The following is a 544062-nucleotide window of genomic DNA, read 5'->3' as shown; positions in this document are numbered from 1 at the left end:
GTTTGATCCCTGGTTAGGGGATTAGACCCCACATGCCGCAAATAAAAAAAAAAAATTCTTCATACTGCAACTAAGACCTGGCACAGCCAAATAAATAGATACATGATTTTCTTTCTTTCTTTCTTTTTTTTATAAAATGTGCCTAAGGGGACTAAGAAAGAGAGTGCACAAGTCTGGACGGGATAGGTGGTGAACTCCCCAAAGGGACAGGGAATTTGCCCCAAAGTGAGAAATGTGGTCTGGAGGCTGCAGCTTTGTGGAAGACCAGTCGGTCTCTCGGAGGGCACGGGGTGGTGGGTAACATGGGGGAGCCCTTGAGGATACTAGGAGGGCGGGGCTACAGTGACAGCGAGGAAGTGGAGGGCTCATGCCACAAAAGGGTGGACAGTACAGGAGAGCTGATCTCAGAGGGCACTGTGCTTGGGTCCCAGCACTCTCAGGCTCGGTAGTTTCTACAGATGGCTCATCAACCTGATTGATTTCCAGTGAGGAAAACGCCATGCTTCAGATCACATGGTTATCCCTGCCTGCAGGCAGTCCTGGACCACCTAAACACGATATTTTAAGAAAGAATCAATTTCTGCCCTCAGAGTATATTTGAGAATGCTAGGTTTCCTCCCAAACTGCTGCCAACATAAAACCCAAATGACCAATTTTTGCTAAAACAGTAAGAATAGTCCTCCCAGGGGAAACTGGTTACTCAGTGTTGGTAGAGAAAACAGCTGATGGATGGGTTAATGTGTTAGGTGGTTCTTTCAGGGCTCCGTGTACGTTAAGTCCCCTCATCTGAATGAGTTCTGTTGTAAGAGCATGTTCGTAAATCCAATTTGTTTGTAGATCCAACAATACTTACCACTGAACCACCTGGGAAACCCCAACCTATGCCTGTATTCTTGCTTGGAAAATCCCATGGACAGAGGAGCTTGGTGGGCTGCAGTCCAAGGGGTTACAAAAGAGTTGGACACGACTTAGTGAGTAAACAACAGCCAACAGAACCCAACAACATTAACCCAGGTGCCCAATTAACACAGTCGGCTACATAGAACTCCACTGCCACAGGTTTATGATACTTTTCACACAAATGATATATTAAAAAACAAACACAAAAAATAAAGAAAACGTATCTTACAGTATAGTACCCTGAAAAGTTCGGGAGTACTTAGAGCAGGCATACAGGGGTTGGCATCGGGTGAATGGCCAAGAAGAGTTACTGGAGGAAGGAGAGGAGGTGGGAGGTGGTAGAGCCGAAGGGTCATCAGCCACATGAGATGCAGGGCAACCTGCGCTTTCACTCATGCCTGACGCTGACGCGCTTTGAAAGCTCTCACTTGAAGGTTCATGCATAGGGGACTTAATGTACCTAATTCCTATCTCGTGTGATGGCATCATATTTCTTTTTCTGCTTTATTCAAGGGTATGGCAACCAACCAGCTACCTTGTCCCCCAGTGCCCCCCCCCCCCCCCACTCAGGCCTGGTGTTTCCGTGGGGTGGGTGTGCTGTGCCCTTTGCCAGCACAGGTTGCTTGTGGTCCATGCAGGCAACTGGAATCGGGGCCAAGGAGAGCCCCTGGTAGCCCAGGGGCTTGGCGGGCTCCCCTACAAGCCTGTATTTAACTGTCTTGAAGAGCGTACCCTGGGGCAGAGGGCCAGGAACAGTCTGTGTAGCCCGCTAAGCTAATTACTCTCTCTGCAGATGGCGTCCCCCTAATCCTCCCTGGGTTTGTCGTAATCCAGCTCTGTTCTGGGGAGAGATGCTGGGTGTCTGGCCTCAGTGCAAATGGGCAGAGGAGACTGGATACCTGCTCTCTGGGGCTGGGACTCTGGGCTCTGGAGACAAGGAGAGCGGCCGTGAAGACGCCAGCCTTGCAGGCCCAGGAGGCTGAACCACGGCAGGGAGAGAGGTGTGACTTCCCTCTGCTGGATGTTACCCCCTCCCCAGGGGGCTCAGAGGACTCAGGGGAGCTGGCCTGCCCTTGTGCTCTCCCAGAGGATGGTGAGTCTGTGTCACGGGAATGGTCAGCCCAGGTGCAGAGTATCTGGGGTCTGGGCAACAGCCAACAGGGAGGTGCTTGTGCTCGAGACTGCAGGACAGACGTCTTGAGTGAGATGCTCGCATGACGGAAGGCCAGGTCTTTTCCCCTGCTGGCCGGGCTGTGTGCTAGGAGGTCATGTTGCAACACGGCATTGCTGAGATGCAGGTTCCAGCTTGTTGATGTACAGGTTGTTAGTATCAGAGCCTGGACCTGGAGAGAGAACAAGACAGTCGCTGGAGCCAGAGAGGGAGAAATCCCTCCTGAGGAGCCTCCTCGGGCTCCTGGAGGAGGGAGACTGCCCCCACCCCGATGTCTGCAGGGGAGCAGAACCCCCGTGTGGGGGGTTGGGGCACATTTGCTTTTTGGAAGACCCAGAGCCAGGGTGACAGAAAGAATGGCAAGGAGTGGGTCGGAGTCCCTAGGCATCGCCTCTTTGCATTTTCTGACTTCAAGGCTAGCATTGCTGAGCCTGTTTCTACAGAAGAGGAAAGGGTGGCGTCGAAGGATTAAGTTACAGGAAGGCCACCAAGCCAAGCCCACGTCTGCCTGTGAGCTCTTTCCTTCTGGTTCTTCTCACGTTCATGTTCATCCCTGGGTGGGGCAAGTGCCATCCTCCTGTCCCAGGTTTGCCTACAAAGAAACCAAGGCCAGGGGACCAGGGTGATGGGCAGAAGGCATTCAAGCAGTGAGGACCAAGCCCAGTGTGACTGGCGCTAAGTGTCCCTGCACCTTGGTCTGCATCCTCTTCTTGCCCCCACTGATGGCTCCTTCCGTGGAGGAGGAATCTGCTCCGCAGTCATGGGAAAGGGCAGAAGCCACTGCCTCCTGGCAGTGTGACTGTGGAGGAGGCTCTGAGCGGGCATGTGGTCCTTCCTTCAGTCAGAAGGACCACGTAGACTGTGCGAACATCCCCACTTGGGGCAGCCTCCAGAGAAGTATAACCTAAGTTGTTCCCTGCGTGCCCTCTAAGATGCATCAGCATCATCAGAGATTCCTATCAGTTGCAGTGACCTGGGAAGGGCCTTGGCTAACCTTGGAGAAGCAGGAGAGCTGGTTGCCATTTTCAACACCGAGGTGCTCAAATGCATGTCTACGTATGTGAGGGGAGCAGGGTGTGCGAGCCCGCACGTGTGTGTGTATGTGCAGGGGCACATGTGCACATGTGCTGGTGGGGGAGACCTGGCACTGGGGAGATACAGTTGCCACCAGAAGCCACAATGCCCAGCACTGCTCTGGCTGGTTGTGTGGTACCCACGTTCTCTGGGGCCTGGCTCCCAGGTGGGAAGAGGCTTGGTTAGACGTAACCAGCCATCGTTTCTTTCCAGCAAGATGGCCTGTACATGCAGTGTTCATCAGCTTCTTAGCTCCAAGTTAAATAACCCTTGTCCCTATAACCTTTCCCTGTAAAGCACATTTTCCAATCCTTTAATCAACTTGGTTATTTTCCTCTGAACTCCCTCCAAGACACCGATGTCATTGGATAAGTATGTTGGATAAATTAGTCAGTAAATCAATCTGTCAACAATATCTCTTGAGCAACCACCCTGTGGCTTGCAGGAGGTGCCGGGCTGATACAAACCAACCACACAGGAACACAAAAAATGTTCACTCTGGCCCAGATCATGGGTGCATTTGTCTGGTTGCGGCCAGAGGCACCGGGGTCATGCTGGGTGGACATTGTTCCTTTTAATGAAGAACCCCCAAAGAGCAGGACCTTCCCTCAGCTTCAGTGTCTGAAAATATTTTAAGAAATCATCGAATGAATCACTGTAAGGGTTACAGAGTGTAGGGCGTGGAAGCAAAGAGGGCTTAAGATGGTCCTCGTTGGGGACCAAGCCAACCTCAAGGTTGCAGATGAGATGTTGGTGCTGGGCTGCTTTGGAAGGTTTTCTTCCAAATGCAGCATGATCAATAATACAGTGAAGCAGCCAAAAAAAAAAAAAAAAAAAACAAAACTCAGAATCTGGAGAAAACCAGATCTTTATTTGAATAATGATTTCACCATTCATTAACTTAGTGAGTCCTGGGTGAGTTATTTAAGCTTTCTGAGCCCCAGGTACTTTAAGCATAATGTGGCAGGATTATACCTACCAGGAAGGATATTTTAGGCTTAGATGACATCACATTTGTAAATGGCTGGTGATCTGTATTTATTATCTCTTCCCCACACCAAATTATGGATCCGTTTCCAAAGAGTGTTCAATTCTTCTGGGTGGATATATTGATATATTGCTGGCCATCCCACTAGCTGGATTCTGTTTGTCAGTTGTGTGATGTATACAATCGCATTGCCTCTGTTTTTTGATCTGAGACAGTTTTCTTCAAGGTTGAAAGGCAATCCTTTCAACAATACAGTGCATGCTTCATCATTTTACCATCTCAGGTTAGTAGCTGCGAACTTAGCTTTTATCTTCTGGTTCGGGATCCAAATTCCTTTTTGAGTTTAGCCTCAGTTTTCTGTGCTGGACTTTCCTGGTGGCTCAGCTGGTAAAGAATCTGCCTGCAATGCAGGAGACTGGGTTTGATCCCTGGGTTGGAAAGATCCCCTGGAGAAGGGAAAGGCTACCCACTCCAGTATTCTGGCCTGGAGAATTCCATGGACTGTATAATCCATGGGGTCGCAAAGAGTCAGACACAACTGAATGACTTTCACTTTCACTTTCTGTGCTAGAAAGAGCACTGGGCCTTAACTATGACCCCTGTCTCACTGAGCAGGGCAACTTTGTACCAGTCAGCGAAGAGACACTTGTAGCTGCAAAGAAATGCTTCTCACCTGTGAGTGTACATCAGAACCACCTGGCGGTCTCAGCGGAAGAGATGGCTGGGCTCCACCCTGGAGATTCTGATTCAGTCAGTCAGGGTGGAACCCAGTAATTTGCATTTCTAAGACGTACTCTGGTGATGCTGAGGCTGTCTGTCCCAGGCCTGCACCGTGAGAACCACTGATGTAGGAAGAACAGCCTGGAGCTTAGTGGAGCTCGGCCAAGTGAGCCGACCCTCCAAGCCTGCTTCTTCATCTATAAAATTCCACCTTGGAGATGGGATTCAAAGGTAATAATTAGACAAATGATGATGTGCAAGGCACTTTATAAACTATAGATTACAACGCATTTTTTAATAGTTTAATATCTGCCATCAGCTTTAGCTTACTCACCTATAACATGGGGATAATAATAGTAATTTTTGTAAAGATTAAGTGTGATGATCTATATAAAAGCAATTTGTGGAATATAAAGAACTATGGATTCTTGCTCTTATAATTTCCCTGAGCCTCACTTCCTCATCTGTCATCTGGCAGGATGGCCTCCGGGATCACGTTGTGTGCCAGGGCTGGTCACGGTGCAGTTCGCTGCTCTAGGTGTAGATAATGCAAGTGTGTGTTTGATATCCTGGCTGATGCCACCCTGGGTCCTTGGGTCCCTTTGGTCAAAACTATGTTGGGCCATGTTGCAAGTTAGGATGCTTCTGCCTGCAAGAAATAGAATTTCAGCTAAAAGTAGCTTTCAGATATGGAGCTTGTTGTCTAACTCCATATCATCTAACCAGAAGTCCAGAGGAGAGTGGTTTCAAGGTTGCTTCTTTCAATGGCTTGACCAAGTTAAGACTTTGGACTTCTTTTTTTTTTTTAAGCTTTATTTAATTTACTTATGTAGCTGTACTGGATCTTCACTGCTGTGTGGGCTGTTCTTTAGTTTCAGGGCGCGTGGGGGCTACTCTCTAGTTGCGGTGTGTGGGCTTCTCACTGCAGTGGCTTCTCGTTGCAGAGCACGGGATCAATGTGCTCAGCCTTCAGTGGTGGTGGCACATGAGACCATCCCCGTGAAGGGGAGAGAAAGAAGCAGGATGGGCAGGAGGAGCCAGGTTGCCATGGAGTCTCGGTGGCAACTCAACCAGTTTCATAGGGAGTCTGAAGGCAGGACAGGTCTTCAGCGCAGCCCCATCTGGGGGCAGGAGGACAGGCCTTCAGAGCTGGGGAGTGGACCTGTGATTGGCTGTCATTGTCATTTTGCAAGGGTGTGGCCTTGGACAGGGCTGCCTTACACAGAAGCAAGCTCTAAGGAGGATGACAGCTGAGAGCTGTTATTTGGAAAAAAAAAAGGATGCAAAGTGCCTAAGAGCAGGGGTACACCATAGGCTTTTCTAACCCATCTTCTGTCTTCAAGGTAGCAGTCTCTGAGGCAAGCAGTGTCTCCTTGCTTTGTATGCAAGGCACCCTGCAGGGAAGTCACTTGCATGGCCTCAGAGCTAGGGATTGGCTGAACTGCTTTAGAACTCTCACCTCACCATCTGAGTCCAGGACTCTGCCCATGCCTTCAACCCTTAGGCACCAGCAATAGAGGCTCTGCCTTGGGCCCTAGACATTTGAAGGGCTGTCTCCAGCCTTCCTCTATCTACACGCCTTCCTGGGGATGGGGAGTCCGGAGGGACAAGGGGATGTGCCCCACCTGGACTTCACATCTTTCCCTCCCTTCCTGACCAGACACTGGGAACATGGAATTTCTGGGAAGTTTCTAGGGCTTGCACCACCTCTTCTCTGGGTCCATCCTCCCCAGGGCCCTGGTAAGGGACGTGAAGTAAAATCCTTCGACGGCTCTTAAATAAAAGACAAGGTCTAAACAGAGCACAGAGAGCACTTATTCAGAAAACCAGCGTTGCTGTCCTCACTTTCGGGTTCCAACCCCAGCTTCATTCCTCAGTTGTCACCTGCCTCTGGGTAATTTCAACCTCCCAGCCTCCATTTCCTCCATCATCAAGTGAAGGTGATAACGTGGGTCCCGAGGACACAAACGGATGCTGAAGTTGTGAGATCAGATCACGGCAGACTCTCAGCAACGTTTCAGGGTCTGTCTGTACCGTTCGCATGGCGCCTTCTGCTCTTCCCATCACAGCCCGGCCCTCGTCTCTCTTCCAGACTAGACCCCAAGCTCCGGGTGCAGGGGAGCTTTCTGTCATGTTTTCTGCGGTGGCCCAGTGCTGAGTCTGGGGCTCAGTCTGTGTCTGTGGAGTGGAGGGGTGAAGATGGGGCAGGAGAGTCTGCAGGGTGCTGAGGGAACCAGGCTTTCTGAGTGAGATGAGGGGCTGAGCTAGTGCGGGGATGCAGGGGCGGTGCGGGGAGAGTGGGGAGCCAGCCAAAGCCAGCAACAGCATGGAATCTGAGTCTACTAGCGGCCTCCACTCAGGCCAGTTGTGACAGGGCTTCAAGACAGGTCTGTGTGCATGCGTGTACTAACTTACTTTAGTTGTATCCGGCTTTGTGACCCCGTGGACTGTAGCCTGCTAGGCTCCACTGTCCATAGGATTTCCCAGGCAAGAATACTGGAGTGGGTTGCCATGCCCTCCTCCACGGGATCTTCCCAGCCAGGGATAGAACCCATGTCTTCTACATCTCCTGCACTGCCAGGCGGGTTCTTTACCTCTGACGCCACTTGGGAAGCCTGCAAGATGGGAGCTGCACAACAGTAAACTCCCTGTTGGCTAAGACTCCGAGTTTCCCCAGAACCCATCTCTTACAGGACCTCATTTCACAATTGGAAACATGAAGGCCCAGCTAGCTGAACCCGAAGGCTCAAAGCCACACAACTTCTTCCCTTCTAGGAGGCCCTCGCTCCTGGCAGGAGGTACCCATCCCAGAAGGTGTTGGCAGAGGTTCTCCAGCCTGGCTCTGCTTCAGAACCATCTAGACTACTGGCTCATACCCCTTCCCCACCCAGAGGTTTGCGTTCACTCTGTGGAGTGGAGTTTGGAAAACCTGTAACTTCAACCAGAACCTCTGGTGGTTTAGAAACACATTTGGTCTTGAAGACTGATGATCGGGAACCACTGGTTTGGAGATCTTTATAGAGATTAAGATTTTGTGTTTTCTATTTGTTTATTTCCTCATTTCCAGGAGAATCTGAAGCGTTGTATCACTCACTGTTATGTGAAATAATGTTAACGTACGCAATCATTAGGAGAGAAATGGGGTCAAACTGGTTGTTGTTCAGTCACTCAGTCATGTCCGACTCTTTGCGACCCCATGAATTGCAGAATGCCAGGCTTCCCTGTCCTTCGCTGTCTCCCAGAGTTGGCTCAAACTCATGTCCATTGAATTGTTGATGCCATCCAACCATCTCATTATCTGTAGCCCTCTTCTCCTCTGCCCTCAATCTTTCCCAGCCCATCATGGTCTTTTCCCAAGGAGGTGGCTCTTCACATGAGGTGGTCAAAGTATTGGAGCTTCAGCTTCACTATCACTCCTTCCAATGAATGTTCAGGATTGATTTCCTTTAGGATTGACTGGTTTGATCTCTTTGCTGTCCAAGGGACTCTCAAGAGTCTTCTCCAGCTTAGTTTTTATACAAACTAAATAATTGCTTGACTGAAATTTCATCTTTATGGGCATTAATAGCCCCTACATTTATACAGAGTTGAGTAGAAGTATTTTCCCTGGCTGTACATTAGGATCCTGGCAGAAACACTGGGAAAGCGCCCGTTTGGTAGGCGTCTCTGAGGAGGCTCTGGGTGAATTCTAACACACAGCCGAGTGTGAGAAGTACTGCTCTGGCATGGACAGAGCTCCCACCATCCCCAGCTTCATAGCATCCTCAGGGCAAACCTGTGAAATAGGCAGGGACTTTGTTTTTATTTTATTGATGAAAAAACTAAGGTCCAGATAGTGAATGGGCCAGCTAAAAGCTACAGAGGGAAAGGGCGGGAACTGGGTCTCTCTTGGAGGATATGGTAACCTCATCTTGACCTGGTCAACTCTTAGTCACCATAGCTCTCTGTCTAGTGGAGAGCAGGGGTGAATTGGACCCATGTAGCTTCATAGACACCTTCTAAAGACAGGGTGTGGCAGGGATCGACAGCCATCCCTGAACGTTCCCGTACAGTTCAGGAGAGCCACTGGTTTCCTGCAGAGACAGACTGAAGATGGCCAAGATTTTTAGGGACCATGTTGTCTAGCCTCATCACTTTTTGGAGAAGAAATAAGAAGTCCAGAGATGTGGTGTGAAGTCCCTGAGCACTCACCGCCCCAGGGAGACAGCATCAGGGTCCCAGACCTGAGCATTCTGTCTATGGTGCCAGTTGCCAGCCCTTGAATGCAGCTTTAGTCCTCCAGGAGAAGAGAGGCAGGAGCAGCCAAGTCTTCCCAGAAGGCAGAACTAGGCTGGGTGCTCTTGGAACCCAAGAGGGCCTCCCCACATCCCAAACCAGTTCCTGGTAACACTTGGCCTTGTTGAAAGATGCTGGGACATGCTGCTCCCCTCCCTGACTACCTCCCACTCTTTTCCACACGCCCCTGCCATGTCTGCTAGAATGATACAGAGTATCCAGTTTTATTGCTCTGGTCTTGTTATCAGTTCCTTGTAAACTTCCACTTGCTTCCATCCTCTGAATTTCCATGGATCTATCAACATTCTCCTGGTATAGGAGGCTTTGCCACATAGCATCACCTGCCCAGGTGAAAGGTAGCTGGCAAGCCCCAGGGCGAGGAGGGACTATCCTTGCACCACCCACGTTAGGTCTAGGTCATTGGCTGAACCTGGGTCTTCTCTTTCTTGGTGCAGGATTGGCTTTTCTCTCCCAGGCAGGAAAGACCACATTCCAGCTTTTCCCAGACTCTGTTACCTGGCCAGAGAAACAGATGGAAAGCCAGGGCTTCTCCCTACCTCCCTCAAGACATTACTGTAAATGCTTTCTCCTCCTTTCTGAGAAGCTGAGAATGTGTCCCTCAAGTTATCAGGTGTTAGATTCCAGAGGCTGGGGACCCCTGCCCTAAAAGGAGGGAAGTGCCCCACGGCCTTTGCCCATGCCATTCATTTTACTTCAAATGTTTTCATTTCATCTTTGCCAAGTTAAATGCCCTTCATCTTTTGGATTTGCTGTCTGGGGATATTATGATGGTTTGGTAGCATGAGTAGTATTTAACCAAGCTTTCCCAGGAGTCATGAAATAGAAAGACTTACATCTTACAGTAAGATGCTCAAATAGCACAGTTTACTCAATAAATTGAAAATATCAACAAGAAGCCAAAGGAAAGAGATGGGACACACCCAGGATAGAACTGCTTTAGCTGACTCCTGGATTACAAAATATCTGTAAATCCTGTCAATCTCTCTATCTCTCTCCCTTTCACTCTCTCCTTTCTCTGCTACATCAACTTTCCTGATGATAACGGAGTAACAGGGACCAGAACTGGAGATAATCCAAGGGCCTCAGCAGAAATGACACGTGCCTGTTCTATCAGAGAGGAGAGGAGCTGAGAATGACTGGCCCCAAGTGCCCACATGTATTTCCTCCATCATCTGTTGAACAATTAACAGGTTTTATCTGCATTCCTCGATCTGGTGAACCTTCTTATTTGTCCTCAGCTCTGGTCCCAATAGTCCAACCCTCGAAAATTTTGAGCAGAAAGTTTGATCTAATTTTGTGAGAAAACAAAAAATCAAGGCAATGTATTATTGCAATTCTTTCTTCAATCCTTTTCCCATGTGAAACAGTCTCAAATTCTTGTGGAAGTCCCAAGCATCCATGGAAAGTTCCTACTTCATCCTTCCATTTATACATTTACCTCCAAGGTTAACCACATTGCCTTAGTACTGGTTAGAACCCGGTAGCGCATCACAAATGCCTGTGGGTGAATGGAAATGTGTTGGAATGTGTTTACTTTGCACAGGCAAGCTGAACCAATAGCTTTGTGTTCACATATAGCATTGACATAAGCCATACCTGAAAGTAATAAAACATTACAAAGCAGGTGCTTTATAGATGTTCTTTCTTGTTGTGGATTTAGGGCTTTTTCCAGGTCTGGGTTTGTACCACCTAAGCTGCTCATCGGCTCTGCGAGGGGGTGCATCGCCTGCTCTCGCTGCAGAGGGGACCTGGCCCTGGGGCTTCAGACAGGAGGGTGGGGCCATCCCAAGAACTAGTTCCTTATCAAGAGGATACAGAGTCCTGAAAATCCCCCCACCCCTGGAGCTTGTATTTCCTTTTGGATCTCTGAGCATCTTTTGATCTTGAAACTAATCCATTTTTCCTCTCTCTCTTCCTATTCCCCCCCCTTTCCTCTGCTGTCTCAACCAATTTAGGGAAATAAGTGACCACAAATAACAGCTCCATTAACCCCTTCCCTGCAGGAAATCTCAGCTGAGCTGTAATTAACTAGAGCATGTAGTACATACCTAGTTGGGTTGCCTGACTAAATGGGGAGTTCTCTCAAGTATATACACATGTAATTTTTTTTATTGATACACTTGCTTCTCTGTTTAAGGGCTTCCGTGGTGGCTCAGTGGTAAAGAATCCACCTGCCAATGCAGGAGATGTGGGTTTGGTCCCTGGGTCGGGACGATCCCCTGGAGAAGGAAATGGCAGCGCATTCCAGTATTTTTTTTTAATTTGTTATTTTTGTTGGACTCCAGTATTTTTGCCTGGGAAATCCCATGGGCAGAGGAGCCTAGTAGACTATTGTCCATGGGGTCACAAAGAGCTGGACATGACTAAACAAGAGCATATTCCTCCTATTAATGCCACAAAGACCTGGAGGACTCTTCTGATCCCCACACATCACACACAGTAAGTGTGCCTTTAATGTGTCCCCTAATTGGCTTGATTTCAGTCATTAGAGAAACACTGAAGGAGATTGTGAGCTCCACTCAGGGTCGAACTCTGTGATAAGCCTGGAGGGGCTGAAGCGTCTGACCATCTGGGTCCAGAAATCTGGTCCTGGAAGGCTCTGCTCTCTTACCTGCTCTGTGAACCTTCAGTAGACGCGTCTAATCTCTGGGCCCCAGGTTCTTTCCCTCTAAACACTCTGTCTATCTCCCTCATGAAGTAGTTGCAAGGAATAGCTGAGAGTGGGTGAAAGTGCTTTGTATATTGCCAAGGGTCTCCCTTGAGCAGGGTTTTTGTTATGACCTCAGGTTCTGAGGCTGGGCTGGCTGGGGAGCTGTCTCAGGGAGCCGTGTGGGCGGGCTGACCCTTGCCCTGGTCACTGTTTGGGCATCTGACATCTTCCCTGCCGAGAGGCATTTATGCCCAGGTCAGTCCCCTGTCATCAAGGATGGGTTGGTTCCGACCTGCTGCGGGCATCGAGCCCAGCTCTGAATTACCTAATCCCAGCTAAGAGCACTTCTGATTGCTTGACCACTGACCTCTTGCAGCTGGATTATCAGATGTGGCTTTGGGGAATAGGCTTGTTTATAATGCTGGAGACAATGGGAGGAAACGCAGAGCAGTTAAAACAACAGTCCTTCCTGTTGCCCCAGCGCCTTTCATCCAAGGAGGTCATTATGAAGCAGGCTCCTCGGGGCTGGTGGGGTGTGGGTGGGGGTGCTGAGATGCTATTTGAGGAGAGAAGGGGAAGAGGGAAGGCATTGCCTGGGCAGGGAGGGCTCAGGGAATCCCCAGCAGAGCCCTGAGGGCATGTGCTGACATCACCACTTCACACAGGAGAGGTGACCAGGTGCAGACAGGTTCATTCATTAGCCCCAATTCAAGGTTTTACAGCTACCAAAGGGTAGCCCCGGAACTTTGAGGGGTTGTGGCTGACCTTCCTACTTCTCTGCTTTTTGCCTTCTTTACGCTGGACAAAGCTAGCCTTAACCTTACTGAGTAAGTCCCCAGCATCCCTCTTCAAGGACCAGACATGAGATGGCCTGGAGCCTTTGTTATGGGTTCAGAAAGGGTGAGCATTAGAAAGACCCATAAGCATTACTGAGTCCAAATAACTCATTTTAGAGATGAGGAAATCAAGGCCTAGAAAGGGAAAGCAATTTATCCACACCCACACAGCACTTAACACCATACCTGCTGACAGGCAGGTCATCCACAGAAAGCTGTTGAATAAATGATGGAGTTAGCAGCAATGCAGGGTAGGAGCCCAGGCCCCCCTCCCACCCCAGCCTGTGCTTTCATGGGAATAGTTCTGTCCACGGGTCAGTGCGATGGCCTGACGGGGTGGGGGGCATCTTCTCGTGTCTGCTGTCTCCACCCGATCCCAAGTCCAAACTACTTGTGCTCTTTAAGTGACCAACACTTAGTTTGAAGAACTTCCAAAGCTACAGAAAAGTTTTGAGAACAGTACAAAGAGCTCCCACAGCCTCTACCTTTTCCGCACACGCCCCACCACCCTCATCAACGGCTTCCCTGACCAATGCTCTGTGCCAGGAGGGGAAGGGAAGAGAAGACCAGAGGAGATGGGATGCTCGTTGTGTGTTTTCAATCAAAGAGTTTCCCAGTTGCCTGGAAAGTAGAACCTTAAAGAACCTCTGTCCTGAGAAGTTGCCTGGTCCTTCCTGACAAAGCCCAGAACGTAAGGTCTTCAGTAAGTCATTGCCCAGTGCAGGCATGAACTGGTCTCATAGAATGACGTGAGTTCTACTAGTCACATTCTTTTAGGACATTCAAGAGAGGATAGAAAGCATATGAAGCTTTGGGTTTCTAGGATGGGTGGGGATGACAAGGTTTGGAGTCCCACCTGTTGTTCTAGACTGATAACAGATTCAAGAAGGATTAAAAAAAAAAAAAAAAAAAGATGTCATTTGGCTTCTCTCCCAGGACTGTGGACTCCTCTGGGCAGGCTTCTGACTCCCCAATGTCTGCCGGGTAGTAGGGTTATGGAGAGTGTTTATGGAGCTGAAATGCACTCAGAGTCTTAGATGACCCTGCCCAAGGCTTCCTTTGGCTGGAAGCTGATCTCATTTGGGGTGTTTGGCTTGTTAAATCTCCATCTGCCCTTCCTGATTTATTCTTAGTCCTTTGACCTAGGAGTTGACCTCCATGGTTTACCTCGTGAGCTCCCTTGCCCTCTGGCTTCCGGTTGGGTTTGATCAATGGGAAGCACCAGCAGGAGATGAGAGGGAAAGAGGAGAGAGAGGTTGGAATATTTCATTCCCCTTGCCTGCCAGGTAATAGCTTAGGCACTGTCTACGTTCTTTTACTCAGAGCCACGTGGTGGCTGCTCCATTGCTTCAGCGCTCACTGGTTCAGCAGTGCTATCTTCTCCCTGGGCCCCTTGAGGCATAGCTTCCCACTGACACTGTCTCCTAGGCAACGTCTCTGTCCCTTGTTGGACACAGAGTGTTGGACATGCTCTAACATGCTCCCTTGTTTATTCCCTGCGTACTTAGTCACTCAGTTGTGTCGATTCTTTGTGACCCCCAGATTCTAGCCTGCCAGGCTCCTCTGTCCATGGTATTTTTCAGGTGAGACTACTGGTGTGGGTTGCCATTTCCTACTCCAGGGGATCTTCCCAACCCAGGAATCGACCTCAACCCTTGTCTCTGAATTGCAGGCAGATTCTTTACTACTGAGTAAAGACTCAGGGAAGTCCTGTTCCTTCCCTAAACACCCTTTAGTTAACCCTTGGACTGTGCCCTGTGTTTTCCATGGGGACCCTGGATGACACAGCTATGCACAACTTATTTCTCCCACTGTACTAGGAGATGGCTGGCGGTGAGAACTAGGACATTTATTTTGGGTCCTCAGTGCACGGCACCTTGGAGGTACTCAGGAAATGTGTGTTGAGCAACTGAATGAGTAAATGATGAGCACTCGTTGGACAGAATGGCCTGTGATTCTCCATCTGAGAGTGACCTAATATAGAATCAGTGAGGTCAAGGTTAGGGTACTTCAGAGGCTGACCCTCTCTCAGAGTGGCGCTTGGGATTCAGTGGCCCCAGGCCCTGAGATGAGGGGGGTGGTGAGGGCAGCCAAGCATAATAGATAAATCAGGGTAGTGTCTTGGGTCCCACTCATCCAGCACAGCCTCAGCCCAAGGTGTAGATGGTAGATACATGTCTCTGATGAATGAACCAAGCCGTCTCAAAGGGTAGGTCATTCTTGGTTCCAAATAGTGTCAGAACCATCAAAGGGCCCTCAAATGCTTTGAAATCCCAATGCTGACCTCACTGACCGTGTATCAGGTCAACCTCAGGTAGAGATTCATAGGCCATTCTGTCCAATGGACATTCATCCATTTACTCATGCAGATACTCAACACATATTTCCTGAGCAAACCTGCTGCATGGTGCCATGCACTGGGGACCCCAAAACAGATGCCTAATTCTCACCCCCAACCCTCTTTTAATACAGCAGGAGAAATAAGCTGTGCACACTCATGCACACACACACACACGTGACAGCTACACAGTCAGCATGAGAATGAGACAGGAAGTGCTAAAGGAGTTTAGGGCAGAAACAGGAAATCAGCATAAGATAGGGCATCTCCTCTCCTGAATTTTGGGTGGAGATAGTCACATACATCGATTGGGTAAGTTGAATTGCATAGCCAAGAGCTGTTTACCAATGAGCTAAACCGAAAGGGAGACCTAATCTTTATTGATGTCCTACTGTGTGCCAGGTGCTTCGTCACATCATCTCCAACTTCCTGGTAAACACTGTTGTCCCCACCACACAGGGGCGGAAACAGCTTTGAAGGTTGGACGGTTGCCCAGCAAGCTCCAGATTCAAGGTCTGTCTCCCTGCAGCCCCTTCCACCTCCAGACTTCACACACAAACTGCTCCCATCCATTGTCCAGAAGAGAAAAGGCTCAAGTGGCATGTTCTGCCTCCATCCCGCTGAAGGGTCATGAGTGGAGTGCTGGCCGGTTGTACATCAACCTGATCAAGGATGGGGATTTCCCACTGTTTCTTTTTTTTTTTTTTTTAAGATTTTTTTTTTAATGTGGGCCATAATTAAAGTCTTTATTGAATTTGTTACAATATTGCTTCTGTTTTACATATTGGATTTTTGTTTTTGTTTTGTTTTGTTTTGTTTTTTTTTTTTTTTGGCCACGAGGCACGTGGGGGACTTAGCTTCCCAACTAAGATCGAACCTGCACTCCCTGCACTGGAAGGCGAAGTGTTAACCACTAGACCACTAGACAGGTCCTTCTCCACTATTCTCGAATCCCGTGGCTTCCTCAGGTTATTTTATGTCATTTGTTAGAACCGGTGTGTGATGGTTTATTTTATGTGTTAACTTGGTAAGGTCAATGTGTGCCCAGTTAGCGATTAAGACATTATTTCTGAGTGTGTGTTTGTGAGAGTGTTTCTGGAAGAGATTAGCATCTGAATCACCAGCTGAGTAAGGAAGATGGTCTTCACCGATGGGGTGGGCACATCCGTTCCACTGAGAGCCCAGAGAGGACAAAAAGGCTGAGGAAGGAGAATTCTCTTACCGCTTGCGCTGGGACACCCCTTGTCTGCCTTTGGACACCCAGCTCCCGGTTCTGGGCCTTCCGCCGCTACCAGAACTTGTAACTGGTGCTCAGGCCTGCGGATGTCTGATCGGATGGCTCCCCTGGCGCTCCTGGCCCTCCAGCTTGCAGACAGCAGACCGTGGGACTTCTCAGCCTCCATAATTGCCTGCCCCAATCCCTCATGATGAATCTCTGTCTGTGAATCTGTATATATCCCATGGGTTCTGTTCCTCTAGAGAACCCGGACTAACACAGAGATAGGACTATGAACTCAGAGCCACCCCCTCAACCCCCGCCCCCCGCCAAGCCTGAACTCCTCGACCTCCTCCGGGGCTGGGTACCCCCCATCTTCTCTGCCTTTCCTTCCTCAGCAGGATCTGGCTCAGGGTGACCCCTCCCCTGCCCCTTCTCCCTCCCCTCACCTCTCCCCCAGCAGCTCCCCCTCTGCCCCCACACTGTGAGAAGCTTGATGACAAAATGACAAAAACATTTCCAAGGAAACGAGCTGCCCCGCTCATGGAGGCCACTGTGAGTGTCAGAGAAAGCAGGATTCGGAGTTATTCATTCCACTTCCATGGAACGGTTCCAAATCGGCCCTGCGCTGGTTTCCCCCTTCCTGTTTTTGAATCCGGACACTTGTGGTCACAGTATCTTTCCCTTGGTGGGTGCAGAATCCTTTAAGGGCCAGGGGTCCTTGGTTTCCATTTTGTCAAGAATGGGCTGCTTCTCTTTTGCTTTCAGCCAACCCTCATGGACGGGTGGAGGCCTTGCTGGGGATGAGAAGGCAGGCTGAGGGAAGCTTCCCAGGGCGCCTGCAACCGGGGCCAGGAACTAGCAAACCCTGGCACTCTGCCCGCCCACAGCTTCTCCTTTGTTCAGGGGGCTTTCCCGGCCCCTGCTCTGTGTAGGTCATTGCAGGAGCAATGAGATAACACTTATGTGTATATATTTATATTATATAAATGCTATTATATTTATATAGGATTTCAAGATAATTCTATAAATAAATATTAACTTAGCTGTATATATTTATAGATTTATGGATACAATCACTTTGTAAGCTGTAAAGAGCTTTACGCATGTTGGTTTTAAGAGTTCTTTGAAAAATTTTTTGTGTTTACAAGGCCATTTATTTCAGTGTCGTTTATAATAACCTCAGAGGGAAATGCCCACCCATAGAGTATTGGTTGCATATTTGTGATAAATCTCTTCAATGGAACATCATGAAGTTTTTTAAAAAACTTTTATTTTGTGTTGGGGTGTAACTGAGTAACAAACAGCACTGTGACAATTTCAGGTGAACTGTGGAGGGACTCAGCCATTCATGTGTATCTGTCCACTCTCTCCCAAACTCCCCTCTCATCCAGGCTGCCACTCATGAAGCTGTTTTAAAAATTAAACTTCAGGGACTGCCCTTGTTTGTCCAGGGGGTAGGACGGCACCTTCCAATGCAGTAGCTGAGATCCCACATGCCTCTCAGTGTGGCCAAAAAAGTAAAATAAAATTTTGTTTTTGTTGAAATACAACATACATACAGAAAAGCGTGCAAGTCGGGAGTAGTGAGCTGGATGTATTATCACTTAGCAAGCCAATACAACCACCACACAGATCAATAGTCAGAACACCACCAACATGATACTGTAATTCAATGATACTTCAACTTTAAAAAAACCTAAAATTAAAATAATAATAATAATAAAAAGAACAAGAACATCACCAGTATTCCAGAGCGGTCCTCAGTGCGCTTGCAACCTTCAGTCCTTCCATCTGCCTCGAATAGGGCCACTGTCCTCTCCTCCAACTTTGCCTACAAAGGTCTGTATAGTCAAAACTGTGGTTTTTCCAGTAGTCATGTGTGAATGTGAGAGCGGGACAATAAAAAAGCCTGAATGCCAAAGAATTGATGCCTTTGAACTGTGGTGCTGGAGAAGACTCTTGAGAGTCCCTTGGATTGCAAGGAGATCAAACCAGTCCATCCTAAAGGAAATCAACCCTGACTATTCGTTGGAAGGACAGATGCTGAAACTGAAGCTTCAATATTTTGGCCACCTGATGCCAAGAGCCAGCTCATTGGAAAAGACCCTGGTGCTGGAAAAGACTGAGGGCAGGATGAGAAGGAGGTGACAGAGGACAAGATGATTGGATGGCATTGCTGACTCAATGGACATGAGTTTGAACAAACTCCGGGAGATGGTGAAGGACAGGGAAGCTTGGTGTGCTGCAGTCCGTGGGGTCGCAAAGAGTTGGACACAACTTAGTGACTGAACGACAACAACCTCTCTTTTATTTATTATTATTTTTTTAATATTTATTTATTTGGCTGCGCTGGGTCTTAGTTGCAGCATGTGGGATCTAGTTCCCTGACCAGGGATCGAGCCTAAGCCCCCTGCATTGGGAGCACATAGTCCCAGCTACTGGACGACCAGGGAAGTCCCTCTTTTTTAACAACATAGATGCATCATTCCTATTTTGAACTACATAAAGGATTATATACTGTATGATTTCTTATGTCCAGTTAAGAATTCTTGAGGTCTTTGTAAACTCTTTCTGAACTGTGGTTCATATTCACCTTGTGCTCTGAAGAAGTGCCCCTCCCCATTGTGTGTGTGTGTGTGTGTGTGTGTGTGTGTGTGTGGCTATGTTGCCATGAAAACATCCCCATCTGGGCATTACACTCCATAGGCCCTCCACCCTGTCCTGCTCATTGATCTTGGGTGATCACCATATTTACGACATCCTGCCCCTGCTCAGAAGCCTACCATGGCTCCCAACTCCATGTCTGCTTTCTCTTTCCCTTCTTCCCTAAGCCAGGCAGTGCCGCCCTCCTGAGAGGCAGGCATTCGCTCTATCAAGCAAGGCCCTGCTTGCAGTTACTGGATGCCCCACCCTGCTCTGTCAATGGGCATCGTCCCATCCCCCCAGCCCACTGGAAAGTCTTTGTCAAAGTCTCTGGTTGTGTTGGCCAGACGCTCCTTCCATGAACCTCTGCTGTATTGTACTTGGACTTCACCTCATCGCGTGGGCTGGCACCCCATTGGCATCGTATCCATCTGGCTGTTACTTTAGCTCAGGGGTGTTCCAATCAGCTGGGGAACTTTAAAAAAGAAACTGAAAACACTTTTAAGTACTAAAAGCTAATTTGGGCCTCTGGTCAAACCCAGTCTCTGGATCTCTGAAGGTGGAGTGTGGATGTCAGTACTTTCAAAACCTTTCCTGGATGTTCGGGCTTAATTGCTTACTCCCCGCCTGGCTCCCCACTACAGTCAGATTCTGAAGCGCTAACCCCAGGGCGCTCTGAAGAATGCAACTGTATTTGGACACAGGGTTTCTCAAGAGGTAATTGAGTTAAAGGAGGTGATTAATTAAGTTGGGCATTAATCCAATAGGACTCTGTCTGGATAAGAAGAGGAGATTAGGACACAGACACACAGAGGGAAGACTGTGTGAAGATGTGAGGAGAAGATGGCTGTCTACACAGCAAGGAGAGAGGCCTCAGGAGGAACCAACCCTGTTAACTCCTTGATCTTGGGCTTCCAGCCTCAAGAACTGTGAGAATGTGTCTGTGTGTGTGTGCACTCAGTCATGTCTGACTCTTTGCAACGTGATGGATTGGAGCCTTTCAGGCTCCTCTGTGCATGGAATTTTCCAGGCAAGAATACTGGAGTGGGTAGCCATTTCTTTCTCCAGGGGATCTTTCCGACCCTGGGATTGAACTAGTGTCTCTAGAGTCTCCTGCACTGGCAGGCAGATTCTTTACCACTGAGCCACCTGGGAGGCCTCCTAGATTCCACGTGCTGCAACTAAGATCAGAGAACTCACCCCGCCCTTACCACTGCATGGCCTTCCAAGCATCACTTGTTCTGCAACCATTGGTCAAGCGCTTACCATGCGCCAAGCACTGCCTGGGGCAAGAGGGCCACAGCCACAGCACCTCCTGCCTGCAAGGATCTCAGCTATCCCACACTGCAGTCTAAACTCTGCAAATCCAAGCCTTCTCATTAGCCTAATTCCTTGCTGATAAACTGTCTAGAGAGTATTAGCAAGTGTGTGGGGAGCAGGGCAGGAAGACACTCTAATGCTGGTGGTTTTTATTTTTTTTAAGACTTTCCTAGGATTTTCCTTTCTGTTTCAATATCAGATATCTGGGTTCTTCCATCCCTGAGTCTCTTTTCCTGAGTTGCCATGAATGTGTTGTCGTGTGTGTGTCTTTCAATTATCCCCAGAGAGAGAACCATCTTTGTGAAAACTTTTCTCAGGAGCTATAGGTTAAACAAGTAAGTTTATATTCGCAGACATAGCCTTTCTTTAAGCCGCACCATCCATGTATACTGGGAAACCGGAGCTCCACGTTTTTTCTCTCTATTGTTCCTCCTCTCTTTGGTTTCCTCGTCTTCAAGGACTACATCAAAGGTTCTTTTTCATTGTTGTTGTTGCAAACATTTACGTTCTATTCTCTTAGCAAATTTCAATTATACAATGCAGTGTCAACTATGGTCACCATGTTATACGCTAATCCTTAGACTTAGATCAAAGGTTTATAACTTGGGCTTTGTGATCTCTGGGGGCTTTCTGTGGGTGGGTTTTAGACGCCCATGTCTCCTGAAATTGTATGCAGTATTTTGCACATACGGGAATGTGTTCATTATTTAGAAGAAGTTCACTGTTCATGGTTTTACTGGAATTTTGAAAGGATAAGGTATTACCTGGAAATGTTTTATTTTTATTATTTTGTCTTTAATATTTATTTTATTTGGCTGGGCCAGGTTCTCAGTTGCGGCATGCAGAATCTTTAGTTGCAGCATGCAGACCCTTAGCTGTAGCCTGTAGGATTATGTTCCCTGACCAGGGATCAAGCCCAGGACTCCTGCATTGGGAGCTCGGGGTCTTAGCCACTGGACCATCAGGGAAGTCCCTCCCCTGGAAAAATTTTAAAAACTAATGCCTTTGATATTTTTCTCAACAGGTCTTCCGTCAAGGGTACTCATTTTTAACATAGCGTCATCTGCTATCTTTTCCCATAAACTCCTAGTGTAACCTCAGCGGCCCTTTGGTTTAGCATCTTCATTTTAGGATGAAAGTAACGGAAACTCCCAGAAGTCAAGTAGCCTGCCCACAGGAATCAGCTAGTTACCGGCAGAGTCAAGGTAGGCTCTTGATCCTGTGATGGCCCAGAAGCAGTGGGGACATTCATGGACCAAAGAAGGAGGACTCAGGTGCAGAGCTTCTGTTTTCTTTCCTCGATTTTAAATTTCGTGAGGCACGAGCCCACCTCAGAACATTGAGCCTAATTCTCCATGTCTAACAAGTTTCTAGCACATTATAGCTCTCAATATAGGCTGCAAGAGTACTTTATACCTGTTAAGTAAGTTCTACTCTTGTTAGAACTTCATTCACTAGAACTCTGTTTATTTTCTTCCTGAATCCTCCACTCAGAACCTTGAATATAGGGAGTCATTTGTTTATTTTAGATTTGACCACACAAAGTTTTACTGGCTCCCCTGGTAGCTCAGCTGATAAGGAATCCACCTTCAATGCAGGAGACCCCGGTTTGATCCCTGGGTCAGGAAGATCCGCTGGAGAAGGGGTAGGTTACCCACTCAAGTGTTCTTGGGCTTGCCTGGTGGCTCAGACGGTAAAAAGAATCTGCCTGCAACGCGGGAGACTGGGTTTGATCCCTGGGTTGGGAAGATTCCCTGGAGAAGGGATTGGCTACCCACTCCAGTGTTCTGGCCTGGAGAATTCCATGAACTGTACAGTCCATGGGGTCGCAAAGAGTCAGACATGACTGAGTGACTTTCACTTCACACAAAAATTATGTAATGTCAAATATTCTCACAAATATATCTATATGTACATAAAATAACTAAATGGCAAGCATTTTATGGGGAAGAAAGCCTCTAAATCTTTTTGAATAATGCTATCAAAGACATGAATGAAAGCACCATACTAAGGATTTTTCACAATTTTTGTTCAAGAGAGCAATGGCTAACACACAGTTGTACATACCACTTCACAAATTACAAAATAATTGCAAAGTAAAACACTTCAGTGTAGCCATTTTCACATGCTAAACTTATATGTGACTATCCAGGAAGGAGACGTTACTATGACATATTTGTTTCAAGAAATATTTTTGCAAGGATGTATTAGCATGAATCCCTTGGTCCAATATTTGTTTTTGTTTTTCTGACTTACTTCACTCTGTATGACAGACTCTAGATCCACCCACATCTCTACAGACCCTATTTCTTCCCTTTCAGTGGCTGAGTAATATTCTATTTTATTTCTGTCGGTGGACATTTAGGTTGTCAAAGGACACACGTTCTTTTGTAAGCTGTGAAGCCGTATATGTACTTTTCACAAGAGCCAGGACAGAAACAACTTAAGACTGGTCTTTGTCAGGGATCCGTGTAGTCTATGTTCAGCTCCTTGTCCTGCTATGACTCACTGGCTTTAAAATGCAGATTTCCTGCAACCCTCCTGCTGCCACGTTTAAATATCCCTGGAATCAGGATGCACCTTGCAATGAACAGCATGTCTCCGTCTATCACCAATTTTTCTTTCTTTCCTCTTGACTCATAAAATAATGGCAAATTCGAGTCACTGAAATGTGGTGTCGAAAGTGTCTCCAGACTCCAAACAGCCTGTATAGACCATGCAGTACTGGAAGACCCCAGTGGGGGCTTAGGTGCCTCTGATCATTGGCGGTTCTTCCTAGAGGCTATATTGTGTGCTGCAAGCGTTTTTCTGTTCACATTTACTGTTCACATCATCCTCGCTCCTTGCTTATTTGTAACATCACTCACTCCACCTTCAAGGTTTTTCCACAGCAAGCACGCTCCGCTCCCCCCACTCCCACCCCTTCCTGCTCCTTCCGTCTTAGGTCGGCTTTAGTGTCTTTGCCACTGAAGTTTTCTGCCTGCCAAGCGGCCCTCCATCCTGCCTGGAGACTTCTCTCACCCCATTTATTCTCTTCCTGAATCCATCACTCTTGCTGCCTGCCTTGCCCCCAGCCCCTCACCCTAGCGCCCTGGAAGGACTGCCAACAAGACTGTTTCCTCCCGGGCAAGCCCACTCTGCCCGATTCCTCCACCAGGGCTGCCACCTTTCTGAACAGTTCCTGAGACTTCTATTTTTTTTCCCCTTTTGCCCCTTAATCTGTTTTTCTCCACTTCCCTCCCCCACCCACACACAGCTGGAAGTCTTCCTTGGCTGGCTGTCTTCCTCCTGAAATCCCCTGGCACCCACCTCCATCCTTTGCTGCCCCAAACCAGTTCCGACATTGCTAGGATGTGGTACTATGGGTCTGGGTTTTGCTGGGACCCATGAAGGCTGAGTGCCAAAGAATTGATGCTTTCTAACTGCGGTGCTGGAGAAGACTCTTCAGAGTCCCTTGGACTGCAAGGAGATCAAACTAGTCCGTCCTAAAGGAAATCAACCCTGAATATTCCCTGGAAGGACTGATGTTCCAATATTTGGACCACCTGATGCAAAGAGCTGACACATTGGAAAAGACCTTGACGCCAGGAAAGATTGAAGGCAGCAGGAGAAGGGGGCACAGAGGGTGAGACGGTTGGATGGCATCATCGACTCAATGGACATGAGTTTGAGCGAGCTCCAGAAGATAGTGAGGGACAGGGAACCCGGTGTGCTGCAGTCCTGGGTCGCAGAGAGTCAGACACGGCTTAGTGATTGAACAGCAGCAGCACCGAGCATAGTGACCTGCCCTCCAGTCTGCGGGCTGACCGAGCCCACTCACCACAGCCTACCAGCCGGGCCCTGGCCCTCCCGGGGGTTCAGGAAAGCTCGCCACCAGAGCCTCCTCCAATCTGCTCAACCCAACGTATCCTGAGGCCCTGTCCCGAGTGGGAGGGGGTGGGGGTTCCAAATGAGGTGCCCTTTAGTGCGCAGTCATGGGCATAGCTGGGCAGAAGCCATTTGCTATCAGAGTGTCTCTCACCTTATCCAGATATTTCTCGTCCACCACTGGTCTCCCCCAAGTGACCCCAACTGGGGGACATCCTTTGCTGTCCCACAGCTCTGCCCCTGTCATCTCTTCGCCCTTCTCCCCAATACTTCCTTGTACTAGGAAGCATCAGGCTCCCCACTTCCTCCACAGACTTCTCTTGTCACCATCTTCTGCCCCCACCCTCACTGTGAGTGTTAGTGGGGGCAGGACTGTGACGGGGGGGGGGTCTCCTGACCATGTGGCCCTCCTGGGTCATATGTGGTAAAGAAGACCTACGTGGACCCTCCGCGTGGGCCAGACCTGACCCTACCTGTCTTGTCTTGTTAAAGACATCAAGTCCTTTCACTCCTGCTGAGAGAAGAGAAAGTGAAAGTCACTCAGTAATGTTTGACTCTTTGCGACTCCATGGACTGTATAATTCTCCAGGCCAGAATACTGGAGTGGGTAGCCTATCCCTTCTCCAGGGCATTTTCCCAACCCAGGGGTCGAACCCAGGTCTCCTGCATTGCAGGCAGATTCTTTACCAGCTGAGCCACAAGGGAACAGGGAGAGAATCAAGAGGGAGAGAAACCTTCTTATTTTGAAAGGAAGAAAGTGACAATGAGAGATAACCCCATACAAGTGACTTTGCATATTAACAGAGCAGTAAGACTTTTTCCCACCTTTGAGGGCCTGTGTGACACTTGCCCTTCCCCCATCAGGGCATGTAGGAATATGGGACAGTTATCTCCAGCCCTTAAAAGAAAATGGAGTAGCCATCATAGTCAACAAAAGAGTCCAAAATGGAATCTTAAAAATGACAGAATGATCTCTGTTTGTTTCCAAGGCAAGCCAATCAATATCACAGTAATTCAAATCTATGCCCTAACCACTAATGCTGAAGAAGCTGAAGTTGAATGGTTCTATAAAGACCTACAAGACTTTCTAGAACTAAAACCAAAAAAAAATGTCCTTTTCATTATAAGGGACTGGAATGCAAAAGTAGGAAGTCAAGAAACACCTGAAGTAACAGGCAAATTTTGTCTTAGAGTACAGAATGAAGCAGGGCAAAGAATAATAGAGTTTTGCCAAAAGAACACACTAGTCTTATCAAACACCCTCTTCCAAAACACAAGAGAATACTCTACACATGAACATCACCAAATGGTCAATACTGAAATCAGATTGATTATATTCCTTGCAGCCAAAGATGGTGAAGCTCTATACAGTCAGCAAAAACAAGACTGGGAGCTGACTGTGTCTCAGATCATGAACTCCTTATTGCCAAATTCAGACTTAAATTGAAGAAAGTAGGGGACACCACTAGGCCATTCAGGTATGACCTACATCAAATCCCTAACGATTATACAGTAGAAGTGACAAATAGATTCAAGGGATTTGATCTGATAGACAGAGTGCCTGAAGAACTATGGACAGAGGTTTGTGACATTGTACAGGAGGCAATGATCAAGACCATCCCCAAGAAAAAGAAGTGCAAAAAGGCAGAATGGTTGTCTGAGGAGACCTTAAAAATAGCTATGAAAAGGAGAGAAGCAAAAGGCAAAGAAGAAAAGGAAAGATATACCCATTTGAATGCAGAGTTCTGAAGAATAGCAAAGAGAAATAAGAAAGCCTTCCTCAGTGATCAGTGCAAAGAAACAGGAAAACAATAGAATGGGAAAGACTAGAGATCTCTTCAAGAAAATTAGAGATACCCAGGGAACATTTCATGCAAAGATGGGCACAGTAAAGGACAGAAATTGTCTGGACCTAACAGAAGCAGAAGATATTAAGAAGAGGTGGCAACAATACACAGAAGAACTATACAAAAAAGATCTTCATGACCCAGATAACCGCAATGGTGTGATCACTCACCTAGAGCCAGACATCCTGGAATGCAAAGTCAAGTGGACCTTAGGAAGCATCACCACGAACAAAGCTAGAGAAGGTGATGGAATTCCAGTTGAGCTATTTCAAATCCTAAAAGATGATGCTGTGAAAGTGCTGCACTCAATATGCTAGCAAATTTGGAAAACATAGCAGTGGCCACAGGATTGGAAAAGGTCAGTTTTCATTCCAATCCCAAAGAAAGGCAATGCCAAAGAATGTTCAAACTACCATACAATTGCACTCATCTCACATACTAACAAAGTAATGCTCAAAATTCTCCAAGCCAGGCTTCAATAGTACGTGTACCGTGAACTTCCAGATGTTCAAGCTGGATTTAGAAAAGGCAGAGGAACCAAAAATCAAATTGCCAACATTTGTTGGATCACCGAAAAAGCAAGGGAATTCCAGAAAAACACTACTTCTGCTTTATTGACTATGCCAAAGCCTTTGACTATGTGAGTCACAACAAACTGTGGAACATTCTTCAAGATAGGGATACCAGACCACCTGACCTGCCTCCTGAGAAATCTGTATGCAGGTCAGGAAGCAACAGTTAAAATTGGACATGGAACAACAGACTGGTTCCAAAATGAGAAAGGAGTATGTCAAGGCTGTATATTGTCACCCTACTTATTTAACTTATATGCAGAATACATCATGAGAAATGCTGGGCTGGATGAAGCACACGCTGGAATCAAGATTGCCGGGAGAAATATCAATAACCTCAGATAGGCAGATGACACCACCCTTATGGAAGAAAGTGAAGAAGAACTAAAGAGACTCTTGATGAAAGTGAAAGAAGAGAGTGAAAAAGTTGGCTTAAAATTCAACATTCAGAAAATTAAGATCATGGCATCTGGTCCCATCACGTCATGGCAAATAGATGGGGAAACAATGGAAACCATAACAGACTTTATTTTGGGGGGCTCTATATCACTGCAAATGGTGATTGTAGCCATGAAATCAAAAGATGCTTGCTCCTTGGAAGAAAAGTTATGACCAACCTAGACAACATATTAAAAAGCAGAGACATTACTCTACCAACAAAGATCTGTCTAGTCAAAGTTATGGTTTTTCCAGTAATCATGTATGGATGTGAGAGCTGGACTATAAAGAAAGCTGAGTGCTGAAGAATTGATGCTTTTGAACTATGATGTTGGAGAAGACTCTTGAGAGTCCCTTGGACTGCAAGGAGATCCAACTAGTCCATCCTAAAGGAAAACAGTCCTGAATATTCGTTGGAAGGACTGATGCTGAAGCTGAAACTCCAACATTTTGGCCACCTGATGCAAAGAACTGACTCATTGAAAAAGACCCTGATGCTGGGAAAGATTGAGGGCAGGAGGAGAAGGGGATGACAGAGGATGAGATGGTTGGATGGCATCACTGACTCAATGGACATAAGTTTGGGTAAACTCTGGGAGTTGGTGATGGACAGGGAGGCCTGGCGTCCTGCAGTCCACAGAGTCACAAACAGTCAGACATGACCGAGCAACTGAACTGGACTGAACTGATCTCCATCCCTGGGAACCTAGTGGGAGGATCCGGGAGGGGCCTCAGAGCCCTGCCCTCCCACCCACAGGGGTCCCCTAGCTCAGAAATCCAGTTTTGGAGTTTGGGAAATACTGAGTGTTCACTGGTGCTGCTCCCTGGAGCATCCATGTCCCTTTCTGTTTCAAATGACAGAAACTCCAGCTCAAATTCCTTTAGCTAAGGGGAGAATTGTTGTCTGGTATATCCGAAGAGACCACTTTTCCAGTTTGAGTGCTGGATTCAGGGGCTTCCCTGGTGTTTCAGATGGTAAAGAATCCACCTACAACGCAAGAGACACGGATTAGATCCCAGGGTTAGGAAGATCCCCTAAAGAAGGAAATGGCAACCCACTCCAGTATCCTTGCCTCATGGACAGAGGCACCTGGGGAGTCGGACTCGACTGAGGGGCTAGCACTCTCTTCATTTTCAGGGCCAACCTTAGTGCACACAGGGATGCAGCCAGGTCATTAAGGCTTGGATTCCCATCCTTGGTGGCGACATCTTTATCCAGCTGCAAGAGGCGATCAGCTTATCTTGGCCTCACTGCCAGCAGGGCCAGTGCCAGGAGGAGGCCCCCCCTGATCCTGGGAACCTATCAGGGGACCTGGGGTGGCAGGGGAGGGTGGGGTCCCAGCACCAGGGCCCTTCAGTGCTAAAGCGGAGCAGTCCAGGTAAACTCAGCCTGCAGTGACGCTTGCTTCTTGTTTCTCCTCTGCTTTTAAAAAATTTATTTATTTATTTTTAATTGGAGGATAATTGCTTTACAATGTTTTGTTGGTTTCTGCCATATAAAAATGTGCATCAACCATACATATACATCCCCTCCATCTTGAATCTCCCTTCCATCCCGCCCCAACCCCTCTAGGTCATCACAAGCACCAGACTGAGCTCCCTTTGTCATATAGCAACTTTCCACTAGCTTTTGCGAGACTCAGTTATCATCCCCTTCTTCCTTCCTTACCTGCTTTTGGATCAGAAGCAAGAACCCCCTGAGTTGGCTTTTGCCAACATCTCAGATTTCAGTGGGGAAGGGCTCTGTGTTCTGCTATTATAGTTCTAGGGGCTAGAGCTGATCTTCCTGTCAGTGCTGTTCCATCCCCATGGAGCCTCTGTCAGCTCCCTTAATAGCCTGTCAGATGCTCTGCGTCCATCCATTGAAGGCCCTTCCAGAACATCCAGTCTTTCTCTGTCCACCGCACATTTGCACATAGGCCCCCGCCCCGACTGCTGGGAGCAGAGCAGGAATGGGAAGGCCAGGCACTGTGCGGCCCGTCGCCCTGATGCTGTGTCCACACTGCCATCTGATCACAGCACACACACCCCTGGCACCTCCTCTGCCCATCCTGCCAGCCCACCCGGCAGGTCAGAGTTGGCACCAAAGCTGTATCTATTTGCCACGCCGGTGCTAACTTCCTCCTTCTCTGGTTAATCCTCAAGTTGTCCTGCAGGTCTCTGCTCAGGAACTCGGCATGTCACCTCCTTCAGGAAGTCTTCCTTGACTTGCATTCCCCTTGATCTGCTTTCAGTCACACCCTGTTTATAATACATCTGTATCTGTATCTCTATCTCAGAACTTGTCTTATGCTGCATCTTAATTATCGCCTACCTGCCACAGTAGAATGGGACGTTTTTGAAGATGAGTGCCATGTTTCAGTAATCCTTGTATTTCCAGGGCCCAGCATAGAGGCTGGCACATAACAGAAGCTCAAAAATCTTTGTTGGGTACACAGATGAGTGAATGAAGGAATATCCTGGCAGGGATACTTTGAAGGTGAAAGAATCAAAAGTTCATTGTCTCTTTGAAAAAGAAAATTGATTGACTTCTCCCTTCCCTGTGGCTGAGGAGGAGGTGGCAGTTCTCAAGTGACTCATCACGCAGGTGAAGCAGAGCCTGTTTGTTTCTGCCGGAGAGGCTGGAGAGTAAGAAGTTACCCCTAGAATTTTCTAGAGGAATGTCAGAGGAAAGGGGCTGTCGGCACTGGAGGGTACTGACCGCAACGTTGCCATGAGACTCCTGGGCCCGAGTCTTCTGGGAGCCTTCGTGGTCTCTCCCATCCCTGCAGAGCTGCTGTTGGGAGGTGTTGAGGGCTGTCTATTCAGAAGTAGACTGGGAGGGGCAGTCCTTGGAGGTGGTGGGGACACTGGAGGACGTGGTGACACTGAAGGACAGAGTGACAGACTGCAGTGATCCTGGGGGCATAGGGATGCTGGGGATATGGTGATTATGGGGGGCATAGGGATGCTGGGGATGTGGTGATTATGGGGGGCATAGGGATGCTGGGGATGTGGTGATTATGGGGGGCATAGGGATGCTGGGGATGTGGTGATTATGGGGGGCATAGGGATGCTGGGGATGTGGTGATTATGGGGGGCATGGTGACTCTAAAGGATACGGTGACACTGGGGATACAGTGATGCTGGGGCACATGGCAACCCTAGGGGACACGATGACACTGGGGGACATGGTGACTGTAAGGATATAGTGAAAATAAAAGACACAGTGACACTGGAGGGACGGTGATGTGATATGGGGGGACACAATGGCACGGGGAACACAGTGATGGCGGGGGACATGGTGGTGACTACAGGAGACATGGTGACCTTCCCCCTCTCAGCCCTTCAGTGGCGGCCAAGAAGGATGTTCACGGTCACACGTGAAGCCGCCAATCAAGCAGGAAGTCTGGTAGCCCTCCGGAAGGCATGCCTGAGGGACAGTGCCTGGCAGCTCCAGGGTTGTGCTGGGTGGGGAGTGGGGGGTGCTGAGAAAGCAGCTTAGAGGGCTTAGCTGGGAGGAAGGAGGCTGAAGAAGCTAATTATAAAGTTTGTGCAGAGATGATTACAAGTGCTCTTGTGCACCAAGATTTTGAAAATGAGAGCAGAGCTCTTTCCCTGAAGATGAATGGGTGTATGTGGTGAGTTAAGGTAAAAAGGAGATGTGGCCGCTGGCTAGATCGTGAGTGAGGAGAGATGGCTGCGGCAGGGGAGCCTGTGGTCACCGCCGTGTGCATGGCAGCGCAGGTCCTGCTAGGTATGAACCCACATAATCAGGGAAGACCCCTCACTGGGTCCTGACTGTGTGCATGGTGCTGATTGGCAGGCCTGGGCTCTGTGGGCAGCTTGTGAAGCCTGGGTGTCATCAATCACTAGTATTCCTTGGGTCCCTGCTGTTTCAAGCAGGGGGCTGCGTGCCCTGAGGGTTATAGGTTCTGCGCCCCATGCCTTTGGGCTACTGATGCTTGCTTTGTATTCGTAAATCCATTGAATTGTGTTGGGCAGATGAATACGGCTACGTTTTACCAAAATGAGGACAGGTCGTCAACCTCTTGGGTCACACAGGCCGTAGGTGGAAGGTGGGGGGATGGGATTTTAACTCATCTTCTGATGCCAAACCTCTGCTCTACCCTCTGCTCATCAAAGGGCTTTCTGGGTGGCTCAGTGGTAAAGAATCCGCTTGCAATGCAAGAAATGCAAGAGACACGGGTTCGATCCTTGGGTCAGGAAGATCCCCTGGAGAAGGTAACCCACTCCAGTATTCTTGCCTGGGAAATCCCATGGACAGAGGAGCCTGGCGGGCTACAGTCCCCGGGGTTGTAAAGAGTCGGACATGCCTGAGCAGCAGTAGCTGCTCCCCAGAGTGAACTAACCCCTACAAGACGGGGTGGGGCAGATTTGGGGTGGGAAGGGAGCACCTCTGTGCCAACGCCAGGAGGAGACGGACAGACCCTCGGGTTGCTCTCTGACTTTCCTCTTTCTCCGACCCCTTTCAGCTGCCTGGCCCTCCCCACCATGAACAGTACTCCGAGGGACGCCCCGGGCCCCGGCCACCGCGAGTGCCTCCTGCCTTCTGTGGCCCGGACCCCCTCTGTCACCCAGGTCACGCCGGCCAAGAAGATAACCTTCCTCAAGCGAGGGGATCCCCAGTTTGCTGGGGTCCGCCTGGCTGTTCACCAGCGCGCCTTCAGGAGCTTTGGGGCCCTGATGGACGAGCTCTCTCAGCGGGTACCGCTCTCTTTTGGGGTGCGGTCGGTCACCACACCCCGGGGCCTGCACGGCCTCAGCGCTCTGGAGCAGCTGCAGGATGGTGGCTGCTATCTCTGCTCCGATAAGAAGCCCCCCAGAACCCCTGGCGGGCTGGGCCAGCCCCGGGGGAGAAGCCATTCCACTCAGCAGTTGAGGGAATTCGAGGCACCAGGAACAGCCTCTACCTGCAAAGGTCTCAAAGCCTCCAGGAGGATCACGCTGGTTAAGAATGGGGACCCTCAGCTCCAGCAGACAGTGGTGCTCAGCCACAGAAACACCAGGAGCCTGACGGCCTTTCTCAGCAAAGCGTCGGACCTACTGCGCTTTCCCGTGAAGCACGTGTACACGACCAGTGGGAAAAGGGTAGGCTATCCAGGATACCGTTTCCTTAAAAAGTTGTCCGGATCTCAGCTCGAAACACTTAGCTGGAACCAGGCAGTTATTCCTTTACAAGAGGCACTGACACAATTGATGTGTGTGTGTGTGTGTGTGTGTGTTAGATGCTCAGTCATGTCTGACTCTTTGTGACCCCATGGACTGTAGCCTGCCAGGCTCCTCTGTCCAAGGGGCAAGAATACTGGAGTGAGTTGCCATTTCCTCCTCCAGGGTATCTGCCCAATCCAGGTATCAAACTCAGTTCTCCTGCATTGCAGGCAGATTCTTTACCATCTGAGCTACCAGGGAAGCCATCAGACCCTGCTGATACCAGGTATAAAATAGATAACAGTGAGGACCTGCTGCTCAGCACAGGGAACTCTGCCCAGTGCTCTGAGGGGACGGGACTGGGAAGGAACTCAGGACAGAGGATGTGCATGTATATGTGGGATTCCCAGGTGGCTCAGCGGTAAAGAATCCGCCTGCCAAGCAGGAGACATGGGTTCGATCCCTCCCTCTAGCTGTGCTTTGCCGGGTGGAAGGGGGTCCTGCAGACCAGGCCTCCTGACTCCACACTCTCCTTCGCCAGCTGGACTCTCTGAAGGCTCTGCTGCGAAGCCCCTCCATGCTGGTGTGCGCCGGTCTTGAGCCCTTCAGGCCTCTGGCGATGGAAGATATCAGAAGAAAAGGAAGTGAACCTTCATCTGGACAGACTTCAAGGAACAAAAGTGGTGAGTTGGGTCTGGAGTATGCCTAGTTTATTTGCACTGGAGGGTGGTTCAGGAGGGCCGGGCAGATATCCTTTCTAGATAATTTGGGAAACGTGCCTTTGGCCCCACACCTGGGGCATCTCAGTTCTCTAGGGGTCTCTCTTGCCCCTTCTTCCTTCTCATTACGTTAACTGAGCCGGACAGTTGACTGGGACAGAAAAGAGGGGAGTCTGGTATTTAAAGAGAGCAGAATTAAGAGACCTTGAGCTCTAAGATTCTAGGATCTAAAATAAACTTTTATTAAGGACCACAGTGCGTATAACATTATGGACACAGTGAATCATGGGTATGTAGTATTTGCATCTTTCAAGAGTTACAAACCTTAGGCAACAGTGGGGATCAAACAGACCAAAGAAACAAATGATAACCACAGATCATCCATCCATCCATCAATCTATGCAGCCAGTCATATACCCAATTCAAAAAGTCTATGTGCCAGAGGTAGTCTTTGTTATTAAAAAAAAAATTTTTAAGTACAATCAACAAGTGCAGAGAAAAATTTCAGCCAAATTATTGAAATTACTATGGGCAAATTTTGGTGAATAAGCAAAATAATACCCTTTGTGAAAAGCTACCAAGAGAATGTCAACAATGGTTTCTGTGATTGCCCATGCCAAGTTCTGGACAGAGACCTGTCAATCCCAGCCACTCGTCTGGAGGAGCCCCCAGCCTCACTTGATACTTATGGAGGGGCAGAGCTCTGCAAACCTTCTCCTACCCAGCTGGACTCAAGAGAATCTGCTCTTTTGCTGGCCACAGGCTCAGCCTCCGCCAGCCACTCCCTCTTTGCCAAGTGTTAGCTCAGGAGATAAAATGAGAAAGTACTCGGGATTTCCTTCTTTCTCAGGGTCACGTCTTTCTATCCCCAGTGACCCCCCTCTTTTTGTCTTTTTCATGCTGAGGGGCAAGTTTTGTTATCACGTGTGTAGGCCCTTCCTTGCCATCATTTATCAACCCCAAAACTTGATGAGTGTTAAGATGATAAATGATAAATCACCACTAGTAATTGCAAAGCATCTTACAGTTATACAGTCAGGGGTGAATGCAGCGACCTACTGATTTTATTTCCTGCCCTGGGGGTGGGTGTGAAGAGGGCTAGAAGTTAACTCAGGGCACTGATGCCCTACAGCCCACTCTACTGTCTATGAAGAACATACTCTGTGCCGGCAACTCTGAGGAAGTCTTAAATGCACTGCCTCGCATCCTCAAAACAAACCTGCCAGATAGATCTATTACTTTTACAGTTCAGGAAAGAGGCTCTGCCAAAGCTTACATAGCTAGGAAGTGGCAGGGTTGAGATTGAACTCGGACTTCAAGTTCATCTCACTGGGCTATACTGGTTCACCTCCTGGGAACTCTGCAAAGATACATTCTAGAGTGGTTTCTGTCCTAATTGCTGGTTTGGGAGGTGGCAGGGGTATGCAGTATCCTTGCCTGGGGAATCCCATGGACAGTGGAGCCTGGTGGGCTATAGTCCATGCAGTCGTAAAGAGTCAGACACGACTGAGATTGTAGTGTACAGAGAGGCGTCTACAGGCTGTGAAAGGCTCATGACCTTGACTTTTCTGCCCTGAAGCCCCACCGGCAGCTCGTGATCTTTCCCTCTTTTCTCTTGCTCGTCATTGTGCGCCAGGGAGCTGGGGGCCCAAGGCCAAACAGAGTGTGATCCACGCACGGTCCAGGCTGGAGAACAGGCCACGGCAGTTCTCCCTGATGTCGGAGAGGTCGGGGCTCAGCGACCCCTCAAGCCCACGTCGAGCCTGCATGTGCCCTGCCCCCGACAGGCACCCTCTGAACACTCCTGCCCGGCTCGGCCCCTTGGTGGCAGGTGAAGACATCGAGAAGAACGTGAGCATGAATGAGGATGGCAGCCTATCAGTAGAGATGAAAGTCCGCTTCCACCTGCTGGGGGAGGACCGGCTTCTGTGGTCCAGGAGGCTCGGGGGGGCCAGCACCCTCACCGTGACCTGTGGGGAGGGCCCCGATGCTGGGGAGGAGGATCTCCTTGGCTGTGTGTGGAAGGGCCACCCTGGGGACCCCTCAGAGCCTGGTTCACAGGGACTGGGGCCCTGCGAGGTGGGAGGGGTGGGAGCCTTTGACAAAGGCCAGCGGCAGCCAGGGTCCAGATACGAGATCTGGATGAACCCCCTGTATACCTCCCAGGGAGAGTGGTCGGCCTCTCAGTGGAGGTCGGGGCTGACCCAGAACTCCCACTCCAGGGCCCCCAGGAGCCAAAGGGTCACCAGCAGGAGAAGAGGGAGCAAGGACAGGGCCAGCCCTGCCTCCAGTGACAGACCCCCTGGAGGCTCTGAGTCAAACTCCTCCTGCTGCTCTGGGTCCCTGGAGGATGCTGTGGCCAGCTGTGGTCCACATCTAGCCTCAGGGGCTGGTGAAGGCAGAGGTGAGGGAGCAGCGCTGGGCCGCAGGGACCATGATGGTTGCCTGAAACCCAGGACCGGTGGCCTGACACATGCTCTTCCTGACTCCTCCGCGAGCGCCGGGTCTCACGAGGAGTGCAGCGAAAGGGACAAACCGTCCCAGGGCCGCCCCAGCAAGACTTCCCGGGGGGCCACCCAGCAGGGAGTTCCGGGTTCCCCCACTGTGAACCCCTCATCTATAGGGAACGAGGACCCACAGGCAGAGGAGATCGGACAGGGAGTGGGGCACCCCCAGGCCAGAAATAGGTCTAGGTTGAGGCCACGCTCGGCTCGGGGCCCGGCTGATTCTGGGGATGATGCTGGAGGCTACACCCCATCTTCTGCCCTTGCCTCAGCCCTGGGCAGGAGCAGAAAGCAGGAGAGCAGAGCCAGCACCCTGTCCTCACCCAGCACTTCTGTCCTCAGCCGAGGGGCCCAGAGGGCCCGCCCCAGGCAGCAGCACAACCCAAAGGACATCCACTGCCCGCTCGACCCTCCTGTGTCCCGGCCAACGCCACGGCCGTCCAGCGGAGACAGGGCCCACCCACACGGCCCCCCGCCCAGCCTTTCTGAAAGCCCACAGGGCACCTGGAACCGGGCCTCCTGCGACCCAGGGCCACCCTTCTCGGCCTCTCGTTATTCCCCGGACACACGTGGGCTAAGCAGCATCCCCATTACCCCTGGGAGCAATTCTGACTGTGTTTCCAATTTCTACCTCCCCGATTCCCCCTCTGCTGAGACCGAAGGGGGCCCTGAGTTCAGGCCGTGCTCACCGGCTCCCACACCTTCAGACACATCTGGCCCGTTCAGTGCCCCAGCTGATGGCCTGGGTGAAAAGACTGGGGGTGACAGATTCCAGCCTTCCCGGCCCTTGGTCCTGCCAGCCGGGTGGCCTGAGGGAGGGAGGCTGGGAGCACACGGGGGCCGCAGCTGTTCACACCTGGGTACAGCCCTGGCTCGGGGGTCCTCCTGTGGGACGATGCGGCCACAGGGCGGCCAGGGCCCCTCCTCCAAGGCCTGCTGGGTGTGCAGCCAGTACTGTCCCACGCCCCCCAGGACACGGCCCTCAGGCAAGAGGCATCCTTCAGGCTGCCGCAGCGAGGGTGACCGCAGCGCTGATGGGGAGCCTTGTGGGGACAAGGCGGGGGAGGAAAAGTTGGATGCGCGGCATCCGCGGGCCCCTGGCTCTCAGGGAGTGGCCTCGGGGAGAGCAGTCAGAGCTGTGAGAAGGGGCAGCCCTCGCAGCGGTCCCCAGCTCGGGAGAATGGTCCAGGGGAAGCTCTCAGGCGGAGGAGGAGGCCTGGAGGAGCGAGAGGAAGGTGGCAGCGAGCTGCTGGGAGCTCTGCCCCGAGCCTCCCCGGAAGCCGTGGTCCGTGCGTGGCTGAGCAACATCCCGGAGGAGCCCACGAAACACGAGCTGGAGGACAAGGGCGAGGATGTGGCCGGGCATGGCCTGGAAGGCCCTCAAGAGGATCCTGTGGGCAAACATTCCCCAGATGCCCCGGAGAGATCAGCTTGGGCCGGACAACTGCCCCTGGAACAGGCAGCCAGTGAGGAAGCAGAACCAGAGGAAGTCTTTCCAGTGGCTAGCCGTGCTAGTCCCAAGTCAGCAGACGGCCTGCCTTGCCGTGGAGTGTCAGAAACCCCTCCGGAGGCTGGAACCAGCAAAGGAGTGGCTGTGGACGGTGGGAGGGGCCAGCGCGTGATTCCCAGCAGGGTCTCCACCTCCTTGCAGATCATGAAGGTGCTGATGGGGTCCCGGCCGGGCCGGCCCAGCAGTCTGCCTGAAGTGTCCCACTCAGAGGGCAGGAGGCTCAGCCGCTCGGCCCAGGCCCTCATCACCTGTCTCGCCAGACTCCACTTCTTTGATGATGATGGTCTTGGGTCTCCCACTAGCAAAGTGAGGTTCACAGACTCCCCTCGGTTCCAGGAGCTCCTAAGTACCTTCCAGGCCCTATGGCCAGGGAGTGGCCTCAGGAACAGTGAGCTGGAATCGGACCTCCGGGAGCTTGGCTGGCGCCAGGCCCTGCCGGCCCTCGGGCCCCAAGTTGCAACTGAGGACTTCAGGCCCACGTCCTCCTCTGGGGTGGATGTCGGCAGTGGCTCTGGAGGCTCGGGGGAGGGCAGCGGACCCTGCACCGTGGACTGCAGCCTGGTGTCCGAGAAGATGGAGCCGCCCTTGAGCATCTCCTGCCAGGGGCCTGATTCCAGAACCTCGGGGAACCCGGCAGTTCCAGGAAACCGACCGCTGAGTAGTTATGAGGCAGAGGGTGCTGCCAGTGAGGACGGGGCAGAAAAAAATGGCAGGGAGCAGACGCTGGGTGGTGAGCTGGACCAAGGAGATAAAAACACAGTGGAGGAAGAGGGGGTACAATTAGAGGAAATAAAAGAAGGAAAAGAAAGAGTAGAACTGCAAGTAGAGGGTGTCAGAGGGTTTCCGGAAGAGGAAGGAATCATGGAACTAGAATTGTTGGGGGCAGGCTCTCAAGATGGGGCTGGTGTCTGGGAAAATAAGAGCCTGCATGAAGAAGAGCCAGGAGACCCCACTGCCGTTGCCACGCAGAGCTCATCAGGGAGGAGAGGGAGCCCGACAGAGCCCCCCAGGAGCCTCAGCGAGAGATGCCTGGACGCCAGTGGGAGTCAAAGTGGCCCCAAAGCTGAGCCCCCTTTGGAGAAGTTGCTCGGAGCAGCTGAGACTGGCTGTGGGCAAACCCTGGACAAGCTCACCCAGGGGGCTGTCGAGAGGGGCACTTGCAAGGCCCGCAGGGGGTCTCTGATCTCTGACCCCGTGTGGGTGTCCAAGTTGCTGAAGAAGATGGAGCAGACCTTCATGGACCACCTTGCTGCTGCCACGGCCGAGCTCTGCACCCGCTGGGGCCTGCAGGGTGACCCCCTGCTGGATCAGATGGTGGCCGAGCTGCAGCGGGACGTGAGCCAGCGGCTCCAGGACAGCATGGAGAAGGAGCTTCTCAAGGTCCAGAGCTGGGCAGGGGGCGCGGGCGCTGGGCCGCCCAGGGAAGCCCTCCGCTGGGAGGCGTCCCTGCAGACGGAGCAGCGCAGGCGGCGCCTCCAGGCCCTGCGCAACCTCTCTCCCTTCTCCGAGCAGACTCGGGGCCGGTGGCCCCCCTCCTTCTCCCTGGAGGACCTGCCGGTCTTCAGAGGAGCCCTGGGGTCCCAACTTGGGGTAGAGGGCAAGGGGGAGGAGTTCTGTCCCTGCGAGGCCTGCGTGAGGAAGAAAATGGCTCCTGCACCCCCAGTGGATGCCGTGGGGTCAGCCAGCGCGCCCATCAGAAAGGCCTTCGACCTGCAACACATTCTGCAGAAGAAGAAAGGAGGGTGTGGCGACGGGGAGGTGGCCCCCACTGTGGAGAGGGAGGCGGAGCTCCTTCACAGGGACCCTTCGAGGTCAGGCACTGCCCGGGGAGCTGATGGAGACCCTGAGTTGGGATCAGGCCAGGGCCCTGGAGCAGAGGAGGGGGACCCCTGGGGGACCGAGGAGGAGGCGGGTGCTCAGGAGAAGGAGGGGCAAACAGAGCCTTGTGTGGGCAGCGACCCCTGGGAGGGGCTGGGGAGGGGGGAGAAGGGTATGGGTGGTGAGGAAGGAGAGCTGGAGGCAGGCTGTGGGGCTGAGGACACTGGAGAGGCTCATGCCCTGGGAGGAGATGGCCCAGGCCCAGGAGAACAAGATGCTGATGCTGGAACAACAGACACCCAGGAGGCTGCAAGGGAGAAGGGGTCCGAAACAGGAGGAGGATATGGAGGGGACGAAGAAGGGAGCCCTCAGGTTGGCCTGGGACATGCCCAGTCCCTTGAGGCTCCTGGAGACAGGAGCCCTTCCCCAGGGGCAGACCCCCCCCAACAGAGGTCAGGCCCCAGGTCAGGCCTCTCGTCCTTCAGCACGTCCTCTCTGGGGAATTGTTCTCTGCTCTCTCAGAAAGGCTCCGAAGATGAGCCGTGGGACAGATGCATGAGGAGCATTGAAGACCAGGCCACGGACATCCCTGATCCAGAAAGAAAAGTCACAGGCATGTATCCAGAAAGCTCCACTTCTGAGCAAGAAGTGGCCCCATCAAGTTCCAGAACTCCAGACCAAGGGACAGAGGAAGGTCTGAGTCCAGAACAGAGCAAAGAGGAAGGTCTGGCTTCAGAGCAGGAGACAGAGGAGGACCCGGCTCCAGAAGAGGGAGAGGAGGGCCCTGGCTCCAGAGCAGGAGGGAGAGGAGGGCCCAGCTCCAGAAGAAGGAGAGGAGGGCCCGGCTCCAGAGCAGGAGACAGAGGAGGGCCCGGCTCCAGAAGAGGGAGAGGAGGGCCCAGCTCCAGAAGAGGGAGAGGAGGGCCCGGCTCCAGAGCAGGAGACAGAGGAGGGCCCGGCTCCAGAGCAGGAGACAGAGGAGGGCCCGGCTCCAGAGCAGGAGGGAGAGGAGGGCCCGGCTCCAGAAGAGGGAGAGGAGGGCCCGGCTCCAGAGCAGGAGGGAGAGGAGGGCCCGGCTCCAGAAGAGGGAGAGGAGGGCCCGGCTCCAGAGCAGGAGACAGAGGAGGGCCCGGCTCCAGAGCAGGAGGGAGAGGAGGGCCCGGCTCCAGAAGAGGGAGAGGAGGGCCCAGCTCCAGAGCAGGAGACAGAGGAGGGCCCGGCTCCAGAGCAGGAGGGAGAGGAGGGCCCGGCTCCAGAAGAGGGAGAGGAGGGCCCGGCTCCAGAGCAGGAGACAGAGGAGGGCCCGGCTCCAGAAGAGGGAGAGGAGGGCCCAGCTCCAGAAGAGGGAGAGGAGGCCCCGGCTCCAGAGCAGGAGACAGAGGAGGTCCCGGCTCCAGAAGAGGGAGAGGAGGGCCCAGCTCCAGAGCAGGAGACAGAGGAGGGCCCGGCTTCAGAGCAGGAGACAGAGGAGGGCCCAGCTCCAGAAGAGGGAGAGGAGGGCCAAGCTCCAGAGCAGGAGGGAGAGGAGGGCCCAGCTCCAGAAGAGGGAGAGGAGGGCCAAGCTCCAGAAGAGGGAGAGGAGGGCCCGGCTCCAGAGCAGGAGACAGAGGAGGGCCCGGCTCCAGAAGAGGGAGAGGAGGGCCCAGCTCCAGAGCAGGAGACAGAGGAGGGCCCGGCTCCAGAAGAGGGAGAGGAGGGCCCAGCTCCAGAGCAGGAGACAGAGGAGGGCCCGGCTCCAGAGCAGGAGACAGAGGAGGGCCCGGCTCCAGAAGAGGGAGAGGAAGGCTCGGCTCCAGAGCAGGAGACAGAGGAGGGCCCGGCTCCAGAGCAGGAGACAGAGGAGGGCCCGGCTCCAGAGCAGGAGGGAGAGGAGGGCCCGGCTCCAGAAGAGGGAGAGGAGGGCCCGGCTCCAGAGCAGGAGACAGAGGAGGGCCCGGCTCCAGAAGAGGGAGAGGAGGGCCCAGCTTCAGAGCAAGGGACAGAGGAGGGCCTGGCTCCAGAAGAGGGAGAGGAGGGCCCAGCTTCAGAGCAAGGGACAGAGGAAGGAGGAGAGCAGGAGACAAAGGAAGGCTCTGACTTAGAAGCCAAAAAAGTAGTGAAACATCTGGCTTCCACAGAAATGAGGTTTAGAAACCTCCCCATGGACCAGACAGATGGCTTTGACCAAGATGACTTAGATTTCTAGAGAACTACCTGGGAGACAGTCCTGAATCAGAAGTTCAATCCACTGGAGATGCACAAAGGACACAGGCAAAAACCAAGGACTTGCCAAGGACACGGCCAGCCCTCACTGTCCTGGGTTCTAAATTTTGAGGCCCCATTGGCCTGTCCACCCACCAAGTGAGGGAGGGTCTCAGATCTGCCCAGTTATCAGAAGTCAGCTCCCCTCCATATGCCTGCTGAACCCCAGAGGATGGAACCGGGTGTCTGTGGTTCAGGAGAGGTTTTGTTTATGTTTGCTTTTTTACCGGCTTGAGTTTCCCTCCTTCTTCTGCCTGTTGATCTCCAGTTATTTCTCTCCTTGGCCTCTTCTGGGCAATGACCTCGCTCGACTTTGAAGTGCTTTTCTCTAGTCTTGACCAAATTTGGTGACTCTGGAGATATGAATGCTTAGGAGAAGAAGATAAATTCAGTGTCATTGGACACAATTTGTTCTTAGCTTCAAAGGCTGTGTCCTTCCTTAATTCATATATATATATATATATATATGTATATATATATATATATATAAATATGTTTTTTAATGAAAAGTATTGGAAAATGCCAAAAAGCAGAAAGAAGGAAAAGTAGTCACTCTTAATCCCATCCCTTAGGGATAACTGATGTTAGCAATTTGATGCATTTCTTTCCCGTCATTTTTCTAATCATTTGATAGCTGTACTCATCCTTATAAACTTCTTTTTTTTTAAACTTGACATAAGAAATTCCCCTTTTAATCTCAAAATCTTCATAATCTTCTATTTTAATACCTGAATAATGTCTTTAATGCCCAAATAATATAAGACTATAAAATACTATTTCACCATTTCCATTTGTTAACTATTTATATAATTTCCATTATTTTTCCAATATACATGGGATTTTCCATATATATAATTGTATTATATATATATATATATATATATATGTATATATATATATATACACACACACAAATTTTTTTTGCCCTGAATGGCTGATGATTTCCTTAGGGTAGTTTCCCAGGCACGGAATTACTAGGTCTGAAGATACCAACTTTTTTAAAGTTCTTCATATCTTCCACCAGATTGTTTTTCTAAACATCTAAGTTGTACTAATTTACATCACCTGGCCCACTACGTTCTCATCTGTGTTTGGTAGAGTCATTAAAAATGAGAAAGCCTTTGCTAATTTTATGGGCAAAAATAGTACCTTATTTTAAGGTGGAATTATTTTAGCTATATTTGATTGCTAATGAGAGTAAAGAGCTTTCTAGTCTTTTTTTTTTTTTTTAATTTTTATTAGTTGAAGGCTAATTACTTTACATCATTACAGTAGTTTTTGTTATACATTGATATGAATTAGCCATGGATTTACATGTACTCCCCATCCCAGTCCCCCCTCCCACCTCCCTCTCCACCCGATCCCTCTGGGTCTTCCCAGTGCACCAGGTCCAAGCACTTGTCTCATGCACCCAACCAAGGCTGGTGATCTGTTTCACCCTAGATAATATACATGTTTCAATGCTGTTCTCCTGAAACATCCCACCCTCGCCTTCTCCCAGAGTCCACAAAAAAATCTATTTACACACAGATTATATATGTATGTCTTTTGCCCATTTTCAGCCAGGATTCTAGCTTTTTTAGGTGAATAGATTTACATGTGTCCTTTATAATTTTAAAAATTCCTATTTATCATTTTTGAGATTGAAAAAGAAAATGCCCTCTCTCAGCACATTTCTCCAGCAAGCCTTGAACTGGAGCTGTCCTTGATGGTGCAGAATTTCCTTCACAGGTTCTCACCAGCATTCCCATCCACACGGGACCATTTTGTGTATTCAGAATCATTAAAATGAAGGTCTGTGCTCCAAGAACAGATATCGTTCACTGGTCATTTAAATGTAAATATAAATTAAAAAATAAAATAGATATGTTAATAATAGAAAATAAAGCAAATGTGGGGTGTAGGCTGTGTCCCCACCCTGAAAGTTATCTGTTTTGCTCTATATCTGAGCGCTGGAGATGTTCTTAATTTGACATGTTTATAAAAGTTCTTCTGGAGGTGAGTTTTTAAAGTTTTTACATTGGAAGTATATATGAAAATGAATATGTATAAATGTATGTATAACTGAATCACTTTGCTGTACACCAGAAACTAATACAACATTGTAAATCAACCATACTTCAACTTTTAAAAATAAATATTTAGATGTATATATACATGTAAGTGTATATATTTTATAGATATATGTAAGTGTATATGCACACACACTTATGTATATATGAACTGATTAGGCTTCCCTGGTGGCTCGGATGCCTGCAATGCAGGAGACCTGGGTTCTATCCCTGGGTTGGGAAGATCCCCTGGAGACGGGAATGGCAAGCCACTCCAGTACTCTTGCCTGGGGGATTCCATGGACAGAGGAGCCTGGTGGGCTACAATCCATGGTGTCGCAAAGAGTCGGACTCGACTAAGCAACTTGAACTCACTCATCTTTGTCAGAAACTCCTAGTGAAACAGATTGCATTGTAAGCTTAGATTAGATATAATGGTATTTAGGCTTGTCCAGACCTTGTCACTATTAGTTGACATGGAGCATCCACTGTGCACCTCTTCTGTGACCTGAGGTCCTCAGTCATTTCCCGAGAGATGTTTCAGCCTTTTTGCTTCATAATCTGCTATCTCCCCAAGTGACAGAGACAACCACCCCAGCTCTTACTGACCCAGCACTTCACTAAAATGGCATGTTCATCTCTGGTCAAGAGAAGAAAATGAAAAGGTCATGGGACTTGGAGATGGATGATCAGGCTCACATCCCGATGACAGCAGCTCAGTTCCAACATTAGTGGAATGGCCACCTGGTGGGGTCCCTCCTCTGGGCCAGTTCTGCGCCTTCCCCTTGCTTCCACACCCTCACTCCAAGTCCCCTCCAGCTCCCACCTGTTCCTTCATTCCCAGCAGGGTTTACAGAGCCCTACCCTTGTCCTGCATGTCCTAGGGTTAAATGTTTAGACCTGGTTGGTGGCAGGGGGGGGTGCACTCATAGCTCAAGGCACCCAGTTTGTTAATGAGGAAACCAGCTGAAGCCCCTACAGCTCAGGAGAACGCCTAGCCCTCACCACTACACCCCCACTTTCATCTAATCTCCCATCCTATCTCAGCTCACCATACCCCTCCACCCTTGGCCCTGAAATCGCTGCTGGTTGTGAATTTTCCAAACACTAGTAGCCCTTTCTCTTGAGATGGTGGTGGCCCACAGTCATCAGGATGCCCCCTGACTCAGCGAGTATTTCCTCCTCAAGCCCCTCGCCAGCCCCGCTCTGGCTTCCCATCCTTTCTGCCTGCACGTTGCAGCCAAACACTGATGCCTCCTCATTCTCAGCCCGCTGGTCTTTCCCCAAAGGACCTCACCCACTGTGGCTGTTTCTGCTCCTTCTTTGGTCCAAGGACTCCCAGTGAAAACCCATGATCCCTTACTGAACTCCTGAAGCACATCCAGAAGATACTTCTAAGCGTTAATACACGGTCACCGGTCACCTGTCGCCGCTTCCTAGCTGAAGAAATGGGTTCAGAGGGGAGTCGCTCACGGACATGTGTCGGATAGATCCTGAAGCCATGGTCTAAACCCAAACCTGACACTCCTAGGCCTAGCTTCCTTCTTCCACGCAGCCAGGGCCTGAGGTCAGGGCCCTGACAGACTGCTTACTCGCACCCCTTGGGCTGGGCTTCAAACCCCGGCTCCTCCCTTTGGATCGCCATCGCCAGAGGCCACCTGGGGAGGCTGGGCACCACTGAGCCACACCTCTGGCCCCTGGCCTGCTCTTGGCTTGGGGGCTGACCTTCCAAGTTCACACCTTGTCGTCGCTGACATCCCCCTATGCCAGGGCCCACCCTCCTTGGCCTGTTCCTGATAAAGAAAGGTGAACTTGTGGTTTTCCACCCATGGGCAGCCTGGGAAAAGAACTGAATATTTTTGTCAACTCCAGCAGCTGGTGGTGTGGCATGCAGGGACCAGCAGGCTAAACACCCGGCAGCTCTGGGCTGGTCTCTCACCAGGATGAGTGGTCCCACCCCAGATGCCACAGGTATTACGGCTGCTGCACTTTACGGCCTGTGAAACTGAAGTTTGGCACAGCGGATTCCCCAGAGCACAGGGCCAGGGCACAGACAAGCATCTTTCTTGAGTTCTGCCTCTCCCGTCATATCCGAGAAGGAATGAGATGGCTCCCAACCCTCCAGGCTGAGTTGGGAGCACCTGCCTCAAGGCGAAGGGATGACCTGGGTGACTTCTCAAAGCTTCATCATCACAGCCGTTCTGGGAAAAGACAAACTTAGGGTCAGATGCCCTCTGGTGCAGTGAATGGAAGGTGGGAAGGATGAAAGTTGGAAGTGACTCATTTTCTTCCAAAAGGCTGAACTCCACATCCCATTTTGTTCTGCCCTAGCTTGGCGAGCTCTTCCTTGCCCTGGAAAGACAGGCCCCGACAGGACAGACCGCTCCAGAAACTGCTGGGGACCCGGGGATAAATGGAATGCTTTGCAGATCTTCTGTTCCACCATCCAGGAGCCATGGTCTGTCTTCCGCTGTTTGGTCTCAGCTGTCCAAGCCCACCTGCCCTTCTCAAAGGCCTATCAGAATCAAACCCACAAAAGTTCTGAATTTAAGAGATGAGGGTGAGGAGGAAAAACATCTACAGGATAAACTGAGTCTATTCCCTTTTATGTCTGGAGCTCTTCACCCCTACTACGAAGCCGCTCTTACAGACAGGGATTGTGACTCATGCGATGGAGTCACTGCAGTCACATGTCACAACAGCAGAAGCTCACTGTGACAGGCTCTCCCCATGTCACCCAGGCCCGCGCTTCAGGGCACAGTACACACCGGGACCATTGACATTTGTTAGTTCTTCTATCCAGCCTAGGATGAGCAGCTGTGCCGGGCCAGGCCACGCGGCAGCTGCTGAGGACACAGAGATGGAAGACGGCCCCCGCGAGCCCCACTCCTTGGACCTGCTGTGGCCCCTGCCTGGAGCTCAGCAGTCAGTGGGGCTGCCCGTGTGCCCACGGGTGGCAGTGACAGCCAAAACCCAGATGGTGGCTAAGAAAACTGGGAGACGCATGGAAGTGGATCCGATATCCACCATAGCAGCAGAGAGGCCGGTTTGCCTGAGTTGTTTTGACCAAGGGCAGTGGTGGTCTGGGTGTTCTCCAGGAAGAGAGGACAGGAGCCAAGATGGGGTGCTTTCGTCATGAGCTGAGACTGGGAGTCAGGGACTGTAGAATAGGGGTGACAGCAATTAGGAGAAAACTTCAGGAGTCACGTGGTGTGTTGGGAGGTGTCTTTGGGCAGGAGGGAAGTGGAGAGTCAGAGAAACGCTGCCTGGTTGAGAAGGAGGCTCTGTTGACCCCCAGGCCAATGACCCGAGAGACACCTGTTCTGGAAGGAGGAAGATTTTTATTAGAATGGAGGAGGGCGGGAGTGAGAGTCTTGGGACCTCCCCAGGAACTTCCAGTGAAATAGGCTGGAGCTTTGGCCAGCGCAAGGGCAGGCGTCCTCCCATGCTCAAGCAGGACCAGACCTCCAGCTGGCCCAGCTCAAAGCTGTACTCAGCCAGTAGGTCCCCAAAGTGCAGGAAGAGGCAGCAAAGGATCTAAGGGCGGTGAGGGCTGCTGTCAGCTGGGGAGTCGCTGGATGAGGCAGAGAGAAGCGGGAAACAGCAGGACCTCTGGGTTCCACGGGGGAGGGGGCCCAGAGGGCCTGGTCTTCCCTGGTCCCGTGTTTCTGCCTGGAGACAGTCCGGGTGGCCTTGCTGGCTGCACCTGGTTTCCAGGCCTGGCTCTGTCCCTAACTGCTAGCCCAGTGCTCTGACCTGGGGCATTGGAGGGTCATTATTGGAGGTCTTGGAGGGTCCAGACATCCCGTCCCAGTGGAGCCACAGCAGACAGGTCAGAACGAGAAAGGCTGACTTCCCACCGTACCCAGAGATGCTTGGTTTCTGGGGCGGATGATGGTGAACTGTTGGAAGAACGCTGCTGTTCTCCAACTTTCTGTGTCCCAGGAGCCAGAGACTTTCGGACCAGGAAGACCATATACCCAGCTCCATCTTCGTTCTGCCACTTTTATCTCTGTGTTGTTCAAGAGATACAAGCGCAGAGGTTCAGAGATGCCCACCCTGGCCCAAGGTCACACATGGGTCAGTAGAGAGCCAGGCCTGGAAGCTGAGTGCCCTGGATTTTTCAGGCATGAGTTGATTCCACAAAAGAAGAGCCTCAGAGCCCAGGCGGCGCTGCCTCCTCTGCCCGGGTGGGTGGAGAGCCGGGCAGGTAGAGCAGCATCGCAGCCTAATTAGAAGCTGTAGAGGCGCGGGGACATGCGGGGCCCTGCTCGCACATTAGTGCCCGCTCCATAGATCATAGGCACGCCAAGGACATAATAAATAATCTGCCCAAAGGTTTTAAAGGTAAAAATCAGCAAACCATTAATAATGTCCCCGCCACCATATATCACACTGAAATCTTCCCATTACGCTGCTCCCTGAGCTGATTCGCATTTTCTGGGCGGTTTTCCACCCCACCTTCCCTTTCCAACGTGCTCTGAAGCCCCTCCCCCACAGCCCGTGGCCCGGAGGGAGGGGGTGTGGGACCTTCTCAGATTTAACATCTGGATTCTATTCAGGCGTGCAGCATAGAACCTGTGTCTCTCCCTACATTTGTTCTTTTAACAGACAGGGTGGAGCTTGCCTACCTCCCTCTGTCCTCAGCCCAGCTTTAAGTAGGAATAACTCTTATGCCCTCTTCTCTGAAAGGCCAAGGAGGCTCAATTATTGGGTTGGCCCAAAAGTTCGTACGGGTTTTTCCGTATCATCTTACTGATGAACGTGAGTGAACTTTTGGGCCAACCCAATAATTACTATAACAGAGTTACTTTGTTTTATTCTATTTTTTTTTCCTGTGTCTATTCCCTAAGCATTTACTTTCTTTTTTTAGATTGGGGTGTAGTTGCTTTACAATGTTGTGCTAATTTCTGTTGTACAGCAAAGCGAATCAGCTACATATATACATGCGTGCGTGCTAAGTTGCTTCAGTCATGTCTGTCTCTTGGTGACCCCACGGACTGTATGCCAGGCTCCTCTGTCCATGGGATTCTGCAAGCAAGAATACTGGGGTGGGTTGTCATGTCCTGCTCCAAAACGTACACATGTATCTCCTCTTTTTTGGATTTCCTTCCCATTTAGATCTCCACAGAGCACTGAGTATTTGCCTGTGCTATAGAGTAGGTTCTCACTAGTTCCCTGTTTTATGCATAGTAGTGTATCCGTGTTGCCCCGGTAACGGGGTCTCTTTAAATAAGAAAAGGGCTGATGGGCGCACTTTCCAGCCCTTGGTGTCTCTGCAGAGAACTCGGGTCCGGCTTGAATATTTGGGTGAGGTGGCGTGATTTATACTTTGGAGGTAACCTGTGTTATCAGGAGCTGGAATGAGGAAAATTAAGAGAAAAGCTCGGCCAGCGGGCTGCCGGGCTGTGGTGTGGGGGCGGTATGGGGCTGCGTGACCACATGGTGAAGGATCCAGGAATGCGGCCAGCATTGGCGAGTCTGCCCTGTTTGGCTTCGACTTCCTCAGCTGAGTTAGGAAAGACAGCCCTTTGCTGGGGCTGAGGGCCACCCTCCATGCGTCCTCTGAAGGGCGAGTGGGTTGAGGGACTCCCCAGCTGCCTCAGAGAACCCGTTTCTCAGATGCGGTCGCTGAAAGCAGAGCGGCAGCTCTGTGCTGGCTGCCAGCTGTCTCCTGGGAAGGTCCCCCTGTGGAACGCCTTAAGGTGAGGGGCCCCCCATCCTGGCTCTCTGGCGGTGAACTGAGTGGGGTGAGGCCTGTGTCCTCATCTGCAACACCCCGAGAGTCCCTTCCGGCTCTGAGGCTGGGCTGAGCGCCCTCCTTGAACTTCCCACTGGAGAGCCAGGGCCGCATACTTACTGGTCATTCTGCAAAACCTCTTGAGTGGTCCTGGGTCCTCAGTCCTGGGTCCATTCTGCGAGTCGCCAGCCTTGGCCATTTTTGGCTTTGATTGAGACATACACCACTCTGTGGCTTGGGGGTTCTGTTCCCATTCCCCCCTTGTCCCACAAAATAGACTGTGGGGCTCCACCAGACCACCCTTCACACACAAGGGGCCCATTTTACAAAGCACAGCCTGGTTTCCTTAGGCCTTCAGAACGACCCAGGGAAGAAGCAATATAAGGCCTGCTGTACCCATTTGATGGATGGAAAAACTGATACAGACAGATGGATGAACAGGGTTGAGAAATCCTCCAGTAAAAGGTCTCTCATTGAGAGATGCTCAGAGTGTAATGGATGGGAGCCGGGTTCTGAGAGCCAAGGGGACAGACGGCTGTAAGGTGAAGCTGGCCCCTCCCCATGGATAAAGTGTCCTTCGCTGGAATATCTTGGGGTTTGGTGTAAACCATGCACACTGTGTGTGACTCTAAGTGGGCATCACATTTTACAGGAAAGACTCGAATTCCCTAGGCCTAGAGTGACATTCCAAGTTGACTCTCTACGGGAGACTCAAAACTAGGCCCCCACAGCCAAAAAGGAGCTGGGACCCGCGACCAGCAGACCTGTGCTGGCCTCCTCAGGCCCTGGCAAGTCCTTCTGCAAGACCAGCATCCTCCTGTGACTGGTGGGACTTCCAGGATGGACGTCATCCTCCTCATGTCCCAAGTGAGGGCTCCATCTAGTGCAGAGTCCCCAGGAGCAATCAGTAGATCCTGAAGGGTTTACTGGTAGATCCCTATGTCATGCCTTCCTTTATACACAGTTTGCCCATCTGCCACCCCCTACTCACCAATCATGTGTCAGAACATTGTGTCTGATCATTGCAGTCCACGCTGCTCCAGGGCAAGTTACCAATGCCTCTGAGCCTCAGTTTACCCATCTATCAAAATGGGCCTGATGCCCACATGTTTAAGTGGCTATGAGAATTAATCGGTGTGATAATGGTGGATGTGCCATACTCTGAGTATTTAATAAATCAATTATTCTTGGGACAGGTTGGAAATGAGTTGTCTGGGGTGGAAGCGGGGGCAGGGTGGGGGGGTGTGGGCAGAGGCTCCCGGAGTTCAGCCAGGGGAGAGAAAGCGTATTCCCACTGGAAAGGAATAAACTGGGGAAGGTTTTACAAAAGAGTGCACTTCCTTATTTTATGTCCCTGGATACATTCCAATGTCTCCTAGTTTATAGTCTATGAGAACTTAAACAGGATTTGTACCCGACTGCTGTGTGAAAATTTTATAACTCTCAATTATGTTGACTTGGTTCATGGCGCTTTTCAGGTTTACTATACCCTTCTACTTTTCTGTATATTCATTCCATTGATTTTTAATATGGAAATTCCAACTAAAAGTCTTAATTTGTCTACCTTAAAAATTATTGTAATTTATAGTGGAACTATACACAACTTCACTTCTGATTTTTCCAAGTCTCCTATACATATCTTATCATACTTTTATAATTAAAAAAACAAAAAAGAAAGAGGAAAAGAAAGAAAGGAATTTTAGGGGTTCATTCCACTAATAAATATGAATTATTTTTAGATACATATAACAGTAGTTACACTTACCCTAGAACTTCTATTGTTTACACTTTTAAATACATATAAGTTGTTATATAAATTATTTATTATTGTAACTGAATAAAACACAAATGGAGTTACTGATTTTAAAAAAGAAAAGAAAGAGAGTGCATTTGATTAGCACTTTGACAAAAGATGGGGCTTTTGATGGAGGCGTTGGGAGCTGGGCTGGGGAGATTCCAGGGGAGGGAACAGAATGGTCTAAAACCCAGAGGTGTAGGAGGCAGGGATGATCCAGCATGGCCAGACCCAGCACGTGGGGGAGGGAGGGCCTTTTGGTTTGGATGCCCGGCTCTGAAAGTTCTGGTCCGTCGTCACCTTGGCTCAGCGCCACTGCCGAGGTGGCAGCTTTGCTGATGGAATGCACTTTCCCAAGCAGCTGTCCGGAGAGACCCTGCCCCCCACCCCGATCCCTGTCACCATGACAGACCCCCAGTCCACGCTTCTCAGACCTTGATGGATGGTCCCCATGCTGGATTTCATATATCTCCGTCTTCTCTAGAAGCTGTGACACGAGTAATTGGTGTCACGTCTGTCGATTGCATGCCAAGTGCTGACAAAACAGTCCCTAACAGGGAGCTCCGGGGCGCTGGGCTTGATTGTGTGACCAGGAAACCACAGGGGACTGAGCCAGCCAGTTGACCCAGGGAGAGGCAGTCGGCCCAGCTAGACCAGTGGGGGTCAGTGCCAAGGTATCCTGTCCCCCGACCTGGAGGATGTGCCGGAATCCTGCCAAACTGGGGTGGCACAGTGTTGGAGAGCCACTGATTCACCCCCAAGACTGCACTGGGGGCTGGACACACACGTCTCTGATCTTTGCAGTCCACACTGCTCCAAGGCAGGACTCTCAAGGAGCGGTCCTGCCTCCTGCTGCAAAGATGCCGTCTTCCCCAGTGCAGGTGATGTGTCTAAAGTTAAATGAGTTTTATCAAGAAATACAGGTATTGGCAAGGGGAGATATTGGTGGGGGTGGGCTTAGGAGGGTAAAAGCCAGGTCACCTGCTCGTGATCCGGCAGACCTTGTGTCAGGCCAGGCTCAAGCTGACTGAGCTGGGGCCTTTGTAGCCTTCTCGGCAGAGAGCAGGGAGGGGAGGGGCCTCCCAAACGTCTCATCTTTCACAAGAGGATGGAGGCCCCACCCGGGGAACACGGCTTAGCCTTAGCAGAGAGGTGGCCGGCCGTGAACCAGGAACTCACAGAGAGGCCCTGGGGGTGTGGCCTGGGAGGACACCCACACCCGGCTACCCCATCCCTGGCCAACCAAGACAGACAGATAAACCGGCTGATGGAAGGCTACCTGAGTGCGGGGCCAAACGTCCACCTCTCTCCATCATTAGGCACCTGTGCTTTAGATTTTTTCCTTAAAGTCCAGCTGATTTGTATTTCTTTAATAATTAATGAGGGCTTCCCAAGTGGCACTAGTGTTAAAGAACCCGCCTGCCAATGCAGGAGACATGGGTTCTATCCCTGGGTTAGGAAGATCTCCTGGAGGAGGAGGGCATGGCAACCCAAACCAGTAGTCTTGCCTGGAGAATCCCATGGACAGAGGAGCCTGGTGGGCTACAGTCCAAAGGGTTGCAAAGAGTTGGACATGACTGAAGCAATTCAGCATGCACGCACTCAATATTTAGTGATGTTGAGCAGTTTTTCATGTTTGTTGGCCATCTGTATGTCTTCTTTGGAGAAATGTCTATTTAGGTTTTCTGTCCATTTTTTGATGGGGCTGTTTATTTTTTTGATATTGAACTGCGTGAGTCGTTTGTATATTTTGGAGATTAATCCCTTGTCAGCTTCATTTGCAAATATTTTCTCCTATTCTAAGGGTTGTCTTTTAGCCTTGTTTATGGTTTCCATAACTGTGCAAAAGCTTTTAAGTTTAATTAGGTTCAATTTGTTTATTTTTGTTTTTGCTTTCATTACTCTAGGAGGTGGGTCAAAAAAGATCTTGCTACAATTCATGTCAAAGAGTGCTCTGCTTATGTTCTCCTCTAAGAGTTTTACAGTTTCTGGCCTTACATTTAGGCCTTTAATCCATTCTGAGTTTATTTTTGTGTGTGGTGTTAGGGAGTGTTCTAATTTCATTCTTTTACATGTAGCTGTTCAGTTTCCCAGTATCGATTATTAATGAGCTTGTTTTCTCCGTTGTATATTCTTGCTTTCTTTGCCTTCTTGATCATAGGTGTATGGGTTTATCTTCTGGCTTTCTATCCTGTTCTATTGGTTTATATTCCTGTTTTTGTGCCATTCGGCACTGTCTTGACTACAGTAGTTTTGTAGGATAGCCTGAAGGTGGGGAGCCTGATTCCTCCAGTTTTTCTTTTTCAAGATTGCTTTGGTTATTGGGGGTCTTTTGTGTTTCCATACAAATCGTAAAAATTTTGTTCTAGTTCTGTGAAAAATGTCATTGGTAATTTGATTGGGATTGTATTGACAAGGAGATTGTTTTGAGTAGACGAGGCATCACTTTACACCAGTCAGAATGGCCATCATCAAAAAATCTACAAACAGTAAATGCTGGAGAGGCTATGAGAAAAGAGAGTTCTCCTGCACTGTTGGTGGGAATGTAAATGGACATAGCCACCATGGAGAACAGTGCAGCGGTTCCTTAAGAATCTAAAAATAGAACTACCATATGACTCAGCAATCCCACTCCTGGGCACATACCCTGAGAAAACATAATTCAAAAAGATACATGCAGCCTAATGCTCATTGTAGCAATATGTACAATAGCCAGGACATGGAAGTAACCGAAATGTCCTTCAGCAGACAAAAGGATAAAGACCATGTGGTCCGTACATACAATGGAATATAGTCAGCCATAAAAAGGAAAAAAAATTTGCCATTTTCAAAGATATGGATGGACCTAGAGACTGCCATAGAGAGTAAAGTAAGCCAGAAAGGGAAAAACGCTTATTGTATAATATCGCTTATAAGTGAAGTCTAGAAAAATGATACAGATGAACCTATTTGCAAAGCAGAAATAAAGACACAGCCATAGAGAGCAAACATACGGACACTAAGGCAGGAATTGAGGGTGGGCTGAATTGGGAAACTGGGCTTGACTAACATACAGTACTGGTACTGTGTGTAAAATAGATCGCTACTGAGAACCTACTGTACACACAGGGGAGCTCAGCGCTCTGCCGTGACCAGAATGGAAAGGAAATCCAAACAGACGGGATGCGTGTACACGAATAGCTGATTGGCTTTGAGGTACAGCTGAAACTAACACAACATGGTAAAGCAACTACACTTCAATAAAAATGAATTTAAAATATTCAGCTTAAGCCACCAACAGTAGGGAGCTTGGGCCTGTCTCAGAGCCCTCCGCATAGAACCTGTCACGAGTGGCCCCTGCCTGACCCTCGACAAGCTCTGAGATGCAGGAGCCTGGAGCCTGGACGTTTCCAGCACCTTGCTCTGTGTTCTCTCCCTGAGGACTTTGGATGAGGCTTGGTCTCTGGTGTTAGTGTCAGAAATAACACGCTGGTGTTTTTGTTTGTTGCTATTTTGGCTGCTCCCAAACAGCCTGTGCCGATGATGCTTCTCCTTCCCGCCGACTGCACCGCTCGCCCACGGGGCCCTCACGGCAGGCACTGTTGCATCTTCACCTTTCTCCCGGCTCCACGGAACCTCTCTTCCTTCGTTCTCTGTTTCCTCCACTTCGTTCTCCACTTTGTTTTATCCTCTTCTTTTGTCTGTATCTTACTGGTTGCCGTTCATCTTTTTCACACTAAGGCTGAACTAAGCAATGAATAATAAATAGACACAGACTCAGTAGCCACGGTCTGGATTCAGAAAAGAGATAAATACCCTCAAGGCACCTCATTTAGCCCCTGGACCTCCCTTGTGCAATCTCCAGTTCTGGCCCGGGGAGATTTGATCACACAGTCTACACACTTTGCTCCACCTCTGCCACATGCCATGAGCCATTAATGAAGTGACGGTGACACCTGAGATGTCCCAGCGGCCACTCCTGGCCCAGAGCAGAGGCAGCTCCTCTCAGAAAGAATTGGTCAGCAGCTGCAGGCACTCAGCCCCCAACAAGACAACTCGGCCTCATTCTGGACAAACCCCAGGTCTTCATCTGCTGCCCCGTGGCTGGTCTACCTGCAGAACTGGAGTCCTGCATGTGCGCCCTTCACTCTGCACAGGTAGGGGTGTTGGGGAGCCCTCCTGCGGGGCCTGGGGCAGGCTGAAGAGTAGGAGAGGGAGTGAGAGGCCGTGGGCCTCCGGGTGTCAGAGCTGAGATCACCCCAGGAGCCACTCTGTGCTCACTCCAGCTGTGTGATGCTTACTCTTCTGCCCGGGGGAGACTAGAAGGTCCCTTCTTGGGGTAATGGGCTTGGAGTAATTCCCTGTCTTCCCAGGCCCCGCCCACAGAGAAAGGGGCTCTCTCAGGGTGGGAGCAAGGCTGAGGCTGCCCCCCCAGCTCCCTCCTGGGGCCCTGGGCTCCCCCCGCTCCATCCCACCACGCGGTCGTCTCCAGGCTGGCCCTTGGGACCTGCAGCTCCTTCCTCCATCCCGCTGGCCTGGGAGAGTCCCTCTGGCCCGCTCATTGTCCCGCTCCTGCCACTTTTCCTCCGCCTCATTGTTCCTGTTATCAGCATCCTACACGCCGCGGCGGCTGCACGGGAAGGCACGGCTGCCGCCGAGGCCGCGGCTGAAGCCCGTGGACAGGGCCCAGGTGTCCGGGTGGCGGGCCTGCCTGCCCAGTCGGGTCCCCCAGGCTTGCCCCAGAGCCTGCAGTGGGTACACGGCAGACGGCTGGGCTCCTTGCGGGGGATCCTGGTTCTCGATGCTCAGGGGGAAGGACAGGAGACTCTGAGCCTGCCCCCACCCCCCACTTCCAGCTGTCATATCTGGAGCCTCAGGCAGCCTTGCCAAGTCGCTCCATCAAGGCTGATGCCCTGCACAGTCAGAATCTCGCGTCTGTTTCCTTCTGTTTAGGTGCAGGCCTGCCTGCTTTATTGACAGGACCATATAAGGCTGAGGAAATGAAAGTGTGTGAAGTGAGCGGTTTAGATGAGAGCAGGCCTAATAAGGCAGAGCCTAGCCAGAGTGTTTTGGGGGTAGAGGGCTTAGAGGGAGGGAGAAGGAATCTTGCTTTTGGTCTGCACCGTGTTAGAATATTTTAGGCTTCTCAGGAGAGCTGGGGTGGTACGTATGTGTGCTAAGTCTCGCCTCTGTCGTGTCTGACTCTTGGTGACCCCATGGACTGTAGCCCGCCAGGCTCCTCTGTCCACGGAATCCTCCAGGCAAGAACACCGGAGTAGGTTGCCATTTCCTCCTCCAGAGGATCTTCCCAACCCCGGAGGTGGAACCGGCCTCTCCTGTGCCTCCAGCTTGCCAGGCAGATTCTTTACCACTGAGCCACATGGGAAGCCCAGGGTGGTATAGATGTAGCAAATAGAAAAGACACCCAATTCAACTTGAATTTTGGATCAAGAAGGATTTGTAACATGTAAGTATGTCCCTTGCAATATCTGGGATATATTATTAATAATATATTATTCTTTGTTTACCTGAAATTCAAATTGAATTGAATGTCCGAGATTGTATCTGGCACCCCTACAGAAGACCTTTGTGGGGTTCAGAATGCTGCAGGGAGGTCGTCGGGATCTTCAGACAGAACCGGGAACGGGGTGGGGCGGGGGCGGGTGGCCGGGGAGGGCAGAGGGACCTTCAGATCTTTCTCATCCCAGAATCCTCTGGAAGAACTGCAGGCTGGGGGTGGCTCTCTGGGGCACAGGGAGACCCCACGTCTGAGGCCCCCAGAACAGCCCAGGCGGGATATTCACACCCTGGGCTCTTTGCAGCTTCCTCTGGTGGAGCCACCTCCTCAAGGAGAGTGGGTCCAGATAGACAATTCTGCAGAATCGTCCGGATAATCCATGTGGCCTAAAGAAAGAACCCAGACAGGTAGCACAGCCAACTTCATTCCCACCAGCGGGGCCATCTCGCCCTCTGCTGGCCAGTGCTGGTATGACCGGTGTCTCTTTCAGGGACAGTCCCTGAAAGAATTACCAGACATACTCAGTTTATCTTCCACTCTTCTTCATCTGCTCTGGGACAGTTGGAATTGCGGCTTTTCTGTGAAGAAAGATTCACTGTCATGAGTCTTGGTTGTTAAAAAAACTCCATTTTTTTCACGCTAGCCACGCAGGACCTTGGAGAAAAAGAGACAAAACATTCACTAACTTTTCCCTCTGGAAGGAGTGGGCTCCAGAATTTCAAGAAACAGAAAAAGGTAACTGTCTCCCAGTCTGTGAGATACGGAACCTCAGAGTCATTAATAGTGGTGGGAGCAACAGGAAGGACTGGCTACCATCTTGTTCTCCGTACCAGGAACACAATTCTCGGTGTGGGTGTTTCACTCTCTGCTGTCCTCTTCTATTGGCATGGGTAATTATATGCTCCCCTGGAGCCCCTGTTTCACCTCAAGACACTTCCAAGCAACTAAAGATCTCAGAACCGAGCTCTCTATACTCTTCAGCAAACCAGTAACACAGATCCTGCAGGTAACAGCCAAAGAGGCTCACGAGAGGTGTCTGTCCACTCCAGCCAATGAAAAGTTCTACTTAATGCACTGAATACAGGAGACAAAAGACACTGTTTCATATTTAAGATATTTATAATCCAATTGGAAAAGTGACATAGTTGTAAGTATGAGCTAATAACAGTGGCAAGGACTTATGACTTATGAACAGGGCAGACCCAGGTTTTGTGGGCATCTCAACAAACCGGGGTCTTCTTAAAAACAGCCTGCATGATTGCAAATGCATAACAGGTTTCATAAGGGAATATTTATTTGGAATGTGTAAATGAATGATAACTATTTGCATACTTTATAAGACTAGGTTTCAGAGCCTTTCTAGATTCACAGCAAAATAAAGAAGGTGGAGAGATTTCCCATGTACCCTTGCCACTCCCCCTGTGCATAGCCTCCCCATCAACATCCCTCACCACAGCAGAGCCTTTGTTACTGCTGTTGACCCTGACTTAACACCTCATCATCACCATAGTTTACATTAGGGTCAGGCTTAGTGTGGGGCTTCCGGTGGCTCAGTTATAAAGAATCTGCCTGCAATGCAGTAGACTTGGGAAATGCAGTTTCAATCCCTGGGTTGGGAAGATCCCCTGGAGGAGGAAATGGCAACTCCGTTGGTATTCTTGATAGGAAAATCCCATGGACAGTGGAGCCTGGCAGGCTGCAGTTCCTGGGGTCGCAAAGATTCAGACACGACTGAGCATGACATGACATGACATGACATGACATGAGTCAGTGTTGCAAGTTCTGTGGGTGCGGACACATGTAGGATGACTTGTCTCCACCATGAGAATACCAGAAAGTGATTTCCTTGCCCTAAAGATCCTCTGGGCTCCACCTGCTCAGTCCTTCCTCCCCTAACTTCTGGTGACCACTGATCTTTTCATTTCCTCCATAGTTCTGCCCAAATAGCAGATTTTTAGAAGATGGAAAACAGGAATACTAGGAAACCAGGAAAATAATCCAGACAAGCTTCTGGCTCTATGTATGTGTTTATCCTCTACTTGGGACAGGCTTCTAGTGCTCAGAGCCCTAAGACAGGTCCCCACTGATCACCACGCCTGGTCTTGTGCCTTTATCAATGGCATGGGCCGGCACTGGGGTATGCCTGGAAGCTATTTCTACGCCAGAACAGTTGGCAATGTTTAACTGCACAGAAGCAACTAAAATGTATGTGTGTGTGTGTGTGTGTGTGTGTGTGTGTGTGTTGATAAGTATGATGGACAAAAGTCAGAGTTAGAAACAGCAACACTTTTGACCAATTTGGGATTAGAATAGTTTATGCTTGCAAATTTCACAAATACACATGCTGTTTGAAAGGGAGATTGCTAGGCCCTTGGCTAGCCAAGAAGAGCCTTGAGTCTTAACCATTGTCGGCTCCAGGGTAAACCACCTACCATATATAAGTGTCAGTCACCCAGTCATGTCCGACTCTTTGTGACCCCATGGACTGTAGCCTGCCAGGCTCCTCTGCCCATGGAATTCTCCAGGCAAGAATACGGGAGTGGGTTGCCATTTCCTTCTCCAGGGGATTTTCCCTACCCAGGGATAGAACCCATATCTCCTGCACTGCAGGCAGATTCTTTACTGTCTGAGCCATCACATATAGACCAAGGCCAAATCTCAAAACAAAGTCAACATTATCCACAAATGTGGCTAATATTTTGAGAATAACACTAAGGACATTTGATTATTTCCTGTGTTCTGAGTGTCTTGAAAGTATTTTCTAACAGTGATTCTGATGTCTGCCTATGTTTTACAGGAACCAGGCTCCTAACCTGTAAGCCCAATAGATAATTAAATGCTCTTTATTTACCATTTCTAAGATCTAGGTGCCCCATATTCTCAGACAATGTTAAATTTAATCTGCAGTGTTCACATTAGGTCCAATGTGTGCTGTCTAACCCTACCCTGTGCCCCACCCGCGGGGTGTTGCCATGGTAGTGAATGCTGGGCAAACAAGAATAATAGAGGGAAGGCATCTCAGGGAAGCAATTCAGTCTGCAGCACTGTGGACACGAGGTTCAAAGTCAGTGACACAGAACAAGAGGAAATTAACACAATGGGAGCAGGTTGGTTTAAGAGCTTCTTAACAAGGAAGACGGCTATGACAGGCCTGAGTTCCCAAGTAAGACAGGGAGCTCTTTGGGAACATACAACTTTCCCATCCATCAGGCTGGTCAGACGTGGTCTGGAGGAGATGGGAGCGGCAGCTCGAGGACCACTCCTAGAGCATCAGCATTCTTTCAACCCAGGCTCATGCTTGGATATTAGGTAAACAGCGCCCTCTACTGCTAAATGGCTTTCACGACAGCTCGCAGGGCAATTGTTCCCTCCCAGGCTGTTTCCAGGGAACCCTCCATGGGAGTGGGAAAAGGTGACAGTGATGGTTTGCTCCATAAGACAAGAGTCTTCAACCAAAATGGAAGTTTTGGCCTCAGATTTAGATTCAAGCCTCTGATAGGGGTTGGACTATGTAGCCCTTAAAAAACTATCAGTATCGAAATAGAAGGCTGTTCACATTTGTTCAGGTAAACAAACTCAAATAATTTTTCTTACCTCTTTGGATTTGGTGGCTTGGCTGGTGTCTGTAGCTCACCAGATCAGTTCTTTGCAAGCAGAAAGGCAGGCTTTGTTAATTCAGAACTTGTTCTAATAATCAAGCGTTAAACACTTCTCTTCTCCAGGCCAGGCCATTGGCTCATCTTCCCCAGGAAACCTAAACTTTCTTGTGAAGATGTTTGGAGGTGACCAACATGTGTGAGTGGTGATTTGGGATGGCCGGGACTCAGCCATTTGAAACGTAGCCCTTTGTCTACATTTTCTGGTGCCTGGGCTTTCTGGGTGGCATGGCTGCCACTTCCGTCTCACCGGGGCTTTGAGGGGAGTGGTCACTCTTCCCACTGCCCCTCACTGGGAGGCTGGGGGGCTGGGGGAGCAGGCCAGCCTCCCCTGAAGCTCTGCATTTAACCAGCAGTCTGAGCCCAGGCACTTTGCTTGACTGTCGCATCTTCACTCTTCCTGTCTCCTGTAAAATGAAGAACTGGATTAACTCAGTATCTGCAGCTCCCTCTGGGACCCACCAACTCCACTTCTCTCTCCTCAAACTTCTGCTGAGATCAGTTGCTCCTTCAAGCCGAGAAAGGGATCTACCGACTGGTCTAAGGGATCTACTGACAATACCCTGAGGAATTTTCTGACTGGTCTCCCTGCAGCCTCTGCTTGACCACCTGAATCCAGGGTCCACCCGCTCCTTCCCAAGATGAGGAGGACAATGTCAAGCAAAGCCCTTACGCTCTGTGGAAGGACCACTGTGCACACGCTCCCTTAACCACTGGAGATGCCTTGATAAGCCATTCCCCTGGCTTCACTGGTGACATCAGGGATGATGCCTAAACTCATCTGTGTTTATATTTTCAAGGTTTAAAGATAACCAGGAGGCTCTACTGCCAAGGAACCCAGGGTTGTTCTCCATCTGGAATTATATCCCAAGGGGCTGCAAGTTCATAGGGTCCTTCCAACTTCAAGGTGGCACTTACCCCTCACTCCCCTCCAGGAACTTGGCTGAGGATCCTGAGCCCTCCAGGAGCCCCCAGTCAAGCTCTAAAGTGGTGATTCTCTAATATGCCATGAGGCAGCTCTCCCAAGAGGTCTGAGACTCCAATTGATTTCTTCTCTAAGCTCCTTGGCTGCTGATGGAGAGGAGGCTTGAAAAAATTGAAGATGAATCTATGATCCTTAACCAGCCTAGAGGGGTTTTTGAAAACTAGGCCTGGGAACCACCTCAGAAGATAATAAATAATAGTGACAGGCAGAAACAGGGCCGAGTGTTCCCTTTGATCCTCCACTTCCTCCGCAGGGGTCTCGGCGCCTGGGTCAACGTTGACTTGAGCATTTGTTCTACTGTTTGTGCCCTGGTATGAAAACACAAACGCCAACTTCCTTCTGAACACAAGGCCCCAGGAGAACGGGAGGAAACTCTCTGGGGCCCCTCTCCCTTAGCTTCAGGAGGTTTACATCTGGGGAATCTTGGCACCCTAATCTATGCTGAGAACTTGGAAAGTGAAAAGCCAGGCTTAATATCCTGTGCCTGCGTGCGCGTGCACGCGCGCGCTCACACACACACACACACACACACACCCCTCCAACTGTAAATACAGGATTCAGCCTGCAGCAGAAACAATAAGAACTGGATTCAATGAGGTCCCCCTGGCGCATGGAGTGTTTAGGGTTTTGTTGGGACTCTATTGTATTGACTGGAGTTTCTTAAACAGTAAGACAGCAAGCAGCTTCCTGTTATGGAAACAGCCCAACCCTGACATTCAGAAAGTCAATCTATACAGCAACTGGATAAACAACCAAGATAAGGATCAGCCATAATGGGCACAATAGCCCAAATGGGATTGCCCGGAGAAAAGAGGCTGGCGCCAACCCAAGCAGCGCCTGTGAATACAAGCCATCTCCTGCTCAACAATCCCCATTCACCGCACCCTGGGCTTGTGCACACCACCCTGTACACGGCGGCCAGGCGTGTGCACATGCAGAACCAAGGCTATTTGTAGCTATTTATAGGTGGCCGGCTGGGAGCTGTGTATCTGGCTCCCAGGATGACCTCTGATGGCTGGCCTGGGCACTGCACCAGTACAAGTGTCCCCTGTCTTTGCTGGCATGGAAACCAGGGTCCTCCTCCTGTCCCATCACTCATTAGAGTGAGCTGGTCCACGCCGGGGCTGGAATCCAGGTCTCAGCTTGCCCTTCTGGAAAGGGCCCCCTTAATCATGTGCTCAGACTGCTCTGCCCTGCTTCATCTGAGAACAGACACTGCCTTAGGATTAAGGAAGAAGGGGCAGCAAAACTGGCTGTTTTATAAAGTATCTGAACACTGGACTCAGCCCCTTGGCAACTGCCCCACTGGGTGCAGTGAGAGCCATCCTCCGTCCCTACCCTGCCGAATTCCTCTCTCGCCAAGAGGCCCCTTCCCATCCAGCTAATGAACCTGCCCTGAGCATCATCAAACTAACACAGAGGACGATGTGAAGGCTGCCCAGCTGTTTGACCTGGGGGCCCCTGGAAGGCCTTACTGACCCCAGATCTTATTTCTTTATGTATTTAAGTGGAGAACAGTCACTTTATAATGTGTTGGTTTCTGCTGTACAACGCGAATCAGCTAAATGTACACACAATCCCCTCCCAGTTGAGCTCCTCCCCCGCCACCCCCCCAGGTCAGAATAGAGCGCTGAGCTGAGTGCCCTGAGCTCCTCGGCACCTCCCACAACCGGCGTCTCACACATGCTAGAGAGCTACTCTCTCCACTCGTCCCACACTTCCCTTCCCCGTCACCGCGTCGGCTTGATCCCAAAGCTCTCATCGGTCTGCTAACCTTTCCAAAATGAAGTGTCTACTGCTTGACTCAATCCTTTGCTAAACGAAAAGTTGGGGTGCTTTGTGAGTGGGGGCACTGCATTAGAAGAGCCCCCTGTCGGTGTGGACATAGCCTGGGAGGGGGATCTGATATCACCCCAGAGCTAAATCTCATTGTTTGGGAAGAGAGAGCCAGTCAGACAGGCCTGGAGGTCAGAGGATGGCATGGGGCAGTGCCAGGGCCCAGGTTGGACATGCCAGTGTCCGGAGGGACAAGCCTGGGGTGACCACGACTCTTGGGGTTATCTAGTGGGGCAGAGGAGCAGACCAAAATGAATCAACTGCTTTCCTTGCTGTAGCATTGGATTCTGAGCTCTAAGAGCAAAGGGGTTACATGTGGCATTTTTGAAGGACAGTTATCAGAGCTGTCAAGATCTTAGAGATCTTAGAGATTTTAGATCTTAGATCTCAAGATCTTAGAGATCATTCCGGGCCACAAACAGGCTCAGAGTGAGGGTGTGATTTGCCCCAGGCCACAGGACAAGTGAATGGCAGGGCTGGAGCGAGAACCTTGGTTTTCCAAGCATGTCCTGCTTCGCATAGCATCTCCCCGACTCCCAGAGAGACTGCCTTCTGCCTGCAAGTGGGGAGAGAGGCAGCTGGCTCTCCAGATGCTCCCCCCAATTCCTGCCCAGGAACAGAGCCGGAACCGGGACAGGAGAAGCCCATGACCCATTACCGTACGCCACCGGGGACAGCCCCACCTCCCTACACCCAAGGAGAGCAGAAGGACAACAGCCAAGGCAGACTGTGATGGCTTTGAGCAAGAGAGCTTTTTAAAGTTCATTTTTATGATTTCATTTATTTGTTTGCTTGTTTTTGGCTGCCCTGGGTCTCCATTGCTGTGCGGGCTTTCTCCCGGTGCAGGGAGCTGGGGCTTCTCTTGGTTGCGGCGTATGGACTTTTCATTGCAGTGACTTCTCTTGTTGTGGAGCATGGGCTCACACAGACTCAGGAGTTTCAGCACTTGGGCTCAGCTGATCCGTGGCATTTGGGATTGAACCCACATCTCCTGCGCCAGATTCTTATCCACTGCACCACCAGGGAAGTCCCAAGAGAGGCTTCAGGCCAAGAAAATCAATCTTGGAGCCCAAAGAACACGATACTTTGCTTTTCTACAGCACTTCGCAGTCTATGAAGCTCCAGATCCCACTCAGCTGTAGACAATGTCCCTTCACTCATGTCATTCCACTGTCCCATTTTACAGGTGAGAAAAACAAATGCTCTTTGGACTAAGTACCTCACCCAGGACCATGGACCCAGTGAGTCCTGTGGTCAGGGTGCCTTCAGATCCTGTGACTCCAAGTCTAGCCTCACAGTAGCTGAGTCCACAAAGCCTCCCCTTACACCCCTTCATCGTATCCCATGACATAGGGCTGGGTGTGTGTTATTTGCCTGTATTCAACACAACTAGTCATTTCGAACTTAGATACCACCATCCAGCGACTATGGGCTCAGGCTGAAACCGTGTTTCCGTTTATCAAAGTCCTTGAGAGCAAAAGCACATCTGTGCTGCCTCCGGTCTCAGAGGAGGTGAGTTTGGTCCACACATCTTCATAGTGGAGGGGTCCGCTGCCTTTAGTCGTATGGAATAATAAAGACCTGAACAAGAGGCCCGAGGGAAAGAAAGCTTCTCTGTCCACCCCTGCCCCCCAAAAGAGGTTATTTTCTGGACCTCAGCCTCTGGCTCCTTGCTGACCACAGTCTGCCCTGTGACGTGGAGGTTCTGGCCTAAAACGGAGTATCAGCATCCTAGACTTTCTTTCCTTACAGGGCTCGGAGCTGGGGCAGCGCCTGAACCCCAGGCCTGAGCGGTCCTCCTGACTCTGCTGACCACACACTTTGGATCCTGATTTTCTGTCTGGCTTCTGTTTGTTTACTTCTGTGGCTCAGTGGTAAAGAATCTGCCTGCAATGCAGTAGACAAAGATTCGATCCCTGGGTCAGGAAGATCCCCTAGAGGAGGGCATGGCAACCCACTCTAGGACTCTTGCCTGAAAAATCCTATGGACAGAAGAGCCTGGTGGGCTACAGTCCGTGGGGTCACAAAGAGTGGGACATGACTGAGTGACTGACTGACCACTGGGTCTTATTTGTGACAAGCTGGATCTAGTTCCCTAACCAGCGATGGAACCCAGACCTCCTGAATTGGAAGCATGGAGCCCACGCCACTGGACCACCAGGGAAGTCCCTGGCTTGCATTTTCTTCTGTGATGTTTGTGTCAAGTGTGTGAATCTAGTGCACCCTAAAAGGTACCAGGCTGTGCTCAGGTGCTTTTCCTAACAACCCTGGGGACTCAGGAGGTGCTATGACCATGTGGAGCAGCGGTTAATGCTCATGCAGTGCTATTTTGGCCCCTGATTCCACAGCTAGTCCATCAAGGAATCAGAAGAACAGCCAAGGTCTGGATTGCTGGAGCCCGGGCCTTGGGCTCTTCCTAGCATACGACGTAGCTGATCCCATGATCTTAGGCCCAAACTGGTCTTGACCAAGGACACCCTCCCAGATAGGCTCAAGTCCTGTGGGCAATTGAGAAGAAGGCAGTATGGCCATCCTCTGAGATCTGCCAGAGGCCCCGGACTCACTCGGCTTCCCAAAGAGTTGGGGGAGGATCAAGAGTCCCGTGTTTGTTTTAAGAAAAGCTAAAGTCATCCAGTCCTGGGGGTATTTCAGAGCCCAGCAGATGTCCCCAGTGTGGACAATATCCAGCCCATTTACCATCTCTGAGTGATGCCATCATGGTGGACAGCACTTGGCAGACCTGCATTCCTTGGGTGGGGAAAGAAAAATCATCTCTGATACTTACTAGTTATGAGAACTTTGATGCAGGTATGACCCTTGTGCTTCCATAAGCCTCAGTGCTCTTACCTGCAGAATAATATTCACCCTTCTGAGAAATATCATATGGCATCCCTTATATGCAGAATCTGAAAAGACATGATACAAATGAATGTATCTACGAAACAGAAAGAGACTCACATCCTTAGAGAACGAAATTATGGTTGCGGGGAGTGGGGGAAGAATAGGGGGAAGGGATAGTTAGGGAGGTTGGGATGGACATGTACACACTGCTATATTTAAAATGGATAACCAACAAGGACCTACTATATAGCACAGGGAATTCTGCTCAGTGCCATGTGGCAGCCTGGATGGGAGGGGCATACGGATGGGAGGGGAGTGTGGCTAACTGGTTAAGAATCTGCCTGCAATGCAGGAGACACTGGTTCAATCCCTGGGTCAGGAAGAGCCCCTGTAGAAGGAAATGGCAGCCCACTCCAGTATTATTGCCTGGAGAATCCCACGGACAGAGGAGTCTGGCGGGTTACAGTCCGTGGGCTCACAGAGTTGGACATGACTCAATGACTAAACAACAACAATATGTATGGTTGAGTCATTTTGTTGTCACCTAAAACCATACCTTGTTAACTGGCTACACTCCAGTATAAAATAAAAAGTTAAAAAATGTTTAAAAAATAATATATACCCTTCTTCTATCATCTTTGAAAGTAAAAGTGTTAGTCGCTTCAGTCGTGTCCAACTCTTTGTGACCCCATGGACTGTAGCCAGCCAGGCTCCTCTGTCTATGGAATCATATCATTGCTAGACTCCAAATAAGGCATATCATACAAGAAGCCTGTTCCCTGTTCCCTCTGATGCTGCTTATCCGAGTTATCACCAACATCACCACTGCCGTATCATCATCATTTTCATCGTCACCTGGGGGAACTGAAGATGAATCTTATCTTGATTCTGTGATGGATGCTTAACTCTAAGCACTGATAATAGCAGCCCTTAGGTGACTAATAAAGATATCAGACACCTGGGCTGTCCATAGTCCCAACTTGCTCTCCGAACACTGGCAGCCAGAGGTCTGCTCAGCTCCCAGGCGGTTCCTAGCCCACGTTGACTGCTTGGCTCACCTCCTGTCTTACAGACGGAACCAGGAGGCTAGACGTGGGAGGACGAAGGGTTTCCAGCTGGAGGGTCCTTCCCTGCCGCAGTGCTGCTGCCAAAGAGGAATGATCCTGTTGCCGGAACTTGGTTCACTGGTGCCCAATAGAAACGCAGAGATGGAGGTCTGGGCAAAGGAGAGGTTTATTGCTTTGCCAGGCAAAGGGGGCCACAGCGGGCTAATGCCTTCAAGACTGGAAGGGGCAATGAGGAATTTTATAGTGTTCAAGGAGTAGGGCGTGATCAGCTCGTGGTCAATTCTTGGATTGGTTGACATTAAGGCAACGTTTCAGGCATCATCAGCTCTCTGGTTTCAACCAGTCAAGGGTCCATGCTCCTGCGGTCAGCAGTTTTCATCTGAAGGGAGGTCTGGTTCCTGTAAAAACAGCTTGCGAATGTGTGTCAGGCCTTTATCCATATCTTTCAGGGAACTGAGAGTTTGGTAACTCTGCTATGTGCAGATTTATAGTCTAAATTGTTACCAGTTTCTCAGCTCAACAGCTCCTCTTTAGCTCTACATCTTCACATTTCCCCGTCATTACCTCTTGAGTCAGCATTTTACTTCAAAAGACAAGAACTCAGGGGCTTTTATGGTGTCAAACCCAGTTAATATGTCCTAGTGCCCAAGGGGTCAGCTCTCCACGGATTCCAGGCAGTATCCCCCCAGAGCTGGGCAGGCTTCCAGGAAGAGGTGAGGCTTCCTACTTGTGATGGGGAGTAGTGACTGATTCCCTACTCGGGATCAGGGCCATGGCTGGTCCACGCCTTCTTATCCACCTGGATGGTGTGTGCTGCAAACCAGCGGCCCCCAGCCTTCTTGGCACCAGGGACCAGTTTTGTGTTAGACGATCTTTCCATGCACTGGGACAGGGCGAGGGGAGGAGGAAAGGGTTTGGGGACGATTCAAGCACATTACATATATTGTGCACTTTATTTCTATTATTACATCAGCTCCACCTCAGATCATCAGACATTAGATCCCAGAGACTGGGGACCCCTGTTATAAACCATCTATCGTGTTAAGAGCCAAGGCATTTCTGATGCTTTCTCTTTCATACCTCAAGAGAATAAATCCACCGCCCTCTCACCTCACCCCATTTCAGAATGACAAAGCCCCCCCTTGCTTTGTCGTAGGGATGTGGCAGCATCTCTCTGAATCTGCTCTATTAAGATGGTTAATAAAGGGCAGGCTTGCCATTTCAGCGGGCTTCCCAGGTGGCGCTAGTGGTAAAGAACCCGCCTGCCGATGCAGGAGACACAAGAGATGCAGGTTCCATCCCTGGGTCGGGAAGATCCCTGAAGGAGGGCACAGCAGCCCACTCCAGTAATCTTGCCTGGGAAATCCCATGGACAGAGGAGCCTGGGGTCGCACAGAGTCAGACATGACTGAAGCGACTTAGCATGCACGCACGCCATCTCAGTAGCTTCCTCAGCATCTGGTGCCAGGAGGCCTGCCCTAGATGGAGTCCCCCTTGGGCGGCGGGCAGGTGCGTGTTCTGTAGCCCATGTCTTGTTGGAATTTTCCTGTCCCCACAGTCCCCGCCTCACACCACGCTGGCCTCACTCATCTATGCCCTGCTGGGTGGTGTGGGCCTCTGAGACCGCAGTCTCCTTTTCCCGTTTGTTAGACGCATTCCCAGCTTACACTCGGACTTCAGACCACAGGAGGCAGCACCAGATGGGCAGTGTGTTCCATTCAGCCTTCTCGTTTGGGAGCGCAGGGACAGGTTCGGGAGAGAGCCACAGGCTCAAGGTCACACGGCAAGTGGGTGGCCTGTGGGTGCTTGCCTCTGGCTGTTCCCGAGTGTCTGTGCCTGGTGTGGCTGCATCTCTACCCCCCTCAATGATGGGTGTCCTTCTCAGCCTCTCACCCCCACCCTCCCTGCAGCTGGCACCTCCGGCTTACGGGCCAAACCCTTCACTGTGTCTGTCACTTGTAGCTGCTGACCACCTGTCTCCACGTGTCCTCGGGTTTCCTTCTACAAGCTTTCTTATCAGACTTGCAATGCAGAGGCTCTATAATCTGGTGATCCCCCCTTCTGTCTCCCACCCCACGCCCTCCCCATTACTCTAAAACCAACCCCACCTTTGGGGCGCTGGGGGTGGGGTGAAACCTCACCTGTCACCCAGTGCCAGGAGTCCAGGCCCGAGGGGCCCCTGTTGGATGTGTGAGGTCAGGAGAGTGAGCAGGGGCTGGGGTCGCGGGCAAGGTTTGGCACGGCGGCCACCCCCCAGGCCTGAATGAACACAAGTCCCGGCGGAAACACCTGGTGGTAGCGGAAATCCAGGACAACTTTTATTATGCCTGTTCACAGGTCCATTCAGGCTGCGTTGGGGGCTTCCTATTTCCTCTGCTGGTACTTCACGCTCATTCACAACAAGGAAAGCCATTGTACTCCTGAGTTATGGGCCCTGCGTCCCCAGGGGGCCGGCATTAAATGCACCGGCCCGGAGACTTATTTTTAAAGTTGTACTCCCCGCTGAATTGCAGGTTCTTATTTTTTCCTCCTCCCACAAAGAAAACTTAGGGTGGTTTTCTCCCAACTGCCAAGGGGAAAAGTAACTATGAGCTCCATCTCTGAGCCTTTCTGGAGAAGACTGTGTGAGAGCCTGCCCATTGGAAGGACCCAGGTGGGGATGCTAACCTGGCTCTGCCCGCACCTCAACTGGTTGGTTTTGGGTGGGTGGGGGCTCTTTACCCAACGCTGCAGCTCCCACCTGTCAAAGGAGGGAGTGGGCCACATAGAGGTATATCATCACTTTGTTGTGACCCACAGATATCACTTTTACTGTTATTATTATTTATAAAGTGAAGGTTTGTGGGAACCCTGCTTCGAGCAAATCTCTCAGCACCATTTTTTTCCAGCAGCATTTGCTCCCTTGGTGCCTCTGTGTCCCATGATGATAAGTCTCACAGCTCTTCACACCTTTTCACTATGATGATATCCCTGCTGGTGCTCTGTGACCAGGGATCTTTGATGTTACTATTGCAAGAAGATGATGACTCTGAAGGCTCAGATGATGGTTAGTATTATTTTTTTTTAGCAAGAAAGTATTTTTAAATTAAGGTACGATACTGGCTTTTTAATTTAACGTTATTGCACACCTAATAGACTATATTATAGTACAGTATAAACATAATTTTTATATGCAGTAGGAAACCAAAAAAATATGTGTGACTGGCTTTATTGTGATATCCGCTCTACTTCTGTGGCCTGGAACTGAAACCGCAGTGTCTCTGAGCTCTGCCTGCATTTAGGGTCTCTTTTGGTTCCAAAATTCTGAATCAAATAGCACATGGTCAAACCTTCCTCAAACGTGGCCCTGAAGGGGAGTCTCTGTCTCAAGGGGTTAAGAACAGCCCAGCTCATCCCCAGGCCAGAGGCAACCACAGCCCCTGACGTTCCACAGACGGCCTCGGGTAGCACCCCCTGATGATCAGAGACCCTCAGAGAAGGGGTGACCCCGAGCTCAGGCTTCATTTCTGAGTCATATCCATAATAAAGAGGTGTCAGCTTTGCTAGCCTCTAACATAGTGGGGGTTCCACTCCGTCAGAGGGGGTCAGGGCCAGGGCTGATGCCTGGACCTACTGAGACGTCTGTCCTTATCTCTAAATTCTTGTCCCTGAAAGGGAAATCCTAGACAGAGCCTGGAACCTTCCGCCTGGCCACGACTCTGTGGATTGTTAATAATCCTCACGATTGTTCCTCAAAAGTTGGCCGGCTGTACAGCTCATAAAACTCAGAAGCAAGCACCTGTCTTCAACACAGCCACCCCAGCAGAACAGACATGTTTGCTTGGTTGCGTTTAATGTCTGCATGCTCAGTCATGTCTGACTCTGCGACCCGATGGACCGTAGCCCACCAGGGTTCTCTGTCCATGGGATTTCCCAGGCAGGAATACTGGAGTGGGTTGCCATTTCCTTCTCCATTGCTTTTATTTATTTTTTTTTTCCATTTATTTTTATTAGTTGGAGGCTAATTACCTCCATTGCTTTTAATATTAACTGTTGAAGAAATGAACATTCAGACCTCAGGACTATTGTAATAGTGTCCAGGCTGTCTAATAGGGGAGACAGACGGGGCTGAACCCTGAATATCACATGAATACATGGGGATTTCTAGCTGAGGAGCAGTTGGCAGGGAAGGGTCAGTAGATGGAGATCTCTAAGAGGCAATATTAAGGGTAGTGGGATTCTTGCTAAAAGGCTCCGAGAGCATGATTCTCCCTGAAGGCAGGCCTGGGGTGGCTGGCTATCAACCAGGAAATCTCCGGGGATGAGGGATTTAATCTGATGTCAAGAGTGATTAGATGTCAAGTGTGCAAACGGATTTAGCCAGACTCTTGCTAAAACTAGACCCTGAAAGAACAGACAGAAGCCCAGGGTTGAGGCTGGGTGGAATAGACAGCTCGGAGGGGTCTGAGTCTTTGTCACAGGCCTGCCTCAGGCTTGGGAAGTGGGTTTGCCAGGGACATCCCAGCTTTCTTTCCTGGGTCTTGGTTACCCGCCTCCCTGCCTACAGGCAAGTTCTCTCCCGGTTCCTAGTAGGAGGGGCTCTGCTCAGCTGAGAACAGGGTCTTAGACCCTCACTCAGCTGTCTTCTGACTCTGAGTCTAGGATGTGCATTGGGAATGACAGGCTTGACATGGAGCAGACTGCGGGCATTTGGCCTTTCTTGTTCTTCAGCATTTTCTCAGTTGCTGGTAGCTGGAGGAGCGGAGTGTGCAGTTGTCAACTCTGGGAGGACCTGGGTGGGTGTGGGGCTTCTTCTCTACCATGGGCCGGGGCTCAGAAAGTAGGGAATGAATGTGTGAGGTCAAGGGAATGAGTGTGTGGGGGATGGACATGGCGGGGAGCAGAGAGGTGAGAAGTGGGGTCGGGCGGGATGCATTCCTGGCCTCTGAGCCGCTATCTGCAGACCGCCGGGGAGGTGAAGCTCTGTGAGGTTGGGGGACCCCTGGCTGCCCTGGGTTCTGAAAAGGGTCTAGGCAACTCTGCCTCTGCCTTTTTAGTTCGAATCCAGGATTTTGCTAGTTTGGGGGCTGCTGGAAGTGGAAACGATGCATTGGTTATTCAACTTCATCTTAATCCTGGACTTCGGAGGTTTGGCTAAGAGGCAGCCTTGGGGTGGGACAACTGAACAAAGAGATTTCTAGAGACAGACAGAGGGTGGGTGGAGGCAGGCACTCCGGAGTCTAAGCCCCGCACCCTGCTCTCTGCAACCCCTGGCGGAGGTGGGGGTGGGGGGCTGCCCCACCTACTCTGAGCTTCAGGTTTAGCTCCTTTATCTCCTTCATCACCGCAAGGTTCCCCCCCAGGTGCAGAGAGCCCCATTCTACATTTCAGGAGACTGGGAGGCAGAGACTTTGCCCGCAGTTCCACGTTGCCTAGTGGCTGAGCCAGGAGCCCAGCCCTGGTCCCTCTGGCTTCCATGCCCACGGCCAGTGCTCGTGGTCAGGCTGCAGAAGGCAGATGGCTTGCACCCTGCAGTCTTCACCCCTACCCCCGAGGAGAACCACACGGAGGAACTCACGGGAGCATGTCCTTGCACTCCACAGTCTCCCTCACCCCCACCCCCCCATCCGCCCCGGAAAACCACACGGAGGAACTCACGGGAGTGTGTCTTTGGGCTCCAGAGCAACGTGAGGGGTGTAAGGGTTTCTCAGAACCCCTCACATTGACCCTGGGCAGAAGATGCCCCCTCTCTCAAATCCTTTTGGTACCTGTCACTCTAAAGAAGAGCAAACAGACCCACAAGGAGCCAGAAAGAAGCCTCTGCAGAAGGGGCAGACTGTGGAGAGAAGCGGGGACCCCTGCCTGCTCCAAGGTAAAACCAGGTGCTTATTGGATGCTTGCTGGGGCGGCTCAGGTGCAAGGAACCCTGGGCCTGAATTGCAGCCTCCACACTCCAGCTGGGCCCAAATCTTCCCTCACCTCATCTGGGATACTCGGTCACTTGCAGTGCATGAGGATGCACACAAATATGCATGCATGGATGCATGCAAGCATACACACACACACAGAGGCATAAACATGCATTGCATATACACACATGCACACCTGGGCAAGGGAGTTTTGGGCGAGATGCCGGCTACCCATCAGGGATCTTGGATTCCTAGGAAGGCTTTTGCTAACCTCACCTTTTTGTGACCTTGGTGGGTCAGGATTAGCAGCCTTTCTGGGCATCCATAACCCCTCAGTGTCCCAACCCCATATACCTCTCCCCATTCCCAGTTGGGCCACTTCTTTCAAAGCATCTCCCCAGAGTGGACCCTACTGCCTTTCAGTTCACTTCCATCACTGTCACAAATATCATTACCTTGTATGCAGACCTGACTGAGACCCTCACAAAAAGGCCATGGATGGCCATGGTGGGCTTCAGTCTGCCCAAGATGCCAACAGGTTATACAGCGAAGAGATGACTGAGGTGGGAAACATGCCTCTCTGGACATTAGCCCCCACCCCAGTCTCCAAGTTCAGATCCCTCTATCCTTCCTTTCTATTTTTTATTCTATTTCTTTATCTCCTCAACTATTCTTCGAATCAGTGAACTCTTCAAGATGATCTTAGAGACAGACGACTCCCCCTGTTTGGGGCTGAATCGTGCCCCCCCAATTCATATGCATGCGTGCTCAGTCAGTCATGCCCAACTCTTTGCGACCCCACAAACTGCAGCCCGCCAGGCTCCTATGTCCGTGGGATTCTCCAGGCTAGATCACTAGAGTGGATTGCCATTCCCTTCTGCAGGGGATTGTCCTGCCCCTGGGATCCAACCGGGTCTCCTGCATTGCAGGTGGGTTCTTTATTGTCTGAGCCATCACTTACAGGGCAGAAACCTAAATGGCGGAAGCTCCGGGATATGATACCTCTTTGGGGGCGAATAAGACACCGCAAAGGGTCTGTGGTGGCTGCAGAGTCAGGAATCCCTCAGAGCACTTGGGACCCTCAGGGCAGTGTCCCTGGGGGCACGTGTGCTGTTTCAGAGTTAGACAGGGCCTGGCGTAGGCAAGTGGACTGGTGGTGGGGAGGCAGGTGGGAGGTGGCCTATTAAGACAGGGAAGTAATTCCAGGGGTGGGAACAAGCTGGCTGGGTGCTCAGGCAGCATGTGATACCCTGAGCTGGAGCCAGGGATCAAGTAGAGAAGGTGTGAGGGACCAGATCGGGGAAGAAATGGGTCTAACTACCCAGGGTGTCGTGAAGGAAGACCACGCAGAGCAAGAGGGTGAAGCCCAAAGTCCTCCAAGCTTTGATCTCAGTGCGGAAGGAGCTCTAAACTCCCATGGGACCACCTTCTGGCTGAAGGCTTCACCCTGGCAGGGGCAGCCAGCCTTGGCTTCGGCTCCCTGAGTGGAGAGCCTGGGTGCCTGTCCTGGCTTTGCTCTGGGCTCCCCGTGCGGCCCTGAGCTGGTCACAGGGTGAGCTTTGGCTTCTGGCCCTGGATGCCTGATCTCAGTGGCACCTGGGCACCTTCTGGTGGCCCCACTCTCATGCTCAGGCTCCGCTCCGAAACTTGGGTTCATTGGTGTTGTAGCCACGCATTCTGGGAAACAAACTCACTCAGAAGGACAATGCAGATAGTGGAGTGCAGTTTATTTCACCAGTGGGCCCAAGGCAGAGTCTCCTCTTAGCCAAGGACCCGTTTTTCTGACCAGTTTTTCTGAAAACCTATATACCCTAAGTGTACGTGCCCAAACCCACCTCCCCAAATTCCCTGAAATAGTCTGAACAAAGGAAAAGAAAGATACAATCAAAGTTAACCCGAGATTCATATGCCATAAGCCTAGGTAGTTAACAGTGGATAATTATCAATAGGCCTGTGGTCATACTCCAATAAGCATAATAGAATTTACGATTCTATTCAGTACACAGATAATTAGGGTATTCTTTTAGGCTATGGAGAGTCTAGGTACAAGCCCTGGGGCTCTTCAATCTGGGGGGCCTGGTTTTCCAGTTGGCATGTCGTTTCCATAGATACTGGGCACAGAGCTCAAAGTCCACAGTCCAGCCCAAGCTGGAGTCCTGCTTTCAAGATGGAGCCTGTTCTGTCTGTTTCCTCCTTCATTACAATTGCTTCTGTTTTATGTTTTGGTTTTTGGTCCTTGAGGTGTGTGGAGTCTTAGCTCTCTGACCAGGAATTGAACCCACACCCCCTGCATTGGAAGGCAAAGGCTTAACCCTTGACTGCCAAGAATGTCCCAATGGGGAGCATCCTTGATTGACATGAACTAGGCCTCCAGTTCTAGGCAGGCTTCCCACGTGGCTCAGTGGTAAAGAATCCACCTGCCAATGCAGGAAATGCAGGTTCTCTCCCTGGGTCAGGAATATCCCCTGGAGAAGGAAATGGCAACTCACTCCAGTATTCTTGTCTGGAGAATCCCATGGACAGAGGAGCCTGGTGGGCTACAGTCCATGGGGTCACAAAGAGTCAGAAAGACTGAGAGACTAACCCTTTCCTTTCCTTCCAGCATTCTTGCCTGGGCAATCCCTAGGACCGAGGTGCCAACGGACCTTGGACCTTGGCAGGCTACAGTCCATGGGTCACAGAAGAGTCAGACATAACTGAGCGACTAAACAAGGACAGCTGGTGAGGTGTCAGCCCTTTTCGGGATGGCCCCACCCCGTACTTCTCCATCCTCTCACTCTTCAGCCATTCGGACACCCCGGCTCTGGGATCCCAAAGTGCTGTGCTCCCAAGCCCTTCCTGGGACCCTGGGTTTCTGGCCTCCAGCAGGTACGGGAGCGGAGAGACGGGGGGAGACGGGGTCGGGGTTGGGAGAGGGACTCAGCCTGTCTCGCAGGCCTGTGATTAGACAGCCCTGTCCTCTGCTGCTCGAAGAGTTAACAGAGTCTGCCAGGCCTGCGAGGCCAGGGTAGGAAGCCAGGTCCAGGAAAAGGGAAGGATATCTTGCCTTTTTATCCAAGTTACAATGCTGAAAGGGAGCCAGTTGGGGGAGGGGCTGGAGACCAACAAAACAACCACCCCCAAATAAAATTATGAATGGGCTGAAGCCACAACAATGCGGCAGGCTGCGGGGGGCGGGGCCGGAGGGCCTGTTGACTGGTAGCAAGGTCAGGGCCCCGCCGCCCGTAAACAGGGCTCACAATGCCCGTCTTTCCTCCGAGAGCCGGCTCCTCTCCTGGGCTGGTCCCCTGGGTCCCTGGCCTGCCCTGTCCCTCGTCCTTGCCCGAGTCTGTCACTGAAAGGCCAGCACTGCTTCCTCAGGGAAAAGCCCGGTCTTTTGTGAGCCTTCACTTCCTCCTCCTGTGGGAACCACTTGTGGGCCTATGACAGCTGCTCTGAGGCGTCTTTCTCAGGAGCCGAGGTGGGGAGGAGAGGGGGGCTGCTGGCTGCAGGGCAGGGGGGCTGCAACCTGTCCAGGCTGGGATTGTCATCACAGGCCTGGGCAGAGAACAATGGGGGGAGCCCAGCTCCCCCACCCCCAGGGCTAGGTGCTGGGGCAGCTTCCTCTTCCCACAAGCCTGCTCTTTTGTATGTGTGTGTATTGGGGGGTCAGGGGAATTCTTTTGTTAGCTTTGGTTTCCCTTTTTTTTTTTGGTTTGCCCTTTGGATAGCCCCTGGCTGGGGTGTGTGTGTGTGTGTGGAGGGACAGTGATGGGGAGCTCCTTAGAGGAGAGGGAGTGAGCGTGGGAATGGTGTGGCCTTGGGGTTTGCGGGGAGGGTCTGTACAGGGATGCTGGGGGGCTTTGGGAGACGAGGAGCATGAGGTGCTGGGATGGGGTCATGGTTTTCTGCTGGGTAGCGTCTGACCTTGGGACAATGCACCTGAGCCCCTGGGCCAGGGTCGCACACGGGACAGGTGTCTGGCAGCTTGCTGGAAGAGGGGCAGAGGAGGCCCCCCCTACCCTAACCCTGTGCTGTGCTGTGACCAGTTGCGTCCCACTCTTTGCGATCCCATGGACTGTAACCTGCCAGGCTCCTCTGTTCATGGAATTCTCCAGGCAAGAATACTGGAGTGGATTGCCATGCCCTCTTCCAGGGGATCTTTCTGACCCAGGGATCAAACCTGTGTCTCTTATGTTTCCTGCATTGGCAGGCGGATTTTTTACCACTAGCGCCACCTGGGAAGTCCTCTCATTATTGTTGGCCTCTGCCTCTGCTCTTTGGGGGATGATCACAAGTTTTACATGGAGAAAGGTCTTCCGAGCTCACGAAAGCCTAGGGAAGCCTGGGTCTTCCTAGGTCGAGCATTAGCCTTTGCTGCAGGACTCTACAGACCTTTCCTGGGCTAACACGTGTTGTATATCCCTGAGATAGGGAGTTTCTCAAACACACCTGAATACAGTGCATTCCATGGGACCCTTGGAACCTTCTTTGGGAAACATTGTCTGATGCTGACAACAGAATCTGTTGGAAGAGGAAAGGCTGACTCTGGACCCAGGGAGAGGACAGCTAATGCCAAGATCAGGCAGCCACGTGAGGGGTAAGGGACAAGGGAAAGACGAAAGAGGGGTCCGATGGGAAATTTTTGTAGGACTTGGGACAAGTGACCTTAAAGAAACAGGAGGGCAATATCTGCTTTAGAGGGAAAGACAACTTCTTCCCCTTGAGGTCTGGGGGACCTGGGGACAGGTGTTAGACTGAGAGGCCAGTTTAGAGTGAAGGTCCAGGCAGGAGACCCAGAAAAGGAATGCAAATGTCACATATGTTGGAGACAAAGGTGCTGGTGTGAGAAGGGTGGGTCTGGGGTTGCCACAGAGGAGATCCCAGCTGAGGGAGCTTCCAGATTCATAGCCCAGGTGGTCTGAGGCCTGAGCCACCCTCTGAACCAGCATCGTCCCTTCCTGGGTTCTCCCCCTGGTAGTGACAGTAAAACCACAGACAACTGACACCTAGGAGCAGAGGAAAATACTGCCCGAGGATGGGTCTAGGTAGTGCCTCACAGATTTCATGGGGCTGAGCATCCACTGCATGGATGTGAGTTTCTGCTCTATTCCAGCCGATGACGTCAGCACATTTGGGACCATCAAGGCTCATACCTACAGCCCCAGGCCTCCATTCCAGGAGGCTTCCTGGTTAAGCCTTTGGAGTCTCAGGAATCCCCCCAAAACGCTCCAGAGGCAGCAATTCTGGAGTCCACTCAGGGAGGACCTCATGGCCTTGTTGTCTCCCTAAAGGCCTCCCGGGGGTGAATATGTGCTCCTCAGACTGAGGTCTGGGCTCTCTTTTCTCTTTGAAAATTGCCCAGTTACAGAGGAATGATCAAAATCTATTTCCACTGTGGGATGCAGGGGACTTGCCGGAACTTCAGGGGTTTAGTTCTCTGGGCTCTAGTTTGGGTTCTTTGCCTGTATGCTGGGGAGCTGTTGTTTGTGATTAACCACTAGGAGACGAGGTTCTTCTTTGTTTCACCACCAGCGAAAGGAGTAAAATTCCAGCCAGGGAGGGGGACCCACCTCTTTCCCTGCCTGGCTGGACCCCAGAGAAGCACCTGTTACTCCAAGCCCCCTTCACTTTGCCTTAGCCTACACAGCTTCATTCATGCATTCATGAATTCATTCATCCATTTATGCCTTCATTCATCCACGCTTCTATTGCATGCCCATCAGGGGCAGGTGCTGGAGAAAGGATGCTTCTTCTAAAGGAGACGCTCTGCAGGTTCACAGGTGGTTAAAACCTGGGCGCTGGGAGCACCCTAGAGGTGTATATAGTGTGTATAGTTATGACAGCCTGGAGCACATCACCCAACTACTCCTTGGGGATGACTGCAAAGGTTTCTCAAAGAAAGTGACATCTCAGAGGACACTAAAAAAAACATGAACAGCAGCAAAAAGCTGTGATTCCCAGCCCAGAGCGAGGCGCTCAGCACTCACTCTGATTCAATAACAAAATGAGTGAGTGAGTGAATGAATGAGTGCATTTTTAAGTCACTGGTGTTTCTGCCTCACAGAGTTATCCTCTTGTGAGGGAAGCAGACAAGTGAGAGGGAGCTTCGTAAGAAGCCCTATGTGAAGGATTGCTTCCTGTGCCTTTTGACCTTCAGCTGTGAAGTATGACCTTTCCTGCGTGTTGAGCAGAGACTGCTGTTAAAGGATATCCCTCCACGGTCCTCCCAGAAGGAAGGGGAGACTGGATGGTGCTCCAAGCCCACCACTTCAAGGACCTTCTGCATGTGCTCTGAAATAAGAAGACAGCAGGGCTTCCCTGGTGGCTCAGCAGTAAACAATCTGCCTACCAGTGCAGGAGACATGAGTCTGATCCCTGGGCTGGGAAGATCTCACATTGTACAGAGCAGCTAAGCCCGTGGACCACAGAGCCTGTGCTCCAAGAACCCGGGAGCTGCAACTACTGAGCCCACGCGCCACAACTGCCGAAGCCTGCACAGCACAGAGCCTGGGTTCCTCAGCGAGAGAAGCCACTGCAATGAGAAGCCCAGCTCTGCAACGAGAGAGTAGCCTCTGTTTGCCTCAACTAGAGAATAAACCCACAATGCAACACTGACCACAAAGCAACGAAGACCGAGCCCAGCCAAGAATAGATACATAAAACTTCTTAGAAAGGAGCAAAACAGTAAGGGAAAGTGGCCATGGTGGGGATTTTCAAAGCAGTCCTGGAGGGAAGATGGTCCCTTTTGGCTGATGGCAGTGGGGGGCTGGAGTGGGGTGACAAGTCTCAGTAGAAATAGTTGATGGATTGAGAGTCATCTGAATGTGACAGAAGACAGGATAAGTGAGCATGGCTCATCCCCCAAACACACAAATGTGCACATGCCCACAAACACATGCATATATACACACATGTAAACACTTGAACACACACATGTTACACCCTTTGGGAAACAGATCACATGGAAGACACAGGTTTCTAATAGAAAATCACTTCTTCAGAAGAGGTTGTGTGTGTGCATGCGAGCTGAGTCGCCCAATTGTGTTCGACTCTTTGTGACCTCGTGATCCCTCCAGGGATCTGTCTTGGAAGTCCCAGCAAAAGTCCCAGGACCTAAAATCTTTGATACTTAAGCAGGGTAGACAAGTGCCACCGGGTGGCGCCAAACGAGAGCTTGTGCTGGGAGAGACGCTACACTACCAGAGACCCAAGGCTCCCTCGTTCATCCTTCTGTTTTGCAGCGCTCCATGACTCTGCGTTTTAGGGCCTTGGATTTCTCAGCTCCCCCACCCCATAAAGGGCCTCGCGGCAGGGTTTTACTGTAGTGATACTCTACGGGATAATGGTGCTCTTTGTGTATCGAAACTGGTCTTGTAGGTTTTGAAGTGTTTCCTTTGCCTTCCTCAGTTGTGTCCGACTCTTTGTGACCCCATGGACTATACAGTCCATGGCATTCTCCAGGCCAAAATAATGAAGTGGGTAGCATTTCCCTTCTCCAGGGGATCTTCCCAACCCAGGGATTGAACCCAAGTCTCCTGCATTGCAGGCAGACTCTTTACCAGCTGAGCTATTTGGGAATCCCATAGGGAGCAGCGGCTGCGCTTTACTGGAGCGGCGGTGGAGACAGCCCACGTGCAAAGTGAGAGAAACCCCAGTAAGACGGTAGGCGCTGAGAGAGGGCATCAGAGGGCAGACAGACTGAAACCACGATCACAGACAACCAGACAATCTGATCACAGGACCACAGCCGTGTCTAACTCAGTGAAACTAAGCCATGCCGTGTGGGGCCACCCAAGACGGTCGGGTCATGGTGGAGAGGTCTGACAGAATGTGGTCCACTGGAGAAGGGAATGGCAAACCACTTCAGTATTCTTGCCTTGAGAACCCCATGAACAATATGAGAAGGCAAATGATAGGATACTGAAAGAGGAACTCCCCAGGTCAGTAGGTGCCCAGTATGCTACTGGAGATCAGTGGGGAAATAACTCCAGAAAGAATGAAGGGATGGAGCCAAAGCAAAAAAAAAAAAAAAAAAAAAAAACCCAGCTGTGGATGTGACTGGTGATAGAAGCAAGGTCCAATGCTGTAAAGAGCAATATTGCATAGGAACCTGGAATGTTAGGTCCATAAATCAAGGCAAATTGGAAGTGGTCAAACAGGAGATGGCAAGAGTGAATGTCGAGATTCTAGGAATCAGCAAACTAAAATGGACTGGAATGGGTGAATTTAACTCAGATGACTATTATATTTACTACTGTGGTCAGGAATCTCTTAGAAGAAATGGAGTAGCCATCATGGTCAACAAAAGAGTCCGAAATGCAGTACTTGGATGCAATCCCCAAAGTGACAGAATGATCTCTGTTCATTTCCAAGGCAAACCATTCAATATCATGGTAATCCAAGACTATGCCCCAACCAGTAACGCTGAAGAAGCTGAAGTTAAATGGTTCTATGAAGACCTACAAGACCTTTTAGAACTAATACCCAAAAACAATGTCCTTTTCATTATAGGGGACTGGAATGCAAAAGTAGGAAGTCAAGAAACACCTGCAGCAACAGGCAAATTTGGCCTTGGAGTATGGAATGAAGCAGGGCAAAGGCTAATAGAGTTTTGCCAAGAGAATGCACTGGTCACAGCAAACACCCTCTTCCAACAACACAAGAGAAGACTCTACACATGGACATCACCAGATGGCCAACACTGAAATCAGATTGATTATATTCCTTGCAGCCAAAGATGGGGAAGCTCTATACAGTCAGCAAAAACAAGACCAGGAGCTGACTGTGGCTCAGATCATGAACTCCTTATTGCCAAATTCAGACTTGAATTTGATCTCAAAATCAGAGAGCCTGATGCACTATGGATGGAGGTTCATGACATTGTACAGGAGACAGGGATCCAGACCATCCCCATGGAAAAGAAATGCAAAAAGGCAAAATGGCTGTCTGAGAAGGCCTTACAAATAGCTGTGAAAAGAAGAAAAGTGAAAAGCAAAGGAGAAAAGGTAAGATATACCCATTTGAATGCAGAGTTCCAAAGAATAGCAAGGAGAGATAAGAAGGCCCTCAGTGATCAGTGTAAAGAAATAGAGGAAAACAACAGAATGACAAAGACTCGAGATCTCTTCAAGAAAATTAGAGATACCCAGGGAATATTTCATGCAAAGATGGGCTCAATAAAGGACAGAAATTGTATGGACCTAGCAGAAGCAAAAGATATAAGAAGAGGCTGCAAGAATACACAGAATAACTGTACAAAAACAATCTTCATGACCCAGATAACCATGATGGTGTGATCATTCACCTAGAGCCAGACATCCTGGAATGTGAAGTCAAATGGGCCTTAGGAAGCATCACTACGAACAAAGCTAGTGGAGGTGATGGAATTCCAGTTGAGCTATTTCAAATCCTGAAAGATGATGCTGTGAAAGTGTTGCACTCAATATCCCAGCAAATTTGGAAAACTCAGCAGTGGCCACAGGACTGGTAATGGTCAGTTTTCATTCCAATTCCTAAGAAAGGCAATGCGAAAGAATGCTCAAACTACCGCACAATTGCACTCATCTCACACGCTAGTAAAGTCATGCTCAAAATTCTCCAAGCCAGGCTTCAGCAATACGTGAACTATGAACTTCCAGATGTTCAAGCTGGTTTTAGAAAAGGCAGAGGAACCAGATATCTAATTGCCAACATCCGATGACTCATCGAAAAAGCAAGAGAGTTCCAGAAAAACATCTATTTCTGCTTTATTGACTATACTAAAGCCTTTGACTGTGTGGATCACAACAAACAAACAAAATTCTTAAAGAGATGGGCATACCAGACCACCTGACCTGCCTCTTGAGAAATCTGTGTGCAGGTCAGGAAGAAACTGTTAGAACTGGACATGGAACAACACACTGGTTCCAAATAGGAAAAGGAGTACGTCAAGGCTGTATACTGTCACCCTGCTTATTTAACTTCTATGCAGAGTACGTCATGAGATGCTAGAAGAAGCACAAGCTGGAATCAAGATTGCCGAGAGAAATATCAATAACCTCAGATATGCAGACAGTATCACCCTTACGGCAGAAAGTGAAGAACTAAAGAGCCTCTTGATGAAAGTGAAAGAGGAGAGTGAAAAAGTTGGCTTAAATTTAGCTCAATATTCAGAAAACTAAGATCATGGCATCTGGTCCCATCACTTCATGGCAAATAGATGGAGAAACAGTGGCTGACTTTATTTTGGGGGGGCTTCGAAATCACTGCAGATGGTAATGGCAGCCATGAAATTAAAAGATGCTTACTCCTTGGAAGGAAAGTTATGACCAACCTAGACAGCATATTAAAAAGCAGAGGCATTACTTTATCAACAAAGGTCCATTTAGTCAAGGCTATGGTTTTTCCAGTAGTCACGTATGGATGTGAGAGTTGGACCATAAAGAAAGCTGAGCGCCGAAGAATTGATGCTTTTGAACTGTGGTGTTGGAGAAGACTCTTGAGAATCCCTTGGACTGCAAGGAGATCCAACCAGTCCATCCCAAGGAGATCAGTCCTGGGTGTTCATTGGAAGGACTGATGCTGAAGCTGAAACTCCAATACTTATGGCCACCTGATGCAAAGAGCTAACTTATTTGAAAAGACCTTGATGCTGGTAAAGATTGAGGGTGGGAGAAGTGGACGACAGAGAGTGAGATGGTTGGATGGCATCACTGTCTCAATGGACATGAGTTTGGGTAGACTCTGGGAGTTGGTGATGGACAGGGAGGCCTGGAGTGCTGTGGTTCATAGGGTTGCAGAGAGTTGGACATGACTGAGTGACTGAACGGAACTTTGCCTTACTGCCTTGCCACAGGACTAACAGCTAGGCAGGAAGGGGTCATTACTTTCACCTTGCAGGTAAGAAAATTGCAGTTTAGAGAAATTACAGAGAGAAGGGAGCAGTTGGCCATGCTTTAGCTGTTTCACGGCCTGGGGCATTCTATCATCCTCCTCATTATTGATCTGAGGCATATTCACCATATATAAATGCTTTGTGTCAGGGCCTTGTAACCAAGGGGACCTAGGGCTGAAAGGTGTGTCCCTACTGTCAGGGAGCTTCGGGGCTGATCATCTCTCTGTCCCTCCTTACATCTTTGCTGTGATGTCAGTGTAAACAGCTGTCTCCCTCTCTCCAGGCTGCAGCTGCATCCTTGTTTTCCTGCCCCAGAACCCCGCCTGGCTGAGTGGGAGATGCCAGAACTACAGAACACCCTGATACATGTTCCTGAAGCATCTTCTTAGAGGGTCACTGTTAGTAATTTAAAATATTCTTCTACTTCAAAACACAAAAGATATATGATGAAACAGAATGCAAAGGGCACCTGATTGAAAAATAATAACAATAAAACCTGAAGCTTGGGACTTCCCTGGAGGTCCAGTGGTTAAGACTCTGCCTTCCAATGCAGGGGGCATGGGTTCAATTCCTAGTCAAGGAACTAAGATCCCCCAGGCTGTGAAGTGTGGCCCAAAGTAAAACACACTGAGGATTTCGGATGTCCCATACTTGTGGGGGTCTTTGCTTCCAGCCCCCAGGGCTGGTCTTGTCGCTCCGCTGCACCACCCTGGGCACCTTGGGGAAACCTGTGAGATAGGCTTAGCCTTTATCTCTCTTCTGTTGAAAGGACTGGGGCTGGGATGCACTGGGTTCTTAAGGCTCCCTGAGTTCACAACAGCCCTGGTCCCACCCACAGGGCATCCTAAGAGGCCCATGCTGACGTCACTGGTTAGGAAGCTCCTGGAAAATACCAGGCATCCCACACTCAGCCGGAGAGGGGTGCAGAGCATGGACCCTAACATCAGGAGGCCCCTGCCCAGAGTGTGGAAACTCACATCAGGAAACCTCCGACTTCATTTCCCCTCCTTTGAATGAGGGACTTCTCTCAGTGATCCGCATGGCTCCCCCACGGCTGCATCTGAAGGGTTTGTTTGGTGAGCCTCGTGAGACCCCAGAGTTTGGGGATGCCGGCTGGACACAGACTCAGCCCTGACCTGCCTCTCCATCCCCCACACTAGGAAGCCTGCCAGGATCAACGCTTCTCCATGCCCACAGCTCCCGGCCCCTGCAGGCCTCTCTTCTCTGTCCTGGACGGGGCCACCACAGTCTTTTACTGGGCCCCTCGGCTCTGCGGCTGTCTCCCGCTCCTCCACTTTCCACACAGTGGTTCCTGGGATGGGATCTTGTCACTCCTGCTCTAGGCCCTTCAATGGCTCCTCATGGCTGCTTCAGGGGCCCCCGGGGGTCCTAAAAGACAGGCCCACCTGGGCGCTCCCCCACCCAGCCTCCCACTCAACTTCATCTCTCATCTGCCCCCGCCTCCATCACGGCCCTGCCTCTAACACAGCTCTCTCTCTCTTTTTCCTCTTTTTAAAGCAATTTTAATTTTATATTAGAACATAGTTGATTAACGATGTTGTGTTAACTTCAAGCGCACAGCAGAGTGATTCAGTTGGACTTAAACCTATACCTATTCTTATTCAAATTCTTTTCCCATTTAGGCTATTACAGAATATTGAGCAGAGTTCCCTGTGCTATACAGTAAGTCCTCGTTCATTATATATTTTAAATATAGTATATTTAATGTGTACATGCCAATCCCAAACTCCCAATCTATCCCCCCAACCCTTCTCCCCTAAGTAATCATCAGTTGGTCTTCTAAGTCTGTGAGTCTGCTTTTGTTTTGTAAATAAGTTAATTTGTATCTTTTTTTTTTTTAGATTCCACATGTAAGTGGTATCATGATATTTGTCTTTCTCTGACTTATTTATTTCATTTAGTATCGTAATCTCCAGGTCCACCCATGTTGCTTCGAATGGCATTATTCATTCTTTTTAATGGCTGAGTAGTGTCCCATTGCATGTATGTACCATATCTTCTTTATCCATTTGTCCGTCTGCTCACCCATTCAACTCCATCTCTCACCTGCGCCCACCTTTATCGTGGCCCCGCCTCCATCACAGCTCTCTTTATAGTGATGTTATCTTCTGTTCACTTCCTTGTTTCTCCCCGCAGATGGGCCATCAGCAAACATTTTCTATAGCACATGCTTTAGGACCATGGACCATATGGTCTCTGTAACGGCTGCTCATCTCTGCCTTATAGAGCAAAGCAGCCATGGACAATATGAACACACACGGGCAGCAGCCTGGCTGCAGACCTTGGAGTCTACTTTGCAGCCCGTTCTGTGAATGGTCTGTCTCATGGACTCCCGGGTCCCCGCGCACAGACTGGCAGTGTGTGTGTATGTTGTTGCCCAGTCGTGTCTGACTCTGAGATCCCCTGCGCAGTAGCTAGCCAGCCTCCTCTGTCCATGGGATTCTCCAGGCAAGAATACTGGAACCGGTTGCCATTTCCTACTCCAAAGGGATCTTCCCAACCCAGGGACCTAATCTGAGTCTCTTACATCTCTGGCTTTGGCAGGCGGATTCTTTACTACTGAGCCACAACGGAAGCCCCTTGCCTGGCGGTGTAGATCATTCATGAAAGTTTTGAATGGATATATGACCCGGAGGGCTGTGTGGAGGGGACAGTGAGGAAAAACTGATTTTTCTGAGGATCCAAGTCTTACACTCTGGCACTGTAAGGAGGCTCGGGCAGTGGGGTTCTGCTCTATGCTGCCAAATCAGGGCTTCTGCCTCCAACAGCACCCCGCCTAACGTCTCAGGAGGAGGAGCCCCCAGGCTTTGCAGATTAGCACCAGGGGAGTTGTAAGGCAGGATTCCTGGCTCCCTAGGGGACAGGGAAGAGAGGACCCCCAAGTGACCCATCCACAGAGCAAGGGGAACCACTCGTCAGTTCCCAGTCCTGAGAGGACCCCCAGGGGCCAGGCTCCCTCAAGAATATCCATCAGCTTTGGCTGCTCTGAGCCCGGAGCCCCACCTCTGAGGGCCTATCCAGTGGCTCTGGAAAGCTCCCACCAGTTGTCAGGCAAGGAGCCTCTTCTTCCTTCTCACCCTTGAAGTCTGTGTCTTCTGCTCCCCTAGACTTCCAGGGGATCCCAAACCCGTGCAAGCATTTCTCATTTGGAGGAAGAAAGAAATTTCCCCCCAAACTTTGATAAGCTTTTTGTCTGAAGTCACTCTGCCATCTGGTGGCTGTAGCTGGGGATTGCAGTCACCTCTGGGCCGATCCCACTAAGTCTGTTGGCGGTATTCCTATGCCTCTGAAGCCCTCCCCTAGAATAACCTAATCGAGTCCTATTCATTCTGCCAAACTCTGAACCTAGCCTAGTACCTAGGCTTTCTGAGTGTTTGCAGTTCTGTTCACAGTTCTATCCCAAGGGTAGAACAGGCTGGCACATAAAGTCTCCCAGGAAGTGTTTGATGAATGAATGAGCAACAATAATGCACATCAGATTGTGATGACTTTCTTCCTCTGACCAAACAATTTCTGTTTTTTTACTGTATTTCATTATGTGCCATCCTTTATATAGCTTTATATGTGTAACTCTCATATTCCCTCCCGGATTATAGATTCTGGAGATGGTGTTTTCATTTCCTAACTGATGTAGAAATTCAGTGAATACATTTTAAAAATTATGAATACTATAGTATTGCATGCTGTGTGCTGTGCTAAGTCACTTCAGTCAAGTATGACTCTTTGCAACCCTATGGATCATAGCCCACCAGGTTCCTCTGCTTAAGGCATTCTCCAGGCATGAGGACTGGAGTGGGTTGCCATGCCCTCCTCCAGGGGATCTTTTCCAGTCCAGGGATTGAACCCATGTCTGTTACATCTCCTGCACTGGCAGGCGGGTTCTTTACCACTAGCACCACCTGGGAAGCCCCAACTATAGTATTACTCTCATTAGTAGTAATCCATTGCATGTATAATCTGCTTTATTACTTCTATTAGTTTCTACATTTGAGCTTCTCAACAATTCTTTGAAAGACTAAGGCAGAAACTATGAATCCTATTTTTATATAAGGAACCTGGGTCTCAGTAAGGTTAAGTGACTTGCAGAAGACCACACAACTCCTGAGTGGATGTGCTGGGACTTCTGACTCCAGACTGAGTGTACTGTTCCCTGCTTCTGTTGATTTGGGTCCCAACGGGAAGAGGGTCACCTGGTGGGGTCACTGAGGGAAGGTGACATTTTAGTGTAGGCAGAGGGGATCTGTGCAAAGAACCTGTGGTCTGTAGAAAAGTCGTTCCTCCAGCATTCCTCACTCCTGCTGTGCTAATCTGTCAGGAGGCTGGAACAAAGTCCTACACACTGGGGGCTTCAACAACAGAAGCTCATGTTCTCCCAGCTCTGGAGGCTGGATGTCTGAGGTCAAGGTGTCAGCAGGTTAGGTTTCTCCTGTGGCCTCTCGCCTTGGCATGCAGACAACTAGCTTCTCCCTGTGTCCTCATAGGGTTGTCTGTGTCCCCACCCTCTTTTCTTACAAGAACACCCGTCACGTCAGATCAGGGTCCGCTCCAGTGACCCCATGCGACCTTAATCACCTCTCGAAAGGCTCTATCTCTTACTACAGTCATATTCTGACGTCCTGGGGGTTAGAACCTCAACATGATAATGTTGGGGGACACAGTGCAGCTCCCACCCTTGCCCCCTAGCAGGCACCGGTCACCTTATTTCTCCATGGGCCTGTGCTCTCCTTAGAGAGACTCTGGATGCTATTCTGCCTCTTCAGAATTGCTGGAGATAAGGCTGGCTGATGGCTGCCTCATGGAAGGGCAAGGTCTCAGGCTGTCAGTGACTAAGAGGGCAGAAAACCCCTAGAAACCCATACAGACCCCTGCAGGCAAAGTAGCTCCATATACCATAACCACTTTTTCTGGCAACAAATTGAAAACCCCAAGCAAACGGCAGAGGACTTCCTGTCTGAGAGGAATGTCTTCAGACCAACACTATGAGAATTTTCTGGGCACATGGATGGAAGAGACCAAAACCCAGAGTTCAATTTCAGACACTTAAGAGACTCTCCGAATTTGTCCAAATTAACCTGCCACCTGAAATGTGTTCGGCTCATTTTGGGATAAATCTCCTCATGACCCTGGCATCCGAGTTTCTTAACCTATAAAACGAAGCACTTAGACTAGATCCAATCATAAGACTTGAAAGGAGGGTTTGGGAACCACGACTAACACCTACCAGTTGTGTGACCACGCTCAAGTTGCTTTAACCTCTCTGCAACTTTGTCCTCTTCTCATAAATACAGTGGAGGATCAGGGAATCTCCCATTCATTGCCAGCTCTGAAGTAGTCTACTTTTTAAAAAAAAAAAATTCAAGCAATTATAAAATTACAGAAAAATGGAAAGTACAGTTATATAAGAAAGCCTTTTCCTTCCTGCTCATTGGAGAGCAAGTTTCTGACCTGATTTTCTATCCACGTGTACATGTCTACAAACAAGGACACCATCCTTGGAATCCTCAGACCTCAGTGAGGCTTTACCAACTGGCCTGATAACGTCTTTCAGAGCCAAAGGATCCATTTAGAATGACGTGCTACCCCGAATTGTCACTTCCTTTTGGTCTTCTTTTCCTGGGACAATTCCTCCATTTTTCTTTGATTTCCATAGCCTCAGTACTTCTGTAGATTTTGTTCCGGCTATTTTGTAGAATGTTCCTTGATGTCAGGCCCCCTGGTCAGGGACCGCCGTCTCAGACCCTGACTTCCTGCGTCACCCAAGCTGCCATACGGACATGCTGCAGCCCCAGGCAGGATCTGACCACCCTCCCCACCCGGTGGGGGCCCCCTTTCCCGTGGACCCGCTGGCCCCACGCAGTCCTGAGACCCTCCTGCCCTTGAACTGAGGACTCAGCAGTGCTCCGTGCCACATGGGGGTTTGGGGCTGAATCGCTCAGGATGAAACGGAAGAGAGGGGGAGTGCGGAGCTTGAGGCTTCAGTCGCGAGTCCATCCCAGAGCAGGGGGTCGGTAAGAGGAACAGAAGGGCCAACAGGCCCGGGACTCAGGGAGGGGCAGTTGTGGTGTCAAGAAAAGAAAAGAAGGCAGTTGAGGCACTGAGGTGGGCTTTGCACACACATTCTATGGTTCTGGAAGATCTGGTGGACCCCCTTTTGGGGTCCACAAAGAGACCCCCACAGCAGCAGGAGGGGGATGGCTCTCACCCTGGAAGGCATCTCCCCTGGGAGTGTGTTCTGAGTGACAAGATGTTGCCGATTGTAGAAGTTTAGGAGATGTGATGGGGAGCTGGGGTGTGCAGCTAACAGAAGCCAGGACTCCCTGAGGTCAGAAGAGTGGTCTTCAAGGGTGCCCACGTCTGTCTGGGTGGCCCCCCAGGAGCCGCACCCAGTGCTGGGGTGAGACCCATGGGGAGTTGATGCAGCTCAACTTGAGACCTTGTTCTCCAGGTCAAAGCTGTATGTACCTGAGAAGGCCTTCCCATGGGGGATGAATTCCCCGTCATGGGTGGCATTCAAGTTGAACAAGACAGAGAACTTCAAGGAAACTCAAGTCCAGGCCAGCGAGGGGTAGGAGCAGGAGTGAGAGCTCCCCAAGCCCCCCCCCAACCCAGCCTGAGGTCTTGTCACTCAGCTTTGCCCCATATAGGAGTTGGGTTTTCCTGAGTGTTACCCACACCTGGCTTTGCATCACTTCATCTGAGTCATCACGGCCTGGCATTGGCCTTGGCAGTGCATGGGACAGTCCCCTCGTTTCACAGACCAGGCACCTGGGGCACAGGTGCTCATGTTCCTGGGGCCAAGGCCTGAGTCTCGGCCAGGGCAATTCTGGACCTGACCCTCCACGGCCATCAAGGCCAGCTCAGGGCAGAGAACCCAGGCCTGCCTGCCTACCTGCCTCCCTGGTGTGGGTGACACCGATCCGACTCTCCTTTCCCCACCCCAGAGAACCTTTTGCCTCCTCAACTGCGCCGGCAGCTGCTCACCCAGCACCTGAGTCCCTGGGTGATCCGGGGACAGCACTTTGGAAGGATGCTACATGCTTCTTGCACTCAGAGGATCCAGGGACCAAAGACGGAAAATGGCCTCTTCCTGGGCTTGTTCTGATGTAAAACTGCAGAACTCAGAATTAAATAGCCACTTCACAGCACAGAGCAATGGTGCCCAATTAAGCTATTCTGGGGCCTGAGGGCACTTTGGCATTTTGTGAGTTTTTATTGCTCAAGACAATGAATAATACATAAGTCTGTAGAGTCTCAATTCAAATGATGACTCATGCATCACATTTCAATCTAACCCATATTTTAATGTGATCCTCCTAGACTTTAGAAAGTCAGGGGCCCACTACGTTGTTTCTTTAAATTGTTTAAAATTTTATGTATTTATTTTTGGCTGCACTGGGTCTTCATTGCTTTGCATGGGCTTTCTCTAACTGCGGGCTGGGGGCTTCTCATTGCAGTGGCCCTTTGAATTGAATTGAATTGAAAGTCTCTCAGTTGTGTCCAATTCTTTGCAACCCCAGGACTATACAGTCTATGGAATTCTCCAGGCCAGAATACTGAAGTGGGCAGTCATTTCCTTCTTCAAGAGATCTTCCCAACCCAGGGATCAAATCCTGGTCTCCCAAGTAGAAGGCAAATTCTTTACCAGTTAAGCCACAAGGGAAGCCCTTTACCTCTCAGTAATTCAAGTTTGGATCTTTTAGGGAAATACTCCTCCAAGAGTGGAACACAGACTACCACTGGTCAGCAAACAACTTGTTCCTGGCCCAGGATAAGGTCAGAAATGGAGAGGAAATGTTTAGAAACCTTCAGAGCCATTTAACAGGGTGATTTTATGCGAGTTGAATCTAATACGAATCATACAAGTTTGAGCTCGTATTTTATATGTTCATTTTGTGGTTCATTTTTCTAGTGACCAAATTGTCTTACGTTTTATGTAAGTATTGGTTTGCAAGAAGTTAGGAATTTAAAACAAGAGCCCGCAAGCTCTGTCCTTCCCCACAGACGGTCTGGGACTTGTAGGTCCAAGGCCACACACAGCCATTCCTGCTCCTCACTGCAGCCGTGTCTACCGAGCACAGAGCTTAGGCCCACACAAGTCACTTTATTCCCCGCAGGGCTTTGGCTGTGTGACCCCTTAGTGGGTGACCACGGCTGAACTCTGGGCCCACAGTGTCCTTCCCCGAGACTTGTAGGCCAGCGACCGAATCAGGCTGTCGGAACTCAAAACCTGACTTTGCCACGAATTTGTTGGGTGACCTTGGGCAACTCGCCTTCCTCTTTGGGTGTCAGATTTTTCATCTTTGTAACAGCCCTTCCGGTTCTCTCCTTATGGGACTCCAACCCTGAGAATCACTGAGATATTCATTTCACGGCAGTGAAGTCAAAGCCAGATTTCTGACTTAGCTTTCATAGCACGTGGAAGGCAATTTTTTCTTTTTTACGTTTTCACTGGAGCATAGTTGCTTTACAGTGTTGGCTGGTTTCTGCTGTGTAGTGAAGTGGATCCGCTCTACGTACACATGCATTCCCCTCTCTTCTGGACTCCTTCCTACAGGTCACCCCAGAGCACTGAGGGGGGTTCCCCGTGCTTTACAGTAGGTTCTCGTTAGTAATTTATTTTATTCGCAGTATCCAGAGTGTGCAGATGTCAGTCCCAAGCTCCCAATTCCTCCCACCTCCCCTTCCCCTGCTGGCATCCACACCTTTGTTTTCTATGCCTGTGTCGCTCTTTCGCTTCACAAATATGTTCATCTGTACCGTTTTCCTTGTTTATTCTCTTTCTCTTTTAAATTATGAAAGTATGCTAATACATTTACAGGAGAATTGAAAAATACAGAATAAAGCTACATGTAGTTCCGCTACATGTAGTTTAGTTACTTGTTACATGTAGTTTAGTTGCTAAGTCTTGTCCAGCTCTTTGCGACCCTATGGACTGTAGCCCGCCAGGCTCCTCTGTCCATGGGGATTCTTCAGGGAAGAGCATTGGAATGCCCTCCCCCAGGGGATCTTCCCAACCCAGGGATCGAACCCAGGTCTCCAGCATTGCAGGCAGATTCTTTACCAGCTGAGCCCCCAGGGAAGCCCAAGAATACTGGAGTGGGTAGCCTATCCCTTCTCCAGGGGATCTTCCCAACCCAGGAATTGAACCAGGGTCTCCTGCATTGCAGGCAGATCCTTTACCAGCTGAGCTACCAGGGAAGTCCAGTTTCACTACATATTACAATCATTTTTTAAGCTGATAAATTAAGATTTTTAGTTGGAGTTTCAATATTAATTTCTCAAAAATTAATAGAATGAATATTTAGAAAAGTAGAAGAACATAGTAGACCTGAAAAGCACCATGAACCAATTCAACAAAATTAAGATTTATTGTACCATTTTCTAGATTCCACATTTTTGTTCTTACCAGCACTATTTACAATAACCAGGGAAGAGAAGAAGGTGGGGAAGGGCTTTTGCCCTCGGGAGAGGCAGGAGGGGCGTGGGGGAGGAAGACCAGGCAGGGTGGGAATTGGAAGATCGAGAGAGATGAAGCTGAGCTGCTGCTGTGAAATGTGCATTTTGGGAAAGACGGCTGCTACCAGATGACTTGTGTCAAGTGTGGATGTGAATCCAACGTTCTCTCTTCTTCTCCCCTTCAAGAAACCTTCCAGTGAAGACCTCCGACGCACCCCAAAGTTTCTGGAGTGAAATCTGCATTTATTCTGAATGCAGCAGTGCCTCATGCAGGCCTCAAGGCCAGCCTGTTTTGTCGGGCTGCACAAAGCTTTGACGGTGAGTTGTTCAGAAAGCTTGTCTGTCTTATTCTTTGTTTAGCAAGTGCCCGCCCTTCCTGTGTTCTCACCATCTCATGCTGGTTGAATGTCATTGTTAAAAGCCTGTCGTCCTGTGTTGTGTAGTGGCCTTGGGATGAGTGTAGGGGACCAGGTACCTCCAAAGGCGGCCTGAGGCAATGGTCCCCAGGTTAGACCCCTGCCCTTTCCATCGTCATTTTTCCGCGGGACCGCACACCCTTTCTTAAGTAGATCATCCTGTCCTCTCACTGTCTGCAGGTTTGTGTCTGTCCCCAGTACTCTACTCACCCCAGCAATGCAAGCGGAGCATATCCATTGCTCATCTTGCTCTTAGAGATGACTGCAAACAAACAGCTTAGAGCACAGGGCCCCCTTGACTGCCGTAGGAACTGTAGGATGTTGCAGACTTAGAGAACGGACTGGGCTTGGGTACACAGGGAGGGTAAGGCATGAACCGAGAGAGCAGCATTGACATCTATACATTGCCTTGTGTAAAGTGAAAGTGAAAGTTGCTCGGTCGTGTCCAACTCTTTGCGACCCCATGGACTATACAGTACAGTATAGTCAGTGGAGTGGGTGTTGCCTTCTCTAGGGGATCTTCCCAACCCAGTGATCGAACCCAGGTCTCCCGCATTGCAGGCGGATTCCTTACCAGCTGAGCCCCCAGGGAAGCCCTGCCGTGTGTGAGATGGACGGCTAGTGGGAAGCCGCTGTGTGGTACAGGGAGCTCAGTTCGGTGTTTTGTGATGACCGAGAGGGTGAGGGAGAGGGAGGGGACGCGTGCACACACAGCTGATTCAGGTGGTGGTACAGCAGAGACTAACACACACTGCAAAGCAACTATACTCCAACTAAAAAAGAGGATGTTAGCAGCACGGAACGCTGGGCTTCCCCCTAGTGAGGTTTGCCCCCCGTCATCTCCTGTCCGCTGCTGGCTTCCCTACCCCAGTGCAAGCTCCAAAGAGGCATTCACCAGGTCTGCCTTGATCACAGTGATATGCCTGGACCTAAGGGCATGTGGGTACCTAACACTGTGACTGAGTGGTTTGTCGACCGATGGCTTCCATGTTCCCGGTGGAAGAACCACAGTCTAAAGAGCAAGCGGGAGCCTCCTTCACTGCCCCATTGCTCTTCCAGGGTCCAGGATAAAGAGCTGATGTACTGCCTTGAGTCTTTGCAATGTGAAATCATGGGTTTTTACTCTCTAACCTTCTCTAGAAATCCCTTTGTCCAAGGAGGACACAGAATTTGAACCAGCTGGATCCAATTCCTCAAAGAGTGAGTGATACCTGAACCTAGGTATCAGACCCATGGGCCCATGTCCTTGTCTTGGACAGTGTCCAGAGGCAGGGTGATCCAAGGGCTGAGGGCTACCCCCATCTAGACCAGACAGGCCGGGGTGAATAGAGTCTCACCCCCTCGGAGCCCTGTGACCACATGCCATGGTTTCCTCAATCTGTAAATAAGGCCCAGTGGTAGATCTGAATCCTAGGGATACTGTGAAGATGAGGGGGGATTTTTTTTTTTGGGGGGGGGAGCTTCCCTGGTGGCATAGTGGTAAAGAAACTGCCTGCAATGCAGGAGACCCAGGTTCCATCCCTGGATCAGGATGACCCCCTGGAGGAGGGCATGGCAACCCACTCCAGTATTCTTGCCTGGAGAATCCCATGGGCAAAGGAGTCTGGTGGACTACAGTCCTTGGGGTTCCAAAGAGCTGGACGTGACTGAGCGACTCACACAACACAACAATTCTGAGGATGAGGGTTTTTATTTTTTTGATCAGGCTGCATGGCACGTTGGATCTTATTTCTGCAATCAGGGATAGGACCCACACCCCCTGCATTGGAAGTGCAGAGTCTAGGCCACTGGATCACTAGGGAAGTCCCCTGAGGGGGAATCTTAATACACAGAAGAGTATTTAAAAGTGTGGTTGGCATATAGGAGTTATTCTGCACACGGCAGACTTAAGTAACAAGCAGAGCTGCACCGTGTGTGTTCTGCCTGTTCAGAGTCGCTCAGCTGGGAGCCAGGAGGCTGTGGACTCTGAGCCTTCCTGACTTCCGCAGCAAGGGAGCCGTGCAATTAAACTCATGCCACGGTGGGGCGAGGGGCTCCTGGGGCGCCCTGGGGGCTCCCACACGCCTCCCCCCAGCCCTGGCTCTTGGCCCTCTTCACTCTCAGTGAACGCCTTTTCTTCTCAGAGTCTCAGCTTCCTCATCTGAGCAGTGGGAGTGGTCCTCTCTGCCCTGTCACGTCCACAGGCAAAAGGATTGGGTGAGAAGGTGCTTTTCAACAGGAAGAATAAAAGGTTCAGGCTTCCCGGGTGGCTCAGTGGTAAAGAATCTACCTGCCAATGCAGGAGACACAGGTTCGATCCCTGGGTGGGGAAGATCCCCTGGAGAAGGAAATGGCAACCCACTCCAGTGTTCGTGCCTGGAGAATCCCATGGACGGAGGAGCCTGGTGGGCACAGTCCAGGGGGTTGCAAAGGGTCAGCCATGACCAAGATCCTGAGCAGGCACTTTCCAAACAAGTAAGTTGTGTGTGTGTGTGTGTGTGTGTGTGTGTGTGTGTGTGTGTGACAGGGAGGGGTGTGGGAGGTGGGAGAGGAGGACAGAAGAGTTTTGAGCTGGAAATGCTTCTCCTGCGAGAAATTGCAGAGAATCTGTTTCTCAGAAACCAGGCGACCTCGAGGGGAGGCCAGCCGTCCAGTTCGTGGGCTCCATCTGCGCTCACAGCGGGCGATGCCAGGGGCGGTGGCAGAGTGCCCAGGCCGGCGACACCAACACCCGGGCAGCCAGGAAGAGGGGCTGACATCTGTGTGGGGGCGGAAGCGGATGTGGCATTTTTAGTTGGAAAACAATATGCATTTGTCAGGGTTTGCTCTTTCTTTTCTAAATACAGAACATTTGGGGAGAGGATGAGAGGGAGGAATACTGATTTCCCCTCCAGGAGGGGATGATGGACAGCAGAGATGGCAGGAAACGCGGATCCTTCGCCCCTCGCACCTCCGCCCACCCCACCCCTCATCCATCCCATCTCCTTCTCCACCCGCCTGCCTGCCCTGCTCCGCCTGTCACTCTCTCCCTCTCCTTCCTCGCGTCCAAAATGAAGTTGTTGCCAAGGTTAGGGTGAAAAGGGCTTTCCAGGTGGCTCAGTTAGTAAAGAATCCACCTGCTGAGATGAGTGTTCGATCCCTGAGTCCTGAAGATCCCCTGGAGGAGGAAATCAGCAACCCACTCCAGGATTCTTGCCTCTCAAGATAAGACTGAACAGCTCCGTGCTGCATTATGCCTCTTCCCTCTGGCTTCAGTCCCTACTGGGTGCCCTGGGCTCCGACTCAAGATACAGTAGAAAAGCTTTGAAGGGAATCTTGGGCTTTTCCCTGGTCTACAGCATGGGTGATACTTCTGCAGAAAGAGATTGAGAGAGAAAACACTTGCCAGATCTCCCTTGTCCCACCCTAACCCTGCTGCCTCCATTGGTCTGAAAGCAATAGTCTCCGAACGTCATTCCTTCAGGTGCTCCTGAACACCTGAGATTCGACTGTCCAAGAGATCGGTCAGCCAGAAGGTCCGGTATCAAGGGGCATCTCCAGTATCCAGGCCCATTGATGTGCCCCCAGCACCCGGATTTCTGTTTCGGGGGGCACCACGCGTGCTCACTATCAGGGCACACTGTTCTAGGTGGCTGGCCCTTTGCCAGCTCCTGTGGGCACGTGACTCAGGCCTAGCCTAGGAATGTGCCGCAGCAATTGGAGTGGCAATGGGCATGGGCCTCTGTGTCAAGTGAGGGAGACCAAGGAATTTTGCTGGAACTATCAGGAACATGGCTCTCTCTTTGGGAGCTGCTAAGCTGGGAGGATACAAACGGAAGGTACTAGTGGTCATTGTGGCCATTTCTTGGAAGCCCTTTTGAGAAACAGTCCCAGTTAATATCTGCTGAGCTCCTGGGTCCAGCCATAAACCTGAAGGCAACCAACACACCACTCTTGTTTTTCGATTTTGTTTTGTTTTTTTTCTGTTATGCACACCTAGAAGCAACACTTCCTGGCTTTAGATGGTTTGACCTTGGTAACTCATCTGCAATGAAAAGAGTCATGACTATTACAGGGACCCAAAGACCAGTCCCTAAACTCTCCAGCCCGCCTGACTTTCGGTTCTGCTGTCCGCAGCCTTAGTTCTAAGCCCTTAGCCTCTAATCTGTAGTCAGTCCGCCTGCTGGCGGCTCATATTCACACGTCCTCCTTGATTAAAGAATAGCATCTGTTTTATTATTAGTAGAAAAATAGCTTAGAACGTCACATAGGGCAGAAGGCAGGGGAGCAGCCAGAGTGTGGGGCCGCCTGGCTTCGGGAATTCGGAGGCGCGAGAGACCTTTGCTTTTTCTTTGGAACTCCCTACCATTTGCTCAGCACGAAAGGGCCTTCCCTCTAGCTCAGTCACCTTCTTAATCCAGGAGTGGTAGTTTTCTAACAGGGTGTATATTCCTGGAGTGTTCTTCAGGCCACAGGACCTTCCCCAGCTGATGATGCCCACGTGGTACCACTTCTTGCCAGATCCTTGGGTACAGGCTAGGGCCCCCCCGCTGTCGCCCTGCGGACAGAGAACACAGATCAGCCGCGAGCCCCGTCTCAGCGGTCCGTCTGAGCACTCACGGCGGAGGGCTCAGGAGCCTCCCCACTCGAGAGCCAGCGAGCGAAATCAAGTCCCTGCCAGTCAGCGCCCGCCCCATCCCCGCGTCCCGGCAGCCGTCGTGGGGGTGGGTCGCCGCCTGAACCCTGCAGACGACCGTGGTTCGTGGAGGTGGGCTGAGCAGGGCCCCCGCCCCACCCCACGACGGCTGCCGGGACACCGGGATGGGGCGGGCGCCCTGCTCAGCCCACCTCCACGAACCATGGTGGTCTGCAGGGTTCAGGCAGCGACTGGGGCGGGACTGGGGAGGCAGGCGGAGGCGGAGGGCTGGCGAGAGAATGACTCCATTCCACGTGCAACGCCAAGGCGGGGAGCTGGAACACGGAGGGTGTGTCGCCCAGGCTGAGGAAAGAGTAGGGACCCGTTTTGCGGGTCTTAAATCAGAAACGCTGGACAGAAGGGAAGGAAGGAAAACAGGCTGCGGTTGGGGCTGTGGGTAGGAACTGGGTCTCCTTTGATGTTCTTCCAGAGGCGTGCGGGTGAAGTATGTCTCTTTTTAATCCTGTGGTGTGGGTGTTTGCAGGGGGCATGTGAGCTAAGCTTTTTTGAATGCATGGCTCCTCCAGGGTGGAATCACATGGGTCTATGACTCAGAGAATTATCTATTTATATAGAAAATATGTATCCAGTCTGCACCGTGTCCCACACACGGATATGGCCTCCTTTTGTCCATATTAATACAGGGAAAATGAGGCTTAAGGCGGATGAAGGGCTTACTCAGGGTTACATGGCGTTGGGGCCGAAGTTGGAACCAAGCCTTCCTGATGCCAAGCATATGTTCTTTCCCTCCGGCAAGGGGGGTGGGTTGGTGGCCACAGTCGTTCAAACCATCTTCCTTTCTTATCGGAGGGATGGCCTCCTAGTCCATGATCATAAACAAGGAACTGGAATGAGTGAGATTTTATATGAACTCTTAAGGATGAGGAAGAGGATCAGCACTTCCCGGACCTGATGTCTAAGGCCCATGCTTACTGCAGTGGAAGTGCGGAGTTGTAACCACTGGACCCCCAGGGAAGTTCCAGTGCATGCTTTTCTTTGTGTGACTTCTAGTTCAGGGTCGTGTGATGAGAACCAAATCAATAGGATTTCCACTCAAACAGACCCTTCCATAAGTGCTGTTTTTAATCATTTTTCTTCATGTTATGATAGTATGAATGTTATTAAAAAACCTGTTTAATACACTGATTATTTCCTTACATAACTGGGAGAGAACTATGCTTGGAAACGTAACTTCTAAGCCTGTTTCTGCACCGTTATAATGGAGATACTACCAAGTATTTCCCAAGAGTGCTGGAAGTGAAATTTTAAAAATCTATAAATCACTCAGCATAGGATAAATTCTGTGTAGTAAATGCCCTAGAGATATATTAGTATTTATTTACCACTAGGGTTCCCAGGTGGCCTTGGTGGTAAAGAACCTGCCTGCCAATTCAGGATACATAGAGACTTGGGTTCAATCCCTGGGTTGGAAAGATCCCCTGGAGGGGGCCATGGCTACCCACTCCAGTATTCTTGCCTGGAGAATCCCATGGACAGAGGAGCCTGGAGGGCTAGAGTCCACAGGGTCGCACAGAGTTGAACACGACTGAAATGACTTCCCATGCACGCATTACAAATACTACTTGTATATTTAGGAAGCAGAGGATCCTTTCTTAGACTGCTGGGACTCCAGAGGGACATCTGTAAATTTATGTTCTTTCATGCATAGAGCCTTTAATATTTTTCTCTTTCTCTAGGAAAGGCAGGAAGGATTATCTCAGAGGAGGATCTGGCCTCAGGCAGCAAGGACCCAGGACTAATGACAGTCCACGTAATAGGAACTTTGTTTCTAGACTAAGGCTGGTAGCCAGAGACTGGTCTGGTTAGAAACATACTGACCACAGAACCTGCTAAGTTCATCGCCATGTTAATTACATCACATGATCATCCTGTCTGTTTTGCAAGAAGCACATGACCTGGCTTCCAGCCTGGCCCCACTACCTCAGGCAAATCACTTAAATTCTGAAATTTCTGTTTTCTCAGAGAGAATGAGACTTTCCCACACCCATTTTACAGGGTAGTTGGAGAGAATGAAATTATTGAATACGTGTGAAAGAGCTGTGAAGTTATTACACTGCTTCGGATCCATTCAGATAGTGAAGAGGATGATTGATGATTAAAATAACCACGTTTTCTCATCTGTGAAACAGATGCAATTAAACATTTTTTTTTTCACATGTCTTTCTGGCTGTAAAAGTCTAAGGCTCTATGGAGTGAGATAAGACTTTTATGCAAGTATCATGGGTGATGACGGGTTCATAACACCCTGGCAAGTAGCCCAGGACGGTGAAAATACTCTGTGGTGCCATCCATTATGGTGCATGTCATTATATGTTTAATCACAGACCTGGCAATACCAAGAACGAATGCTAATACAAACCATGGGCTTGGGGTGATTGTGATGCATCAGTGCAGGTTCATCAGTTATAACACAGGTGCCACTCTGATGGGGATGCTGATAACAGGGGAGATGATGCATGTGGGGAGGGGCAGGGGGGTTATGGAAAATCTCTCTACCTTCCTCTCAATTTTGCTATGAACCTCAAACTGCTCAAAAATTTAAAAAAAAAAAGAGATCTTTAAAGAGAGTATTGGGTTGGTCGAAATGTTTGTTCATAATAGCTTACAGGAAAACCCAAACAAATTCTTTGGCCAACCCAATAGCTCAGGTTGACCTCCAACTCAGCTTGGCAGCCCCGTGACCACATTGCCTGACAGCCCAGTTTGCTGCCAGCTCTTAACCACTGTCCACCACGGTCTCTCTCTTGGATGTCCCCTCCGCTAAGATTACTGTTATATTACAGGCAGTTTTCAGCTTCCTAGGAAGGTTCATCTCTTTGGCAGACATTTTTGTTGAGTATTTTCCATGCCAGGCACTGTTTGAGACACTGGCCAACCATGAATAAGACGACATTTCCACCAGGATTGAGGAGACGGACAAGAAAACTGTGTAGCAAGGTGATGCCTGTTTCTCGGACGGCTGTTGGTCCTTCACAAGAACTACTGCATAGCTAGCTGGGGAACTATTCGATTTTATATTTTGCTGGATTGTGCCACTGATTTTTTTAAGTTGAATGTTTTTAAATAGTGTAATTAATAGGGGATTACAAGGAGGAAATGTGCTGGAAAAAGTAAACCACAAAATTCAATTGATTCTATTTTAATTTGTATTTTAAGGATAGCATAATCTTGCTATTACTTTGGACATATTTCAATGTTTTCATAATCCAATTATAATTTCCCTTCATTATGTGATTACATTTTTTTCCCCCAACTTTGCTAAGTTTAAAAGTGTGATTTTATTTTTAAGGGCAATTATTTTTAAAGCCTAAGGGAATTTCTTGTCTGGTTTATCTGGTTTTAAGTGATGATAATATTACATAATTTCAGAAAACTTTCCTTACCCAGATCACTGTCAGCTGATTATCAGCAATAGAAAGCTTTCTAAACAGAGAGCGAAACTTTTCACATCATGATTTATTTTAAAAAGGGCTTAAAATGATAACAGCACATTTATTTATAGCACTCAAGTTATAGAAAGTTAATTTTAGAAGCTTTCATTAAAGTACATTTTGATAAGGGAGGGATTTAAGCAAAAAATCCTAAACTCCAGATGGTAACCACAGAAAATATCATCTTGACACTTGTGTTGCCATTGTTGGCTTTGACCATTTGAATATTGGATGGTGATAAATCAGAGAGATGGGAAAGATAAGTATGCATACTGATGGGACTTGAGTCTTACATTCTTGGGTGAACAGCAGGGGCAAAAGCCTGGGTCAACCCTGGTCTCCCCGCATGGCCACCCACCCTGGTGATCTTGCTCTGCTTGCCTCCACACTCATCCCCTGTTACTTCTGGCTTCTGAAATATTGAAAGTTCCCTGAACACACGATGCTGTTTCAAGCCTCTGGGACTTTCTCCCAGTTCTACTAAATGTTGTTTCCCCCTTTTCTATTGCTACTGGACTCCTTTGTCTCCTACTGCAACATGAGCTGGCTGCTCCCTAGGTCTGTGACATGGCTAGGATCCAAGATTTTCTTTTAATCCTTGTTGCTGAGATGCAAGAGATGCAGGTTTGATCCCTGAGTCAAGAAGATCCCCTGGAGAAGGAAATGGCAACCTATTCCAGTATTCCTACTGGGAAAATCCCATGGACAGAGGAGCCTGGTGGACTATAGTCCATGGGGTCAAAAAGATTTGGACATCACGGAGCATAGCACAGCACAGCAAATTGGGAAGAGTTGTCTTCTGTTTGTTATCTTATGTGTAACTGTAGATTTATGTGCAGTTGAAAGAAATAATACAGAGGGATCCGACATACCCTTTACAAGTTTCCCCCAGTGAGACCATCTTGCAAAAGTATGTATGGTACAATAGCACCATTGGGAGTATTAACACTGATACAGTCAATACATAGAACTCGTCCATCAACCAACGGATCCCCATGCTGCCCTTTTAAGGCCGTTTCCACTTCCACTTCCTTCCAGCCCTAAACTCTCCTTAAATCCTGGCAATCACTAACCTATTCTCCCTTTCTTTAATTTTGTCATTTCAGGAGTTTTATGTAAATGGAATCACACAGTGTGGGACCTTTGGGTCAGCTTCTTGCACACAGCACAAATCTCTGGGCACATCCATGTCATTGCTATATCAATAGTTTGAGAGATTGCTTCTTGTCACAGCTGAGTGGTATTGCATGGTACGGATGTACCACAGCATATTCAGTTATTCACATCTTGTAGGATGTTTGCTTCCAATTTCAGTCTATGATGAGTAAATCTGCTATAAGCACTCCTGCATGTTTTTTGTGTGAACACAAGGCTTCAGTTCTCTGGAATAAATGCCCAGGAATGGCATTTGCTGGGTTATAAGGCAAGAACACCTTCAGTTTTTTTTTTAAAAACTACAAAATTGGTTTTCAGAGTGATTAAATTATTTTAAACCCTGCCCCACCCCCGACTCCCGCCTCTAGCAATGTATTCATGATCCAGTTTCTCTGCGTTCTTGTCATCATCTGGTGTTACTTTTTTTTTTTTAATTTTAACCATTCTGAGGTGTGTAGTTGTTTTAATTTGCATTTTCTGATTGTAGTTCAATTTGCATTTTCCTGATGACGAATGACATTGAACATCTCTCCATTTTATTTGCCATCTGTATATCCTCTTCAACAAAATGTCTGTCCTCGTCTTTTGCCCATTTTTGCACTGGGTAGTTTGTCTTTCTGCTTTTGAGTTGAGAGTGCTTTATATATTCTAAGCATAGTTCCTTTGTTGGATATCACCTCCCAATCAATAGCTTGTAATTTCATCCTCTTAGTTTTAATTTATTTTATATAGATATATATTATTTGAGTATAATTGTTTTATGATGTTGTGTTAGTCTCTGCTGTAGAGTATATCCCCTCCCTCATCCCTTTTTTTAAAAAATTATTTTTATTTGACTTGGCCGGGTCTTAGTTGAAGCATGTGGGATCTAATTCCCCAACTAGGGATTGAGCCCAGGCCCCTGGCATTGGGAGCACGGAGTCTTAGCCACTGGACCACCAGGGAAGTTCTTTCCTCACCCTCTTAATATGGTCTTTTTAAATTTTGATGAGGTCCAGTTGATCAATTTTTCTTCTTATGAGTTATATTTTTGGTGTTACTCTATGTCCCAAAGATTTATCTTTTCCTAAATAATTTGTATAGTTTTGCATTTAAGTGCATGATTCATTTCATGTTTTAATTGAATTTACTCCAGGAATTCATAGTTCTCAATTTTTCAAAAAAAGACTTTTTTAAAGCAAGCTGCTTGGCTTTGTTTTTAATTTTTATACATTTATTTATTTAGATCTTAGTTGCCCCATGAGGGATCTTTTTGTTGGGCATACAAACTCTTAGCTGTTGTGGCATGTGGGATCTAGTTCCCTGACCCGGGACTGAACCCAGGCTCCCTGCATTGGGAGCACAGACTCTTAGCTGCTGGACTACCAGGGAAGTCCTCCCAAAGAGTTCTTTACTCAGATTTTTAGTTTTATTTTTCCTTATCTTGTGTGCATTAATAAATGGAATCCATGTATATTAATGCAACTCTCTATTCTATTACAGATAACATCTTGAGTATTAGGTTACGAGATTCTGGTTCTCATATGAATCACCTGTTTTAACAGGCTTCTTATGAAACTGGAGTCGGGGAAGGGGGATGCCAACTCCTTTCCATTAAATCGGGGTAGAAGTCCAGACCCCCCACTCAGGCCAGCAATGACACCAAGGGAAGGAACAGGAGTGTGGCTACTACTGGGTGGGAGCCCCAGCTCCTCATGTGGCTTCCACCAACACCGAGGGGGACAGAGGATGGTTCATACGACTGGATAGTAAAGTCCTGCCTTTCCATTCAGCCTCCTCCAACACCACCATGGTGGGCAGAAGTGGGGAGGGTGAGCTTGTCCCCTAGACCTTGCTTGCTGGGGTAGGAGTGCTATGGGGTTTTTCCTGGTATATTGCTGGAATAGAAGGATTATTGTTAAATAGTTTCTGCCTTGCTAGATTGTCCTTTCTTTTCCTCCAAAGAGAGGAAGTCTTTCTTGTTTTATTTTGTTAGTTTGTATTATGACCATTGGCATTTCCCCCCTAGCTGGTCCTAGGAAATACAGTGCCCTAATGTACTGTGGGACTGATGCTGAAGCTGAAACTCCAATACTTTGGCCACCTCATGTGAAGAGTTGACTCATTGGAAAAGACCCTGATGCTGGGAGGGATTGGAGGTGGGAGGAGAAGAGAGTGACAGAGAATGAGATGGCTGGATGGCATCACCGACTTGATGGACATGGGTTTGGGTGGACTCCAGGAGTTGGTGATGGACAGGGAGGCCTGGTGTGCTGCAATTCATGGGGTCGCAAAGAGTCAGACACGACTGAGCGACTGAACTGAACTAAATGTATGATGATCCAGGCTGGGAGGTAAGAGGTGAAAAGAAAACCCAGGGAATTCACTGCTGTATCATGCCTTAAGTAGTAGGATATTTGTTTCCAATTTCATCTTCTCTTTCCCTTCCAGAACCTTTACTTTTGTTTCACAATATAATGTCCAGGGCTTTCAGCTGTATTTAGAGAGAGGGATCAAGAGAAATGTGTCTACTTCATCTTGTCCAGAACTAGAAGTTGCAATTATCTTGTTTTGTTTTGGAATGTTTCAAATTGTCAAGGATATGGGGAAAACACAAGGCTTGTGTGACATTGGTTCTGTATCTGTCTGTGGTCCTCACAATGTTCACCAAAGGGGGGACACCTTCTAAAACAGATGCCATTGCTGCTGGAGTTCACTCTTTCCTACCTCACAGCCTTTGCATGAGACAGCCTTTTCGTCACTTGTAGAGCATCTAATACCCACACTTACAGTTTCACACTGATGACCAGATCTGCTGCCCAACTGATGAGTAGGACTAAATGGGCTCCTCAAGTGAGCACTCCCAAGATGAATCTCTCCCGTCCTTACAACCAGAGGAAGTTAGTTTCTGATTCTCACACTTTCCCCAGACTCTTACTGTCTGCTTCCCCTTTGCACTGGCCACCCCAGGGGATGCACTGTACCACCCCAGGTACCCCCAAGTTACCTGGCAAGAATCATAGCTCTCATTCTCATATCCAGCACATAGCATGTTTTTGGTAAGTTTGGGAAATTCCTTAAAACACGTGTCCCAGTTCATTATGGTCATGGGCGCTTTCAGCAGTTCAGTTTCCATAGCCTCGTTGAGACCTGAACCACGGAGAAGGCCCGTTAGAATGGTCACTGGACTCCAGCCCCACTGCTGCTAATGAAACCCAGGGGGCCCCAGGCCATCCGGCCCAGCATCCCACCAGGCACCCAGCCACCCAGCCACCCTTTTTTCACATTTTCACAGAACCTCATTCTCCACATCCTTCCAGTAATCCCTTGAAATTTACTCATTCCATCGGCCCAGCCTCTTCCAAACAAGTCCCCATCTGTGTAAATTTTTCCTCCCATTCAAAATCCTATTCCTGCCTCCAGGAAGACTTCCATCTTGGCTCCAGCATCCCCACCGACCTGACTTCTTGGAACTGGCTGTTGATCAGTTCTTACATAGTCCCACCTCTTCAAGCTGTACTTGCCTAGCGCCCCTCTCTATTATGTGAGTTTGGCACTTCGGACACAGTACCACTGAAACTGAGCTTGCACCCTCAGTGAGAAACTCTCAGGTCCCCCAGACAAAGGCAGGGGAGGTTGGTAGAGAGTCTTTCTTGTTTTCTAATTTAATGATTTGTCAATTGAAGGATAATTGTTCTACAGAATTTTGTTGTTTTCTGTCAGCAGTTGACAGGTTCCACAGGGGGTTTGCCAAGGCCCTTCCTGGACTGCCAGCTTCCAGGAATTTGTCTGGATTTGTCTCCATCTCATTAACTCTGACCACACGGAGATTTCAAAAGTCTTATTCTTATTGCATATTTTTAAGTTTGCAGGAACCCACCCGCCTCTTCCTCACTCCTAAATTTTGAGTCATGTCTGAAGCCCTGAATCAGCGTTAACACCAATTACCCCCCAGTCACTAAACCCCTGAAACACCTACCGTGTTTCGGACCCCAGCTTCTTGCAGAGCATCCCCTAAGGACCTGTAGTCTTGTTCAGGCCTGAACTAGTGCCGTGCTGTTTCCACCCCTCCCACACCTATGTTATTGAGTTTTCTTTGGGGACAGTTCAGTGAAGACTTTCATAATCCATTTATACCCTGGTCCAGCTTCTCCTGTCTGGGCCAAGCGACAATGTGTTCACAAGTAACAAGAACAGATTCACTTCTAAGAATGGATGGGCAATACTCCAGGCCATCGAAAGTCTAGGCCAGGGCAGGTGTCTTGAATGCCTGTAGGAATCAGGTGGAAAGCATGCGTGCATGAATCAGGGAGATGAGAGACACCAGAGCAGAGAGCCCCTGGCAGGCGCGAGGTTTTGCATTCAATGCTGCCAACAAGACGGTTGTGCGCTGGCTGGCAAGGGAGGACCACACCCAGGGATGCCCACACCTGGCATCTCAGCGCTGGGCCTTGGCGGGGGCGGGGGGGTGTTTCCTTGGTAACTTGGAAGAGGCTGAGATCAGGCCTCCCTGCGTTTCTCGTGTTCAGGGATTAGCCCTGAGGCAAGCCCCTCGCCCTCCGTTCCTCAACTCGCTCTCTCTTTCGCCTTCTCCTCTAGGTTTACTGGCCCGTCCTCAGATGCCAGTGATGCTGCACCCAGGAGATGCTGAGCTGTGACGTACCGGATTTGACCTGCCCCCATCCTGCCACCCAGCAGTTGTGCCACTTGGAGAGGCCGGGCTGCATGGGCAGGCAGATGGGTTGTTTCAGCTCGTTGAATGTGATGGGCTTGTCCAGCATCAGTAGAGCGATGTCATTGTCCATGTTGACTCTTTGAAAGTCCTTGTGAAGAATGATGGTTGTGACTCCCTCTATCTCCAGGGATGGGCTGGTTAGGCTATTGGTTCCCAGCACAACTCTCAGTTCTGTGGGCCTGGTGGAGGCAGAGAACCAGAGAGGGAGGAAAGTCACAGGGGGCCCAGAATCTGCTACGGCTAAACCCTAAACCCCACATGGTCCTACTAGCCTTCTGGACTTGTCCTCCTGGGGCCGTTGCTCAGAGTTTGCGAGCATTTGTAAAAGGTAGAGAAGGAAGGTGAAACAGCCAGTGTGGGACCACAGCCGCCTTGGCGCTCCAGCATCATCCCAGAGACCCGAATGAGACAGTCCCGCCTCACTGGGCAAAGGCAGGACTTAGCTTTGCCCCTCAACCACCTGCCCAAAGAGCCCACAAAAGACCACTTAGCACAGATCAGACACTGGCAGACACAAACTAGCCCTCAGATAGGTAAGGGATTCTGATATCAACCTGTGTACCAGCAACTTAGAGACTCAGATTTTGTTTGCTTGCAACATACACAGCTGACCAAAGTTAAATATTCAGAATATATAAAGAGATTCTACAAATAAAAAACTGTCAAAGCTCGAACAGTCATTATAGGAGAGAAAATATACCAATAAACTTGAAAATATCAATGTAGCAGTAGTAAGAAAAATACAAATTATGACCACAAAGATTATAGTCTTTCATGCCTATCAGAAAAGCAAAAATTAAAGGTTCTGAAAAAGTAGCAAGTATTGCTGATGATATTAACATTTATATACCATTGGGGGAAATTTAAATTGGTGCAACCATTTTGAAAAGTCATTTGATGTCTTCTAATAAACTTGAAGACATACAGCCCTATGATTCTACAACTTCTCTCTTAGAAATAGACTCTTGTACACATATATAGAAGGCCCATGCAAGAATCAAGAATGGAATTAAATCTAGACCTGCCATTGATGGGGCTTCCCGGGTGGCACTAGTGGTAAAGAACTCACCTGCCAATGCAAGAGACTTAAGAGACTGAGGTTTGATATCTGGGTTGGGACGACCTCCTGGAGGAGGGCATGGCAACCCACTTCAGTATTCTTGCCTGGAGAATCCCATGGACAGAGGAGCTTGGCGACTACTGTCCTTTGGGCCACGAAGAGTCAGATATGACTGAAGCAGCTTAGCATGCAAGATGCTTTGCCACTGATGAAGCAGAAAGACTCTTCAGGAATTTCCTTCCAGGCAGAATGGCCAGGAACTTTCCAATCCCTAAGTATCCCATGGGAGCAGACGCAACCAGTTTCCTTGGTTACCCCAGGGTGAAACTTTCCCTGTGGTTTTGATTAACCCTTTAAAGTTCATCTTTCTATGTATCTTCAATCTTTCATGAGATGGTGGAGCAGAAAAGTACAAGTGCTAGAAGTGGCTTTAAACGCTATTTCTCGTCTGCTAGATGTGTACCTTGGGTGAATCATCCAACCTTACTGGGCTTCAGTTTCCTTCCCTATAAGATAAAGATGTTCATTTAAGCTACCCCAGGGTTGTTGTAAGATCAAATGAGTTCAAAGGGAGCAATTCATTCTGCCTTCCTCAGGGTTGGTGTATATATAATTAAATCGGTTAATGCACATGGTTTCCTAGAACATGATTTGTAATCACTAAATGCTCTATTTTCCACCAGTCTCCTGGAATGCAGAGAAAACTCTACATAGGGCAGGGAAGTCAGGTGTCAGATGGCCTAGGAACCAAGACCTCCAGAATTTGGAGAACTTCCACCGAAAAGGACTTGAATGTCACAGGAGAGGTAGACAGACCAATCCCCAGGGTGGAAGATAGTGGGTGGTAAAGTCTGATTCGGAATGCAGCAACTCCATAACTCCCCTGGGCAATCGGGCTTGGCTGAGTGTGGGGTGCCCTGGGGGCACACACTGTCAGAAGAGATGGGATGAACTCAGTACTTACGGTAACTGCTCAGGGTAAAAGCAGTGAGCCGCCGTGATAATCCACCACTCGTTGAGGATGGCGCCACCACAGACATGTTCATTTCTTGCCTGAATACTCACCTGCCATGGAAACTCACCCACCCCAGCCTCTATCCCTCCTGTGATTCTGGAATACTGAGCTCCTCTTGCAAACATGGGTCTTTCACCACATTCTGGTAAAATGAGAGAAAGGAGGGCAAAAGATGCAACACTTAGTCAATACCTATAGGAGATCCATAAGTAGCTATCATTATACCCATTCTAGAAATGGGGAAACTGAGGCTGGCCCAGTGAAGCACCTTAGAAACACGAGTAAGCCAACAGAGGCTTCACATTTGTTTCCCAGAGTCTGCGACATGATCAAAAGTGTTGACTCTGTCTCCCTTCCAGATAAGCAAGTCACTTTACCATGCTAGTTTCTGCTTTCATCCAGGAGAAATCAGAGGGAATTCCTGCCCAGACCAACCTGTAGTGCTTGGCAGAATAATGCCTCCCTCTCAAAAGATGTCCATGTCCTAATGGACCATGATTTGGAACTCATGAATATGTTGTCTTATGAGGCAAAGGGGACTTTGAAGGTGGAATGAAAGTTGCTAATCATCTGATCTTAAAATGGGGAGAGTGTCTTGGATAACCTGAGTAGGCCCACTGTAGTCACACTGGCCCCTAAGGGTGGTGGAGGACAGCAGAGGGAGAGGGATGTGACTATAGAAGAAAGGCTTGGAGAGGTGCAATATTGCTGGCTTTGAAGATGAAGGAAGGGGCCACAAGCCAAGGGATACTGATGACCTCTAGAAGTCAGAAAACCCCAGTTAATACACTCCCTCTAAAGCTTCCAGTAGAAGCACAGTCCTGCTGACACCCTGATCTTAGACCAGTGAGGCCCATGTGGAAGTCCTACAGAACTATAAGATAAAGCATTTGTGGGACTTCCCAGGCGTTCCCAATGCAGGGGGATTGGGGTTCAATCCCTGGTCAGGGAACTAGCTCCCACACACCACAAGAGTTCGCAAGCTGCAACTTGGGGCTGGCACAAGACAAGGAGCAAGGGAAGTGGTTTCCAGGAGGGGCGTGTGGGGTACAGAAGCCACTGCTCTTGGGAGCTGGCCTCTTAGTGGCCATTAGCTTATTTCTGAGCTGCTCCTTGGGCTTCCCAGGTTGCTCAGTGGTAAAGAATCTGCCTGCACTGCAGGAGATCCGGGTTCGATCCTGGGTTGGGAAGATCCCCTGGAGAAGGAAATGGCAACCCACTCCAGTATTCTTGGCTGGAGAATCCCAGGGACAGAAGAGCCTGGCGAGCTACAGTCCACAGAGTCACAAAGAGTCAGACACACACTAAAGGACAATAAGAGCTGTCCCTTTGTCCCCCGGGCTCCCGGCAGGATGGAAGGGAGGGAGCAGTCACACCCAGCCCCACTTGGAGGGGCGTTCAGGCCCCCGGGCAGGTGTCCACATACCGAGGTGTGCATCCCTGGCCTGGGACATGAGCAGCAAAAGGGACCACAGGAGCATGGCCCTGGGCGAGGCTGTCGGCCTGGAGGCGACGGAGGCCAGGGCTGAGGGAAATGACGCTGTCAAGGCCTCCGGGTCAGAGCCACCCCCTCCAGTGATGTCACAATGGGCAGCGGGTCTGAGAACCCAGGCCGAGTCACGCGGGCTTATCCTCTGGCCACTCTACTTCTGAGATGAGCCTCATTCTAGATGCCTCCTTGACTGAGCTTCCCCTCCTGATGTGTGCACAGCCCTCCCTTCACATCCTCGGGGCGGGGGGTGCCTGGGTGGCCCCTGTCACACCTGGCAGTTTTTAAGGCTCAGCGCCCCCCTGCCGCCCCCATGGTGAGTGTGAGCAGAAGGTCTGCGCCAGGGGCTGCCGGCTGCAGCCTTGGAAACAGGAGGCACTCAGGCAGGCGCTCAGAGAGACCCTGAGGTCTGTGCCGCCCAAACCCTGGGCAGTCCAGGTGCCCACGGAGTTCCCCGCTCAGGCCCCTGACCTGGGCCACCAGCATGGACCACGGGCTGGGTTCAGAGGCCACAGCCTTCCCCACGCTCAGCCCAGTAGACAGCAGTCCCCCTTCCCGCTCTCTCTGGGTTCATTCCATGTGGCCCCCAAACCTCCAGACAGGCCCCTATCCATTGTTAAGGATGGAAAGATCAGACTCACAGGTGGACGTGCCCAGCCCAAGTCTTTGCTTATGTTATCAGCTCAGCTGTATGATCTGGACCTTACTTTTTTTTTTTTTTTTTTTTTTTGACACTTTCAGTACACGGACTTGGGTGGACTCTGTCCAGGCACCCTCAGTACCACCTTCCTGACCACTGGCCAGGCCTGATGTTTAGACGTGAATCATGTGCTAATTCAGTTCCCAAAGTGAACTCCGGTCATTTTCTAGACTTGCTGTGTCCACTCTGCCCAGTCTTGTCCCCTGGGTTTCCTCCTCTACAGAAAAGGAATGCTGATGCCCAGACAGTAAAGTTGCTGCGAAGCTGTATAAACTATTATGTGTGTGTGTGTGCTAAGTCATTTCAATCGTGTCCAACTCTTTGCGACCCCACAGACTAGCCTGCTGGGCTCCTCTGTCCATGGGATTCTCCAGGCAAGAACTGGAGTCGGTTGCCATGCCCTTCTCCAGGGGATCTTCCTGACCCAAGGATCGAACTCGCGTCTCTTATGTCTCCTGCATCGGCAGGCAGTTTCTTTACCACTAGTGCCACTTGTGAGGTCCATATGGCCTCCCACTTGTCAAAAATAAATAAACAAACAAATAAATAAATTGTAACTGGAAGGTAAAATCATCATGTTGTTATTAAATAGAAGAAGCATTTTAATAAATAAAAGAAAACTCATTTAAAAAGTTGTTGTGAATCTCAAGACGAAATCATACGCCTTGGGTGGGGCACCTCTTTACTACACCAAGGCTGTGGCCCCAGCTACTCCGGGAGGAGAAATACCAGGACATGGGACTTGCTCCTCCTCCGGGATCAGGGCCTTCTGTGAGCAGCTGCTCTACAGAATGCAGCTGTCCTTGCTGAAGGGAGGGCAGGGCCTGTAATGTGGCCCTCCCCACCGGTGCTGAATAACACCTGCTGCCTCGTCTGCCTTGCCTTGACCAAGGGCTAAGCCTTTGTTTCCTGGCACATGGATAAAGATCCCCAGAGCACACTGGGCCACCTGCCTGGGCCTTGCCTTGGGAAGCTCTGCGTCTTCCATCTGCTCTTCTTTTGGACTCCGTGCTCCCCCTCCACAACCCCCTGCCCCGTACCTGCTACCCGCCTCCTGATTGCTCTGGTCCTGGAGCAGTGTGTGGAGGGAAATGGAGCCTGGGCCCCCCGTCTGCTGGGAGACTGGAGGGCCATGGCCGTCTCTCTGCTGGGAGGCCAGATGGGCACACCTGCCCTAAACTGAGCCCTATCTATTGCGAAACACTCCATCGCTGCCCGGCAGTTTTTGGCCAAGCTTCTTCACAACACCAGTGGCTCCCACCACATCTGAGTCAGTGGAAAGGGTGACCAGTGGGGCCAGGGCTGCCGTGCATGGCTGCTACCCCAGAAGCCGCCATTCCTGTAGACTCGGATGGGAATGTCTCCCTGCTGGAACTGGGCAAACATGGCCTGCCCCATTGTGTATGGAGAGAAACTTAGGAATGTAAGGGATCTGTAGAAATCCCAAGAAGAAAGCAGATACTTGCTGACATGGGCCACCTGGTGCATGCTCCAGAGTTGGTGCAAAGGCCTCACAGACATCCAGCAAGGACGACAGTCAGACGCCTTGGGGGATGTATTTGGTCTCCTCTTGTGTTCATGCAGGACTTCCCTGGTGGCTCAGTGGTAAAGAACCTGCCTGCCGATGCAAGAGACAAGAGTTCGATCTCTGGATCAGGAAGATCCCCTGGAGAAGGAAACGGCAACCCACTCCAGTATTCTTGCCTGGAGAACCCCATGGACAGAGGAGCCTGGTGGGCTACAGTCCATGGGGTTGCGAAGAGTCGGACACGACTGTGCACACACACTACACATGTTCATGAAGGGACTGGCCGCTCCTGAAAGGTGTCCTTCTGCTTATATTATGCTGCATTATTTAAGAAATGGTCTGTGTGTGGATTCCAGAGTCAGACATACCTAACTGAATCCTGTTTCCAACACCACACAACATTTTTTTTAAAAATAGGGATGGCGTTCATGTTCTAAGTCAACCATGTGCAAGTTGCATTTGTATTTTTATTTATTTGTTTTGGCTGTGTGGGCTCTTCATTGCTGCTCGAGGACTTTGTCTAGTTGTGGCGGGAGGACTTATTTGACCCATGGCATGTGGGATCTTAGTTTCCTGACTAGGGATCAAATCTCCATCCCCTGCCTTGAAAGGCAGATTTTTAGCCACTGGATCACCAGGGAAGTCCCTGATGTCACACTTCTCTGAAGGGCCTTGTGCTGTGCTGAGTCGCTCAGTTGTGTCCGACTCTGCGACCCCATGGACTGTAGCCCGCCAGGCTCCTCTGTCCATGGGATTCTCCAGGCAAGAATACTGGAGTGGGTTGCCATTTCCTTCTCCAGGGGACCTTCCCGACCGAGGGATGGAACCCAGGCCCCCAACATTGCAGGCAGATGCTTTGCCATCTGAGCCACGAGGGAGCCCCTAAAGGGCGTTAGACAAGCTGCTGTCCTCTCAGAGTTTCCCTCATCTCTACACGGGGGGTTTACAACTGTCAGAGTTGACATGAGGATTGGCTGGGGTGACAGTGTATCTTCGCTTTGGCTGCTACAACAGCATTGCTCAAGAACTGGGATATTGGAGTAAATGAAAAAAAAAAATCTCTTGCTCTCACTAATGTTATAGTCTAGTAGAAGGGACCACCTCAGATGATCACAAGTGCTATGGAAAAAATTAAAGAAAGCGGAGAGAGCATAGGAAGTGGGGTTGGAGAAAACCGCAGGTGTTGTTTTCATTTTGATTTTTTATTTTTAATTTACTTGGCTGTGCCAGGTCTTAGTTGTAGCATGCAGGGTCTTAGTTGAGTCATATAGGATCTAGTTCCCGGACCAGGGATCGAACCCGGGCCCCCTGCATTGGGACCATGGAGTCTTAGCCACTGTACCATCCTGGAAGTTCCACAGGGGCTGATTTTAGTGGAGTGGGGAGGTCTCCTGGACAGGGTGACAGAAGAGACCTGAAGGAAAGAGGGAGCAAGGCTTGTAGATAATTGGGGACCCTCGAAGGTAACGAGCCAACTTGTGATATTTTGATATAAGAAGAAATATACGTTCTGATCTTTATTCAGACTTCTGACCAGAGCTCCTAAACCCTTTTTAATTTCCTAAGTGAGCAGAATGATAAGAACATCTTTGCTTTGGTATTTGCTTTATTTTTTTTCCTGGCTTCTAAAACAGCTCTAAAGTGATAAAGGTGAAAAGAGCTTTTGTTATTCATAACAAGCCCCTTTCAATCCCACCTGAGTTTATGTTAATGAGGTGATTATTTTTCTGTAAATTTGTTTTACTCATTGATCTATCATCATGAATCAATAATTTCTCAATAAATATTTAATTCAAGAGACTAGCTTACTAAAATGAGCATCACATTCTTGTAATAGTGGTTACAACTCGGTGTGAACCAATGATGTGCTGTGCTTAGGCGCTCAGCCGTGTCCAACTTTGCGACCCCATGGGCTGTATCCCACCAGGCTCCTCTGTTCATGGGAATTCTCCAGGCAAGAGTGGGTTGTCATGCCCTCCTGTAGGGGATCTTCCCAACCCAGGGATCGAACCCAGGTCTCCCACATTGTAGGCAGATTCTTTACTGTCTGAGCCCCCAGGGAAGCCCATGAACCAATGATACACGGTACATGTTGCATTTAGTATCTACTTTCATTGCTTACCTGTCACAGTTTACATTGAGGTATTTAGAAAGAGATTTCAAACTATGTTTACATTTTCCCTAAAGTCATAAAGTGGGTTCAAATGCACTCTTATTGCATCAGTTAGGTGACTTTTGAAAAGCCCCTAACGATGGGGGCTGGTTGCCAGGCAGACCAGCCCCCTGGTTAGAGGTTTGGAACTTTCAACCCCAGCCCCGGACTTTCAGGGAGGGGAGAGGGGCTGGGGGTTGCGTTAATCACCAATAGCCCATGATTTAACCAATCATGCCTGTGTAAGGTCATGCCTGTGTCAGGAAGCCACCATGAAAACCCTAACTGAAGGGGTTCGAACGGTTTCTGGGTTGTGAGCATATGCAGGTGCTGGGAGGGCATGGCAGCTCTTCACCCGTCTCCAGTACTGGCTCAGGCCTCTCTCCCATTTGGCTGTTCCAGAGCTGAACCTTTCCATAAGTTGGTGATCATAAGTAAAGCACTGAACTCTGTGAGCAATTCTAGCAAATTATCAAAGCTGAGGACGGGGTCATGGGAATCTGACTTGTAGCCAGTCAGTTTGAAGTAGAGGTGACAAGAGGTGAACTTGAAAAAAATCGTCAGAACCCAGAAGTTGAGAGTAATGTTTTATTCGGTGGAGATTTTTAGTACTGCAAGCAGGAGGCAGCATCTCAAGTAACCCGAGAGAACTGCTCTGAGGAGGCGAGGGGGGAGCCAGGATATAATAGTTTTGTAACAAAGGGCAGGTAGCCTGAACATCAAAAGGTGGTTGCTAATTAAAGATAACCAGCTGTCTCAAATTAAGGAATTTGGCATTTTTTCTATGTATGGAAAGATGCAAGAGTCTGGGCTCACTGTAATCATTCATTTCATATGCATCTCACCTACCTGGAGCCAGTTTCCTGTGTTTTCTTATCCTAGATTTCCTCAGGGCTCACTGTAGGGAGTGGCTGCAGCCTCAAGGCTACTAGATGGCAGATATTCTTTTCCTTCCTGAGTTACCTCAAGGCTCACCAGCTCACCTTAGTAGGCTGTGGTTACAATGACCAATAACTGTGACATCCTTTGTTCACTGATATGGCAGGGAATATTCCATTTCTCACAACCTAGACTTGCAACTGGCATCTGAAGTGGGGGTGGTCTTGTGGGGTTGAGTCTTGCAAGACCTGTGGGGTCTGCACTGACTCCAAGTACTATATGAATTGAGACAAACTGTATAGAATTTGTTCCCCATGCCCGGCTTCTTTTTCTGTGGAAAAACTTTAGCCAAAGAATAAGTTTAATCAGTGACGTGTGAACTTGCAGAAACAAAGGAAAATAGTCAAAAGAGATGAAAGACTGTTAATAATGTAGTGACTAAGCACAGTCAAGGACCTCAAAAGAGATAAAATAACATTAATAATGTAGTGACTAAGCACAGTCAAGGACCTCCAGTTCCTCCTCAAGGACTATGGATAGTGTGCTGAACCATCTCCTGCGAGCTGTTGCATAGAAATTGAAACCCCCACCGGGGGGGAGAAGTTAACTACTGATGACCAGACGGTAGCTATGACAGAAGCGGCCACAGTCCTGAGAACTGGCCTTAGGGAAATGGGAGCAAACTGACCCTAGGACTAAAGAGTAACTGAGTAAAAACAATCAAGATGATGCTGGTCAGACCTCTGATGGCCAATTTCAAGTTGACTACCAGAGCTGACTGTGCTGTTTCTGCATGTAGCCCCGTCCCTCTGACTACAAAAGCTCTTGCCCCCATGGTCTTGTGTGCGTGTGTAGGGCGGGGGGTGGGATGGGGTAGGTTAGCCTTTAGACAGATGTCTGCCCTCTCCCCAGGTTGCCAGCCTCCAAAATAAAGCAAACTTTCCTTTCCACCTGCCTGGCCCCTTTATTGGCTTTTGAGCGGCTAGCAGCCAGACGTGGGTTTGGTTACCATAGCAGGCTTTGAGATCTGCTTCCAGAGAATATGAAAACTCGCCCAAAGACCCAGAGACCTTTAATGCTCAAGCAGACACTAGAATACATGCCTCCTCAAGAGACTCACAGTCGTGGGTGGGACAGTGGGTGCAGATAAGTGTGCTTGATAAGGTGTCCCCCTAGTCCCTGCTGCAGAGAGAAGGCAGACGGGTAGGGAGTGGGCTGTGCGGATGCCCCTGAGCCTGGCTGCCCCGCATCCCCTGCCTTCTCCCTGACCCCAGGCTTACTGTGACATCACCCAGGACCAGCCCTGCCATGCCTTTCTGATGGCTGCCACTGAAGCAGCCACGGCTGGCATTGTGTCAGCTTTGGTTCGGGGCCCAGGTTGGGAAATTTTGGACTGGAATGAAAAGAAAATGCTCCAGCTGCTAATTCCACTGCTCATGGCACTCAAGGGACATGCCCAGGAAGCTTCAGGTCTGTGCCAAGCCGAGCCAGAGCAGAGGGTGGGCGGACACCTGCATCCTCTTACCCGGCTCCTGCAGAGCTGATTTAGAGGCCAGAGGGGGTGCAGGATTGGAGCAAGTGGCTCAGGAAATGAGGAGATTACAGTGATGAATCAAAGTAGATGGGTTGGCCTCAGTGAATATGCCAGTTAAAACGATCCCACAGGTCTGGACCAGAGTTCTGGAAGAACAGAACCATTAAGAAGCCATGTCAAATGGTGGGGGTGGTGTTGGGGGTGGAGAAGCTTCACACGGCTGGTTGACTCCAGCCCGTTTCAGTAGAGGTCAAGTGGCTCAAAAGAAGCAGCCCCCTGTCTTCCCCTTCTCCTTCCCAGGCCACGGGCTTTTGTCCTTTGAGCTGTGACTAGTGTGGGACTCCATAGGCTTTTTTATTTTCCACTTTGTTTACAATCTTTTGCACTGTGAAGAACTCTAGAATAGGCTGTCTGTTATTTCTCAGTGTCTTCTTTCACTCTGATAAAACTATAATGCCATAGTCTGAAAATCCTCAAAGTTTGCTGCATGAGTTTCAGTTCTTCTCATTTCAGCATAATGATTTTTTTCTTCCTTTAAAAGTTTTAGTTTGGTTAATGTCAGCGTACATCAGGGACGGGTGTGTGTGTGCAGAGTGAGTGTGTGTGTGTGTGAATGTATTTACAAGCCGTCTTTCCTCCAACTCATTTTAAAGTTATTTGACAATGCCAACAAAGCAACAGGAATATCACGTCTTAAAACTTAAACCATAAACCCAATGTTATTTGGAACTGCTGTGTTTTATCGAAAATACCTAAATATATTAAGAAGAGGCGGAGTCATCTGGCAGAACGGTGGTGTAGCTGTGATAAATGAGTGTCTGTATAAAGGAACTCGAATATAGAGCGTTCATCCAGGGCTTGAAAACAATTAGGGATGGGTTTCAGGCTGCAGTATCATGGAAGACGTATATCCAATGGAAATCCTTGCTGGCAAACTCCCTGAGGATTGCATGCTCATAAGGCACTAGAGAACCAGTGGGCTCCCATGGAGTCTAGCCTAAGGAAGATACATAAGGTGTGTGTTAGAACAGAGAGTCTGCATCTCTTGGCACAAAGGGCTGTGTCCTGAGAAGCAACTCTGAAGGCCAATGTCACTGCTTTCAGTGATTCTAGAACCGGAACGCCTGGCCCAGCCCTCACTAGCTGCGAGGTACTAGCACGGGGGTGAAGGTTCGATTCCTGGTCAGGGAGCTAAAATCCCACATGCCTTGTAACCAAAAAACCAAAATATTAAATGGAAGCAATCCTGTAGTAAATTCAATAAAAACTTAAAAAAGGTCCATGTCAAAAACCTCTTTTAAAAAATGAGGAATAAAAAAAAAAGAACAAAACAACTGACTTGAAGGGAAGTGTGATATTCTGACAGTGGAGCGGGAGTTAAAAAAAAAAAAAAAGGGCCAGTTTCTGGAAAGTGACATCTCCTAAAATAAATATCTACTAATTTATTGTCATACACTCAGTGTACTCAGCAAACTATATTCATTTAGTTTTGAACATTTTGTCAGCCTTCGACATGAAGTGAATGATGATCATTTGTTCAAGTGCTCCTAGTTGTAGAGTTCTCTTTTGTCTTTGACCGAAATATTAAATTAATTCAACCATTGCAACCACTGACCTGATATGTTCTTAAATATGGTGGCAACAAACGCAGATTTCATAGGTAAAATCTGGATGAAGGATTCAAGCACTGAACTCTGATTTAATTTAAATCTCTTAAGAACAAACATTTGTCTCAAACGCTATAACTGAGGCAGCCAGAGTATCTAGAAGGATGCCTACTACTGAGTATTAATTTTAAGAAGCAAAACTGAAATAAGCACGGGGCATCTGCAAGAACTGTGCTGAGACACTGCCACATATTCATGCTAAATGCCCTTCAGAGCACAAGGGAAGTGTGTATCCGAATGTGTGTGTTCACCTGAGAATTTGAGAAGTTCTCAGGAGGTAGAGGAGATGGTGGGGAGGAAAAAAAGGAGACCAAGAGCAGAGGTGAGAGAAAGGGACTCTTCACTCTCTATTTTAATTTTTTGCGGTTTAAAAATAAATTACTGGCATATAATTGATTTACAATGTGTTAGTTTCAGAAAGTGAATAAGAACTAAAGAGCCTCTTGATGAAAGTGAAAGAGGAGAATGAAAAAGTTGGCTTAAAGCTCAACATTCAGAAAACTAAGATCATGGCATCTGGTCCCATCACTTCACAGCAAATAGATGGGGAAACAGTGGAAACAGTGGCTGACTTTATTTTCTGGGGCTCCAAAATCACTGCAGATGGTGATTGCAGCCATGAAATTGAAAGATGCTTACTCCTTGAAAGGAAAGTTATGACCAACCTAGACAGCACATTAGAAAGCAGAGGCATTACTTTATCAACAAAGGTCCATCTAGTCAAGGCTATGGTTTTTCCAATGGTCATGTATAGATGTGAGAGTTGGACTATAAAAGCCGAGCACTGAAGAATTGATGCTTTTGAACTGTGGTGTTGGAGGAGACTCTTGAGAGTCCCTTGGACTGCAGGGAGATCCAACCAGTCCATCTTAAAGGCAATCAGTCCTGGGTGTTCATTGGAAGGACTGATGTTGAAGCTGAAACTTCAATATTTTGGCCACCTGATGCGAAGAGCTGACTCATTTGAAAAGACCCTGATGTTCGGAAAGATTGAAGGCAGGAGGAGAAGGGGACAACAAAGGATGATATGGTTAGATGGCATCACCGACTCATTGGACATGAGTTTGGGTAAACTCCGGGAGTTGATGATGGACAGGGAGGCCTGGAATGCTGTGGCTCATGGGGTCGCAAAGAGTCGGACACGACTGAGCGACTGAACTGAACTGAACTGAGTTTCAGGTGTACAGAAAAGTGAATCAGTTACACATATACAGACATCCACTTAAAAAAAAAAAAAGATTCTATTGGGACAATTTCTGAGAAAGTTTCCCTGGTGGCTCAGATGGTAAAGGGCCTGCCTGCAATGCAGGAGACCTGGGTTAATCCCTGGGTCGGGAAGATCCCCTGAAGAAGGAAATGTCTACCCACTCCCGAATTCTTGCCTGGAGAATCCCATGGACAGAGGAGCCTGGCGGGCTACAGTCCATGGGGTCACAGAGAGTCGGACACAGCTGAGCCACTAATACTACTCCCATATAGGTCATTGCAAAGTATTGAGCAGAGTTCCCTGTGCCATACAGTAGGTTCTCACCAGTCATCTATTTTCTATATAGTAGTGTGGCTATGTCAGTCCCAGGCTCGCAATTTATGCCCCTCTCCTCCTATCCCTGGTAGCCGTGAGTTTGCTTTCTACATCTGTGATTCTGTTCCTGGTTTTTTTTTGTGTGTGAATAAGTTCATTTTTACCCATTTTTAAAGATTTTACATATAAGCGATACTATATCGCACTTGTTCTGTGTCTGACGTACTTCACGCAGTACGCCCGTCTCTAGGTCCACCCATGTTGCTGCAAATGGCATTAGTTTGCTCTTTTTTTGTGGCTTAGTAATAGTTCATGTCTGGATTCCAAAATTTGGAGGCAATATGAAAATTAGGGGCAAGAGATAAGAAATATTTATCCTGAATCAACCACAGATGACTCCCGGGTATTGATGAGAGGGGTTAGAGCAAATGATACAGCTGAATTGGCTGAGGAGAGACTCCAGAGATTACTGATGTTCTTGTGCCATGTAAAGGCAATCATGGCAGATGGACATGGACAGAATCCCTAGAGAAAAGCTCCTTGATGCTGGGAAGGACTGAAGGAAAGAGGAGAAGTGGATGACAGAGGATGAGATGGTTGGGTGGCATCACCAACTCAATGGACATGAGTTTGAGTAAGCTCTGGGAGTTGGTGATGGACAGGGAGGCCTGGCGTGCTGCAGTCCATGGGGTCGCAAAGAGTCAGACATGACTGAGTGACTGAACTGAACTGAATAACTTTTTAGCAAAAGGAATGAATTTCTAAGCACAAAAGGGAAAAATCATAAAGAAACAGTTTTGATTCAGCAACAAATTTTAATTTCCTGAACGTCAAAGACAAAAGAAATGACAAATTGGGTAAAGTCCTTATAGTATTTTTTCAGCTAAAGAATTATCAGCTTTAATGTCTAAATAGCTTTTTACAAAACAATATGTACATATCATACCTAACCTCCTTCCACTTACCTGCCCCCCAACCACCAGTCCACCTGCACCCAGGAAGGGTGCTCTAGCCCAGCTGCTCTCTGGAGAGGTGTTTCCTGCATGGACAGCAATCAGTTCAGTTCAGTGCTAAGCTTCAGTCGTGTCTGACTGTTTGCAACCCCATGGAGTAGCCTGCCAGGCTCCTCTGTCCATGGGATTCTCCAGGCAAGAATACTGGAGTGGGTAGCCATTTCCTACTCCAGGAGATCTTCCCGACCCAGGGATTGGACCTATGTCTCTTTCATCTCCTGCATTGGCAGGCAGATTCTTTACCTCTAGCACCACCTGGAAAACATCTATGGGTAGCAATGCAGACCAGCAAACTTCTCTCTTCCCTTGTGCGGCAAACATATGTTCTCCAGTGAATTCTGAATCCCAACCTGGGGGAGGAACTCCCCTGCCAGTGTGGTCCTTCTTTTCTTCCCTAACCCTGGGGTATTCTTGGAGTCCTCTAGACCCTTTGTATTAAATAGTTACTCCCCTGTTATCCTTTATAACTCTTTTTTTTTGGTAAGATTTTTTTAATGTGGAACATTTAAAAAATCTTTATTGAATTTGTTACAATACTGTTTCTGTTTCATGTTTTGATTTTTTGGCCATGAGATATGTGGGACCTTAGCTTCCCAATCAGGGGTCAAGCCTGCACCTTCCTGCACTGGAAAGTGAAGTCTTAACCAGTGGACTGCCAGGGAAGTCCCTCGTTTAGAATTCTTTATTTTTAATTAATTATTTTAATTGGAGGCTAATTACTTTACAATATGGTGGTGGTTTTTGCCATACATTGACATCAATCAGTCATGGGTGTGCATGTGTCCCGCATCCTGAACCCCCCTCCCTCCCTCTCCATCCCTCTGGGTTGTCCCAGTGCACCGGCTTTGAGTGCCCTATTTCATGCATTGAACTTGAACTGGTCATCTATTTCACATATGGTAATATACATGTTTCAATGCTATTCTCTCAAATCATCCCACCCTCACATTCTCCCACAGAGTCCAAAAGTCTGTTCTTTACATCTGTGTCTCTTTTGCTGTCTCGCATATAGCGTCGTCGTTACCATCTTTCTAAATTCCATATACATGCATTAATATGCTGTATTGGTGTTTCTCTTTCTAACTTACTTCACTCTGTATAATAGGCTCCAGTTTTATCCACCTCATCAGAGCTGACTCAAATGTATTCTTTTTAATGGCTGGGTAATACTCCATTGTGTATATGTACCACAACTTCCTTATCCATTCCTTTGCCGATGGGCATCTAGGTTGCTTCCATGTCCTGGCTATTGTAAACAGTGCTGCAACAAACACTGGGGTGCACGAGTCTCTTTCAGATCTGGTTTCCTCGGTGTGTATGCTCAGCAGTGGGATTGCTGGGTCATATGGCAGTTCTATTTCCAATTTTTTAAGGAATCTCCACACTGTTCTCCATAGTGGCTGTACTAGTTTGCATTCCCACCAACAGTGTAAGAGGGTTCCCTTTTCTCCACACCCTCCCCAGCATTTACTGTTTGTAGACTTTTTGATTGGCATGAGATAGTACCTCACTGTGGTTTTGATTTGCATGTCTCTGAGAAGGAGTGATGTAATTCTTGATCACAAGCTTTTCCTGTTCCAGCCCTGCACAGTTTCTGTCTCCTGAATGGACCCTGCACATCTTTGCACTTCTCTGCTGCCCTCCCAACGACTTTACAGATGCTGCTGCTGCATCGCCGCCCTGACCTTCCCAGATCTCACAGTTCCTCTTGAATGTGAGGGACAAAGAGTATGGGGGTGTGTTTGACTGGAGTTGTCTGAGGTCTGTCCCCTCTGCACCAGCCCACTTTGCTCAGTTCTATCATAGCAGTCTTCGCTGGGAACATGCGATAAGGATTTCTCAGTGCTTCTCCTGGACCAAGCACTCTTTTTTTCCCTTTCAGATGAAGTTCACTGTGGCTACAGACCCAAATTTTCAAACTCAACCGTGATGCAAGCTCACGAACTGTTGAACGTCCAGGATGGTGAGTTCCCATGGCAAGTGAGTATCCAGGTCTCGCGGAAACACCTCTGTGGAGGCTCAATCATACATCGGTGGTGGGTTCTGACAGCTGCACATTGCTTCCCAAGAACCCTGTAAGTTTCTGAGGCGTTGTCTTACTTTATGTCAGGTTTCCTCCATGCATTGTCTGGGCTGGGTAGCTTACTGGGTTACCACATGGCACTTGTGAAGCCATGGGCTCCACCCCAAGTGTGTTCCCGCTGGATTTGTACCGAAAGGTATCTGCTCTATACCTATTCTCTCAAGTTAACCATAGCCCAACGTTGGCTGCTAGTTGTGACTATGCATCCAGTATTGGGAAATCAGTACAAAGCTTCCCTTCCCCGGCCTGCCCTCACGCTGGAGACCATGCACTGTATTCACTCATTGTATACATACAGGTGACCACATGCTGCTTTAAGTGATGACAATATGGTGGTCCGCAAGACAGTCAAGTCTCCAGTTGTCAAGGAGTTCACAGTCTAGTTTCTTGGGTGGATTCACCCCCACTGTCTTCCATGGGAAAGTCCCCTTGAGCTGACTGTTCACTAGCTCAGAGTTTTGCTTGAGTTTAGACCCCTGACTTCTGCCACTCTGATCTCTAGCCACTCTTTGGCCACTGTACACCCAATGCTTTGGACTTCTCCGTATTCAACTGCAAACTCTACTGTTTACAAAGTGTTAAAGTGTTAGTCACTCAGTTGTGTTTGACTCTTTGCGACCCCATGGACTGTAGCCCACAGGGCTTCTCCATCCATGGAATTCTCCAGGCAAGAATACTGGAGTGGATAGACATTTCCTTCTCCAGGGGAATCTTCCTGACCCAGGGGGATGGAACGTGGCTCTCCTGCATTGCAGGCAGATTCTTTACCGTAAGGGCCACCAGGGAAGGCCGATTGTTTATAAATGTGTCTGCAAGTGAGAAATGCAATGTGACTATTATTATATTGTAGTTTGTAGTTATTATATTCATTCTTTAGGTTAGAAGTGACCTTGGAAAATATCACTGTGGTCATGGGATCCAGAATACTCAAGGACTCCCACCTGGAGAGAAAGCAAGTGCAGAAGATAATTATTCACAAAGATTATGAGCCACCTCACCTGGACAGCGACCTCTCCCTCTTGCTGCTTGTCACACCGATACAATTCAATAGCTTCAAAATGCCCATCTGCCTGCAGAAGAAGGAGAAGACCTGGAACCGGTGCTGGATGACAGAGTGGGTGACGGCTCCTTCGTATGGTATGTACCTTCCCTTCCGAACCCAGAAAAAGCTCACATTTAGGCATAATGCCTAAATGTCTAGCCCCGGGCTAAATGGCATGATGCTTTGGAAGACTCAGGTCTGAATTTTGGCCTCATCACTCTCACTTTGTGATTCCAACCACCTAACTCCCCCAGGTTATTTTCTTTCACGTTTTCTCATCTGTAGAATGACGATACTTCAGCCTTCAAATAAGCTGTGTGGATTAAATTAAGTGAGATTAAACATGTAAGGTCCTTACCATCAAAAGAAGCCTGGAACACAGACAAACCTAAATACATGGGAGTGATGGTAATTTCTTTTGGAGCCCAGAAGCACTGTAGAAAGAAAGTTTGGATTTTTCCCTCCTAGGTTGTTTTATAGTCACATCTCCCCAAATGTTTATCATCAGATGAAGCTCATGTAGACTTCCCTCGTGGCTCAGATGGTAAAGAATCCACCTGCCAATGCAGGGGACAAAGGAGATGTGGGTTCGATCCCTGGGTCGGGAAGATCCCCTGGAGGAGGGAATGGAAACCCACTCCAGTATTCTTGCCTGAAGAATCTCATGAACAGAGGAGCCTGGTGGGCTCCATGCAGTTGCAAAGAGTTGGACATGACTGAGTGACAATATTTTCACTAAACCACCATCCTGAGATGACTCTGAGACAATGATTCCCCAACCAAGCACAGTCATCCTTCACATCCGGGGCGACCAGACAGGGATGTGGGAAAGGAATGAGTGGGATCCTCTTGGAGCCAGGTTGTTTCTTTCCTTCGAGATGGCACCTTTAGGCATGCCATCCTCCTGGCTTCTCCACTGGCCTAGCAGAGATGGATACAGAAGTTAGGCTGTTATGAACCTCTGCACAAGGCAAAGCCTGGCTATGAGGAGAGATGGTGGGGTTACTGAGAAAGCTCATTCCATATTCACCAGGCAGAGGCTGGGGTGAGGGTTTGGTAGGCTGCTTCCGGAGGGAGTGAGCTTCCCAATGGGAAGGAGAGAAATAAGCAGAGATGGAGAAACCACTCCTGGGAGATGCTGGAGAAGAGACTGAGTGGGCATTGCATTAGGTCACTCTAAGTCTGTGATGGCCCGAGTGTCTACATCCTTTCCAGGGCCTCCACCCTCATCACTTGTGGGCCCATCCCTCTCTGTGGTTGAGCAGGGCTCATCCTCACTCTAGCTTCCTCACTTTGCTAGACCAAAAGGACAACTTCAACACATACCTGCAGAAGCTGAGAGTGGTGCAGATTTCCTGGAGAGAATGCAGCCAGAGGGTAGACCAGCTCTCCAGGAACATGCTTTGTGCCTGGCAAGAACTGGGCACCAAAGGCAACTGCCAGGTACTCAGCCCCCATATCAGCTCCAATGTCCACAGGCCCCACCACATTCTGGGTTCCCAGGAGGGAGACTAGGAGGGAAGCCCTAGCCCAGGGGTCCCCAACCTCTGGGCCATGGACAGGAGGTGAGCTGTGGGTGAGTGAGCCCAGCTCCATCTGTATTCACAGCTGCTCCCCATCACTCTTATTACTGCCTGAGTGCCATCTCCTATCAGATCAGTGGCAGCATGATAAATGTAATGTGCTTGAATCATCACCAAACCACCCCCCCCCAACTGGGTCCAGGGGAAAACTCTTCCATGAAACTGGTCCCTGGTGCCAAAAGGTTGGATACCAAAAGGTTGGATACCACGTCCCTGGCCCATGCCATCAGGACCCTCTCACTCTGCACTCTAGTTAGAGGTGCTGTTCGTTGCTCTAGACTGTTCCTTCTCTCTTTTCTCATTCTCAGGGAGACAGTGGGGCACCTATGGTCTGTACTGTCCACGGAAGCCAGAGGCTCTTCCAAGTGGGTGTGTTCAGTTGGGGCATACGATCTGGCTTCAGGGGGAGGCCTGGTATGTTTGTGTCTGTGGCTCAATTTCTTCCATGGATCCAGGAAGAGACAGAAAAGGAGGGGAAAGTCTACACCTTCTCAGGAACTCAGAGAAGAAGCTCCCTGCATCATGTTCTGTGGTACCCCTTATGGTTCGGCTTGGGGGTCTCAAGTACAGGTTACCAGCATGTTTACTGGTGATAAATCAGGTCACTAAGCTTCAGATCCATACTATCTTCTTCTCCTCCTTTCTCCCCACCCATCCTTACACAAGTACCTATGAAGCATTCCAGGGTTTCTCTGTCAGACCCTGGAAGAGGGACATGGACTCTGCGATCCCAAATCTCACAGGGGCTATTGCTCGTGCTGCTTGGTAGTGGGATGTGAAAATCAGTGAATCCCATGGACATCAGCACATGGCCTTACTCCTGTTCTGTTATTACCAGTTGATCAGAAGTTGTGCCAAGTGGAAAGCCATGTGATGAATAACTAGTCATTTAGTGAGTCATGGGTGGTTAGGTGGCAGAAGCTTTGTGGGCAAGGCAGACACATCCATATACAGATTAACGCCTATTTCTATGATGAAAAATTACTGCCTACTCCAAAAGGGAAGAAGTATGACTGACCTTCCACAAGATGGGTTATCTGTCTGACCATCCTCAGCCTATGCACAATGGCCACAACAGGGTACCCTGAGGGCGCTCATCCTCTATATGGAGTTGTACTTTCAGTGCCTAATTTAACACCGTGTCCTCGTGACTCAATTAAGGGACGGGGTTAGAGGATCAGTGAGCAGGTCACACTTAAATTCATCCTGACATTCCTACCCAAGATTTTGTATTCCTTCTTTTATATTTTACAAAGAATTCCATTTAATGTAGGCCATCTCTTATCCAGGGTTTTAGTCTGTCAACTAAACAAACAGAATTACTTCTAGCTGTGCCAGGTTACTCATTAGAATGCAGATTTTCTCTAAAGTGCTCTCAGACTGATACATTTGGTCCAATCATATCTTACTTTATCCTTTGCCTAATTCTTTTAGAGGGCTTTCTTGATGGCTCGGTGGTAAAGAATCAACCTGCTAATGCAAGAGACATGGGTTTGATTCCTGGGCAGGAAGATCCCCTGGGTAAGGCAATGGCAACCCATTCCAGTATTCTTGTCTGGAAAATCCCAAGGACGGAGGAGCCTGATGGACAGTCTGGGGTCACAAAAGAGTCGGACATGACTGAGCATCTAAACAACTCCTTTAGAATCTCTTCTCACACAAAATCCTCAAGTGTCTATAAATTTACATCAGCAGAATGTTGTAGGTCTGTTATTGTGGATAATATCTTCTCCTGGGTCAGATTTAACTGATCCCATATGAAAGGTATCGGGATGACTTTACTTATGGTTCTGACTGCCCTAGGAGGTGGTAGGGGTGGGTCATGGGGAGAATCCGGTATAGCGTACTATGTGTAGTTAGTTGCTCAGTTGGGTCCAATTTTCTGCAGCCCCAAGGATTGTAGCCTGCCAGGCTCCTCTGTCTATGGAATTTTCCAGGCAAGGGTTGCCGTTTGCTACTCCAGGGAATCTTCCCGACCCAGGGATCGAACCCATGTCTCCTGCACTGGCAGGCGTATTCTTTACCACCAGCGCCACCTGGGAAGTCCCCAGCATCTTCTAGGAAAGTGATTTCAGTTAAGTCATTACAAAGTCTTCATGGAGAGGAGACTAGCCTCCCAAGAATGGGGTAGAAGGGCTGCTTCTAATAGGAAGGGAAGTTCAGTGGGATTTTGAGGAATTTTTTTATTCTTTTTTTGGCTGCACCACACAGCATGCAGGATCTTAGCTCCCCAACCAGGGATTGGGTCTGTACCTTCTGCATTGGCATCAAGGAGTCTTTACCACTGGATAGTCAGGGAATTCCCAGATTTGAGGTTTTAAAGTACACTAACTCATTTTAATCCATCCAAACATTCCACTGTGATTTTATTGGTCACCTCCTTCCCCAATTAATCACCTTTCATGTATGGATCTAATGAAGTTGTGAATTCAAGTTATGTTGTCATTCTGCCACCTGCAGGACCCACCCTGGGTCTAATTTTTGATGCAATAGATAAAGAGATCCCTTTAGGGCAGTTGTAGAAACTTCTCTGGCTGCTGGATAATGCCTTTGACTTGAAAATGTAAAACCCCAATATTGTTATTGCTTTTCCTGTAAACTTTCCACTCTATTTGGTAATAGTAGCTCTTGTACTTATCTTTTCCACCAGAAAATTCTATTGCAAACGTCACTTGTTCTCCTCTAACAGGATTCTAAGAATGACAGGGAATAATTTGAGAAACCGTTCTGACATTGCATACCCTGGTCTCCCAGAATCCCATTTTTCACCAGCAAAGAGGTCATTATTCCCTTCAAATCAAATTAGGCCTGACAAGAAATCTTAGATTCCCATCTTTGCAGTTGTATTTCCTGAAACCACTTTCAATACCAAATAACTATATCAGTCAGGATTCTATCAGGAAAACAGAAAATAACCTATGTATCTCAAGCTGAAAGGGATTTAGTACATAGGGATGGATGCTTATGGAACCACTAAAAGGGCTTGAGTGCAAAGACCAAGAAAAACAGTTGCTTGCTTTGTGAAGCTCAGTAGGCCTCAAGAATGATAACTCACTGCTAGTCATCTTATGATTCTCCTCAGCATTAAAGTAACAATTTGTGGAAGGACACCCTAACTTAATGGCAAAACCTCCCAACTGTCTTCTGCTGAAATCTTCATGCCTATGTACAGCTGCTAAGTAAAACAGTGTTTCTCCTGGCCTCCTGCCTTCTAAAACTCGCCTGAGGATCTAAATCTGAAGCCTGTTGGGACTTTGAGCGATGGAACCAGCTTTCAGCATCTAAAATTCTTGGGAAAGTTTAGAAAGGCAGAGATGGAGCTGAGCATCAAGATACAATAGCTGGCACATTGATAAACTAAATGTGGAAAGTGGAAGAACAATTCCCTCCAGTGGTTGCTATGAGGATTAAATGAGCTAACACCTGCAAAGTCCTAAGCACAGTATATAACACACGCATAAGTGCTTAACATCTTAAGTTTTTGGTTGCTGAATCATCCAGTTCAAAAGACATCCATCCTGAATACACATATTGCCAGCTGGATGGTTCAGCCATCACCCAAACAACCAGATCAGGAATCAGGTTCGTGAAGGTCACCATCTATGAAGGTCCCTTTTCCAGAAAGCCCTGGGTAACATACATAACTGCCTGAGTGACCTGCTTCTCCCTTCCTGCACCCCAATTCCTGGTCGTATGCTTTAAATTAGTCAATAAAGAATGAATCTGCGAGACCCTAGACACCCAACCCTCAATGCTAATGAAAGCAAGATCCCCAGGTCTGTTACATCTTTCTCTCTCTCCCTGCAACCTGGCTTTGTGACCCCTCAGGTGTGCTGTGTATACTCTAGGACTTGGAGTAATAACTCTTATTCCTCAAAGTTCCCTGTTGGGGTTTCCTGGTGGCTCATTGGTAAAGAATCTGCCCGCCAATGCAGGAGACATTGGTTTGATTCTTGGTCTGGGAAGATCCCACATGCCTCAGAGCAACTAAGCCCATGCATCACAACTACTGAGCCTGCGCTCTAGAGCCCGGGAACCACAACGATGAGCCCATGTGTCTGGAGCCCGTGCGTCACAATGAGAGAAGCCATCACAATGAGAAGCCCTTGCATCTCAACCAGAGAGTAACCCCCATCTGCTGCAACTAGAGAAAAGCCCACGCAGCAATGAAGACCCAGCACAGCCATAAATAAATATATATTTTTTTAAAGTTCTCTAGTGGTTTTTGCTGAAGCATATCCTGCCATCCTAACGAGAACCACAAAGGCTGATCCAGCCACTCACTGGAGGAGATGTCCATGGAGGCTGGCTGCAAGTAATACGGTCTGGATGAGTGCCACCCATATTCCTAGCTGACGGCGTGGTTATCAATAGGCTGAGACCAACACCAAGCCATGAAAAGCCTTCCTGGGCAGTTAGCTATCTTTATCTGCCCTGAAATAAGGACGGCTCACAGCTTTCAGTTCTGTTCTCTGGGAGGGAACACCAGGATGATACTGCAGTTATTTTCCATCTGTCCCCATTTCACTACTACAAATCCACTGGCTGTCCTTCCCTGAGTCCCAGGAGGCTGATGCCTCCAGACTGGTCACCTGGGTGGGTGGGTGGGGGGGGGCGTCCCTGAATGTCACATGGCTCGCCCTGGGCAGTGGGAGGTACTCACAGAGGCAGGAGGCAGGCAGGAGGGGATTGGGGGACTTCCTCCCTACCCCTTTCCATTGGGGCCCCTTGCTCCCAGGGGCAGGGTCCCTCCTTGACCTGGTTCCTGCCGGAATCTCCCCTCCATACCTGCCCTCCTCACTGGATTCCAACAGCAAGGCTTCCTGTTCTCATCCCGTGGCTGATGGCTACAGCGGGTGTCTGAAATGCCCTCCTTCATCAGAACACTTTATGATGCCCGCAGCCTTCCATCCTGCCATGAAAGTAGCCTCACGTCAATTTTCTGAGTGGAACTTCCTTCTGGGACCCTCTTGAATTTCTCTGCTCAAGGTCATCTTCCTAAAAGCTTGGGCCTGAGGTTTTGGAGCCATCCCCTCGCTTCCCCCTCAGTGGGCTGGAAGGAAATTTAGAAAGTCACAGCAGGGTTCAGCAGATGGTCAGGCCGTGGATTCACACTGAACTCAAAGACTAGACCCACCGCCCTCCCTGGCAGACAGGATTTCATCCCCAGGAGCCCACAGGCTATCAGTAACCGCAGGTCCCTTAAGGAGACGAGAGTCCCAGGGCCCACCTCGCACCCACGTCCAAAATGGAATGTGTGAACCCAGGTCGCGTCTCTGTGGCCTTGAGCTCAGAGATCCTGAGCAGCCTGTACCAAGAAAGAACTAGGGCACAGCTGAAATCCAGAAGGGAGAGGAAACAGGCGGAGATCCACGGGGAACAATGTCTATTTCTTAATCCGTCTCCTGCCCCAAATAGCTGGGCTCTCCTCCCCCACTGGTGTTTACTGTGTCCCTCTCCCTGGTAGCAGGTGCCACCAGGCCTTAAACTGGGTCACCGAGGGCGGCGAGGAGCCGACCAGGCCCTCAGGCCACATCCTCCCCTGACTTCACTCCCCAGGCTCCAGACTGGAGGGGCAGAGCCCAGACTCCAGGTGGCCCCTGCCCTCCAGGGCGTCCTGGCGGGGCCCCTGCTGCCCGGAACCACAACCAGCGAGGGGGCATGCTCTGTCCATCCTGTGCGGGGGCAGAGGGGCCACACTGCCTTCCCACTGCAGCCTCAGTGAGTCCCCTTGAGGGACCCTCCTCCCCAGGGCAGCCAGAGGGCCCACACAAGGGCTGGCGACACCCTGGGGGCAGAGCTAGTGTAGAGGACAGAGTGTAGATTACAGAATCAGAACACAAACAAATTAAACCTCAGATTTGAAACCCCAGACCCCCGAGGCACAGGGAGGGAGATGCTTGCTCAGGATAACCCAGCGGGGAAGTGGCCGAGCGCAGGCCCCAAGTACCACTGCTCACCCGCTCCGGCCTGCGGCCACGTGTCTGCCCCTCCCGGCCGACCCCGCCCCTCCCGGCCGACCCCGCCCCTCCTCCTTCCCAGGATCCCAGGCATCTGGTCCTGATGGCGCCTTTCTCTCCACAGGTTCTGTCGGAGCATGGTTTCGGCCTGATCACCACGGACATCCGGGAGGGACAGACCTTTTACTACGCGGAGGATTACCACCAGCAGTACCTGAGCAAGAACCCCGACGGGTACTGCGGCCTCGGGGGCACCAGAGTGTCCTGTCCCCCAGGTATTTATTATGGACGCAGAATTCACATGTTGGAACCCTAGCCCCGAGCATGGCTGTTTTTTGATGGTGACACTAAGGAAAGAATGAGCTTCCTAAGTGGTGATAATGGTAAAGATGCCAGCTGCCAACGCAGGAGATATGAGACCCGGTTCCATCCTTGGGTCCGGAAGATCCCCTGGAGGAGGGCATGGCAACCCACTCCAGTATTCTTTCCTGGAAACTCCCATGGACAGAGGAGCCTGGTGGGCTACAGTCCATACAGTTGCAGAGAGTTGGTCACAACTGAAGCCAGTTAGCTTGGTTAGCATGCATGCCGGGAAAGAATTATGGCTAAATGAGGTCACAAGGGGCAGGGATGTCTCACTCACTACCTGAATCCACAGGGAGGCCATGTGAGGCCACAGTGTGAAGGCAATGGTCTGCAAACCTGTAAGAGGGGCCTCCCCAGGAACTGGGTCAGCTGCCACCTGGATCTTGGACTTCCAGCCTCCAGCACTGTGAGAAGATAAATTTCTGTTGTGTAAGCCAGCAGTCTATGGCATTTCATTAGGGCAGCTTGGTTTGACTAAGCCAGAATGAAAAAGGAATCTCTCCCTATGTGGTTGGCCCTTGAGGTCACAACAAAAACACCTGAAAGGAAGCAGGCAGTTGTTTTGTGGTTCACAGTGGCTTTTTGAAATGCACAAAAGCATTTTTCAAGTCTGGTCTTTGAGATATAATTTAGGAAATTAACCTTTTTAAGACATATGGTTCCATGAATTCTGACCACTGCCATATGGTTGTGTAACCACCACCACAATCAAGGCATAGCGCTTTTCACCACCCCAGGAAGTTCTCGGGTGCCGCTGGGAACCCGGCCCCTGCCCCAAATCGCAGCCTCTGGCAACAGTTGGTGTGCTGTCTCTGCCTGTCTGTGCAGCATATGGAAGGGAGTAGCTAGCCAGCCTCTGCAACTCAGCAGAAGGCCTTGGAGGGTCCTGTTGTCAGTGGCCTGTTCTTTTTCGTCATTCGGGGCTATTGCTGTTGTCTGGATGGACCACTGATAGGCAGGTAGGGTGTTGTTTTAAGTCAGTCATGTCCGATTGTTTTGTGACCATATGGACTCTAGCCCACCAGGCTCCTCTGTCCATGGCCTTCTCCAGCCAAGTATACTGGGGTGGGTTGCCGTTTCTTTCTCCAGGGGATCTTCCTGACCCCAGGGATCGAACCAACGTCTCCTGCACTTACAAGTGGATTCTTAACTGCCAAGCCACCGGGAAACCCACGTAGGGTGCTAGTTTTCAGTAATTACTTATAAAGACTCCCTAGGCGTTGTGTCCCACACCACGCATGTCTCAGTGTGGGCATGTGTCTTCCTGCAATGGTGTTTTGATAAAAATGTGAATTTGTGCATACATGTGCTGGGATATTGGGAATTCTTGAGGATCTGAACGACGATTGTGCACATGCTGTGTTTTCCTGTTCAGAAGTTCAGGGCGAGCCATGGAAGCTATGGAGTTAAGCCAGGTGACCTTGTGAATCCTTTACTTATGTCCTGTCCACCGTATATGAACATGTGCCCTCCAGGGCCCCGAAGTTTGCAAACACTTACAGCTGCAACGAAATATTTCTCTCCGCTGAGCCCAAATTCATATTGTTTTCCAAAGAACAGAGATAAGAGGCTGTGTCTCCCATTTTCAGGCCCCCTCCTGGCAGAGAAAAGATTTGAGTTAGGTTGATGAATTCTAACATAGGACTCTGAGTCTGTGCTCGCTCCACGGTGTCACCTGATTTGTTAGGATCAGCCGTCTCGGGTCCCTTCTGAAGAATACCTTCAGCTCTCTCTTTTCCTGCTGCATCAGTGACTCTGAGATGCCTCGATTTACAGGAGACCAGCTGGTTTGGAGTCCTTCCACTCTGCTGCCCTCCGCCTCACCAGTTCCACACTGACCTCCGCATCCCAGAGGACTGGCTCGTGGAATCATCAGCTTCCGGTCCAGGATGCCTCCTGGCTGTCTTGTCTGGACAGAGCTGGCTCCACCCAGTGCCCTATTGTGACCTGGGCAGCAGGCTGGGCCGTAAGAGTGCAGGCACAGACAGCGAGGCCCTGAGGGGTCCCTCTGAACTGCACATGAGCTGGCCTACCTGAAGCCTCTCCATGGGCTTGAGTCAACAGCAGGCCAGTGACAGGATGGGGAATGGAAGAGCCGCGTTCCTGCTGCCGGTCGCTCTGCTGCTGCGCTGGCCACACAGCAGCCTGGGACGTAGGTCTCTGCTGGTGTCCGTGGTCTGTGCCTCTCCAGGGCTCTCACTCCTTGGCCATCAGGTGTATCGCCTGGGAGCTTGGTCCAGGGGTCAGGCTCTAGGATGCAGATTCTGTAGTTCTGGGTGGGATCCGTGGAACTGCCCCTCCAGTGAATCTCATGTGAGGGCCCTGGACCAGACTCTCAGATCATTGGTCCCCACATACCCCCAACTGTGGAGAAGCCTGGTGTGTGTAACATCTATGTTAGGTACCAGTTTTCCAGAGTGAATGGCCAAAGTAAGTAAACCCCTTGAGAAGGGTAACCAGCTGTCCATCTGAAGATGCTAACTAGCCCTGTCCTGCAGCTTTAAGGCCCCATGTGATCCTTAAAGAGGAATTTCTCTGCTGTTTTCTCTTTGAAAACATTCTGAAGGATCATGTGGAGCCTCGTTGGTCTAATGCAAAGCATAAATAATAGAAGCTTTAATGAAGGCAATGTCTTAATACCTACCGTGGATTCATCTCCCTGGGTCTGAAGAACTTATGGAGATGCGTGTTATATTTTCAATTTGTTGGTTGACAGATTGCAAACCTCTATTACAGGCTAGGAGCTGTTTATTTTTTAAAATTGGAGGATAGTTGCTTTACAGTGTCGTGTTGGTTTCTGCCTTACAACAAAATGAACCAGCCTTAAGTGTACAGTGCACTCTCCCTCCCACCCCATCCCACCCCTCTAGGTGCTCACAGAGCACCAGGTTGCCCTCCCTGTGTTATAAAGCAACTCGGGAGCTGTTTGAGGAGAGAGATGTTTTTTGGTTTTGTCTTTGTTTTGGCTGTGCTGTGTGATCTTAGTTCCCTGACCAGGGATCAAACCCATGCCCCCTGCAGTGGAAGCGCAGAGGCTTAACCACTGGGCAACCAGGGAATTCCAGGAGAGATGTTTTACAGCAGAGAATGACATATCAATTCCTACCCTTAAGGAGTTTTACTGTCTAGTGTCTGGAGGGAAGTATTAAATGTAGAAATGGGTAAATACAAGTTAATTCTGGTTCCTGTTAAATGGTATGAAACATATAAAACAGGCTAATGTGATGGGAGATCTGCAGGGGAGTGCTGAGACTGTCCTAGGAGGCAGTCATGGAAAGCCTTCCTGGGACGACAAGACTTGGGTGGAGACCCATCCTATGAGAAGGAAACCTATTTCCAAGCAGAAGTGACAGCAAGTGCAAAGGTCTTGAGCTGTGAATGAGTCCAGTGTGTTTTAGGGGTAGACAGGGTGGTATAGTTGGAGCAGAGTGAATGGGGGGAGGGTGCTAGAGTGGGCTCATCAAGGCACAGTGAGGACTTTGGGATTTTATTCCGGTGACAATGGGAAGCCATCTGAGTCTAAATGGGAGAGTAAAAAATGAGATGCACTTGAGAAAGACATTCTGGCTGCTCCAGAGGACAGACTGTGGGGGTGAAGAGTGGAAGTGGAGAGAGGCGTTAGTGGGCAGGACAGGATAATGGCCAGGCTGGGTTTATAGCCAGAGGGATGCAGAAGAGTGGCTGTCTTCGGTTTCAACACTGTTTGGTAATGTTGATGGAACTGGTCGGAGAAAGAGATAACTCAAGAATAACTCCAGCCTGATCTTCTTGCCTAAGCAAATAGATGGGTGTGGTTCCATCCGTAGAACTGTGCCAGAGAGACATAGAAGCGAGGTTAGGCAAGTAGATGGTTCAGTTTGGACTGCTTTAATTTGAGGCTCCTCTTAGATGTTCTTGTGAACTATGGAATAGGGCAGTTGTTAAGGGGGGAGCTCAGCAGAGAGGCCTGAGGGGGTAAGCTTTGGTCTGTATAATGGTGATACCTGAACTTAGGCTGGGCTGGGATACTTCAGCCAAAATGCGTAGGGGATGAAGTGGTCTGAGGACTCAGCCTTGAGTTTTGGAAGAGGAGGTGGATTCAGGGAAAGAGTATGAGAAGGAATGGCCACTGATGTGGGAAGACCAGCAAGGACATCCTCCCAGGGAAACAGTGCACAGAGGGAACCCCAGGTTGAACCAAGAGTCTTGGGCTCAGCTCAGACTCCCTGATCCAGACTTGAATGAAACCAAACGTCATCCCTTTAAATTGATGCGACATGAAAAAATAGGCAGCAGATTGTGTTAATATTTATCTTTGTATGGAAGATGAGAGGACAAAGGCTCAGAGAGGCTAAATCAGTGGCTCTAAGACACACAGTTAGCAAACAGTGGGTCCAACTCAGAACTTCTGACTCCAAACCCTACTTCTTTCCCTCCCCACCAGGTTCCCTGCCAGGCAGGAACTTGCCACGCTAAAATCTGGAAGACCTGAGTTGTCTCTCCCGTCATGTTTCTCCTTCTCTCATGGTGACATATACCGAAAGGGTCTTTTGGGGGGAAAAAAGATTTTCTGAGACATCCTGACGGTGCAGGCAAAGAAAAACAAGTAAAAACCTGAGATGAGACCTCCCTATCTTAATCTGTTTGGTCACACCTCTGGACCTGGATCAATTAGCCACCTGGGGAAAAAATCTAGAGTCTTCGGTAATTTCATTCCAGTGGGATTTGCAAGGGAAGATCTACAAATTCCCCCACCAGGAGTTTTGCTCTGTGGTGCTGGCAGACCCAAGGCTTCATTCAGTTTTCTATCTGCAGACTGTAGAAACCACTTAGGATCCCAGCATCTATGTGTATGTGTTAGTCACTGCGTCGTGTCTGACTCTGTGACTCCATGGACTATAGCCTGCCAGGCCTCTCTGTCCATGGAATTCTCCAAGCAAGAATACTGGAGTGAGTTGCCATCTCCTTCTCCGAGGGACTCTCCTAAAATTCACAACCGTGTGTCTCTTATTTTCCAAGCCAGTCCCAACTCTCATTTTCCACAAAGTTGAGCCATTGAGATCCAAAAATACAGAATTTTTGTACTCGCACAAGATTTTTTGTGTAAATACATGCACATTTCAATTTGCACGACCACTGACAGCTGCACTTAAACTGTGGTACTTAAAATCACATACCTCTTAAACAAAAATTCAGAATGAGGAAGCTAAAGTTTGCTTCAATGTTTACATATAAGACTCAGAATAAAAACAGTTATGTTTTATATTAACGTAAAATGAGAGGATGGACCTTCAGATTTCTGCATGGTTTTCCTAAAGATGTGGCATCAGACTTGCTCAAATCCAGTATTGAGGGGTGAAGACCATATGGAGGCATGGAAAAGTCTTACACAAGTATACAGATTCTACCATTTGTTACATTCCACTGTGTGAGGCCCTGGGTCTCTCCTCCCTCTCCCTTCTTCCTGCTCTTAGTGAAATGTGGCCAAAGAATGAACAGTTCTGAGAAGTCTGAAGTTTTGGAAATCATAGGCGGGGAGCCTGCAAACATCAGAGATTTCCCCTGGCAGATTCGTATCCTTGAAAACGGGAGTCATCTCTGTGGAGGATCAATCCTCAGTGAGTGGTGGATTCTGACCGCAGCCCACTGCTTCAAAAGCAAAAATGAGTAAGTGTTGCGGATAGACTTTTTTTCAAAGCAATGTAGTAGAATATTTGCCTTGTGTTGTTGCTTAGTTTCCCGGTTGTGTCTGACTCTTTTGTGACCCCATGTACTGTAGCCTGTCAGGCTCCTCTGTCCATGGGGATTCTCCAGGCAAGAATACTGGAGTGGGTTGCCATGCCCTCCTCCAGGGGATGTTCCCAACCCAGGGATTGAACTCAGGTCTTTGGCAATGTAGGCAGGTTCTTTACCATCTGACCCACCAGGGAAGCCCAAGAATACTGGAGTGGGTAGCCTATCCCTTCTCTAGGGGGAATCTTCCTGACCCAAGAATTGAACCAGGGTTTTCTGCATTGCAGGAGGATTCTTTACCAGATGATCTACCAGGGAAGCCTTTTGACCCTACATGCCTATTATCTTTTTATATTATCTATATATTTTCTATTATTTAATTTTATATATTTTATTATATTGATTATATTTTATTTGTATATTTATATAATCATTTTATAATTATAATTTATTTTGATTATATTGAATTTTAATTTATATTTATTTTAATATTTATATTATTTATTTTTATACTTTATATTATTTATATTTTAATGTCATTTTGCCCCATATGCCTCTTATATTTGCCCCTGCATGCCTATTATTCACATTCATCAGGCATAAAAGAGAATACAAGGAGGTGGACACCTGTGTGGTTAAATACGACCCTTTGCGGGTGGAAAGAAGCTGTTCTCCCAGGACGCGCACAGCTTGCTGTGTGGGTTCTACACCGCAGAGCAGATGTTCCTTTACTGAGGAAAGGAACGGCATTTTGCTAAGTGCATGTAGTCCTGTGGAGAATCCTCTCCTAAGCACTGGGCTGACAGTGACCATGAACTGGGGAATCCTAGAAGCATCAGGCCCTGAGGGCAGGGCACCAGGCCTGGCTGCATGACAGAAGGGATTGTCTGAGCCCCAGTCCACAAAATCATATTTTTGCAAAACTTCTCATTTGTCTGTAATACAGCCAGTCAAGCTTTCCTTGCAAATCAAGGTTAAGTCCCTCAATTACTTATGCCAGCAGTCTCCAGCTGTTTGGCACCAGGGACCAGTTTTGTAGAAGACAGTTTTTCCATGGACTGGGAGAGGGGATGGTTTGGGGATGATTCAAGTGCATCACATTTATTGTGTACTTTATTTCTATTATTATTACATCAGGTCCATCTCAGATCATTAGGCATTAGATTCCAGAGGTTGGAGACCCCTGACTTAGGCATAGTATGGCTTCCTAGACATTTGTTGATGAAATCTACAGGTGAATTTTGCCCAAGTCTTGCCATTAGGTCAAGAGCTGGTTGGCCAGAAGGCAGGGCAGAGCAGTCAGGTCTGGCTTCTCCTCCGTGGCTACCAGCCAGGCGCAGAGCCCGAGCTGCCTCCCCCTGTCCCCAGGATCAGTCTCAGATGGGGGAGGTGGGCAGTTATTTTCTCCTAAGGTTCACTTTTCATCTTTCCACCACTTACCTTTTCCCTCTTTCTTTTGTTTTGGAATAAGATCTACCTTGGAGGTCACACATGGTGAAGAAAATCTTGACACCCAGAACTTGACGAAGATAAAAGTGGACGAGCTAATTATTCACAATAATTTTGACAGTTGGTTCTACCTTAATGACATCGCTTTGCTGTTGCTGAAATCGCCTCTGAGCTTGGGTGTCAGGAAGGTACCCATCTGCCTTTCGGAGGTCGCTGACATAGAGCAATGGAGGAACTGCTGGGTGACCGGGTGGGGTACTACTGGTGAGTGACTGTGGCCCACCCCGGGGGAGGGGTGGCACCCTGGCTGAGGTTTGCAGCGAGAAGCAGGCTCTGGAGGCGCCGCTGGCCCTCGGAGGTCCGCCTGGTGGACCCGGGCACTTCTGGTTCTCCATTAAGGTCCCACCAGGAACCTTCTTGTCTGCATGGGAGCCATTGTTTCTGGGCACCCGTAGCAAGTTTCAGGTCCGTATTGTGAGATAGGAACCCTGAACAGGGCCTCAGGGAAAACCCAGGCAAACATATTCAGTGTCCTAAGGGTGACCTGGAGGAATCTGGATGGACATACCAATAGGCAAAGGGGCTGGGCTCTGGGAAGAACACGCTGATGTCAGCCAGGGCAACGCTGTTACAGTTGATGGAACCAGTTCTTCTCCCCTGTGATAAAGGGCTCTGTGGCTAAAAGCTCAAACCACAGATCCAGGCCAAGGAAGAGGAGATTCACCAAATATAAAATCATCCTTCTAGAGTCAACTCCTGCTGCTCGGTTCAGCTGACCCATACAGTGATGTCCTTCTGTTTTCCTTCTTGGTTAATGTGACTTTCCCCATAATCATCAGGGAAAGGAAAAACAGATTCCACCTGGTGCTGTTCTTGCAAGGAGGCACCAGAATGGCTCTACATGGTCCCAGAGCTCAGAGCTAGGTTAGATTTCTTCTTGGAAATTGCCCTTAGAAGCTTTTGAATAGCTTCAAAAAAAAAAAAAAAAAGGCCACCTTCCGCATGTAGGGTTCCTTATGCTTCATTTACCTCATTTTCATTGAAACTCCTCTAGGATCCAGGCAGTGTTGTAGGCTCCAGGGGCTCAGCAACATACAAAGAGGAAACCATGCCCATCTTTGAGAGTGGACATTCTAGGAGTTGGGCTCAGCTTGAGTGCATAGGCGGTGAACTCAGGGGCCCTGGTGTGAAGTCCATTTTTTTAAAATTTGTCACTGTGGGTTCTCTTTACATCCTCATGGATTTGAATCAAACACCTTTTTAGGATCCTATCTGGAACCTGGCACCCTTGGCAGGACCAGAAGACGTCTCACTGAGGCTGAAATCAATAGAAACCCAGTCCTTGGAGCTCTTGATTCACAGAGAGTGGGTTCAAGAGTCTCCTGCATAACCCTCCTACTCCCTCCTCAGCCAGTCCAAATTCGGGTTGTTCCCTGGGCTATGGAGCAGTTCCTTGTTGTGGAGGTGAAAAGACATGATGTGGGTGGGTCCATCAAAGGGACCACGCAGTGCTCAGGGTCCTTTCCCCATCTGCTTCTTTTTTGGGTCAGTCCCTAAGCGGAGTACAGAGACAGGGCTCCAGAAAGTCAATGTCCAGCTGATCAAGTGGGAAACCTGCTTTGAGCTGATGCCTCTACTCACCAAGAGCATGCTGTGTGCCGGGGACCTTGAAGGTGGGAAGGATGCCTGCCAGGTAAAGCTGGGAGAGAGGCTGTCCCAGAAAGCTGGCCGACAGGGTGGGACACCTGGCTTCCCTCTTTCTCCTCTGAATAGGAGGTGGATTAAAACAACAGAAGCGTGTTCTCTCACAGATACCAGAAGTCCCAAATCAGGGCACTGGCAGGGCTCTGTTCCCTCTCGAGGGTCTAGGGGAGGATCCTTCTTTGCCTTTTCCAGTTTCTGGTTGTTTCAGGCATCCCTGGGTTTTCCTTAGCCTGCAGGTGCATCCTTCCGCTCTTCGCATCCATCTTCAATGATGTAGGTGCATTATTCCAGTCTCTGCCTCTGTCTTAAAATGCCTTCTCTTCTGTGTCTGTCTTAAATTTTCTTTTTTCTTATAAGGACACCACTCGTTGGATTTACAGCTCACCCTGAATCCAGAGTAATCTTCCCCAAAGAGCCTTCATTAGACCTGTAAAGACTCTATTTCCAAACAAGGTCACGGTGATGGGTACAAGGGGTTGGAACATATATTTCGGGTGGACACTGTCAACCTGCTGCAGATAAGAAAGTGGGTCAGATGGCCCTCTCCCCTGTGTGTCTCCTCTGCTTTCCCTTCTTATAGGGTTGCCAGTCATTGGATCAGGGCCCACACTAATCCAGTGGGACTGCATCTTAAAGGAACTAGTTACATCCGCACAGATTCTATTTCCAAATAAGGTCAAATCCTCAGGTTCTGGGTGGACAAGAATTTGGGAGGGCTGCTCTGTGACCAAATGGGGGCTGTGCGGGGTAGTGGTTAGGGCCTCGGGCTGCCTGAGCTTCCCTCCTGGCTCCTCCTACTCCCAGCCTGGGCTCCCCTCTGAGCCTGTGCCTTTTCACATTTCCCCCGTATGTAAAATGGGACAACTAAGGGGCTTTTTAGGATTTTCCAGGTGGCGCTAGTGGTAAAGAACTTGCCTGACAGTGCAGGGGATGTAAGAGACATGGATTTGATCTCTGGGTGGGGAAGATCCCCTGGAGGCGGGCACGGCAACCATCTCCAGTATTCTTGCCTGGAGAATCCCATGGACAGAGGAGCCTGGCGGTCTGTGGTCCACAGAAGCACAAAGAGTCGGACAGGACTGAAGTGACGTAGCATGCACAAGAGTCTTCTTAGGACTATTGTGAAGATAAAGTGACTCATGTACAAAAGCATTTAGAAATGCACAGAGCAAAGGAGGGTCATGGCAGACAATGCAGACACCGTCTTCTCCATCCCCCGTCTCACATCTGCTCCGTGCTCAGCAGCACGCGGAGTACTTCCACAAACACACCTCAGGGTTGTGAACTAGCCCTGGGAAGCAGGCCCACTTCAGATGGGAGGAGGAGGACCAGGAGAGCTGACAGCCTTGCAGAGGGCACCCTGGGAGGTAAATGACAGACTCTGAGTTCTCACCAAAGCCTGATGACATCAAGGGGGAGAGCCGTCTTTGGGGTTCCAATAGAAATGGGGCTCCAAAATGCAGCAGCTCCACAAAGATTCAACAACCACAAAGCTGCTGGGAGCTACTAGAGAGTGAAGCTTGCCACACATCACTGGTGTGTTTTACAGGGGTCAGTTCCTTCCCTTCACACAGCGGTCCTATGGGAGAGGTACAATGATCACCAGCATAAAAATGAGCCTCAAAACACTGAAGGAAAAATTCACAGTCTCTCAACTAAGTATTCATCCTGGGGTATGAATCAAGGTCTGTTTGGCTCCAGAAACTTAAGTTCTTAATTGTACATCTTTCAGCTTCCCAGGTGGTGCTGGTGGCAAAGAATCCACCTGCCAATGCAGGAGACCTCGGAGACGTGGCTTTGATCCCTGGGTCAGGAAGATCCCCTGGAGAAGGAAATGGCAACTCACTCCAGTATTCTTGCCTGGAGAATCCCATGGACAGAGGAGCCTGGCTGGCTACAGTCCATGGGGTTGCACAGAGTCAGCCACGAATGAAGTGACTTCCCACACATACATCTTTCACATAGATCCCCTTCATGCCTAGAGAAGCGAGTATTATTCTTCATTTTAAAGAGAGATCATGGGAATTTCCAGTGACTCCAAAGAATTAGGTAAAGAACAGTTTAGTTCAAATTAAGTTGATGAACACAGCAATTTGTTCACAAAAACAATTTGGTTTTAAAAACTCAGACCCATATACTACTGTGGGGGGGTTGTTTGTTTTGTATTTGGATTTTTGGCATGTCGTTAAAATGGTAATTCTTTTTGACTTTCCTGTGTGTCACTTAGTATTCTCAAAAATAAATCTTTGTAAGCTGTGAGACACTATGTACTGCTGGATCCTATTTCTGTAAAATAATAATGACATGTCTGTGTATTTGCAAATAGGAGGATGCAGAAAGTTACACTGGACTAAGGAGCTGCCTCTGCATGGCTGGAATTAGCAGTGTTGTTTATTTCACTTATTTATTTGAGCACTCATAAAGAAAATGCCAGGGGTAGAGAAAGGTGTGCAGTGAAGAGGAAGTTCGCCTTTTATAATTGTTCTCCTTTTCACTCCCCAGAGAAATCACTGTCAAAGTATTAAGAATATCTTACTTTTCATACACAATTGTGTCTATTCTTATGTATAAATTTACTTACTAATATTATTATGAGTATTATTTATGTTCTTTTTCCATATCTCAGTTTTCTGATTTTTTATCAAGATGCATGATTCTTTAATAGAAATTGTAAAATGGTCCAAAAGCTTTGGGGCCATGAAAGTTTGTGTGTTCCTTCATCTTCATGTCAATGATGTCTGTTCAACCTGGGCTTTTTTGGGCAGTCTGTTTCATGATGCTTTAAGATTGGTAAATTGTTGAAAATTTGATGTTTTAAACCACAATCTAACATTTTGACATGATTTTTGTACTTTCTGCCTTCTGAATATATAGTCTGTATGCCTGTTGTCTTCAACCAATGACCTATTGTAAAGCATAATGGATTTTTGGTTTGGGTTTTTCCTTTTTGCTATTGTGAACAACTCAGAGCAAAACGAAGCTTTTCCAGGGGAAATTGGAAGAATTCTGAAAAGCCAAAAAGTGCTTAGAGGCAAAACAAATTTGGAAACAACTCCTTGGTACATCAAAATGAATGCATGTGACTGGACAATGATGGTGGATGTTTACTTTTTCGACCCAATTCATTGCCATTGCTTTTGACTAAATTGCTTGCTCCCTTTTCTGAGAGTTGAAGAGCTGGGAGCACATTCATGGTTGGAGAGCCGAATCAAAATTAAAAACATCCACCTATCCAGTGACACCATGCGCTTTATGCCAGATGCCCACCCCTCAATAGGCTGTAAGAGCAACCTGTGGCCACACCTTCCACGTCCAAACAACTTTTCTCTCTTAGGGTGACAGTGGGGGGCCTCTGGTTTGCCAGAAAAAAACCAGGAAAAGCAAATGGTACCAACTGGGCATTGTCAGCTGGGGAGTGGGCTGTGGCCAGAAGAAGCATCCTGGAGTGTACACACAGGTGTCTAGTTACCTGTCATGGATTGAGATGAAGACCAAGCTGTCAAAAAGGCCCTACAGGCATGAGCCAGACACTGGGTACAGTTTGCTTCTATCACCCTGGGCCATCTTGGTACTGTATTTTCTGATGTTTCTATTATCCCCATGATTAAACACTGCATTGGCTCAAAACCAAGTGTCCTTCTCAGCCTTTGAAGTAAGTTCAAGGGTGGGTTGTAGGTTGCAGGGAGGGATTCTGATACAATTAGCCGTGCCTGAAATAATCATATACCTATATGTGTGTGTTTATGCTCAGATGCTCAGTCGTGTCTGGCTCTTTGTGACCCCATGGACTGTAGCCCACCAGGCTCCTCTCTCCATGGAATTTTCCAGGCAAGAATATGGGAGTTGGTTGCCATTTCCTCCTCCAGGGGATCTTCCTGACCCAGGGATCAAACTCGCATCCCTTGCGTCTCTTACATTGGCAGGGGGATTCTGTGCACCACCTGGGAAGCCCCAATCATCTACCTATGTGAAGTGGTTGCTCAGTCATGTCCAACTCTTTGCAACCCCATGGGCCTACCACGCTCCTCCGCCCATGGGGTTCTCCAGGCAAGAGTTCTGGAGTGGGTTGCTTCCCTTGTGGCTCAGCTGATAAAGAATCCGCCTGCAGTGCGGGAGAACTGAGTTCAGTCCCTGGGTTGGGAAGATCCTCTGGAGAAGGGAAAGGCTACCCACTCCAGTATTGTGGCCTGGAGAATTTCATGGACTGTATCGGCCATAGGGTTGCAAAGAGCCGGACACAACTGAGAAACTTTTGTCTACCTACAGCAGTGCTTAAAATACAACCGGGACCCACTCAGAGGCCTGTGGCTCCCCTGGGAGCTGGAGGCAGATTACCGACTTGACCTTGAGCCCTCTCCAAGAGTTTGGATGGAGCATCTTTCCATGGGGAGTGGTACAAGGAGCTCTGAAATAGAAAGCCTGCTCTTCTTCCCCCTCACAATCAGGTCTCTTCTACAGCTTCTTTCATTTTCCATTTCTTTTGCTCCTGCATGGAGAAACATTTCAACTCCGCACAAGCTTCCTTCGCTCGTAGCTCACCCCTGAGACCTACAGACTTGATCTCCAGAAAGGTCCCTGCTCTTTACCTTCCCTTGTCTCCACTTGGCTCAGAGCCCCAGTAAATGCTGCTTCTGGCTCTCAGAGCCCATGAGTAACAATGCTGAGATTCAGGATCAGCGCATCACTGACGTAGAAACGTCCTAGAGATGAGGTGGGAAAGAAACACACAGCTCATTGGGTTGTTTGCTTTTTTCTTACTGAGTTTCATGAGCTGTTTGGAAATTAAGCCCTTGTCGGTCCAATCATGGGTAGAAGACCAAAATAGATATTTCTTCAAAGATGACATACAGATGGCCAACAGGCACATGAAAAGATGTTCAACATCACTCATTAGTAGAGAAATGCAAATCAAAACTACAATGAGGAATTGGTTTTAACCAGTCAGAATGGCCATTATTAAAATGTCTACAAATAACAAATGCTGGAGAGGGTGTGGAGAAAAGGGCACTCTCCCACATTGTTGGTGGGAATTAAATTGGGGAAGCCACTATGGAGAATATTATGGAAGTTCCTTAAAAAAAAATTAAAAATAGAGTTACCATATGACCCAGTAATCCCACTCCTGGGCACATATCTGGAGAAATCTCCAAATTCAAAAAGATATATGCACTTGTATGTCTATAACAGCACTATTTACAACAGACAAGACATGGAAGCCACCCAAATGTCCACTGGCAGGTGAACGGATACAAAGATCTGGTACATACATACACAACAGAATATCACTCAGCCACAAAAAAGAATGAAATAGTTATTTGCAGCAACATGGATGGACCTGTAGATTATTGTACTAAGTGAAGTAAATCAGAAAGAGAAGGAAAAATACCATATGATATCACTGGTATGTGGAATCTAAATGAACTTATTTACAAAACAGAAACAGACTCGCAGACATAGAAAGCAAATTTATGGTTACCAAAGGGGAAAGGGGGTGGGGCAAGGACAAATTAGAATACAATTTTAAAATCTTATTAACATGTCTTTAGAAGACTCAGCGTGGTCTGGCTCTCCCTAGCTCTCTGGGATACTTTTCCCTAATACCACCCTCGTTCACAACCATTCCAGCCCCAATGGCTTATTTGTTCTCAAACACCACAAATTTCCCCTTGCCTTGGGCCATGTATACTTCCTGGTCTGTCTGGAAAGCTTTTCCTTCAAGCAGCTACAGTGGGGATGCTGACAGTGATTAGGGATACCCACTCTACCTAGGCATTCTTGATGCATTTAGGGTACAGCCAAATTCCAAGAGAAAGAAATGGGTTCTGTCCGAGGGGAACCGTGTTATATTTCTTCATCCACCTCCTGACCCCAGAATGCTGTTCTCCGCCCCAACCTGTGTGTTCATTTCTCCTTTGCATCATTCAAAGTATTCAGTCCTCAACTTACATTGTACCACCTCCCCTGACCCGCCCAGCTAAAACAGCTCTAAACACAGCTCCACAGCCCCCAGGCCCAACTTACTAGCTTATCTGATTTGCCATCTCCCCATCATTTGTGAGGACCAGAAATTATCTTACTTATTCACAGGTTTACCTGTTTATTGCATATGTTCTCCACCCCTTGTCCTCAATACAGAGACTCTTAAGGGCAGAGATTCCATGTGTGTATTCTCTACCTGGAATAGCCCCTGATGTGATGACTATAATAGGCGGATGGAAAACAGCTATTATTACTAAAGTTGCAAGGACCTAGAGCTGTACATGTTTTCTAAAGATTGCAATCAGATTTCCCATTTGGGGGAAAATGATTCTCAGCCTTTGAGAGCTCTAAAATTTATCTTATAATACTTAGAAGTATCCTACCTAAACAAGTAAAAGACAGATGAGACATCAGTTTGTATTAGCAGACTGTAGACCTTTATTAGAACAAGCATATGTCAGAGCTGTGAGCAAAGCGTTAAAATTTATCAAGCTAACTCATAGCATTTCCCTGCCATGAAGAGGGCGAAAAAGAGAGAGAAAGCCGCTTGTACATGTATAGGATAACTTGAGCAAAGTATTTCAGTGAATGATTCATTGAGGCTATAAATATTTGCAAATTTTAAGGCACTGAAGGGCAGGAGGGCTTTTGAGGGGGGCCTGCTGTGGTGAAGGAAGCCCTGACCTCTGCCCCACAACACGTATTCTCCCAGCTTAGTTCCCTGACATCCAGGGCAGGCACCCAAGCACAAAAAAGGTGAACACTGATTATTCATTATCCTCATTCAGACATCAAATGACCCAAAAATCTTCAACGCGGGCTCCTCCTGCCATAACTTATTAGAAGATAAATTACATGTTATCAACTTGCCATGGCACTTCATGTAAATTACCCCTTAATAAACCAGATTTTTATGAATGCCTTTGTGCACTTCAAAAAGCCCCTGGTGTGAACCACAAAAAAACTCCCCGATTTGTTGGAAGCACTTTGGCTGTGACCTCGAGGGCTGACCACGTGGGGAGAAATTACTTTTTAATACCCAGGGGACAGGACACTCCGGTGCCCCCGAGGCCGCAGTACCCGTCGGGGTTCTTGCTCAGGTACTGCTGGTGGTAATCCTCCGCGTAGTAAAAGGTCTGTCCCTCCCGGATGTCCGTGGTGATCAGGCCGAAACCATGCTCCAACAGAACCTGTTGAGAGAAAGGCGCCATCAGGATCAGATGCCGGGCATCCTGGGAAGGAGGAGGGGCGGGGTCGGGACGGGAGGGGCGGGGTCGGACGGGAGGGGCAGACACGTGGCCGCAGGCCGGAGCGGGTGAGCAGTGGTACTTGGGGCCTGCGCTCGGCCACTTCCCGCTGGGTTATCCTGAGCAAGCATCTCCCTCCCTGTGCCTCGGGGGTCTGGGGTTTCAAATCTGAGGTTTGATTTGTTTGTGTTCTGATTCTGTAATCTACACTCTGTCCTCTACACTAGCTCTGCCCCCAGGGTGTCGCGAGCCCTTGTGTGGGCCCTCTGGGTGCCCTGGGGAGGAGGGTCCCTCAAGGGGACTCACTGAGGCTGCAGTGGGAAGGCAGTGTGGCCCCTCTGCCCCCGCACAGGATGGACAGAGCATGCCCCCTCGCTGGTTGTGGTTCCGGGCAGCAGGGGCCCCGCCGGGACGCCCTGGAGGGCAGGGGCCACCTGGAGTCTGGGCTCTGCCCCTCCAGTCTGGAGCCTGGGGAGTGAAGTCAGGGGAGGATGCGGCCTGAGGGCCTGGTCGGCTCCTCACTGCCCTCGGTGACCCAGTTTAAGGCCTGGTGGCACCTGCTGCCAGGGAGAGGGACACAGTAAACACCAGTGGGGGAGGAGAGCCCAGCTATTTGGGGCAGGAGACGGATTAAGAAATAGACATTGTTCCCCGTGGATCTCCGCCTGTTTCCTCTGCCTTCTGGATTTCAGCTGTGCCCTAGTTCTTTCTTGGTACAGGCTGCTCAGGGTCTCTGAGCTCAAGGCCACAGAGACGCGACCTGGGTTCACACATTCCATTTTGGACGCGGGTGCGAGGCAGAATTCCAGCTTGTGTCTTTAGGAGGAAAGAGATCAGGATCTGACTGTTGTTGGTCCATTTAAGATGAAGTTGTTGAACTGGCCCAGCACAGGAAATCCAATTTAATTTTTGGCATGAGTCACTGAAGGGCTTTCCTGATGGCTCAGATGGTAAAGAATCTGCCTGCAATGCAGGAGATGCAGGTTTGGCCCCTGGGTTGTGAAGACCCCCTGGAGGAGGGCATGGCAACCCACTCCAGTGTTCTTGCCTGGAGAATCCCATGGACAGAGGAGCCTGGAGGGTTACGGTCCATAGGGTCGCCCAGAGTTGGGCACAGCTGAAGCGACTTAGCAAGCACGCATGAGTCACTGATGCATTCTTCCCTGAGAGCCTTCACCTTTCTGCTGTATCTCCTGCCAGTCCTCTGAGCCAGAATGAGGCCAACAGAGGATCTGATGCCAGGCAGGTGCGGGAGGTAATGGAAGGTGCCTCACCAAGGCTTGCGGTTTGGACCCCGCAGCTCAGAGGCAGGCAGTTTTCTTACAAGGGTTAGAACGGAGAATGGGGAGCCATTCTGACTTTGGGACAATCTTTTGTAAACAAGCAATTATCGAGGGTTTACCACGTGCCACGCTCTGTGTTAAGTTCAGCTTCACAACAGCCATCTGCAGGGTGTAACTATTATTATTGCCGGTATTTAGGTGTGTGTCCAGCACTGCGCTCTGGCCCCTGTGTCCTCAGCGTGCCCTGCTATTGCACAGGCTGCAAGTTGAAAGTGAAAGTGTTAGTCGCTCAGTCGTGTCCGACTCTTTGTGACCCTATGGACAATAGCCCGCCAGGCTCCTCTGTCCATGGGATCCTCCAGGCAAGAATACTGGAGTGGGTTGCCATGCCCTTCTGCAGGGATCTTCCCGACCCAGGAATTGAACTCAGGCCTCCTGTATTAGCATATAGAGCCTTTACCACCTGAGCCACCACGGAAGCCGCGGCTGCAAGTCGGGGAACTGCATTTCCCAGATCCCACCGCCAGCTGCCCCAGTCTAGATCCCACCAATGGGAGATGTGCACATGACCCCGGCAGGTAAATCCAAGGAGAAGCCACCATCTGCCAGGTATAGTGGTGAGGATGGGCACAGGAGCGGGCACAGAGCCGACCTGGGGCTCAGTCAGCTCCTCCTGAGAACCATGGGCTCTTGTGCTGAGGAAAATTACAGTCATCACAGTGATTCGAGCAATTTCTGTCACTTTTTGGCATCCCCAGATCCAGAGGTGCTGTTCCCTGACCTTCACTCCAACAGCCTTTCAGATCATTCTGGAGGCACCAAATTCTCTTCGTAAAGCCACCCCCCTTCAAACATCTCGAACACATTCTGTTTCTGTGATGAACCCCAGCCAGTGAACATGGCCTTTGGTGCCAGAAGTTTGCAGGAACCAAAACCTCCCTGCGCATCAAGACCAGGGCGCTGGTCAACCATCCTGGTCAGACTTCGAGTCAAGAGTGGCCTCGTCGTGAGTGCAGAGCGCAGCGGTGCCCGCCCGTGTGTGGTGCCAGGCATTTACTTCCATGTCATGGAGGTTTGCCTGTGAAGGACCACTGACGGGCAGCTGGCTTTGCATCATGAGGTGGCTGTGGCCAGAAAACACTCTGGGGTACGGGGCGTGTGCTGTGCTCCGGCGCCACTTAAGAGCTTGTGAGAGAGAATGATGTGGGGCTGGGACCTATGAGCCTGGCCCAGGTTCAGAGAACCAGAGGGCTTCTCGGACTGACGTCAAATATTGATACTGGTGTCCTGTCTCTTGTAGCTGGAGCCAAGTACCAAATCAAAGGCTGGGCTCTGAGGGTCCCAGACTTACGAGCAGAGTTCACACCCTCGCCAGTCTGAAGCTCAGCCACAGGGGCCTGATTTTGATGCGGGGACCCTGGTCCCCACTCAGGAGGTCCTAAGCTCTGACACGAGTCCCCATGTGCCGAGGTGACCTTAAATTCTGACCTGGCACCTTTCCCTGCCGAGGCCACGATGGACCGCTTTGGTTGAGAGTCTGCTTGCTCTGAGATCCTCAGATCTCAGCCCCGGGCTGTCCCCGCTCACTCCCCATCCTGGCTCATCCTCTCTGTGGGTCACCTCCTCACTCACCACCCGCCCGGCGTGGACCCCTCTCCCTCACAAACGGCCACCCTCCTGTTACAAACAAGGACAACCTTCATAAGGCCCTGGAGCTCACAGCCGCCTGCTCCTGAAGCTTCTTTTCCCAGAGTCGCGGAGCCGGCGGCAATGAGCGCTATGGCCCAGGCTCTGAGCGACCCCTACCCACCACCACCCAGAGGAGCCGCAGGGAGGAGGTGTGGGGAGGGGCCGGCAGTACCAAGCTCCGCCACAAGGTGGCAGACACCACATTCTCCTTTGCGAGGAGAACCTGGAAATAAATGGCGAGTAAAACCCACTGGAGACAGAACGGCATGCTGCCCTCCTGCACTTCCCGTTAGACTCGGACATCCTGGCCCCGTCTGCTCTGGGGTGCAGGTCACCCCCGTGCACTGGGCCAGCGGCCTCTGGGCTGGAGCCTCACTTAGCACAGGGCTATCCCCAACCTCCATCCGAAACTGGGGCGTGAGGACAAAATTGCACAAAAGATACTGGATGGAAAGACAGAGCAAGTAGGGAAACGAGAAACCCTGCCTCGCCCCTGTTCGCCCTCCTTCCCAGAGCCCTGGCCCTCTGCCTCCTCAGCTGCATCCTTAACAAGAGCAAGTCACTGCCCCCAGCCCCTCCCAGGGCCTGCCTCCTCTGAGGGGCGCGCACACACGCACGCACGCACGAACACACACACGTGTGCACACACACGCACACAGACACACACCAACACACGGACACACACACGCACCCGAGAGCATCGTCAGTGTGCTCTGATGAGCATCCAAGGTCAGGCACAGACGCACCCGGCACCTGGCACTTGCTGACTTCCTGACAGGCCTGGCCCACTTTCCCATCAACGCCCAGCCTGGGGGCAAGGAGCCCCCAGCAGGGGGAAAGCCCCCTTGCCCTCGGCAGGCAGGCCCCCACCTCCACTCCGTCCCACGCACGCCCTACTTCTATGGCTGCGCCGCCGTCTCTGTGGGGCAGGAAAGAGAGGCCGGGGTCGGGGGTGCTCACAGCGCTGGGGCGGGGCTCCCTGTCCCCCCGCGGGCGGCTCCCGCCCCGGCCTGCAGAGGAGGCAGCCGGGCGTTCCCTTACAGATGTTCTGCCAGTGGGAGTGTCCGGGCCCGACCTATCTTTCCAGTGCTGCCGGCAGGAAGCCTTTCTTTTAACGAAATGAGTGAACACAAGACCACTCTGCTTGGGCAGCCTGCTAACGAGCTCACTGTCAGCTCTGATTCTCCCAGCGTCTGGGGCTATTTGGCCTACTGTGAGGGAAAGACAGGCTCTGTCGCCACCCTGGAGGCCTGCCTGGAGGCTGCGGCAGTGCAAGCGCTCCGGAGCACCCACAGGCGGGGCCTGCCGAGGACAGAAGCGGCCTCAGTCCCGAGTCCCTGCATCCAGCGTCTCCAAAGGGCTTCTCCACACCCTCCAGTCCCCGAAGAGGAAACAATCATTTCTATTATTTCTCAGTGGAGGACAGAAAAGCCCAGGGAGAGAGGAGGCCTGTCCACAGCCACTCACAGCTGAGCTCTGATGAGAACCTGTTGTTGAGTCAGCAAGTTGTGTCTGACTCTTCCCGATTCCATGGCCTGCTGCACGCCAGGCTTCCCTGTCCCTCGCCATCTCCCGGAGTTTGCCCAAGTTCATGTCCATTGAATCAGTGATGCCATCCAACCATCTCATTTTCTATCTCCCCCTCTCCTCCTCCTCTCAGTCTTTCCCACCATCAGGGTATTTTCCAGTGAGCCAGCTGTTTGAACCAGGGGGCCAAAGTATTGTAGCTTCAGCTTCAGTATTTTGGAATACTCCTTCCAAAGAGTATTCAGGGTTGATTCAGGTAAGAACAGATTCAGATCAGAACCTGTTCCCTGACTATTTCCAGCACTGCTGCAAGAACACCTCAGCCAGATGAAGGTGCTACTCCCAACCCCTTAGGAGTTATTTTTAAATCTCCAAAAGAGACCTAGGCGCCCATACTTGGATCACATCCTCCCCACCCTTTTCAGTCAGTCAGTCAGTTCAGTTGCTCAGTCGTGTCCGACTCTTTGTGACCCCATGAATCAATCGCAGCATGCCAGGCCTCCCTGTCCATCACCAGCTCCTGGAGTTTACTCAAACTCATGTCCATCGAGTCAGTGATGCCATCCACCCTTTTCACATCCCTGCAACTCAAAAACATGAACATATTTCTTGGTCATCTCACTTTTTTTTTTTAATTGTGGTAAAATCCACATAACTTTGAGTTCTCCATCTTAACCATTTTTAGGTGTATCTTAATTTCAATCACAGTTTAAAGACCCAGTGAGAAATGGCTCTGTTGCCAGTGACAAAGTCCCCAGGAAGGAAAGAAGGTACCTGCAGTTCAAACTTCATCAGATGCATGTTTTAAAGCCTCAGGAAGCCTGATCCAAGCAAACCCCACCTCCTCCACCCACCAAAGGAATTCAGCCATGTGTTCGGTTTTGATGTAATTATTTGGAACATGTAAGTGTGTTTCATGTTATGATCACTTTCAAAAGATATTTTCATGGGAAGAGATTAGTGTCCTAGAAGTGAAATCCAGTTTTTGATGCTGAGCTCACAGGAAATTAGGGGCTGACTTTTAACAAATCAACCAGAGACTGCTGCCTAAGGCCAATCAGCTCTGCCTTAGATGGAGAAAAAGGCTCTGGGCGGGACCGAGAGACGCAGAGGTCAGGCTGAACTCCGCCCTCTAGTGGCGGCAAGGAGCATGTACAGGCACAGCCCCTCCCTTAGTTCCTACTTTCCTTTCCTGAACGGAGAGCCCTTCAGTTTCTTCCAGATCTCATTCCATCGACTCCTGTGCTGTTTTCATCCTGCACACACGTGCGTGCACACACACCATGCACGTTTAACAAGCTCGGTCAATGCCAGTGCCCAAGTCAGCAGTTTCAGTCCACCAGCAGCTTTGGGCTGGCCAGACTGCATCAATCAAAACTTGGGAGGGAAAGGATATAAAGTGACTGGCACGGCTTTTAAATAAAACCACTATGAAGAAAAACACCGTCTCTTCTGAACTGAGCGGAGGCACGCCTGTTTGCGGCTCAGCACCGCACAAGTGCAGGTGCGGGGGGGGGGGGAGCAGGTGTGCCGTTGCCCGCAGTGGTTCAGCTTCATCCGCAAGGAGGAGCGGACAGGCTGACCGCCTCCAACATCAGAGAGGGCCCCGGAGTGACGGGGCTCTAGGTCCCGGAAGCATGGACACCCCCATCCGTCAGTGACCGTCAGCACTCGCAAGGGCGAGTGGAAGATCCTGGGAGAGCAACGATGCGCCACGGTCAAGGAGGATGCTCCACGGGGCTGAAGCCTTCACGAGACCCGGCCAGAGCTGCCCTGACCCTTCCCGGCTCCGGGAAACTCAGGGAGTCACAGGAGACCAAGAGGTGACAGAGTTGGATCTAATTCGGTCCATGTGCCAAACCGGCGTGTGCAAATGGTGGCCTCTGGATGCAAGGACCCTGGCTTCTTAGAACAGCTGCCCCATCTTTGTGCTCTCTCCTCCAGACTTTGCCGTTGGGTGGCACTGTTTGTGGTTTCATCATCTAGTCTTCCCTGCCCCCCTCACCCTCGAGGTGAACCGCGAGTGTCTTCTGACTGGCAAGGAGGTTTCTCTTGGTTTGCGACACAAACCAAGTCTCTGCGGAGGTGGGTGTAGGGAAGGAGTTCAGTTTAGCTAGGAAGGAGTCAAAGCTTTCCCCTTGGCCCTCAGAGTGTCGACAATGGTGAGAAGTGCAAAATCCGGCCGCCTCCCCAGACCTACCGAATCAGGATCTGTGTCTTAAAATCCTCTCCAGGTGATCCAGTGCGTAGACTTAAAAGCATGTACTCTAGAGGATAAGCTTGGCGGACTGTGAACATGGTCACCAATGTCACTCCTGATGCCGAGTTGCCCATGTGACTTGCTCCGATCACTAGGGTGCAAGTGGAAGGGACCCTTGGCATTTGTGGGCACAAGCCCTCCAGCACCGCGGCGTGAGCTAGAGGGCGTGGCAACCCACTCCAGTGTTCTTGCCTGGAGAATCCCATGGATGGTGGAGCCTGGCCAGCTACAGTCCATGTGGTCCCAAATAGTTGGACACGACTGAGCGACTAACAGTTTGACTTTCACTCCACCACGGCAGCCAGCACTGCTGCAGCTGGCTCTGGTGTGAGGGCCGTGACCACCTGGAGCAGAGTCTCCGCAGAATATTTCATTTCCTCTATTATGGATCCTGGTCTTCCCTGGTTTGGGGTGTGAGGCTGAAAGATCCAGGAAGACAGACACGCAAGCCCATTGTGTGACTTTCCCGCAAATAAAGTTTTTGAAACTCTCCAGTTTCATTTAATAAACTAATTTCAGCGATGGTGGTATGGTGGCCTGTACTAGACACTGGGAACAGAGAGGTGAGCAAGACAATCTCTAGGGCGGGAATCATGACAGGCACGGGAGCAATGACACTGGAAGTGCCCTCTATGTACGTAGTAGATGCTGGCGAGGCAGGACTGAGGAGGAAAAGTTCCCTGAGTTCAAGGAGTTTATGGTTTAGACAGGGACGAGGGTGGGATGGCCTGGGGGTGCGGAGCAATAGTTAACACCCCTCATGGTGACAAGATGGGAGCCCTGCCCACAGCTCGGGAGCGCAGAGGACCACCATTCACCATTGCGAGGTCAGGGCTCTGCTAGAAGGGATGGATCATACATGCACGTAAAGACAGAGGGAAGGACGTGCTGGAGTACCAGAGGTGCAGAGTCTACTGCGGCCGCTGAGGAGGGCCAAACCAACCCGCTGCGAAAGGGTTCCTGAAGGAGTGGGGGCTGATGTGGGAACCTTACGGCCACTGCTGAGAGCAGAGTCACGGGTCTGCTCCAAGGGCACGGAGGGAGGGGTGACGAAGCTTCTGTGAAGGGCGCCGGAGGGCCTAGATGGGGTGGGAGGAATCGGAACGGGACTCAGCTGAACCGCAGGAAGAGACAAAAGCAGACTGGGGGGTGGCGGGGGGGAGGGATGCCCCTGGTGGTCCAGTGGCTATGGCTCTGCTCTTCCAATGCAGGGGCCCAGGCTCAATCCCTGGTCAGGGGACTAGATCTCGTATGCTGCAATTAAAGATCCCACATGTCGCAACTAAGACCCCACACAGTCAATTAAATGAATAAATATTTTCTAAAACTGTCTTTTAAAAAAGCAGACAGAGACCTTCAGAGCCATCGAGCTTCTGGTCTACTTTTTTCTGCTCGCTCCCATTTCAGGTAACCCAGACACATACTCTGTCCACCCACGGCCCTGTGGTCACAGAGACACGCAGGGACACCCTGCAGGATGAAGGGACTCGCCCGAGCCCAGGCAAAGCTGCCGGGCCTCTCAGGTTCACCTGCCTGGCTGCAGCCATGGCTTCAAGGCAGACTGAGCTTTCCCCCACTCGTTGTCCTCTTTCGCCTCCCTGCACCTCACAAGCTCCAAGCACCATTTCCTGGCTCCTTCCTCTTTGCTTTGTGCATTGAAAGGAGCAGCCACATAGCAGGCTGGACTGGGTGCAGCCCTGGCAGGGAAAGTGAAGGCTGAGTTGAGCGGTCAGGCTGCAACCCCAGGCAGGGGCCCAGGGCCGTGCAGCTGAAATTTGCCCCCGCCCACCGGCTCTGGTTTCTGCACTGCCTCCTCCACCCATGAGGTTGCTGTTCACTTGCTCAGTTGTGTCCGACTCTTTGAGACCCCAAGGACTGCAGCACATCAGGCTTCCCTGTCCTTCACCAACTCCCAGAGTCTGCTCAAATTCATGTCCATTGAGTCAGTGATGCCATCTAACCATCTCATCCTCTGTCACCCTCTTCTCTTGCCTTCAATTTTTCCCAGCATCAGGGTCTTTTCTGATGAGTAGGCTCTTCGCATCAGGTGGCCAAAGGATTGAAGCTTCAGCTTCAACATCAGTCCTTTCAATGAATATTCAGGGTTGATTTCCTTTAGGATGGACTGGTTGGATCTCCCTGCAGTCCAAGGGACTCTCAAGAGTCTTCTCCAACACCACAGTTCAAAAGCATCAATTCTTCAGTGCTCAGTCACCGTTATGGTCCAACTCTCACATCAGTACATGACTATTGGAAAAACCATAGCTTTGATTATATAAACCTTTGGCAGCAAAATGTCTCTGCTTTTTAATATGCTATCTAGGTTTGTCATAGTTTTTCTTTCAAGCAGCAAGCGTCTCTTAATTACATGGCTGAAGTCACTGTCTGCAATGATTTTGGAGCCCAAGAAAATAAAGTCTGTCACTGTTCCCATTGTTTCTCCCCCTGCTTGCCATGAAGTGATGGGACCAGATGCCATGATCTTAGTTTTTTGAATACTGAGTTTTAAGCCAGCTTTTTCACTCTCCTCTTTCACGTGAGGTCACTGACATCAATCACACATTCAAGGACTGCTGGTTTCTCTTTCCTTTTGAATCTGCTGGGTTCAAAAAGGAATTCAAGTGACTTTTCCTATATGAGTTTTCCTTTCATGGCTTTTCATTTTACAGGAAATGGATCTCTCTCCCTCTCCTTTCTGTCTCTCCCCTGAATCTCTCTCTCACTCCCCTGAATATATCTCTAAGGGTTATCATCTGCTTTTTCATATCTGAACTCAATTAACGACAACCTCTGTTTTTGTTATAGCCTTAGTGTTTGGTTTACAAAAGCATCCACTTGTCACTTTTCAAGGAAGTCAAGGACACTGGCTTTTACCTTGTGGATGAAATGCAAATTTCATTAAAAGGAAAAAACCCTTCATTCCAAAAGGTTGAATAGAAAAGAACTTAAAGCAAAATGCCAGCTGCTTAAGTTTAGAACATTGAGTTCAGCAAAGCAGAGGGACTTTTCTGCACACCACCATTTCTCGTTTATGTATAAGCTTCAGGGATTCAGAGTGAGAGGAAAGAATATTCAGCCCAGTTTGCACTGCAGACAGTGCAGCCAACCACCCTGATTTGCCCAGGCCCAGGGGTCTCTGGGCTTCCCTGACGGCTCAGTGGTAAAGAACCCACCTGCAGGAGAAGTGGGTTCTATCCCTGGGTTGGGAAGATCCCCAGAGAAGGAAATGGCAACCCACTCCAGTACTCTTGTCTGGAGAATCCCATGGACAGAGGAGCCTGGTGGGCTACAGTCCATGGGGTCGCAAAGAGCTGGATACAACTTAGCAACTAACCAACCAACCAAGGGCTCCTCAGACTGTGGGATTGTCAGTGTTAAAACTAGAAAATTCTAGGGTCAGCTGGGCTGGCTGGTCACTAGAATTGTAAAATGTATAAAGAAATTTGTGTCAATTATACCGCAAGCACTGGGCAGCTTGTTTCACCCATCTGGGCCTGTTTCCCCAACTGTAAAGCAAGAGGATTTAACTAGAGATCATCCTCCAGTCTGTCTTTGAATCGTGTGCTCCTGAGCCTTTTCTAAACTGTGCTTCCTTTTTTTCATTTTGAAGTTGACATCTCAGTGGTTTTTAGCATAGTCTCAGAGCTGTGCAACCATGACCAATATTTTTCAATTCTGTTCTTCACACTGGACAGTTCCAATTAACTTAGCTTCATTTGTTCATTCTCTCTTCTGCCAACTCAACCCCTTTAGTGATTTCTTTTTCTGCTTATCATACCTCTAAATTTCTATTTAGTTCTCTTTTCAATATAATTTCTATCTCCTTGTTAATATTCTTTATTTGGTGAGCACTGGTCTTATACTTTCCTTTCATCTTTTTTTTCTTTTTTATGTTTATTTAGTTGCGGCTGTGCTGGGTCTTCACTGCTGTGTGGACTTGTCCCTAGTTGCAGTGAGCAGGGGTCTCTTCTCTGGTAGTGATGTGCAGGCTTCTCACTGCGGTGGTTTCTCTTGCGCACAGGCTCCGTGGCTGTGGCACCCAGGCTTGGCTCCGAGGTATGTGGGATCTTCCTGGGTCAGGAATTGAACCCATGTCTTCTGCAGGCAGATTCTTTACCACTGAGCCACCAGGGAAGTCCTCCTTTCATGTCATGGTTTCCTCAGGCCTTTGAGCATATTTATAACAGTGAAGTTAAAGTCTTTGTCTAGTGAGTCTTCCATGTTTTTTTGTCCCATATCTTTTCCTGAAAACTGGCCATTTACATCGGTATGGTGGTAACTGAAAACCAGATGACCCTCGCTCTGGGTTTGTTGCTACTGCTGCGGCTCACTGACCTCTGAGACTTTAACGACTGGGCACAGCGTTCTTACATGTTGGGAAGCGACGAGACGTCTACCCTTTGGCCTTGCGTGTGTGCTGGAGCAAACACAGCTTCAACATGACAGCGGTTTTAAGTTCTGCCTTTTTTCTCTCTCTCTCTCCTCTTGCAGAGCTTTGAGGTCGGCCAGAGGTGAATGAGCAGTCCATTCTCAGATGTAGACACACCACGGTCTGGCCATCCATTCAACAACTGAAGGACATCTGGGTTGTTTTCAGTTCGGGGCTATCATAAATAATGCTGCTCCAAACACTCGAGCATAGGTTTTGCATTAAAGTAAGTCTGCATTCTCTTAGGTATTGTAAAAACCTATGAGTGGGCAGGACTGCTGGGTCATGTGGCAAGTGTACATTGAACCTGATGAGAAAGTCCCAAAGCGTTTTCCAGATTGGTCATACCACTCTGCATTCCCACCAGCAATGTCTGCGAGGTCCTACTGCTCTGCATCTTGTCAGCCCCTGGTACTGCCATTATTTTTTAATTTAGCCATTCTGACTGGTGGGTAGCGGTCTTCCAGTGCATTGTAATTGGCATTTCCCTAATGACCAATAACATTAAGCATATTTTAATGTTCTTATCTGCCTTCTGTGTATCTTCTGTGGTGAAGTGTCTGTTCCAATCTTTTACCCATTTTTTAAACTGATTTATTTGTTCCTATTGTTGAGTTTTGAGGATTCTTTATATATTCCAAAATTGAGTTTTGATTTCAAATGCACAACCTCTGCCCTGAAATTCTGCTATGCTCCCACTGAGCATCTTGGCTCTCTATCTGTAAGGTGCTGTTTCATATTTTATTTGCATATGGTATCTGTATCTTTCTATATAAATATATATCCACACATACACGCACAGCTCCTGAAGCAAGTTTCTTTTTCAATTTAGTGCAAGAAACATTTATTATGTCCTTTTGAAGGCACTGTACAAGGTCCCAGGGGACCACAACTGACTCACATATGGCCCCAGCAACTGGTGAACCTTCATTTTTAAGAAATTTGTATTAGGTTGGATTAAATTAAGAAATACGTAAAAATGACTGCATATAATAAATCAGCTTTGTTGGTATAAAATTATTTGTTCAAAAAACAGTTGAAACACGTTCATTATGACTTTATAAAAGCTACTAATTACCATCAGAAAATCTTTTCTTTATTCATAGTCAGAAATATTCCTCTATAGAGCCCCTTACCAAAAGTAGCATATATTCTGAAAGAATGCAATTTGCATTAAAAGATTTCTGCTGCAATTTTAAATGGATACTCCTGGATCCTCAGCTCATGAAACGTGATGAAAGCCAAGTCATGTTCTCTTCAAAGACAAGTACACTCACTCTGCATACCTTAGCACACACCTTTTCCCTACTGAGGAGTGGCATCCATGCAAAAGCTCAGAAGAATGTTTTACATCACTGTGGTACGACTATCTATCTGCAGAACCACTGGAAGAATCCTCTCAAACACAGAGAAAATTAACTTTTCAACAGTAACTTAAAAAGCAATTGCAATTTCTTAAAATCCTCTTACATTGAGTTTTAAAAAAAAATGAGACTTAGCAATTTTATTGTTTCTTTATTCACTGATTAAGACAATAAAAGTTGTGCTCATTTCAATATTAAGAAATTAAAACCTCCCTTGAGACTTTCTCTGCCCTGGAGTAGGTTACATCTGTCAACTGCAAACAGGCTGGCCAGCTTGCAAGCAGAAATTCTCCCCAGGGCTGCAATATGTATAACCTCGCACTGTGTCTAGGGCTAAGAATGAAATGATTGGGCTTTTTTTTTTATTATTATCAAAGGAAACTAAAAATAGGACTCTGAAGTAAAATAAAAGCTCTAAGAGGAAATGCATTTAAGATATATTTTACTTTAATGCTTTTGCTTCCAGCCTCGCATGGTAGAGAATATATGATGATGCTAAAGAAAGAAAGAAAAGAAGCTTTTGTTGGTTTCCTCTAAGGCTTAAAGTTGACACACTGCAAGTAAAGGGGGAGATGGCCACAGAAGGCTGCTCCCTGTGACACTGTCGTGCGCAGTCCAGAGGCTGGACGTGATGAGCCGACACTGTCTCCTCGTTTCTGGCAACTGCATCTCAACTCCTACGCTGCCCTCGTGGGAGGACCCTGGCCTCTTCAGTGCTCCTAGCTGCTAACACAATCACAAAGGAACAAATGACACCTGAGTGGAGATAAGACAGCGGGGTCTGGATTAATGAAGACTCCATTCAGGCTGTTTAAGCTTCTTGGCAATGAAGTACAGTCAGGGTTGTTTTTCTTTTTTTTTTTTCAAAAGAAGAAAGGAAGGGAGAGAAAGAGAGAGAAAAGAAACAGAAATATTAAAAAAAAGAAGGAATCCAAAACAGGCTATGGGTGTTCTTTGCCGAAGCATAATTTTAATTTTCTTTAAGGCTTAGAACCAGTGGGAGAACTGGAACTCCCTTGAGAGAAGATGGCAGGAACATATGCTAATTACACAACTTCAGTGTGGTAACGCCACCACAGATCACCTCACACGCTTTCCAGTGAAGGTGATCTGAGCCCATGTTACCTGGAGGAGAGACGACAGGCTATGCATTTAAAGCAGCACTCTGTATCCCCAAGTATCAAAACTTCTTGATAATATCTCAGGGGTTCTCAAGTAGATCACTTTATAAAGACGAGACCAACAAGAAGGCTCTGAATTCTACGCTTGGCTCAATCAGACCACATGACCTTGAGGCCTGGCCATCTCTTCTGCAAAATGGGGATGAAGTGATCTGCCTTTGAGGAACAGACGAGGTTACACATTCCATCCCAGCAACACTGCTCATATGCTGTGAGTTACCTGAAGATGCTACGATCTTTTGGGGAGTGTGCTGCTGTCCATGGGGTCGCAAAGAGTCGGACACAACTTAGCGACTGAACAATAGCATAATCTTTTTGGACCCTTGGTATGTCCCACTGGGGAAAGTGGTAGGATTATGCCCGAGAAGGTGGGGAAACCAGAGCCTACTAACTGAAGTCTCGTTTCACCCTCTCATCAGATGCATCTGATGCGTGACTTCACATTTCACATGTCACACAGGTTTTCGGTCCTTGGGAGGCAGCCCAGGAACCAGACTTCCCGAACCAGAGTGCTGGGGCTCCGTTCACGCGTGAGCATTGAGCCGAGCTGTGGGACACCATGCAGGACACTGGCAGTGTCCCTGGGGAGAACCTGGACACGGGTCTCGGGGGTAATCTCTTTCCCTTTGATTTTCTCGAAGAAGAAATATCTCGATGAAAGTCTCTGAAGACCCTACAGAAAATCCTGTGTTTCTGGCAGGCAAGGAAGAGAATGTGGACGTAGGGGGCAGGGCAGAGATGAAGAGGAGCTGAGAGCTGACATGCCAGGAGCCCTTACGTTGTGCAAGGCACCATCCTGCATGCATTACATGCGCCATCCTCATAACAGCCCCTCGGACTCAGCACAGAGAAGAGAGGGGGACCAGGATTCAAACCAGACTGCCCCACTCCTGAGTCCCTGCTCTTAACCATGGACTGTGGCTGCCCTCTTATGAACTAAAACGTATTAAAACTAAAAACTTGGTGCTGGAGAAGACTCTTGAGAGTCTCTTGGATAACAAGGAGATCAAACCAGTCAATCCTGAAGGAAATCAGTTCCAATATTCATTGGAAAGACTGATGCTGAAGCTCTAATACTTTTGCCACCTGAGGGGAAGAGCCGACTCATCTGAAAAAAGACCCTGATGCTGGGAAAGACTGTAGGCAAGAAACGGGGGTGACAGAGGATGAGATGGTTGAATGGTATCACTGACTCAATGAACATGAGTTTGAGCAAAGAATTTATACTTTAGATGAAGTTAATTTCTTCCATCATGTTGAAAACAGACAGTAGAAATTGAGAAAAAATTTTTATATCTATTGGCTCTTTTTTTTTTTTTTAACAATCATTAATCCACTCAAGGAACCTCTGCATGGCCAGAGTAGCTTAAAGATTTAAGGCATCCTTGGCAAAACTGCCAGAATCAATATCGGCTCTGGATTCAGAATGCAATCACCACAGGAGACAGAAGAGGCATAAAAGAGAAGTGCAAGGAGCATGCAAGAATTCTGACAGAAATACAAACCATCCTATACCCCAGGTGCCGTGCTGTGTAGACCAAGGATGACTCACTCGCCTACTTTGGGGGAGCCAGAGCCTTCTCTTGCTTATGGAATCCCGCCACGCACCCTCCCAGGGCTTCAGACACACCACAGCCCAAACTGGAGTCTTTCTTTTCTGTCTCCCAAGGTTGTTCATCTTCTCCTGCTCACTCTCTCTGAATTCCCGACATAAGCAGCCACCTATTCCCCAAACTTTACTTCTCACCGCCATGGTCAGCTCTCTCCTAGCTGACGTCTCCTAGCAAATCACACTCATCGAGCAAACCCTGACACTGTGCCCTGGATGTGGCATGAGTTGACCCCATTGTCACCAACGCTTCCCAGGTGGCGCCGGCACCAACCTCTGCCCACACGGTCACCATAGCTCGCCCTCTCCCCCGCCTCCCCCGCCGCCCCGGGCCTGCTGACTCAGGCCATGACCGTCGAGCCTGTCCCCCGCCTGATCTGGAGCTGAGGAGAGCTGGTGAAAGGCTGGGGATGGTTTGTCCACCCTCACCTTGTGAAATACACGGCTCCGCGGCATTTACCAACCACACAAAGGGAATGTCACATGAGACAAGGCAGGACTCAGCACAAATCCCACCTTGGTTCCTTGAACTGGATCTATTTCAAGGAGTTCTCAGCTGGCTGTAAAAGCAGGTCCAAACAAGGTGTTTCAAAGGGATAAAGAAAGCCCCTCTATGCTGCAAAAAAAATCAAACAAACGAGCGCAGAGGAGGGGAGACACGGCTCACATGTGGGAAAGAAATAAGACATTCTCGCGTTTGGGAGTCTGATATCAGCTTAACTGACGCCAAGAGGGGAAAGTGGGAGCCTTGAATGTAAGCGGGCAACGTCTAGTGGCCTGCGCGGAGGAGAGAGGGCCAACACGCCCTGGGCGTGCCCGGGTCTGCTGCCTGGCCTTCCTGAGATGAGCTCCAGCTTGCTGTCCCAGGCACCCCCATGCCACCCACCCCCCCAGTCCCTTCACTTCCTATCCAGCTACCCCCACTTACCTGTGGGACCCGGCCAGGTCCCTCATCCTGTCTGTACCTCAGTGTCCTCATCTCTAAAAATACAAAGGAGGATATCACTCCGTAGAGGTGTTTGCTGGGCATTTGCAAAATGTCTCATTTTCCAGATGGATGGCAGAGGCCCAGAAAGCTTAAGGAGCTCACCCAAGGTCACACAGCTGACAGGCTACCGTGGCTGTTCGGTACTGTGCTGGGCCTGCCAGCTGGACTTTCTCTAGCTGCCCTGCCCGACACAAATGGATGAGTCTTGTTTCCAGCTCCAGCCTGGCCCACAGGCACCAGGCTGTTCCTTTCATTCCACAAAGAATGGGATACAGTGAAAATTGTTAACGCTTCTCCTCCATACTGTGAAAAGGCAGGGAACACGGCCCTTCATTCCATGGCAGACACTGTCTATGGCTGCCCCGTCACCCTCTGTCCCTCACAAGCCATCATGCGTACGTGTGTGCTCACGTGTGTGTGCGCGCACGCATGTGCGCTCAGCTCTGTCCGACTCTGTGAGACGCCATGGACTGTAGCCTGCCAGGCTCCTCTGTCCATGGGATTCTACAGGCAAGAGTACTGGAGTGGGTGGCCATTTCCTCCTCCAGGGGATCTTCCTGACCCAGGGACTGAACCCACATCTCCTGTGTCTCCTTCACTGGCAGGCAGATTCTTTACCCTGCCTTTCCCTCAGAATCCACCTTTAAATCTTGCCTTGCCAGCCCCACTCACATCATTTACTCCAGCGCTTTGATCCCCATCAGGTGGTAAGAGTCCACTCTAAATAGTTAACGGATATTGGGTCCTTGGCGTCCAAGTACCAGGGAAAGAAAAAGTGACAGCCGAGGTGTCAGGGTATAAAAAGAAGAAAAAATGTGGGGCATGGAACACACAGTTTTATTCTCTCTTTCTCTCTCTCTTTAAGAATCTGGCACAAAGAGCTCACCTCCTTCCTGCCAGGGATGGAGCAGCAGTGACTTGGCAGCAGGCTCAAGCCAGATGTCACCTCATCTGGTTGCCTTGGCTGGTAAGCTGTTTAGAAAGAGCAGCCCAAACACAGTGCGGGGGGCTCCTGGAGGCCATGGGCAGGAATGCTGCGGGCTGGGGGTGGCCCTGCTCCTCTGGGGGGTGGCGGGACACGTTGTCAGCGGGCGGCTCTCCACTCAGGTGCAGAGGGGCCCTGGGAAGTGCCAGCCGCTCACTGCCCCTGGCTCCCTCCAAGGGTGAGCTGTGTGTCTTGTCCCCGGCACCAGGGCACAGACGTGTCCTGCTGTTTCACAAGGATGACACTCTGCGTGCATTTGGGACCCCCCACCCTGGGTGTCCCCAGCCTATGTCCACAGGACTGCGCGCTGGGATACAGACAGCAGGAGCACCTCGGGGTGCAGCCTCCGCTCTCAAGTCCTGCGATGCAGGAGCTGCAGCCTGGCCTCCATGGGTCTCATCAGGCTGAGCCCGAGGCTGAGCCCGAGGCCTCACGGGGCGCCCTGGGGAAGCAGGCAGAACGCTGGGCAAACACACCAGCAACGAGTCACTTGGCTGCCGAGTGCAGGAGGGAGAGAGCGGTGTCTGGGGGCAGTCCCAGGCCGTTTCCAGTCTGGTGGCCAAACACCGTGGGTCTCAGGCGGAGGGGAAGGGCCCAGGGACCAAGGGTGTCCCCTGGAATGAGCCCTCTGGCGTCACCTGGACCCCCAGGCGGTCCTTTAGGACAAAGCTGCGCTCTGACGCGTGTCTGTACACACATCAGCGTGTGATGGAGGGCGGCGTGCGGTAGGCCCTGCCAAGCGGCCCGTTTTGGTCACCATCTGCCGCGGAGAGCCCAAGCACCTGTCGGAAACAGCTGCAGACGGCAGATCGGAGGTGAGGGCGGGGAGCGGCCCCACCCCGACGGCTGATCGCGGGCAGCGCGGCCTGTCCCCGCAGAAACGCCAACTGCTCGCTTTGAAGCCCATCCCAGTTCAGAGGGGGTGTGATGACACCCCGCGCTGTTCATCGCTCCCTTGCGCGGGCAGGACAGAAGGAATGCCAGCATCCTTCCTTCCCGGCCCCAGGTGGGACTGTCGCTTGTCATGGGGGCCGAGGGAAGGACGCACTCAGGATTCCTCTTGGGAAAAGAGAGCTTCTGGGGGGTGTCTCTCCCCTGGGGCTGTGAGCACAAGACTCCTTCATGAGGGTCTCTGCCTCTCTGCCTGTGAGGGGGAGCAGTGACACTCCACTCTCCCGGCCCCGCTGGCAGGGAGACGTCCCCTCGATGTCAGGGGGGCTTGCAGTGAGCCAAGGGCTGGGATGAACATCTGGAGCATCAGAGGGGCACACAGTCTGGGGCTGAGTCCTCTGAAGTGTTTTCTTTCAGGTAGACCAAGTGAACTTCAGTAAGATGAAATGAAAACCTTGACTATGATCACTTTTCACCAAAAAGCTTTCCAAAGTGAGTTATGCACGCCCCTGCCGACCATGCCTTTAAGTCTGTTATGTCTTAGCTGACTCATTGCAAAAGGACCCTGATGCTGGGGAAGACTGAAGGCAAAAGAGGAAGGGGGCGAGAGAGGATGAGATGGTTGGATGGCATCACTGACTCAATGGACATGAACTTGGGCAAACTCTGGGAGATGGTGAAGGACAGAGGAGCCCGGTGTGGTGCAGTCCATGGGGTTGCAAAGAGTCGGACACAACCGAACAACGACGTGTCTTAGCTGGTCTGCTGAATCCTGTGGGGCGCCGTCCCACCCCCTCACAGCAGGACTTCTTGTTGGCTGGTCCACGGCCTCCTCCTCCTGGGACGTCACCCAGCGAGGCACCTTGCTTCTGGAATCTTCCCACCTGCTTCCCCTGGTCAGCCGGGGGGTGTTTCTTTCCGCTCCAACTTCCAGAAGCTTCACTGACACCTTCAGAGGGCCATCCTCAATCCAATCCCGAGATGTCTGAATCGGTGGCTTCTAACTTGTGGGGGGCTGGTAAACAAGATTCTCCAGATTTCTGTGTGTGGAGGACAAACTCCAGAGCCCCGTGGGATGGGGGGCCCCAGCTCGAGGGCCGGGACTTGGCGACTTGTGGTCGCTCAGAAGCTGTTTTCTCTTGCGGTTTTCCGATACTTGAAACCACTTGTTACTTGGGAGGTACAAGCTTCAGCTGTGGGCTCAGGGGCCAAGGACACGAAAGGTGTGGGCGGCTCTCTGCTTCTCAGAAACAAAGGGTGGAGGAACACCCTCACCCCCAACCCCACCATTGTCAGGGCCACGCAGGGTACGGAAAACGTAGCTCTGGGCTTAAACTCAAGTCTGGAAAATTCCCTACTGACTCATCTTGCAAAGCAAAGTAACAAATGCCACCCCAAGGTAACACTGTGCTATCCTTTGTAAAACAGCCTGGCAATCCACCATGAGACCCTCTGCTTTAGGGTCTCCTTCCCATTCTTCCAGTTGACTTTGCACTTTGCTGATTGTGTCTTTGGAAGCAATTAAATCTTGGTGAAGTCCAATTTATTTTTCTTTTGTTGCCTGTGTTTTTGTTGTGACAGCCAAGAGTTTATTGCCCAATCCAATGCAGATCTGCACTAAATCCACTGACAAAGATCCCATGAAGATTTTCCTCTGTTTTCTTCGAAGAGTTTTATAGCTTTAGCTCTGAATACTAGGTCTTTAATCCATGCTGAGTTAATTGTTATATGCAGGGTGAGGGAACTTCATTCTTTTGCCCTTACGTTCGGTCACAGGACCGGATATCCAGTTTTCCCAGTGCCGCTTGTTGAAAAAACTGTCCTTTCCCCAAGGAATGTTCTTGACACTCTTGTCAAAAATCAATTGAGCGAACGTGTGAAGGTCCAGACTTCCTTTTCAATACTGTCGCATACCCTTTCCATCCAGGTGCCCCATCAGTATCGTGGCTGCCCCCAAAGGCTGACAATGGCCCAGCCCCAACATCTTCCAACCAGATCACTATTGCCTCCGGGCCACAGCCCCCCAAAAGCAGGTGCACTATTCAAAGTCAGCACAGATAATATCATTCTCTCTCTGCTCTCCCACATCTGTTCCCACTCCTGGTTTCCCTTTCTCGGTTCCAACACCAGCCACACAATGGGAAACCTTTCTGTCAGCCCCAGCTCCAGCTCTCATGCCCTTGTTGTTTATCATCACTACCCCCACACACGGATGGAACAGGTCACGATCCTCCCCATCTTATCTCTGATTTTTTTTTTTTCCTTCAATCTATCTCCTTTCTGTTCTCGCCACGGCTGCCTTAATCCAGGCTCTCTCTCATCACTTTTCAACCATCACCATCTCCTGTTCCCAGACCCCCTCAGCCAGCCCAGCCCCGACACTTCCTCGGGAGGGATCGTGGAACAGGTCAGTCTGATCTGGTCTCTGTTGCTCAGAGTTCCTCAAAGATGCCCCATCTAGGAAGGCAGTCTATCACCTCTCCACCCTACACAAACACACACAAACACACACTGCCTCAGATACACTGGAACCCTAGTTCAGTCTGTCACTCAGTTGTGTCCGGCTCTTTGCAACGCCAGGCCTTCCTGTCACCCTGGAACCCCCGCTGTCTGTAAATATCCTATTTTTGGTTGAAATATTTATTTATCTGCCCTGGGTCTTAGCTGTAACACACAGGCTCTCTGATCTTTAGTTGCAGTATGTGAGATCTAGTTCTCCGCCCAGAGATCAAGCCTGGGCCCCCCTGAGTTGGGAGCATGGAGTCTTAGTCACTGGACCGCCAGGGAAGTCTCAGAATATCCTGTTTTATACCTCCTGTCTTTGCATGTTACTCTCCTCTGTCAGGAGAGTCTATGCTCCCCACTGTCAACCTTATTGTTCCAAAACAGCTCAAATATCACCTCCTTTGTGACAAGTTCTGGATCACCCCCCCCCAAACCATCAGGGTGAAGCAGAATTTCACCTTCATGCATATGTGATTTATCAGCCTGGTTTATTAGCTGCAACCACGATGACAGTAATGATCTATGTTCCTCCACCACCACCAGCCCCATCTCCGCAGGGACATACTGCAATCCTGCCTGTTTCAACACTAGGGGGACGCCTGTAGACCACCTGTCCCAGGAAGGCCTCGATGGTTTCTTCTCTCGTCCCTTTCTTTCCTGGACAGTGAGAGACGTGAGGATGGGGACTGCCTTGTCTTCATCTCTGAAGCTATAGCACAGGGTCTGACACCCAGCAGATGCTAAGACTCATTTGCTTTAAAAAAAAGAAAGGGAATGACCTTAAGTGCCCACTTTCAGGTTTTGCAGTCTGTGGAGAATTCCACTTTTGGGGCAGCAGCTCACGTCCTCCGCGCAAACGGGCAGCTCATTAGCCCCAAGGCTGGCAGCAGATCTGCTGAGCCGAACTCAGTTCCCAGGCTTTCTCCCAGAGCCGGCTCTTCACTCGAGCGGGAGCCCACCAGGTCCGACGCCCTGTGCGGGCTCCTGCCCGAGGATGTGGAGACACTCCACAGCCCTGCCCTCTTGAGGGCTATTTTAAATGCAAATTCAGAAGCAGTGGTGGTGGTATTCTTTCTCCTGAAGAACAAGACAACTGCCTTGACATAATAAGGTTTTTTTTTAAAAAAGAGGAAAAACCCCATCCTGCTTTTCCTTTCAGTTGAACTGAAAATAAAAAAAAAATCCCCAGTCTCCCCAGTCTCCAGCTGGCAGGCTGCTGGACTGCCGGCTTCCGAGAAGAAGGGGAGCGGAAAGATGAGCCCTCGGCAGCTGAGAACGTATTTTTGGCAGAACAGCTGGTGGAGGACGTGCTGGCAGCGGGCGGCGTCTCCCCCCACAGAGGCGGAGGTGCCATCTTCGCGGCCGGGGCACCTGGCTCTGGTCTTCACAGGGACAGGTCGGACCTTCTGGGGGGGACCCTTAATGGAGAAAAGGGTAGAGGCTCCAGGGGAACTTCACTGCTGCCCTCCAAGGAAGCTCCCTTTTAGAACAGGGGAGATCAGCTCAGTCTGGTCTAAGCCTGGGACCAGGACTGGCCGGCGGGACCCCATGGAGGCAGGATGCAGCCACTTCATTATAAGCAAGAAACCCCTCAGAGAGAGGTCCCCGGTGGTGGAATGAGCTGTCTTAGAACTGATTAAATGGCGGCTGGTGGGCTTACCATCTGCCAGAAATTTTATAAGAGGGATCCTTGGATGGAGTGAAAGGGAGTTGGTCTTTTAAAGCTGGGAGGGGCAGTGGAGACCAGTTAGGGGTTGATGAAAATACTCACTGTGGACAGATCCCTGGACACAGGACACCAAAATTTTAAGAGACTCCAAAGAGGATTTTTAGGCAAAACTACACATCTGTTGATTTTCCTCTGATGAAAGCCACTGAGTAATAGCCAGACTTCTTGGCTTTGTGCTGAATCCACACTGCCTTTTGTAGTGTGGATGCGACAGCCCAAGTTCAAGGCTTTCCATGCCAACATGCAAGAACAGAGGGCCAGTGCCCACTTCTAGGCTTCGCCAAGTTGTCACAATGGGCTTACTTTACTTCTGCTGTTTTTGTGTGTGATAATTTAGAACAACAGGAACAAAAAGTCCTGAAGACTCGGAGAAAACAAAATGCTCTTCAAAGAAAGATTCTGTATTGCTATTCAATCCAGATATCTGGTACTCTAGAAACATCTTCACGTTCAGCATAGAATAACAGAAGTCTGAAGCAAGAGAACGTGAAGTTGGTAGAAAAAAACCTAATTCTCACTGGCAGAGAGCTCTCCAATTCAAACTGAGAGGTTACCTGTTACCTGTCTGCCCCTATCTGAGCTACCACCAGAGGTGGGACCCTGGCCTTTGTGGATGCGGTACATGCCCTCTGAGGTGTTCCATAGATAGAGGAACCTGGCGGGCTACAGTCTGTGGGATTGCAAAGAGTTGGACACGACTGAGCGACCAAACACAGGGGAGGTCAAGCCAAGAGGCAAAGGTAGAACACGCATACCCCACACGTACATCATAGAGTCCGAGGTGGTTGGTAAGGTTTTGATAGAACCACAAATGTGACTCTATCAGAACACAGTCTCCAAGCTGTCTGGGGAAGGAAGAGCAGCCCTTGTACCAATTTCCTGGCACAAAAGCATAGAAGTGGATGCTCTAGACAGTTCACAGTGTGGATGCCCACTGGGGCATCAGAACACAAGGTCATGCCTCAGAGCCTGACACCCGGCTGAATTACTGGGGCTGGAAGGGTCAGGGAAGGCTTTGCCCACGGTTTCCTCTCCGTTGGACCACTTTGATGGAAAGACTGCCCAAATTTGCCAAGCCAATCATTACTGTCGCCATTACCCTAGAATGGAAGTGGTGCTATGTAGAAAAATGCCACACAGGTCCTCAAGTGATGGTGGCCCCACTGAACAGGGTGTGCTGGCAAAGAGGGGCTGGAACCTCAGTTTCAGGGTCACACCCCAGATCCGCAATTCCCTAGGCCTGGGCGATTCTATTCACTTAACAACCTCAAACTTCTACCTGGAGCTACCGGTCTTGGGACACTTCTAATGGTAGCTCCTTTGGGTAGACAGACAAGGTTATTCAGCAGTCAAAAACACATGTTATCACCTAGAAAGTTATAGTCCCTAAATTATCTTCAACCCACACCTGAAGTCCTTCACTCCAGGCACTCTGAAATGACCAACAGTCATCCCCCAAAGATTTAACAGTCAGGACACTCTTTCAGGGGATCACAACCCGAGTCCTCAATGCATAATCTTCAAAAACTAATCCCATTTTCGCTAGAACGCTTATCTGCTTTTCCTCCAAATAGTATTTTCCTTTAATGATATAGCCTCTTATCGCACGGAAGCTCCAAACACAGGGACGTGAGAAGTTACTGAAATGTTGCATCTTCTCCCACTGAATCACACCATCTTCTTTCAGAGCCCTTGCCACTCACTGTGGAGACAGAAAAGCACCGGGGTGGGGAGGGGGCTTCCCAGGTGAAGGACAGATGACTCTGAAGAACAGCGGCCCCAGCTGAGTGCGTGCGTGCTCTCCCCAGGGAGGTGGGTACTTGTACCAATAATGGAGGCCCTCCATAACGACACCACCTGCCTGTTCCTGTAGTCCAAATGGCCAATGGTGCCAGTTAGCGAGCGGTAAAGGAGATTTCACAGAAGCTGAAAAGCACTCTCAGAATTAGGCAAAAATTGCCCTCTGCCCATAGGTTATTTCTGTAGCCAGGCTGGACCTAGGGTTAGCTGACAGGCTTTGCAGCATTTCATCACAAGCCGAGGGGAGGTGGCAAGCATGCTTCTCGCCCCAGGCTGAGATGCTGGCCCTGCTCGGCCAGGACCTGCCAGACCCTTCACCCTGGCCTCAGCCTCAACCTCTAGCATCTGCCTCCTCTGCGCCCCTCCTCTCACCGCTGTCAGAGCGGTTTTCTCAAACACACCCCTGGCTATGTCCTCCCCCTGCTCAAGAGTATGGCTAAATGTGTTCTCTGCATTTTGGCCTCAGCCAAACTTTACCATTTTGATCCCTCCACCCTCCATGCTCATTCTATGTGCATCACGCGGTCTGCCCCAGTGAACACGCTGCTGCCCAGAATCACACCTTGCGTAGGTTACTCTTCCTTGAAATGCATTGCCTCTCCCCATGGGTACATCATGGCCCTTTGAGAACGTGTGTGTGTGTGTGTGTGTGTGTGTGTGTGTGCACAGACACATGCACGCGCGTGCACACACACACACACACACACACACACACACTCTTCCATGTCTGGTTAAAAATTTCACTGATCTTTTGAGGCGCATGCCTCTGGAGCATCCTCTGGACAGCCTTCCTAGTTCCCGGGTTGGAATTCGACACTCCCTTAGGCATGAGCACCCTGAAGTTCCTAGAGCACCAAGATTACCGGGATGGCACATTGATCACACTGCTCTAGGAGCTCGTGTGTGTGTGTGTGTGTGTGTGTGTGAGTTTCTGCCACTTGAATGTAAGCCAGCTAGATGGCAGAAATGGAGCTGAAACCGTTCTTACTGGTCTCACCACCCTCTCTCCTATCCCAGGCCTAATGACAGTGTCTTCATGGTAGACACTCAGTTCGTGGCTAGGCTGAATTGAGTCTGTAATTGCAGGTCATCGATTTACAATCAGTAAGTATGGACAATATTGAAAGGCCTCTGGATTCAATTCTGAACAAACAACCTCTCTAGTTAGACAGAAATTTGGCAAGCCAATTCACATTTGTATTTCAGTACACATTATTTAGGTGGCACCAGTAATAAAGAACCCGCCGGCCAATGCAGGAGATGTCAGGGAGGAGAGTCTGATCCCTGGGTTAGGAAGATCCCTTGGAGGAGGAAATGGCAAGCCACTCCAGTACTCTTGCCTGGAGAATCCCCATGGACAGAGGAGCCTGGCAGGCTACAGTCCATGGGGTCACAAAGAGTCGGGCACGACTGAAGCAGCTTAGCATGCACACATGCACACACATGATTTAGAAAGTAACTGATGCCATTTGAAAGGAAGAGGTCCTGGTTCATTCCTGAGAGCAGTGGGAGGTGTGGAACATGGGCTGACCAAGGAATCACTCTGTTCCCCAGCAGCTGTGACTTTGGGTAAGTCCCACTGACCTTCTGAGCCTTGGTTCCCCCATCCGTAAAACGGATGTGTGAATTCTGCCACTCAAGCAAGGCTGCTCAGAGAAGCGATGAGATGTTATTTATAAAAGGGATTTAAGAACTAAAAATGTGCTATTCAAATAAGAAAACTTACATAATCATTTTGTGAATCCTACTATGATAAGCAATTTTTTTGTAGTTAATATAACGCTAATCCCTTTTTTGGCCTGGGTGAAGAAAGGATGGGATAGGAAGAGTGGGGAGCTCTATTTATGGTTAATAGCCCTGTGTTGACATCCCCTGATGCTGGGAAAGACTGGAGGCAGAAGGAGAAAAGGGCGACTGAGGATGAGATGGTTGGATGGCATCACCGATTTGGTGGACATGAACTTGGCAAACTCTGGGAGATGGTGAGGGACAGGAGGCCTGGCATGCTGCAGTCCATGGGATTGCAAAGAGTTGGACATAATTTAGCAACTAAACAACAACAACAACCCCTGAGCAGGTAAAGGGTCTGATACTCTGGGATAACTTCTCTGAAAATACAAACTATTATATTTGGGGACCACAGGGTCCTGGCTGCCAAAAATACAGATACCTGCTGTTAACATGTTTTTCTACAATACAAACATTGAGCAGTCTCTTTTGGTTTTGGAAAGGTCAATGAGAAAAACTCATTGTAACAAGGAAGATGAAGAGACTGGTAAAATATCTTTTGATTAAATTTTTATTGGAGTATAGTTGCTACAATATTCTGCTATACAGCAAAGTGAATCATCTATATGTATGCAAATATCTCCTCTCTTGCGGATTTCCTTCCCATTGAGATCACTGCAGGGCATGGAGTGGCGTTTCCTGTTTTATACTGTAGGTTCTCATTATTTGTTCTATACATGTATCGATAGTGTATATATGAGACAGATTGTTGTTCTGTTGCTCAGTTGTGTCTGATTCTTTTTCAACCCCATGGACTATAGCCCACCAGGCTCCTCTGTCCATGGGATCATCCAGGCAAGAACACTGGAGTGGGTTGCCGTTTCCTCCTCCACGGAATCCTCCTGACCCAGGGATCAAACCTGAGTCTCCCCCACTGGCAAGTGGATTCTTTACCACTGAGCCACCAGGGAAGTCCATTAAGACTGGTAAAATATTTAAATGCTACTAAAAATACACAAGACACAGATGCTATCTAACTAACAGGTCACAGCAACTCCTTAGAAACCCAACGCCAACCCTGTGCATGCGATCTTGGGGTCTCTCCCAACTACTCTTGACTTCACCACCGATGGCAGGAAGCTTACACCACACCAGAGCCCGGGGCCAGCCATGTGGCCATGTACACAGCACTCTGCCTGCAGACCACAAAACCACCCAGGGGCCGTCTTCATGCCTGCCCGATAAATGTACACACCTGGAGCCTACCGGTGACCTGTCAGGCACACCTGACACCCAGGGGCCAGTCCCCGAAGTGTCGCAATTTGACACCAGCGTACTCACCTGTTGGCCACATCACTGCATGTGGTGAAAGCCACGGGTTTACCAGACACCTCGAGACTCATGCTGCCTGATGCGGGTCACCAGCAGTCCAGGACAGCTGCATGCTAGCTGGTCCCAAACGCTACCATTCCCATGCTGTAATCTCCTGCACAGAACACTTCCATACGTGGTCTGTGCATGTATAACCATGCATCCCATGTCTGACCACAGCACTGTTCAGACAGCACCCAGGAAGACAGCATGTGCCACGCACAGAATTACTGTGCCTGGACCTTCTGCCCAGGCCACAAAGCCCATCTTCACCAAAGGCCAAGAAACGCCTCTCCACTCTACAGCAGGATTTGCTGTCATATCTTTGGATTTAAGTCTGAAAACTCCATTATGGCAAGTTCGATGGAAAAATCAGGTAAAAACGTGCCTGACCAAAGGGAAGGACACAGGTCTCAAGCTGATGTCACACTGGCTCTGAAGGCAGAAGAGACGCCAATGCCTCCTCACACCCTGGATGGAACGCTGGCAGAGGGAGGGGGAGGCTCTGCTTTCTGTCCCCCCACCCCTCCTCCCGGGACTCTGGGGGTAGCTGTGGCCGCTGAGGGCGGCTTGGCTCTCACTGTGTGAGTCTGCTCAGCACCACGCCTCCTCAGCAGGGAGCGTTCCCCTGAGGTGGCTGACTGAGCCTCCTCACATCACAGGTGAGCCGCTGGGGCTGGGGGCACACTGATGGCTGCGGGCCGCCCCCCCATGGAAGGCTGACGGCTCTTCACAGTGACACACACGGCCACCGGGTGAATTTTTAATTTTGTTTGCCTGGCTGCTGAGCACATCTAAGAATAACAAAAAGAGCATCATGGCCAGACCCAGAAGGAGGGGGGGAGCGGGAGACGCGGGCGGGATGCGGGGCTCAGGACAGAGAGCAGGAGGTGGGAGGCCCAGCGGGGAGGGATGCCGGGCTGGACTCGGTGGCCGGCACTGACCCCGACCAGCTGCGCGGTCTCAGGGAAGCGTCCTTCCCTCTCTGGCCGGCCGCTTCTCGAGCTGTACATGGAAGAAGTCATCCTCTGTGATCCCTTCATGTTTAAATTCAGAAGGATTCAGGAGGTATGGTGGAAGGAAGCCCTGGCGGGCAGACAGTGAAATTCACGAGGGTCGGGGACAGATGTTTGCCTGCTCAGCCTGGGCCAGCCTAGGCAGGGTCCTTCAGCCTCTCCCTCATCACGGAGGCCTCGAGCAACTGTGATCATCGCCCAGGAAGACCACCCTCGACCACTTTACCTGCACAGAGGCGAACCTTCCGCCGCAAAGCCAACGGGCGAGGTTGTGATTCACCTTGCTGTCTGAGCACTCTGTGTTCACGCAGTGAGTTCTTGTAAATACGAAAGTTTGAAAACTAAGATTAAGGCACCAACCTTTAGAAATGTAGGGAAATGTTTCAGATGTTTCTATAGATCAGGACATGTTCATGGCATGGCCAGACCTGCGGCAAAACTAGGCCAGCGACCCAAGGCCCTCGCAAGGGGGGCACGGTATTTTAAAGCTGTCACCATCTGCCCGCTCACTGCTTCATTGGCTTCTTTGACGTGGGATAAATGAAGCCACGGACAAATGAGGCCGCAAATTCCTCTTCCTGCACTCGAGGGCAGGGCAGGCTGGGACAGTGGGTGACAGACGCTAGGTGTCCACCGTGGCGAGTGGAAGGAGAATGGGCTGCCGAGCCTGGCTCACCAGGGCTCAGACGGCGGCGGTGTGACCCTGGGAATCGCCCACCTCTTCTGGCCTCAGCATCATCAATCTCTGTCACAGCACTGCTGGCTTTATGGGACCTCAAGCAAATCCTCTGGATTTACTGCTAATAAAATGTCCACAGAATCCCCAATGAGTGATGAAAGATATTTTTCTAGAGTTTTCATTAAAGATATGACTTTGCTTTAATCACCCAGAAAGTCACAGATACCTACCACTGTCTGCTGGGTCCCAGACTGTGCTCAAGACAGGTTAGAGCTTTCCCCCAGACAGGGCCAGTCTAAAGAATGATTCCCATTTTCAGATGAAGACATGGGAACAGAAGATGCCGGAGCATCAAGCCTGCGCTTTGTCAGAGCAGGACTGGAACCCAGGGTCCCTGCTGCCACAGTGATGATGGATAAAGCTCTTTTCTAAATGGGTTAGGTTGGGTTGGGTTACAGATAGCATAAAGGTTGGAGGGTGAAATAAAAAGTCAAAGTAAAATTAGGTTAATGTCTTTATAAACATTGACCCCTATGGAGTCAGAATATTAATAAGTAACTTTGAGAGCTATTTCCCTCTGTTTTTGCATTTTGAAGGCCCAGAACGCAAGCACCATTTAAGACTGGGTAGAAATCACTTTCAAAAACAGCCCCTTGTTTGTTTTTAAAACGTAATTTTGTATCCTTCATTTCTTCATCTTTAAAATGGAGTTGATACCCACACCTCTTGGGAATCTCAAGAAAGATAAATGTACAAAAACAGTATGACAACCGTAACTCACTACACAAGTGGAAGATGGCATTTTACTGTTGTAATTATTACTTTGCCTTGATAAATATCTAAGAGGTTTCTCAAATCATCACACCACCATGACCAGACATACAAGGATGCAGTTTAACCATAAGTTTTCCTTTTGCCCTCTGTCTCATCACTAGTGCCCACTTGGATGCCCCTGGCCCCCGGGGTGGGGGGTAAGGGTCCAGAGCTGGGCTGAGAGACCCACAGGGCGAGGAGCCCTGACAGACAAGCCCGGTCAGAGCTGACAGCTCACCAGACTAGGTAGAGACTCATCTGTCCTTGATGGGCCATCAACCCGATAACTGCCAGGCCCCTGCCTTTGCACAAGGAAACACCAGGCTGCCAACACAGGACCACCCGAGGACCCCCTGCACTCAGTCTGGACCTCCCACCGATGCCTTGGTTCCCTCGCAGCAAAACCCCAACTGGGCTAGACGCCCAACCCGGACACAGAGCTTTCTTAAGCCAGAAGGACCCTGGGAAAATCTGAAAGTGGTCCAGCTGGGAACCAAGCGACTACACAAGCGAGAGGGACTGGGGTCGGAGCGGGGGATGCAGCAGACGTGGCAGGTGAGCTCGACTGTGGGGGAAGCACAAGGTGAGCGGAGCACGGGAGGCCTGGGAGAGTCGCACACTCAGGCTGTTAGTACGTGCATGGCTGCTATAGTGAATTGCCTTGAACTTTCGGAAGAAGTGCTGTCTGGCTGTGGGCGATGGAAACACATCATCCTACAAAACCCTTTTTCTTTCCTCCTTTAGTTATTAACAGATGTTTCTCTACCACCAGCCTCCCCCATCCCAATTCCTTAGCTGCCTTCCCAAAGTCTAATCAGAGAAAAGTAACTGGTGCAAAAATCGTGTGAGACATTGGAACAGCCTGGAATCAGACAGATCTCAATTGCCTCTTTCACTTTAAGGAGTTATTTCACCTCTCTGAGCTCTGGCTCCTCCATCTGTAAACTGCAGACCATAATACTTATCTCACAGAAGACATGAGGATTAAAGGAAATTCAATATGTATGTTCATTATTATTTTTAATAAGTAGGCAGCGATATGGACAACGTACCCTTGAATGATACCTGTGTTCTGAAATTTTAAGAACTGACATGAGACAGTCTGTCTCTCTCACCCTCCTGAAATTCCCACAGGCGGGGCCCACTGAGGAATGGGTGATGACGAAGGGAAGGGCAGCACCCTAGCGAGCACCCCCCACCCCGGCTTCCACGATGCCCCCTCCTTCTCCTCTGTCACTGTTCACTCTGGGCCTCCTACGCAAGTGCCTCTGCCTCTGCCGTCTGCAACTGCCGATGTTCAGTCCTTGACCTGATTTTATAGGACACCTCCCGCTGGGTCGGGGAGAAAACTCACAATTCACTCCCATGGCTGCAGAACCCATTTAACCAGTCTTGACATGCTGACAACTTCTGCCTTTGTATCTCTTCCGCCTGCACCTTTATTTCGGTGCCTCCTGGACTGTCCCATGAGGACCTCAGATAAACACATGCCCCACACTGAACAGGCTCCCTTGCTCTGAGAACTGGCACCCATCCCCACCCCCTACCCATCTCCTGACCAGAGAATAATCATTTAAAATCACAGACCTGATCATCTCACTCCCCTACCCCCACCCCACCCTAATCGTAAAGGTCAAACCCATCCATGTCAGCTCACCCACCCTTTGATCTGCCCTACACCCTAGGCACAGCTTCTGAGGCAACATGCCAACAAACTCTCTCCTAGACCAAGCTCCATTCAGGCTCCTCTGAACTCTCTCAGCCAAGCCTGACTTTGGGGACTCTCTATTTGTCTCTGTAGTGTCCAGACGCAGCAAGAATCCTGCAAGGTCAGTTTAACCAGAACCCTCGCCTCCATGTCCAATCACCCTCACCAAGATGGGTCCCCCTGGTGATGTTTGATCACCCTGGCACTGAGCGAGAACCCTGGGAGGCTGGTTCACCCCTGATGTACTTCTCCAACCCTCATCCCACCCTGCTCCATGGCTGGAAGTCCCCACTCATCCTGCTGTCTGCGGAGTTGAGCCCTGCCTCTCTTCCCTACTGCAAAGCCCTTCGGTAGTAAGCCCCTTGAATCATGTCTTTCTTATAGTCTTTAACAAGCAACACATGGGTTTTTTTTAACAGTTCCCCACAAAAGACTGGGCTTCCCTGGTGGTTCAGATGGTAAAGAATCTGCCTGAAATGCAGGAGACCTGGGTTCCATTCCTGCGTGGGGAAGATCCCCTGGAGAAGGGAATGGCAACCCACTCCAGTATTCTTGCCTAGAGAACCCCATGGACAGAGGAGCCTGGCAGGCTATAGCCCATGGAGTCACAGAGAGTCAGAAACAGCTGAGCGACTAACATTTTCACTTTCATTCACTTCGAATAAGACTCAAATGTTAAGTCCTTTTACCTGGTGGTGGTGGAACCCACTCCAGTATTCCTGTCTGGAGAACCCCATGGACAGATCCTTCTACATAGCATCTCTCAATCCTGGATGCATCCTGGAAACATCTGGAAGGTTCTTTAAAAAAAAAAAAAGCCACCTCCTCGTGCTTGCCTCAAACATCAGAATGGGGCTGGGAGTTGGGTAGGTGGAGTTTTTAACTCCACAGGTGACCCCAATGAGCAGCCAGAGTTGAGCATACCCTCTCCATTCCCACCTAGATGGAGAAACCAGTTCCGCGCGGGCTGTCTGGAGGGACTCCATACTGACTGGCGTTGGGGTGATTCCCACACTGTACTGTCATCATTTGGAAGGGAAGAATTCTGGAGTTTTCGCTCTCTGGATGCCCAGCACTGGCAGGGTGCCCGTCAATGCTTCTGAAGTGATTGGAGGGAGTCAGAGCAACGAGGTGGGGCAGTGGGAGAGCCTCCAAGTTCAAGGCAGGCGGAACTGGTTTCTCCATCAAGGTGGGAATGGAAAGGGTATTCTCAACTCTGGCTGCTCATTGGGGTCACCTGTGGAGTTAAAAACTCCACCTACCCAACTCCCAGCCCCATTCTGATGCTTGAGGCAAGCACGAGGAGGTTTTTTTTTTTTTTTTTAAGAACCTTCCAGATGTTTCCAGGATGCATCCAGGATGCTACCTCGTCCCATCCACAAGGGCACAGTGTTCCCCGGGAGACACAGCCCTGCGTGTCAGGCATATTCCAACTTAAGGCACAAGCTCTGGACACATCACTGTCCTAAAACTGGCTTGTAAAGGTCACAGCATTTTAATGTGTTTCCGCACAGTCATAGATCTGGGGGTGAATCTCAGCTCTGCGGGCATCAGTCACATGAACGTGGTCACATCCCCTGCCCTCCCTTGGGAAGAAAGTGGAGGTGAACAGGTGAAGAAGGTCCTGAAAGTACTTTCCATCTCTAATATCCTACAACACTCAGGCCAACACAACAGGAGTGCTTTGTCCTTAGCTGTGAGCCAACGAAGCAGAAGTCACTAACATGAGGGTGACAGGAAGCCGGAAGGAAATTTACAAAGACGGCAAGGCTCAGATGCAGTCTGCAATTTCACAACCCATCACTGGGCTCTGTCTGCAAAGACTGTTGAAAGAAGAGAGACAGGACTTGGAGTGGCCAGAAGAATAATTCCAATTGCGCTTCCCGGAATAATGTGTTTTATATTCCTTTTGACTTCAAGGCGTCTGTTATGCTTTCCAAAACATTTTTACAAATGTCAAGCTCACTGTCAACCCTAAACCACCTGGAAAAAAAAAGTAACTGACAGGCAGCTAAATTAAGGAGCTATAATTTCACTGAAGTGTTTCAGGGACCTTTTAAGCCACAAGAACCAAATTGAAATTGCTTCAATCGAGCCCAGAAACTGCCTGAGTAAGAATAGACCATAAAACACGCCCCCCACGCCCCCTCGCATCCCCTCCTTCTCCCTCTCTCACAACACACACACACACACACACACACACACACACACACACACAGACTTTAAGATTGAGCCAAGTTGCTAAGAGGGTAGAACTTAAGGTTTTTCCCTATAAAGAAAAGTTGTAACTATCAGAAGAGAGACATTAATTAGATTCAATGTGGTGATTGTCTCACAGTGTGTATCAAATCATCAAATTACACACCTTAAATATGGATAACTCTTAATTGTCTTAATATACTTCAACTTTTTTTAATGGAACCAGTGGAGATGTGCTGGGAGACCTCTCACACGCCATCCCGAGCGCCCCATGACCCACGGCTCACACGGGCAATCCTGCTAAAGCTCGGACCCCTCTCCCCCCCTCAGCCTTCCCACTGTCCAGACAGCAGTGCCCTTCCCTGGACAGTCCTGAATGTGCCGACAGCCAGCCCCACCTGTGCGCGCGTGCTAAGTCGCTTCAGTCGTGTCCAACTCTGTGCGACCCTAAGGACTGTAGCCTGCCAGGCTCCTCTGTCCATGGGACTCTCCAGACAAGAATACTGGAGTGGGTTGCCATGCCATCCTCCAGGGGATCCTCCCAACCCAGGGATCGAACCTGAGTCTCTTACATCTCCTGCACTGGCATGCGGATTCTTTACCACTAGCACCACCTGGGAAGCCCAACCAGTCCCCTGAAAGTGAAAGTCACTCAGTCATGCCTGACTCTTTGCAACCCCATGGACTATACAGTCCGTGGAATTCTCCAGGCCAGAATCCTGGGGTGGGTAGCCTTTCCCTTTTCCAGGGGATCTTCCCAACCCAGGGATCGAACCCAGGTTTCCCAAATTGCAGGCAGGTTCTTTACCAGCTGAGCCACAAGTCCCTGGACCTGAGCAAATCATCACCCTCAAATGTTCTGCTTTGAAGGTCAGGAGGCTGAACTGGTGTTTTTCTTTCAAGGGCACTGTCCCAGCTCTAGGGAAAAGTGGTGAAGGTCCAAGAATTCTCTGGTCTCATCCAGCACCCAGGAGAAGATGGGAGTTCTAAGGAGAAAAACACCGGTGGGAAGCCGACACCCACAAGGGCACAGCATGTGGACAGGGGAGGTGGGGCTCCAAGGTAGGCCAGGATGGGCCGGCAATGGGATGGAGCTGCCTGGGTCGCTCTGGTCTCATTGTCAGCTACTTGGAGGCAGAGCTGGGCCTCTTCCAGGTACGGCCTTGTCCTTCTGCAAGTGGGCCAGTACATCCCCTTGAAGGAATGATGACGTTCTGGCCCTTGAATGACCTTCAGCCCATTGAGACCTCTGCCACCTGCCATGTCTGAAAGCAGAGCTGAGGTGTCTGCTCCATGGAGCTGTGGCCGGGGACCCTGAAGGCCTGCTGGCCAGACCTTCGTGAGATGCTCTGGCAAAGGCCTGTCCTGGCACCACCTTTACGGCTCTAGCTCAGATCTCCAAAAGAGAGGCAGGTGTGGAAGGACAGCCGCTGGTCATTTTGCAAATAGGGCACTCAAGGTGCGCCTCCCTCCCGAGGCGAGCTGAGCCTGTCTGCCAGCTGCTACCGACGGGGCTGGGCATGAAAAGCCATTCAAGGGAGACTTTGGTGTCAGGGGTCTCCTCAAAACCAGTGCGGGTCGAGGGATAACGATTAACCAGATTCTGACCCTGGTCTGTCATCCTAGAGACCACAGTGAGAGGACCACAGTGGTGGGGGCAGGGGCAGGGGGCAGAGCCTCGCCAAGGTCAAAGGCTTCTGAGCTGCTGCAGAAGCCTCTGGAGGAGGGGAAGGAGGCGGCCCCACCTGCTGAGATGAAACTAAAGACCCACCACCAGGTAACACATGACAGTCCTGACCCCCAGTGGGCACTGCAGACCCCTAACCCCACTTGGCCTGTCTCCTGGCTCAGATGGTAAAAGGCCGCCTGCCAATGCAGGAGACCTGGGTTCCATCCCTGGGTCAGGAGGGTCCCCTGGAGCAGGAAATGGCAATCCACTCCAGGATTATTGCCTGGAGAATTCCATGGACAGAGGAGCCTGGTGGGCTACCGTCCATGAGGTTGCAAAGAGTCGGACACGAATGAGTGACTAAACACAGAGTGGATAGGAGGACCCCACCACCCACAACACAAAAAGCCTTGGCTTCACTATTCTCCAGCCACACTCAGCCTCTCGGGTACCTGCTCTTGGTTTGGCCCCTGCACATTGGCCCGTGGGGCACGTCTGGTCCTAGGATCACACAGTGACGGTGCCGCAGGTGAGGCAGGAAGCAGACCAGGCCGCGGTGATTTTTCCAGCCCCCAGGGATGGCCCTGACTTCAGGGGTCTCTGCCACAGTTCCTAGATCTCTAAGGAAAGGCAAGAGTCTCATCAGCTCCCCGAGAGGCTGCCCTGCCTCTGCTTTGACACTGCGGCTGGGAGGGAATCTAGCACCCCTACCATCACAGCAATCCAAGTCTATGCCCCGACCAGTGATGCGGAAGAAGCTGAAGACCTACAAGACCTTTTAGAACTAACATCCAAAAAAGATGTCCTTTTCATTATAGGGGACTGGAATGCAAAAGTAGGAAGTCAAGAAACACCTGGAGTAACAGGCAAATTTGGCCTTGGAGTATGGAATGAAGCAGGGCAAAGGATAATAGAGTTTTGCCAAGAGAACGCACTGGTCATAGCAAACACCTTCTTCCAGTGACACAAGAGAAGACTCTACATATGGAGATCACCAGATGGTCAATAATAAAATCAGATTGATTATATTCTTTGCAACCAAAGATGGAGAAGCTCTATACAGTCAGCAAAAACAAGACTGGGAGCTGTGGCTCAGATCATGAACTCCTTATTGCCAAATTCATACTTAGATTGAAGAAAGTAGGGGAAACAACTAAACCATTCAGGTATGACCTAAATCAAATCCCTTACAATTATACAGTGGAAGTGACAAATAGATTTAAGGGACTAGATTTGATAGACAGAGTGCCTGAAGAACTATGGACGGAGGTTCCTGACACTGTACAGAAGACAGGGATCAAGACCATCCCCAAGAAAAAGAAATGCAAAAAAGCAAAATGGTTCTCTGAGGAGGCCTTACAAATAGCTGCGAAAAGAAGAGAAGTGAAAAGCAAAGGAGAAAAGGAAAGATATTCCCATTTGAATGCAGAGTTCCAAAGAATAGCCAGGAGAGATAAGAAAGCCTTCCCCAGCGATCAGTGCAAAGAAATAGAGGAAAACAACAGAATGGGAAAGCCTAGAGATCTCTTCAAGAAAATTAGAGATACCAAGAGAACATTTCATGCAAAGATGGGCACAATAAAGGACAGAAATGGTATGAACCTAACAGAAGCAGAAGATACTAAGAAGAGGTGGCAAGAATACACAGAAGAACTATACAAAAAAGATCTTCATGACCCAGATAACCATGATGGTGTGATCACTCATCTAGAGCCAAACATCCTGGAATGTGAAGTCAAGTGGGCCTTCGGAAGCATCACTACGAACAAAGCTAGTGGAGGTGATGGAATTCCAGTTCGAATTCAAATCCTAGTAGATGATGCTGTCAAAGTGCTGCACTCAATATGCCAGCAAATTTGGAAAACTCAGCAGTGGCCACAGGACTGGAAAGGGTCAATTTTCATTCCAATTTCAAAGAAAGGCAATGCCAAAGAATGCTCAAACTACTGCACAATTATGCTCATCTCACATGCTAGTAAAGTAATGCTCAAAATTCTCCAAGCCAGGCTTCAACAGTATGTGAATTGTGAACTTCCAGATGTTCAAGCTGGTTTTAGGAAAGGCAGAGGAACCAGAGATCAAATTGCCAACATCTGCTGAATCATTGAAAAAGCAAGAGAGTTCCAGAAAAACATCTATTTCTGCTTTATTGACTATGCCAAAGCCTTTGACTGTGTGGATCACAACAAACTGTGGAAAATTCTTTAAGACATGGGAATACCAGACCACCTGACCTGCCTCTTGAGAAATCTGTATGCAGGTCAGGAAGCAACAGTGAGAACTGGACATGGAACAAGAGACTGGGTTCAAAATTGGGAAAGGAGTACATCAAGGCTGTATATTGTCACCCTGCTTATTTAACTTATATGCATAGTACATCATGAGAAATACTGGGCTGGAAGAAGCACAAGCTGGAATCAAGATTGTTGGGAGAAATATCAATAACCTCAGATATGCAGATGACACTACCCTTATGGCAGAAAGCAAAGAACTAAAGAGCCTCTTGATGAAAGTGAAAGAGGAGAATGAAAAAGTTGGCTTAAAGCTCAACATTCAGAAAACTAAGATCATGGCATCTGGTCCCATCACTTCATGGCAAATAGATGGGGAAACAATGGAAATAGTAACAGACTTTATTTTGGGGGCTCCAAAATCACTGCAGATGGTGACTTCAGCCATGAAATTAAAAGATGCTTACTCCCTGGGAGAAAAGTTATGACCAACCTAGACTGCATATTAAAAAACAGAGACATTACTTGGCTAAAGAAAGTCCATCTAGTCAAAGCTATGGTTTTTCCAGTAGTCATGTATGGATGTGAGACTTGGACTATAAAGAAAGCTGAGTACCGAAGAATTGATGCTTTCCAACTGTGGTGTTGGAGAAGACTCTTAAGAGTCCCCTGGACTGCAAGGCGATCCAACCAGCCCATGCTAAAGGATATCAGTACTGGCTGTTCACTGGAAGGACTGATGCTGAAGCTGAAACTCCAATACTTTGGCCAGCTGATGCGAAGAACTGACTCATTTGAAAAGATCCTGATGCTGGGAAAGATTGAGGGTAGGAGGAGAAGGGGGCGACGGAGGATGAGATGGTTGGATGGCATCACCGACTCAATGCACATGAGTTTGAGTAAACTCCAGGAGCTGGTGGTGGACAGGGAGGCCTGGCGTGCTGCAGTCCACGGGGTCACAAGGAGTCAGACACGACCGAGCAACTGAAGTGCACTGAACCATCCCAGGGCAGGTGTGGCACATGGGCCCCTGGTGGTTCAATCTAGAAACTGCAGAGCGATGAGAGGAACCTGGAGTCTGAAGCACAGGGGCTGGGTGCAGGCGTGCTCCCCCAACCCCCCCCCCCCCCCAGCAGGCCCAGGAGAGGACCGAGGCCAAAGTGAAAGGCGGTGGAAACTTCCCAGGAAGGGGCTAGCGCAGGTGAGCAGAAGGTGGGAAGGGAGGAAGGAAGACAGAGACGGGGAGGCTGAGTGAGGGAGAGGCTTTGGGGAGACCCACTGGAGAAGACACTGCTTAAGTGTCCTTTCAGGGGCCACAGAGCATCCAGATATAGAACATTCATCCATCCATCCTTCCATCCATCCATCCTTCCATCCATCCACCTGCCCACCCATCCATTCATCTACCCATACATCCAAAAAAAGTTATCAAGTCCCTATTGTGTGCCAAGGAGCTTACTGATTTCTGAAGACAAAGAGATGAAAAAACAGTCCTTAGTCTAGAAAGGGGAAAGGAATGTAGCTGATTGTAAGTGGATTTTCCTAAGGGCTTGTCACTAGTGGTGACCTCCCCAGGAAAGGCGCAAAAGACAGATGGCTACAGCATCCGTGTCCCTCACAGGTCCTTTGGGGGTATTCTTAAAGAAACTTCAAGACTGAATTGCAGAGATGCTCTCAAAGGGAAATAAGAGCCAGCACCCTGCGGCCATCCCCTCAAGCACAGTGTGGGGAGCGCCCTCTCTGGCTCCCCACCCAGAGGCCAAGCCTCCTCCTAAGCCAGTGATCATTGGTCTGGGAAAGCTTCCTGTAGGAGGAGACCATTCTGACTGAGTCTTCAAGGGAAGAGACATTCTAGGCATGGAAACAGCTTGTGAAAAGGCCACAAGGCCAAACCAAACCCCGAGCAGGCAAGAGTGAGCTAGGTCCACTCGGGTGTGGCGGGAAAAGGCAGGGGACATGAGGTAGGTGACGCTAAAGAGTGGCAGTTGAGGTTGAAAGGCACAGCCTGCACCTTCTAGTTCCCGGGAGCTCTCTCCCCCTGCACACGAGTGCGTTTCAGTTGGGAGTCCTTTTCACACAGCCCCTCTCCTCTCCCACCGTCTGCCCCAATCAACCAGCCTGCCTCTTCCAGGCGTCTGAGCTCTTTTGTGATCCAAGAGCCAAATAAGGAAGAACCTAGTTCGCCAGGCTGTGAAGAGCAACGTGGAGCCACTGACAGGGCATAAACACACATCATCACTGACAGAAGGGACAGTGGATACAAGATGCCCTATGGGTTACCCTCAGCCCGTCTCTAGGGGGTTACCTTAACCAAATCATTTCAAAAGATACAGCAATATTTACATGACCCAAGAGTGGTCAGTGGTCTTGTCAGAACAAAGGGGCTACCACTAGGGGCGCGCTGGTCAAGCTGTGTGTCTCGGGCTCCCCCAGGGGTTGAGCCAGGCTGGGAGAAGGAAGGAGACAAGAGGCGCACAGGTGTGGGGGCGGGGAGGTGAGGGCAGTACGAGAAAGAGGGGGGCCCTTCCTGCTGGGGACCAGGATGCTCAGGAAATGACCGACAGCAGGCCTGGCACAGGGCGAGGCCCCGGGCACCCAGCCCAGCGGGGCGGGGGTGGCCGCCCCCACACCGCACCCCCCCTCTGCTGACGCCACCTGTGAGCCAAATGAGAAGATGCTCGGTGAACAGAACTCGGCAGACGGGGGCATTTCAGTCACAGAGCATCACCGTGGATTCAGGGGTATCTTGGGTTTGTTTACTCTTTCCACTAAGTAATCTATTTCAGACAGCCTCGGGTCATAGACTTACAGGGAGGTCAGACGCTGGGCTGACAGCGGGTCATGTGGAACCTCCCAGAAGCTGACCTCACCCTGGACGGGCAGCGACTTCTCCAATAGTGGACAGCAGCAAGTCGCCAAATGTCTAGGGACTGGGCGGCCAAGCGTGTAAAGCCGGTCACGAGAGGGAAGTGTTTCACAGTCACGGAAAATGATAAGTACGAAGGTGATGAGGCAACAGGGGAAGACGCACTAGTCATGTTTAAGTGAAAAAAAGCACAACAAAAGGAAGTCTGTTTCCAATGGGGTCCTTTGTAAAAACCACATGTCCAGGTGGACAAAGACCAGAAGAGAGCCAGAAAGATGAAAACAGTGACTGTGATGGGGCAGTGGGGCTCTGGTAATTTTTTAAAGGTATTGCTGTAACCTTGCTTTAATAACTAAAAATAGTTTTACACAAAAGAGAGAGAGAGACAGGCAATGGTTCTCAAACTAGAGGCTTGGGCTGGTGCAGTGATTCTTAGACCTCAGTCTGCCCGGGACCACTGGCAGGGCTTGTTAAACAGATGGCTAAGCCCACCCCCTGAGTTTCTGAGTCAGTAGGTCTGATGTGGAGGGCCCAGGACTTTGCATTTTCAACAATTTCCCAGATGATGCTGGTGCCACTGGGCCCACACTTTGAGAACCACTGAGCTAGTGTGGTCGCTACGAGGGTGGAGATGGCGAGGAGGCTCCAGCTGGCCCAGGAGATGACGCCAGACTGTGTGCTGATGAATGCAGTGGGCCTGGCTGCCGTGGTCCTGTTCACAGTCAGGGTCAGCAAGTCAGCAAGGTCCCTGGGGTCGACATCCTCACTGGAAAGCTCCTCCTGGCTCACAAGAGACTAGGGGACTATTACTGCGCCCAGGCCCCCGAGTCTTCAGAATCTCTCACTGGGCCCTTGCTCGTCCGTATCTGCCCATCCCGGTGGTCCCCTAGAATCCGGAACACGGGAGAGCATCACAGAGCCCCTTAAGTGACCTAACCCCACTCACAGCTTTCACCGTGAAGAAACCAAAGCCAGGGGAAAGGGAGGGGGCAGAAGCCACACAACTGGCTCCTGGCAGAGCGGAGACCAGAACCCAGGGCTCACGGCTCCCAGCTCTTCCTGCCCCTTGACACTGTGCTCCCAGGAGTCAGCAGAGACCCTCTGCCAGCTCCCAGTCACTGATAAAGACATCTGCCCGGCCACCCGGAGTCTCCCCCGGCCCCAAGCAGGTGTTGCTGATGGAAGCGGCTGTTCCCCAGGCCAGCACCCCCAGCCTGGGGGTCACACGCTCTCCGCCACCACCCAGGCTCACACCGAGACCCTCTTAGACTATGAGTGCCACCACCACCAGGAAGCCTCAGCCAGGAGGGGCGGGTTGGGGCGGGGTCGGTGCAAAGCGGGCCCCATCCGGCTGGTCCTGGGAGACTCAGGGCCCCTGGACACCCAGCACCTCCAAGTTCATGACCCTCTTCTGAAAAAATGTTTCGCCAGCAGGAGTTGGCCCTGTGAACCTGCCATAATTAAAGCCGTCCAGAGAGACCCCACAGAGGGTCAAACCTGATTTCAGAGCCTGGAATCAGTCAGCTCGGTGTTCTGAAAGAAACACATTGCCTGCTGTCCCCGGCTCTGGTTCACAGGTGCCTAGCCGCCTCCGTGAGACAGTCTGGTGCTGCCATCTTGCTGGGCAGATACAAAACCCAAAGGTCGGAGGCACACAGTGTGTTTCCGGGCAAAAATACCAACCCTCCTTGCCTCAGATGTCCCTTCTCACCTACCCTGAGGACATCAATACAGAGAAGCTCTGCCCTCTAACACAGCCAGTTGCTGCTCCGGTAAGAGACAAAGAATCGATATCTGCTAATGGGAAAAGATGGCTACCAGTAACATGAAAGGCTCTGGCTCCTCACAGGTCAAACTGTGCTTCAAACCAGTGGCCCCACAGTGATTCTGGTGGAGATCTCCGTCAGGCACATGCAGGCCACCTTCAGGCTTGGGATTTTTCCAGCCGAGAATGTCATATGTGATTGATGTAAAATCAAGCAGGCAAACAGGCTTGGTTTTTACCCTCTGGCTGGGTCCACCTGTGACTTAGTCCCCAAAAAACCCTTGTCACTTTCAGTAGTATGGACCGCCACGGTCTTTCCACATAGCTGCATAACATGATTTCCCAGGAGCAGTTAGGATGTAACTTTGCAGCCCATTTTATAGATGAATGGCTCACCCAAGGCCTCACGATGAATGTATCTGGGTTTAGATCCAGTCCTCTTGAGCCTCAACACCCCTCCACTTCTTTAAAAATAGTGTTTCCTTGGGGTTTGAGGAGCTTAACAACAGCTAATGTTTACTGAGCACTTACTACGTATGAGGAGCTATTCTATGAGTCACATGGAATAACAGTACTGTTTTCCAAACCCTAGAAAGCAAGTTTGAGAATACATTCGCCACCTGATGTGAACAGCCGACTCATTGGAAAAGACCCTGCTGCTGAGAAAGATTGAAGGCAGAAGGAGAAGGGTGCAACAGAGAATGAGATGGTTGGACAGCATCACTGATTCAATGGATATGAACTCGGCAAACTCTGAGAGATAGTGAGGGACAGGGAGGTCTGCTGTGATGCAGTCCGTGGGGTCACAAACAGTCCCAAACCGGGACAACCACAGTTACAAAAATGGGAATGACTATGACCAGGCACTTGTACCAAGTCCTGCAACTTGACTTTGCACCCTCCCCCGTCCCCCAGATCTATATTGGTCTTTGCAGGGTGGCAGGCACCTGCAGAGTGTATGTACCATGTGCGTCCCCCCGTTCCCATTAGTGATGTGGCCATCTGCAGGCAAAGGGACAGAAGCGGGCTTGGTGCCTTATTTACCAATCGGGTGCCGTTTTGGAAAGCCCACAGCGTGGGGACCCCCTCCCACGAGTCCTCGACACCCCGCTGGTGCTCGGCTCACGAGGTCCTGCGCCTGCCCTAGGTCCCTGCTTCTTCAGACACAGCCTGTTTCCACTGACACACCCACAGCACCACGGGCCCCACGGACGATCATCCCCCTGCGGCATTAAGACAGAACCACCAGCGTATGAATTGAGTTCTGCAGACACACGTGTTGTGGCGGCGCCCTGGCCGTGGCTCGCTCATCTGCCGCAAAGGCCAACGAGCCACTGTGGGCATCCATCTGGGGTACCCGGTGCCGATAACTCCTGGGCAGCTTAGGTCCAACAGCAAGTCATGTTTTGACAGAGGGAGGGCTGGCCTTAGTTTTTCTAAGTGTGTTAGGGATGGAGAAGAGGGAAGATGCCAGAAAGAGAGGGAAGAGGCAGGCAGAGGAGGAGCAGATAAAGTCATCTATCCAAAGGTTTGAGAGAGTGCAAAAGCAAAACCAAGGGGAGACTGGACTCTAAATGGTTAACCTCACTGAATGTTTCCAAGCAAAGACCCAGCCGGCTACATGTGCAAGAGTGTTTTCCTCCGACATACAGTGGGAAGGACACAGAGTGACCCATACTGCAATTTCACTTGTCATTTACTAGCGGAAAGGCCTTGGCAGATCAGACACGATTTCTGGGACTTAAATTTACTGATCTGTAAATGGGATTCAGGGCTTCCCAGGTGGCTCAGAGGTAAAGAATCCACCTGCCAATGCAGAAGAAGTGGGTTCTATCCTTGGGTCAGGAAGATTCCCCTGGAGAAGGGAATGACAACCCACTCCAGTATCCCTGCCTGGAGAATCCCATCGACAGAGGAGCCTGGCGGGCTACAGTCCATAGGGTCACAAAGGGTCGGACACGACTGAGTGGCTAAAAAAAACAAGTCCAATTGGACTCCCAACATCTTCCTCACAGAGTTCTTTAAGACACACGTGTAGGCACCCGGCCTGGAGCCCGGCACGCAGGAGCTGCTTCATTGCTGGTTACCCTCATCTCTGACACAACTCAGGGCCACGCAGGGTCTGCCCATTCCCACCCAGGCAGCCAATGGACCCCAGTGCACAAGGCCCTGGATTTAGGAGAATCGCCATTCACCCCGATAGTATCTCTCTCCGTAATCCCCAAACTATATTGAGTTCATTTCTGTACTTTCTTATTCTAAACTCCACAGGCAAAGCGTTCAGGGACCAAAAGGAGCCTAGGAATTTGGCCTGGAGAACGAGAGCCCATCAGCTCAGCACACGGAGCAGAAGGAGGCTTGACTCCTCCATCAATCAGCCTGACGGCAGGGGAACGAGTCTCTACGCGTGTCCCTGAGTTTGCATGTAAGCCAGGAACGGGGCTGCGTGGTGGCCGGGCGAGGGTAAGCCCCCCGCCAGGAGGGGCTCACACAGTGACTCAGGCACCTGCCCTCAGGCCAGGCCCGTGAACTTCTGGGTTCTGAAAGCCAGTGGCCGTGACATGGGCCCCACAGCCAAGGCTTCGCTTCAGAGGTCTTTACATACACACCCTTCTTGGGCCCTGCACCTGCTCCAAACCCTCCAGGCACTGCACGGCCTGCCCTGAGCCACGTCCAAGAGCCCGGATTGACTCTGAGGTCTCATCCTAACCTGGCCAATCCTTACCACTTCCCACTCGATCTCCACTGCCCCCCACCCCTCCTGGCATCCCCAGCGTTTCAGAGACCTCATCTGTCCTGCCCCTGTGACTCAATAATAGCAACAGTCTCCTGGGCTGGATGGAAATGAAATAAGATCACGCTTGCAGACACTCACTCAGCATAGGGCTTGGCATGGAGTTAAACCTTTATAGGAAATCCCATTTTTAACTTTATGGGAGTTTCTAAACCAATTTTAGTTGTCTCCCTCAGCATTTGAGCCCACAAACAGTTTAGTTATTGCTCCCTAACTATACCAAACTTCTCTTGCCAATCCCTATAGAGCCTGTGCTCTGATTCCCATCATTCAGTTCTATTCACTGTGGTTTTCCTATCTGTGTTACGTGCTCAAAGGCTCAGGCGTGTCTGACTCCTCATGACCGCATGGACTGTAGCCCCCCAGGTCCCTCTGTCCATGGGATTTTCTCAGCAAGAATACAGGAGCAGGTTGCCATTTCCTCCTCCAGGGGGTCTTCCCAACTGAGGGACTGAACCTCAGTCTCTGACATCTCCTGCTCTGGCAGATGGAGTCTTTACCGCTAGTGCCACATGAGAAGCCCTGTTCCTATCTTGGCTTTGTCTGAGCGTAGACTTCCTGCCTTTGTTCACATCCAGAGAGAGATCGAGGGAGAAGAAGATCCATGTCACCTGGAACGGAGTGGCTGTATAAGTCAGATTCTCTGGGATTCAGTTGAGTTATCTAGAAACACGGAAGATAGTATGTGCCCTATCTGCCTCAAAACATTCTTGCAGGGAGCAGAAGAAAAGAAAGTGTATGTAGAGGCCTCCTCTAACGACAGAGCACTACAGACGCATGAGGAATCTGTTGATCTGATTTGCAAGCGTAGTGAAAACAGTCTCCATGGAGTTCACTTGGAAAATTACTCTCAACACTTTCGGCTCAGTGAAGCCTGTGATTGTAATAGTCTAGTTCTTAATTCTTAATTGGACCCCTCTGGCTCAGACGGCAGCCGCTGCCCGGCAGGGCCAGTGGTGCCCGGGGAGAGGACCCAGAGAAGCACTGGAGGTGAAGGGTGATGGGGCAAGAAGCTGAGAAGAAACTCTGCCATTCCCAAAGTGCAGGGGCCATCTGAGAAAGGCCTGTGCGAATCCTGAACGCACCATGGCAGGGTCAGGGAAACTGGGGAATGGCTGTGGGCCAGCTGAGGTGTCCAACACGAAGAAGAGCCGTGGAAGAGGACTTCTCCTGTAACACACGTGCTTCCCCATCTTCACGCTGCACTGCCTGTGAAGGCTCGGATGGCAAATGCCCTCTCTGACATTGGAATACCTCCTGGTGTTTACCTCCTTCCTGGTCTTGTCCCCAAATAATACACCCCAAAATAACCAATGAATTCAGTTTTACCAATCACTTCTCATGACACAGAGAGCTCTGTTTTAAAACAGGGGCTGTAGAGGGGGTGCAGTAGGCAAGCATGGCTTGGCAACATCCGTCGGGGACCGTGATATGCCCATGTGGATATGACCACATGGGATGGTGAAAAAGAAAGCTTCATTTGTAGGAAGGACCAAGGTCAAGAAAGGAGTAGAATTATGGAGAGGAGACTTTGGCCATACTTAAGACACATGTTTTAAGGACTAGCTGGTGTGTGTGCCCATACATATGTGACAACATGCCTCAGAACAAAACACAGGTGCCTTTTTGTCTCCATGGCAACCCCGGTGCACTTGGCAGAACAGATCCATGCACCAAACCACACATGCTTGGTGACCTACAAGACTTGGTGAGTCTTAAGCATTTTTAATATATTTTCCTCCTGGCTGCCAATCACGACAAGCAAGGACATACCCCTGAGAGTCCAGGGATGCAACATGGACAGGAGATGGCAGGTGAAGAGAAAGAGGGTTTGGGACAAAGGCGGGGTATTTACAGGTCATCACAAGGTGGAACCCTCCAGGCCATGGGCCAGGCTGCCCTTTTCTCTGCTGACAGTGAAGGCAATATGGTTGTGATTCTTAGAGTAATTATTGTTGAGTGAATAAATGAATTAATGAGAACTGACATTTCATTAAAAGAAAAGTATATGTAACTGGTCTAGTTCCCGGATCAGGGATCAAAATCAGCCACTCTGCACTGACAGCATGGAATCTCAGCCACTGGACCACCAGGGAAGTCCCTGTGATTTAGTTTTGAAATTAGTGTCTGCTCATTTCTTTAGGCAGGCTTCCCTGTTGGCTCAGTGGTAAAGAATCCACCAGCAACACAGGAGACTCAAGTTTGATCCCTGGGTCTGGAAGACCCGTGAAGAAGGAAATGGCAACCCTCTCCAGTATTCTTGCCTGGGAAATCCCACAAACAGAGGAGTCTGGCGGACTACAGTCCGTGGGGTCACAAAGAACGAGACAGGACTTGGTAACTAAACATTTCTTCAGGCACTTGGTCTGCAATTAAGGCAATCTACCATTAGGTGGCAGTAGTGTCATAATCATGCTGTATTCAAGCAAGCTTCTGTCTACAAGAGATTATTTCTTAGCTGAGAGAATCTAAGTTTCTCAAAAAAAAAAAATTACAAAAATACCTACATTTCAACAGCATTTAAAATACCACTATAGTTTTTAATATTTAAGATTAAAGTAGTATCAAACTACTCCTGCCCCAAGGAATCTTGAATTGGGTGGCAAAGAGTCATACATGACCTGGTGACTGAACAAGTATCAAAACTACTGTCATCTTTACATTAACTGTGCTGCGCTGTGCTTAGTCGCCCAGTCGTGTCCATCTCTTTGTGACCCCCGGATGTAGCCCGCCAGGCTCCTCTGTCCATGGGGATTCTCCAGGCAAGAATACTGGAGTCGGTTGCCATTTCTTCCTCCAGGGGATATTCCCAACCCTGGGACTGAAGCCAGGTCTCCCACACTGCAGGTGGATTCTTCACTGTCTGAGCCACCACGGAAGCCCAATTATGCAGCCACTATTTAATATACCTGCTTCTCCCCCAGAACTGAATTCAGAGTTCATTTCAAACTCACTGAGAGTCCTGAGCTTGGATTCTGACACTCGCCCTTTTGGCTTTGAACTTCATGCCCATTGTTTCCACACACTGAGGGATGAGATCCTTTGCATCGGGTTGGCACATCTATGTCCTATAACCACAAGAACTCTACTGTCTTACTGAGCTGCTCAGAGACAGCTGGAGGGGAAGCCACACTCTGCTTTCCTGGCTGTCAGATCAGCGAGAAGGCTCCATCTCTCAGACGGAGGGGAAAAGCAGCGACAGACAGGTACAAGCACCTGTGGGCAGCAAACACCACGAGTCCTTCTGCTACAAGGAAGGAAGTCATGTTCTGTTCTTTCTTAGGGGAGAAACATGCTTCCTGCCCAGGGGAATCTTGAGACGTCGGCTCATTTAAATACAGGCTCACTCTCTTTGTGGTTCCCTTAGTAACGACTATAACTCGGGGTCAGATACAAACTGCCTCACAACTGCTGTAGAGAAGATCTCTTTTATCTTTTATCACAAAACAGTACATCCTGCAAACAGCATTTGTGCAGACAGCTAGGCAGAGTTTTAAGCTCTAGTCTAGAAGGTCTCATGCCCAGAAGCCATTGCAGGTGAGGCCCTGTTTAGTGGCTTTGGCCCGAATCAGAACCCCTTCCCCACCCCCCATCTCACACCCCACCCCGGTGAGCAGGACGTGTAGCCTTCTCCCTAGGACCCCTGCCCACCCAACACCTCCAGCGCCTGCAGGGGTCACTCCTTCACCTTCCCATTTTGCAAAGGAAAAACACCTTTTTAGGAAATCAAATGACAGTGTTGCATTTAGGTTTTGGGTTTTACATTTCAAGTTTTTAAAAACGGGCTTCTGATTAGACTCTCAAGGTGGGGAACGGGGAGGAGGTCTTAAAATGACTCATTCTGGGAAAAGGAGTTACGACTATTTTAAGCTTTAGAAATGTGTCACCATGAGCACCACTGTTTTATGTACTAAACTAAGAACACAGAACTGAGGGGCTTGAGAGTCAGAATGGACATTTTCAGGGAGCATTTGCACCAAGCTCCGTATCATGAGCTGACCTTTCTATGACTTCCTGACAAAGGGTCATTCTGCAGCTGCCTGATCTTCCTGGGCAGGCTGTTCACCCCTTTGTGGGCAGAGAATTACACTGATGGGTGGCTCCACTTGCCTGGGAATCCTTCCTGATGGGCTAACATCTGCCTCATTGCTCCCGAGCCCCGGGGCAAGTGAGCACACCCTTCCCCTCCAAGGACAGCCCGTTGTGGGAATCTTGCATGCAGCCTTCCCATTCCTCACTTCAGGGTTTTCTTCCCAGGCTAAATGCTAAATGGAGCCACTTTGTTGAACCTTCCTCACGGGGACCTGCCCATCTCAGTTCTCCTTCTCCAGGTGTGCTGTGGGTGTCAGGCACTTCTGGCTGTCACCCATACTGAACACGTGCCCCGGGGCGCGGGAGCTCACTGGAGCCTAGCCAGGGCCAGATTCCATGCAATGGGCTCACCTAACAGGAGCTCTTGGGCCCCTGGGTTAAAATCTGCCTCTGACACGTGCCTGAGGGGTGTCTCCTGGAAAACTAACATCCAATCAGCCTTGGTTGGCTCATCTTTATAATGACCACAGGGACTTCACAACATATTATTAATAAACTGAATTAAGTCAAAGTAGATAAGAATGGCTTCCCCGATGGCTCAGCGGTAAAAGAATCTGCCTACAATGCAGGGCACTCAGGTTCAATCTCTGGGTCGGGAAGATGCCCTGGAGGAGGAAATGGCAACCCACTCCAGTATTCTTGCCTGGGAAATCCCACAGACAGAGGAGCCTGGTGGGCTACAATCCATGGGGTCCCAAAGAGGCACACAGGAGTGAGAGATAAGAATATACACAAGGTACCTCATACAGTGACTGGCCCCTGAGCACTCTCAGTAACAATGCTAATTGGAACCCAACAAAATTGGAAGATTTTGGGTAAATCAAAAGTAGCTTTCACAGGAGAAACATTGTGCTAGCCAAAAACTTGGTTTGGGTTTTTCTGTTCCATCCTATGGAAAAATCTGAAGGAACTTACTGGCCAATTCGGTACTGTGGGACTGAGTCTTGGGATCCACACAACCAGTTAAGTTCTGCATTATCCCGGCAAAGTGCTGATTCACTCGGTTAGTGAGCATGAGTGGAGCACGCACCAATGGTGTGTGGGCTGTGCGCTCTGTCGCTTCAGTCGTGTCTGACTCTTTGCTACCTACGGACTGTAACCTTCATGGCTCCTCTGTCCATGGGATTTCCCAGAATACTGGAGTGGGTTGTCATGCCCTCCTCCAGGGGATCTTCCCAACCCAGGGATCAAACCTGAGTGTCCTGCAATGCAGGTGGATTCTTTAACTACTCACCAAAGGTGTCTGGAGAAGGAAAGGGATTGGAGAAGGAAATTGCAACCCCCTCCAGTATCCTTGCCTGGAGAATCCTCATGGACAGAGGAGCCTGGCGGGCTATAGTCCATGGGGTCGCAAAAGAGTTGGACATGACTAAGCAACTCAACAACAATGGTGTTCCGGACCCCAAAGATGGGGGAGACGGCCCCGCCTCACAGGAAGTAGAGCTGGTTCCAGCTACAGAGACCGCTTGCAGGGCGGGCAGGTCAGAGCCACAGGCAGGGGCCAGGGGAACACACAAGATAGGCCTTGGGTCTGGTCCGGGCTGAGATACGGCTTCCAGGAGGAGAACCAGCTGGCCCAGAAGCAAATCTAGGCACAGCAGTGACCACCGTGCCCGCCTCTGACACCCACACCAGGACCGGACTGAGCCGGCAGCTCGCCTGGACTTACAATGTCTAAGGTTGGCCCCCGGAGATTTCCACAGGGTGCATGGGGCTGATGCGGGGATCTCGCCCAGGGCCTCGCCCAGGTCCCCGCCCAGCCCAGGCTCAGGGACAAGCCCTCCCCGTCTGCAGGCCTGTGGCCTGGGGCGCCATGCTGTAGGCAGGTGGCTTCAGTATAAATTTAGAGCCCTCTGCTTCCTCTGCCCACTCATAACTTCACACTTTTCCCCAAGCTGCCTTCGCCTGGAACAGCTTCCCTAAAGGAAACATGAAATCGCTTTCATTTTTCTCTTAAGAAAAAAAAAAAAAAAACTCCTTCAGGCCCATCTGCTCTGGAAAGTCACCCAGATTTCATGGTGGCTCTGCCACAAGGCCGCCATCACAGGTCACCAGGGGCTCCTGACCCTGCAGAAACCCCTTCTTTCCTGGGTTTCCTTGGTGACTCAGCAGTAAAGAATTTGCCTGCAATGCAGAAGAGCTGGGTTCGACCCCTGGATCTGGAAGAGACCCTGGAGAAAGGAATGGCAATCCACTCCAGTATTCTTGCCTGGAGAATTCCATGGACAGAGGAGCCTGGCGGGCTACAGTCCATAGGGATGCAAAGAGTCGGACACAACGTAGCAACTAAACAACTGTCCTGGAGCAGCAGGGGAATAAGACCCAGAAGGGTTGCTACGGTCAGATAAGGGGAACTAAAGGCAGGGGTGGAGGGACTCTCACATCTGCGTGGACACGTCCAGGGGTGGGAAGACCGGCCTGGCAGTCCAGGGTTCACCATTAACTAGCGTGTGACCCTGTAACAGGTAGTCCACCTTCATGCATCTTAGCTGTGTCATCTGAGCAACCAGTAAGTCCTGCTGTGAAGAGGTTACGACAGCTCTTCCTCCCCTGCATCTGGGGAGGTTATAAAGACATCCACCCTCCCTGAGATTCGGACAGCAGCTCCAGCCTCGTCTGTTCGGGTAGAACCAGGCGAGTAAAAAGTTAAGGCTCTTAGTCTATAAGTAGCTCCTGCTGTTGCATATAAAATTAAATGGCATGGCTATTTTGGTGGAAAATCAGGTAAAAATGCTGAAAAATAAACTCTCTGTCAAATGCCAGCCACCCCCTCCCCAACCCCAACTCCCCACTATGTTCTTTTTTTATGCCCATTTGGTATTTGTTTTTAATTCTGGCTGATTGTCAACTTTAAAACCTGATGCACAGAGTGGCTTGCTATTCCGGAGGCGTTATTTTAAGATGAAACAATGTAAATTCTGACTTTGGATGGCAGATGGCTGGCAGTTCAGTGTTTGGCAAACCAACTGGTATGGTGTGTTGGAAATTCAGAGCAGCAGGTATGCAGTTCAATTTGAAACCACCACAGATGCTTGGAGGGAGCGGGGGAGGGGCGCAAGCTGGTCAGGAAATTAAGAACAGTACTCTGAGCTCAGAGGGGAAAAAAAGATGGTAATTAGCCCAAAGTTTGCTTCTTCCAGTCTCTACTTTTTCTTTTTTTTCTTTCTTTCTTCTTTTTATGGTTGCTTCTTAGAAAACCAGGCAGGCCCTTAGAAGCCGGCCCAGAGAAAATCTTCTAATTTTGCTCCATAACTGTTTGGCAAAGCTTAGCCCCCATGAGGAATTCCAGGGTGAGGGAAAAGCAGATAAAGAGAAGCTCAAACATATTCTTCAACAGAGAGACACCAGGAACAATGTCACATAAGGAGCCCATCTCCAAGACGGTTTTTAAGACAGGAGCAATTAGTGACATTTCAGGAAGGAGGGACTAGAATTCACAGTTAAGGAAAGACCTCCACACATGAAACGGACCACACAGGTGCGTCTGCATCCGGGGAAGGTCCCCAAACAGGGCCGGGGGAGGCTGTGCCTACTCGCTCAGTTGGATTCTAGGTAGTGTGTGACATGTGGTGTGCCGGTCAGCAGAGCGTCTGGACTCTGCCCAGATTTAGCCATCAGGAAGATCTATTTAAAGCCAGGGAAGACACAGGGTCCTTTTAAAGAAGGTTGCTCAGGCTGCAAACCTCAAACTTCAGACACTCATCAAGTAGAATGTACAAACAAGTCATTAGGACAAGAATTTTTTGGGGGTGTGTGTGCGTGTGTGTGTGTGTGTGTGTGTGTGTGTGTGTGTGTGTTTATGTGTGTGGTGTGAAAACTGAACTTGCTCTGATTTCCTCCAAATTCATATCATGGCTAGAAGGCAAGTCGGGGAGCCCCAGTTAGGTGACCTGCAGTTCTCTCCAGGGTGCCCCAAGTGGGCAGGAGACCCAGGAAAGCAGCTGGGATGGGGACGTGCCAGGTAAGACTTTGAGATTAATAACAGCCCTCAAACCACTCTTGTACGAGGATCCTCTGGCTGAGGCAAGGCTTGAGGGGCTGGCTATGATGATCCTGAGCCGCAGTAAACCTCCCATTTTCCGTGTCTGTGGATGACAACCACTAAACTCAGAGCAAGATGGTCTGAGTGACTGTGAGACACTCAGACGGGTGGGGGATAATCTAGTCACTGTATTGCAATTAGGTGTTTGGGGCCAGAACATCAGCTCATTAAAATTCCAATTCATAGCTTAATTGCTCATCTGGACCTTTAGTAATGAGTAGAGGGTCTCTGGGTTTTAAATTGATGCTCCGAGCCAGTGTGAGTCCTTTCTCCAGCAGTGCGGCAGTGAAGAAGCCTCTGGAAGGTGAGCCCTGCTCCCCATGTCCTCCTCTCTCAGGAGGGCGCTGAGCGGGGAGGGTGTGTGTTCTAGCCATCAGCAGCCACGGGGCCACCTGCAAGGCCCTGTTCCAGGGCTGAGGGACAAGACCACGAGCCAGACATGGATCCTGCCCTCAAGAACCTTCCGTCTAATGAGAATAATAAGGTGTGACTATACGTCATCACAGATGCAGCATGGCAGGGCCTGGAGGACAGACAGATAAAGGACAAAGGGAACTCGAGTTTCCAGTTTCCTGCAGAGATGCACCGTTCCCTTCTGAAAGAGAGAGCCTGGCCCAGGAGCCTGACAGATTCCTCTCATGCACTGGCCCCATGGGTCAAGGGGCGGGCCGGGGGTGGTGGCGAAGTGTCTCATGCCTTCCCCTCCCGAGATGTAAGCCAGGCTTGACCGGGTTCCCAGGTTTCCCAAGAACCTGGTTCAAACCCCCGAGAAGGGATCAGAATGGATACCTGGCTTGAAAATAAATCAGGAACTGCAGCGCTTCAAGTACAGAATGAGCCAAGAGACAAAGAAATCTAAAGGAGCAGGGTGCGGATGAGAGGAGCACGGACATTTCTGGGGGAAAAATGCTGTGCGTGTTGTATCACCAGCCACCAAATGTGAACCACGCCAGTGAGAGAGGCTGGCGAGGGTCCCTGAATACATTTCTTGTGAGTTCTCTCAACACCAAATGGATCAAAAAAAAATTTTTCCCCCCCCGAGATGCCGCAAAAATCAGCATGTCCTTCTGTTGTTTCAAAAATGACATTTTAAGCAGCAGTGAGGCTGACTGTACTGGGGTGGGGGGAGGGGGCAGTGGCAGGGATGGATGAACAAAAGAACTGGGGGTCAGGAGTGGTGGGGTGGATCAGGGACAGCTTAGCTTGGAGGGAACTGAACAGGAGGGGAAGAGAAGGGTTGGGAGGCCAGGAAGGAAATCGGGACTGGCACACATGAGTCTGATTTTCCAGCTTCTGAAGCAACTTTTTGCAAAAGGGCCCCCATCGGAGACCACCTTCCCCTTGGAACACAATGTGGGGGAAAGTGAGGGGGCTTTTCTGAGACTATGGGGACTGCTTGGCTAGGAGCCGCATCTGTAAAAAGAGCCCACCACGTGTATGCAGAGAGAATAGCTGAGGCATGAAAAACTCAGAAGTGGGTATGGAGCTGAGAAATGGCAGGGTGACCCCTCCCTTCATATCCCACCCCCCACATTGTTAAAGATCCATACCCATGGGCTCGGTTTGGGGTTTTTGCTTATGGATCAATGTGAATGGGTATCTCTGATTTGTTTTAGTGGCTGTAGATGTATTCGTATGAAGCAATACATCCTCAACAGTACAGAAGGAGAACAGGGGTGAAGCCCCACCCAAGGAGGTCAAGGGGAGTGAGGACAGATATCACTCACTATTTTTCATAGGCAGGTGGTAACGTTTTCATTGGCAGGTTGCTGTTGTTCAGTCACTAAGTCTTGTCCAGTTCTTTGTGACCCCATTGACTGTAGCAAGCCAGGCTTCCCGGTCCTTCACTATCTCCTGAAGTTTGCTCAAACTCATGTCCTTTGAGTCAATGATGCCAAAGAGTTCCCCAATAAGGATGATTATTTGTGCCAGGTACCAGGTGCTTTACATGTATTATTACAATTAACCCTGCAGCAATAAAGTGATGAAGGGATTTTTAATGCCCAATTTATTGGTGAATAAACTAAGACTCAAAGAGGTTAACTAGCTTGTTGAAGTCTCACAGTTGGTTAGGACAAAGCCGGATGAGAATGCTAGGCTCTCTCACTCCAAGTCCAAGATTTTTCCTCATTTCCTCATAAACAAAAGATATGAGAGCAATGAAACAATGACATGGGAGGTGAGAGAAAGAGAAATCATCTATCTCACATGAAGGAAACTACTTCCCTTCCCAGGGAATAAACAGGAGGCAATGGGAAGGGGAAAAAAGAATAAAACACAGCTTTGCCTTGAAAGATTACAGTGTGATATTAATAAGTTGTAAGTTTAAGACAGATAAATTAGGGAGACATTTTTCACATTAGCAAAGTTGTATTTACTTCACAAAGTGATTTTCTTAAGAGTCACTTTAGGTAAATGGCATCCAATGTACACTGTACATTTAAACTAAGTGACAAAAATCTTTCACATGTAACTTTGGACAAAGACAGGCAGACTCCTGAAAAGACAGAAAAAATATAAGTCCTTAAATGTGTCTCTCAGCAGTAGTTTTGTTTGCATTCAGAGCTTCCAGTCTTCTAAGAATCCTAACCAAATGCAAAAATAGACTTATGGGCCCCCAATATCTAGAACATAATGTTCTTAAAAGTAGTAGATGATTCAAAGGTGAAGTTAGCTATTTCACAGTTGTGCCCATAGCCGCAACCACCAAACTGCAGTTACAGCTTGAAAAGCTATAAGAAAAGACATAGAACCACAAATCCCAAGTACAAGTCCCTTAGACAAAAGGTTAACGAACTTTAGACACCAACCCCAGAGCCTTTCAGCCAAGCAGAAACACAGCTTTATTAATAGGAGTTATGACAGCTAAGGCAGTCAATGACCTCGGCTGGATCTTCCACCAGCACGTTGCATTTCAAAAGGCCTGTTATCTCAGAGAAGGCTGCATTGTCTCTGTAATTATGTCTCCAAGAAACAATACTCTTCTCCTTGCATTTCAGAGAGTGGCCCTGCTAAAGGTATAGGAACTTAACCCTGAACCACAGAGCCTAAGAGGATGAAGGCAGAGGCCACAGGGGAGCTGTCCAACTCTGTTGGCTGGATGAGGGATGAGGATGCTTATTAGGTTGAAAATAGCTTTAATTAGGGACCTCAGCAAAGAAGCAGATAAGTTATAAATTGCTTTAATAGACAAAGGAACCAGGAGTCACAAGCTTGCCCAACTGCTTCCCATCCTGGTCGTGGTTCAAAGTGGCAGGCTGTGAACTCCAAAAGCCAATTCAACATTTGCAACTCATTATCTCCATGTAGCAGGCAATAAAGAGACACTGTCCTCCCACTAGATGATGAACTCCTCTAGCACCAGACACAGACCCTGTGTTCCTGCTGTCCCAATGAACACAAGTGTTTGGAAATAGGATGAGTTACCAAAAGCACCTCTAGGTTAGAATCCCACGGCAAGGGAATAAAAAATACTAAAATGTATGATTCAAGACAATTTTCCTGAATTTTTTTAAAAAGATTTGAAAATACACATTGAAAGAGCTCACCTCATACTTGAAACTCTCAACCCAGAACTATCAACATCAAGATATGATGTGATAAAATTACAGGACTTTAAAGATAAAGAAAAATATCTTTACAATACTTGCAAGGGAAAGAAAATTATTAGACTATCACATGGTTTTTGATAACAATATTTGTGCTAGAAGAAACTCTTTTATTTTTAATACCTATATTTATGATATTTAAAGAAAAAAGTTGGTTAAGGATTTTATACCCAGCAAAACTGACTTCATGTAGGAAGAGCACAAACAGTTATCAACACTCATGAATTCAGAGAATATTGTTTCCGTGAAATGAACACTAAGGAATCTACTAAAGAATTAGCTTCAGACAAACAAAATGACTAAATTGGCATCAACATAAGGACAGTGAATATTAAATACATATCTGCCTATAGAACTAAAGCTAAATGAGGGTTAAAAGGAATAGACTATCATATACATTGACTATATGATTAATAATACAAATATAAATAGAAAAATCGGGGGGAAGGAAGAGAATTTTTTACAAATTCAGCTATTTTCAGTAATCATAGTTGATGGCGGAGTATTGTTATTATTATTACTCTGAGACTTTTTGTCATAATTATGAGATGTTCTAATTCTAGTTCTGTGTTTTTAAGAACCAGGACTCTTGGTTTGAAATAAAGGAGATACAAATGCAATATAAAAGTTTAGTAAAACCTCTATAGTTTTGAATCTGAATCTGAAATGGTTTGAACTTATAGAATATTTGATCTCACTCATATTACACAAGTGTATGCTGTCTGCTGAAAAGCTAGAAACAAGGACCAACCCAGTTAGGAATGAGCATACAGAGTATCCAGATTGTGGTCTTGAAATACCTTGTCCTATTAACAGAAACCAGGCTTCTTGCAGAAATGGTTGATTCAAAGCCTGGGGCAGGAGATACACAACATGAGTCTGGAGCATATTCACGTATCAGATAGTTAGAAAGATCAGATACTTAGTTAGAAAGATCACAAACTGCCTGAGGTCACGTCAAAGGGGACCCAGGAACCAACTGAAGAAGCTTCAAATGGCAATGGATTGAAATTCATCAAATATGTGTAAATCCATAAGTTCATAATAGTATTTTAAAAGAAGTAATTGGCTACATTTCAAGGATGTGTGCCTGTGTGCGTGCTCAGTTGCTTCAGTCATGTCCAACCGTTTGCAACCCATGGACTGTAGCCCACCAGGCTCCCTTGTGCATAGGATTCTCCAAGCAAGATACTGCAGTGAGCTGTCATTTCCTTCTCTAGGGGATCTTCCCAGCCCACGGATCAAACCTGAATCTCCTGTGTTGCAAGTGGATTCTTTACCCACTGAGGCACCTGGGAAGTCCCATTTTAAGCATGATAGGAAGCCAATATGTTATCTTGAAAACTGGATATATAAACAAACTGGATATTTATCCTGCCTTTCCTGTAAGAACTGTACCACTGGGTGACCAAGCGATAGAAAAATGGAAGCTTCTCCATTTGGAAGCATTAAAAAAATGCCAGTAAATGAAAACAAAATTATAGAGTGAGAATTGCACCATTTTTCTGCCTTCAGTGAAGTGGTGGATCTAGACATTAAGCATCACTGAGTGCTAACATGAAAAAAGTAAAAACCACATGTTACATGCTTCCTGATGAAAAGCATCATCACCGTGCTAAAGAGGTTGAAACTGAGTCTGGTCAAGTCTCTGGAAGCAGCTGCCAGGGTGCAGGAAACACAAAAGACAGAAGGACACATTGACCTGCACCACAAATAGAGAAGCTTGTGTAACTCTAGAGATTTAAAATGCCTGCGTCCTTCCACAGAAAAAGTGTAAGGAAATAAAGGGATGGAGGGGATGCTTCAGCTTTTAAGAGAAATTTCAAATACAAATTCTTATTTTAAAAAACAGGCGTACCTAAAAAACAGCAGAGTGAAATGCGGAAAACAGTGTGGATGTTTCTCAAAACACTAAAAATAAGACTACCATGTGACTCAGCTGGGTGCATATCTGAAAAAAAACAAAAACACTAATATTAAAAGACATATGCACCCAAAGTTCACAGCAGCATTATTTACAATAGCCAAGATGTGAAAGTAACCTAACTGTCCATCAACAGATGAATGGATGAAGATGTGATATATATGTGGGTATGTTATATATGTACATATACATATATTTATGGTTCAGTTGCTCAGTTGTGCCTGACTCTTTGTGACCCCATGGACTGCAGCATGCCAGGCTTAATTAAACACATACATACATACCAAGGAATTCAGTCATAAGAAGGAATGAAATTTTGTCATTTGAAACAACATGAATGGACCTGGAGGGTATTATGACATGAAATAAGTCAGACAGATAAAGACAAATACTGCATAACATCACTTATATGTGGAATCTAAAAGGTACAACAAACTAGTGGTCACCAGTAGGTAGAGGAATGGGGCAGGGGTGATATAGGAGTAGGGGATTAAAAGGTATAAACTATTATGTATAAAATAAGTTACAAGGATATATTAGACTGCACAACAGAGGGAATATATATGTAATTTTATATGTGATATTATATTTATATATTCTCTGACATATTTATATACTTTATAAAAAGTATAAAGGGAATATAACCTTTAAAATTATGAATCACTATACTATACACCTTAAAATTATATATTGTATATCAACTATATTTCAATAAATATATATATTAATTATATATAATATAATATATGTGTATATACATACATATATTATATATATGTATATATATTATATATATATACATATATATACAGTAAAAAAAATAGTGGGGAAGGCACACTAAGGTGACAAATCTATAGATAAATGCAAGAGAGTGATTACCACAAAAGTTGAGAAGGGTGGAGAGGACTGTGATTGTAATGGACAATGGAGGAGCTTCCAGGGTGGCTGGCAAAGTGTTACGGGAACAAACGTGTTTGCCTTATAAAAATTCACTAAGCTATGGATTTGTTTAGTATTGCTTTCTGTATCTGTTTTATTTCACAACATGAAGGTGAAAACAAATCTTTAAAAATTCCAACAGCGATCAATTTTAAAGAATGTTCAGAATGCTTTAAACTCTTTATGGGGAGAGAAAAAAAAACCCAAGTGGTCAGGTTGCCAACCTAAGAGTTAACAGCAGGGAATGTCCAGATTTCATGGCTGTAGCCACTCAACCCTCATGGCTGGGACCACTTAATCTTTTAGCTCCTCAGATAAGGTAAGGAGCTTCTGGTCAACAGCTTGGGAGAGTAGGCTGCTGGCCCCACCCTGACCATTGTGAACAAGCCTTTTTTCAAAACCCAGTTCTAGCCAGGCTTGCAAGACTTCTTGTTGCCAGGAGCCCAGTTCCAGTGGGAAAAGGACAGATTTTATCATCTCCAAATCTCTTAAGAAATTGGTTTCCTGGGACTTCCCTGGTGGTCCAGTGGCTAAGACTCTACACTCCCAATGCACGGGGCCCAGGTTCGATCCCTGGTCAGGGAACTAGTATCCACATGCCGCAATGAAGACCCGGCACAGCCAAATAAATACATAAATAAATATTAAAAAGAAAGAAATTGGGTTTCTGTGACCGCTGTGTCTCCCTGATGCAGGCCATCTGCCTGGCTGGACCTCAGACTAGTACCCGCTTCTGGAAGTCCTCCCCCAGGAACACCAATCATCTCTGTCCTGAAGGAGCTCATCAGGAGTCTGAAGTGGCCTCTAGTTAGTCACCTTTCAGATGTTGCCTCTTTCCAAGCTACCCTGAGAGCCCAGGGTATGATTCCTGCTGTAGCTCAGGCCCTTCTGCTGTCACTTATGCTCTGAAGGACTTCATCTAGTAGGCAGACGTCCTCAGCTTCACTGCAGTATCTTCCTCACCCCGCTCATGTCAGCTTTTTTCCAGCCCTCACACATCACTCACGGTCAAAGACTCATAAATCTGCAGATCTGAAAATGCCATCGGACAGATCATCTTTTAAAAATTACCTCACATACTTTTGTTAGGAAACTGAGCGTCAAAGAATGGATGGCAGGTTTGGCAGACCCCACATTTATCTCATAAGGCTTGAACGAGACCCAGGAGCCTCTGACAAGGACTTTCTCACCCCTCCAACTCTATCTATCCTTGGCCATTGCCTCTTTTTAAATGTGCATTAATACTCGGCGCTTCCATGCAAGTTGGCATTACCTCTGTGCCAGGAATGATGCTGGGTGGGCAGAGGTGGTGTGGGGGCTGGGAGGGTCTCTTGGTGCTACAGGTACACGCAGCCCTGCCCTACCACTAACAAAGATTTACAGGAAGAGCAATAAACAAGAAGTTTATTACCAAACAGCACACTAAATGTGGACAGTCTCTCTCACTGACCAGACTCTACTCAGACTCCCCTGAACACTTTTCCAACCAGACCTGACTCTTGGATATCTGTGTTCATCTCTACTTCATCCAATTTTATTAAGAGAAAGAATCCTGCTAAATCAGTTGAACAGACCCTCCCAATCCCACTATGTGATCACCCTTGACATCTGATCAGATTCCTCATTACCGTGATGCCCGAGCATCTGTCCAGCCTTCAGCAAGAATCTTGACAGCTTGGTTTAGGCAGAACCCCCCATTCACCCCTGATGTTTCCTCTCAGTGATTTTCTACATCCTGACTCCCACCCTGTTCCCTGACTATAAGTTCCCATTTGCTCATGCTGTATTTGGAACTGAGTCCAATCTCTGCCCCACTGCAAGACCCCTATTGCAGCGGTCCCTATATCTCCATCATGGCCCCCTTGAATAAAGTCTTCCTCACCACTTTCAACAAATGCCATGGATAGACAGCTAATGGGAAGTTGCTACATAACACAAGGAGCCCAGCCTGGTGCCCTGTGATGACCTAGAGGATGGGGGGAGGGGCAGGAGGAAGGCTCAAGAGCGAGGGAATATATATGTAGTTATGACTGATTCGAGTGGTTGCATGGCAGAAATCAACACATCATTGTAAATCAATTATCCTTCAATTAAAAAATAATTTTAAAATGTCATGAATACTTCTTTCTGTAACAATACCAAAGTATAGAAGGACATGGTGTTGTGGGCATACCACATATCAAAAGCTAGGAAAGTGTGCATGCCCATAGATGTAGCAATCCTTCTTCTAGGAACTTGTCCCAGTTAAATAATCATGGATGCATGAAAGGATTTCACTACAAGTATGCACACCACAGCAGCATTTACAATTGTGAAATGTCCAACATACTGGATTGTTTAAATTAATTGTGGTATATCCATTCAGTGCAAACTATGTAGTCAAAAAATAATATAGGAAAATAACATGAAATGATATGAAGATACTCATGAAATACTGATCGGTGAAAATACATATAACAAAATAGAATGTATACTAAGATTCAATCATTTAAGGTACTCATTCCTACAGAGAAAGGAACAGAACATATATACTAAAATGTTTAAAAATATCATTATTAAAGGTAATTTTTATTCCCTTCGTGTTTTCCACAATAAACATACATCAGTGTGTAATAAACAATTAAAACAAAATTTTCTTCCTCTAGAAAACTTAGAAACTTGTCTGATTCTCTCACTCATTCTCACTTGTGCATCCTCAAATTTGTGCTCTACACTTGAATCTTGCAAACAGAGTGGATTCCACCAACTTCGAGATCAAGTCCAAAGCAAACACATTAGAATTCATGTTTTAACAGGACGTTGAGGTAGCTCCTCTCTGCAACTTAGAAGATGAGCTTTCCTAAGTACAAAAAAAATCTTTTTCCAGGGTTCTTTAAAAACAAACAAACAATAAAGTTAAACTGTAGTGCTAACCAAAGATATGCAAAACAAAATAAAATGCTGTTTTATGCTTCCCATATCAGCAAACATTAGAAACAATGATAACACTTGGGGCTGGTAAGACTGTAGTAAGAAGTATTGCAATGCACCACACTGAATAATACACACTTCTGAAAGTTAACCCATTTAAAAAAAGAAAAAGAATCAGTTTTAACATTCCTTATAGCACTTAGGGACATTTTCTTAGATATAGGTTTCCTGCTTTCCATTAATAAAGTTGTTTGCATCCGTCTTTAAAGTCCTTTGTCTCATATTTTTCTTTATGATTTTTGAAATGCAGTTTGCTAAGACATGTCACAAGACATGGGAAGATAGCTGCTTATTTATCTCTTATTACTGTCCTGCGTGGCACTCAAAAAAATTTTCCCCACCTGCTTGGCATCTTAGAATGCAGAAGGGTTCTGGCAGATGCAGAGACCTAGAGAGGAATAGTCACTAGCCAGATCTTCAGTAGAGGGCAGCCCCTCGGAGTCTTAAAGAGAGCTTCGGAGTTGGAAAGGTGGTCCTTAGGAAAGCATTAAAGAACCCACGTTACCCGGAAGATTGTCTCTGATCATGGGAAAGTCATCCACGCGGCTCTGCAGGAGACCCTGACCATTCGTGTTAATACACCGACCCTCTTTCAATATTGGGACCCTTCCATTCGCTTTAATACACCGACCCTTCCAATACTGGGAAACACGGGTGGGAGTCACTCCATCCAGGGGTCTGGTGGCATCAGCAACAAATCAGTTGGGATGGGGAGGGAGGTGGGAGCGGGGTTCAGGATGCGGAACACATGTCAGCGAAGCGATTTATTTCCTTTATTGATATTTTGGTGAGCACGCCTAAACAGAAGGCTATCAGCAAGGGCAGGAGCAGCAGAGGCTCCCTCCTCCAGGAGGGGCTGTTCGCAAACTACCTTGAGTGCTGCTCTACTTCCGCAAGCTTTGTCTCATGGCGGCGGCAGTGTGCGCACGCGCAGGCCCTGGTTCCGGCCCAACGTGGAGGGAGGGAGGCTAACACTCCTGCTCTCCTCCGCCCACGCAAAGGGAGGTGGGGACCATAGCGACTTCAACTGCGGAAGCACCCCCACCAAAGACAGCTCAGATGGGCAAGGAAGAGGAGGCGATGTGGCTCTGATATTCTGCAAGGCGGAGCTGATTTTTAAAGTGCAAGAAAAAGGGAGTCGAGCCCCTCTTCTCCCCCTGGTTGTTGACTCTCCAAAACACTGGGTCTGGCGCGGGTTCTGATCCCTGGAGTTTGATGCACGTTTGATTCACAGACTGCTGCGTGTCTGCACCAGATGGCCTCGAGTTAATGAACACAAACTCATCCCTTTTGCTCACCAGGGAAATGTGCAGCTCAATCTGATTTGTACTCTCCAACTAAAAATATTTGAGTATTTTTAGGGAGCATTTTACTGAGACAAAATGGCACTTCAGGAAAGCATTAAAAGAACAGAGACTAACCAGCAAATTGCAACTGTAGTCTCCTATCCGTTGATAAGGCAGCTCTCAGATCAGACTTTAACCAAAATTAAAGTAATACACTATGAACTGCCCAGGAATGATAACTCCATCCTGCCTTCCTACCCCATTTTTCTTAACCAACCCCCTGCCCTGCCCCAAGCTTATCCTGTGGTCCCAAAGCACAACGTAGAATTCATTCCAAACACAAGATTTTCTCATTTGCATACTAGCAAAAACATTTGTCACAGGGTACATACAAACACACACACACACACACAATCTTCTCACATGTTCTTTTAATCTATATGTTCTTACCTATAACAACAATTTTAGGATTTAGAAAAAATTAATTAACTCTACAAGATCTCCATCTTGCCCAACTTGGTTCTTCCCCATCTACCCAGAACTTGGTTCAACTAAGTATTTTCCTGGTCATCATCACCAGCAAACAAAATAGTGGGCTTCTAATAAAGAATCAGGGAACAGGAAGCTGTTCAGTATAGCTCCCTTCTCTAAACTCCCCCACTTCCTGCTATCTCACTAAATCTTAGCAATTCAGCATACAAACATTAAAGTCATAGCTTCGAAAGTCAGCTCTATTCTGGTCTCTCTCCCAGCAAAGCTGACAGCCACATATTGGGTTCTTTTCTCTTGAACTGTGACCGTTGGTTCATCCAAGGTCTAGACAAAGTCCTTATATCCTTGAAACTTGGGTCTCACATGAGAGCTGGTTTAAAAATACTCAATCTCAGGCCCCATCCCAAACCTTCTGAATCCACGTCTGCATTCATTTTAACAAGATCCTCTGGTGATTCCTACGTAGATATAAGCTTGCAAAGCATGGCGTTATGGTCATCTAATCATGAATGTAAAAGTCAGTGTCAGTCGCTCAGTCGTGTCTGACTCTTTGCAACCCTATGGACTGTAGTTCACCAGGCTCCTCTGTCCATGGGATTTTCCAGGCAAGAATACTAGAGTGGGTTGCCATTCCCTTCTCCAGGGGTTCTTCCTGACCCAGGAATTGAACCTAGGTCTCCTGCATTGCAGGCAGATTCTTTACCGGCTGAGCTACCAGGGAAGCCCCTAATCATGTATAACAATGTTTGAATCCAGATCACAAGTGTTCTTACAGGTTGCACTGTCTTTATGGGGAAGTAGTTTACTTATCTAGAACTGTTCCTTCTAAAGATATTTTACAAGTACCAGGCTTTAACAAAAACCTTTGACTTTTTCAATAGTGATCATCTTTACAAAGTCTCCCTGCTGGTAAGAAGAAGAAAAAAAAAATCATCATTCATCACGAAGTGTTCTTGGTATGGAGGGAGGAAGAGCATACTGTTTTTCACTTGAACGGATGAGCTTGAAAACAGGGTGTCACTACTAAGAGATAAACTTCCAGGGAAGGATCTCCGGCTTCCTTTGGCAAGATGTCTTCTGACTCACAGCCTTCTCCTGCTTGGGCAGCTTAAATGAGGTTCTCTTTGCAGCCAATTTCTGGAGCAGGTGCATAGAACTTACAGGAAATAACAGCTCTGTGCGCTGGTTTAAAAAACATACTCTTTGCCATCTTAGTTTGGAGCCACTGGCAGGAGGGGCAGGGAGAAGGCCTCAGTGGACTTCAGAAGCTCCCACTTAACCCTTCCCTGCCCAGCTGACTGCAGCAAAGGGTTGAAAGGGTCTGAAATGACAGATCCAGAGAAGATGCACAAGAGGGAAGCTTGTTGCTGTGAAGGCAGGGGCCTCTGCCAGCGCTGCTATGAGCGGTGAGCTGCCGGGGGCTTGGTCTCCATGCTGCTCAGCTTGGGGAGGGGGGCTGCCTGCTGCATAACAGACCATCATGCCTGGGTCAGAACAAAGGAGGAACTAGTTACAAGCCCACTCAGCCAAAAACTCCAACCCTGCAAATATGATACTCGCTTTCTGGATCCCATTTCAACACTAGCTGCTGCTAAGTTCTAATTTGGTGAAACAACTTTGGGAGTTCTGGACTAATTTAACTCAGAACTTCACCCTGACCATAGAATGACAGGATGTCACAGCAAAAAGAACCTCATATGAACCTCTCATCCAGGGGTTTCAGGTTCAAATGCCTCTAGAAGGCACTAGGAACAGTAAATATGAGTTCCATGAGGAGGATCTAGAAACTGGACTGTCCAATTCTCCAACCACTGGACACAGGTGGCAACTGAACACCTTGTATGTGGCTAGTCCAAAAGGACACGTGCTGTAAGTAGAAAATACAATGCTTCTCAAAAGCACAGAAGAAGAAAATAAGGAAATAGCTCATTAACAAGTTTTATATTAATTTAATGAAAGTATTTTGGATATATTGGGTTAAAGAAATGATTAATTTCTCTGGCTTATTTCTAATGTTTTTAATGTGGATGCTAGAAAACTTTAAATGATGTATGTGACTCAGTTTGTGATTCATATCATATTTCTATGGGACAGTGCTGGTCTGGAGCAATGGGGAAGCATGGAGACTACAGCTGACCATAAAGCAGATGCCTCCTGTAAAGCATTAAAACTCAAGATTAAAGAAAACAAGAAAAAAAGAAGACGACACATCAAATTCCACTCCAAGTCATTGGTTTGTGACTAAGGATTTTTTTTTTTTTAAAAGAGCGGAGGTGCCCCAATCGTTCTTTGGTTAACATAAAAGTCTAAAATGAAAAGCCAGGTCTCCAATTTTGCTATAGAGGCTTGTTTAACCAAGTCAAAAGTTTAAATAGCAACTTGAAGGGAAGCTGTGACCTTCCATTAGTACCTACCAGGCTGGTAGTTTGTGCCTGTAGACTGAGGTATGCTTTGATCTGAATGTGCGCCATCCCCAAATTCATATATTAGAAACCTAATCTCAAAGGCGATGGCGTTAGGAGGTGGGGACTCTGGGAGTGATTAGGAAGGTGATTGATTTTGTGTGTGTGCTATTGCATCCAACTATTTGCGACCTCATGGACAGTAGCCCACCAGGCTCCTCTGTCCATGGGATTTCCCAGGCAAGAAAACTGGAGTGGGTTGCCATTTCCTTCTCCAGAGGATTTTCCTGACCCAGCGATCAAACCCATGTCTCCTGCTCCTGCATTGCAGGCAGACTCTTTATCACTGAGACACCAGGGAAACCCAGGTGCAGTGTAATAGGAGTTTACTGAAGGATCTAAGGCAAGGCCTACTTATGGTCAAGGAGTTACAGGGAGAGGGACACACATTCTCAAGGTCTATCACCAAGGTCACGGGTACAAATGTGCAAATGTTAGCAGATGAGCAGGAGGCGATGTGGTTGCAGAGGAGAAGGCAACACCACAGGGAGTTAGGGGTGGCATCGCTGAAGAGTTGGGTTTTAAATAAATCTTGAAGAAGGAAAAAAAATGGAGAAGGGATAAAGATATTCTAGGCAGTGGGAACAGTACGTATAAAAGCATATGACGGTGCAACCAAGGAGAATGGGGAGGAGCACAGTGGATCAGGGAGATGTTTTATTGCATAAACTGTGCACGTTATTAAAAACCATTAGAAATAACTGCCTTGCAACTCATGACAGCAAAGGTGAATTTGCCAGCGGTGTAAATGTTGATGCCACCAAAAGCAATATCTAAATATAAACTTCGCAATTTAAGCAATAAATGCATTCTGGTTTACTGTAATTGTTTTTGTTGATGATGATCATATACAATTTTCATTATCTAATCATGTTTTAAAATGAATAGATGTATTGTGTGTGATTATTCAGATTTGGTAGGCATTCTTTTCTTTTTTTTAGCAGGCATTCTTTTCATCCATTTTCTTAGGCCAGCATTCTACACTGTGCTGGCATTCTCAATGTTAGATGCAGAAATCCAAGAAATAAAATACCAGGTAGGCAAGTTCTTTCAGATAGTACAAGCTACAGTTGGAAAAACTGGCTTAAAACTCAACATTAAAAAAAAGAAGATCATGGCAAATAGATGGGGAAACAATGGAAACAGTGAGAGACTTTATTTTCTTGGGCTCCAAAATCACTTCAGATGGTGACCGCAACCATGAAATTAAAAGACGCTTGCCCCTTGGAAGAAAAGCTATGACCAACCTAGACAGCATATTAAAAAGCAGAGACATTACTTGGCTAACAAAGGTCCATCTAGTCAAAGCGATGGTTTTTCCAGTAGTCATGTATGGATGTGAGAGTTGGACTATAAAGAAAGTTGAGCACTCAAGAACTGATGCTTTTGAGTTGTGGTGTTGGAGAAAACTCTTGAGAGTCCCTTGAATTGCAAGGAGATCGAACCAGTCAATCCTAAAGAGAGTCCTGAACATTCATTGGCAGGACTGATGCTGAAGCTCCAATACTTTGGCCACCTGATGTGAAGAGCTGACTCATTGAAAAAGACCGTGATGCTGGGAAAGATAGAAGGCAGGAGGAGAAGGGGACGGCAGAGGATGAGATGGTTGGATGACATCTCCAACTCGATGGACATGAGTTTGAGCAAGCTCCAGGAGTTGGTGATGGAAAGGGAAGCCTGGCCTCCTGCAGTCCATGGTGTTGCAAAGAATCAGACATGACTTAGCAACTGAACTGAACTGAACAAGCCACAGTGCCACCGTCTCTTTCTTTCCCACCACGCTGGCCTTTTGTCACGTGTTCCTCTGCTTCAGCAAACCTACTCTACCCTACTGCCTCCCAGATCCCAGCTATCCGCTGGTCCCAAATTCTACCAGCCAGAAATTCCCCCTTTCCAGGATAACATCTAAGTGCCAAGTGTTAATGAGTAAGGAATTCACTCAGTTTTTGCCCGCCATATGAGAAGTGAAGGTCCATGGATGCCCTGGTCACCTTAGGGACCCCTACAGCTTAGGACACTGAGTCAGGCTGGAGCTGCCCTAACACACACGCATGCACACACACATAGAACCAAACACAAAGCCACGAACCACGCAAATAAACAAACACGAGGGAGACAGCAAAGAAAGGCTGAATTATGATGCTGTGTCACAGCAGCCTGTTAAATGGCTAGAATAAACGAACACTTGAATTAGCTAAACACCTCCATTTTGAACAAAGGCTCCAGTGGTGGATTTGACCTTTTAAATTTAACTATTAAATTTATTAAATTTGATTTAACTATTAAATTTAACTTCATACACACATGCCTTGACTGGCCAAACTTCCATAGAGTGAACTTAAAACACTAGAACAGAAATGAGACTCTGAGCAAGGTGCTTCTTTTAATTTTGCTGTATTTTCATAGATAGGGTTATAATCTCATCATGCTATTTTTGAAACTACATTTACCAAATTATCCACAAATAGTATCTGTAATAACAAATTACATTTGTATAGCTCTCTATCACTTTCAAGATAGTTCCAAGCACATTTGATTTCCACATTGTATGGAAGATGGAAAAGGGAGTGTATATATGTGTTCATTGGTGAGCCCTTGGATCATTTGGTCCAAGACTTTCCCTTTACTCTTGAGGAAAACGGAACCTGTAACCACACACATACTTAGAAATAGACTGGACATAAAAAGCATGTCTCTTGACTCCCAGGCTAGTCCTCTATGCAACACATTCCCATCCCACTGACCGAAAGACTGAGGCCGAGGGGAAAGGACAGACTGTATACTGATAGCCTCAATGGCTCACACCTACTGATACACACATTCTTGGGCAAACCCCTCCCATACCAACTTTGAGCTTGAACACGTGATGTGCTTCAGCCAATGGAGCATCAGCAAAGTCAGCAGAGGTGTGGTTAGCACATGTGCACCAGGGCATAGCCTGCTGCCACCACCACCCTGTGAGGCATCCAGCCTGCTCTAACTTTATGGAGGAGGAAAGTCCTTGTGAAGAGAAAGAGGTTCAGACCTCCCAGCTGCCCAACTGAGCCCAGCCACCATCTAAATATAGTCACATGGATGAGAAGTAGAATATCATTTTTGCTTACAACTAGTAAGCTTTGAGGTGGTTTGTTATGCAGTGATAGATAAGTGATAGATAAGATAAATGATAGGTTCACTAAGGAAAAAGAAATCTGTCCACGCCAGTCATTCACAGACCCAAGACTGGATGCGAAGTCTTCGAAATCCATCACCTCACTCAGGAATAGAGAATATTTTGCTGAACTGAGCTTCCCTGTCTTGGAAACTTGAGAATCCAAGTTCCAGGTTCACTCAAAATCACTGAGATCAGCTCGTCCAGCTGCTTGATGATTTTAGATTCTCATTTTTTGCAACTTCCTCCTCCCCTCAAGGCCATAGGGTGTGGCTGGTTTTGCATGTCTAACCAGCCACCACTCTCTAGACCAGCATTAGAGGGGACAGCTGCTGCTGTGACACCTCTGTGCCCGTGGGAAGAGGGATAACCCACAGAGACAGAGGCACCGTCCTCCCTCCTACAGCTGCAGGTACTAGGGACAGGGTGAGGACCCAGGTCTGTTCATCCGAAGCCAACATCTTTTAGAGGACACATGCTAAATCCTTAGCGAGAGGGAGAAGAAGCTCCAATCCCACAGCTCAGAGCTGACGGTGCCACGTCAGATCTGGGCATGATGCTGCCAGCTGGGACTACAGAGTGTTATAGCTTCAAAGACCTCTGGGTGACCAAGAGCCACAAGAGGTGGCTCCCAGAAAGACACTCAGCAAGAATGAGGATGAATTAATTTCTTCATCTTACTGATAGCCATGTATATGCTGGACAGGGTCTGAGACGGCTTGTGGATTATCTCATGTGGTTGGATATGTCAAACTAGTTATTTACAGGACATCACTTTAAAACATCGGTCTTTTGCTGTCTCTGTGTTAGTAAAGTCTTCAAATTCACCCATGGGGTTTAAAAACAATATTAACATTTTTGCAAAAGAAATCTGTTGACTTACATGTGAAGGCCACCAGGGACTTCCCCACCACCCCCTGCAAGGAATGAGGCATTACATTTACATTTGTCAAATAAGGAAAACTGGGTCACCTACCATCGCTGAGTTCTCCCATGAATTGATTAATAGACAATTAAAAAGAGGTTTGGGAATGCAATTTGCAACATGGAAGGTGCTACAGAAACACACATTCCACTTAGGGGGGAAAAAAAGAAAAAGACAAACATATGCTGCGAACAAATTTTAATCATCATAAATCATGCTTCTGTTTATTCGACTGTAATAATACTATGCGTTGGCACATTAGGAGTTTTATACCACCTTGAAAACACCAATCAAGCTAGCATGATGTACAACATGATTGTTGGGTCTGACGTGTAAACTCATTGCATCTGATTTTAGCTCTGCCTTCAGTCTGGTGGGAAGGCAGAGAGAGTCTGGTGGGAAGTATGGTGGGAAGGCAGGCTGCATTCGCCATGCAACCTGGAAACCCTGTGCTCTGCTCACTTGCTCAGTCAGCCTGGGGGCTGGCAGAAAGAGAAGCAATGGTGACCAGGGCTGTGGAAAGCTGCAATAATTTCTAGGAGCGATGGTGAACTACCTGTTATTAATACAAACATACACCTCTAAGGGGGCATGGCAACCCACTCCAGTACTCTTGCCTGGAGAATCCCATAGACTCAGGAGCTGAGTGGGCTACAGTCCATGGGGTCGCAAAGAGTGGACACGACTGAAGTGACTGAGCATGCACACACACCTCCAAGATGTCGTGGTTTTGAGGCTAACAGAGGAATATAAAAGGATTAACAAGTCAGGGGGTTCCATCAGAATGTAGTTATGGCTAATATTCTGCAAGATACTTCTGGATACTTCTGCAAGATGCTTGTTCCTTTCTACACATTATCTCATTTAATTTTCCTAGCAAGCCCACCAGCTGAGTATTTTTATGATCCACCTTTCATATGTTAGGACACAGAGGCCAGAAAAGCTAAGAAACTTGCCCGAAGTCAGCAGCAGCACAGCTGGGTTTTCACTTGAGCCTGGGTCCTAAGCCACTAACCTGAGACGCAGGGCAAGTTCAGTCTTTTAAGCTCTTGGTCATGAACTCAGTTTGGCAACTGAGCTCTGAGGTCTTCTGGAAGAGATCCTCCCAGCTGTATGGGTGAGTGGTTCAATGACCTCTGCTTTGATTTCTGTACTTCTCTGGGGCAGATCAATAGGGCAGGACAGATCCTCAGGGCTCACCTTCAGCAGTTCAGAGTGACCAAGGGACCCCTGAGTGCCCCCAACACTTTTGCCAGGGTCCACAGGGCCAAAACTATTGTCCAAGTCCTAAGATCTATTTCCTTCTTTCACTCTCATTTTCTCACCAGTGAAGGTGGAATTTTCCACCTTGAGCAAGCTACAGGAAGCATGATGACATCATCACTCTGATGGCTCATGGAATGTGTGCTTGTGTCTTCAAAACCTCAGTGTTCATCCCTAATATGGTACTACCAATAGACACAACCCCCCCCCACACACACCAAAAAAAAAACAGATCACTGTGGTCCTCAATGATTTTTAGGAGATTTTAGAGGTCCAGGGATCAAAAAGTCAGAGAATTGCTGCTCAAAGTCATGCCTAGAAGGCCAAAGGAAACGAAATCGCCTAAAATCTCAAAGCCTGGAGAGCAGAATTTAAGAACAAAAAGGACCATTAGCTTTGGCACAGCTGATTACGAACGAGCCATTTTAACTCCTGGAGTGGAGCCGACCCAGCTGACTCACAGGCACAGAAGGAGAGTGGGACGGACAGCTGTGATGAGCACCACGGGGGCGCAGCTTACGTCAGGGGAGGAAGTGTGCTCGTGGAAAGTGAGTTATCAACACACCTCAGTGAGCAAGTGCTCCAGCCCAGCCCTTCCCATCAACTGCTGAGTGTTCAGTGTCTCATCTGTCAAGCACATCATTTGCCGCGAAATGCCAACTGCTTGATGTGACTCAAAGATTTCAGTATCCGCTGAGGACGAGGTGCCACGATCCACCAAAGAGGGGAAGATGATTTCTACTGACCAAAGCTCTTCTGCAAACCAGGGGCTTGGTATATGCCATCTCATTTATTCTATACAGTACTCTTCCCAGGCACACATGGTTAGATTAGATCCATGTTAGAGATTAGGAAATTGAAGTTGACTGGTTCAGGCAGTCATCCAGGCTAAACTCCCAAGACTGAGCCCTAAGTCTGAGAACTAAGGACTAGGGACACCCAGTGGCTACGGGCTCAGCCACTGTGCTGAGCTTCCCAAACCTAGCTGTGCACCAAAATCACTTGGAAAGTTTAAAACATTTCACGATTCTTGGCTCCACCCCTGAAGATTCTAATTCGGTAGGTCTGGGTGGGACTCCAGAATTCATAGAACCCTATAAACAGTCAGCTCCTAGCCTGGCTTTTAAATAACTACATCATTAAAGGGATAAGTCATTTCACATTTGAAAGTCTTTTCCACACCAGCACTACTAGCTGGCTTTCTTCTCTGCCTTTTTTTTTCCTGGAAGAAATGTTATGTTTATTACCTCATGAGCATTGCTCTCTACCTGAAACGTACTGGAGGCTCAGCCAATAAATGCAGCCAAACGGAACCAGAATGTTCTTCCAAACTCTCAGCAGTCACGCAGACATGCTTTTTTTTTTTTAATAAAATTTTTTTTAGTTTCTGTTTTTTCCATTTTTTGGCCACACTCGATATGCGGGATCTTAGTTCCCCAACCAGGGATCGATCCATGTCCACTACAGTGGAAGCATTGTGTCTTAAACACTGGCCCCTAGGGAAGTCCCAAGACAGGTTTTGTGTGTGTGTGTGTGTATGTGTGTGTGTGTGTGTGTGTGTGTGAGACCTGTGTGGGACAGGGCCTGAGAACACAATAAAAGGACAGACCACAAAGGTCCCTGTTTCTCCTAAGTTGTCAAACAATCTGCAGTGAAAACCCCATTACTTATGGGAGAAAAAAACCCTCACAGATAGGTGTGGAGTTTATTTTGCTTGTGTTAAATATGTTGACTTCTAAACAGATCCCAATTTAAAAGTGGCCAATTTAGACTCTGAATTATAAATTATGGCAATTCATGATACACACTCAACTCTGATTTAAAGGATCAGTTGCCTTCTCAAAAAGCTCTTTAGTCAAGAAGTTACAGAAAAGAGCCTGCCTCCAAACTCGAAGAATGGGACAGCAATGAAAGAATTTCACAAAATCCATTGGGATGGACATGTAAACACTGCTATATTTGTATATTTATCCTTATTGGATAACCAATACAGCACAGGATCTGCTCAATGTTATGTGGATGGCAGGGCCGTCTACGGGGAGAACTGATACATGTATATGTATGTCTGAGTCCCTGAATAGTCCGCTGTCCACCTGAAACCATCACAACATTGTTAATTGGCTATACTCCGACATAAAATAAAAAGTTAAAAAAAAAAGGAATTTCACAAACACCAACTGAAACATGGACCAGGAGTGTGGGTCCATGAGCTATGGTGTTTCAAGCTAAAGCAAATGGTGATAGCTGGTGACACAGAGGAGATAAACAAAACTTCTATATGTAAGCCACCCTCAACTTTCTCTTGGCAATCACGTCATCACACTGCATAAGAACCAGTTAAGAACCCCAGTGAGTGAAAAAAAAATCAAAAAGAACAAAATGTCAGCTCTGCCATCAGGTGGAAAATGCGGCCTGGCTTCCAGGACTGGGAACTGGGTTCTCTTCTGCCATAGCAAACATAATCCAGCTCAGGCCGGGCATCTACATTTCTTTTTCGAGTTGACAATGATCTTCATGTCTACATCTCCCTAGATCTTCCAGCCCCACAGTGTGAGCCAGCAAGCTGAGGATTATTAGCTCCACTGTGCAGATGACCATATTACTTTTAAAAAGTCATATGCGTGGCTGCTGTTGTTTAGTCGTGTCCGACTCTTTGCCACTGCATGGACTGTAGCCCACCAGGCTCCTCTGTCCACGGGATTTCCCAGGCAAGAATACTGGAGTGAGTTGGCCATTTCCTTCTCCAGGGGCTCTTCCTGACCCAGGCATCGAACCCGCATCTCCTGCATTGGCAGGTGGATTCTTTACCACTGAGCCACCTGGCAACCCATGAGTGGCTGAAGCACCACAAACACCCATCAGGTGGTGGTAGAAACTTTTCAGCACAGATGCAGTGCTTCTCACACATTTTTTGGTCTGCATGATCTTTCCAGTGTTCTCTCAGTCTTAAAATATGCGTTTTTGTTTTTTCATTTTTTTCCTACCGAGAAACACTGATTCTGGCCCACCTTTCATTTTCTGCTGTTTGTCTACCCAGGTCTATGTTCCCAGGTTCCTTTTTCAAACACAACGTACAGACAGTGGCCTGAAGTTTCTTTTTTAGTCCCACCTGATCCCTCAACACATCCTACTTGCCTTTACATAAGGACACTTTTTCTTCCGCTACTCTTTGAGGATCCCTACTGTTCATTTGGGCGGCCCCGGTGGCTCAGTGGTAAAGAACCCACCTGCAATGCAGGAGACATGGGTTCAATCCCTGGGTTGGGAAGATCCCCTGGAGGAGGGCATGGCAACCCACTCCAGTATTCTTGTCTGGAGAATCCTCATGGTCAGAGGAGCCTGGTGGGCTCCACGGGGTCGCAAAAGAGTCGGACGTGACCGAAGCAACTGGGTATGCAAGCACTGTTCATTTACTGCTTATCAACCCGCAGTCCTCAATTTTCTAGGCTTCTAATTTACCCCTGCTTTCATGTCCTATTAGTCTTAAACCAGAAACACAAAGCCGTGCTGTCATAACAAAGAACCTGTGTGTTTTTAGGACCACTTTACAAACTGATGTAGCAGAAAGAAGAGCACTTTGCTGAATCCGATTTTCCTATCACAAGTGCTTGGGTATTGTGCTCTGTGAATTCCTGAAACCATACCACAGCCTTTGGGTGAATATGTGTAAAAACAATAAATTAGTGTTCATGGCACAAATAATGATATTCCTGAAACCAGGTTCCTTTTTCCTTCCACGATGATTTCTCTTTTCCACTGAATCTTGCTATTTTGTAATAAAGTATCGATATTGGTAAATGGGTTTCTAAGCTAGGAAAGGCATCCCTGTGGCACAAGGGGTCTGGTGCTTTCCTTTCCTTAAGAAAATGAGAATGTCTAAAGAAAACAAACAATTCAAGCTACATTTGGAAGACTTTGTACATTGTGTTTATTGCCCTGTAAGAAACTGATGCAAACAACACAAGGTGTCAAGAGTTTAGTTTTCAGATCAAAACCAAGTGCTCGCATGCAGTCTCCTGGTATACAGTAGGTGCCCAATAAATCTACTGAGAGGATATCAAGCTCTAACCCCAATCCATAGTTTGTTTGTTTTTGTAATCATCATTATGTTATCAGTTCAGTTCAGTTCAATCACTCAGTCGTGTCTGACTCTTTGCGACCCCATGAACCGCAGCACACCAGGCCTTCCTGTCAATCACCAGCTCCCGGAGTTTACTCAAACCCATGTCCATTGAATCGGTGATCCCATCCAGCCATTTCATCCTCTGTCGTCCCCTTCTCCCGCCCTCAATCTTTCCCAGCATCAGGGTCTTTTCAAATGAGTCAGCTCTTCACATCAGGTGGCCAAGTATTGGAGTTTCAGCTTCAACATCAGTCCTTTCAATGAACACCCAGGACTGATCTCCTTTAGGATGGACTGGTTGGATTTTCTTGCAGTCCAAGGGACTCTCAAGAGTCTTCTCCAACACCACAGTTCATAAGCATCAATTCTTCGGCACTCAGCTTTCTTTATAGTCCAACTCTCACATCCATATATGACTACTGGAAAAACCATAGTTTTGACTAGATGGATCTTTGTTGACAAAGTAATGTCTCTGCTTTTCAACATGCTGTCTAGGCTGGTCATAACTTTCCTTCCAAGGAGTAAGCATCTTTTAATTTCATGGTTGCAATCACCATCTGCAGTGATTTTGCAGTTCCCCAAAATAAAGTCAGCCACTGTTTCCACATCTATTTGCCATGAAGTGATGGGACTGGATGCCATGAAGTGATAGGACCGGATGCCATGATCTTAGTTTTCTGCATGTTGAGCTTTAAGCCAACTTTTTCACTCTCCTCTTTCACTTTCATCAAGAGGCTCTTTAGTTCTTCTTCACTTTCTGGCATAAGGGTGGTGTCATCTGCATATCTGAGGTTACTGATATCTCTCCCGGCAATCTTGATTCCAGCTTGTGCTTCTTCCAACTCAGCGTTTTTCATGACGTACTTTGCATATAAGTTAAGTAGGTGATAGCCTTGACGTACCCCTTTTCCTATTTGGAACCAGTCTGTTGGTCCATGTCCAGTTCTAACTGTCACTTCCTGACCTGCATATAGGTTTCTCAAGAGGCAGGTCAGGTGGTCTGGTATTCCCATGTCTTGAAGAATTTTCCACAGTTTATTGTGATCCACACAGTCAAAGGCTTTGGCATAGTCAATGAAGCAGAAATAGATGTTTTTCTGGAACTCTCTTGCTTTTTTGATGATCCAGCAGATGTTGGCAATTTGATCTCTGGTTCCTCTGCCTTTCCTAAAACCAGCTTGAACATCTGGAAGTTCACGGTTCATGTATTGCTGAAGCCTGGCTTGGAGAATTTTGAGCATTACTTTACTAGCGTGTGAGATGAGTGCAATTGTGCAGTAGTTTGCACATTCTTTTGGCATTGCCTTTCTTTGGGATTGGAATGAAAACTGACCTTTTCCAGTCCTGTGGCCACTGATGAGTTTTCCAAATTTGCTGATATATTGAGTGCAGCACTTTCACAGCATCATCTACTAGGATTTGAATTGGAACTGGAATTTCATCACCTCCACTAGCTTTGTTTGTAGTGATGCTTCCGAAGGCCCACTTGACTTCACATTCCAGGATGTCTGGCTCTAGGTGAGTGATCACACCATTGTGATTATCTGGGTCATGAAGATCTTTTTTGTACAGTTCTTCTGTGTATTCTTGCCACCTCTTCTTAGTATCTTCTGCTTCTGTTAGGTCCATACCATTTCTGTCCTTTATTGAGCCCATCTTTGCATGAAATGTTCTCTTGGTATCTCTAATTTTCTTGAAGAGATCTGCTAGTGTTTCCCATTCTATTGTTTTCCTCTATTTCTTTGCATTGATCACTGAGGAAGGCTTTCTTATCTCTCCTTGGTATTCTTTGGAACTCTGCATTCAAATGGGTATATCTTTCCTTTCTCCTTTTCTGTTCTCTTCCTTTCACAGCTATTTGCAAGGCCTCCTCAGACAGCCATTTTGCTTTTTTGCATTTCTTTTCCATGGGGATGGTCTTGATCCCTGTCTCCTGTACAGTGTCACAAACCTCTGTCCATAGTTCATCAGGCCCTCTGTCTATCAGATCTAGTCCCTTATATCTATTTCTCACTTTCACTGTATAATCATAAGGGATTTGATTTGAATCATACCTGAATGATCTAGAAAAATCATCTGATTTTTCCCACTTTTTTCAAATCGAGTCATTATGTGATACAACCTGAGAATCAGTGAGGACATCGAGGGTCATCTTGCTGCTGTGCCATGCTCAATCATGGCCAACTCTTTGTGACCCCCATGCAATGTGGCCCACCCAGCTCCTCTGTCCGTGGCATTCTCCAGGCAAGGATACTGGAGTGGGTTGCCATTCCCTCCTCTAGGGGTCTTCCTGACCCAGGGATCAAACCTCCATCTCTTATGTCTCCTGCATTGGCAGGCGGATTCTTTACCACTGAGCCACGTGGGAAGCCCTAAAGGTCATTTTAGACAACCATTAATCCACATCACGTGGCTAAATAGTGTTGCACTAAATACCTTAGAGAAATTTCTCCAGATAGATGAGTCTAAACTTACAGATAAGAAAATGGGAGGGGGAAGGAAACCTGGTCGTGCTTTAGATGTGGAGTGGGCAGCAGGAGGCGTGATGGTTAGTGGTCTCAGTCCTGCGTCTCTAGGGAGTCATGACGGCGGGCAGTGGGGGATTTCTTACCAGTTCAGGGAGTTGACTGACTTCTCTTCCACGTGTTTAAATGGACACCAGGAGCTTCTCTGGCTTTTGCTTGTTTAATTTTCTTTCTGGAAAACTCACTGTTAACCTGTTTCTCACTGCATTTTTTTCTTATGGCTTCATAAATACTTATGAAGGGTGGTAAAAAGAGCATTAGCAGTGAATGCTGGGATGAGTGGAAAGTGTAATTGGAAGAACAGTTGCTTGTAGGTTTTGTAAGTGAAAACCTACTGTCTTATGTCTTTACTCTATAGACTTGATCCTATCTTTGTGGGCAAAACATGACTCATGGTAACTTCACCACTCAAGTTTTGATAAAAACCATGAGTTGCACTGTGAAATATTCCAGCATTCTTGCCACTGAAGCACATTCTTCTGAATGCTTGTTAAGGTCCTATTTCTAGAAAAGCACACGCTCTCAATTTTGCTTAATTTTCCCTAAGTGGGTACTGTTCCCAGTGTAAGAGGGAGGAGAGGAACAAGCTCAGTTTTGCTGGTGGGTTTAATAACCTCTAGTGACTCAGGATACTGGATTTGAGAGCAAGCTTGTGGGGACTGCCTGCCTCGTTTCCAACCCATCCCACTGTTCATCAACTTTCCTGACTCTGATCAGCACGTGGATAGAAAAACTAATACCTGAATCACTGGCAACTGTTTTGGTCCTGGTTTTGCCGAACTGCAGAAGCAATCACTCTCTTACAATGATACAAAGACAGGTAAGTGACAAGACTTCTTTTTCTGTTCCATAGTTCTTTCCAAGACTTAGGAGTAAATCCTCAAACTTCTAGATTCAGGCCAAAGGAATGAGCAAAGATGGCAGAGAGGCAGACCTCAATAACACAGACCTCCTCCAACATTATTTTGTGGTACATTTCTTTTTTGGTGACTCTGCGCTGCTTGCAGGATCCTAGTTCTCTGATCAGGACTCAGATCCCTGCTCCCTGCAGTGGAAGTGCTGAGTCCTAACCACCGGACCACCAGGGAATTCCCCTACATTTCTACTCTGATAAAGCCCAAACTATCTGAAAATAAATAAGGGGCCAAAGTAAGCCTGAGAGCATGAAGCAAAGGGGACAGTAATTTTTCACTTTGTCTCACTGGTTCTGACACAAATCCCCTCCTTGTCATCAGCTGGGAGCTTTTTGCTCAGTGAAAATACACGTATACAGTGCTACAGGTTATATATACAGGTTATATATTACGTATACAGGTTATAACCACAAGCAGCTGCCATAAGGAGCAAGAAAAATTCCTCAAGCCATTAGTCCCTGATCTCGACGAATTAAACACCAACGTTAACATTCTCACCAAGTGTGAAATAGGCATGACAAAGCACGCGTAGAGCTGGGAGGAGTGGTCTTCATCATAGGCTACCTTCCCAATATATAAGTCTGCGGGGGTCTCAGACATCCAGGGGCCCCTGTGGCTTGAGTGACAAATGCAGACAGAGTTCGGAAGCAAAGAACTGCAGTGTGCATCGCGAGCTCACCCGTTCACAAGAGTATGACCTGGGAAACTACCAGGATCAGCCCGCTGTGAAGCAGGGACCACACATGGGAGGAACGGATGAGGGAATGTTCGCAAACCTTCCTTCTCCAGCCGCAATTATGTTGAACTGCCGTTGTCAGGGTTTGTCCAGCCAAATCCCAACTGGTGCCGCGCTCTGGGGACTGAAGGTCCCGGCTGTGGCTGGTGCCAGGACACCCCATCACTCATCAGTGGGGACCTAAAACCTGCCCGGAGAAGGGAGCCCAGGAGAGGCAGCTGGGGTTCAGTAAATGAGGATTTCAAGGCTGCTCCTCTGTCTACCTGTCCGTGTGCACGATCAGGCCCTGGGGACAGAGATTCATCGGTCAGGAGGTAAGGATGTGAGTGACCTATACCTCTGATGCCATGACTACGAGACCCTCCAGCTAGGATTCCAATCACATCATGAAATTCAGAGATGACTCCAACAAGAGGGAAATGATTTTAAAAACAATCAGGTTTTGGGTGTAGATTTTGAAATGGAACACTGTCCTCTTTTGGTGTTAGAGTGACGGGGTAATAATGGTCAAGGTAAATGGAATCTGAGACAGGCTTTTATTTCGACAGCTTAACTGGGGCCCAGGGCCTCTCTCACTATGGGGAAGGCTGGGAGTAGGAAGGGTCATCCTAGGAATTTCAATCCAAACACTCCAGAAGAAAAGAGACCTCAGAGTAGTTCAAGGTGAAGGAGAAGGCAGCCCACTCTTCTCCACAGGCTCTGCTTTTGTCCTTCACGCACTTCACACTTGAGGGAGAAACTAATGACATTGACCTCGGGGGCCCCCCTTCCGCCCGGCGGGGTCCACAGCTGTGGCGGGCGGTCCCTGCGGGCCTCTGCCCGCTGCCGCGCGCTCCGGTAACGTGGCCCCGCCAGCAGCTGACTGAAAACAGTGGCAGGCGGGCACCAGGCGCGCGACCTCTGACACTGCGGGCCTTTTTTTCTCCTCTCCGCTAGCAGCCAATGGGCGGGCTCTCTCCACTGGCTGCCATGGCAACGAGAAGACTTGCTCCGCAGTGCCCAGAACAGATGTCACATGAGCCAAGATGAATGTGGTGGGGGCGGGGAGCGTGAGGTGGGAGTGGGGGACGCATTTGGAGTTAAACGGTCCCACCAGAGGGAGTCAGGCATATTTTGAAGTAAGTGCAAAGCGGTAACATCTATTTTCTTTTTCTCCCTGTCCTTTAAGTTCCAAACACACACGCGCACACATATGTCCTTTCATCTCCGCCACTGAGGTGCTTGCGGCTCTCTGGCTTTCACGGCCAACATGAAAGCTCTGACTTCTTGAAGCCTTAAATGAACATCGTCTCCATGGCAGACATGTAAGCGGGCATTCTGCAGCCGTTTACGAAGAGAGTGGGAAGCTCCGTGGAGGGCAAGTGGAGAAACTTAGAATCACACAGAGCTGAGACAAAATCCGCAGGGATTTTAAAGGCAGACAACAACCCTGCTTCACTGCGTTTATCCTTAACTGCCAGGGCTCCTCCCCCCCCCCCCCCCCCCAACCCCCACCCGGGGTAGTTTCTCCCATCAGACCACTCCAAAGGAGACAGGAGTGTCTTTTTTACACAGATTAAGCCAGGGCAAGGCCTATAAATCTACCTTCGTGAGCAACAAAGGCTCCTCTGTTAACTCTAAAATAGATCCTATCCTAGTGCTAAATACTGTTATTTAAAATGTTCCCATTGCTTTTCCTTTCTCTTCCGCTGAAATTAACAAGTAGAGCGTGTGCACGCAGGCGCAGACCATAAACCTATACATATATCAATTGGTAAGATAAGAGAGATATTAGCTCAGGCGGGGCTCTAGACACTGCAGACCTTTTCTCTTCCCTGCCTGCAGCCAATGGGTAGGAACCTAACCCTATCAGATCACATGGATCAGGGAGACAGGAGGGACAATGGACAGGTCCTGTCCTCACCTGATAGATGCAATGCACTCACTGACTGTGTCAAAGGATGGGCAAATGTCACTTGGAATTATTTTGCTCCTGCGCTTAACTCCTGCCACAGGCACAAGGAAAGAGCCTGCTTTGTGCAGGGTGCCACATGGAGTGCAGTCCACAGGGGGAGAGCCCACCTGTATTCAAGAGGGAGAAGAACATGGAAACTGACAGCGGGCCTGATGAAGAACGGAATATGGCAAGCACAGCAGGATTCGATCAGGGAGGAAAGAAGGCTCAGAGAAGTGTCCGAGTGTGGGGAGACAGGGGGCCGTATTCCAAGACAGACGCCTGACGTGTGCACCGCACCTTTAAAAATCTACAGCACCCTAAGGAGGAGCCATTATGATCCTATTCAACAAATCAGGACACCCAGGCTTATTGAGGTTAACACGCCAAGGTCACACCACAAGCATGGAGCCGGCTGCTGCTGCCCCCAGTCGTCCCCCCACCTCCACATGGGCCTTGCCCCATCAACCAACAGCTCACCAACCCAGTGCTGCATCGCTGCAAAGAAGGCCGCTGTGCGTGGGCACCATCTCCTGGTCGGCACCTACGTCCAGGAGACCATGGGTATCAAACACTCCCTGCGTTGTGCCCACGACATGTTAAAATATTAACACATAACTATTAACATTGAAAATGCTTATCTGGAGACATCCAAAGTCACCTTGGATACCACAGGGGGTACATATGTCGCACAAGGGGAGCCACTGCATCTTCCCATGCTGATCTTGAAAGATGAGGAGTGTGGTTCACGGAGAATCTGAATTCACTCGAATGTCACCCTACGTTGGTCAGCGTTATTTTGTGTGGACACAGGCTTTTTGATCGTTATTCTGGCCACTAAGTGGAATCCTAGGGTGCCTGCAGTGCACCTGGATGGAAAGCAGTGAATGTGAATCAAAGACTGGTGGCCCGGCAAAGTCCCAGGGTCTGCCTGGCTCTCAGCCACCGCAGGCAGAGCTCCGCCCCAGGGACGCGGCTACTTCCCTGCCACTGCAGCAACACACTGCAACCACCAGAGGGCAGTAACACAAACTAGATTTTTTTTCACTTGGACCCTAATCTGAACACATCCAGTTTAATAATATGTAAAGCCCATTATTACAAGCTTTTTCTCTCCCCACCCCCTATTAATGAACAAATACCCAGGGGTAATGCAGGTATTTCTAAATACAGTCAAGAAAGAGCAATTCGTACTCATACATGAGGAGTCTAACACACAGTAGTAAGTGGAAATGAAAATAATCACCCTGTGCAACTAAACCATTAAGGCCAAAGATTTATCTGTCTATATGGCTGCACACACAGAGATACAGATGCCTGCCTCTCAGAAATGGGCATTTTAAAAACATTCATTTCACACATTCTTGTTTAGGGTTCATAATAATACCTGTGATGATAACCCCAAAGCTACAAGAGGGGTGTAAGAGGAATTTCATCTTTATTCCCGGGCAGACAAAGGGGACTTTTCTCTTTGATTAAGGTAAGTGAATGAATTATTCAGGGCTTTTCCATGGACATTTAAAAATCATAACTCCATGCATGCTTTAAACAATAGCACAAGTTAAAAAAAAGAAGAAGAGGAAAAGCTGGCTAATCCCCAAAACCATAAAATATCAACTGACATTTACCCATGTCTACTCAGGGTGCTTCGATGCAAATATTCATAAGTGATTTCTGGTGTTGGTGAAAGCAGAATCTTTCAGTGCTGTTGCTGGTTTTCACATCGGAGCACAGAGAATGCAAGAGATCAAGAAGGGGTATGTCTAGAATGCAACCTATCCATTTCTTCATGAACAAAGAAACGGGAATCAGCCTGCCATCTTCTCTGTTCCTGACAGAAAGGAAGGTTCTCTGATTCTAAATTTCTGCAATGGTTTGAAATCTCAGGGCCCCTGGAAAAGCAGGATGAAGTCATTGCCAGTAGCCTTGTCTCTGGAGTCAGCCCATTAAAACCGTGATATGTGTAAAATGCTTGACAGATTACCAAGTACAGTGTGTGAGGAAAGCATGTGGAATTCAGAGTCAGGTGGCTCTCACTATATGTATTCCCTGGGTCATCTTGGAAATGTGAATGAAGCCCTTTAAGCTTCGGTTCCTTTCTAAGGCAGGTAGGAGGGCAGATCCTGAACCACCTCCCTGTGTGGGGTGAGGGTTACCACTCATATGATGTGGGACAAAGCACAAGAAACTGTTACAATTTATAAAAACTTTTGCTGTTCTCATCTTCCCACTTTATATGCAAGGAAGTAGAGCTGTAAGGGCTCACCCAAGGGCAGGGTCAGTAAGGGCAGAGCAGGACCCCAGCCAGGTGCCCTCACCCACCGTCTCCACCCTTTCCTGGCATCTCAGTAAGCTCTGCCTGCCACAACGTACTACAGACCGGGTGGCTTTAAAAAGGACAATTATTTATCCCAGTTCTGGAGGCAGGGAGGTGCCAGCAGGATAGGTTTCATTGTGAATATTATTTCGTCACTTAGAGATGACTACCATCTCACTATGTGCTCAGGTAACCTCTTCTTTGCGTGCTTGAGGGGAGAGAGAAAGAGAGGGAGAGGGTGCTCTCTGGCATCTCTTTTTACAAGGACACTAATCCCATCACGAGGGCCCCACCCTCATGACCTCATCTGACTCAAATCACCCAAAGACCCCAGCTCCTAATACATTGAGAGTTAGGGCTTCAATGTACACATTTTGGGAGGACTCAACTGTTCAGTCTGTAACAAGGAGTAAAGGTGGTTCCTTACTCTGCTACATCTTTTCAGTTAGGCCAACAAATATTTGCTGACAATCCGCTAGATTCGAAGAACAGAACCAGGTCTTGGGGGAAACAAGGATGAACCAGGAGCCCCCAAACAGCCCACTTAAAGTCAGGACAGTTCCCAGAGAATGGTCTACAAGTAAGAGCATTTGTGACACATGGGCTTCTGTGCTGTTGCATAGCACAGTTTATTGCAAGAAACTTCATGAGATCCTTCTTCCAATAGCTGTGTGTGAAACAACTATAATGTGAGTCTGGAAACTAATCAGTACATAATTAATAGCTGATAAGGTAATTAATGTATTAATTTACTGGGGAAGGTGGGGTAAGGTACAGAAGGAAAGACATTTTCAAATTTTCAGGCTATCGATGCTTATAAGGAAACACAAAGGATCTGTACCTTCTGGTAGGGAATTATCAGGTCCAGTTATATTATGATTATAGCATAACTGGATATTTATTGAGAATATTTAATTTCTCTCAGTTGAGTTGGCATAATTGGAGCTATTTTCTTGACTAGAAGACTGAAGGGGCTCAGCTTCATTGAATGAATATTGGGTGGGTACAACATGCTAGCTATATTATAGTATGTGCATGCGTGTGTGTGTGTGTGTGTATACATACATACATATATATATATATGTCCATAACAAGAAGTATTTTTACATATATAGAATTTTTAATGTATTTTTACATATATAGAAAATATTATTTAATTCTTATAACAAATCTATGAGGAAATTATGCTATTCAGACTCAGATAATTCTAAAATGAAGACAAGAAATAGAAGTCATGGATCCACAGGTAGTAAGTGATTAAGACAGCACTAGCACATCCTCGCCAACCATTCAAACATTATTTTGATTATACACACACATGTGCGCACACACACACACAAAATTTTCTCCTCCAAATCTAGCTCTCAGGATTTTTTTTCCCTGTTGTTATTTTTAGTATGCTACTTTATTTTGGTAAGTAGGATGGGGATGAAGCTGGATATTTTTTGAAGGTAGAGATGTTTGAAAGGGGATAAGCCGGTGCAAATTTGTATCTCTGTTCAAAATTAGACAAGGATCTCTAGAGAGAGGAGAGCAAGCCCCATCCTCCCTGGGGCACCAAGTGTGTTCTGTGTGTGGCCCTGGGGCTCAGAAGAAGCCAGATGGGTGCCCACTGGGTGAGCAGCCCAGGAAAAAAGAACTCCCAGTTTCAGCCTCCAAAAGCTACCACTGTCACATGAGTCATGACATGTGACAATTTCAGGATGGAATCCAGGCCTGAGGACTGTAGTAGGCTCAATACTGCTGCCGACCAAACGTCCATGCCCTAATTCCCAGAATGTGTAAATGTTACTTTATACGGCAAAGACTTCCCAGCTGTGATTAAATTAAGGATCTCGTGATGGGGAGATTATCCTGGCTTATTGAGTGGGCCCTACATGTGATCACATGTGTCCTTGTAAGAGAGAAGGAGGGGGAGATTGGACACACAGAAGTGGAGAAGGCCACTTGGCCACCTACTCAGAGACTGGGAGGATGCCAAGGAAAGTTGTCAGCCACTGATCAAATTAAATAATCAAAGTGAAAGTTAAAGACAATCAGTCATGTCTGACTCTGTAACCCCATGGACTATTCAGTTCATGGAATTCTCCAGGCCAGAATACTGGAGTGGGTAGCCTTTCCCTTCTCCAGAGGATCTTCCCAACCCAGAGATCAAACCCCAGTCTCTCACATTGCAGGCAGATTCTTTATCAGCTAAGCCACAAGGGAAGCCCAAGAATATTGGATGGGTAGCCTATCCCTTCTACAGTGGATCTTCCCAAGCCAGGAACTGGACTGGGGTCTCCTGCATTGCAGGCAGATTCTTTATCAACTGAGCTATCAGGGAAGTTGAAGCAATGCCAAAAAATACTTGTTGCTTTTTACCTTTCATTTTGGGTACTTTGCTTTAAAATGACACCATGTACAGTACAGTAGCAGATTGCTAGATAATTGAAATTAAAGATAAAACATGATACATACTTAGAGACTATAGCTATGCTGAAGATATGGATGGATGGATGGATAGGTGGGTGGGTGGATAAACAAACATGCTGGGAGACAGAGACATTAAGGCCCTGTTTCATATTTGACACATAGTGGGTAATTTGATATTCACCCAAAAAGGTTATCCAGAGGAAAGCTTGTGCTTATTGTTCATGAAGCTATGAGGCACTGGGAAGGAAGTAGGTCGTGTGGCCAGAACAGTCTTTTGATTTATTAATTCTTCAGCAAATTTCAGGAAACATAGTCTATTACTGATCAAAAGATCCGGCTCCTAAATGAGGAAAAGTTGGATTTTCAGAACATAAAAATCACATGGGAACAACCCCCCTCCCTGCCAGAAGCTATGATTCAGTTTGGAATACTAGAAAACATCATCACGGGCTCACTTGAGAGGGAAACTGTCTACATCTGGTGATCCAAAAACAAGAACACATATAATTATCTCCTCCAATGAACACCATAAGCAGATGATTCCACTATGAAATTCTGGCGAAAAAATATGAAAATGCTATTAATGAAAGACTATGAAGTCTTTGGCTTCCCTGGTGGCTCAGTGGTAAAGAATCCACCTGTAATGCGGGAGACCTGGGTTTGATCCCTGGGTGGGGAAGATCCCCTGGAGAAGGGAATGATAACCCACTCCAGTACTCTTGCCTGGGAAATCCCATGGACAGAGGAGCCTGGAGGGCTACAGTCCATGGGGTCACAAAAGTCTGATACAAATTACTGACTAAACCACCACCACCATGAAGACTTTGTCCAAAGGCAAGAAGATCCTACATTTTGTGCCAAGGCTGCAGCTCACCAAAGATATGAAGCAGCTGTCAAATTCTGTAAACAGAATCCTGCTCTTTCAAGGTCAAGGAACTCAGTGTGAAGTTGAGGTTTCACTCAGGTCCTCTCCTGTGAGATTCTCCAGCCTGCCCTAATCTGGATGGAAATAGCAAATGTCTTCAGCCTTTCTCCCTTTTCAAGGGTTGGTGGTGAGCCTGGTGTCTACAACCGAGCCAACTCTGCAGAAAACCATGGTTTAGATGGAAAAATCACTTCGGGTTTCTGGCTCATCAGCAGTTCTGCACATCTAATTAGCTCAACAATTGGTCCCTGTGATAAAGTCAGCTAGTTTTATGTTCAAATGGCTGCTCAGTGGTAAGCAGTACTGTCACTCTCAACTTTGCATGGCATAAAGAAGTTGCTGAAGAAGCTGGTTACTAGCGGGTCACTGGGGGCAAACTAGTGAAGACTATTAAATTAGTAACCTGAGTCAACAATGTTATAGTTAGTGCAGGGGTGTCCCACCAGGGTTCAAATAAGATGATCCCCCCCTCCCAGGTGCAGTGACAGGGCCACCAGAAATGCCAGCTCTTACAGGAGAAAACAGTACATATAAAATGACAGAAATCCATCTTCAGAACCTCCCCACTCTCGGAGGTAAACCCAAAAGTTTGTGATAAGATAGATTACGAGTCCTAGACCCTCATCCAGCATTGTTAAGAATAACTCTCCCAGATTAAAGACCCCTACTGCTTCAGGGATCTGTCCAAGGGTTACCCTGGAGAGGAAATGCTGGAAGCCAAGCCTCTGCTCCTTCACTGACCTGTGAGAAAGCAGCCTGTGACATCTGACTCTGTCTCCCTACTGAGTGGACCTAGTAAAGACCACATTGTTCTTCTTTAAGGTAAACATAAAAGTACAGATCAACTTCTATAGGGTGTAAAAGCTAATTACACCCGCCTCTCACTGGCACTGTGAATTACTGATTTTTCTATTTTCTTTTTCTGTGTGTATTAATCAATTATACCAATTAAATGGACAGTTGGAAAATGATACGAGCTTCAAAATTAGAAACAAGAGGCATGGGTGCATATAATTTTATATAAAGACACAGAGAGATATATTCATACCTATATCTAAACATATCCATTAGATCCATTATATCTATAGATCCATGATATGTATGTATGTTTATAGAGTCAGAGATATAGAAATGGTTCCATTTATATAAAATGCTTAAAACAGTAATTATCATGTAGTAAGTAGTCAGTACTGTTGTTATCAATATCATATATACACAGATATATCAACCATTAGTTCAGTTCAGTGGCTCATTTGTGTCCAACTCTTTGTGACCCCATGAACCACAGCATGGCCAGGCCTCCCTGTCCATCACCAACTCCCAGAGTTTACCCAAACTCATTTACATTGAGTCGGTGATGCCATCCAACCATCTCATCCTCTATCGTCCCCTTCTCCTACTGCCCTCAATCTTTCAGAGCATCAGGGTCTTTTCAAATGAGTCAGCACTTCACATCAAGTGGCCAAAGTATTGGAGTTTCAGCTCCAACATCAGTCCTTTCAATGAACACCCAGGACTGATCTTTAGGATGGACTGGTTGGATTTTCTTGCAGTCCAAGGGACTCTCAAGAGTCTTCTTCAACACCACAGTTCAAAAGCATCAATTCTTTGGTGCTCAGCTTTCTTTATAGTCCAATTCTCACATCCATACATGACTACTGGAAAAACCATAGCCCTGACTAGATGGATCTTTGTTGACAAAGTAATGTCTCTGCTTTTTAATATGCTGTCTAGGCTGGCCATAACTTTCCTTCCAAGGAGTAAGCGTCTTTTAATTTCATGGCTGCAATCACCATCTGCAGTGATTTTGGAGCCCCCCAAAATAAAATCAGCCACTGTTTCCACTGTTTCCCCATCTATTTCCCATGAAGTGATGGGACCAGATGCCATGATCTTAGTTTTCTGAATGTTGAGCTTTAAGCCAACTTTTTCACTGTCCTCTTTCACTTTCATCAAGAGGCTCTTTAGTTCCTCTTTGCTTTCTGCCATAAGGGTGATGTCATCTGCATATCTAATGTTATTGATATTTCTCCTGGTGATCTTGATTCCAGCTTGTGCTTCTTCCAGCCCAGTATTTCTCATGATGTACTCTGCTCTCTATATCTCTGCATATTACATAACTCAACAATTGTAGCAGGATGCCTGCTAAAGCCAGACTTGTTTGCTCTAACAGAGGAGCCAAAAAGTCACTAAATCATAGCAAATTATCCTGGAGACTGCAGTCAGCTGCCTGGCCTGGACCAGGCGGCGGCAGGTGAAGGACCCTTTGCATATCGTCACACCAGCCACCTCTCGTGCACCAGCTCAGATGCCCTTGGCCTCGCCTCTCTCTTCCCTGCAGCTCCCGGACACTGCAGGACAGACCACTGCTGTTGGGCAGAGGGTTGTATGGCGGCAGTGGTCTAGAGTCAAGACTCTCTGGAGTTTAGCCACTTTGCCAGGACAGAAGTACTGGACTTTCTACTCATCTGTCACTATAATTTAGAACCAGTTTTTATTTACATATAAAAATAAAAGAGGCATGACATTATTTGTTCTCTGAGCTGGTGATCAAGCAATTCTACGTGGTTACATGAACCACAGTGGATATCTCGATGTTGGGGCACAGAAGAGCCCAATTTTTATTTTTGAAATAGACCCTACTTTTAAAAGCCAAGGCTGTGATCCATGAAGGGGATATATGTATATGTAGGAATGTATTTAATTCCCATGTGCTTACGTACAGAATATTCAAAGAGCACTAGGTTAGAAAGACTGTCAAGATTATTCATTGATTAACATTGAACAAAATTGTTCAAGATTAACACTCCCCCAATCTACAGAAGTAATGGAGAAATTATTGAAATAAATAACACTTAATATCTACATTTTACTTCATATGTCTATCAGTTATCTAAGATCAATGTGGGTTCTACTCAAAGCTAAGGATAGAAACCATAGTGGGGTAGAAACCAGACTATTACATGTAAGTTAGCCTCTTTATCATCGTGTGGGAGGCACTAATCTTTTGACCTTAACATCTTCAAGGTGAACATGAGAAGATCAACTCATTGTGAGATAGTCTAGAGGGAAATTAATATTCTTCTGGAGTTTCTTAGTATCACTGTTTATACCTTAAGAGATTGTGAATCATTATATTAGGAAATCAATATTATGGCACTAATTATATGTTACTTTTAGTATTAACAACATAACCTTTATAATTAAATATAGTGAGATTAAACCAAATAGAATGAACTGTTAAGGTTTTGTTTGGGGTTGGTTCTCTGTTAAACCCGCCACCATGTCTCGTCTGCCCTAGGCACTTCTCTAACCCAGCTCTCAAGCGCTACAGTTCTGCAGGCCCTAAGCCTCCTCTCTCATCATGCATTACTTTTCTCAAGTGATGGTATCAGCAACCAAGGCTTCATCTACCAAACTGAAGTTGAAATCCCAACAGTAACATGGGCTACCATCTGTTGAGCGCTTTGCTACGCTCTGTGCTTCACAAACATCCACCCAGTTAACAGTCATAATTATGTGTCCCCCAAAAAGATACGCTGGAATCCCAACTACCAGGACCTCAGCATGTGACTTCCCCTGGAGACATTAACAGAGATGATGGAGCTAAATATGGTCATTAGCTAAGGCCCTGACCTAACGTGACTGGAGCTGTCATAAATGGTATTAATTTGGACCTGGAAACAGACGCACATAGAGCCGATGATGAGAAGACAGGGAGAAGACAGCCGGCTACAAGCCCAGGGGAGAGTCCCTGAGCAGATTCAGTCCTGCCAACACTGTGACTTTCAACTCCCTGTGATTCAGCAGAGCCGTGAGACCACGGATTTCTGCTGTTTAAGCATCCCATCTGCAGTGCTTTGTCATGGCAGCCCAAGCAGATTAATACAGAAAGAAGAAAAAGAGAGAGAGAGACTCAGAGAGAGAGAGAGACTCAGAGAGAGAGAGAAATTTGTTGTCAAGTTGTATATTCATCTGGATGATCTGACTTTAAGAGACATGCATAAGAGCACATGCTTGCCATTTCTGTCTCCATTCTACGGGGCAGAAGGCCTCTATTCCATGAGGCTGATAGAAACTTCCCAAAACATGCAAATGAAATGCAGGACCAGGTGCCAAGAACCAGACTCTTCCCCCACACGTGGCCTGGGAGGGAGATGGGACCTACCTTCTGGTAGTCCTCTTTGGACCTCAGGGCTGCCCCCATGTGCTCGGCGGAGGTCGGGTAGATGGCGGAGCGGTACTGAGAGCCGTGGTCGTTGCCTTGGCGCATGCCTGGGGAAGTGGAAAGCATAGGGTTACTGGGGTGGCCCGGGCCACGAGGCCAGTGTCAGACGTCCTTCAGGACTCACGTCCTGCTAAGTGCTCATTTCAATTTCATCCTGGCACAACTCTCCTTGAACAAGCAGGCAACATATCTGTTTTGCTTTGCCTGTTTTAATTATAACGTATCTTTGCATTTTAGGAAAATTTACCACGGGTCTCGCATCATAGTAGATGCTCTACAAACACACATTCTTCCATGCAGATACTGAAGTCATAACCATTTTTCGATTGTGAAGCACTGTGATAACACACTGTTTCTGTGGATTCTAATGAGACACTGTGTGGCAGGTGGTACCATCCCTTGCTTGGCAGATAAGGAAATGGAATAATATGCATAGAAGTGCCTGGCGTGGTGCCCTACACACAGGAGATGCCTAATAAATGACAAAGTGACTGATGTTCAATGGGTTTAAAGAGTTTGCCTAAGGTCACACACCCAGTCACAGGAAAACCTGGCATTTTCAAGTCAGCCCAGTGCACTTTCCACAGTCACAGCAGCTCAAGTGTAGAGCTAACGGGAGCTCAAGGTCAATGTCTAACTGAACGATGGAGTCCCCATCTTACACTGCCACCGGCCTGTCAGAGATCCCCTATAGATCCCCATGCTGCAGAGAAATGAACTTCACACACATTTACTGTGTCACTGAAGCATCAGTTTCAGTTTTAACAAGTGACCCCAAACTCCTCCTATAAGAGATGCAACCTTCCTAAAGCGACAGCCAGGTTCCCGAGCCCCCAGCGTGGGTGCTGCTCCTGTTGCTGTTTCATTGCTCGGTCATGCCCGACTCTGCAACCTCGTGGAGAAAAGCCCCCCAGGTTCCTCCGTCTCTGCCCGTGGCGTTCTCCAGGCAAGAACACTGGGGCAGACAGCCACGCCCTCCTCCAGCCAGCTTAGGTGACTTCCTAGAAATCCCATTCTCCCACTGGTGGAACCCCCTCCTCTCCTCCACATACAAAGGTCACAAGGGGAATCAGGACCTCATTATTAAAAAGCCAATATCAATAATGACATTGAAATATTAATTTAACATTGCATACTAAAAATTAACCATCCCATGCCTCCAATAAGCACCAAGTAATATAGTCCATCCTAAAGGAGATCAGTCCCGAGTGTTCACTGGAAGGACTGATGCTGAAGCTGAAACTCCAATACTTTGGCCACTTGATGCAAAGAGCTGACTCATTTGAAAAGACCCTGATGCTGGGAAAGATTGAGGGCAGGAGGAGAAGGGGAAAACAGAGGATGAGATGGTTGGATGGCATCACCAACTTGATGGACATGGGACTGCGTATACTCCAGGAGTTGGCGATGGACAGGGAGGCCTGGCATGCTGAGATTCATGGGGTCGGAAGGAGTCGGACACAACTGAGTGACTGAATGAACTGAATATCAAATTAGGCTATCTATTTCATTTCTTTGTAAGTTATATATTCATTTAAGTATTACAGTGGCAGTACTATAGTGTAGATACATATTAATTAGTAGGAGCTTCCAAGGTGGTGTTAATGGTAAAGAATCACCAGCTAATGCAGGAGACAGACACTGCTTTGATCCCTGGGTCGGGAATATCCCCTGGAAAATGGCATGGCAACCCTCTCCAGTATTCCTGCCTGGAGAATCCCATGGACAGAGGAGCCTGGCGAGCTACAGTCCATAGGGTCGCACAGAGTCAGACACAACTGAAGCGACTTAGCATGCACCAACGCATATATTATTATTTATAGTATATGATATGTATGTATTATTGTAAATGTTACTGAAGAGACTGTGTAAGAGAGTTGATAAATATACATTCCAGAATGTTCTCTGTCTTCTTCAGTTGTCCCTCCTCCTCTTACAAGTAGGGCTTCTCCAGTGTGACTACATCCCACACTTTTGTCCTAACATCCGTTTGCATAATGGCAGGATGGTAGCATCACTGTTCCTTCCAAAATATTCCTGTGAAGAAAAAACATTGCCAGATGACTGATTTTTAAATCAAGACAGATCCCTCTCCATGGAACACAAGATGCAGAAAACCAGGTTCTCCACGTGTCAGTCAGTCAGTTCAGTCGCTCAGTCGTGTCTGACTCTTTGCAGCCCCACGGACTGCAGCACGCCAGGCCTCTCTGTCCATCACCAACTCCCGGAGGTTGCCCAAACTCATGTCCATTGAGTCGGAGATGCCACCAACCATCTCATCCTCTGTTGTCCCCTTCTCCTCCTGCCCTCAATCTTTCCCAGCATCAGGGTCTTTTCAAATGAGTCAGTTCTTTGCATCAGGTGGCCAAAGTACTGGAGTTTCAGCTTCAGCATCAGTCCTTCCAATGAATATTCAGGACTGATTTTCTTTAGGATTGACTGGTTTGATCTTCCTGCAATCCAAGGGTCTCTCAAGAGTCTTCTCCAACACCACAGTTCAAAAGCATCAATTCTTCTGTGCTCAGCTTTCTTTACAGTCCAACTCTCACATCCATACATGACTACTGAAAAAACTATAGCTTGACTAGACAGACTTTTGTTGGCAAAGTAATGTCTCTGGTTTTTAATATGCTGTCGAGATTGGTCATAGCTTTTCTTCTAAGAAGGAAGTGTCTTTTAATTTCATGGCTACAGTCGCCATCTGCAGGAGAAGGCAATGGCACCCCACTGCAGTACTCTTGCCTGGGAAATCCCATGGACAGAGGAGCCTCGAGTCCACGGGGTCTCGAGGAGTCGGACACGATTGAGCGACTTCACTTTCACTTTTCACTTTCATGCACTGGAGAAGGAAATGGCAACCCACTCCAGTATTCTTGCCTGGAGAATCCCAGGGACGGAGGAGCCAGGTGGGCTGCTGTCTATGGGGTCGCACAGAGTCATACATGACTGATGAGACTTAGCAGCAGCAGCAGCAGTCACCATCTGCATTGATTTTTGGAGCCCCCAAAATAAAGTCTGTCACTGTTTCCATTGTTTCCTCATCTATTAGCCATGAAGTGATGGGACTAGATGCCATGATCTTCATTTTTTGAATGTTGAGTTTTAAGCCAGCTTTTTCATTCTCCTCTTTCATTTTTATCAAGAGGCTCTTCAATTCCTCTTCATTTTCTGCCATAAGGGTGGAAGAATCATCTGAGGTTATTGCTTATCTGAAGTTATTGATATTTCTCCCAGAAATCTTGATTTCAGCTTGTGCTTCATCCAGCCCAGCATTTCACATGATGTACTCTGCATAGAAGTTAAATAAGCAGGGTGACAATATACAGCCTTGACATTCTCCTTCCCCAATTTGGAACCAGTTTGTTGTTCCATGTCCAGTTCTAACTGTTACTTCTTGACCTGTATAAGATTTCTCAGGAGGCAGGTCAGGTGGTCTGGTATTCCCATCTCTTGAAGAAGAATTTTCCACAGTTTGTTGTGACCTACACAGTCAAAGGCTTTGGCGTAATCAATAAAGCAGAAATAGATGTTTTTCTGGAATTCTCTTGCTTTTTCTATGATCCAAGAGATGTTGGCAATTTGGTCTCTGGTTCCTCTGCCTTTTCTAAATCCCACTTTAACATCTGGAAGTTCACGGTTAACATACTGCTGAAACCTCACTTGGAGAATTTTGAGCATTACTTTGCTAGTGTGTGAGATGAGTGCAATTGTGCAGTAGTTTGAACAGTCTTTGGCACTGCCCTTCTTTGGAATTGGAATGAAAACTGACCTTTTCCAGTCCTGTGGCCACTGCTGACTTTTCCAGATTTGCTGGCATATTGAGTGCAGCACTTTCACAGCATCACCTATTAGGATTTGAAATAGCTCAGCTGGAATTCCATCACCTCCACTAATTTTGTTCATAGTGATGCTTCCTAAGACCCACTTGACTTCACATTCCAGGATGTCTGGCTCTAGGTGAGTGATCACACCATCATGTTTATCTGGATCATGAAGATCTTTTTTGTACAGTTCTTCTGTGTATTCTTGCTACCTCTTCTTAATATCCTCTGCTTCTGTTAGATCTATATCATTTCTGTCCTTTATTGTACCCATCTTTGCATGAAATGTTCCCTTGGTATCTCTAATTTTCTTGAAGAGATCTCTAGTCTTTCCCATTCTGTTGTTTTCCTCTATTTCTTTGCATTGATCACGTTGGTATTCTTTGGAACTCTGCATTCAAATGGGTATATCTTTTCTTTTCTCCTTTGCCTTTAGCTTCTCTTCTTTTCAAAGATATTTGTAAGGCCTCCTCAGACAACCATTCTGCCTTTTTGCATTTCTTTTTCTTGGGAATGGTCTTGAGCACTGCCTCATGTACAATGTCATGAACCTCTGTCCATAGTTCTTCAGGTATTCTATCAGTTCTGATCCCTTGAATCTATTTGTCACTTCCACTATATAATCATAAGGGATTTGATTTAGGTCATACCTGAATGGTTTAGTGGTTTTCCCCACTTTTTTCAATTTAAGTCTGAATTTGGCAATAAGGAGTTCATGATCTGAGCCAAAGTCAGCTCCCAGTCTTGTTTTTGTTGACTGTATAGAGCTTCTCCATCTTTGGCTGCAAAGAATATAATCAATCTGATTTCGGTGTTGACCATCTGGTGATGTCCATGTGTAGAGTCTTCTCTTGTGTTGTTGGAAGAGGGTGTTTGCTATGACCAGTGCATTCTCTGGGCAAAACTCTGTTAGCCTTTGCCTTGCTTCATTTTGGCCAAATTTGCCAAGACCAAATTTGCCTGTTACTCCAGGTATCTCTTGACTACTTACTTTTCCAACTCCATGTGTAGTTGTTTAAATCTATTTAATTTTTTTTTAAGAGAAATAGCATGTGAGGAAAAGAGAGCCTGCAGATGTTTATATTATTTGTTATATTTTCAACAAGTTTGAGTAAGATTACATACATCTTGTACAAAGAAGACAATAACTATCTGTGTGTGTATCTGGAGGTCTCTAAATTATCATAGGATAATGGAAAATTGTGGCTTATGGATAAAGATGTGCTTTTGAGAAAACAGACTGAGAATAATTAAGAATCTCTTCCAGGACATGGTTTACAGTGGGCTCTTGCACTGGTGATATTTTCACAGATTATCTGGCAGAAGGATGACACAGTGAAACCCTTAAGTCTATCTTCGTGTCTAGAGCTCCTCTTGTAGTGACATGACAACCTAGGGGGTAGAAACATCTGGGAGATTTCACAACATTTTGAGGCCGGGCAGAAAAGAGGCACATGGCTGTCTTTCTGGGGAAGTATGAAAGGTGATTGTTGTTGCTGTTTAGTCACTCAGTTGTGTCCGACTCCTTCTGACCCCATGGACTGTACCCACCAGGTTCCTCTCTCCATGGGATTTCCCAGGCAAGAATGCTGGAGTGCGTTGCCATTTCCTTCTCCAGGCGATCTTCTCGACCCAGGGGTCGAACTGGCGGCTCCTGCATTGGCAGGTGGATTCTTTACTGCTGAGCCACCAGACAAGCCCATGTAAGGTAATGGATTTTTATAAAAAATAATTCATGGATGTATTTTCCCCCTTTTTATTTATTTTTATTTATTTATTCCTAATTAAAATTAAAAGCTTTTGCACAATAAAGGAAACTATAAGCAAGGTGAAAAAACAGCCTTCAGAATGGGAGAAAATAATAGCAAATGAAGCAACTGACAAAGAATTATTCTCAAAAATATACAAGCAACTCCTCCAGCTCAATTCCAGAAAAATAAACGACCCAATCAAAAAATGGGCCAAAGAACTAAACAGACATTTCTCCAAAGAAGACATACAGATGGCTAACAAACACATGAAAAGATGCTCAACATCACTCATTATCAGAGAAATGCAAATCAAAACCACAATGAGGTACCATTACACGCCAGTCAGGATGGCTGCTATCCAAGTCTACAAGCAATAAATGCTGGAGAGGGTGTGGAGAAAAGGGAACCCTCTTACACTGTTGGTGGGAATGCAAACTAGTCCAGCTGCTATGGAGAACAGTGTGGAGATTCCTTAAAAAATTGGAAATAGAACTGCCATATGACCCAGCAATCCCACTTCTGGGCATACACACCGAGGAAACCAGAATTGAAAGAGGCACATGTACCCCAATGTTCATTGCTGCACTGTTTACAATAGCCAGGACATGGAAGCAACCTAGATGTCCATCGGCAAATGAATGGATAACAAAGCTATGGTACATACACACAATGGAATATTACTCAGCCATTAAAAAGAGTACATTTGAATCAGTTCTAATGAGGTGGATGAAACTGGAGCCTATTATACAGAGCAAAGTAAGCCAGAAAGAAAAACACCAATACAGTATACTAACACATATATATGGAATTTAGAAAGATGGTAACGATAACCCTGTATGAGAGACAGCAAAAGAGACAGAGATGTATAGAACAGTCTTTTGGACTCTGTGGGAGAGGGCAAGGGTGGGATGGTTTGGGAGAATAGCATTGAAACATGTAAATTATCATATGTGAAATGGATCGCCAGTCCAGGTTGGATGCATGAGACAGGGCGCTCAGGGCTGGGGCACTGGGATGACCCTGAGGGATGGGATGGGGAGGGAGGTGGGAGGGGGGTTCAGGATCGGGGACACATGTACACCTATGGCGGATTCATGTCAATGCATGGCAAAACCAATACAATATTGTAAAGTAATTAGCCTCCAAAAAAAATTCATGGATTTATTTATACAATTAGAGTTCATACTACTACTGCACTCTGGGACAGGAATTTCTGGGCTGGGATAGTAATTTCTGGACTCTTCCTTGAAGCCATGATCCCTTGACTCTATATTCTAACTTGATCATCTGTTCACTGTAACACTGTCATACTGATATGGCTCCTGCCACTGTTGCCCCTGTCTTCCTGTGAAGATTTGGGCTGTCCCCAACACACTGTGTGCAGGGGAGTAACTTTAAAGAGAAGTGACTTGAGGACTTCCCTGGTGGCCCAGTGGGTAAGACTCTGCCTTCCAATGCAGAGGGTGCTGCTTCGATCCCTGGTCGGCGGGCTAAGATCCCACATGCCTTGTGGCCAAGAAGCCAAACATAATGCAGAAACATTGTAACAAATTCAATCAAGACTTTAAAAATGGTCCATATAAAAAATATTTTTTTAAACAAAAGAATAATTTTATGGGCATCACCCATAGCTCTACACCAGACTCACTGTACCTTTTGCCTTTTGTACAAACCCAAACTACACATCCATTGGAGCGATGGAAGTTATTCACACAGTTACAGCCACATCTGTGGGCAGAAATCTTTCCACTTTTAATTTACAGCCTGGACCTCCCGATCACATCCATTCTTGGATGTTCTAATAAAACTAAAAGCTCCTCCTGTCAGAAACAATACACTCTCTTCCTGGTCACTCTGGCTAAACCCCTAACTGACCAGGAAGGAAGACAAGAAAGTGTTAAAGAGATACAGTAGTGGATGGAGAGAAAACATCAAAACCTTTGTTCAGATTTCTTAAAGTATTGAGTGATACTAGACTAGGGGTTAACTCTCCGGTCTACTCAAGGGTGAGGTTATTTTGATTATATTTTCCCATCAGACTTCATCCTCAGGAAGAGGTACAATATCTTAAACCTCACATCCATATCCACACACACGTGTGTGCATTTGGTCACTTGCAATCCATGTACCTTCTTTTCACTAATGAAGGCACTTATTAAATGGATGGCTGTGTGTATGTGTTTGTGTGTTCTGTCATGTCTGGCGCTTTGAGACTCCATGGACCGAAGACCGCCAGGCTCCTCTATCCATAGAGTTTTCCAGACAAGAATACTGGAGCGGGTTGCCATTTCCTACTCCAGTATTAAATGGATAGAAGCTTCAAATCTGAAAGCAGATGGTTCACTAGGAAATATGATTTGATGCTGAACAGATTGAGAAACATATAGGACTCTGGCTTTTCTGTTCTTATTATTTTTAATACATTGCATTTGTAGATATTTAGCATCATTAAACTTTCCACTATTTCTTTCAACCTCCATTGGTTTCTATAATGAACGCAAAACAGTAATTCAGATGTGAGGAAAACCTGTTTACTAAATCTCGTGTAAGCAGTGTAGGACTCAGCACTGCAAGAGGCTGTTTTTAAGTCTGTCTCTGCCACTGACACATGTTACATTTTATGCAAATTTCCAAATCTTTCTGAGCTTCAAAGCTCTTCTGTAGAACAAGGATTATAAGGGCCTAACCTATCGATTCGTTTGAGGAGTAAATGAGATGAAATCTAAAACAGATCGTCGACTACAAAATATTATGTCAAATAGTTTTATTTTTAAAACTTTTCACAATCTTAGAAAAGCCCATAATAACTAGTTTGAAATAAAAATAACAAATGATGTCACACAAGATACTCTAGTGCTTAGTCGCCCAATTGTGTCTGACTCTTTGTGACCCCTCGGACTATAGCCTCCAGGCTCCTTGGTCCATGGGATTTCCCAGGCAAAAATACCAGGGTGGGTACTCGAGGAGTAACCCCTTTTCCCCAGAAAAGCATTATTTAAATTAATACCTCAGATACTCAAACAGCAGGGGTCACACAGGTAAATGATCATGATTCATTTTATGTGTGTAAGAATGTACTATTCTGTTTTTAACTAGTTTATTGCTTTTTTAAAACTAGAATTACCTTCCTAGTTATATTTTAACTTTGTTAATCTCCATCCCAGCTCTTCATTTCAACAGATCCAAACCTAAGACAAGGGAAAAAACTCTTTGAGTGAATTCTCCCTCCCCTGCTCCTTCACATGAAGAGGTTTCAAATGCAATGTCCTCACTCTTGGTCTCTAATCTGAAATGAGGAAAAATCTGGCCTGTTAATATTATCTCGTCTCTCTCAAGCTCACACCCACTGGGTTACCAAAACGGGAGAAAGAAAGACTTGCAGAGTGGGTGGTAGAAAGAAACAAAACAATTAAAAATTATTTTTTTAAAAAAACACAATTTTGAAAGGCCTTCTTTCTGACTTCCTGCCTTCTTTTCTTCCTTCCATTCATTCATCCATTTCCCCCTGAATCGGGCAAGGTACTAGGTCCTGGGATTCAGAAATAAGACAGTCTCATTTTTCAACAAGGTCCCCCTCCTAGTTCAGGGAATGCCATCCTAGGATTTAAACCTACGTGTCCCTGGCGTGCGTTCTCTTTCCAAGACTGATGCACGAGAAGTCAGAGGCAACCAACGGAAGACAGTGGAGCAAAGCGTGCGCTCATGATGCACCTGGTGGAGAGCGGAGAACCCCAGTCCAAGACACAGAAACAAGGACGAGCTTGGTCTCCACTGAGGGCTGTGAGAACACAAAGCTGGGTTCTGCCACGTGTCCTGGAAGGAAGTGAAATCGGTCGCTTGTGTGTGAGATCACACAGGTGTTTTGAGAGGACACACAGGAGCTTAGAGATGCATGGAAGATCAATTTCAAGGGAGCCACAGATTCCGGTGGGACCCTGAGTGAGAGCATAATCATCAGAAATCCAGAGCTTTCCTTCACACTGATCCAGTGAGAGTTGCAAAGTTCACTGTGCCTTCCGCTTGGCTTTGGGAAAACGAAGATAAATTATTGACATTAGCTGGCTGTCTTCACATCCCAGGGAAGTAAACAGTGGACTTGCTGCAGGGGGTGAAGAGAGAAAAACTGGCTCAGAAACAACATCCTGTGCTTAAAATTCTTCCAGAACCCTCTCTACACTGACTAATGGGGACTAGGCTTTGGGGCATTCTTGGAAAGAACTGACCTCTTGGCATCCACCAACTGTTTGAGGTTTCTCCATCTACCTTCTCCAAATGAGATCTGAAAAGAACAAGCCATCCTGAGACTGCTCTTAGATTTCCCTCTCTCTCAGCGGGGCTGGAGACAGTGCTGGAAAAAAGAGAAATGCTTAGTCTATAATGAAGCAAAAAGACTGAGCAGATGACTTCTCATCTGCCCAGTGGCCCTCTAAACTTTAGCTCCTCATTGGGTGCTAGCCCATTTTTACATATTCAGACTCGAGAGATGAGAAGTATGTGTGAACGTGGGAATTTTAAAGGGAAGTTCACACTATGAGTTGTTGAGAGGTAATTATTTTAAGAAGTTTTAGGAGTCACCAGCTGATAATGAACAGCAGGGCAAGGAAGGACATATTCCTAAGGCTCTGGGATTACTGCCTGTGTTGGGGAACTTCAAACGAGCAACTTCATTAGAGGACTGCCCATGTTGGATGCAGAAACAGGGTGACTCCCACCAGGATAAATCTGTATTCTCTTCTACAGACTGTTGCTAGGGAGAAAAATAGATCCCGAGCCATGTCTGCTGAATGAAGCAGAGAAACTGGCATGAGTTTTGTCAAGAGATGGTTCTGTTTCTACCTCTGTTCAATTATTAACTGTGCAACCTCAGCCAAGGCACTCGACCCATCTAAGCTTCAGTGACTTCATTTGGAAAAATGGGGATGGTGATGTGTACTCCACAGCGTTGTAAGGTGTCTTACATAGAAGCTCAATAAACACATCTCCCCTGTCCCCTTGTGACTTCTAATGCAGAAATTCAAGGAGGAGAAATTTTCAACCTAGTACTTACAAATTTTAAAATTCTGTCAAGAAAGTCATTGGGCATCTAGCTGAGTCCAGGAAACTTGTTAGAGCTTTAGCTATAACACAGACCATTGAGCCTGATCTCAGTTTCCAGCAATGTCTACAATGTATCAACAAACAGATACAAATGCAGAGAGGCAAGCTGTGATCACTAGGATGGACACTGATCCACCTAGAATCCACACATTTTAACCTCTCTGGCCTCAATTCATCATCTGTATAGTAAGGATTTGGGGTAGATCCTTTTAAAACCAGCTTTATTGAGGTATAATTGACATATCATAAATGGTATACATTTAAACTGTACAATTTGATCAATTTTTACATGTGCATATGCCATGAAATCACCCTCATCACAGTCAAGATAATGAACACTTCTAAAAGTTTCCCCATACCTCCCTTCCTTTGTCTTTTGGCTGCAGGTGGGACTTTAGTTCCCATCCCCAACCAGGGATGGAACCCACACACCCTGCAAAGGAAGTGTGGAGTCTTGGCCACTGTATGAGTATGTACCCACTGTATGCATATGAGTAAGTGCCCCTCACACCCCTTTCAGATCTCCCCTTCTCACCACTCCCAGCCCCCGCCCTAAAGCCCAAGGCAAACACTGATCTAAATTCTGTCGTTACAGACTCATCTATATTTTTTTAGAATTTTATACAGTTGGAATCATATATAGTATGTACTTTTTTTGGTAACTCAACTATGTTGTATGTTCCTTTCTTTTATTGCTGAGCAGTGTTCCATTGATTAGTTAAATGTAAGTCACTCAGTTGTGTCTGACTCTCTGAGATCCCATGGACTGTAGCCCACCAGACTCCTCTGTCCATGGGATTCTCCAGGCAAGAATACTGGAGTGGGTAGCCATTCCCTTCTCCAGAGGATCTTCCCAACCCAGGGACTGAACCCAGGTCCCCCGCATCATGGGCAGATTCTTCACCATCTGAGCCACAGGGAATTTCCATTGATTGGCTATGCCAAATTCGTTTAGTCATTGACATACTTATGGACATTTGGGTTCTCTGCAACCTCTGGCTATGAAAATAAAGCTACTGTGATCATTCATGTACTGGTTTTGTATATATGCTTTGATTTTGTATGTACGCTTTCACTTCTCCTGGGTAAACACCTGGGAGTGGAATGGCTGGTACATTTGTATTTTTTTTTAAGAAACTGAAAAAGTTTTCCCAAGTGGTTGTAACATTTTCTGTTACCTACCAGCAATGTATGAAGGCTCCAGTCATCTTATATCTACTTAAATACTTGGCATGGTTAGTTATTTTTAATTTTAGCCAGTGTCAAATACGTATAATAGTATCTCACCGTGATTTCAAAACAATCTGGAGATAAGACCTCACTGGGCCCTGAAGTCCTCCAGCAGATAGATGAACTAGCATCCCTCACAGCAAGAGATGGCACCTCTTATTATCACCCATGTGACCCTTCCTGACACACCTGGGCTTTAATTCAGGTGTTTGAGACAAGTCTTATTCATATCAAATTATGTCACTTTACCTGACTGAAAATTAATTCTGTCCATTTTAAATGACATCTCATTTTAAAGTTAAAACACTAAGTTAACATTCAGAGAAAGGTTGAGGGCCTGCCTAACGCCAGTGCTGATGGGAAACTAGTTAACTACAAAGTCATGCTCTTAACCACTACTGTCTCACTCCGGGATATAGTGAGGGGCAAGGAGCCCTGGCGTGCTGCAGTCCATGGGGTTGCAGTGAGTCAGACATGACTTAGCAACCGAGCAAACACAACAACCTCAACTTTAAGTGATACACTATGTATCACTAAAGTTAAAAAAAAAAAGAAGTAGCAGCATGTAGTGGACTACGAAAGATATTACATGGCTCCCTTCTAAAATGAAATACTCCATGTTCCCTATCATTTCCCAATATTCTATTTTTTTAATGCAACATATCTCAAAAGGGATAAAAGAAAATTGTTATGTAACAGAGGTGTCAAATATTCAGTCTGTGCCTAAAAAGAAGGATTTGATTTTCAGTAATGAAAAAACATTACTTCCATAACCATAAGTAAATTAGTTTGAAAACATGTGGTGATTTCTTCCTAAAAAGCAAAAAAAAAAAAAAAAAATCATTTTAATATAGCTTTGCTTTTATGAAAGGGAAATTCTATTTGCGACTGGCCAAAGGAAATATTTCAAACTATTATATACATTTTTAAGAATGTCTGGGACTCCATATCCATTTATACTACAAACTCCTGAGTTTGACAAAATAATGAATCCTGAAATATTCAGACTATCATCAAAATGTATGAAAATTTCCAAAATGTTAAAACTTCTATGTCACCGTTTCTTATCCAAATCTTAAAGTTTTGTAGCAGTAAGTCAGCAGAAGTATTTCCCTATAGAACATTAGGCATGAAACTAAATTTACAAGATGTTTACATTTGAACCAGTACCAAGCACGTATGTTCACATACATTCACAAAGCTAGTCTTTCATCATGGGCATTGTTCACATTATTAACACGAGAAGCAATCAGCAAGTTTCTCAGGTGGCTCAGTGGTAGAGAATCCACCTTCCAATGCAGGAGACGCAGAAGACCCCGGTTCCATCCCTGGGTCGGGAAGATCCCCTGGAGGAGGAAATGGCAACTCCAGTATTCTTGCCTGGAGAGTTCCATGGACAGGGGGCCTGGTGGGCTACAGTCCATGGGGTCACAAAGAGTTGGACACGACTGAGCGCAAGCATCAGGAATCGGTATTACAAAGCCTTTATAATTTCTAGGTCTGAATGCAGAAAGGTACATACATGTACAAAACTACATAAAACATAAATGCAGCTTATTAAAGTACTCATGTTAATATTCTCATACTATATATGGCAAGATATATTACTATACATTTTTATGATAGAGTGAAAATATAACCACCACTTATATCAAGAAACACAGCATCATCAGCAACCTGACAACCCTCGTCCCTACTGATGACAGTCCCTTCCCTTTTTCAGTAGTAACCATACCTGATTTGTATAACAGTAATCACCTTTTTTTTTTTTTAATTTACATCAGTGAAGTTATACTGTGGTTTCAATCTTTCACTAACTGTTACATTCATGAGATTCTTCTATTTTCTTCATTTTCATTGCTTTGAAATATCCCTTTGTATGAAAAGATCATAATTTGTTTATCCATTCTACTGCTGATGAACATTACCAGCTTGGGGCTGCTAAGAATAATACACTCTTGACCTGCATTCTGTAATATATGTATGAATTTCACTTGAGTACATACCTAGAAATAAAATTCTTGACTTGTTAGGTTTGTGTGTCCTCAACTTAACTAGATGTTGAACCATTTTCCCGAGTAGGTGTACCAATTAATAAACCTATATCAATGCATAAGAGTGTTCAGAGCTCTAAATGTTTATCAATTCATTCAAGTCTGTTAATGTCAGACTTTTAACTTTTTGTCAGTATGTTTTCTGTGGAAAATTCTGAAAGAGACGAGAAAACCATACTACCTGACCTCCCTCTTGAGAAATCTGTGTGCAGGTCAGGAAGCAACAGTTAGAACTGAACACTGAACAACAGACTGGTTCCAAATAGGAAAAGGAGTACGTCAAGGCTGTATATTGTCACCCTGCTTATTTAACTTATATGCAGAGTACATCATGAGAAACGCTGGGCTGGAAGAAGCACAAGCTGGAATCAAGGTTGCCGGGAGAAATATCAATAACCTCAGATGTGCAGATGATACCACCCTTATGGCAGAAAGTTAAGAAGAACTAAAGAGCCTCTTGATGAAAGTGAAAGAAGAGAGTGAAAAAGTTGGCTTAAAGCTTAACATTCATAAAACTAAGATCATGGCATACAGTCCCATCACTTCATGGCAAATAGATAGGGAAACAGTGGAAACACTGGCAGACGTTATTTTGGGGGGCTCCAAAATCACTGCAGATGGTGACTGGAGCCATGAAATTAAAAGACGCTTATTCCTTGGAAGGAAAGTTATGGCCAACCTAGATAGCATATTAAAAAGCAGAGATGTTACTTTGCCAACAAAGGTCCTTCTAGTCAAGGCTATGGTTTTTCCAGTAGTCATGTATGGATGTGAGAGCTGGACTATAGAGAAAGCTGAGCACCGAAGAATTGATCCTTTTGAACTGCTGGAGAAGACTTTTGAGAGTCCCTTGGACTGCAAGGAGATCCAACCAGTCCATCCTAAAGGAGATCAGTCCTGAATATTCATTGGAAGGACTGATGCTGAAGCTGAAACTCCAATACTTTGGCCACCTGATGTGAAGAGCTGACTCATTTGAAAAGACCCTGATGCTGGGAAAGACTGAAGGCGGGAGCAGAAGGGGACAGACAGAGGATGAGATGGTTGGATGACATCACTGACTCAATGGACATGAGTTTGAGTAAACTCTGGGAGTTGGTGATGGACAGGGAGGCCTGGCGTGGTGCAGTCCATGGGGTCACAAAGAGTTGGACACGACTGAGGGACTGAACTGAACTGAACTTGCTGTGTAATGAAATCCCACTTGATCTTCATTTGTACTTACTTGATTAATAATGGCATAGATTATCATTTCATGTTTCCTCACCACTACAAGTCCTTTGCCCCGTTTTTCTAGTCAGTGGCCTGCATTTTAAAAAATCTATTGCAGATATTTTTAAAATCTACTTTTTATATGTCTGAGATATGTTGGCAAATATAATCTATTCTTACATCTTTTTCTGATTTTTTTTTGATGAACCAAAGTTGTGATTTTAATATAGTTAAATTTATCAAATAGCTTCCCTTGTAGCTAGTGCTTTTTATGTACTGTTTAAGAAACACTTCTCAAACCAAAGATCATAATAATACTATCTATGTGAAGTTTTGTAGTTTTGTTTTCACATTTAGGTCTGTAATCTACTTAGAATTTACTTTTTTCACTCCTCTTACAATATTTTAATTTTCTTTTTATCTTATTTTTATTGAAGAATAACTTATTTATACTATATTCATTTCAGGTGTACCGCATGGTGAGTCCATATTTTTATGGAGTGTACTCAGTTTTAGGCGATACTTCATTTAAACCACTGTGGACAAAGCAGATAACTGATAAGGCAGGCCCTCCCGTGCAGCACAGAAGTCTCCTCAGTACTCTGCAGTGACCCACGTGGGCAAAGAGTCTGAACAAGAGCAGATGTGTGTGTGCGTGTAACTGAGTCACCGTGCTGTAACGCCTGAAGCCAACCTGCCCACACGTGTGCACAGTCCTGTCCACCCCCTTGCATCCCATGGACTCCATACTCCTCCGTATGCAAGTGGCCTTCCACACGCCTCTGCCCAGAGGAATTTTCCAAGCAAGAAGACTGAAGTGGGTTGCCATTTCCTACTCCAGGGGATCTTACTGACCCAAGGGCAGAACTCACATCTCCTGCATTGGTAGGCGATTCTTTACCACTGAGCCACCTGGGAAGCCCACACCTGAAACTAATACAACCTTGTAAATCAACTACACTCCAATACAAATTTTAAAAATGAAATATCAACTTTCTGAAGCAAAAAATAGTTATTCCAAAATAATGACTATATTTCCTTGTGTTGTACAACATATCCTTATTGCTTTTTTAAAAAATTTGTTTATTTTTTATTGAAGGATAATTGCTTTACAGAATTTTGTTGTTTTCTGTCAAACCTCAACATTAATCAACCATAGGTATACATATATCCTCTCCCTTCTGAAACTCCCTCCCATCTCCCTCCCCATTGCACACCTTTAGGTTGATACAGAGCCCCTGTCTGAGTTTCCTGAGCCATACAGCAAATTCCCACTGGCTATCTATTTCATATATGGTAATTAAGTTTCCATGTTACTCTCTCCATATATCTCACCCTCTCCTCCCTCTTCCCAGGTCCATAAGTCTATTCTCTCTGTTTCTCCATTGTTGCCCTGTAAATAAATTCTTCAGTACCATTTTTCTAGATTCCATATATATGCATTAGAATACAATATTTATCTTTCTCTTTCTGACTTGCTTCACTCTGTGTAATAGGTTCTAGGTTCATGCACCTCATCAGAACTGACTCAAAGGTTTTCCTTTTTATGGCCAATATTCCATTGTGTATATGTACCACAACTTTTTTATCCACTCATCTGTCAATGGACATCTTCCATGTTCTAGCTTGCTAGAACATCTAGGTTGCTTCCATGTCCTAACCATTGTAAATAGTGCCGTAATGAACAATGGGATACGTGTGTCTTTTTCAATTTTGGTTTCCTCAGGGTATATGCCTAGGAGTGGGATTGCTGGGTCATATGATGGCTTTATTCCTAGTTTTTTAAGGAATTTCCTTACCATCTTCCATAGTAGCTGTATCAATTTACATTCCCACCAACAGTGCATGAGTGCTCCGTTACCTCCACACCCTCTCCAGCGTTTATTGTTTGTTGACTCTTTAATGACGGCCATTCGGACTGATGTGAGGTGATATCTCACCGTGGTTTTGATTTGCATTTCTCTAATAATGAGTGAAAAAGGACGTCTTTTTTGGGTGTTAGTTCTAAAAGGTCTTGTAGGTCTTCATAGAGCCGTTCAACTTCAGCTTCTTCAGTGTTACTGGTTGGGGCATGGGCTTGGATTACCATGATATTGAATGGTTTGCTTTGGAAACGAACAGAGAATATACTGTCATTTCTGAGATTGCATCCAAGTATCACATTTTGGACTCTATTGTTGACCATGATGGCTACTCCATTTCTTCTAAGGGATTCCTGCCCACAGTAGTAGGCATAATGGGCAGGAGGGCCCAGAGGAGCTACTCCACATTCAAGGTCAGGAGGGGCGGCTGTGAGGAGATACCCCTCGTCCAAGGTAAGGAGCAGCAGCTGCGCTTTGCTGGAGCAGCCGTGAATAGATACCCCACATCCAAGGTAAGAGAAACCCAAGTAAGACGGTAGGTGTTGCGAGAGGTCATCAAAGGGCAGACACACTAAAACCATAATCACAGAAAATGAGCCAATCTGATCACAGGACCACAGTCGTGTCTAACTCAATGAAACCAAGCCATGCCGTGTGGGGCCACTCAAGACGGGTGGGTCATGGTGGAGAGGTCTGACAGAATGTGGTCCACTGGAGAAGGGAATGGCGAACCACTTCAGTATTCTTGCCTTGAGAACCCCATGAACAGTACGAGAAGGCAAAATGATAGGATACTGAAAGAGGAACTCCCCAGGTCAGTAGGTGCCCAATATGCTACTGGAGATCAGTGGAGAAATAACTCCAGAAAGAAGGAAGGGATGGAGCCAAAGCAAACAGAATACCCAGTGGTGGATGTGACTGGTGATGGAAGCAAGGTCCGATGCTGTAAAGAGCAATATTGCCTAGGAACCTGGAATGTTAGGTCCATGAATCAAGGCAAATTGGAAGTGGTCAAACAGGAGATGGCAAGAGTGAATGTAAACATTCTAGGAATCAGCAAACTAAAATGGACTGGAATGGGTGAATTTAACTCAGATGAGCATTATATCTACTACTGTGGACAGGAATCCCTTAGAAGAAATGGAGTAGCCATCATGGTCAACAAAAGAGTCCGAAATGCAGTACTTGGATGCAATCTCAAAAATGACAGAATGATCTCTGTTCGTTTCCAAGGCAAACCATTCAATATCATGGTAATCCAAGCCTATGCCCCAACCAGTAACACTGAAGAAGCTGAAGTTGAACAGTTCTATCAAGACCTACAAGACCTTTTAGAACTAATATCCAAAAAAGATGTCCTTTTCATTATAGGGGACTGGAATGCAAAAGTAGGAAGTCAAGAAACACCTGGAGTAACAGGCAAATTTGGCCTTGGAGTACGGAATGAAGCAGGGCTAAGGCTAAGAGAGTTTTGCCAAGAGATCGCACTGGTCATAGCAAACACCCTCTTCCAACAACACAAGAGAAGACTCTACACATGGACATCACCAGATGGTCAACACCGAAATCAGATTGATTATATTCTTTGCAGCCAAAGATGGAGAAGCTCTATACAGTCAGCAAAAACAAGACTGGGAGCTGACTGTGGCTCAGATCATGAACTCCTTATTGCCAAATTCGGACTTAAATTGAAGAAAGTAGGGAAAACCGCTAGACCATTCAGGTATGACCTAAATCAAATCCCTTATGACTATACAGTGGAAGTGAGAAATAGATTTAATGGATTAGATCTGATAGACAGAGAGCCTGATGAACTATGGACGGAGGTTCATGACATTGTACAGGAGACAGGGATCCAGACTATCCCCAAGAAAAAGAAATGCAAAAAAGCAAAATGGCTGTCTGAAGAGGGCTTACAAATAGCTGAGAAAAGAAGAGAAGCAAAAAGCAAAGGAGAAAAGGAAAGATATTTCCATTTGAATGCAGAGTTCCAAAGAATAGCAAGGAGAGATAAGAAAGCCTTCCTCATCGATCAAAGCAAAGAAATAGAGGAAAACAACAGAATGGGAAAAACTAGATATCTCTTCAAGAAAATTAGAGATACCAAGGGAACATTTCATGCAAAGATGGGTTCAATAAAGGACAGAAATGGTATGTACCTAACAAAAGCAGAAGATATTAAGAAGAGGTGGCAAGAATACACAGAAGAACTGTACAAAAAAGATCTTCACAATCCAGATAATCACGATGGTGTGAGCACTCACCTAGGGCCAGACATCCTGGAATGTGAAGTCAAGTGGGCCTTAGAAAGCATCACTACGAACAAAATTAGTGGAGGTGATGGAATTCCAGTTAAGCTATTTCAAATCCTAAAGGATGATGCTGTGAAAGTGCTGCACTTAATATGCCAGCAAATTTGGAAAACTCATCAGTGGCCACAGGACTGGAAAAAGGTCAGTTTTCACTCCAATTCCTAAGAAAGGCAATAGGAAAGAATGCTCAAACTAACACACAATTGCACTCATCTCACATGCTAGTAAAGTAATGCTCAAAATTCTCCAAACCAGGCTTCAGCAATACATGAACCGTGAACTTCCAGATGTTCAAGCTGGTTTTAGAAAAGGCAGAGGAACCAGAGATCAAATTGCCAACATTCGCTGGATCATCGAAAAAGCAAGAGAGTTCCAGAAAAATATCTATTTCTGCTTTATTGACTACGCCAAAGCCTTTGACTGTGTGGATCACAATAAACTGGAAAATTCTGAAAGAGATGGGCATACCAGACCATCTGACCTGCCTCTTGAGAAACCTATATGCAGGTCAGGAAGCAACAGTTAGAACTAAACATGGAACAACAGACTGGTTCCAAATAGGAAAAGGAGTATGTCAAGGCTATATATTGTCACCCTGCTTATTTAACTTATATGCAGAGTACATCATGAGAAACGCTGGGCTAGATGAAGCACAAGCTGGAATCAAGATTGCTGGGAGAAATATCAATAATCTCAGATATGCAGATGACACTACCCTTATGGCAAAAAGTGAAGAGGAACTAAAAAGCCTCTTGATGAAAGTGAAAGAAGAGAGTGAAAAAATTGGCTTAAAGCTCAATATTCAGAAAACTAAGATCATGGCATCTGGTCCCATCACTTCATGGGAAATAGATGGGGAAACAGTGGAAACAGTGTCAGACTTTATTTTTTTGGGCTCCAAAATCACTGCAGATGGTGACTGCAGCCATGAAATTAAAAGATGCTTACTCCTTGGAAGGAAAGTTATGACCAGCCTAGACAGCATATTAAAAAGCAGAGACATTACTTTGCCAACAAAGTCCATCTAGTCAAGGCTATGGTTTTTCCAGTGGTCATGTATGGATGTGAGAGTTGGGCTGTGAAGAAAGCTGAATGCCGAAAAATTGATGCTTTTGAACTGTGATTTTGGCGAAGACTCTTGAGAGTCCATTGGACTGCAAGGAGATCCAACCAGTCCATCCTGAAGCAGATCAGTCCTGAATATTCATTGGAAGGACTGATGCTGAAGCTGAAACTCCAATACTTTGGCCACCTCATGCGAAGAGTTGACTCATTGGAAAAGACCATGATGCTGGGAGGGATTGGGGGAAGGAGGAGAAGGGGACAACAGAGGATGATGGCTGGATGGCATCACTGACTCGATGGACATGTGTTTGAGTAAACTCCAGGAGTTTGTGATGGACAGGGGGAGGCCTGGTGTGCTGCGATTCATGGGGTCGCAAAGAGTTGGACACCACTGAGCGACTGAACTGAACTGAATAATGAGTGATGTTGAGCATCTTTTCATGTGTTTGTTAGCCCTCTGTATGTCCTCTTTGGAGAAATGTCTATTTAGGTCTTTTCCCCACTTTTTGATTGGGTAGTTTGTTTTTCTGGTAAAGAATTGTATGAGCTGCTTGTATATTCTGGAAATTAATCCTTTGTCACTTGTTTTATTTGCTATTATTTTCTCCCATTCTGAGGGTTGTCTTTTCACCTTGCTTATAGTTTCCTTTGCTGTGCAAAAGCTTTTAAGTTTAATCAAGTCCCACTTGTTTACTTTTGCTTTTATTTCCATTACTCTAGGAAGTGGGTCATAGAGGATCTTGCTTTGATGTATGTCATCAAGTGTTCTGCCTATGTTTTCCTCTAAGACTTTTATAGTTTCTGATCTTACATTTACGTCTTTAATCCCTTTTGAGTTTATCTTTGTGTATGGTATTATGAAGTGTTCAAATATCATTCTTTTACATGGAGCAGTCCAGTTTTCCCACCAACATTTATTGAAGAGGCTCTCTTTGCCCCACTGTATATTCTTGCCTCCTTTGTCAAAAATAAGGTACCCACAGGTGCATGGGTTTATTTCTGGGCTTTTTATCTTGTTCCATTGGTCTATATTTCTGTTTTTGTGCCAGTACCATACTGTCTTGATGACTGTAGCTTTGTAGTCTAATCTGAAGTCAGGAAGGTTGATTCCTCCAACTCCATTGTTCTTTCTCAAGACTGCTTTGGCTATCTAGGGTCTAAAGTTTTCCACATGAATTGTGAAAGTTTTTGTTCTAGTTCTGTGAAAAATGCCATGGGTAATTTGATAGGGATCACATTGAATCTGTAGATTGCATTTGGAAGCATAATCATTTTCACAATATTGATTCTTCCTACCCAGGAACATGGAATATCTCTCCATCTGTTTATATCATCTGATTTCTTTCATAAGTGTCTTATAATTTTCAGTGTACAGTTCTTTTGCCTCCTTAGGTAAGTTTATTCCTAGATATTTAATTGTTTTTGTTGCAATGGTGAATGGGATTGATTCCTTAATTGCTCTTTCTGATTTTTCATTGTTAGTATATAGAAATGTTCTTTTTTTTTTTCTAGTTGTTTTAGGTGTAGAGTTAGTTTGTCTACTCAATGTTTTTCTTGTTTCTTGAGGTAGGATTGTATTACTATAAACTTCTCTCTTAGAACTGATTTTGCTGTATCCCATAGGTTTTGAGTTGTGTTTTCACTGCTATTTGTTTCTAGAATTTTTTTTTATTTCCCTTTTGATTTCTTCAGTAACCTGTTGGTTATTTAGAAGCATGTTGTTTAATCTCCATGTGTTCATGTTTCTTACAGTTTTTTCCTTGTAATTGATATCTAGTCTCACAGCGTTATGGTTGGAGAAGATGCCTGATACAATTTCAATTTTCTTAAATTTACTGAGGTTTAATTTGCGACCTAAGATGTGGTGTAGCCTGGAGAATGTTCCATGTGCACTTGAGAAGAAGGTGTATTCTGCATTTGGATGGGATGTCCTGAAGATATCAATGAGATCCATCTCATCTAATGAATCATTAAGACTTGTGTTTCCTTATTAATTTTCTGCTTTGATGATCTGTCCATTGGTGTGAGTGGGGTGTTAAAGTCTCCTACTATTATTGTGTTACTGTCAATTTCTTTTATGTCTGTTAGTGTTTGTCTTATGTATTGAGGTGCTCCTATGTTGGGTGCATAGATATTTATAATTGTTATGTCTTCCTCTTGGACTGACCCCTTGATCATTATGTAGTGTCCTTCCTTATTTCTTGTAATCTTTATTTTAAGGTCTATTTTGTCTGATTGCTATGCCAGCTTTCTTTAGCTTCCCATTTGCATGGAATATATTTTTCCATCCTCTCACTTTCAGTCTATATGTGTCTTGAGGTCTGAAGTGATTTTCTTGTATACAGCATATATATGGGTCTTGTTTTTGTATCCATTCAGCCAGTCTGTGTCTTTTGGTTGGAGTATTTAATCCATTTACATTTAAAGTAATTATTGACGTGTATGTTCCTATTGCCATTTTCTTAAGTATTTGGGGTTGATTTTGTAGATCTTTTTTCTTTTCTTGTATTTCTTGACTATATGAGTCCCTTTAACATTTGCTGTAAAGCTGGTTTGATGGTACTGAATTCTCTTAACTTTTGCTTGTCTGAAAAGCTTTTTACTTCTCTATCAATTTTGAATGAGATCCTTGCCAGGTACAGTAATCTTGGCTGTAGATTTTTCCCTTTCAGTACTTTAAATATATCCTGCCATTCCCTTCTGGCCTGCAGAGTTTCTGCAGCTGTTAAGTGTATGGGGTTTCCCTTGTACGTTACTTGGTGCTTCTCCTTGGTGTTTTCAATACTTTCTTTGAGTTTAGTCTTTGTTAGTTTGATTAGTATGTGTCTTGGTGTGTTTCTCCTTGGGTTTATCCTGCATGGGACTCTTTGTGACTCTTAGTCTTGATTGACTATTTCCTTTTCCGTGCTGGGAAAATTTTCAATTATAATCTTTTCAAAAATTTTCTCATACCCTTTCTTTTTCTCTTCTTCTTCTTGGACCCCTATAATTTGAATTTGGGTATGTTTGATATTGTCCCAGAGGTCTCTGAGACTATCCTCAGTCCTTTTCATTCTTTTTACTTTATTCTGTTCTTCAGAAGTTATTTCCACCATTTTATCTTCCAGCTCACTGATTTGTTCTTCTGCTTCATATATTCTATCGATTCCTTCTAGAGTATTTTTAATTTCAGTAATTGTGCTGTTCGTCTCTATATGTTTATTCTTTAATTCTTCTAGGTCTTTGTTAATTGATTCTTGCATTTTCTCCATTTTGTTTTCAAGGTTTTTGATTATCTCTGCTATCATTATTCTGAATTCTTTTTCAGGTAGTTTGCCTATTTCCTCTTCATTTATTTAGACTTCTGTGTTTCCAGTTTGCTCCTTCATCTGTGTAGTATTTCTCTACCTATTCACTACCTTTTTAACTTATTGGGTTTGGGTCTCCTTTTCCCAGGCTTCAAGGAAAGTTGAATTCTTTCCTTGAAGAAGGTTGAATTCTTTCTTCCTTTTGGTTTCTGCTCTCCTAAGGTTGGTCCAGTGGTTTGTGTAAGCTTTGTATATGGTGAGATTTCTGCTGAGTTTTTGTTTGTTTGTTTCTTTGTTTTTCCTCTGATGGGCAAGAGTGAGTGAGGTGGTGATCCTGTCTGCTGATGATCGGGTTTGTATTTTTGCTTTGATTTTTGCTTAGATGAGGCGTCCTGCTCAGGGTGCTACTGATGGTTGGGTGATGCTGGGTCCTGTATTCAAGTGGTTTCGTTGGTGTGAGTTCTCACTATTTGATACTCCCTAGGGTTAGTTCCGCAGAGGGCAATGGCAGCCCAGTCCAGTACTCTTGCTTGGAGGATTCCATGGACGGAGGAGCCTGGTAGGCTGCAGTCCATGGGGTCGCTGGGAGTCGGACATGACTGAGCGACTTCACTTTCACTTTTCACTTTCATGCACTGGAGAAGGAAATGGCAACCCACTCCAGTGTTCTTGCCTGGAGAATCCCAGGGACGGGGGAGCCTGGTGGGCTGCCGTCTATGGGGTCGCACAGAGTCGGACACGACTGAGGTGACGTAGCAGCAGCAGCAGGGTTAGTTCTCTGGTAGTCTAGGGTTTTGGAGTCAGTGCTCCATTCCAAAGGCTCAGGGCTTGATCTTAAATTGAGCAAAAGTATTTCTCTTCAAGAGGGTGCCAACCAAACAGAAGCCATTGCCATCTTTACCTCCTAGATAAGCCATACGCTACTTTAGTTCTTTGCATAACTTCAATGATGTTGCAACCTTTTAGGACTCAGTTTCTCCATCTGAGGACAATTCATCACAGATAGGCAGGGGTCCAGATATGGAAAGAACTTGTTAAGTGTATAATTGCAGTCTCTTCTCCTCCCAAACTCAGTAACAAGGCTTACTGTGGTTTTTCAGTTCCCTGTGTTTGCGTACTGAGGTTCACTCTTATTTTTCTGAAATTACTTCTGGAAGCTCCCGTCTTGGCTTCTACACTGCCACCTGTGCGCAGGGTCGCCTTTGGAGGCTGGTGCACCTGCCAGCTGCACCATCTCTGTGGTGTCCGCTGCTGGAGGAGACAGCGCTGGCCTGACCCTTGGCCTCCAGGAGTCTCCTCACTCCTTGGCAGCAGTGGTCCCTGCTTCCCTTCCTCCCAGAGGGTGAGCTTCCCACCTAGCCACAGATTCTGCCACCATCCCTCTGCTCGCCCTGCTGTTTACTTCTTAACACTAGGAAGTTGTCCCACAGTCATACATTATTATCCACGGTTTCAGGCTGTTTGACATTTGATTGTATTTAAAAGACTCTGATACTGGGGAAGACTGAAGGAAAAGGGGCCAGCAGAGGATGAGACGGTTAAATAGCACCATCGACTCAAAGGACATGAATCTACGCAAACTCCAGGAAGTGGTGGAGGACAGAGGAGCCTCCGCTCCTCCACTCACAGTGCAGTCCACAGGATCACAGAATCAGACATGACTTAGCAACTTAGGGTGTCTGCACCTGCTCTTGCTTCTGCAAAAGTTAGCTGACTCTTTGTCACTGTGGTTTCAACTACTGACCTTGAGTCAAAGCCAGAACTTGGTGGTGAGTGACCTGGACAGTGCAGCGGGGACTAGGAGGTAGAAAATGCATGCATTTCACATGGAATTTCAGCACAAATTTGCCTGGAGTTCTTGGTGAGGAAGCTGGCAGGTTTTATTATTTATTTACAACCTACATGTTAAGCTCGCCCTGGGGCTTTGCTTGGTTTTCAGAAACTTCACCTACCTTCAGGCTTGGTGGCCCATGAGGTTGGGACTGGGGGTTGTAGATGACCTCCACTTATTTATTTTATACCTAGTAGTTTGTACTTTAACTTTCTACCCCTATCTTGCCCCCCTCCTTCCCTCTCCCCACTAGTAAGCACTAATTTGTTCTCTACATTATCAAGTCTGTTTCTGTTTTGTTACACACATTTGTTTGTGTTATTTAGATTCCACATATAAGTGACAACATAGAGCATTTGTCTTTCTCTGATTTATTTCACTAAACATAATATGCTCTAGGTCCATCCACACTGTTGAAAATGGAAGCATACACTTTTTATGACTGAGTAATATTCCATTGTATACACACACACACACACACACACACACACACACTTCTCTTTCCATTCATCTGTTGATGGACACTTGGGTTACTTCCATATCTTGGCTACTATAAACAATGCTGCTATGAAAACTGGGGTGCATGTATCTTTTCAAGTTAATGTTTTCAATTTTCTTTTTTTGGGGGGGGATATATATACAAGAGTGGAATTGCTAGATCATACGGCAGGTCTATTTTTAGTTTTTTGAGGAACTTGCATACTGTTTTCCTTAGTGACTGCCCCGATTTACATTCCTACCAAGAGTGAAGAAGGGTTTCCTTTTCTCCAAATCCTAGCCAACATTTGTTATTTGTAGACTTTCCGATGTTAGCTATTCTGACAGGTGTGAGGGGACATCTCATTGTAGTTTGATTAATAAGGCCTTCAAGACTCAACTCTTCTGGAACTGGCAAACTTCCTAGAGCAAAGGGGTTTTAGTCCCCTGCTTACCTGTCTAGATTTCTGTTTTCCCTTCAATTTTAACATGGTAATTCATAATCATTTCATTGTATTTTGATGTGATGCTTTTAGTATGTTTTTTATATCATATCCAACATGTTGAGTGGCTTTTGATGAGATAGCTCATCCAAATAGCTTAGTCTGCCATTTATGAACCTGGAAATTCTAGCTTCTGCCAATGTTATCGTTTCTAATTTTTCCTCTTATCTAATTTAATATTCTTTTATGTGAATTAATTCTTCTGACTTCATTTCTTCTTACAGATTTTACATTACTTCAGGAACTGATCAGCAAAGTTTAAATGACCTAACCACTCTAATCTAAGATACGTGGACTTCTTCTTGGCAAAAGTCTATTTGAATTCACTGATCCAATCACATCTTTCAAGGGAAATTCTCAGATATGTGCCCTTTGTAAAGGCTGACAAAAGATAGTAGCATTCCTAAACTCTTCTGGGCTTCCCAGGTGGTGTCAGTGGTAACGAATCCACCTGCCAATGCAGGAGACTCAAGAGACGCGCGTCAGGAAGATCCTCTGGAAAGAAAACGGCAACTCACTCCACTTCAGTATTCTTGCCTCGGAAATCCCATGGACAGAGGAGCTGGAGGCTACAGTCCATGGGGCTACAGAGAGCCAGACGTGACTGAGCGTGTGCGCACGCACACACACACACACACTGCTACCACACTATCCATTACAAACAAATTTTAATTTATAGTCTAAAAAAAGTCTACTTGAACTTTTTCATACTGAAAATCCTTAAAAGGATTACAAAACTGTAAGAGCTATTACAAGGTGCTCACGAGGACAGATACTCTTCACTGGATAATGTGCTGCTGTTGCAGGTTCGGATGCAGTTGTGTTTTCTGTCAGTCCATAGCATCTTGTGACAATGTAGGACCATATACCGTACAATGGAAGTAACACAAGATTTGAAATTGAACTGGTAGGTCCAAATCCCAGCTCTGACAATAATGTACTAACTGGCTCATGGAAAATCATTTCACCTCCCTGGGCCCATCTGTTCATCTGTAAAATGGGTCTAAGACTGCCTACTCTTGGGTTACTTTAAGGATCAAACGGGATCACATGCACATTAAGAACCTAGCACAATGCCCAGCCCAGAGTAAACACACAGTAGGAGTCTGTCATTGAGTCTGTAGGCACCAAACCCTTAAAGCACTAGGAAAGGCAGAGGAAAAATGTTAAATATAAGCTCTATAGTATTATATGAGAGAGGGATTTGAAAGTGCAAATAGCACATTTGCAAGTAGCAAAGATACTATGTCCATGTGTGATAATGTTATGCAAGGAAAAGTACAACTGAAAGAACAATTAATAAAGAAAAGTATCAGTTAAATTCTTTGTTTCTTTTTTTTTTTTCCCTGTTTCTGAAATTCTTAAAAGAATGCAATCACTTTCAGAATTCATAATGCTGGGTTTGGGTTGTTTTTGCATTTTGTATGTGTGCAGCTGTTCCTCCACTATAAGTATGCACATCTGCTCATTAGCAATACAATATAATTCCCACTGTCTAATTATTTGCAGATGATAGATTCCTTGTACGTGGGCTAAAAAAGGGATAGTCCTTCAAAACCAGAGACTTATTTTCAAAAAACTAACTTAAAAGGGTCAGCACAATGAAGTTCAGATATTAAATTTGGCAAGTTCAAATATATAAGCACCAGCACTTAAATGGCAACTTGTTGAGAAAACACAAGGGGATTTTTTATTCTCTCCAATTAACGTTCCTCAGTAGACAGCACAGGGCACTGGCTTCTCCTCGGTGCACCTGGAGAGAGGCTATGAAGCAAACCTGCTAAAGATGCAGTGGACCAGCCCCACTCCCGACTTCCCGGGGCCTCCCGGGAACCACGCACCTTGAACAATGCAGCACAAGGAGCATGAGTGGGCTGGGAGCGGGGAATGTGTGCTCCATGGGCACTGAAGGAGAAGAGGCCTTGGGGCCTCTAGTTCCAACCACAGGCTGCGAAACCACATCAGCTCCCTACTGCTGGCTCTGAGGGGAAGGCAGCAAGCTAGGGTATGTGGTCCCAGGACTCCATGAAACCAACACCAGACACAATGTGGCCCATGAGGGCAGACAGATGAAGCTACTGAGGACAACTGGGAGCTCCCTGTGGGAGGGTGGAGGTGGGGCATGGGAGGAAAAGGAATGCTGATTGAGGATAAAAGGCATGAACCAAGTGCAAGGGATGATCAAGGGTATTCAGAACATGAGATGGGGGAAATGAGAGAGAACAAAAACGAGAAGTACTGGGGTTCAAGAGAAAGCAAGGCAGATGGATGGGAGCTGGTGAAATGGCTCTTTAGGACATGGGCAGGATGAGGATGGCGGCTACTATATACGGTGTCGTTATTCTGTACCCAGCGCTGGGCTCTGCACAACAGACTACATTCCTTAATACATCCTGACACCACCGATGGGAGAACAACCATTGTACAGATGGGAAAACTGAGGTTCATTCATCCAGCTGTCCAGTGAAAAATTACTTAATATGAAGCTTACTTTCCAAAAGGGTTAGTCGCTCAGCCGTGTCAAACTCTTTGGGAACCCATGGACTGTAGCCCACCAGGCTCCTCTGTCTACGGGATTCTCCAGGCAAGAATACTGATGCGCATTGCCATGCTCTCTTCCAGGGGATCTTCCAGACCCAGGGATCAAACCTGCACCTTCTGCATTACAGGCGGAGTCTTTGCACTGAGGCACCGGGGAAGCCTGAAGAGTGTGTATGTCATCGCAAAGAAAAGTCAGGAGAGGGACACACTTCCCTTTTGTGCTTCTGACAGGTCACTGTGGGCACTTGGTCAGGAAAGGGTAAGGCCAGGTGGAGGCTGGCGTGGCGGCCAGATGAGAGCAACAAGAGCTGGGACCTGGTGGTCAGGCACAGAGAAGGGAGGCGGTGAGTGGGCCACACAGACAGCGTGTGGCAGGACTGGTTAAAGCCATATCCTCTAACCCTAGAGTCCATACTCTTAACAGATTTGATTAAAGACGTTTTAATTAAGGACACATTTTAATTAAGATCTTCAGAGGAGTGACTGGGAGTTCATCACCAGCTTATATTGAAAGCTATTTTAGTAAGGATTAGTCCAGCTGTTGTAGGAGAGAAAAAAAAAAAGGCCTAAAATAAACCAAAATAACAGTAGCTTAGAGAAGACAGATCTGGCATAAAGAGTCCAGCCTGGGGTACTGACTCTGGAACCTTCTATCTTGTAGGTCCTCAATTACAAGGGTGAGGCCCCCATCCCTGTGGTCCAAGACAGTCATCACTGCAACCACAGGCAGTACGTGAGAAGGGAGAAAGGAGAAGAGAATGGCCTTTCCTCTATGTGCACTGGACCCAGAAGCTGACATCATCTGCCTTTCCTTTAAGTGCACCAGACTGGGAAGTTGACGTCATCTGTCCTTCCTCTGAGTGCACTTAACCCGGAAGTTCACACTATCACTTGTCCTCATGCTCTTCTAGTCTGGTTTTGGACATGTGGCTATATTTAGTCATTCAGAGTCTGGGAAATTTAGTTTTTGTTGGTGGCTGCACACCCAGCTGAAATTCCGATCCTTTAGAAATGGGGACACTGGTATTGGTTCAGTTCACAGTCTCAGCCAGGAGGCCTCTGTGGAGAGGCCACTGATCCCTTGGTAGTGCACTGGAGGAGTTCCCCATCGGTGCCCTAGTCCCTGGGGAGGTCTGGAGCTACTACCAAAGGTCCAGACATCCAACTGGGCAGCAGGTGTGGCCTAGTGACTGTCGGGCACATTATGCATGGGAGCATTTCCATTTTGCAGAGGTAGCTGACGTGGTGCTGGTTAATAAAAGGGGCATTCAATCTACAGCATGACTAAATTTGTAGTAGCATCTTCATATACTTGCTTTAAAAAGGTTGTTAGGGGCACAGCTATGTTACATGAGGGATCCTGAACAATGCTTATCATTAGAAGAGGTCCTCCTCATCAAGAAGCATGGATCCCTCCAGTATAGGAGACAGAAAACAGATTTGGGCTTTGGTCAGAGCTGTGTTCAAATACTGCCAACAACATCAAGCAAGACTGTCAGTATTTTGGAATTTCATTTCTCCTCTTTTGTTAAGTGAAGACAGTAAACTCCAGTTCATCAGGTTATGGTAGGCGTTAAGTGAAATAACAGGTATAAAGCATCTAGCCCTGAGACTGGGCCATAAGGGGTACTTCATAAATGTGCTGTCCTTTCCCTCATGATGGAGGGGGAAAAGGTTGGAATAGAGAAGTCAGGTTTATGCAATCAAGTAAGGCAAAGCTGAGTCTCCACATTGTGTACTTGTGTGTTTGTGCTTTGGCCCAAGGTTCAGGGTCTGGGACTTGCATTCCTATGCAGGAACAAGAGGGCCGAAGTGATGGAATTCATGCACAGAGCATACGAGGTGCGGGGATGCAGAGCACGTGTGAGAGGCTGGGACTTTATCTGGTTCTTCTGAGGGCTGTATCAGCAGCAAAGATAAGCTTTCTGTCTATCAACCTCATCACTATCACCACCAGCAGTTTCATCACAAAATGAGAACGCAAGCAACGCTGAAATCTTCCCAACTAGCGGGAAGTACAAAAGAACTTCCGTGGTAGAAAACCCACACTGTAATAGGCAGACAGTAACTAGTTCCCCACAGAAATCAAAGAAACAAAAATAAATAAATAACTCTGGTGACAATGTATTGTGTTGAGAAGGACACAGCTACAATGCCACCACCTCCAAGGTTCTTGACCCTGGTGTTTGACCATGGTTCTTTCAAGTGATTTTCACATGGTTTCATTTCATTCCTATGACAACCCAAGAAGTGGGCAGGATAGACATTATTATCCCCTTCCTGTAGATGAGAAAATAGAGTTTCAGATTAAGTGTCTTGGCCAAGGTTGCGAGGTTAGGAAGAGGTCCAACTGCGGCCAGAACCCAGACCTAAATGTCAGGCTCTGCCATGGTGTCTGGAGCCTGGGGAAGTTTGGGGGCCACATGGTCAGGTGCTCTGTGTGGGGAATAACCCACACCCATAGCCAAGTGACAACATACAACACTCCCAGGGAAAGACTCTAGTCGGTTCTGCTGGAGTCACATGCCTATTGTTTGGATCAAACATTGGTGACAACAGGAAAATATACTGTGACTGAGCAGGCCTAGATCACATGATCATTCCATTGGTCCTATTTCCAGAAGGGTCATAGGAAACCCTTCAAGGCAGAAAAAGATTCTTACCATAACCCATTACACCAAACTATCTAAAAAATAATTCTAATATAAATGCGGGAAGATCAGATACCTTGGGATTCAATGCATGACTGTGTACATTGCATGAAGCACTACTCTAAGCAGAAACAAGTATACACAAGAGTAGAAAAACTCTCCTCCTACATGCATAATTTGTCCAAAATATTAGTGTAAGAATAGGTCACTCAATACTCCAATCCCATTGTCTGTGACCCCCACCATGAGCAATTTCATCGTCTGACTCATAGAATTGAAGCTGAGGTTGGAACAGATGATCTCTAAAATCTCTTTCAGTTTATAAGCCTATGAACACCCTGTCAGAAAAAAAAGTACCTCTGAAAACTAGCACATCAGCCTATTAAATATTGCATTATCAGACAGTTCTATGGGCTAAAGTGCATCCCACCTCCTCTCATAATTTACATGTTGAAGCTCTAATCTCCAGTACTGAGTGCAACTGAATCTGGAGACAGAGTCTTTACTGATTAAGATTAAAGGAGGTCATCTGGGTGGGCCCTAATCCAATCTGACTGGTGATCTTATACAAAGAGATTAGGACACAAACACACAGAGGGAAGGCTAGATGAGAAGACAGCCACGGATGAGCCACAGGAAGCCAACCCTGCCAGTGCCTTCAACTTAGGCTCTGAGCCTCCAGGACTATGAGAAAGTTCATTTCTGTTGGTTAAGCCACCCAGTCTGTGATACTTTATGATGGCAGCCCTAGCAAATTCATACCGATAGCAAACCAAGAATTTCCAACGTTGAGACCAATCTGATCCATGGGATGGGGAGAACAACAGGTTCTAATAAAATGCTTTTGCAGGTGGAATTCCCCTGAGATTCAGGGGCGAGAACTAGTGATCTGAGGTGCACTAGTAAAGATGTGACAGAATGGGTAGGGACTTCCCTGGTGGTCCAGTGGTTAAGGCTTCACCTTTCAATTCAGGGGCTGCGGGTTCAATCCCTGTTCAAGGAGCCAAGATCCCACATGCCTCAGGGCCAAAAAACCCAAACATATAATGGAAACAATATTGTAACAAATTCAATGAAGACCATTAAAAATGGTTCACATCCCTGTCCCCCGAAAATGATAAAATGGGTAAGACATTAAGAGGAGTAAGGAGAGAAAAATAGATGGAAAATTTCACCTTCTTTAAAATGTTGCAGAGGCCAAGAACAAGGTGGTTCTATCAGGACACGGGTGGCCAGGCCAAGGCCACAGACCCAGCCTTGTGGGCCTGCAAAGAGCCTGTCTGCTCCATGACTTCGGGCTCACCTGGGCTCACTGAGAACTCTGGAGCCCCCAGCATCCCGCCTTGACCCTTGGCTTTGAGCAAGAGGTTGAACGGCTGCCGCCTCTGAATCAAAGTCTCCTCAGAATGATCCTGGCCGTCACCCCCCTTCTTTATGGAGCTCACCAATCAGTTTCTCATTGAGCCACAGAAGTCTAAGCCATCAGGCCTGCCATTCTTATATGATGTGACAGCGCGGCAGTCCAAACCAAGGTGGCCTCTGAACCTTCTGATGACGGTACTCTTGCCCTTAACAGTCCTATATCTCCCCTGCCCCCCATCTCACTGCTTCCCCACCAGGGACTCATCCCCCCACATCAACCAGACTTGACAGTCATGGAGAACCTGCTCCTGGCCTCATTCCCACCTTCAGTCACCCTGTTGGATGAGCCTGCATCCTGGACCTGCCTGACCCTGGCTCCTTTGCTGATTATGTTGCTGTTCTTGCCTTAGCTCTGACCTTTGGCCTCTGGGAAATCACCCTGGCCTCAGGACTCAGGACTTACCAACCTGGCGCTGGGGTTGCTGGGGTCTCGGTAAGGTTCCACCCCAAAACACAATGCAAGTTTGGAAAAACACATCCATTCGTCAAGAGAGAGCCAACACCACACACCCACTCCCACAAGACCTGACACCAAAGGGAAAATATTTTCATTAAATAGACCAATTGCTATCTTTTGCGACTCCAAGGACTGTAGCCTGCTAGGTTCCTCTGTCCATGGGATTTTCTAGCAAGAATACTGGAGAGACTTGCCATTTCCTTCTCCAGGGGATTTTCCTAACCAGGAATTGAACCTATGTCTCTTGCATCAGCAATCAAGTTCTTTCACCTCTGTGCCAGCTGGGAAGCCCAAATATTTTGTTAAAGCCAACAGAATTCTCAGCCTAGTTAGATGTAGGTTATGAATTCTCCAGGTAAGAGTACTGGAGTGGATAGCCATTTCTGACCCGAGGATCGAACCCCAGTCTCCTGCACTGCAGGCAGATTCATTACCGTCGGAGCCACCAGGGAAACCTGCTAAATGAACAGGGTTTGTGAAAATCATATCGTACATATAGGACTTTTCAGTTCATAAGACTCATAATATCAGATCATTACACTGGCACAGCAGTGCTTGTAAGGCTGAGAAGTTGAAGTCTGGAAACTGCTCCATTATTGGATATTACAATGATATTTGCCAACATGAGATATTCGCTTGTGTGTGCGTTCAAATAAAATTCCTGGCCACCATTGTTTACAGCCCAAATATATTAATATCTCCATACAATAAATTCCAAGGAAGACAAAATAAATATTTAAATAACCCAAACATTGTGAACCCATTGCATATTGCATTTTACCTTTATGTTGTTTTTTTTTTTATCACCCTCAGACATTTAAAGGGGGAAAAAAAAAAAGGCTGATAACGTCAAAAGATGAGAAAGGCTAAATTCAGGGAAATAAAGGAACCATAAATCAGGAAAACTTTGGAGCTGCTAGAAAGACACTTTAATTTTGTAGACAAAAGACTGCATTAAGGAGGAATAATGCAATAATCAAAGGTGAACGAATCTCTATTGTCTGGCGTCTTTCTCTGTGGGAATTTTCCCACCCCTGACAGCTGCAAAGGAGGGAGGGGCGCAGATGGGGGGCTGCGCCTTTATTCTCTCGCCCTCTGTTCCCCAGCCCCTCCCTTCTCCGTCAATAAATGTCTGCAATCATATTCTTGAGCTCCTGTGTGATTTCAAGGTTCATCTCTTCCGTGCAGCTCAAACACTAATTATCCCAGCTGTAATTAGTAAGATAATTAAATACTGGCTCACTCATCTACCTTGGGTCGGGTCATGATTCTCCCAGAAGACCTTGAGCAGTTCCTCAAAGCTGATGCGTTCTGGCTGGTACACCACCCGGACTACTTCTGCGTGGCCAGTTCTTCCTTGAAAGAGAGAGAACATACAACCCCAACTTACTGACAACCAACATCGATTTATGACAAGTTATTTGTTTCCCCAAACCCCCAGACAAAGGCTGAAATTCTTCCCTCTGAAGGCAACTGTACTTGAACACTTTCATTCTGAGTCTCTGCCACTGGTTCTTTTTCCATAAAAGCATGCGATTGTCCTCGAGCAAGTGTTCTGAGGAGGATTCTTTCTCTTCACAGTGCTCTAATTTTTTTTTTTAAATTTCATGAGAAAATAAACTTGGGTTTTCCTTTTTCTAATCTCACTCTTATGAAACCTTATGGATGCAACCTGACATGGTGCTAGAGATTTGAAACTCTGCAAAGGGAAGTGAGCCAGTTTATTTTTATCATCTCCCCCTCGCTGTACGTAGCAAGCTCAGCTGCACTACAGAGGGAGACGGTGCCAGATAGAGGAACCTGTGAAAAAACAGGCTTATAACTCACTCACATTAGATAAATTTGCTAACAGAGAGACATATTTGAGAAGAGGGTCAGGCTCCTATACCCGGCGGGACAGTAAGTGGTTCCCCAGCCTGATTCATCTCTGCAGTGAACAACGACTGTTGTCTCTCTGCAGCTCCCCTGTTAGCACATTCCCTTCTCAAAGGTGGTCTCCAAGGTTCTGTGGGTCAGGGGAGAATGTATTTGCATTAACACTTATACCTGTGGAAATCCTATCCTCTCTTATTTCAGTGTTATAACATAGTAAATAATAGCATGCTAAGTTGCTTCAGTCGTGTCCGACTCTTTGTGACCCCATGGACTACAGCCTGCCAGACTCCTCTGTCCATTGGATTCTCTAGGCAAGGATATTGGAGTGGGTTGTCATGCCCTCCTCCAGGGGATCTTCCTGACCCAGGGATCAAACCTGTGTCTCTTATGTCTCCACACTGGCAGACGGGTTCTTTACCACTAGCACCACCTGGGAAGCCCAATAAATAATAGACTCCTCCATAAAATTGTTTTCCATCTCTTTTGGTCACATTCTGAAGTGGGTTGCCATTTCCTACTCCAGGGGATCGTCCCAGCTCAGGGATGGAACCCTCAACTCTTGTATCTCCTGCACTGGCAAGTGGATTCTTTACCACTGGCACCCCCTAAAGTCCTAGTAAGGACTTTAGCCTGGTCCAAAATGAAATTAAAAGATGCTTACTCCTTGGAAAGAAAGTTATGACCAACCTAGACAGCATATTAAAAAGCAGAGACATTACTTTGACAACAAAGGTCCATCTAGTCAAGGCTATGGTTTTTCCAGTAGTCATGTGTGGATGTGAGAGTTGGACTACAAAAAAAGCTGAGTGCCGAAGAATTGATGCTTTTGAACTGTGGTGTTGGAGAAGACGCTTGAGAGTCCCTTGGACTGCAAGGAGATCAAACCAGTCTATCCTAAAGGAGATCAGTCCCGGATGTTCATTGGAAGGACTGATGTTGAAGCTGAAACTCCAGTACTTTGGCCACCTGATGTGAAGAGCTGACTCATCTGAAAAGACTCTGATGCTGGGAAAGATTGAAGGCGGAAGGAGAAGGGGACAACAGAGGATGAGATGGTTGGATGGCATCACCAACTCAATGGACATGAGTTTGAGTAAACTCTTGGAGTTGGTGATGGACAGGGAGGCCTGGCATGCTGCGATTCATGGGGTTGCAAAGAGTCGGACATGACTGAGCGACTGAACTGAACTGAAAACAGGTAGCTGGCCTTTGCCTTGACTCTGGTAGGTAATCAGGGTCATACCTGATAGGAGTGTCTTTATTTACAGAGGGGCTGCCACACTAACGCTGTTAGGGTGGAGACAGGCCACACTTAATCTTAGGGTAGGGGCTGCTATGCCAGAAAGGCCAACCATGTGACTGAGGGAGGGGGCTTTGGGTAATACGGTATCAGTTGACCTAGAACCTGAGTTCAACCATGTGGGCAATCGATCAATCATACCTATGTAATGAAGCCCCAGTAAAGACTCTGGACACCACCGTTTGGGCCACCACCAGGATTCCTGGGTGGCAATACTCTGCATAGTGTCACACACGGAGACCAAGAGGGAGATGACACAGATGCTTTGCCCTGAACCCTTCTAGACTCTGCCCTGTGTGACTTTTCCTTTAGCTGACTTTGATCTGTACCTTTTAACTGTAACCAGTTGTAACTGTGGGGATAACAGCTTTTGAGTTCTGTGAGTCCTAAGAAATTATCAAACCTCACAGTGGTTTCAGGAATCCTTTGCATCATAGTTTGCCAAGTTTTTTAGTCTATGTTGGTATTTTCACCTGAATTCTTACAACCTTCCAATGGTACATGCAGGGAAGGTAGAAATCCCCATTTTACAAGTTAAGGTGGCTCAGTGGTAAAGAATCTGCTTGCCAATGCAGGAGACACAGGAAATGGGGTTCAATTCCTGGGTTGGGAAGATCCTCTAGAGAAGGAAATGGCAACCCACTCCAGTATTCTTGCTGGAAAATCCCACAGACAGAGGAACCTGGTAGGCTACAGTCCATGGGGTTTCAAAGAGTCAAACAACTTGGCAAGTAAACAACAACAGCACATACAAGTTAGATTTGCCCAGTGTCACAGAGCTAGTAAATTTCTGCACCATAACCCGAAAACACACCTTCTGACTACTTGTCTAGGATTCTGTTCAATGTATTTAAGCAATGAGACCAAAGTGAACATGAATCCAGTAAAGGAGAGAGATTTACTCATCATCCTTAGTCTTCCTTAACAGTAAAATACATTTCTGACTGTAGAAACAATGATTTGTAAATAGAATGGAGCTCAGAACATGTGCAGAAATATAAAAAGGAAAATAAAAATCATCCATACTCCTACCAGATAAGTACTTACAGTAATTTTTATGCATTTCTTTCTAGATATGCATGAGACTCATACAAACACAAAACATACACATATACACACCGTGACACACAAATTATTTTACTATAATCACTGCATCATGCCTTTTCCACTTAAAAGCACACTGTGAGTGTTTTCCCCTATCACTGAAATTTTTAGTAAACACCATTTATACACACTTAATAAATACTTAACACTCCAAAGATGACTGTGTTATTACTTATTCAATTATTCTCTATCATTGGGCATTTGTACTGAATCCTATTTTTATCTATGAATGTAAATATTTTCTCCATTTTTGAGGCTGCCTCCCTGGGTGGGGAAGATCCCCTGGAGAAGGAAATGGCAACCCACTCCAGTATATTCTTGCCTGGAAAACTCCATGGATGGAGAAGCCTGGTGGGCTACAGTCCTTTTGGGGTCACAGAAGAGTCAGACACAATTGAGTGACTTCACTCACTCACTAGCCTCAGTTGTATAAGTGAATTTTCTAAGTCAATGTTTATAAACATTTTTAAGTTTCTTGCTAGTCAAGAAACTTAAAGTTGAGCCAATTTTCTCTCCCCTTTGGCAGCATATCTGAGGGTCAGTCTCAGTTATCATCACAGTGTTTTTAATCCCTACCAATTTATAGATGGAAGATACTAATAGTAGCCTGTCATTTTATTTTTAATGAATTTAATTATTAGTGAGGTAAAATGTCATGCTTATTAATAATTTTAATCTTTTATTTTCTCTTATTTTGTTATGCCTTCTTTATATTGGGTTATTAATATTTTATTCTTAATTGGTCAGTCTACATAATTTTAATCCAAATACCATAGTCATGTAAATTAACATCTAAACAGATGTTATGCTAATACACAAGAAAAGAATGACAGGGGGATTATGGGAAGAAGCTTCATTAAGAATAATAACCATGTTATTGTAAAACCATTTTTGATCTACTTTAAAAATCTTACTATTTTGTGTTTTGAAATGTTTAAATGAATGATGATTTAACTACATAACTAGTAAAATTGAATATTAAAAATGACAAGCGTTACAAATGTGACAAAATATATTAGATAAGAAAAACACTGAAATAGATGACTAACGAGAACCTACTGCACAGCACAGGGAACTCTGCTCGATGCTCTGTCGTGACCTAAATGGGAAGGAAATCCAGAAAAAGGGGATAAAATATACATAAACTTAAGCAGCTTTCCTGGTGGCTCAGATGGTAAAGAATCTGCCTGCAAAATGCAGTCGATCTGGGTTTTCTGACTGGGTCGAGAAGATCCCCTGGAGAAGGGAATGGCTACCCACTCCAGTATTCTTGCCTGGAGAAGTCCATAGATAGAGGAGACTGAGGCTACAGTCCATGGGGTCACAAAGAGTTGGACACGACTGAGTAACTAACACAAACACGTGTAAACATATCGCTCTACAGCAGAAACGAACACAACACTGTAAAACAACTATAATCCAATAAAATTTAAAAATAAATGAAAATTACTTAAAAAAATGAAAAGCACTGAAACCTCACTAGAAATATAGGCAAAAGATGTAAACAGGCAATACACATTGAAAAAAATAAATGTAGATCAAAACATGAAAAGATCTCAACAGTTTCAGTGGTCAGATAAAAGCAAATGAGTGCACCTTAAATCTTCCATCTCTTACTCATTTCATTTTGTAAAACTGCTTAAAATCATGCCTAGTGCTGATGAGGACACCTGAGGCTGGCAGCCTTACTTGGGTGGTGACAGTGAGGACGACAGCACCCTTCTGAAACCCCATGGGCATACGAAGCAAGAGCCTCCGAGATTAATGCACCTTGATTAACAGTGACCCAGGAAATCAACCTCAAAGATATAAACTCAAAGAAAAGAAAAGACACATACACAAAGACTTGTTCCGTCATTACTATTAATACAGTGGTGAAGTACCATAAGAAATCCAGAAGTCCAACAAAAAGAAGCCAACCAACCATGGCACCACCGCAGGATGCGATGTCACGGAATCACGCATTACAACTCCGAATCCTAGTAAAAGCTGCTACTGTTACTGAACACTGATAATATGGTAGGCACTGTACCTACTGGATGTTGTTCAATGCTCATACTTTTCCCCCCAGTTTTTCTCTACTGAGATTAAAAAAAAACCCACTTTCCAAAATTTACTATCTTAACTATTTTTAAGTGTACAATTCAGTGGCATTAAGTAGAGCCACATCATTGAGCTACCATCACCATCATTTACCTCCAGAATTCTTTTAATCCTACAAAACTGAAACTTTATATTCATTAAACACTAACTTCCCAATTTTCTCTTTTCCCAGTCCCAGTAGACTGCCATTCTACTTCTGTCTTGGTGAATTGACTCCTCTAAACCCCATGTCAGTGGAATCATATTTTATTTTTCCTCTCGTGATTGGCTTATTTCACTCAGCAGAATGTCCTGAAGATTCATCCATATTGAAGCCTGTGTCAGAATGTCCTTTTTAAAGGCTGAATAACACGTCATTGCACAGACGTGCCACATTTGGTTTATCCACCTACCTGTCAATGGACACTTGGGCTGCTTCCACTTTTAGGCTACTGTGAATAATGCTGCTATGAATACGGGTGCACAGGTGTTGCTCCCAACAATTTCACAACAGGGATGTCATCCCCATTTTACAGATGAGGAAACCAAGGCCTCACCACAAGTTTTCTCACATAACATGCTGCAGCCTGTAAACGGCAGGATCCAGTGAGGAGCCAACCACGTTTCAACTGAAGGTAGAAAGTCTGGCTCATTCTACGACTCCAAGCCGGCTCCTGATGTCACCGGCAGCCATCAATGACAGCAAATGCTACACAGGAAGTGGCCCACAGCTCTGGGGATAACTGACATCCAGGTGGCCAAGACTATTTTCCAGGATGAGGGTCTTCTTTCGTGGTTGCAACACAGGGTCAGGAAAGACTTCCCCTCACCAGCAAACACTTTCAGACATAATCTGAGCACCGACACTATTTGTAGAGAGGTTTAAAGAGCCTTGGCTGTTTAAAAGAAACTACTGCTATTAAAATTCAGGATCTATCTGCATTGACAAACAGTGTGGAGAAGCCCTTGTCAAACTCACCTTTAAGTTTCTTTATTTTATTTCTCCAAAGTACAAGAGCCTGTATAAAAATACACAGTGCAAATGATCAAAAGGATTAAGGGGGCCAGCAACCACTTACAGAAATGCCCATGCCTCCAAGAACTCACCAATGTGCTAGGCTAATTTGATTCCCAAGACCAATCTGCAAATAGTTTCTGGTGCTTCCAAAGATGAAAGGCTATATCTTTAAAATACTTTGAGTCATTTCTTCACATAACATCGTGCAAATAGCATGACAGATGTGATGTGCAAATGTGCTTGTTAACAATTCACAGTAGTATTATAGGGGCTTTAATGTTGTCGTTCAAAGTACCTTGAGAGGAAAAATGCAAAGGACAAATGTCTTCTCTGAGCATATCCCCTTGTCGCTTTACCTAGTGATTCCAAAGGGAGATGAAGGAACACCAAGGGGTAGACTATGGACAGTTACTCCTTACAAGACAAAAAACACCGCAGAAGACACGCGTGGGTGTGCTCCAGGAGCAGAAAAATCACACACCTGGAGTCAGCCAGAGCTTTGTGGAGGCCAAGTCATGCACAGAACCAGGTGTGTTTAAAGAGGACCCCAAGATAAACCAGCCAGTTCTGAAAGTCTTATGTGACTGCTTTCCATCCCACAGGGAAAACACTATCTTCAACTCTTCCAGGTCTGCCCCATGAATTGTCACTACTGGCGGCTGGTGAGGAGAAGAGAAAGCAGAGAGGTGGCCTCCCCAGAAGACAAGACCGGAAAAGAGGCGGGGAGCTGGCGAGACGAAGAGGAGGCAGGTGGCGGCAGCAGGAGGCAGCGTCCGGCTCTGGTGAGATACACACTGCTACCTGGCCGCTGTCTGCCCTGGGAGGGAGGAGAAAGGTGGCCCAAATCCCAGCTCCTCGCCTCATGTAGGGGGGGCCACACCCGCTATCGAAGGCCCTTTGTCTACTTCGCCACTCACTGCCTCAGTTTCTCATCTGCAAAATGGGGAGTCAGAATAGCACCTGGCACACAGGAGTCTAAGTCTCTATGTCTTATTAGAAGTTGAACTCTTAGAATGAGAATCAAAGTCACAAGCAATAACTTAAACCACATTTTTCACAAGCAGTTCAACACTCTTTGGACTGTGATCCCGGGTCTCTTAGTATTTTAGATGAGAATAAATATAATCTCTGTGACAGAAGAGTCATAAAGACTGAACAGGTCACATGTAGGGAAGTTCTGGGGAAGAGGCCAGCTCTCTATACACAGACAGGAGGCTTCTAGTGCCACTACCTTTCTGAGTTTCATAAGGATTAAACTGCAGAAGAAAACATGTATCTCTGCAGGTGGATAAATCTGATTTTATTTATCTGTTCCACTAACAGAAACATCGGTCAAGTGTCTACAACCACTGACCCAGGTATTGAGATGCAGTCCCAGCTGGCACATTCTGGCCCTGATGGGGATAAAGGTCTGGCATTTTTCTACATTATGAAGAACCCAAATGCTCACTCTTTTGATCATGTGTAGGGTGGTGGAGGAAGACTGCGATTTTCAAGCGTGATTCCCCACTTTATAATCAGGAATAAAATGATAGTGAAAGAGCAGTCAATTCGGGTAAAAAGAAAGTTCTTGAAGCAGGGCTCTAGGAGCACAAGCTGAGGCTGTGATCTTGTCTTTCTGGAGAAGCTGTGTCCTACCATACTGCCAACTGTGGCACTTGAGAAGACTCTTGAGAATCTCTTGGACAGCAAGGAGATCAAACCAGTCAATCCTAAAGGAAACCAACCCTCAATATTCATCAGAAGGACTGATGCTGAAGCTCCAATACTTTGGCCACTTGATACAAAGAGCCAACTCATTGGAAAAGACTGATGCTGGGAAAGATTGAAGGCAGCAGGACAAGGGGATGACAGAGGATGAGATGGCTGGATGGCATCACCGACTCAATGGACATGGGTTTGAGCAGACTTTGGGAGATGATGAACAGGGAAGCCTGGTGTGCTGCAGTCCATGGGGCTGCAAAGAGTCGGACACGACTTAGCAACTGAACAACGACACAGCCGTGCTATGGTTGTGACAATTTCCTTTCTGTAAGAACCTCTGTCCATCACAGTTGGTGCAGGCAGGAGACAGCACGGAGCTGCCTGAACTGAGATGAGCAGAAGCCCCCTGGACCCTGGGCTGGGAGCGTGGGAGGCCCTGCTCTCTGGCCAGAGCCATGTGCCTGCAGGTCGGCGGGCAGCAGTGACGAGCGGTCACACAGTTAGCACCGGGCTTGCCTCCAGGCCACTGACCAGAATGTGGCCCGGGCACAAGGCACTCCCCTCCTGCTGCCTCCCCCACAGCTGTCCTCTGCCCTCCGGAGCCCCACCTGGCCACCAGGTCTCTTTCTCCATAGCTGGGGGTATGCTAACTTCATTTCCCCATGCCATTTTCCTGACCCAGGCACTCCACACCCCAGCTCCACCCCCAGATCCTGCTGCGCCCATGTGAAGCCCCCAGAGCACTCCCTCCAGTTATCTGCAATCCAAGCCCTCTCCTGCTCTCAAGGTCCTCTTAGGCGCTGCCTCCTCCACAAAGCCCTCCCCGAGTATGAGACCCTGAGAAGAGGCATGATGCCCAGGAGCAAGCATAGTAGGTAGGATGAGTTTGAGCAAACCCTGGGAAATGGTGAAGGACAGGGGAGCCTGGCGTGCTGCAAAGAGTCCGACAAGACTTAGTGGCTGGATAACAACAACACTACCTGGAGAAAGTGATCAGATACCATGAATGCAAGTGAATACCTTGCTGTGTGGGTCAACGCAGTGTTTCCTTTACTCATTAATTAATAAATATTTCCTGAATACTAACTAAGTTCCAGTACTGTACCAAGTGCTAGGGATTCAATGGCGGCAAGTGTTAATCCAGTGATAACTAAAGACTCTTGCAGTACCGGTACTGCTTATCATCTGAGTCCAGGTAAAGAACTGCTATTTGGAGGAAAAAGACCTGATCTATTTTATTTATCCTACAGGCAAGATGGAGGGGAGAAGTGAGCTACAGTTATTTTTTCATTAAATAATAATGGTTCTTCAATTCCCCTCATCTTTCCCAGCCAACAAGACCAATCCAAACCGTCAAACCAAATCAAAGAGCACAGAAAAAGATCCAGGTGGTTGAAGGGGAAAGGGGGGCAGTGGATGACTAATACCTCCCTTTACCATACAAGATTCAAACCACTACTTTCCTCTTGCTAATTAACTACAAAGAGGTAAGATGTCAGCTCAGTTTCATCTCTAGCTCCTGCAGATACAAAATGTGATTTCCAACAATGTACTCATTATATAAAAAAATCCCTAATACATCAAAATTGGATGCCCTGTGGAGTTCATTACAGGACTTGAGGAGTGTCTCTACTGTCATTTTATCTTGGCTTTTTTTTTTTCCTTTTGTCTCATCAGTCACTTAAAGTGTCCAAAGAGAAATGTAAGCTTTAAAAAGCATCCTATTGATTGAAAAGTAGGGAAAAAAACACTGTTAGAGCAATTGTAATTTTTTTCCTGGTCCACCATGGGGAGACATGGTGGGAGGTGTACAGTCCTTCAGAGATCATTCTCTCAGAGCAGTGCTATAAACACAGTTGAGTACTTTATCAAGAAAATTCCTCAGGAAGACAATAAGCTATAACCATTAGCTTTTCATGCTACCTGAGGTTTCTTAATGCTACAAAGCTAACTAGGAGGTAACGAGTCTAGGAGTGAGCGGCTCATTAGTTTCCGTATCCAACCTGCTGATCATAGGAGCTTCCCTGGTGGCTTAGGTGGTAAGGAATCTGCTAGCAATGCAGGAGACCTGGGTTCGATCCCTGGATTGGGAAGAGCCCCTGGAGAAGGGAATGACTACCCACTCCAGTATTCCTTGCCTGGAGAATTCCATGGACAGAGGATCCTGGTGGGCTACAGTCCTTGGGATCACAAAGAGTCAAACACAACTGAGCAACAAATATTTTTGCTGATTGTAGAGGCTGGCCTTCACCCTCTTTGAACTGTTTTTATTTTTTTTTCCAGAACAGGAAGCTTATGGAAGGATCTATGTGATTGAGTTGATCAATGCCTATTTCCTAGACTGGCACCAACTCCCACCCACCAGGGGACAGGCAGGCATTATGAGATGTCAGCAAAGCTAACCTGCCAAGTGGCGATCACAGTATCCTTACAGCCAAGAAAAAACACAGTGCTATTCAATGGCTTGATTAATACTAAAAATGGTATTGCATGCTGAGAAACTATGATTCCTTAAAGCTGCCAAATTCCACCCAAAAGTCCAAAGTGAGGCCTGCTTGTATCTTGCTATTAGTGGGCTACTCAGAAGAGTGGTTCACAACCCTATACTTTAGAATCACATGGAACTTTTGGAAAAATACTCTCACACCCCACACTCCACAATCCACCCATGCTGGAATTCTGATACAGGAGGTCTGGGGTCAGGCCTGGGCATACGTATGTACCCTCACATAGCCTGACAGGTACTTTTGATGGAAAGCTGGGAAAGGGAACCATGAAATTGGGCATTTGATACATGTGGCTACAACAAGGGAGAGGAAATCAGACAGGTGATTTTGTTTTAACAAAGTCTCAGAATTGTAAGGGACACAAAAGTTCACCTGGCCTAATGCAATATTGTGTTTTACCCCATTGCAACATCCAAATGACCATTTCAAGTGACAGAGTATACGCAGTTTCACAAAGTAGTCCATGCCTTTGTTGGAATATCCTGTCGTTACTGAGTCAGACCTACCTCCCTCTACTATCAGGACCAGGCTGTGCCTTTTGAGGTCTACTCATTCCTCCACAACGATTCTTGAGAAGGCTTAAGGTTTAGGATATTGAGGAGTAGTGAACTGGGCACTGACTCTGAAATCAGAAGACCTGAATTTGAAGGCATCGCCTGTCAGAGAAGCTGGTTAATCTCTTCTAGTCACAAGTTTCTCATCACAAAATGGGGGAAATAACACCTGTCCCGTCAATCTGGGAGTGTGGCTGAAAGCATTAAATAACAGACATAAAAGGGGGAAGCACTCTGGGAACTGACTGTAGCAATCAAATACTAGTCTTTCCGTATTCATATACTACTGTAATAGGGAAGAACAAATGTGACATCATATTAGCTCTGTTTCTTTCATTTTAATCTTTGTATTCTATTGCTTTTGCTGCAAACTAAGATTGTTGCCTATAGCCTGAAAGATTCAGCCCATTCTCAAGGCTCTGACCTTTAAAGGTAACACATTTCCCTTCATAGAGAGACAAAAACTTGCAGATAATGTCTTCTTGGAAGTTTGCAGGAACACTGCAACCTGACCTATAAGGTCAGCTTGCAAAGGATTCCAACACCAAGAAGTTTGTTCGCAACAACTAGTCACGTCTCCCACCTCCTTGCCTTTAAAAATGCTTTGCTGAAACCCTTTGGGGAGTTCAGTGTTTGGGAGGCATGAGCTATCCATTCTCCTTGCATGGCTCTGCAATAAATCTTTCTCTGTTCCAAAATTTGATGTTTCAGTTTTTTGACCTTACTATGTGTCAGGCACACAAACTCGCCTTGGGTAGCACTACTAAGAATGATGTGTCAAAACAGAACTTCACTATGCAAAGCCGGAAGCTTTCAAACATTCAGGATCTGAGTTAATACAAACAGAACAATATGGACTGCTCTCCAAGAAAAGATAGGTTTCTTTGGATAAACTGACTAGGGCAGATTTAAATCAGAGTGAAGAGACAGCTAGAGAACCCCTGAAATCAATAACAGAAGGGGTCATTAAAATCAAGTCAGGTATTTTTTCGTATTCTAAAACTGCTCTCACTCATAATAACATGGATGAACAAAGGCACCCCTATTTGAAGCTCAACATTGCTAGCTCCCACCATATATGCAGAATTTCCAGAAGAGGTACTTTGAGTCATCCAAAGATAATAACTGCCTATTCATTTTGCATACAAACGACATTATAGTTGCTTTTTTCCTGAGAGAAGTGCATAAGACATACACTTTGGTATTTATACTGAAACTGATTACATTGAAACCTGCCTGAAAGTACTGCTTTCCCTCGCACCCGCTCTCCTGCTTTCCTTCTTTCTCACCAAGCACTAGATCTGTACTGGGTAACTTTCTCCTTAAGAGTGAACAAACATAAAACTACGTTCAATAAATTGTCAATCACGTTCAAACACATGATTTTTCCTTCAATTGCTTTAAATATTGTCTCAGGTCTCTCTCCATTTGGATCACTATTAGAAAGTATCATATTGGTAACTAGAAGGTTTTTAGAAATGTTGTTGGGTTGTTTAGTTGCTAAGTTGTGTCTGACTCTTTGCAACCTCATGAACTATAGCCCGCCAGGCTTCTCTGTCCATGGGATTTTCCAGGCAAGAATACTGAAGTGTTTTGCTTTTCCTACTCCAGAGGATCTTCCTGACCTAGGGATGGAACCCACATCTGCATCTCCTGCACTGCAGGCAGACTCTTAACCACTCAGCCACCAGTTTTTGTTTTTCTTCTTGCCTTCACTCACTTCTCTCACACCCCACCCCTGCCTCGGGCAGCCACTACCATTCTATTCTCTAAATCTACGAGCTTATTTTGCTTTTTTTGGTGGCTTTAAGATTCCACATATAAGTGAGATCATATGACATTTGTCTTTCTATGACTTATTTTGCATAGCATAATGCCCTCAAGGTCTATCCAAGGTAGAAGTGTTGCAAATAGCAAGACTTCATTCTTTTTAATAACGGAATAATATTCTACTGTATATGTATACCACATTTTCTTTATCCATTCATCCATCAATGGACACTTAGGTTGTTCCTATTGAAAATAATGCTGCAACAAATATGAGGATGCATGTTTCTTTCTGAACTCGTATTTTCATTTTCTTCAGATAAACAGCCAGGAGTGGAATTGCTTAACCATACAGTAGGGCTACCTTTAATTTTTTAAGGAAACTTCATACTGTTTTTCACAGTAGCTGCACAATTTACATCCCCACCAAGAGCCTCATTTCCACTTCTGGATGGGGCTTGAAATAGGACCGCCAGAGATGGAATTCATTCAACAAGTATTTATGGAGAAGTTAGCATGGGCTCTGGGCACTCTTTGGGGTGCAGCTAAAACAACAATGAATAACATGGTTCCTGGCCTAGAGGAGTACATAGTCCAGGAGGGCAGAGGAACATGTAAATGGGAGTGTACAGGATGAAGCAATTACTGCTAGGATCAGGCTGTGCTCAGATCTACAGGAGCACATGGGAGGAGCACCAAAGTCAGCCTTGAAGAGTCAGGGAAGACGCCAGTATTCTTAATAGCAAGCTCTAACACAGCCTCCCTGGACCTTGAGGCCTCTCTCATTCTTGGCAACTTCACATGTGTCAGACATCCTGGTAATACAAAAGAAACACAGGGAACATTTATACAGACTGCTGCTGCTGCTGCTGCTGCTAGGTCGCGTCAGTCGTGTCCAACTCTGCGACCCCATAGACGGCAGCCTACTAGGCTCCTCCGTCCCTGGGATTCTCCAGGCAAGAACACTGGAGTGGGTTGCCATTTCTTTCTCCAATGCATGAAAGTGAAAAGTGAAAGTGAAGTCACTCAGTCGTGTCCGACTCTTCGCGACCCCATGGACTGCAGCCCACCAGGCTCCTCCGTCCATGGGATTTTCCAGGCAAGAGTACTGGAGTGGGTCGCCATTGCCTTCTCCATTATCTAGAGAATAACTTTGCCTAAAGTTATTTTAACCTATTATGGGAAACAAGGCCTTGGGCAAAAAAAAATTCATGAATCCTGTACACTAATACCAAGCACATCACATTAAAAGGGTGTATGTCCCATAGGGATTCCTATAGTAACTAACACCAAAGTCCTAATTTGGGACTTGAGGGAGCTTGTTCCACATTAACCCAAACTCTGCCCTGGACTTTTTATACTTTCAGGTGAATGGTTCCTCAGAAATTGTGGGAGATGATGGCAATAGTTTTATAGATCATGAAACACTAGGAAGTCTTCACAGTAACTCCATGTTTCATTCCATCCATTTTACAAATGAGAAAACTGAGATTCTGTGAGGTCAGATTATGTGCTGAATTAAGGTCACTCAGCAGGTGGCAGAGCAGAGTAGTTTTGAGGCCAGGCCCCATGATCTCATGCTCTTTCCCATGAACACGGGGCTAGTGGGAACCCCTAAATGATGGCTGTCAACGGCTACCTATACATCCAGATTCAGCTGGAAGCTGACTGATGCTGGGAATCTTTTAGTCTTGATTAGCAGGTCTTTGGCGACAGCCAATAATTAACTTAGGAGCCCAGAAACATGCCTCCAGGAAAAAAACAAACAGCTTCAGCAGTGAAGCGCTGAGACCCTGTGCCCACGGCACAGACAGTGCAGTCAGACTATTTGATTGGAATGAATCACACAACTTCTCTGAGTCTCAGCTTCCTTGCCTTAAAAATAGTTCACTTGGTAAATTTTATGTATATTTTACCGTAATTAAAGAGAAAAATAAGACTGGGGAGGAAAGCATTACAATCCAGGTAAATGCTGTGCTCAGATTGCTCCCGCTTGTCCTTAAGCTCTCATTTGATTTGAAAGAAGGCAACTTTAGAGATCACGAATAATAATAACAATAGTGGTCACTGAGAGCTTACTCGGTATGAGGCGCGGTTCACATATATTAACTTATCTAATCCTCCTGCAAGCCCATAATGGAGGTACTATTAATATCCCCATTTTAAAGATGAGGACAGTGAGGCACAGAGCAGTGAATACAGGGTAAAGACTCTAGCCCCCGTCTAGGGTGCACGCTTCCCCACCCCCACTGTCCTAGGAAAAGGAGACAAGAGAGGACCCACAACTGAAGGGAAGACAGGGACCCCAAATCTAAAGGCTGCCACAAGATACATTTAGCTGAGAAAAAAGTTAAGGTTCCTGTAAACCTTTTTGAAAAAAAAAAAAAGATTCACCCTCTCTTTAATCAATTTTCCTAAATAATCCTCCTCCAAGAAAAGCAGTGGATTAGACACTTCTACTATACTAATTCTAACTGGAACCTAGGGTCCTAAATGCTGTCCAACCACTCAAGTAATCCACATGAAGGGGCGGCTTCAGCAGTCCAAGCACCACAGGATCCTAGAAATCCTGACAAACACGGAGGCGGGCTCTGAAGTCAGCAGATGCTGATGTGCGTCTTTATGACAGAATGTAAGATGCCCTGGGTGTCACTGGACCCTAAGAGAATGAATGCCTGGATGCATCTCACATGGTACATGATTGGAACAGAAACTCCCATAAGAAGGCTTTACCGAGCAAAGAGAAAGCAGTGTGTTTGTGTGTGCATGCCTGAGAGCATAAGCCTTTGTGCAGTACATAAGGTGAACGTACATACATACGAGGTGTCTGCATCTGTCATCTGAATTGACTGAGCTTTCAAGGAAGTCCTCTGGGCTAGCTTTAAGGAAGTGCCTGGGCCCAAGAAAGGAATTTTCCCTCATTTTATCTACAAAAGCAGCAGCACACAAGTTCTATCTGTTTTCTAAGGGTCAGCTCTGACCTCAGTTTTGTGTGTGGGGGGTCAGGTGGGGTGGGACGTTAATCAAATTATATCCAAGTCTTCTCCTCAACAAACGATAGAGAGGAGGTGATGAGAGAGACGGCAGCAAGGTGCTTTTGTACATTTTTTAATGGAGAAGTCTGAATTCAAGGACCACGAGTACAAATTTTGTGACAAGAGAAAGTGAGTTGCTAAGGCTGTGTTATTTCAAGATTAACTTTACAGCTCTGTGTGGGGTGTTTTGGTGGCAATATAGTCTGGAGGCAGAGACAGTGGTTAGAAGGACTCTTCTGGGCTTACCCTCATCTGCCTTCCCCATCACTCGGTGATCAGAGAACAGACGAGAAGGCTTTGCATCAGGTGATGCCACCACCACTGCCTCACAACCTGAAGACACAACTGGGCTCCAGAGACGACTGAGCTGGACGCCAGCGGGGCACTGAGTGGGCACCTGTCTCCCAAGTGGCTGCAAAGTATGAGCTCCTCCAAGTTTGTTAATATCAAACACATCTGGACACGTGAACTTTAGAAGTTTCCAGCTTGGTAGATATTCATTATGTAGGTCAGGATAAATCATATTCCCTGAGCACTGAAATAACTCATGAAAATAAGTTCAAAGTGACTTTCAAAATATAAATTTTGAGCTGAAGATACATCAATAACTATTTCTGCACTATGTTCTCTATCCTGGCCCTTCTGCAAATTAGGGATAATTGTACTTGCAAGACACTTACTTCAGAGGTTGGTGAGATGATAATGTTTGCAAAGCTTGTTGGGTTTTTGTGGATGAAAGGTTTTTGATTAGTACAAATTATAAATTATGACTATTCATTAGAAAGAACAAATGAATTACTTCATCCCCTAATGCATCTCTGACATCGACGTGCTATTGTACACAAGAGGACAGTCTTGGAGGACACACCCCGCTCACAGCACCGCTGTTAAACAAAACTACATCCCTGTACTTTAAAAAGGAACACTTCAGAGCAGCCTGAAAACCCTGGAAAGTCAGTCCCAGATTTCTTTGTCCCTTTATCTAAAAGCAGGAAAGAATATAATTAGAAATGTGGATAAGAAGCCTTGGCCATTGTGCTCGGTTATAAGCTTCAGATGTTTGGCTCCCAGCTCGACAATGGCCATCTTCTTGATCAGTGCCCCTTTACAAAGCAAGTCCCCACTTCACAGGCAGGGTGGGGTCAGGGTTTCTGGAACAGAGAATAAAGTGAGATCCTCCCCAAAGGAGCCTCTCCACGCAACCCATCATTGTGGAGATCTGATACCATTCTCCCCTGTGGCACATGCCCGACGCCATCCCCTAAGGACCATTTCTCATCTGTGGCATTTTCTAAGGTGTGTTACATACAGCCTACTTGCTCCTACGGTCACTGTGCTTGTATTGTTTTAAGATTCTGCTTACTCAGAATCATAGAGTCTACGCCCTTTGCGCTAAATGGTCAGTACCATCAGATTGTCAAGGTTGCACCATCTCTGTCTCTTAGTATACAATTATCTCTAGGGGTGTAAACTGGAAAACTGTGTTCATATCAATGTTCCCCATTACTTTTCATTAAGTTGATCCTTTTTGATAAATAAGTCAACATTTCCAATGGGACAGAGGAGGAAGAAGAAGAAGGGGGAGAGATGGAGGAAGAGGAGAGAGAATGAGAATTGACACATAAAAATGTAAATATTAAGTGAAAAGTGAAAGTCGCTCAGTCATGTCCAACTCTTTGTGACCCCATGGACTATATAGTCCATGGAATTCTCCAGGCCAGAATACTGGAGTGGGTAACCTTTCCCTTCTCCAGGAGATCTTCCCAACCCAGGGATTGAACCCAGGTCTCCCACATTGCAGGGGGATTCTTTACCAGCTGAGCCACAAGGGAAGCCCTTTAGAACTATTATAATTTATCAGTGATTTCAGTAGAAAATGCAGTTTTCTTTGGTAGCAGTTTCATCGAGATGAAAATCCACATCATACTACACAATTCAGCCAGATAACGTATACAGTTCGATGTGTTTTTGCAAATTCACAGAGCTGGGCATCCATCAACACAATCAATTTGAGAGGATTTTCATGACTCCAACCAGAAACTCCACACCTTCTAACTCCTATCCTCTCAAACCTCCAACCCCTCCAGTCCTAGGCAACCAATGATCTGTCTATTTCTGTCTCTCTAGATTTCTATGTTCTGGACATTTAAAATACATGGAGCCATACACTATATGTTCTTCTGGGACTAGCTTCTTTCACTCAGGATAACGTTTTCAAAGTCAGTCATGTTGTTAAATGTATCAGTATTTTATTCTTTTTTATTGCCAAATAATATTCCATTATATGTATGTATCACATTTTATTTATGCATTCACTGATGGGTATTTGAGCTGTTTCCAGTTTTTTACTATTATAAATAGCCACATATTGCTGCCATGAGCATTCATGCATAAACTTTTATGGGAACATATACTGGCATTTCTCTTGAGTATAGATCTAGGGGCAAGACTGCTGGGTTATATAGTAACTCTGTGTTTAATCTTTTGAGAAACTGCCAGGCTGTATTCAAAAGGGACTGTACCTTCCCTCCAGCAATGCACGAGGGTTACAAAGGCTTTTCTGACTCAAGGCTAACAGACATCATCAAAAAGTAATTTTAAAAATACATAATTCAAAAAGAAGTCATCACAATTAAAAATTTTAAATACTTAAAACCAAAGTATAAAGAAAATACTACTATCAGAATTATTGGGAGGCATCAAAAGTGGTTCTTTGATGGATATTTATAACTTTAACTCAATTATATTATGAGGAAGGAGCAAAAGGTAAAAATATCAATGAACAAAGCAACAAGTCAGAAAGAGAATTACAGAATAACATAGATATTTGAAGAAAGGAGGTAAAAGAGAGAAGCATAAGCTAATGAAACATGAAAAAAAAAGAAAGCACATATACATTATATTACAAATAAAAAGAGACCCTATCTACTGATGCAGCAAACACTTAAAAGATGAGAAAAACATTGTAGTAACCTCATATTTATAAATTTCTTAGAAAATGTAACTTTCCAAAACTGACCCACAAAGAAAGAGAAAGACTGAATTCGCTTCAATAATGGTTTAAAAACAGGATTGTTAGTTTAAAAAAAAAAAATCTTACCTAAAGGGAAACATGATGCCTGAAAGGGCTTTAAAGGCAAATTCCATAGAACAGTCAAGAAACAGATTATCCAAACCTTTTACAAATTCTTAATAGAAAAAAGGTGAACACTTCCTAACACATTCTGTGAGGCTGGTATAACTTGTTACTAAAATTAGACAAGGACAATAGAAAATTATAGGCTAATCTCATTCATGAATCAAGACACAAACTCCAAACCAAAATTAACATCAAGGTGAACCTAGCAATATATTTAAAAACTAAAACTTCATGTCTAACTTGGGTTTATCATAAAATGTAATCAAAAACATGACCAGGAAGTTTTCATGAAAATTCAGCAAGAGGCTAAGAATAGCAAAGACTACTCAAAATCTGATGAAAAGATTTGTCTTACCAATTTTGTAATTAATAATTAAGATAGTTCATTGGTACAGTGATGGATAAATAGAGCTAAGGAATGAAGCAATGAGCCTAGAAAGAGACCTATGCAAGTATGAAAACTTACTATATGACAGAGGTTACATTATATCATAAGGTCCCCGGAACACTGGATTATTCATAAAAACAAAAATAAAACCAGATCCTTACGAAACAAACAAAAACCAATTCTATTTACATTAAAGATTTTAATGTAAAAGGCAAAACTCCTTTATTATGTTTATTGTCAACAGAGAGAAAGATAATTAGTGATCCTGGATTAATCTACATAAGATACAAAATGCACAAACCATAAAGAAAAAGTTTAATAAATTCAACCACATTAAAATTTAAAACTTCTCACCAAAAGACACAATAAAGAATTTTTTAAAAGCCATCAAAGGCAAGAAAAACATTTGTTGTACATATAACTGTCAAAGGATTAGCATCCAAAATATATCAAGAATTCCTTAAAATCAGGAAGGAAAAAAACAAAAGTCTCAATAGGATAATTAGCAAAAGATCTAAATAGGCATTTCACAGAAGAGAAATACAGTCAACAAACATATGAGAGTTACTCCTATCGCATTAGTAATCAAGAAAATGCAAATTAAAATCACAAGATGCCATTTCATACTTACAGAATTGGCAAAAAATGTATACCTTGAAATAGGCCCATCCTGCTTTGAAATAAAAAACTACAGTTCTCTTCAAAATTCCAGAAGGAGCCTAGAGAGGCTCTTACACACAGGTATCCAGAGACATGCAAGGGTGTACAAAGCAGCACTGTTTACAACAGGAAAATAATGTCAACAACCAATGCCCAGCTGTAGGAAAATGAAAAAAATACATGGCCATACAATGCCATACCATTGGCAGAAAAGCAGTGCTGATCTATAGCTGTGTGGCTCAATATAGATGAATCTCAGGAACACACTGTTGACTGAGAAAAATAATTCCTGCACGAATCCATACAGTATGATACCACTTATAAAATGGTCTAAATAGGCAAAAACTAAATAATACATTGCTTCAGGACACACTTGGGCCTTCCCTCGTGTCTCAGAGGGTAAAGCGTCTGCCTGCAATACAGGAGACCCGGGTTCAATCTCTGGGTTGGGAAGATCCCCTGGAGAAGGAAATGGCAACCCACGCCAGTATTCTTGCCTGGACAATCCCATGGATGGAGAAGCCTGGTAGGCTACAGTCCACAGGGTTGCAAAGAGTTGGACACGACTGAGCGACTTCACTTTCAGGACACACAAGCATGTGGCAAAACTACCCCAAAAAGCAAAGGCATAATAAACACCATTGTTCACACCTTAGACAATGCTGAAAAGAAGCCCTGGGAATAAAATGGGGGAGAGTGGAAGCAAGCCAAGGGCATCCACATAATTGGTAAAGTTCTAGTTCTTAAGCTGAGTGGTAGGTTCCTTTTATTCTTAGGCTTTATAACTTAAATTTATTTTATTTAACCCCTTTCATGGGTCATATATTTAATACTTTTTTTAAAAAAAAAGAACACATAATGTCCCTAGAATATCAGCCTTATACCTGGTTTTATTAAAAGAGACTGTGGATACCAACTTTTATTTTTCATTTAAAGACCAAGTTATTCCAAACATCTCTCCTAGGCATTTAATTATACATACACATAAACAAGTTAATCACCAGTCTACTACATTTTTTTAAGTTATACTGTGTTAATCTAGAACTGAAAATAATCATTTTCATTACAGAGGCCATGATTCAAACCTCTTTCTCCCTATTCTGTTAAAAGCTACTCTTCAGAAGCCTTGTAAATAATAAAACCCAAAGGTTGTTCAATGAGTCATAAAGGGTCTCTGCTAGGAAGTTAAACATGATAGCCTTTTGTTGTTTATGCCACCCAGATGATGTATTTTATTATGGTGGCCATAGGAAATTAATGTATCTGCTACGAGAGTTATCTCTGTATGTGGTAGGTGGGTAATTAAACCTCACTGGGTAATTCTGTGAGTTTCTGGGAGACCCTCCCTTTGAGAACTTCTGGCCACTGCTCTCTGGAGGTGGGGAGGGCCTCTCCCCATCTGTTCCAGCTGGTTACTTACAACTAACTGTCCTCCCTGCTCCCTGACCCCTAGGCTTCCAGCAATCCTCCCCACAGATTTTCTCTGTGGGAGCCCCTTGGCCCCGCCACATGGTTCTCATGGGAGAGGTACTCTGTGAAAGATCCCAGGCTGCTCCTTAGCACGGGGTCCAATTTGGGACAGCACATACTTTTGCCCCACGATGGAGTAAGCCTCAGGAGACCCCAGGCTGGCTATGTCTTCTTTCCTTTATCAGCCAGGCAGCTCCTGCCGCATCCTTATTAGCCTTTAAAACGACACAGGCAGGAATTACACACCAGTCCTTACACCTTCCAGATTCCAGGAGCAGGTGTTAAATTATCCAGGTGTTCTCCAAGATTTTCCCCCAATGTTCCTTTCCTGCTAGCCTCTCCCTCCACTTCTCCTCCACGGCTACCCTGTCCTAACACTTTCCTCAGATGTATACTCAGGGGCTTCCATCTGGACTCACCTTCCTTCCTGGCTCTTTCACCTGCCCGGGGCCAGAAGCTCCAGAGTGACACCATTCTGAGTACCAGCTAGAAATCCCCTCCGGCTCCTCCGAGTTCTCAGAGCTCCTTACCTGGGTCAGTCCTGGGGCCTTGAGCACTTACCACCTTGGATTAGAATTACCTTCTCTGCTCTATTGGATGATGAGTGACAGGCACTCAGTTGTGTCCAACTCCTTGCGAGCCCATGGACCGTAGCCCACCAGGCTCCTCTGTCCATGGGATTCTTCAGGCAAGAACACTGGAGTGGGCTGCCATTCCCTTCTCCAACTGGATGACAAGCTTCTTGGATTACAGTACAGTTATGTCCCAAGGTTTCCCTGGTGGCTCAGCTGGTAAAGAATCTGCCTGCACTGCAGGAGACCCTGGTTCGATTCCTGGGTCAAGAAGATCCACTGGAGAAGGGATAGGCTGCCCACTCCAGTATTCTTGGGCTTCCCTTGTGGCTCAACTGGTAAAGAATCTGCCTGCAATGCGGGAGACCTGGGTTTGATCCCTGGGTTGGGAAGATCCCCTGGAGAAGGGAAAGGCTACCCACTCCAGTATTCTGGTCTGGAGAATTCCTTGGACTATGTAGTCCATAGTCGCAAAAAGTTGGACACGACTGAGCGACTTTCACTTTCACTTATGTCCTAAGGACCTCCGTACCACTCACAGCACTCACACTGACAAGCACCATAGAGAGGCACTCAACAAGTGCTGGAAGAATTTTCGTATAACATGCATGTGTTTTAACAATGCACATAATTTATTCTTTGGTGACAGGAAAGACTGACAAAGAGGGCTAACATGTATGAGTCACAGGTTTGATTTATAGGTGTGGCTTTGTGGACTTTTTCTTTTTACAGTAAAACAAAGTCATGATTTTTTAAATGATTTTTTTTTTCCTTCAGAAAGTAAAAATATGTGTAGAACAACTTAGAAACATTTTTGTAAAATCTATTCCCCTATTAGCCCATCATATCTTATATCAAGTTCACAATAATGAGTAAGAGAAATCTGATCATCTTACAGCAACACTTCTCTCATGAGTCCAGCCTTTAAGATGACAAAGGTTTTATCTTGTTTCTATTTTATGCTCACTTTGTATGGTAATTGAATGGAATGTCTAAACATCTACACAGCCACTTGTTTATTCTTATTGCAAAGCCCCAGAGAGCACATGTTCTATCCAAATGGATGTCCCTAAGTGTTAAAATCCTGCTGCATTCTTAAAGTTCTATTTTTATAGAGATTATTTTTAGACATAGACCTTCAAATGACATAAGATTAAGGAACAAGAACTTTGATTTATGTGTGTATAAAATGAAAACCACACAAAAAGAACACATCTGGAGTTTTAAACATACACCCAGTTGGGGGCTTCCCAGGTGGCGCAATGGCAAAGAACCTGCCTGCCAAAGCAGGAGACATGGCTTCAACCTCTCGGTCGGGAAGACCCCCAGAGGAGGAAATGGCAACCCATTCCAGTATTCTTGCCTGGAAAATTTCATGGACAGAAGAGTCTGGCAGGCTACAGTCCATGGAGTTGCAAGGAGTCAGACACGATAGAGCACACATGCAAGGTGGTAATGAACCACCTAGTTAAATATTATAACCCTAAACTTGCACTTGTCATATTTTATTGGTAGCCAAGCATTGGTCTGTGGTATTGCATATACTGTTGGGGGTCTCTCTGAAAACCATTTGCCTCTTGCTTTTCCCTTACTTACTGAATAACCAAGTCACCTTAGGAGTCAGGTGGTCAGGCAACTGCCGGCATGCTGAGTCCCCCAGACTTACCAGGTGTAAGTTTTGACTATTCAAACTCTCTGTGGCCATTGTATTCCTCTTTTCAGTGACTGGTCTATGCACAGGCATGTGAAGTAATTCCAGCTAAAGAGATTTAAGGGGATGAATTGATGCTTTTGAACTGTGGTGTTGGAGAAGACTCTTGAGAGTCCCTTGGACTGCAAGGAGATCCAACCAGTCCATCCTAAAGGAGATCAGTCCTAGGTGTTCATTGGAAGGACTGATGCTGAAGCTGAAACTCCAATACTTTGGCCACCTGATGCAAAGAGCTGACTCACTGGAAAAAACCCTGATGCTGGGAAAGATTGAAGTCAGGAGTAGAAGGGGATGACAGAGGATGAGATGGTTGGATGGCATCACCGACTCAATGGACATGGGTTTGGGTGGACTCCAGGAGTTGGTGATGGACAGGGAGGCCTGGCGTGCTGTGGTTCATGGGGTCGCAAAGAGTTGGACATGACTGAGCGACTGAACTGAACTGAACTTCTGTCTTCACATGTCTTCTGAAGCACTTCTAGGAAACTCCTCTTCTTACAAAAAGGACACAAAAATGGAGCATGAACCCCCTTTCCCTGACAGTGAATCCTGAAATTAAGGACTTGATGCATGAAATTGTGGCAGTCATCCAGGACCCAACGAGGGATGTTTCCAAAGCTGAGAATGGCAGAGTAGAAAGAGAGAGAGAACCTGAATTCTTGATGATTTTTTTTTTGAGCCACTGAATTAATTACCCTGGAACTTTCTGACTTCTAGTTATGAGAAAGAATACATGCTCCTATTTTTTAAGCCAATTTTAATTGAGATTTCTGTTACTTGCCCCTAAAATTCTCCTAAATAATCTGCATATTGGATCTCATTAAATCCTTACAACAATGGTGTGAAACAGGCATTTTACAAATGAAGCAAACGAAATAGCAAAAAGTTAAACTTCTGTGCCAAGGTCACACGTCTATAAATGGTATAACTGGATCTGAAACCAGGTCTGATTCCAAATTTGGTGTTTCTTCCCATGAAACCTGATGACACACACACACATAGCCTAGAGCAAGAAAACACTGTCAAATCATCCTGACATTCTTAACGAGCCTAAGGCAACCATGCCATCATGGAAATAGACTAGCCACAGAGTGCAAATACTAATTCTGTCAAAGACTCCAGGATTATGGCTAAATCACTTAACATTTCTCAATTTGGAGTCATAAAGATCATAATTTAAATCATGCAACTTCAAGACAAATCTAAAAATATTAAGAGGCAAGCATTTATCCACAACTATTTGGCATTGTGAGTGATACACAATGAACCAAATGCTAGCTTAAGGAAAGGAACCTGTTCACCTGAGAATCTGAGTCATTACGGTATGTGAAATAGCTAAAGAAACACACTAAGGATTATATCCTTGATTCAGTTCAGTTCAGTCGCTCAGTCGTGTCCGACTCTTTGTGACCCCGTGGACTACAGCACATCAGGTTTCCCTGTCCATCACCAACTCCCAGAGCTTGCTCAAACTCATGTCCATCAAGTCAGTGATGCCATCCAACCATCTCATCCTCTGTCGTCCCCTTCTTCTCCCGCCTTCAATCTTTCACAGCATCAGGGTCTTTTCAAATGAGTCAGTTCTTTGTATCAGGTGGCCAAAGTATTGGAGTTTCAGCTTCAGCATCAGTCCTTCCAATGAATATTCAGGACTGATCTCCTTTAGGATAGACTGGTTGGATCTCCTTGCAGTCCAAGAGACTCTCAAGAGTCTTCTCCAACACCACAGCTCAAAAGCATCATTTCTTCAGTGCTCAGCTTTCTTTATAGTCCAACTCTCACATCCATTCATGAATATTGGAAAAACCAGCAGCATGAGACTCCAGGTATATGGATCTCCCATCCGGCTGTCACACATCACTCAGCAGCCAACAAAATATCTCATGCCTCCTATGTATTGGGTTCAAACATACAAAATTGCTAATATCTAACCTTCTAGGGGGAGGCTGCCCTGGTGGCTCAGTGGCAAAGAATTCTCCTGTCAATGCAGAAGGTGCAGGTTCGATCCCTGGGTCAGGAAGATCCCCTGGAGAAGGATATGGCAACCCACTCCAGTATTCTTGTCTGGGAAATCCCATGGACAGAGGAGCCAAGTGGGCTACAGTCCATGGGGTCACAAAGAGTTGGGCATGACTTAACAACTAAATAACAACAATTTTTTTTTAACTATAAATGGCAATTTTGTGTGTTTTGACCTAGCTAGACCCAGATACAGTAGAAAATAGAAAGCATGATGTAGTGAGAGAGTCAGAGGGGTTCAGAGAGGTAAATCTCAGTAATGATACAGTGGATAAGTGCCCAGTAGGAGGGCATGTACAGGGCTGAATAAGGGCATATGGGGCAGGGGAACACTGAGCCCAAACTTGTGGAGTCAGGGAAGGCTGCCCCAAAGAGGAGTTAAACTCAGTTAAACTGAGTTCTCTGTGGGAAGCAGTTTTCGTATGACTGATTTCTTAAACCTCTGAAGATCTGTATTTCTAAATGAATGCTCATACTCCTTTCTATTTTTACCCATCACGCACGTCTGGAAAGCCAGCTGTTGTATATTAATTAATTCTTTTAACAGGGTTACATTGAGTGGTTTATACAGAAGACATGTACAAATGCACTCTTTAATTATCACCCATCCATTAAGGTGAGAATTGGTATCCCCACTTTTACTAATGAAGTTACAGAGGCTCAAACAGATACCTAAGAACATGTAGCCATTTAGTAGCTGAGTCTGGAAAAAATTATGGTAGGAAATAAGATGAAAAACAACAGCAGGATTCCCACATAATCAATGGCTTACATGTCCTATGTTTAAAAATACAAAAATCTCAACCACCAAAGGAAAAAATGTGCTTAATTCTGTGTTAGTTGCTCAGTCATAGCCGACTCTTTGTGACCCCATGGACTGTAGCCCACCAGGCTCCTCTGTCCATGGGATTCTCCAGGCAAGGATACTGGAGTGGGATGCCATTTCCTTCTCCAGGGAATCTTCCTGACTCAGGGATTGAACCCGGGTCTCCCGCCTTGCAGGCAGATTCTTTATCATCTGAGCTACAAGGGAAGCCCTGTTTAATTTTACTTCAAGGCAAAAATCTATTCTGGTTGTTAAGCATGCTCCACAAGACCACCATAATATTACCCAAATGGTGCCAGTCCAAGAGTCATAGCTCCAATAACGTTCAAAGACTAAGCCAGAAGTCAAGTCAGAAGACGGGGTTGGAGAAGCTTATTAGGTCCTTTGAAATCAACTTAAAAAAAACATCTGAGATGTCTAGGTCTCCACAAAGAGCTGCACTCTCAAATGATAACCATTTCAGCACCTTCTTCCAGAAGTTCCTAAAAAACTGCAGGAAGGCAGAGTGGAAAGCAACTCATAGACTGCAGTAGATCCTGCAGGCTCTTCACCAGAAACAAACGTACCTCCTCATCTTCAGAAGCCCACCTCTACTGGATTTTCTGGCTTCCCTGGCAGGCAGTGTGGTCACAGGACTGAGTGAGGCACAGGGAGGTTGAGTCACTTTCCCAACATAACACAGCTTTTTTGTGAGGGAAAGTAAAAAAAAAAAAATGGAGTGACTCCAGGTTTTCTGACTCCCAAACCTGAGTTCTTTGGCTCTGATAGCACAGAAGGAAAATCAAACTTAACCTCAGGAAAATACTTGAACTGTACTTTCAACTAGCTGAATTATACTGTGAGGACAGAGATGTGACCTAGAATTTGGACTGTCTTAAGTGGGCCAGGATACATTTCATAAGAATAATTTCATTGAGCTTAAAAAAATTATTAAAGACATTTTTAAAACACTGCCCTTAATTTCTTCTTCTATCACCCACCACTGTTATTATAAAAATCTAGGTCTCAAGTAATGAGGAATATACTTTGTTATTCAGCAAAGCTAACAGATTATTTTTAATCATCGTACTAGTTATACACTTTCAATTACACAGAGAAAAAAGAAATCAAATCCCTTTTAATTCTACTTTCCTTAACCCTGAAGGAGATTTCTTCCAGATTTCACCAGCTGATACAATTCAAATGAAAAAAAGATCCTTCCTTTATTACTTAAAGGGAGCTGTAAATCAAATGTCGACCTCAGGGGCGTGAGGACAAAGGGAGGGAGGGAGGGAGGGCCCATTTGCTTATTAAGTTTCCATAAAAAATTAAGAATAACAAGCAGATCTAAATCTGCCCACAACTGAAGTCTCGTATCAGTTGCTACTGAAACATGAAAGACTGTTCTTTACAGACAAACTGCAATCAACCTAACTTTCTGTTGTCTCACGTACATACATGCTGCTCCAATTGATGAGATGTTATTAATAAAGGAAGAGATGGCTACCAATTAAAGCAAGCCCGACTTAATCACATTAATCCAGAGCAAGTCAAAGGCTTCAATTTTCAAAATAATTTTGGGCTTAATGCCTTCGAGATGGGCAGACTGCTCCATTGAGGCAGCAGCTGGTCCAATTTAAGCTGCATTGTGAGGCCAGAATTGTCAAGTCCTTACAGAAACAAGGAAGCTTGACAGTTTTCAGGATGCAACCAAAACTGCTGAGACAAAGGAAACTGCAAGAAATTGAAAGGGTCCATAACAATCACAAGGCGGCCCACTGTTAGCCGACTCTATGTGATTAACCAGCTCTCCCTGTCGGGATGGGGTGGCATGCACTCACTGCGACTGTGCCCCCGGCCACTGAGCCCCCGGCAGCTGCTGCAGGAAGCAGTCAGGAGCCACTCCTTTGGGCGATTAGAAAAAGGCTGGTCCCTAAGCACCACGGTGGAGGGCATCCTACACACACTCCTCCACAGACATGGTGGCTGCGCTGACCCAGACATGGACAGAGGGGCTGGACAGGCACCCACAGAGAAAGGCTGCTGGAGCATCTGATGGTCAGAAGGGGCTAAACTCTTGAGAACGGGTCTGCCGCAGGGGGATTTGATTTTCCTGAGCAATTATCTAAACGATTTTCTATGCAACTAAATGAAAAAGTAGTTCAAAAACAAACAAACAAAACCCAAGTTCTAGACTGTGAATTAAGAGGTCTAATTTCTAATCTCATATATGCAACTCGGGCTGTGATGCTGGGCAACTCACTTTATTCACTGGACCCTCCTTTTTTCATGAATCAAATCAGGTCCCAGTCCAGTGTTACATGGTTTGCAAACAGCAGAGCTGACCAACTCCAAACGTCCCTCACATGTACACATTTTCCATAGAGCCAGGAGATGCCACTGCACGGTAGGAGCTGGGATTCTGGGACCAGTATGCCTGGGTTTGAAAATTAGTTAGGTTCCTCCCAGGCTTCCCAGGTGGCTCAAATGGTAGAGTCTGCCTGCAATGCAAAAGACCTGGGTTTGATCCCTGGCTTGGGAAGATCCCCAGGAGAAGGGAAAAGCAACCCACTCCAGTATACTTACCTGGAGAATCCCACGGACAGAGGAGCCTGGCCAGCTACAGTCCATGGGGTCACAAAGAGTCAGACACGACTGAGTGACTAACACTTTTACTTTCTGTCCCTCACTCCTATTACTATCGTTTTTACTACTTGTTTTGCTACTGAACAAAGAAGGGCCTCTACCAAGGAACAGTTTTTCATGACTGCATTTGTCGTAGCTCTCCAACTTTTTACAAGTCCCACATGTTGGAAAGGAAAACACATCCAATTTCAAACAGTAAAATCACGAGACCAGGCCTGAACTAAGAAAAAGACACCCTCGGGGACAACAGTGACCTCGGTCCTGATCCCAGCTCCTCCGCTAAGACAGCTGTAGGCTCCATTTCTGAAACTTTAGTGTGGAATTGCCTTAGAATCACTTGGTTTATTGTACAGTACATGCATGCATGCTAAGTTGCTTCACTCATGTCTGACTATTTGAGACCCCATGGGCTGTAGCCTGCCAGGCTCCTCTCTCCATGGGTTCCCCAGCCAAGAATACTGGAGTGGGTTGCCATGCCCTGCTCCATGGGATCTTCCCAACCCAGGGATCGAACCTGTGTCTCTTATGTCTCCTGCATTGGCAGGTGGGTTCTTTACCACACGCACCACCTGGGAAGCCCTTATGGTACAATATGTTGTGTCTTCTCATCTTAGTGCTTTGGGTATATGTGCTTCTATTCTGATGACAGCAATATTCTGCTGATATTACTCCTGCTTTTTGGCGTATTACAAGAAATTTTTAGAAAAAAGGACATTTGGAATAGAAAAGACAGCAATTAAAATTTATTCTAATAGTCAAACCAAATGAAAATAACACATTTATATGTAATGTCAATTAATTCCAATATTATTGTAATAGCCCTAAGAAGCAAACCAATAAATGTTGGTCCAAATAATATGACTTTCAATTGAGTGAAATAACTTCATTGAGTTTTAAAGCAACTCAGAAGAGATGGATGGATTGCCAGATGGATGGATAACACTCCGATGGTAAGCAAGTGGGGGTATGTGGGTACACACACAATACCACACAATAGATAGGCACACCTCTCACACACACACACACACACTTCAGGAATTCCTGAAAAGCTCATGGCTTCTCCAGACTGGAGCAGTCCTTGGGGGTGGTCTGACTCCACCCCCTATCCTGGGTTAACCCCCACAACTTCACTGAGGATCACCCTAGCCTGCGTTTCATTGTTCTCAGTAACAAGATAACTATAACATTTGGAGATAAGCGTCTGAGTTCCTCAGGGAATCTGCCAAAATTTGCCTCTCTGGCCCTTTCACTAGTCTTATTCCCTTTGAGCAACATGCAATAATGACTTTGTACTTCGTGTGGCAGGTCTTTATTTGGAAAACAATATGCTCCCATTCCCCACCACACACACCCAGGCCTCTGACTGAGCACTTAGAATTTAACCACAGTAGTGTGTTGGAAGGCTTCTGGATTTGATAGAAGTAGCAGTTAGTAAGCCGTTGCCTCTTACCTCCAGGGAAGTCACCCTTCCCTACCACTTGGTGACAATGGAGGTATAAATACCCTTCTTTGCCAGATGCCATGATTTTAAACCCTGCCACCCGGGAGCATGGAAGAGACACTTACAGAACAATTACAATAGTAACATCAAAGATCACTGATCACAGATCACCACAGCAAATATAATGATGATGATGATGATGATGATGATGATGAAGAAAAAGTTCCAAATAATGCACAGCTTCCTCTCACAAGGCTCATGAGGGTGCATCCACAGACAGGAAGCCGCTAAATCCAACTGGCCCTGGCTCCAGGATCATGCCATCAGCCCCCAATTCTCTTTATCAGGTTGTGCTGCAAGTAATTCCAGTCACTTGGCCTAGTTTCAATATTGTGCGTCTCAGAGAACAGGGAAGTCCAAGGAGAGGGAGAGAGACAGGGATTGGTTGATTGGTGAAGCATTCAGAGCACACGCAACATTTATTAAGCTTGCCATCTTGGATGGATGTGGCTCACGGTGCCCCAGAACAATTGTAACGTCAAAGATCACAGATCACCATAGCAAATATTATTACAGTGATGATGATGATGATGGAAAAGCCTGAAATAATGCAAGAACTACCAAAATGTGAAACAGAGACACAAAGTGGGCAAAAGCTGTTGGAAAAATGGTGCCAACAGACTAGCTTGCCGCGGGACGGCCACAAATGTTCTGTCTGTAAGAAACACAGTATCTGCAAAGTACCATAAGGCAAACTGCAGGAAAGCAAGGTTTGAGTGTACAAATTCCTATTTTAATCTATGGAGTAGAAGAAACAGCCAAAATAAGGTACAGACTCCCGGGGAGTGGGATTGAAGGTAGAGTAGAATAAAGAAAAGGAATATTACTTTGATTTTTATTTTGATTTATTTTGCTTTTTAACCATATTCATATAAAATCTGGTAAGACAGCTCACCATAACTTAAGACTAAAACAACAGACAAACAGATTCTGTTGACTAATAACTTGGTCATATCTGTAATCTCAAATCTGTACACAAATTGTCTTTAAGAATGACTCTGAGGACTTCCCTGCTGGTCCAGTGTTTAAGACTCCATGCTCCCAGTGCAGGGGGCAGGGGTTTGATCCCTGGTCGGGGAACTAAGATCCTACATGCTGAGGGCACAGCCAAAAAACAATAGGAATGAAGTTGATAATTTTGCTTTTATTTAAACTACTGTTGAATAGGCCAGCATCCTTCACGGTTACTTACATCAATCCTAAAACCCATTCTCTGACTAGAGTCACAGTTAAATTTATAGCGTTAAAATCTGGTTCTTTCTAACTTGCGGAGTTTCTCCCAAGTCTACCACAGAGCACAAGCAGTCACTCCTGCATCAGTTCACGCAGCAGACGTGTGCTGGATATCTGTGTCATACCAGCTCCTAGATTAGGCTCTAGTGACTGGGAGACAAGTAAGACGCAACCTCTGCGTTAAGGGACTTAACAGCTTAGACTAAAACACGGGCTTATAAATCGACATAAAATAGACATGTGGAGGCTTTACTACAGAGTCTGTACTTGAGCTAGGTCTTAAAGCATGAATCTGTTGTGAGACAGGCTTCCAACTGCCAGTCTTTAATTAGCAAAACTCTCTTTATCATTTTTCTAATTAAACTTGGGTTAAAATTTCCATTACAAAGATAAAGCAATGGGTAAGTTATACATTCTTTTTTCTAAGTGTTTTCTTAAAAAAAAAGAGAGAGAGAGAGACATACTTGATATTACTTGTTATCGTTCTATGGAAAACAAATAGAAACATGGCCCTCTACCAAAGGCTATCTAGTGCCTTTTATTTCGAATTTTGCCACTCACTGAATCACCTTGAAGCAAAAATAGTTATTGACAAGTGAATGCTTATTTTAGAATCTGCTATACAAGTAAAACTTCCAAAGATATATACATGACAAAAAAATAAATCATTTTTTTCTGATAATATCAAATTTAAGGAAGACCAGGGAATTCCCTGGCAGTTTAGTGGTTAAGATACCACTCTTCCACTGCAGTGGGCATAGGTTCAATCCCTGGTTGGGGAACTATTAATAAGATCCTACATTCTGTGAGGTGCGGCCAAAAAATGGAAAACGAAAAGAAAGACCAAACCTCCAACGTGAAGCTTGAATGTCAAGTTTTCCAGTTCACAGGAGAACAAATATCATATATTAAAACACATATATGGAATCTATAAAGATGGCACTGATGAACCCATCTGCAGGGCAGCAATGGAGATGCAGGCACAGAGCACAGACTTATGGACACAGGGATGGGGGAGGAAGGAGCGGTTGAGACGAATGGAGAGAACAGCCTGGAAGCCTATCGACTAACGTGTGTAAACAGAGAGCCAATGAAAACTAGCTGTGTGACTTAGAAAACTCAAGCAGGGGCTCTGAAACTGCCTAGAGGGGTGGGAAAGGATGGAAGGAAGGTTCAGGAGGGCAGGGACACAGGTATCCGTTCAGGTCAGTTCAGTCGCTCAGTCATCTCCGACTCTTTATGGCCCCATGAATCGCAGCACGCCAGGCCTCCCTGTCCATCACCAAACTCCCAGAGTTTACTCAAACTCATGTCCATCAAGTCGGTGATGCCATCCAGCCATCTCATCCTCTGTCGTCCCCTTCTCCTCTTGCACTCAATCTTTCCCAGCATCAGGGTCTTTTCCAATGAGTCAACTCTTCACATGAGGTGGCCAAAGTACTGGAGTTTCGGCTTCAGCATCAGTCCTTCCAAAGAACACCTAGTACTGACCTCCTTTAGGATGGACTGGTTGGATCTCCTTGCAGTCCAAGGGACTCTCACGAGTCTTCTCCAATATACCTACAGCTAATTCACTTTGAAGTATGACAGAAACCAAACCAACATTGTAAAGCAGTTATTCTTCAATTAAAACAAATTTTTTTAAAGAAAGAATATACTACTTCTATAGTGACGAAAAAATTTCTCTCCTCCACTGTTCAAACAATACTCTACACATGTGAGTTGTCTTCTTTGAAACTCATAACAAACCCACAAGGCAGTTGTAAAGATAATCTTTCCATGATCACATAGAGAGCAACTGGGAGCAGCAAAGCTGATAGCCATGTCTTTTGCCTGCAAATCCCATGCTTTTTGTCACTGTGCCCCTGCCTCCCCACAGGTAACACCTTCCTGTGGTCCACACTAGTCTATGCCTGAAGCATCCAGCCAACAAGAATTAACAACGCTGCTCCAACTTTAGAAAAGTGATCCTGTCATTGGTAACATGCTTCTTTTTTTCATAAATGGTTATATAACCTGACGTAGTCCTGATTCTGCTCAAAGTTCTGTTTCTTTAAGAAAAGAAATTCCTTTGAGCCTTTATTTTCCCACTGGAAAATAGTTGACAAAGGGCTGTCTTACAATGAAACCATTTAAATGATTCAGAAAAACCAAGCATGGCTCACTCTGTGGCATCACTGCTTTGAGCACAATTGTTCGAGCACAATTGTTTGGATGAATTCTACTCTTTGCCATTATCTGAACACAACGTGTGACAGCAAATTGCATTTTGTGGTAACAATGCATCTACATTGGCTAGAGCTCTATTTTCAGCTGCCAATAAAGACGCTGGAGAAGCATTCAAACCTGGAGACAAATGAACGCGCGGAAATGCAGAGCACCTGCGAGTATGCGTGGGGTTTGCCGTCTCTGCCTGCGCCGTGGCATTTAAAGTTGCATCTTTCCCAAAAAGCTAAAGATAAGGGTCCCCAGAGGTGGGAAAGGGTTTCTGCTACATAGTCGTGCGATAACAAAAGAAGTTCAATTGTACCTGGATTCCAGGAGGCTGACATGAAATACTTCTCCTCAATAGGTCAGCTCAGCGTGGTATCTGGAGATCCACTAAATGGTTTACTGTGACCTGCAGAGAAGATCAGCCCATGGTCCTGCTCAGAGCAAATCCTGGGTCACAGAGCCAGATTGAAAGCCCAAGACAGGTATAAAAGAAGTCATGGCCTACAACTGTTGACATCAGGGTTGGTTGTGGTTTTTTTTTTTTTCCATTCTTTATGGTGCAGAACATTTTTGCACATGTACTCAATTATTCAACAGCAATTGCAGAGTTTGCTATTTGAACTAGGCTCAGAGGTAAAGAGGGCTTCCCAGGCAGCTCAGGGGGTAAAGAACCCGCCTGCAGGGCAGGAGACAAGGCAGACATGAGTACGAACCTTGGGTGGGGAAGATCCCCTGGAGGAGGGCATGACAACCCACTCCAGCATTCTGGCCTGGAGAATCCCATGCACAGAGGAATCTTGTGAGCTATACCCCCACAGGGCTGCAAAGAGTTGGACACGACTGAAGTGACCGAGCATGCACACACAGTGGTAAAGAATCTGCCTGTAATGCAGGAGACGTAGTTCAGTCCCTGGGTCAGAAAGATCCACTGGAGAAGGAAATGGCAACCCAGCCCAGGATTCTTGCCTGGGAAATCCCATGGACAGAGAAGCCTGGTGGGCTACAGCCCATGAGATCTCAAAAGAGTCAGACATGACTTAGTGACTAAACAACAGCAACAAAAGATGACAAGGCCAGGGCAGTGAACGAGACAGCTGCCGAGGCAAATGGTGAACAAATAACGTGTCAGAAAAGAGAATCGCAGGGCTGTGAGAATACACAGTGGGTTGGAGGCAGGGGCTAACCTAACCTAGGGAGTGGGGAGGGAGGTGCCACAGACATAAGAGACTTACAGACTGGAATGAGAGAGTAATGTCTCCCTTCGTCTCTTCCACTCTTTTTAGAAACCATTTCTCAGCTACATACTGTCCACCCAAATGTCTTCAGTGTCAACAGAAGCTATTTTGTCAGATGAGAATGAAGAGGTCCCATTTTGTTTAAAAATAAATCAATGAAGTGCTGCTGGAGTCTGAACAGTGGGCGGCAAGCACTCATATACATGTCCATCTCCTGCGTTAGGCAATGAGTTCCTTTCAAACCGGAATGTCCTGCTCATCTTCCTATTTACCTATTTAGCTGCTGATTCAACAAACATTTACTAAATGGCACTGAGTTTATAAAGATAATTTAGAGATCATGGGCCTTAAAGAAACCCCTACTCCAGGCAGGGAGAAAAACCATCATTGTGATAGGGTATGTGCAACAGGGAAATAAAGGGGAACGGGAGGTGGAGGGTGAGTCGGCCTCAGGGCCTGGGTTTGGGGGTGGTTCTCACGGTGCCTCCAAAAGAAAACTGCAAATAATTTTTTTTTCTGTAGGAAAAGCTGAAAGCACACATATGGCCCCTACCTACTCACAGGAATATGGTAGAGGTGGAGAGCACGTTCTCTCAGCATGCCCACGAGGACACTCAAAGGTCCTCCTCTCCTTGTTTGGCAGAGAAGAAGAGCGGTATTAGGAGATGCTAACACTGACTTACCCCTGGTCCCCAGCAGATGTAAGGGTCTCTCAGGACACAAACACCTTCCATCTGCCAACCTCAAATCCAACAGCCCCTTTTGTATTTCTTTTCAGAAAGAAACTACATCCCAGGGGTTAGGAGCACATATATGAAAGGCAGAATACGAGGGCCCATGAGGAATCCCCAGGGCTAAAATGATCAGCTCCAGTCCTGTGCTGTGGAACTTGAGTCATACACTTACATACTATGGTCAATGGAATGGTGCTAATTACTCCCATAATTACAAGACAAGCACAACAAAGCCCCTGATATCCCCACGTGGCCCCATTCAGTCTCCAAATCAACAGCTTCCATCGCTGAGCTGCTCTCTTCAGCCACGGCAGCCCCCCCTCCCACTGGATATCCACAATAAGAACCCAAACAAACTTCTCTTTGCGCTGTTCCTATGAACGGCAGCAAGAGCGCCCACACTATTTGGGACATAATTACGTGATTGAGCACTGCGTCCTCTCCAGGAATTCTCAAGTGCCATAATCACTGCAACAGGAGGGGGACAGATAAACAATGTGCAATCAATGCTGTCGCCAAGGTTTTAAACTTGAGTCCAGGACACTGTTGGTCCCCAGTAAGAGGGACGAGGCTTACTTCTTACTCCAGATATGTTCCTATCAAGATATACAACCAACTATAATCAAGAACATAATCAAGAATATAACAAAACACTGATTGCCCTTAATGACCTTATTATTCTTTCGTCAAATGTATTATGAAAGCTGGGCAATGTGTTTTTTTAGTGGGGTGTTTTTTGAATGATGTACATATTTAATGTATGGCTAACCTTTGCATTGAAACATGATGGCACTGGTAGAAAATTCTTATAACCATATATGGATAATGAGACCACATGCCTTTTACTATACTGCACACTTGTCAAGACTGTGGGTTCTTGCAGCATAAACAAAAATTCATTCAAAAGGGATCACAGACCTAAACGTACATGTCAAAGTATACAACTTCTAGAATAAAAATAGGGGAAAATCTTTGTGAATGTGGGTTAGGCAAAGACTTCTTAGACACAGTGTCATATCTAAGAGGAAAATCCATCAAATAATAAATTGATACACTGGATCTCATCAAAATTTAAAACTTCTAATCTTTGAAAGATACTGTTAAAAGAATGCAAAGACAAGCCACTGACTCAGAGAAAACATCTGAAAATCATATATCTGATAAAGTACTGTTAATCATAATATACAAAGAACTCTCAAAACTCTAAAATTAGAAAATAATCCAATAAAAATATATGAAAGATATGAACAATTTTATGAAAGACATACAGATCACAAGTAAGGACCTTTAAAAATACTCAATATCTTTTAGACTTTAAAGAAACGCATGTGAAAAGCACAGAGCTACATCACTGCTTGTCTATTAGAATGACTCAAATTGAAAAGACTGACCATACCAAGTGTTGGTGAAAATGTGGAGGGACTGGAACTCTCACACACAACCAGAAGGAATGTAAAATGGTACAACCATTTAGGAAAACATCCTGGCAATGTCTTAAGAAGTTAAATACACACCTCCCACACCCCATGGACAGAGGAACCTGGTGGGTTACGGTCCATGGGGCCTCAAAGAGTCAGACACAGAGGGACTGGGCACACATCACATGCACACACACACCTTGGGACTGAGTCATTCCATTTCTGGGTACTTACCCAAAGGAAATAAAGGCATATGTCCACACAAAGACTTGCAATGAATGTTCATGGCAGTGTTACCTGTAATAGCCCAACTGAAACAAATACTAACCAACAGGTGAACTCATGGTATATCTACACAACGGAATACTATTCAGCAATACAAAGGAACAAACTATTGAGAAATTTTTTAAAAAATGAATCTCAGAACAGTTATGTTGAATGAAGGAAGCCAGATGTATAATAATTGTATGCATATGATTCCATATAGAATTTTACAAAATGCAAATTTATCTAGAAATCTGAGAAAGCAGATCAGAGGTCACCTGGGCATGGGGGGTTGGGGTCCTGGTGGTTGGGTGGCAGGGGGCAAGGGGGCACAAAGAAGGCAGGAAAGGAGAATTACAAAGGTGCATGGGGAAACTTTGAGGGTGATGGATATGTTCAATGTGGTGATGGTTTTACGGTGTCTACAAATGTTAAAACTTACCAAACTGTACACTTTTAATATGTGTATTCTACTATACGTCAGTTATATAAAAACAAAAGACTAGGGTCCTGACCACGTCAGTGCTGCACACTGTCTGACAGTGGCCTTATTTGAGTTTTCACTTCCCACTGTGTGAAAAGAGATGACTCCACAAGCCCTTCCAGTTCTGTCAGCTTGGTTGCACCAGGGGGCACTCGATCCAGCAGTCATCACAGTTTGTGATGATCTCAGAGCCTTTCAATCAGCCTAAAGACCTGGAAGACAGGGAAGGCCCCGAGCTGACAGACACCCAGAAGGCTCCGGCGATGTCCCTGTCCTGCCCAAATCACCATCCAGTGTACCCCAGAGCCAAGAATCAACCTTGACTCTGTGTGATTGCCCCAGACCAGCCTGTGCCCTTTGCCTCCCTCTTCTCTCTTCACCAGCTGGTGTGAGGTCAAGCTCTCCTTCACCAGCCACTTGGCACCTGAGCAGCGGGTCTGATTCTGGACTATGGGTTGGCCTCTCAGACAGCAGGACTTAACTGGGTAAACACCAGCAGGACATTCAGGCTTTCCATCCAATCAGCCACAGGTGAAACGTAAGCACTAGTGCTCCATGCTCTAGGTTTCCTGAATCAAAACCCTCAGTCTGCCATGACCTGATCCCAGCAGCCGCTGCTGACTCACTCAATCCCCACTCATGCCAGCGCTAGCGGCAGCATACTCTCAGAGCTGGGTTTAAAGATTCCTCTTCCTCTGAGGACTGGCCTGACCCCCATTTCCCCATTTGGCTCTCACTTCAGTCTCTTCAACACATCAGTCCATCTCTCTATTTAACTGAGTTCCTGGGACCCTCTCCTTTGGCCTCTCACATTATCCCCACTTTATTTCCTTGGACATGATATCTGAGACTGTACCCTTGGCCCATCCATCAAGGCTCCCTGAACGTGTACCTTCATGAAAACAAAAACTAATCTCTCCTGCCTCCCACTATATCTGACACAAGAGTAGGTGATTAATATTTAAATGCCTTCAACGGAGACCCAAACATGAATGCATACACTTACTAAATGTATATAAAAAGGCTGAGTATGTAGCAGCTTAAAACATGCCATTTCATTCGTTTTTATCATCAAATGGAAAAGTTATCAGTACCATCAGAGCTGACTAGAGGTACTGTGACACCCTATTAAAGTGACTTAAGAGGAGTCACATAGAGTTATTTTTGTTTTAGTTTAACATTATTTGGTTTTTAAATGAAGGCTTCATCTTTTCTACATCTTATACTGTATTTTGAAAACTGAACCACATTCTATCATTCTTTTCAAGAAATTAATTTTTCAGTTTGTGCTTAGAGTAAAAATTCAATGTTAAGAAAGTTTATTTCAAATATATTGTGCGTATATATATCAAATACCCAAATATTATCTCCCCTTCCAGTGCTCTGAATATCATATGATCACAACATTTGGAAGTGACATAATAAGGCCAGGTCTTGCAAAGATAAACAAAAGACAGTCAGTCCTCTTACAAAGACCACTTTTTAAACACACATGCTGATGATGTGTTTTCCTGTATTCGTATTTAATCTCGTTTTTCTCCCCACCAGTGTACAGGGCTATTCACTCCCCTTTCAGACCACGGGCACCCGACTTATACCTCTGCCCAGGTATGGTGTCACTGGGTCAACCAGCTGCATCCCTGGATTTCCCAGCAGGCACTGAGGTTCCTGGGTATCCAACTCATGCAATGCACTGTCCATCTGTTGCCCTAACTCCAGGCTACGTGACCAGCCCATCTGTGCCCATCCACGTTAGGAGCTGCCTCGCTTATGAACACGTGCTGCTAGTGCTGTGAGATGTTCTCCCTCTCCCCACCCACTTCCTCCCTCCTCCACTCCCCTCCCCTAAGGAGCTAAGGAAATGCTGCCGCTTCTCCATTCCATGGATCTTGGGCTACATGCAACTTACATCATTTTCACCGCTAACTGGAATTCTGTGCCCTGTATACCTGGCCCGGGCACAGAGGCACCAAGTAGCTTTTGCTCATTGGTCACATGCGATTCTTCACTGACAAGTAGAGCTTTTAATCTGCTGCAACTGGTCCAAATTACAGAGTGCGCCCCATTCATCAATGACTCACCTACACACAGCTGCTGACTGCTCCCATTTCCTTGCCATCTATTCTGATAGATCCTATGGTGTCCCCTTTGTCTCAGCAGTGTTTGTGTCCAATCCATATATGGAAACAAGCCAAAGCAACGAGGTTGTCTTTTTCTTTACCTGAACCTCCGAATCTTACACAATCTCAGGGAAACAGCTCTAGCCCCACCCCTGCCACTGCCTTCTGAAGCTTCTGTGTGGAGGTTATCTGAGTATAACAAAGCAGAACCGTGAGCAACAGAGCCACCCATCCATGCACGAGGTAAGGGGGAGGCAGGCAGAGCCCGAAGCACCAATGCCAGGGAACACCAGGGAGCAGAGCAAAGCTACAAATTCAAAGAGGAAAACCCAGGGGAGCAGCAGCCACAATTTGCAAAGTCAGAGAATGGAAGATAAGAAACACTCTGTGTGACACTACAATGGTGGATACATGTGTACCTCTGTCCAAGCTCACAGCATGGACAACGCCAAGGGTAAACCCTAATGTAAACTACGGACTCTGGGTAACAGGGACGTGCCAGTGTAGGCTCCTCAACTGTGACAAATGCACCATATGGAGGGGGGTGGTAACAAAGGGGAATCCATGGGGTGGGAGCAGAGTGTATATGGGTACCTTCCTCTTAATTTTGCTGTGAACCTAAAAGTTCTCTAAAAAATAAAGTTTATTAACTAAAAACTGTTAGAGCCCCAAGCACCAAAAACAGATAGCTTTTTCCCATGCTGACCTCACCTGCACCCCCAGTAAGTGGCTTAGTCAGTTTATAACCTGATTCTCCAAGGTGGACAGATGGTTTTCCCTGGAGCAGTTTCAAGTCACCAGACACAAACCAACAAACCTTAAACAAGGTGACAGATTTTCCTTTTTTTCCCCTTGTGCACAAAGATATGCAAGTTCAGGCCCCTATGAGTTTCTGTCAACCTCCCCTTCAGCAGCCAGGCAGGTGTGCAGACAGTGGACTGGGTACAACAGTAGCCAACAGTTTCTTACCTGCAAGAAGGAGAAGGGGAGGGAAGACTTTAGAGTCAATATGATTGGAGCGCCAGAGCTGAAACTGCAAAAGTGGACAAAAACAAATGATTGGAAGAAACTGGAGGCCCTGGGCCTCTGCTAGAAGACTCAGAACTCACACAACAAAGACTACACTTAAGGCTCCTGGAGACATCTCAGCACCTAAGTACATTTCTGAGAAGGCAGAGAATAACAGGCCCCATTCGAACGTGTTCCAGCACCTTATCTCGGGATGGTCTCCCTGACGACCCCAGGAACTCTGTGACTTCTAGTGTGCAGCCTTAAAGCAGGCAAGAGTGTATAATGCGGTCAGAAAGGGGAGCTCCCTCTCATGTGTGATGTGGTCAAGAGGTCTTCTTCCCTAGTGCACAGAGTATCAGGAGGTCTTCTTCTGTAGTGTATAATGTGGTTGGGAGGTCCTCGCCTTTTCAGTGTATGTTTCAGCTCAGAGTGAAGCTGTTCCTGTTCCTCAACTTCTCTCCAACTTGGCCCCAAGGAAGCACCTTCCTGACTTAAAGAACAATGACAGTGTTAGGGATGCATGCTCAGTTGCTCAGTCGTGTCCAACTCTCTGTAGCCCCAAGGACTATAGCCTGCAGGCTCCTCTGTCCAAGGGATTTCCATGCAAGAATACTGGAGTGGGTTGCCATTTCCTTCTCCAGGGGATCTTCCCAACCCAAGGACTGAACTCACATCTCCTGCACTGGCAGGCAGGTTCTTTATACCACTGAGTCACCTGGGAAACCCTTGTGTAGAGGGAGCCCACCCCCACCCCCCACTAATCAGAGTATTTATCTTGGACACCGTGTTTTAATAATAGACCTCTATGCAAAATTTTCAAGAGAAGAAAATATCTGAATGCTTATCAAAAGCTGTACCCATCACCAAAACAGATGACCTCTAAGATATGCTCAATGAAAAGAAAAAGAAAATCCATGTTTCTATAGGTTAAGTTCACCTAAATAGTTTCAGACTATCAGAAATTTTTAAATAAGCCATTTGCTAAACTCTATTCCTGCAAGAACTTCCTTGCTTAATATATGCTGAAGTATCCTAAAATGTTCAAGAAAGGTGTGTGAAAATGCATTTATTGGAAATGGATAAAGAAAAAGCTTAGAAGGAGATGGTCTGAAAAACAAACTCTGTTTTCTTCCAAGGAAATGCCATCAAAAGAGATGGCGCTAATGAGATGGGTCAAACTGGAACCCATTATACAGAGCGAAGTAAGCCAGAAAGATAAAGACCATTACAGTATACTAACACATATATATGGAATTTAGAAAGATGGTAACGATAACCTTATATGCAAAAAAAGAAAAAGAGACTCAGATGTATAGAACAGACTTGTGGACTCTGTGGGAGAAGGCGAGGGCGGGATGTTTCAAGAGAACAGCATCAAAACATGTATATCTAGGGTGAAACAGATCACCAGCCCAGGTTGGATGCATGAGACAAGTGCTCAGGCCTGGTGCACTGGGAAGACCCAGAGGGATGGGGTGGAGAGGGAGGTGGGAGGGGGGACTGGGATGGGGAATACATGTAAATCCATGGCTAATTCATTTCAATGTATGACAAAAACCACTGCAATGTTATAAAGTAATTAGCCTCCAACAAATAAAAATAAATGGAAGGAAAAAAAAAAAAAAGAGATGGCGGGACCTCTGACTAGCGGGTGACACTATGAGTGACCTTCTGCTCCAGAGGGCTTGGCACCTCTATAGGCAGGAGCGACAATGCTACCCTATTCACAGACCTGTGACAAAGCTCAGTCACTGGAAACCTTGCACAGATCTTATAAGCCAGGAATAACATAAGCTACTATTATAATAATATTCTGGCCACCTGATACGAAGAGCCGACTCATTGGAAAAGACCCAGATGCTGGGAAAGATAGAAGGCAGGATGAGAAGGAGATGACAGAGGACGAGATGGTGGGATGGCATCATCAGCTCAATGGATGTGAGTTTGAGCAAGCTCCAGGGGATGGTGAAGAACAGGGAAGCCTGGTGTGCTGCAATTCATGGGGTCTCAGAGAGTTGGACATGACTGAGCGACTGAACAACAGCCATTATGATAATATCTGTTGAGAATTTTATGTTGTAAACTGTCCTAAACCCAAGATGGGCACCATACAAGTTACTAGTTCTTGTGACTTTTTTTAGGACTATTGTAACATTAATAGTACTGGAGTCAAAAAAGCATCCTATCATTAACTAGAGGGAAGAGAGAGAAAAATAAGAAAGGGAAGGAGAAGTAGGGAGAGAACATGATGAGAAGAAGAGGAAGGAGACAACTACAGATAAGAGGGTCCGACCCTGCTGTGGGTGAGCATTCTCCTCAGAAAGCCTTGGCCACAGAGCCAGGGCACTGGCTCCCAAGCACAGAGTGAAGAGACTGGGGTCCGCTCTGCCTCTCAGCGCCCCCAACGGACCCTGCAATTCCATGCATCAGAGACGCGGGGTTATGAAGCAGAGCCTGGCCCTGGGGACTGGGTGACCCGTGACTGCCTCTCATGCTGACCAGGCCCCAGCAGACCCGAGGCTGGCCTGGCACGCAGCGGTGACAGCCTGATGCTGCCCTGTTTTGACTGGGCGATTCGCTTGCACAATAGGCACCCATGTTTTCGTAAGAGTCCCTTGCAGTTTTAACCTGGCAGATGGGGCAACCACTGACCCAGGTATTTATTTCTGATGTCACTCAGACCAAAAGAAAAAAAAAAAAAACAAAAGAAAGAAACCTCATTCTCAAGTTTTAAAAATTGTCAGTCATTATGAAGTAATTAAGACCAAAAGTGTTACATAAAATTCCTCGAGCAGCTCGACCCCCCCTAAGATTTTTTCCTCATATTACATTACGACTCCGTTAGATGTGATTTGAAAATAATGATGCAGGTATATTCATCAATTGCTTTTGTAATTATGTTTTTTTTTTCATTTATTTTGATTAGTTGGAGGCTAATTACTTTACAATATTGTAGTGGTTTTTGCCATATATTGACACGAATCAGCTATGGATTTACATGTATTCCCCATCCTGAACCCCCACTCCCAACTCCCTCCTCATCCCATCCCTCTGGGTCATCCCAGTGCACCAGCCCCAAGCACTTGTGAAGTAAACCAGAAAGATAAACACCAATACAGCATACTAATGCAAATATATGGAATTTAAAACGATGGTAACGATAACCCTATATGCAAGACAGAAAAAGAGACACAGATGTATAGAACAGACATTTGGACTCTGTGGGAGAAGGTGAGGGTGGGATGATATGAGAGAACAGCATCGAAACATGTATATTATCAAGTGTGAAACAGATCGCCAGTCCAGGTTGGATGCATGAGACAAGCGCAATTATGTTTTAAGAACTGCTTGCTATAGCAAATTCCTCTTCATCTCCCTCCTAAATCTCTGAGAATATAATCCCAAAATAATGAAAGAACAATCTATTTCTAGTGCTGAGTGAGTATAATGTTTTTACTATTGTTCCTTCTCATTTATTTTCCATTTAAATGGCCTATTCAAATTTTACATCAGATATGCCGAAATACTGACACATGTAACTACTTGGAATCTGTCGGCCTATTGACCTTTGACCACCACACCTGTTTCCAACCGTGAATTAAGCTGCTCAAGGAGAGAGGTGATGGAAAAGTCAAACAAGCTAGAGAAAATGAAAACATCAAGGACATAAGAAGAATATACTGAACACACAATATCTTCAGAAAATCTATAAAGCATCAAAATTCACTCATCAACTCTCCTCGTAAATGGCAAACAACAGAAAATAATACAGAGGAGTCCTTGGCCGCTAAACACGGCAAGGAGGGAAGGTCATGAACCTGAGGAGCCGAGGTCTTGTGTTGCCTCCTGTCTTGATGCTTGCCAGCTGTCAGCCTTTGAAGCTATAGAAATATCTTCCTCCTCCCTGTGGTGCCTAATACTGGATTGAATTATTGTAGCAAACTCGAAATATCTCTAGCAAAGGGTGCTCAGGTCTATTTTGTTCCAACCCTGGGAACTTTGGACAGCCTGTTAGCATGGTGGCCCCATGGCTGTGTGAGCATGAAAGACCACGTGACTTTGTCAAGCCTCTGCCCAGGTTCAGGCACTCTGGTTCTGGAAGCCAGGGGTGAAGAGCATGCTGTGGAGACCAAAAGCTTCCCCGAGTTCAGTAAGAGTGCATGAATGTGTCATTCATCTTCACAACGTCATCTCTCTGATAGACTAAACGTCAGGAGTAGACGTGAGAGAGATGGTTCGTGAGGTCTTCGGGACCGGCTTGGTGGACAAAATCAATTTGCAGGCTGTTCCCAACTCCACAGGCCCTGCAGGTCCACTGCCCAGATCGGAAACCAGGCCTAGGGAAGCTCTGAAAGAGAGCGAGGCAGTGACACCCACTGGTCGATGACTTCCTTTTTTGTTCCGAGGCTGAGGGAAATGAGAGACGCCAGCACACAGGTTAACAGGAGAGGCTCCGGCAGGCTTTGCCGTCACACCCTCAGCTCTGCTCCTGGCTGCGCCTGGACTCAGCCCCGAGGACATCCAGTAACGTAAGAACTGACTGTTAAAAACATCCCAGCGCTCGCTCGATTTTTTAAAAAACAAAAATCTAGCTTCACTGAAGTGATAACCAGGACTTAGTTGACAAAAAAATAATGATCTCTCGAAATCTTAACATTTTCAAACTCAACAGCTACATCCACTCTGAAATCTTGATTCCCATCCTCACTTGAAAGGGCATGATGAGTGGACAGGCTGTATTTGGTCCTAGGGGTTATAACTAGGAGTCACAGGACCCCAACCTCAGGGTTTGCTTTCTGCCTGGTTGTTTGAGAGGGTAAGCATTTTCATCCTGCCTACTACAAGTTCAAGGTTAACATTACGTCTAATATAAGAGGAGCAGAAAGTGATCAAATTGCTTATAGCAAGAACTTGAAGAGCAGAATTCTTGCATTTTCAGGGATATGTCAATAACTTAGTAATTTACCTTGACTGACACTGAGAAGAGTACAATAGGACTTAACTATGCACTAACGAGAGACTTAATGTAGTCTGCAAGGAATTAAGAAAGAGTTCTATGTTGCTTGGTAAAATCTGCTAATGACAGAACTCATTACTACTTTGGAAAAGAATGGGGTCATTAATCTCACGCAAGATACACAGACATGTACATCCACCCAAACACTTCAGAAATTAAGTCGAACTAAAAAAGTATATTGAGTTTCTTCTATTAGTGGGGAAATTACTCAGTGCTTTGTTAGAGCTCTTAAGCATGGAGGAAACCAGGATTTGCATTTGGAGAGGGAAACACAGAAGAGGAAAAGAAGACATCGGCTTTTGTTTGTCGTGTCATGCGCGCATTCCGTGTGCTGAGCCCATGACCCTGCCAAGCGATGCTTCCTGACCCACTGCTTTTACCTTTAATATTCCCAAGAGCTGGAGTCACAGAAAACGTATGTCCTGGATTTGCTACTCCCAATATGACAAGATTTGATTTCCAAATAAGAACCTCACCATAACTCTATGGGCTTCATAAATCAGCAATACCCCCATTTTATAAGAGAGGCAACTCTTGGAGGACAAAGAGTAATATGGCTTTGGCATGGACATCACAGTGGGAGGTGACAGGATCCTCCCAATCTCTGCTCCTCCCAAGCCCCGGCTCTTGCTCAAGACTTCTACCAAATGCACTGTGTGAAAATCCACCAGAGTCTTCTGATGATAAAGAAAAATGTCTGGGCCTCTGCGTTTCCGTGGTGACTGTGTAGATCTCTAGTACGAGAGAAAGTTGTACAGCCCCCTTCAGGCTTCTGGGTTTGGTGCCACTTGGCTGTGCAGATTTCTAAAAGCTTCTGAATAGACTAATGAACATGGAATTGTTCTGAACATCTGTAAGCAAAATACGAAAAGATATTACCCAGTGAATGAACATCCTGGGTTTTCTTGCCAGAAATGGGGTTATTTGTGTATTAGGCTAATGCACTGAAATTAACCCAGAATGCTTATCCATGGCAGAATGTCTTTTCATATTTTCATCTGTGTCGTTGTGATTATAAAATGTAAGGATAATTCTCTATCAGGGTATTCAAGACACTGAATGGCCCAATTACTTCTAAAATCAACGTAGGAAAGCAACAGCATGCCAGTTAATCAGTTGGTTTGCATAACAAGTGTGCGATCTGTGTGAGTATGCATGCGTGTATTTGTGTATGTGTGTGTGTCTAAAACCAGGGTCAGCACAACTCTTTAAATGTGAAAGATCAAGCTTTCATCTGACTACAGAGAAAGAATTCTGGCAGACAGGTACTAGCATTTTTCAACTCTGTTTCACATACAATGATAGAGAGTACCTAGTACAATGTCTTGCATATACGGGACATTCCCAATCAATGGTGAATTTAATTCATACAAGAAAAGCCTACATGAAATTGAGGCTCCTCCTGGCCGTGCCCTGCCAGGCTTTTATGGGTTCTCCAGTGCCAGGCATATACTCAACTGTTAAGGAACACCACGTGAATGAATGAATCCTTGGAAATCATTTTAGGAACAGAATGATGACCACTAAGACTTTTCGGGACATCTCTTAGAGACAGATCTGACAAATGAGCAACAGTAGCCTAACAGTGGCTGTGAGCAATGCTACCCTGCATCCAAGTTGAGACTGGGTTCTTGGTGCAGGAGCTGGTGGTGGCCAGCTCTCAGAGGACTCAGAATTCAGGCTTAAAGTATCTGGCAAGGACCTCGCTGGTGGTCCAGGGGCTACGACTCTACACTTCCAATTCCGGGGAGCCGAGTTTGATCCCCAGTCAGGGAACTAAACTCCCACATGCCACAACTAAAGATCCTGAGGGGCACAACTAAGACCTGGTGCAGCTAAATAAAGACAAATAAAATAAATAAATATAGATTAAAAAAAAAAAAAACACCTGGCAGATGCAAGTTTCTCAGTCTCTGAGCTCCAGTGCTAATTGATGAATCTGAGAAAGGGAAGTTTAAGTGCCTATTATAGGAGGGTGGTCACTCTTAAAACAGGTTTAAATGAAATGATGGACACATGTGAGGGACAGGGGATCGGTAAGGAAATGCAAAGAGGGAACCACAGCCTTTGGAAAATCATGGCAACCAGGCTCCTGACTCTCAGCTTCGAAGGCCAAATTCCATTTCTACACTGAATTTAACAAGGTTAACCCAATATGGAGAGAATAACCTGTGTAGACTAAACTCATAATAGACTGATACATACATCTCAGGATAGCATCTTATTGAATTGGAAATGAGTGTTAGAACTATCTGGCTGGCCTTGTCTCCTTGCTCTTTCTTCCTGTAAATAACCTCCACAGGAGGACAAAAGATGAGAAGTTTCTATAGAGTATTGATCAGAACAAGCGGAGTTAGTGATAGAGCTTAGGAGTGTCATGGCGTCAGGCTCTGGCAGCCTGTCCAGCAGCCAAACCCTACAGAGCAACCTATGTGGGGTGGGAGGCAGCAGGACCTCCCCTTTCCCAGGCCGGCCATCAGGTTACTCGGAGGTCCTGAAGACCCGGAAGCCGAGCTCTCTTCTAAGAGACTGCCTATCTCAGCTCTGATGCGTTACAGGTCACACTTCGTTCCTAAAAGGTAACCTTGCAAATGCCCGAGGAACTGTATTCCGCAAGGATCTTCTACATGTGTCAGGCTTTAGATGCACACACATCACCCAACATGTAATAGACCCACTGGGGAATCATTAATGAATGTCCCCATGGGGACCACCTCCTCTCCTGGCTCTTACTAGAAGTCACAGGTCTTTTCCATGTGCCAAGGCACAATTCCAGTTCAGGTTTCTGAATTGCTGGGCCATACAGCAATAGCCACACAGAAACCCATCAGTCAGACATAAATATACAGCCTGTCTGGGAACATACCTGCTTTCACACTCACATGCATACCCACTAGCAAGCGGGCATGACCAACTTCATAAAGTGGTTCTGGTTCCATGGTTTGTGATCACTGATCTGTTCAACAAGACAATACTCATGGAAGCTCGGACACAAGGTCTGACTCCTGGAAGCACGTCCCAGGTGATCGCTCACGGCAGAAGGGAAGGGGAGCTAACTCTGTGGGCTTTGAGAACCCCTTCCTGACTGTAAGCTCTATAATTCTGAATCTGCCCCAAGAAATCTAATGGCACCTCAGACTCAGGTGCCCTGCTCTGGGAGGGAAGGAGGCTGGCACACAACCCAGGTCCTTAGGATTCTTTTCTGGAAGGAAAGGAGAAAGGGAGGGAGGGAGGAAGGAAAGAATACCTTTAAAAAGACTCCTGGTTGTGACCAATGTCTTACAAGCCTAACTGCAAACTCAAGAGTAAGCATTTGAAATAAATGCAAATACCAGAGCACAGACTAGTATTTCTCTCACATGAAACCTCAGCAGTGATTATACACCTTATCAGAGCCTGGGTTTTTCTCTCCTGCAAGGCAGACCCATCCAGGGCTGACTTGTTCAACAAGGCTTTGAGTACCCCAGGCCCCAGCAGGAAGGCTCAACCAGTACAACCTGTTTTCTGTTTCCCCCAACCCTCTCCTAGGTCAAAAACCTTTAATTAGCTGGCTACCATAATTACTCTAGCTGGGGACCTTGCTTGTTCTCCTTCCCTGCTATTCCCACAGATCTGTAGGCTCCAACACTTCTGGGCCAGACAGACCTTTCCATCATAGCCTCTCTAGGCCTTTTTGTTTTTCTCTTTCATGATCAGAACAACAACAACAACAAAAAGCCTGGGGAGAGAAATCATTTCTCCTTCTGTGTCTGGAAAAGACCCTGTAACTATCTTTTTCCAATCAGGAACAAGTTTCCATGACAACCATGCTTCCGGATGCCACCACTAACTTAGCAGGTAGTGTTCACATCAAATAGAGAGTTCTTTACCCACCTCCGTGATTTCTGTATTTCACCATTGCTACAGGCCTCTAACGTGCCAGATGTCAGCATGAACTATATCTTAAAAGGGATTTTTTTCCTTTTTCCTTGCAAACATCAGAAAGACCCAAAAGACTGCTTGCTATTTTCCTTACAGTAATCATGAAAAAGCATACCAAAAGGTTCAAAAGTATACATGAAAGAAAACGTGGGGAGGAGGGAAGCATAAATAGGTGGATGGAGAATGGCTGGGCCATGATGACAGCTGGGTGACTTACACCACGGTCAATGGCATAAGGTTTGAGCTAAGAGCTAAAGGTCGGGAGATATGACCCTGGCTAAGTCACTTATTTTCTCTGAGCCTCAACACTCCCTTTGTAAAAAACAGAAACTGAGACCCTTCATGGGGCTGTTTGAAAGACTGGATGGAAAAAAAAGCAAAGATGAAAAAACTGCTTGAACGCTGTTTGGCCAGTAGCTCAGGGGAAAAGAACCTGCCTGCCATGCGGGAGACTCAGGAGATTTGGGTTCAGTCCCATATCAGGGGGTCGGGAAGATCCCCTGGAGGAGGGAATGGCAGCCTGCTCTAGTAGTCTCGCCTGGGAAACCCCACGGACAGAGGAGCCTGGAGGGCTACAGTCCATGGGGTCACAAAGAGCTGGACATGTCTGGCACACAGTAGGAATCAACAAAGGGCAATTATCATGTTGTTCTTATGGTGAAGAACTTAATTGGAGAGAGTCTGAGCAAACAGCAACCACAATATTCTAACTGATGATTAACATTTTGCTGGTAGAGAGTAACAATATAAGCAGTAGATATCTGGATGTTATCTTAGCAACCTTTTCTCTTAAGCTATTAAGTTGTGTCTGCAATTATAGGAAGGAATATATTCATTTCCATTCCTAAGACTTAAGAGGATACACCTGGGCAATCTCCAGGGTTCATCTGAATCTCTCTATTTATAGTTCTGCATAAGCTGTTTCATTTTGAAACAGAAGCAAAGGGAAAAAAAGGATTAACCATTAACATATTTGTCTGATATTCCATATTCTCAACTTCAATCAGAATATTTCACTTCTTCTCCAGAAGGAAGAAAAATAAGAATAGGAATATTTTTATGATATTTTCATTGTTGCACAGTTAAAATCTCACTTCAAAACCAGAATTCATATTGTAGCAAACAAATCAACATGCTCATTATTGAACAAATTCCTACACTGCAGTTCCTCCCTGCCTCATCCTCAGTGCCCTTAAAGAGCTGAGAGGGCCCTCCACAGATAATACCAATGTGAACCTTTATTTTTAAACAATGAAACTATTTACATATTTTAAAAAATCCTACTTCTGTCAATGTGATGGACTATATGCTAGATAAACTCTCTATTAAGAACTATTTAAGATAATAAATAAAATATTCTTTTTAAAAATGTGTTTTACAGTATAGATGTGCTCAAAAAATTCAAAACAGAACTATTATACAATTCAATGACCTCTTTTCTGGGTATATATACAAAGATAGAGAATTCCATGTCTTAAAGAGACATTTGGGTTCCTACGCTCACTGCAGCATTATTCGAAATGGCCAAGGTACGGAAACAATCTTAAGTATTTGTCAGTGAAGGGAAAAAGAAGACGTGGCACATACACAATGGAACACAACTCAGCCTAAAAATGAAGGGAATCCTGCCATGTGCAATAAGATGGATGAACCTGCAGGACATTATGCTAAGCAAAGTAAGCTAGACACAGAAAAGACAAATAGTGTACGATTTCACTTAGAAGTGGGATCTAAAAACACTGAACTCACAGAAGCAGAGTAGAATGGTGGTCACCAGGGAAATTGGGAGATGTTGGTCAAAGGGTACAAACTTTCCTTTATGTAAAATGAATTAGTTCTAGAGATACAGTGTACAGTGTGGTGACTATACTTAATATAGTATTATATACTTGGAATCGTCTAAGAGAGTAGATCAAAGGTGTTCTCATCACACATAAAAAAAGTTTGTAAGGAGATGGGTATGTTAATTAGCTTGATTATTAGAATAACTTCACTATGCATACCAAAGTATCACACCTTACCTCTTACATCTTATATTTACATCTTAAATCTATACCATTTTTATTTTAAAAATGAAAAATAAAAGTTTAAAAATAGAAAAATAATACGTTTTAAATGCTCCTGGAGCTGGCAGAAAGATTAAAAAAACTTCGAAGGCCAGAAACAATAAAACAAAACAAATTCCAGAAAGATAATTTGGTAATTGAGATAGAATATGTCATGGAAGCAACTGCCTATCCAGGTCAGCAAATATTTTTCTGTAAAGGGCCAGATCATAAGCATTTTAGGTTTCACAGGCCATACAGTCTCAGAGGCATCCACTCATATCTGAGACCGTGGCATGAAAACATTCACAGATAACATAAACAAAGAGCAAATGACTGGGTTTCAAAAAAATTTTACTTATATAAACAGACAGCAGACAGAATTTAGCCCGCAAGCCAGTTTACCAGTCCCTCATTATAGCCTGATTTTTAGTGTTTTTCCCTCGAGGAAGAAGTCTGGTAGATGACATACTTGTTGCAGGTGATAGAATGATGGGGTAATGGTCCCAAATTTCTTCACATCTCCCTGTAAACACACAGACTCCAGACTAGACCATGTGACTTGCTGTGGTCAATGGAACCGTGTAAGAGTGACACAGAAACGTGAAAAGTACTAGCAGAATGGGCTTGTTCTCTCTCACTGGTCCTCATCTCTGCATCCACCATAGTGTGAATTTACCCAGGCCAGTGTGCTGAAGACATACTCATCATCCTCATTACCCTAGGCGAGAAGAGGTGACGGCAGCAGCAATTGCCAGATATGTGATGAAGCCACTGATGACCAGTTAGCCCCCAAGTAACCCAACAGTCAACGGCAGTCCCAGGAATGAACCCAGATGAAGTCAGCAGAAGGACCATCCAGCTGAACTTAGTCTATATTGCTGACCCACAGAATCACAAGGTAACAAATGATCATTTTAGAGATTACGTTTCAGGGTGATTTTTCTGCAAGAAAAGCTACATGGCACATTCTGTAGGAAGTCTATTGTTTTCTAAAAACATAAAGTGAAAGGTCAGCAAGTATATTTACAGAAATGAACAAGAGAAAACTGAAAAAACACACAAAATATTTATTTCCATTTTGAAGATCCTGTCACCTGCCAGCAGAGATAAGTCCAGAAAGTCTTCCTACCTGAGCAGACTTCTTTGTAAGTAGGATTGGGAGTATAGCCTCCTGCATAACCAACTTGAGTTGAATATACACCTTTCAGGTTCCAGAATTTCCTTTCAGCTCCCCAGAAACAGCCCATTCCTAAGAAAAACATGATACTGGTTAGTCCTTTATAAAAACAAGGCAGTCATTGCATATCAGGAGCCCTGTCACACTAGGAAAAAGTTCTTCTTGTTATCTGGTAATCAAACATGAGTAAGATTTTATCTTTTAAAGAAGCAGAGCTTTTAACACCTAAAAAGAATTTTATTTAAGGTTATTTTCACAGAATGTCTCTTTGCTTTGTTATTGTTGTTCAGTCATTAAGTTGTGTCTGGCTCTTTTCGACCCCATGCACTGCAGCACACCAGGCTCCTCTGTCCTCCACTATCTCCCCAAGTCTGTTCAAATTCATGTCCACTGAGTCAGAGATGCTTTCTAATCCTCTCATCCTCTTGCTTTAGTAGTGTCAAAATTTTTAAAAACCTCAAATTTTAGTAGCTTGTAAAGTTACACCTTTTGAAATAATATAGCAAAAGGATAACTGCATTTGATGAATGATTTCCACACTCATTTTCATTATGGACCTGTCAAAACATAATAAGTTGTAGCAACAGTAGAAATTTATTTAATGATAAGTATCCTGGTCAGGCTTTCTTTAAAAATCCTAACAAAGGAAGGTAACACTCAATTACTGATTTAAATGGGAAAACATCCTCAGATCAAAACAGATTGACACAGTATTTGATTAACAATTTCACATATGTGTTCAGTTTGAAATTTTTTTTAATTCATTAGAAAATTTGGCAATGGCATCCCACTCCAGTACTCTTGCCTGGAAAATCCCATGGACGGAGAGGCCTGGTAGGTTGCAGTCCTTGGGGTCGCTGAGAGTCAGACACGACTGAGCAACTTCACTTTCACTTTTCACTTTCATGCACTGGAGAAGGAAATGGCAACCCACTCCAGTGTTCTTGCCTGGAGAATCCCAGGGACGCCGGAGCCTGGTGGGCTGCCGTCTATGGGGTCGCACAGAGTCGGACACGACTGAAGTGACAGCATCAGAAAATTTCATGTGATAAATCACTGCTCACCAAAAAGAACATTTTTCTGAGTTCAATTACTGAATATGATAAATAAAGAAAGAGACAGAGGAAGACAGGGAAAAAGACTAAGAAATAAAGGCACAAAAGTGGTTTTCCTCTCAGCTAGCACACATGTGCTCACACCAGTGGTTAGGTATTAAGATTCCTTTGAATATATGATGAAAACTAAGACCTATCTCCCAAGAATGCACATGCTTACACTCATCTAAAATGTTGTATTACATTTCCTTGTCTCCAGATAAAGAACCTTCCTTTTTCTACCATGAAATTCTAAACTTCCACAACTATTCTGTGGTCAATTTCTAGATGTAAACAAGATTACTGTCTTCCTCAAGTTTTATCTGGCTTTATTAAGTCATATATAATTAAAATACTGGGTAGAACAACAGTTATCAAATTAATATATGCCTCCTACTTTAACAATCACTAGATCTGTTAGATTTGATGACAGAGCTAAAAGAAAAATTAGAAGTTTAGTGAAATTCTTGACACTTGTTAATATTCTACTTTAAGAATTCAGAGCAACACCAACCAAAAACAAATGTGCATGATGTTATACATTATACAAAAATACACTTGCTCAAATGTGATGGGAAATATACTAACCAGAAATAGGCTAAGTTAAGAAATATGATAGAGCCAAATGATGAAATTTAATGCAGTAAAAAGTTACTGTTGTGGTAACAATGCAATATGGAAATATGTATATAATTGCATCATAATTAACCCAAAGCTAAATTTAAAAGGGAAAAAGACAATTTTAGGCATGTTCTTATTATAACTATGAAAAAATATTCATACCAAGATAGACTAGAAAGAAATACATAAAATCATAATCATGATTATATTACAGTGGTGAGAATATACAAACTTTTTTTATTTTTCAAGTTTTTATATAATAGGTTCACATTACTTTAAAAACACATACCTTTTAAAAAGGAAAGCAAAGAATTCAAAGAAAAAATAAGCATCTGCATTGTTCGAGTTACACACCACTAAATATCATTTTTTTCTGTTTACGAGTGAATTGTTTGCTACTAGTGAATGTAACTGGGCTTCCTTGGTGGTTCAGACGGTAAAGAATCTGCCTATAATGCAGGAGTGACTATGACTAGGTATTTACTCCTAAAAATTGACCATCCTCAAGTCTCTGGAACAAGGATTCACTATTAATTTTATTTCATTGCAGTCCTGAGATGAGGGGACTATACTAGTCAGAGTTTTCTGAAGAAACAGAACGAACAGGATTTAAACAGATCTACAGAGAGAGATTTATTATGAGGAACTGGATCCTAATTTATGGAGGCAAGGTGTCCCATGAGCTACAATCTGCAAGCTGGAGGCCCAGGAAAGGCAGTACCATAATCTTAGTCCAAACCTGTAAGTTTGAGAGTCAGGGAATCCAACGATGCGAATCCCAGTCTAAGTTTGAACACTGATAACCAGGAGCACTGATGTTTGAGGGCAAGAGGAGATGGGTATCCCAGCTCAGAAAGAGTGAATTCACCCTCCATCTCCTATTTTGTTCTATGCAGCCCCTCAATGGAATGGACAATGCCCACTTACCCTGGTGAGGTTGATCTATTCCATGTAACGACTCAAACGCTAAGCTCTTGCAGAAACCCTCACAGACACATCCAGAAATGATGCTTTACAGGTTTTCTGCGCATCCCATAGCCAGGTCAAGTTGACACATAAAATGATGGGTCACGGTAATGATGACAGGGAATCTCTGCAGAAGGACGGGTGAAAAGGGAGCTGGGCAGTATTACTGCACAGAAAAGGCCACAAAGCCATCCAGGAGATGGGCAGTGTGCAAGCTGGAGGCACCTTCGCCTCTGAAGTTTGGTCGTCTGTGGGGGTCACTGGGTAAAATATTTCTGTATCTCACAGCGCCTAACAGTGATGGTGCCAAAGAGCGCTGTGCACACTTCAGTGTTCTCCACGCTCCACACCTTGCTGTTGTTCAGCCGCTAGGTCGTGGCCAGCTCTTTTGTGACCCCATGGACTGTAGCCCTCCAGGCTCCATGCGGTTCTCCAGGCAAGAATACTGGAGTTGGTTGCCACTTCCTTCTCCAGGAAATCTTCCCAGGAGAGGGATCGAACCCATGTCTCCCTGCAGGCGGGTTCTTTACCGCTGAGCCAGCAGGGAAGCCCACACACGGTATATAACGGGCTATTTTAGCAGCCAGCTTACCCTGGTCACTGTCTACAGTCTTATTGTCTATGGCCCCAGAGTCTAAATCTCCTGCGTCTTCACTACATCCTCATGATACAGATTTATAAAACTTAAAATGACCAAAGAAAAATTTACTCAAGGTAGAGAAATATTTACCTCCCCCCTTTTCGTTTATTGGGGATCAAAAAAAGAACTCTGATAGAAAGGAGAATGAACTAGCTCCACCTGGGCAAAGGTCTCCAAGAGGGGTGTGGCTGAAATAATGTCCCAGGGTATATAACCAATGTTGATATTTCTATAAAGGTATTTAACTTAGGATAGGGGTGACTGTAAGAATAAAACTCCTTGAAGCAATCAGATGTTTTATCTAGTGGCTTCCAGTATAACCTAAGCATTCTTTTATTTGCGTTTGAGTATGTATGTGTTTAAACAAAGAAAGGCTGATTTAAGGCAGAATGTCTCAGAATTTATGGGTCTAGAAAGCAACATGAATATCATCTAAAATATGTTTTACTTAAAATATTTTATATTTTAACCTTTTATTATAAATAAACCAGATACAGAAAAACCACATGCAACAAATGTATATCTCAGTGCATTATTATACTCAAACAGTCTAGTGACCACCACTCAGGTCAAGATTTAGAACTTTGCCATCAACCCCAGGAAACCCTTACATCACCCCCCAGTCACAACTCCCTTTCTTCCCCCAAAGCTAACTATTGTCTGAATTTTATAGTATTTACTTACTGATGCTTCTTTTATCATTTTATCATTCAAGGTATCCATCCTGATACTACAGTTTGGTCCTGCTCATTTTAAAAAATCTGATTATGTCTTTAAAATTCTTTCAATGGACAGGCTCCCACTCCATTCTAATCCTTTAATTTATCCATTGAAGAAAACAAGAGCCGCTTGACCTGCAGAATTTCCCACAGTGTAGATGTTGCCGATCGTGTTCTCCTGGTGCAATTCAACCTGTTCCTCTATCCTCAATGTTTCCTGCAAATTTGCTGCTGGATCCAGAGGTGTGATCCACAAATTTCATCCTTTGGCAAAACTATGGGTGGTACTATGGTATATTTTTAACTTTTTAAAAGTTTTTCCAGCTTTATTGGCATATAATTGACATATGACATGTAAGTTTACTGTATAGAATGTTATCACATACTTGACACACAAACATACTGTGAAATAATTAAAACAATAAAGTCAGTTACACATTTATCACCTCACACAATTCCAATTTTTTGTAGTGAGAATATTTAAAACTTACTCTCTTGGCAATTTTCAATTATAAAGTATGGTATTATTAGCAAGTCACCATGGGGAATATTAGATCCCCAGAATTTACTCATCACTGGAAGTTTGTATTCCTACACAAATGCTGGAAACCACCATTGTACTCTTTGTTCTGATGAACTTGGCTCTTTCGTTAGATTCCAATATAAGTGAAATTATACAGTATTTGTCTTTCTCTGTATGACTTATTTCATTTAGGATAATGCCTGAAAGGTCAAGTGTGTGGTCACAAATGGCAGAATCCCTGTTTTTCATGGCTTTTTATGGTTTTTATAATGATTATTAAAATCATAATAGTTATTCCATTATGTTTGTGTATATATTTACACACATCGATAACACACCATTTTATCCATTAATCTGTTGATAACCACTTAGGTTGTTTCCATCTCTTGGCTATCATGGATAATGCTGAAATGAACACGGGAGTAGAGATATCTCTTTAAGACAGTGACTTCATTTTCTTCAGATATATAACTCAGAAGTGGACTAGTTGATTATACAGTAGTTCTATTTCTAATTTCTGAGGAACTTCCACACTGCTTTCCATAATGTACCAACTTACACTCCCACCAACAGGGCCCCAGGGTTCCCTTTTCTCCATATCTGTGGCATCAGTTGTAATGTATCCTCTTTCATTTATAGTTTTGTTTATTTGAACCCGCTCTCCTTTATCCTTGGTTAGTCTAGCTAAAAGTGTGTCAATTTTGTTTTCACTTTCAAGAAACCAACTCTTTGTTTCAATTATTCTTTTCTGTTGTCTTTCTACTCTTGATTTCATTTACTTCTGCTCTGATCTTTATTATTGCCTTACTTCTGATAACTCTGGTCTTAGATTATTCTTTTTCTAAATCCTTAAGGTATAAAGTAAGGCTGTTTACTTGAGATCTTTCTTTTCCTTCAATGTAGACACTCATCACTATAAACTTCCCTCTTGGAACTGCATCCTTCTACATGGATAACCAAGTATCCAAAATAATTATTGCTTATTAAATAATCTATTATTTCCTCATTTATCTCTAATATCATCTCTATCCTATGTCATTTTGAGTGATCCTGTTCTGGGCTATATATTATGTTCCATTCATTTGTCTATTTCTGTACCAATAACACACTGGTCTTCATTCATGTATTCAACAAATATTTATTCATTGCCCACCAGGTGCCAAGAAGTACTCTAGGCACTTGGAATACATGAGTGAATGAAACAAAGATCCTAATTTTTACAGTGCTTATACTCTAGTGGCAAAAGACAGATAACATACAGTATAAATAATAAATAAGCATGTGATATAGCAAGTTAGAGGTAAGGAGCTATTTAAAAAGGAAAAGAAAAGCAGAACAGGATCAGACGGATCAGGAGCGCTGGGGAAGGTGCAATGTTAAACAAGGTTTTGGGGTGGACCTCAAAGAGGCAGTAACTGCAGCAAAGACTTGAATGCAGTGAAGAGGTCACCCACTCCGTTTTCTGGGGCATGGGATGTTGTTGGAATAGAACAGCATCACCACAAAGGCGCTAAGAACAGCCTGCAATATCTGAAGTGGCAGGAGACAAGCCAGGATGATGGCGGAGTTGGCAGAAGCAGTGAGACATACAGCAGTAAGCTGGATCACACAGGGTCTCGGGGGCTACTGTAAGGACTTTGGACTTTACTCTGAAAGAAATGGTTAACCATGGCTAAGTTTTGAGCAGGAGAGGGAAATTACCTAACTCATGTTTTACGAGGTTCACTCTGGCTCTTCTCTGCTGAGAACAGGCGGGAGTGGACCGAGCAGAGAAGCAGGGAATGGTTAGGAAACTATTGCTGTAATCCAAGTGACAGATAATGGTGGTTTACACCAGAGAGCAGACACATGTCATGATCAGATTTGGGACACATTGTGTAGAACCAAAAGGATTTCCTGACAGCAGGGTTTGAGAGAAACAGAGAGGCAAGGATGATTCTAAGATTATTGGTTTGAGTAGAGAACAGTGTGGGTGGGGCAGGTTTGTAGGGAAAGATCGGGGTTGCAATCACTTGAATTTTAATGAGGTATAATAATTTGGTAGAGCAAGTCTTTATCACACACGTCTTCAAAATTTCCTTTGCTATTCTTGACTCTCTCTGTCAACAAACATAATACAGCTGTCCATTTATTCAGGTCTTCTTGGATGTCCTTTAATACCATCTTACTGTTTTCTCCATAAAGGTCTTATATATTTTTATTACATATAGTTCTGTGTATCTTACAATTTGTGTCACTGCTATAAACTTTCTATTATGCTTTTTTATTGGTTAGAGCTGGGATATATAAAACCCGCTGATTTTAGTTTGCTTTCCATACACTCGGAAAACTTAGAGAATTCTCTTCCTAGTTCTAATGGTTTTACGCTATGTTCTCTTTGATTTTCTATATAATACTTCATACAAATGACAATTTTGTAACTCCCTGTCCAATCATTATTTTCCTTCTTTTATCTCATCCTATTGCATTGGCTAGGACCTTCCACACAAGGCTGAATAATGTGGGTGATAGTAAAGAGCCTTGTTTCATCCTAATGTTAGTGAGAATGCTCCAATAAGGATGAGGTTTCCTAAAGGTTTTTGGCAGATATCCATTTTCAGGTTAGGAACGTTTCCTTCCATTCCGAGTTGTAAAGAGCTTTATGCCATGAATAAGTTTTGAGTTTTAACAATGCTTGCATCCTTTTGAGATGATCATAGAGATTCCAAATCTTTTAATCTCTGAAAGTAATATATCACATGTATAAGTTTTTCTGAACCATCCTTCAATAAACCTTACCTACTCATAATGTATTTTTAAATGAAGGAAACACTTTTACTAATATTTTACTTCAGCGTTTTCATTTATGTTTGTAAGGAAGATACGTCGTAATTTTATTTCCTTGTACTACCTTGTCCACAATTAGAATCAAGGTTATACTGGACTCATAAAATGGATTGTTGACACTTTTTTCTTTTTTCTCCTATTTAACACTGCATTAGAAAAATGTATTTGGTCCTTGGAGCTATAATAAACCTTTCTGAACCACCTAGACCTTCTGTCTTTGGAGAGGAGAGGGGAGGCATTAGGAAAAACTTTAATTGTTTCACTGCTATGAGTTTATTCAAGTGGTCCTATTTCTATTTCTGTTTTTAGACATTTTCATCACAGAACAAAATCTGGCTTTCAGTGATTCCTCCCCTTTTTTAGTTTTCTACGTCTGCTCTTTCTTTACAATTATCTTGTTATACAGTTTACTTTTAGTCTGTTCCTTTCCTAGTTTCTTGATATGAATACTTAGGTTGTTTATTTTCAAGGGTTCTTGTTTTCTGATAAATGTCTTTAAAGCTGTACATTTTCCTCTGAGTCTTGCTTTAGATGCATCCCGCATACTTAAATACGTGGTACTTTCCTCCTCACTCTTTTCTAGATATTTTATGATTTCCAAGTTATTTCCTTCTAACTCAGGATTACTTAAGGATATAAAATTTAGCTTTCAAACATATGGCCTGTTTTTTACACTGTCTTCATTTTTGGCATTGCACTTAGAGAACATGGTCTTTATTGAGTTCTTTTGAAATCTGTTGAGACAGGTGAACCTTGGAGTCTTGGAGCATAAGAGGTGTCATTTACAGAATATAACAAAATGACTCTTTAAAGAATATTTTATCTTTGGGACTCCCTTGATGGTCCAGTGGTAAAGAATCCACCTGCCGATGCAGGGACACGGGTTCAATCCCTGGTCTGGGAAGATCCCACATGCCATGGAGCAACTACACCTGTGCATTGCGGCTGCTGAGCCTGAGGGCCACAACTAGAGTCCAAGCACCGCAACAGAAAATCCCACACGCGTAACTAAGCCCTGATGCAGCCAAATAAATAAATAGAAATTATATCTCTTAAAAAAAATGTACATGTGTAGTGACCCATGTTTCTTTCACATTTTATCCAAACGCTCCCTCTCTTCCAGCTCTTTTCCCTACCATCAGACATTACTCAGAACAGAGCCATGTTCCCAGTCATCTCCAGGGCTACCTCCACGAGCAGGATCTCAGAAAGTCAGCCAGGACAGCTAGAGCGACACAGCCATCCCACTCCTGAGATCACAGGCTCCCCCTCTTCCGCAGCTGCTTTACGGTTTGAGAGCTCAAGCTCACAGAGTCACTTTGCCTGTTTTAACTTGCTGTAAGGTCCACATCTACCCTTGCCTTTTTATGCCTTTAAAGCAGCCTTTTTCTATACAGTTCAAACCATGTATCATCTATCTGGGAATGGCTCTGAACCCACAGGTCTAACCCCTGACTACCCAGCTAAGAAAGCTTTAGAAAGATGCATTTCCAACTCCCTGCTGTGTTATCTCCACCTGGAAGGCCCACTGACATCTTGAATTCAAAACATCTAATACTTAATTGACCAACCAAGCCAGCATCTTGTTTTGATGTCTCTGCTTTAACGACACTGGCATTTTCCTAGACCCTTAACAGGAAATCTGGGAGTCACCGCTATCCTTCCCTTTCACTTGTCCCAGCCTCAGCAGTTTCCCGGTGTCCAGACCCTCACACAGTCATCCCTTTGCCACCACCGTCCTAGTTCCAACCAGCTGCTGCTTCTTCAACTGTCCTCCTACCTCAGCTTTGCTCCCTCATCCCACCTACCGCTTGCAAGTCCATTTCCATCACAGACACTTTCAAATTTGTCCTTTGTCTTCTTTAGAATCACGAGTAGGTAACATGTAAGAATCTTGGGACTTGCCAGATGGTGCAGTGGAAAAGAATCTGCCTGCAATGCAGGAGCCACAGGAGACTCAGGATCAATCCTTGGATTGGGAAGACCCTGATAGCTTACGGTGAACGGTGTCAGATTCGTGATCTCCAAAGAAGATTTAACTTCGGGACCAGGGACCAGGCTTGATCACTCAAGAGCTTTTGTATAGCAGGGTTTTATTAAAGTATAAAAAGGGACAGAGAAAATTTCTGACATCGACGTCAGAAGCGGGGCGGAGAGTGCCCCCCCTGCTAGTTTTAGCAAGCTGTTTTCTGTCTGTTAGAAAGTTATTAATCAGATAAGACACTACCTCAAAGCTGAGGGAGTTTCACCAGGCCCCTCTCCCACAAAGTGCATTTTTGAGATAGGATGGCACGAGGTGTGTCATCCCCCAGCCATAAAACAATTGATATCAAAACTGGTTTGTTGAACTATTAGCAGCCAAAAGTTAGTCTTAGGTGGAACCATCTTGAAGAAAGGCAAATTCCAAAGCAAATACATAGTTTCATTAACACAGCTTAAAAAAAAAAACATTTCCATAAGAAAAATGCATTGGTTAGCTCAAGGTTTGAGAAAAGTTAAATCCAGGTGGAACCAGGTGTCATCATAGCAACACAGAATTTTAAGAGACACTTGCAGCCTATTTCCTCCCTTTGGAGACCCCTGGCCTTCCTGCCTGTTAAGCTCTCCATCCCCTGGAGGAGGGCATGGCAACCCACTCCAGTATTCTTGCCTAGAGAATCCCATGGACAGAGGAGCCTGGCCAGCTACAGTCCTCGAGGTCACAAAGAGTCAGATTCAACTGAGAGACTGAACACACACACACACACACACATCATATTAAATAACTCAGTAAGATGCTTTACTTATCACAACTTTTACTTGAAAACTATTCAATTTTAACACACCTTCTTCCAAAAAAAAAAAACCATACAGCAATCAGAATCTGATTGATATTATCAGCGTTTGGTGACAGTTAATTACCTTCTGTCCACGTCATTCCTAACACTGTTCTAATTTTATTCAGTAGTCTTTGCAGTCTCTTCCCAAATTTAAAACATGTCCATATAGACACATACACCACACCGCGCAGCTGTTCCATGATGAACGCAGCTCCCGGGTCTTTATACATGTTGCTCTGTTTCACCCTCTACCCTGGGAATAGCCTCTGAAGAGCAGTAGATCTTTATTCACGAAGAGGATTCAAGAATGAGAATTCCAAGGTTGTAAGGGACCTGATCTCTCACGTAGCTTAAAGGCCTTGCTAGTGTTTTTTTTTAAGATTTTTTTTTTTTGATGCAGACTATTTTTAAAGTCTTTATTGAATTTTTTACAATACTGCTTCTGTTTTACGTTGTGGGTTTTTTTTTTTTTTTAGCCCCAAGGCATGTGGGCTCTTAGCTCTCTGACCAGGGATAGAACCTGAAACCCCTGCATTGGAAAGCGAAGTCTTAACCACTGGACCACCAGGGACGTCCCAAGACCCTGCTATTAATATTATCAAAACATTCCTCAGCAAAATGGCAAACAGTTGAACTGCCATTAACCTTGAAGCAGTCCAGTCCAACCCTGCAGATCTAACGACATTTAGGAAGCTCTTTCCTCCACTGAGCCAAAACCCTAGAGTGCTCCCTCCTTCACTCTGATCCTCTCCTGTGAGGTCATACAGGACAAATTTAGCCCCTCTCCCTCAGGACAACTTTTCAACCCTCTGGCCATCTGAAGGCTCTGGTAACTCCATGAACCTCCTCTTGTAGCTGATTACAAGCATCTCCATCTGCTCCTCATTACACATATTTCCGAATCCGCTCACCAGGAGCTTTCCTCAGAGCGTGAACAGTGTGTCTGGGCCCCTTCAAGGACAGTGGAGCCTCAACCACTCCCCAGGAATGGGCTGATGAGGCAGTGCTGCCCTGGACAGGATGACCCTGACCGTGCCAGCACTGGAAAGCCTACAGGCTTCACCAAACCAGCTCGTTGGAAGCATCATGGTCCTCCCAGCTACTGGAAAGCAAGTGGTTGCTACTGGATTAGAGGAAAATCAATGAGGGGTGGACAGCAGCACCTCGATTCAGGAGAAGCACGCTCTTGTAGAAAATTCAAGTATTGTAACAAATCCAAGTACTGTAACAAACTCAAATGCACAAGGCTGAAGACCAAGCCAGGTTAGAGTGAGCGGTCCATTTTATCAGGGCCTGACAAATATGTTCAACAGCTCGCCTGAGGCGAAGAAAAGAAAGACTTAAGGAAAAAAAAAAAAATAGCATTCAATTTTCCTGGGAAGCATCCTTTAGTATTTCTCTATTTCCTAGATATGTCTGTTCATGGGCCCTGCCTTCTCTAGGCACTTGAAATTTTGTTTTCCCTTCTACAGTGGGTGAGAGATTGATGGAATTTCAGTGAACAAATGAACACGACATTTGCCAGTGGGTGCTGATTAACACAGCAGAAGGCCTTCAGTTCTAGCTGAGTCCTAAGAGAAAATGTAGGACATGTGGAGGCGGAAAAGAAATTCCAGATGAAGGAATTTTCCTGAAAGGCTGCCCAGATAATCTGCAACCACAAAGTACAATGGGACCCTCTTCTTATCTTTCCTGAGAAACAGAAAAGCATTAAAGGGAGGCTCAGGTCAGCCTGGATCATTCCACTTCATCAAGAAGGAATGGTATGGTACAGCTGGGAGGACAGTTTGTGAAAATCATATCTATGGTTCTTGTTGCTCTTAAGATAAAGCACAATTTGCTTAACCCAGCTAACTGGGTGGGTAGTGATGCCAGCTAACCACAATGAGGATAAGTTTAGCAGAAGAAAGAAATTATTATCTGTTGAGTGCCTACTATGACCACTGTGGCCCTATAAAATGCACATAGTCTATACCATTGAGACCTGCCTTGTGAGAAAGTTATCATTATTTTCATTTAATAAATGATGATTCCAGGATACAGACTGTAATGATTTCCTAGTGAGAAATAGAACTAGGATCTGAACCCAGGTCTGAGTCCATCTCAATTACACTGTCGCCATGGAACCAGAGAAGGAGGAACAATGCCTTCTAAAAGGAGTTAAGAGTGTGAAGTGGGAACACGGGTGGCCTTTGAGAAAAACAGATCTTCCCCAATGTATATTCATCTATGTTTATTAACTTTTATTGTTGTTGTTGTTCCATCACTAAGTCTTTACGCCCACGCAAAACTTTATTCCTTGGTCCTGATTTGAGCCTTGCATTTGACCCTCCAGTTTTGGCATTTATCTTGACTACTTCCCAATAATATTTCATCAAATTTAGGCTATTATTTCCTCAAAAATGTACTTCTGCCCCAGTATCTCTCTCTGGGCTCCTTCTGACACTCCAACTACACATACATTAGACCAACTGACATGGCCTCGTAATCACCAAGGCTCTCTTCATTTTTTAAAATTATTTTTTCTCTCTGTACCTTTGTGTAGATAATTTCTATTGACTTCTCTTAAAGTTTACTGATCACTTCTAATGTAAAGTCCAATCTCCTGTTAAGATAATCCAGTAAATTATCTTTAAATTTCAGATGTTGTGTTTTTCATCCCTAGAAATTCTATTTCATTTTTTATAGTTTACATTTCTCTGTTGATATTACTCTATTACCCCACTCTGTCCATATTTTTCCTGTAAATTGCTTCATGTATTTATAATATCTATTCTAGGTCCTTGGCTGCTAATTTAAACATCAGACTCATCTCTGGGTCTGCTTCTACTGACTTTTTTCCTTTAACTACTAATCTCTTTGTTTGTTTCCACTACTCCTTCCTTATGGAATGTTTCACATTGACTTACAGATGCTCTAGTCGCCCTTAGACTCTGTCCCTTCAGCCTAGTAGGAAACACTTTCTATTTGCCTGCTTGCTCTTACTCTTTTAAATAAGCAACTGTGAACTTTTGGAAGTGCCCTCGGGGAAAAAGTTGGTTCAGTGTGGTGCTTACCAAGTTTGTTTCCCTTAGTTCAAGAACTGTGTCCCCTCCAGGTTCTGCCCAGAGCCATATTTGGATGCTGTTCAGTGGCTCAGATAGTAAAGAATCTGCCTGCAATGCAGGAAACCTGGGTTCAATTCCTGGGTCAGGAGGATCCCCTTAAGAAGGGCATAGCTACCCACTCCAGTATTCTTGGCCGGAGAATTCCATGGACAGGGGAGCCTAGCAGGCTACAATCCATAGGGTCACAAAGAGTTGGACACGACTGAACGACTAACACACACACATAATGGCTTTATAACATTGTGTTAGTTACTGCTGTGTGACAACATGAATCAGCTATACATATACACATATGTATATATATACCCTCTTGGACCTCCCTCCCACCCACCTCCCATCCCACCCTTCTAGGTCATCACAGAGTACTGGCTAAGCTCTCTGTGCTATATTTTCTTGCCCTTAAAAAAAAAAAAAAAAAAAAAAACTGTTGCATTGGCATAAAAAATTTCATTCATAGGAATTACTTTACTTTTATTTACTTTACTTATACACAGCATTACTCCAAAAGAAGAATTTAAGACAACTTACCAAAAAGCATATTAAATGATAAATAATAAAAATAAAATGAGACAAAAAAATGAGTCAGTAAATAGCTCCCCTTCTTGAATTTCAAAATGTTTGGCAGTGAGAACCACAGACAGTGTTACCTACTCTGTCTGTGAAAACTGGAAAGCAGAACAAACGCACTCTGATAAATATGTCTCCTGTTACCTCCAACACAGTCACATATTAAGCCAAAAACATGAAAAAGAGCTCCAGGTGAGAGAGCCCAGCTGTTAGTCTGTGCAGTGGGCAGCATTCCTGGGAAGGCTTTGTCACTTCTTGGATCCTCATACATTTTCATCATTCTGATATTCTGAAAGCATGTCACCTCTAGAAGCAAGCCAGCCCCGAGACCTCAGGCCCTCTCTGGAGTTGATTTTACACCCTGGGCTGCGGAAGTTCAGGACTGGGACATGCCCGGGAGCATCTGGTCACAAGATCTGGGGCAAGAACTGGAGAGAAGATGGTGGGCCCTCAGATCCAGTTTTTCTGGAGACATAACCTTCTGCCACCTGACCACGTGCCTGTTACTTTGTTTTACCCAAATCTGTTGAGGCAATCTGTCTACTGTGATTATATTTTCAAATGTTTGACCAAATGGTTACAAATTTTAATAAGTTGATTAAATGCCCAAGTGAAAATGGTCCTTCAGTCCAATTAAAGAGGTCTCCATCACTTGTTAAATCACTTTTGACTTAAGCAACTATACTTATACATGCTTCTGACTCATGAATATACATTTAATCCATGTTCAGATACATGGAGCAAAACGGTAAACATAGGGATAAAAATGAAGTTGCTTTCCTAATCAACTGGAGGTCTAGGGAACCAAATTATTGATAAAGAGAAGTTTCTTTTTTTAGAAATATTCTAGGCCATAAATTAAAAAGAAAAAAGAAAGAAATATCCTAGGCCATAAATAAAGGGAAATGCAAGAATTTAAATACCACCATCTTGCAGCTTCTAATAAAATAACAGATCAAGACAATGATCATTAGGGGGTGCTGACTTCACCAAGAGAGAGAACCAGATATTCAATGCCTGCTGGATAGTTTCACACCCCACCTATGGATTCTGATCAGTCTTCTAATTTCTGATTTGAAGAAAATACAGAGGCTTTACAAACATGTTCATGCAATCCAGGCTGAAGGAGATAGTACCAGAATAAATGATCTAGTTTTTTAAACAAAGAAATTATAAGGAAAAATAGATAGAAGGGTGGATTTATAGACTAAAAGAGACTAAATCAATTACACTATATGGACTCTATTTGGATCTTGATTCTAAGGGATGGTTTGAAGAAACATTTATGAGACAAGAGTAGAAATACGCACTCATGGGATATTTGATGATATTATGGAACTATTTTTTGAGGTATGATAATGGCAGTACTCTTGCCTGGAAAATCCCATGGATGGAGGAGCCTGGCGGGCTACAGTCCATGGGGTCGCAAAGAGTCGGACACGGCTGAGCGACTTCACTACACTAATGGCATTGTGGTATGTTTTCTTAAAATCTGCTCTTAAAAAGAGATACGTGCCTAACTGTTCCTGGATGAAATGATATGATACCTGAGATCTGCTGCAAAATGACCTGGGGTGGAGAAGAGAGAGTGAATAGGAACAGAGATGAAACACATTAGCCTGAGTGATAACTGCTGAAGCTGAGTTAGTGAGGCTTCACTATGTTAGTCTACTTTTACACATGGTTGAGATTTTTCATAATAAAGAATGAAAACTTGAATATTTTTTAAAACTCCACTGAAAGAAATAATAGTGCTCAAGCTCAGTCACTCAGTCAGGTCCGACTCTTTGTGACCCCATGGACTGTAGCCCGCCAGGCTCCTCTGTCCATGGGATTCTCCCATGGACAAGAATACTCCACAGGCAAGAATACTGGAGTGGGTCGCCATTCCCTGCTCCAGGGGATCTTCCCCATCCAGGCATCGAATCCAGGTCTCCTGCATTGCAGGCAGATTCTTGACCATCTGAGCTATCGGGGAAGCCCATTAACTAACTCCAAAGATGTCTGTGAATTCTGAATTCTTCATGGACTTCTCTGCAACTTTTGGCGGGAGGGTGTGCTTACTTGCTGGTTCTTACAAGCGTTCCACGTGGTTGGGGTTGATGGATACGCGATCGCCAGACCAGTCAAGGGTTACTTTATCAGACACTATTTGACCCACTGCTTCCTACCAAGGGTGAAGTTGCTTTCTCTGGACACAGAAATCCCCACCCACCTCAAGCTGCCATGCTCTCACCCTCCCCACCCCAGGACGGGGGTCTCTGACACCACGTCTGTGCCTTCTGGACCAGGACCAGGACAATCCTGGGCCGTGCCACATACAACAAAAGGAATTTTCATCATGGGACTTTGAAAAGTCTCTCCCCGCCTTGCCCTTGTTATTAGACCCTTCCACACTCAAAAAGGAAATGAAAGCTGAGATCATTACACATATGCAAAAGATGCATAAAATAAAATGTGTCTTAAAGCATGTCTCCACATGACCAGCTACATGTCCCTTAAAGGTGCTTCAGATTACCCTGCGGGGAAGGCCTATTTTGGCTTCCCCAAGTGCCTCCTCGCTTCAGAAGTTCGCACCAGTGAGCAGCCTGCTGTTCTAACCGTCTTGTGAATTTAGATTGTTTAGTTAATTATAAACACATTTCAAAGTCATTCTTTCTGGCCTTTTTCTTGGAATGAGTGACTGCCGCTCGGCAGCTCACAGAATGGTCTTCCATAGTTTTCAGTCAAGGTTCAGGGAGAAATATGCCACACCGGGATTTGATTATTTACCAACATAATGTTGGATCCTGGCCAATGAGACACCAATATATTTTTCCTTTGAAGCCTGACATATTGCCTGCTGCTTTCAATGCTGTGTTCTTGGCCAGGAGACAAAATAACTGTGGCTGTTTAAAAAATCACCCCTGATTCAAGTCGGGGTGGGGAGGGGGGTGCAGATATCTTATGATTGGTTCATCTTACAGACAATGAGCTCTTCCCCTACAGAAGGTGTGTCCCCCGGGGTGGGGCATGTCTATGGGCCTCTGACAGCCACTGGCCCCTGCTCTGGGATCAGGCCTCCCACACAGCTAGTTGGGAAAGAGTTTAGCAAATTCTTGGCTCTGTGACTAGAAACAGAGAACTGTAACAAGATCACAGTACATTCTTATGATGTCTTGGGGTGTCCTTTGCTTCCTCTTGTTTGAAGAGACCAAAAGGCTATGACACAGAGAATACATTTTGTAGTAGTTTGAGTTCCCAGAGCTGTCTCTGTCGGGATCAGTGCAGTTCAGCTCAGTCGTGTCCAACTCTTTGTGGCCCCATGGACTGCAGCACGCCAGGCCTCCCTGTCCATCACCAACTCCCAGAGCTTGCTCAAACTCATGTCCATGGAGTCAGTGATGCCATCCAATCATCTCATCCTCTGTCATCCACTTCTCCTGCCTTCAATCTTTCCCAGCATCAGGGTTGTTTCAAATGAGTCAGTTCTTCGCATCAGGTGACCAACATATTGGAGTTTCAGCTTCAACATCAGTCCTTCCAGGGAATATTCAAGACTGATCTCCTTTAGGATGGACTGGTTGGATCTCCTTGCAGTCCAAGGGACTCTCAAGAGTCTTCTCCAACACCACAGTTCAAAAGCATCAATTCTTCGGCACTCAGCTTTCTTTACAGTCCAACTCTCACATCCATACATGACTACTGGAAAAACCATAGCTTTGACCAGACGGACCTTTGTTGGCAAAGTGATGTCTCTGCTTTTTAATATGCTGTCTAGGTTGGAAGGACTGATGCTGAAGCTGAAACTCCAGTACTTTGGCCACCTCATGCGAAGAGTTGACTCATTAGAAAAGACCCTGATGCTGGGAGGGATTAGGGGCAGGAGGAGAAGGGGATGACCAGAGGATGAGATGGCTGGATGGCATCACCGACTCAATGGGCATGGGTTTGGGTAGACTCCAGGAGTTGGTGATGGACAGGGAGGCCTGGCGTGCTGTGATTCATGGGGTCGCAAAGAGTCAGACACGACTGAGTGACTAAACTGAACTGAGGTTGGTCACATCTTTTCTTCCAACGAACAAGTATCTTCTAATTTCATGGCTGCAGTCACCATCTGCAGTGACTTTGGAGCCCCCCAAAATAAAGTCTGTCACTGTTTCCACTGCTTCCCCATCTATTTGCCATGAAGTGATGGGACCAGATGCCATGATCTTAGTTTTCTGCATGTTGATCTGCCAGGCTAGTGGGAGCCTAAAACCCAGAAAAACCTTACGAATTCACTGAGCTACTTCTGCTGTTGTTGTTTGGTATCAATCATTTACTGACCACTATAGCCTCTCACTGCAGGATTTTTACCTCTCACCAAACTGCCTGGATGGGGGTTTCTAAATGACAGCATCAAAAATTTACAGTTAGAAGCAATTTTTTTCAAAATGGTTTAACACTCTGAAACAAAGACAATTCTTATTAATTAAGAAGAAAACCTCTTAAAAGTTATTTACTTCCACTTCCCGACTAGGTAGAATCGATTTCTCATTTGAATACCTCTACCGATGAAAAGCTATGAAGATCACCCTACATCACTGGACACTGTGTGTTAGATGCTCAGTTATGTACGACTCTCTGCAACACCAGGGACTGTAGCCCACCAGGCTCCTCCGTCCATGGGATTCTCCAAACAAGAATGCTGGAGTGGGTTATCACGTCCTCCTCCAGGAGATCTTCCTGACGCAGGGATCAAACCCGCATCGCCTGTATCTCCTGCACTGCAGGCAGATTCTTTATCCACTGAGCCACCAGGGAAGCCTCACTGGACAGTACTAGTACATGATTAGAATTGCAAAGGTATGATTGGACAATTCCCCATCTCTTACTTAAGTGCTGTGAGCCAGGTATAAATATGAATTAACTGTTCATTTCAGGTCAGTCAAAAGACTATAACAACAGCCAGGTATAAATATGAACTAACATTTCAAGTCATTTAGAAAGAACATAACAACAGCCAGGTATACTGAGTAAAATCTTAGAAGTTAATGTAACTACTGGTATTGATGCTATATGGTACATAATGTAAGGCTACTGCATTGGAATTTTTCATTTCTTTATTTCCTTTTATATCTCTAAGTTCATTATTTTTCAATGCAACTTTAATCAATATGTATTTATTATTCTTGGTACAATAGCTAATAATACACACTCTCATTAGGATTCTTCTGTGTGTGTGCGTGTATGTGTGTATAGCTCAGGGAACTCTACTCAGCGCTCTATGGTGACAAAAATGGGAAGGAAGTCCAAAAAAGTGGGGATATATGTGTACATGTGGCTGATTCACTGTGCTATACAGCAGAAAATAAGACAGTATTATAAAGCAACTACATTCCAATAAAAATTCTAAAATACATAACATTTTTTAACAGCACCCTTTTCACTCTTAAAAGTATCTGAGTTTGGATAATAAGTGTTAAGATCAAGTACTGAACTCGAAAGTTTTAAAAATCTGTATCTCACTTTTTCAGATTGCACTGAAACTCTTCACATATTAAGCCTGGCGCCCCAACCCCTGATTTCTCTGCACGCTTCTCAATGAGCAAATTCCTGTCTTATTTGGAAATGATAACTCTTCCTGATGATGGTGCACCTTTAATAAACTGAATGGCTGATCCATGCTTGAGAACGACCACTGCAGACAGGGGCTCGTGCTCTTTGCCTGGGTGGAGGGGCCCTCTGCTCACTTTCGTTAAGACACGGAGAGCTGGGGGGGACCCTTCAAAGCCAGGCACAGCGTGTGGGCAGCCGTCACGTGGACATCCTCGTGCCAGCGAAAGCACTGCCTTTACTTGACCAGACCGCTTTCATCTCTGGGTGCCTCAGTTTTTCCGTCTCTAAAAGCGCCCAGTGATGCCCCCTTCACAGGGCTGTGGTGTGATCAAAGGGCTGGCTGCCACTGGGCACTCAGCCGCCAGGAACAAAGACACTTAGTAATTGCAAAATGTTCAGGTCCACTTCTCCAGCCTGTGAAAAGGGGGCTCCCACTGACTTGAAAGGGAGCAACAGGCACAGACAAGGAGAAGCCCACCGGGAGAGCAGGACTATTACCTTCATTATCATCGTCCTAAAGTGCGGAGGAAAGAAAAGAGCCGTGGAAAAGTTAAAGAACAGTGATCACAGAAAAACGAGACAAGGGGAAAACTAACTGGGCCATGAAAAAAATGAATGTCCTGTCTTAAAAATAATCTTTGAAGACTGCGTGCCAAAAACAGCTTTTAAGGAACTGTCCATACATTATCTGGTCACCTGATATAATAACACATTCATACATTTCTTAGAATGAAGCCTGTCCTTGACCCTCAGTGTACCCTTCCTTACATCACCCATCCTAAGCTAAATGCTAATGGGAGTGCACCTTCAGAGTGGATTAAATTTAAAAGTTTCTATTTAGACAGCATTCCGTAAGGTACATTCAAATGATTAACTGATAGATAATGAAATGGGAATAGCTGATACTCTCTTGGCATAAAATACTAAAGCCTTCCCAGGCTGAAGAATGAGTCTGGACGAGTCCCAGTGCCACTGTTGCTTTGGTGACCTCACAGGCAAGTCGATGTCAGACATTCTCCTGCACGTTAATGCCTGCTACCAAGATCAGATGGGAGAAAATGAGAAATAGTAGGAGATGTCACTCCAAGCGGTGTTTTCCCGGCAAAAGCTGTGTCTCAAGAGTACTTCAGAGTACTCTGGAAATGCATAGAAATTCACAAATCAATTTGCTAAATTGACTTGGCTGGAATTCATGCTTTTGTGCATGGATGATCTAGCCGAAAGGCAATTCTGACTCTACCAGACACTCCCAGAGCTCCTGTAACCAGAGTCAAGTGTCCGGGGACATGGGGAAAAGAGTGTGGACTTCCGGTCAGTTAGACCCAGGCTCACATTCAAGCTCCATCATCTGTCTGGCTGAGGGACTTGTGATAAATCATATTAGCTCTCTGAGAAGGGGACTGTGTATTCCGACCAGCTTTACAAGGTACTGTGAGGACTAAATGCCCAAGACGTGTCAAGAAGCTGGTTAGTCTTACTTTTTCAGTACAACTATAAATAACCTGAATGACAGATCCCCACCCCAAAACCCATCCACTCCCCAGCGCAGGCCAGGTGGACAAGCTATATCAAGAGAGGATAGTTTTGAAAGCACAAATATCAAACGTCTGCGTGTAGTTAACCAAAGCAGGGGCCTTCATTTGAGCACCTGGAAGAGGCAAACTGCAGTTCTAACAAAGCAAAAGTCCTCAGATGTCAGGGGATGTTATTCTGGTCTACAATCTGTATAATTCTGCACTGGTAGAGGTTAGGTACACAATGTGTTTCTTTTAAAGCACACCCCTTGGCCATTCACAGTGGGCTTCCCAGGGCAGCCTGCAGCCAGATGAGCCTTCAGCCCTGACTATGGAAGATGCAGAAGCCAAGGGGAGAGTCTCAGACCATCAGCCTCCCCATTCCGCGGCTGAGAAAACTGAGGCTGGGAGACGGGAGTTGCTTGCCCAGTCAAACAATGAAGGCCTTGGGTTAGGATTTTTAGGAAAGTCACTCTAAAGCAAACCTTTCACAAACTTAGAGTAATAATCTTGCTACAGAGCTTTATGCACTGATATTTTCAATTACGTGGCCAACAATATTATCAGTCTTTGGGAAAGAGTCTTTCCTAAAATATCAGGACAGGAGGAAATCTGTGACCAGTCAGTCTCATTTCACATTTCCCAGTATGACATGGAACCCAGTTTCTGGGGGTTCACAAAGCTTAAAGACACCAAAAGAACCTTTTGAACAATTATATGATTCTTGTCGTCCCCTGGTAACAGACACTCAGCTTGGCCTACAACTTGAGTAAAAATGCCATCATTGAACATAATTTCTCAGAGGAAACCTAACTAATCAAATAGTGAGCACACATCTTATAGTAATAATTAATGCAAAGAGATCAAATCAGTCAATCCTAAAAAAAAATCAACCCTGAATATTCATTGGAAGGACTGATGCTGAAGTTAAACCTCCAATATTTTGGCCACCTGACACAAAGAGATGACTCACTAGAGCCGACTCTTTCCCTTCTTTTGCGAAGACAGAAGGCAAAAGGAGAAGGGGGCGACAGAGGATTAAATGGTTAGATAGCATCACTGACTCAGTAGACGTGAATTTGAGCAAACTCCAGGAGATAGTGAAGGACAGGGGAGCCTGGCGTGCTCCAGTCCATGTGGTTGAAAAGAGTCAGACACAACTTAGTGACTGAACAACAACAAATGCTTTTTTCTACAAAAACCAGATACTCCATCTAAATTTCTGGGCATAATAACTTCTAATTACTGACCAGTATATTTTAAAAGGTGACAGCCCACACAGAGCAAGATTTACAAACACCTGGGCAGAAGTGGGTCCCTGTTTCATAACTCTCCAGGGTTAATCATCACTGATGACTAACTCCGGGATTAGGGAAACATTTTATCCTGAATATGCTAATTGAGAGACACTGTTGTCAGGAGGCTAATTTCTGGCTCAAAGACACTTCAGTGCTTAAAGCAATTTTACATCAAAAGCCCCTGCAGGAGACTTCCACCAGGACCAGAGGGGAGATGGAAGCTGGAGGGGGGTGTGAAGTCAGGGGAACTGAGAGCTTTAGGATGAAAGAAATCAGAGAGTGTGTCTAAAGGCTAAGGGGAAGGAACCAGAGAAACAAACAAACAAGAAACAGGAATATGCTCAATTCCTAATGGAGGAGAAAGAGACCGTCCAATGAGACTGCTTTCTGGGGAATGACATCTCAAAGCTGTTTGAACCCCAGCTTTTATACATATATGTATGTATGTATGTATATGTATGTATGTATAGTATGTGTATGTATACATATAGGCTTCCCCGGTGGCTCAGACAGTAAAGAATCTGTTTGCAACTCAGGAGATCTAGGTTCAGGAAGACCCCCTGGAGAAGGGAATGGCAACCAACTCCAGTATTCTTGCCTAGAGAATCCCATGGATCCCAAGGGATCGCAAAGAGTTGGACACGACTGAAGTGACTGAGCATGCACATATATATGTAAATGTGTATATGGAAAAAAATCTTTCTTAAGAAAGAAAAACTCAACTCCTAAATTATCAGGTTAATTCAGAGTGTGGACATAAGAATAGTAAATATACAGTTTGATATTTGACTTGCAAAGTGAGGAAGGAAAGCATACTAAATTCTATAGAATAAGCTTTTCTGATCCCAGAAATACTAAGAACTCGATAATTTTTTGGCTGCAACAACTTGTAAATATCTAGAAGAGCCCAGATTTTGAAGCCCTGAGGACACTTGCTAAAACTCAGAAATTTGGCACGAGTCTTTGCACACAATTTGGGTTTTCTTTCAGAATTGATATCTTACCAAATAGAGCCATCTGTGTTCCCTCTGGGAAAGGTTCAACTGTTCTGTTGCCATTGACATGATGTTTGGCTAGAAAAAAAGAAAGAAAGAAAGAAAGAAAATCAAGTTAAGTGTAAAGTTCTACACACATACTAACACATGTCATTAAATGTGTCAGAGAGCCCATTTCTCATTTTTAGTTAGAAACAGCACCAAAGTTCACCCTCTTAAGAGAGTTTCAATTATTATTTTTTTAATCTCAGTTACAAAAAAGCCCAGAGATGGCCTCATTCAGGCAAGGCATTTCACCAGCGAGCACTCCCAGGCCTGAGTATGTGCAGAGCTGTGCAGCTGGGGGTGGCAGAGCCAGCCCGGCCTAGAAGCTCCCAACTCCCGGCCAGAGGGTCCCTCCGTGCCAGGCCATGCCCTGGAGAACAAAGGGAGCTTGGGGCTCCAGGGTGAACTGCGGTGGCTTTCCCTGAGGACTGCTGATGGCCAGAAGTAAGCTGGAAAGACTACAAGGCAGGGACTTCCTTAGTGGTCCAGTGGTTAAGAATTTGCCTTGCCAAGCAGAGGATGCAGGTGAGATCCCTGCTTGCTAACTAGGATCCTACGTGCTGAGGCGCAATGAAGCCTGTGCGCCGCAACTAGAGAGTCTGTGCACTACAACAAAGGATCCCGCATGACACAACAAAGATACGCTGCAACTAAAACCCAAGGCGACCAAATAAACAAATACATAAGTATTAAAATAATAATAATAATAAAAAGACAACAGGGTAACACTGCAGACAGCATCATTTCACAAGTCAAGCACCGTTTCAGGGGCCAATGACACTTGTCTTCTTAAAGACCAGACAGACCTTCATTTCAGTGCTTCTTACTACCCTTCATCCAACCTCATCACCTCCACCGGTCATCCTTCCACCTGAGTGCGTATCAAGGACTTAGAAATAAAAAGTGACCGGCTTACGGTTTTCCAGCCTTAACTTATTCTCATAGCTCCCAAACCAAAACCAGGTGGAGAAGATCTGAGTATGGCTCATCTACGAGTAGCCTAATTTGATCCTTAGCAATTTTGGAATGTGGACATTTACATTGAAAACACTTTGACATTGCATCATAGTGCATGGATATTTTGCTCTAATTGATCACATTAGATTTACTGAGCTCTGGCATAGGGCTCAGTACTAAAGCTGGGTACTGAGGGATTTGGCAGAGTTGGGCGGAGACTGACATGATTCCTGCCCTTGAGGAGTGTAGAATTATCTTCAAGAGATAAAATTTCAAAGGCAAGCTTACAACGATGTGCTAAGTCCTGGAGTGGGGACTAAAGGTACTGGAAGAGTCTGCAGCAGAGGGACAGTCAGCTGCAAGGTGGAGCCAGGAACCTGGGGTAATTATAATTAGTGTCGAGTCTAAAAGGAGGAGCAGGACATAGAAAGGCAGAGGGTGAGGGAGCAACTCGAGTGAGAGCCAGGAGTCGATGCAACCAAGACATTGTCCTGGGCCAGAGGAGAGACTAGTCCAGGCACAGTAAAGGCGACGTGTTGAGAAGCAGCAGCACTTAAGGAGAGATTGATAGGCAGGAGACCTGATCATAAAAGGTCTTGAGACTCCCATCCAATCCCATGAGACCCCTAGGCAGCCTCCATAGCACCCACAGCGTCTTTTAGAACCTGGAGGCTGATAAGGCTCAGTCTAGATTAGTCGATTCCTTCCTCTATTCCATCATTTCAGGGGACTCCATGGGTTCCTAAGCAATGGTGGTACTATTTGAAGGACAGAAGAACTGGGAGAAGAGGAGGAACCAGGCTGAACCTGGCTTACAAGCCTTACAGCCTCGAGGCACTAAGTGGCGCCTCCAGCAGATGCAAGGGGTGAGGTCACAGGTGGCCATGGTACCCTGGACAGCGCTCAGACGATGGTGGGACCATTGGCTATTGAATCCAGAGGAAGGTGGTGAGGCTCCACGAGGAAGTCACAGCTCTGTTCTATAGTTGGGAGCCCAGAGCCCCTGTCAGAGGTATTAAAACATATATCAGAGGGCTGTAATCCCATTCGAAAGCTAACCCACTAATCTCACTCATGAGAATTTAAAGAAAAATGCAAGGGAAAAAAAAACAGGTGGTAGACATAATGATATTTACTCACATATTACTGGTAATAAAGAAATCTTTAAATCAACTAAATATCCAAAAACAGAGAAACAGCTTAGAAAATTATCACTCATAATTTATCACAAGCATGGAATATCATGTAACATTTTAAACACAGAATTTGAGAGAGAAATAGAAATGTGAAAAAATATTTGGGATAACAGTAAGTGAAAACAATGCTACTACATACTGAATGCAGACTATAATGACAGCTAACAAAAATATGAATGCTTGTGGGAAGAGACTGGCAGAGAAATATGCAAAAACAAAAAGAACTATGAATATTATGCAAGATATTTATCACTATCAGTTGTCTTTGTCATTGTTAGATTCTTAATTCCCAGATGAAAATATGTTTGTTTGAATTTTTTTAAGTCAACAAAATTGTAGAATTCTAAAATTTTTTCTGTAGCACTTAGTTTCCCAGGACAGTCCAGCAGGACATATGTATAGCCAGCCAAAACACTACATGGTTTCCATAAACACTGTGGCTTATTTGACATCTCCTCGGGAACAGCTCAGAAGCACTTCCAATGCAGGATGACCTTCCTCACCAAAACTGACCCTCTTCCAGCAGCCCTACCCCTGGGAATAGGACAACATCCCTCCTACTTTCGGGGCATCCTTGCCCATTCTCTCTCCCGTGGTATGCATACCTAATCCATCACCAAATCTGGCTAATTTTGCCTTTCAGGTATCTTTAGAATCCTTTCACTTCTTCCCTTCACCACCCAAACCACCCTCGTCCCAACTCTTACGGCTTGTTTGCCCTGGACCCCTACAAGCACCTCCAGCTCTCCCATATCCCCTCTCCAATTCATTCTACCCAGTGTCACCACAATTATCTTTTAACTGATTATATAACAGAAGGTTCCTGACCCTCTCCCCCACTTTCCATAGCTTCCCACTGCTCATAGGCGGAATCAGAACTCTTCAATGAGCTTCAAAACCCATGTGGTCTGGCCACCTCAGCCCCTCATTCCCTCTACTACAGTCAAAGCTGCACCTTACACTTAAGTCATTATTTCAGTGAGTAGACTACAAGCTCAGAGAAGGCAGGGCTCATATGGGTTCATTGTTTCCACAGTTTCCGGACACTGTAAGACCCAACATAGGTGTTTAATGAATAGTTGCTAAATTAATGAAGGAAAACAAACTACTAAAGTACCAAAAAGTCCCTCTTTAGCCATTATGAAAGATTACTATTTGATACACTGATGTATCTCTACACACACACACGTGTCCCTTATACACAAAAGATCACTGAAAAAGGCCACTCAGAAAGTCTCCCCAGTCAGATGGCCTGGAGACCAAGGAACTCCTCTGTTCCAGTCCCTAAACACCATTCCTCTTCCCTTCCAATCTTCCCTTCCAACCTTCTCCCATCTGAGAAGGCAGATGTGGCAAGACTGGAAATGCTACCCAGAGAGGAAGGAAGAAGTTCATGAGCAACTCCCTCCTCACTGCCAAGGCTCTCCGGGACTGTCTTATCTTTCATTCTAGAGCCTGAGGCCCAAAGGTAACAAGGCTCTAAGCTTGATTTTGCATCTTTTTCTGAACCACAGTTGAGCCTTACATCATTCCCTGGAGAGCAAAGACACAGCATTAGCCAAGGAGAAAGAGCACAGAATCCAGGGCTAAGGACCTGGACTCTAGGATAAAACCGCCTGACCCTGACTCTCAGCTCTCCCACTGTCTACTTGCATGACCTTGGCTTAGCACCAGCCTCTCTGCTTCCATTTCCTTATCTGCACCTACCTCATGGGTTGCTTTGAGAATCAAATATGTAAGGCACTGAGAAGAGCGTCTGGCACATAATACACACAACTGTTAGGCTAGTATCAGCATCTACATGTGGACTTTGCTTTACACAAGATCTGAGCCAGGAATGGCAAATACATGGCACACATTTACCTCTCCTCCACTTCCATGTCCACAGCAGACATCATTAAACAATCACAGCACACTTTCACAACCCCAGACTATGACCACAAAACCTCCTCTGGACTTAGCACCCCACAGAGTCTCTTATTCCTTAGGAAAGCCATGTGTGATGAAATCATTCTGCTATTCCTGGTCTCAGTGAATAAACCACAAAGATGGTACAAAGAAAGAAGCCATTTTCTTCTCATTTCTACATAACCCATTGCAATTTTTAAAAAGACTCTTTGAAAGCCTCCAGACTCTACACAGCTTTATGGATAAAAGAATAGATACTGTGTGCTACTTTCCATTCCAGGAGGAGAGAACAGGGGAGGTGTTAAAAATCAAGCGAGGGCAGTTCTAGTCCTGCAGACCAAGGGCAGTTTCCCATTGACACTGCTGAAGCAGGTACTCGGGGGCCAAAGAACCTGAGACTGCTGAAACACATTCTAAAGGTCAAATGAGGTTGGAGGGTGAGGAGCATTTATAATTAAAAATATTTTTTAAAGAGCATTTATAATTTTTTTTTTCAAAAGTGGTGGCACATTTCACCACAGAAACAATCAAACGGACTAAACAGAGCCATCTCTCATTGATTGGGCACTGAGTATCGATCACCAGCAGAGCCGGAGACAGGAGGGGTCTGTCCGTCTGACAAGGACATCTGCTGCCCGGCCCAGCAGGCGGGTGCCTCCCATCTGCCTGGCTGGGCGCTGTGGGCGCACGTTCCAAAGCACCACACTCCAGGGGGACGACCTGGGCTGATGGCCGTGACGTGTCCTCAGTCAAGGGCGTGTGAGGCCGAGGAATAGATTTCCATTTATCTTGAAAGCCCAGTGCTTGAGGAGCAGGGAGGTTAATTAGAGCAAGACTGGGTCAAAGTCAACTCTCGGAGAGATTCTGAAGGGGATTTGGTGCGGGGGGAGGGGGGGCGGGGAGCGGACACGTTCAAAAGCTTTAGAAGATGATACTGACGCTGTTTCTTGTTTTGTTTTGTTTTATGAATGTCTAGTGCACTTCAGACTTTATGACTGTCTTCTTCCTTGACAAAAATACAGTGAAACTCTTCAATCACATACTTGCAATAATGCAAATACAGACACAAACTACCTGGTGATTAGTGCTATATCCTGTGCTCAAGTTGAGAGCTAAAATTTCTATCTTCTGGGCAGGGAGGGCATGGATTTGTAAGGTAAATGGCAAAGCATTTAGTGGGTGGCTGGAGAGTGGGCCCCCAGATTCTCCTAAAGGGTCAGGCCTCTCCAGGTAGGTAATCTTGGCGACACCAGCTAATTGAAGAGTCCTATAACTGGGGCCACAGTCCTGGGAGTCCAGGCCCACTGATGGGCCCAGAACCATCCCTGGACTGGACTAAAGCCTCAGGGCTGCAGACCACCTAGGGGTGTCAGCCCTCCCCCCCCGTCATGTTATTCACCCCACAAAACCCAACTTACACACACCCTCTTGCTGCTGTTGAGTCACTGAGCTGTGTCCTATGTTACTCAGTCATCTGAGAGTTACATCTCAGCCATGACAAAGCTCATCTGTGGCAAGGAAACTATTTCTACCTCAGGAAACAATCAGAACTGAGGCACAGATTTCCAAACAAGGGCTTCTCTGGGGACTCTGGTAAAGAATTCACCTGCCAATGCAGGAGACATGGGTTCGATCTCTGGGTCGGGAAGATCCCCTGGAGATCTTCTGGAGAAGAAAATGGCAACCCACTCCAGAATTCTTGCTTAAAGAATCCCATGGACAGAGGAGCCTGGTGGGGTACAGTCCATGGGGTCGCAAAGAGTCAGACACGACTGAGCACCTGAACAACAACAAATTACAGTAGAATTGCTTATAAGAATTGAAAAAACATTTAAAAAGGGGGGGAGACAATGAAGTAAACTGTGACACAGTCCTCAGATGGAATATTACATAGTAATTTTAAAAGTATGATCATAAGTAGTTTTTTTTTTTTTGTCATGGCATCAGAAAATAGTAATAATATAAACAGTTAAGCAGGGGAACAGTAAGAAAAAAGAAGAAATCGAGATCTTACCTAGATTTTCAAGTTGTACAAATCTAAACATTTTCCTCTGAACCCTGTTCCTCTGTTTTCTTTGAGGAGGAGAAAAGGGCAAGAGAAACAAGAGAAACTCTCTTAAATGAGAATAGCAGATGAGCGGATTGCTTGCTGCTTGATCGTGTAAGGATCCTTTTCTTTCCAGGGTTCCAGAGTACCTTGAACTCTCGCCTGTTCCTGAACCCAAGGCCCCCTGCATGTTGAGTGCCACTTGTGATGCTCAGGGACTCCAGGACCAACCCAGCCCAGTAGCAAGGCTGCCCTATTACACCCCCTCTGATGTGCAGGGCCCTGGGGCTCACGGACCCAGGAAGGCAGGCATGCAGGGCCAGGAGGAAGGAAGGCTGGTGGAGGGACTTGGGGGGCATATCTGCTCCACCAAGTCAAGGCACAAGGATCTATATTCTGTCCAAATAACATTATAGTTCAGAAAACAATGACTGAACACAGCTTATGTGTCAGGCACTGGCTTTGCTGTTGGTGTCACTATAGGGTAGACAGTGCCTGCCTTCTATTCATTCTTCACTGACCAGCCAAGACCCTGCCCCACTTGTTAGGGCTGCAGACCATCTACACAAATCTCCTGTGTTAGCAGCACTGCCTACAGCTCCTAATGCATCCTATTACCCCACGATTCTCAGACAAGCCTGAGTTCCCGATTCATGCTACCTTATCCCAAGAAAAGCATACCGTCATCGTTCATTTCATTTTTAGAACTCCATTTCACTCATGTAATACTGTTATTAATTACCACATGTAAGAACCATGTCAACTTAGGCATCTATGATAAGCATGTGATATTAATCAGTGGAAAAATCTTCACCTGATTTTTGTGAAATCTCCCTGCCTCCCTTAACACAAGTAATTAATTCCTAATGACCACCCAAATTAGACAATCTTGAGATGAGAAATTCCATTTAAAATAAGGTTACTTGAAGGGTTAAGATCTATATGTCAGTTTGATGAATGTGATATCTTCATGAATAACAGTGCTGAAAACAGTTGTATTAAAAAAATGTGGCTGTACACCAAAATGATTTCTAAGGGACGCTTGTTATTGGTCCTAAAATATACTTTAGATTTCAAAGATGGATGTCAAATGTATCTATAGAGGATCACATAGAAATCATACTTTTTAGTATTGTTTTTTAAAATGTTGCCCTTCACAGGCTGGATGGGAGGGGAGTTTTGGGGAGGATGGATATATGTATATGTAAGAATGAGTTCCTTCACTGCTCACCTGAAACTATCAAAACATTTGTTTGTTAATCGGCTATATCCCAATACAAAATAAAAAGTTAAAAAAAAAAAATTGCCCTTCAGAGACTTGGTGTCCTCAGCTTGCATTTACCAGGGTCAGTTCCCCATGTGAAAATAACCAGCGTGGTACAGAGCATCCCAGTCCTGGGAATAGAATTAAAGCATGAGCCCCACAGAGGTATGTGCTCATCTCATCATCAGCATCTAGCATCACTTCGGATCCTCCGCGTCTGCCACTGAGACTGCTGAATCGGCTCTTACATGCAGCTGTATACACCACCCTGAGAAGAGGCCGTGCCTGTCTGGAGCAAAGCGCCCGAGCAATCAGCGGTCGGCTTCCTCCTTTCCTGGGACCCTGGCCGTGGCCTCGAGCAGGACGCGCATTGCCCTCGGTGGCACAGCATCTGCTGTAAGGCCGCTGATGGGCCGGACTGATCCAGTGACACCTCTGTCCCCACCCCCACCTCCACCCCCTGTGACAGTGATAAATGCCCGGGCTCTTTGCTCAGCTGAGCCTGATGGGACGGACTTCCCCTTGCAATCTGTTCCAGACCAGCACCAGTCTTTCCCCTGCAAGGCCCCCCTGAGCACACCAAGCAAGCCTGCACCGGAGTAAGGCCAGACCAATCTGCTTTCTGTGACTGTTGTTTCAGGAAAACGAATCAGGACTTCATTTCTAAGTGGAAGCTCCTAACCAAAAAATGGAATATGTTGTTACAAGCCTTACAGGGAACTTTTCTCAACTATCCTTTGACATTAAAAATGAAGGAGATACAGCTACATCTGGGAGCTTAATTAGAAAGAAAGAGGAATAGTCATGGATAGAAACGTGTGTCAACTTGGCTTCCACTGAAATCAATACATTTTCAATCTATTAAATGATTGCTGATGTCAGAGGTAAGGAGAAAGAGATAAAATAGTCTGAGGGGAATAAAACATTGATAAGGAGATGCAACATTAACGCTGACCATTAACCAGATTCATCACCCATTAGCTCCTACAATACATTTTGCTCATGTACAAAGATAGTTGTTTCAGGATTGTGAGTAAAGAGACTGGCACTAATCTTTTACACAAAATAGTCCAGCATGTGGAATAATATGCACCCATTATAAAGAATGAAGTAATTCTATAGGTTAAGACATGAAATTATCCACAAGAGGCATTAATTGGGGGGAAAATCAATAGGTAAGATAATGTGCATAATATGCTACAATTTATTTTTTTAATACCCTATATTTACCTTCTGAATTTTACTCCATGGGATGCATTACTTGCTTGAAAACAGAAACAAAAGACATTTTAAATGTCCCCAGCCTTTGCTACCCCGTGATGACCCCTGCAGCCTGGGAGCCTCTTCCTAGGGCTGAGGACACACCTGAGATGCAACAGCGGCCAGTGGTAAGCAAGCAGCCCCTGAAATCAGATCAGCTCAGCCCCACGTTTACATTTTATCCAGGCTCAGGACAAACGCCAGAGGTGATCCCACTTGTTTCCATCTGCCTTCTCCAAAGCAGTAGGTTGATTATCCTCCTTTCAAAAGGAAAAGGATTTTAGGAGGATCAACCACTGCAAATTTTAGATGGGATTAAAATATTAGTTATCTTAAAATAAAATAAAAGGTATTTCTAGGTTTGTGTGTGTGGGTGTGCGCACGCTTAGTCATCTCCAATTCTTTGTGACCCCGTGGACTGTAAGTAGCCCACCAAGGTCCTCTGTCCATGGGGATTCTCCAGGCAAGAAGACTGCAGTGGGTTGCCATTTCCACCTCCATGGGAGCTTCCCGACCCAGGGATGGAACCCACATCTCCTGCCTTAGCAGGCGGATTCTTTACCAATGTGCCATCTGGGAAGGCCTATTTCTAGGTTTTACCTTTTCTTTATTTTACAGGAAAGAAGAAAGAGGGACGGAGGAAGAGAAGAAAGGAAGGTGGGAAGGAAGAAAACAGACTGGTACATCAGTAGCACTTCGCCATTCTGGAATTTTATATATATATATGTATATATAAATAATGCATATTAAAATAATATAATATATACATATATTATTTCTCTGCCCCCTCTCCTGCCTGTCTCTCATCCTGTCTGTTTCTCTCGTCATTGTAACTTTTCTCCAGAACAGAAGAAAAGGCTATTTTAAAATCTATTTTAGATTGACTGAATAGAGATTAAGCTCATCATTCATAATTTTAAAACTGATGGAAATGTTCTATATTTCCCTCAAAAGAAAGATAAATCAAGATTTTACTATGAAGGTCTCCACTGGTTTCCCAAAAGCAGTGCAAAAAAGTTTTAATCCCGCTCTTATGAGAGCAACAGCATCGTAGCTCATCCACTGTGAAGGTGGACCCTCGTCCTGAGAGCAGGCTTGGGCACATGATTGAGGGATGCCTGATATTCACATTAGGAACTATGGCAGACAAAACCTCCAACGACAGTTCTACAGATGACACAGAAAGTCATTTTATGGTGTTTGTGTATACTTGTCTACCATGAAAGAGTGACAGAAAACCGAACCCCTAACTCAGGGAAGCCGAGTGGGGACAGGAGTGGCTCTTCACACACGCTCCTGGTCCCCTGACTCAATGAAGGGGCAGAGCAAAGCCTACTGCGTTTTCTTCCTTGAATATGTGCTCAAGCAGACCCTTACATATTTACGCGATGGGTTGACTCTGGGATGAATTCTCTAACAACTGGCTGGAGCACTGCTGAATTAAATGAGTGTCGTGTTTGAAAATATCAAGCACGTGCATGGTCAGGGCAAGCAGCTTTCCACTGGGCCCTGCCAGGGCCCAAATGATGGTCTCTGCCAGCTGGAAGGCCATCAGCTTCCATAGAGACACAAGCTGGGAGTAGGGGGATATAAGGCAGACCAAGAGTAATTCTTATTTTGGTACAATCTCATATACTAAATCTGATTGAGTGATTTTGGAAGTACCTGATTAAGACTCTAGAATTCTACAAAAGGAGATGAATGTGACCCGGTAAAACTCAACTCTAAAGGGACTTCAATGCAGGCCCAACAGAAAGTCTGATTTTGAATAAAATTATACCTTGATAGGCCTGCCAGGCTCTTAGTGCTAGGAGTAAATTATAGTCATCTCTATTTTCTGTCACTTTATCTTCCCAAAAGGCTGATAGCTCAAAATGTAAACTACTGTGAGGAAAGTAGCTGGAGAAGAGCTAATGAAATACAGGCAAGTCCCCAACTTTAAAATGAGTCACATTTCAAAAGCATGTTTAAGAGATGGACATCTGGCACACAGAATCCATTTTCTCATGAACATGCTGTTATAAATGGTGGTAAGCTAGCCCACAAGAGCCTGCTCAACCTGTAATAGTTTCAGATATAACTCTTTCTAGGATTCTAACCACCATGCATGAGATACTGTCCCAACACGAAAATATACTCTAAGTTCTACCCTACGACACCCAGAACACACCCCTTCACACCAGCCAAGGTGGCTGTAAGCTACAGCTAGAGAACAGAATATATTTCCCTACCTTCTCAACATGCCCAGCTACTAACTTCACAGTAGAAAGAAATCTCCACTTTATTCATCACTGAATAAAGCAGATTTCTTCCCCCAAAGAGGAAGAAATTCACCATTCAAATGCCAAGTACATTTTAAGTTCAGTGGCCTCATTGCAGGTGAGAATGAAAGCTGGGTAGTTCTGGTTCAGGGTCTCCTACAAGCTGGAGTCAAGATGCTGGCTGGGGCTGCAGTCTCATCTGATGACTTGACTGGGAAAGGACTGCTCTCAAGCTCATTTCATGGTAGGCCTCAGTGAGCAGGGCCTCACGCCACAGACGGATAGTGGTCTCTGGCCAGTTAGGAACCAGGCCACATAACAGGAGGTGAGCAGTGGGCAAGCAAGCAAAGTTTCATTTGTACTTATGACTAATTGCCATCACTTGCATTACTGCCTAAACTCCACCTTCTGTCAGATCAGCAATGGCCTTAGATTCTCATAGGAGTGCAAACCCTACAGTGAACTGCTCATGTGAGAGATCTAGGTTACACGCTCCTTATGAGAATCATCCCAAAACCACACACCCCACACCACCCCAATCCATGGAAATATTGTCCCCCACAAAACCAGTCCCTGGTGCCCAAAAGGTTGAGACTGCTGAACAATAGCACGGATCCTCCCCACAAAGAGCCTTCAGAAGATGCAGCACAGCTGACATCTTGATTCTAGCCTCATGAGACCTGGATCCAGGGCCACCCAGCTAAGCTACACCCAGATTTCCTAACCTCCTCCCATCAAAAAAAATATGAGATCATATATGATTTTGCTTTTAAGCTGCTACATTTGGAGATAATTTGCTATACAGCAATAGATAACCATTAACATGTTCTAATAAAGGGGAAATAATATAGTTTTTAGCAAAGGACAACTACTGACATATGGCAGGAACTCAAACCATCTTTTATAAAGCTGTATAGAATTTACAGCAACTGAGCATACATGCACACAGAGGACTTAGAGTATATTTTGTAAAGGAAAAAGGTATTTCCGGTCTAACTGATTTACAAGTCAACCGCTGGCAAATGATCCATTTCTAACTGGAGACTACCCCTACGTAATTTTATTTTTCCACCAACTTCTTCTCCAGTGTGCTGGGATTGCTAAAACAGGTATTCCTGAACTACTGAAGTCTAGGAACAGTGTATAAAATACCAGAGTAAGGCTTTCAGCACTTCTGCAATAATTCTGGCAATTTTTATTCATTTGCATTATCCAGAGGATTGTTAGCTGCTTTTCCTGCTGCTTTGTTTGGGAAAGTTATATCTTTGCCTCATAGGGCTTACAAAAACAATGAAGAAAAATGTTTTCCCAAAATTCCCAGGGAAGCTAACTTTAAATTCATGCCAAAGGCCTTAACAGCAATGGAGAAAATCTTCTCTATTTTAATGGTGTTTTGTTTGGTTGATTGGTTGATTGGTTGTTTAGTTGAGTTGGGGGCTTTTCTCTTTGACTAGATGGAAGTAAAGACAATTGGATTATTTTTAATCTATAAGAAATACAGTTTTCCTCCTTTTATATGAGAATAAAATATAAGCTAAAAATCAAAATTGTTGCTGATATTAAACTTGGTTTTTCTACGAGCCTTGGACACTTCATCCATAGCAGCTTAAGGCTACTCTAAGCAGCCAAATAGCAGGATCCTATTATATCCTGTGTTTACCATGTGTTAAGAAATTCCAAACATCTCTGCTAACTACTATAAGACACTAGAAGGGTTAAGCTTGACCTGGTCATTGCAGTGATGTAGGAAACCATGTTCCTGGCTCATTCTTCACCAAATTTCAGTTCTTACAGAAATATCACTCACCACACTCTTGGTATTCCTTGTCACTTTTTTGTTAAATCTCAGATTAAAGCACAAGGGGAGTGGGGTGAGTGAGGAAAAATACCAGTTGAATACATGGCAATGCTTCCTACCCTTCTCGACATGAGGACAAAATCCACAGATCACTAAAGTCTCAACCCAAATAGTGCTTATAAGCAATTCCTGTGTAGCAGTCTGGTCCAATCAAGTAGACGGAAACCACACAGTAGGTCAGACAGCAGAAGTCTAACATAGAGAATATTAACCATAATTTAAAAGTAACTATATAATCTAAGGAAACTCTATGCTATCTGTGGACTGAGGATACCTAAAGAAGGACAGACTTAGAAGGATTCAAACCTCCCTGGAGAAGGTGCAGTTAAGCTACTGGATAGTACAGTTCACTGGCTTGTAGGCCAGAGCTAATCTGGAGATGCTGGGCAAACAATAGGCTATCTTCCAGAATGCAGGTGATAAGAAACCCGAGCTGTGAGTGCACAGTGGGATCCAGGCACACGGGAGACTCTGAGCATCTGCAGGGACTCTAAGAGTCAGACTGAATCTGGTTTCCTTGTCAAGAGGGCTGCAGAAAAGTTACCACCAGGCCCAGGCTGTAAGGTCACAGAACTGAGCTCTGGGCCGGTGGGTGGGGCAGGCTCCTCCAGAAGTATTCACACCACCACCACCAGCCACAGCTGAAACAGCGAGACTCCTCTCACAAAGTCTCCCCAGCGCCCTCTACCGAAACACCATGCTCACAGCACAGGAAAAACACTGTAGAAATTCCTTTATCATGGAGCACATTCAGAATGATGAGCTCAGAGCTGAGAAGCAATAAATTAGCAACAAATCTTGAAAGCTGTAAATTACCAAAACCATAAAAGAAATGGAAAAATCTGAAATAAAACTCCAGGCTCATAGCTTCATTAGGAAATTCTAGATACATTTAAGGAAGAGCGAATACCAATCCTACATAAATTCCTTCAAAAATAGAGAAGATACACCTGAAACTAAAACAATATTGTGAATTAACTATGCTTCCACTTAAAAAAAAATGGTCACAAAAGAAAAAATAGAGGAGAAGGGAAGTTTCACAGCTGATTTTATGAGTTTAGCATTACCGTGATAACAAAACCAGACAAAGACACTGAAAACTAAAGACAAATCACTCTTTATGAACATAGGTTCAAAAATAATAAATATTTTTAATAAACATTAAGTTCAGGAATATATTTTAAACGTACAATAATCATGGCCAAATGAGATTCATCTAATGAACTGAAAGTTGTTTTAACAATCAAAAAATGCAATATAATTTATCATACTAGCAAACAGGGGAAAAAATTATCATCTCAACAGAAGCTAAAAAAGCATCTGACATAACTCAGTACTTATTCATGATTTTTTAAATTTCTCAGTAAATTAGGAAAATAGCCTGATAAAGAATATCTACAAGAATATCTAGCATGCCAAAAGGAAAAAGGAAGAAAAAACTATCTGTATATGCCAATGGTGTGATTATGTAAATTAAAAACCCCAGGGAATCTATCAAGAAACTTTTTTGTATTAACAATTAAGTTTTATCAAGATCACAGAGTACTAGGGCAATGTCAAAAATAAACTATTTCTATATAGCTGCAAATCCTAAAAAACGATGCTGTGAAAGTGCTGCACTCAATATGCCAGCAAATTTTGAAAACTCAGCAGTGGCCACAGGACTGGAAAAGGTCAGTTTTCATTCCAATCCCAAAGAAAGGCAATGCCGAAGAATGCTCAAACTACCGCACAATTGCACTCATCTCACACACTAGTAAAGTAATGCTCAAAATTCTCCAACCCACACTTCAACAGTACATGAACTGTGAACTTGCAGATGTTCAAGTTGGATTTAGAAAAGGTGGAGAAACCAGAAATCAAATTGCCAACATCTGTTGGATCATTAAAAAAGCAAGAGAATTCCAGAAAAACATCTAGTTCTGCTTTATTGACTATGCGAAAGCCTCTGACTGTGTGGATCACAACAAACTGTGAAAAATTTTAAAGAGATGGGAATACCAGACCATCTGACCTGCCTCTTGAGAAATCTGTATGCAGGTCAGGAAGTAACAGTTAGAACAGGACATGGAACAACAGACTGGTTCCAAATAGGGAAAGGAGTATTTAAGGCTGTATATTGTCACCCTACTTATTTAACTTATATGCAGAGTACATCACAAGAAACACTGGACTGGATGAAGCACAAGTTAGAATCAAGATTTCCGGGAGAAATATCACTAACCTCAGATATGCAGATAACACCATCCTTACGGCAGAAGGTGAAGAAGAACTAAAGAACCTCTTGATGAAAGTGAAAGAGGAATGTGAAAAAGTTGGCTTAAAGCTCAACATTCAGAAAACAAAGATCATGGCATCCAGTCCCATCACTTCATGGCAAATAGATGGAGAAACAGTGGCAGACTTTATTTTTGGGGGCTCCAAAATCACTGCAGATGGTGACTGCAGCCACGAAATTAAAAGATGCTTACTCCTTGGAAGGAAAGTTTTGGCCAACCTAGACAGCATATTAAAAAGCAGAGACATTTCTTTGCCAAGAAAGGTCCGTCTAGTCAAAGCTATGGTTTTTCCAGTAGTCATGTATGGATGTGAGAGTTGGACCATAAAGAAAGCTGAGCACTGAAGAATTGATGCTTTTTGAACTGTGGTGTTGGAGAAGACTCTTGAGAGTCCGTTGGACTGCAAGGAGATCCAACCAGTCCATCCTAAAGGAAATCAATCATGAATATTCTTTGGAAGGACTGGTGCTGAAGCTGAAACTCCAATACTTGGGCCACATGATGCAAAGAACTGACTCATTGGAAAAGACACTGACGCTGAAAAAGATTGAAGGTGGGAGGAGAAGGGGATGGACAACAGAGGATGAAATGGCTAGATGGCATCACCGACTCAATGGACATGAGTTTGAGTAAATTCCGGGAGTCAGTGATGAATAGGGAGGCCTGGAGTGCTGCAGTCCATGGGGTTGCAAAGAGTCAGACATGACTGAGCAACTGAACTGAACTGAACTGATACAGTTGCCACAAATAAATAGAATGAGAAAAGTAATATTATTTACAATAGCATCAAATAGAATGAAATACTTAGGGAGATTTTTAACAAAATAGGTATCAAATCTGTATCATGATACATTGAGAAAATTCAACAATACCTAAATAAATGGAGAAACAGATGTTTGTGGATTGAAATTCTAGATATAGTTAAGGAAGAGACAATACCAATCCTACATAAATTCCTTCAAAAACAGAGAAGATACACCTGAAACTAAAGCAATATTATAAATTAATTATGCTTCCATTTTTAGAAAATGGTTACAAGAAAAGAAACAGAGGAGAAGGGAAGTTTCACAGCTAATTTTATGGGTTTAGCATTACCATGAAAACAAAACCAGACAAAGACACAGAAGATTAGAGACAAATCACCCTTTATGAGCACAGGCTCAAAAATAATAAATATTTTTAATAATCCTTAAGATGTCAATTCTCCCCAAATTAATCTACAGTTCAAAAAATGCTGATGAACACCTCAGGAAGCTTTTGTAGAAGTTGACAAGTTAATTCTCAAATTTATATGGCAAGTCAAAAGATTCAAAATAGCCAAAACAAAACCCATGCACTGAAAACTTTAAGACACTGATGAAAGAAAAGGAAGGAGACATAAATAAATGGAAAGCTATTCCATGATCATGGAATGGAAAAATTAATATTGCTGAAATGTCCATACTACCAAAAGCAATCTAGATTCAATGCAACCCTCTCAAAATTCTTAAGGCATTTTTTCACATAAATAGAATAAATAATCCTAAACTTTTATGGAAACCACCAAAACCCTAAATGACCAAGGCAATCTTGAATAAAAACAAAAAAGCAGGAGGCATTACATGTCCTGCTTTAAAAGTATATTACAAAGCTATAATAATCAAAACTGAATGATACTGGCATAAAAACAGACACATAGGTCAATGGAAAAGAACAGAGAGCCTAGAAATTAACTCACACATGTGTGGTCAAATAATTCACAGCAAAGGAGTCAAGAATATATACTAAGCAAAGGATAGCTTCAACAAGTGTTACTGGGAAAACTGGACATAGTCATATGCAAAAGAATGATACAGGATCCTTATTTTATGCCATACATAAAAATCAACTCAAAATGTATTAACGATCTGAATGTAAGACCTGAAATCATGAAACTCCTAGAGGAAGCTACTTAACATTGCTCTTACTGATTACTTTTTTTTTTTGACACCAAAAGGATTCCAAAGCACTCCTCAGTAGCATAACAGGCAATTGCTCGTCTTACAAATCCAGTTGAGATGAAAAACATAGCTAAAGTTGAAATTCAATGCAAGTTCCCTATGAAAGAAACATGTCATGAAACTCTTCAGAAACAAAAGCAACCCTTCTGCCAGCACCAAAAAGCATGAATTTATAAGATCAACAATTACAATGGCTGATGACAGCTCACACAAAAAGATCTAAGTCTGGGATTTACACAAAAACCAAAGCAAAACCTTTTCCTCTATACAAAGCTCAAAGATACACAACATTTAGGATTTAAATCTAACATTTTCACTGAGGAGACAAGAGGACCAAAGCAGGACTGATCTTATTTTACGTGGAGGAATCTCTGCCCTCTCCCAGCCCACCACCATCATAACCACAGCTGCCCAAAATCCTTTCAGGAGGTGACAAATCCTTCTACCTGAAGCTAAAGGCTTACACTGTCAGTGCTTCCAGAAGAAGTGACACAGTGACACTTTTACTGGAATATGAATGATTGCTACCCAATGAGTTCCAGAACAAGAGCTGGCAAACTAAAGCCCACCAGCCCAAGCCTGCCATCTATTTTTGGGCAACCCATGGGCTTCCCTGGTGGCTCAGAGGGTAAAGATTCTGCCTGCAATGCAGGAGACCCAGGTTGAAACCTGGGTCAGGAAGATCCCTTGGAAAAGGGAAAATCAATCCACTCCAGTATTCTTGCCTAGAGAATTCCATGGACAGAGCAGCCTGGTGGGCTATAGTCCACGGCGTCACAAAGAGTCAGACACGACTGAGTGACTAGCACGTTCACTTTCATGAGCCAAGAGTATTTTTTTTTTTTAATGATTGAAAAAAACCAAGAAGAAAAAAATTTTGTGACACATGCAAATTACTGACATGAAATTCAAAACTGAGTGTCATTAAATAAAGTTTTATTGGCACACAGCCACACTCATTCATTGTTTTGTTGCCTATGGCTGCTTTCACTCTGCAATAGCAGAGAGGAGTCGTGACAGAGACTGTATGACCTACAGACCCTATATTTACCATTCACAGCTCCATAGAAAAGTTTTCCAACCTTTGTCCTAGCTCCAAGCTCTAACAGGCAGAGCATCTGAGGACCAGATGTGAAGTCACGGTCTTACCCTTCCTTAATGAAGAGGTAGATATACAGGGAAAAGGCTACATGATGAAGGGCCGGGAGAACAGAAGTCAAGCGTGGCTGACCTCACCACTGAGTCAGGGCCAGGAGAGAATTATATCATGAGGAAGGGGGGCACCAGGAAGACACAAGGACAGTATTATGTGGAAAAGCCGTGGCCAGAGGACTCCACTCCCCACCAGAACCATGCCTTTGAGCAAGTCACGTAAGACCTCTGAGCTTCAACTTCCTTATCTGGAAAAAAAAAAAAAAGTGAATGGAAATCATGTCTAGAATTGTGATGGGATGATCCACATCAAAGTACCTGGCCTGCTGGGGCTGAGCCTTAAAAGGTTAGTAGGTGTCCGCAAGTGGAAAGTGGGAGAAAAAAGGAAATGTCTGTAATTGAAAGAACACAGGGTTCAAAGGTCCAGGGGAGTAAGTGGTCTAGGAGTAAGGAGGAATGGTCAGTTCGGGCCATCATCTAGGATTCAGTGAAAAGTGTCACAGCAGCTGAAACGGAAAAGGCAATCAGAGGCCAGATTTTGATGGAAAAGCTGGCATGTACAACTCTTCTCACTCTCCCTTTGTTTAGTTCCCTCCCTTCTCTGCTCCTTCTCTCCCGTCACCCTCAAAGACACACTGGAGTGTTCCCGGGCCCATCAGAGGCCAGAAACTAAACTGTGTCCACAGCTCTAATTCCCTCCACGGCATCTGCTGGCTCAGTGGTGAAGAATCTGCCTGCCGAGGCAGGAAACGTTAAGGTCAATCCCTGGGTCAAGAAGATCTCCTGGAGAAGGAAACGGCAACCCACTCCAGTATTTTTTCCTGGAGAATCCCATGGACAGAGGAGCCTGGTGGGCTACAGAGTCCATGGGGTCACAAAGCTGGCGACAACACTGAGCGACTAAACAACAACAGGAACGTGGCATCTGCAGAACGTCTATTCCAAGGCGGAAACAGGCGTCCCTGCTGACCCCAGCCAGTCAGCCTCAGTTCATTCGCCCTACCTTCCCCCCAGGCTTAGGTGAAGTCTTTAGGGGGTACCCGAGAGCCACAGCTGGTAGCCTGATCCAGCTGCTGAGTAAGAACGCAATGAGATTCCTGGGATTCTGAGTGATTTATAATGAATTCTAATAACTGGCAGGACTTGATCACGATGCATACTGATGAACCAGCCCTTGTAGCCAGCTGTCCCCCCCTCAATCACCAATTGTCCACAGGGGGATTCCCATTCACTAAGGGCACAGACAGTCTCCAGAGATGAAAGAGAAGCAAGGGCCATGCTGATGAGAACAGCAGCCTGCAGGTAGAGGATATCATGGGAAATGTCAGGAATATTTACAAAAAGCAGAAGGCACAAGCAAAGAACGCTCAAAAAGCAGGTCTTAGTCCTGCAATAAAAATCAGGCTACATACACAAACTATTATCCTCATGTTTTATTCAGCATCGTTTACCGTCTCTCCCTTGGTTCACCCTTGCTTTCTCTTCTTTCACAAGCTGGGTGATAAAATCTGGCTATTTTCCATGTGATTTGAGTACAGGATTTGGAAGAGGAAGGCCCAGGTAGGAATCCTGGCTGCCTACAATTTTGAGTTGTATGGCCTACAGCTATGTATGTCCTTTGACATATCACCTACCTTTTCTGAATCTAGAGCTCTTCAGCCATCAAATTTGGATCATGCCTGCTCTACTTGCCTGCTAAGGCTGTTAAGTGGGTCAAGTGAAAACGGATGGGAAGATGGATGTGGTAAGCTTAAAGCATCAGACAAATCTAAGGATCCCAATGTTTCTTTATATAGATCTTTATCTTCAATGATTCTTGCCAGTTTCTAAAAGATTTGGCATGGGAAAAGAAGTATTAAAAAAAAACAACAACCTAGAATCCAATGTAAACCAAGCCATTTAATCCCAGCCTGAAAGAGATGAGGGCTTTTCTGCTATTTTCACTAAATATAACGTAGAAAGCAAATCTTCCACACCTAAAGGGAATGTAGTTATCAAGGTGTACTGTTTCCAGGGGAACAGGAAACTGACTCCTAGATCATGGAAAGAGGTTTGGAGTCTATAAATCTCTAAGGAGGGAGTGGTGGGGTCTAGAAGTTGGAAGTATTTCAGAGCAGTGAGGGAACTGAAACTCCACCAGCACCAGCATTACTAGTGTTACCACCATCACCACCACCTCCACCACCACCATCACCCACCACCATCACTGCCACCACCATCACCACCACCACCTCCACCACCACCACCAGCAATAAAACCTCCACCACCATCACCACCACCACCACCACATCCACCAGCAATAACACCTTCACCATCACCTCCACCACCACCATCACCACCACCATCACCGCCACCACCACCACCATCACCACCAGCAATAAAACCTCCACCACCACCATCACCACAACCACCATCACCACCACCATCACCACCACCACCATCACCACCACCACCACCACATCCACCAGCAATAACACCTTCACCACCACCATCACTACCACCATCACCAGCAACACCTCCACCACCACCATCACTACCACCATCACCAGCAACACCTCCACCACCACCATCACTACCACCACCACCACCACCATCTCCACCAGCAATAAAACCTCCACCACCACCATCACTACACCACCATTACCACCACCACCACCAGCGATAAGACCTCCACCACCACCATCACTGCCACCATCTCCACCACCAGCAGCAACACCTCTACCACCACCATTACCACCACCACCAGCAGCAATAATACCTCCACCACCACCATCACTACCACCACGATCACCACCACCATCTTCACCACCAGCAACAACACCTCCACCACCACCATCGCCACCACCAGCTCCACCACCACCAGGAACACCTCTACCACCATCATCAGTACCATCACCATTACGACCACCACCACCAGCAATAACACTTCCACCACAATCACCACCACCAATACCTCAACCAACACCAACATCACCAACACCACCACCACCACCACCACTACCAACTGCAGAAGCACCAGGCTCAGCTTTGCCTTCTCTGATGCTACACCTTTCTCTCCATTTAGCATGAAAAGATACAAGGCCTCTACATATATGTCTGAGCTTCCACTGATTAAAGAAAAGGGAAAAAAATCTTGGGGACAAAATTAAAGAATGAATTGGTCTGGCTCTTGCTAGCATTGCTATTTTACTATTTTATTGAACTTTTATATTTTAAACTGCTTCTGCCTTGATTGCTACTGTGTCATGCTCCCAGATTTTTGGTCTGAGGTGACTAATGCTTCAGAAGACCCCCGGGCACTGTTCTGACTTCTTCACTGTAGGATCCTGGCTCTCAAGAGTAGATCCCAGGGAGCACCACAGCCATTTTCTGAACGTCCCACTGTCTGACCAATCACTCACATTTGGTCCTGGAAGTTCCAGGTGACATGCCTCAGGTCTGTCTCATGCAATCTGAGTCCTGAGCATAACTAACCTGTCTCCATTGCGTCCTACGTCCTCCTGTGACAACAGCCCCAAATAACACACAGCCAAGAGAAAGGGGCCAACATAATGCCAAGTCTAGAGAGCCAAGCAGGCTCAAGAGTTAAGAGCAAGCACAGAGTTAAGATTCAAGATAAACAATAGAACTGAGGGGTCTTAACAAGGTGGTCTATAGCATGACATGAGTCTAGGAGGGAAATGTTAAAAACAGGTGAAACGGCTAATTGCATCATGATGCATGTTGTTTTAAAGACCTGATGATGTAAAGGGGAGGTAAGGCATAGAAAGCATAGAATTTAAACTGGATACGCTTAGGCAAAGCCTCTCTGCCCTGGGTTTCAAACAAAGTCCAAGGCGTGCCATTTACATCCCACTCAGATTCAGGCCTGGGGCCACCAGGTAGTGGCAGCGCAAATATGCAGAAGAGTAGAACTCCTTGTGGCTGAAACTGCAAACTTCAAAACCGCAGCCTGCCAGCTCATGGCAGGTTAAATACAGCCCACCTACAGTTCACTGGGAGGAAAGTCAGAAGTGCCAGCTCTGCCTCAGAGTAGTGACGGCCCTAAGTAAATCACTTCACTATCCTCACCTATAAAAATGAGGAGGTCAGGTTGATGTGGGGCAGAAACCAACACAATTCTGTAAAGCAATTATCCTCCGATTAAAAATAAATAGATATTAAAAAAGGAAAAATAATGAGGAGGGTCTAGGATGATCACTAAAGTCCTTTCTGCTCTAATATACTGAATGAAGCCACGATATACAGCTGTGGCAGGCAGCTTCTAGGGCGGCCCCAAATAGCCTCACCTCTTGGCATTCATGTCTTTGTGTAATCCCTTCTCTCTGAGTAACTTGCTTCTACCCAACAGAACATGGCAACGTTGAGGAGATGACACTTCTGTGATGAAGTTACAAAGGACTGTGACTTCCGTCTGGTTAGACTCTCTATTTGTGTTCTGGTGAAGCAAGCTGCCAGGCTGGAGAGACCAGCCCAGCAAGAGTGCTGAGGGCAGCTTCCAGGCAAATCAAGCAAGGCACTGAGGCCCTGAGTCCAGCAACCCTTGAGGAACTGCCAACCAGCGCATCAGTGAGTTTGAAGGCAGATCCTTCCCCAGTTGAGTCTTCAGACAAGACCTCAGTCTTGGCCAATGTCTTGTGCAGCCTTGGGAGAGAAGCTGAAGCGGAAGATACAGCAAAGCTGTGCTACATTCCTGATGCATAAAACCCGTGATGACGGATGTGTGCCACTCTGAGCCACTGAGCTTCATAACAATTTATTATACGACCATAAGTAACTAATGCACATAGCACTGTTTGTGTCTGTGGCCTTGACGGGCTGCATCTCTGCCTCTCGCTCTGGATGTTCTTACGGAATTCTATATATCTATGAAGGATCACCTGGAATTGGGGCCAGCAACCAGGAAACCTAACTTATGTGCCATAGCAGGAAAGTCATGAAAGCCTCTCAATCACCTCCCTATCCATGCCTCAGTCTCAAGAAGTCTGAGGGCAGGAGCTGAGAAAAAAGCTGTGAAGTTACAGATGGAATCATGTGCCCAGAGAACTGCAACTCCTCTCCCCTCCTCCTTATATTTCACCTATGTATCCATATTTTGAGGAGAAGAGAAAGTAGTTTCTTATGTTAATCTCCCTTCCACACACGCATGCATGTTAAGTCGTTTCAGTCCTGTCTGACTCTTTGCAACCCCATGGACTGCAGCCCGCCAGGCTCCTCTGTCCATGGGCTTCTCCAGGCAAGAATATTGGAATGGGTTGCCACACCCTCCTACAGGGGATCTTCTCGACCCAAGGATCAACCCGAACCTGTGTCTTTTATGTCTCCTGCATTGGCAGGAGTTCTTTACTCCTGGTGACTCCTTTACCACTAGCGCCACCTGGGAAGCCCATTAATATCCCCTCACCCACCCCTTAACACAAACTGCACGCCAATCATATTGTCAGGCCAATACAGATGGGAAAAGACAAAAGGCTATTCCCATGGAGAAGCATGACCCGCAGGACAGAGGCAAGGCCCCTCGGGCACTGATCATGCAGAGAGACATCATACCGGTCAAGATGTCCCACTGACTTAATAATCACATGTTATCAGCTCCATCACTACCCAGCTAGTTCAGCTAACTACCGCTGCTAGAAAAATGCCGGTAGGCTCCCCCACCCCAGTCTATTCTTTACTGAGCAACCTGTGAGTTGTTATAGACAACTTTGTGTCTATACAACAAATTTGTGTGTTTCCCCTCAAATTCATATGTTGAAGCCTTAATCCCCAATGCAATGGTATTTGGAGGTGGGAGCTTTGGGAAGTAAGTAGGTTTAGATGAGATCACAAGGGTGAGGGCCCCATGATGGAATTAGTATCCTTATAACAGGAGGGAAAAAGGTTGAGAGAGCACTCTCTTCCATGAGAGGGCACAATGAGAAGGTGGCTGTCTATAAGTCAAGTAGAGATCCTCACCGGGAACCCAATCTGCCAGCACCTGATCTTGGATGTCCCAGCCTCCAGAACTATGAGAATAAATGTCTTTTATTTAATCTATTCAGTCTGTGGTATTTTGTTACAGCAGCCCAACCTGATAAGAGAGTCATTGTCTTAAATATAAATACAATCTTCATATCATTTTATGTGGAATCTAAAAGAGCTGAGCCATAAAAAGACAGTAGAACCAGTGATATACAACTTAATGTTTCATATTTCTGCACAGAGAAACCTGTACTTGGGAGAAGGGGAATAGAGAATGAGGCAGGCATGGGCAGGAACCAGGCCCTGTGCAAATAAGGGCTTTACCCTCAGGCTTTACCCTTTATCTCACAGCAGCCCACAAAGTCAACCTCATCTCCATTTCACATGTGAGAGAACTAGCCCAACTGGGATTTAGAACCAGGACTTAAATTTAGGTGTGTCCAACTCCAAAGCCCACGTTACGGATGTGTCTCATCAGCTGGGTGACGTAGTCAGGCCTGGCCTAGAAACCAGGAATGTCTACAGAGAAGAAAGCGAGACAGGAGCATGCCAGAGCCAGGCAGCAGCCATCCATTAAACAAAAATAGATGTACCATTTGAAGACAAAACCTTCTTTCTTTTCAGAAGGACTGAAATGCACAGATGCAGCAAGCGCTATAATTATAAATGAGAGCTTGTACAAGCTGAAGGTAACCATAGACACCACTCAGTCCCATCCCTCTACCAGAAAGAGGAAGAGACCACCTCCCAGAACCAAGAGTCCCACAGTTAGCAAAGTGAAACCCCTGGGCTTCTGTCCTTGCCATCTATTCAGTATACACCATATATAAATATATATATATATATATCTGCAGCTCCTATGATAAATTTGATTGATTCAAATTTGAAAATGTTGCTATATTTTAAAAAATAAATGGAGATCTTTCTTATCACCACATCACCATACAGGCAAAAATAATAATCATTTTATAAAAATAAAAATACCACAGAGGCCAAAATAATAATTTGTTCTCAATTTATCCAAGGATACTGCTCACCTGGGTGGCAGCCATGATCAAGGCGGGGTGGGGGTGAGGAGGAAGACCCACTACAGACATCAAACTGAACCAGGTACGGCCAAGGGGGAACTTAGGATGGAAAAGGGGTTTTAGTTCTTTCTAAAGTCCCTGCAGGGCTCCCCAGGCAGATCAACGGTAAAAGAATCCACCTGTAATGCAGGAGACAGGGGTTTGATCCCTGGGTCAGGAAGATCCCCTTGAGCAGGAAATAGCAATGGACTCCAGTATTCTCACCTAGAAATCCCACGGACAGAGGAGCCCGGCAGGCTACGGTCCACAGGATCGCGAAGAGTCGGACATGACTTAGCAACTAAACAGCAGCAATAACAATACCCCTGAATCAACAGGACATCCAGAAATTTGCAACCAGGTGTAAGTACTATTAATAAGAGATACATCCTTCCAGGAAAAACAGAAAACAGAATTACCAGGAAACAAAAGCCTTAGTGGAGGACTCTCTTTATTGGGCAGCAGGTCTGGGCGGTGGGTCTTCTCAAATCACAGACGGCAGTCATCTCCCCTGTCTCTTTATCTAGTAAAACATCCCACAGTATCTCAACTTAGTTCTAATCCTTGATAAAATCAAGAGCTTCCAATCCTTCAACATAATAGCCTTCTTTTCCACCTGGGTTACTCTGAATTGCAACTGAAGAAATAAAACCTAAGTTTACAAAAATGACCACTATTGTCATCGATGCCGATGCAAAGTGAATATCTGCTTTTCTCATTTTTCTTAGACAAAATATGTCTATCATATCTTCACAGCCATACTGACAACTCTGGTAGTTCCTGTGATACCAAATTAGCAATAATACAGTTAACAGGTTTTTAAAATTACTTTCCCGGTTGGAATGTTTTTGCCATTGAACAGCTAAGATTTGTTTTTACTGTCAGAGTGTGCTAAAATAAGTGAAATCTATCAGGAAGTATATACACCCATGAGTCTTCTGATTTCATACTCTTAACTCAAGGACAATGCAGACATTTAAAATGTCATGGATAATTAGCCAGCCTCTTTACAAATAGATTGCCTGCTCTGATACAATCACAAAGTTTGCCAGTCTCAGGAATAGATGTACTCATTAGAAGGTGATCAGATGTAAAATATTTGTTTATTTTTCTGGAATAAAAGAAGTGGGTGGTGTGGTGGAAAGGACGCAGGTCCAGAGGTGAGAAGACCCAGGTTCTCTAGTTCTAAGTGATTCTGGGGAAGTCTCTTTGCCCCTTTACTTCTATTTTCTCAACTGGGGACCCAGAAGACTCCTTCTAGTTCTTAAAAACCATCACGGACCTCAGACATAGACAGACATCCTCAAATGAGGAAGATACTATACAAGTAACTTGGACTTTCAACTAAGCATCCAAGGTTTCTATAGCTTGTCTTCTTTACAAGACTGTTTTTAAGAAATTTCAGGGCTGTTCATAGAGTACTGCTGTTGTTCATCAACAAATATCAGATATAAGCTGAGAATTTTGTTACCAAAAGGTCCTCAAATTTCCCTATTTTTTCACATTGTGTTACCACATTATGTGGCACATACATATGAGCAACTTTTAAGTCAATGGCAATATACCACATAACACTGTTTTAAAGCTATTGGGGAAAGTACTAAAAGGTGACTATTTTCTCCCAAAGTAGGAGTTGCTAACATCCGTAAAGCAACACGCACCTAGCAAGGGCTTCTCCGGTGGCTCAATGGTAAAGAACCCTTCTGCAATGCGGGAGACCCCAATTTGATCCCTGGGTCCAGAAGATCCTCTGCAGAAGGGAGAATCCCATGGACAGAGGAGCCTGGCAGGCTAGAGTTCACGGGGTCGAAAAGAGTCAGACACGATGAGAGACTAACACTTTCATTCCACTTTTCATGCACCTGGCAGGCTTGCTGAACTCAAAAAAACTCACCAGCAAAAAAGTATCAAAACTCAAGAGTAAAAAGAAAAGAGACTTCCCCAGGGGTCCAGTGGTTAAGAATCCGCCTTTCAATGCAGGAGATGCAGGTTCGATCCCTTGTTGGGGAACTAAGATCCCACATGCCTGTTTCCCACAACTAGAGAGAAGCCTGCAAGCAGCATTGAAGATCCTGCATGCAGCAACTAAGACCAGATGCAGCCAAAAATAAGTGTTTTAAAAAGAAAGATAAGTACACAAATAAATATATTAATAGTATATACAAGCACCCTGAGTCCAGAGAATCCTATTTTTTATCCCCCACAACATCCATCAGAGTACCTTGCCAGTTATATCAGGTCTATCAAGTTGATGATATATATAACAGAGTCAGCTTGTCTTTCACAGGAAAGCTGTGACATTTTCAACATTGGAAAAGGTAGATGCTTGGTGCAATTGACCAGCACCAAACTCTCCAACAGTATAATGACACCACTCAGGACATTTACTGTTTCCAAAGAAGCATGAGACTCACTCAACCAAAGAAAAAAAGCTGCATCTGAGTCTGCAGAACCATTTCTCACTCTTAAGATCTCTGCTGAGAAACAAGAGATCTTTCAAGACCCTGCTTCATTTATAAAATTCGGTGAGTTACAGCTCCCATTAATAAGTCTCCAGACAAGACTCTATTCTAAGAGAGGAAGTTAAATTATGTAGGCCATTTCCCAGTCAAGAAGAAGGATGTGGTTTAGTGGAAATAACTTGAAAACACAGTGGCTGGGCTGGTCCAATGACCCTGTAGGAACATACTCCTAAAAGTGATGGTGGACCTCCGAGTGAGCGCTCGGTTCTGCCTCCACCCCTGCTGCAGCGCTCAGGACACGGGCCCTCGGGTGAGCTATTAAAGTTCCCTGATCTGGTCTTCAGGTCTACACAATGAGGAGGGTGGGCCATGATTACTAAGCACCAGTCGTGGCAATTTCTTGAGTCAGATTTCTTCTACCTTTCTTCCTCTCATAAAAAGGAGAGAGAAGACATCAGGCAGGACTGGTGGAAATGCTAAAGTGTGCCACAGCTGAAATAAGAGACCGCCTAATGATTCAAGGGTGAGCATTCAGATGCGGGCCCACCTTGACCTCTGAGCCTAAGCAGCCCTCGACTTGGGTTCGTCCGCTGAAGTCCAGTCTTACGCCTCTACAAAGGCCCCCAGGGACCCCAGGGGCCTCCACACCTGCTTCCGCTCTACCCTGTCTATTCCTGGGTCCCGGTGAAAGAGGCCATCTGCTTCCTGGGAGCACTCCCCTTTTGGGGTACTGCACAGACAGCGCTGCCTCTCCGTGGAGGCTTGATGTGAGATGAACAAATGCTTCTGATTTTAGAAAGGACAGATTTGAGAACTTTTCCACAGTTTCTTCAGAAACTTCAGTTCTCATCCTGAATTTTAAAACCATAATGTGACATTTTAACATATGGCAAAGAGAGATGAATTTGAGATCGTTTCAAACTGCTTAAAAGATCTGCATTAAACACAGATTTCCATTATTACAGATCTAATAAGTCCTATTCTCATCTGGGCTATCAGCAACAGGGTAAGTAATTACCGTTCAACTTGGGCCGTTCCAGTCCATTAGCCCAATACTGATGACTCAGGCAAAGCTATACGTGAATAACAAAATCCTGATAAGAGTTTAAAAGGGATGGAAGAAATGCTGCTGCCTTATCCCATTCTGCTCCACCCATTGTAAGGGATGAACCAAATATAAATAAACTTGATAGAGTGATAAATTCAGAAGTAAATATTAAAAATGTGAGACAGAGTGGTGTCTACCTAGATTAAAGGAGAAAGCAAAATGCCTCCTTGAATACATGACCGGTTTGAAGGACCTCCAAGCATGAGTTACAGTGCTTGCCTAAGTAGAGGACTGAATCTGAATGAGACCAAACATCTTCAACATGATGAAAAGCAGAAACAGGTCTTCACTGAACAGCTTTTTCAATCACTAAGTTTTCAGGCTAGGTGCTGGGGATACACATGTTAATGAGACACCAGAAGCTTTAGGACTGTTCGGGAGATAAGTCAGTACGCCAACTATCGTAACACAACATGGTACCCGTTTGGCAGAAATGCATACACAGGGTGAAACTGGACCACATCAGGGTGTTACTTTACAGCTGCAGCTAACCCAGAGGAGATGGAGCCATGGAAGGATTCTAGAAGGAATGACTGCCAGGGATGAGTCTCCAAAGGGACAGGCATTAAGCCAAGTGAAAAAAGGGACTACCAACGTTCCAGGCAGAAGGTGCCGAGAGTGCACAGTGATGAAACCACAGCGGAGGGTGGATCATCGCTAAGCATGGCTGGGCAAGAAGTACAAGGTTGGATCCGAGAAAGTGGGCAAGCAGGAGCCAGATCATGGAAGGTTTCAAACATCATAACAGAGAGCTAGACTGTATCTTGTCGACACTTGGTTTTTAAGCAGGGGAGTAACTTAATTACTAGAAACATATTCTAATTTGAGTGGGAAGGACATGAAATTGATGTCAAAGAGACCTACTGGCATTGGCAGGAAGATGGGAGAAGCGTAGGAGGGAAAGGGGAAAAGAGATTCAAGATAGTCACCTTCAGTTCAGTCGCTCAGTCGTGTCTGACTCTTTGAGACCCCATGAATCGCAGCACGCCAGACTTAACCATCCTCAAATGGAGGAAGGTATATTTGACTAGACTTTCCACTCAGAGTTTTAAGCTCATTAGACTAAAATTTTCCTTCAGTGCAGACTCTCAGTGATCATTTATCAACTAACCCCCATTTGTTGAGCCTATTTCACATTCTTGGCATTAGGGGGGAAGACAAGAAAAATATTTGATCATTGTGATTTGATAACAGTGTATGTTCAAGTTGGAGAAAATATTTGAAAAAGAAAACACTAAACATATATGGTTAGTGTTAAATTGTGTAGCAGAAATGATCAGTTCTAGAAGATTAAAGGAAAAAAGCAGGATGATCAATATAGGCTAGGAAGGTTTGCATCGTGGCATCTTGAATGCAGAGCTTCTAGAGTGTGGAAGGCAATCTGGTGTGGCTGGAGAAGAGCCAGGTAAGTGCAAAAAAGCTGGAGAACAAAGGGCTAAATAGGAGAGAAGTCCCAGTCACACGACTGGTAGAAGCAGTGTTGATGGGCGCTGAGGCTGACAGGGTGGGTCACAGAAGATCAGGTGAGTCAGAGGTCAGGTGTTTAGCAACAAACTCAGAAGCAGTGGTGACCACGTGGACCCAAGGGGAAGAGCTTGATGCAAGATCAACAAGGTAGTGAAGAGAGAGGTAACACCAGAAATAGCTGAAGTCTACCTGGAAACAGAAGAAAATGCTATTTAAAGAGGTGAAGATGATGAGCTTGTTTTTTTCCATAAGCCACAGGAATTCAGAGCTGGAAGAGACCTTAGAGGTCACTTAATTGGACTCCTCCAAGAAGATGTCTGAGTTCACGACACTGAGTCAGAGATGACAGTGGAACAGCCACTGGACATATCCAAGAGGCAATGCAAATGGGGAGCAGTTAAATGAGAGGGCAAGGATGCAGACAAAGATTTGGGCGTGTGTGGCCACAGAGGTAATAATTAAAGCTAGGAGGATGGGTGAGCTCCTGCAGGGGAAGCTGGACTTTGGGCTGGGGTCTGAGTCCAAGAAAGGGGGGTAATGGGTTGAAGTGAGCTGAGAAGGTGTCCGGAGAAGAAGCAATCATCAGGGACAAGAAGGAGAACCACAACAAGGTCATCAGATCCAAGAAGGAAGAGCCACGGAAGGAATGGCTGGAAACACACTGGTTGCTACTGCTCAGTCTGGGTCTCTGCCATCCGGAGTCCTAGTCATCGCTTTTCTCACCCACGTGCCCCATGCGCTACTTGGGACTACTTGGCCTGCTTTCCCTTTTCCAGTTGCTACCATAAGCTCCACCATCTGCATTCCCTCACACCCTCTCCCCTCCTACAGGGCTGGGCACAAGCTCCCTACTTCGACCCCTCCACACACCCTCACCAACGCCCCATTAACAAGTACCCATGTCCCCTTTAGTAATATGCAGAGGGCTCTGGCCGCTCCCAAGTCCCTTCCCTGAAACCTCTTGTAGATGACCACAAGGCTGGGAGTGCCTATCTTAAAAAATCTGCCCAGACCGATTCTCTTTGGTTTGGATGTGGAGCCCAGACGACCGCACCCATGACCCCCGTGGGCAGACTAGCCCGGGCTCCTCAGTTTTCTGTGGTCCAGGTGTGCTGCTTTCTGCAGTCGACACAAGCTGCCTCCCGCAAGCTAAATGGAAATGTAGCCATTTGCAAATGCAAATGTCTAAGATGAGACAGACTACGAACCAGATGACTGCAGGAAAAACTAAAAGAGTGACAAGAAAACAGTGACAAAGAAGGGGCTGCAGACTGAGTTAATCAAGGCAGGATTTGGAAGACAGCATCTTGAAAAGTTGAGCCTGGCTCCAAGCCCGGAAGAGAGACAAGCGGAAAGATTCCTGGGCGTGGGGCCTAAGAAGGGCTCAGTTTCAAGTGTCAGGGAGATGCTGGAGAGCTGCTGTGGCCTCCAAGTGTGGGCAATGCCTGGAACCAGCCAGAAGGGGCTGATTCTTTCAAGTTTAGGGACAGAGACAGACTACTTGTCGGAAGAAGAAAGGTGACAACTACTGAAAATGACCCCTCTCTTTACTGGACCAAGATAAACCATGACAGTGGCCATTTCAACTAGTCTAGTCTACACTCTCAGATTCTTCACCCCAGTGACTTCCTGATTTCAAAGTAACTTTGGGTGAGATTGCTGGTACCATGTTTAATGTCTCATGGAGCAGAGAATACAGACTACAAATAATCAAGCGCAGAGAAGCTTCAGCTCAATAGGTGCCCTGGCCTTTAATTGCCTTGTCTCTGCAAAGCTGAAAACCCCATACATGAACAAGAGTTACTAATATTTTAAATTAAATAGTTTGTACCAAGGAAGACTACACTGAGAAAAAAAAGAGCTCATGAGGGACAGAGTTTGCTGAGAAAGAAGCAACTCTCCCTCCACGCTCATTTATTTCCGTAAGTACTGTGATCTTCTGGCTTGCCAGGTGGCTCAGTGGTAAAGAATCTGTCTACCAATGTAGGAGACTCAGGTTCCACCCCTGGGTTGGGAAGATCCCCGGAAGAAGGAAATGGCAACCCATTTCTTGCCTGGGAAACCCAGGTATTCTTGCCTGGGAAATCCCATGGACAGAGAAGCCTGGCGGGCTACCGTCCATGTGCTTCTACACACGTTATTTCTGCCTAGAATGCTTTTTCCCCTTCCTCTCTCCCCTGCACGTTCCAAACTCTTTAGAGACTCGACTCAAATGTCACTTCCCTTTACTCCTTTCTTTGTTGGGGTAATTTCCACTTAGTATTCTATTTGTAATTAACTATTCAGCCTGTCCCCTTCTCACACACAACCTGGAGACTCTTTTAATCCTCTTGGCACCACAGCAACTATGCCTGGAACAAGAGATAGGTACTTGACATGTATGGCCTGATTGATGAGCAGAGATCAGTGTTTGATATATTTGGCCTGATGAATGAGCAAAAGATTCCCTCCACTTAAGGAGATGAGTATAGGCATCCAGAGTCTGTGCTGCTTGACCTCTTTGCCTGAGTGAAACATAACTCCATTCCTCCAAGGGTCCTTGGCGTCCCCTCTCTGGTGAACCACTTCTTCTTGTCAAGAAATACCCTGGCCCTAGCTTCTCTTCTAGAAGGTCATTCTAATGTCTATTCTCAATACCAATTGGGCTATTTCTTTTGCCTCCTTAGCCTGAGTTTTAGTCCACCCTCTATTCCCTCTACCAGTCCAATTAAGTTCAGTCACTCAGTCGTGTCCAACTCTTTGCAACCCCATGGACTGTAGCACGCCAGGCTTCCCTGTCCATCACCAACTCCCAAGGCTTGCTCAAACTCATGTCCATCGAGTTGGTGGTGCCATCCAACCATCTCATCCTCTGTCATCCCCTTCTCCTCCTGCCTTCCATCTTTCCCAGCATCAGGGTCTTTTCCAATATCAGCTCTTCACATCAGATGGCCAAAGTATTGGCACTTCAGATTCAGCATCAGCCCTTCCAATGAATATTCAGGATGGATTTTCTTTAGGATGGACTGATTTTGATCTCCTTGCTGTCCGAGAGACCCTCAAGAGTCTTCTCCAACACCACAGTTCAAAAGCATCAATTCTTCAGTGCTCAGCTTCCTTTATAGTCCAACTCTCACATCCATACATGACTACTGGAAAAACCATAGCTTTGACTAGAGGGACATTTGTCAGCAAAGTAACGTCTCTGCTTTTTAATATGCTGTCTAGGTTGGTCATAACTTTTCTCCCAAGGAGCAAACATCTCTTAATTTCATGGCTATAGTCAATATCTGCAGTGATTTTGGAGCCCCAAAAAATAAAGTCTGTCACTGTTTCCACTGTTTCCCCATCTATTTCCCATGAAGTGATGGGACCAGATGCCATGATCTTAGTTTTCTAAATGTTTAGTTTTAAGCCAGCTTTTTCACTCTCCTCTTTCACTTTCACCAAGAGGCTCTTTAGTTTCTCTTCACTTTCTGGCATAAGGGTGGTGTCTTCTACATATCTGAGGTTAGTGATATTTCTCCCGGCAATCTTGATTCCAGCTTGTGCTTCATCCAGCCCGGCACTTCGCATGATGTACTCTGCATACAAGTTAAATAAGCAGGGTAACAATACACAGCCTTGACGCACTCCTTTCCCCATTTGGAACCAGTCTGTTGTTCCATGTTTAGTTCTAACTGTTGCTTCTTGACCTGCATACAGATCTCTCAGGAGGCAGGTCAGGTGGTCTGGTATTCCCATCTCTTTAAGTATTTACCACAGTTTGTTCTGATCTATATAGTCAAAGGCTTTGGCGTAATCAATAAAGCAGAAGTAGATGTTTTTCTGGAATTCTCTTGCTTTTGATGATCCAACAGGTGTTGGCAATTTGATCTCTGGTTCCTCTGCCTTTTTTAAATCCAGCTTGAACATCTGGAAGTTCAGGGTTCACGTACTATGGAAGCCTGGCTTAGAGAACTTTGAGCATTACTTTGCTAGCATGTAAGATGAGCGCAATTGGGTGGTAGTTTGAACATTCTTTGCCATTGTCCTTCTTTGGGATTGGAATGAAAACTGACCTTTTCCAGTCTTGTGGCCATTGCTGAGTTTTCCAAATTTGCTGGCATATTGAGTGCATATTGACTTTGCATTCAAGTGGGCCTTAATTTCCTCTACCAACTGGTTCTTTAATTGGCACATTTCCTAACCCCTGCCTCTCAGTTAATATCTTACCAGCCAAGCAGTGGTCCAAGCTACGAGTTTCATGTCATTCTTTTCTTTTCTCTCTTTTCCCATCTCCCCACCCCTGCCAAATGCCGAATTGAACTCTCTGCCTCAGGCTTCAGAGTCCACCTCATTCTTGCCTATTTTTGTTCCTCCAGCCTCAACCAGTACCTTCTGAAAACTCCTAAAACTCATTCCTTGGCTCTTCTGAAACCCATGAGCTCCTTTAGTAGCCTAGCATCATCTCCCATGCAGGGGCACTGTCACTCCAGCCACCCCTCCCCCCCAAGTCCCACTGCCTTTTACCCTGTCACCTTCTTCTCAGACACTAGCATGGAAGAAATGTATGTCCCTAAATCTGACCCCACCCACTTTGGAGGGTACTCCCTAGTCCAGGTGGAAATCTGGGAAGGAGTTTCTCAGCTTTATTATTATTTTTATTACTACTACTGCTGCTACTATCATTATATTTAGGACATCATCTATATACCCCCAGCCCAGAACTTAAATCCCTCTGATTCCATTGCCTACTTTAGACTTCAGATACTGTGTTGTCTCTTCTAAGAAGAATCACATCAACACCTTACAACATTATAAAAGAAATGCCTTGGCAAAATCTAAACAACAGGTAAAATAAACACTTTCTGATTTCAAGTAGTTGCTAACAGAACTATAATGCTATTACAATGATTGGTACTTTGCACAAATTCTACTACAAGCTAAACAAATTGCAAAGACATTTTTAAGATGATTTTTAAAGTGTTTTCACAAGGTTGAGCTGATGATTTAGCTTTTTCCAGTAATATAATCTTTATTTAATTAACTGGATGATTCCATATCAGTAGTTTGCTGTTGCTGCCAATGCTGTCAAATGTGCAGCAATTTAGTCACTGGGGAAAGAACAGTGCTGACAAATTAAAAAGTATATTTCTTCCTACAGTTTTCCTCATTAACAACAGTTGCTTGATGTCTTATCAACAAAAATATAAGGTGCTTGTTTTCTCTCACAGAAACCAGAGGGTTAAAAGCTGATATGACTTCTTGTCACAAATACAAGGAAATGTGGAGCACTATTCATTTTCTTAAAGTTCCATTTTCAAAAACTAAGGTTTAAATTGTCGTAACACTCATAAAATGTTAGCTCTTGAGGTCTTTTTCAGGCCCAGGGAGAAGAAAGAGGAAAAAACAAGGACACACTGGAGAGAATATGCCTGCACTGGCCTACTGGAGAGCAAGATCAAATATTTCTAAAATAAATTAAAACTGACTCCCAAATATAAGCTTTTTCTAACTAGACTACATCTGGTCCAGCCTTTCCCTTTCACTACCTATCAGAAGACTGTTAAAGATTCTGGAGAAATTCACTTAAGAGGTTTCAACATCTCTATTGAAATGTCTAAAGTAAAAGTATATGGCAGAAGACCTGACTAGATGCTAGCAAGCCAGCATCATTCTTAATGGTAAATAATTTTCCCCTAAAATCTTGAACCAGGTGAGGCTATCCACTCTACCATTCCTACTTAACATCATACTGGAGGTCCTAGCCAGGATGATAAGGTAAGGAAAAGAAATGAAATGCATTTAGATTGGCAAAGAAGAAATCATTATTCACAGAAGACAGAATGGACTATGTGGAAAACACCAAGAAATAGGCAAAAAAGTTACTAGAACCAATAAGTGAGTTTAACAGGCCTCCAAGGTACAAAGTCAACAGAAAAAAAATCAAGTTAATTTTATGCACTAACAACGAGCAGTTAGTAACTGAAGAATATTGTAAGGTACCATTTAAAATAGCACCAGACAAAATGAAGAGATTAAATATATAAAGGAATAAATATATGAAAGATTTGCTTTTCATTTTCTTAATTTCTTTTGAAGAACATATTTTTTTTTAATTTCTATTAAGTCCAATTTGGCCTTCTGGTGTTTTTTTTTTTTTAATAGTTTGTGACTTCTGTCTTATCTAAGAATTATTTGCCTAACTCAAGGTCACACAAGTTTTCTTCAATGTTTTCTTCAAGAAACCTGATGGTTTTAAGTTTCACATTTAGGTCCCTCCTCCATTTTGAATTATTTTTGTGGAGTATGTTTCTGAATTAAGCAAACTCTCATAAACTAAAGTGGCAATAACACAGCAAACTGAAAAATCAATGAAAATCAGAGGGTACACACACAGCTAAATCAATCTTTCTGCTAACTTCCCTTGTTGAAGCAAAGAGATGCAATTAATATAGTAATGCCAGTTGATGAGTATGATAAAGTTTTTGCCAGTTTTCCTATTGTTTAAGTTCTTCCGTTGAGCAGTTAGAATAATAAAGAAGTGAGGGAATAAATACACTGGTCTCCAACGACAGCCACACAGACTCAGGATTCCACCACTATCTTCTCTAATATCATTTTGAAGCCCTAGTAGGTTGCTATAGCTTATGTCTCAATTTAGCATCTGGGTAAGAGAGATAACTCTTAGCATCACTAGAGAAGGTTATGAAAAAAATTATACAAATGCAAAGTATACTTACAACATACTCTTTATTCGCTTCTACCTTACATCCTGCCCATACCACATAGTGATTAATAAGTTACTTTGTACTTCTTTTGATCATGAATATCGAGCTATACATGACTTAAAGTCAATTAGCCTTTCCTGTGACAGGAAACAATAAATCAGGTGTACTAAAACATACTTAGCATAATGTCATGCTCTTCTAAATTTATGATTTATTCAGGCAAAACCTGGGTTATCGCTTTGCAGGTATATGGAAGAAAGTACTCCTGCAAGGGTGGGAGGTTGAACTGAATGAGCTTAAGGTCCCTTAAGTCTTCGAAAACAGATGCATGTCGAATCCCTGCTGAACTACTTCCTAGCTATGTGATACCAGCAAGTTGCTTCACTTCTCTGAATTTCATTTCCTAATTGTAAAATGAACTAAAAATACCTTACCTTACAGAGATCTCTTTTTTTTCCTCTCCAGGGTTAAATAGCACTGTTCAGATATTCAATCAATATCTAGTTTTCTCGATATCTCCCTATTTCCCAACAATCACATTCGTGCTCTAGAATTCTCTCAAACATTATTGTTGTGCCCAGCTGCAATGTTCTACAAGGGAGTGAAGGGAGAAACAACATATTTGCCTGAGACCTACCCAGTGACACCTGACCTGGCTTGGGATGACCTCACCCTGGTGATGTAGATGGACCAGAATAACACAGAAATCTGATGTGTTGATATTATTTGCCAGACTGACAATTCCCATAGAATTATACAAATATACAGAACCAAGACAATTAATCAAAGTAGGAACAACAGTAGCTATAAATATATATGCACCTGACCCTGTTCTGAGCATTTTACATGTGTTAACACACTTGATCCTCACAACAATTCCATGAAATAGGTACTTTCATTATCTGCAATTTTACAGATAGGAAAACTAAGGCACAAGGAGCATGAGGGTCTTGCTCAAGGTCACAGAGATGAGATTCCAACCCACAGTTGGGTTCCAGACTGCCTCCTAAAGACCTTCTAAAGAAAAAGAAAGGAACTATCTTTTGGTCAAGAAGTGGCATTGCCAAGTCTTAACAGTTTTTCCATTCATGGCCACCTATGCACCTGTCCCAGTTTTCTTAAACAACATCAGGGTACATAAGGGGCTCTTCTAGAGCATTGGCAACATTCTGTTTCTTGGGGGATGGGGTAGTTGCATGGGTATCCATAATTACTCATTAAATTTCATGTACTCTTCTGTTGGTATGTCTCACAACAAGACGAAGTGGATTGGCACCTGTGCAAATTTCCCACTGTGCAGCCTTGTGACTTTGCCATGTTCAGCCATTGCTGACACACACCTAGGAGACAACATGAAGGCTGGGGAGCACACAAGTGGGGGGTGCTGCCCGCGCCTCCCCTGCCGCCTCTGTGTTGTCCACATTTGCATGCAAGAATCACTGGAGCAGGAGCCCAGCTAATCTCCTGGCTGCGTGATTGTTATTATCATGCAGCGCACACATGCATATTCATCCAGATTTAAAGGGAAAAAATAAGCCTTCCTCATGGTACTGCTGATAAACAACCCCCAAAACCTTCCTTCCTATGCTCAAATGAAACACATTTTGAAGCCCTGTCATACTTAAAAGTGATTTGCCCGTAAGTCTTTTATATGTTAATAACACTGTACGTTGAATATTTCATTCCCAAGATCATTATTTGATTGGTTTCCACGTGATGGTGCACACAATGGAAATGGACAGAGCAATATCAGGTGCCTTTGGACACCAATCTCCATGTTAAAGCCGGCGTTGCCGGCATCTAAATACGCTGAACACAGCTGCGGCGGGAGCCCCGGCCGTGTTTGTCAAGTCTGCTTATTTCCAGACAAAACGTTTTAATTCCTTGCCTGAGAGAGGGGGGCTGACAGGCAAGGGCGATGCTGGAAGAGGATGGTGAGGAGAGGAGGAGAAAGGGGAGAGTGGAAAGGCCTGAGAACCAGGAGTCGAGGAATTTGGCCCTGCCACTCTCCTACAGCTATTTGTAAGGCTGACTTCTCCGCGTCACCCGGTCCTCTCCCCATGGGTGCGTGTGCTCAGCTGACGTCTGACTCTTTCTCAACCCCATGGACTGTGGCCTGTCAGGCTCCTCTGTCCATGGCATTTCCCAGGCAAGAATACTGGAGTGGGTTACCATTTCCTCCTCCACGGGATCTTCCCGACCCAGGGATTGAACCTGTGTCTCCTGCATTGCAGCAGGATTCTTTACCACTGAGCCACTGGGAGGAAGCCTGGGTATTATTATATCCAAGAAAAAACAGAGATTCCCCAGGAGACGTTAAATAACCACAAAAGATCGACCCTAGGTTCTTAGCACATAAGGCATCATATCACTCTGGAGCTCTCACAACACACATCTCAGCCATGGTTAAGAGAGAGAAAGCTCGGATCAGAGTGTCTGCCTTTGAGTCCTGGTTCCCAATCTGTGAGACCTTGAGCAAGTCACTATACCTCTCTGAGCCTCACTTTTCCCATTTACAAACGGGAATGATGCTAGTACCTACCCACAGAAAGCTGTAAGTCAATGAGATGGTGTATAGAAAGTACTTAGAACAATGCCTGAAACACAGGATTCGGTCAATATATACAGGCCACTCTTGCTGTTATCACTGCCTTCACTTTGCGGGTGCATCCGCGCTCTCACAGAGGTTCTTAGCCCGGCTCTCTGGAGGCCGTTCCTGCCCCTTGTACTACTGCTATTTGCAAGTGGCCCTGACTGAGGAGGCTACCGAATTCTGCATTCCTTCCTTCCTGTTCTTCAGAAGCCCCTGTGCCCACACAAAATCCCACCTCCAGGTCATCGCCTTCCACCCCCCTCCTCTTCCCCAAGGTCTCTGGGGAAAGAAGGGCAGGGTGCAGCCATGGAAATAACAGGAACATTCTGCAGCCAATGACATGGCAGCAGCGCCAAGAGACCGCTCTTCCTGGCATGACGGAAGCCTCGGGGCTAGGAATGGATAATTCACATGTTGAAATATACCTTGCATTCTCAACCCACCGGGAGATTAAGGCTACTGGGTCCAGGCCTGCGGGTATAAAAGAAGACTGTTTTCTTGGTCTGTCTTATCTGGTACTTGGTTCTTTAGGCCAAGCATCTTTGCTACAGACTTCTCCTCCAGATTGCCCTTTTGCCACAACTGGCCAAGGCCTTCAATAAAAGCCCCTCTGCCCAACCTCAGGGGAGCTGGCTTGTCCCGCCGACCAGCACGCGGCCAGACCCAAAGCAAGCGCCTCACAGCAGAACCTAGACCCTCACAGAAAGCAAACTACCTATGAATTAAAGGAGTAGCAATGTTGACGCCCCTGGGTGTTGCTGCTGCTACTGAGTCACTCATTCATGTCTGACTCTGCCACCACATGGATGTAGCCCGCCAGGCTCCTCTGTCCATAGGATTTCCCAGGCAAGAATACTGGAGCAGGTTCCCATTCCCCTACTCCAGGGGATCGTCCTGACTCAGGGATCGAACCCACGTCTCTCCTGGCATCTCCTGCATTGGCAGGCGGATTGTCAAATACCCACTAATGACAGTAGAATGCGCTCAAGATCACACATCAAAGCCCCAAAGCCTCAGTTCTGCCAGTTCTAGCCCTTTCCAAAAATGAACCAGAGCTTGGGCTGAGAGCTATGGGAAGAATGAGGACCCTGGTCCACAGCAGACCACTCCTCCGTCTGGAGGCCGGACGCTACGCGGTTGCTGTCGGCACATCCTTCTATTCAATCCTCACAGCCATCCTCTAACGAGGGAATAAACTGTAATGAGCGGTGTGTCCCCATTTCCAAGATTCAAAACCTGCGGCTTAGGGAGACTGAGTGATCTGCCCGGGAGCTGGGTTCTTGGATGGAAGGAGCCTTGGAGAGCTGCCAATCCAGTTCCCAGCTTCCTGAGACCCAAGAATGTGTGTCTCGCGTCAGCAGTGCCCCCAGACTCAGAGCCCAGGCCCCCCGTGCTCTTCTCAGTAGAACATCATGCTTTTCATTCACCTTTGCTTTATCTAAAAGCATTTTCAACATCAGCAGTTTGGTGATATCATGTAAAAGGAAGCTCTCCCAGGAGACCAAAATACATCCCCAAATTGTTTTCTAAAAGAAAACCTTGATTTTTTTTTTCTCTTCTTCAAACACACCAGCGTAAAGGCTGCATAAAACCTGCCCTACTTAGAGCTGCCGAAAGAGGTTCAGCTTTCGAATGCGGTAAATCAAGTTCAGCTTTACTCAGGGACTCATCACCCCAATAGCTAATGAAGATAATCCATCAGAGCTGTGGCCATTCCTGCCCAAGGAAACAGCAAAAAAAAAAAAAAAAAAAAGCTGGGGGTGGTGGGGAGGGGGGAGAAAAACCACCAGGAATTAAATGGGGAAACAGATGATATTTAATTATATAAATATTCTCAGCAATGCTCAGAGGAATGGAATTATTGGCTTACTGGGCAGCCCCTGACTGAACCATGCAGCAGAGAAAATTTATACCGTGGAATTCATGCTTTCATTAGAATTCACACAGCCTGTGTTTAGAAAGTAGGTGTCTGGAAGCTTGATGATATTTCACGTTCATCATCTGACGCTGTGACTCGGCGGCGTAAAGAAGAGAAGGGAGGCATCGCTCTTATTCATTTGATATTTACATTTTATGAGTGTTATTATTTGACATAATTGCATACAAAGAATTAGCAATGTTAATTAATGCCGCACTAATGCAGTCATAATTACTTCCATTTATTCTAGGATGTAAATGAATTTATAAATTCATTTATTTGGAATTCAAGTGACTTCTCGGATTCACACTTTTAACAGCTAAAATCTATTTGCCCATCCTTTCTAACTAACCCTGCACAGAAAGATGGTCTAGGGTTTTAGCTAAAAAGGACCTTCCCTGGCTGAATTCATGAAATGGAAAAATGAAGCCATTTTAACAATGAGCCGTGGATTTGCTACAACTGTATTTCTGGTCACCTATTGGGCGTGTTTGATATTATTCTCATCCCACTTCCTCCGTGATGAAGTTGAATTAAGTGGTCCAAAGAGAATTTCAAACAGACTTCTTTGCACATTTCAATTGACAAACGGCAAAGAAAGAAAACAAAAGTAGTGATTTCAACATGCCACTCAGAATTATAGTAACTCATGTTTCAAAAGGATTTTGAAAAATTTCAAGTTATAAAGGTGTCTTCCTGGGGAAAAACCAAGGGAAACTTCACAATTTAATAAATTTAAATTATAAGATGTCTGTTAACAATTAATATCCTTCACACAACGAATGTATCTCCTGAAAAAACTTTTTTAAAAGTATTCAGAGGCAGTTTTCATCAGTGAACCTCTTCTTGAAATATTGTCCACCCATCATCAGTTTAATCCAAACAGCATGTTAACAAGATTTTTCTTTCTTCTGGAAATAATACTGCAAGAGATAATGCCAATCAAATTCTGCCTACAAGAGGCAACCTCTCTCCCATCTCCCCACCAGCATAACACACACACAAGTCTACTCACTAGAAAACTTTGACGGAGATTCATCCTGGAACAGATTTCAGTGAACTGAAGGAAAGGCGGTTCTCTCACCATATTCTGTACTGAGAGACTAGCACTTCTATGTGTTTTTAGAAGGGGAAAGCAACTGGACTCTAGAAATGCATCTGGGTCCCTCCACAGAACCCCCAGGACAGAAAGTTTGGAGCTCTTTCCCCAATTCTTGCATGTGACCCCTGGAAAGGATGTAGAGGTCATCTCACCTGGACTGACCCCATGCCAGCCTGAAACTACCTCTGGCCTGGTGACGAGGGAGGAGGAGAAGGACCAGAGAGCTGGCCCTGTCATCTTCTTCACACTCCTTTCCTGTAGGGAGCGTGCCCCACGCAGGACCGACACAGCTCCCCACCCGCAGGGGTGGGAATGTGCCCCCACCCATGGCTCAGATCTTCCCTTGAACTGCTTGTCCCCATGGCCTGACGTCTCAGTCCACACCCCTACTCCCCATCTTGAATTACCTCTGATAGACAATAATCCTCGAGTGCATGCATCCAGCCTCGGGCTTCTCTCCTGATCTGCCCTCCCGACAATAACCACCGTCACCTCAGAAAGGGAAAGTGTTAGAAACTCAGTCATGTCCAACTCTTTGCGACCCCATGGACTGCAGCCCGCCAGGCTCTTCTGTCCATGGAATTCTCCAGGTAGGAATACTGGAGTGGGTAGCCATTCCTTTCTCCAGGGGATCTTTCCGACTCTGGGACTGAACCTGTGTCTCCTGCATTGCAGGCAGATTCTCTATCACTGCATCATCAAGAAAGCCTGTTACCTCAAACTCAAATCTAAACATGTTCCCCTCTCCACGAGGCTCTGTCCAAGACATCAGTGAATTCCATCACACTCCACCCCGTTGCCCAGGCAAGAAATCCAGTTGCAAGCATTCCCCACCCTCTACATCCAGTCACTCCCAAATTCCTGTATCTCTTAGCCCTGGAATCCATCTCCTTGTCACCTTCCCTACTCCCACTAGCTTGCTCTGTCCCCTAGCTTATTTCACCTGTTTATCTCCTATACATCCCTCACCCATCCTCTATGACACAGTAAGAATGAGCTTCTAGTTTAAATCTCAGAAGGTGCCATTCTACCAGGTAAAACCTTCTGAGGAACCATCAGGGAAATGCAAACCAAAATTACAGCGAGCTGCCACTTCACACCCACTAGACGGCTTTAAAAAAGACAGATATGGACTTCCTCGCCGGTCCAGTGGTTAAGACACCGTGCTTCCACTGCAGTGGGTGCACGTTTGATCCCTGGTCTGGGAAGATTCTGCATGCTGTGTGGAATGGGCAAAAAAAAAAAAAAAAAAAACCAGAGAGAAAGAGAGAAAGATAATAACAAATGTTGGGGAGGATGTGGAGAAATTGAACCCCTCTGCTGACAGAATACACTGCTGGTGGGATTGTAAAATGGTGCAGGGAAATAGTCTGGCAAAAGGTAAATAAAGAGAAAGTCACCACATGACCCAGAAATTCCATTCCAAGATACTTACCCAAGAGAAATTAAAGCAACTTTAAGACATGAAAACTTATATACAAGTGGCTGCAGCAGCATTATTCTTTGTTTGTTTTTTGTTTTGTTTTTCCATTTATTTTTATTAGTTGGAGGCTAATTACTTTACAATATTGTAGTGGTTTTTGCCATACATTGACATGAATCAGCTATGATTTACATGTGTTCCCCATCCCGATCCCCCCTCCCACCTCCCTCTCTACCCGATTCCTCTGGGTCTTCCCAATGCACCAGGCCCGAGCACTTGTTTCATGCATCCATCCTGGGCTGGTGATCCGTTTCACCCTAGATAGTGTACATGTTTCAATGCCGTTCTCTCGAAACATCCCACCCTTGCCTTCTCCCACAGAGTCCAAAATTCCATTCTGTACATCTGTATCTCTTTTTCTGTTTTGCATATAGGGTTATCATTACCATCTTTCTAAATTCCATATATATGCGTTAGAATACTGCATTGGTCTTTATCTTTCTGGCTTACTTCACTCTGTATAATGGGCTCCAGTTTCATCCATCTCATTAGAACTTATTCAAATGAATTCTTTTTAATGGCTGAGTAATATTCCATGGTGTATATGTACCATCCTTATCCATTCGTCTGCTGATGGGCATCTAGGTTGCTTCCATGTCCTGGCTATTATAAACAGTGCTGCGATGAACATTGGGGTGCACGTGTCTCTTTCAGATCTGGTTTCCTCAGTGTGTATGCCCAGAAGTGGGATTGCTGGGTCATATGGCAGTTCTAATTCCAGTTTTTTAAGGAATCTCCACACTGTTCTCCATAGTGGCTGTACTAGTTTGCATTCCCACCAACAGTGTAAGAGGGTTCCCTTTTCTCCACACCCTCTCCAGCATTTATTGCTTGTAGACTTTTGGATAGCAGCCATCCTGACTGGCGTGTAATGGTACCTCATTGTGGTTTTGATTTGCATTTCTCTGATAATGAGTGATGTTGAGCATCTTTTCATGTGTTTGTTAGCCATCTGTATGTCTTCTTTGGAGAAATGTCTGTTTAGTTCTTTGGCCCATTTTTTGATTATTGGGTCATTTATTTTTCTGGAATTGAGCTGCAGGAGTTGCTTGTATATTTTTGAGGTTAATCCTTTGTCTGTTGCTTCGTTTGCTATTATTTTCTCCCAATCTGAGGGCTGTCTTTTCACCTTGCTTATAGTTTCCTTTGTTGTGCAAAAGCTTTTAAGTTTCATTAAAAATATGGAACACTTCATGAATTTGCGTGTCATCCTTGCGCAGGGGCCATGGTAATCTTCTCTGTATTGTTCCAATTTTAGTATATGTGCTGCCAAAGCGAGCACCCTTTTTCATTTGTTTTTAATTAATTTTTTTATTTTGAAAAATTTCAAGCCTACAGAAATGCTGAACTGACAGTACACTAAACATTCACATACTCCTCACCCAGATTCATCAGCTGTTCACATTCTGACAATCCTCCTCTCCCCTCGGCCTCTCTCTCTGTCTCTAGGTCTCTGGCTGTCTTCCTATGATATGAATATATATGTATAAATATATATATGTTTTCCTTTTGCTAAATTTTCCAAAACTGAGCTTAAGACATCATGAAATTTCACCCTCTTCACTTCACCATTCATCCTTCAAGACCAAGAACCTTCTCCCATCTAAACACAACTTTAAGAAACTGAACATTACTATGATCATCCAACATTTCCTCCATTGTCTCAAAAATGACCTTTAGAGCTATTTGGCTTCTTCTGATTCAAAATCCAACTAAGTTTCACTCACTTCAGTGGGCTGTTATTTCCCTTCAGTCTCCCTAATCTAATACAGCTTCTCCATTTCCCTCTGTCCTTCAGGACATTAAATAGTTAATGGGGTGCAGACCAATCCTGCGGAAGCTGTGTGCCCCCATTCCAACACATCAGGGTCTCATGATCTGTGATGTCAAGCCTGACGTCAGTTTGGTTAAGGTGCTAACCACCAATCTCTCCATGTCAAGGGCACATTGTTCTCTTAAGGACTCCATGGAGGACATGAGAACACTCTATTCTTCGACATCAACCTTTCTCCCAGCAGTGTTAGCATCCATCCTGAGTCAGTGATGATACTGGTGTTACAAAACAATGATTGTTTTCAATTGAAAACAATTCTATTATTTTCAATTCCCTCTATATTTATCAGCTAACCTTCCTCTAAGTAGAGCATCTCCCAACTCCCAGCTTCCTGTACCTCTCTCATCACTGCTAACTCGTGGTTTCTAAAAAAATGTAATCTGTTATAACCCATGGCCATGAAAACATTTTTGAATACTGAGATGTTCCCAAGTTTGGATCCTGAGAGTCCCGTTCAGCTGGTCCTTTGACATTACCTCACTAGGCCTTCAGCACTTCCTTGCTTCTGACACAACCAAATAGCTCAGTGAATTCTTTTAGGTGGAATATAGAATTTAGAAACCAATACCGAGGCACTGAGTTGCTCATTACTACTGGCATGACATGGCTTCTAGGCTCTTTCGGTAGCTATAGCTGTGTGTGGGCTGGGGGGGAGGAGGTGAGGACTGTCTGTCTGTCTAACATGAGTCCATACTGATACTTTCAACTCAAATCCAATACCTTGAAGGCCTTCCTTACATTTCCTCTTCTCCATATGTATGTTACTCCCTCATCTGCAGCAGAATTTCTGGTTTCCAACACATCAATACCTTTACTTATTTGCTCTCTCTTAAATAGACACATGTTTTCAGAATTTCATCACCAGTATCTCTACCAACAGAAGTCCTTTTGTCATTAAACTACATCCACTATGGACAGAATTCTTTAAATACTGGACTCTCTGACAAGCTTAGAATAAAAAGATCTCTTCAGTGATTCTGCTAATTATAAAATTAGTCTGTTCTCTCAATATGTGAATTCAAGATAATACCAATACATATATACACATAATCATCAAACTATGAAAATTAGCTTTCACATTCACTTTTAGAGGACCTGCGATATTTAAATAGGTAATGTTAAGCTAGTCAACATTACAGAGCTTTTAAGGACCATGGTTCCAATTTCCATCAAAACAATACATCGCTATTTCCAAGAAAAAAATTAAAATATTTTTCAATATGTAAGTAATTTTCCTAAGATGACCTTCAAACAATTAATAAGTCTGATTCATGCTTTAACATTCTTTCACAAGAAATAAATGAAAAAAAAAGAAATAAGTGAAACTGTTCTATTTAAAATGGAAATCTCTTGTTCCTATAAAACACAAATACGGCCTTGAGGTTTACATCATACTGAAGCAGATTTTGGTAGCACCTCAGTAACTAGTGCTTTTAATTGCATGGTCACATCTACTGTGACCTTGGTAAGACAGCTACTCCTCTCCGAGTCTGGAAAGCAGGTGTCCCTGCCCATACACATTTAGTCAATGGCTTGGTTCTGAGCATTTCTCATTCCTCAAGATCAGGTCTTATTCCTCCTTGTGTTCTATTTTCAACAAATAAAACCTATGATGATCTCTGTTGAGGATCCCAGACTATTACTTCCTCTTCTCCATGACTATCTCTGAAAGTACAGAATTCTTAGGACAAAACCATAGCTGTTGTTTAGTCACTAAGTCATGTCTGACTCTTTTGTGACCCCATGGTCTGTAGCCTGCCAGGTTCCTCTGTCCATGGGATTTCCCAGGCAAGAATACTGGAATGGGTTGCCATTTCCTCCTCCAGGGTATATTCCTGACTCAGGGATCAAACCTGCATCTCCTGCATTAGCAGGCAGATTCTTTACCACTGAGCCACCAGAGAAGCCCACAAACCATTGACTACCTACATGTAAATGGTCAAAACACCACTGCTGTGTTCCTTCTGTATGGTGTTAACATAATTTTTAATTAATGATACCAACAAGAAACATCCTAAAACCTTGATCTTAAATAAAATGAATTTCATCTAGATTGAGATTCAAATACCAAGACTCAAAAACCAATTGCATGCCCTTTCTCGAACTTTTTTCCTAAGTCTGTTTCACTTGCTTCTTCCAGAAGCAGGTTTATTTAGCAACAATAACACACTCTTTAGCGACGAAAAGCAGCCAGTGCGTGTCATGTCTTCTGACAGTGGGTGACGTCCTCACTGGTGGTGGTACCGGCTCCTGTCGCCTTGGGAAGTGACCAACATCAAAACCCTAATGCTCAGCCAAAAAAAATCGTCACTACATGTCTACCCAACTTTCAGTCTTGTGCCTTAAAAAGTGAAAAAGAGACTAGAAGGCTAATGCAGACGAAAGATACTTGTGTGAGTGCTCTCTGAGGGTGAAGGAAAGACTAAACACGAGGGAGTCGAGACTGATGGGTAAATGAAGAGGTGAAAGTCGGGATGCATTACTCGGAGGGGGGGTGGTGGACATGAAGGTGGAAGAATGTGGTGGAAAGAACTGTTTTACTGGAAGAAAGACCCAGTGCGTCTTTCCACACCTCGTGACTTATGGGCACTTCCATCCCAGACAACAGTCTAGCCACGCCACCTTCTCGGGCTTCTGCTTTCTCAGGTCCTGCATGAAATGTCCTGCTTATTTTTCAAACTGAGATAAAACACATATAACATAAAACGCACCACCCTGACCATTTTTTAAGTGTGCAGTGCAGAGGCACTCAGCACATTCACACTGTTGTGCAACCGTCTCCACCATCAATCTCCAAAACGTTCTCATCTTTACAGCCGAAATTCTGGCCCGAGTGAACACTCATCCCCCATTCCACCTTTCTCCCAGCCGCTGGTAAGCCTCTTCCTGCTTTCTGTCTCTGTGGATTTGACTCTTCTGGGTACTTCACATAAAAGTAGAATCATCCAGTATTTGTCCTTTAGGGACTGGCTTACTTCACTGAGCACAAGGTCCTCACAGTTCATCCATTCTGTAGTCTACATCTACACGTCCTTCCTTTTCAAGACTGAATAATATACCCTTGTATGTACAGGCCACATTTTGTTTATCCGTCCACTTGTTCAATGGACACCTGATCATTTCCACTGTTTGGCCACAGTGAATAATGCTGCAATGAACATGGGTATTCATGCTCCTCCAGTCATTTTTAACAACCTCCTTTAGAATGTACAGACAGCAAGATCTCTCTATTAATTTTTTTTAAAGATTCTTCTGTACTCGGCAGGAGATCCACAGAATCTGAAAAACTGAAGAGGAATATTTGTTTTGATGATTCCCCAATCCACTCAGATATCCAGCTGCTGACTTTGCTGATGTTTCTAAATATTCAGCCTGAAATAAGTTCACCCCAGCATCCTTTACAGCCTTATGATTCAAATCCAGTGTCTCGTCTTCGTTTCAAAATATGAGGAACTGAGCACAAAGAAACTGACACACACAGTTCCTGGTCTTAAAAATACTTCTTTATTACACCTCCCTTCTGAGTCATAAAAACAAACTCCTACTCTAATAGATTTTATATTTGACATATTTATACTTTTATGACTCAATCCAATTTTATTTATTTACATACACATATGGATGCACATGTGTTTATATATGTGTATGTATATATCAATATATGTATATATAACATTTTATACACACACATATACACATTTATTTACACACAGTGAGTTCTATTCTTCATCTGTCCTATTCAGGCTGAAGTCCAATTTGCTGAATTTCCAAGGGGATTTTCCACTTCAATACATAAAAAAATATGCTCACAATTTACAGCACATAATAAAATTGCCAGTGCAGTTAAGTGAGCCATGTTTCAGAGTAGAAGTATGTACATGCTAAAATAAAGAAGTATTTTAGAAGCACCCCCAGTTTTCTTTTGAATCAACTAGAGTGTTACAATAAACTGGCCATAAGAAACCAAGGATACAAGGGTCAAGTGATGGAACATTGATGCTATGTGGTTGTGAAACATTTTAAGTCAGATGAGAAGGTCAGGTAACTTTTTAAATGACCCTATCCTTGACCTCACACCTTCTTATCAAGTGACATTTGCTGAAAAAGAAATACGATGGACATATTTGGCTATTTCTTTGGTGGTCCAGGGGCTAAGACATTGCATTCCCAATTCAGGGGACCCAGGTTCAGTTCCTGGTCAGGGAACTAGATCCCACCTGCGGCAACTAAGAGGCTCATATGCCACAGCTAAAGACCCCAGGTGCTGCAACAAAGATCGAAGGCCCCACGTGCCACAGCCAAGACCTGGCACAGCCAAAATAAATAAGTGTTTAAAAATAAATAAATAAATAAAGATTGATGTATTCATCCCCCCCAGGTGAACTCATCACTGTTTTTCTTCCAATGACTGTAAGCTCTAGTCAAATTTGTATTCTGACACAACTCTTCTGCTAGAATGTTCTTCACCCCCAATGTCTAAATCCTTTCCATTCACTAAGTCTCCTCCCTGAGGCCCTTCTCGACACCCTCACAAGCAGACATGCCTGAGTCCTCCCTCCTCTAATCTTGCTCAAGATGGTTCCCAATGGGAACAAAGAGCAAGTGATGAATTCCCACCATGTCTCATCCCCATGGCCCGGCAACCGCATGTGTGAACACACCGGCCAGGGCTCTCTGACGGCCGCTGTCAGCTCAGTTCAGTCCAGTCGTTCAGTTGTGTCCGACTCTCTGCGACCCCATGGCCTCCCTGTCCATCACCAACTCCTGGAGTTTACTCAAACTCATGTCCACTGAGTCAGTGATACTATCCAACCATCTCATCCTTTGTCGTCCCCTTCTCCTCCTGCCCTCAATCTTTCCCAGCATCAGGGTCTTTTCAAATGAGTCAGTTTTTCACATCAGGTGGCCAAAGTATTGGAATTTCAGCTTCAGCATCAGTCCTTCCAATGAATTTTCAGGACTGATCTCCTTTAGGATGGACTGGTTGGATCTCCTTGCAGTCCAAGGGACTCTCAAGAGTCTTCTCCAACACCACAGTTCAAAAGCATCAATTCTTTGGTGCTCAGCTTTCTTTATAGTCCAAGTCTCACAACCATACATGACTACTAGAAAAACCATAGCTTTGACAAGATGGACCTTTGTTGGCAAAGTAATGTCTCTGCTTTTTAATATGCTGTCTAGGTTGGTCATAGCTTTTCTTCCAAGGAGCAAGCGCCTTTAAATTTCATGGCTGCAGTCACCATCTGCAGTGAATTTGGAGCCCAAAACATTAGTCTCTCACTGTTTCCATTGTTTCCCCATCTATTTGCCATGAAGTGATGGGACCAGATGCCATGATCTTAGTTTTCTGAATGTTGAGCTTTAAGCCAACTTTTTCACTCTCCTTTTTCACTTTCATCAAGAGGCTCTTTAGCTCTTCTTCACTTTCTGCCATAAGTGTGGTGTCATCTGCATATCTGAGGTTAGTGATATTTCTCCCAGCAATCTTGATTCCAGCTTGTGCTTCATCCAGTCCAGCATTTTTCATGATGTGCTCTGCATATAAGTTAAATAAGCAGAGTAACAAAATACAGCCTTGACTTACTCCTTTTCCTGTTTGGAACCAGTCTGTTGTTCCATGTCCAGTTCTAACTGTTGCTTCTTGACCTGCATACAGATTTCTCAGGAGGCAGTTCAGGTGGTCTGGTATTCCCATCTCTTGAAGAATTTTAGACAGCTTTTTATGATCCACACTCAAAGGCTTTGGTGTAATCAATAAAGCAGAAGTAGATATTTTTCTGGAACTCTCTTGCTTTTTTTGATGATCTAGCAAATGTTGGCAATTTGATCTCTGGTTCCTCTGCCTTTTCTAAATCCAGCTTGAACATCTGGCAGTTCACAGTTCATGTACTGTTTGCTAGCGTGTGAGATGAATGCAATTGTATGGTAGTTTGAGCATTCTTTGGCATTGCCTTTCTTTGGGATTGGAATGAAAACGGACCTTTTCCAGTCCTGTGTCCACTGCTGAGTTTTCCAAATTTGCTGGCATATTGAGTGCAGCACTTTCACAGCATCATCTTTTAGGATTTGAAATAGCTCAACTGGAATTCCATCACCTCCACTAGCTTTGTTTGTCGTGATGCTTCCCAAGACCCACTTGACTTCACATTCCAGGATGTCTGGCTCTAGGTGAGTGATCACACCATCGTGATTATCTGGGTCGTGAAGATCTTTTTTGTATATCTTCTGGGTTTTCTTGCCACCTCTTCTTAATATCTTCTGCTTCTGTTAGGTCCAGACCATTTCCGTCCTTTATTCAGCCCATCTTTGCATGAAATGTTCCCTTAGCATCTCTAATTTTCTGGAAGAGATCTCTAGTCTTTCCCATTCTATTGTTTTCCTCTATTTCTTTGCAGTGGTCTTTCTTATCTCTCCTTGCTATTCTTTGGAACTCTGCATTCAAATGGGTGTATCTTTCCTTTTCTCCTTTGCCTTTTACTTCTCTTCTTTTCTCAGCTATTTGTAAGGCCTTCTCAGAGCTTTTTTATACAACTTCATTCTGTACTCCAAGGCCAAATTTGCCTGTTACTCCAGATATGCCTTGACTTTCTACTTTTGCATTCCAATCCCCTGTAATGAAAAGGACATCTTTTTGGGGTGTTAGTTGTAGAAGGTCTTGTAGGTCTTCATAGAGCCACTCAGCTTCAGCTTCTTCAGCATTACTGGTCAGGGCATAGACTGAGGAGGCCCTCAGACAGCCCCTACACCAGCACTTTCAGGCAGCAGCATGAACCTGTCCATTCCTCACCTTGTTGTCCAGTCGCTCAGTCGTGTCCAAGTCTTTTGCAACCCAACCGACTATAGCCCACCAGGTTCCTCTGTCCATTGGATTTCCCAGACAAAAATACTACAGTGGGTTGCCATTTCCTTCTCCCATGAATCTTCCCAGCTCAGGGATCGAACCTGAGTCTCCCGCATTGGCAGGTGGTTCTTTTATCACTTTGCCACCAGGGACGCCCCATTCCTCATCTTACCCATCTACAAAATTAAGAGATCGCAGCTTGTGCTAGCGCCTCTGCGGGTTCGTGGAGCAGCAGCTGGAACCAGGCTCGAAAGCCAGCCTGGAACCAGGCAGCTGGAACCAGGCTCGAAAGAGACACCACTGATGGCGCAGTGCAGGAAGGCAGGACGTAGACGCTGAAGAGAAGAGAGTTGTGTTTTCAAACCCTGCAAGCTTTTTATGCAGCGGTTTCAGAACAGAGAAGAGAAGAGGCCGGCTTTTCTGATATAAGTCAAATTACCAAACCAGACGCAAAAACAAACTCACATATATCTGTCAATCAAACTAGACCATAATTGCTATGTGAGGCTGCTTTTTTGTTGTTTGTTTCTGGAGATCTAAGGTCATATATTAACACATTAATTGAAATTTTGGTCATAATTAACATGTATTAAGATGTTGATTAGATGGTTGCATTTTGAAATTTTTAATTGGTTTGTTTCAATTGATAAAAGGTAATTTGTCTGGGGATGATGCTTAGAATTCTGTATTTAATTATCATTGAATAGATAATTAATATAGTGTAGCAATAGTAAACAATGACTATGGTAATTATCATTGAAGTGCACATATTTGTATAAATATGACAGACTGATTTTCTCTCTAAAGTTGCTTTGGTCTTTGCTCCGAGCTGGTTGCGCTGTTTCAGTTCCTTCACAGATGTAATTAGCAACATCTCTGTGTCATCCACGTGCTTGGATCTGAAAAGAGCTTAGAGAAGCCGTGGACATCCTAAAAGCCACATCGAGCTCCACCTTTCCCTCTTTGCCGATCAGTCACTCAGAAAGCTTCTCTTTCTGCATTTCAGCTGGCTCTCAACATTCCCACAGTATCAAACTGAACTTGTGTATTAAAGCCTTCCTGTATCATTAGGCTGCTCTTTCCCCAGCCTAGCAGACTATCACAATCCAAGAGCAGGAAAGCCTCCCATATTGGTTTAACTACTTGTGGTAGAAAAACACAGCACTTACCAATGGGCTGAGTAAAATGTCAGAAGAAGGTGGCAAAAACCTCAGTGTGTTTTTTTTAACTGTTCTCCTTTACAAAATAAATCAATAAATAAAATCCCCGATTCGTGAGAAACAATCATGAATCTTATGGGCTCAGTTTTAACATCCTCCCTGTCTGTCCATCAACAAAATCACTGTTATAGACTGAGGTCTCCTATGAGACCCTGCCTGTCACCTTCATCCACTTGGTTCCAGAAATATCTGCTAGGGTCCAGGAACATGGTGGTGTAGGCACAATGTTCCCCCCACCACCCCCGGCCCCCGCCAACTCCTGAGCACTGGAGAAGCTTTAGTCCTGCGTCTCCTCAAGGGCAGCCAGACGCTGCCAGAGAAACTGCCCCAACCCTGCCCCCAGGGCCACCTCACCCCACTCGGTGCGGAGGGCGCAAGGGCCGCTGTGCTGGGAGAAAGGAGTGACTCCATTAACAGGTGCCAACCAGTGCCCAGTGGGCCCCTCCACAAGCGGAAGGAGGGCGGCTGGCCCTGTCATCAGCTACAGCACCCTAGGATGCACACACACAATTTCAGCAATGCCCCAGTCCTGGACTCACTGCTTCTCCAACATAAAAAAAAAAAAAGATGAGCAAGCAGGAGTAAATTCCTAGTTTAAATTCCTCATTTAATAAAGTTAAAGACTGCAGGGGTGCAGGGGGGCAGAGGGGGGAACATGGAGTGACCTGGAAAGTGAACTACAGGAAAAGCCAGGAGCCAGCAGAAGGGACTAACTCTTTCTTAATTGACATGAAAAGGAGTGAGATCTGAAGATCAATAATATCATCTGAAAATCAAGATAACAAAACTAAAATATGGCTATATGTATTTCAGATTTAGATTTTAGATCTAAGATGTATCTTTTAATATTTTCCAAACTCTCTAATAAAAATATAGTTTATTCTAATAGTCATCTTGCATACATGAAAAAAGAACAAGTTTAATAGAAGGGCATTTTACCAGCCTGAAGTGATCTACGCAACACAAACGTTACTTCATTTGTGCCTCAGAATAGTCCTGAATACCATTTTAGAGATGCGGAAAGTGAGGCTGAATGATCTGTCAGCTCCACACACCCAAGATGTGATGACACCAATCCCGGCACTTCTTACAGAGCACCATTTCCCACAACATAAACATTCCGCAACACGTCACGCTACAACTGATCTCTGAGTTCCCCCAAGTCCATATGTTGAAGACCCAACCCCCCTGTGTGATGGCATTAGTTTGCAATGCCTTTGGGGAGTGATTTGGTTTTGATGAGGTCCTGAGCGTGGGGCCCCCATGATGGGATGAGTGTCTTTATAGAAGAGGAGGAGAATGAAGTTCATTCTAGAACTGTGTGAGAACGCAGTGAGAAGGCAGCCATCTGCATACCGAGAAACAGCCCTCACCGGGAACCAGACCACAACGGAACCCTGACCTTGGACTTCCCCGAGTCCAGAGTTGTGGGGAGCCAGTGCCTGTCATGGAAGCCTCCCAGTCTACACTATTTTGCTGTGGCAGCCGGAGACACCTGGGACAACCTGTTTGTGACTCAATGAATGAAGCCAAACTGACCTGCTCTAAGGTGGTGCTTCCTAAATTTCAGTCATTTCACTACCACCTTCATGATTTCTGTCCACTGTATTATCCGGTTATCTTTCACGTAAACCACTTCCAAGATGTATATGCATTTCCCTTCCAGAGAGAAAACGCCACACCAACACCAGAAATGGAAGCCCAGTCTCACCGACTGCAGAAAAAATAGTAACTCCATCATAAATACAATGAAAACTAATGTCATTAAAGTGTTAGCCCACCCAAGGCTTCTGAGCCTTCCTCTCTCTTCATAAAAAAAGAAAAGGAAATCAGCAAGTACTAGAGAGGTATTGATGGAGTAGTGAAGGTGAGACCTCCTTTCATTAACCAGGGGGATCCAAGGGGACCTGGGGGTCTAGGAGGGCATGCAGGACAGAGGTGAACAATTTATCGTGCACAAATGTACCCCTGGACACCACTCCCCACCCCCAACCCCCAACTCTTCACTGCACTAAGTCCCTTCTCTCTGAAACCCATTCTTATCTTTCTCCCTTCTCCATTTAGAACCCCTTCTCCATTTAGAACTATTACTTTTTAAATACAAATAAATTCCTATCCTTCATTTTAAAAACAACATTTTTCACTTCTAAATAGAAGCAAACTCTTCAGCTCTGATGCCAAAATTAAAATAGGGTGAATTTCACTGGGGGATAAATGCTCACATACTTTTTAATGGATCAGAGGCCATGCTATTTAAGAGCACTCATCTCATTCCTGTGTTCCCAGAAATCAATCGGTCACCCTTTTTGAAAAAGACTTCCCCTTTCCAGCTTCATGGGATAAAACTGAGTATGCTGCAGAGCTGAAAAGATTGACTCTGTCCACGCTCACCCTCGTTCACTGGGCTCAGATCTGATGTCAGTCTGGGATCACTCATGCAGCCCTTCCTGGCAGCCGCAATGATGGTGTATCTAACGGGAGTCACTTTTTTTTCTTTAGTTGCTCAGTGGTGTCCGACTCTTTGTGACCCCATGGACTGCAGCCCACCAGGCTCCTCTGTCCACGTGATTCTCCCGGCAAGAACACTGGAGTAGGTTGCCATGCCTTCCTCCAGGGGATCTTATCCACCCAGGGATTGAACCCGCGTCTCCTGCATTGCAGGCAGATTCTTTATTGTCTGAGGCACGAGGCAGTCACTTTCAATGCAACAAAACAGACCAATAGGCAGCGATACTTCAGATGATGAAAAAACTTATCAGTACTGACTTTTCTTGTTTCTCCAAAGTTATTTTTCCTCTCTTCAGAGCTGTGCGTCACGGCTGGGCAGTGGGGACAACCCTGACCTGCTGGCCCTCCAGATACGGGGGACACTAAACTTCCAGGTGTGACAGACAGGACCATGTTCCTTTTCCTTTGCTGCCTTTGCACACGGGGTGCCCCTAGGCAGCGTAGGCATCCCTGCAATGAGCCTGTAGCTGCCTGACACCTGAGCGCCCTTCTCATCACACACTTTTCAGTGTCGGTGACCACACTGTTTCTTTGACCACCGCCAGCACCGTGCTGGGAATCAGGGTGTGGGAGCCAGGCCAGGAGTGCCCCTAATGGCCCCTGGTTCATACCTCCTGTGGTCCCTCTGACCCTTCATTACAGCTGGTCTGTGTGAACAAAAGCATCCTGCAGAAATGGAGTGTCACTCTAAGACCAGGTCACTAAAACCATTGACTGACTTCTACCTCAGCTTGCTTAATCGCAGGTCACTCACTCTGCGGGGAGCCAGCAGCTATCCTGGGAGGACAGCAGGCAGCTCACGTGGTGAGGAGCTGGGTCCTCCTGCCCACGGTCAGGTGAGTGAGCCCCTGTGGAAGCAGGTGGCATGAGGCCCCTGGCTGCAGACTCCCAGCTGTCTGAGATCAGCCTCTTCTCCGGGCCCGCAGCCACATGCCCCACCCTGTGCAGAGCACTGTTGTGGATGGACACGCGTGCCTCAAGGCCAGCCTGTGCAAAGCTCTGCGTGTCCTCTCTTCCAAGCCTGCCCCTCCCTGCGCCCTACCTCCTTGTCTGGCCTCTCTTCCCAGTCCCTCCAGAAACACAGCCTCCCCACCTTATCATCCCCCTCAGCCAGGCAGCCAGCAGGCCCAGCGAGAGCTCTGGTCTTGCCGTGTGTCTCCTACTGTCTCTTCCTCTCCCTCCTTACTGCCCACCCCCATCTGCACCGGCTGAGGGCCACTGTGCATCTTCGTTGGCAAGCTAAAACAGTCTCAGCTGGCTCTCGTCTTCCAGAAACCATCCTTCACACACCTATGCATGCATGCTAAGTTGCTTCAGTGGCTTCCAACTCTTTGCGCCCCCATGGACCACAGCCCACCAGGCTCCTCTGTCCATGGGATTCTCCAGGCAAGAATACTGGAGTGGGTTGCCGTGTCCTCCTGCAGGGGATCTTCCCAACCCAGGGGCCGAACCCACATCTCTTATGTCTACCTGCACTGGCAGGTGGGTTCTTTACCACTAGCCCCACCTGGGAAGCCCTCATACACATATAAGTGGCTTTTTAAAGACCACTAAAGTCACCAAGGCCCTACTTTAAAAGCATCAGTGGTTCCCTGTGGCCGGTAGGAGCACAAGCCTTTCAGTAGGACCTGCGCCAAGACTGAGATGCAGCCCGCCAGCCTTCCGGCCGGCACGTCTGTGGCTCCCTGGGCCACCCTGTGTGGGCGCAGGGGGCCCTGACGCTGAGGACCCCTGAGGACCTGCCACACCCGAGTTTCTCATCTCATTGGCCTGGCATGGGCACCGGACTGCAGTCACTTTTTATAGCAACTTCAAGGAGCTCTAATTCACAAACTGTATGACTGATCTATTTAAAGTACACAACTCAGTGTTTTTTAGTACATCCACAGATTTGTGTAAGCATCACCATCTCAAATTGAGGACATTTTCATCACCCTGACAGGACCCCACTACCCATCAGTAATCACTCCCTTTCTCCACCAGTTCACTCTGCCCTAGGCATCTTCTAATCCACTTTCTGTCTCTGTAGATTTCAGGCAGCAGTCGTTTTTTAAAATGCATATATACATATCCTTTTTCAGATTCTTTTCCATTGTAGGTTATAGTGTGCATGCGTGCTAAGTCGCTTCAGTCGTGTCCGACTCTTTGTGACCCTATAGACTGCAGCCTGCCAGGCTCCTCTGTCCATGGGATTCTACAGACAAGAATACTGGAGTGGGTTGCCATGCCCTCTTCCAGGGGATCTTTCCAACCCAGGGATCAAATCCGTGTCTCTTAAGCCTACCTGCATTGGCAGGCTGGTTCTTTAGCAACAGGGCCACCTGGGAAGCCCATTACAGGTTATTACAAGATATTAAATAGGATTCCCTGTGCTATACAGTAGGTTCTAGTTGTCTGTCTGTTTTATATGTAGTAGTGTGTATCTGTTCATCCCAAATTCCCAGTTCTTCCCTGCACCGCCTTTCCTTTCCCGTCTCTAACCATAAACGTCTCTATGTCTGTGAGTCTATTTCTGTGTCATAAATAAGTTCATTTGTGTCAGATTTTAGATTCCCCATATAAGTGATATCACATGGTATTTGTCTTTGTCTTATGTAGTATAATCTTAGTGTGTTTCATTTAGTATGATCATCTCTAGGCCCATCCATGTTCAAGCAAGATTACTAGCTCTCCAGGAACGCGAAAGCATAACCAGGGTGGGAACCTCCAGCCAAACCAGACCCGTCACCAGTTTACAAGTTCCACTCTGCTTGGGAGGTTTTTATTCCGTTTCTCTGTATAAAATTCCCTCCTGCACTTCTAATACAACCTCCTCTATTAAACCTTCAGTGATTCCTCCTCTCTCTCCATTTACTTTGGCATTGCCTAGAGAGCAAGTAGCAAAGTGAACCCCGGTTCTTCCCCTGCAGCCCCACTATTCTTGGCTGCAGTAGAGTTTGGCGGGCAAAGTGTGCTCTTCCTGTGTAGACCACACGTTCTGGAACCACAGGAACCATTTCTAATCCACCTCTGAAGCCCCACAGTAATAATTACAGAGCAGTGTCTTGCACTTGACAGGTACTTAAAGTATATATTCCAAATAAATAAAAATATGGTCAGTCCACACGTTTTCTCCACTGTCACAAGATTTCAAACTGAAGAACACTCTCTTCTCTCTCTCACCCACACTAAATGTCCATTTCTTTCCCTTTAATAAAAATAATAATGAAACAGTGGTATGGAACAGCCTTTCTAGTTGCTTACAATGCCAAAATCTCTCTACGCACACACACATATACTCAGCTGCATGCACGCACAACTATGCAGTGTATGTGTGTGTGATTCTTAAATCTGCACCACAGTTGAGCAGGGACAGTGATCCTAAAACACATATAAGTATTAATCTATCCTCTGATGAGGCACAAATCCTTCAAACAAGCCAGGGAAACCACATGCAAAGAATTTTTCTTTAAATAAAGGGTTTTGAAAATGAACAAGTTGCGTGTTCACATCATCAGAATGGATAAACAGCATAAATACCGCCCGTACGCTCGCCCTGCAAATACGGGAATCACAAGCATTCGTGTTCAGAGAATGTGTGCGAGGGGAAAGTGGCAGGAGGAAATGAATCATGCAGGCAGCAAGCAAAGCAAAAAATCAAGTCAGTACATTCCTCAGCTAAAACACGGGCTGACTTGCACATCTCAACTCTGCCTTAACATAGATTAAATACACTTGAAAATAACACAGGGTAACTTCACAGAGGACCTTATCCAACCCCAACGTGTTATTTCATCCTTGATCAGTCAGTCTTTCTCTTCCAATGAGATATGTTTCGTATCAACTATTTTGTGTTTATTGTTTGGTTCGATAAGGAGAAGTGCCACACACCCCCCCAGTCCCTGCCGCCAACCTCATGTGAAATAAGGGGCTCAGACGGGACCCTTTTTCCCTCACACTGTCTGCCAGGCCTCTGTCACTGGAGTTTTGACTCAGCTCCGTCAGTGAAAAATTAGACTTCATTTCAGTATGCTAATAGCAATCTCTCCAAAACAATGTAATCAAGGCCTCATGTGCACCTATAATTTCATCCTTGACATAAGCCTGACAGCTATTTATTGTCTGAAAGGGAGGGGGGAGGGGAAGAGGGGAGGGGAGGTCTCCAGGCCCCCCTCCCCCAAAACAAACCCAGCAGCTTTATGTTTGAAGGCAGAGTCTTTGCAAAGTCCAAACAAATGGCAATAATCATGGGGTTTACATATGTCTTGTCTTAAGCAATCAAGGCAGAGGGTTAACAGAGAAGCGTATTCAGATGCGCCAATTCCCAAACTGCCCACCTCTGATGAGCCAGCTGTGAGCCGCAATTGTCACATTATAATTTAGGCTAAGGGAAAAAAAAAGGCATCAGAATACACACTGGATCAACATAATTATTCACAGCAGGATGCTACAGAATTAATTTAGCCAATCAGAATTATACTAGGGGGCTGGGCACATTGCAGAGATGAAGGAGAGAAAGCAGCGGCGCGGGAAGAGGAGGGGATGAGTGCAGGGGGGAGGGGAGCGCTGTTTTCCACACCTTACTAATATCTGGATAATCTGATCTGGAATATATTTTGAATACACGTAAGCATGATGTTTCTTTTCTATTTATGTGCAAACAAACACCTATTCAGCATTCGTGAGGTGCCAGTCGCTAGTCTGAGCATCTCACAAACACTGGTTTATTTATTCTTCATGACCATGGGGTAGGTGCTATTATTAACCTCATTTTACACGGGAAGTTCAGAGAGGTTAAATAGCTTGCCAAGACCACACAGTTAGTAAGTGGGAGAGTTAGAAATGGAACCCTGGCACACTGGCTCCGGAGGCTGATGGGAACCAGCAGAGTTTAAAGGTTCTTGCTCTCAAACAAATCAGCTAGCAACCAGAAGGCACACGGAGGCTGGTGAGGGCCCTGAAGCCAGACAAGGCCTGGTTCAGGCTCTGTCATTCCCGTATTCCTGCAAGCTGGCTTTCCCAGATGGGGGCCATCTAGCGCTCCCAAGTCCGGTACTCTGGGGCTGTGAACATACGCATTCAGACAAGGTCCTCATCCAACTCTCCAAAATGGGAAGGGCAGAGGGCACTCAGCAGCCCCATGGGGCTTTCGAGGGTGTACCACTGAACAGCCAGAGCCCCACGGGGCTCTCAGGGGTGTACCACTGAACTGGGGTCCCCGCCCTGATAGTCTTCCTAGGGCAAGGCCGCAGCTAGAACTCCAGAAAATCCACGCCAAGGAAAGGGCAAGCGTGCTGCTCCTCAGAGTTCAGGGAAATGCCTGACGAAGGGCAAACACAGGAACAGGACTGAAGAAGTCAGTGGTTGCCCTGAAACAACTTCTTGCCCAGATCTGCACCCACAGATGCAAGTTTGGGAAGACATGAGACGATGCTCGCCTTTCCCTTTCCCGTGGTCATAGGGTGGGTTTACATGAAAGTGGCCCTCTTCTACAGCTCCCCGGCATTCTGTCATGAGGGCAGATAGCAGATGAGCTGAGAAGAGCCTTGATTTCCTTGTAAAAGTTAAGACTTTAGCTGGTATGCACGGCTCCTAGTGATGGGAGGAAATGACAGGGAGAAGCCCCAGGTTTTATGTGTGGCAATAATGTTTGATCTATGCCATTGTCAATGAGAACTGTGATTTAATCCATAAGGATATAGAGCCTTGTGATGAAAGGGGAATAACGACAAATCCTGATTAACAGTCACTGCTACACTAAAGCAGGTTTCCATAGTAACAGGGCTGAAATTATACAACAAACTGTGATGCCATACCAGGCAAATTACTCCATGAAGGGGCCCTTTTCTGAAAGCATTTGGCCTTCTGTGTTCTCTTAAAATTAAGATGCAAGCATCTTACTTTCAACATGTATTAGCTTTCCTCTCTTTCTTTCTAAACACTCCCTCTTCAGCTGGTCTTGGATAATATGAGAGATAAATATGTACGCGCAGGAGATGTAGCCAAAAAATTCAGCACATTTCAGCCCCTCTCTCTCCTGAAAGAAGAGGACAAAACAAAATTATGGCAAAGGGAATCTTCCTTTCATATCATTCTTTTGAGAAAATAATGCTTAATTCTTTGATTTAGGGAGTGGGAGGAGTTGAAGCCTGTCCCAGTACAATATTCACCTCTCACTCCAAATAACAAAGTTCTCTGAATTTACAGGGAGAGGAACAAATAAAGGAGCAGAGTGGGGGTTGGGAAAGAAGATATTTCCTTTGTCCCCATGATGCTTAATTTTCAATTAAGGTTTCTTTTTTAAGATTTTTTTTTTATGTGAACCATTTTTAAAATCTTTACTGAATTTGTTCCAATACTGCTTCTGTTTTATGTTTTTTTGGAGCCCCAAGTTTTGTGGGATCCCCAACCGATGGATTGAACCTGCACCCCCTGCACTGGAAGGCGGGGTCTTAACCACTGGACTGCCAGGGAAGTCTCGCCATTAAGATTTTGAAAAATAAGAACAGAGTTTTAAAATAATGGTGCTTTCCAAAAGCTACTCAAAATTATTTCAGAATTGTGTGATAGAAAAATTTGCATTGGTCCCTATCTCTTTAAAACTCTTGTGGCTATTATTGCAATTGACTTTGCTGGTGAACCTTTTATAAAACAGATTTTATCAAACAGCCTTGGAAAAAATCTTCAGCATTAAAATATCATATTCTATGCTCTCTTTCAATTGCAGAGGGGAAAAAAATGAGACATTAAAAATAAACAGATAAATCATCCTCAAAAACATCCTCTTAAAAGGGGTTAAAGGTTGAAAGGGGGTCATGGACATTTAAACACTGCAGACATTTAATATTCCTCTTTTCAAGACAGGGGGAAAATCAGAGCTTCACATTTTTCAGAAATGCTGCAACTCTAGAATAAAACACATTTTCCTGGAGATTTATCCATAGCTTTCAATTTAAATCATGGAAGGGTAGTGGGGTCTCATGGAAAGAACATGGATTTAGAGGCAGAGCCCTCGGTTCCAGCTGGATCACTTGCCACCTGTGAGCCCTGGTCAAATCCCTCGGCCCCAAGGGTCTTGGTTTCCTCATCTGTACAATGGGAATAACAACACCTACCTTGCTTAACTCAAGAAGTTTCTGCTACAATTAGTAAACACTGCGCATAAATACTGGAGAAGGAAACAGCAACCAACTCCAGTATTCTTGCCTGGAAAATTTCATGGACAGAGACTGTAGCCTGCCGGGCTATAGTCCATGGGGTTGCAAAGAGTGGGTCACGACTGAGCGCACATGCATGCACGCATATACATACACCCTGAAAATCGAGATGGTGTCTGTTGTCAAAGAACTGCTTAAAATTGTGATTTGAATATTCAACACTTATTGAGTGTCTACCACCTGCTGGACACAACACAACCATGACAATCCTTCTAGAATGCCATTTTCATCCACAAAAAAAGAAAAAAAAATGGTGCCAAGTTTTTACTGTCTCTGACAAATTCAGTCACTTTACATTTCCACCACATCAAAACAGGCAAACAAATAAAACACACTTTTTTTCATTTAGAAAGAAGGCATTTGCTGGGAGTGACTCCTTTACCCTGGCCCCATTTATTTATACATACCTTTAGTATGTAGACAACAGTGCTGGTCGCTTTAAGTTGGCATTTTTAAGCAATAAAGTGTTTTTAATTAAGGTAAAACAAACATGATACAGACTATGCGCACAGCAAAAGTCAGAAGCTTGGGAGGTTATCCCATGAGAGCCTAGCTCAAAGACTTCTGCGTGTTCTCCAAGGTGCTTCCTCTGTCTCTGCCATTTTCAAGTCTGCACATCTAAGAGGCAGGTGAAGGGACAGGGCTGATGGCCGGGCCTACCTGAATGCCAATGCCAGTCTCTGTGTGGATTTTCCTTTGTGCCCAAAGTCCTTTCTGCAGCCCGACTCCTTGGGTTCAAACTTTAGCTCCTCCGAGGACCAGTTATGAAGGTCCCATAACCTCTTGGTGCCTCAGTTCCCTCACCAATGAAATGGGAATAACGACAGTAACATGTGCCTCCAAGGATGTTAGGAGGATTATGGTTCTTAAAAGTAAGGCACACAGAACAAGGCCTGGCACAGAGCAGGCCCCCAGTAAATGTTAGCTCTCATTTCTGTGGGTGTTCATAAGCCAGGGATCTAACTTGGTGGCCAGCAGGTGACAGAAGGATTTCCTAGTGTTTTGGGTTTTTTCCGATTTGAGTGTCTTCAACCAGGACAGGCGCTCCACAATTCCCACATTTGCCCACCTCTTCTGATGTGACTCAGTGGTAAAGAGCCCACCTGCAATGCAGGAGAAACAGGACACGTGGGTTCCATCCCTGGATCGGGGAGATTCCCTGGATCGGGGAGATCCCCTGGAGGAGGAAGTGGCAACCCACTCCAGTATTCTTGCTGGGAAAATCCCATGGACAGAGGCACCCGGCAGGCTACAGTCCATAGGGTGGCAAAGAGCCAGACACAACTTAGTGACAAAACCACCACGTTATGTGACATCACTGCTTGCCTGGCCTCCATGAAAGATTCCAGGTTGCCAGCCTTGCATAGGTCCCTGGACATTCATCTTTCAGTGTCTGTTCCATTTTGTGTCCAATTCTCACTCGAGGTCTTTTTACCTTCGTGTGTTTGTGTGTGCGTGTGTATGTGTGTGTGTGTGCTCCCAGGTCTTCATTTTTACCTTCGTGTGTGTGTGTTTCTATGCTCTCTTTCCTATTTTCATCCTCCATCTCTCTTAATTTTTTATTTCTAGCATTTATTAAAACAGAGTTTTATGTTTCCTGCTCTTATTTTTTAAGGCAGAGCAGAGTGTATTTCTCTCTTAAAGAAATTAAGTTTCTCTTTACTTAGTAGAGCTTGATTCATTCTTCCCATGGATCAGTGACTTAAGGCAGAAAAAGTGCTCTCTACCTCTGCTGCAAGAAAATTCAAAGTATAAAATAGATAAATTGAAAAATTAAGCGTTTTACAAGAGAGTTCAGTTAGAGGCTTTTTGTTGTTCTTTTTATTGTTGTTTACAATATTGTGCCCTTATTACATTGAAAAAATGAACTTATTACAGACCATTAAGGACTAATGCTGATAAAGAAAGGTAAAACTAAACATTTGGGGAAAATACCTGAAATCTGAAAATGAATCAAAAATAAAAATAGAAAATCTTTGAAAACTTATGCAAATAATAGAAAATACAGGGAATTTACACAACTTTCAGCACCCCCTCTCTACTACCTACTATGAGGACACATTTGTCAACAACAGTGTCATTCCAAGACTTGTAAGTAGTACTTTGAAAGAAAAAGTATGTAGGCTATTGTTTTATCATCCAATATTCAGGTGATTTTTTTTTTAACTCACAGATTATATGCTCTTAAAATATATTAGCAAACCTGGCCCAATTAACATCATAATGTTCTCAGATTCTTTCTGATAAAAAAATGATTTTTTCACCAGATTTTTGAAATCTCACTGATTTCAAAAGTGAGAAATTCATGAAACATAAGAAACTCAAGCCTAAGTATTCTTCAGCATCATCTACTCAAATGCAAGAAAGTCAAAGCACCCATTCTGAAGTGATGTGAGTGCTCAGTCGCTCAGCCGTGTCCAACTCTTTCCGACGCCCATGGACTGTAGCCCACCAGGCTCCTCTGTCCATGGGGTTTCCCAGGCAAGAATACTGGAGTGGGTTGCCATTTCCTCCTCCAGGGGCTCTTCCCATCCCAGGGATCGAACCCACATCTCCAGCACTGCAGGCGGATTCTTTATCTGCTGAGGCACTGGGGAAACCCTCTGAAGTGATGAGTGCAATCAAATAATAAAGCAATAGAATCTTGGACCTCAAAGGACCCGAGCGGTCTGATGCCTCACTGATGCGGGGCTGGCAGCGCAGTCTCTGCACGTCTCCGGGGATGGGGAGCCGGGACCACAAGCCCGCCTGTTTCTGGCGACCAGCTCTGCTGTTGTGACTTTGCTGCTGCTGCTCTCAGGTAGAACCAAAACCTTTCTCACTAAATTTTCCACCCTTTGGGCTGAATTCTACGCTAGCATCATTGCATTCAGGTACGTGTGTTTTCTGCAAAGTGGCTTTTACCCAGATAATATTATGAAATAGATCAGGGGCGAGCAAACTCTTTTTCCAAGAATGATTCAAGAGGGGAAGAAAATGTTTTTGGAGCCTTTTATTCCATTCAAGATGCAAATAGCTTAATTTAGTCCCAGGGGGAACTATACAATATTCTTACAATTCAGATTACCTACTATATTGAATGAAAGGCTGTCATTGAAAAAACTGACATATTTGAGAAGTAGAAACATGAAAGCAGCCTTTAAATTTATCCTGAAAAAAAAAAATTTTATCCTGAAAAAAGGAACAAAGGCGGTATTTTGAAAATTGGTGGGCTGCATGTGTTCCCTCAGCCAGGAATGCTCATCTCTGAAGCTGCAGAAGTGTCAGCTTGGCTATCTTCTCTCTCTCCCTTTGCTGTGACTTCCACACCCTGTCCTGAAGCTCCAGAGCCTTCGGGCCTCAAGCCCCTCATTACCTAGCATCTTGTGCATTTATGAAATCAGGCCACGTCAGTGAATGAACTCTAAAAGAGAGGTCCATTTTCAAAATCTTTTCCTTCTACCTACAATGAGAAGTGCTGTAGTCCAGTTGTCCCAGCCTGAACATCCTCTGTTGACCATCCACCACAGAATAAAATAAGAGTTTAAGCAAACTCTGGGAGACAGTGAAGGACAGGGAAGCCTGGCATGCTGTAGTCCATGGGGTCACAGAGTTGGATACAACTGAGTGACTGAACGACAAGAAGAACAGAACAAAACATCCTAGCAGGAGGTTCACCAACTCAAGGAAGCCTGGATTTTTACTTCTTCCATAGACAACCCTATGATTCAGTGAAATGAAGCCTAAACTGAGAGTCAGAAGAACTACATTCCAAACCCCTGCACTGGATCTTTTACTAACCTCTCTGATCCCCAATTTCCTTTGATGAAAAATAAGGACAATGTGGTAAGTCTGGCTTTGCTGTCTATTTTCTAGAGTCAAATAAAGTGATGTATAAAAACATGCCTGGAAAACGACAACACTTATGCTCACTTTGACTACTGTATGCAGGTAACGTATGCCTTAGCATAATGGTTTTCAAGGTTCTGAGAAGGAGACCAGCTAGGGAGGAGAGGTGCAGGGCAGGCTCTACTGCCCAGACTCTGGGGTCCTTCCACCTCCCCGACCTCCACTCAGCTTCTGTCTGTTTCAAGCCCAGGGTTTCGAGATGTCCACTGAGAAACGAGCTTTCCCACTTTATGCTGTGCTGCGTCCCCCGCTCAGTCGCTTCAGTCGTGTCTGACTCTGTGACCTCATGGACTGCAGCCTGCCATGCTCCTCTGTCCGTGGGATTCTCCAGGCAAGAATCCTGGAGTGGGTTGCCATTTCCTTCTCCAGACAATCTTCCCAACCCAGGGATCAAACATTGCGTCTCCTGCATAACAGGTGGATTTTTTACCACTGAGCCACTAGGCAAGTCCTTCCCACTTTAAAAAAGACCGAAGCCCACTGCCGTAACTGTTATTGTTAGCTTCAGCATTACATGAACGATTCCTATTAAGCTGATGGTCAGTTCGCTCTAATGGCTTAACTCATTTATGATGAGATGAGTTTTACTGAATTTATTTCCTCAGTTCAGTTCAGTTCAGTTCAGTCACTCAGTCCTGTCTGACTCTTTGCAACCCCATGGACTGCAGCATGCCAGGCCTCCCTGTCTACCACCCACTCCCAGAGCTTGCCCAAACTCATGTCCATCAAATCGGTGATGCCATCCAACCAATTCATCCTCTGTCATCCCCTTCTCCTCCTGCCTTCAAGCCCCTTTCCCAGCATAAGGGACTTTTCCATTCAGTCAGTTCTTCACATCAGGTGGTCAAAGTATTGAAGCTTCAGCTTCAGCATCAGTCCTTCCAATGAACATTCAGGACTGATTTCCTTTAGCATTTCCTGTAGGATTGACTGGTTTGATCTCCTTGCAGTCCAAGGGACTCTCAAAAGCCTTCTCCAACACCACAGTTTAAAAGCATCAATTCTTTGGCACTCAGCTTTCTTTATAACCCAACATCCACACATGACTACTGGAAAAACTATAACTGACTAGACGGAACTGTGTCAGCAAAGTAATGCCTCTGCTTTTGAATATGTTGCCTAGGTTGGTCATAGCTTTTCTTCCAAGGAGCAAGCCTCTTTTAATTTCATGGCCGCAATCACCATCTGCAGTGATTTTGGAGCCCAAGAAAATAAAGTCTGTCACTATTTCCATTGTTTCCCCATCTATTTGCCATAAAGTGATGGGACCAGATGCCATGATCTTAGTTTTTTGAATGTTGAGTTTTAAGCCAGTTTTTTCACTCTCCTCTTTTACTTTCATCAGGAGGTTCTTTAGTTCCTCTTCACTTTCTGCCATAAGTGTGGTGTCATCTGCATATCTGAGGTTATTGATATTTCTTCCAGCAATCTTGATTCCAGCTTGTGCTTCATCCAGTCCAGCATTTCACATGACGTACTCTGCATAGAAGTTAAATAAACAGGGTGACAATATACAGCCCAGATGTACTCCTTTCCCAATTTGGAACCAGTTTGTTGTTCCATATCCAGTTTTAACTGTTGCTTCTTGACCTGCATACAGATTTCTCAGGAGGCAGGTAAGGTGCTCTGGTATACCCATCTCTTGAACAATTTTCCACAGTTTGTTGTGATCCGCCTAGTCAAAGGCTTTGGTGTAGTCAATAAAGCAAAAGTGGATGTTTTACTGGAACTCTCTTGCTTTTTCGATGATCCAGCAGATATTGGCAATTCGATCGCTGGTTCCTCCGCCTTTTCCAAATCCAGCTTGACCATCTGGAAGTTTCATAGTTCACATACTATTGAAGCGTGGCTTGGAGAATTTTGAGTATTACTTTGCTAGTGTGTGAGATGAGTGAAATTGTGCGGCAGTTTGAATATTCTTCGGTATTGCTTTTCTTTGGGATTGGAATGAAAACTGATCTTTCCCAGTCCTGTGGCCACTGCTGAGTTTTTCAGATTTGCTGGCATAGTGAGTGCAGCACTTTCACAGCATCATCTTTTAGGACTTGAAATAGCTCAACTGGAATTCCATCACCTCCACTAGCTTTGTTCATAGTAATGCTTCCTAAGGCCCACTTGACTTTGCATTCCAGGATGTCTGGCTCTAGGTGAGTGACTACACCTTTGTGGTTATCTGGGTCATAAAGATCTTTTTTGTATAGTTCTTCAATGTATTCTTGCCACCTCTTCTTAATATTTTCTACTTCTGTTAGGCCCATACCATTTCTGTCCTTTCTATTGTGCCCATACCTTCATACCTTTCTATTGTGCCCATCTTTGCATGAAATGTTCCCTTGGTAGCTCTAGTTTTCTTGAAGAGATCTCTAGTCTTTACCATTCTATTGTTTTCCTCTATTTCTTTGCATTGACCACTGAGGAATTCATTTCTTAGTATACCACAATCCTTTTATGATGAAACAGGCATGCATTTTTTTTTAATGCTTATTCCAAGGGTGTATTTTTTGGCTCTCAAAGAAGGCAGTTAACTTCTGAATGTCAAAAGGATCTTTCAAACGACTGCCATGAAAAATGGCAGGCACTTCAAAGTTCCTAAATTAAAGTGTGTGAAAGTGTTAGTCACTCAGTCGTGTCTGACTCTTTGTGACCCCATGGACTGTAGCCTGCCCAGCAACTCTGTCCATGGAATTCTCCAGGCAAGAATATTGGAGTGGGTTGCCATTCCCTTCTCCAGGGGATGTTGCCGATGCAGGTATTGAACCTGGAACTCCTGCTTTGCAGGCAGATTCTTTACCACCTGAGCCACCAGTTCAGTTCAGTCTCTCAGTCGTGTCCGACTCTTTGTAACCCCATGGACTGCAGCATGCCAGGCCTTCCTGTCCATCACCAACTCCTGAAGCTTTCCCAAACTCATGTCCATTGAGTCAGTGACGCCATCCAACAATCTCATTCTCTGGCATCCCCTTCTCCTCCTACCTTCAATCTTTCCCAGCATCAGTGTCTTTTCCAACGAATCAGTTCTTTGCATCAGGTGGCCAAAGTTTTGGAGCATCAGCTTCAGCATCACTCCTTCCAACGAATATTCAGGATTGATGTCCTTTAGGATCGATTGGTTTGATCTTCTTGCAGTCCAAGGGACTCTCAAGAGTGTTCTCCAACACCACAGTTCAAAAGCATCAGTTCTTTGGTGCTCAGCTTTCTTTATGGTCCAACTCTCACAGCCACACACAACTACTGGAAAATTCATAGCTTTGACTAGGTGGACCTTTGTTGGCAAAGTAATGTCTCTGCTTTTTAATATGTTGTGTAGGTGGGTCATTGCTTTTCTTCCAAGTAACAAGCATATTTTAATTTCATGGCTGAAGTCACCCTCTGCAGTGATTCTGGGGCCCAAGAGCCACCAGGGAAGCCCCCCAAATTAAACAAAACCATAAAACAATTTATTTGTACAGAAATACAGAAAACCAATTTTTTTAAAATAAACTTTTTGGTAAAAGTGAGACATAGAGATGAGAAATAGCAGAAATGCTATTTCCTGTAGCTGGGGTCACAATGAAGAAGCTACCACTGATGAGTTCCTGAGCCGCTCAAAGTCATAGTGGACAAGACATGTCTTGCTTGTTAAGCGTATACCCTCAGTATTTAACAGGGATTAGAAATGGATTTCCTCTCAGGCCAACACACATCATCATGGGTTACTTATCTGCACATGGTCCATCTCACTGTCCCCACAGAAGGGCTCTGCTCCGAGATGGCTGCCCCCTGCTCACCTGACCATCGGCTGACACCCTCCATCACCTCAACACAGGACATCGACCTCCCTCCCCATCCCTGTCTCAGCACTACAGGACAGCCTACTGCCGAGAACTCTCTGCCAGGTACAGCCAGTCACAGGGAGCTGACTTCTAGGTTGGAGACATCATCTGCAACATTACCTTTGATGCCCTGTAACTGACAATCAATAGCAGAAGGCTGAGCAGGTGTTACAGACGGAGTACGGGCCTGTGTCCCCACTTCACACTCGGTCCCAATGCACCCATGAGAGTGGACGAGCACGTCCCCTCACCTCCCGGGGACCTGCTTCTCTAAAACCAGGCTGGCCCCACACACAAACCCTGGGAACTTTCCGGGTCTTCAGATCTGTGATTATTAGAGAGAACCTTTAACAGTTTTTCTTTCCTGTGGGGCTAGTTGTACATCTGTGGGAAATTCCACATGTTTTCATGCCTGTGAAACGTCAGATATATCCCCAAGGAAATCTGAGACCTGTGTCTGCCAGGTGGGGATACACAAACACAAACCCATGCTGCGTGGAACCACATGAAACTGCCCATATTTGACTCTTTCTGCTCACAAAATAGCAATTTCATATGGTTCACTCTAAATATTTTTAGCATGGGGCACACGCTGATGCTGAAAACATTGCTGTCATCTCATATTCAACTGCTGTGCCTTTTACATGCTTGGGATAATGAACCACACCTCTGTCTTATCACAGTATTAAGTGCAATAATGCCTATCAAATTCCTAATAGAGTGAGCAGCACGGGTTTGCATTGTGCAGGTCCCCTTATACATGGACTTTTTCCACTAAACAGAACTACCGTACTACACACTCCACGGCTGCTTGGTTGATTTCACAGATGCGGACCTGCAGGTATGGAGTACTGACTGTACAGTAAGACACGGACATTCAGTCACACACAGGGTCTGAACCCCTAGTTATCCAAGGGTCAGCTGGATGATACTCGGCATGAGTCATATCTCAATATTAACTAATGCAATCCTGAGCATTCCTGCTGCTCAGCGGCTCAGTCGTGTCTGACTCTTTGTGACCCTGTGGGCTGGAGCCTGCCAGGCTGCTTGTCCATGGGATTCTCCGGGCAAGAATAGTGGAGTGGGTTGCCTTGCCCTCTGCCAGGGGATCTTCCCAATCCAGGGAGCAAACCTCCATTTCCTGTGTTTCCTATTCCCTGGAAAGACTCTGATCATTTTTCAGCACAAGAAAATTCCCTCTTTCTATCTAGTAGTTTAAGAGTCCAAAAAAGCATTTGAGGTAGAATGGAACTGGCAAAAAAAAAAAAAGGGGGGGGGAAATTACATCAAGTAAAATGGTGGAATTTCTTCTGTCACTCTAGCAATTTTGGCCTCAATGGTAAAAACACAGGAGAACTACTTCTTCCTCATCACTGTGCCTTTCTCTGAAGGTAAGCCACCCCCAGCAATGGAAACCCCCTTCATTGAGGACTTGGCTTGAAAGGCAGGCTGCCTCTGCAGGTATAGTGTACCTAGGACCTTTGTAAGAAGAAAACCAGAATTGCTTATTAAAAGAGTAAAATATAAACACTACTGGCAGACAGTTTTTTAAAAATAAATGATGGTGCCCATCTCATGAGTCTTTGTTATAATTTCTACTTGGTTTTCCTCCTCACCTCAAAGTAAAGCTTGGGTCAGATGTTCCATGACATTTAAATATAATAGTGAGATTTATACATTTAAATTCCTCCGCTGGTTTCCTTGGCAACAGCTCTAACTTTTATAGCCCTGGATACAGAATATTCCAGCAAGAGTTCTTGGGAATTGATTTCTTAGAAAGCCTCCATTGTAGTCAGAACACAGCTTGTAAAACATTTGAACAGAACATGTAATGACATTTTTAAACAAAAGTTAAAGTAGGTTCATCACAGACATATTTCAACCAAGCGCTTGGTTTTCTCTTCTGTCGCGGGAAAAGTCTACCCCTCTCAACACTTCTCTCTAAAACAGCGGGCTGCTTCTGGACCACCGACTTTAGAGCTCAGACCCACTGTCCAGGAAACGGCCGTGGGCCACGGGGTAAACTTAGACCAGAGATTGTGCCCAAAACTAAGCCTCTTAGAAAAGAGTCCCTGAGCTAGAACAACCCTGACAGGGCCTTGGAGGGTGTGACACAGACATAGATACATCACTCTGTCACCTGCACTTGAGAGTGAGGCCAGCAAGGGTGGCAAATAAAATTCCCTTTTTGACAGAAGCAGACTCACAGAGAGAGCAAACTAGTGGTTATCAGTGGGAGGGGAGGTCTATTTAGGGGTGGGGGACTGAGGTACTAACCACTGGGTGTAAGACAGGCCCAAGGATGTACTATACAATGCGAGGACCACAGCCAATATATGCAATAACTGTAAATGGAAAGCAATCTTTCAAAACTGTACAAAATTGTTTTAGTTCCCTTTTTGTACCAACTAGTTGGGCATGTAACTAATTTATCTCCAATTGGAATGCTGACTACACAGGAGCTCAACACTGACAAATTTAAAGTGCTGCGCTGGGTTTTCTAACTGATGACCACCAGGAAGTGGTAAGTTCTTCTATTCCTGGTTTTCTTGTAGGGTAACAGATTTGCACAGATTTGCACCTGGGCAACTGAGAAGCTCACCTGTAACTGAACAATGGGAAGGTAAAGAGTGTAGAAGAGTGAATGTGGGAAACCAGATGGCATGGCAAAGACATTTTATAATTCAACATCACATACATTCTTTTCAGATGGAATGTAGATTTATGGGAGAGGATATGTATTCTCAGCCTCAAGGAATCACAGTGACAACAGCCATCACCATTTCCCAAGCACTCACCATGTGCCAGACTGTGTGCTTCCTACTTTGCATCAGTTTTCTCACTGAAGCCTAATGAAAATCCTAGAACTTAGGAGTTTTTGTCCTCCTTTAGGGACAATAAAACAAAGGTCTAGCTAGGTTCAAGGCTGACTGGTTAGGACACAGCGAAGCCCAGGTCTGAGCCTGGGCTAGCTGACCCCAGCACGGTGTGTCTTTAATACATCTTTTCTGAGAGTCAGAGGGGAGAACCCCAGGACCTGGTCATGCCCATGGCTAGGACCTTCCTTGGCACTCAAGTGTCGATGCAAGCAGAGCAGGGTCTGGCTGTGGACCCAGAGCCTCCCTGAGTGGAGAGTCCCGGTGCCTGGGCTCGTTCCTAAAACACATCTATACTAAGAACCTCTCCGCGTGGTCTGAGGCCACACTGAGCCAGAACGGAATGGACAGTACTGAGTCCCCGGTCCAGCCACAGAAACTCCCTCCCCTCCAACTGCCCTCACCGCCTCCCCCACACAGTCCATGAAAAACAGGATTCAGCATGTAGGTCTGGCTGATGGGGACCAGAGACCAGACACATCTTCCCAGAACATCAGAGCCAGCCTGGCTTTGCTTCCCTGAGACCAGACCACGCTACAGTGTGTGTGAGGCCAGGCCTGGTGTGGACTTCCAGCACTCTCGCCCATGTGGCAGAGAGTAAACGGCCGAGACCTCGTTCCCCTAAGGGATCCATCCAGATGGAAAAGTCTAAAGATACATCTGAGTGGACCGACTCTGCCACCTGTTGACTTTCTGAGCTCGGGGAAGCCATTTAATCTTTCTGGCCCGAGCTCAGTCTCAGCAAAACCAGCACTCAGTAAAGAACTAGCATGCTTACTGCTATCACACACTCACAGGACCGTGGTGGGGCCTTTCAGTGCACAGAGAAGTGTCTTGTCTGGGGTGTCAGCAAGGCCGGGAGGGCTGGACCAGGCCGGGCAGCGGGGAACTTCAAGTCAAGGTGTTCAAACAGCAGCCCTCGGTGTTCCGGACACGAATGTGGGGCTGCTTGTCTGTCAGAACACGCTTCATACTCGGGCGGGTTATGCAATGTACACCACATCCTAGGCTTATGGGTGGGGTGGGAGGCTCCACTAGGGTCAAGGACCCCACAGAGAGGGAACCCACTGACAAACCTGGACAGCAGCAGGGGAGGACTGCTGCGGTGCATTGCCTGTCATCACCATCAGATAAAGCAGAAAACCCAGATTTCTTTGAGGAGAGGACTTGACTTTCTCGGCTAACACTATTTACACAACGATCAGGACCAATGTCACTTCACTGAAAACCACTGCTTGGATAAATTAAAAACAGCAATCAACCTGGAGAATTTTATTGGCAGGGTGGGAATAATTTCACTCTCTCTGAACCCTGACAGAACATAACACACGCCCGTCTTCCCCATCTTCCCTTTATTCATCAATTAGGAGACCAAAAACCTCAATAAAAAAATCATATAAAAGGCTTATAAACATCATTCAGATCTTCTTTACCAATCATTTGGTTTCATTTAGTATAACTGGTTTTTCCATTAAAAGAAAATTAAATAAAATATGAGATGTTATTGTAGTTGCTTAAGAGGAGATTGGGGGATTGTACTTCTTAGAAAAGTAATTTCAGTTTCCCTCCTGCTCTGGCGTTCCAGCACTGTGTCACACACAAACACACACAGCAAGACACTCCAGCAGCTGGCTGTGGAGTCCACACCGGCCACGGCCACAGGGACCAGGGGACCCATGGGATCTTCTGAATGGTGATGCACAGAGGGGATCCTGGGCGCTGGAATTTTTAACAAGCTCCATCTGGGGCTCCCCTGGTGGCTCAGACAGTAAAGAATCTGCCTGCAATGCAGGAGACTTGGGTTTGTTCCCTGCATTGGGAAGATCTCCTAGAGATGGAAGGAAAGGGAAATGGCAACCCACTCCAGTATCCTTGCCTGGAGAATCCCATGGACAGAGGAGCCTGGCAGGCTACAGTCCATGGCGTTGCAGAGTCAGACACGACTGAATGACTAACACACACAGAAGAATTTCTACAGCACATCAGAATGTGAGGGCCAGGACTCCATTCATTAATTACAGCAAACACAGGCTCTTCTGAACGGTCTGCAGGATAAGCCAGGACCCCCTCTACTCCCGAGCCGCCCCCATTTCACACCACTCCTGTTTAACCTCTTCAGGGCTCTTCCATCAGTTGGGGCACCCTCCTTTACCAACACCCTTTTCTTTCTCCCTGCAAGCTAATTGCTACCTGCCCAAATCCTACATGTGCTTGAAAACAGTTAAATACCATTTCCACTCTTTCTTCACTGTCACTTTCTTTGATCCTATCAGCCAGAAGTAATTTCTTCTGTGGCTAAATTTCCATTTAATTTGTGCTTTATTTGCATCACTATCACCTTCCACCTTCCCTTGTAGATATTAACACACACGTTTCTCCTACATTAGATGGCAAACCTCTGGAGAGACGAATCCACATTGTCTTCACCTTTGTGTCTATGGCCCCCAGCACATATAGGTGCTCTATTACTATATAGCAAAAGACACAAATGAGAACAAAAGAACAAAGGAAGGAAGGAGAATGAGTGTCCTTTCGGATAACTTTTATAGTTCTGTAGTTTGCAAAAACAAGCTGAGTTTGCTGCACAGACCATTAACATTTCTATATACACACTCAGCCTGCTAATAAAAGCACACTGAGGATTCTTAAAGGCCCTATAAGAAAGGTTTTATATCCTGGCTTTAGCATCGCTGGCATCTGTGGCATCTAAAACCTGAGAGCGCTATTCCTCTGAGGTGTCATTAGCTTTCTGTGTGCCTTCAAAGGCTCAAAGACAATTTCCTGGACTCCTATAAGAATGCCAGTTTCTTTCCAGCCACTGCAAAATATATCTTAGCTGCTGCTGGAATTGTCATTTGCTTTCTATGCCTTCAAAAGCACTGTGCGGGATAGAGCCCTGTGCTGTTATTGGCACTGTTGGGTTCCCTATGTCACATCAAAGAGCCCTCCAAAGTTTCTTTGTGCTTGCTGTCTGTGTGTGTGTGTGTGTGTGTGTGTGTGTGTGTGTGTGTGTGGTGACGCCAAAGATTATTTTTCTGGTCAAATGTCTTGTCTACAAAGCCCACCCAATTTTTATCTAATGTCTGCCCAATGAAAGAATGTCTAGGGGAAAAAAAAAATCCAACAGTAACATGTATGTGTTGTTACAACAGTAACAGCCCTTATTTCACCCCTTTCTGTATTAAGAGAACAGTGAGAGCAGGGCCCTAAAATCTGAAATCATACTCCCATGTAGGTCAGAATATAACAACTCTAGAGTTCCACAACAGGCATCAAGATGCAGTCAGTGTTATCACCAAGTAATACACTGGTCAAGGCACAGGCTCTCTCACTTTCCCTGAAAACTTGTCATCCTTTGTGATCGAATTATAAACAGTCTCTGGGTCGTAAAGTGGCTGAGGATTCTTCCCACACCATAAATGCAGTGTTTTTCAAAGGGTCTGCTGCCAGACTTGGGGCAGGATGGTCTTCCAATGGGGGGAGGGTTGGGTGGGGGGCTTTCCTGACCTCTGCTGAAGGTCCTGAATCCGTAACAATGTCAGTAGCCACCCCTAGTCATTGTGACTACCAGAAATGCACCCCAAAATTCTCAGCCATCCGGCTTCTCTTGAGGAAGGTGCGGGCTTCTGGGTGTGGACCAACAGGGACACACACATTCTACAATCCACATTGTGACTACATATTCTATGTCGTGGGTTAGATAGACACAGGGATCACCAGCGAGATAAGGCAGTAAAGTGAAGGGAGAAATGGAGAGGGGAAGAGACATCGGTCACTGGCAAATGTGAGCCAGCCAGGTGTGTGCTGCCTTCACAGGTAAGGGCGGGTTTGGACAGATTCAACATGTTCATGGTTCCCCTAGACCCAAGATGGTGGTGGCGGCAGGCGGGTATCAGCTGGAGGGCAAATGAAGGAAATTGTTGTTTTGAGTTATTGCACCAAAAATTTCTTCACCTCATTATTTACACATTTATTATTTCATTTAATTTTCTCAGCAACTGAGACAGGTGTGTATTTTCATTCTTTTAAGGCCAAATACGTTTTCTAAGGGAGCGGACGGGCAATCTGTTTGCGCCAAAACTGGGCTGGCTTCTCTACCTCTCTACCTCCACGATGCCACACTAAGCCACCGTTCACCATTAATAACAACGATGAGAGGAACAGTAATGCCAAGGAGTGTCCGCAGCAAGAGAGAACCGGCAGTATATTCGTGTCTGACTGTGTGCAGATCCAGTCTTGGGCAGCCAGAATCTAGAGACACAAGATGGAACAAGCTAGGGTTGATGAAACTCGTGAATCAGCCACAAAGCCCCTCTGGTGGCTCAGAACAGAATTGGGATGTTACAGTCTTCTCCCCTTGGGGGTGGGGGAGCTTACAAACTAGCAAGAAAATTCAGACTTAGAAAAAGCACAGGTTATCATTGCTTCATGTTTTCCTTGTTTACAAAGGAGACCCGAATGTCTTCCTTGATTCCTATCCTGGGAAAAAATACATGCATGTATAATTAACATAACACACTTCTGATATGATTCACTTCAGCATGTCCATGTTGGGTAAATGAATGAATGAGGTGATGAACAGTACCCCTGATGAAAAGGAAGAGCTGGAGAGCAAAGGTCTTTACAGCAGGTCTTTAGCACTGTCTAAAGGAAAAAGATAATGATACCATAATCCCTTCCCATTCTGGAGACTGACCTAAATTTGGAATATCACCAGGGGCAGGATTTCCCTCATAAAATACACTTGTACAGATAACAAAGCCAAGCTGTGAGGTGAATGCTGAGTAGCTGGTTTTAGAAGCTCAGCTTCTAGCAAAGGGAGCCACACCAGCCTGAAGAGCTATGTGCTGTAAGAATTATAAATTAATATGAATCACACAGATGGATATACTAAAAGATAGTAAAAATGAGAAATGGCAATTCCAGTAATGCCACATGATCCTGAATGTGTTTCTGTGAAGGTTTTACTCTCACTGGAATTCAGGTAGAAATTTCTTAAAGATCTCCTGAATAATGCATCCACAGGGGTATATATCTGCTTTCCTCCTCTTCCCTACCATGGAAGGGTTGATGACTCATCCTAGTTTGAGAAACACTGCCCTGGGTGAAGGGTTTCTCAGGTGGTGCTAGAGTTAAAGAACCCGCCTGCCAATGCAGGAGACGAAAGAGATGCGGGTTCCATCCCTGAGTCGGGAAGATTCCCTGGAAGAGATGTATCTCCCTCTGTCCATTCCTTCCACGTGACATCTAGTAACATCTCCTCTTGTGAAACAAATTTACCCTGTAAAAGGACCACTAAGCATAAGCACGAACTCTAAACCAAATTCAAAAAGTGGACTGATTATCCAGTGAAATGTGGTGTATGCACACAAAGGAATATTATTCAGCCTTACAAAGGAATTAAATTCTAATACACCCTACAACATGGGTTGAACCTTGAAGACATTATGCTAAACGAAATAAATGTCAGACATAAAAGGACAAGCACTGTATGATTCTACTTACAATCACTGATTCGACCTAGAACAGATAAAAGTCATAGAGACAGAGGCAACACAGAGGTCAGCAGGGGCTCAGGGGAGAAGGCTATGGGGAATTACTGTTTCATGGCCATAGCTTCTACTTGATCTGCTTTGATCTCTGCCTCCCTGCTACCTGGTTCCAATCCCACCATATCACCCTGTGCAACCCTGTGAGGAACTCCCAAGCTTTGTTCAACCAGAGGTCCCAGTATCCTAGACTACACATACAGGGAGCACATGGCAAATGTGTTTGAACGAATGAACGAAGTCGTTAACTAACGACTTTAAGAAGAATGGGCTCCCGTGGTCAGGTTTTCTAACAAGCTGTCCCCCAGCAGCACCAGATTGAGATCGCAGAAGGCCAGCTCTCTATATGCATCAGGAGTCAGTCCAGGGGCGAAACTGCATGCTCCCCTCTGGCGAAGGTGTAAAATATAACCAGCAGAGGAAAGGTGCTCAGCTTGTGCCTTGGGAAGCAGGATGAAGGAAGGGGACATCTCCATACAGTTAAGGGTCTGCGGACCCAGCCCCAGAAGACAGACCTAACCAGAAAGGTGCGCTCTGCTCTTTGAAGGAAATACACAGCTTTTACACTCCCTAGAATGTTCTGGCACGATAACTGGACTTTGCTCAATGGATAAGATGGAAGCTGATCTTCTGAAATCACTAACAACTAACACAGCAACTGGTGGTTCGTCATGTAGACAGAAGTGGTGACTTGCATCAAGGCCTTAGTCGAATTTTATGCTCTCTTTCAATCTTACAATTTAATATCTCTATTTAATCATAAAGTGAATTATCTTCCAAAATAATAAATGTTCACTACCTTTCTAAATAATAAAATACATTTTCCCAGCACATAAACCAAGAGCTTTATTTTTATGCTAGAACTGATGTGAAATTACATGTCATGAATTATTCATGCCATCCAATTTAATTCAATTATTTTTACTGAATTCATATCTAATCCATAAAAATGTTTAACTCAACCAAAAAAAAAAATCATCTCTGCACCCTTGAATAATAGATTTCTCACAAAATTTCAGGAATGATAAGTGGATATTTGGTTTGAAATGGCAAGACATATTATAATCGTAATGATGAAAGTAATTTTAATTATTTAACCATACATTCTGTTCTATTTACTTACTGATGTCTTCTAAAGGAAACTTATTTAATGTCGAAGTATAATCATAGAGGGGGGAAGAAGTGAGTCTCAGTTTCCAATATGGCATGAAAGTTACTTTTAGATTTTCTGTAAGATTCATGCATATATCAGAGCATATATATATATATATATATATATATGATATGCAAATATCATGCCTGCTCAAAGTGGGGTAGATACCTTGCCCAATCACAAGCACACATTTTGCACTTATATTGTAGAAGAAGAGCTCTGACTTGTCACTTTGAAATCAGAATTGTGAAGCCATCATTCCCTCCTTAGTGAGAACCCTTCAGGGGGATTTCCTTGGTGGTCCAGTGGTTAAGAATCCACCTTCCAATGAAGGGGATACAGGTTCGATTCCTGGTCGGGGAACTAAGATCCCACATGCCTCAGGGCAACTAATCCCTGGCCACAACTAGAGAAGCCCACTCGCCACAAGGAAGACCCAGCTCAGCCAAAAATAAATAAATAAAAGCTTTTAAAAATTAATTAACTGGAGTGCTTCCCTGATGGTAGCAGTAAAGAAACCACCTGCAAGGCAGGAGACACAGGAGATGCGGGTAATAAAATTTAAAACCCTTTGGGGTTCATGCCTCTTACCTACTGACCTCCTTGGAATTGTTTCCTATGGTCAATAACTTTGTCAACTGTTTCCCTGTCTACCTCTCCATGCCAGATCCTGGCATCATTTGAGGTGCTCTCAATGTCTGCAAAGAATGCATCGCCTCTTAGCTCCTAGATGACTTCAGTTCCACCGACCATCACTGCCACTTCACTTATATCACCCGTGTCACCCACAGCCACACCCAGACCAGAAATCCCTCCATCTCTGCAACCCCAAACGCCAGAACTTCCCCTCTCATCACACGTGCTCTCTAACCTCACTAAGCCTTCCATCCCCTTGGCCCCACCATGTCCTCTGGTGCCAGTTCATTCCTCATAAGATTGTAGATCACAATTCATCACTTTTTTAAATGACCAGAAGTCTTTCTGAATGCATACCTATCATGCCAGGCATTCATGAGGGGTAGGTTCCAGCAACTAAGGCTCTTCCCCATTGCTTCTCACAAACCATGCTTCTCTGGACAGAGGAGGCTGGTGCTTCAGCTGAACTCTGGTTTCTTCCTTTCCCTGGTCACTGTCCTTCAAGCATCTCATGACGCTCGCTTGGCTCTCGGGACACTTAATATGCTCAACGTGTATATTAACATCTTGGCAATAACCCCGCCTTTAACGTGTCTGTTTACACCAATGCTGCGTGGTGAGTACACCACAGCCTCTCCTGGTTTTTCCATGGTAACAGCTGTGGACCAGTCCTTTTTGAAGAGCAGTCATTCCACTTCCTGACACATATGTGTGCTGCCAAATGGGCAACTCCAGTTTCCTAAAAAGCATGGAGGACACACAATAGGTACCCCTCCTCCTTCCCTTTGCATCTGTCATTTTTGAGAGTTACTGGAAGATGGCAGCTCCCAACAAAAGACTTACATCACTGTGTGCCTCAACGTCCACCCCTCTTTTCCCTCGAAACTTCTGACATGACCGCTCCACAAAATCCCACACCTGGATAGCTACAAGCATCTATTTCTCCACTTCAACACCAGTTCCTGGGCACTGCCAGAGGAGGTCATGTGGTCATTCAGGTTGGTGCCCTGACAAAGGGATGGTCTCCAGCCTCAGGAAGACTATCGCTGCCACCTTTCCATACAGCCCCAAAGAGCTGCTTGTCACAGTCCACATAATCCATTTCAAAGCTTCTTCACTCTCCTCAAGCCTCCATGCCCTCATTTCACTGCCCACTCCCACCTCACATAAAAATCTAGAAACCCCAAAAGACACTATCTTAACTGTGCCAACTATGAACACACTTACCTTTGTCAAGATCATCCTCACTGCCAAGTTCAGGAGATGAGGGGCTGTCTCACCCATACGTATTTCAACCGCATTTCTTTCAAGTGAGTAATATTTGTTAAGTTTATCCAAATTTTTTTACTTAATTTCATACAAATTAAAGGCTTTTTTGCATCTATATTTTGCTGACTTGCCTAATAAGTAATTAAATTACATAAATGTAGTAACAAGCACAAGTGCATAAAAAAGTTTGGGATCAAACACAGTAGACTCTTCGTAAAGTGCATAAATGAGTGAAGTCCACAGATACATGAAGATATTGGCTACCAGCTGAAAGCATTTGTCGAGCAGTACATCAGTCACAATACTTTAAGAGAGAATAAGGCTTACGAATGAATCCAGTGAGTCTCTTAAGTAGATATCAGTCAAGCTTCTGCCGTCCTGTTTTATATTTATCATGCTTTATTTATACAATTTGTTTACCTTATCATCTCCCCTACTGTAGTCTGACTCCTTGAGAAAAGGTTCTATGCCCTCTCCTGAGCAGATCTAGAATGGTTTGAAGGAAATCAGAGATGCTGAGCAAATGTTTTGAATTGAATTGAATTAAATTTGGCATGCACTGAACTGAAGTTGTTGTTGTTGTTCAGGCACTCAGGTGTGTCCAACCCTTTATGACCCCCTGGACTGCAGCAAGCCAGGCTTCCCTGTCCTTCACTATTTCCCGGATTTTGCTCAAAGTCATGTCCATAGAGTTGATGATGCCATCCAACCATCTGATCCTCTGTCACTCCCTTCTCCTCCTGCCCACAATCTTTCCAAGCATTAGGGTCTTTTCCAGTGAGTAAGCTCTTCGCATCAGGTGGCCAAAGGATTGGAGCTCCAGCATCAGTCCTTCCAATGAATATTCAGGGCTGATTTCCTTTAGGATTGACTGGTTTGATCTCTTTGATATCCAAGGGACTCTTAAGAGTCGGCTGCAGCACCACGGTTTGAAAGCATCAATTCTTTGGCACTTAGCCTTCCTTATTCAAAAAGTTATAGATGCATTTCTGGTGTGACTGAGCTATGAATAGAAAGGTGTGTCCTTAACCTTTGGTGTCACTACCCCTCTGTACATATTTCACAGCGCTAGGGTCAGAAACTAACTGGCAGACTACTGGTCTTGGTGTGGCATCTCTTCCAGGTGACAAGAGAGCTCTCCTTGCTCATCCACTGAAATGCCCGTCTCCTTCCTCTTTACAGTCTGTACAGCTACAGATTCACTGTGTCAACTGTAAGCAGAGCCTCAGTGTTGCTGAATATTATGTTCATGTATGTCAAGTAAGTTCCTCTGCCAGATATTCTGTTTGCTTTTCCAGAACAGTTCTCCACTCTTCTCTACCCTGTTCATGTCCTGCACTGACTGTGCATCAATGGGCTCCCTTGATCCCTAGCTTCTAGTTGAGTTTGGTCAATGGGAGATATTGCTGGGAGGTTGGACAGCACAGAGATTGGCTGAGAGTATATTCCCCTGTCTCCCCCTGCCAGGCCAGAGTTTGGCAGTGGTTGTGTTCCCCTTCTGAAGGCCACATTCTTGCAGGGTAACCTGCCCAACAACCCCAGCTGCATTCTCTTCATTGCTACCTCCTCTTGCCCCTTTGGGTCTAGAAGCGGTAAAGTTGTTGCTAGTTCCTGGGCACTCCACCAGCCCTTGGTTGGTTGGTTTCTTTTAATCATCCTGCCCACAAATGGGTAAACGGTACCCTCATTCAGCTTTCTCCAGTTATCTGCTGTAAGTGGATTTATACCAGGACTCTGATCAAGACAGTCCTTTTGCCCACTCTGCAGAGCTCACTGCAAGAATCTACTGTTCTCGGTATTCTACTCAAGGCCCAAATCCTGGGACGTCCTCCTCTCAACCACATCTCCTGTCCTACCCCTAAGGCTAATCTTCATTGACAGCCTGGAACTCGCCAAGAAGCTCAAGATTCTATGAGAGCACGCAACACTTTTTCACGCATTTCTTTGAATGCATTTCTCTCCAAAAGGGCAAGGCTATGCACTAATTATCTCAGTAACCTGAGTGCTTATCAGAGACCCAAATATATAAGAAAATACCTTGCCATGCCTGCTTTTCTGTGCTAGAGTAACTGCACACGTCAATCATTCAGCCTCCTGCAAACCACTCCCAAGTGTAGGGTGAATCACCATCCTCCAAGGCTGCAACAGAAAAGCACATGAGCCAAACAGCCTTCACTCCCTCCTCGAGGAGCGAAGGATGGTGACCAATGAGAACTTAAATAACAGGCTCCAGGAGTGTCCTGCCACCATCCTGATCATCAGAATGCTTTTTCCTTCAACAGACACCCATTCATATTTTATTATGAAAACATGTGTTTTGTGGACAAATTATACAGCAATGGTAAAACACACCTGAAACAACGTCCAGGACAATGGACCTGCATGGAGTTCACGGCTGTAATGCACTCTGCATTCTCAGAGAGTGCTTGTGAAGACACAAACCATGAGCTATAAGTCGACGCAAATGTACAAGAGCTACAAGGCACACTCTGGGTCTTCCACACCCACAGAAGCTTCCAGGGGTCTCTGTAACAGGATATTCTCCTCAGGGGTCTCCAGAATCTGCCTTCATAAAGACTGTGATTCTCTTCAGAGGAGGGCAAGCCAGCCTGGGCTGAGCCAGGAAAGCTGAGGATGGCTGCCTTCCAATATTCTAGGCACCACAGACTTCTACCTAAAGTGGTCCTACATCCCACACATTCGAGAGACAAGCCCAGTGACCAAGTCTGCCATGAGAGGGAGAGACGGAAATGAGACCGAAGTTTCACAAAGGAGGAACAGAGGAGCTGGTTTTAAAGAATGTGGAGAAGTTTACCAGCTAGTGAAAATAAAGAAGGGTAGTCTAAGCAACGAAAGTAGAAGGTTCAGAGGCACAAGGGTAGGGAAGATCATGGAAGCTGGGGGAAGGGTGGAAAGATCAGTCAAGCACAGCGTAGGGAGAAGCTCGGGAGGAAGAGAGAATATCACGATGGCTGGGGGTGAGACCGGAGAGAACTGGAAGGACTCATCAGAAGAGTCTGGACTTGCTCATGGGGAAAATGGAGAGCCACTGAGGGTCTCTGAAAAGAGACGGTAAGGCCTATGGCATTTCCTTAGTGAGATTATAAACCACCTGAGGTAAATCTAGGCCTTCTGTGATTATTTATGTCATCCAGGGTCCTTTACACATTGCTGGACTCATGATTTTCATTCTTTTGTTTCTTCTTACCATTTCCCATAGTTCACTGCACATGGTTTATACAGTCAGTTTTTTCGCTGAATGAATGAACAAAAGAGTCATTATTTCTAAACTCTTTCAAATAATCAAGGATAGACAGCGGTGACAGATTATCAAGGATAGACAGCAGTAACAGATTATACCTGCCAAGGCTACACAGACCAAGAAATAAAACCCTGCCTCCAATGCAGGAGTAAGGGATAAGAAAAACTAGACTTAAAGCTCAAATCTGCCAACCAACTGGGGCGACAGTTAAAACCCAGTAAAAATAAAATCACCAGGAACTTCTACTAAAACACTGTAAGCACCTTTGATTTGGTGTCTGTGTATTTCCCGACTGGTGAAAGTTAAACTTCTCCTCTGAGTGATGAAGCGCTTGTGTGTTTCTGTTTATGTGCAGCCTTTGGTATCGCCTGATCAAGATGGAATGTCACATTTGTGTGAATTCAAGCAAGGAAGTCAGGGCCTGAGATTTTTCTTCATCACAGCAATCAGAGATTCATTCATGACTGAAAATGAGAGGAAATTTAGGTTTTCTCTGACAACAGTTCTAACTGGTTCATCAGAGCAAAGGGAGTCCAAGGTATCAAAATTTAAAATATTTTAATACTAGCAAGTAACAGTCACAGCTATCATCAAAAAGCCTGAAACATATTTGCTCGATCTGAAGATAACAGAGCAAGTACAGGTGTTGATTTTATTCACAATGGCACTACTTGACTATCCATACATACAAGACACTCTACTGGATTAATAAAAGACATGCTCCCAATAACTAAGATTAATTCTAATACCCAGAATATAGAAACTCGCACTTACAAAAGCCAGTCTCTTTCTCATGGCTGAGAAGAGAAGAAAGAGAAGAGGCATGAGCTTACACTTACAGGATAGGGCAGCCCACACTCCCCTCCTATGAGCACTGCAGCTGTCCAGGGTGCTGGAAAAGAAGGCCGGGCCGAGCCAGCCTAAGGGGAGGCAGTGGATTTTGCAGACTCTCTTTGGGGCCCCTTCCAGGCACTCTCCTCTCTTTCCTGGCAGTTCTTAAATCCGTCATTGCCCAGTGCTCTCTCTGGGCCCAGGGAACTTCTTCTTCATCCCCTCTCTGGGTTCACCCAGTGTTCTATCCTTCATCACTGGCTCTTCCTTTCAAAACCAACTTGGGAAATCAATTATCAACCAAGCAGGAATGCCTAGTTAGAATGCCTCACAAAGTCCTAGAGAAGAATCTGCATTCTGAAAGAGGCCTCCTGGAAAGCACAAGATGAAGAAATAACTGCCCAAGGTACAGTTTTACAATTTGAGGCATTATGCAGCCAGAGCTTTGGCCTGGGGGGGGGGGGGGGGGCAGGTGTGTGTTTTCAGCACCCCTCATGTTATTCCATGAGGTAAATGGACCAATCACGCTGCCAGTGTCCAAGCCTGTCCCTCATATACAGTCCAAACAGAACTTAATCTCTTCTAAACTCTAAGATGCCTAGTTGCACCTTGGCACAGGCTTAATAACAATGTTATAATCCCAGGCTTATAACAATGACATGTTATCACACTGGATCAAAATTATGTGTTTACTTGTCTGACCTCTAGTCCCCCAAATCCTGCAGCTGCCCTAAGAGCAGGGACTATAGTTTTGATCTCTGTCCCCGAGAGCCCAGCACATTACTCAGAAGACAGTAAGTGCTCAGTAACGCTTGTCAACTGAATACGTTTTTACTCAACATGTGAAATCAGTGAACTATTCTTTGGTACATTAAGACTATAGTCTAACTTAGGTTTTGATGTCACTGGTTGCAAAGATGGTCCCTTCCTTCTCGGACACACAGCTTCAAGCCATGTGTCCTACAGCAGACAACCAGGCTACTACTTCAGCAGTACTGGGTCCCAGCAGGGGCTCGAGGCCTGAACTGACACCTCCTCCTCTCATCACCACTGGCTACACATTAAAGAGGCAGGCAGGATCTACAGGAACTACAGCTATTCTGTCCCTACCGTCCCCCACAGCTTCATTTTTAATCAAATCAGTGTCTCCGTTGCTTTAAAAATGGACACATTGTACTTTGACATATCTTCCATTTATTAATTCATTCATTACAGAGTCACTGAGTGTCAGCTACATTCTGTTCTAACTGTTCTAAATGCTGGGGAAACAGTGGTGACTAAGACAAAGTTCCTGCCCCTCTGGGGCCAGTCCGGACTCTTCAGATTCATCATGTGGATCTGTGAGGCCGCCTTAACCATGAAATTGTACTTCTTATCTACCCGAGGACTGAACAATCAAACACAGCTTCTGGTATTAATCTTTTAGAAAACTCAGTAATGTTTCTGACTACTCCCTCCATCAAATCAAATCTGATTCGTCACTGTATTCATTTCCTAGGGCTGCAGTAACAAATTACCACAAATTTGGGGGCTGAAACAAATTCATTCTCTCATAGCTCTAGAGGCCTGAAGTTCACAATTACAGTACAGCAGGGCCATGCTCCTCCTGCAGGCTGTAGGCACGGGTTCTTCCTTTGAGGTCTCCTAGCTTCTGGAGACTCCTGGCAACCCCTGGTGCTCCCCAGTATGCAGCTGCATCACATCAATGTCTACCTCCATCTCCGCATGGCCTCCTCCTCCATGCATCTCCGCTTGGCCTCCTAGCATGACCGATCTTCCCTGAGTGTCCTCACGTGACCTTCTTCCCTGTATCTCTGGTCTCCCCACCATTCCACAAAATCTAGCCCACACCTAACTGTCAAAGTTTCTCTTCTAATGTTCTATGGACACGTTTTTCCTCATAAATTTTAACCCATCTCAAATTGGTTTGGCTATAAGGTTTGCGGTAGGGGCATAATTTGACTTTTTTAATATAGTTGCCCCAACACCATTTATGAAATCAACCATCCTTTCACTTCTGATGATGCAATGTCATCTTTGTCTTACAATAGATCCCCACATGAACTTGGGTCACCTCTTCTCTCTATCCACTGGCTTATTCCATTGCTAAAACCACACTGCTCACTAACTTCATAACATGCTTTAATAACTGGTATATAAGTTTTCATCATTCTTGTTCTTTTGTCCCCAAATATATGTTTTTTTCTCCAAACATATCTTGGTTATTCTCAAGGATGTGTTATTTCCACTTGAACTTCATATCTATTTTAGTGAGTCCTTCAAAGAGTTTTAATTGGGAGTTTGGCTGGAGTTATGGTTCATCTACATATGAGATGGTAAATACTCAAAAAAGAATCTGTTGAAGGAATATTATTTGTCATAAATTAAGTATGGCTGAATCTACATGAGACAACTGTTTATCTGAAAGCAAAGATGGCTTCACCTAAGACAGAGTGGGGATTTGACATATCAGTAGGGATTTGAGAGACCCTTATCCTAGAACCCACCAAGTATGGTCACCAGCTGAAGACATATCAGGATTTCCTCATTTCTGAAAGAGGAAATTCTGGTGCTCTTGTGGCACAACAGCTTCTGAAACAATGGTGGTCACTGGATGGCCACCCGCCTCATTCATTCATTTAGCAGACACATACTGAGTGCCTGTCACGTGCCAGGGACTTCTGGAGAGACTGCAGGTTCCCACATTCAGACACTTTTAACCCAATCACACAGCTTTCCCCTTGGAAACAAGGGGTGACACATCAGTGCTATGAAGAAAACAATCCCCTCAAAACCTATCTGACGGTTCCTCCCGCTGACAGTTCTACTCACTACAAGAGAAAGGGCAGACAAATCAATCACAAACAGAGTTCATCTGGGGATCTAATGTGCATACTTTGAGAGCCTAGCATCCTACTGTTCGGCCTTTAAAAGGAGATGAGATCAGAGGTCCTATGGGAGGGAGACAGACAGTGGAGTGGCCTACCCTGTTTGGGTAGGAGCTGGAGGTAGGAGGGAGAGTCACTTTCACAGGCCACGTCGGCATTCCAGACAGCCCCAAATTTGTCATTCAGTGACCATGTGCACTGTCCACTATGCATTCACATACCGCAAACATATAGCCACATTGGGGGCAGCCAGGGGTGACAGTAAGCCAGGCCCAGATGATTAGAATGAATCTATCACAGTCCAGAAACATCCCATCTGGCACGGCATATAGCAGAAAGCCTGCTGTCCCGCTGGGATACAAGGTTCTGTTCAGTCAAACCAAACAAACAGGAAGCCACCCGACTTGCTTAACCTCTAAATAGCACGGGGATGGCCCAGACTTCTTGGCACTTGTCACGCTGCACCTGGATGAGATGTTGCTCTCCTGAGGCCACTCCATAATAAAGAGGTAGCTGACAGCTGAACCAGAGCAGGTGAGAGGAAAGCCATGTAACTACATCATGTCATGTATAAATGGTACATACAAAGGGGCATTTTCCAAAGATGTGAAAGGCTGCCACGTGTCTGCTTTATATGACCCCACAAGGCAGAAGGAGGGTCAGCAGATGAAAGTACAGGAAGAAAAGATCACAGCATCACAGCTCTGTAGAATAACCCAAGACAGCATGGGTCAGCCAGCCTGGGAGAAAGCAAGATCGCTACTGTGACACCAAGACAGTCATTCAGGTTCTGCAAAGAACGTGGAAGGATCAGGGAAGTGATTTTGCCAGATAACATTTCCATTGTCACCAAATATGAGCTCCCATTAAAACAACCACAGGGAATCTTCAGATGCACTCCTCAGAATGACAGATGAGAAGTAGTGGCTCTTGTTCCTATGGCTTCTCCTAACTAAACTCCTCACCTCACTTCTAGCCAGCAGCAAGAATGACTCATCTGAATCTCTTTTCAGCTCTGGACATCGCCAGTACAAACCTTGGGCTGTGTAGTTGCTCAGTCATGTTCCTATGGACTGCTGCCCACCAGGCTCCTCTGCCCATGGGGTACTCCAGGCAAGAACACTGGCATGGGTTGCCATGCCCTCCATCGGGGATCTTCCCAACTCAGGGATTGAACCCAAGTCTCTTGCACCTCCTGCACGCAGGTGGAGTCTTTACCACAGTCTTAATAGGGCAGTAAAAGGGGAGAGAGGCTAAAGAAGGAGCCACACATCTGGATACAGCATATCCTTGAAAAACTCATCCAGAAATAATTAAGAACTGAGTAAGGAACTTTCCTGGTGGTCCAGTGGTTAGGACTCTGTGCTTCCAAAGCCAGGGGCGTGGGTTCAGTCCCTGGTCAGGGAACTAAGATCCCTATCGTGAAATAGGTCAAGTTTTGCTTGCTTTACCCCAGATTCCAATGGATATTAACAACATGATTTTGATGGTGCTCAGGGAGCAAAGCGAGGCCGACAGAGGGCCTCACCGGAGGCCATGTCACAGCCCTGGGCAGGAGCTCGGTAAAGTCTGTTGAACAAGACAGTCAGTCCAGCCTCATATCTGAGAGCCAGGGATAAACTGAAATCCAGGGTCTTTGGAGCAAAAGAGGATACAACCTGCTGGGGTCGAGTGTAGTAAGTAGAAAAGATCTACGTATAAAGCCAGAAACTGTGGCAACCTATCTTTCACAGGTCGGTGACAGTAAAACTCAGAGCCAGGTAGGGTCATCCTGCAAACTGGTTGAGACTGTAGGCTAGCATGAAATCATGATCCTGGAATGAAACACAGTATCAAAAGAGCTTCTTGAAACCAGCATCTTCAGCTTCTCATTAAAATTCTCTGTAATATCCACTGAACTACCAGAGACAAACTGTTACCTCAAAAACAATGTATGGGTTCATTTCAAATACTAAAGGTACATCATAAGAGAAAAGGCAGCATTTATACTCCAGCATTTTAGCACTCCAAGTATTATTTAAAGAATGATAAAATTGAACAGTAGGTAGAAACAGGTTAAAACTGATTTTTTCATCTAATGTCAAATGTGGCCCCTCTGTTAAAGAATTTGTTTTAAAGGCAGGCACTACATTTGTTTTACCTCTTGGTCTTAATTTGTATTTGCAGTGCTCAACAATTTTAATGCCAGGAAGAAGAAACTAAGTGAGAAAGAGAGTGTACTGGTCTGATCCTGGAGAGCTGATCTAATTGAACCGAAAAAATTAAAGCCCTCCTCCATCTGTCCAGCACACCTGCTGACGGTGCGCTAGCACAGGTAGGGAGGGAATCTAGCAGAGACCGGTTATAAACAGATTTTTATTTCATCTGCTACAAGCCTGGCAGCTGAAGTGGGAGGCTGCCTACACCGGCAGTCAGGCAAAGGCCAGAAGCTGCTTTTATGTTTGGGTAGAAGGGACAAGGAGACAGAAACCTAAAGCAACAGAATGAAGGCAATTTCCCAGTAACTCATTTGGCAACCAACCAACAGTCAGGAAATCTGTTTAAAACATGTCGGGCATTTCTGTTGAGTGCTGGGGAGATGTAAATCAATCTCACTTCCTCGTAAGGATCATAAAGAATCTGCTGGGAAGGACATCTTCACTCATCACTTACAGAGCAAAGTTTCTATGTTCCAACTTCCCTTGCAGCATCTACAAAACTAAATCAGGAGACTTCCCTGACAGTCCAGTGGTTAGGACTCCAAGCTTCCAGTGTAAGGGGCAAGGGTTCAATCCCTGATGGAGGAACTAAGATCTCCATGCTACACAGCAGAGCCATAAAATTAAAATTTTAATTAAAAAAAATTTTTTTTAAAAACTGAATCAAGAAGGAGGAGAGCACCAGTAACAGGATAATGCCAACTTTACTGATGTACCATACTGTCCTGAGGATGAAGTCAACGGAGACCCAAAATGGACCAAAACAGCAATCAGAAGAAAACATTTTTGTGGAAAGAGAAACCAGCAGGCACAATCCATAGACTATCAGGAAGAACAGGAGGGGCAAGAAACATTCTGGTCCCTCCTTCTAAGTGTGAGCCAGAGAACCAATGAATGTGACTATTTTGACCAGATACTTAAGAGCAAAATGTCAGAGATCATACTTCCAAATAGGACCCTGGAGGAGGGGGAGGTGGGCAGGAAGAACAGGAGTGTTTATTTCACTGGGAGAAGTGCAGGCTTAGGGAAAATGCCCTGATGCCTTTCAAGAACATTAAGGATACTATCGAGAAGATAATGACCTGCTATTCTGTCACCACCAAGGACAACAAGAGAAATGGGATTGAACTGTGGCAAGGGAAAACTGGGTTAAATACGAGGAAGATGTTCTTGACAGCTCAAGTTATTAAACACAGTAAAGGGAAACTAGAGGCGATTAGGGATGCTCTCTGGAGGTCTTTAAAAAAGTAGAATAGCTTGGCAACTATCTGGGGGTAATTTAGGTGCAATTCTGCCTGCTCCTCTGGCCTTTATCAGGGCTCTAATTCATCCCCTGGCCCGGACAAGACACATCCACCATGGTAAACTACTGTCACACTCTGTTCAATAATAAGCTCTCCGAAGAAGAATAAGCATTAAGAAAATGGCAAAAGCTCTCTTGGAAGTAAAACACATTTTTCTTTATTTAAACTGCATGTTGGGTTTTTGTGGTTTGTTTTTTTTTTCTTTCCTTTTCCTAACACACATCCAGAAAAAGCCAAACAAAGGTCACTAGCACCTGTTTGTGGTTCCAAAGCATTAAAAGGAATCTGGGTAGAAGATTAAGTGAGGAGAAGGTTCTGAGCCAGAGACACACAAAACAATTCATCATGCACCTCTCTGCTAGGTGCTGTTTCGCACGGAAACTACGGTCCAGAGACTCTAGGATTTGCTTCTTAGGAGGCTAAGAAAGGAGATTCCCATTGCTCTGGCTACAAGGAGGCAGATGTACTGACCTCCAGGATTCTAAAGGTCTGGAGTCTTTGTTCATTTTATGGATTTATATTCAATGTCATATTTTTAAAAGGCAGAAGAGTCTTATAGTCAAAGAGGTCCATGTTCTTTAAAGTACATGGATATTAATGATTCTCCCTTTATCTGAAGTGGGAAAGAAGACTTATTAAACAGGCTCTTCTTCACCTGGCATACCTGACATTACATTTGATTGAACTGACTTTTTTGTGGTCTTTTCTTCACCGCTTTACTACAGGCTCCATGAGGGTAGAGATTGCTTATGTTCTGTCCACTACTGCATCCTCAACACTTAGCTCTAATAGACACTCAGATATTAAATGAATGATGAATTGAGTGCCTGAATGAATGCCTGTGATGAGTGCCTGTGATGTACCCCATCACAGAGCGAACAAGAACCAAGTAATGGAATGAATAAGAGATTCTAGACGCAGAAGACTTGATAGAGCCCTGGTGGTGGTTCAGTCGCTCAGTCGTGTCCGACTCTTGCAACCCCATGGACTGTAGCCTGCCAGGTTCCTCTGTCCATGGGATTCTGCAAGCCAGAATACTGGAGCGGGTTGCCATTTCCTTGTCCAGGGGATCTTCCCAACCCAGGAATCGAACCCAGGTCTCCTGCACTGCAGGCAGATTCTTTACCGACTGAGCTACAAGCGAAGCAGCGTTGTCATTAACTAGGTCAGGTACTTCACCTCCCTGCGCGTCAATGTGCTCAGCTTGAAATGTGTATGTTGTATGTATTGTGTGTGTGTCTCACGCCGCTGCAATTACTTAGGCGTAGATACAGAGAAAACACAGTTTGTACTAAAGAAAGGGTAAACATGCTCACATTTTCTTTATTAAAGTTTTCCCGAAACTTCTAAACAGTGGAGGGGTGATACAGAGATGCTGGCTCTCCCTGATGGCTGATTCCGGGGAAGAATTCAATAAATGGGAGGAAGAAGAAATGTACCAGCCCAGCCAAGGAGCGGACACTCAGCCGGCTTCCTTCTGTGCTGCCAGGACCGTGGCAGCCAACAAGTACACTGAGCAGCCAGCAAGTACAATAAGGCGGCTCAGAAGCTAAAGAACCTACCTGCAGGGCAGGAGACCCAGGTTCGATCCCTGGGTCGGGAAGATCCCCTGGAGAAGGGAATGGCTACCCACTCCAGTACTCTTGCCTGGAGAATTCCATGGACAGAGGAGACTGGCGGGCTACAGTCCATGGGGTTGCAAAGTGTTGGACATGACTGAATCACTGACACTTTCATTATAATAAGGTAAACATGCATTGAGCAAAGCATGTGGCTACTGCCCTTAAGAAAGGCGAGTCTGGTGGTGATAAATTTAAAATGTATAGAAATGGGACTTCTCTGGCAGCCCAGTGGATAAGACTTTGCCTTCCAATGCAGGGGGTATGGATTCAATCCCTGGTTGGGGAACTCACATCCCACATATCTAGTGGTCAAAAAACTCAAAAACATAAACCAGAAGCAATATTGTAACAAATTCAATAAAGATTTTGAAAATAGTTCACATCAAAAAAAAAAAAAAAACTTTAAAAAAAAAATTAAAGAAAATGCATAGAAATATCGAATCACTATATTGTGCACCAGGAACTAACACAGTGTTGTAGGTCAATTGTAAAAACAATCAATCAATCATAGAAAAAGAGACCAGATTTGTGGGTATGGGTAGGTGATGGGGGGAAGAAGGCTAAACGAAGGCAGTCAAAAGTACAAGCTTCCAGTTCTAAGTCCTGGGGATGTGATGTACAACATGCTAAATATAATTAACACCATTGTATATTACTTATGGTATGTAACATATGTATGTTACATATGTTACAAAGGAGAAAAGCAAATATATACCCATTTGAATGCAGAATTCCAAAGAATAGCAAGGAGAGATAAGAAAGCTTTCCTCGGTGATCAGGGCAAAGAAATAGAGGAAAACAATAGAATGGGAAAGACTAGAGATCTCCTCAAGAAAATTAGAGATACCAAGGGAACAGTTCATGCAAAGATGGGCTCAATAAAGGATAGAAATGGTATGGACCTAACAGAAGCAGAAGATATTAAGAAGAGGTGGCAAGAATACACAAAAGAACTGTACAAAAAAGATCTTCACGACCTAGATAATCATGATGGTGTGATCACTCACCTAGAGCTAGACATCCTGGAATGTGAAGTCAAGTGGGCCTTAGGAAGCATCACTACGAACAAAGATAGTGGAGGTGATGGAATTCAAATTGGGCTATTTCAAATCCTAAAAGATGATGCTGTAAAGGTGCTGCACTCAATATGCCAGCAAATTTGGAAAACTCAGCAGTGTCCACAGGACTGGAAAAGGTCAGTTTTCATTCCATTCCCAAAGAAAGGCAATGCCAAAGAATGCTCAAACTACCGCACAATTGCACTCATCCCATACGCTAGCAAAGTAAAACTCAAAATTCTCCAAGCCAGGCTTCAACAATACATGAACTGTAAACTTCCAGATGTTCAAGTTGGTTTTACAAAAGGCAGAGGAACCAGAGATCAAATTGCCAACATCCACTGGATCATTGAAAAAGCAAGAAAGTTCCAGAAAAACATCTGCTTTATTGATTATGCCAAAGCCTTTGACTGTGTGGATCACAACAAGCTGTGGAAAATTATTCAAGTGATGGGAATACCAGACCACCTGACCTGCCTCGAGAACTCTGTATGCAGGTCAGGAAGCAACAGTTAGAACTGGACATGGAACAACAGACTGGGTCCAAAATAGGAAAAGGAGTATGTCAAGGCTGTATATTGTCACCCTGCTTATTTAACTTACATGCAGAGTACATCATGAGAAATGCTGGGCTGGATGAAGTAGAAGCTGGAATCAAGATTGCTGGGAGAAATATCAATAATCTCAGATATGCAGATAACACCACCCCTATGGCAGAAAGTGAAGAACTAAAGAGATTCTTGATGAAATGAAAAAGGAAAGTTAAAAAGTTGGCTTAAAGCTCAATATTCAGAAAACAAAGATCATGGCATCCAGTTCCATCTCGTCATGGCAAATAGATGGAGAAACAGTGGAAATAGTGGCTGACTTTATTTTGGGGGGCTCCAAAATCACTGCAGATGGTGACTGCAGCCATGAAATTAAAAAGATGCTTACTCCTTGGAAGGAAAGTTTTGGCCAACCCAGACAGCATATTAAAAAGCAGAGACATTACTTTGCCAACAAAGCTCTGTCTAGCCAAAGCTATAGTTTTTCCAGTAGTCATGTATGGATGTGAGAGTTGGACTATAAAGAAAGCTGAGCGCCAAAGAATTGATGCTTTTGAACTGTGGTGTTGGAGAAGACTCTTGAGAGTCCCCTGGACTGCAAGGAGATCCAACTAGTCCATCCTAAGGGAAATCAGTCCTGAATGTTCATTGGAAGGACTGATACTAAAGCTGAAACTCCAATACTTTGGCCACCTGATGTGAAGAGGTGACTCATTTGAAAAGACTCTGATGCTGGGAAAGATTGCAGGCAAGAGGAGAAGGGGATGACAGAGGATGAGATGGTTGTATGGCATTACTGATTCAATGGACATGAGTTTGAGTAAACTCTGAGAGTTGTAAACAAGGAGGCCTGGCGTGCTGCAGTCCATGGGGTTGCAAACAGTTGGACACAACTGAGCGACTGAACTGAAATGATGTTACATATAGGCTTCCCTAGTGGCGCAGACGGTAAATAATCCGCCTGCAATGAGGGAGACCTGGATTTGATCCCTGGGTTGGGAGGATCCCTGAAGGAGGGCATGGCAACTCCATTATTCTTGCCTGGAGAATTCCCATGGACAGAGGAGCCTGGCGGGCTACAGTCCATGGGGTCGCAAAGAGTCAGACACGGCTGAGCAACTAAGCCTCAGCCAATGTTACACACGAAGGTTGTTCAGAGAGTAAATCCTGAGAGTTCTTATCACAAGGGAAAAACTTTTTTTCTCTTTCATGTTCCATCTATATGAGGTTGCGGGTGTTCACTAAACTTACTGTGGTCATCATTTCATGATGTTTGTATGTCTAATCATTATACTGTACACCTTAAACTGATGCAGTGCTGTGTGTCAATTATATCTCAAGAAAATGGAAAGAAAGAAAAAAAAAAGCAAGCATGCCAAGTGCAGGTCACCAGGCTTGCCTTAAGGTTTGGATCTGCAAGTCCACTCTTCTAGCAGTTGTTAATTTTCATCTAGAGCATTACCCTTGGTTATGTACTAATTTGTACTAATTCAAGTTTTCTCTGGGAGCACACATCCACATGCAGATTTTTTAAAACACACACAATCTCCAGTCAGTTCCACTTAAATTACAAGGAGCTGGGAAAGGAGAGGGCGTGCCTCACACACAACGCCCAGCAACCGCCCCCAGTCTTCCGGGTTCGGACCTTCTGTGTGTTCCTTTGTTTGGCAAAGTGATTTGGGAGATTAGGTGGGTTTTGTTTAGGCGGGATGGCTGCAGAAAGTTGGGGAATAAGTGCTACTTGATTGCACCACAAAAGATACACAAGAAGCCTCTGCCACAACTCAATCCCCCTTGCCCCAACAGTTTGAATTTCTCAATTAAGTTATTTTGTTAGCAAGAGGACTGGTGAGGGAAAGGAGAAAGTGCTTACTGCACCGAGATTATTCACTGTATAAAAATCAGTGTAAGCAGATCAACAGAACATTCTTGCTAAGAGTCTGAGAGCCCCTCTCTGGTGAAGCTGCTGATTCAACAGCAACGTGCCTGTCTTATTGGTGAGCTTAGGAGACTCTGCAAACAGCAAAATAACACTTCTCAACAATCATAAGGTGGCTCAGTGGTAAAGAATCCGCCTGCCAATACAGGAGACATGGGTTCGATCCCTGGGTCAGGAAGATTCCCAGAGAAGGAAATGGCAATCCACTCCAGTATTCTTCCCTAGAGAATCCCATGAACAGAGGAGCCTGGCGGACAATGGTCCATAGGGTCACAAAGAGTCGGTCACAACTGAAGTGACTTGGAATGTACATATATATATATATATATATAGCCATAAACAATGTATCTATTGTTATACATAATTTAAAATGTATATAAATGATTTTATCCTTTCTTCTGTTGATGGACATTTAATTTTTTGTCTTGGGCTGACTATGCTATCATGGCCAACTTGCATTTGACTTCTATTTGTGGTCTCTAGGGGAATTACCTAGAAATGGGGCTGTGTTGCCAAATATGTCAAATTACTCACTACAGGTATAAGTGTCAGTCACTCAGTCATGTCCAATTCTTTGTGACCCCATGGACTGTAGCCCACCAGGCTCCTCTGTCCATGGGATTTTCCAGGCAAGAATACTGGAGTGGGTTGCCATTTCCTCCTCTAGGGGATCTTTTCAAACCAGGGATTGAACCCGGGTCTCCCGCACTGCAGGAAGACTCTTTACTGACTGAGCCACCAGGGACACCCAAATTACTCAATATTGCCAAGTTATTCATCAAAGCACACGTCCCAGTTAACATTCCTGCATGAGGGCATCAAAGTTCTCATATGTCTGTATCTCCTCCATCTCCACCAATACTTTCAATATGCTTTCAGTCATATTGCCTCATTTAATGTTCTTAACAACCTTTCGATTTGATATTGTGACATCCACTTTTCTGAGAGGAAAAGTCAACCCTCAGATTTCCTGAGATTTTCTCAAGATCACCTAATTAGTAAGTGATCTAGTCCTGGGATTTAGTATTGTCACTACTATACCTCAGATGACCGTTAAGAACTCTGAAAATCTATTACTCTAAAGACACACCTGGTGGCTCAGAGGAGTAAAGCGTCTGCCTGCAGTGCAGGTAGACCTGAGCTCGATCCCTGGGTTGGGAAGATCCCCTGGAGGAGAAAATGGCAACCCACTCCAGTACCCTTGCCTGGAAAATCCCATGGACTGAGGAGCCTGGTAGGCTACAGTCCATGGGGTCACAAAGAGTCGGACACGACTGAGCAACTTACTTACTTAAAGACATACACATCATCATCAAGATCTGTGTTACTGACCTGAAACCACAGGTGTTAGTAAGTAAATGAAATGAAATATTTTTATCACTGAAATTTTTAAAACCACCCAATCAGACCCATTTATTCTATTTCTAATATACTGACCTCTTCTAAAATTAAGTACAAAAGTCTGATAAAATCTAGCACCGTTATTAATGGGAAAATTGGAAACCTTGCACCAGCAGGCTTTTCTTCTTCTTTTAATAATAAATGTTCAGTGCTTCCCTAGGGGCTCAGCGGTAAACCGGCCAATGCAGGAGATTCAGGTTCAATCCCTGATCCAGGAAGATCCCACACGCCACGGAGCAACTAAACCCGCGCACCACAACTGTGATGAGTCTGTGCTCTAGAACCTGGGAGTCACAACCGCTGAGCCCCCACGCTGCAGCCACTGGGGCCTGCGCTTCTCAGAGCCCGTGCTCTGCAACAAGCGGAGCCACAGCAACGAGAAGCCCATGCACCGCAGCTGGAGGGCAGGCCCAGCTCACCCCAGCTAGAGGAAGCCCACGCAGTAACGAAGACCCAGCACAGCCGAATGAATAAATAGAATGATTTCTAATAAATGTTCAAAATTCATAACCTAGAAATTATAATCTTATTTCTTCACTTACAATCTTTCATTCAACGGGCTCATGGTAAACACATACCAATCTTAAGAAAGCTAGTGATTAGATAAGACCCATGTTCCTAATTTGAGAATTTAAATATCATTAAATAAGTTTTCAAACATAACTACCACCAACAATATAAGCTAAAATTTTAAGCAATATACAGCTCCAGTCCTGTTCAGGTTATTTTACCAAGTATTAAACAAAACAATGTGAGTAACAGTATCACCTAGGGGAACCTGAACTTCACCCCCACCTGCAGTAGCAAGGCACCATTCCCACCCAAGCTGCAAAGAAAGGCCAGTGAGGAAACTGGACTTCCACTCCCACCTCCTGGTAATGAGGAAGTGTCTCCTCTTCCCTGCATTCGGGGGAGGGGGGGTGTGTCAGAGGAGTTCTATTAAAACAGAGATTTAAGTAAGATCCACAGTCTCATAACATATACCCCAAACATCCAAGACACAATCACAATCACTCATCATGCTAAGAACAAGAAAAATCTCAACCCAAACGAGAAAAGACAGTGAACTGACGGTGACACCAAATTGACACAGATGCTGGAATTATCTATGATAAGGATTTTAAAGCAGTTATCATAAAACTGTTTCAATAAGCACATTGAACACATGAAAAAACAGAAAGTCTCAGCAAAGAATGGCAGATAAAAATGCAAATTAAAACTCACTGGGTAGCCTCAACTACAGAATGAGGGTAACAGAGGAAAGAATCAGTGAACCGAAGATAGGAACAACAGAAATTACCCAATATGAACAACAAAGACAGAACAGACTTTAAAAAAAAAAAAAAAAAAAGACTGGTGTCAAGCACCCGGAGGACCATAATAACAACAAAAAAATCTATCATCCATATCATTCAAGTTCTGGAAGAAAAGGAGAAAGAGGAAAGGCCTAAAAATGGACTCAAAGAAATTACGGCTGAAAACCTTACAAATCCGGCAAAAAAAAACAAACAAAAACTTAAACCCCCATATTTAAGAAGATGAGTGAACACTGGGATAAATCCAAAGAAATCCATGCCAAGACACATCATAATCAAACTCTTTGAAAACTAGAGACAAAGCAAAAGAAAGTCAGGGGAAAGAAACATCTTGCATAGAATGGAAAACAATTGGAATGACAGCAGTTTCTCATCAGAAACCACACAGGCAGAAGGCAGTAGTGCTTGTTCAAGTGCTGGTGGGGGGAAAGTTATTGGCCCAGAACTCTATACCCAGCAAAAGTGTCCTCTGGGGAAAAAAAGGGGGCATCAAGACATTTTCAGATAAAGGAAAGTTAAGAGATTTGTTGCCAGCAGACCTTCCCTAAAAGAATGGCCAAAGGAAAACACCTAAACAGAAATGCTAAGAATGCAACAAGTTCCTCCTGGACAGCACAGGGACCTCAGTCAGTACCTTGTAACAACTGATAATGGAAAATAACCTTAAAAAGAATATATATACACACACACACACACTGAATCACATTGCTGTATATCAAAAACTAACACAACATTGTAAGTCAACTGTATTGAAATTATAAAAGAAAAAAAGAAATGGCAAGAATGCAAAGAAACCACTTTGGTTAAAAAAGAAATATGATTATCCCATGATAATGTACAAATACTATTTTAAGTGGTGATTACAGTATTGCCCTGATTAACACACCATGCAAAATTTTATACATAAAATAATTTACAGATGATGAATGTGGTGTTTGGGTTATTTCCACAAATTCTAGACATCAGGAGCCTTTAGTCAAATCTATAACTTCCTTTTTATTTTACCATTATCTATACTGGAAAGTCTAATTCAACTTGCAGCTTTCAGCTTACAATGAGCTTTTCAAAAACATAACCTGCTGTGAGAGCTCATACTGCCTTCTGACCAGCAATTCCACTTCTGGGCATATACAAAAAGAATTGAAAGAAGAGATTCATACAGATATTGGGTTGGCCAAAAAATGCATTTGGGTTTTCCCATGTTATGAAAACACTCAAGCAAACTTTTTGGCCAACACAATATTTGTATACCCACACTCAAAGCAGCATTATTTATAATAGCCAGAGGTGGGAACAACCCAAGTGTCCACTGACAGATGAACAGGTAGGTAGAATGTGCTGTATACAAATGCCATGGAATATGATTCAGCCTTAAAAACAAAGGACATTCTGAAATGTGCTACAGCATGCATGAACCTCAAGGACATTATGCTGAGTGAAACATCCAGTCACAAATACAGTCTGATGCCACTTACACACAGCACCTACAGTAGCCAAATTCACAGAGACAGGAACTAAAATGGGGGCTGCCGGGGAACTAGGAGGAGGGGAAATGAGAAGCTGTTATTTAACAGGGACAGAGTTTTAGTTTTGTAAGATGAAAATATGTCTGAGGATGGATCGTGGTGATGACAGCACAAAAAAACCAAATGAATATACTTAATGCCACCAAACTGAACACTTAAAGATAGTTAAGTCAGCAAAGTTTATGTTACAAATTTTTACAACAACTTGAAAAAACAGTATCTGGCATTCATTGAGTACTTTTTATGTACCAAACACTACACTAAGAGCTTTGTATATATTTCCCTAGTCTCCTACCAACAATCTTTGAGGAAGGTATCATGATCCCTGTTTTATACATGAAGAAACTAAGTTTATATAACTTGACCAAAGTTCAACAAGTAAAAAATGGAGTTAAAATTCAACCTGACCCTGGTGAGACTCTGAAGCCCATTCTCTCTAACCTAAGATGGTAAAGGGCTGTTTTCAAAGGCACTGAGATAAAGCAGTCCTGAGTGTCAGAGAGCAACCTGATCTTCTCAAGTTGGGGAAAATCACTTAAGAGTGTCTAACGGAAAAAGATATAAATGGCTTTGACATATGAGATGAAAAGGATGGCATCACTGCAGAGGGGCTAATTCTTCAAAACCCAAACTCTAATACCAAAATAATGTTCACAAAACCTCAACATCCATACATTATGCGTACTCTGATTATATAGGACCAAGAGATTCCTAACTGCAAGACAGAAGAGAGAATTTAAACTCTTATAACATTGTGGAAATTAGAACACAAACAGGTAACCTTTTTCCTTTTCTACACTTGCTTTTAAAGAAATTAAAAACGTGAAAGAGAAAGTCATCTCCAACTCTTTGCAACCCCGTGGAACACTTCATGGAATTCTCCCAGCCAGAATACTGGAGTGGGTAGCCTATCCCTTCTCCAGCGGATCTTCCTGACCCAGGAATCAAACTGGCGTCTCCTGCATTGCGGGTGAATTCTTTACCAGTTGAGCTACCAGGGAAGCTTTAAAGAAATAAAATAACCTTAAAGCAACCAGTGACCAAACTAAGAGATTTGTTTAGTTGGGGCTATTTGCATTTGGGGCTATTATTATTATTCACAACCTGTTGGGTTTCAGAATAACTGCCAACTTCAGTATTCTCCAAACCTTTTCTTTCACTTTACCAGAAGAATTTCTATATACTCATCTCTCCCTGTTTTCAACTGTGTTCTCTGGAACTCTTCTAATCACATCTCCTACCCCACCTGGAGGAAGAAATGGCACCCCACTCCAGCAGTCTTGCCTGGGAAATCCCAAGGACAGAGGAGCCTGGTGGGCTACAGTCCATGGGGTCACAAAGATTCGGACACAACTGAGCCACACACACACCACCTGGACCCCCTAGATCAAACATTGGAATGCTGCCCTCCCCACCCCAGACCCTCAGACCTTCTTCCTTTCCTGAAATTCCAATTCTAAGCCTCAACCCAGGCCCTCCCTCTCTCTCCAGGGCCACCGCTCATACCTGCAGTGACTCTGTACCTTCCTTTAGCCAACCAAGGCACAGGGCTTGGGAAGGAAAGGGCAGGCTGAATTTTAGCACCCCCACCCCTGATGCCCCTGCAGTACACAACAGTTCACCATGGTCCTGACCTGCCCCTCCCTCTCCTGGGCCTCCAAACAGCCCTGGAGAAAGACCAAGAAAGATGCTGGTCAACATGAACTAGCCTCAGCAACCCTTCGTCGCTGTCACCCACCCTCAAAGCGAGCTCTTTCTGATACTGCAGTCTAACCCCAAGACGGCACTTGCACCCTCGTTCGGCTGGTGACGTGACCGTCAGACTGAGGCCAACCGCTGAGCACTGCGCTCAGATCTCCGTGTGCTCCTTCACCGCACTCTCTCTCTCAGTCCCCTCAGCTTTCTTCCCAGGCTCAGCAGAGAGGCTTAAGCTTGTTAGACAACCGCTGGGCTCCTCCACGCTGAGGCCACACCACCAGGGCGTCAGGGACAGTTATGGGATCCTTCGGGGACACGAGGAGTGACAAATGAGACAACGGAGGGCCGGCTGGAGGGAAGGGCTGGTCAGGGCCACTGTGAAATCGGTCAAATCCTTGCTCTGTGTGGTCTCCGACGGCAAACTCGGGGGTTCTGATGTGGTCACAAAGAATGTGGCCCTACACTTCACCCTCTCTAAACCCATAACTAGCAACAAAGGCTCAGGACAAAAGCAACCATGAAGGAGAAAAACTATCTTAATCCAACAAGACTGAAGAAGATAATTAACTGGTTCACAACGTGGTTTGATCCTTCCAGGAATCCTTATTGGGCGGCCATTATAAACCGGCTCCTGCGCCAGGCATTGCCGCTGGAATTAGAGGCAATGGCTGACAGCCTTTGGTGCACTGTGATGACCTATACAATTGCTAGTTATTCTGATTTTCCCCTTTTCCCACAACTAGACCCTGAATCCCTTCTGGGCAGAAATTCTATCGTCGTATCCCCTACAATCCACATGGTGCCTGGCGCAGAGCACCTTTGAGAATATTCACGCGAAGACTTCCGTGGCGCACACCGGCAGCTGAAACACTTCTCATCTCCAGTCCACTGGCGACCAGCCCGGACAGAGGCCACTACACACATGCCTCCAAGCTCAGTCCCCTGGGCCCTGTGACTTTTATCTCCTTTCAGAAAATGAACCTATACCAGGTTCTCTTTATATGAGAGACCAACTGCAGGTCAGAAATGTTAGGCCACTAGGTGAAATGCTCCTCTATGTCTAGAGTCAAGAGATATATTATGCCCAAGAGTCTTTATGTTGGTGAACAAAGCTGAGGCAAACACTGAAACAAAAGGAAACACGAGAGAACGCAGAACTTGAACTGATTGGTCCACGTAAAGTACACCGCCCTCTAGCACACTTATTTCCTAAGGACGATGCTGGCTTATGGATGTGGGGTTGGCCTTCTCTTCTTCCTCTTTCTCACAAAAAAAAAAAAAAAGAAAGGAAAAATATTCCCTCATAAGAAGCCACTGTTTTTTACATCGCAGCCACATCTTTGAAGGCTCAGTGACACCTGCTTGGACATACATAAAATTCTAGCATGTGAGTGGTAGTTCTATCCTCCCTATTTAATTGTCCACCTCTTAATATTTGTATTGCTTATTTTAGATGTCCATCAGAAGACTTGAGCAGCTGAAGATTTTTGGTGAATAAGATGTAGAAACCTAAATAATGACAAAGCAAAACTCTCAGAGCTATCCAGACAACCTACCACTAATCTCCTGATTGTTTTGAAACAAACACAACAATACAAATACTGTACAACAAAAGTTAACAAAACTTTAATATATTGAAATAAATTTCATTACAGTAGTGCTACTTTATCTTTAGAATTCTGTAGTTCTATTTTAAATCTCTTCCCTCCTCTAATCATGTATGTGGCTTCCTTCCCTGTTACCCCAAATCAATAAGATATTAGCATACTAGAGCGGGCACTCAATAAACATTTGTTCAATAAACAAATAAATGAGTGAATAATTATAAAATGTTGGACTAAAGCCCCCCTGGGAGGTTTGTATTAGTACTATTATAGCATTTTGCATGTGTATGTTCAGGTATATCTAAATGGGACTTAATAACAGGCATCAAGAAGCAGTTAAATATTAATCTATTTGTCTTATTAAATCTACTTCAAAATATGCCACAATACGAACTACGATGAATAAATGCTGAGATAAAGTTCATTTACAATGATATCGCTTGTATTTACACACTTTAAGATTTGAAATATTAACACTAATGTGGAAATTTATAAACTAAATGCCAATGTGTTTGTAAAATAAAAGGTCTGAAAGAAAAGAAGAATGCACTACGTTAAACCTAAATGAATGTATTTGACAATGTAACCAACACCACTCCGTAAACATATCTTTGAAAAAAAAAAAAGGTTGTACAAAAAGTCTCTATTATATCCCATTAAGAAGGATCAACTTAATACAGAAATTTTTTCATTTTAAGATATGTAACAAGTAGGCCAGAGAGAATATACTAGTAAGAAACTTTATTAGTTATAACAGCTTATGTTTATTATAAAATCTTAAGTCTAATAAACACTATAACATGTAACTTTACCACTATCGAAAAATTCATTATTTTTAAGGTATGTTCTTATATCTTTGTTTTTCAATTCACTTATTTTTTATTATACTGTTAGAAAATAGCTGGATAAAATAGTCTGGATGTAAGTTTGTTCTTACTGAGTTCGCCGCAAAGAAGTTATGAAATAACCTAGCAAATAATTATTCTACCTTAAAGGGAAATAAATAAAAGAATAAAAGTCTTCAATAAATAAAAGAAGTTATACATCTAGCAAGTCTAAATGACAAGAGGTTATGTCAAATGTTTAAGAAGTAAATGAAAGTAAATATAAATCGGTAATAAGACGGTCGGTCAGTATTAAAATATAGCTCTAATTTAAACTTATTTACTGAACTTTCCTTTTGTTTCCTATATGGCTGGTTTTTAGTGTAGGCATGAATGATCTTGTGATCAGTTCAAAAGGGAAGACGGTAGCCAGGCAAACATCCCTTCCAGTGCCTATCAGCATGTCTTTTATGTCTTGGCGTCCATTTTAGAGCATCAGCGAGGTGGTGTATAAAGAAGCTTAGAAAACAAAGGTTGTCATTTTGGCAACCCACATGAACATCGAGTGATTTCAATAAAATGAAGATCAAAATGTTGATGAGTAAAAAAAAAAAGTTGAGGGAACTATTTAAGCTGGACTATGCAAAACACCTGTATTAGATTTCACATATTTTTAAATTGCATTTGTGTGCTACATGTCATCCTCACACTGCTGATGCGTCATGATAATACCATAAAAACCATTTACAACAATTGATTATCGAAGGCGCACAATAATATCAAGCTACAAACAAAAAAGAAATTTTTTTTGTCAAAGGATTCACAGATTCATGATGACAAACTCGAAACAAAAGCATGGCTCGTGGAGCAATCTCTTATACTGCCCAAAATGATTACTACTTATGTGAATATACATGAATTTTCTGTATTCTTTTAGTACACAAAATGTAAAAGAAAATGTATTATTACAGGAAGTCAGAACCTAATCCTACCACTCAAACTCTCTTCTTTAGAAATCGAACACTCACTGACAATGAGGGTGGTCGACAAAAATACGTGCCTTACAGGGCACCTTTCCTACAATAATGCTGATTTTTAAGAGCAGAACTATCACAATCCAACCATACCCAGGCCTAATAGGAAGTATTTATTGTTAAGAAAGCAGATATAAAGCATATATATATCTAAGTAGAACACCAGGTAGTATTGGAAAGAAAATCGATGAACTTTCTAGATTTTCCTTCCACTTAAAACATTTTGAGAGAGGCAGGCTATAGTCATCGTTTAATTATACAATCTAATCAACTAAACACAATAGAATTTTTCTCCAAGTATCTCAAGCACAGCTCACTACTTCTTATCCAAAAGATTTAAATTGCTATTCTCTGCCATTCCCAGCCATTTCTGCCAACATCATAAAAATTACCTTTTATCATTTCCTTCTCACAATGAGAATTCCCTAATCGCACACATCTTTTAGACAGAGACACCTCCCCACCCACCTCCCCACCCACCTCCAAAAACTGGTTCAGACCAAAGACACACACAAAAATAATGACCAAGCTCACATTTCTTGTTTGCCCTTCAAGCGAAGTCTGGTGTCTTCAGCTTGCCTTTCTGGTCTTCAGTGTTGTCACTCATTGCTGGGGGATGTAGTTTAGGACAGCATGAAGCAGCAGAAATAAAAGCTGTTGCTTTAAGAAAACGTTTTCTTAAACACATGGATAAAACAACTTCTACTCTGACTTCCTGGCTGAGTTGCATAAAATCTTAGAAACACTCCTTGACAAGTGAATGTCTACAAATGGGAAAAAAATAAAATAAGATAAAATCTAAAAACTTACGTTCTGAACACATTCCGAAGGAGGTCTGATTTGATTTGAAAGCAGGTTTGTATTGATGAACAAAGTTTATTTTGTAGAAAATTAATAGTCTCTCTAATTAGAAATTTGCCTTGCCATCTTCTACATTGTCAATCCTGTCTCTCATAGTATAATCATACATGCAAAAAAAAATCAAATACAGTATTTCCCAAATGCATGGACACTGTGGAAGCTTCATTTTGAAAAAGGCTTTTATTTCCCTTAATACTGGTGCCTAAACGTCATTGTATGTACCAACACTTTCAAATAGCCCAAGAGACTTAAAAAGCCTTCTAAGTTTGAAAACCAAAAAGTTCTGAGTTTTCTGTACCCCAGGACGGTTTTCTTTCCTGAAGCTCAAGCCGAGAAAGCAGACAAAAGAAGCTGATTTGACTGAGCTGTGCCAAGTCTTGCCTTTTTTCTTTCCTCAGCTCTCCCTCTGCTCTCTCTCTCTCCCTTCCCTCTCTCTCTCTCTTTCTCTCTCTCACTCCTTTGCTCCCAGTATGGCAACCTTCCGAGCAGTCTTGGCGGAGGTCCAGCCTGTGCCAGCCTGTCTGAATTCTTGTCTCCAAAAAGATGTCCTTTGCGGATCAATTAATACATCTGAAAACAGGAAAACTGTGGTACGGTACCCCAATCCTGGCACCAACAGCATCGACTTCTGCCAAATCACCTTACAGATTTCATGGTATCCTACCTTTCATCATCATTACTAACATGTTCCCGGAGCAATAATGGAGTACTAGAAGCCATTCACTGTTCAGCGATAAAGAATCTGTTCCCTAGAAATGTCCATATGCGACATATGCACAACCTGCAGTAAATCAAAATTCTCCTGTGAGAAGAGATGTATGTAACTTTAATAAGCACCACATACTGTATTTCTTTTTATAAGGCTTGCTTTCCCTTGCCCTGCTGCAAAGAATCATGGGAGAACAGAGAAGGAGGCATGCAGATTAAAATTAAAACTGTATGCCCAAATAAGTCATGCTTTATCCTAAAGGAAAAGAACAGAGTTCTGATTGATCAGCAATTCCTATGTTCAAGGAAACTCTAATATAAACTGTACCCATCCAAAATGTTACTGGACATGAGAGGCAGAAAAATTTCTTTTCAAAACACAAATACCAATTCAAAAGGGAAAAAAAAGAGTGGATGGAGTAAAATTAAGCATCTTTTGATAATCTGAACTTCAAGTATCAACGCAGCCACTTGCTTACTAAATTCATACCATCTGATAAGTATAAATAAATGCTGTTGATTTTTATTTGCCGCATGTACAGCTTTTGAAGCGAAACAGTCAGTCTGTGTTTCACACACATACCTGTCCTTTGTGGATCTAGTGATACATTTGAAAACGGGAAACTGTGGGTACGGTGTCCAAATTCCAGCACCAACAGCATCACGGTCTACAAAATCATATTTCATTTAAGAAACCATTTTTACCTCTGATGTTTCAAAATACAGAATACTTTAGACGTGGTTTCATAGAAAGAACCCAGAACAGTAGCCTCTAGTCTCTGGCTCAGTCCTTCTAACTCATGTAACCTCAGGGTCTTAAACTGCTTAATGCATATAACACTTAGTGTGCTTTCCGATCTAATATAAAAATCAGTGATTCCCCCTCTCTGCTCCCAAAGCACTCTGTTTATACTAAGTATACCTTCATTCTAAATGTATAATAATTGGTTGAGTATGTGTCTTCTACCAACCAAATGTGTCATCCTCATAGAGAGAACCATTTGTCACTTACCTAAGAAACCTGAAAGTCGTGCAGAGTCTTCATATGGAGGGGCTCAACAAATCTATTGTGAATGAACTATGGGGATCAATCACATAAACATCACTCTGAAATTCTATAAAACTATGAAATATAGTAATGAAAAACAAAACAACATCCTACTAAATCATACAGTTGACAGATGAGAGAAATGCTACAGAGATCCGTTGAGGGACAAATTAAAGCAGTAACCAAAATGTTCCATATTACCCTTTCAAATAAGGACTGATGGGCAGGGTGACAGTGGATTTGCAATTTCTAATCAAACTGTTGAAACCAAAGACAAAGAGAAAATCTTGAAAGTAGCAAGAACTGACTCTTCAGGTATAGTAAGTCCCCTACAAATGAACCTTCAAGATGCAAACTTTCAAAGATGTGAACATGTGTTTGCATGTCCAGTTACATAAGTTAGTTCACATGTCTGGCATATATTGTTACACACATGCATCTTCTACAAGTGGTTGTGGTTTTAAGCACTTTAAGTACTTCACTGTACACACTTCAATGTACTCTATTACTATACTAAAGTAGTAGAGTATCTTTATCTCAAGTCCAGGATATAAAAAAGCAAGTGTAAAAGCAGCAGTGATGTAACTGGTCCTGCTAAGAAGTGCCAGGTGATAACAATGGAAACAAAAGTGAAAATAATTGAGAGAGTAGAGCAAGGCAAAAAGATGATATAAACCTATAACAGTACAGTACTATACAGCCAACAGTGTGAGTTGGGTACCAAGGCTAACTTTGTTGGACTTACAAGCAAATTGGACTTATGAATGTGCTCTGGGGATGGAATCTGTTCATATATAGGGGACTTAGTGCACAAAGAAGGCTTCAGGAGATTAACAGCTGACTGATCAGTTAAAACCATGGAGGCCAGAAGCAAGTGGTATGAGACACCAAAAGCACTGAAAGGAAATCATCACCCACCAAGAACTCCGTCAGCAAAACTCTTCTTCAAAATTCAAGCAGATATCAAGACATTCCCAGACAAACAAAAACAGAGTTTCTTCTTAGCAGATCTGCCCTATAAGAAACACAAAGGGAACTTCTCCTTCAGGCGACAATGAAAGGAGACTAGATAGCAACTCAAATTCACATGAAGAAATAAAAAGCACAGGTAAACCCACAGAAGCAAATGTTAAAGACAGTAGAAATATATGTTTTGTTTGTAACTCTTTTTCTTTTATTTGATTTTGAAGACAAAAGCATAAAGCATAATTATAAATTATGTTGATAGGCACATAATGTATGAAGATTTGCAACAATAGAATAAAGGAAGGATCAAACAGCTATACAGGAAAAAAGCTTCTGTGTACTACTGAAGTTAAGTGGGTATTAATCTTAATTGCATCACTATAAATTAAGATGTGAACTATAATTCCCATAGCAATCACTAAGAAAACAACAATGGAATTAAAATGTTACCATAGAAAAATATTTATTTAAGACAAAAGAAGGTGGTAATGAAAGGACAAAGACATAAAAAGACAGATAAATAGAAAATAGCAAAATGGCAAAAGTAAATCTAACCTTGCCAGTATTTAATAAAATGTAAATAAACTGTGGATGGTGACTGCAGCCATGAAATTAGAAGACGCTTACTCCTTGGAAGGAAAGTTATGACCAACCTAGAGAGCATATTAAAAAGCAGAGACATTACTTTGCCAACAAAGGTCCATCTAGTCAAGGCTATAGTTTTTCCAGTGGTCATATATGGATGTGAGAGTTGGACTGTGAAGAAAGCTGAGCGCCAAAAAATTGATGCTTTTGAACTGTGGTGTTGGAGAAGACTCTTGAGAGCCCCTTGGACTGCAAGGAGATCCAACCAGTCCATCCTAAAGGAGATCAGTCCTGGGTGTTCATTGGAAGGACTGATGCTGAAGCTGAAACTCCAGTACTTTGGCCACCTCATGTAAGAGTTGACTCATTGGAAAAGACCCTGATGCTGGGAGGGATTGGGGGCAAGAGGAGGAGGGGACGACAGAGGATGACATGGCTGGATGGCATCACCGACTCGATGGGCATGAGTTTGAGTCAACTCCGGAAGTTGGTGATGGACAGGGAGGTCTGGCGTGCTGCAATTCATGGGGTCACAAAGAGTCGGACACGACTGAGCAACTGAACTGAACTGAACTGAAATAAACTAAAGGCTCCAATTAAAAGACAGAGGTAGGCAGGATGAATAAAAATAAATGATCCAACTATAATGTCTCTATAAGACCTACCTTTTAGATCCAAAGAAACAAATAGGTTGAAAGAAAAGAATTAAAAAAACCTACACCACACAAACAGCAACCAAAAGAAAGCTGGAGTGATTTACCACCATAAGACAGAATAAACATTAAGACAAAAATTATTATTAGAAGAAAATAAGGACAATTTCTAATGATAAAAGGGTCAGTTAATCAAGAAGATACAACCATTATAAACATATATATACAAAACAAAAATGTTCAAAATGCATAAAGCAAAAAATGAAATAAATGAAGGAATAGACAATTCAATAATGGTCAGAGACTTCAGTAAACAACTTTCAATAATGGATAAAATAACTAGATAAACGTTAGCATGAAAATAGGAGATTCGAACAACACTGTAAAGTAACTAGGCCTAACAGACATTTATAGAATACTGCCCTCAACAGCAGCAGAATGCACATTCTTCTCAGGTTCACAAGGAACATCTTCAGGGCAGACAACATTTTAGGCCATAAAACAAGCTCCAATAAATTTAAAGGATTTGAAACCATCCTAAGTATTTCTTCAACCACAATGGAATAAATGTAGGAATCAGTAATAGGGAAAAGGATTATGAAAGTCACAAATATATAAAAATTAAATAATGCTCCTGAATAACCAATAAAGAAATATAAAGACTAGAGTGGAATGTTCAGCAAGAAAATAGAAGATTTGAACAGCACTGTAAAAAGTAGGAAATCAGGAGATACCTGGAAGAATAGGCAAGTTTGGCCTTGGCATACAAAATGAAGCAGAGCAAAGACTAACAGTGCTGCCAAGAGAACGCACTGGTCATAGTGAACACCCTCTTCCAACAACACAAGAGACAACTCTACACATGGACATCACCAGATGGTCAATACCAAAATCAGACTGATTGTACTCTTTGCAGCCAAAAATGGAGAAGTTCTATACAGTCAGCAAAAACAAGACCGGGAGCTGACTGTGGCTCAGATCATGAACTCCTTAGTGCCAAATTCAGACTTAAATTGAAGAAAGTAGGGAAAACCACTAGGCCATTCAGGTATGACCTAAATCAAATCCTTTATGATTATACAGTAGAAGCGACAAATAGATTCAAGGGATTAGATCTGATAGACAGAGTGCCTGAAGAACTATGGACAGACGTTCATAACATTGTATAGGAGGTGGTGATCAAAACCATCCCCAAGAAAAAAAATGCAAAAAGGCAAAATTGTTGTCTCAGGAGGCCTTACAAATAGGTGAAAAAAGAAGAGAAGTAAAAAGCAAAGGAGAAAAGGAAAGCTATATCAATTTGAATGAAGAGTTCCAAATAATAGCAAGGAGAGACGATAAAGCCTTCCTAAGTGATCAATGCAAAGAAATCGAGGAAAACAATAGAATGGGAAAGACTAGAGATCTCTTCAAGAATATTAGAGACACCAAGGGAACATTTCATGCAAAGATGGGCACAATAAAGGACAGAAATGGTATGAACCTAACAGAAGCAGAAGATATTAAGAAAAGGTGGCCAGAATACACAGAAGAACTACACAAAAAAGATCTTCACGACCCAGATAATCACGATGGTGTGATCACTCACCTAGAGCCAGACATCCTGGAAAGTGAAATCAAGTGGGTCTTAGGACAAAACTAGTGGAGGTGATGGAATTCCAGTTGAGCTATTTCAAATCCTAAAAGATGATGCTGCGAAAGTGCTGTGCTCAATATGCCAGCAAATTTGGAAAACTCAGCAGTGGCCACACGACTGGAAAAGGTCAGTTTTCATTCCAATCCTAAAGAAAGGCAGTGCCAAAGGATGTTAAAACTACCACACAACTGTACTCATCTCACACGCAAACAAAGTAATACTCAAGATTCTCCAAGCTAGGCTTCAACAGTACATGAACCAAGAACTTCCAGATGCTCAAGCTGGATTTAGAAAAGGCAGAGGAACCAGAGATCAAATTGCCAACATCCGCTGGATCATCGAAAAAGCAAGAGAGTTCCAGAAAAACATCTACTTCTTCATTGACTATGCTAAAGCCTTTGACTGTGTGGATCACAACAAACTGGAAAATTCTTCAAGAGATGGGAATACTAGACCTTCTTACCTGCCTCCTGAGAAACCTGTATGCAGGTCAAGAAGCAACAGTTAGAACCAGACATGGTACAACAGACTGGTTCCAAATTGGTAAAGGATCACGTCAAGGCTGTATATTGTCACCCTCTTTATTTAACTCCTATGCAGAGTACATCATGTGAAATTCTGGGCCAGATAAAGCACAAACTGGAATCAAGATTGTTGGAAGAGATATCAATAACCTCAGATATGAAAATGACACCACCCTTATGGCAGAAAGTGAAGACGAACTGAAGAGCCTCTTGATGAAAGTGAAAGAGGAGAATGAAAAAGCTGGTTTAAAACTCAACATTCAAAAAACTAAGATCATGGCATCTGGTCCCATCACTTCATGGCAAGTAGATGGAGAAACAATGGAAACAATGACAGACTTTATTTTCTTGGGCTCCAAAATCACTGCAGATGGTGACTGCAGCCATGAAATTAAAAGATGCTTGCTCCTTGGAAGAAAAACTATGACAACCTAGACAGCATATTAAAAAGCAGAGACATGACTTTTCTGACAAAGGTCCGTCTAGTCAAGGTTGTGGTTTTTCCAATAGTTATGTGTGGATGTGAGAGTTGGGCCATAAAGAAAGCTGAGCACTGAAGTACTGATGCTTTTGAACTGTGGTGGTGGAGAAGACTCTTGAGAGTCCCTTGGACTGCAAGATCAAAGCAGTCAATCCTACAGGAAATAAGTCCTAAATATTTGAATAATTGGAAGGATCTATGCTAAAGCTGAAGGTTCAACTTTGGCCACCTCATGCGAGTGCTGACTCATTGGAAAAGACCCTGATGGTGGGGAAGATTGAAGGCAGGAGGAGAAGGGACGACAGAGGACAGTATGGTTGGACCGCACCACTGATTCAACGCACATGAGTTTGAGCAAGTTCATGGAGTTGGTGATGGACAGGGAAGCCTGGCATGCTGCAGTCCATGGGGTTGCAAAGGGTTGGTCACGAGTGACTGAACTGAACTGAGAGTGGAACTAAATGAAACAGAGCCTAGAAATCAAAACAGAAAATCAAAGATACTGTAAGAAAACCACATACCAATATCCCTTATGAATATAGCTGCAAATTTTCTGCACAAAATATTAACAAACTGAATGTAGCAACATATAAAAAGGATCATAAACCTTGACCAAGTGGGAATTAGACCAGGAATGCAAGATTGGTTCAACACAGAAAAATCAATCAATGTTATCAATCAATACTATATTAATAAAGGACAAAAACCACTTGCATCAAAAGACAGGAAAAAGCATCTGACAAACCAAACACCTTTCATGATTAGAAATCTAGGTCTTCAGAAAGAAAGGAAAAGCACTAAAGGAATAAGTGAAGGTAAAAACTTTTATTGTTCTTATTTTTAATTGATCAAACAGATAACAGCTGTTCAAAATGATAGCAATAATGTATTGAGTTATACATGCTTATGCATCTACATTCATGTGGGAGCTTCCTGATGGCTCAGCAATAAAGAACCTGCTGCAAGCCAAGAGACCCAGGAGACTCAGGTTGAATCCGTGGGTCAGGAAGATCTCCTGGAGAAGGAAATGACAACCCACACCAGTATTCTTGCCTGGGAAACCATGTGGACAAAGAAGCCTGGCAGAGCTACAGCTCATGGGGTTGCAAAAGAGGAGGACATGACTTAGCAACTAAAAAAAAACACATACATATATGTGTATATGCTGATATACAGTTACATATAAGCAAAATGAATGACAGCAACGATACAAGAGTCAGGAAGGATTAACTAGGATTATTTTGTCATTATAAGGCATTCACGCTACCCATGAAGGAGTATAACATTATTTGAAACTGGATTTGGATTAGTTGTATAAGTGATATACTGATAAAGGCAAGAAAACGGAATCATACAAAATGCTCAATTAAAACGACAAAAGGAAAAAAAAGACAAAAGGCAGGGGAAAAAATACAAGACAAAAACAGAAATATAAAACAAGGCAACAAATAGAAAAGAGAAATATGGTAGATATTTATCCAAGTATATCAATTTTTACCTTGAACACCAATAATCTACATGCATCAATACAAGACAAAGATTGTTACTGTGGATCAAAAACATATCTCTGCACAAAAAAATTGTACACAAATGTTCATAACAGCATTATTCATAATAGCCAAAAAGTGAAAACAATCCAAATGGCCATCAACTGTTGAACAGGTAAACAAAATGTGTTTTCTCCATACAGTGGAATATTATTCAGCAATAAAAAGGGATGAAACAACAATGCATGCTATAATATGGATGGCCTTTGAAAAATGTATGCCAAGTAAAAGAAGCCAGACAGAAAAGTCCACATACTATATGTTTCTATGTATATGAAAGGTCCAGAATAGGCAAGTCTACAGACACAAGACCAGCGATTGCCAGGGGCTAGGCAGCAAGAACAACAGGGAGTGGCTGCTCATGGGTATAAGGTTCCCCCTTGGAGTGAAGAACGTGCTATGGAATTAGTGGTGATGGTTGCACAACACAGTCAATATACTAAAACCCACTGGATTGTACACTACAGAATGGTGGGTTTTATGGTATGTCAATTATATCTCAAAAAAGAAAAAAGCTGCAGTTCATCTCTCCAGTATTTCTGAGTGTTATAAATGATTATACCCCGTGGGAAACCCTCAAAAATCCTTTCAGCCTCTTTCTTAAAGAAAATACTACACATTAGCTCTTCCCATGCAGTCCAATGCCAGAGGGCTCACCAAGCCCTTCTCGGTGCGAATCCATGTTCTGACTCAACCTTTTAATCTCAGCTTTTCCTCCACCTCTCTGTGCCTCCCCCTCCCAGCTACCCACTTCAGTGGACACTACTCCCCGCACCCACACAGGATACTGACCAGAAGACCCCAAATTCATAAACATGGGACATGTCTTTCCAGTGTGTACTGTTTATCTGACTCACTGGTGGCCTCAAAACCTTCTATTGATTCAAACTCTCAAAGTACAGTCAGAAGGCATCGATTCTCAGAAGTTTTATCTAACCCACAAGCTAGCGGTTTCAGGTAGGAGCTTGGTTAAGTGTTTGTACAAACAGCTAAAGTGTATTGAGGGCAGCAGAAGAAATACAGGGTCAAAATGCAAGACTTCCTCTAAACCTGTGGTTTTCCAAACTTCCTTGCATGGATCCCTGGAGATGCTGCAGGACCTTCACAGAGGTGAAAGAAAAGATAAGCAGGCAAGGTCCTAGGGCAAAACCCCTGCATTGACCAGAGTAGTTCTGTTTTTATGATGTGTATGTTTGGGGTTCACATAAGATTTTATTTGGCAAAAAAAAAAAAAAAAGGTTTTCTTAAAAAAAAAAAGTTTAATATCCTTTGTATGTATATATATGTGCTTAGTTGTGTCTGACTCTTTGTGACCTTATGGCCTATAGTCCACCAGGCTCCTCTGTCCATGGGATTACGCAGGCAAGAATAGTGAAGTGGGTTGCCATTTCCTTCTCCAGTGGATCTTGCCAACCCAGGGATCGAACCCGCATCTCCTGCATTACAGGCGGATTCTTTACCACAAGTCCTTTACTTTAAGCCAATTCAGGAAAACACTACCTAACGAGCTAACTTGACAATGACTTCTAAGGTTGTATCCCTCTCAGAATATTTATAATATGAGCTAATGTTGTCATCTGAGATTTAAGATAGTCATGGGGAGCTACTCCCTAACATATTGAGATTATATCTACCTTATCCACAAGATAGAAAATAGAGTTACTGGACCATTTACCTACTGTCTTTTGCTCCCTAGATTTATATCTTTAGAGTTATAATCTGAAACCCCAAAGAGCATGAGTCTGATCTTCTTTCCCAGCTACTCATTAAGTCTTCAATACAGTCATGTAGTCAGGAATAACTCTCTTAAGCATTATCTGAATGATGACTTTGTGCCAGGTGTGTGCCAAGGACAAGAAGCCCCTGCTATCACAGGGCAGATATATAAACAGGTAATTACAATTTCAGGTCATCTGTCAGCTATGAGAGAAGCATGTCCACAACATCCTATGGACATAGGAAAGAAATAAGATGCTGAAGAGTCATCTATCCACCAACTAAAAGTCAAATACATGTCACTCTAGTTAGAATGAAGAGAGAAGTTTAAAAAGTGTACTCAAATCATTTTATACACATTTTTTGTGTTCATATTACACTTAAGTTAATGCTCTAGGGGATCCAGAGGCACATCAGAAATCACCCCAGGCCTCGAGAAGCTGCAAGTCTAGTATGAAGATAGTTCAGTTCAGTTCAGTTGCTCAGTCATGTCCGACTCTTTGCGACCCCATGAATCGCAGCACACCAGGCCTCCCTATCCATCACAAACTCCTGGAGTTTACTCAAACTCATGTCCATCGAGTCAGTGATGCCATCCACCCATCTCATCCTCTGTCGATAAGACACCTATAAACACTACACTTATGGGACAGATGTTATTATTTAAGTATCTCTCCATATAGGTCTATGTATGGCTGATTCATTTTGCATATAGCAGAAACTAACACAAAACCGTAAAGCAACTATACTCTAACAAAAATTAATTTTAAAAAGTAAACAAGTAAATAAAAATATCTCCCAAAATCCAAATTCTTCCATGTTCCTTCCTGGAGTACACAACATAAAAATAAACTGCCTGTCTACAAAGCTTGAGTGTGAAATTGCAATGGTCATCCTTCCTAAAGCCAATCCAAATTATATTCACTCTCTCTTTCCTCTCTCCTCTCCTCTCTTTTTCCTTCTTTCTTACTTCTCTTCTTTCTCCCTTTTCTAACATCATACATTTAGTTGTTACCTGCATTCATTAAGTCAGTATTTACTGAGCACTTGCTTATGTACAAAATATGGGGTCAGAAGCCACAGTGGACACAAAAGTGAAATAAAATTCATGTATTAGTAATAATAATCATGATAATAAGCACCTTCACATTCATTAACGCATTCACTCCTCGCCCAGTGTTTGGAAGAAGACAGGTGTTACTTTATAGATGAGGAAACTGACATCAAAGGAAGTTATATGACTTGTCCAGAGCATCAGACACATATCTAGAGTACAGAAAACTGAAGCAACTATTCCAGGTTTCATTACTTAAGGAACTTAAGAAGATGCAATGAACACAAGCAGCCTCATACATTCCACTACCTACTTAACAATCTCTCTGAGTGGTAAAAAGGCACCTCAAAGCCACCTTGGCCAAAGCAGAAATCTTGATTTGTCTTAGAAAAGTTCATTCCTCCCTCAGCCTTCATTAAACAACAATCCAAGAGTCATCCTTGATTCATCTTCCATCAGTCACTAGAAAGGCTAAAAGGAAAAAGATTAACACCAGGTGCTGGTAAGGATGCTGGAAACTGGAACCTCATACACTGTGATGGGAATGTAACACGGTAAACACCATGGCAGTTTCTTTAGAAGTTCAATTGATACCCACTGAAGGAACCAGTGATGTCCACCCCTAAGTCTACCTGCGAGAAAACTTGTCCACACAAAGACCTGGGCGTGAACACTCACTGGAGAATTACTCCTAACAGACAAAGGCTGGAGACTACCCAGAAGTCCACCAGGTGGGAATGGATAACACAGTGTGGTCTACCTCTCACTGCTACACAATAAAAAGGCACTAATTACTAACACATTCAACAACACGGATGAAGCTCAGAAACACTGTGCTAAAGGGGAAAAGGCAGGCAGACAGGACTACATGTTGCACAATCCAATGCCAATAAAATACATTTAAAAAGATAAAACTGCAGGAACAGAAAGCAGATTATTTGTGGTGTGGGGCTGGGGTAGGAGAAGGGATTGACAGCAAATAAGCAAGAGAGAACTTTGCAGGTGAGGGAAGTGTTTCCAATTGAACCACACTGATCGTTTTAAGACTTCCTCAATTTATTAAAAGTCACCAAACCATACACTCAGAACACGTGAATTTTATGGTACATAAATGATACCTCAATACAGATACACAACAATTAAAGTGTTGGAGCAACAATTTACTTCATCCGAGACACTGTATTAGGCCCCAGAGGAGGGACTAAGACACTGCCCCCACCCTGAAGGAGCTCCCAGCCCCTTTCTTCCAACTGCAGAAAGAGAACATGGACATCACAGACATCACACACCAAAAAATCAATGCCCAGTAAGTGGAACAGGCAGTGAATGTGACAAAGACCAGAGCGATGGGGAGCAAGGCGTTGGGGAGGCCTTACAGAGCAGGCTAGGTTGAACTAACCTCTGAAGGATGGATGATCATCAGAAAAGTGGGATCTGGAAGGCAGTCCTGAGGAAAGACCCAAGGCAGAAATGAGCAATTGGTGGGGCAGTCTGGCTGAAACAGAGACCCACGGGGAGAGCAGAAAGGGTCCCAGCAACCTTGGAAGCATGAAGCCTGTGCCTTCTCGTGGGGCTTCCTCAAACCTCAGGTATCTGAGCACCACGTTTATGATTTTTGCCATATTTAAAATTATGGTATGATTTATGTATTATTGGTTTAACATAATTCTCACTTGTTTTACCTAGATTCATTTCTAAAGGAGACTATAACACAACTAGACAATGAAAACTAGCATCTCTGCCAGAAATAGAAAATACTGGAAAAATGGGTGTATTGTCAAAGCCTGAAGCCATCTCTAAGCTAGAAGCCTATCTCTATTAAAAAGAAAGACTTAACAAGTGAAGGAGAAGGGTTAAAAACACTCAACATTCAAGCACCAAACTGGTACTTTCCTTGATATAATCGGAAGAGCTAAAAGACAATTGAAAAAATGAATAGCTTTCTCTCTGTGGTTTAGTCTCATTTATGCCAGAGTTTTGAACTGTCTAATATCACACTGCGTTAGGAGTTCCACATTATGGAAAATGCAGGAGTACAGTAAATCCTGGGAGCAGGGGAGGGGGGTAGAAGGGATGATAATGATAATTAATACTTATTTAGCATTTACTATGTGCCAGTCACTGTTCTAAACATTTCTCATTTAATCCTCATAGTAACAATACCTACCTCAAAAGGGTACTGTCAGCCTATTTTCAGATTAAGAAACTGAGGCATACAGAGTTTAACTAACTTACCCAAAGTCACACAACTTGCCCAAGGTCACACAGTTAATAAACGGCAGAGCTGGAACTGAACCCAGGCAACCTGTCTCCAGTCTATGAACTTAACCACTGCAACTGAGCTGACTCTCATGTGAAATGATATTTCTGGAAGATTCCCCTGGCTATGATTTGCTTGCTGAAATAAAGGAAAGAGAAGCCAGAAGACTACTGCAATGACCCAGGCAACTACGGGGCCGTGGGCAGCTGGGCTGGAAGGGTTCCTGCCATTCGCTGTGGACGGCAGAGGGCAGTAGGGAGCTGCGGAGCAATCGCCGGGCCCCGCCCAGGCTTCCAGCCAGGGACTTCCGACGCAGAAGGGAACCGGGCCTAAGACTCAAGTCAGAGATGCAAAGCCTACACCGGAAAGAGAAGGGCTAGGGACGCCACGTCCTTAGGCACCAGGAGAAGCCAATCCTGGATGTGGGGATGAGCCCAGAGAGGGCACAGCGGTGCTGAAGGAGCAGCATCTCAGAGCGGCCAGGTGGCTGAAACACCAGGCCCTGGGCTGCCACTGAAGACCCCCTACACGCTGACACTGTCTTAAGTTCTTCCATATTTCACTCCCAAAAGTAACAGCAACACCGTGACCTCTTTTTTTTTTTTTAATGGATTTCAGGTCTTTCAAAGTAGGAAATATGGATGTACCTTGGCCTAGTTCAGTTCAGTTCAGTTCAGTTGCTCAGTTGTGTCCAACTCTTTGCGACCCCCTTTAAACTCAAAATGCGCACTTAGGGCTAGTATCCAGTTCTCAGACAAAGTGTTTTAAAATTAAAATTAAGATAAACATTCAAATGGCATTTCCAAGCTTCTGACAGGTCTGAAATATCTTGAATACAGACACCATTCATCCATAGACATCAAAATTGCTTTATTACCTTAAATCTTCCAAAATCATTGTTTGAAGAAAAAGAAAAAAGATAGCAGATAAAACTGTCAGAAAACCTCCTCAAAGAAAATGTTCTATGCATGGAAAAAGAAAGACTCAAAAAATTAAGAACAAAAATAACTTATCTGGACTGCCTGGTTTGATGCTAAACTCAGGCTTTATTAAAAAGGTAGAAAAATTCAACTTTGTAAGTTTGGGAAAATGTGATTTCTTATTTCCCAGGAGAAAAGCTTTAAGAGCATCAATAGATTTCTCTGGATATCAAGTATTTCTCCATTATTGTGAGTAAATTATATTTAGATCAAAATCAGATGGATTAAATTTCCCTTAAAATACCCAAGAGATTTTAAAAATACAACAAAAGGTGTCACATATCCAAAAACAATATTTTATCCTAATACCTCTGTGGAAATATCTCTCCATTAGAATAATTAGCCAGAAAACAAAACTAACCTGAGTTTTAGATATACTAAGTTCAAAATAACTTATTAAAACTCAATTGTCATTTGCTGATACTAAGATGAAATGCATAGTCTTTGATGTACTTTTTAAATCCCTGGAAATATGCCTTTACCTTTTTGCTTTTAATCTGGAAAAAAAATGTATCTGATTTAGTGATAAGCTGGATAGGAGTCTGAATTTTATTTAAATACTACTACATACACAAGAAAGACTATAAATGACAGTATATGCTTCCAAATTCTTGATAAATTCAACCCCGCATCAGTGCCACAAGGTTCATGGCTGAACTACTCTCATCTATGTTATTTTTGTCTTCTTGACTGAACTACAAATTCCTTAAAGGATTATTAATTTTTAAACTCCTCCATTAGCACCACACTGACCCATCTATTTGCTCAGTAAGTATTTACTGAACACCTACTATGTTAAAAGGCACCTTGGTAAGTGCTACACAGATAAACTATTTAATGAAGCAGAAACAGTCTTTGCCTGCAAAGATGCTACTGTCCAGAGGGGGAAGTGGGGAGGCTGATAAAATGCATAAGAGGGGGAAGTGGGGAGGCTGATAAAATGCATATAAGACTGAGAGGTTTGCAAACATCCCTCAGTGAAAGAAGGGCCCTCTAAACCCAATCGCTCTTTACCATCCCCTCTTCCTAGTCTCAAACCTACTTAGTTTGCCATCCAGTTCAAGCTCCACTATTACAAAATTTAATCCTAGGTCAACGCAGGAAAAGTCTTTGGTCTTTGAGAAAACAACTTGATGTGTTTCTGAAACATTAGACAAGACCCTTAGAGCTGGATATTAGCTGGAATTCAAGGCATATAGAGAGGGGCTTCCCCAATGTCTCAGCAGGTAAAGAATCCATCTGCAATGCAGAAGACAGGTAATGTGAATTCGATCCCTGCGTCAGGAAGATCCCATGAAGGAGGAAATGGTAACCCACTCCAGTATTCTTGCCTGGGAAATCACATGGACAGAGGAGCCTGACGGGCTACAGTCCATGGGGTCGCAAAGAGTCGGACATGAGCACGCAGGCAAGTCATAGAGAAGCGCTAGGTCTGTTCCATGTGAGAAGATTCACATTTTCTTGGAAAGAGGCTGAAAGAAGTGAGGCATCAGCGGGGTGGGAGCTGAGCGGAAACAGAGGTGCAGGCTCGGCCCTGCGCCGGGGGGGGTCAGGGAGGAGGCAGCGGGGCCGAGGGCGCGGGGCAGCCGGGCTGTGGACAGGCTCTGCTCTCCACAGTCAACCCCTCCAGCGCTTCCGGCCCGAGCTCCAGTCCAGTCTGTGATGTGCTCCCTTGTGCTGTGTGGGGTCTGGGAGATAAAAGGCTAACGGGGTCAATTCAGTGTGATAAAAAGAGAATACTTGGGGATGCTGGAACCGGGAGGCAGTGGTAATCGAGATAATACAAGCATCCCACACACACATTCCAGAATTCAGAGGAATCTCAAGGATGGCTTGGGACTTCCAGGGTTAGGAACTGGGGTTTGAGTTAGAGCAGGAGGTCCCCAAGGGCAAGTGAGTCACACAGTCAGGTAGGCGGGGTTCAGAGCATGAAGGGGCGCCGGCAGCTTCAGAGGAGGGCCCCTACACCTGGTCTCACCCAGACTGATCCTGATGATGCCTCCTGATCACCCGCTCCTGACGGTGAGCAGCGCACAACCCCAGCCGGGGCTGCCGCCTCCCGCTGTGCTGACTGCCCCTATCCGGCCCCAGGGCCACTTCGGCTTCCACCTGTGTTGTGACACCTCCCCCAAGCATTTCCCCAGCACACAACATCAACCTGTCTCTGCAGCCCATGAACTACTCCTCTTTTCAGACTGAGAGCTCACAGGACAAGGGCTGGCCACACCGGCACCGCAGAAGACCTGGGCACCATGATTAGGAGGACATCAGACCTCAGAAGGAAAAGCTGTAGACAAATTCCAGGTTTCGGAGACAGAATTACAGATGGGAACCGGACCGAGTCTGCAAAGAACAAGGTCCACATGTAGTCTGTGTGGGAAGAACTTTGCTCAGTGAAAAAAAAAAACGCAGTGTGCTTCTACTTCTAAAATGCCTGTGGGTCTGCTTCGACTGTACTTTGAAATATTCAGGTATAGTGGGGAAAAGTTAACCTCCAAGAATGTCCAAAAGAAAACCATACACAACAAAGAATGCAAATAATAGTACATGCTTCCAAATTCTTGATAAATTCACCTTCTCATCAGTGCCACAAGGTTCATGGCTTAACTCTTCTCATCTTATTTTTTTGTTTTTCCTGACTGAACTATAAACTCCTTAAGAAATGATTAACTTTTTAAATCATCCATGAGCACTACTATGACCCATCTATTATCTCAGTAAATATTTACTGAATACCTACTATGTTCAAGGCTCCTTGGTATATAGTATAGGACAAAGTAATAAAGTGGAAACAGTTCTTGTCTTTAAAGATGTTACTGTTCAGAGGGGGAGTGAGGAGGCTGATAAAATGCATATAACACTAAGCTGTCTCATTAAAATAAAATAAGGAGGAATAAAAAAGGCTGAGCGCCAAAGAATTGATGCTTTTGAACTGTGGTCCTAGAGAAGACTCTTCAGAGTCCCTTGGAAAGCAAGGAGATCAAACCAGTCAATCTCAAAGGAAGTCAACCCTGAATACTCTTTGCAAGGACTGATGCTTGAACCTCCAATATTTTGGCCACCTGATGCAAAGAGCTGACTCACTGGAAAAGACTCTAATGCTAGGAAACATTGGAGACAGAAGAAGAAGATGACAGAGGATGAGATGGTTGGATGTCATCATCAATTCAATGGGCATGAATCTGGGCAAACTCCAGGAGACAGTGAAGGACAGGAAAGCCTGGTGTGCTGCAGTCCATGGTGTTAAGAAGAGTCAGACACGACTTGGCCACTGAACAACAAAGTTAGTTTGCAGGCAGAGAGATGAATTCACAGTTGCCAAAGTAACTTCCTCCAGATTGAGAAACAAGCTATCAGGAAATATTGTAACCATAAGCACAACCACATTTCTCTGCCTTTTCCTCAAGGGGAAAAAAGAACAGAAAAGAAGAGGGAGAAGAAAGCAAGTACAACCATGCAAGAAAGATGCAGGGTTTAGAGCTGGAGTTAATGAGCTCCTAAGGAAGGAGATTCATTCTGAAGGGAAGAGAGAAAATCCTAAGCGAAATACAAAGAAAGCACTTTAAGTCACTGCAGGAATGGAAAAGAACCTCTAGGAGCTTTGCTTCCAAAGCCTTTTTATATATAAGCCAATGCGAGGCTAGAGAAGTAAGTAGGGGACACAAAGTTACGCAGCGAACAGAGGCACAACCAAAACCCAGGAAGCGTGCGCCCACCTCCAGCGGCCACGCCACAGGGCTGCAAAGGCTTCTCACTTTGGTGCTGGTGAGCAGAACAAGAGCGAGAAGCGGAGAAAAGCTTTAAGTAGCTCAGGGAAACTGCTGTATAAGCCGTGGACCCTGTGATCATTCATTTCGGAAATGCCAAATATAAAAGACTAGTAAAAGTCGTCCTTGAAGTATGGGGAAAAAAAGGGGGGGTCAAGTTTCACGATGCAACAGTTGCTGAGAGCTGGGCTTAATAGCAAAGCTGGCAGTTTATTCCAAGAGCGTGGACTTTTGTAAATGTCATCTCTTCTAGTGATGAACTATAACTGATGATGCTACTTTAACAGAGAGCTTTATTTTTTTAGGAAAAAAGAAAAAAAAAAAAAAAAACAATCTAAGAACCAGACCAGACTGCTTAGCCAGGTTCTACCACTCACCTGATTCTCGAAACCTAGATGTGTATGTGCCACATGCCCAGGCTCAGAGTGTGTGAGTGAGGCCAAAACTACGGCCTCCGCGGGCCCGTGACAGGGTCGGCTGCCCCATCAGCAGTTTCCAGCTCCCGTGCCCAGAGGAGAGGCACCAAGCCCTGGGAGGGTCAGATCCCATCCCAGGGAAGCAGAAAGGCCGGGGGCAGTCACAGTAGACAGTCTAGCTCTGAGAGGAACCTCGTGAAGGGGGCGTGGGCCACATGACCCCTGATGAGCACACAGCACCAGCCTCATCGCTCCCACCCAGGGAGACATCAGCAGCATATGCCTACAGAGACTGCTCGCGCACAGCATCTCTCATATGCCGGCTTCCATTCCTGTCTCCACCATGGCTTACGACATTCAATACCCATTGGCTGACAAGAGGAGGAAAGGAGAAGAAAGGAGGAGGGAGGGAAGAAGATGGGAAGGGAGCAGCAGGGAGGAGAAGACCAGAAAGGAAGTTTCAAAACTGCAGAGGCCTCTTCATTGCACTCTCTTCTCCCCCTCCAACAAAGACAATTACAAAACACTCATTGGAAAGCAGTAACTAAGTCTTCCCACAATGGCTTTGTATCAGTTCTAAAACCAAAAAAAAAAAAAAATTTATTTTGCGTGCTTCATTTCCTGTGCCACTGTTCTTGACAAAGTTGGTTGGGCTTGCATCCAAAAACCTACAGAGAATTAAGCATGAAAAACTTAGAAATGGCACAGGGCGAACACAATGCCCTGAGATGTGGCTTGACATATAAGAAATCAGGCAGTAAACAATGTAAAGAGCATTAGGAAGGGTTCATTTATAGCTGAAGACGGATGGCTGGGACCAATAGACAATGTGAGTTTCTTCCTAAAAGGACAAACCCAGAACCCATCCAAAAGGACAGGACTGTAAGACAGCGATTAATAGACAAGTTGTCAGAAATCTCAAAATGGGGGACTTCCCTGGCAGTTCAGTGGTTAAGACTCGTGGGACATGCATTCCATCACTGGTTGGGAAACTAAGATCCCATATACTGTGTAGTGTGGCCAAAAAAAAGGGAGGGGAAGAAAAGAAATCTCAAAAGGAGAGAGGAGAAGAACAAAGGAGGGAGAGTGAGTGAAGGAAGCAGTGATGAAGGGAAGGAGCAAGGAAGGAAAATGAAGCAGGAAAATAACCATGAATTAGAAAAACAAAAGGACCGGTAGTCAGGAAGAGAAGAACCCACCCATAAAATGACAAAAAGCAGGGCAAATTTAAATGAACCTCTTTTCTATAAAATCCTCCCATATCTTCCTCCTTCAGAATATATTCATTCTCAAGTCACTCCCATCTTTAAAAACTATCTCCCTTTTGAATTTAACTATTGCCCGATTTGCTTTCCACTCCAACCAACCTTGCTGAAAGAGAAGATGGAGTCCATTCTTTTCTCCACTTCCTCACCACCCAACCCCGGCCACCAGTTTCTGCCCTCTCGTCCCCACGCCCACCAAAGCAAGTGGTTCTGGCTGACTATGCCCACCTTTCCCGTTTGCTCTCCCCCTGGTTTCCTGAGGGCTCCTTTCTCTTTTCTGACTGCCTCTTCTATGCATCCATAATGGTTCTTCCTCCTTTGCGCTTAAGTTTTGGGATTCCACCACATCCCATCCCAAGACTCTCCTCTCTCTCCTTGTGATGCTGTATACTTCATGGGAGCAGAGAACCATGGGTCCAGGCTCTGGACTCTAGAAAAGGAACCCAGAGCTGAGGGGCACCCTCACGGGTCAGGAGGATGCCCTGGAGGAGGAAATGGCAGCCCACTGCAGTATTTCTGCCTGGAGAATCAGGACAGAGGAGCCTGGCGGGCAGCTAACACAGTTAACACCAGGATCAGGGTTAGGGTCAGAGTTAAGCTCACTGGCCACAAAGCAGTTCAGCCACGAAAGAAAGGAGTGGGCAGTCAGGAAGGACCCATCTCCAGGGGGTGGGAGGACAGAGGCTCAGCACACGTACACCCCGTGCTATCCGCCTGAAGTCCCCTGAGAGGTGTAGGGCATAAGCAATGATGGACCTCCGTGTGCCACAGGTGGATCCAGGGCCAATCCTTCTGAAAGGAAAGTGGGCCGAGAGAAGGAAATGAAGTGAGTCTGAGGTCACGAGGAGTCTGTGCCAGGTCGCTTCGCTGACCCGCCCGCGGCTCTCTTGGTGAGCATGCTCTTGAGACAACCGCCGGCCAGTGTCATAGAACGGGGCCAACGACACAGGGAGCCGTTCCCTCAGCCTCTCCACGGGGACCTCCCGCTGCAAAAGCAGCATCTGCCGACAGCCAGGTATCACACTGGTTCTTTCGGTTCTCTCCCCGTGATCTCAGCTATTCCCAGATACATCCATCTGAGGAAGGTGCCACCGTTTCCGTTTTACAAATGAGAAAACCGAGGCGAATCTATTCACGGTCACGCAACTGGTAAGCGCAGGAAACGAAGTTCAGAATCACTGTCCAGAGGTTACAGGCCTGTGCTTTCCACCCTCCCAACTCACCGCTCACTGAAGGATACATTTCTGAACACTGCCTACCGATGGTGAGGTGGCAAATGTCCACCTATGGCCCTGACAGGTCCCGTAGAGCGAGACGACAGACAGGCGTTCATCTCCCAGCACCGTACGCTGCAGCGTAAATGAGTTTCCATGTCTTTGTATTAAGTCAAGAGGGGAAAGTGGAAACCCTCAGAAGAAAATAATGAATGATACCACAGGAACACAACAAACTCAATAAATCCAGAGACTAATATTGCTATGTGATCTCTGTAGTAGTTATGCTGGTGTTGATAACCTTACAAACGCTCTTGGTGGAACGTGTTAAATCATAAAATCATCTCTTGATTCTGGAACATAAAACAATGTCTTTTTTATGTAAACACAACCTTGGGGATACAAGGATAACTATGGATCTTTTTTAAGATATTTTCTTCATCACAGTGGGAGCCATTTCCTTTACTCATCAATATTTTTACATATTTGTAGAAAGACTTCTCTCCCATAAATATGAAACACAAATTACAATGTGACAGCTAAGGGCTCAGATCTCCTCTAACAACTATTTGGAAAGTCAGCCATTGGGTTCACACAAGCAGTCATAATCAAATTTCTAAAGATGGATAGTTCATGCTGGAAGATAAGTTAAAAGGTGAACACCCATTTATTGAGATTCAATTACTATTACTATGTATTGACCTGCACCATACTAAAAAGACTTTATTGAACAACTCCCAAACTTAATACTACACAGAATATTAGCTCAATCATTCTTTCATTCACTTAACTAATAATTACTATGTAACATAAACACACATAGGCATAGAATTATACAAATAGATAAACTACTTATACAAATTTGTGTATTACTCGATATGAATAAGTAAATAAGTCATCACTAAAAATGCAGTTATAGAGAAATATGTACATATATTAAAGCTAAATTGCTATTATAAAGTTAAACAATGATAAGACAACAATATAAGACATCTTCAGAGAATAAGATTGCACATTCAATGAATAGTAAAGAAAACATGCTAAGCATTCTAAGAGACAAGGATCAAATGGGTTGGAGTGTAAGGGAAGACATTGCTGAGGATGGAGGCAGTAAACGATAAAAGGAAGTTAGGTGAAGAGAAAAAAAAAAGAGATGTATTTTTGGTCAAAGTATGTTCTGGAGAGAGTAGATCAAGCAAGTTTAAACAAAATGTGTCTGCAGAGATGCAGGACGTAATATCTTTACCAATTAATAATCTATAAGCACAAACCTACAATGGTTTCAGTGATCTAAGGAATACATTCACTTATTTCCTAACTTAAGGGGCATCATTTATCCAGGTCTTCATTTTCAACCAAAGCAACAAATGTGCCAAAACTTCAAAACCCCTTAGAAAAACAAAACACAACAAATGTGTATCTACAGTGTAAAGAGTCACTGAATTTAGAACGCCGCACTCCACTGGACCCATTCAGTTCAGTTCAGTGACTCAGTCATGTCTGACTCTTTGTGACCCCATGGACTGCAGCACGCCAGTATTCTCTGTTCATCACCAACTCCCAGAGCTTGCCCAAACTCATGTCCCTTGGTCGGTGATAACATCCAACCTTCTCATCCTCTGCCATCTCCTTCTCCTCCTGCCTTCAATCTTTCCCAGCGTCAGGGTCTTTTCCAATAAGTCAGTTCTTCTCATCAGATGGCCAAACTATTGGAGCTTCAGCATCAGTCCTTCCCATGAATATTCAGAACTGATTTCCTTTAGGATTGACTAGTTTGATCTCCTTGCAGTCCAAAGGACTCTCAAGAGTCTGGACCCTTTAGAGATCACTAAAATCATGAATCATCCCATCATGTAAACATTCTGAAACAGCAGTGCTGATGACATACAGTAATTTGGGTAAGAAACAAGGGCCAGTGTAATGCAAGTAATTTGTCCAGGTGGATGGTCAAGGTAAGAAGTTAACAGTAGTTACTGGGCTAAGAACTCCCCAAAATACTACCGCTGATACTAACAGAAATACAGACATGTTTACAATAGAGAAGGCCTTTGGAAGTCAGCCAGATCATCACACGTCCATATCTTCTTTCAAGATGGGCACTGCCAACAACTCACGGTCTAAGTCTTGGACAACTGAAGATGCGCATGTGGAGTGATTCAGAGTTTGTAACAAACTTACAATATCAAGAGATAGGAGGAATTCTGATGGGGAAAGGGAAAAAAAAGGTGAGCCAAAATGAAGACTGTGAACTACAGCAGCAGTCAGAAAACCTTTTCTATGAAAGGCTAGATAATAAATATTTCAGGCTTTGTGGGTCACATGATCCCTGTCCAACTCTCACATCCAAACATGACTACTAGAAAAACTATAGCTTTGACTAAACGGACCTTTATCGGCAAAGTAAAGCCTCTGCTTTTTCATAGGCTGTCTAGCTAGATTTGTCATAGCTTTTCTTCCAAAGACCCCAGAGAAGGAAATAGAAACTCACTCCAGTATTATTGCCTGGAAAATCCCAAGGACAGAGGAGCCTGGCAAGCTACAGTCCACTGGCTCACAAAGAGTCGGACATGACTGAGCAACTTCACTTTTCTTCCAAGGAGCAAGTGTCTTTTTAATTTCATGGCTGCAGTCACTATCTACAGTGATTTTGGAGCCTAAGAAAATAGTCTCTCAGTATTTCCATTGTTTCCCCATTTATTTGTCATGAAGTGATGGGACCAGATGCCATAATCTTCATTTTTTGAATGTTGAGTTTTAAGCCAGCTTTTTCACTCTCTTTCACTTTCAAGAGACTCTTTAGTCTCTCTTCGATTTCTGCCATAAGGGTGGTGCCATCTGCATATCTGAGGTAATTGATATTTCTCCCAAGATACTGGAGATATTTCTCCCAAGCAATCCAGCTTGTGCTTCATCCACCCTGGCATTTCGCATGATGTACTCTGCATAGAAGTTAAGTAACCAGGATGACAATATACCAGCCTTGACATACTCCTTTCCCAATTTGGAACCAATCCGTTGTGCCATGTCCAGTTCTAACTGGTGCTTCTTGACCTGCATACAGATTTCTCAGGAGGCAGGAAAGGTGGTCTGTTATTCCCATCTCTTGAAGAATTTTCCACAGTTTGTTGTGACCTACACAGTCAAAGGCTTTGGCGTAGTCAATAGAGCAGAAGTAGATGCTTTTCTGGAACTCTCTTGCTTTTTCTCTGATCCAGCAGATGTTGGCAATTTGATCTCTGGTTCCTCTGCCTTTCTAAATCCAGCTTGAACATCTGGAAGTTCTTGGTTCACATACTATTGAAGTCTCACTTGGAGAATTTTGAGCATTACTTTGCTAGCATGTGTGATGAGTGCAATTGTGTGGTAGTTTGAACATTCTTTGGCATTTCCTTTCTTTGGGATTGGAATGAAAACTGATTGATGCTTTTGAACTGTGGTGTTGGAGAAGGCTCTTGAGAGTTCCTTGGACTCCAAGGAGATCAAACCAGTCCATCCTAAAGGAAATCAATCCTGAGCATTCATTGGAAAGACTGACGCTAAAGCTGAAACTCCAATACTTTGGCCACCTGATGCAAAGAACCGACTCACTGGAAAAGACCCTGGTGCTGGGAAAGATGACGGCAGGAGGAGAAGGGGACGACAGAGGATGAGATGGTTAGATGGCATCACCGACTCAATGGACATGAGTCTGAGCAAGCTCTGGGAGTTGGGTGATGGACAGGGAAGCCTGGCATGCTGCAGTCCATGGGGTTACAAAGAGTCAGACATGACTGAGTGACTGAACTGTAAAGATCCCTGTCAAAAGTACTCAGTTCTGGTGTTGTACTGTCAAAATAGACAGAGATTGTAGACAAACCAATAAGCATACCTGTGTTCCAATAAAACTTTATTTACAAAAACAGGTGGTGGAAGACCCATTCATGATAAAAGTCTCAGCAAGTTAGGAACAGAGTGGAATTACGTCACCTCAATAAAGAAGATCTACAAAAAACCTACAGCTACAATCACACTTAATAATGAAAGACTAAATGCTTTTCCCCTAAGGTTTGGAACATGGGATTTTAACAAATGGTTCTTCAGCAACTGGATATCCATAGGGGGAAAAAAAAAACAGAAGAACCTCAAACTAAATCTCAAACTTTAAACAAAAATTAACTCAAAGTGGATCACAGACTCAAATGTAAAATGTAAAACTACAAAACTTTTACCAAAAAAAAAAAGGAGAGAATCTCTGAGATCAAGGCTAGGCAGAATTCTTAGGCTTAACACTAAAAGCATAATCCATAAAATGAAGAACTAATAAATCGGAACTCATCAAAATGGAAAAATTTTACCTGCAAAGCCTCTACTAAGAAGATTAAAAAAAAACAAGCTACGGGATAGAATAAAATATTTGCAAGCCATGTATCTGACACAGAACTGATACTTAGAATATATATAAGAACTTACAAAAATGAGCAGGATAAAGGCATATAATCCAAATAGAAATGTCTAACGTTTTACCAAAGATATTTCACTGAAGAGGATATACAAATGACATGAAAAGGTGTTCAACATCCTTAGCCATGAGGGAAGTGAAAATTTAAACCAATGAGACATCACTACACACCTATCAGAATGGCTAAAATAAAAAATAACAGGGACTTCTCTGTCAGTCCAGTGGTTAACAAACACTCTGTGCTTCCAATGCAAGGAGCACAGGTTCAGTCCCTGTTCAGGGAACTAAGATCCCATAACCTGTACAGTGCAATCAAAAAAAAAAAAAAGTGATAACATCAAATGCTGGCGAGGATGCAGAGACTGAATCACTCAGACATTGCTGGTGTGAATGCAAAATGGTACAAGCACTCTGGAATATACTCTAGCACTTTCTTATAAAACTAAACATGGGACTACTCTATGATCCAACAATTGCACTCTTGGGCCCTGATCCCTAGAGAAATAAAAACTATGTTCACATAAACACTGTACACATTCTGAAGGCTGACCAGTTTCAGACACAGATATAAAGAACAGACTTTTGGACTCTGTGTGAGAAGGCAAAGGTGGGATGATTTGAGAGAATAACAATGAAACATGTATATTACTATATGTGAAATAGATGACCAGGCCAAGTTCAATGCATGAAACAGGGCACTCAAAACCAGAAGGATGAGATGGGGAGGGAGTGTGGGACGGGGTGTTCAGGACGGGAGGACACATGTACACCCGTGGCTTATTCATGTCAATGTATGGTAAAAACCACCATGATATTGTAAAGTAATTAGCCTACAATTAAAATAAATGAACTTTTAAAAACTGTACACAAATGGTCCTAACAGATATATTTACAACAGCCAAAAACTGAAAATAATCCATACGTCTTTCAGTGGGTAGATGGTTACACAAACTGTGGTACATTCATACCATACCACGGGATACTATTCCACAATAAAAGGGAACAAAGTATTGACACTGACACATGCAGTAACTCTGCTGAATCTCCAGGGAATTATATAAATTGAAAAAAAGCCAACCTTAAAAGTTACATGCCGTATGATTCCATTTATATAATAACACTCTTGATTTGATAAAATTAGAAATGAGATTAGTGGTTGCCAAGTATTAGGGATGGGGGTGTGAGGAAGGAGGTGGGGTGGGTGCCGCCTTCTATAGCTGCCCTGTAACAGGGCGACTCAGGGGATCCTTGCGACAGAACTGTTCTGTATATTGACTCTGTCACTGTCAATATCCTAATTGTGTACAACAGATTTCCTAGATGCAACCTTTGGGGAAACTGGGTAAAAGAAAAGTACAGAATCTCTCTGTATTACTGTTTGACAACTGTGTGTGAATCCATAATTATCTCAAAATAAAAAGTTTAATTTTAAAAAAAAAAGACCACAGGATAGGCCAAATATGACCCACAGACCGTATTCTGCCAACCCCTAGTTTACGGTAAAGGTACTGAAACTGTGTGGTCCAATTCATTACACGTAACCAGGTCATAACTCTAGATGTCAACTGACCTGTAAGTTCCCAGAATAAACAATTCCATAACCTGGCTGCCAAGCTGTATCCAGAAACCAATCCAAACAGTACCAACAAGCATCCACGACCCATAGGACGTTTATACTTCATGGACAGAGGGCAAACCTCTGCACACTTGAACCTCTGACTTTCCCTCGTATGTATCATCAGAGAACCTATATTCTGTCCATTTTCTACTCTGATCCAAACCCCTTATTTAGGTTGGCTTCGAGGCATTGCATAACCTGGCACCAACTTTATCTCTTTTGACTAGATTTACCAGAAAGGTATTCATAAGCGCTTACAGTATGTGCACAACAGACCATGATTAATAAATGTATCTACAGCACTACTGAAGCCAAACATGTAATAACTGATCAAGAGTTTAACTTTGCTTATTTTAATAAACTGTAGTTTACCATGGGCTACATACATACACAGGGCTATTATGCAACCATTTAAAACACCATATTTAATTTCAGCAAACTAGGAATGGGGGGAACTTCCTCAACCTGATAAAGAACATGTACAAAAAAACCTAAGCAATCATGATAACTAATGGTGAGAAACCAGATACTTTACCACTAAGATCAGGAATAAGGCAAGGATGTCATAGGGTCACAAAGAGTTGGACACAACTGAAGCGACTCAGTGCACATACACACACGTCCCCTCTCACCACTACTACTCAATACCATACTGGAAGTTCTAGCTAATGCAATAAGAAAAGGAAATAGAAGGTATACAGATAGGGAAGAAGAAATTAAGATGCCTTTGTGTGCAGATGACATGATTGTCTAAATCCCAATGAATCAAAAACAAAAAGATTACAGGATATAATTTTACTAGCGCAAATGTTTTCTTATATGCCAACAATGAACAATTGGAATTTGAAATTAAAAAAATAATACCTTTTACATTAGCACTAGAAAAGTTAAATACTGAGGTATACATGTAACAAAATATGTATAAGATCTATATGGGGGAAACTATAAAATTCTGATGAAAGTAATCAAAGAATATCTAAATAAATGCAGAGATATTTCATGCACATGGATAGGAAGACTCATTACTATCAAGATGTATGTAAAGTCTTCCCAACTTGATCTATAGATTCAACACTATCAAAATCTCAGCAAGTTATTTTGTCAGTCAGTTCAGTCGCTCAGTCATGTCCAACTCTTTGCAACACCATGGACTGCAGCAAGCCAGGCTTCCCTGTCCATCACCAACTCCCAGAGTGCCTACTCAAACTCAGGTCCATTGCATCAGTGATGCCATCCAACCATCTCATCCTCTGTCATCCCCTTGTCTTCCCACCTTCAATCTTTCCCAGCATCAAGGTCTTTTCCAATGAGTCAGTTCTTGTCATCAGGTGGCCAAAGAAAGTACTGGAGCTTCAGCTTCAGCATCAGTCCTTCCAATGAATATTCAGTACTGATTTCCTTTAGGATGGACTGGTTTGATCTCCTTGCAGTCCAAGGGACGCTCAAGAATCTTCTCCAACACCACAGTTCAAAAGCATCAATTCTTCAGTGCTCAGATTTCTTCACAGTCCAACTCTCACATCCGTACATGACTGCTGGAAAAACCATAGCTTTGACTAGACAGACCTTTGTTGGCAAAGTCATGTCTCTGCTTTTTAATATGCTGTCTAGTTTGGTCATCTGGAGAAGGAAATGGCAACCCACTCCGGTGTTCTTGCCTGGAAAATTCCATGGACAGAGGAGCCTGATGGGCTACAATCCATGGGGTCCCAGAGAGTCGGACACAACTAAGCTACTGAACAACAACAAGGTTGGTCATAACTTTCCTTCCAAGGACCAAGCACCATTTAATTTCATGGCTGCAGTCACCATCTGCAGTGATTTTGGAGCCCCAAAAAATAAAGTCTCTTACTGTTTCCATGGTTTCCCCATCTATTTGCCATGAAGTGATGGGACCAGATGCCTCGATCTTAGTTTTCTGAATGCTGAGTTTTAAGCCAACTTTTTCACTCTTCTCTTTTCACTTTCATCAAGGGGCTCTTTATTTTGTGGATGTGGACAAAATGGTTCTAAAATCATATGGACAGGGAAAAGAGCCAGAGCTGACAACACGATATGGAAGAACAACAAAGACGGAGGACTGATGCCACCCAACTTCAAGACTTACCATAAAATACCATAATTAAGACAGTGTGGTATTGGTGAAAGAATAGACAAATGGCTCAACAGAACAGAATAAAGAGCCCAGAAATAGACCCACACAAATACAGTCAACTGATGTTTGGGAAAGAAAGAAAGCCAATACAACAGAACGAAGACAGTCTTTTCAGAATGGTGCTTAACAACTGGACATTCACAACAAAAAAAAATAATTTAAATCTAGACCTAGATATTACATCTTTGACAAAAATTAACTCAAAATTTAAAATGCAAACCTATAAAGCTTCTAGAAAGTAACTTGAGAAAATACCTGTGACTTTAGATTTGGCAATGATTTTTTAGATACTAAAAATGATATGTAAAAGAAAAAATTGATAAGTTGGGGTCATTAAAATTAAAAATGACTGCTCTGCAAAAGTTATTGTCAAGAGTATAAGAAGACAGGCCACTATCCAAGAGAAAATATTTGCAAAATACATATCTGATAAAGAACTGCTATCCAAAGTATAAAAAAATTTTTTAAAAACTCAACAATAAGAAAATCTGAAATGGAATTTAAAAGTGGATAAAGGACATAAACAGACATTTCATCAAAGAAGATATACAGATGGTAAATAAGCATGTGAAAAGATGTCCATCATATGTCATTAGGGAACTACAAATTAAAATAATAATGAAATACCACTTCATACCTTTAGAATGGCTAAAATCTAAAACACTGACTAAACCAAATACTGACAAGGATGTGAATCAACAGGAATCTCATTCATTGCTGAAGAGAATGTGAAATGGTGCAATTACCTTTGAACACAGTTTGGCAGTTTCTTACAAAACTAAACATACTCTTATGGTAATAAGATCTAGCAATTGTGGTCCATGGTATTTACCCCAAAAGAGCTGAAAACTTACATTCACACAAAAACTTGCATAAGAATGTTTACCATAATGTATTCATAACTGCCAAAACCTAGACACAACCAAGATGCTCTTCAATGGGTGAATGGATAAACAAATCGTGATAAATCCATACAATGGAATATTATTCAGCACTAAAAAGAAATGAGCTGTCCAGATACAGAGAAACCCTAAATGCTTCTAACTAAGTGAAAAAAGTCCATCTGAAAAGGCTGCACACTGTATGATTCCAACTAAATGATATTTTCGAAAAGGCAAAATTGTGGAGACAGTAAAAAGATCAGTGGTTGCCAGCAGTGCATCAGGGAGGAACTGAAGAGTAAGTGGGAAGACAGAGATTTTTAGGGCAGTGAAACTATTCTGTATGATACTGTAATGGTAGATACCTGTCATTTTATAAAACCTATAGCATGTACAAACACAAAGAATGAACTCTAATATAAAGTATGGACTTCAGATAATAATAATAACGCATTGCTATGACTTGTCTATTATAACACGTACCACAGTAAAGCAAAATATTAATAGTAGGGGAAACTGGGTGGAAGGACAGGTGTATATGGGAACTCGTACTTTTCACTCAATTTTTCTATAAGCCTAAAATACTCTCCAAAAAATTAAATCTATTGTTAAAATGAATACATTAAGATACACCAGCTGACTTGGAGATGTTTCCATAATGCACTATTAAGCCAGAAAAGTGAGATGCAGAGAATGTAAACTGATCCACTTTTATAAAATAGCATCAATAAATAATGTGAGTGTTTAGGTAGGACTTCACGGATAAGAAGAAAGGCACTAAAGAATGCCCCCTTGGCTCTGGACAGTGGTTACTTGGGAAATTGAGGGAAGAGGATAAAACTGATTTGCTGCTGTTGTTGTTCAGTCACTCAGTTGAAGACTCTTCTCCAGGACCACAGTTCAAAAGCATCAATTATTCGGCGCTCAGCCTCCGTTATGGCCCGACTCTCATATCCATACATGACTACTATAAAAACCATAGCTTTGACTAGACATGCCTTTGTTGGCAATGTAATCTCTCTGCTTTTTAATATGCCGTCTAAGTTTGTTATAGCTTTTCTTCCAAGGAGCACGCGCCTGTTTAATTTCATGGCTGCAGTCACCATCTGCAGCGATTTTGGAGCCCAAGAAAATAAAAATGATTAAAAACTTCCAAACTTTGAGCAAAAATATGGATAAAAATCTAAGGTTTAATAAAGGCCCTGAAGCAAAGAGAAGCCATCTCAGCACAGACTCGGCAGAACAGTGAGAAGAGCCTCTGTTCAGACTCCCTGGGAAGAAAACTCAGAGACTGAGAGCAAAGACACCTTGTTTCCTTTCTAAGAGAGCAAACAATAGAGAATCCTCATTTTTAAAATTATATCAATTTTGTCTGTCAACCACCTATAGGTTGCAAAGAAAACATATACAGAAAAAGAAGCCTACGCTTCAGGTCTTTAACCAGTCTCGTTTTTTGAGAAAAATAATGGTTGGGTTTCTATTGAACTGAAATAGCTAAAGCTTAAACTCCATCATATTCACAGAAACTCCTTGGTTCATATTTTGCCCCTGGAAATTCCTATGTAAATGTATATAGCTTCTTCCTGTATGTTTCCCCCCCAAAATACTGCAGCAAACGGCTATTTTATCTCACTCATCCGACCTCTAATTTTCACCAGAAAATAATTATTCTCTTTTACTCCACTTATCAAAATAAATCCACAGAGCTTCTTAGGATGAGCATAATCCTGAAGAAGAGAAAAAAAATTTTTTTAATTTCTGAAAATAAAGTTATCTGCAAAGGGCCTCCTCCAGCCTCTTTTACTTACAGAGGCAGTTGGGTGCAGAGTCTCCTCTGGGGGGCAGGGGGGGGGGGGGTACGGTTTCCTGGCAACCTGCCTCCAGTTGTCAGGGAGAGTAGATGGTGAGCAGGGCTGTTATCTGGCGAGGTGCAGCCTAGGTTGGGGGGGTGGCGGGTGGAGCGGACAGCTCCATGCAGCTGCTTCATGCCAGTGCACACAGTTTGGTGTGTGAGGAATGCTAAGTGGTGGGCCAGGAACCCCAGGGACCAGCAGGACTTGCTACACTGGGCTTCCTGCTAGATGACGTCGCTCTTCATGAATCGGTTCTTAGGAAGAGATAAGGAAATGGAGATCTGCAGCCATGCAGTGTTTTCTCCGGGGCTCTATTTGAAAGCTGGCTGCTCCATTCGGCCAACCCTAACGTGGTTTCCTTTGCATCTGCTAACTACGGTACATTTGGGATTTTTTTTTTTCCTTGAGGTTTCATTTGCTCCAGCTGGAAAGCTCTGAATTCCATTGCAGTATTTCATTTTCATGGCTCTCGCCTTCTGGGTAAAATCTGTTAAAATATCAAATTTTCTTCAGCTGGCCAAAGAATAATTTTGGGCCTCCTGGGAACAATGCTTTTTAATTTTTCACATTGTGTTTGACCTAAGCAAACTATAAATTGCCTAAGAGTAAACTACAAGTTTAAAAAAAATTAAAGGTAAAATATGAAAAAATTCCAGAGGAAAACTCAACACTAATGTTATTACCTTACCATGGTAACATTTTCAAAAGAATTCATTTTATATACACGCTCTGGGAAGACAGTCAGTGTTTCTGAACTTTATTCTTCATTTTTAAGAAAACGTAATGATAATATATTCATCAAAACATATTGTAATCCTGCATTTCTTCCAGTTTCACTACTACCAGTCTTTGCTGTATTATAATGCAAATTTAACACACTTATTCAGCAAGCTAGTGGATCAGAAATATACCCTGCTGAGAAACTTCGTAGATATGCTCACATGAAATGTTACAAAAGTCCTACAGAAATGTAAGGGACCATCTTTTTTTCTGTCAAGGGCAATAGTCTTATTCAACCTTTTATAAGAGACCTAGCTTACAGAAGAGGTCCCAGCTGGTTCAAAGGGTATGGCAGTCTCTGGTCACGGCAAAACCAAGCATTTGGTGGTTTTTAAAAACAAACAAATGAAAAATAGGCCCTAAATAGAGTCACTTATGCTGAGCCTCATGGCTTCCCAGGAGTCTCAGTGGTAAAGAATCCACGTGCCAATGCAGGAAATGCAGGGGATGTGGACTTGATTCCTGGGTCTGGAATGGCAATTCACTCCAGTCTTTCTGCCTAGGAAACCCCATGGACGGAGAAGCCTGGCAGACTACGGTCCATGGGGCCCCAGACAGCTGAACACAACTTAGCAGGTGAGCACATGCTGAGCCCCGTGACACCAAATCAAGACTTACCCTGGCTATCTATGGTTTTGGCTCTCCCAAAGATGGGAGAGAAATGGTTTAAGAACCAGTCAATCAGCAATCTCCTGATGGGCACTAGCTGGGTAATCTATGTGGTAGACATCCTGCCATGCCGGGAGGAAAGCAACCTTACTATACCCACCCTGCCTAGCACAACTTCTCTGTTTCCGCTCCCTTCTGGCTCTAAGAATCTTCCGTTTTGTACAGCTCCTCAGAGCTCCTTTCTATCAGCAAGATTGGATGCAGCCCAATTTGAATGAATTTTTGCTCAAATAAACTCTTAAAAGTTCATAAGTTTTAAGATGAGTTTATGTTAACAGCATCATGCTCAAAGTAATCCAATGTCTTGCCAAATGGGAAGAACATTCCGACAGGACATCCAGAGAGGAAGTTACCAGAAAGACCAAGCTGCCTGGTCTTTGTAATCTCTGAGTTCTGGTCATGCAACCAGGCGAGAAGTTAAGGAAACACAAGGGAGAAAAGTGGCAATCTCTGAGCTCCAAAGACATTGAAGGAACTCAACTCCACCACCCTTAAGGAGACACCCTGGAATAAAAGTGTAAAACAGGGCCTCAAGGCCCTAGCTCCACGTCCAACTCTAAGAGCAATCGATGCTGAAGCAGTCCCCCAAAGGCCGCATGGAAGGGGCAGAACTGAGAGAAGCCTTGAAAGGCCCGGGAAGGTTGAAATGAGCTGTGACAGAGAAAGTCAACTTCCCGGAGGAAGTTACTAAGAGCAGGAGTCAGGCTCAGGGGCAGAAGCAGAGATGAAGAACACTGAGATCAGCAGCAAGTTAAAGAAGGCTTCTAACCCCAGGACGAACAGAGTCATTGCCAGATCACACAGAGTTATCTTTATTTTCTTAGAAGTGACAGAAAGAAATCTGAGGTTTAAACAGATGCCTGATAGTGGTGCTCATGAAAGAGACAACTTAAAGCAGTAACCCAGGAAAGTATGATGGTTAGTTTCCTCTGCCAAGCTGACTGGGTTAAAGGATGCCCAGGTAGCTGGTTAAACATGTCGTGAAGGTACTTCCAGAAGAGACTAACATTTGAATTATACACTGAGTAAGAAGGTGATCCCACCAACATGGTGCGGGGAGGTGAAGCGGGACGGGTGTGTGTCTCATCCAGTCCCATCAGATTGGAACAAAAAGGTGGAAGAAGGGTGAATTCACTCTCCTTGTCTGATCTGGAACATCCATCTCCTTCGGCCCTCAGGTGCTCCTGGTTCTCAGGCTTTAGGACTCAGGCTGGAACCCCGAGCTCCCCTGGTTCTCAGCTTTCAGGGTTGGACTCAATTACATCACCAGCTATTCTGGGCCTCCAGCTTACAGACAGCAGATCTTGAACTCCTCAGCCTCCATTATCACGTGAGCCAATCCCTCCTAATAAATCTCTTTACACACACACACACACACACACACACACACACACACACACACACACACACGATTGGTTCTGTTTCTCTGGAAAACCCTGACTAATACAGAAGGCAAGGAACAATCAAGATTTGTTGGAGGAGGGCCAGTTTAAATACAGAGGCAAGGATCAAAGATGCATGTGGCTAAGGTTTGGGGGACTTAAAAGCATAGGAGTAATGCCACTGACAGAAATGGGGAAATTAAAATATGCATCCAATGTTTTGAAGGGAAAATGGTTTGGTTTTAGAACTAAGTTGGGGTTATGGCAGGATATACAATCCTCTAGGGCTTCCCTAGTGCCTCAGTCAGTAAAGAATCTGCCTACAATGCGGGAGACCTGGGTTCCATCCCTGGGCTGGGAAGATCCCCTGGAGGAGGGCATGGTAACCCACGCCAGTATTCTTGACTGGAGAATCCCCATGGACAGAGGAGCCTGGCGGGCTACAGTGCATGGGGCACAAAGAGTCGTACGCAACTGAGTACAAGAATTTGGAAATGGGAAGCAGATGGGTTTATGGGAGAAATCAAATTCAAGCAGGACAAGTTGTGAGGAAGAACAGGACGAGGCTATGCGGAGAACACAATACTTCACCCAAGCAAGCATTTAGTGAACATTTAACAAAGACGACTGAATGAAAAGATCAGAGTGTGGATCCCACTTTGACATTTCCAGAGGCAAAACACTGAACCACATGCTAACCAGAAGATGGGGTTCTACAGCAGTGGTCCCCAACCTTTCTGGCACCAGGGTCCAGTTTCATGGAAGACAATTTTTCCACAGAGCGGGGCAGGGGGGATGGTTCCGCGGCGAGTCAAGAACATTACATTGATTGTGCATTTAATTTCTACTATTATTACATCACCTCCACCTCAGATCATCAGACATCAGGTCCCAAAGTTGGGGACCCCTGTTCTAGAGGGGGCACAGTGGGAAGAAAAGCTGGGAAGGTGAGGGTCGGATCGTGGGAGCTCTGGAATCCCCCCCAGGGACTTCAGAGAAGTACTGCAGATTCTGAAATAGAGGGGAAAATAAAGAGCTTTAGACAGGATGCAGAGAGGATAGATAATAGTTCTGTGTCCTACAATTTAGAAATTAATCACACACTGGGGAAAATTTTTTCTAAAAGGAAAATTGTTTTCTATCATTTTCTTCTAAAAAGTCTATGTACATCACTCAAAATAAAAGCAATACACATAATGCCTTCTACATAATAGTGGAAGAAATCTGTCCCCAAAGATCTTTTCTTTGTATAAATGATGCCACCACAATTGACACTTCAATAAAAATGAATATTTATGAAATGTAAAATGACTTGGATTAACTTATTCCAATTTCACCCTCTAAATTTAGATTTTTAAATCACGCCAAAATGTGGATTTTGATTACAAAAGCAAGTTGGGGCAGAAAAAAAGAACTTGACATGAAAAAGAGAGCAAAATTTAAAAAGAAGGAAAAAAAACAGAACTTGAAATAGGTTTGACAAAAGATGATAGAAAGGTGGTCAATTAGACTAAAAATATCAGAAGGAGATCATCTGCAAAGCGCAGTTATTTAATTCAGTAATGCAGTCAGATTTACAAGAATCAAAATTTTTTTAAAAAGCACGGAGTCAGGTTTCCTGGCTGGGTCCCCCCCTCCACCACCAGCTCACAGCATAGCCCTCTCCGTGGCCATTACTTTCTGAGCTATCCTTCCAAAGTTTCAAAGTTTCTATTATTATTTTCCTCCCTGTTCACACAAAAGTTAATATATAACACTGTTCTGACCTTGTACTTCCCACCTAACACTGTACCTTGGCAATCTCTCTGTATCTATTCACATAGATATTCCATGTTCTTTTTTACAGCTGCATTTTCCATTGTGAGGAGGAACCATAATTTATTTAACTAGCCCCTATTGATGGGCGTTTGGGTTATGTCCAATCGTTGATGACTGCAAACAAAGCTGCAGTGAATAACCTGGTACAGTCATTGTTTGGCACGAATGCGAGTATATCTGTAGGATAAATTCTCAGAAATTGCATTCCTGGGTCAAAAGGTATATGCATTTAAATTTGGGGTAGATATTGCCAAATTGCCTTCCGTAAGAGTTGGGCCAATTTACATTCTCGCCGGCTAAGGAGGAGGGTGTCTTTTTCCTTAAGAATTACCAACAAACTGTATCATCAGAGTTCTGGATCTTTGCCAACCTGAAGAATGAAAAATGGTACTTACACTCTCCTCATTATGAATAAGTTGAGCATCTTTTTATATGTTTAAGAGCAAATTACACTTCCTTTTCTGTGAACTGCTCATAACCTCTATTTTTCTAATGGATGTTGTTTTCTTATTATCTTCTAGAAGTTTCCTACATATTAGGGAGATTAGTCCTTCACCTATGATATGAATTGCAAGTATTTACCCCAGTTTGTTTTTTGAATTTGCTTACAGTAATTTTTGCCTGCAGAAGATTTTTATTCTGTCGTGATCTAATTTATCCATCTTTTTTGTCTTCTGATTTTCAAGTCGTGGTTAGAAAGGCTTTGCTTTCTAAAAGAATTCTCTCTTGCTCATTCTTCAATTATTTCATTCTTTACATTTAACTAAATGAAAAAACAGTACAGATAGTACTGTTAAGATCACAAACTCTAGAGGCAAACTGCCTACATTCATATCACAGATCCACCACTTACTAGTCACGTGACCTTGCGTAAGTCACCTAAAACTCTATAGGCTTCAGTTTCCATTCCAACAAGTGAGGGTAAAACAGTTAACACCTCCACGGGTCATAGTGAAGATTAAACGCATTAGTCAGACATGACTTAGCAACTGAACAACAACAAATGTGAATCAATTACTAGTGTCTGGCATAGAGTTAAGCACTCAATATGCATGAGCTATTATCAACATATATCTTTTGGAACGTATCCTGGTTTAAGAATGTGAAGTATAGATCCAACTTTGGAGGGTTCTCTGGTTTGTTTTTTCCATATGGCTACACAGTTGTACCATAACCATTTATTGAATATTTCATCTTTTCCTCACTGATTTAAGATGTCACCTGTATCATATACTATATTTTCACACATATTTAAGAATTTCTGATCTTTCTATTCTGTATATTGACTTATCTGTTCATGGACAGTCCCATGTTGTTTCAATTATTAAGCTTTGCTTTGACTATCTGTTCAGAGCCAACTGTTCTTCTTTGTTCTTATTTTACAGTTACCATAACTATTCCTGTTTATTTTTCCAAACGAATTTTTTAAATGAATGCATCAATTTCTAGAACAAAATTAAAATATCATTAGTATTTTACTTCAAATCATGTTACCTTTATAAATTAACTTCAGGGACAACTGATACATGATTCCTGTTTAGCCTTCGAATCCAATAAACTGGTATGTTCTTCCATTTGTTCAAGTTTTCTTTTTGTGCTCCTCTGTATGTTCCCTTCACAAAGGTTGGACATATCTCTTGCCATGTTTGTTCTTAAATTTTAACTTTTTTGGTTGCTATTACAAAGGGGGTTTTTTTTCTATTATATTTTCCAACTGGTTGTTTAGAATAAAGCTGTTGGTTTCTGTCTAATAAGTATATAAATTGATACCTTATTAAACTCTTGGATTTTCTAGTTATGTAATCTTATCATCTGCAAATGGCATTAGTTTTACCTTCTCTTTTCCAATCTGTACATCTCTAATTGCCTTGTCTTATCTGACTGATTGACTAGCACATACAACACAATGTTAATAATAAACAATCATCCAAAGCAGGCCAAGTCATAACTTGATACAACATAGGCAGCCCTGGAAAAATTAAGCAGTAAAGAAATCTGAAGGTTTGACTCTTACTTTCTTGCAGAGTAATAACCTACCAGGCCACAGTTCATAAAAGGATGGAGATTTTTTTAAGAACACACAAAAGGTAAGATTAAAGCCAAGATGATGACCCTTAAGAACAAAAGAATTGAGTGACAGTACACACCTGCCACTAGAAAAAGCAAGCATTAAGCACCTCCACATCCCTTCTTGACCGGGACTTAAATGGAAATCTCTAATATTTCTTCATTAAGCATGATGTTGGCAGATACGTTCTATCACATTAAGAAAGTAGCTATCTCTGACTGTTATCAAGAATGGTTGTTAAATATGATCAAATAACTTCACAGCATCTAGGGAAACAGTTATATCATTTTTCTCCCCAGACCAACTAAATGATGAATTATATTAACAAGGGCTTCCCAGGTGGCACCGTGGTAAAGAATCCACCTGCCAGTGAAGGAAAGGAAAGAAATATGGGTTCAATCCCTGGCTGGGGAATATCCCCTGGAGTAGGAAATGGCAACCCACTCCAGAATTCTTGCCGGGAAAATTCCACGGACAGAGGAGCCTTACAGGCTACAGTCCACGGGGTCACAAAGAGGCCGATATGACTGAGCCACACACAACAAACTATGTTATTAAGTTTCCTAATATTGACAAATCCTTGCATTCTAAGACTAAATCCCATTGCTAGATTCTGCTTACTAATATTTATTTAGCAGTTTTGTATCTATATTCATAAGTGAGAATGGTTTGTTTTCTTTTTAGTGCAATATTTATCAGGTTTGGTTTCAATATTATACTTGTTTCATAAAAAGACTTTGACAATCCTTTCAGTTTAAATACACTATTGGAATTATATGTTAACTATTTAGACGTCACCTCTAAAACTGGATATAATACTTTAAGAGGAGGCAATCTTTGACAACTTTATTTTTTCTAGAAAAATCAATCTGTTAAGATTTTCTTTCTGGGGTCAGTTTAGGTCAGTTATATTTTCCTAAAAGTTATCTATTTCATCCAAGTTTTCAAATTTATTTTCAAAGAATTGAGTAAATAGCCTCTTATCTCTTATGATTCTTCAACTTTTCTATTATTCCCTCTTCCAGTTCTTATTTCATATATTTGTACTTTATTCCTTTTCTCCTTTATCAGATAGCTAATAGTCACAGTACAATTGTTTTTTCAAAGAGCCACCTTTTGGATTACTCACATTGTTCTGTTTTTGTGCTAATATTTACAGTTCTTAGAAGAGCAAACCTTTAGCAGATGTTCTACACCTCTTGCTCTCCCCAGAGAGACATCACAGTAATAAATACGGCAAACACTACCTAAGGATAGACAGGCAAGAAAGCAAAGGAGCTGCCAACATTCTCTTGGATGATATATCCAAATCCCAAACACCTGATCAAAAAATAGATTAGCCATATTTCCAATATGGCTGGAAAAAAATGAGCCATATAAATAAAAGCTGGGCTTTCACAATAATTGATTCACTAAAAATATTATCAGTTCCTCTTTTTCTGTTGATTGCTTTTTTATATTTTTTAAAAATTTTTATTGAAACATAGTTTGATTACAATGTTGTGTAAGTTTCAGATGTATAGCAAAGTGATTCAGATATATATATATTCAAATATAGATATAGATATATTCTTTCTTCAAGTCTTTTCCATTATAGGCAGCTATTATAAGCTATTTAGAAGTTTCCTGTGCTATACCTTAGGTTCTTCTTGGTTACCTATCTTATAGTAGTGTGTACATTTTAATCCTAAACTCCTAAGTTATCCCTCCCCTGAAGATCAGTTCTTACTATAAAAAACTTAGATTTTAATAACACAGGAGGCACTCTGAGGTTTTAATTATAAGCTTTCTGCCTCCTGCCTCTCTCTAGCAATTGACTGACCACCAGTTCAGTCCAGCAAGCATGAATTTCCCTTTTCCCCCCGTCCGAAAGTTCTCTGAATATTGCTCTCTAGCCAGGCACTGAACAAAGAGCCCACCACTACATAAAAAGACCAGCAAGTTCCTGTGTGCCCTGCCAGTCAATGGTGCCCCGAGCCTGCCACTGATCTCAACAGAGTGTGCCAGTCTAGGCAGGTTTAGTTCTAACCAGCCACCCAAAGTAGGCCTATTCATATTTTGATCCACTTTAGGTAGCCTGGGAGAAATTAAAGAAGTCTGAAGGGTTGAATCTCACCTTCTTGCAAAGCAGAAATCTACTACTAGGCTGTAGTTTATGAAAGGGTGTACATTTCTGTAAGAATACCCAACAAAGGTAGAGTTAAAGCTAAAATGATAACCCTTCACCCCAAATGTATTTGGTAACAGTGCACACCTGGTACCAGGCTGAGCCAAAAACACTCAGCCAAACACACTAAACGGACAGGCTTTGTCGTCTAAAGTCACAAGGTGACGCTTCTGCCACAGAGCTTTTCAGAGAGTAGGGGCGCAAGTAACAGATGTAGACAGAGGTAATACAGAGAGGTGAAGAGCTGTTAAGCAGACTGGAGATGAATTTAACTTCCAAAGCAGTAATATTCAGTCTGTAAGCTTCAATCTTAAGCCACTGAAAACACACCTGGGAAGTAACACTGCCCATTTCTGGGGCCAATCAGAACCTTTGACAAGGTAACAACCTGTCAAGGCAGCAGTCAGGGGGTAGATACAGGAAAGCCACTATCTAAAATGTAAGTATGGGCTGGTGGCGGCGGGGGGGCGGGGGGGTGGTTACAACAGCTGAACACAAAGGACATGCATTGTAGGCTTAGCCCTACACCAAAAAAAAAAAAAAAATTGGTTGATTGGTCCAGCAATAGCAATGTGTGCATGGCTATATAAAAAGGCAAAAGAGCCAGGTCTTGAGGTTTTGCAGTCAGAATTAGTAGATGGATAGAGGGGGAAAAAAAAAAAACCTGTTGGCTTGTTTCTGTCATGCTAGTTAATCTTTTACTGAAAGTGTTATCTACATACTAAATAACTGATTGGGAAGACTTTGGTTAAGATAAAGGAGAACTAAATTCAGGACAATTTTAATCTTCAACCAGTTTGGGGATCTGATCAGGCTTGTTTGTTTTTTTGATGTCTGGGAGGACATACCAAAGACACCAGTGTATAAAAATGAAGCTTCATACAAGTTGGGGAAGTTCAGCATTGAGAAGCATTGCCTTTAAATATCAATTTATGAATCCTAGTTTGTTAAAGGAGAATTCACGTTCAAGATAAAGTTTAGATAATAGGATTATATAGTTTAGAGATAATCTGGATTTTTTTTTTTTTGAAACTCATTCTCTGAATTTGAGTCTAAAATAAGCTTTTTAAGGTTGTTAATGAACTGAAGTGAAGTGATAGGGGACATAGGATTTAAAGCTGCTGATGTAGGTGAATGAGAACAGGTCACACAGCGTCAGTTTCCAAACTACTTCAAACGCAAAGACCTCCACCTTGTCCATTCTCATACTGAGTAGGGTGTGTGATGCACAGACTCAGAACGACCTTCTCCTATGTATACTCAACAAATCTTATGGTAAAGAAAAATGGAAGAATCCCTAAGAAATTATAAAATTATAATTTATCTTGGCATCGAACCATCCGTGAAAGATTTATCACCACTTAACCCTCCAACAGCTCGAAGGCAGCGGTTCACAACTACTGAATGCATTAGTATCACGGGAAGGGCTTGTTTAAAAGACAGCACTTTGAGAAGCAATGCACCAAAGTAACCTTTCTCAAAGCATGATCCTCACGTTGGTGGCAGGAGGAAACGGGGACAACAGAGGACGACATGGCTGGATGGCATCACCAACTCAAGGAACTACGAGTTTGAGCAAGCTCCGGGATGTGGTGAAGGACAAGGAAGCCCAGCGTGCTGCAGTTCATGCGGTCGCAGTCAAGTATGACAGAGTGACTAAACAACCGGTTGGTGGACTTGCGCTGTCTGCGGCCTTCTACAGTGCTGAGACAGAAATTCAGAGAGTGAAGCTTTCAAAACTTTTAGAGCAGTTTCCAGTACTTCATATTTCTCCATGTTATTCACTTTATTTCGTTTTCCTAGCATCTCACTGTTATTACATTTTATGTATTCTATTAGAGTCTCCAAAAGTATTGGTATGCGATTGGGAAATTATATTTAAGTTTGGCAAGCACAGCGCTTCTGCGTGACTGATATACAAGTGCAGAATCGGGAGCACGGGGCCAGGGGAAGCTCCTGCCAAGTCGGGGAAATTGGGCAATTCTGGAGGATAAGGGCAGCGTGAGGCTAACTCCTGCAACCAGAACACTGGCGTGAGAACCCATTTCAAAACCTCAGTATATACACATCGTTCTGTATCATTCCATGGCTCCCGTGACAACACAAACCCGCACCACCTCTGCAAGTGGCCCGAATCCCAGCCGCCAAAGCAGAGAAGAAAGGAAAGTGGATGCACACCCGTGAGAAGGGCGGAAAGCAGGTCGGCGATTTTCCCGCCTGAAGTTTGAAGCCGCCGAGGGGTATTTACAGTCTAGGTGGGCCGTATCAACATACTAGATCCCTTCACTGTGTCTCCCGTTGTTCTAGTGGATGAAAACCTAAACAAAGAAAGAGGATCGATCCCTCATCCCCTCCACTCCCAGCGCCCTCCGCGCCTGCGCAGACCCCCAGCAGCCGACCCTTCCGAGGCCGGCCCCCGGCTCCCTTCCGGCGGCCCGAGGATGCGCGTGCGCAGAGGCGAGGACCGCGCCCTCGGTGCGTGGCCGCGTCCTTACCCGCTACGACGATGATGGGCTCCTTCCGGCCCGGCAAGGCTTCCTGGGGGCTGACGATCTTGGAGGCGGAGTCACCCATTCTCGGGATCGGAAAGAGGCTGTGAAAGAGCTGGCGGGCCGTCCTGGTGGCCGACAGCATGGACGGGCCACTGGCCAAAGGGCCGCCGGGCGGTCGGGAGCGGAGGCGCCGCTGCGGAGTGGGCGGCTGGCGCGGCGCGGCGGGAGCTGCGTGCCCTGGACGCGGGGCTGGCGGGCGGGTTAGCGACGACACGTGCGCCGCGGGTTGTGCCGCTGCCGCCGCCCCGGAACCGAGGTTATTACTCAGCCTCAGGCCGGGAGGGCCAGGACAGAGGGCGTGTTCTCGCCCTGAGCCGGGCTTGTGCAGGGAGGAACCTGCGAGTTCTTGCTCCCCTTCTGTACAAAGTTCCCGGGCGGAGAACGAGTGTCCTAATGGCAGTGCGAAGTACGTGAAGCGGAAGAGGCCAAAATAATAATAATAATACGCTACTTGGGCTTTAAAGTCACTACGGTTTTCACAGCCTTCTTACCAGCTGCTGGGTATGCCCAGTAAGCTGGACGATGACCTGACTTTCAAACTAGCATCTATGTCTGTTTCCACTGGAGCCAGTATGATGGTTAATAATCCAAAAGATGGATTATTTATCCAAAGTGAAAACTAACCACAATTTTCAAAAAGTTAAGAATATAGGGAAGATAATACAATGTTTTATATATATATACACATATGCACACACATATATATATAATATATTGATGATTATCATAATATATTTCCCCCGTTTTACAAGGGGGAAGAAAAGAGCGAGATACTAATACTTTTTTTTTTTTTTTGGAGGGGGCACCCGGATATGAACCGGGGACCTCTTGATACTTTGTTAGTTCAGGTGAACTTAAGGGTGCTATTGGATCATTCTTGACTTTCAAATCATGGGGCATAACATTTGTTCTGTGACAAATTTTCGAACCAAAAAATAAGGTGGGTGGAGGCAGATGGGTGACTGGGGAGTTCCATATGTGAAATTTTGGTTTTCTGCAAATGTTATGCCAAAATGGGCAGATAGTCTCATGAGGAAGGGAACTTCAGATTAGCACCCACAGAAATGAGGCTTTGACCCAACCTTCCACGTAGGTTCAGTTGCCTTGTTTTCTTCATGTGGTCTGTAACATAAGGACAGGAGGATCAGCGCTCCTGTGTTGTAGGATATGGCCTGACAGGAAATACTAAAATTTAGATTAAAGTGTTTATTTTGTAATACAGATTCTGTTCTGGGCAGTGTGCCTCGGTTCTTACTTGTTATTTATTTGGTTTTGCTATGAGATTACAGGAAGTAGTTTCTGTAGGCCTTTCCTGAAAACCCTCCAAGGTGTCGTTATAGGTGGTAAGATCATTCTTCTGTCAAAGGAAATAGTCTGTTTTCTTTTTCATTTCTGCATTTTGATTTGCTTTTTCTGTTTTTTTGTGACTGATTGTATAAAATTAAGAACTGAAGAATTTTTCACATCAAGGAGAAGTACTTACATTGTGTTAAGCAAGAAAGCACAACAAAGCTACAGTGTGTCTATGTGTAGTATGTAGTGTACATTATAAATAAATGCATACACCTCTCCTTAGGCACCCACTGAAGAAAGGCTAGAAAAAATTAAAACGATGTTTGCAGTTGTGTTGTTGATCATGGTAATGACTGACTAGCTTTCTCTTGCTTTAAACTTCTTGTTTGAAATGGTTACATTTTTACAGTGTTCTCAGATGTTCCAATAGCTGTGTTACTTTTATTATTATTTAAAAACCTTTTAAAAGAGAAAAATACCTTATTTCATAAAACAGGAGTTTCTTACCTCATTTACCAGGATAGATGAGAGAAAAGTTGAATTGAGATTGGTTTGTTGAGAGAATGACCGTTGTTGCCTTCGTTGATGCCATTTTCATCATTAGAGTTTCCTTTTCTTCAAACTGCTCTTAATCCCTTCTGAGCTTCTCCACACTGAGAGTCTTTTTTTGTTCATATTCCCCATTGGGCACACACTGCTTTGATGTGTTATTTTTGTGATTATGCTCTGATTTTCCAACGAATTTTAACAATGTATGTTCTTTAGGATTCAGTCTAACCATCTTCTTTGGTACAATAAAGAGCCAAAATACAGCAGTGTAGACAAAATAAGAAGTTTATTTCTTCTATTATGTAACGATCCAGAAATAGGTAGTTCAGCGCTGAGCCAGATCATGTCTGTTCTTTAAAAAAAAGTTTGAAAGCCATGTTCTAAGAAGACCATAAATTCTCAGAAGGCCCTTTCAGCAGGGCACGCTCTGCAGTGTGTGTGCACAGGAGGAGCCATGCCTAAGGGCAGGGCCAAAGCTATGAGGACAGCCTCACAGGTTCCTTGCACCATCAGGTTGAGTGTGGAGAAAGCAGAAGAGCATGGCCGGGTCTCCCAAGGTGCATGGGGATGTGGAGGGACTGAGAGAACCCATGACCCAGATAAAGCTTGGAGTTAGAATAAGGAGTCCCCCGTGCTGAGACCATGTGACCAGATGGAACTGCAAAGCCCTCCCTCATCTGGAGCAGGAGTCTGCCTGATGCCCAAAGGACATCCAGAAACAACTGTGTCTCAGCCTGGCAGGAACCCAATGAGCAGGAGTCCATACCACATCAATGCACACGCTTAGGACAGGGGCCAAAGCCAAGAGACACGGCAGTGGGACACCACGAGACCAGGAGCACACCAAGCTCTCCAAGAACCCAGATACTGTCTTGAAAAGAGTAAGGAAAGCCTTGGAGAGAACCTCAAAAGACTGAACACGGGAGTCCATGCCCCAGGGCTGAAAAAAGAGCTGTCACAGGTGTGGAAGATGAACTCAAGGACAAATGGTGCAGTGAAAGAAAGTGAAAGTCACAAAGTTGTGTCTGACTCTTTGGGATCCCTTGAGCTATACAGTCCATGGAATTTTCCAGGCCAGAATACTAGCCTTTCCCTTCTCCAGGGGATCTTCCAAACCGAGGGATCAAATCCAGGTCTCCCACACCCAGGTCTCCCCCATCAAAGGTGGATTCTTTACCAGCTGAGCCACAAGGGAAGCCCAAGATTACTGGAGTGGGTAACCTATGCCTTCTCCAGTGGATCTTCCCAACCCAGGAATCAAAACTGGGGTCTCCTGCAGTGCAGGCAGATTCTTTACCAACTGAGCTAAATGGTGCAAAGGGTGAGCTTTGTCCCCTCCAAGAGGCATTTCAGCTCTGCCCCTGTTCTTTATTAAACCATGAATAACTGCCGGGGGCACCCTGGTGGACTCAAACTGATATAAAGCTTTTTTTGGTCTTTTTAGAGAAATCCACTTCAGCAGGCAAAAGGCACCCTTCTAAGTGAATAAACAGAAAGCTTACTATGATACTTGATGTTTGCATACTTAAAACATAGTGCCTTATTTATGGTCTGTCTGTAGAAGATTCAGAGCTGTCTTAAGCATGTTAATTCATTGCTTAGATTATTTTACTGTGTTTTAAGAGAAAATCACAATAATAATACAGTTTTTTGAAGTTTCTCTTGCCAGGGTTTCAGTTTCCTAAAGTCCGTCTCAGTCTGAAAATATTTAATGGAAAATTCCAGAAATAAATAATGTATAAGTTTTAATTTTCATGCCATACTGAGCAGCGTGATGAACCCTTGCTGTCCCTCGCCATCTCCCCCCACCCCCGACACACATGAATCATCACTTTGTTCCGCATATCCCATCCGTTAGTAACTTACTCCGCTATTAGATCAACTTTCAGGTGTCTCATTGCTTGAGTTCAATTGAGTTTTACTTATTAATGGCCCCAAAGGGCAAGATTGGTGAAACTGGCAATTGGGATGTGCCAAAGAGCGGCCATAAAGTACTTCCTTTAATCGAGACTTTCCTGGCGGTCCAGTGGTTGAGACTTGGCCTTCCAGTGCAGGGTGTACAGATTTGGTCCCTGGTCAGGGAGTTGAGATCCACCCGCCTCGGAACCAAAAAGCCAAAACAAAAACAGTAATGTAATAAATTCAATAATGACTTAAAAAATGGTCCACATAAAAAAAAATCTTTGAAAAGATAAAGAAAAAAAATCATATGCTGAGGTTGTGAAGATCTTCAGTAAGAACAAATCTATCTGTGAAACTGTGAAGAAGGAAAGAGAAATTCGTGCTAGTTTTGCTGTCACACCTCAGGCCAAAAAAGTTAACAGCCACAGTGAGTGATAAGTGGGTAGTTAAGATGGAAAAGACATTAACTCTGTATAATATTTTGAGAACAAAAGCTCCACCATATTCACATAAATTGTATCACAGTACCTTGTCTTAATTGTTCTATTTTATTATCATTTATTGTTGTTCATCTCTTTCTACACCTAATCTATAAATTAAACTTGATCGTAGAATGTATGTACAGAAAAAAACACAGCATAGATAGGGTTCCATGCTTGCCGTGTTTCAGGCATCTACTGGGTAGCTTGGGCCATATCCTCAAAGATACAGAGGAATGACTGTAGTTACTGTTTGTTAAGCACCTATTAGCCACCCTGTCGTGGGCTTCCCAGGTGGCACTGGTGGTAAAGAACCCGCCCGCCAATGTGGGAGACATAAGAGACATAGGTTTTATACCTGGGTTGGGAACATCTCCTGGAGGAGGGCATGGCAACCCACTCCAGTATTCTTGCCTGGAGAATCCCATTAACAGAGAAGCCTGGCAGGCTACGGCTCATAGGGTTGCAAAGAATCGGACACGACTGAGATGGCTGTGCACACACACACGGGGGAATCTTAAACTTTTGAATGGAGGGGCAGGGCTCCGCAGACAGCAGAGGAACAAGCTGAATGCTTGGAATCCAGGAAACATCAAAGATGTCAGAGAATGAGCCAGGAAACCTTCAGATGTATAACTCACACTTTCCCAACCCATGGTGGCCTTTGGAAAGGGCCAGTAAGAGGTGACTTTGAGCTTTTTCACTGGCAAAGTCCACAGTGATTTGTGTGCTCACCTCCGCTGTCACCAGTGTCCGCCCCCCCCCCCCCATCACAACGGATGCTACTCATGCCGCCACCATCAGAGCATCTGACACTGCCAACCCTGTGTGGCTGCCACTCCCGAGGGCTCAGGGGTCACCTTGTTTTAATTAGAGAATTCTTTGGGATTGCAAAAAGTTGGAGACAACTGAGCGACTTCCATTTTCACTTTCACTTCACTGCCACCTTGGAAGGCAGGGCAGCCTGTGACAATCCTTTCTCAGTCTCCTTGGGGTACACCCCAAAGCCAGGTTAGTTTCCCTAAGGAATGATCTCATGTCAGTATGAACCATTCCTTTGTAGCTCCTATCAGAAAAATAACTGGGGATAATAAGAGTAGCACCTAACTCAGATTTTTAATTTTGGTTTTGTTTTTTTTTCTTGGTGGTGATTACATAAGTTAATACAAGAAAAATGCCTGAAATCATGTCTGGCACATAGGAAGCCCTCAGTAAATATTAGCTATAATTATTTTAAACATTTATTTGTGTGATTGTTGGAAATCTGTCTCATCCACTAGACCATGAACTCTAGGAACAGATGTTATGTTATGTTCTTTTTTTTTTTTTTTTTTTTTCATTTTATCCCAACTGCCTACTCAGTGTCAAGGCCACAGTAAGAATTCAGCCATTGTTGGTCAAATGAATGCATGAATCAATCATAGCATCTCTGGAACCAGCTGGGCAAATCGTTCCAAAAGTTCCTTCTTCCCACTTCTCCTCAATGTCTAATGGGTCCTGATGCAAGTAGGACTGACTTATCTCTTATTTTGCATCCAAGTGTTCTCTAGTTAGTATACAAGTTAAGCTCCATACGCACACACAGACACATGCATGTACATATGAACATCAGAGTCCCCCAAAGGATGCAAGTAGAGTTTTCTTTGTTTTAACAGCTTTATCAAGATGAATAATTGATATCCAAAAGTTGCACATATTTAACAGATAAATTTGGTGGGCTTGGACATAGGCAAACCCCTCTGAAACCAGCACCACAATCATGGTGACAGATATTTCCATCATCTCCAAAATTCTCTTGTCTCCCTTTGTTTTGTTTTGATTTGGTTTCATGTGGTAAGATCACTTAACAGGAGATCTACCTTCTTAATAAATCTTTAAATGCACAATACAGTATTATTCACTACAGGCATTATGTTGTACAGCAGATTTCTAGAGCTAATTATTATTTTGCAACTGAAACTTTATACCCATTGAACAACATCTCACTTCCCCCACCTCTCAACCCCTGGAACCACCATTCTGTTCTTTGTTTCTATGAGTTTGCCTATTTTAGGTGCCTCTTATAAGTGGAGTCATGCAGTATTTGTCCTTCTGTGACTGACTTATTTAACTTAGCATAATGTTCTCCAGGCTCATCCATGTTATAGCAAATGAAAGGATTTCTTTCTTTTCGAAGGCTGGATAATATTTCATTGTGTATACATACCCTATTTTCATCCATTGATGGACACTTTGATTGTTTCCAGGTTCTTGCTATTATAAATAGCCAGAAGATCTCTTTAGGATGTTTTATAAGACAGTTTTTAAAGAGCACATTTAGATTTACAACAAAATTAAGAGAGAGGTACAGAGATTTCCCACTCACCCTCTGTTTCCTCACAAGCATAGACTACTGCCACAATGATCAACATCACTCTCTAGAATGGTATATTTCTTTACCAAAGATTTTTACATTAGCGCGTCATAATCACACAAACTCCATAGTTTACCGTAGGGTTCACTCTTGGTGTTGTACATTCTATGGATTTGGACAAATGTAGGATGACATATCCTGGAGGAGGGCATGGCAACCCACTCCAGTATTCTTGCCTGGAGAATTCCATGGACAAAGGAGCCTGGCAGGCTACAGCCCTGAGGTCACATAGAGTCGGACATGACTGAAGAATCTTAGCACAGATGCATAATGACATATATCTATGACTATAATACCATACATATAGTATCATATCATATATGGTATTGTCACTGTCCTAAAAATCCTCTGTTCTCGGCCTATTTACTTCCCCCACCCGGACTCTCCAGAAAGTTTATTAAGAATATTGCGGTTTTTCAGGTTAACTTAAAACGTGTCCCACAAACAGAGTGTACCTTCTGCTTTTCACCCCGAGCTCTGCAGCAGGTTTTCATTAGTTGTCTATTTTATACGTAGTCTCAATTGTGCATATATATCATTCCCAGTCTCCCAACTCATCCCACCCCCTTTTCCCTTCCTTGTCATCCATATGTTTGTTCTGTACGTCTGTTTCTCTATTTCTGCTTCGCAAATAGGTCCATCAGTACCATTTTTCTAGATTCCACATATACGCACCAATATATTTGTTTTTCTCCTTCTGTCTGACTTCACTCTGTGTGACAGTCTCTAGGTCCTCTTATACAAGGTACCCAGAACAGTCAAATTCATGGATTCAGAAAGTACATTGGTAGATGCAAGGGCTGGAGTGGGGAGTGGGCAGGGAGACTGAGAACTTAGCATTTAATGAGGCCAGAGTTTCAGTTTAGGAAGGTGAAAATTTGGGTGATAGAGGATGGTGAGAGTTGCACAACTATGTGAATGTACTTACTGCCACTGAACACTACAGTTAAATATGGTTAAAATAGTATGTTTTTTAATATGTGACTTTTACCACAATAAAAATATTTTTTAAAAAGAATGCTGTAATTTGTCAACATTATTTTTTCTGCTCTAAGTGCTTGCTGAGATTATATAACCATTAAACAACATAATCCAAGTGAAAATTCTTAATATAGTCCCTAATGCCTGGTGATTCAGATAGTCTGCCTACAATGTGGAAGACCCAGGTTCAATCCCTGGTTCGGGAAGATCTCCTGGAGAAGGAAATGGCAACCCACTCCAGTATTCTGGCCTGGAAAATCCCATGGACAGAGGAGCCTGGTAGGCTACAGTCCATGGGGTCACAAGGAGTCTGACACGACTGAGCAACTTGGCTTTCGGTTTCACTAATGCCTAATAGCTATTGTTATTGTTATTATTTTGTCTTTGTTATGAGAAATGATGAGCTGAGAGACCTGGACCACCTTTGGAGAGACAATAAAGATTTGAAGATTAAATGAATAAATGGCAAGGTGAATGAGCACAAAAAAGGAGTGAGTGCTGACTTATAATGGAGAAGGCAATGGCGACCCACTCCAGTACTCTTGCCTGGAAAATCCCATGGCCGGAGGAACCTGGTGGGCTGCAGTCCGTGGGGTCGCTCAGAGTCGGACACGACTGAAGCAACTTAGCAGCAGCAGCACCTGACTTAAAATACTTATTTTGGACTAACTAGTTCTGTGGTCTTTCACTGGTTATACAATGTCTTAGTTTTTGTCTCGTAAAGTTGAAGCAAGAGGAGAGAGAAGTCACAACTTCTCTAAATGCACTGAGTCACCAACATTTTAACCTGCATTTGGCAGAACCCTCCGTTGGTGGATAGTTCATCAGGTTCATCCAGAGCCCAGAGGTGATATTGTCAAGTTGTCCAGGCTTGAAAAACAAGACTGTCTGGTTCTTAGTCCAGAAAACACCTCTAGCCACACAAAGACTCAGTAACTATGTGCTGAATGAATAGTGAACAATCCAGTGTTATCTAATTTAAAGCTGATTTAGATAGGCTTTTTAAAGCTTAATTATCAAATTACATATTTATTTGACTATTGGTTATCAACAATAATTCTTAAACTTTGGGTCTTCTTTGCCAACTCCAGAGAAAAAAGTGAGATTTCCCTCAACAACCAGTTACATATATGTCATATTTAAAATCAGAGGGAAAAGAACAAAATAAAATACAGTCATGCCTCATTTTGGGCTTCCCTGGTGGCTCACATGGTAAAGAATCCACCAGCAATGTGGGAGACCCGGGTTCGATCCCTAAGTCAGGAAGATCCTCTGGAGAAGGAAATGGCAACCCATTCCAGTATTCTTCCCTGGAGACTTCCGTGGACAGAGCAGCCTGGCATCTATAGCCCGCACAGAGTCGGACATGACTGAGCAATTAACTTTCACTTTCACCTCATTTTACCGTGTTCCACTTTATTGTACTTGGCAGATATGGCATTTTTTACAAATTGAACATTTGTGACAATCCTGCGTCCAACAGCATTTGCTCCACCTGGTATCTCTGTGTCCCAACTTGGTGATTCTCGCAGTACTTGAAAATTTTTCATTATTATTATATTGCTTCTGGTGATCTGTGTATCAGTGGTCTTCTACTGTAATTGTTTTGGGACACCACAAACCACACCCATATAAGAAGGCAACTTAATTATTGAAAGGATGACAAAAGATTTGGAATATGACATAAATTCAGTTGATAAGCAGGGTTTGAGAGGACTGGCTCCAGCTTTGAACAAAGCTCTACTGTGGGTAAAATGCTATCAGCATTGCATGCTACAGAGAAATCATTCCTGAAAGAAAGAGTCAATGGATATGGCAGACTTCTCATTGTCTTATTTTAAAAAGTTGCCACAGCCACCCAGCCTTCAGCAATCATCACCCTGATCAGTCAGCAGTCTTCAACATCCAGACAACACCCTCCACCAGCAAAAAGCTATCAATTCACTAAAGGCTCAGATAATGTTTAGCATTTTTTAGCAATATTTTTAATTAAGATATGAACATTGCTTTTTTTAGACATAACACTATTGCACATTCAGTAGACTGCAGTATTGCGTAAATATAACTTTATATGCACTGGGAATCCAAAAAATTCACGTGATTCATTTTAGTGTAATATGTGCTTTATTGGATGGTCTGGAACCCCACCCACAATATCACTGAGGTGATCCTGTAACCCAAATGCTGACAGTGGTTTTCTCTCTATAACGGGCCTGTGGTTAATTTTTATTTTTTTCCTTATACTTTTCTATTTTTGAATTTTCTGCAATATACATGTATCATTTTTGTAATCAGAACAACAAAGATGAATTATAGATTGGTTAAAAAAAAAAAAGTGAACTGTCTTAACCAGTTCAATTTTTTCTTTTAACTTCAAATACTGGACTACCTCATTAAGTTAGATTTTTATCTCCTTTGGTTTATTCATAACCTGAATAGGAAGATAAAACTGCTTTATCAGCGAAAGAAAATATTCTTTCTGCACCTTCAGAAGAAATCAGTGCTTTCAACAGTTAATTGTCCAATTTTAGGTTATGTTTGAAAAGGGAATGGTTCCCTATTTATTGGTCTTCTTTTATTCAATTCTCATTAGCAAATAAATACTTAAAAATTGCTAACCAATAATTATAAGATGCATGTGCTGTCAGAAATATTTGCTGAATTCCTTTATACCTACTTCAGATTTGTTCAGTAGTTTAATGATCTGATATTGAGTATTTCTGAAGAGACTTTTTAATGCATGCTTTAAAAAGCAAGTATTTAAAATATTTTTAAGTATGTTATTTATTTAAATACATTAACATCTTTAAAAGTAGGCATTGAAGATTGACATAATTTTTAAATAATCTTGAAAGGTTAACTATCTCAATGTGAGTACAAATAGAAATTAAGATCTCTAATTCAAGACTAACTTTAAGCTCTGCTTCCCTCACGGTGGTTACCCCTTAGTATATTTGACAAATAAATGAATGAAATTCTCTTTAACTAGGTTTATATGTCATTCTTTACACTCCAAAATTATAAATAAACATGTGCTTGTTCCAAAAACATCACACAGTACAGAATATCCAGAGATAAAGCAGCCGCTTGAACATATTCTACCATTGGCATACATTCTCTCAGATCTTTTTAAATATAGATTTATTTTTAAATTGCTTCATTAAAACATTTTAATCAGGTCTGAAATTTCAATTCTGGTTCTCATATACAAACACCATATATAATACATTTTGATTTAGAAATAATGTGGTCTTCTCAAGTTTTGCTTTGCTTTCTTTTGTTTTGTCTTTTACCTACTCTGCCTACAGATAAGATGCAAAAATTTTCTGGGTCACAATTATTTTCCACCAGCATCTCTCTTGAAACTATCACCAGCAGTAGTGCACAAAAGGAGGAAAAAAGCATCCATTTTTACCTCTAGTCTCGTGTACATTTTCCATCTTGAGTGAGCTGTGTTTCATGTGCCATGTGCTTCAATCAGACTCTCAGAAGGTCTAATTGCGACTTAGGCACTTAATAAATATTTGTGGGATTAAATTGAATTTCAGTAGTTATTCTGTAATTTTTAAAGCTTGCAGACGTTGGGAGGAGGATGCACACTTTGGTGTTTTTCACTTCAGAGCCTCAAGATACCCATGCTTAAAATCAGGTGACATTGCTAAGCGGGGGGTTGTGAGTTATTTGGGGTTCACCACAGAGAATATTTTGAACGCCTTCAATCATGCTTTACTTCTTGGTCCTAGATTTCTCAGCTAACATCTCAATTGGAAATAAACTCATTTCCTTAAGCCATCTGGTGGCTTTCACTTGTAACTACAACATCACCAAATGGCCAAACGGCACTTGCCTGCATCCCTCAACACAGATAAACTCTGTCATTTTTTTTTAACGTCTCTTATGATGACATGATGTTATGGTGACATGATACCTAAGTAATGTGTAGGTGTTAAAAACCCAAGAAAAATAGTCATGATTTTCACCTCAAGGATACATGAATATCAAGAGCAACATGATGAAGGCTATGGGTGATGGAGTCAGAAAAATTACATTATTACAGTTACATAATAAGATAAGGTTTATGGAGTATCTATCATGTGCCAGGCAGAGCGCATAGGTTAGAAAAACCAATGCAGTTCCCATATTTTCAGGGAATAGGGGCAAATTGATATGTGAACAGCATCTAAGTGTTATTTAATATAATAGCCATGCTGAAGTGGAGACAGGAAGACCCTCACTGGGCTCATTTATCCCCCACTGGACACCATGAAATGGGCACTATTCCCTCCAAGAATACACAAGACACCAGAAAATAATACCAAAGTTCCACCAAAATTTCACTTCTTAAGAAGCCTCTTAAGAACCTTCTCGAACCTTTCAACACAGAAAGTGTTCCAATAACATTTTTTTGCTCGGGGGTAATGAGATAGAGCCTGACCAAAATATTGTGATATCTGCTTGTTAAGAGAGATGTGTTAAATACATTTCAAATGAATAAACATGCATTCTTATACACGCCTGATTATTTACAGATCACCCAGCAGGTTGAGTAAGAGGAAGTCAGCCTCGTTTTTTTCTGCAGATTACTGCCTGGAAATGACTTTGGAGTCAAGTGGGGGGATACCTGGAGGAAAGTGAAGGTCTGGGTTCATGAAAATGCTGTGGATAATTCTAAAAATAAATTTTCCACCAAGTGTATGTCCAGCTGCATTAATATCCTATCTGTCTGCCTATCTGCTCAGTCATGTCTGACTCGTTACACCCCCGTGGGCTATAACCTGCCAGGCTCCTCTGTCCATGGGATTCTCCAGGCAAGAATACTGGAGTGAGTTACCGATTCCTCCTCCAAGGGATCTTCTCAACCCAGGGATCGAACCCATGTCTCTTATGTCTTCTGCATTGGCAGGCAGATCCTTTACCATACCGGAAGTCAAAGTGCTAAGTCACAGTCACATTTATCCATAAGAGGCTGTCACTGCTTATCTTCAGCCTTGTTTGGAGCATTAAACCCTGGACCCAACCAGCATGATGAAATGGAAAGTGAGGAGAGATGAGAGCGGCCAGTATGGAGCTATGAAATATGCCCCTCTATCTTTTTCTGCCCATCTCACACTGGGGGCAAATGGCAATCAAGGTCACTCTGAAGAAATATCAACACTGTTCATTTACTGGAACTTAAAATTTAAAAGCTACCGAATTCTTTTAAGAGGGGAATTATTTTCCTTCTATCAATAAATCAACTTTCCTCTCTCATCTTCCATCCTATTATATTTTAAAAGAAATTCATTCCAATTAATACGAAAATGAGTATCCAGAAATTATGAAGGATGCTTGTGGACACAGCTCTTGTGATTCACCAAGTCTGTCTGTTAATCTAGGTATCAACAACACACTTGGTTTTCAATCATTTAAATGCTCTCAGTATCCATCTGCTCTTGAAACCAATCAGAACATCCTCACATTATTTTATAAGGGATGCACTAATGGAAAGATACTAAGCCCTTTTATTAATACTAAGAGCTCCATGTCACTTTTAGGCAATCAGTAAGATATTCTAAAAGAAGAGATGATGTCCACACAAGGATAGTATTGGAATGAATTTGAACCTTGTGGAAAGAACCCTCATTTCCCTTATTAAATGCTCAAAAGTAAAAAATATATACATACTTCACCACATTTTTGCTCTAATATTTATTATTGTCTTTATTAAACCCTACATGGTCAGATAAACAGTATAGTTTCCTCAATGAGATCAAGCACTTTCTATAAAATATTTTGACATTGAATAAGGTAAGTATTCCCTTGCCAGTATTCTTTTTCAAACTACTTTGGTCCTTCTCCCTATTCATTTTTGTCAATAGATTTTTAATAAGCTTGTAGTTGCTCCCCAAATTCTTTGGGGTTTTGATTGAAATCTTTTCATTTTTATGTCATAAATTGGAGAAAACAGACATCTTCAGTTTTCATATCCATGAAAGTGATAGATCTGTCCATTTCTTCCTTCTTTTTCTGCCTCAGTGAATTACAGCATTTTCTTCATGTGGGCCTACCTATTAAGTTTATTCATTGTTATTTTGCAACAGTTTTGCTGCACTTAAAATGTGTCCAAAAGTGCAAGCTAGAGTGACACTTGAAGAACTGAAGTATTTCTAGTATGGTATTTTAAGAAATCACAGAAAATAGAGAAAAATGTAGGAGTTCATCTTTTTTTATGAAGAAACGGCTTGTTTTATAAATTATATTTTGGTTGCTTTATAGAAATACCTACAAAATCACAGTGTGACTGCAGGAAATGTGGTTTTTGAAGAGCACACAGTGTCAGATCAATCTGTTTTCTTTTTGATCAGGATAGCTGACTTTTAGATAAGAGTGAAGAATTACATGTGAAGCACTTGGATTTCAGGAAGTGTTTATTCTTTATGAATATGGTTCTGTCACAAAAGAATACTCTGGTGCTGACTCCTTTGTTGGAGAGTTTCTATGTGAGAAGGGGCTATCTGTTTAACTCTGTTTATTTATTAAGTTAAAAGGCAATAGCCATATGACAAATATGCATTATTCTTATAGGACAACACAAATAGCTTTCCCCATAGTTTCTGTTGATCACAGTCACCTGCGGTGTTGGGGATGGGGGATGAATTGGAAGACTGAGATTAACATATACCCACTACTGGGCTTCCCAAGTAGCTCAGTGGTAAAGAATCTACCTGCCAATGCAGGAGACACGGGTTTGATCCCTGGGTCAGGAAAATTCCCTAACGAAGGAATGGCAACCCACTCCAATATTCTTCCCTGGAAAATCTCATCGACAGCGGAGCCTGGCTGCTACAGTCCATGGGGTTGCAAAAGAGTCAGACACGACTTAGTAACTAAACAACTGCAGCAAACACCCACTACTGTATAAAACAGATAACTAGTAAGGACCTACTGTAGCACAGGGAATGTTACTCAATGCTCTGTGGCTCATGTGGGAAAAGAAAAGTGTGGATACATGTATATGTATAACTGATTCACTTTGCTCTGCCTCTGAAATCAACACAACATTGTAAATCAACTCTACTTCGATAAAAGCTAAAAATAAAATAAAATTGTATTAAATGAAACTTTTTTTAAAAAGCAATGTAATTCTCTTGGTCTATTTGTTTAGAAAACATTCCTGTGCCTAAATTCCCAGTGTATGGCTATTAATATTAGACTATATAACAATGTCAGCTTGAGAACAAAGAGAGGACCATAAATGTAAAACTCCATGATTCTGTGAATGCTACTATTCCTATCCCACCAGTTTATTTAGTGTTTTATCAAGTCATGGAAGCCCAAGTCCAAAAGAGACAGAGAGGGTGGCGGTTGTTCATGGATGAACATTAAGACCCTTACAAACATAATAACGCTTCCTCTAGATTTACAGGTTTGAAGAGACGACTGCGGTAGAAAGCAGCAGGAACTGATAGAGGCACAGAACAACTGGAAATCTCATATGTTGTCACTGGGGTGCAGAGTGGTACAACTGCTCAAGATAGCAAGGCAGAACATTAAACCAAGCACAGAGCCCTTCTGAGGCCCATTGTTCCCATCCATGAAGTCGCCCTGTATTTTCCCAACAGAAATGAAAATGTATACTCACACAAAGACATGTACACGAATGTATGTATATCATTACTCATAGTAGCCCCCAAACTGGAAGCAACCCGAATATCCACCAATTGATACATGAATTACGTATGCCATAAAATGAACTATTACTTAGAAATAAAAAGGAAATATTATTAAATCATACAACATGGATGAGTCTCAAAAAGCTTCTATTAAATAAATGAGACACAAAAACTAAAAACGGTATAATTCTAACTATACAAAATTCTAGGAGAGATAAATTATTGTAACAGAAAGCAGATCATAGTTGCCTTGGGCCAGGGATTGGGGAAGGGACTTTACTACACAGCAGCAGGAGGAACTATTTTTGGGTGACGAAAATACTCTATATTTCGAGGAACTATTGTTATATGTATATTATACTTCAAAGAACCTAGAAGAAAAAATTGAATAGCAACAGAAAGCTGAGTTTATATATATATATATATATATATAGACTTAAGTATACATCACATTAATCCAAAATTGTTTTAAATATATAAGTAGGAAAAAACCTAACTAAAGAGGTAAAAGACCTATACTAAGAAAACTATAAGACACTGATGAAATTAGCTGAAAATGACACAAACAGATGGAAAGATACATAGTGTTCCTAGGTTGGAAGAATTACCATTGTTAAAATGACCATACTGCCCAAGGCAATTTACAGATTCAATGAAACCCCTACAAAATACCAAGGGCATTTTTCACCTAACTGGAAAAGGTAATTTTAAAATTATTTAGAAACACAACAGACTCCAAATAACCAAAACAGTCTTGAAAAAAGAGCGAGGGAAACCATGCTCCCTGACTTCAGACTATTCTACAAAACTACAGTAATCAAAACAGTATAGTACTGGCACAAAAGCAGAAATATAGATCAACGGAACAGAATAGAGAGCCCAGAAATAAACCCATGTACTTATGGTCAATTAACCTATAACAAAGGAGACAAGAATAAAAAATAGAGAAAAGACAGTGTTTTCAATAAGTGGTGCTGGAAAACTAGACAGCTTTATATAAAAGGATGAAATTAAAACATTCTCTAAGACCATATACAAAATAAACTCAAAATGGATTAAAGACCTAAATGCAAGAACAGAAACCAAAAAACTCCTAGAGGAAAACATAATTGGAACACTCTTTGATGTAAATCATAGCAATATTTTTCTGGATCTGTCTCCTAAACCAAAGGAAATAAAACAAAAATAAGCACTTGGGACCTAATTAAACTTAAAAGCTTTTGCATAGTGAAAGAAATTGACAAAACAAAAAGACAATCTTATGAATGGGAAAAAATAATTTACAAATGACATTACTGGTAAGTGGTTAATATCTAACTATATAAACAGTTCATACAACTCAATATCATAAAACAAACAACCTGATTAAAAAATAAGGAACAGATAAGAGTAGACATTTTTTCCAAAGAAGACATCCAAATGACCACAGGCACACGAAAAGGTGCTTAACATTGTTAATCACCAGAGAAATAAGATATCATCTGACACCGATCAGAATGACACAAATAACAGATGTTGATGAGGATGTGGAGAAAAGGAACTCTTAAATACTGTTGGTGAGATGGTGCAACCAACTATGGAGACAGTACGGCGGTCTCTCAAAGAACTAAAAAGAGCACTACCATACGACCCCGTGATTCCACTCCTGGGTATATATTTATAAAAATCAAAAACATGACTTCAAAAAAATACATGCACCTCAATGTTCATAGCAGCATTATTTACAGTTGTCAAAATATGGAAGGATCTATCAACAGATGAATAGATAAAGTGATGTGGTATATACAAATATATCCTCAAATATTATAATGGAATACTACTCAGTTGTTAAAAAGAACAAATTTTGCCATTTGCAACAACATGGATAGACCTGGAGGTATTAGGATCAGAGAAATTACTCAGACGGAGAAAGAAAAATACTGTATGTTATCACTTATATGTGGAATCTAAAAAAATACAACAAACACGACAGACTAGTGAATATAACAAAAAAGCAGCAGACTCACAGATATAAAGAACAAACCAGTGGCTACCAGTGGGGAGAGGGAAGGGGAAAGAAGTCATATAGAAGTAGAGGGTGATTCGAGACACAGGTCCCAGAGGTAAACAGTGTTGTTTTTTCCACTGGAGCATAATTGCTTTACAATGTTGTGCTACTTTCTGTTGTACAACAAAGTGAATCAACCACACATATACATATATCTTCTCCCTCCCAAAGAGGGAAGGGAGAAGCGGGGCGCTGGAGGAGGGCTGAAACACTGTCACACTTGTGGGTTCACCTTCACTCCCTGTTAAAGGTTGAACTGTGGGCCCCAAAGGGTTTATTTGAGGTCCTAAACCCCAGAATCTCAGAAGGTGACTGCCTTTGGAAATAGGGTTATTGCAGATGTGATTAGTTATGAAGTCCTACTGGAGTAAGGTGGGCTCTTGATCCAATAGGCCCAGTGTTCTAATAGGAAGATGGTGTGACGACCCAGGGGAGGAAGCCATGGAATGATGGAGACAGGCTGGAGTGACGGAGCTCAAGCCAGGGAACACCAAGGACTGCTGCCCCACTGGAAGCTAAGAAGGGCCAAGAAGGGCCACCCCAGAGTCTAGGAGGGATTGTGGCCCTGCAGACACATTGTTTGGACTTTTAGCCTTTACAATTGTGAGGGAATACATGTCTGTGCTTTTAAGTCATCCAGCTTGTAATTTGTCCTGGCAGCTCTATGGAACTAGCCCACCCCCCCGCCCCAGACTGCAAGCTTCTGGAAGGCAGGCCAGGCCTGTTCACTCTTCCCCTTCAGGGTGTGTCTCACAGCAGGTGTGACAGAGAAAGTAAGGCACTCATTCTCCTCCTCAGATCCCCAAAGCTGAGGCCTTGCCCTGTGTGGGCTGAGCAGCTCCCCCTCTTTTGTTAATCTATTTATCTTTCTCTTTGGCTGGGCTGGGTCTTTGTCCTGCGCACAGGCTTTCCTCAGCGGTGACAAATGGAGGCTACACTCTAGCTGTGGTGCGTGGACTGCTCGCGGCGGCAGCTTCTCTTGTTGCGGGGTACGGCCTCTGGGGTTCAGGCTTCGGTAGCTGCTTCACACGGGCCTGGTTGTCCCCTGGTATGTGGGATCTTCCTGAGCCAGGGATCGAACCCATGTCCCCCCGCATTGGCAAGCGGATTCATCACCGCTGGACCACCAGGGCAGTCCTCAGCCGCTCCTTCGACACTCCTGTGGGAGGTGGCTATGGGGATGGGGCTAACCCTCTGGAGGAACTGGGACCTTTCCTCCCCATGTGATGTCTGCGTTATGTTCTTGAAGGCCACTTGGGCGCTTCATCAAGGTTTGTATTGCTGTTGATAACATCGAGCAGCCTCACTCTTCGTATGTGAATCAGTTAAACATCTCTCCTCTGGACTCCTAGCACATCCTGGTAAACCTTCTATTCTCTCTGCCACAGACAATTAAAAGGGTCTGCATGTGCCCCTATCACCCCCCAGATTGAGGATTCTGTTGGGGGAGGTGGTCTTATTTATTTCTGAACCTTTCACACTCAGTGGCTGGTGCATAACAGAATTCCTGTGCAAGTGCTGAATGAACAGACCTGCCTTTTAGAGTTTAGCCACAGATTCAAGCAAATTTCTGGATGATCTGGAGCATTCATCTCCTCACTCAAAGTGACACCGTGTCTTGAAGAAGACCCTGTGTGTCTGTGGCGTTTTACAGGCACATCGTGCTCCTGGAGGGGCTGGGAAGCTGGCCTGACTCATTTCCTCACAGTTTATTATGTGGAAAAACATAAGCCTTCTGTTTTCTTGGGCTGTTAACTTGGCACCTCATTTCATATATAAAACTTGCATTGAAAGATAACTACCTCTGTGATTTAATCAGCCATAGAGGATCAAAACTACTTTATGGGAGGAGGAACACTCGGTGCTCATGCTCCATGAAAAATGATTCCATAGGCCGGGTAAAAGAGACTGGGTGCCCAAATATTAATCCTCAAAACAACATAACGAAGTTGGTATAAGACTTGCTTCAAAGGCAGTGGAACTGAAACTCAGAACAGGTAAATGACAAGCCCAAGATCACACAAATGCTAAGGGACAAGGTCTAATGTCTCTGACTCAAAATGTCTCTGGATTATTTTTTCTTTTTTAAAAAAATATATTTACTGTTAAATCATCCCTCTAGGTTGTCACAGAGCCCGGGTTTGAGCTCCCAGAAACACACAGCAAATCCCCGCAGGCTGTCGACTGTATACGTGGTAGGGTATATGTTTCCAGGCTTCCCTTGTGGCTCAGTTGGTAAAGAATCCGTGTGCAGTGCAAGAGACCTGGGTTTGATCCCTGGGTTGAAAAGATCCCCTGGAGAAGGGAAAGGCTGCCCACTCCAATATTCTGTCCTAGAGAATCCCATGGACTATACAGTCCACGGGGTTGCAAAGAGTTGGACATGACTGGGCGACTTTCATTTCACTTCACTTCAGATGCTTCCGTGCTACTCTCTCCATTCATTCCACCCTCTCCTCCCCCACCTGGGGGTCCACAAGTCTGTTCTCTGTGTCTGCATCTCCATTGCTGCCCTGCAAATTGGTTCATCAGTACCATTTTTCTAGATTCCATACATATAAAGCTGTGGATCTTTTAAAAACTCCATTCAGACTCTCAAAGTCACAGAATCAGAGAGTGGAAATTTTTAAAATGGAAGTGTGGTTGCTTTACAAGGTCATGTTAGTTTCAGGTGACAGAATTTTAAAGATAACAATGAATTGTCTTTCACAGGAAGACTTGGAATTATTCAAATACATAATGCCCTTCACAGCTATTTCTTAGGTTAAACAGCAGTTCTGATGATTAGCTGTTCTTTGTTTCATTTGGGGGACACTTCAAAGATTCAGGTCTTTAGAACCTGATGTACATTTGGGGGGGTGGGCATAGAGCTGCACCGTGTGACTTGCAAGATCTTAGTTCACTGACCAGAGATGAAACCTGTGCTCCCTGCAGTGGAAGCTCAGAGTCCTAACCTCTGAACCACCAAGGAAGTCCCCTGATGTACATTCTATTATTTATTATCCCAAAGTGGCAAATCTTCAACTCTGAAGTCTTTCTGAGAAGAACATGGAGAACATAGCCAGTGATTAAACTGAGCACTCATATTTTAGATCAAACATGTTTGGCTATAAAGATACAGGATAGATTTTCAGTGTAGATCTAGAAACAGCTTGACCAAGTTTCTGCACCTGATTTGAAGCCAGGAAAAGAGAAAGGGTCTGAAATCTGTTTGGCCACTTACTATTTGACCTTGAATGAGTAGCTTAATGGTCTTCCCAAGTGGCTCCAGGGGTAAAGAACCCAGCTGCCAATGCGGGAGACACAAGAGACTTGAGTTCGATCCCTGGGTTTGGAAGATCCCCTTGAGGAGGGCATGGCAACCCACTTCAGTATTCTTGCCTGGAGAATCCCATGGACAGAGGAGCCTGGCGGGGTGCAGTCCCTAAGGTCGCAAAGAGTAAGAAGTGACTAAAACAACTTAGCACACAGGCACGCAAGTGGCTTAACCTCTCCAAGCCTGTCTCCTCAGTAAAAATCAGGTCATCACTAATCTTTTTTTTTTTTAGGTCATCACTAATCTTAAAGGATGGTTAAAAAGAAACAATGCATATAGAGCAGTCACAGAGACATGGTGCTTACCAAATGACTGCCATTGTTATGGATCAAAAAAAGACTTCTCCAAAAAAGCTTTGATTAATAACAACATCATCGGACATACATCTTCAAGAGCATTCATCTAAGTGTTTAAGCTCTCGTACCTTCCATATGTCCAGGAGCAGGACCAGCCATTCAAGGTGAGAGCTCTGGTGGTTTATTTCTTCCCATGGGTTAAATGCATCCCATACTCTTCAATGAGGCTGGCCCTTACAATAATTGAAGCAGTAAAATAATGCCATATTCATGGTCTGATCATTCCTTATCTGCTTATTACTGTTCTATGCTCCAGGAAGAAAAAGAAGTGGACTTCTATCAAAATTTTTAAAAATCTGTCTTTAAAAACTGGTAGGTAACCAAGCATCCTGGAGGAAGAAATAGCAAGTCACTCCAGTATCCTTGCCTGGGAAATCGCATGGACAGAGGAACCTGGTGCATAAAGAGTCGGACACAACTGAGCGACTAAGCACACAGGCATTAATAACTGAGCTTGGGCTCCTTCCCTGAACGGAGCTGACTCTGCACCTGAACTGATTGGTTAAATATTTATTGCAGAGTTTTATGAGGCCAACTGGCTGACTGGGATTCATACCCTAAAATAATTTTTTTCATACAACATATATTTCTTTTTCATTTCACTAGAAATACATGTTCCTTGTAGAAAGACTAGAAATTGTTGACAAGCAGAAATAATGCTTAAATCATACATAATTCTGCCACCCAGAGATAAATACTGTTAATATTTTGGTGAACGTTCATTCAAGTGTCACTTATATTTATCTATTTTTTACACAAATGAGACTGCATTATACATGCACTATTAGAACATGGTTTATTAACTAAGCAATACCATAAACATCTCTCATTGTCAACAGACGTACTTGTACAGTACAGTTTTTACCAAATGGTGAAAGAATAACCTATATTTATCTACTGTTGTACTGTGGAACCCTTGAGTTGTTTTGCAGTCATGTGCTTGCTGTTAGAAATGGTGCTGCGTGTTATGGTTCCCGGAAGGAAGGGTGGGGGGAAGGGGTAGTTAGGGAGTTTGGGACAGGCAGGTGCACACTGCTGGATTTAAAATGGATAACCAAATAAATGGAAAAAAATAAAATGAAATAAAATGGATAACCAACAAGGACTCACTGCATAGCACGGGGAACTCTGCTCAATGTTAATGGCCCCTCTGTCCATGGGATTCTCCAGGCAAGAATACTGGCGTGGGTTGCCATGCCCTTCTCCAGATAATCTTCCCAACCCAGGGATTCAACTTGGGTCTCCCTCGTTGCAGGAAGGTTCTTTACTATCTGAGCCGCCAGGGAAGCCCCCCAAAATTTCTTCGCTTCAATTTTAAAAAATGAATCTAAAAAAGAAAGAAAATGAACTATGGATATCTTGTCACTTCACTCATAAATGCTCTTCAAGAATAAAGAAAGGACATTTTCAAACATAACTCCAATCCCATTCATACTTTTAAAATTAATAGTAATTCCACAGTATCACTCGATATGCATTCCATAGTCAAATTTTCCCACTTGTCCCGAACCTGTCTTTTACATTTTTACCTAACAGAAGATTCATGCACTGTGTGTGGTTTTAATGTCAGCTCAATCACTTTTGAAAACAATCTGGTATCATTTTATACAAATTCTTGCACAAATGTACCAAGAAATATGTATAAGATGTCCATAGCAATATAAGTCTTAAGAGAAAAAAAAAAAACTAGAAACAACTCATTTGGAGGCAAGAGGAGGAAATTGAAGGAAGGAATAGTGAATTGGGATCTGGTTTGGGCATCTGGGGGACAAAGGTGTCTTGCTTCCTGCTTTTCCCACAGGTCTCATAATAGTCCATTTGCTTTCTGGTTTCAAAGTTCACCTAGGTGCCATCCACAATTGCTCAAAACTCACTCTACCAGCTTTGAGCCTCAAAAATATTAAGAGCATTTTTACTGCTCCTGTGATGTCTTTCCTTGTTTGCCTTTCACAAAACTAAGAAATGTAAAAATGCTTTGGAGGTGAGTCCCCTCCAATGCTGAACGACTCCACTCCTGGCCTTCACTCTGCACAGCCGCTGCATGTCCCTAGATGATGTAATGGCCTCTAATTCCAAGCACAGCCTGAAACACTCCCCCACTGCGCAGCAGCCATTTTTCCTAAGATTATGCCCTGCTTCCACCATGAAACATCCCATACTCTTCACCCACCCTCTTCCTTCACTGAAACTGGAGTCTAAAGCAGACATCCCCTGCCCCATGGAGTTTAACTGCTTTCCTCTCTCATGCCTTCTTCTGTGTGTGGCTTCCATACATATGCAGTGGTGAAATGTCTGCTTAAGACTTAGATCTATGTGTTTGTCTGCAGTAATCTGAATATGAATGGCTTGGGTCATTGACTATTGAATACTCTGGCTTATAATATGTCACCTCCATTGGTCATTTTCTCTTCAGGCTGATGCAGCCTGAAAGATTAATGGGGAGGGGAAATATTGAAGAATGCCTATGAGACACTGCTTAGGTAAATTAAATCATACACAAGATTTCAACATGACTACTCATACATTGCCTTGTATGAGGTGATCATGCTATCATTCCTGAAAATGGTTCTTCATCATCTTGCTTAAACTATGTACAGCATCTCTGGTAGCAGTTCTAATGATGTCAGAAGGTACAGACTATGCCTTATGCTCTGAAACAGACTCAAAGGTAAAACATGGTGGACTGTGTGGCCTAATCCTTGATGGGCCTCAACTTTTTTAAAGAACTTAAATCAAAATTTCAGCCAACTAAATGGGAAGGAAATCCAAATCCAGCTATACATGTACAGCTGATCCACTTTTGTTGTAGAGTAGAAACTAACACAACATTATAAAATAACCATACTTCAAAAAAATTGAAAACGAAGCAAACTTTGATCAAATAGCCCCAGGCATTTTTCAGTGCTTCCCAGAAGTCTTCCAAGATTATCATAGACTTCTTGTAAAGACTCAAAGGGCTGCTAGTCTCATCTAATCCTTTGAAGAAAGCGGTGGTTGATCCTTTTCTGGCTGTACAAAGCAACATGAATGGCCTTTTCTAGCATTTCTATACCCAGCACATATGATAGCACAGAGACAGGCAGCCATTTGCTGATAACAGTCTTACAGTCTTTTTTTTTTTTAAGTCTTACAGTCTTTTGTTAGTGAAAGTATAGGAGAGCACTGTATGCCAAGGGTCCTAGTCATTCATTATGCAGGGTTTTGTTCTTTTCAGTTTCCCAAGTCACGCATTGCTATGATGATACCAGGAGTGATCAGAGATCATATTCACCATCATATTTCTCTCACTTTCTATTATAAAACTTCCAATGCCTCAGAAAACCTCCTTAGTGGGACTTCTCTGGTGATCCAGTGGTTCAATACAGGGGGTACAGTTTCGATCCCTGGTTGGGGAACTAAAATCCCACACGCCTCTAGGCCAAAAAACCAAAACATAAAAAAAAAAAAGAAAACCAGAAGCAACATTGTAACAAATTCAAAAAAGAATTTAATAATGATCCACATCCAAAAAAAAAAAACCTTGGGGGAAAAAGAAAGCCTCCTTAGTTATTTCTTGGAATTTCCACGTGTTTTTGATAATTCTAGTGAGCAAATTCTTCCAGTACCAATGGGATAGCTACCATTTTCATGCTTTTCTGACCCAATAGAGACACTTGGTTTTCACACCTAGCTACTCACAAGCCCACATGAAGCTCTCCCTTCTGCCTCTACTCCTGGGGCTCACTAAGAGAGTCTGAATGTCAGTACTCCATGTACTGTCTCCTTATGCTCATAAAAGACCAGCCCCACCTCCCACTGCAGTTCCCACAGTGTTCTAGAACATATTATGCTGCAGAGCCCACAGTGAAGACATCCCCCTGTGTTCTGACTTCGGCCCCATCTTTCCACGAAACTCAGAGTCCAAAGAAGCTGCCCTAGAGGACCACTCCCAGGGGAGATTCCAACTGTGCTCAGAAACATCCCAGTGCTATGAACACTAAGGCATTGTTTTAAGTTCCCACCAGTGTGCCTGCCTTCCTTTAGGAAGGGCTCCTTCTGGAGAATATATTAGGCCCCTTTTCTGAATCCTAAGAAGTGAAAATGTTAGTCACTCAGTCGTGTCCAACTCTTTGTGACCCCATTGACTGTAGCCTGCCAGGCTCCTCAGTCCTTGGGATTTTCCAGGCAAGAATATTGGAGTGGGTTGCCATTTCCTTCTTCAGGGGATATTCCCAACCCAGGGATCAAACCTGGGTCTCCTGCACTGTAGGCAGGCTCTTAAAAAAATCAAGAAAATGGGATTTCTCCTGTAAGAATTAATGCTTAACAATCATCAGACAGTGCCAGTTTGAAGCAACCCATTGACACCAAGTTAAAAGCAAGAGCAGCTAGGCTTGAACACAATCAGTTTTGATGTTTCTGGGAACCGGGATAGGACATGCGGAAGGAAAGAGGTCAAATTTGTCATCAGTGGGTCTGCTTGTGGTTGCCCTGATGTAAGTGATTCTCCTAGGGCTAGTCTGCTATTAACGGTAAACCATGCTTGCAAACAAAATGAATATTGTTAAGTTTGAAGGCATAGAATACATTATGTAAGTTCTATGAGTGATATTCTAAGAAATAAGTTTTGGAAACAAATGAATCCTTCATTTGGCAATGCTAGGACTTCCCTGGTTGTCCACTGGTTAAAACTCTTCTCTTCCACTGCAGGGGGCAAGGGTTCCATCCCTGGATGGGGAACTAAGATCCCACGTGGCACATGGAGCAGCCATAAAAAAAATAAATAAATGAAAATATGATCATCAGTAGGTAAAAAATAATGGCAATGCCAACACGTGATGCTATGAAGGATCATAGGATCCTTAGGATATCCAAATATTACATTATTTGAATATTACTCAATGATGTTCCATGGTTTTTTCCAGTGTTTGATTATTCTCTATAGACCATAGTTTTTTTTAATGTTACCAGAAAAAAAAATTCAAAGAGAATAGGATGTAAAAATTGTCAGAAAGAATGGGTCATCTTAATTTTTTTAATCAAAATGTGAGACTCCAATAAAGCATTTGATGTTTTTGCTAGGAGAATGCAGCAATACATTAAATAGGCACTAGATGCTTCAATGAATAATTTATGTATTTCACTGGTATTAGTTCTACAATTATCTTACTACCACTTGCTGGGACATGGCAACAATTATTCACATACTAGTGTACTGATTATTGAGACTGTGGAGCAGCTTCAATCAAGTCAATATAAGCAATGAAAAAATAATAGAAGTTATCATGTGTTTCACAAAAAAAAATAAATAAACAAACTAGATTTGGTAGAATCCACAATAAAGCCTGATACAAAAAACGAACTAGAAAAGCAAAACTGGTTGAAATACCAAACATTTGCATAGCTGTGATGAAAATCAACTTTATACAATTATTGCTTTCTTCAGTTCAGATGCTTTGAGGATTAAAAAAAAATCATGTGAATTAAAAAAACACATTTAAAATGATCAAAGATTCAAAGATGGGAGGTCAGGGGAAGTTACTGTGTAGCAGTGAGCAAGAAAACAGCAAACCCCACCATTGTTTTATTTATATGTTTTATCAGAGGATTTACTGCTGCTATTGCTAAGTCGATTCAGTCGTGTCCGACTCTGTGCGACCCCATAGACGGCAGCCCACCAGGCTCCCCCGTCCCTGGGATTCTCCAGGCAAGAACAATGGAGTGCGTTGCCATTTCCTTCTCCAGTGCATGAAAGTGAAAAGTGAAAGTGAAGTCGCTCAGTCGTGTCCGACTCTTAGCGACCCCATGGACTGCAGCCTACCAGGTTCTGCCGTCCATGGGATTTTCCAGGCAAGAGCACTGGAGGGGGGTGCCATTACCTTCTCCAGAGGATTTACTAGAGCCCCACAAAGTCTATTTAATTAAACTCACTTATGTGACAGCAAGATAAATAAGTATTGTTTTATGCTGTTTTACGTTACATCTTCTGCTTTCTCTATCTTTTGGTGGGCTCTCCTTCTGAAAAGTCCTGCACTATGTTCTCACGTCTCATGGTTTATATTCTCTTGTGCTAAGTCGCTTCAGTTGTGTCCAACTCTTTGCAACCCCATGGACTGTAGCCCGCCAGGCTCCTCCATCCATGGGATTCTCCAGGCAAGAAAACTGGAGTGGGTTGCCATTTCCTTCTCCATTACATCCTCTTAACTGCATTTAAGTATTTCTCTATTAGGGGAAGCTGTTTTAAAACCTATCAACTTTCACTGAATTGCCTTTGTAGGAGGCACTGGCTTAGTGGGGAGTAGGAAGGCCAACAAAGCTAGTCCCTGTCCTCAAGGTATTCACTGTCTAGAATGAGTAAGCGCTTAGAGGATACTACCAAATCTATTTAGCTTGCTTACAATTTCTGCTAATCAGGTACTGGTACAGGGTATTAAAGGTGAAGTCATGTGACCCCTCTTCCCAAGCCTTCCCATCACCACCACCCCCACATAACGCTGCCCTTCAACAGTAAAAAGGATAAATAAATTGTGGTATAGTCATACAATGGAAAACCGCACATAATGAGAATGAACATCTATACCAACACTCACCAATTCCGATGAATTCTACACATAAACTGTTGGATGAAAGAAGGTAGACATTGAAGGATGCACGCCATATAATTCATATATATAATGCGAAAAAGCAGGCTGAACAAAGCTATGTTGTTAGACATCAGGAAAGTGGGTGTCCAGGCATAAGTTGGTAGGATCAAAGACTGATTAGCAACATGTGAGTATCCTGGGGTGCTGGTGATATTCTCTCAGTCTGAGTACTGGCTAAAACAAGTGTGTTCAATTTGTTGTTTGTTTGTTTTTTTTTATGTATTCAATTTGTAAAAATACACTGACCTGTGTGCTCACAATACATGCCCTTTTCTCTATGTGTATTATATTTCAACACAAAGTTTTCAAAAAATATTATCAAACTGCAGTTTTTTAATATTGATAATAGTTTAGCTCTATGTTTTCCTCATTTTTTTATAGAAACAGATAAGAGTAATACTTCTTCAAGACACATCTCAGCGAGAAGCATTACTTTGTTCAAAGATGCTTAAAAGGCTCTTCAAATCAAAGTTCCCTTCACATAGAGGCTGAAGGAAGAATTCATGCCACATAATTGATCAGGTTTTTGTAGTCTTTGCCCATTCCAACTGGTAAGCTAAAAGTTACAGGAAGGTAGGGTAAAATAATAAGAAGAATTAACTCCTTTTTAAAGGCAGGGGAGAACATGGAGACTAACAAGAACCCCAAGTAGGGTACTAGCTGAATGAAGTAAATGTGCCTTTAAATTATTTCTATTTGATGGTGGAGGAAAACGCTCTTTAAAGAACACTCACATATTGTATGCTAGCACCCATAAAGCAAAAGAGATCTAATAGAAGCACCACTAAGTGGGTAATGAACAACTTGTGAATGCAATACAGACAATGGAGTGCCCTGTTTAACTCATCTACACAAACGAAATATGCGTGGAGTCAACTGGGCCAAATGAGCTTTTTATAAAAACAAGAGTCTCCGTAAGGAGTAACACAAGGAAAAAGGAAATCAATCGCATTTTACAAAATATAAGAGTGTATTCTATGGGTTAAGATCTATATTTAACTGGTAGGATTGAAAATCTTTGCAGTTTCCTTTCACATGTATCTACTGTATTTAGTACATTAGCATATTTTATCTAAAAACAATCCCATGCATCCAAATTGCAAAAACACAAGAAGAACGTTGAATTCTATCAACCCAAAGTAAGCATCTGAAAACCTGATTAGATACATACGAAATCATGGCATGACAGATAGAAAATGAATCCACAGTCTATCCTTGATTTCAAACAAGGACTTAGGAAAATGGTTCAGAATATAAAATTATGGAAAACATCACAGCACATCAAAGCCAAGCAAGTTTAATTAGGCTTAGTTTGATAATTGCTGAAAACAAAGACCCGCGCCTCTCAGCATGGCTGGTGTAAAATCCAGCAGTAAGTCCAGATGATCCAAATTAAAACTGCGCTATCTACCATTCCACATGAATCCTTTTATCTGAAGTCTACAGAGAACAAAGAATTACAATTCAGCTCAGAATTACAGAGGGCTGGCCGTTTTTTCCATCAGGGTTAGCTTTGGCTAAAACCTGACTCTATGTGTTTCACTTCCCTGTTTTTAAAAATGTAACATGGAAGGGCTTTAAAGTCAAAGCCAAGAGACTAACCAATACTAGCAAAAGCCCGTAGCAGATCAATGTATTTCTGGAGCTTGTTTGGATCTACAGAATCCTTTTGCATTTTTCCAGTGCAGGAGTCACATGTGCTGTGTTGCTATGCTGTGCTAAGATGCTTCAGTCGTGTCCAACTCTGCGCAGCTCTATGAACTGGAGCCTGCCACGTTCCTCTGTCCATGGGGTTTTCCAGGCAAGAATACTGGAGTGGGTTGCCATTCACTCCTCCAGGGGATCTTCCCAACCCAGGGATCAAACCTGCATCTCTTACAGTCTCTTGCATTGGCAGGCAGGTTCTTTACCCCTAATGCCAAGTCATAGAGGGACATAATTCATCATCTTGCAGTCAAATTCCTTTCGAGTTATTGATTCTGTAGATGGGAAGTGAAGAAATGGACCGCTCAGGAGAATAATAAAATCTCTCCCAAATTTAAATAGATTGGGAGCATCATGAGATTAGTCGGATCAAAGCATTACTACTGGACAGGTCACAGTGGAGAGTTCGGACAAAATGTGGTCTACTGGAGAAGGGAATGGCAAGCCACTTGAGCACTCTTGCCTTAAGAATCCCATGAACACTATGAAAATACAAAAAGATACGACACTGAAAGATGAACTCCCCAGGTTGGTAGGTGACCATATGCTACTGGAGAAGAGTGGAGAAACAGCTCCAGAGGAAAGAAGCAGCTGAGCCAAAGTGGAAACAAAACCCAGGTGTGGATGAGTCTGGTGGTGAAAGTAAAGTCCAATGCTGAAAGAACAATATTGCTTAGGAACCTCCTGAAATGTTAGGTTCATGAATCAAGGTAAATTGGAAGTGGTCAAAGAGGAGATGATAAGAGTGAACATCAACGTTTTAGAAATCAGTGAACTAAAATGGACTGGAATGGGTGGACTTAATTCAGATGACCATTATATCTACTACTGTGGGTTGGAATCCCTTAGAAGAATTTAAGTAGCCCTCATTGTTAACAAAAGAGTCCAAAATGCAGTACTTGGGTGCAATCTCAAAAACGATAGAATGATCTCTGTTTGTTTCCAAGACTAATCATTCAGTATCACAGTAATCCAAGTCTATGCCCTAATCACTAATGCCAAAGAAGCTGAAATCAAATGGTTCTATGATGACCTATAAGAACTTCTAGAACTAACACCGAAAAAAGATGTTCTTTTCATCATAGGAGACTGGAATGCAAAAATAGGAATTCAAGAGACACCTGGAGTAAAAGGCAAGTTTGGACTTGGAGTACAAACTGAAGCAGGGCAAAGGCCCACAAAGTTTTGCCAAGAGAATGCACTGGTCATAGCAAACACCGTCTTCCAACAACACAAGAGATGACTCTACACATGGACATCACCAGATGGTCAACACCAAAAGAAGAAATCAGATAATTACATCTTTGCAGCTGAAGATGGAGAAGCTCTATACAGTCAGCAAAAACAAGACTGGGAGCTGACTGTGGCTCAGATCATGAACGCCTTATTGCCAAATTCAGACTTAAGTTGAAGAAAGTAGAGAAAACCACTACACTATTCAGGTATGACCTAGATCAAATCCTTACAATATACAGTGGAAATGACAAATAGATTCAAGGGATTAGATCTTATAGACAGAATACCTGAAGAACTATGGATGGAGGTTCATAACATTGTACAGGAGGTGGTAATCAAAACCATCCCCAAGAAAGTGAAATGCAAAAAGGCAAAATGGTTGTCTGAGGAGGCCTCATAAATAATTGAGAGAAGAAGAGAAGCAAGAGGCAAAGGAGAAAAGATATACCCATCTGAATGCAGAGTACCAAAAAAGAGCAAGGAGGGATAAAAAAGCCTTCCTAAGTGATCAATGCAAAGAAATGGAGGAAAACAACAGAATGGGAAAGACTATAGATCTCTTCAAGAAAATTAAAGATACCAAGGGAACATTTCATGCAAAGATGGAAACAGTATGGACCTAACAGATGTAGATGATATTAAGAAGAGGTGGCAAGAATACACAGAAGAACTATACAAAAGAGATCTTAATAACCCTGATAACCTTGATAGTGTGATCATTCACCCAGAGCCTGACATCCTGGAGTGTGAAGTCAAATGAGCCTTAGGAAGCACCACTGTGAACAAAGCTAGTGGAGGTGATGGAATTCCAGCTGAGCTATTTCAAATCCTAAAAGATGATGCTATGAAAACACTGCACTCAATATGCTAGCAAATTTGGAAAACATAGCAGTGGCCACAGGACTGTAAAAGGTCAGTTTTCATTCCAATTCCAAAGAAAGGCAATGCCAAAGAATGTTCAAACTACCGCATAACTGCACACTATCACACACTATCTCACACACTATCAAAGTAATGCTCAAAATTCTCCAACCTGGCTTCAACAGTATATGAACCAAGAACTTCCAGATTTTCAAGCTGGATTTAGAAAATGCAGAGGAACGAGAGATCAAATTGCCAGCACCCATTGGATCATGAAAAAGCAAGAGAATCCCAGAAAAACATCTACTTCTGCTTCAATGGATACACCAAAGCCTTTGACTGTGTGGATCACAACAAACTGTGGAAAATTCTTCAAGAGATGGGAATACCAGACCACCTCACCTGCCTTCTGAAAAATCTGTGTGCAGGTCGAGAAGCACCATTTAGAACCAGACATGGAACAACAGACAGTTTCAAGTTGGGAAAGGAGTGTGTCAAGGCTGTATATTGTCACCCTGCTTATTTAACTTCTATGCAGAGTACATCATGGGAAATGCTGGGCTAGATGAAGCACAAGCTGGAATCAAGATTGCTGGGAGAAATATCAATAACCTCAGATATACAGATGACACCACCCTTATGACAGAAAGCAAAGAGGAACTAAAGAGTCCCTTGATGAAAGTGAAAGAGAAGAGTAAAAAAGTTTGCTTCAAACTCAACATTCAAAAAACGAAGATCATGGCATCTGGTCCCATCACTTCATGGCAAATAGATGGGAAAACAATGGAAACAGTAACAGACTTTATTTTCTTGGACTCCAAAATCACTGCAGATGGTGACTGCAGCCATGAAATTAAAAGAGGCTTGCTCCTTGGAAGAAAAGCTATGACCAACCTAGATAGCATATTAAAAGGCAGAGACATTACTTTGCCAACAAAGGTCTGTCTAGTCAAGGCTATTGTTTTTCCAGTAGTCATGTATGGATGTGAGAGTAGGACCATAAAGAAGGCTGAGTGCCAAAGAATTGATGTTTTTGAACTGTGGTGCTGGAGAAGACTCTTGAGAGTCCCTTGGACTGCAAGGAGATCAAACCAGTCAATCCTAAAGGAAATCAATCCTGAATATTCATTGGAAGGACTGATGCTGAAGCTGAAGCTCCAATACTTTGTCCACCTGATGTGAAGAGCCAACTCATTAAAAAGACTCTAATTATGGGAAAGATTGAAGGTAGCAGAAGGTGATGACAGAGGATGAGATGGTTGGATGGCATCACCGACTTAATGGACATGAGTCTGAGTAAGCTCCAGGAGTTGGTGAAGGACAGGGAGGCCTGGAGTGCTGCAGTGCATGCGGTCACAATGAGTTGGACACGACTGAGTGACTGAACAACACCGTTGCTACTGTCCTAGTTTTTCAAAGTGGAAAATGTATTGATAACGGGAAATCAGGAACTCGGAAAATTCAGAAGTGGCAATGGAATGCTGTCAGATCTCTGGATTCCCCACCTGGTTTAGGCCTTCATCGTCTATCAGCAGCCCATCACTGAGTTCTCCTTTGGCATTCCTGACCTCAGGCTCCTCCAGCCACCCATTTGCAATACTCCCACCCAAATTACAATTTTAAAAAATAAATATGATCATGTTTTCTGACCACTTACAGAATTCCATGGAAATTTTACATATTCAATCCTCATAGGAAGAACATTCAACCTCACTAATAATAAAAATGCTAAGTAAAACAGCCATTTAGTATATTTTTGATTATCAAATGGGGACAGATGTCAAACAAAGACAGGATGGGTGTTGGCAAGAGAGTTAAGAAACAGGCATTTCTATAAATACCTCTAGTGAAAGCATCAACCCTTCTGAAAATCAATTTGGCTATATAAAATCATGAGCATTAAGAAAAAAGCCACATGCTTTGACCCTACCTCTAAGAATTTATCCTAAGAAGTAAACAAAGTTAGGAACAAAGATTTGTATAGAAGAACAATCGGGACAGGTTAAAATTACTGATCTTGGTGGGATGAATTGGGAGATTGGATTGACATTGTACACTACTATGTATAAAATAGATAACTAATGAGAACCTACTGTGTAGTGTAGAGAACTCTACCCAGTGCTCTGTGATTCAATGCAGCTGATTCACTTTTCTTTACAGAAGAAACTATCACAACATTATGAAACAACTATACTCCAATAAAAATCAATTTTTAAAAAATCACCAACCTCAGCAAAAACAATGCAAAGCTCCAAGACTAGGAAAATGACATCTAGAAGTCCAGCTCAGGCCAGACCAGACACCTGCCTCCATCCATTCAGGCTGCTATAAGGAAAATACTACAGACTGGGTGGCCTGTAAACCACAGATGTTAATTTCTCAGAGTTCTGGAGGGTGGGAAGTCCAAGATCAAGGTGCTGACAGATTCAATGTCTGGTAAGAGCTCACTTCTTGGTTCATAGCCATCCATCTTCTCACTGTATCCTCACATGATGGAAGTAGCTAGGGATTTCTCTGGGGTCACTTTTACAAAGGATGTTAATTCCATTTATGAGGGCTGCACTCTAGTGACCTAATCACCTCCCCAAATCCACAGCTAGTAATACCATCACACCAAATGTTAGGATTTTAACGTATGAATTTCCAAATCACATCCTGTCTATAGCATACTGCAGGGCAGAACTCTGAGGATATGAAATTCTATAGCTATAATTAGCTTGCATATATTGACTAGTTTCTGGAGTAAGAAAAGAAGTGAAGCTGAGGGTTAAGTCTATGAATACAGGAGTAGATGAAGAGGAGGAAGTTGTCTCAATATGGAATGCCCTGCAAAGTTGCTGATGCTGCATTTTGAAATGATTTTTTTTGATAATACATACAAGTAACAAGGAATTCAAATAACATAGAATACACAAAGCTACATTTTAACCCAAACACCAAGACATGAAATAAATTATTATAAATATCAAAGTGCATATCATTCCAGGAGCTCTTCATCATATATAAACTGCATAGAAGAAATACTTTCATAAAAATAGGATCATAATATAACTTTTATTTTTATTAAAAGTATTACATTTAATTTTGCTATAATTTTATAGAAAGAAGAGAAAATAAAGTGAAACTTAAGGAATTGCTGAAGTCTAGATAAGTATTTTTCTAGACCACTCAGTTAGGTTCAGTTCAGTTCAGTCACTCAGTCGTATCTGACTCTACACCCCATGGACTGCAGCATGCCAGGCTTCCCTGTCCATCACCAACTCCTGGACCATGCTCAAACTCATGTCCATTAGTCAGTGATACCATCCAACCATCTCATCCTCTGTCATCCCCTTCTCCTCCTGCCTTCAATCTTTCCCATAATCAGGGTCATTTCTAATGATTTGGGTCTTTGCATCACAAGGCTTGGAGCTTCAGCTTTAAGCGTCAGTCCTTCCGATGAATATTCAGGATTGATTTCTTTTAGGATTGACTGGTTTGATTTCCTTGCAGTCCAAATGATTCTCAAGAGTCTTCTCCAACACCACAGTTCAAAAGCATCAATTCTTTGGCTTTCACCTTTCTTATGGTCCAACTCTCACACCCATACATGACTACTGGAAAAACCATAGCTTTGACTAGGCGGTTCTTTGTTGACAAAGTAATGTCTCTGCTTTTTAATATACTGTCTAGGTTGATCATAGCTTTTCTTCCAAGAAACAAGCATCTTTTAATTTCATGGCTGCAGTCACCATCTGCAGTGATTTTGGAGTCCAAAAAAATAAAGTCTGTCACTGTTTCCATTGTTTTCCCATCTATTTGCCATGAAGTGATGGGATCAGATGCCATCATCTTCATTTTTTGAATGTTGAGTTTGAAGCAAACTTTTTCATTCTCCTCTTTCATTTTCATCAAGAGACTCTTTCATTCTTCGCTTTCTGCCAGAAGTGTGGTGTCATCTGCACATCTGAGGTTATTGCTATTTCCCCCAGCAATCTTGATTCCAGCATATGCTTCATCTAACCCAGCATTTCACATGATGTCCTCTGCTATAGAAGTTAAATAAGCAGGGTGACAATATACAGCCTTGACATACTCCTTTCCCAATTTGGAACCAGTCCATTCTTCTATGTCTGGTACTAACTGTTGCTTCCTAACCTGCGTACAAATTTCTCAGGAGGCAGGAAAGATGATCTGGTATTCCCATCTCTTGAAGAATTTTCCACAGTTTGTTGTGATCCAAACAGTCAAAGGCTTTGGCATAGTCAATAAGGCAGAGATAGATGTTTTTCTGGGATTCTCTTGCTTTTTCTATGATCCAATGGATGTTTGCAATTTGATCTCTGGTTTCTCTGCCTTTTCTAAATCCAGCTTGAACATCTGGAAAATCTTAGTTCACGTACTGCTGAAGTCTCGCTTGGAAAAATTTGAGCATTACTTTGACAGCATGAGAGATGAGTGTAATTTTGCAGTAGTTTGAGCATTCTGTGGCATTGCCTTTATTTGGGATAGGAATGAACAGTGACCTTTTCCAGTCCTGTGGCCACTGCTGAGTTTTCCAAATTTGCGGGCATTTTGAGTGCAGCACTTTCACAGCATTGTCTTTTAGGATTTGAAGTAGCTCAGCTGGAATTCCATCACCTCCACTAGCTTTGTTCATAGTGATGCTACCTAAGGCCCACTTGACTTTGCACTCCAGGATGTTTGACTCTAGGTGAGTGATCACACCATGGTGGTTATCTGCGTCATCAAGATCCCTTTTGTTTAGTTCTTCTGTGTATTCTTGCCATCTCTTCTTAATATCTTCTGCTTCTGTTAGGTCCATACTGTTTCTGTCCTTTATTGTGCTTGTCTTTGCATGAAATATTCTCTTGGTATCACTTTATGAAATTATAAGAAAAAAAGGTTTAAGGAGAAAACAGATTGGAGTCATCTAAGATCTGTACATGTTTTTGTACACACTGCTATTTTTTTAAAGGATAACCATCAAGGACCAACTGTACAGCACATGGATCTCTCCTCAATGGTATTTGGCAGCCTGGATGGGAGGGGAGTTTTGGGAAAAGTGGATACATGTATATGTATGACTGAATTGCTCCATTGTGCACCTGAAACTATTACAACATTGTTCATTGGTTTGCTTCAATATAAAATTAAAAGTTAAAAATAAAAGATCTGTATATGTTTAATTTTAGACAAAAGCAATACTGTCTGTAATGAAAGATAAGAAAATGGCATTTCTCATATTTCCTTTCCTAGTCTTATTTTTTCAGCTATATTATTCTTTCTTCCAGTGAAAATGTATATAATACCTATTTTCTGTTCTATCACCATATTCTCACAGTTGTTTGATCTTAGTTCTACAACTTCTGGGTTTTTTTTAAGTAAAGGGATGGTAAACACAAGATTCAAGAGAGTTGCCTTCTGTTTGGGGAGGAAAGGTAGTTGAATCAAGGAGTGACAGAGAACTTCAATCATGTGGGTTCTATGTTCATGATCATTTTTGTGTTTACTCCTAGTCCATTTACAAAATTGATATGATATGAATCGTATCATAGTCAAAGTTTGATACTATTTTCAAAGTTCTGAGAGAAAAGTAACTGTCAGTTGAGGACTATAAGCCCAGAAAACCTATCTTTCAGAAATGAAAGCAAAATAATGACATTTTTAAATAAATAGAAGTATGATACTCTGTCTCAGCAGTGCTTTACTGAAGGGACTCCTAAAATATGTATTCTAGGAAGAAAGAAAATGCTCCTATAAGGGAGGTCTGTGATGCAAGAAGGAAACGAAAACAAGAAAACTGACAAACACAAGAGTAAATCCAAGCTAACAATTTCTGTGAAAAATGAGGGAACACTTTCCACGAGGGAACATTTCCCACTATTCCACGAGGGTTAGTATGACTTTGGAGGTATTAAAAGTAAAATGACAGGCCCCACTCACTCAAGAAAATAGATTCAAACATCCTGGAAAAAAAATTGCCAAACTAAATTTAGTTTATATTAAAAAGTCACATATCATGATCAAATTTAGCTTAGCCCTGTCAGGTAGAGCTTCCCTGGTAGCTCAGACTCTAAAGAATCTGCCTTCCACACAGGAGACCTGGATTCGATCCCTGAGTCAGGAAGATTCCCTGGAGAAGGGAATGGCTACCCACCCCAATATTCTTGCCTGGAGAATCCCATGGACAGAGGAGCCTGGTGGGCTACTGTCCATGGGGTTGCAGAGTTGGACACGAGTGACTAACCCTTTCACTTTCACTTTCAGGAAGGTGACGACATTTAACATAGACAAATATAAAACATAATTTTCTACATTAAGAAATCAAAGGAGAAAAAAAATCACATAATCATTCCACAAGTGCAAAAAAAGAATTTGATAAAATTTAACACTTTTATCCCTTGGCTTATAACCTCTCTAACCCCGTTTCCTGCTATGCGTTCCCTGGCTCATTCAGTTTCAGATATGCTGGTCACCTTGCTGTTTCTTTTCCTTTTCTGTTTCTGTGGCTTGGGTCTCTCCCAAGAAATAAATTTAATAAATTTATAATTTAATATATAAAATAATTTAATAAAATTTATTTATTTGGCTGCATCAGGTCTTAGTTGTAGCATGTAGCATCGTTGTTGCAGCATGCAGGATCATTCATTCTGGCTCCATGTGGGCTCCAGAATGTGCAAGATCCCACGATATATGGGATCTTAGTTCCCCAACCAGGGATCAAACCCATGTCCTCTGCATTACAAGGTGAATTCTTAACCACTGAACCACCAGGAAAGTCCCCTGCTTGCTGTTTCTTAAGCCATCCAGCCTCTGACCTCAGTCTTTGTGCCTGCTACTCTCTCTGCCTGGAATGCATTCTGTGTAATTATTTGCATAGCTCCCTTCCTTTTCTACTTTCAGTATTCATTCAAACATCACCTTGTCCTTGCAGCCTTCCCTCATTAAAAATTGCATCCCTCATCCCGCATCCTGTTATCCCCTTCCTGGCCATCCCTTTCCCTGCCGTGGTTTCCTCCCTAGCATTTATCATCTTCTAGCACACCATAAAATATTTATTTGCTGTGTTTTCCTCCTCCACACTGCAAGCTCCATGAGAACAGAACATTTTGCCTGTTTTGTTTTGAGATGTATCCCTAACGGTTAGACTGAGTGAGCCTCTTTTGCTCACTTCCTCTCTCTCTCCATTTCCCTGATCCCAGTAATAGTATAAAGATGTCCCCTCAATTTGATCGTCTCCATCCAGATTTGAGCATGTTTCAATTTATAGCATCACTTTCAGGAGGATGCATAGAGTTGCCCCCTGGTATCTGTGTGAAAGTGTTAGTAGCTCAGTCATACCCAACTCTTTATGACCTCATGGACTATAGCCCCGCCAAGCTCCTCCATCCAAGGGATTTTCAGATAAGAATACTGGTTAGCTATTCCCTTCTCCATGGGATCTTCCCAACCCAGGGATTGAACCCAGGTCTCCTGCACTGCAGGAGGATTCCTCTCAATCCGAGCCACCATCTGTGGGGATTCCAGAACCCCCACAGACACCACAATCCCAGGAAGCTCAAATCCCTTGTGTTAAATGGCACAGTATTTGCCTATAACCATCCTTTTGTAAACTTTACATCATTTGTGGATTACTTAGAATACCTAATGCACTATAATATTTTTGTTCTGTTTTTACTATATTTTACAATGGCCCTTGCTGCTAAGTCACTTCAGTCGCGTCCGACTCTGTGTGACCCCATAGACGGCAGCCCACCAGGCTCCCCCGTCCCTGGGATTCTCCAGGCAAGAATACTGGAGTGGGCTGCCATTTCCTTCTCAATGCATGAAAGTGAAAAATGAAAGTGAAGTCGCTCAGTCGTGTCCGACTCTTAGCGACCCCATGGACCACAGCCCAGCAGGCTCCCCAGTCCCTGGGATTCTCCAGGCCAGAGCACTGGAGAGGGGGCCGCTGCCTTCTCCAACAACGGCCCTTGAGGATCATTATTTAGAGTCCTTCCTTGATCTGACCCAACTTCAAGTGTCCTGGTGTCATAAGCATCTGGAGTTAGAAGATCTTAATCAGTCAATGTTTACTGACTACATACACCCTGCACCCAGTGCTACGGAGATAAATAAAAAGTAACCGTCTCTGCCTTCCCAGAATTTACCAGTTCAGGAGATAAGATGTGTTCCTCCAAATAGTTCCAGACAAGTAATAAAC

The 544062-nt window shown here is 45.1% G+C and overlaps 5 protein-coding genes, 3 long non-coding RNA genes and 1 other non-coding gene across 18 annotated transcripts; 5 read left to right on the top strand and 4 right to left on the bottom strand.

The window, feature by feature from the left end:
- Positions 1 to 31373: 31373 nt before the first annotated feature.
- On the top strand, positions 31374 to 40766 carry RP1L1 (RP1 like 1). Its single transcript, XM_070480181.1, has 5 exons — positions 31374 to 31970; positions 32572 to 32713; positions 34386 to 38953; positions 39104 to 39275; positions 39376 to 40766. The coding sequence occupies exons 1-5, from the start codon at positions 31374 to 31376 to the stop codon at positions 40764 to 40766; spliced, it is 6870 nt and encodes a 2289-aa protein (XP_070336282.1).
- Positions 40767 to 97104: 56338 nt separating this feature from the next.
- PRSS55 (serine protease 55) lies at positions 97105 to 110567 on the bottom strand. 2 transcript variants are annotated; one of them, XM_020896686.2, is made up of 5 exons: positions 110403 to 110567; positions 108926 to 109118; positions 106830 to 107080; positions 105174 to 105316; positions 97105 to 97442 (listed from the first exon to the last, which is right to left on the bottom strand). In XM_020896686.2, exons 1-5 carry the CDS (start codon positions 110455 to 110457, stop codon positions 97140 to 97142), a joined length of 945 nt encoding a protein of 314 aa, XP_020752345.2. In that variant the 5' UTR covers positions 110458 to 110567; the 3' UTR covers positions 97105 to 97139. The 2 variants fall into 2 exon arrangements, with proteins under 2 accessions (XP_020752345.2, XP_070336759.1); XM_070480658.1 differs by lacking the exons at positions 108926 to 109118; positions 110403 to 110567 and adding an exon at positions 108425 to 108916.
- Positions 110568 to 117053: 6486 nt separating this feature from the next.
- PRSS51 (serine protease 51) lies at positions 117054 to 126902 on the top strand. The gene is made up of 5 exons (XM_020896704.2): positions 117054 to 117194; positions 123343 to 123535; positions 124421 to 124680; positions 125886 to 126028; positions 126477 to 126902. The coding sequence occupies exons 1-5, from the start codon at positions 117134 to 117136 to the stop codon at positions 126759 to 126761; spliced, it is 942 nt and encodes a 313-aa protein (XP_020752363.2). The 5' UTR covers positions 117054 to 117133; the 3' UTR covers positions 126762 to 126902.
- A 5302-nt stretch (positions 126903 to 132204) lies between these two features.
- On the top strand, positions 132205 to 144985 carry LOC110139089 (serine protease 52-like). 3 transcript variants are annotated; one of them, XM_020896689.2, is made up of 6 exons: positions 132208 to 132403; positions 134271 to 134646; positions 137948 to 138140; positions 139678 to 139919; positions 141206 to 141348; positions 144694 to 144985. In XM_020896689.2, exons 2-6 carry the CDS (start codon positions 134541 to 134543, stop codon positions 144961 to 144963), a joined length of 954 nt encoding a protein of 317 aa, XP_020752348.2. In that variant the 5' UTR covers positions 132208 to 132403; positions 134271 to 134540; the 3' UTR covers positions 144964 to 144985. The 3 variants fall into 3 exon arrangements, 2 of the variants coding, with proteins under 2 accessions (XP_020752348.2, XP_020752349.2); XM_020896690.2 differs by lacking the exon at positions 132208 to 132403 and adding an exon at positions 132777 to 132923; XR_011492839.1 differs by lacking the exon at positions 144694 to 144985 and having other exon boundaries at positions 132205 to 132403; positions 141206 to 141465.
- Positions 133911 to 134425, bottom strand: LOC110139091 (uncharacterized). The gene is made up of 2 exons (XR_002314399.2): positions 134215 to 134425; positions 133911 to 134091 (listed from the first exon to the last, which is right to left on the bottom strand). It is a non-coding gene; the product is annotated as an uncharacterized lncRNA (long non-coding RNA).
- A 2767-nt stretch (positions 144986 to 147752) lies between the features above and the next one.
- On the bottom strand, positions 147753 to 504818 carry MSRA (methionine sulfoxide reductase A). 7 transcript variants are annotated; one of them, XM_070480652.1, is made up of 7 exons: positions 504409 to 504805; positions 352519 to 352587; positions 329193 to 329312; positions 275759 to 275863; positions 240875 to 240981; positions 182738 to 182827; positions 147753 to 148528 (listed from the first exon to the last, which is right to left on the bottom strand). In XM_070480652.1, exons 1-7 carry the CDS (start codon positions 504545 to 504547, stop codon positions 148364 to 148366), a joined length of 795 nt encoding a protein of 264 aa, XP_070336753.1. In that variant the 5' UTR covers positions 504548 to 504805; the 3' UTR covers positions 147753 to 148363. The 7 variants fall into 7 exon arrangements, with proteins under 7 accessions (XP_070336753.1, XP_070336755.1, XP_070336756.1 ...); XM_070480654.1 differs by lacking the exon at positions 275759 to 275863 and having other exon boundaries at positions 504409 to 504818; XM_070480655.1 differs by lacking the exon at positions 329193 to 329312 and having other exon boundaries at positions 504409 to 504815.
- On the top strand, positions 191470 to 195314 carry LOC139039441 (uncharacterized). Its single transcript, XR_011492703.1, has 3 exons — positions 191470 to 191579; positions 193142 to 193295; positions 194243 to 195314. It is a non-coding gene; the product is annotated as an uncharacterized lncRNA (long non-coding RNA).
- LOC110139093 (uncharacterized) lies at positions 230099 to 241430 on the top strand. The gene is made up of 2 exons (XR_011492838.1): positions 230099 to 230234; positions 240008 to 241430. It is a non-coding gene; the product is annotated as an uncharacterized lncRNA (long non-coding RNA).
- Positions 397744 to 397850, bottom strand: LOC139039554 (U6 spliceosomal RNA). Its single transcript, XR_011492894.1, has one exon. It is a non-coding gene; the product is annotated as a U6 spliceosomal RNA (small nuclear RNA).
- Positions 504819 to 544062: the final 39244 nt, after the last annotated feature.

Source organism: Odocoileus virginianus, chromosome 18 (genome assembly GCF_023699985.2).
Source record: "Odocoileus virginianus isolate 20LAN1187 ecotype Illinois chromosome 18, Ovbor_1.2, whole genome shotgun sequence".
In the NCBI taxonomy this organism is placed as follows: Eukaryota; Metazoa; Chordata; class Mammalia; order Artiodactyla; family Cervidae; genus Odocoileus; species Odocoileus virginianus.
Note: the sequence above shows the minus strand (reverse complement) of the source record. Positions and strands in the feature narration are given on the sequence as shown.

Excerpts from the sequence above, each read along its gene's own strand:
- LOC110139089 (XM_020896689.2), top strand. The coding sequence starts at position 134,541 with ATGGGCTTGAGTCAACAGCAGGCCAGTGACAGGATGGGGAATGGAAGA. Across the intron at positions 134,647-137,947 it reads GCCACACAGCAGCCTGGGAC|TGAAATGTGGCCAAAGAATG; the intron begins GTAGGTCTCTGC and ends TCCTGCTCTTAG. Across the intron at positions 141,349-144,693 it reads GTGGGAAGGATGCCTGCCAG|GGTGACAGTGGGGGGCCTCT; the intron begins GTAAAGCTGGGA and ends TTTCTCTCTTAG.
- PRSS51 (XM_020896704.2), top strand. The coding sequence starts at position 117,134 with ATGCTCCAGCTGCTAATTCCACTGCTCATGGCACTCAAGGGACATGCC. Across the intron at positions 124,681-125,885 it reads GGTGACGGCTCCTTCGTATG|ACCAAAAGGACAACTTCAAC; the intron begins GTATGTACCTTC and ends TCACTTTGCTAG. Across the intron at positions 126,029-126,476 it reads GCACCAAAGGCAACTGCCAG|GGAGACAGTGGGGCACCTAT; the intron begins GTACTCAGCCCC and ends TCTCATTCTCAG.
- MSRA (XM_070480652.1), bottom strand. The coding sequence starts at position 504,547 with ATGCTGTCGGCCACCAGGACGGCCCGCCAGCTCTTTCACAGCCTCTTT. Across the intron at positions 329,313-352,518 it reads AACACAGATGGCTCTATTTG|GAATGGGCTGTTTCTGGGGA; the intron begins GTAAGATATCAA and ends TGTTTTTCTTAG. Across the intron at positions 240,982-275,758 it reads GAATCATGACCCGACCCAAG|GCATGCGCCAAGGCAACGAC; the intron begins GTAGATGAGTGA and ends CCACTTCCCCAG.
- RP1L1 (XM_070480181.1), top strand. The coding sequence starts at position 31,374 with ATGAACAGTACTCCGAGGGACGCCCCGGGCCCCGGCCACCGCGAGTGC. Across the intron at positions 31,971-32,571 it reads ACACGACCAGTGGGAAAAGG|CTGGACTCTCTGAAGGCTCT; the intron begins GTAGGCTATCCA and ends CTCCTTCGCCAG. Across the intron at positions 32,714-34,385 it reads GACTTCAAGGAACAAAAGTG|GGAGCTGGGGGCCCAAGGCC; the intron begins GTGAGTTGGGTC and ends ATTGTGCGCCAG.
- PRSS55 (XM_020896686.2), bottom strand. The coding sequence starts at position 110,457 with ATGCTCCTGTGGTCCCTTTTGCTGCTCATGTCCCAGGCCAGGGATGCA. Across the intron at positions 105,317-106,829 it reads ATGGGGGCAGGTCAAATCCG|GTCTCAACGAGGCTATGGAA; the intron begins GTACGTCACAGC and ends TCCGTGGTTCAG. Across the intron at positions 97,443-105,173 it reads AGAGCTATGATTCTTGCCAG|GGCGACAGCGGGGGGGCCCT; the intron begins GTAACTTGGGGG and ends CTCTGTCCGCAG.